The sequence below is a fragment of the Apus apus genome, chromosome 5 (assembly GCF_020740795.1).
Source record: "Apus apus isolate bApuApu2 chromosome 5, bApuApu2.pri.cur, whole genome shotgun sequence".
Lineage (NCBI taxonomy): Eukaryota > Metazoa > Chordata > Aves > Apodiformes > Apodidae > Apus > Apus apus.
Genome location: NC_067286.1, coordinates 2,267,775 through 2,844,490, shown reverse-complemented (window position 1 = coordinate 2,844,490; position 576,716 = coordinate 2,267,775). Strand labels below are relative to the sequence as shown.

Below are 576,716 nucleotides of genomic sequence, written 5' to 3'. Positions count from 1 at the left end.
TTAAAATGCAGAAGGATAACATCCTTGCAATACTTCCCTCAGGCTGAGTGTTTCCTCTGGGGAATTTGCTACTCTGTGGTATGTACAAAAAGAGAATCTTAAGGGGGAGTTGGGTGTGGGGGGGGATGTTCTGTCTTCAAGACCCTAATGACTCAGATTGAGCGTTCTCAGCACTTTATGGGAAAGCAGCCATGGCCCACCTTGGCTTTTATGGAAGAAGAGGAATGTGGATCAAAAATTAAATTCACATAACTTTGTGGGTGGCCTTCTCCGCTATGCAGAATATCTTTGTGTATGCTCATGTCTGCCATGACTTTGAGAAAAGAGCCCTTTACTTGTATAGCAACAAACTCCCAAGTCAGAGTGTTTACGTTCCGAAGTACTATATCATATTTCGTGACTAAGTTAATGAAACAAATTAAGCAAAACTCCACACAGATTCCAGTATTCACGGAAGCTTTGCAAAATTCTTGATCCTGGTTATAGTGGTTGGCTACGCACGCTGAGCTTTATTTTCCATTTGCTAAAAATCATAAGCTGACTTGCCTAATCTTGACTTTGATATTTCAAGGAATGGAGGGCTATTGTATAACACTCTTGACATCCCACTTCTTTTAACTGTTCCAAAGTTACAGTTTTCAAAGTGACCTAATGGATTGGCTAGCTTCACAGGAACCTGACATATGTTTAAAGTTAAGAAAATGATTGATGACAGGGTACTTTGAGCACACATTTTCCTGACTGGGGTCATTAAGCAAATGAATAATTAAATTCATTCAATGAGAATGCTGTAAAAGCATAAATATATAGACGTTTGCCATGCTGGATTCTTAATGTGGTGTTCTCCAAAGAGATTTCATCAGGTCTTAGAAGCATCCTGTTTAAAGTCAGTGAAACACATACAGGAGAGCTTGTTCATAGTAAATGGGGCTGCATTTCACAGAATCACAGCATCACAGAACACAGGGGTTGGAAGGGACTTTGAAAGATCATCAACTCCCCTGCCAGAGCAGATCCCCTTCTTCATTTATGTTTGATTTTTCTGATCAGTTTTGAAACACAAGAAGAACAATGAAGTACCCTTCTCTGCACCTAAAGAAAAGTGTTTTCACAAAATACAACTGGATTTTGAATTTCAATGTGGTTTTGCACACCCATTTAATGCAGCTTTAAACTAGTTCCATATTCACTTTCTGTGGCAAGGCATCACGGAAGAGATTTCACATTCATATCAACAAATATTATTCAGGAGATACTTATGCATTTACCTAATCATCCTTCTACAGCAAATGCTTTCTTCAGGAAGGGGCCTCAGGAAGTTCCTCACCCATGAAGCCCCATTGATGTAACACAAGGGGTCATATGAATAATGAACCCCACAGTGCAAAGGCAGTTCAGAAACCAGCCTTTTTCTCCCCTGCTCCTTTAATTGTTTATTTAACAGTTTCACATTCATGCAAATTTACTACAGAATAGCAGATTTCAAAATTAAATCTGTACATAAATGAAGCCTATGTGATACATTGTGTATTTACACTGGGAAGAAAATTAAATAAATCCTGAAATAAATCAGGTTTTGTATAAATTGAAATTTGAATATTTGGGTATTAAAACAAGGATTTCTTCCCCTCGATGGTGTCTTATACCAGCTTGCTGTTGATATTTTTTACATATATTCATGACATAATCTACTTAGCAAAAGTGGAACTTTGCTATATTGCTAGTCTTTCTCTAACCTCTCTAATCTTTTCTCTAACAAAAAATTACAATACTGCTGAAAAAGTATTCAAAACACTGACCAATATATAGTGACAGGAAACAGCACATCTCTTAAAAATCTTCCTCCAAATTTGCCCTTCATCTAATGCAAAAAGAAACAATTGGATTCTAAACTATGCATAGTTTTAAGGCCTTACTCTCAGCATCCATTTTTAGAAATACAGAACAATTCTTGCAGCTTTTTAAATAGCTGAGACTTAATGTGTCATAAAAACATACTGTAAATATTTCTGTTGCTGTAATGATGTCTCAGTTACCACAAAGAGTTGCTAGGTTATTATCTGTCTCAGGAAGTTTGTTGTGCCTTCATAAAGGAAAACCAACAGTCATTTTGATACATTATGCAAATAATATCCTGTTTTTTCAACAGATTCCTTTGGACCCAGCCTCTGAGCAGTGTTCATCTCAACTTCTGGATTCTGCTGGTGGGGTCCATGCAAGTAAACACTTTCATTTTTTTCTGCAGTGATTACAGCAGTAAACAAACCTCTGCTTAATTGAATTTAGTGCTAGGGAACATACTGCAAACATACCTCTAGAAAGCATCTTCCAATACAGAAGCAGGAAAAACATTTAAATTGTTCTAAATAAATCATATTTGTCTCTAAATAATATTTAGAGAAGACACTGTTAAGTTGACATCTCTGTTTAACTAACAGTTACCAGGTGTGACATACGTGGTAGAGATCAGCCTAGACACTGAAGTGCTGAAGTTAATAATTGCAAAAAAGGAGCATGGTTGTAAAACTTTTGCTGACCCCTATGTATATGGCATCTTAAAAGAACCTGTGATAGAGCTTAACATTATTAGAGTACTTATAATAAAAAGAGGAAGTGGTTTTCTCTTTAAGAGGCATCATTTCCTCTTGAGTTGTCTTTGAAGTTCCCAAGGTTTTTTTATTAGATCTGCAGCAAGTCACTTCAGTCCAGTTTAACTCCAGGCAGGCCACAGCTTTGCTGTGCTGCATCTGAGCACTGAAGGGTCCCAACCAGAAAGTGCATTTTCTATAAGCAAAAAACTAAGTTCTCACTACTTATTGCTTTAGAATCTAAGTAGGTCATTATAGAAAGTTAAAAAAAAAACCCAATATTAGTGGTGAAATATTCACCTGGAATACTAGTAATACTGAAAGTATTATAATGTCTGTTGGAATGTTCACATATGTGTATGATAAAAAAAAACTGTGGGGTTTGCTACTTATTTAGCTGTTATTCTAAACAATCTCTTTCATTCTTCATTCATTTCTCTTCATTAATTTGTTGTTTACATCTCTATGAATAAGGGCTGAATAGAAGTTAAGTAGAGGCCTCCAAATTATGGCTATTGTCCCTTGTTACTGAACTGATGTTAGTCTTTTTTAAAATTCACTGTGTTTGTCTTTGATTAAAAGTGTATGACATAAATCGTGGCCCAGACTTTAACCAAATCTACTTAATCTTTATGGAGTTCAGCAAGCCTTTAAGGTTGTTTGTGTTAATTGTTTGCGTGCCTGTGCATTTCTGGGTGCTGGCGAAGGCTCTAAGTAGCACAAGAACATTTAGTGCAGGGTTTCTGACCCAGCTGGGTGAGGAAACATCAATATGATGGAAAGTCTCATGAGATCTGCAGTGTGAATTCCAGGAAAAAGTTATTCAAACAAGAATGAAGTGAATGATGCTAAATCTGTTTAACTCGTTACTAGTGTGGTTTTTGATGACAATTTTTGTGTAGAATCAGAAACGTGGAAAGGATGAAAGGAAGTCTTTTCTGCTATAATAAAAATGGAACTTTTAGTAAATCCAGTTTTATCCAGCACTGGATTGAAGTTTGAGCAATGGCACAGTGGGCTTCTCACATTTGCTCCTTGTACAAAGGGAATTATGAAGAGGAATTAGGCATCTTCACAGGGTTTTGCTGGCAGACTTTTTTTTTTTTTAATTGTACAGCAGTAAGCTAGGAAATAATTAATTACTCTAAATCCCAAATATATGTCCTGGTTGCTTTTCAGTTTAATGTCAGGTGTAGAAAATCGTTCCCATGTGTTGGTATATTGGTTGGTGAAGCAGAATTACCTGGGGTTTAAAGCCACTGTCCAGGACAGGCTTCAGAAATGAAGGGAGAACGTTGCAAAAGAGTTGGATGTTCTGCCCACTCTTGAAAGATCACTTTCTTGGCTTTAATAAAATCAACAACAGGCCTTGAAGAAACGGCACCAGGTCTGACAGGATTTTGAAGCTTGATGAAGTAGGGAGGAAGTCTGTGCCAAGTTGGGCTGTGGACAGTGCACTGAGTTGGCACAAGAGCATCTTCTCCCCATAACACATGGTCCTTATCTCTTGAAACTTTCATCTGATCATCTGCTACCTGCTTCCTTCATTGCAATATCAACTCCCAGCTGCTGAAGGGAGTGATGCCACCAGCCTGCATGTCCTCCTGTGGGGCTGAGGCCAAGATGCACCCCAGAGTATCCAGATCATGGGGTGCTGCTCCATGGCACAACCACAGCACCCCCCTCACGCCGCCCCCCGTGCCATAAGAGAGCTTCCAATAGCTCCACTTGGCAAGAGTGACCTAGGAGGTGCTGTAAAATAGAGTTAGGGATGAAAAAGAGGTTAATTATTATTCCATCAAAGGAAAACCACTTTAAAAGGATCTTTAGGCTGGGAACTTGTGAGCACCTGGAAGTGCCAGGATCTGGGCTGCCGAAGGCAGGAGCGCTCAGACATGCATGTGTGTGGGTAGCTGTGGGCAGCACATTTAATGAGATGATCTGACTCAATAGACTAGCTCAGCCTATAGAAAGCTTTGAAAAGGCCCAATTTTCTGCATTTTCACATTTTAAAAGATAAGCGTTTCCCTTAAATTTGCATGATCCTATTACAGTCCATGCTACAGGAGCCATCCTGAAAGATATTTTAGAATCCTTACCAGTTGTCATGATTAAATACTGTTTGAGCTGTGAGAATGTCTAGAGGCAGCCCCAAATAAAAATAAATTGGGTTTACAGAAATGCTGGCAGCATATTAGGGCAAATATTTTTTTCTTAAAAGAATACTACCTAAAACATATAAGCTGGAAATATTCCTTATAAGAACAGAATTTGATTTACTTATTTCAAGAATGAGTGACATAATACATGCATGTGTTTAACATGTGTATCACTAGATCTATTTATAAAAAAAAGTTAGATATTAAGTATTTCTTTTAAAACATTCAGAGGAATGAAGATGGACCTGTGATGCACCCAAAGGTTTACAAACCTTTTTTTTTTTCTATTCTCATGGTCTAAAATAGTAGTGGGGTGGTAGCAGGGTGGGATAAAATACACGTGCTGTTGTCTTTAAACAAAATTCTTGTATCACAGATGGGGAAATCAAGTACAAAGAGAGATTTTGTATTATAATTCAGATGGAGAAGCAGTTCACATTTGTAAGGAGTTTGAACAACACACAGGACAGTGTACACTCTTCTTGCAGCATAGTTCACAGAGCACAGAACTTCCCTTAGCTAAGATTATATAAAGAAGTATTATTTTCTAATCCTAAAGGTTTTTAAGAAAATAATTTAATTAGAGGAGTTTGAGAATAGAATGCATTTTGAAAGACAAAAGTGAAGCAATAATAACATCACATTGAATAGTAGTTTCAGGGAGTCTAAATATTTAATCACTGTTAATTCCCACATAATATCTCCCATTTCTTTTAAATAAACAGTCTATTTTTCATTATGCAAGAAACAGAAAATAGAGAAATAACTTGAGGGTTTTTTTCAGCTCTCCTGATCCGTAATTCAGATAAAGTTGGGGTTTTTTCCCCCTTTTTCTGTCCATATAAATATATACAATGACAAAGAACTCCTACTCAGTGTTGTCTAATGCAATTTACTTGCCCAGCAAACAGTGGGGTGATCGTGATGCATATTATTACTGATGTATAGATAGAGAGGGCTGAGATATGGCATATACCTTGCTTTTTTAGTAACCGTGTCATGAAGTCAATCCAGATCCTTCTAGCTGGTCTTTCTCCTGTTGTCTGCTTTTCAACCCTCTACCTAGTTTTTGGTGCCACACCAGCTTTAACACTCACAGTTCAGAAAGTCTTTTCCAGGTCTGTTGGCTTAAAACACTTCCCAGCAAAACTCCTCATGCAACTCACCAAAGGGAAACCTTTGGAGTATTTAATAAGCTAGCTGAATCTTTTCCAGTAGATTTAGCTGTAGGTATGTTTCTTCCCCAGTTCAATCTCTTTAGTACACTCCTCTTCACTTTTTCTTCAGCTTATCATCAAATTGTCACATGGAGTTTAGAGGGGTTGATATGAAGTGATTTTTAAGGAGATTTCATACTTGGCAATGATTGAACCAAGGTCTGTGTATTTCACTTTGTGATAAGACATACACTCCTTTTCTAGATTAGCTACAATGCAGCTACTAAGTTGGTCCTACTCCCAGCTAGTCATGCTGTCTTTTGTTTTAAGGAAAAACTCCTCATCATCTTCTGTGAACTAAGATTAAACAAATATAGGTGCATTTCAGTTGTTTACCATTTATCTGCTCTCAACAATTACTATACAGCAGCTTCCAACCCTGTTTACCCAATATTCCCCTTCTACCAAGATGGCTCAACACCTTTATTCTTCTTTAAAATCTGTGAAATCTTGATCCTGATGAAGGAAAGAGTGAAATCCCCCATTTCTCTAATGGGCTAAATGCCCCAATTTCTGATTATATCAATTTCCATTCAAATAAAAAATGAAGCTGATACATCTGCTGAGGGGCTGAAAGACCTGACTGAACCTTTTTGTAGTGGAAGATGTGTTGATCCTTTCTGAACATGATCTGGTCATCTGAAAGGGGGCACATTCCCTTTACCACACTAGAAATGTTTTCTTTATTCTCCTAGAAGTTTTCTTCTGTTTTATTAGCAGGCCTTATTGAAACAAACAAACAAACACAAACAAAAACCAAACCAAGCAAACCAAAACACAAAACCCTCAACAAACAAACAAACAAAAATGAAACAAAACTCCTTAGCTTCCCATTGAAGGTGAGCTGGCTGTAGTTCACAGTAGCAAGGCAGAAGGTAAGAGTCTAGTGAGCAGAAAGAATGCTAGGCTAGGTTTAAGGACAGCTGTCTGAAAATACAGATTTCTTTTTTTACTGTCTGCATTCTGGAACAGTTATTTGCTGCAAAGATTGAAAATTATCATGTAGAGCTCTCTGTGTGTGTCCTCTTCTGCCAGCACATATGCTCCAAGTGTCATGTCTTCAGATGTCTTGTAGACTCTCAGATAAGAAGTTACTTGGTACCTCTAGTTAGTAACTGGAATCTCCCACAGAAAAGAAGGGAGTTGAATTTGCCCAGAACATTTATACCTGCTGTAACTCAGCTGAAATCCATCGACTCTCACCAAAGGTGTCTGTAGCCTCTGTTTATGTCTTCTACTTCAGTGCATTAGTCTTCTGAGGAGTGCAAATCCACTTGGAGAGCAAAGAGTGTTACCAAATGCCTTGTTTGTTTTGGTATGGTGTCTGCAGCATAGCGAGAAGGACTGCAGCTCAGCATCAGATTAAAAAATTTCCAAAACACAGTTACATTCAGCCTTTTTAAATTAAGTAGATACACATTCTCATTTCCTTTGGGAACCACACTTAAAAGGAGGTCTCTGCAGTGGGAAGAGAAGGGTTGTTTCTAAGGCACAGTAAATATAGAGAAGAGGGGACAGTAACTGACACCTAAGCTTCAAACTTAATTTTCCTGTGTAGCAGTTTGGTATTAGATTTGTTGAATCTCAGGTTCTGCTTGTGAGCAATAGGATGGACTGTGGGGTAAGTTAATGGGATGATTTTTCAAAAGCCACAATGCTAGCTTCTCCTTCTGCCTACACTGGTACATCCATGACAGTGCTAGAGGCAACATTAAAACCAAAGACTAAATACAGGAATCCATGGGTGGGCAACAGTTCTGACAACACTAATACGTTTTGACTTCAGTAAGGAATTCAGATTCGTAATTTTATCTGCAATTGATGTAAAGTGAAAATCTGTGCTGTTTGAAACTCTGATTCCAAAATACAAAAATAGATAAAGCTTATCTACTTTTACATTTTCTCACTATCTAAAGAGCAAGGCTTACAAAAAAGTTTAGAAGAGTTGGTGAACCTCACAAATAATCTGAATTAGGTTTTGAATTCTAAAGCTGATTTGTCTTCCAGGCTTGGGAAAAAAAGTATGAATGATTCAAGCACATACAGTAGCTTTGGAATACTGAGCAAAAGTTGATCTGAATCAGTAGATGTAACATGTAGATGTCTTATCCTAGAGACTTAGCCTGAGGTCCCTTTGTGCTAGGTGCTGTATGTAGATGTGTATGTTTTGGAAGATGTCCATGCACTACAGAATTATAATACAAGTAGGCAAGAGATGGAAAGGAAGTAAAACTACTTTATTTTACAGAAAGGGAATGGAAGCACAGGGAAAGACTTGCCTAAATTCACACTGGAACTCTGTGCTGAACCTGACAAGTGAACTCAATTCCACAGAGTCCTGGTCCAAAGCTCCCATTAGTCCCCCATTCCTTATTTTTAAAAAATTCATAATAATTCTGTTGAAATATGGTAATGATAATGCTCAAATATGATTAGTGTTTCTAAGAAGGTACAATCTAAGCAGACCATGAATAGAAAAAGTTCAAGGCACAGAGAGATACCAAAGGTCACACATTACGTGAATAACAGAAACTGGGTCCTCTGAGTACTACCCTGCTCTCCTTTTAGGATTCCTTTGAGAATCAAGACATGGAAACTCCCATGAACAAGCACTTTGAGACAAGCAGAAGTATCTCAAGTAGCCTATCTACAAAAAAGGCCAGGTTTCTTACAATTTCATTCTAAAAAGGGATCATATCTTAGAACTACTTCATATCAATTCAATTACTCAAATTCAGACCTAATTACACTGTAAGGCAAGTCCTTCATATGCACTGTTTCCTGCAATCCAGGTGTTTCCAAAACACAGCACATCTTATGTGGATAGAGCTCAGGAAAACAAATAAGTAATATTTTAATGCTCTTGGTTAAAGGTCTTACAATTGTTCAATCAAGACTATAGCTTGCACTGACTTTAAAAATGCTCCTGGCCTCTCAAGAGCAACTCCTACACATCAACTGCTGTGAATAACCTACAAGAACATCTTTGGGTAGAGTGATGCAGGAGGTTTTCCCCTGGTGTGGTGGAGCTCCCTACACTGAGGGTACAATTCACCTACACAGACAGAGGAGCTTCTTTGCATGTCACCCCAGCTCGTGATGATTTCCAAAGGAGCTGGTGACCATCCTAAATGTCACAATCTGCCATACAAAGTGCAGGCAACATATCTTGGATGTTGAATTTTCTCTAATTTGCATACATAGCTCTGTGTGCCTAAATATGCATGTTGGTGAGCCTGTGTGTTTATTGTAAAACATACTCCACTGTTCACTCTTCTCCCACTGGGACGATGTATTTCTAAACACTAGATCAGAGTCTATGATGTGCTGAGTCCCACTATTGTCACTGACTCACGCCCCCAGGCAGAAGCTCTCCAGAAGCAAAATGAGAAAGAGACCTCAGAAGGAAATGTCAGGGTAGTCATTTTCTCATAGGACTCTCTTTGGCAGCTGGAGATAGTGACTCTTCTGCAATAACATGATGAAGTTTTGAAGGGGGATTCCTCCAGAACGGAAATGTCCTTAGAAGGACCATTTCCCTAACTGTATTCAAGCCTGTGGGAAACTGTTACCCTATGACGAGTTCTTCCAAACTAGATAGCATTTATATTTATTCTTAAATGATGCTTTATTTACAGCAACTCCCCCGCTGTGACTTGACATCCCAGAAACAAGACCCTTCAGATTCTCAGAAGCCAGAAACGCTGCTGAAAAATCTTATTCAGAATTGTCTTTGTTGGCTCTACTCACTTGATAACAGTTTCCTTCCATTCAGCTATTCCCTTCTCTATGAATTCTGGAATTGTGTATATTAAAATTCAAGACCACTTTGCTAGACATAGATTATCCAAGTCAAAAGAAGCAAAGAAAAGAGCTATCTGCTTAATTTGATTATATTTCTATTTTATGAGATTTGTATTTTAGTTAATGAGACTTAAGAGGCAGGTGCTGGGTAAATACTACCCTGGAAAACAGCCCCAATTTGTGGACTTCTGAGTGTATATGTGAGCTTTGAGGTACTTGAGTTTTGTGTCTAGGTTTTATTCACTCCACTGAATTCCAGTGGCAGTCTCCCTCAGCTGCATGGCTGTAGCAGCTCATATTGCATTGGACTGATTTTTCCTTTCTCTGCAGACCTTGCAATCTCAGCCTGAGATCTAAGAACGAGGCTGGATTCATTTCTAATTGCACATCCTCATAAGAAACAACACAGTTGCCAGTTTGCCCAGTGCCTTCAGTGGTATTTCTTAATCCCATTAACACCTGGAACTCTATTAATGTGCAGTGTACTCATATATATAATAGACCATTCTGCTGATTATGTGCAATGTACAGACTCTAGCTCAATATTTTAGTTTTACTGGTTGCTCAGATTTGGCAGTAACAATGAATGGTAAAATCTGCTGCTAATAGACAAAGAGTGATTCCACACACCCAGCAAGAAGCTGACAGTTTTCCAGACATTCAAAGCAGAAGCACAGTTTAATATTTTTTTGGTGCTTGCCCTATAATTCTTCGAGTTTTCACACAAGGGTGAGAATTTGGTGACTTCTGGTGTTACATTTCCCCCTGGACTCTCTTGCTGCAATCACTGACAGCTATTGAAAAACTTGACAGGCAACAATTGAGGAGACTTTCAACTGGTGGAGTGAAATCCTCTCCCAAGTGAAGGACACACTGGATTAGGGACTGCTTTATGCCTTCTTGGAGGACTATGTAGGGACAAGAGAGAATTGCCTTACCAGCTCTGGGCTGAGTGAGAGGAACGGTGCCAGTGAGTGGCTCTGGAAATGATGTATTTAATCCACGCCCCGCTGAGCAAGCCACAGATTGCAAGGGCCTTGGAGATGCAATTTGGATTGACTCTTATAATGAAATGGGCACAAATCCTAGAGGAAAATACTCCCACGCTTCAGGTTTTGCATCTTAATTTCAATATTCCTACTGTATCTTGTGTCAGAATCAAGCAAGGATGGGATTCTCTCCTGTCCTACATAGCACTGCTCAAAATAATTACATTTCAGTAGCCATTGTTTCCAAAAACAAAACTGACAAATCTTTCCAAAAGCGAATCAAACCACTCTTTTAGTACTTGCATTTAGCTGAGAGTTCGGAGTTAAAATTTATATTCATAGGCAGGTAATCTGGAGGTTTAGGTTATAGACATGTTTTCTCCTGCCTGTAATCAGGCAAGAACAATTAAAGGAAGTTGAAATAATTCATCTCCCTTTGTCATTGTAACCAAACTTGGAAAAACAATGCTGAATTTAAAATTTTCAAAAATGTAAAAGGTATTTCTATTTCACTTTAATGCATGTTGCTAGTTTTCACAACACTCCGGAATTACTTGCTGGGTAGTAACACAGGCACTTCCAGAGCCAGGTAATGTCAAGTATTTACAAGCTCTTGGCAGACTTGATCCCATACCTGAAACAGCAAAATCTGTGCAAGTTTCGAGGGAAGAGACAGTTTCCACTTGGCCAGAGCTATTCTCCATACAGTCTTTGGTGTGATCCCAGAGCATCTGTGAGGGGAAGCAAACAGAATAAAGCTCAGATGCCAGTGCCTTAGTGCAGGGATCTGAAGATGCTGAACTTTCTTCTGTCACAGAGCATTTGTACGGGTAGATGTTCCTCCCCCCATTTTGTGCTATCAAACTCCAGTGACCAGCATGCTGGTGGATTTTTACAGCACCTCAAACATTCTGCTTTATATGAATCTTGGATTAGCAAAGTCTTAGTGGGTACAATGTCTTCCCTCAATCTTCCTCAATTGTTTCTTTTTTTCCGCTTTCACATCTAAAACATTTCTGATATGTTCCTATAAAGTTAACATACTTTTTGTAATTTAACACCTCTAGAAACCAGACTTGCCACCCAACACATAGGCAAGCATTGACATGTGCTTTGGGAGATCAGCTTCTTCCTCTTAAATAAATGCCATTAACATGTTGGGAAGTTCTGTGGTGATTCATGTCTGAACATTGTAGACCAGGACAGAACTTTTAAATGCTACATCTATGTTTAGGAACAGATTGTAACAGATAACTAACCTGGAAAATGAAATACAGAGCAATGTGAAAATTCTTACACAGACTAGACTTCCAGTCACTGAGGATTGTGTAATCTAAGATAAACAGAAACCTTGGTTCTGAAGCTTAAAAAAACCTCAGGATGGAATGCCTGTTGGACATGATACTGTCTAACTTCTCCTTTGTCAGCTGCAAAAGTCGTCTCCTCATTAAAAAGAAAAAAGAAAGAAACTAAAGTTTATGAAATGTATGTTTGCATTTAAAACTGTTTTGCTGTTCATTTTCAGCTGACTTTGGAGACATGGCCTGTGTTATAAAACCACTTCCATTAAACATTGGAAGCTCAAGTTTTTGCAAAAAAATTCACACAAACATTCTGTTCTTAATCCAAACAGAGGGGTTATGAACTGAACCTTCCAACAGAAACTTTCAATATTTGGCTTCTCAGCTCAGTAGCACCAATATTAGAATGCCAACTAGCAGGCACTGTAATTAATAATTGTTGTGAAAAAAAAAAAAGGGTCTTTAAGGCAGAATACCCACTGCATATAGCTTGTCTGCTTTTTTCACCAAATAAGGTAAGAGGGCATTTCACTGTTTATAATAGCAACATGAAATACGATGTTTCAAACTGTTAAATAAAACACTTTTAAACTTTTCCTGCCCATTTCCAAGTTTTTTCAACTTCTAAAAAAAAACCAAAACACAACCAACCACCACTGGCTACAATTCTCTGGCAGATTTATAGAAACCTCCGTTTTTCACTTTTCAAAACACTTGAGCAAAGCTTCAGAGATGAACCTCGTATCATCCAAGTGCTGGCATTTCTGCAGGGATTGTACTCACAGCTCAGAAAGGGTAAACATGCAAAAATCAATTCCAGAGGATGACAGAAAGCGGAACTAATTAAAGACACCCAAGTAAAAGAGATCATTTTCTAAGACAAATACGTCAATATTTATCACATAAATAAAGTTGGTGCTGCAGTGAATCTGGTGGTATTTCTAAATATACAACTGACACAATAACATTTTGCTAATTATAAAATGAATGCTAATAAAATATGTATAAATACTTAAGCCCTGCACTCAATGATTCTCAAACTACTGCTTTAGCCTCTTATCAACACTTACACATTATGTCGTCTGACATCATCCTCAAGTTCTTTAATGACCAAACATTTACTATTCCCACTTACTGCTGTAAATTTCTGGACTTAACCAGAATTGCTTTTGATTACATGAGGGAAAGGAGGCAGATTCAGACCATGTAATCCTCATTAAACATCTTTCCTACATTTTCTTAACCTGCAAGTCCAGTAGCTATTTCGCAGAGCTGGCCTGGGCTCTGCTGGTTGTGATGCCAGTCCTATCTGGTGCTGATCACCCTTTCATCTTGCTGGAGGTTTTCTTGGCATCAGACCCAGGCCAAAGCAGATGAAAGACATCCTCAGGATTTTAGTCCCTGCTACTAGTTTGTATTATGTCCTGAACAGAAAATTGAAGTCAATGGGGTTTCACTCCCAAACAAGGGCAATGAAGGGCAGTTAGGATGAAAGGGTGTCTTTCCTCAATCTTGACAAAAATCATGAGAGGAGGTAGAATCTTTAACGTTTTGCAACGCTGAAGGTGATGCTGGTACAGTTCTGCCAAGTCAGGTTTTGTTTTTTCTCATCAGCTGAGTGTTCGATGTTCAAGAACAGCAGAGCTACATGCTCTCAGAATGCTGAAACTACCACCAGCACCTCCCTTTTTCCACAGCCAGGTTCTTTGAAGCCAAGGAATCCATGTTTACCACTGCTTCCTTTTGTTTCTAGCACGGTGTGCCACTGAAGCTGGCACTGGAAATGGACTTGTGTGCACTGGTGCCAAATATAGAAGGTAGAAAGTGGGGAGGAGAAGTGAATATATGGATGAATATTTGTGTTCTGTGCATTTCTCTGTTCAGGTTATTTTCTTCTGATTCCCTCGTGGATTTTATTATCTAGTATATCTGAGATTTCTAACCACCTTTGAGTTTTACACATAACAAATGCATTGAGGAAACACTGGTTCCTTTCAAACTACAGCTCTAGAGCTTGTGAACAAAACAGCTTTACTGATCAAAGTTCCTTTTGTCATCAATATAAATTCAATATGAAAAACAAAGGAGAAATCTGCAGCAAACCTGCACAGCACAGATAAGAGCTCTGTGGCAGGAAAGCTTTTCTTTTGATTTTGAGGTTTGGGGCTTGGGAAGGTTAAGCTACTTGGCTTTGGCAGCATTATCTTTATCATGTCAAGAGCCTATTTCTATTTTTTTCAGTTGTCTTGGGTGGAATTTTAACTGTAACAGCAATAAAACCAGGTTGTATTCATCATTTGACTATTTCTACTTGATTAGTTAGTAAGAGAATTTCCTGTCTGCAGGAAAGTTGCATGCTTTGGAAAGAACACTTTATTTCAGGTTGATTGAAACATTATCTGCCATAGTTGACACAGTGAATGAAATAAAGTTCAGGAAGTTTGCATTGCTGCCTAAAGTTAAATTTTATCAGACTTGACATCCATAATGTTAGAAGCTTCAGTATTCACAATGGGGCATTTTCTAGCTTTTCTATGACTGATTCCAGCTCAGACTCTAGTGCCACATTCAGCAGCCTGGTTATTTTGGATGTTATAAGTAGCCCTTAGCTCTTTCCCCTTTTCAGAGCTGCCTCCTGCTCTGGACCACCAAGAGCATGTATGCTGTCATGTTGTGAAATGGTTTGAGGAAGTGATTCAACTGAAAACATAACAGAACTTTTATTTTCTTCCCTCACCCCCTTCCCTTCAGCTGAGTTACCTGAGTAGTTTCTCATCCACTTGCAGAGCTGTAGTGCAGGGGAAGGAGCGAGTGCAGCCACAAAAGATTCAGCATGTACAGGCAAAGGGATGAATCAAGCCAGTGTTGCCACCAAAATTTGTTCATGTGGAACTATAATCACTGTATAATTTTATTCTCCTGTATGGGCTACCTTGCTTCCCTAAACTAGTGGATCCAAATCCCCAAAGAGTTGATTTAGATGTCTGAGGAAGATCTATTAAGTACCATGCACAGATGAGAAACAGATGTTTTTTGTGACTGTTAAAAAATTGCAGGACAGTTTTTTGCAATGATAGAGATTGTTCTGGTGTCCTTGGCCAGCTTCCCTGGTGTTGTCACTTGTATTGTGTATTGTTTGGATACACTGCAGAGATGGACACTGCAGTCATGTTTAATGTAATGCATCTATCAAAGGCATCCCAGAAGTCTAGGGGACACACGTAAAATATCTGTAGATAAAAGAGGGAAAGAGCACAAATTAAAGGAAGGCAAGAAGAATAACATGTGTTTATCTAAGGGAAAAAGAGGAGGTAAACGTGAAAACAAGAGTCAGAATAATGAGTCGTGAAAATTAAGCAGAACAGGAGGATGTCAGGGAATATTGATTAGTGAAGGCCTGAACAAAAGCATCAGGTGATGATGCTCAGTTTGCAATTGTAGTGAAGGAGCTGAATGTCATATGTCCCAGCAGCATAAGACAGAAACTGTTCTGCTTGAAGTGACACTGTGCAGTTCAGCACAAGCAAAACTCAAGTTTTTGGAAGTGCAGGAATTAACACTGCTGCTAGCACACATACACACACCTGCCTGTGTCATAAACACAGTTGGAGACCTGTGGCATACTGCAAGCGAAACCACTAGTATTCTGGGCATTAAGTAAAAAGAAAGGGAGAAAATTTAGGATTAGGCAACAGTTGGACACTCCTAAAGTGACCTGCTCCTCTCCTCGACTCTATCCCATCAACTATTTAAGTGTTCGAAGAAAATGCCCCTCTCACACACCTAGAGACTTCATCAAGCCTGAGACTTCCCTGATTTCAAGGGCTGGTGACTGGAGTTGGTAGCCACTGGTACTAAGGCTGGAGAAGCCAGGTTCAAGTTTGCAGGAGTGATGGTCTTTTTTTTCTTAGTAACTGGGCCTGTTGTCAGTTATATCCAAGGTAAACATTTACACATGAGAACTAAAGCACAGACAAGTTAAATGACTCATATTAACAAGCAAGGTAGTTAATGGTGTGAAAAGGATTCACACCTCTTGACTCCCTCTTCTGTGTTTTATCCACAAAACCATTTCTAAGTCACGAGATACTTCTGAGCTTATGATGAATTTAAAGAACACGTTACATCTTCAACACATATGTATTTACAAAGGCAGAAGAGTTTTCTCAATCTAGAAAGCATTAACCAGCAGTTCAGCCCACACTAAATAGGTATAAAATAACAAACAATATATTCATGCCTAGAAGCAATTATATTTTCACGTCTACAAATCAGAGGGTATCTGAGCTAAGAAACTTCACAGCTGTGATTGCACAGCAGCCAAGGCTAGACTTGCATGCAATTAATGCAGAGGGACTTCCAATCCAGCAGTGCCCTGCTTCTGGTCTCCCCAACCTTCTCAGAGACCTTCTGCCTTTCTTTCAACACCATCACTTCTAGCTTTGCTCTGGGACAGATTTATCAGTAGTAAAGTTTTCCCCATCTGCAGGTTTCATGATTTAAAATCAACTAATAATCCTTCCTAAATGTGGTAGAGAGCTGAACACAACAGTGAACAGGCAGTTCATAACCTAGATGAACACAGAGATTGGGAAAAGCAATTCTGTGCAGGTCCAAACATGGTAAATTATCAGGAAATCTTAACAGTGAGGTCTGTGTCATTGTAGAACCATTTTCCCAAGCAGAATAATAGAACCTTGAAACTTCTGTGCTTGGATCATCATCATACGAAGGCTATAATGGTCCTGGGTATAGTATGACTACATTGCTGAGCTGTTTTAACTCTATACAGGGATGTGTATGGCCCAGCTGTGATTTTAAATGAGGAAAAAAAGTTTAGCACTTGCAAAAAACCATATTTCTTCCTTGTGATTGTTATCTGCTGACTCAAGGGTCTCATCTAAATGAGCTCTCAGTTAGGGCAGTCTCCCTTGAGACCTCAAGTTCACCTGGAAAGTGTTAATTCCTTTTAAAACTTGTTCTACCAATGTTTGGTTAGGCTGGGAAGAGGGAAGGGCTAGACAGATAATTACCTTGAGAATCAGAAGAACATAAAAAATCCAGGAAGAATGAGAGTGCACCTGAGAAAGCAGGAAACACCCAGGGAGGAAACCCACAGTGTCTGAAGGCAAAGAAGAAAAATTGGAAGAGTTAGAAAGAAAAGCACTCGGTCAGAACCATTCCTGAAGTTCCTACAGGGACTTGCTTTCATTCGTTGCACAAAACCACCAAGTTCCTTTGAATTTAGCCATCTTTTATGAACAACAGTGAGAAAAGGAATAGTGACTGGTCTTTCACAGGCGTAACTTCACAGCCTTACACAGGATCTTGCAACGGGATTAGAAACATTAGGACATGGAGCAGTTAGGAAGGTGAGCAGGCTGAGCTTAGCTTGCCCTTCCACCACACCACAGCTCTGCTTGCAGGAATGACATGCTGATGGGTCTCCTGCTCACCCTTTCTGGGGGAAATTCCACTTGTTTCTGCCTGCAGATGCCCAGATTTCAGTAGATGGGATCATGCTGCATTAAGAACTTTCGTGTCTCGATTTCTCTTGCAATACTTCTTTTTTTAATCAGGACAGCTTTCTTATGGAAATATAAAGAAATTGAAAAGGGACAGGAAACTGGAGTAACACGAACATCACTGATGTTTCTATTAAAAAAAAAAAAAAAAAAAAAAGTATAATAATGGTCCTTTGCCTCAACTTTGCATTTTGGGAGGTATTTGATATTTTTTTTTACTTAGAAACTGGATTCCCCCCTTCTAAAACCAAGGAAGCAGGATTCCACCTTCTGATAGAACCATCTGCAGTTAGAAACTATCCAAATTCCAACCAGCAAAAGAAATGAGGCAGCATAACATGCACGTGCCAGGGATTACTTTCCCAGTCATTTCAGATGAAGGAACGATAAAGCATCTCATTGCTTCCCTTTATTTCCAAAATTCGTCTCTCCTGAGAAGACTATCCAGAGTTGTAACATTTTTCTGTCATTTACTGCACGTCAAGAGTTTCCCTCTTGCTCCACTAGCTTGTTGGTGCCCCCTTGTGTTTAAAAGAAAATGATAAAGATCAATTCCATCTGGGAGTCGTCTAAGCAAAAAGATTAATTTAAATAATTTAAATAATTCTATCTGATAAAGGTATGAAAATTAGGGTAGAGAAAATAAAGATTACTAGAAGCTTTTTTTTTTTAATTGAAAACAGATTTTTATCTTTTCATTTTTCAGATCTTTTTTACATATTTCCAGTTGTTAACAAAACCATTCAAGATATTTAAAAGTTTATAGGACAGGTATTTTAAAAAGTTTTAAAACAAATATTCAAACAAACTACTGATATTTCTTCTCTTTTTTCTGCTCATGTTTCTTGCACCCATGCAGATATTCAGTAACTAATTAATATTCTTTATTATCTGATAGTGAAAGGCATCTGAGGACTTATTTTCAGGTACAATTATTTTAAGGTGTGTGGGTTGTTATACATGTGAAAAGGGAGTTGGAGCAGGATCTTGTTGTGTCTCTGATCCCCATCCAGACCTTGTGCTGGGTACATCGCTTCACAGCTGTTGACATCCTCATCCTCAGCACGTGTTGCATCTTCCCATAGGAATTCAACCTGCTGTCAAGATGAAACTACTGTGTATAAGTCTCTTGGGTTTAATTTGCTGTTGGAATAGCTGATAACACAGATCAATGAACAAAAAGTTACGTGTGTGGTAACTAATGACCAAATCTCCTTATTCTTCAACACAGCATAGGAAAAAAATATGGGTTTCAGTCCCAGAATGAATGGAGATGGCTTTGGGTCAGCAGGTGTGTTGCCAAGCACATATTTTGCTGTGGTCCTGGTTAATGACAGAAAATTGCATCCATCACATCTGTTGCAACTTAGGAGCACAGGATGAAGCATGCCAGCAGCCCAGCAGCTGAAAAAGAACAAGTTAATAGAAGAACAGTGACCAGACACAGGTTGGGTGGGTGGCAACCATCCCAACACAAGAACCCAGTGAATTTTAAGAGCTGTTCAAGGTCCTGTGTTTAGAGAGGGAATATTCAAGAGTGAATGTTGAGAAAAATATGAACCCCCAGAAATTTGTGTGAATGTTATCTCTTTCCTACTTTGATCTACATAGAACTTCCTAAAAACCCTCAAACCCAGTTTTGATCAGTGGTCAGAAAGAGGCTTCTGTGATTCAAGTTCTCCTGAAAGGCAGATCACCTCTGAAAGAAAACTCCTTAACCTCTTGGATCACAGTCCTGACAAAAAGTATCATAGAATCACAGAATATGCTGAGTTGGAAGGGACCCAACAGGATGACTGATTTCAGCTCCTGTCCCTGTGTACGGCACCCCAAGAATCACCCCATGTGCCTGAGAGCATCATCCAAATGCTTCCTGAAGCCAGGCAGGCTTGGTGCTGTGACCACTTCCCTGGGGAGCTTGTTCCAGTGCTCAACCACCCTCTGGGAGAAAAACCTTTTCCTGATATCCAACCTAAACCTCCCCTGATTTAGGTTCCTGCCATTTCCCTGAGTCCTGTCACTGATCACAGAAATGAAGAGATCAGTACCTGTCCCATCTCTTCCCCTCATGAGGAAGCCATAGACTGCAATGAGGTCACCCCTCAGCCTCCTCTTCTCCAAGCTTTTTTCCAAGTAGTAGTGAAAAACCCTTTCTTCCTTTCTTGCAGTTGGATGTGTCTTTGACAGGCTCGAGGGTGAGCTACAAAAAATTCTCAAATGACAGATTAACTCCCAAGTGGTGCAATTTAAGAGATTTATTAAGATTAGGTGGAGAAGGTGACATTAAAGCTGAAGAAATAGCCTGGATATCACACCTACCCTGACACATGGCAACAGAAAATTGGAGAAGTTCTCCCTTGGCTTTGTCACAGTGAACAAGATGCCACGAGTTTACAAACCTTTTTACCAAATGTTTTTGTTCCTTCTGGTCCAGCTCTCTCCTCTTGTCACCCAGCCTAGCCCAGTGATAGGCTTTTGTGTCACCTTCGTCATCCCTTCCTGCTTTGCCTGACTTCCCACCCAGTTTCCACCAGTGATGCTTTGAAGAAAGCAGGTATCTGAGATTGGGAACACACTGGATCCAGTGTCAAGCACTTGCTTTTAAGACATCAGTGTGTGCTACATGTTGTATGGAAGGCATTTTTCTGGTGTATTTGTGTATAATAACAACTGACATGGCTTTGTTACTCCTCATTACCCAGCTGGATATAGACAAGCTTGTTGCATTTACAGATACATTGCTGAAAAGTACGTGGTGTTCAACCTGATCAGGAAACAATCACAGCTGCATTATTTTATTTATATAGATCCAAAACACAACGTAAAAATGTCTATATTCTCTCTTGGATCCATTTGATATTCAACAATGTGTACATGAGGATACAGCCAGACCTAATCACCAAGACCAGCACTCCTCTGTTGCAGATGAAGCTCTGCCTTGCTAAGATCTGCATACCCTGTCCCAGATGAATGATTCCATATTAAAACACTCTTCCTCAATATGTTCTGTATTTATTCTGTATTCAATACCTGTCCCCCAGAAGCACAAAAACTTTAAGCGTGGGAAGGTGAACACAGCTGCTTTTTTAACCAGGTTCTCATCCTCAACATTGTCTCATGCAGGCCCTTGGATATTCATGTTTTGGAAAATATTGGTGAATCTCTCTGAACCTGCTGTTGACTCACAGCACTGAGTTGGATTCTCAGTTCATTGTTCCCCTGTTTCCAGGGAGTCTTCACAGAGGTTCCGACTGAATTAATGATTCACATGTTTGAACCACAAACACCTTGGAGATAAATTGTGGATGTTAAAGTAGATAATATAACCAGTTAAAAAATAAACCAAAACAAACCCAAACCAACCAAACTAAAAACCACATCAAAACCAAACACACCAAAAAAACCCCTAGCAAACACCTTTTACTGGCAGTTGTAACCAAATATGTGAAAGTATAGGACTGAACCTACAATTCAGTGATAGTCATGTGCAGTTTCACTGCTACTCTCTCATGTCCTTGGAAAGACTTTATAATATTTCTGTGTTACCTGGGAAATAATTGCTGCATGTAGACCACTGAGACTTGCCATCTAGTAATTAAATTCTGAAAAAGCAGATATGATCATATGTAATATTATCAAAATATCAGTGCAACAGGCTCTCTGCTGTTATACTACAACCTGGTACTGTTATGACTTTGGGTCTTCCTTCATTTACACAAGTCCTAACTTGCTACTTTTTTGCAAAGTGCTGCTGCAAATTAATGGTCTTAAATTGTCAGCTACCACTGCATAAAATGCACCCGAGACAGGACCACATACACCAGGGATGGCAGCAGCGTGGGTAGAGGCAACAGAGGCCTCAGCATCTTCCCAGCTGTGGCCACGCTGCCAGCTGGAAATACCTGAGCAGAGAGAGGCAGCCCCACTACATGCCCTGCTGGGAGCTGCGGGGAGGGAGGGAACCCTGAGCAGCCACCAGGGATAAAAAGGCTTTTGACATCTTCATTTGTGGCATTTGGGCTGGCTGCAGGAAAGGGAGGTCAGCTCCTGCCTGCCTAGGGGGTGGGATGGGTAGGGAGCAGAGTATCATGGTTTGAGGCTGTAGGTGTGATCTCTGTTATCCTGGGGGGCAGGTGGCCACATGGCGGGGCTAGAAGCATCAGCAGGTCCATCTGGAATTGCTATAGAATGTCTCAGCTTTTCAGAATCTAACCATCAGTGGATATCAAATCTTGAGCTGTTTTACTGGCATATCTGCTGATAACTAATGAGAATATTAGAGTTTTTAGGTCCTGGCATGTGAAAACCATTGCTGCTGATGGCAAAACTCCTGTTACAGTTAAGGGAGTGCTTAAAAACTTGTCTGGGCTGCCAGTGTGTGCAGGATGCTATTTCTTCTGTCTCTCTGCCCTGTAGATGTCTTGTAGATGACTGTAGTACGTGGGCTACAGTCTTCCAGTATCCAAGCCACTTGAAGGGTCTGAGTCATTGTTAATGCCTCTTTGTATCTTCTAAGAAGAAGCTTTGCTGCTTCCTTTATAAATGGTGCAACAATTGCAGGTTCAAAAAAGAAATTACAGTGAACATGTAGACTAAATGTGTGTTGAGGGAGATGCTGGATCCTATAAATGCAAAGAGTGACGAGTGGAGTTGCAGGTAAATACTTGAGCCTTTTATCCTCTGTATGATTAAAAGGGCAGTAAAGCTGTAAGAGTAATTTCTGGTAAGCTATTTTATTTTTTATTTTTTAACTTCATTGCTTAAGACCAAAGCTACAGAGGCAGGTCACAGCATGCAACTGCAGTTTGCACAAAGAAGAGCTGTGGGCTCATTTTTTACTTAAGACTGTACACCTCCAAAAAACACCAAAAAAGAAAGAAAGAAAAAAAGATACATGAAAACTGTTCTTATTTTCTTTGCTGTGAGGGTGGTGAGACCCTGGCCCAGGTTGCCCAGGGAAGCTGTGGCTGCCCTATCCCTGGCAGTGTTGAAGGGCAGGTTGGATGGGGCTTGGAGCAACCTGGGCTGGTGGGAGGTGTCCCTGCCCATGCAGGGGGGGCTGAAACTAGATGATCTTTAAGGTCCCTTCTAACCCAAACCATGCTGTGATCTGTCTGTGGTTTTCCTGTCCTGGTTACCTGACACTTCAGTCCAAGAAGGTAATCAATAGTTGCTGCTACCTGTTAGCCACACAGCTCAAAGCGAAGGGAACACACACTTTCAAGTCTAACACAAATGGCCATGGACTGACAGACTTGCCCTGTAGGAAGAAGGGACTGAGATTAGGAAAAACTCTCTGAACGCAAGGATCATTTTAAGCACAGCACCAGATTCCTACAGAAGCTTGAAAATTAGGAGGGCAACCTCACAAAAACGAGTCAGGAAAACTCAGACCAGCAGTAGCTTGGGTCCAGCTGAATCTGCTTTGGGATACAGGGAGAGTCTGGCTCCAAAGACAGAGGGTTAAAAAAAAGAAGTGGGCTCAGTTTCACACCCCCACCCCTCTGGGCAGCACAGCTGGGCTGTCATCATTTCCTTCCATCCCTAACGAGGGCAGAATTGGAGACCGACTCTGACTCACACGGGCTGAGTCAAACCTTCTCTCCTGCCGTTCCTGCGAACACAGTTTACAGCATCTTCTAATTTAATTTCAAAGTCCGGGCTGGGCTCTTGGGTGGTGTTATTTCCAACTGTAAATTGCAGAGGGAACAAGTGGGAGGTTCCTCTAACTTTTGTAAAATGACACTCGGAAACTTCAGCAGCATTAATGGGAAAACCCTGCATGTATCCATAGTGGCCAATGGTAACTAGTGACAGCACTTCATGGGGACGTGAGAAAGGGAGTAGCTTGCACATGTACAGAAAGAAGCAGGGGGGTTGCCTTCTAACTTTTTTCTGCTCTTACATAGAACTTCATTTTTTGCTTCTCTTACATTGTCTAACTTGTGAAAATCAGTCATCCTAAATATTTATTCTTAATTGAGGGAATGTGTGGTGACCCCCAACCTGCTTCTGCCATTGGCACAGGCAAAGACCTGCAAAGCAGTGGATGTTCTTCACTAAAGACATTGTTTGATATAGTCCCTAAACTGCCTTCAGCTTTGAGAATATATTTGGCATACTAGACATTTATATCAACAAACAGTAACATTTTTCTCACTAAACTCTGGCAAAAAAAAAGTTAAATCACACACACAAAAAAGAAGCAGTAATATTTAACACAAGCATGCAAAGGAGCACTTGTGAGATGGGGGCATTGGTGAAATGATGTTTTTAACAGTATCTGTTTAATAATTCCCACACAGAACCACACTTGACCTAAATGAGTTAATAACAAACAAAATACTCTGTGCTTTAGGTACATGAGTTCTATATAAATTATAAGTGCTATACAGACAAAAGCCTTGCCATGCTCTGAGGTCCAACTAGCCCAGGACCCAGTGTCTGTTAGTGGTAAGTAGCAAGGAAAGGAGATAAGAAACAGAACATCCTTCCCCACAAATGCCTTTCCAACAACCAAAGGCTTAAGAGCTTACTGAGCTGAAAATTATAGCCAGACTACTTTGCACAGTAGACACCACTGGACCTATTTTTCATAAGTGTTTCTCATCCCTTTTATAAAAAAGCTGTGCTTCTGACTTCACTTGTACCACATGAAAATGTAACACTGCTCTGTATCCATCATTTTGTTTTGTTATATTTACTATCATATAATCATTTACATCAGAATCTTATGGTTTCAGTACGTTATGTGGGAAAATATCTCTTCCTGACTATCTCATCTTGCCACCTGCTAATTTCTCTAGGTATGCCTTAGTTTTTATATTGTGACACCATTCCCTGTTTACCTTTCCTGCATTGCCTGTGGTTTTAGGGCTCTCTGGAACCTGACTCTCTACCTGACATACAAACATAACCTTAACTTTTAGTTTGTTTGTTTTGTTTTGTTTTGTTTTTTTGCCTGGGCATCAAGGACAGCCAGGGAGTGTGTTGTGTGTGGTGCTGAGGGTGAGGAGGCAGGGGACATGCTGCTGCCATAGCCACGGCCAGGGTTTGTTTCACCATCATGTGACTGTTCATGCCGCTCCGGGTGACTGCCAGGGATATGGGCTCTTATCTCCGGATGCCCCAGCCAAAAGGAGAGCTGGAGTGTATCCCTGCCTTCACTGTGTGCCCCTCAAAAGTGTAAAAGACTTCATAAAAATAGTTCAGAGGCAACTGCAAGGCAGAGAAGGGGTTGGTGGGCTTGTTGGTTTGTTTGGCCATTTGGGACAGTGGGACCAGCCTTACCCTCCAGAGTATGAGCACCCTGAACACCCAGAGCCTTTGATTGGCTCCAAATCACAGGAGCTGAGGACTGCATTATTATTGTTATAAAGGTACACAACACATTCTGCAGGGGCAGACTATAAATATTCCCAGCAAGTGCACTTACTAGAGGTGTGGATGCCAAGCAGCACTGTCTCCTTCCTAATTGTTAAGAAAGCATTTTTGTTTTATTGCGTAGACAGTAGATTCTCCATCCCTTTACCATTCTTCTCACAAGTATGTGTTGAGATGGCACACTGGGTTTATCACACGCTAAGGAAGAAAACTGTAGCTGAAGTCTCTGCTTCCTATCAGCTCAACAGCCTATTTTAGCTCCTGGGGCTCTTGAAAAGACAAATGATGTTTCCTCTGCTCTCATGCACAGTCGGAGCCTGAGCAGTCCCACTGCTCAGTTCTGCCACTTCAGGTGCAAGGGAGTTCCAGCCTTTGGTGCTGGTCTGATTATAAAGTCTGTACATCCACACGGGAAGGAGCCCAGGGAATACTGATAGGTAAATGGAATAGTGTGTGTAAGCAGTACAGAGGGAGGGAGGTCGGGAAGCCTCTGTGAAGGTGCCCGATATTCCCATTATCTTTATAGCTCTTTCCAACAATGTGCTTCTCCAAAGCATCTAAGGGATCTGCTGGAGCTCTCCCAGGTGAGTGGGAAGGAAACTTGTCCTGTCTCTCAGGACTACCAGGTGGAGCACAGCTTCCACAGCACACTCCATTTCCGTTCAAATCTAGGTCATGACAGCCCAGGACCTTCTAAAATAATACTAGGTAATGAATGCATTTTGATTTTCAGGATACTTTAAAAACAAGGGATTGCCTATTAATACTTAAACACCTGAAATGAAGTGGTAACGTTGAGGGGGGCTGTGTTATTTTTTAACATGTGCAGGGCTGGAATGCAAGCTTAATTTTTGAAATCCTGCTTGTTGGACTAAGACTCCCTAAAGCTTGCTATAAATTATGTCATCAATCAGCTGGCCTGCCTCTGGCTGGGCTTTATTAGAGAATTACCTGCAGAAAAGGTTGCCCTCTGATGCTGTGCCTGCCCTGTGCATGTGTAAATCCAGGCTGGGTTCCTGCCCTGGCTGTAGTCAGCAGCTGCTCATGGAGTTTGTGGTCATCAGGAGATAGGATACTGGAATCCTGCATTATATCCAGATTTTCTTGTGTTTCACATCCTTAAAACAAATATATATGTTGGTCTTGTGCCCACATTTGGTTCTGTTGCATATCTGCATCCAAAATAAATTCATTTTAGGCAAAGGAAAAAGAGCACACTCCCAAGTGCCTTTGATCTCTGGTGAAGCAAGCTGGTGGGCAAGGCTTCAGCTCAGCACAATCTACTTGCCTGCTCTTCTGCTAATAATAAACTAACTAATGAGCATTTTTTAAATAGTCAAAATCCGCACTGTCTCAAAAAAGAGCACGAAAGTTTCAAAGGAGTAAAAAGATACAAAATGGAGCTTAAAAGTATCCTGCCTCAGTTTCAAAGTCTTTAGGGATTATATCCCATGAGGGAAAAGTTCATATGCATAAATTCCCTTGTTTGTAGATTTATCTCAATGTGTTTTCTACCCCTCGTCCAACCAAATGAGGAAGGATGCTTTTCCAATTTAAAAAATACAGCCCCACAGAGATATCTGAGCCGTAACCCACTATCTTTTTGGTAACAAAGGAGAGTTGAGAGTGGAATTAGGACAGCAACCTACGCTCAGTGTCTGCTCACTGCCATGGGGTGAGGAGCCATGTACCCCCTCCTATTCCCCAGCAGTGCCGGGCACCCTGTCTTCTGAGCAAGAGCAAGATGCCAGAAGCCAGGAAGCCTGCTGAGCCTGGTTCCTTCTGGCAGAACCCTTGCACACTTCTGGCTTTGCATTTTTGAGGTTTAAGTGCTCGTCTGAGATTTAAAAAAAAAAAAAGAAAAAGAAAAAAAGAAAGAAAAAGCAGTCAGAGAATGATGCAAATAAATCTGCTTCAGTTATGCCAAAGTGGGTTTCTGCAGCACAGCATGGGATCAGGCAGCAGGTTTGGAGAAGACCAAGGAATCCCTGAGAGGCACTGAGGAGGGGTTAAAGTCCCTGGAGATTAATAAGCCTGGAATCCTGCTCAAAATCCTGTTCAAAATCCTGTCAATTACTGTAGCCACCCAGCTGGAGGTGTAAAAATTTAGTGGCAGCTATTTTCCACCTCGTATTTCTAAAGAAAAATAAGAAACTGTAACCTGGTGGTGTTCCGTGAGGGCCCAAATCTGTTGGTGTGTAGTGTGGTGTTCAGAGTATCCTTCCTGGACCAGACCTGGGGTGGGTAGACAGCCAGTTGCCCAGAGCAGACACAGCATCCCTGGGAAACGGGGTCCTGGCTGTGTGGGTATGGATGGAGGTAAATGTTTCCACAGGTGGGGCAGTGGGAAAGACGGGGCAGCTGAGCTGGGGAGAGGTCCAGTCTGGACCTCGGATAAGGGGAGAGTTATCACCAGCAGTCACAAATCACAGCATGGTTTGGGTTGGAAGAGACCTTAAAGATCACCTGGTTCCAACCCCCCTGCATGGGCACCTCCCACCAGACCAGGTTGCTCCAAGCCCCATCCAACCTGGCCTTGAACATTTCCAGGAAGGGGCATCCACACCTTCTCTGCGATACCTGTGCTAGTGTCTCACCACCCTCATGAGAAAATTTCCTCCTAATATCTAGTCTAAATCTACCTTCTTTAAGATTTACATGGTTTCCCCTCATCTTATCACACCCTGCCCTTGTCCCAAGCCCCTCCCCAGCTTTCCTGGAGCCCCTTCAGGCACTGGAAGGTGCTCTCAGGTCTCCCTGGAGCCTTCTCTTCCCCAGGCTGAACACCCCAACCCTCCCAGCCTGGCTCCAGAGCAGAGCTGCTCCAGCCCTCCCATCATCTTCATGGCCTCCTCTGGACTCGCTCCAACAGATCCATACCCAGCTTGTGTTGTGGACCCCAGAACTGGACACTCCAGGTGGAGTCTAGACAAGCTTTTTCCTTTCTTTCTTTCCTCTTGTATTGTTGCTAAACTGAAAGGCGCGGGCGCTTTTAACAGCCATCAGAAAAGAACAATAAATTAAGAGGGAACGGAGTGGGGAAAACGGTGACATCGCCTTAATTTCCCGGACTGCCTGGGGCTCAGCTCCCCCGAACCCCAGCAGCCTGTGCCGCCCCCCGAGGGGGGACACACTGCGCGGCCTCCCCCGCCGCCGGCCCGCGGGTGCGCAGGGCGCGCTGACCTTTCGCGGCCGCGCTGCCCCCCCCCGGCAGCAGCAGCAGCAGCTGCCGCCGTCGCTCCGGCGCCCGCGCCCAAGGTCAAGGCAGCCCCGCCGCGGCTGCCGCCGCAGGTAGGCGCGGAGCTCCGCGCAGGGCTGCGCGGGGGCGAGCGGGCGGGATGGGGGGGAGAGGCGAGGAGCGGAGGCGTGCCCGGGAGGGCCGGCTTTCCCCGCCGAGGGCCGCGCTCCCGGCGGGCCGGGCCGCCGCCCGCAGCCCCTATTTAAAGTCTGGCCGGGGGGCGGCGGGACGCTGCGCGGGGCTGCGCGCTGGATGAACGCGCCCTCCCCGCAACAAGAGAAGGGAGGGCGTGGGGGGGTGGAAAGGGAGGAGGAGAAGGAGGAGGAGGGATCCTGGGCAAGTTGAGTTTGGTACCAAGTGGCAGCTGGGCTGCGGGGCTCGGGTAGGAGATGGAGAAGGATGAGATCCACCTGCGCAGGCTGCCGGCCGCCGCGCCCTGGGGACCGCGTAAGTCTTTCCGCGGAGGGGAGGGTGCGGGGATGGGGTGCGCTCCTGCCCGGCTGGGACACGGGCTCGGAGGGGCGGCCGCTCGCCTCGGCCCCCCAGCCCGACTGCCCCGAGGAGGGATGGGTCGTTAGCGTTTCCTCGGCCGTTTTTTAACTATCCAGGAATAATCTCCGCGAAGTACCAGTGAAATAAAATAGCTGCTCCCGTCTATTCCCCCCGCCCGCTTTTCCCCGGAAACATCAAATAGTGTAAAGTCCTCTTTACCTACGTTAATGTAGTAATTAAAAGCTCGTCTAGCCCCGGGAAGCCAATCTAATTATGAAGAATTGCTGGAGTACGAAGCAGATGGGATAAATCCCCGAGCTGGTGATTGCTGTTAATTCACACTGTGCCGCGGAAGACGGGCAAAAAAAAAGAAAAGCTCTTACAAAACGAAATGTGTCTGTCTCAGATTGTCAGTTTTTACAGAACTGGCTAAATCGTATATCTTTGTATCATTAACTAAAGTGTGCCGCGAAATACATTATATCTATTGGAAAGGGAAAATACATTCCTTGGCTGAGAAGTTATAGAATGTTTAGAGCCAAAGAGCAGATAGTATAAATGGTAGGGGGTGGGAATTTCCTTGGCTTCCCTCTAGAAATAAATCACAGCTCAGTGTCTGTGTGCATGCATGTGCACCCACATATGCATTTATATAAAATCTTCACCCATGCACACTCTGGGTATAAAACCTTCATGCACACCCATTGGGACACAGATTTTTCGAGGACTATTTACTGAACGCATTTTTTTCTACCAGTTTAGAGACAATAAAACCAGCACTGAGATGCTAACCAGGAACATACTGGAACACGCTTGATTATCCAGCTGAATTGTATACAAATGAAGTAAATTTAGCATGGCACCATTTATAAATTCCATGCTTTACAATCAAAATTCCAAATCTAACTGTTTGCAGCTAAGAATAGCATGGGGAGCCCTTTTCTTTACTCCTTCTTTTTGGATTCCCATGAAAAGTGTTATCCTAGAGTCTACTCATTAAATGGCCAAATATTTCACCGGAGTTCAGCCCGTTTCTAGAAGAAATGCTATATGCTCATCAAACCATGGGCTAGTCAGAGCCCTCAGAATGAAAATAAAAGTATTTCTTTAACATCTGACACAAAACAACTGGGCTTTATGTCTAAATACTGGGGGACACGGCTTCTGGATGCCACTGGTTGTCCCACGTTAACTTATTTATTAGTATAAGGAGCTTGAACTTTTAAAAACTGAACTGAAAAGCAAGTAAAGCCCGGGAAGCTGAAGTGTTATCACAGTGCATTGAGATATCAGTAAGAGGAATAAATGATAAAATGGCCCTAGAAAGCTCTACCATTACTCATTGGGGCAGGTGGCAATTTATCATGAGGTAATCACAGTGATAAGGTTAAAGTCCTGAGAAATTGTTTGAGTGGCTCTTTATCTTTGAGAAACTTTACATTCTATTTTGCAGTGACATTATTTAATTTACTGAATCACCCCCTAGCAGCACAAACACTGTGTACCAGCTTCATTAGTGAGTTCAAGGAGCAGTTTTGTTCTCGGAAGTGAATGTTTGTGTTTCTATTGATAACCTATCCAAAAGAGCTCATTTGTAAAAGCTGTTTATACCATGAAGCTCTTGTCTGATTGCAGAGTGGATCCATGTATTGTGGTATAAATCCTAACCAGTTCTGTGGCTACTTTTGCATGACTGCTGGAGACACATGGGAAGACCCATCCTTGATGTTTTTACACTGTCTTTATATTCAAAAAAGCCTCCTGCAGGCAGCCAAGGAAACTTGCTTGTTGCAAGGATTTGGGGAAAAGTTGGGGTCAGTGAGAGGATGATGGGGAAAGGAAGGGGAGTCTGTACTCCCCTCGGCTCTGGGTAAATATCATCAGTTACCTACAGCCAAAGTACTGTTTTACTTTTTGCTAGCAATGAAAAAGGTGACCTCAGCACGTTATTTTTGGCTCTTTTGGTGGCAGGGAAGGACAGGTGTCCTCAGCTACCTCTGTGCCCTGAGGACCCAGACATGGCAGCTTATTTTGTGCCAGTTCCTTCCTTGTGATCTGGGCTATCAAGGGCATCTAATGAAGAGGGGGTGAGGGTTAGAATTGGGATGGGCTCTGGGGAAAGTTATTGGCATGATGGCATCTGAAAGGACTGCAGTGGTATCCTGCCACTTCAGAGAAAGGCTTAGAGGCACGGGGACAAGTGCTCAGGACTAAGCACAGGATTAGGAGCCAAATCTTCATCCCTAGGTTTCAGCAATCAGAAGTCTCTTAAAAACCATGAGAGCTTTTTGTCACTGACTTAAACAAAATGTTTTCCCCTTTTTCTCTAGAAGACATTATTCAGTCTGGAGCTGGGACTTCCAGCTCAGCTCTGTAAGTTTCTCTGTGTATCACTCTGTTTCCCCTGGTAGCACTGCAGCTATTTCCATTAACAGTGAAAATGATGAAGCATATTAAGCTAATAATTAATCAGAGATGACAAGGGACTAATAACTGTATTGATTTAATTAGGACTTCTTTTCCAGCTCTGTAACTTGCAGTCATGCACATCATGAGCTTAATATTTTAATTTGCAGTAATAACTTATTAATTTCTGTGGATGAGCACATACGGAGCTGAAGCTGCAGCTCTGACTTGATGCTGGACTAAGGCTTGTGCCTCAGTCTGCTGAATAGCTGTGGGAAGTGTGCCCTGTCCTGTACTAGCCTGACAGCAGTCAGGGCAATTTGTCAGTCACTGAGAGCTCCTCCAGGACGCTGAGGTGGTGGGAAATGGGGCATTGCAGAGTCAGATGTGGTGGGTGTGCTGGAAAGGTACGTGTAGCTCCCTGGCTACACACTGCGGTTGTACGGGTGTGACATGAAATATGGGGTAAAAGTTGCATGCCAAAACAGGAGGCAGGAGAGTAAGCCTGGGAAGTAGCAGTATTTATTGGCATCAGGAAGGGAAAAATGTCCCTTTTGGCTTTAATTACACCCTTTGGAGTCTGGCAATTTTGAGAAAAGGAAATGCTTGGGGACATGCTGTGGTTGGAAAATAGTGCTGGCTTTAAATTAGGATCACTTTGGGGAAAAGGAAGAAAGGAAGGAGCTGTAACAGGCATGACAAACTTCAGGACTTTACTGTGCAAAAGGCTGACAAATGCCAAGTTTGCTAATCTCAACCCCCCTTTTAGTGAGGATGTTTAGCACTTGCTGGGGCATGCCTGGCATCTTAAACAGCTGGGTCCTCTGCAAGTCACCCTCTGATACACTCCTGACCAGAGGCTTCTCCAGGAGAAGCTGCTCTCACTGACAGCACAACACTAAATATTATAGCCCTGTACTGCAAGGTCTGTGACTTCTTGGGAAGGAGATCCCCTTAGCCTCTGCACAGGGCTCAGTACCTGCCCTAATTAGCAGGGAACTTGTCAATCTTTGCACTGTGCTGTCGAAAGGCTGAATCCTCCTCTGGCTCTGAATTTGCTGCAGAGGGTGGTCAGCAGATTTCTGCAAGCCAAAAGGCTTCAGAGAAGACCTGCCCAAAGCCCTTGGCACTGTCCCTTGGCAGGATGATGGGGAGTTTGGAGTACTTCAGCTATCAGCCATTCATTTTGTGTAGAGTTGTTGGGTGATTGGACAGGTAAACCATTAGACTGATGAGCTCCATGAACCCAAGCCACCACTTCTTATTTCTTGCAAGTGTTTTCAGGGATTCTGAAAAAGTACCTCTGTGCACATCCTCCTATTTTACTTTACAAGCCAAGTTTGTGATAGTGGCACGAAATAGTGCTGCTTACTTCCAGAGACCACAGAAGCAGTTTAGCTTGGGAGAACGTGTGCCAGTGTGAGACTTCTCACCTTCCTGACCTCACCCGTGGTTGCTGCCAAACTTGAGATTATGGCCGGACTTGCACTTCTGTCGTAGGTACAAACCCCAAGGGGGGTTTTACAAATGGCAGATTTTCAGGAGCTGGCAACTTTCATGCCCTGCTGGGACCCGATCACAGTGTTATTTTCAGTGGTGCTAAGTCATCTTGTGCCATCTGTTAGACTGAGCAATGTAATGGAGGAATGTGAGTAACAGTGCACTACTGTTTCTTGGTACTTTGAAGAGCGGAAAAAAACCATACTTGTCTCTCCATTGTTGCTTCAAGGAAGTTGATGGTAAATCTGGGCCTTTCTAGCTGCAATGTCTGCCTTGCCTGGGAGGCTCTGAATGTGCAGGAAGCAAAGCTCCTCATGCTGGGTTGCATTAGTCACCACTGCTGCTTCGCAGGCTAGCTCACGTGCTCTCCAGGGAGCCAGATTTCTATTTATTTGGTTTAGCCTTTGATTTGTATCCTTCGTCCCTCTGTTTATGAAAGTAGTTCTGCACCCTGGTGGGAGGGCCAGCTCCTCTCCCTGTCCCCCGTCCTCCCTGTATCCTTCAGCCTTGCTCTGCAGAGACCTGCCCCGTGTCCCTGCCTGCACCCTGGCTTCTCACTTCTTCTGTGTCTTTGTGCTGCACCACCTCTTTGGCCATTTCTGCCTGCTTTTTTGCTTCCACTGGCTTGTCCCCAGAGCAACATTGCCTCTTCTCTGTGGCTGGCCCACGTGGCAGTGTTTTCTCTCTTCTTCAGAATCCCACAGTTCACATCTTTGAACCTTCTACTGGCAGTCTGTCCTTCCAGCCATTACGGAAACTATTTTCAGATTTGAACTGATAAAAAGATAGGAGTAACACTAGATCCAGTGCCATTCCTCTTCAGCATCTTTTCCTGCTTACCTTATCTGCATATCTGATTTATTCTTGGCAGCTCTGTATCTGTGCTAAGACCTGGACGTACATTCTTATTGCTATGAGTGATGCATTAATAATATATATAATCACTGAAATGTCCTTTCAGACTGAAAAACAGAACCTTATTTTTTTTTTAACTGTCACAAACACCTATTACTTTTTACACACAACTCTTAAGTGCTCTGAGGGAGTTTTAAAATCTGAAACTTGTTATGAAAAGTCTAAGTGGTTTGCAGGCATTAGCTGCTTTTTTCATATCTTATAAATTATTTAACTTACGTCATGAGATCAGTGATTACAAGTTGTGTATTCCAGGCTTCCAGTCCCACTCTCTTACCTCTCCCTCTATTTGTATCTTGTGTAGGGAGGAACTTGACAAGTATGTTCTAAAATGAGAAAAGCTTTGTTTTCTAAACTCATTGCAAGTATTTGTTGCCTCTTGTACATCTTCACTGATGTCAGCTGAGGTCCTGCTTGCAGAACAAACTTGGAATGTGTAATAGAGGTCTGTGTGTTGGTAAGGAAGGTTCACTAACAAAAAGTTTGCCCAGGAAGGAAAACTTTGTCTAGGAAGAAGCACATTTCTCAGCCCTCAGTAAAAAAGGGGAAAGGCTGGCAACTAAATGACCTTCCCAGTGCAGATTCAGGACACCTTTTAAAAAAGTCAGTCAGAAAAGTGAGCAGATACTCACTTCATCAGTGTCACAGAGGTAAAAGCAATGAATACAGAGTCCTCTGAATACATTTTTGAACTGTTGTTTTTAACATAATATTGTGGGAGTTTTATAATTGTTCTAGAGAAGAGGAAAAAGACCCAAGGTGGAAGTTTTAGGGCTAAGCATCACTCAAAGTTTTGGGTTTTTACTCCTTTGAGTAAGGAAAGTGGCAGAAACATGTCTACTGTAGCATTAATAGTAAAAAAACCAACAAACCCTATGCTATATTTATCTGATCATTTGCACTGTAGCATCTTGGCTGACAATGTACCACAAGATATGTCAATGAACGTGCTTTGCAATTCTTCCCAGATTTTGGCAGGCAAAAGATTCAAAATATGGCATGACTTTATGCTTGTGGTATGATTGCCCAGAAGAAATCTACTGCAAAAGATGGAAGCTTTTATGCAAATACCATCAAATTCATCACAGTGTATTGTGGTGCTATTGTCCTGAAGAGGTTTTCTACTGATGGATGCGTGTGATTTTTGGCAACCCAGAAAGGGGAGGAAAAAGAAGGGTTGTGTGTTCATGTTGCATTTGCTGCTGTGGTTTTGGGAGCTGAGCATCCAGCTCTGCATTAAGTCACCTAAAGTTTGGTTTTGGTTAGCATTGGCGTGGTCTGTTCCTATAGAGAAGCCCTTGAAGATTTAGACCTTGAGACCTTTTCTCTTGGGTTTAACCTGGTGTGGACACTGTTGATGGAGGGTGTGGGTCTAACAGTTTGGGATGTACCAGCTGGTGCCATAGTGTATCTGAAGGGAGGTATCATAGAGTCATAGAATCACAGAATGGTTAAGGTTGGAAGGGACCTTAAAGATCATCAGGTTCCAACCTCCCTGCCATGAGCAGGGACACCTCCCACTAGACCAGGCTGCACAAGCCTCATCCAACCTGGCCTTAAACACCTTCAGGGAGGGGGGCTTCCACAACCTCCCTGGGCAAATTATTCCAGCACCTTACTACCCTTGTGCTGAAAAGTTTCTCCCTGATGTCTAACCTAAACCTCCCCTCTTTCAGTTTAAAATAATTGTCCTTCATCCTATCACTGCCCTCTCTGGTCAACGCCCCCTCCCCAGCTTTCCTGGAGCCCCTTTAACTACTGGAAGGTGCTCTAAGGTCTCCCCGGAGCCTTCTCTTCTCCAGGCTGAACAGCCCCAACTCCCTCAGCCTGTCTTCATAGCAGAGCTGCTCCAGCCCTTTGATCATCTTGGTGGCCCGTCTGGACCGTCTCCAACAGCTCCATGTCTTTCCTGTGCTGAGGGCTCCAGAGCTGTATGCAGTGTTCCAGGTGAAGTCTCCCAAGAGCAGAGCATCACCTGTAGGACCACTGGAAGGATAAGACTAAGCAGAGCATGTCAAAGCAGCTGTAGCCTGTGTGGTGAAAACACCCTGTCCTGAGGCTCACTAGTGGAAAGTACTACAGTATTGCCTGTATCCTGTGTTCCTGGCACAGAGTCTTGAGACTGGTCTAAAGAAGGAAAATGGTTCTCTGTGTGTAGTCTGAATGTTGGTATGTGGTCAGCAAACCTCATCCAGATGCTTGTATCTTGCTGCATACTTTTGAATGTTCTTTTTCTGATGAATGGCAAGAACAGGTTTCTAAAAATAAATTAATGGTTTTCCCGTTTTACTTCCTGTGACTTAATATACTTTATTTGTCTAGATAGCTACTAGTCATCATCATTCTTCAGCTCACAAGAGTATAAACAGAAATGAGCCTGAATCACAAAGTAAGGATGAGGAGCCAGGCTTTTTCCAGGTTTTTAGCCAGGTGTAGGAATTGCAGCCTGGGGCTCATGGAGGGAGAGGGTTTGTGTCTCAGGCTGTCACATGTGAAATAGGCAGCACAGAGGGGAAAGGCTGCCTGCTGCCACTTTCTGCATCTTCCAAGTGCAAAGAGTTAAAAAAATAATTTAAAAAAAAATCAATTTTTAATGTTAGTTTATCCCTAAAATAATCAAACCCAAGTGAGATTCTAGTTAATTATTCCTCTCACACTATCTCTAAGGTTGATCTGACCAACATCCAAAGCAGCAGTTAGTTTCATTTAATCAGCTCAGGCAACACACTTTCACAAATTTAGTCTCCTAGAGCATGTAGTCAGTTCTTCTGCTGAGTGTGCCCCAAACCAGTCATAAACTTGAATCAAATAGATCTGAAAATAAATTAATGTTATTGGGATTTTTAGGAAGTTGTCCCTTCCTGTTTTTACTGCTTACTGTAATGTACAACATCAGCAGAACATGCTGTAATATTGTTTACTCATCAGAAATGTGAAGTAATCTGACCTAAAGCACACCAAGCATCATTTTTGTTCCCAGAACCTATCTTGGGAGTACCTCTCTTGGTTGCTAAACAGCACATCTGTATGTTATAATGTATATTAAATAGGAAAGCCACCTTATAAGGTATCCCTGGACACTAGGAATTTGTGCTGGCTGGAGCTCTGTGGACACACACACCCATGTATTCAGCTGTGGCTGACAGGACTGACTTGCTGTCCCACAGGAGAAGCAGACTTGCTAACAAACACAATAATGCAGAGTAAGCAGCAACATATTCCAGTTTTTTTTATCAGCGTGACTGTATAGATGGGGACAACTGAGTAATCTTTAACTTTCATGTGAAGGGATTAAATGCATTCAGTTCACCTCTACTAGAAGTCTGGGCAGTATCTTGGGATATATCATTTGATGTTGTATGTAGTGGAAGATAACAGAAGGTTTCCCCTCACACACTATCCCTATGTTTTTTCTGATCTAACCAACAGATACATCTTTCACACTTTCATGTGCACCATGTCTGTTTTGCTTCTTATGCATAGCTTTGCTTCCTTCCCTTCTTTCTCATCTCATAACTAACCACTCTTGTTTAGCTTCATCCTCAGCTATTCTTCCTGTTGGATTGCCAGATGAAAGCAGCTGCTTCTCTGAGAAGTGCTGGTAGATATTACAAACATTTTGCTGTGCTTCACTTCTAAATGTTAATTAAAAGCTTCAAAAAAACAATAACCTTCCCTCCTGGATCTGTTTGCAGTTCCTGTGAGTTAAATGAAAGTCTTCTCTAAGTAGACAGGGATAGTATTTAGTCCAGAGCAGGTTGTTGTGAGGTCTTAGGTTTTGGGGAGTGTGGGTATCAGCAGTGTAGCAGTGTACTAGTGGGCTTGTGTTTGCAGGCTCCATCAATTTGTCTGTGAACAATCTTATAGGGTTTAGTGTTGAGATCAGCATGGACATAGATTTGAAATGCTGCTTCATCTTTACAGTTGCTGTCAATAATCCATTTGGCAGATAACTTAGACTGGCTGAAAGGTACAAGAGAACAGCTTAAGGTATGTTGTGAGGACATACTTCAGCTAACAGAGACAACTATTTCTGTGCTACAGATTTGTATTTCAGATTCAGTCACTTTGCAGTAATATTTTTCCCTGTGTGTCCTGAGATGTAAGATGCTGTTTGGGCTCTCAGAATAGGAACAGACCATGTTTCTGAACAGTTGTACTTGAGGACATGCAGGAGATCCTCCTTGAGCTCATGTAGTAGGAAGCCAGGTGGAGAGGCAAGGGCTAAACACAGAAATAATGTCCTAGTCCTTTGTAGATGCTTTAGACATGCAAAGTATTTCTTCATGAACCTATCAACTCCTTTTCATCACATTCATTTGCTGTCGCACAACTTTTGTTATATGGCAGGAATGGATATGTGGAATTTGTGGGTTTGATAGGTAACAGAAAACAATAGTGATTTCAGTTCACTTGAAATTGATTCAGCTGAGAGGATGTAATACTTGTCCGGGATATGACCATGACCATGTGCATTGTGTAGGTGAGAGCAGAAGAAGCAGAGCAGCATGTATCTGCCTCACATCAAACAGGGCAGAATTGTTGTAGGTGCTCCATAGTTAAGAATTGGAGTTTAGACTATGAGGCTGTGCCTGTTAACTTTGCAGGGTACTGCTAAATGTCATCACACTGGAAAATCTGGCCTAAATCAAACAGCTTTTTTTTTAAAAAAAAATAAAAATAAAACATTGCAGCTGATTATTGTCATTTGAGAATGAATCTGGTCTCTCAAACAGCCTTAGAGTAATGACAGGTCATTGACTGTAGGAGAAATTGTGCTTGCTGGTACCATTCTTACACTGCTTTATTGACTTGCAGTGTGTTGCCATAAAGTAGTTTTAATTAATATTAACTATTTAAGTCCATCTGACAATGTAACTGAATAGTGGGATAATAAAAACCAAAACCCCTTATTAAAAGAAAAGCAGCAACCGGTTTTGGTTTAGGTTTTAAACATTCTGTTACATACCAGAAGCATATATATATAAAATCTAAGCCTTCTAAAGCTAATAGTTTCTAAATGGCAGATTAATTAATTTAATGTTTAAACTTCCTCCTTGTAGCATCTTGCTAACAAGCTTTCAGTTAAAAGACCCAGGTTCATGTTTCCAAAACTAAGATCTTTGTTGTCTGGATAGCTTAAATTAATGAAAGCTCTCTCTTTTTCTTCAATACATTTTCTCAAAATAGCTCATGGGGGCTGTATCCTGCAATTTGCTGTGCCCTCTGGCCCTCGTCCAGTGAAGCACTTAAGCATACAAACAGCCCTGGTTTTGGTGGGAAGTGGGCAGTGGAGGACAAGACCCTCCTGTGTGTCCCAGCAGCTTCCACCCCGCTGGGTTTTCAAGGGAAATGAGCAGCAGGTTTCCCACCCAGCGCCGTGTTTTCTCCACCAAACCTGAACAGTATTGCACAAGGCAGTCCTCATCCTTTATTCATGCATCTATTTAAGTGGTGTTAAGAATTATGTAGTTGAACTGGAGGATCTTTGCATTTCAGGTAGCTTCTTATGAACTCCGCTCTGGAATTTAGCGGAGATGTTGCCATCCATCTTAATTTTGGAAGCAAAGCACATGTCTGATGGTAGAGGAGGAGATCATCATCTCACCAGTCATGGCACTAAATCTTGAAAGCAAAATCCAGTCAAAGCAGTTCCTGGGAGCCTGAGATTGATTTCAGTCCAGCAATTACTCTGTATTGACTGACTGGAGCACATTCCCCATCAATAGCAGGAGTTCCCTGCAGAGACTCAGTTGCGGGAAGCTCTCACATTTTGCAGGTGGCAAACAGAGTGGGGGACCCCAGCAAACATTGATCAACCTCAGCATGAACAACCTCATGTTAAAAAAAAAAAAAAAGAGCCTTTCAATCTCATGCACTGCGTGAGGGTGTGTGAGTGCTGTCGCTTAACGACGGGAGTAGGAAAAGAAAGATTTCTTATAATGAGATTATTACAGGGGAATGTCCCTCATCTGGAGTTTGGTGTTGCTGTCAGACCAAAACAGGGAGTTAATTTCAGCCTTCACCCTTTCCCAGGTTGATACCATTGCTCTTTCTGTTTCTTTGCACCACATCCTTTCTGCAGCTGCTTTCTTTTTAAGTATATATACATTTATTTCTTTTTTCCTTCTAAATTTATTATTCAAAAGGGGATATGACAGGAACAGAGACTCAACTGGGCAGGGAAAGCGTTTCAGCTATCCACAGGGAGGAAATCTGAGCTCCTCTGGAACCTGAAGGAGTCCTGGAGCAGTCTTGTTCTTTTTATATATTTATTTCCCTCTTTGGCTGTTCTGCCTGCTTTTCCCACGTTATCATCAAAGTGGCCCCAGAAGGGACAGTTGTGAAACAGAAGCTCTCTGTGAGTAGAGGAACAAAAACAGAGCTTTCTTTAATCTACAGGTGCCTTGGTTTTAGCAAAACCAAACAACTTCAGTTGCCATCAGTATTTGCAAATGTTGCTACTCGCTTCTAAAGTGTGTTTTAATATTGAGGTGGGGGAAGGGGAAAGGCAAGAAGGGATGTCAGGGCAGCCCCACCTCGTTTAAGCTTGGGCTGAGCCAATACACCGATGGTGGTTTCACCCTCTTCCTACTCTCTGCCCTGGCCTGAATGCAGAAAGGTTTGCAGCAGAGAAGCTAAAGGAAAAAATAGTTTCTTCCCCTGGTTCACATGAACTGCTTTGAACTGGAACAGATGTGGATGTACAGAACTATCTGCTTACAGCAACTGTTCCATTTATAACCACGGGTTTTCTATTCAGGTCTCTTTGTCGCTCTATTTTATTTTCTCTTTCCACATCCTTTTCCACAATAAAATCTTCTTAACCAAATGGGTTCTCAACTCACATCTAAAACCTTTGCAAGTGCTATTCCTTGCTTGAACTTACGATTACAGCATTATTGTTCAGTGACTTTTTTTGCTAATAACGATGGCCAGCAGAGGCAGGGTCAGCTTTGGATTTGTGGTATTTGTAAGATGGGGTTCGGAATATCAGTTTATTACCAATTTAGGGCAGAATCCAAAATCTGATGTAATGGTGATAAAATCTCACAAAAGGTGCTTGTAATATCTAAATTCCCAATGGCATTTCTGTTAATTTTCTGCTTTGTTGAACTGTATTCCACTTTGGTGTACAAAATAAGTTTGTGTGCAACCCAGACCAAAATTGTTCCACTGAGCACAGATAAGAGATTCAAATTCAACCACAAAAATTCAGACGATGGTGTTGTGATTTTCATGAACTCCTACGTTGAACCGAGTTCATTCACTCTTTGACTTGATTAAGTGCTCCATGATTAATTCCACAAATGCTCTGCTAAGTAGGAAGGTGAGCCCTGCAGCTCCCATTGAACAAGAGACAGGGACATGTCCGGAGTTGAAGAAAAAATGCACGTGGTCCCAGATGAAACCTGAAGTGTGTTTGGTAAAACTAATCAGTTCTGCCTCTCCAGTTCTGCACTCGCTGGCACGGGCCACATGGCCTATACTACAAAATTAGAAATTCTTTTTTTTTCAGACTTACTTCAGTTTCTGTGTTCTCTAATTTTCTATGGAAACTGTCAGTTGTTTGTATATTGGAGACCATTCGTGTCAAGTTCTTTGTTTTAGTTCATCGCGTTCAGCCTTGACACAGAAAACAAAAATTTCATTAAAGTTGTGGGGACAGATAAGATTTTAATCTAAACCATATTAGAAGTTGAAACCCTCTGTGACTGTGGGGTCTCTTGGGATTTCAGCTGTGACCACCTCCTGCATTACCTTTAGGAAGGCCAGAGATTTTTCTTCATCATCTAGAGGCACCTTTCTCTTCTGGGTGACTCAGTATCAACTCTAAAACTGGATGACACAGTAAACTGGATATGTTGTTTGGTGTTGGGTTACTCTGAAGAACAGTCCAGGAAGGCAGGGTGTCCCAGTACCCCAGGCCTTGGATTCATCACAGCATTGGGTAAGAAATGCTTTGCTCTTGTCGGGTTACCTTCAGGTCACTTAAGTTTAATTAAGTTAAAGGAAAAGTAGATATTTGCAGTATGGAAGAGAGTTTCAAACGTTCCCCAACAACAAACAGATGAAGAAACAAAAGAAAAAATTGTGCTTAATCTGCTCTTACCAAGGTTAAAGAGATAAGATCTCTCTCTCCATCTATCAAGCAGATAGGGTGCAGGCAGGTTTCTAACATACAACTTGCACTCAGACTCACTTAAACTCTTGTGTAATTGCACCCCTGGGGTGCACCTTTCAGTGTGAAGCATTTCTCTTGCTCTTTTTGTCCTTCCTATTACCCCCATGCTTTCTATTTCACTAGCTGTAGCTTTCTTAATTTGCTTGGTTTCATCTTTATTTAAAGTTTTTTCTAAGAAAAAAATGCAGATGTTCAACTGCAAATATTTTTAATCTCTTTGAATGTTTTTGGTTATATTGTGTGTTGCCATCACATACCTTTCCTCCTTACCCCCCTGACAGAACTGTTCCCTTGAACTTTCCTACTGTCCTTGCACTACCCTTCTGCTGCTTTTTTTAAGAATGAAAGAATTCTTAGGAAGAATTAAAACTTCATGGGAATGTACCCAGTTCACGACCACATCAAAGCTGTGGTTGAAGTCCAGTTTTCAAACAACCCCCCAAAGCTGGCCAAGTCTGGTGCTTCAGTTTTGATTTGATATGATGTATTGAAGCCCTACTTGCAACATTCAGCAGAGGCTGGAGAGCAGACACTGAGTTCCCAAAAGCTAATTGCTGTCTGGACTGAGGCAACATCTCATTTATCCATTCCTGTAACTTGTCCACATGAGTTGTTTTATCCTCCCTTTCACCAAAGCACCACGTAATTTGTCTGGTTTTAATATTGACCAGTAGTAATTTCTTAATGTGAAGAATGTACAGTGAAGGAAAATCCATTTACAGTCTTTTGATAGATCAGTTCCATTTTGTTCACATTTGCCAGTTTTATTGACTTCATTTTTAAGGAAAAATAATTACGTGGAGTCTGGTTTTAGTCGAGGGCTTTCCTGTTTTATGTGGGGGACCAACAAAGACCTGTCACACCAGAAGAATAAAATTAGGTGGGGAAAAAAGTGTTCTTTCCCTTCAACAAATAAATCAAGTGCTTCCACTGAGCAAGAATATACAGCAACGTAACACATGTGGGCACTAAGGATAAGCAGACACATCAACAGAGGGAAATCTTTGACAAGTTTTAGGTATGTCACTTGGACATGGGATGTATCTTAGTAGACAGTCTGTCACTTGTATTCCCTAATAACTTTTGACAAGAGACAGGTAACACTGTAGAGTTTATTTTAAGGTAGATTGTTTAAATTTGTTCTTTCTGCCTCTCTTTCTGCCTCTCTTTCTGCCTCTCTTTCTGCCTCTCTTTCTGCCTCTCTTTCTGCCTCTCTTTCTGCCTCTCTTTCTGCCTCTCTTTCTGCCTCTCTTTCTGCCTCTCTTTCTGCCTCTCTTTCTGCCTGCCTGTCTCTGCCTGTCTTTTCTGTCTGTCTTTCGGGTACTATCCCTTAAAAAAAAATAAAAAATAAAATAGTGCCCCAGCTATTTGTTAAGTGAGTATTTGGGGTAAGTAGCTGGTTATATTAGGGAAGGAAGCAATGGATGCAGAGAGCAGCTGGATGCTTTTGGAGTGTCTTTTCCTTGGCTGTGGTGATGTGCCCCCAGCTACCATCCCTCTGCCACATGCTGTTCCCCTGGAGCTGAGAAGGAGCTCTGAGGCTACTGGGTCAGCATCAGCAAGAAAGAGATGATACTCCTGAGCTGTCCCTGCTGTTCATGTGGAAGAATACAGCTTTTTTTTCTTTCTTTTTTCCCCTTTTTCTTTCTGGAAGCATGTTGTTCTTTGGCCAGGTGTGCCCTTGAGAGTATTGGTGAGTACTCCTGTGCAGAGCAGTGCTGGGGCAGGTCAGCCACAGCCCTTGAATCCAGTGAGCTCTTTGTATTGGTTGGTCTTATAATGAGAGTTGGTCAAAGTTTGTGTGAACAAGTGTTTCACTTCATGTTTTCTGTATTTTAGTGATGTTTTACAGCAGCTGGATTGTGCAGGATAGGATCAAGGAACTCTGAAGAAAAAGAAAAAGAAAAAAAGAGGGAAAGATCCATCTTGCCTCACTGAATTTGTGCAGTAAAATTATGAACCTGGACTGTGAGGGTTATAACTGTAGCATTTCAGAGCCCTCACGTCAGTAAAGTGCTTTGCTTTGTGTCATCTGTGGTTTTAGAAGCAGGGATCTTACAGCAATACCAGCTTTAGCTCATCAGGAGGTTTTGCTCTGTTCTCCCCATTCTGTTAAACACTCGATCCATCATTTATGAGTCTGCTACATGCAGCCTTCACCTTTCCTTGGACTTGGGTAGCACTATTTCTTTCCACCCTAATTTACACAATAATCTTACATCTTAAAATTACCATCCAAAAGTCCAGATAAAAGCAAGCAGATGGGTGTGTACATGAATGTCTAAACCTGCTGCTATACTAGACCTTTCTGAGGGCACTAAAGAGAATCTTATCCTTCTAATCTGTCTTTATAAGGCTTTATAGAGTCCAACTTGCAGCTTTTGTTTTCCTGGGATGGGTGGCAGCCATCAAGTAAAAATCTGTCAAGTAAGTGAAATTGATACTCACCAAAGTATGTGTTACAGTTTGGAAATGTCTGTGAGAGGCAGTCTCTGAGAACAGGCCAAGAAGGGAGCCTGAAAGAAAAAGTAGAGAGGAGGTGAAATGTTATTAAGGCTATAATTCTAAACAGGGGAGGCATTCTGGTATTGTTTTTCTTTCAAACTCCTGTGAGAGCAGGACTTGTTGCCTGGGCTTTTGCAGTATGGGATCCAGGAACCCTTTTTTTAGGATAGAGGGGAAGATGCACATTGTCTCACCAGATTTATGTATTAAAATAATGAATTTGAGCCATAAGAGTTATGAACTGTAGGATTTCTAATATTAGTGTTTTCCATTGGCTGTAACTCAGCTTCAGTAGGCAGGTAAGTGATTGAAAGAAACACAGACTGCCCCTTCACTGGAAAATGTTTGATTCCTGGTTGGTTCTGACATGCAAAATCCTTCTCCTTGTCCCAGCATCAAGTAGTGTGTGGACGTGGCCCATCATCCAGCATGTAGATGAAAATATTTTGGAAAGGGCTTTAGAAAACTATTTCCACTTCTGTTTTCCTTGGTACCAGCTGCTATTGCACCCTGAAAATAAAATGAGAGCCAATTCCTTTGCCTCTTAAGGAAAGGGGACATTAAACCAGTGTTGGTAGTGGTGTGTGTTCAGATTTCACGTGCTGCTTGCTTGGGTGGCTGTGGAAACCTGTGGGAAGATAGGCCCAAAGCTTTGCTGAGGTCAAGAGATGGGCTCCAGCAGGAAGTTGTGTAGGTGCCAGGAAGGGCCCACCTTGCAGACAAGTGCTGGGGTCTGCATCCTGTCCCCTGGGATGAGAGGGTGCCCGTGCTGGTGGCTCAGCCTGCCAGCAGAAGCAGCAGTGGCCTTGCAACGCTTACTCCTTGTAATTAAACTCCGTGACGCTGCCAGTGGCAGCAGCTGCTTTGAAAATAACATGATGGAAATGTGTCAGGACATTTTGGTGGCAGTGAGCCCATGCATACTTGCAACTGAGAGCACCCTGTGTCCCTTTTGATGCCCCACTATGTGCCCTCGTTTCAAACATCCTGAAGGTTGGCTGCGTTAATGAGAGCTGCTGATTAATTTGCTGTAATTTGTGGAGCATCTCTATAACCCAGGGCACACAAGTAGTCCCATTCAAAAGACTGGGTCTGCTCATGTGTTTCTCTTGTCCCTGGAGCTGTTAAGTCTCTGTTCAGCAATATAATTAAAACCACTCTTGGTGATGGGCAAGCAAGGTGGGCTCTTCTCCGTGCTCTGAAGTGTTTAAAGGCAGATTTCGTAAGCAGTCTGATGGTGCTGGCACACATCAGTCATGAAGGGTAATCCTGACAGTGTGTGCCATTTTATAGTCTGTATATGGGGTGTCTTAAAAATTTATCTTAATTTTTTTGTGGAGCTCATGGAAGTGTTCCAGTTGTGCTCTCAGTGCCCCCAGCTGGGTCTTCCATAGGAATTTTAAATTTAAGAATACAGGAAATATAGATGGGAAATGGAGGGGGGGGGTAATTATTTTGTGTTGTTAATACAATTGAAGTACATTGGAAATTTATCATATGGATCTTTTGTTACACCCAAGGCCATCAAAGTCACATCATGATAGTGAGAAGTTCTGCTTTCTGAGGCTTGGCTGCAGAGAGTGAAATTGAAGTGTATCACATGGACATTATTCCTTGGGTAAATGGAGGGATTGATGGCTGTTGCTGCTGGAATATTTTTTTTCTCTGGTGGCTTTTGTGTTCAGTGATTTCATTCAGTTGCAGTCTTAGACAAACTGAAGATGTCTTTTTAGTTTTGTCTCAGGTGACTTTCTGATGAAGGCTGCTATAGAACAAAATTTTGCTGCTGTATGGGAGTGTAAGAAAGTGGTATGTTTAGAGAAGCTTAAATGGTTCCAAATTTCTGTCCTTTTGCTTTGTGTTGTTACTTCTCATCCTTGTCCCAACTGGAACACCGATGCTTTTGGAAAGACCTTTTCAACTTGGTCCTACAAGTTAGTTGGTAATGAACCAGACCTAACTAACCTGAGAGATCTTCTTATCAGCAAAACAAATAGCCTGCTTCAGTAGGCACAGGTTTGTGTTTTCCTCCATCAGGATTAACATGCTTTGCCCTTAGTGTCATATTTACTTATTTTCATTTTCTTTATGAAGATCTTGGAGTCCAGTGGTCAGAGCAGGAGCTGGCAGCCTTACCTGAGTTGTACCCATGACTCAAACTGCACTGAGTCAACACACAACTCGGCCAATCCAGGCTTTAAACTGAATTATTAAGAATTACTCCAGTAAGATTTTGCCTTTGGATTTAGCTTGTGTGAAGGAGAAGTGGTTTTAAAGCTGTTTGAACATGGGGGTTTTAACTGGAGACAGTTGTTTTGTTTTTAATCCATGTTTGTGTTCTGCTCTACCATGTATTTATTTTAAAATCTAGTTGTGCATCAACACATTCTCAATCTGAAATGTACATCTTGGACTGAGATGTTTTAAATGTTTGAACTGAATCCAGTTTTAAAGTACCACAGCTATCTATGAAGTACATCAAAGTTTCCTTCAGTGTTCATTTCTCATTATTATCTGTTCTGGAGCACTAATTGTTTTTCAGTATAATTAGTGTATGCATTACCATACGTTCTCTTTCTGATCTTGCATCAGATGTACTCTTGTGTTTACAGAGGAGAATCTCCTCCAGTATCTATGGAGTTTTACTATGTCAAAACTAAACTTTTTCCCCAATTCCACACTTTTAGTCATTGGATCTTTGTACTATCAAGTCACTTCAAAAGTACTGGTTTCATTTTCTCTGGGTATGGGCACAGATGGTTTGCATTTCTATCCAGGTCCTTAAAGCACCCACATGAGTTAATATCAGCTCTATTCCTCTATGCCAGCTTTAGGCTGGCCATGGCAGGACAGCTGATAATTGATCTAAAATAAAGCCTGCTGATGCCAAATTCCCCCACCAAAAATGTCTTGAAACTTGAACCAGTAATGTGAGTGTATTTGTCCTCCAACATTTTGTGTTATGTGTCTGTGGAGTTTTGGATCTGGTACTAGCTGGCAGCCTTAAATCTTACATTGCTAAACCAGACCCATTGCTTATCTTTCTGGAAAAGGATGTGCTCCTGTGACTTGGGATGAGAACCAGACAAGTGCAAAATGCTCCATCTGGGTAGGAATAATTAGCTGCTTAAATAGCAATTCCTGAGAAAAGAGTCTTGGAGTCATAAACTAAGCATAAATCCACAGTATCTTATGTTGTAGGGAACATGTAGTAATTCTGCTCAGGCCTGGAAAAGCCTGACCTGGAATGCTTTCTCCCATTTTAAGCATCTTTTTGCAAGAGAAAGTGTGTATCATACAGCCTAAAGCAGAGAGGAAAACAACAAAAATGAAAAGAAATCCAAGAAAATATGCCTTAGAAGAAAGTAGTGGAAGAGAGGCATTTGGCCAATGAGGTTTGCAAACTTCCACTTGGGTTGCTGTGTTTGTGGGGGAATATTCATCATACTTCTCCTACTCTGAGGTGCCCTATGTGAGTGCTGACATTTGTTTGTAACTCGGAGGGAAAAGCCCATCTTACAGGAGGGGGAAGGAAACGGTGGGAAACCCTCTGTGCACGTGTGCCCTCTGTGCCAGCTGCTTTCAGGAACTCCTGGGTCATCATGTCCAAATCTTGGCTATTTCGAGCAACCACATCACAGAATCCCATTCATAAATTTCTCAAGTACCATTATAAAAATAGTTTGAATGTATTTATTTATTTATTTTCTGTTTTGCCTCCATTGCTCTGATACAAACCTCATGCCTCTGCTCTGGAGCCTTGTCTCTCATGACCATCTTGGAGTGTTTTAAACATCAGTGTAGTCACACATGCACTTAACTAGTTCTCCATTGCCCTTTAGCTTCTTGACCACTCAATTTGGGGGGAGGAAAGAGGGTAACAGGGATAGTTTTCTAGTCCTTTCACTATCTTCTTGAAAGGCAGGCTTCTCCCTCCATCACTGTCACCACCCCCTCTGTCATTTTGTATCTGTTTACATTTGGGTTCATGTTTCTGAACTAGAGGATGAGGAGTACTGCAGGCAGCATCCCAGAGAAACTCTGCTGCTGTTCTTTCATCTTTACTGGAGGCACCTTCTTGGCCTACCCTAAATTGTCATTTGTCTTTTTCTGAGCCATGTCTCTCAGGGATAGCTGTACTGTGATCAAGTCACGTGTAAGGAAGGAGTCCCAAACTATCCTGCAAAGCTGGACAGAGCTGCCATGTGATACCTCTGGAGAAGATGAGGAAAAGCCTGTGTTTGAGCAGAAACCACATTTCACTGTGCTAAGAGTCCTGATGGGCTTGTTAGGGGAATTACAGTCATAGAAAAGATATTCTTGTGGGTGTTCCTTGAAATTGGGAAGTCCCGTCGCCTTTGGGCACAGGGTGGACAGGTGATGGGCATTTGCAGTTTGATCATAAGGTGTTAGCTGCAAGTAGGTTTGACACTGTTTTCTGCTATTCTGCTCTGAGAGCACCTCTGCTCTGAGTAGTGACTGGAAGTTCTCAAAGGAAAGGGTCTCCCAAGTAGAAGACACAGGTGTCTATGGGAGCAGAGGAGCATTGTGCTGGCCATTTCTTACACCATCACAGGGTGTCTTGGGCAATCCAGCAACTTGAAGCTGTTAGCTACAGTTAAAATAATTTATGCATGATTTACAAGGAGGAAGAGGCTTACAAGGTTTTCTCTTAGCTGACGTGAGAGAGGAGGAGAGGTGCCAGGGGAGGTTTTCTAGAGACTGAGCAAGAAAATTATCAGCTGTTTTTTTGGAGATGAGGGTACTGAGGCAGTAATATAAAGATTCCCAGCTAATCCCCCTCACCTCTTTTGGTAGAGGGAGTCACACATCCTCACTGTGGACAGAAAGTCCCATTTCTGAGAGGAGATATTGCTTACAGGAATTCTGGCAAGAGATCAGATGTAGTCAGGGATGGCTTACCACACTGTCTGGGGTTGTATTTTGCATACTCTGGAAAGTTTAAGAAATTGCTTGTCACTGAGACTTGAGCAGAAACAGCCTTGTCTTTGGTACCTGCAAAGTAAGGAGAAGGCAGAAATGCCAGTAGAAGGTAAATCCAGTAAGTGCCCTTCCCAAAACCAGAAGAAAGAGATTCCAACTCCAGGGCAGAATGGACCTCTTGCCAGTGGGGGGGATCTTGACGCCTTTTAGGATTGCAGAAGCTTGGCATCCCAGCTCCAATGGCCAGCCATGGCACCCGTGAAGATGCCACCAGAGTACACAAAGCTCTCTTCAGAAGGGCAGAGCTTTCAAATATCATTGCTGGGTGGGAAGTCTTTATCTGCTGAACTGAATCAATATTTTGCAGTTTGTAAATCTTATGGCCGTGTTGCTGGTGGATTAATGAAAGATAAAAGGCTGACTGCACAGGAAGAGCCCTTTTCCCCTCCTTTTTTTTTTTTTCCCCCCTCTAAAACACAGGTTTCCTGAGGCACAGCAGCAACAAAGCCAGTCACTTTGGTTGTGCTGTTACTCAGTGTTTCCATACTTAAACAGTACTCCAGATTGTTTATTAAAGTGGCTAAGTGATATGCCATCCAAACCTCTGGGAATCACACCATAAATTTCCCAAATAAATAGGCAGAAGGAGAGAAGCTAAACAGGATACAAGTACTTAAAAAGCCTCAAGATTAGCAAGATGTGTCCCTTTCTGTCAAACCAGCAAGTAATTGTTTTACTATGAAAAATAGCATTTCAGATACAGATTTTTTTTCTACAATTGGCTGATTTTGGTGCTTGGCCTCTTAAATCTTGTTTAAAAGGTCACAGGCTGAGTCCCTTCTAAGAACCTGAGGGCTGATTAGCAAGTGGAAAGATTAGCAGAGAAAGGACTTGATATTTTTTTTTTTTGACCAGGGAGATCCCAGTAGGGCACTGTGGGACTTGTTACAGAGGCTGGAGTAGGTGTGATGAGGCACTTTTTTTCCCCTGGAACATCATGTTCAGGGGTGACAGCATTGGTCTGTTATACTTGCTCCAATTTTCAGTGCATTAGAGCATCCAGCTTTCCACAGACTACAATTTTGTGAGGTACTATTGTGGGACTTTAATCAAGAAGAATTTCTGTGCTCTGGAGTTTCCTTGAAGCCTCTTGTTGGACTGCTTTGTCTGGAGCTGGACAGGCCTTCACTGTCCTTCCTGCTTTTAGTCATGAGGGTTTCACAGACAAAAACCTGTTGACAGATGGGGAAGAAATAAGGAATATAAACTGTTGATCTGAGTTATAAATACTTCCTGAAGGAACACATTTAGAGAGGAAAGTTATGAGGAAAGAAGTCTTAGTTTCATATAAATAAAAATCAAGCTGGTGTTAAAATTAGGTAAAGAAAAATAAACAGATTCAGAAACATAAAATATGTTGTAACATTGAAAATATTTCTTCATGTAAGTAGGTGTAGTTCCTGATGGAGGTGCAGTCACTGCCCACTGCTTGAGGGCACTTATGGCCTTAGGTGTGTACTGGTGGTGTGCAAAGCACCTCTACTCCACCCTCCTCCTTTCACTGCTGCTGGAGGAGCTGCTTGGATGGAAGGTGTTCCTCAGGGAGGATGTCTGAGGTAGCTTTCCCTAACCAATTAGCTTCCCACCAATTAGCACACTCACCCCCCAGGATATGGTCTCTTGCAGGCTGTTAAGCGAGGGAAGTGAATTGCATTCACATTTTATCCCAAGCTTATCTGCCACCGCTCCTCTTTGATTCCTATATGGGCAAGAAGCAAATCTACATCCCTTGGAAGGTTGTCTGTTTTTTTCTCAAGGTTTTTACCATGGGAAGAAGGAGGTGAAGAGGGCCACACGTGTGCCTTCACTTGGGGCTGGCTGCAGGTTAGGTGTCATGAGCCAGGTGAGCTGCCAGCCCCTGGGTATGTCTTTATCATGCTTGTAGTGGATGGGTGCCTTGATCTTGAGTTAGGCTGGAGAGTGACAGTGTGAAAACAAAAATTTACACCCCTAGGAGTTTTTTTTCAGCCACTGCAGCTGGTTCAAAGGTTGTTAATATCGTGTCTCTCAAATTAATGCATTATGCAACAGCTAATTCAGTGTCGTGACACCTGTTCCACCGTAACCACTGCTGCTCTATCACATCACTTCACAGAGTATCTCCAATCCGTAGCCAGTCATAACAAAAAATAACAGCAGTTTTGGGTTCCAGACATCCAAAAGGTTAGAAAGCAAATGCTTCAAGGACATTTCTTGCAAACTGTCCCCATTAGATTAGAAATCAGTCAGAATTGTACCACCGTGATTTATATTTACCTCGTTGCCCTCTATTCCTTTAAATACCAGTCCTGACATCATTACTGTGGTCAGGGAGAAGTAGTTTTCTTTCTCTAAATCAGCAATAAATTTACTGCAGGTTTAAAAGCAATCACTTCAGCATAAATTCTGAAGAGCCTGTATGTTTAAAAGAAGAATAAATTAAATATATAACAACAATTCATGAGAAACTGAGCTGGCAAAAACGCATCGTGTGTTTTGTAAACTGATTGAAGTCACCAACGAACGTAGAGTATGTGCTATTAAAAAGCAATAAAGTTTGCAAGTAGCAGTTTACAATCTATTTTTGAAAAAGTTTATGGGATAGCACATATGCCGAAGGACAGTATCCAAAGAAATTACTTTTCTAAATATTTTGGTAAAGAAAGACATTTTTTTTTCTTCACGCAGAGTATTGTTTTCCTGAGTGTTTCAATGCTTGAAGATAAGCAATATATTAAAGTTTAATTACATTTTATTCCATCGTTTAGGTTTGTGTTTTTTTTCACTGAACTGATAAACGTTTACCAGATAAATGAACAGAACATTTTCCTTTTTTTAAAAAATAAAAAGACAGCAAGTGAAATATTCTGCTAACCAAAACAGAAAAACACAATAAAACCTTTTCTTAAGCTTATAAACTTAATCACACTTTAGAGGAAAATAAATTTCTACCCTAAATTCTGGGATGAAACCTTGGGCCCTCTATAAATAACAAGGTTACAACATCTTCAGTGTCTTTCTCAGAAAATATGAAAACAAATAATGTTTTCTCTCCTTCTCTCCATCTGCATGGATGTCAAATGCCTGCTCTTGGAAGGAGTTGCCTTTTCCTTGCATACCCAGAGGATCTTCAGGCAGACCATCACCAGCCACGTGGGTGTGATGCGTTTTGGTCTGCTTCATGGTTGTGCTTTGCTGAAATCTCAGAACTGTAGAAATGATGATAATAAAGAAACCTTTTTGGTGGAGCAAAATGCCACTGTATGGCCCATCCGCTTGCTGGGCCATAATGGAACAGCTACTATTTGGGAATTAACAGGATTATTTGGCTATGAAAGAGATGTACTGTTTGAAATTATATAATTTCTAGGTTTTCTTCTGGTGGGACTTATGTTTATGGTGCTCAGAGTTGTTTCTTCAAGGGAGGAGGATTTATACCTAGTACTAAAGAGGGAGGATTGAGAGTATGGCATAGGAAGACTAATGCTCACTTGGTGGTGCTTGTAGTTGTCAGCCTCTGGAGACATTTTCTCAAATAATAATAAGACAGAAGGGGCTCTCCTATTTCCTATCTGTCTCACACCTTGTGAGATAAACCACTGGACTATAGTCCAGTTATTATCTTTGGTTTCATTTGTGTCATACGTGGTCATCTTAATGGTTAGAAAAATTGTCCTTTTCTTGGAGGTCATCTCTCTGATTTTGCTAAGATGTCCTTATTTATGTACAATTTGAACACAATGCCCTTTCAAATAATGTCTTTCTTTGGTTCTCATTATATGAACTCATTGGGTTTGGGGTTTTTTTGGTGGACTTAAGTGCCTCCATTCTGGCTGTGGGCACGACTGCCTTCATGCAGAAATCTGCTTCTTTAAGGGCCATGCCTTTGGTATGGATTCTGAGCTCCCTTTGGAAAAGTACTGCTGCAGATCAAACCAGAGTGAGTTAGGAATGAAAACTGGAAATCTGGATAAAGATTTTGGCCCATATGCCTTTGACCATCTGCAGCAACCACAGAGCCCTCCACGTTCTTCTTCTTTCCATTTTATAGCCAACAGCAATTTCTTGGTAATTTCCTCTCCTCTCATAAATGTGGATTGACCAGTGTGCCTGTGGATAATCCAGGCTTGTTAGTAAGTCTGTCCCCTGTCACAAAACATACAGGGCAGCAGTTTACCCTTAGATGGGTCTTGGCTGCTCCTTTGATTTGAAGATGTGCTAGATAGCTAAGACTGTCAAAAGCTCCTTAAGAAGGAGACTTATTGACCCTGGGCTGGGTGCTGCTGTTACTATCAGCTTCCCTGCTGAGGCCCAAACTACAAAGCATGTCTGTCTCTCCTCAAACATTCCAAGTGTGCCTTTCATCTGGGGGTCTCAAAATGCCTTACTAAGGCACTGGCCCACTTCTTCCTCTTGCTGGCACTGCAGGGAAGCTGGCTTTGCTGTTGGATTAGTTTTCTGCTACAAGAACTTTGCCACCCAAGATAGGACCACCAGGAATCCTAAGCAGGAGTATCTTTTTTTCCTCTTACATGTGTTTCTGCATCTGCTGGCACAGCACAAGCTACTTGGCTGGCATGTGGCACCTTCCCGGAGCATCCACCTCTTTGTGGCAGTCAGATCTCAGCTCTTTCTTCAAAACGAGAAGCAGACTGACGGGTTGCATAGTCATTTCTTAGATCTTCTGCCTCTGGGGAATGCAGGGAGTGGCATTCTCAAGGATAGACAAGAGTTAATGGAGCTTTTCCCCTTCATAGATTTGCTCAGGGGCAGAGGGGTATTGTTTCCATTGCCAGTGAAACGCAGCAGTTCACGATCGTGCAGCAATGTTGCTCTCCATCCAAGTTGAAACTGCAGTGGTACGAAGCAAACTTGCTAGAACCAAGCTCTAAAGCTCAGTGCAGGGTTTGGGTTTTATGTCCCTCAAATAGCACAGAGCTAGAGACTGCACAGGGACCTTGGGTGATTGTCACCTACCACCATCTTGCTATCAAATCAGCTCCGTCTACTTCGGCACACCCAGAGATCATATATTAGGTGGAGCTCTGCAGTGCAAAACCCAGCCCTACCCAGGGTGACTGGCTTGTGCAGTGCCAACCTAGAAGAGCTGAGGTAACTGAGCATGGTGACTGTAGTCACAAACATCTTTATCAGGTTAGCAAAGCCTTCCAAGACATCCATGCTGAAGTCTGTGCAGCCTGAGTGCCCTCGTGACTTTGATGCATCAGATTTTAAATGTGGGTGCAAATGTTTCAAGATTAGGATGTTAAATGGGAAACCTCTTGGATCAACAGCAGCTTTGCCAGTCAGTATGTGGTACCACCTCAGCCTCAGGTTGCAGTCTGTGACTGATATTTTAACAGTAAAACTGATTACATTTGCATCCTCATTTTTGCATATTTGGTATAAGGAGCTATTTGTAGTAGCCTGGTTAAGGAAAGTTTATGTAATATTTTAGACTTTTTTTTTTTTTCAGAGTATTTTAAACCTATTTGGATACATTTAAAAGTTGCTGTGAGAGTTTGGGTGTACACTGTCCCAATACCTACCAATTCTCTCCCAATAATCTCTTCTTTAGTATTTTTTTCCATCCATCTTACTGCTCCCCTTGGAAAAAACTGCCTTCCCTTGGGACAAACAAAAATAGTGAGCTTCATAACCCTTCAAAACATAACAAACAGGATTCACACAGCACAGGTTCAATGGGTCTTCCACATCTTGTCTGTCCTCTTGTTCTCACAAGGCACATAACTCAGGACATGACATTGAGGAGAGCATTCAAGGAAGTTATCAGGGTGTGTTTTTGAAGTCAGCAGTAACTCCTGTAGGAAAGAGGGTTACAGCCTGTGGTCCTGATGCATTTCAGTGCATCCAGTTACAGAGATACAGAAATAAGTTGTGAAACTGGAGTTTCAGTTTGCAAAGAAAAACCTCCAGTGGACTTGAGCATGGCTTTAATGCTGCTTTTTGTGGAATAGCAACAGAAGCAAATGTGAAATATTTTTCCAGTGTCTGGTAGGAGAAAAGTGTTTAAGTATTTTTAAAATATGTCTGAAAACAGACTTACTTAATAGACCATTAAATAATAGTTGGTACCTGGGGAGGTGGAAGTGCAGTTTGTATTGGGAGGGGTGGGGGGACACTCTGTTTTTATAAAATGTGGGATTTTCCAGGGTCTAAATAAACAGGCAAGATGAGTCTTTTTTACACACACGCACACACAAATTTATATTTGCCAGTCCTTTATATGCTATTGAAAATACCATTTCAATCAAGATGGTAATTTAACCATCATTATAGTTTTTAAGTAATTTTGCTCTTTGTTTTTGCATTCCACTTTTCTCAAGGCTTGTGTCAGATGAGATGTGTTCAAGCTGAGAGCTACATACTGTAAACAGGGTAAATTAATCTTTAAAAACAAAAATAGAAGGGCAGAAATAGAAATGATGTCATAGTTGTGTGTCCTTCTAAATTTCTTTTAACATGTTGCTGATAATAATAGATCAATAACTTTAAAGCTGTAGACAGGAAGGCTTCCAGGAAATCTGCAGCCCCCCTCTGGACACCCACCATCGATAAGTCAGTACTGAGAAGTCTGATGTTTCCAATAATCCTGCCAGGAGCTGAATTTGGTCCACCCAGGTGACAGGAGTTGCTTTTCAGACTCCCAAACACTGGACAAAAAAGTCTTTGAATGGGCTCAGATATTCAGCGCAATACAAAGGGCTAAGGAAGTTGTCAGCATCAGCTATATTAGGATTGTCCTGCTTTAAAAATATTTCTATTCTGTGAAGGAAACTGTCCTTGGAATCCAAGTTTTAATTCACTGTTCGATCTTTTTCTTTTTCTAACGGATTGGATCATAACCTCCCATTTGCTTCATTAAAGCAGTACCCTGTACAGACCTAAGCTACAGCCAGGTTTTAAAATAAATGCAGAATGGGCAAGTTCCAGGGTGTCCTACTTATAGATCAAAGTGGCAGGGAGTCACCTCTTTGGATAAAGGGTGGACAGAAGGTGACAACATCCCTGAAAGTGTTAATTTTGCCTGGGAGTAGATTGGTTGCCTTTTACAGCAGCTCTTTGCTTGCCAGGCCAGTCAGTGGTATTGGTGCAACCTCCTGCATCTACATAGTAGTGCTGTTGGAGGCAGCATCTGGCTCTTCAAAGCTGGCGAGGGAAAATTGAAATCAAATGCTCACAGATGTGGATCTAATCAGTGCTTAACTTCTGGACTTTTGAAGAGAACGAAAGTTCAGGACATGGACGAGTGCTCCTTGAGAGCACTGCAGTTCCTGACCAGGCTCTTGGTCTCAGGCCAGTGCCTCATAAACAGGTGTCCCTGTCCCAAAAAAGATCTGCCCTCTTTGCCAGCAGTGGGTATCCTCGCTGGCAGGCCTGCTGCAGAGCTTTGTGGGCCAGGAGGAATGACCCGTGAGTCAGAAATGAGTTGTCCTGGTGGGGTGGCATCATGGGACTTCCTTGACATTCGCCTTGCCTTGCCTTTCTTGAGGAAAAAGCAGGGGTTTGGTGCTCCAAATCTGGCAACCTTTTAATAGATCAGGGAAAAAAACAACCAACCAAACACACACACACACACAGGAAAAACCACAAACAAACAAAAAAAATCCCCACCACACTGAAGAGGAAGTGTTATGTGAGTTGCTTGTGAGAATTACTTTTCTTTCTTCTTAGCCCAGGGATTAACCTGTAGCTTTGAATTTGGAAGATACAGGAAACAAAGAAATGGGTGAGAAGGTGCTGAAGGAGGGTTCTGCTGCTAGGGGGCAATAGACAGTAAGCAAAACCACACCAAGGTGGGTTTTTTTTCAGTATCTATCAAAGGGGTTTTTTAAAAAAAGAAACCAAATCCAAAAAAATATCTGACATATTGCATAGACTCGTGCTTCTTCTGCAGAAGTAGCATGGTAGAAACAAAATATACCACCTGTATTAATATGTGTGTATTAGTTTTCTAACATATATGTGTATATACACAAACATTTGTATGTCCATGACTTCCTAAATATGCTCCCTTTTATCACAGTATGATCATTACCAGTTTTAGGAGCTGGGCACAGCACTTTTACTTGGTAATTCATATGAAACCACTAGTATTTCAGGTGCTTTTCTGAAGAACTAGAGTTATGGCTCCTTTAAAACAATTTGTCTGGGGAACTTACCCTGCATGGTTCTTCATTTTTCCTTCTGAATACGATGGCAATTTATCTAAGGCAAAAAGATAAGAATGTGGACATTTAAAGTCTTAGATTACATTGTCTGGTAATTCTGGAATATTGTGTACAGCTCTGGAGCCCTCAGCACAGGAAAGACACAGAGCTTTTGGAGAAGGTCGAGAGAAGGGCCACCAAGATGATCCAAGGGCTGGAGCAGCTCTTTTATGAGGACAGGCTGAGGAAGTTGGGGTGTTCAGCCTGGAGAAGAGAAGGCTCTGGGGAGACCTTAGAGCACCTTCCAGTGCCTGAAGGGGCTCCAGGAAAGCTGGGGGGGTGGAGAGGGGCTTTTCATCAGAGAGGGCAGTGATAGGACAAGGAGTAATAGTTTTAAACTGAAAGAGGGGAGATTTAGGTCAGACATCAGGAAGAAATCCTTCACCATGAGGGTAGTAAGGTGCTGGAATAGGTTGCCCAGGGAAGTTGGGGAAGCCCCATCCCTGGAGGTGTTGAAGGGCAGGTTGGATGAGGCTTGTGCAGCCTGGTCTGGTGGGAGGTGTCCCTGCTCATAGCAGGGAGGTTGGAACCTGATGATCTTTAAGGTTCCCTCTAACCTTAACCATTCTATGATTCTGTGATTCCCCTGCTTATTCCTGGCTGTGAACAACTGGGACAGCTGACTTTGATGTCTTTATGAGTTTTTTGTTCTAGCCATATTCTAAACATACTCCCTAAAAAAGAAAATAAGGGGAGTGAGAGAAGCCAGCTTCAGTGAAGTTACTGGTTTCAGGTTGAGCAGTGAAATGGTTCTTCATTTGTTTATATGTACTCAAGCTGACTTGATGATGCTTATTTTGGGACTAGCACAGATTGTTTCTGTAAAAACTGCATTGTGTGAATACAATTTTCCATTTATTTTAAGGAAAAATTACTTTTTGCCTGAGAATGTTATATGTGATTTTGACTATAATATTAATAAGCTAGTTGATCAAGTCTGAGGCTAGTAATGGAGCAAATACACTCATTTCTAGATTAGATTTTAATTTCTGGTTCACCTGCTCACCCAACTCCAATGAAGAAGCATGCTCTGAATGAGTAAAGGTTACAGCATAACCTGCCTAATTTCTGTGGTGGAAAATGTATCCTTAATTAATTAGTATTCATTTTTGCAAGAAGAGCTTGAGGGCTTTTACAGCTACAACTGAAGCTTGACTAATGAACCCAATGTGGGCAAGTTTGAGGGTTTTTCTATTAAACCTAAAAGCTGCCTAAAAGCCTGTTCTTTTATACAAGGATGAAAAATACAGGATTATTAAGAGCAAACACAAGAATTACCTGGCAGTGCCTGTGCTAAGGGAGGCAGAAGTTCTACACAGGTCTGATGTTCACCAAATACCCTCTCAATCCTGGTTCACAGATGGGATTGAAATTGGTATTAAAATGTTTTTCAGCCTTTTGCTCTCTTGCAGAATGTGGATGTTTTGAGACAGGCAAGGAATACTTTAAAGTATATAATAGTGTACTGTGTACTTGGCAGGATGTTCAGTGATTTGTAGCAGATACTGGGAACTGACAAAGCAATACATAATAAAGTCTACAAGAAGCATCAGGTGTGTCTGAGTCTGTGTTTCAGGAATATTAGGAACTTCTGCTCTCTTGAAACCCTTGGGTTTCTGAACAGTATCAGCTGTGGATATGGAGGAGAAAGGGCTGATTGAGTACTTGGCTGTGTTGAAATATGTTGAGCACTGCTTCAAGTCTTTGTTGCAGTGTCTTCTGGTGAGTAAACAGAAAAAAGTGGGCTAGTCAATGTTAGAAGGCAGCAAAGCCAGCCGGTTTCTCAATACTCTCCTCTTTCAGCTCCCATCCAACAGATGACTCTAGCTGAATTAGGATGTTAATGTGCTTTGTGCTTTTCATATTACAGCTGCTATCTTGCCATAAATAATTCTGAACGTGAATTTATTTTGAGATTAAATTGTTGTCCTCATTTAATATGATTAACACGAAACAGATATTCATGTTTATAAGTCTTTTAAATACTCTATTCCACACCAAAAGATGTTTTGTGTGTCAGCAACAGAACCCTTTGAGCTCTGCCAAACCAGCAGTAGTGAACTACCTGTAACCCCAGTGCATTACTGAAGTGGATTGGATGCCTTAGCATTAAATCCTGACATCATCTTTAAGTATAGAAATCAAACTTGTGGTAGTTGAGATCGTATCAATAATGTTCTAGCATTTCACATCTTTTTCAGTAGTCACAATAAACCAAAAGAGTATGATTCACTGCCTACCTTAAGCATTTGTTCTTTCTGATATCACCAGGCTAGTGATGTATAAAGAGAAATGTAAATATGTGCTTGTGGGTGGGTGATTATTTGGGCTTGCACAATAGTACTGAATCACTTGAGCAGGTCTCCTTGTTCTGTACAGTGGACTTCACAAATGCTGCTCAGAAGTGCATGAGAAGCTTGTTTGGACTCAATGAAGCTTGTGATTTTCTGCTCTTAACACATTCCATCCTAATTGTAATTTCTAAACTAACCTGTATTAGTTCACAGATCCATTGTGAGATATACAAAACATTCAAGCTCATAGTCAGTAAAAGGTCCTTCTCTTCTAACATCCTTTGCAATCTGCTGGAGTAACTAGATTTATTTAGTACATGTGTTAAAGGAGGAAAAAGGAGAGAGGACTTTTACAGCACTTCAGCTATTGGTTCTAGGAAGTTGTTTCAGGCATTCTTCCAAATCAAAACGCAGGTTGTTAATGCTTAGGAAGTTCCAAAAGCTGTGTTATTATGTGGGCATTTTACAGCTAAAGGAGAAAAAGCTGTAGGTAGGACTCAGCAGCTGATTGTGTTTGGATCAGTTCCCCCGTGTTTAGGGAATGTGTGTGTTTGTGTATGTTGGGAAAAAGAGGACATTGACATGTAGGGAATTGTCACAAACATGCTAGTTGCTCCCATGAGAGAGCTGATTTTTTTTTGCTGCATCTCTGTATCACCCCATAAAAAGCCTCTTGAGCTATTAATAATACCAAGTGTTACTCAAGTGATTACTGAGTTTGAGGATGCTGCCCCAAGATGGCAAATATGGCATCTTTTCTGAGATAACTATTGGAGAAATTTAAAGAAAAGCCAAGAGCAGCAGCCCAGATCTGCAGAGTTATGGGTGTTACATGCTGAAATATGTGGCTGCCCATATTTTATGCACAGCTGATGGTGTTAATGAGTGCTGCAGTTCCTGGGAGAGTGGGCAGCTTGTAGAGAGTCACTTGGGGCAGCACATTTCCCAGATGCAGGAGCTGAAATGAATATCCACAAGCTCATCATGTTTGTGAGTTCCAGAGAAGCATAACTACAAATTTCAGAGTGTGATTTTCATACTAATGAGGTTTATCTTTGGTAAGCTCAAGAAATGTGCCAAGGCTGTGGCCACGCCTTCCTGAGGTGGTGAAGGTTCTAAAGAACAAGTCATGCAAAGAGTGGCTGAGGGAACTGGGGATGCTTCGTTTGGAGAAGAGGCTGAGGGGAGACCTTATTGCCCTCTACAGTGACCTGAAAGGAGGTTTCAGGGAGGTGGGTGCTGGCCTCTTCTCCCAGGTAAACAACAGGACAGAGGAAATGGCCTTAAGTGGTGGCAATGAAAGTTCAGATCAGATATTAGGAAAAATTTCTGTACTGAAAGAGTGGTCAGGCACTGGAACATCTGCCCAGGGAGATGATGGAGTTACCAACCTTGGAGGTGTTCAAGAAACGTTTAGATGTGGCACTTCAGGGCATGCTCTAGTGGCTGAGGTGGGGGGGCTTTCTTGTGGGTGTTTTATGGTGGAGTGTGTGTGGTTGGTTGTGTTTGGTCTGGTTGTATTTTTTGTGTTGATGGTTGGACTCAGTGATCTCGGAGGTCCTTTCCAACCATAATGATTCTGTGATTCCTCCTCCTATGCTTTGGGATGTCATCAGTGGGAACTCCTACATGTCACCATGAAGAACCTGGATTGCAGGTTCATGGAGTGCCTTCCCACCATTAAAATTGGGTCTGGTTGCTTGGGGCCATGTGCAGCCAAGCTCTGACCATCTCCAGGAATGGATGGAGATTTGTAGCTTCACTGGACCCTTTCCCCATCATATAAACAACCTCATTGTTAAAGAAGCAATTTTTTTTTAATGTCTGGTCATAATTTCCTTTGTTGCAACTTGTGTCTGTAGCCTCCCAACCTCTTGCTGTGCACCTGTGAGAAGAACCTGGCTCTGCCATGTCTGTGCCTACTCAGTAGGTAGTCGAAGGCAGGAATGGGACCCAGTAGTTTCCTTTCCCTTCTTTGGGCTGTGTAAGTGCTGGTCTCTCAGCCTCTCTTTGTGTACACAAGCCCCCTGACCATCTTCATGGTCTTCCACTAGACTTGCTCAAGCTTGTCAACATCCTTCTTGTGCTGGGGAGCCATAACTCAGCACAGCACGCTGGCTGTGGTCTGGCAAGTGTCACATAAAAGAGAAAATTGCTTCTCTAGACCTGCTGTCTTTGCTTTCTTACTAATGGAGTCCAGAATGCAGCTATGCTTCACCACTCAAGATGATCTCTCCCTCTGAACCTGTCCACCAGGACCCTCAGGTCCTTTTCTGCAGAGTTCCTTTCTGTCTGGTCCATGCTTAGTTTGTGCTCATGCTCAAGACCAGTCTGTCCAAGTTCATAACATAATGTTTTACTGTGTTGTTTCACAAGGCTGATCTCAGCCTGTTTTTCCACCCCTTGAAGTGGCACCCTTTCCCTCCAGCTTATCAGCCATGCTCCTCATGTCATCTGCAGACTTACTGGGGAAGGAGGTTTTTCCTGTCTCTTCTTTCCACATCATCCCTGAAGTTCAACCAGATCCAGATGGGTAGTTTGGTGAAGTGACATGCTCTTAGGCTAAGATGTAGCTAATTAAAAAGTGCTATCTGTCCTCACCTCATCATGAGCTTAGGAAGCTCTAGGTAGGAGGGAAGTATTTTTCTTAATGGGCTAATTCTCTACAATTTCTGCTGCTATCTGCTCCAGAGACAAAGAGCTGAGCAAGTTGCAACAGCAGACTTGGAGTATAGCTGCTACTAGAGCATGCTCCTCTGCATGTTTGTGGTGTTTGTTTTTTTGGGAGAGTTAATTTAGTATCCATTCAAGGCTAAATTCTAAAATTCTTGCTTTATCTTCATCTCTAGACAAGCAAATCCTGCTCCCGTGTGGTTTAAAACAAGGGGGGAAAATACTGCAGTATTTTACTTCAATGTCAAAATGAATCAAATCTTGGAAAACTTTGCCTTCTGTTGATCACATAAATGCACATATGCACACACTAGTTGGCATTTTGTCAGTTATCCGGCTGCTCAGTTTGTAGGGAAATTTTGATAGGAAATCCTTTACCCCACCCATTTAGATAGTAAGTAGAAGCATGGATCTCTGGCAGGTTGAGAGGGAGAAAACCTCAGATTTTCAAGACTACTTAGATAAAGATGGTTCAGTAAATCAGATGCAGTATATAGGTACTTGGGGGGAAACCCACTGAGGAGATTTGCAGCATGAACAAGTGCTTGTTGAAGGAGAAAATGCCTACTGAAAAGGGGTAAAACACTCTGCTACTTCTTGTCACCAGCTAATTCTCAGCCTCTTTTTCTCTTTTTCCCCCCTTTTTCCTTCTCTTGCCAAGAAATGTAATAGTTCTAAGACACCATACAGTGAACACATCCTGAGACAGCAGTGCAGAAAAGAAGGGACCTGAGCACTGTGGAGGAAGATACCTATGTAGGGCTGAAGAAGGCTGTGGGAAAGCTGAGAAGGGAGCTGAGAGGAGGGTGGGAGGCCTGCACAAGGGCTCGTTGGCAGAAGAAGACAGGAACCAGGATACGTTTCAGCTTGGGTGCCTCTGGGAGGAGCAAGCGTTGGGCTTAAAAGTGTCTTGATGAAAATTGTTCCTTTTCTTTTCAGACGCAGACAGTGAGTTTCATGGGGTGGATTTTCTGGCAGAAGATCTCAACGTGGCTCCGGAGGAGACAGGAATGAGGGTGAACAAGAAATACTCCCGTCCACCCACTGAGGAGAAGGGGATCCACATTATCAACATCCGAGCTATTGAGGATATAGGATATGACCAGCATGAGAGTACAGTGAGTAGAAGACTTGCCAGCTGTGCCATGACTGGTGGACTGTGCTTTATCCCTTTGCTTATTTCTCATGTTTCCCATGCTTTGAAATCCTCTCGCAGAGGTGCTGAGGATTGCCACCAGCCACAGCACACGCTGTCGGTGGGGTTTGCTCTTTGATGTGAAGAAGGGAAGCAGGGGATCCTTGTTTAACCTGTAGCATGAGAAGGGGTTGGCTGCACTCAGAGGGATCCATCTGGCAGCTGGGCTGTGGCAACCTGCCCATCTCTTTGCCCACGTAGAAGAGAACAGAAAAAATGTCTAAAATTTCATGTGAAATCTGTTGTTAGCAGAGGTAACGTTCAACTAATCTCCTGTAGAAGGCAATGGAGGTTACATTTCCAGTCTTATTAATTGTGCCTTGGTTAAATTCTTCAACACTTGTTAGTAATACAAATACCCAAAGGGATTAGGAGTTGGTTATGTCACAAACACACAAGAAAGAGATTGTTCAGGTGAAGGAATCAAGGTGGAGTGGACTACACAACAGATCTTGCTGGGGGAAGGTGTAGCTGAAAAAAGCAACACTTGATTCACTGTGCTGGTGCTTAGTTAGGATGGAGCGTGGAGGGTTAATTCTATCAGAATGCAAACATCCCTCCTGCCCTGGGAGAACTGAAATGTCTTTTCTGCGTCTCGTGCAACCAAAGGGACATGAGCCCTACCTGGTCTAAGTCCAGGCAGCTCACTCTATTTTAGCATAGCAGCAATGCAAGAAAGGGTGCGACCTAAGAATACCTTGCAGCATTAATACCACATCCTTAAAGAATCTCACAGTTTCTTTCTTTAAAACAGGACCAACAGGCTTTTTTGAGTCTTTTGGCTATGTCCCTGTCACAGTGGGACACAGCTATTCTCACCTATTAATAAATGTATTGAGACTTTAGCAGCCACAGTGCAGCACCTCTCACTCAGTTTCTGCTGTGTGACCTGTCCCCTTTCTGGTGGCAGTGGCTCAAAAAAAACAGAGAAACAGAGAAACTAGGGATTTTCTGTGCCACTTTTCACCACCCAAGGCATGCTCCTGTGGCCAGGATGTGCTTGTCTCACCTGAGCTCCCAAAGCAGTTAGAAACCTCTGGCACACTCAGTGCTGTCATCTTCAAGCTCCAGCCTCAGTCCTGCCCCTTTCTTTTATTGACCTCCAGAACCAACCAACTAATTACTGTCCCTTGAAGTCAATCCAACAAGGATGGGAAGTGGTTGGGTTCTGAGTCTTTTGCCTGTTTAGCTCCCTGCACTTACCTGAACATCTATCACTTCAGCCCAGTTTTCCAGAAATAAATGTGTAATTAATTCAGGAGGTCACATCTTTAACAATCAAATACAATTAGCTATCTTAAAGAAAATCCTAGTGTTCCTGTATCTTGTTTACAACAACTCTTTACTTTGAAGAGGCATTGTATCTCAACAACCCAGCTAGTTACTGTTCTTAATATTTTGTTCCCACAGAAATGTGCATAACTGAGTTGCCTGTCACAAGCAGGGCTGTTAGCTTGCTTTTAAAAAATGTTCTGAGTTCACATGTGAATGCCATTAAACATGAAGCCATCAGAAAGCAGTAGTTATTAATGGTCTTCTGTGTTGTAATTATTCTTAGCAACTAAACAGGAATATGTAGGTAGGGCACATACATGAGCAACTTGTGCCCTGAAGAATGTGTTTAATTGTCATGGTGAAATAAGGCAGATGTGGAGCGGGGGAAAGAGAGACTAGGACAAACAATGAAGTCTGTGGTGGCAGCAGTTCTATATTCTAATTACCAAGAAGATGGAGACTCCCTAATTACAAGGAGTCACACGGAAAAGACAAAGGGTTCACGGGCACAAGTTGCTTTGGAGAGATTCCACTTGGACACGAGGTAAATTTTTCATCACAAGGACAGTCAAACATTGGAGTAGTCTCCCAAGGGAAACAGTAGTTTTCCCCACAATGAGCAGTTTTAAGTCTCAGCTTGACAGGGTGCTGAGCCATCTCATATCAACTACAGCAGTACCTAGAAAGGTTGGATCCTTGAGGTGCCTTCCAACCTGGCATTCTGTGATTAATATATTATATCCTCCCTCCAAACATGGGAAGATGGGGTTTGCTGCTTGTCTTTGTTGTCCAGGTAGGAATCTCCCTAGGGCAAAAAGGGAAGAACAGACTGTTCCTTAAAGGCACTGATTTACAGTTGTGGTAACTGGGACCTGCCCTCCCCGGGGTGATGTGTGGAGAAGTGTGCACATTTTTGTAACAGCAGGTGGGTTTCAGTGAAGTTTTGCCTCTATTGGCTGTGAAATGTTGTAGTGTAACCTCAGAGATTGCTCTTTTCATCTAGGGTTTAAAAAGAACTGTTTGCCAATAACTTAGATTCACAGCTTTATGTGTGCAACAAGCAGGAGATGGACACACGTCCAATGGGTTTTGACCAATATGATTTACAGCCAGTGTCCAGTTGCTGTCACTGGAGCACAAGTCCCTTTTCCTACATGGAGGCTTAACATTCTTCTGTACAATTAAAAGCCAGGAATTGTCCCTAGTCCCTGAAAAGCCACTCCTGTGATATTTTTTGTAAAAACAAATATAAGTTAGGAGGGAATTTTCATTTGTTTTAAAATGCTCCATGCACCTCCAAGGATAGAATTGTGAATTATGGATGAGAAGTGCTATTGAAAGCAGAAATGAATAATTGTAAGCGTTTCTGTCTGTTTTTATAACTGCCCTATGCAGTTTTTCAGACAAATGCTCAGAAATGGACTTGTGTTTTAAGACTTACGTTCCTTGCCTCTTGCAACACTTGCACGAGGTTAATCCAAGATGGGAATAAAGCCTTTGCCACCATCAGATTGCAAAGTGACACAGGTTTTTTGAGTGGGGAAAGAAGTGATGAACTCAGTAAGCAGTGAACCCATTGCCCTGGCTAGGGTCCAGCTGCATTTTTGGCCGTGCTTGGTGACCAGCTGGCTCCCTTCAGTCTGTATCTAAGATGATCTCTTTCTCAGATGATACAAACTTGCAAGCCTAGATAAGAGAAGTGAGAAATGTTTGCACTTGATATTAATCCATTTGTCAGAATTGAAACGCAGATGTCCTGGGTGGAAAAGGACAGATGATCTTAGTGGTGATTAACCCCCAGAGGACAAAACCAAACCCACCAAGTAGCTGACTTACGAGCTAGTGTGCTGGTAATTAGATTAAATCCCAGTCATTTTAGCTATTTATTTCTGGCCAGTAAAATCCCAGCTGGCCATTAATAAAATTGCAGGTGTTAACTTGCAAAATTGTTTTGAGTGAGTAGCATGGGTGGGCTCCTCCTGTAGGCATGCTGTTTGAATATGGGTCATCGTGTGCTCCAGACAAGGAGAAGTCCTTGATACAAGGTCTGTCTGGTGTTCATGTTGGCGTATGTACTCATTATTCTTCTCCTCTCTCCTTCTCTCCACACCCCTGTTCTCTGCTTCCAGTTGTTAAATTCCCTATCCAAAAATCCAGATGCTGACTGCAAATATGGACTTTACTTCAGAGATGGCAAGAGGAAAGTAGACTACATCTTAGTCTATCAATACAAGAAGTCCTCGACAGGGAGGACACTCACCAAGAGAGTTCATCATAATGATTCAAGTGTCCGAAGCACCAAGCAGGACCAGCCACTTCCCGGGAAAGGAGTCCAGCTGGAAATGGGGGAATGTGAGCCTCACGTGGATTACCACGAAGATGACAAGAGGTTTCGCAGGGAGGAATATGAAGGGAACCTGGTAGAGGCTGGTCTGGAACTGGAACGCGATGAGGATGTAAGGAGCCATTTCAGATGGGTAGAGATGAGGAGGATAAGGTGGCTGAAGGAGATGCTGAGCTGTTCCTGTGAGCCTGGCTCTGGGCAAGGTTACACAAGCTCAGCTCTTCCAAAACTTGTTTTCAGTTCTGGCAGCACTGTCCTCGCCCACTGATTTAATTCACTTCACAGGAATGGGCAGTGGGTTTTTAATGTCCCAATGAGGTGAAGTTTCTTACTTTTCTTGGCCGAGACTCGTGGCACATCCACTATTGCAACACAGCTCGTTGATGTGTTGCCATATCTAGAAGTGAGGCTTAATTTGCTCTGAAAACTAATCCCAGCTTGGTGGGTTTACACTGTGGTTTGGATCCACTGGTAATTCCAGTTCTGATGAAAAATACCTGCTACAGACAGTGATACGTTTATACCTCAGTGTATTTAAATTTGTTCAGGGGGTTCTAGTACACGCTGGAGCGCGTGGGTCTGTATTTCAGTTTGCTCTTTCCATTCTTAGATGTGAACAGTACAGCTTGTAACGCCTTTCACCTGCACCCTGAAAACAGTACATTCTATTAAAAGACCATTAGACTATATAAAAAATGATGTGTGTGAAGTACTGCCAGTGTGTGATTAGTAGAAATAGGCACAGCCGTATTCATTTCAAAGACAGCTATTACAATTAACTGATCCTGCCAATAGGCCTGAAACTCCTGTGAGAGAGGGTAAACATTTATGCTGGTTTTACTTACAGGATCTAAAAGTTGAGATTAAACAGCTAGATTTGTGATCAGAATGTTAAAAGAAAGAAATAAATCTGCCCTCTGTTATTCACAAATTACAGGCATGTACATAATGATATATATGGATATAAAAATAAATATTTTGCATGGTATGATGCAAAAAAACCCCCCCTTTCACTTCTCCGTCCTGCAAGTGAAATTAAGATTTGCTTTCCATCAAACTTGCTAATGATTGTAGTGAACTAGAAGCTTGCCTGTGCCAAGTTGTAGATATTTAAATCCTTTGCAGGATGGGAGGCCCCCACCTGTGACATGCAATACGGTTTCAAATTAAGCAGAAGAGCTCAGGGTTCAAGCCAGGACACTGTAAAAGAGAAAAAACCCTGTATTTTCAGTACAAGATACCAAAGCATGGGAGGACTGTGCAGAGAGAAAAGCAAGCCACAGAGATTTACATCAGCTTCCATATCCAGCACATCAGTGCAGGGGGAAAAACCTGGCAGCACTTGGGCTTGAGCAGCATGCCACCTGGTTGCACTGGGGGCTTGCTGATTGGAAAAGAGCAAAGGTTTCTTAAACAGATGATGCTTACTAAGTCACTTAAGCTCTCTTCAATGGAGTAAGTTTGGAGGCAATTTGGAAGCCATGCCTTATGGGCAGGCTGGCAGCTACTTATGTCCTCTAGAAAGCCAGTGCAAAGCATAGCTGTGTGAGAGCCGGTTATTCTCATAACTGAGCTGATACAGCAGCAAGACTAGAAAAGTTCATTAAAGTTCCTTTCTCTTCTTGCTGCTGAATACCAGCTAGTTGGATATCGTTTGTCCAATGGCTTTGAAATGGTTATTCCTGGGGGAGTGAATAGGGGTGTGTATGGAGTGCCAGGAGCAAACCCCCATGTCCAGCCATCTCAAGCAGAGCTCAGAGCACTAGTGGGATGCCAGCACACACCTTAGAGTCTCATCAACACTTACCTTCTTTTTTTTCTCTTTTGTTTGGTCAAATTCTTCCCAGCAGTTTTCCTGATTAAAACACGTGGTGTTTTAATGTAGAAACATCTGAGGCTGCTTCTCCCTTACTGCAGTTCTGGTCCCTCGAGATATTGAGCAGCTCTGAGGAGGCAGCAGAGATTCTCTCGGCTCCATTAATTACAATGCACTCGTTAAATCAGACCATTTGGCTGGGTGCCTGTGCTTCAGATTTAACTGGCTTAGGCTGTATTTGTGTTCGTAGTCATTAGCTTTTATTTCCCAAACAATTTCAATCTGTTTAACCTTGTGGTAATTGTTCTGAAAGACAATAGTGGTTTTGAGCCACATTTCCTAGCAGCTCAGCCCAGAGAGGTGTTCAGTGATTGTCCTGTTGTTAGAAACCTGCTGTCTCAAATGAGATTTAGCTCAGTGACAGTAATAAACTGTTCCTTAAGTATGTATGAAACACAAGGGGGAAAATACTTTATTTCCTCTCATCTGTGACCTTTTATCTTGGTTGTTGTTTTTTTTTTTTGAAGACTAAAATCCATGGGGTTGGATTTGTAAAAATACACGCACCGTGGAACGTGTTATGTCGAGAGGCAGAATTTCTTAAGCTCAAGATGCCCACAAAAAAGGTGAGTCTTGATTTTCCTTTATTTCCTCTCGAAGGTGTAGTTTAAACATATCCTCATCTCTGAGCACCTGACAGATGTAGGCTTTTCTTCCCCCAAGCATTTTTAAGGTAGTTCACTGATCTGTACAGAAAATGAGAGTCACAAACTTGCTCGCTTGGGAAGGAGGAATGGAAATCAGGAATTCCCAGCATCTCCCACCATCTCTACACGATGCGAGTGGTTCCATAAATTGCCTCATCCTGTCAGCATGTTCTAAAAGAAAAGGCTGCAAATTTCTGTGTGCCTTTTGGAGGGTTTGTCTCACCCGAAACGCTAGACTGCTAAAAGTGACTGTAAGAGTAACAATTTGTGTGCAGGAGTCTTGCTGGGTTTGGTGACTCTTCATATGCACCATTAGTCATAGTTGCAGGGGTTGAGAACACTCTACCACAAAATAAATTATCTTTCAGAATATTTGAAATATCATTAAAGAGATGACAGTATATTTTCATCAATTCTAAGTCATCTGTGATAGATAGTTACCTGCTCAGTGAGCACAGCTTAGAGATGGATTAATATTTAAACACATACTAAGTGCATGTCCCAGACTGCAGAGGGAAGTCTGTAATGGAGCGAGAGACAGTCTCACAGCCCAGCATCATTTATTACAACACTAAACCCCCAATTTTGGTTTAGATTTCATATTAATACCCATTATTGCCTCACTTACCACCGATTTTTATCAGAAGCACAATTAGGTTTAAAAAGTCTGTTGTTGATCCTGTAGTTAAAGCTGCTTTGCCACAAAAGAAAAGTTAGGGTGAGCATTTTGTCAAGGTTTTTTTTTGTGTGTGTATGAAAGAGGCCACCTAAGCCTGCAGGCATTGCTTGGGAGAGTGATATTCCTGAGATCACACTCAGACACCTAAAGCTTGATGTCCAGCCAAGCATCTTCCTCTGGTGGGAGCCCTGCCTTGTATGTGCATGTAGCTTTTCTGTCTCAGAGACACAAGCCTGTCATCCTCTTTTGTGACCTGCTAACACAATTCCTGCATTTAATGAACAGAACTGCAGTAGACAATTCCAGATATTTTGGTTCCTTTATGTAGAAGAGGGGAGACTCCTGAAACCTGCACAACATTCCCAGGAAAGGCCCCAGGGAGAGGAAACCTCTTCTGTTGTTTTGCACGGGGGCACCATAGTTTCTTCATGTCTTTGTCCCATTGCACCAAGAAATTAGTAAATGCCAAAGGACCAGGTGTCTGAGGAGCCAGTGCCAAGTATATCTCTGCTGAATACCCCAGCCTGGTTATTTGCAACCAAACAGGCCATGCTTTGGTTCAGAGGGAAAGCAACAGGCTTCCTCTGCTTGCCTTGGGGTGACTTTCCCATTCATCTCTGTGTTTCTGAATGGTTTCAAGAAGGTGAGCTGTGCTCCTTGATCGTTTATTCTCGTGTGTATTTAGCAGACGGTTCATTCCTCACGGTTCACTCTCTCCTATGGATAACAAGAAGGCAAGACAGTTCAGCTAATTTTCTCTTTCCCCACTCAGATGTATCAGATCAATCAGACCCATGGTCTTCTGAAAAAGATTAACTCTGTCATCCAAAAGATAACAGAGCCCATCCAGCCAAAAGTGGCAGAGCACAAACCTCAGACGGTGAAGCGCCTCTCCTACCCCTTCTCCAGAGAGAAACAACACCTGTAAGTAAAAGCTTTCTGTAAATGTCCATGGTAACAGGTCCCTGCTAAAGGACCAATAGTGATTAGTGCAAAGATTAGTTCCATTTTGCAGTAAATTTAATTTTTGTTTGCCTCACAGTTGAGGAGTCAGGCTTTGAGGAGCCCCTCTGTGAAATCTCAGTGCTGCTGTTGTGGCATCTCATAAATACCTGTGTAACTATACACACCAGCCTGCCAAACAAGATTTATCATGTGGTTTACAATAGTCTCTGTAAAATAAAATGCTCAGTAAAATTTGTAGCCAGAGTTGTGGGCTGATACATTTCAGAGTAATTTCATTCATCTGGTATGGGCAGCTCACACGTGTGCTGCCAACCAGGCCTTGACCTTGGAAGTGCTCTGAAGTCCGTGGTGGCTTTGCCATTGATTTCAGGTCAGTAAGAATAGCTGTAAATGTGGGTGTAAGAAAAAATCAGAAGGTCGGGCCTGGCCAAAGTTTCGACTGCCCTGGATTGCTTTGCTGCTGCTCTTCCTTGGCCAGCATCCCAGAGGAGAAGCTTTGAAGAGTGTGTTGATGTGTGTGCCAGCTGGAACAAACAACAGTCCCAGGGCAAGATTTCTTCACTGTACATACAGGGGTTTTAGTTTTTCATCAAGGGATGCAGAACACTGATGGGAGTTCTGTGTGTTAGTTGAGCCAGTCAGTGTGTGTGACATTTGACATGTTCTTGGACTTGTAGGAAAGGTTTTTACATAGTATATTGCTTGCAGGATGTTGCCACACAGCAAAGGAGACTGGTGCCTCAGAGGAAGCCCAGAAGATGCTCCTTAGCTTAGGTGTGGATGTGACTTATGCTGGTTGCAGTGGTGGCTTTTTTTTGGTGAGACCACCTGTGCCTTTGCTGCATAAGGGAGGCAAGAGTGGCCTCACAGAGATTAAGGTGCAGACAAGATGTACAGATTATTAGGAGAAATTCAAAGCCAGCAGTGGTCAGGAATTCAACTTAAATGATCATCAGAAGTCTCCTGTGCAGAAAAACCTATAAATACATAAAATCAAGGAAACGTATAAGTGCCCTCTTTAAAATATGAGAGTTGGGTTGGACTTTCTTTTTGAATGAGGTTTCTACAAGCTATTTAATGTTAGCTTTGAGAGATCCCCAGGAGGAATGAAAATATTAAAGGGGTCAACAAGAGCAGGAAATTACTGGCTTTTTTTTTTTTTTTTTTAACCTAATGGGCTTCCTTCTAATCTTTTAACAGATTTGATTTGTCTGACAGAGATTCCTTCTTTGACAGCAAAACAAGAAGCACTATAGTAAGTACTGTATATAAATAATGTATAGTGGGTAGTGCCTTAGTCATGGTGTTTACAGCCCCTTGGCCAGCTTCACTACAATGCCTGCTGCTACTTTGCCTTTCTTAACCAAATGCCAGGGATCACTCGTGGTATCAGTTATTGAATTTATTAATAAAACATTTCCAGCTTTAGCATAGGTAATGAATAGTCTTTGATGCTAACAGGTTGCTGCCTTTTGGGAAATAACTTGGATCTTGTTTCTAGTTCACAGTTAATCTGGAACATAGTTTTTTAGTAGACATATCTCCAGAAGGGACTAGATTTACATTCTAGCACTGGTTATGGCACCAGCTCCCTGCACCCTCTGTGATTCATTTCCCTTTTGTAAGGTAAATTGCTCTTTTTATAAAATGCTGGGAAATCTCCCAAGACAAATTTCAGTGAAACAACCAGGTATTTGTAGGGAATATTATTTCTAGTTTTGGAGGGCAATTCTCTAGGATGGTATTGAAAGCATTGAGGTTTATGATTTTTATTTAGCATTGTTATTCTTATTTAACATTAAAGTTTGCATGAAGCAGATGCAACAAGGGCAGAAAACTACATCTTGTTCTGATTGTGTATCTACTCAGCTCTGTTACACAGCAAGCATGATGGACATGTGTGCAGCTCTGGGACTGGGCTGAGCCATTCCTGCCTTTGTGTTGGAGGGTCCCTACTCCTTCAGTGCTCCTCTCTTGGTTAAACTTCTGCAGTTCCCTTACAGAAATGGAGCCTGATATAGGAATATGAGGTCACAAACTGTATTTTTGTGACTTACAGAACATAAAAGAGAGCGGGGGAGAAGTTGTAGCCTCCTTCAGAGCCCTTGAGAGGGGAATTGAAAGGACAGCTCATATGGCAGCCAGGGAGGTTGGAAGGGACCATGCCAAGCAGCACTTGCTGCAACACTTCTCGAAGTATAACATGGAGTCTTTGCTCTATTCCACTGCTGCTAATCAGTGGGTTGGAATGTGACTGTGAGCCTGCTTTTATCTTCTATTTAACATTAGCCTTTTGGGTGGTAAGTAGTTAAAAAAAGAGCTTATATCACAATTATAGCTGTCTTTTATTGCTAGGGTGATAAGAGCTGTAAGATATCTAACTTCCCTTTCCTGCTTTGACATTCCAGTGTGTGGACCCCATGATGTAGTTCCCCTGTAGCTTGAAGTGCACTGATTTGATGGGAGTGCAGGTCATCAGGGCTAGGTGAGTTTGACCAGGGAAGGCAGAGGCAGCAGCACAGGAAGGGAAAAGAAAAAAGACAACCATCAAATTGCTTTGTTTGTGATAAATCCTTTCATTTGAGATGGGGAAAAAAAAAAATAGTATAGCTTGTGTTTGTAGATTTTCTTTTGTATGTTTAGATATGTAGGAAAAGAACTTTGAATTACAAGAAACTTAAAGGGAGCAAAAAAAGAGTTAAAATTCATGACAACAAGCTGTCTGCGAAAGGTAGCAGGACAAAGTGACACCATAGGACAAGAAGGTGAGCAAAACTGACTGAAACAAAAGGAGCTCATAGCAGAGGCTGGGAGGAAGAGGAGGAATGGGATTTTTTAAACCCCTCAAGGGACACTGGGCATAGAACAATGGTGCTGGCAGCATGTTGCTTTGTCTGAAATCCTTGTAAATCACCAGGTAGTAAAAGACCTACTGGATGTTTAACGGCATCATTTTATCCCATGTGCATTTCTCTTTGTATTCTTGTTTCTTGAAGTTGTCTCCTGCCTCTCTCCTGTGTATTTTTAAACCACAGTGCAAATATTGACCCTTCCACCTGCTGCAAAATGAACAGGAATCTAGTCACTCCCTGTGAATCTTTGATGAATAGAAGCTAAGCCAAAGACCTTTTACTTATTTTAAACAAACCACGCACATTATATAACTGAAAATCTCTCCGTGGCAGCCCCTTGAACTCACTGGGGTTAGTAGAGAACACCAGGCAGATGGGGCCAAAGTTTGTCTGCTTGGACTGGGTGCTGAGATGTGAAAAGGTTATTTGACAATAAATGCAATCAATCATAAAATCAGTACATCACTTTTGCCACTGAGGTCAGGCAAGCTCAGAAATGTTAAGGTTAGCCTGTGCTAGTCCAGTTTCTGATAGAGAGCTGTGTGCTGCATGCACGTTGTGAGCCTGGGGCTCTGCTGAAGTCCTTGAGTTGAAGCCAGCTTAGAATCACAGAGTCTTTTGATTGGAAAAGGTCTTTAAGATCATCAAGTCCAACCATTAAGCCAGCACTGCCAAGTCCATCACTAAACCATGTCTCCAACTCCACATCTACATGGCTTTGAAATCCCTCCAGGGATGGTGGCTCCACCACGGCCCTGGGCAGCCTGTGCCAGGGCCTGACCACCCTTTCAGTAAAGAAATTTTTCCAGATATCCAACCTCAACCTCCTGTGGCACAGCTTGAGGCCAGACATGGGAGGTGAGGGAAGAGCAGGTTCAGCACAGTGCCTAGTCCTGGTAGAAGAGGGCTTCTGATTTTTGATGAATGTCAAATATGAGTGAAACCAGTTATGTCAGTAGTTAGCTGTAACTTCATTTTCCCCCATCAGTTATCTTGGTATCTGGCTATTCAGTTAAGCCTTTTTTGTACAGATAACTCAGCATGCAAAACTGAAAGCCCTGCTCTCCTGCATGCCTTGACTTTTATCAAAGAATGATGACTTCATCGACATCTTGGTTTTGCCAATATTTGAGCTGTACACACAAAAAGATTGTGCTTTTCACTGGCAGCATCTGGAGTAACCCTTTCCTTTCTTTTACTTCCATAGGTTTATGAAATATTGAAAAGAACAACATGTACCAAAGCAAAGTACAGCATGGGTAAGGAACTTTATTTAGCTTTCAGATCGATACTGTTTTCAGATATTGAAAATAATTGTACCTGGCTGTGGAGTTTAGGTTTTTCCCCTGCTCTCTAATTTGATGTGTGCAGTTATAATTATTTTATTTGGAAATTTAATTTCATGAACATAGCTGTTTGGAATTTTTTTCAAATGTGAATGTATAGATTTATGATCTCTAAGTCAAATGGTAAGTGAGCATACAGTCCCTGCAGGTGTTAGATCCTTCCAGCAGGACTGGATGGTGATATAAACCACTGGATAACACGTGTTCTGCACTGGTTTGGTTTTACACTCACTGAAGTGGATGAGGTTGTTACCCTGAATTTCAATACCTGCAGTGAAAGTCTATGGCTTGGCCCATTCCTTTTAGGTAGGAACCTCACCTTTGCATCAGGGGATGGTTTTTTAGGTTTAACTGGTGACTGCCCAAGACACTGTCCTAAGTGAAATTGGGATTAAGGCAGGGGAACAGCCAAGGACCAAGGCATGCCCTGAAAGCTGGCCCATCTCTCAATCCTCAAAACAGTTGCTGCAAGTCAGTGGGTGCAAAATTTATACTGCCACAGCCAGTAGCTGTAGGATTTCAGCCCTAGGGCTGGTGCTCTAAGAACTAAATTCATAATACAGGGAAACACGAACTGGAAATCAGATCACCTTAAAGATCTGTTGGCAGCTTTTCCTGTTCAGCTATTATATACTTTATTTTATAAATATCATGATACATACTTGACCACGGGACCTAAGTTAACAAATAGTTAATGGTAAACTAAATTATGGGAGAAATGGAACACGGGAGAAAATGTTTGTTAGCTGTTGGAATCTGGCGTTTATTTGCCTACAAGCAGTTAAATAAAACAATGGGAACTTGAATTACAGGTAGTTCTGTTCAATATTGACCCATCAGCTGCTTAGAAATACATCAAATAGAAGAACAATTATGCCAGAAATTATTTCCATGCTTTGGCTTTTCTGTTGAAGTAACAACATACAATGTACAATTGTTGAGTCCTTATACACACTAAATGTTGGTGTTCAGCCAGTATTAACAGAAGGACTGTTCCCTGTAGCATGGGAAATCCAAATGAATCTGTGACTTTCGGGACCCTTTTTGAGTCTGGTGCTGGATCATTTTCATTGGAAATTACGTATTTGCACTCTGGAAAGGGGAAGGTCATACAGCTCAGATTGAATTCTTGCCTTGGATTTGGTTACTCGTTTGATTTATTTTTTTTTCTTTCTTTTTTTTTTTTTTTGGTCCAGAAATGGGAAACACAGTAGAGATTAGTTGAATAGGGCAGAGCCTAGTAAAGTGTTAGGATTCCTGGATCGTTCTTCTACTTGAGACTGGCAAGGTCACACAGTGTAGCTAATAAAAATGTCCTTAGGCCAACCTGTCCATGGGCATACTAAGCATAACTCAATCAGGTCCTTTGTATTCCAGCCCTGGAATGCTGGGTTGCAACCCAGCAAAGGTTGCAAACAGATTTGAGCAAACACAGATAAGGCTACGACGTTTCTGCTCAGCAGGAAAAAGGGCTGCCCAGTGAACACTGCACTCTTTGTTATTTATTTTGCAAGTTTGTAAAAGTGGGAATCTGCCTTCGTTGTTGGATGCTAGTATGTAGAAGGGTGCTATGTAGCTCTTCAGTTGGTCCCACAGCCCTGGAAAAATAGTTTATCTGCTCAGTAGGTGTTTCTGCCAGAAGCTGCAGGTTTTTACGTGGAAACATTTGCAGGCAATTCATAGTACTGTATAATCATCACTGGGGCTTTGAAAATTAATGACACTGCAGGATACTGTGCACTCCTGGAGCAGTTCCTCCAGCAGGTGATTAGTATCTCAAAAATGTTAATGAGCTTGGAAAAAAAAAATATCTCATTTCAAGAAAAATATCCCGGTGAACCTCCAGTGATCTTTTTCCTGGTTCATAGTCACTGCTCCTTCAAATCTAGTCCCACACTCTCCTCTGAGCAATGAATTGATGGGCAACGTGGAGCACACTGTAGCATATAATTTTTCTTTTCTTAATCATTCTAAATTCTCCACAATGCCAGTGGCCAGATGGTTATTTTTATTGGCATTCATCAGCTTAGCCTTGCACAGAACAGGCACTTGACTTAGCTCTGATTCAGCACCCAAGGCAGGTTCGTTGAATCCCCAAATGTGTCTTCAGGGCTAACACGACGTGGGTACTGCTCCATAATTGGAAGTAGCTATATTGATGCCAGCAGCTGCAGCCACAACGTTAGAGAAGTGATGTGCTACAGCCCTCAGAGGTCCAGGTCCTGCCCAGTCACTTTTGGGAATGGTGCAACTAGTTGCAATGTCCAGCAGCCCCTCGTGGTTCTGCTCCTCCAACCTTACACCTTAACTCCTCCCAACCTACCCGTACTCTGGCCCCGAGTTAAGGAGTGATTCCAAAGCTGGGGAGGAGAAACTCCTCAAAGTCCCTTGTGCCACAAACATTTTATAGATGAAGCATTAATTGCTTTCAGCCTCATGCATGTCACTAATAAACGGATGTGTAAACAGGGAAAGGAGAGGGAAGAAAGAAGGAAACTACCCTTTTAAATAAAAGACGAAAATGTGGTAAATATGGTAAGTATTACGCCAAGGGCTTTGCAAAGGCTTTCCCTACAAATCCTCTAATCAATCTGAAATCTGAATTCAAACCTTTGTGTGGGTGATGTGTGCCTCTGCCTCTTCCCGTGTGCCATCCATTCCAGCCGTATTCTTCTCGTGATCCAGCCTTCTGCTACACACCTTCCAATCTGCAGGCTTGCCCTTAAATCAAACTGACTTTTCAGAAAATGTAATTTATTTTAATGACTAATTTCAAGTCATTGGCTTCTAATTCTTGATTCTCAAATATATATGACTTCCTCTTGCTCTCTGCAGTTTTCCATTTCATAAAGTGAGTCATGTTTAATAACCTATATGATTAAAAATGAAACTACATGGGAAGGAACGAGATGGCAGAAAAAGCACTGTCTGACCAAATGTCTGTTATTTTGAGGGAAGTTTCCAGGAAGGATGATAAAGTGAGACTGTCTAACCATGAAATGGTAAATAACTAGCATGTCTTTATTTTTCAAGGGATCACCAGTCTGCTTGCCAATGGAGTTTACAGTGCTGCATATCCTTTGCATGACGTAAGTGATCTTGGAATATTTTTCACATGTTTATTGTCTGACACTAAGAAATCCTTAATGTGTCACATATTAATGGCATCATCCCAAACATGGATGTTTGGATCTTGACCCTCTGCTCGCTCGTGTCACGACTGCAGTAAGTTCTGCAGGTTGTTCCCATAACTCAGATCACTTGCAATGAATTCCCCACCTCTGTTCTACCTTTGATGATTCAAACAAGTGATGTTTGAATGAAATGTTAGAGGAGTTGTTTCTGTGGCTTAGCAAACAAAATGCTTTTCTTATTTCCTGACCTTTGCTCATGAGATCCCTGGCACCAGTGCTAGGAAACATATTTACTCCTGGGGCACTAGGTGGCTGGTTCTCTCATTCACATCTCCCTGCATCCCCCTTGCAAGTACAGAGTTGTCAGTGGCTGAGTGTCCGTGCCATTGGTTGCCACTGGAGATAAAACCATTAGCAAGAATTTGAACTGACATAGTCCATGGAACTGGATGAGACTGCACACCTTCTTACTGATGAAATCTGCTTCTGAGCAGTTCAGTCAGGTGTCAGAGTGTGTTCAACTAGAGCGTTCATTGAGAGGTTTAGAGAGAGGTGGGGAATTCTGGTGGTGCTCAAACCCAAGCTGGGGCTTCCATCCTATCAGAGGTGCATGGCATTTGGATCCTGATGACATTTTTACTTAGAGCTTAAAGCGTGACTAGAACTGACACACACACACATGTTCTTAGCTAGACCCTTACAGGAGGGCTTGAAGTGTGGCCAGTGGGGCCAGGGAGGTGATTCTGCCCCTTTACTCTGCTCTGGTGAGACCCCACCTGGAGCACTGTGTACAATTCTGGGGCCCTCAGCACAAGAAAGACATGGAGCTGTTTGAGAGGGTCCAGGGAAGGGCCACCAAGATGATCAAAGGGCTGGAGCAGCTCTGCTATGAAGACAAGCTGAGAGAATTGGGGCTGTTCAGCCTGGAGAAGAGAAGGCTCCAGGGAGACTTTAGAGCACCTTCCAGTACTTGAAAGGGGCTCCAGGAAAGCTGGGGAGGGGCTTTTCATCAGAGAAGATAGTGGAGGTTTTTAAGGCCAGGTGGATGAGGTTTTGTGCAACCTGAGCTCGTGGGAGGTGTCCCTGCTCATGGCAGGGGGGTTGGAACTAGATTATCTTTAAGGTCCCTTCCAACCTTAATTATTCTATGATTCTATGACATGGCATGGGATGTGAAGATGAAGTGTGTCTTCCTAGTTTTCTGCTCCCCTCACTCGCACTGCTTTTACATGGCACCTTGGTGTAACTGAGACCAGAACAGCCTTTTTATCTGCCTGATGTTTATCATGCATGTCAGGCACTCTTAATACAGTGATATCACTCAGAAATCCAGAAGGGTTAAATAAACTTCTCTGCATGTGCTTGTCTCATGTCTTTAGACAGCTACTGATAGTGTTGTATATAAGTTATTTATTGTCTTCGTTTACTCCTTTATCATATTTTAAAATAGCTCCAAATTAATACCTCAAATCTAATCAGCCCTGAGTGTTTGGAGAGTCTGGATAGGGATCAGCTTTCTCAGCTGGTCTCTTCTCTTTCAAGTGGACTGAGCTGAACCCCAAATACCATGGCAATACCACATCCTTTCCCTTGACATTTTCAGGCCACCTTTATCACTTATTCATTCCTTTTACCCCAGTGACAGACACTATTACTCTTTCTTAATGCGCCTGACGACAGAAGACAAAGTGTGCTATGACAAATGAACTCCTAAAATACAGCATTATTTTACAGATTGCTTTTTCTGGTTTTGATGCATTAAGTGAGTGGGATCCATGGGTATGCAAGATGCATCGTGGCTCTGGGCAAGACGCGCTGACTGACGCAGATTTTCTTTTTTTAAAGGGTGACTATGAAGGGGAAAACGTTGAACCTAATGACAGAAAAGTAAGTTGATATGAAGGGGGTTTAACATATTCACAAGGGTCCCAGCCTGAAGGGGTCACCTCTGGGAATCTGGACATTTGGCAGCACTTCATAGAAAACACCACAAAAAGGCACTAAATACAAAGCAGTGGAAGGACAAAAGTACTTTCCAGTGCTTAAATTTGCCCAAGTGTGGAACATGGTATGGATATGTATAAATTACTGTGCTCAATAAGGACACATTTCATGTTGGTAAGGCTATTGACACCATTCACATGTAACTCCTCATAATAAAGTTCACATGATGTAATTTCAGGCCAGCTCTGATGAGCTGGTACCCATAAATCCTGCTTTGCTTGGTGGCAACCTCTGGTCTCAGTACTGCAACATGTGCTGAATTAATGTGCTGCTGATCTGGAGTGTGAGGATCAGAACTGGGGCTGGGGAGGGGGGAGGGGAGGCAGTTGAAAACCTAAGCATAAAAGTTACTGAACATTTATCAGAAATGAGATGCTCTCAGCAAAGCTTTAATGTGTGCTGTTCAGCCAGAAGCTGCCCTGTGGATGCAAACTGATGCATTGCATCACTTTTTGCATCAGTCTGGTTTAAACTGTGGTTTTATTGCTTGTATACTGAAAAGTATATGTTCATTGTAGTAAAACAAGCAGGAATTATACTAAGAAAATACTTCTCATAAGAAAAAACATTTTTTTTTTACCCTTTGCAGAAATGTCGATTTCTTAAATTCCAAGTGCAATTACTACATACTCCTGATCACACTTCTCTAGAGAAGACAGACTTTTATTTCAATGTATCAGACAAAAACTGAAGTAGAGAAGTTGCAACCAGTTCTCTCAGGAAGAGCTATTACATTTGGGTCCCACATCTCCTGGGCTTCCAGACTTGAACCTTTGCCTCCCCAGTTTGTTTCAGGGGAAGTTCTGCGGATCAGCGTGGGCTCAGGTTGTGGGAAAAGCAGATCCAAAGATAAAACTGTGTAACAATTGTATAAAAATAGGTACCCAGAATTAAAGGTCTGCTAGACCTTAATGCAAATGGCTCATCAAAAGACAGCAACTGGTATTTCCTCTCCTCTGCTGATTTGTCTTCAAAATACCACATACCTGCCATTTGGCTATTAAGCAACGCGTTGCTCAGCCAAAAATAGGATGAAAGTCCTGTTCTCTGAGTGTCTGGATTGTCATCTTTATTATGAACTTTTCAAGCCTCACAAATTCACTCATTTCACAAGTTCACTGCGTGTTTGGATATATTTACCTTGGCTTTTGATGTCCAGTTCCATCAGATAATATTTTGGTGTGTTTTGGCTCATCTCTTCTGGTATCTTGGAGCTTTCTTTAATCTAATCCAGTGCTAGGCCAGGCTTGTGCCTTTTTTAACTGCAAAATTAAAGATTTGAGGCAGAGAAATGAAGTAAATATTTAGGGTTATTGCACTGATCTCCTCTAATCATTGTCTTTGAAGCTGTGCTTTGAGTATGAGACTGATAAATGTCAGGATAAATGGGATAATTCACTTGTACTTTAGGCACAAATGTGGTTTGAAGTGCTGTACAAAACTGAAAACATGGCACTGATGCAAAATCTTCTTAGCTTAGTACTTTCCTGATACGCCTGACCAGCTTAGATCACTGGAAAGGAATCTAATTTCCAGCACAAGCTTAGCTTGTAAAAATGAAGTAACAAGAATAATAAAAGGAAGGGTCTTAGCTAATACACATAGATGTCGAGGTGTCCCGAGTCATTAATTGTTTCCCAGACATAGGCAGCTGGCCTTAAACTATTGGAAACATGATTGAAGGAAATCTAAAGCAGAATAAAAATAAAATTTGTGAGAATGTTGCTGTCTAATAAAGGCCTGCCTCTAGGTTTCAGTTTCTGCTCTTACTCTTGGAAAGAAACTAATAAAGATTAATGGGCTTGAGTTGCAGAGGGGAAAATCCACAGTCCGGTTATATTTTTGACATCGTATTTCTGTAAAAGTCAAGAACTTGTATTTCTTGAATGACTTGAACCGTTTGCCCGAAAAGTTCAGCTTGGAAAGTCTGTGTTAAGGATTTGGCAGGAGAATTGCAGAAGTGCTTTAGACCCGTTGTTGGCTGTGGGACTTCTCTGTGATAAACTGTGAGAAGCAGGACTGGGCACGGGCAGGAGCGGGACGGCCAGTCTGGCCGCCTGTGCTTGCTGTGTTCCACGGGAGGGATGTAGGAGGCTGACATCTGTCAAGTTTTTCATGATGAAATAGCCTGCAGATCTAAGCAGTAACATCCTGTTTGGTCTGTTCTTCCATGAATAAGATTAATAACGTTGCCCTCCTTGTAACAATAACTGGTTTAGGTCTTGGTTCCCTGTTGAGTTCCTTCCACAGCGGAGCTCGCTGTGCAGCCCTCACCCACCCATGATGGTTTGTGTAACTGAGCTCTGAAATTTTCTGCTTTTCTTTTGCTTTTTTTTTTACTCAGTGTTCGATGAAAAGAAATACCTGGGTAGCAGTCAATTTGTGTTTTTACTTTTGAGAGAGCAGTAGAGGAGGGAAAAGGAAAAATATTATGATATCACCAGATGAATTAATGAAAGCACAAGTGAACATCAAAGCATCTCCTTGAAATACCAGTACTTGGACCAGGAACATCCTGCTACCAAGTTCATGTCACTGGGTTGGAGCAGGGAGAGAAGTAATAAAGGGAGGCATAAACCAGATGCAAAGCTTCTCTTCCCCTTGTCCCACAGAGGAGGTGATGGCTGGGTGGCCAGCACACACGCTTTGTCTTCTCTGGTGTATTTTGTACACACACTGATTTCTTGTTTACTCTTTTAGCTGAGCTGAATTAAGAACGAAATCAGATCTGAGAGGAGCTATTTATATATTTTACAAAGTAAAGGATAAGTTGAAGGTCTCAGAGGAACCTATTTTTGTGAGGGATTCAATTTTCTAAATCTCTAATGGGAATAATTGTTTTCCTTGGCCCGTATCCTAACCAAAAGGATGAGTGGAAATCATCATGTTCTTTTAGTTTAAAGCTGAAAAGCTCTTCAATGCAGCCTCTGAGGAACCTCTGCACAGCTTCTCTAGATGGATTCTGAATATTCTAGTTTGCATGGTGAAAACAAACTGGTTTATTCTTAGGTTTTTTTCTCTCTTGTAACTCAAAGCATATTTATCTTTCACATCCGTTCTGCTAGATACTTGCTACAGATCATAAAATCAGGACTCCTCTCCCTGTCTCTGCTATGGTTATCCATCAGCTCAGTTGCTGAAGAGCCTTTTAATGTACTGGAATTAATCACTGTATTACAACATGTCAAATAATCAAATTTGGTTTTAATACTTAATGCAGCCTGCATGTATTGGCAGATGATGGGTTGAAACCACAAAGTAGTGAGACCGGATCCACACTGTGAGCTCTGCAGGTTGTTGGGACCAAAGGAGAAGAATACTGGTGTATGTGGTGCTTTAGCTTTTGTTTTTGTGTTTTCCAGCTCCTGTGTGAGGAGTGGGCAAGCTACGGAGTCTTCTACAAATACCAGCCCATCGACCTGGTGAGGTGAGAGCTCAGCCCTTAAGGTCCATGCATGGTGATGCTGGTGCAGGTGTCTCTGAGGGGATGCTGCCCTTGGGTGCCACGACAGGGGACTCCAGAGAATGGAAAATTTGTTGGGAGGGGCTTCCTGTGGGTTTAGAAATATCCTGATGTGTCCTACCTTGTGGTGATAGCTTTTGGAGGACATGTTTTTAATGATTTTTTTTTGCTCTTGAGACTCTCTGGAGAAAATGAAGTGCTTTTTCAAAACTATCAGTTCAAAGAAGATTCACAGATACCAATTTCTATAGCAGAAGCACAGAGGGCAAAATAATGACTGGTTGGATTGACTGGTTTTCATGGTGCCTGTATCTCTGGATTAACTCCAAGCACCATGAGAAAGAGAGTCCTCTGAGAAGAAAAAAATTCCCACAGGTCATCAGCTCTTACTTTCTCCATGCTTAATCCAGCTGCAGTTTGTAATTTTAGCCATGTTATATTAAGAAGTAGGAAACATTTCTCTCTCACACTTCTTTTTTTGAAAATGTATTTCAGAAAATACTTTGGAGAGAAGATTGGACTGTATTTTGCCTGGCTGGGAGTTTATACACAAATGCTTATTCCAGCTTCAATTGTCGGGATTATCGTTTTCCTATATGGCTGTGCAACTGTGGATGAGAACATACCAAGGTAAAACAGAGGAATAAATAGGTTCTGTTGGTGGAAGCCACCAGAAACTCAAAGTAAAACATTGCCTTTCTCTAGAAATGTTTTGTCCCTAATATCTAGGGTGAGCACATCTGAAACTCTGCCTCATAGTTTCTAGGGCTTGCCCTGTGTCACCCGTAGCCACACACCCTAATAATCCATGTTTGCTGGCTGTGGCTTCCCCAGCTCTGTCTGGCACTTGCCAGAATACAAGATGCTCCCACCTCTTGCTCTCTTCATCTTTTGGAAGCTGTGCATCAAATGAAGCCACCTCTGCATGGATGGAGGAGTTTGCAGCACCACCAACCAGCATGACCCAGGGCTGCGAGTGGGCAGCAGAACCACAGCACATTTCTAAATCCTTAGCATTTATTAATATTACTTGTGGAGTTTGCACTGATGTACTAAAAATAATTCTTGGCCAGTTGCTCAGGTGTCTTTTTTTTTTTTTTTTTTTCCTTTTTTTCCTAACTCAGATCATTATGTCCAAGCAAACCACAAAAATACTGCTAATGACAGGGTTTAGTGCTTCCCATCATCAAATGCTGAGGAGGGCATTGTGTGACATAAAGATGAATCAAGAATATCCATGCCTAAAATAGGCAATTGTTGTCAGATGAACAAGATCTTGAAGTCTTGCTAATTTTAATTTTTGAATACGTTTTGTAATAGAATATTTTTAAAGCCCTGTGATTTTGTATTATTTGCCCTACGTGCATCATCAGCTGTAGATGAAAATTGCATCGTTTGTCCCAGCATGAGCACTGGGTAACAAAGCAGATAATGGCTAGGAAGAAACAGATAAATTTTTCTTGTTCATTAAGATTGCTTTGTACTGCATCCAGCAGTTGAAGAAAATCAAAGGGAGTGTCACTGTTGTTATTTCACAGATGGAGAGCAAAGAAGTTAAATTGGTTGAACTCCAGTCTCTTGATACTCAGCACTTCCCTTGTATTTTATCTATTGTTGTAGTTATATTTCAAACCCAGAATGATTTTTACTTGCTTTTTGGTTGTTGTTTTTTACTGTAAGATGCTACAGTAAAAAGCAGAGAGCCTTATGCCTCTCCTAATGCTCTCATTCCCTGGCATAGAAGTGGGAGGATGGAGGGAATCAGCAGCCTTGCCTAGGATTTCAGTCCCTACAATGGTGCTGGTTATGGGCAGAACTGCCCACTGGGGCAAGAGCTGGGATGGGCAGTACCTGATGGTCCCACAGACCTGCTGTGCACAGGAAACAAAGATCATCATGGAAGATGGAGCCATACTGACCTTGCTTTTTCCATATCTTGTTGCTTTGTTGCAGTATGGAAATGTGTGACCAGAGAAACAACATCACCATGTGTCCCTTATGTGACAGAACGTGCAGTTACTGGAAGATGAGCTCTGCTTGTGCAACTGCTCGAGCCAGTCATCTCTTTGATAACCCTGCAACTGTCTTCTTCTCAGTCTTCATGGCTCTCTGGGGTAAGAAGATACACGCCTTCATCTTAAGCTTTTAATTATTTAAAATACAACAGGAAGAAACAGAAGAGATAAAGCAGTGTATTTATACTCAGGCAGTTAATTATATAAAGAACTTCTCTCTTTTTTTGTTCCTTCCCATGAAACTGTCACCTCCAAATTTATATTCTGGACCGAAGGCTAACATTCAAAAAGTTGCTCAAGATGAATATCAAATGAAATTGTTAAGCATCTGTCATAAAACTGCTGTGTGGTATGTCAAAATTTCATTAACAGGATTGCTCAGCTTGCCAAAAGGGGAAGAAAAAAGAAATCTATTTGCAGCGCCAGCTTCCACTTTAGAACATTAGAGAAGAAATGTTGTAATGTTCTCTGGGGTTGAGGGGAGGACTCCGCAGGGAAGCATAATGGCCTTTAGTGTCTCAGGACAAACCAACATTGATTCTTGAGTGTGCTCTGAGATGCAATTAAGTTTTATCAGCAGGCAGACATCGTGCATACAGACCGTGAGGTGGGAGCGGTGGCGTTAGAGATGCGTTTTCTGATGCTGAGTGCCCTTGGACTTGGAGCATGTCACTTCACCTTTCTTGGCACGTCTGTAGAACCTGGTTCAAAAAATATTAACCCCCTCATCTTTGTGAGACTGTCTTCAAGAATGGTTATTGAGGAGGTTTCTCCTCCCTGCTGGAGGGGAGGTATGGGGACCTACTTGCTCGGGCATCAGTTGCTAGAGGAAGGGACCTTCCAGTTGTCCTCACTGGGGTCTAAGAGGGCCTGCTAAGGTAGTGGGAGCTGGTGGGGTCCAAACCCCATGTTTGTAACTGGGAGCCCTACACAGAGAAGCTACAGAAAATAGGGAAATGTGTGTTATTCCCCCCAGCTTTGAAGTTTGATAGCCACATACTCCCAGCATCAGTGAGAGCAGTATAAGGTGATCTTTGCCCATGCTGTGTACACCTTCTTGTGAGTTAGCAAAGAACCTGTTTTGGATTATATTTAATCCTGAAAGCATAGGTAGGGTTTTCATTTGTTCTAGTACACAGGAAGCTGCTTTTACATCACCATTCATCTGAACTGATTTTAGTACAATTCAACATAATTTAATTTAAAGCAGTGTCTTTTTGAGCAAGGTCTCCCTGTACAAAATCTGACTTGATATCTGAGATAGTTTTGGAGCAGGATGTGAAATTTCTCAAGTTTGTCAAGGTCAACAGTGAATTTTATTGTGGTACAATACCATATAAAATAAATGTTTTTTGAAAAAGGACTTTTTGAATTGGGAAACTCAGAACTTTTTCCATGTTTATGTTATTGCAAGTTTCATTTCTGAAGAATGTATCAAACTGATTTTTTAAAAAAAATGAAACAAGCACTTTTATTTTTTAAGGAAATAGTATTAAGAAAAACTCTCTGTCTCTAAATGTAGGCACACATGTAGTCTTCAGTGCCATTTGTGAGCACCCCTGCACATGAGAAGTTTTATTAGGTTCATGTACTGTTGAAGAGTTGAAGCAGAGATGCAAATAACCAGGTGACCCAGGGCACCCTTAGCATAGCAAGAAAAGTTAGAGAGTGTTATTGTGAGCAAACATTTGGCCAAGCTTTTTTTTTTTCTTTGTATCATGGAGGTATTGTAGCCCCCTGGAGAAGTCCAGGGAGTTGAGGCTGCCCCATCCCTGGAAGTGTTCAAGGGCAGGCTGGATGGGGCTTGGAGCAACCTGGTCTAGTGGGAGGTGTCCCTGCCCATGCAGGAGGGTTGGAACTAGATGGTTTTAAGGTCCCTTCCAATCCAAACCATTCCATGATTCTGTGAACTCCACTCAGGAGCATTAAAAGAAGCTGTAGCACTGAGCAGGGCCCCAGTCAGAAGTTCAGCATTGAACATGGACTGTGGCCCAGTGTTGTGTGGTATTAAATGGCACTAAAAATGTCAAAGAATCCAGATAAGCTCACCCAGACAGTAGCCTTTGGGAATTTTTAACCTCCACTTATACTTAAGGGCCTGGATGAGATACAGAAATGCAGGTGGGCTTGGCAGAGCAGGGCTGCATTGCTACCTGGCACATTCACCCAGGGCTTTTGCAATGAGCTGGCTGAGTTTCAGATGCAGCTTCTTCATTTTGCACTGTTGTAAGTCAGTGCCATGGCAGGATTTCTAGTAGCACTTAAAAATGATGCCTCGTTGTTCTTCTGTGTTTCTCACTGTACGTGGAAGCTGCAGACCCTGGTGTGAGAACTGCACGTGGCAGGGAAGAGGGGAGGCTATGCCAGGGCCATGACATAGACCCTCTTAAGATACAGATGTGGCCATCCAGATTTATAGGAGTCCTATGGCTTGTAAAGGAGCTTAGTTTTATCCTCTGCATGTGAGAGTTTTGCTTGGAAGGCGAATGAATGTCATGGCCCTAGGCTGGTTCCAGTCAAGAGGGTGTCCTTTCCTCTCTATTCAACTCCTTTCCCCTCTCCCTCCCTCGGGTTTTTCTGGATACGGATGTTTCTGAGCACATCTGTTAATACTCACTGAGGAGAACTCCCCTGGGAACACCATTTCTTGGTAGACTTGCCTCTTTCATAACCACTTATTTATTAAACAACACTGGTGTATTCCCAGCATCTAAATATGTCCTCTGAGAACTCACCCGGTCTCAGGCAGACACACTGATATAGACCTGTCTTTGGGACTCAAGAATTGCTTCGACGAGGTTTCTTTTCTCTAAGTCTCCTCCATCAAAAAGCAAATGGCAGTGTTTGTACTGGTCAAAACCCTTAAAGGCTTCCTCTTTAACAGTCTGCCCACCTGCAGCTTTCACACTGGCATGAGCTTTTGGGTTTGGGTGTGATGGTTGGAGCTAAAGATACTATTACAATCACTAGAGAGATGGAATTATAACAAGATTTAAAAGCTTATCTTGATATCTTTGAGAAAATAACTATACCATCAGTACGAGGCTCATTAAATCATTCCTGTTTTGTATAGATAAAACACAGGTTTGTGTGGACTTAGGGATGGAATGATGTGCAGGTGAAGACCAACAATATTGTTAGTCACACATACAAGTAGAAGTTTGCATGTCTGACTTTCTCACACCCCTTAAAAATCATAAGCATCTTTCTACATGAAACTGTGGATGTAAGAAATGCCCTTCCTTTGAGCTTGACTGCATAAAAAGCTTGGCTCCTAGCACTCTTCCTTGGTATTCCCAGATTGGCGTGGCTGTTGGATAAAAGAGTAACAAAAGTGAAGTTAACTGGTGAATATCGACAATAACTGTCGTTTCAGCTGCCACCTTTATGGAGCACTGGAAGAGAAAACAGATGCGTCTCAACTACAGGTGGGACCTGACTGGGTTTGAAGAGGAGGAGGTTTGTCCCTTCAGTTCTGACTCTTTGATTTCCACCGAGGTGTTACAATAGCTCCTTGCCCCGAGACTAGAGACATGGACTCACGAGGAATTCCTCTCGGGGTGGATCTGTCATGTAGAAGAAAGGAAAATCCTATGCATGAACTAGTTGAGATTTTTATAGCAAGGGTATGACTAGTACCTCTTGTTGCCATGGCAACATAATTGTATAGCCTCAGCATGTCATTTTATTTGAAGTGTGTAGTCGGGTCACACCTAGCAGCGTAGGCATGGAACATACAGCTCAGATGTTTCTCCTGGGCTGATGTCAGGGTGCTAACAACCAAGGACCTCATTCATCTCCCACTGCTGTAAATCAGAAACAAATGTATTGAAGTTGATAAAGTTACAGCATTGTAAAAAAGAAAAAAAAAAAAAAAAACACCAAAAAATTCTTATTAACTTTAAACGATCCAGGATCAAGCCCTGACTTGGAAAATACCTAAGACAATAATACCAGACATGTGGGCTTGGGTCACTGGGAGGGACATAGTGTGGAAGTGTATTTTATTTTTTCATTTGCCAAAAAAGATATAAATATAATTTCCCTAGCCAGGGAAATTTAGCACTGAGTGTGCTAAATAACATGAAAGGGACAAGGGCCAAATCTGGATGAAAAAAGGTCTTAAGAATCAACAATGTTTTAGAAAGAAAGGAGGCAAAATCCTCAGCCAGCTGAGAAGCTGCATCCCACCTTTTTCTTTTTAATTTTGTGGCTTTCCAAAAAGGGAAAACACCTTCCTAGACAGTCCCAGCAGGTCCCTTCCATTTTCCCGTGGTAGGTGACGAGCTGTGCTGCCAGCACCTCCCTGCGGGATCCCAGCTGGGGCCCATGGGCTGTGCAGGGGTTCACCACCTTGTCTGCTGGCCTGCCAGCTTCTTTTGTTTTCATGTTGTTGTTATTAAAAGAAGTATGACTGCCCTTGTCATATCTCTAGATGTTCTAAATAGATACACAACAAATACTGCTCACGGGAAACAAAAACCTCCCCAGCCCTGGGTTTAACACTATGCAGCTGGATGAGCCTGGCACAGTTATTGTTTCCCTCACCCCCAAAATCTTGCTGCTTGAATGATCTCCTCTTAATATGTTTATCTCCTCCATAGCATAGTTAGGTGCACTATGTCAGCAGCCCCTATGCCATGTGCTTTGCTAGATCATACCTGTTTTACTGGGAGACAATAAAGGGATTTATTTCCTGGATACTATACTGCTCTTCTATTTTTGGTAGCTCGTTGTTAGCCTACATGAAAGTAGAAGGGATTAACTGTATCTTTCCAATGTCTGTTCCCTTCATGTCGGAGTTCAGAGCCCTACACAGCTAAACCAGCAGCTGCTAATACAGTATAGTTTATTCTTTGTTTTGTATTGTCAACTCTAGATAATGCAGTCATGAGTTTGGCAAAGAATTTAAGCTCCTCCTCTTTCTGATTTGGCTGAAACTAGTATCACAGTGAGGAGTCGGGGTTTCAAGTGATACACTGAAACCCAAAGTGTCTCATCTTCTGGTGTTTTTAGGGACCCCTAGTTCATCCAGTGCTTACAGGAATGTTCATGGGTGTTGTAGAACATGAGTAGACTGATTTTCTCTGGTAGTCTCTAGCCATCCACTGTACCTATGCCTGTTTTATGTAATATTTAAAATATAAATCCAATATGACCTGCAACATTTCAGTAATCAAATTTTTGTTTTTGTTTTTTTTTCTTGTTTTTCGTGGGTTTTTTTCTGGTTTCCTGAAGGAGGCAGTCAAGGTTTGGAAAACGTTTGTTGTTTTTTTTTTTTAATTGCTCCTACCTTTTTTATTACATGTCTACTGATGTCATCTTTTGATCTCTACCTCTTCTTTTTTTGAGCATCGGATTTTCTTTACATCTCCCTCTGATTACTTTGCCTTTACGCCATCTCCCTCTCCACTCCTTCAGACTTTTTCCAGCTCCCTTCTGTTTCCCATCCCATGCATAACTGAATTCCGAGTCTTTTGTGAATGTATGATGATCATGAATTCCAAATCCATGAATCTTGCTGAATCTTTTGGCTGTCTTTTCATTCCAAGCATCTCCTACACCCTCTCCTTCAACGCTCATGGGGAACGGGTGGATGCTGTCCAAGACAGGATTAAGGGAATACCCCAACTGAGGATTTTCTGGGATCCCAAAGTATTTTCCATACTGACAGCAGTTAACCGTTTCCCCCGTGAGCTGAGGATTGCTGAAATGACAGCTAATGACATGCAAAATCTTAATTTTTATCTAAGAGATAGGCAATTAAAATCCAAGCGTCATGACACATGGTATGAGCCACACTGTCTGCAGGTTGTGCTCTGTTCTCTGATGTATTAAATTTAATCCAGGTAGCATTGCAAGGGGCTGGCTGATTGGGAGTGCAGGTTGTTCTGCAGTTGCTGCTGTAGAACTGCAAATGATACAGGATTGAACATGTTTCTAATTACAGCCAACTATTGATTGACATGACCTACTGAGTGAATTAAAATGCAGTTAGAAAACTTGGAAGTGCCCAGTAAATCGACCTGCAAACAGTTTGTATGTAGCTGATATAGAAAACATATAATTTTGCTTTCTATTAACTATGACTTATTTCACAGGATCATCCAAGAGCTGAATATGAAGCTAAAGTTTTAAAAAAATCACTGAGAAAAGAACACAAACATAAAGAGGTATGGTAAAAATATCCATTTGTTCCACTTACAAAAAAAAGAAAAAGTTGAAAGAGAAGGTTGTTCTGGCAGGCACTGGCCCAAGCCTAAGAAGTAGGTAAAAAATAGAGTCACTACACATTGTGTTTAAATTCCAGATGTCTTCAGTCCTATCATACATGGGACATTTGGTGTATGACAGTGCAGAAGACTTGATTAAGACTAAAAATGTCTTTAACTTGATTAAGACTAAAAATGTCTTTAACCATTAGACACAGGAGTGTGGCTTAGGAAAGCTCACTGAGCCTGAGTGAAGGGCTGGTCCTGTTAGGCTAATGAATCAAGTTTGAGAAAATTGCAACAAAACAACTTTGTGCTAGTGTAAGTGCTTGCAGCCTCTCAGGAGAGGTTTTCTGCCTTGCTAGAATTTTTTGGTAAGTAAAAATAATACTAGAGAATTAATGAAGAGTACTAACACCAATTTCTGTGCCTAATTCCAGCTTTGATAATAACTTTCTGCCTTATTAAAAACATAACTTCCATTTTACTGCACTGGATAAGGCAGCATTCCATTCTGCTTTTAACTTGGTCTTGACATCACACTTACTGCTCTGATACTTAAGTACCATTGGGCCCCTCTTAAAAGATGATCCAAAGCTGATGGTGGGATGTTCCCATTAATCCATAAGATGTGGTGTGCAGGTGGTTCAGCATCGTGTGCAATAACTTAGTCACAGCAGTGTTTAAAATCCCTGGCAGAAGGAAAAGCATTTGTCTTGCTGCCCTCTTATCAGCTGGATAAACGATGTTGGGATCCAGACCTCATTATATTTTGCTGAAAACCTGCAACTCACTGTACTTTTGGGTATATTAGGAATTCAGATCCTAAATGTGGAAGACTGTAGGGTCTATTAATGAATGGTGGCCTCAAAATATCAGAGTATGAAAGCTGAGCAATTAAGAGAGGATCCTATTATTTATTTATTTTTAACCAGACTATTTATAACTTTTTGGGCTGTGTTCAATTTGGATGTTACTAATTTGGGAAACGTGAGAAAAGGAGGTTTTTCTGAAAGACTCAGTAATTATCTTTCCTTGGGATCTGGAGCATTAAAAGTTCAAATTCAACAGTTGTAAGACAAGTGGGAAATATTAATAAGGAAAAAAAACCTAAAGCTAAACCAGAAATTGCTCATATTTGTCAAGAGAAGCCCATTTGAAAAAATATTTTTTAAAGGAAAATCTTTTTTGGAACATTCTTTATACATCATAAAGGGGATTAAAAAAAAGACACTCTCCTAAACAAAAAAAAAAAGGGAAAAACCTCTGCAGAGTTGCTTGATCAACCCCAGGATTTGGGGCAAGAGTGTTGTCTTTTGTTATGTTTTATTTACCTAGAGCTGCAACACAAAGCCTTAAGCAAACTACTAGAGCATCCACTTGTGGCTAAACTGCTGGGTATGCTGAGTCAGTCGAGAGGGTAGAGATGAATTTAGCAGTGCTGTGTAATCCTGTGTTGCCTGCTCCTCTTTCTGTTCCCTTTGGCTGCCGTCAGAAGCGTCGGTATTTTCCAGAAGAGACAGCAAACCAATGGAGACAAAGAGTTAAGACAGTCGTGGCTGGGGTGAAATTGGTTCTTTTTATTCAAACTTATGAAGAAACTCAAATTATGAGTAATTATGGAAGACACAAATCAGTTTGGTTTTGGCTGTTGAACCTTTGTTTAATATTCACATCCAGTTCTGGGTTTCTTCCCCTTCCTCCCCTTGTTTCCTCAGCATTCTTTGGGACGCTGTTCCTATGCACTGGGAATGGCACTGCATGGCTAACCTTAGATGTAACCCCCTGGGCTGATGCAACATTTTGCAGTGGAGCATGGGCCATATGTTGAAAGAGTTGCTTGCACTGCCCCAAGCCAACGTGCATGTAATAAAAATGGCATTTGAGTAACAATTTTCCCTTCGCTTTAACGCGTGCGTCATCCGCCCTGATGTTCCTTTTGCTGTTTATTTTCTGGTGTTTAGAAACAATTCCCGGCTTCGAAGTTTATGAAGGACTCAAGGCAAGCAACACTGCTCTAAATGATATTTTCATACCCAAATTCAGGCCGTGGCTGGTTGACTGGATTTAGGGTAGCCTAGAAAGAGCTGTTATACGTGTGCATTTCACTCCTATTGGTGCGGTTTGTTGAACACCACGTGGAGAGTCAGGTAGCTAAAAAAATCACTCGTATTGAGGGAATTCCCAGTTTTATCTCACACCAAATCCAGACCTTGCCTAACTGTGTGTTCACCTTGGAGTTACCCAGTAGCATGTTTAATCCCTGCTTCAGTGGGACCAGCCACTACAAAGCTGCGAACATTAACTGGGGAGGGAGAAGGGAAGAAGGAGGATTTTTCTAGGGAAAGCAAAATAAAATATTTAACAGTAAGAGAGATCTTACTTCATGGTTTGTGACAGCCTATTTGCATGTTTCCTCCAAAAAGTATACAGAAAAATCTGGTTTATTTATACTCACAGAGGAGGTGCTTGACCAGTTCAAACCTAGATACAGAGTAAACAATTTGCCTGTGTGGAATTGTAACTGTAAACACCGTGTCCTTCCATCTTCTGACTGGTTGTGCATTTGCTAGCCTATTTTTTTTTCCTCCCCCCCCTCTTTGTTTTTGTCACATGTGCAAAATCACACTCTCTGTCTTTATTGAATGTGCCCTTTTTTTCTCTCTCCCTGAATTTTAGACAGACAAAGAGAAACTGACGTGGAAGGATCGTTTTCCAGCCTATTTAACCAATTTTGTTGGCATTATCTTCATGGTAAGCATCACCAGCAAAACCTGAAATATATGTCAATGAGTCATTGTATGGAAGAGAAGTGATGGAAGTGTTAGTGAAGCCATGACAGACTTTATCAGATTGATGTGGTTCACAGTGGCTTTTCCCTAATGAAAAAAACCAAGCATTGTATTGTTTTATAATCTAAAATCTTTTCAAGAGCTTGAATTTCTATTTTGTCATCTCTTCCCAGTAAAGAAATAAGAATACCTCAATAGGCTAGGGGAAAAATCAGGGCACAGAAATGGAAATTGGCACCACCATTGATGGGATGAAAGTTAAAAGAAGTATGAGAAAATCCTCTCAGAAAGTAGTCAGAAAGTAGAGAATGGCCTTGCTCTTAAACCAGACTATTTCAAAAGAAATTGTGTGGTCAATTGCAATCCTGATTGCAAGGGTTTTTAATAAATCAGTCAAAGTACAGGTTATACCATGTAACAGGAGAATTGCAAGCAGAGAGCTTAATTCAAGAAAAAGGTAAAATAATGATGAGAAGAGCCTTTTCCTGTTTGCTGATAAAGCATCAGCATTTAAAGCTGGTTTTGAAGGAAGTAATAATAATCCAAGACATGGAACAGGTGGGCAGATGGATAAAAAAAGCTTAAACCCTTTCCAAAGGTAGAATACACCAGACTAAGTTCATTTGCGGGGGGGGAGAGTCAGGGATTCTGTTTTAGGGTTGTTTTTTCTACATATTTTTGTATTCAGAGAATGGAAATCTGATCTTCTGAGCTGAAGAACTGGTACCTTAGAAGAATCACATTTTTAAATGATGCCACTATTGAAGCAGTACAAAATTTACACCTTGATGTTGTCAGGAAATGTGTTGATTTAATCAGATTTAATTCCAGTTTAGGATCATGACAGCATAACAAGCCTGAGTAGGATATTTGAAGGCTTGTGTGTGAACTTATGCTGAAGTACTCCTCTCTGCTTCAACCCTGCCTTTCTTTTATAGTAAAACAAATACCATACATAAATGCTGGTGCTGTTGGGGCTGAAAGGAAACCCATTAATACTTTTAATGTAAGCAAGTAGTTTACATTTAAGTGCCTTTTTAAAATCCTTTTGCATGTGATTGTAGCATGATCGTATCAATTTTCTCATGTGATGATCAATTTATGAGCAAAAGAGGATCTTTCCCCACGGTCCATCCAGGTGATTTGAAGCCTTAATGCAGAATGGGGTGGGCTGTGGATGTGGCCCAGAGATCCCGTTTTTAAGGTCATTGCTAAGTCCCAACAAAGTATTTAAAGTGAAATCTTCCCTCAGAGGCTGTGCTGTCCTTGCTTGCAGGTTGGGCTGACGTTTGCTATCGTGTTCGGAGTCATCATCTACAGGATCTCAACTGCAGCAGCACTGGCCATCAGCTCAACTCCCTCGGGCCGCTCAAGCGTCAGGGTCACTGTCACTGCCACTGCTGTCATTATCAATTTGGTTGTCATCATCATCCTGGATGAAGTCTATGGCTGCATTGCAAGGTGGCTGACTCAGATCGGTAGGTTTACATCCTCCACTGGCACGTGCTAGAGCCATTTAAAAGGAGAGAACCCCACTTACTGGTTCTCACGATGAACTTCTAAGTGGTGAGCAAGCCCAGGAAACTCAAATGTGCAGCTAAAGGTCTAAGCAGCTCCTTACAAATACAAGGGCACACATGGAATCAGCTTTATTTTAAAAGCTTTTCTTTAGCAGTGGCAGCACCAGTCACTAATCCGGTTACAGGGGATGAGGGTACAGCAGAAATTCCTCCACTTAATCTTGAACTTGATTCTTCTATATCACACAATTACTATTTTTGTTTTCTGCCATTTCTCATTTGGCAAGACATGCCAAGAAATACAAAACTGAGTGCAAAAAAATACTGCAGAAAAAAAATAAATTCATCATTTCCAAAAAGCATCAGTGATAAAAGGTCCAGAAATCTCTTCAGATATGTTTTTCTTGCCCATCTGCAAATGATTATTGTGGAGATCAGCCAGATGTGGAATGAAATTAGAATTACTGTTGTAACACATCTGAATGGTGGGATCCTCAAGATTGACCACTGCCCTCAGTGAGGCCCTATTGCTTTTATATATATCTATATTGCTATAAATGTAATAGAATCACAGAATACCTAGGGGGGGTTTGTTTAAAAGGTGGCTGATGTTTTCCACGGTCCATGTCAATAAGAGTTTGAAGTATTACAGTAATTTCTCAGTGTTTCTTACCCATGTCCTATTGGTTCCAGAGGTGCCAAAAACTGACAAGAACTTTGAAGAGAGGCTGATTTTTAAGGCTTTCCTGCTGAAGTTTGTCAATGCCTACACACCCATTTTCTACGTTGCCTTCTTCAAAGGCCGGTGAGTAAAGCAAAAGGCTGCTCAGGGTTTCAGCCTGTTGCTTACCTGACAGCTGTAGTTAAGCTTAGACCATAGTTAGATGATGAAGTAAATTTAATTTGAAAACTCCTCAATATTGACCCAAAAACTCTGCACGGACCGGGTACTCTGCTGGTTCAAATTTGTTAAAGCTGTTTTGTTAGGATAACTATGTTCAGATACAATCCCCCATCAGGCTATTAACCATGGTCTATCTACTACTCTTAACTTTAATCACAGCAAGTATCTTCTCTCTTCTTGCAACCAGCAAGAAAGCACTAGGCTGAAAGGAATACTCCATGTGGCACCTTCTGGCTAGTGCAACAGAGATGAGGAATATCTTGGAGGATTTCTGCCAAGATATGCCTATAACATTGTTGGACCCATGACTTGCAGTTTTACTGAGTTATTTACCTTACTCTAAAACTAAAGAAAAGATAATGATTCTCTTCTGCTTTTTCAAGGCTAAACAGTAGGTGGTCTCACTCCATGGCTTTGAGTTTTACATAAATAACTTCACGAATCAGATATAAGAAGTATAATGTGTATATATATATATGTTATGTGTATAATTTCATCCTTTGTGCCCTAGATTTGTTGGACGTCCAGGAGACTACGTCTACATTTTCCATTCTTTCCGAATGGAAGAGGTAATTGCCTTTCACCCTGCCAGTGATCACACTGGCTGGGAGCACCAGCTGCCCCTGCCAGATGTTGTCCCCAACATCCACTTGTTGTCTTGAGTCCACAACACAAGAAGGACATGGAGCTCTTGGAGCAAGCCCGGAGGAGGCCACAAAGATGATCCAAGGGCTGGAGCAGCTCTGCTCTGGAGACAGGCTGAGAGAGTTCGGGATTCTTAGCCAGAAGAGAAAGCTCTGAAGAGAGCACCTTCACCATAGAGCACCTTCCAATGCCAGAAGGGGCTGCAGAAATGCTGGAGAGGGACTTTTTACAAGGGCATGGAGTGACAGGATGAGGGAAAACACCAAAAGAGGGTAGATTTAGATGAGATATTATCAAGAAATTCTTTTCCTGTGAGGGTGATGAGACAAAGGAAGAAGTTGCCCAGAGAAGCTGTGGCTGCCCCTTCCCTGGAAATGTTCAAGGCCAGGTTGGATGGGACTTTGAGCAACATGGGTTGGTGGGAGGTGTCCCTGCTCATGCAGGGGGGTTGGAACTGGATGATTTTTAAGGTCCCTTCCAACCCAAACCATTCTTTGGTTCTACAATTCTCTGTTCTGACTGGTGTTTCCTCTGCCCATCCTAGTGTGCTCCAGGTGGTTGCCTGATGGAGTTGTGCATCCAGCTGAGTATTATCATGTTGGGCAAGCAGCTGATCCAGAACAATTTATTTGAGATTGGCATCCCGTAAGTAGCTGCTTTTGTTTGGTCTTTGTAACCACATGTTTTTTAGGTTGCAACACACAAGATTTTTGCAGTAAACCTGTGTCAGCTGTGTGTTGCAAATACCTGCATCCTTGCTGCAACTTCAGCCAGCAATGCAGATGGCTTTGAAAAGTGTTAGGCCATCTCTTGCTTTCCTGCTGGGTAGCAGGAGCTGTAATAATTAACATGCCATTTAATTATAACCATGTTTCAGTACCTGTATTTGCTTCTCCCTGGTACTTTTGACTATTGTGGCTCTTGCACAGTTTTTGTAAAAAATAGGTGTGGAGCTTGTTGTGACTGTTAATAAGGAATACTTGAAAAAGCCAGGCACTGTGACTGGAATGACACATGAACTGAATCATTTCCCTCTGTCCCAGGAAAATGAAGAAATTTATACGCTACTTGAAATTAAAGCGTCGACGATCTTTAGACCATGAAGAGCACCTGAAGAAAAAGCAGCGTTATGAAGTGGACTATAACCTGGAGCCTTTTGCTGGACTTACCCCTGAATATATGGAAATGAGTGAGTGAGGTGGAAAGAAGGCATTTGAAACCATAATTACTCTGGGTAATTGGGATGGCGGGCTGAGGTTTTGAACTGTCGATTCAATGGAGCTGAGGCATAACTTGATTATTGAAGTGTACAGTCTCATGTTTCAGCCAACCACTGGCTGCTTCAGGGATGAATTGTGCTCTCTGCTGTTCATCAGCCCTTATTTTACTACTATATTTTAGATATTTTCTTTCAAGGCAGGTGCCACATTGCTGTCAGGTTTCAAATGCGAATGATTAAGTGGCATAAACTTGAGATTGTGAGGCTGGGTTTTTCATCAGTTGCACCCAACACTGGAAATAAATAGCTTAAGTCAGATTTGATAATTTCCTCTGTATTCTCACACCAGATTATATCTATTTTCTGAAATCTGGACTAAACCTTCTGAGAGAGAGATGTGCCAGCTTCTAGATAGACCAGGTTGTAGTGGACAGATCACATACATTTATTTTTTCCAAACAATGTGTTATGTTGAGTGAGTTACATGGAATTCAAGCACTGGGTATCAGCTCTACCTGGCTGCAGCTGTACAGCTACATTTCTTTTCCTACTTTCAATCTTGGAAAGGCTGAGAACTGTTCAACATGATGGTTTGCTACAAGATCAGGCATTCCTGAAGTATTTGTCTTAGAAGGGCAACTTTATTTAGTATTGTAAGGAGTGACGAGGCAAAAATAGTGGTAAAGGATAATGAAGTGCACTAATGCCCAAAATGGGCTTGTTCAGCAAATGCAGAGGCCAATTAGAGTATCTGATGCCCTTGATGTTCAGAGCAGTCAAAACTGATTGAAATTTAATGGTACAAAATACAAGGTCATGCTGTCAGTTCCTAAAATTAAGAAAAGATGCAGTTACTGAGATCAGCGTTTGGTGACAACAGGGGATGAGAAAGATGGGACGAGAACAGGGCCAGGTGAGCATGACATCAGTGTAATGTCCTCATCAAACAGAAGCAAAGATGATCACAGAGAATCAGCCGTGTCCTTTTCAAAGCCCACAAGTTTCTATCCTTCAGAAGGGGAAGCTCATAGTGGGATTAGTGAGGGCTAAAAACCTGCTGGGTGGAGCATGGCAGGTTTATGTAGAGCTAACAGTCACTGCCTCAATCCCACTCCACAAGATCACTCCTGTGCCAGCCTCCCCAATGGCAAAATTGGTTTAGGAGCTTCCCCATCCCTCTGGCTTCTCTGCCTTCCTTTTGCCAGAGGAGCAACTGGCCCTTTCATATCCCAACGGAGCAGCAGCCAAGTGAACTGTGCCTGGTGTGGGAAATGTGATTTATGCTCCTAGCACTGTATTCTGGTTAGAATTTGGGGGGATGGCACTGCCTGCCCTCGAGCAACACTGCCCACAGCCACTGACATGGTTGCTTTTTCTTTTCAGTCATTCAGTTTGGGTTTGTAACTTTGTTCGTCGCGTCCTTCCCGCTGGCGCCTTTGTTTGCTTTGTTGAACAACATCATTGAAATCCGTCTGGATGCAAAGAAATTTGTTACTGAGCTGAGGAGACCAGTAGCAGTCAGAGCAAAGGATATAGGTAAGTGCACAGGGCTGTTGTTATTCTCCTGTGTTTATCCCTGGACTGATGGCAGGACATTGTTATGCTGAGTTCGTTTCATTAACAGGAAGATATTTATAGGAAAATTCAAAACATTAGGCTGTGGCTTAACTGTGAACTGTCATAACTTATGGAGCCTTTACTTTTAAAATAGGAAGGCCAGCATTTTAAACCCAGATAAATATTTTATTAAGTAAATAATATCACTTTTGACATCAAAATGATCAATACAACAGCGAAATATCTCGCATGGTTCTGCACACTAACAGCTCTTCCTGGCAATGCAGTTTTCTTGCAGAAGCAAAAATTTCTGCATTTAATAACTCTGGACTGGGCTGGAGAAATACACTTGGGAATAAGAGGAGACTCAAAAGTCTGTGGGTAAATGTATCCCCTTTGTACCGACTCAGCGGGAATGTCGGAGGCTTGAAAGCTGGAACTGGGCTCTGTGGTTGTCCAGTGACAGCAGAGCTGTCCTCTCCTTACCACAGGGGCTGACAGCTATGGGTGTACGTGCTGAGGAAGCTGTTTCTCCCAAATGTTGGTCACTTAACAAGTAAAAAGGTCATTAAAATAATTGTCCATATTACAGAGCCAGTCAGGAGGAACAGGGAAGTTTATGATCTGTTCCCAAACTCAGTGTCCATGGAAGCAGAGTTTTTCCTTGGGCTCAACCTTGTGCCTTAGGATCACCCCAGAGCTGAAGAACACCCCGTGTTTTGTCATGTTACTGCCTTGACCACAGTGTTGCTTTTAGGGTGTTTTGTGCCTGGCTCATTTGATGCTGCAGGCTTAAGGTTGCTGCTGTTAGGGTGGGGGGTTGTTGGCTTTTTTGGTTGTTTTTGGTTTTCTGGAGCTTCTTGGTTTTGTTTCTGAGATGGTGTTAATTGCAATTTATCACAGTTCAGTCCCGCTCTTGTTGGATGAAAGGACCCCACTTCTTTCAGAGCTACCCCAAATTCAGAGACTGCAAGGTGGCCCCAGACAAACCAGACAAGTTCTTAGGGCAGGCATGAGCAGAATCAGGAAAGGCAGAAGGTCCCACCTGCTAAAGGCAGCAAGCAGAGATCCATCCCTCCTTCCCCTGATCCTCTAGTATCTATTCCTGAAGTTCACTTCTGTGCTGTGTCTCAGCTGGCTTGTGTGTGCTGGGACAGAAAACCAAAGCTATATGAGATATGAGTTAGTTCCCAAACAAGGGCTTCAGCCAGGTTGGAGGAATCTTCCAGGGATGTCACACTGTGCAAAGCCTTCTACATCTGCCTTCCTCTCCAGACCCGGAATAGGAGAGTGGCTCATCAGGGCTGTAACCACATGGATTTGGAAGCAGCCTTGGATTTTTTCCATCAAGACTTGATCTTCCAGTTTGAGTACTTCAACTAAGGAGAAATTTCCAAGCTGTCACTAATGACCAGGAGACTGTTAGAGGGCCAGGCATGAGGATTCATAGCCATGTACGCTAACCCAGCAATTTATGTAGACTTCAGAGAAGCATTTCCATGAGGAATGAGATCTGGAGATGGGGAAGGGGCAGAACTGTTGGACTTCATGGATCATCCTCAGTCTAAATCCAGAGGGGTTGAACCTAAGTCAGTTTGGGGTTGGTTGTTAATACACAAAGTCCATGCTGAGGACACACGTATCTATAACGGTTCCCAGATGCAAATGGAAAAATCCCATCGAGTGGCTCCACTGAAGCTTTGCTTTCTGGAAGCTGAGGTAGGATAATTAGTGATGAGAAGGTGTTGAAACAGATTCAGGTACTTAAAACTGATAGAGTGCTAGGTTCTGCACAACATGTGTGGAACATCCAGCTCCATACCTGTAGCTTTCTTTTTTCTCCTCAAGCATTTGAGAAGTTTGAATGAAATTTCATGATGTTTTTCTTTTCTACCTATGCCAGCATTCCACTGTCTCACATTTGCCCTCCTCTTCCTCAAAGCAGCTTTTAGCTTAAATCCTAAAAAAAAAAAAAAAGTGCTTTGGAAGACAGAGTTGGGCTCCCTTTGCTTAGAGGTCATTAAATTAATCTCTTATGTTTTGTTCCTTTTTTATTTCAAATATGACTCTAGTTCAGTCCAGCCATAAGTGTACCTAGCACTGTTAACTAAAAATGTAATTGATCTAATTTTAATGAATGCAACAGTATTTACATATTTGACTCCTTCCTTAGGAATCTGGTATAATATCCTCAGAGGTATTGGAAAACTTGCTGTCATCATAAATGTAAGTAATTCAACATGAATACAATTTTGATTCAACAGGCTGGCTTTTCCATTCTGCTCTGTTAGTTTTATTGCAGCATAAATCCCTTAAAATCAAGTGAAAGTATGTGATTTAGAAATGTTCTGAGATTTTAGAGAATCAGATGGAGTGTTTCTTTTAAAGTTGTGAGAGTAGTAGCAACAATATAAAATAAGAAGTAGTCGTTGCAGCTTTTTTCCAGGATGGTTTCATAAAACAGTTTTGCCCTTCAAGCAAGACCACAGCTTCTTGCTTTGGTCTTTTTGAAATGCTACCACTAAGATGTTGTATTTTTTAATTGCAGGGCTAAAACCTGTTTAGGGTCAGAATTCACTGGATGTGAATTACTTCTCATCAGAGCACAGTGTTGAAAACCTGGCCTCAAACCGTGTTGCTCTCAAACAGACACCTCTGAAAAATCCATGAAAAGGTTTTTTTGTTCACCTCCACAGTGAACATCCCAGCCCTTAGACCATTTTTGCACACCTTAATATATCCATTTATGTACTAATCTAATATTCTATGAGTAGACATCCACACTGGTGATCTTCACTGCATCCCACCTGGATGAGATGGAGAATAAATCTGATTGACAAGCTGGAAACATGTTCATAATGCAGCAAAATAGGGGCCATGCAGAACTGATGTCCAAGTGCCTGTGGGCCCTCTTGGGTTTTTTCACCATTATCCAGACTGGAAATCCCTTCACTTTGCCCCAGCTGTCTCTTGTGCTATTGCCAAACCATTTTTTTGGTTATTTGGTGTGCTGCCCTAACTTGTTTTTACCATTTCTCCTCTTTTCCTTTGGAAACAATGTCTCTATTTCTTTCCTCTTTTCTTCGCTGTAGTCTCTTTCCATCATTATCAGTGTTTTTTTTCCCTCTCTGATCTATGCACTACCCCTCTTTATCATGAAATAAGTAAAACATTTTGTACTGTGTTTGTTCCCCATGTACATGAGATTTATACCCGTGAGAATGTTTCATAATAATGATAAATGAGAAAGGCTGAAGTTAGGAAGAACGCAGCTGAATTGGCTGTCTTGCATTTTCTCTGTGATGTTTTTAGAAAGCCTTTTTAAAATAAGCAAATAAAATGCAATTTCTGTGACCACAAAAATAAAACTGGGCTCAGTCTGCTCATCCTTTCATCGTGGAGTTGAGATTCTCTAATTCTCCACGCACAACGAACGGCCTTTTGCGGTGCAAAGGGAATTTGCAGAGTCAATTCACTGTCGGTTGTTTGCAGGACAGAAAGGTGCTTGGAAGTCCATCAGTTGGACCTTAGACAATGCCCCAGGGACAAGATGGGGATGGGGGAGCAGCACCATGTTTTGCTTTCCTCTGGTGCTGGGGGCGGGGGGGGTGTACAGCTGCTGCACTCTCTGGGGAGTTCAAGTTGTGACCCAGACAGACATCTCAGTTGGCATGGAACTACTCCATCTGATATTCTGCAGCTCGGGAGAGTTGCAATCATACTCCCTGTTCCAGCAGTGAATACTCCATTTCTAGGGCCCCGTGGGCTGCAGTCTCCCCCAGCCCCTTGTTTTCTGAAGCAGTCCGTGAGTGGGGCGAGTCGTTTGGGCAGGACTTAACTTGAGGATATGATGGACTGAACCTGAGGACTGTGCTCACTCTTTGCTCTTGTGGCTTAGGCATTTGTGATCTCATTCACATCCGACTTCATTCCACGCCTCGTGTACCTGTACATGTACAGTGAGAATGGCACCATGCATGGCTTCGTCAACCATACCCTGTCCTCTTTTAATGTCAGCGATTTTCAAGCAGGAACAGCTCCAAACGACCCCATGGATCTTGGCTACGAGGTTCAGATATGCAGGTACTCTCTTGAACAACACCTAATTTTAAGTATTTTCACAGCTGACTAAGAATGGGGCAATTTTTTACATTCCTGGGGCAGGTCCCTTGTATTTTCACTACCTTTATAGCTCCTGGGGAGCTTTTTATATTGGGTGGATCCATTGACTTGAATGTCTCAGCTTCCATATTAAGCAACCACATTGCTTGGATGTGGAGCTTCTTTTGGAAAATGGAGATTAGAATTGTTAAATGCAGTGTCTGTCTGTGCAAAGATTTTTATTGTTATCTCAGAATCATAGAATGGTTTGGGTTGGAAGGGACCTTAAAGACCATCTAGTTCCAAACCCCCTGCATGGGCAGGGACACCTCCCAGCAGCCCAGGCTGCTCCAAGCCCCATCCAACCTGCCCTTCAACACTGCCAGAGATGGGGCAGCCACAGCTTCTCCAGGCAACCTGTTCCAGTGTCTCTCCACCCTCACACTATAGAATTTTTTCCTAATTATTTAGTATTCCCTTTGTCAGGAAAGGAGATGATCAATAGCACAGTGATGCTTTAAAGGAACAAAATGTTCCTCTGATGTCCTGTCGTTGCATCTCATGCTATTGATACAATGCCCATCACTTCACAGTACACCTCTCTTTTTTGGCCAGTTTCTGTAGCAGTTCCTGATGAGACTCACAGCATCCTTATCTGCACTGGATCTTAAGACCCACTGAAAGTGCCATTGCACAGGAAGCCTGCATGCCTGTAACAATTTCTACATATCATTTGCATTTTTAAAGGAAAATGATTGTTGCATATTTGAGCTTATGAAGCAATCTAGGTCAGTGCTGAAGTCCATGCTGTGCCCAGGCTTCCTTAGATATGCATCAGCTTCAAGACAAATATTTTAACACTTAGAATTGGGGACCAAAGCCAAATATAATAGGAAAGGCTTTCAAAGCAGCAAAACTGAAAAGGGGGGCAGTGGAGGTAAGAAGGGGAAGAGGAGAATCAGGAGGGAAGAGACATTCCAGGGGAGAAAAAGAGATTGTTTTGATACACATACTAAAATATTACACCAACTGACCAGGAAAAAAACAACCCTTTTAAACTGTATTATTATTGTTTAATTGATGTTTAGAAATTTGAATAGTGCAAGTTAATCTGCTGAAATGACTGCTAAACAGAAAGTCACTCTGAGATTACAGAAAAAAAGCAGCCAAAATTACATCTCTTTTAGCTTTGCTTGCTCTTACTTTCTCCTGGTTTCTTTCTGGTGATCTCTGGGCATCAGATAAAGGAGGCTGGCAAACATGGTTTTAGCAAAGAACTTCCAGAATGGAAGTGTTGATCCAATGAAGAAATACCAGGTTTATTTGCTTTCTTCTTCCCATCCCATCATTTCTTCCATATTCCAGGGATTTTTAAATCGTTTGAAAACATGCAGCCCTAAGTTTGTCAAAACACTGAGAGGATGTTGTGCTTTTAAATGTAGTGTATTTTTCCTTCTCTAATTTCTAACAAGCTGTTGTTGATTAGCTCATAGATTTTCTGTAGGCCACAGCTAAGGGAAAATCTCACCTTCTCCCTCTGTAGGGCAAAATTTAGCTCTGACCTTCTGCTAATCATGAACAAGGAGAACATCACATTGCACAAAACACTATGGATCTGAGATCAGTATTTTTGTCTTTAAAACTAGTCGGAAAAACATATATATTTTTTTTATCCAATCTTCATTGGATAAAATTGGACTAAATGACCTGAGCTGTGTAGCTAGCTCCATCTTTATGCAAAATTGAAATTATTGGTACTAATCAGAGGGTGCTGAGGTGGAAGACCTTGAATTTTGAGTAAAACTCAAAGGCTCGTGGGAGGCTTTCAGCTGTGTCTTGTTTCTGAGAGGTCAGTAGCACCTTGTGCTGTAATAGTGAACTTGCTTTTAGATGGTTGGTTTGTCTGTTTGGTGTTAATTCCTCAGGGTGCTAAAATTCCCCAGGGACATCACTGATAATCATTGAGTCTTGTTTTGCAGATACAAAGATTATCGAGAACCCCCCTGGTCTGAAAACAAATATGACATTTCAAAGGATTTCTGGGCTGTCCTAGCAGCAAGATTAGCATTTGTGATAGTTTTCCAGGTAGGTGTTACTGCAGGCATTTTTTATATGAGAAAGAAAAAGAGTTCTTGTATTTCTTCAGCCACATGTGTTAAGCCACCTTTGGAAAAAAGGTATTAGGCCAAAGTAAATACCTTCTTTCTTAGCTGTTGCATGGAAGAGTGAAGAAATTTGCCCATTCTCATTCACCCTTTTCCTCCCACCCACCCAGGACCAGATGTATCCCCAGTGGAAAAATTTATCCCCAGGGATTCCCTGAATGAATTTGATTTGATGCAGAAGCAACTTACTGACCTTAGTGAGCAGCAAAGCACAAGGCTGATACCAATGAGGTCCCACCAGTTGCTCCAGTAGGACATCAACAAATCCACAGTACAAATTTCATCCAAACTCATTTCTAGACCTGGCAAAGAAATTAAATTCCCCAAATTTTCCAGTTAAGAGTTTATCCCATATCTGAACAAGAAGGCAAAATCTTGTGATTTTTCACTAATTGACATGATTTGGCCGCAAGAATGAGGCTGGTTATTACAACATAAATTATCTAAATCTGCCTCATCTTACCAGCTTGTTCCAATTTGTTTCAAAACTGTTCTTGCTCGCTCTCTCTCTCACTCTCTCTTGCGTGCGCTCTCTCTCTCTCTCTCTCCTCCTCCCTCTCTCCCTCCCTGTTTCTCTTTCCTTCTCCTTCTCCTTCTCCTTCTCCTTCTCCTTCTCCTTCTCCTTCTCCTTCTCCTTCTCCTTCTCCTTCTCCTTCTCCTTCTCCTTCTCCTTCTCCTTCTCCTTCTCCTTCTCTCTCTCTCTCTTTCTCTCTCTCTCTCTCTTTCTCTCTCTCTCTCTTTCTCTCTCTCTCTCTCTCTCTCTTTCTCTCTCTCTTTCTCTCTCTCTCTCTTTCTCTTTTTTTTTTTTTTTTTTTCTTGACAAAGTATGTGTCCTTCTGTGGAGGACCTCCCTTTTTAAATCACAAGCAATTCATTGGAGTGGGTTTGTACCAGCTTTCATCAGTTTCCCTCTGCCTTCCTCATGTAAGGCTCGGGATGAGCAACGGCAGCATTTCCTTTGGATTTCTAAGTGGCTGGGACAGTATTTGTACAGAAACCAGGGAGCTCTCTGCCTGGCATTTTTCTCTACTTCTAGCAGGAAAAAGAAATTGAGGTGAATTTGGCTCAGGATCAGGCCTGTGACATGAAGCCATTGAGCCCAACTCAAAACACTGTCCTTTCTTCATCCTTCTTTCTTAAGGGCACCAAAAACGGCTCCTTCCCCTCTAGTCCTCCTTCCATTCCACCTTGCTGACATTTTCTCACAATTTCATTTTCAGAACTTGGTCATGTTTATGAGTGACTTTGTTGACTGGATTATCCCAGACATTCCCAAGGACATTAGTCAGCAGATTCATAAAGAGAAAGTTCTCATGGTGGAGGTCTTCATGAGAGAAGAGCAAGGGAAGCTGCAAATGCTGGAAACCTGGAAAGACAAGGACAAGAAAAAAGGTGAAAACTGTAACAATCACAGCCCCAGACTCTCCAGGAGCCGCAGTGGGAGCTTGTCCTCCTGCCATTCCTATCCTCTTGATGTATAGATGAGGAAGGAGCTGAGGACATCAGGGCATTCCACTGACACACAAGCCACGGCGTCAAGGGCAGGACTCGATGAATGGACAACCTGGTGCATGTTGAAGGATGTGCTGCCATTTTGCTCCCATCTTTGTGAGAAATGCTCTTCTTGCAAACATGGAGGACCACGTTCTAGTTCTGATAATGTTGGGTTTTTTTCTTTTGCACAAGCAGCAATGCAGGGAATTTTTGTATTTCATCGATAGAGAACACGATTGACATGGGCGTCCATTCAGAAATGCAGGTACTTAGTAGGTCTTGATAGAGATATTCTCTGAGCATTTGACCTTTTAGCCTATTCATTAACTATGTAAAGGTAAATTCTAAGGAATAATAATACTACTAAGTTGAAGTGTTTTCGGAACCCCAGGCTTTGAAGGTCCTTGGGATAACTCCGTCGAGTCCATGCAAAATCAGCTTTAGCGTGTGCTCGAGTATTCCTGTAGGCAGGAGAGAAACCACCCGAGCCTACCTGACTGATGGGCTTCCCAAGGTGTCAACCTGCAGGTCTGGCACAAGCAGAGCTCCTGCTCAGCTGGAGAGTCCACCAGGTGTGTGGGACACTAGCGGCCATCTGCTGTGTACCCCAGACCTTCCCCAAGGCACTGCTCTCTTCAGAAACATCAGGCTAGTCCATCAGGAAAAGTTTGTGTGCTTTTATTTTTTAAATCAAATAACAACTGATGTGGATGAAGCTACCTCAGTGCCCCAGGCTGCATCAGCCATGTTTGAGCAGTCCTTCAGCCAGCAGCTCATGGCCAAGCAACAGCAGCACAATTTGGGAGCTCCTCTCAGCAAGTAGATGATCACAGAACATTTTGCTCAGTGCCCTGAATTAAGGAGCTCACCTAGAGCCACAGTGACTCACCCTGCCCAACCTCCTACTTGGGCCTCCTTGTGGCTGAGGAAATGCCCTTTTATCCCCCCAGGTGTGGCACATCCCCATCTCAGCTGGCTGTTTCTCTGTAGCCCTCTGTCCTCTGCAGGAGGAAGGAGCCTGCTCCCCATGGCTCCTGCAGACTTTGCTGCTCAGTGGTGTTTCCCAGAGGCTGTGCCAGAGGAGCAAATCCACAGCGTGTCCCACTTAATGGAAGTTTTGCCTGCACTGGGGCTACAGGACCAGACCTTCAGTTAGTTACAGGACTCTTCTTTTGTCTTAAAACACTCTGCCTTTTGTGCAAGGAGCTTCCTTAAAGTGTAAGTCTAAAATCCTCACTTAAGATGCCTGAATCCATCAGTACAGATCTTTTTTTTAAGCGTAGTCCATTTGAGTTTTTGCTTTGTCAAATGATAAACTGCACTTCCAAATAATATTGGTGCAATTAACCTCATTTCTTTTCTTGCTCTGTCTTGTCCATGGCACTTGCATTGCAAACATAAAACTGAAACAGAAAATAAAAAGGAAAAGATTTCTTTAAAGTCTAACTACTGTATGGTTTGTTACAAAACCAAACGTCAAAAGGCTGTTTTCAAAAGAAGTTGGTTTTTTCTTTTTTTCCTCTTCTTTTTTCTTTGCCAAACTAATTTAAAGATTAATGCTAGAACTTAAAAAAAAAAAAGAAAAAAAAAAGAAAAGAAAATACCATATTTAGCTTTTGATATATTTATTTGTTTTAAAGTATGTGATATTGATATTTTTCTGTAGTCTGTCCAGAGAAAGTACCAGAAAAGAAATTATGTGGAAGAAAATGGTATTAACCAAATATTCTTGAAGCTTATTTAAAATATTGATCCAACCAAAGATTTTTATTAATAAAGGGCTTATATTTTGTTAACTCTTGTTTCTGTTGTATTTTGACTTGCAGGAATGTCACTATTTTAAATTTTTTTAACTTAGGATAGCTTACTACTGTACGGCCAAATCCTGCTGGATTTATTCCCACAGAAAGCACTATGCCTGGTAGGAAATGTTTACCAGCTCAGGCCCACTGACTGCAAAAGGACTGTGAGTGGGAATAAATGCAGCAGAATTCCACACAGAGATCTTGCAGAAAAAGTGTTCTTCCTCTCATTCCTTGGTAGCCCAAAAGGTCCAGAAGGAAGCCAAACATGAACTACCTATTCTGAAGAGAAATCTTAGGGGAGCATCCTTGAAGGGGATTTCAACTGTAAATACTTACCTGACAGAATTCCCAACTTAATACTGACATTCCTGTAAAATGGTAGAACTATATCCTGAACAAATACTTACCAGACTTTTTCATTATTTGCTGAAATCATGGAATAGTAACAGTTGCTTCTACTTTCTTTTGTACAGTAAATTGTTTGAAATGGAATTTTGTATATATATATATAAAAAAAACAACCTGTATTACTACTTAGATAACTATAAAACTCTTTCATGGAATCATTTTTTAAGAAAAGCAAATATATACTAAATCTGGTTTAGTTCTTTGGTTTTGTTTTTGTGTTGTTGTTTTTTTTTCTTGGAACACTTCTTTGAAAAAAATATGCCAGAGTTTCTCCTGTGGGGCAGGTTCTGTTCCCAGTCCTCCTTGGACTCCCATAATGAGGAATAATTATATTGGGTTTGTTCATTTTGATGGGAAAAATGTAGCAATTCTTAAAAGAAAAAAATGAAGTGGTAAAACTGAAGGAATGAGACTTGGGGATTTCTTCAGCTGTGTCTGAATGCAGCTCTGAAGGGAAGTAGCTCAGGAAGCAGAGAGGCTACCCTGTGTGTATTAAATTTGTGCTGCCCTGTGGGACCCAGACAAGCAAAGCTGGGCTCAGAACCTGACTTGCTACTTCCAGTTTTTGCTTCTTCTCCTGTTTAGCTGTTCTATGAGAAGGCAAAGCATGACCCTTCTGACCAATTCTGCCTTTCGAGCCAGAAAATATTAATGCTCTAACGAAATTTAGTGAGAAGGTGGGAATTCTGTTCTGAGATCGTAGAATCTGAGAAAGGTTTGAGTTGGAAGGGACCTGAAAGATCATCCAGTTCCAACCCCCCTGCATGGGAAAAGACACCTCCCACCAGCCCAGGTTGCTCCCAGCCCCATCCAACCTGCCCTTCAACACTGCCAGGGATGGGGCAGCCACAGCTTCCCTGGGCAGCTTGTGCCAGTGTCTCACCACCCTCACAGCAAAGAACTTCCTCCTCATGTCCAACCTAAATCTCCCCTCTTCCAGTTTTGATCCATCCATTATCTCTTGTTCTCTCACTGTGAAAACCAGAAGCGGGTAAATCACTTCCTAGTTGGTAACTCATTTGCTTTTGTCAGTTCTTCAAGACAGACCAGTAGATAACGAGCTCATGAGATGCAGGATGATGCCTTCCAGAAAGAGATTTGCACTGTGCTTGTGGTACTTTTCATGAAAGTTGTTTTTAATATTTATGATGCGAGGAGAAACAAGGTTTGTTTTCACCAGCAGCAAATTTGAGGCAGGATTATGATAGTAAGAATTCATTGGAAGAAGTGGGGGGAGGAAAGAAAGTTAATACAGAGAAGCAGGGATCCAGAAGTGACCAAGAAATGACTGAAAATACCTCAGTATAACACAGAGCTACTGTAGGGGCCTGGTTTGATGAAGGACAACAATGTTTGTGTTTGTACCACTACAGCTGAATTCTGGATTGATTTGACAGGATCTCCATGATGTGCATTCAGGCTGTTCCTGGCATGCTTCAGCTGCACAATTGTAAGTACAAAAGCCCATTTCACAGCCCTGCTTTGAGCAAAGAGAAAATTATTTTTAAAAAGCCAAAATGTATCAAAGTATTGATCAGAAAAATCATTATCCTGGTGTACTTGGTCCAAGAGGAAATGCAGACAATAGTAGGGAAGATTACAGCTGGCAGTGGCTGCCTGCACCACTTTTGAACCATTAGTAAAATGCAATGTTTGCTTTTTGCTCCCCAAAGTTTGTGGCAAAGAGACAACTTGGGTTGGTGCATCTGAGGAGATCATACCCACCCTGGTGTGTGGGCAGGACGAGTCTGAATCGTCTGGGTTTCCATCTCGTTGTGTTCCTAAGATACTGTCTTACAAATATTTTGCAGTCTTAAATAGCTTAAGGGTGAGTAAGTCTCAAGTTAAGGCACAGATACATTTCTATTTTTAGACCCTCTGTCCTTTCTGGTCTTGAGCTGCTAATGATCTTTTTGGCTGTTGTGATTTCCAATAAGCAATAATGAATCAATTTGCTTTTCATCTTGTTATCTCAGGAGTGTGAACTCTCCTAAATTTCATAGATGTGTGCATTTCTATTTTTCATATAGAGTTTTCAGGGTAAACAACAATTTTTGCCACAGAAAAACTATGTCTTAAATGTTATATGGATTCCATTCAAACTTGGGTTCAGTTCTTTGCACGTTTGAGTACTATTTATTCCATGATCAAACACAATATGCCATTTTTACTACAGCAGAGAAAAAACAAAGTTCTTTTTTTAACCTCCTTTTTTTTAGCCCAGCAGGCCTTTCTAAAGAAGAAACTATTAATGTGGCTTCTTTTTAATTTTAAGCTCTTTCCTTAATTTTCCAATACTGTGCGAGATGCCTGATTTGAGGCCACCTGAAGCCAAAGAAAGAATTTCCTTTGATTCCCTTTGACTGCAGTGCACTTTGCATGAGACTAAGCATTGCTGATTGAGTTCTTGGTTCCACTTCTAATAAAAATTAGTGCCACTCTAATTTTACAACTCAGAGTATCAGCTAAAGCCAAAATATATTGATGCAGATGAGTTGTAAAGAGTCGTGGACACTGTTGTGGTAGTTTCCACTAGGTAAAGGGCTCAGAAAATCAAGGGCATGACAGAGTCATGTCAACTTAGCTACACAATGGTGAAGGTTTTGAGGTCATAGTTTTCATCTTGCTTAGTAACCCCTGTGTGAAAAAATTCCTGCCCAAATGGGAAGTGTTTCTATCCTGATGCTCATGAGGAAAAGAATCAAACCACAAAATAGCTAGCAGAGTGCTTGTGCTGAACAAACTTAGAAGCCAAAGGAAGTCTGGTTTTCAGAGCAAGAGTTAAATGCAGGTTAATCAACCTTCCATAGAGCAGAAGAAAAGGTTATTCCTTATTTTTACTTCCAAAGGAAAAAAGAGTGGCCATCTTCTCGAGTTGAAATGTCAGAGATGGAGGCTGGGGAAAAGGTACATATAGGGACGGGAGGAAGAAAAGGCCGATGTTCTGAGATCCAAGGCAGGTGGCAGATCCACTGCAGAAGTTGTTTTTCTGGAAAAAGAATCTCGTCCTGAGGTGAGGCCATAGTGTAGGTAGGGTTATCAGGCAGCCTTTGCCATTTGCAGTGATTCTGTGCTGGGCAATCTCATCCTGCAAACAGTGCAACACTGTTGGAATTGTCCTCAGAGGAAAGCTGGAAGGCTTTGGTCCTTTGGGAGGAAATGGATTAAAACAGAGGAAGAAAGAGAAGACCCCTCTGGCATCAGGGGGGCTTGGTGGCTTTGCCTTGCTGAATTGCAAATAATACCATGATCCTTGGCAATCAAAAATGAACATCTCCTCTGCTCTTTTGACAACTTGCCTAACTTACCAGACAACTCAACAGCAGATAACTCAGGGGCAGCTTAAAATTCTCATGCCCAACAGTTCTGAGATGCAGGTTGGACGAACTTCTTTGTTTGTCCACAAACACCCTTATTTTTAACATGGATCACAATGATTTATAAACTCTTACAGAACTTCCAACACTGAAGCTGGGCTCCAGTTGGTCCAAGGCCTTCAGTTCTGGAGCAGGTAAGTCTCTCAAGGCCCAAAGACCAAGTGCAGGTGAGTGGCTGATCTTCCTGGGCTGCTCTGGAGGGACACGGCACCTTTGCACCTCAGCACGGGGCTCACACGTGGAATTTCCATCTGTCCTGGGAGCAGCATGGAATGAGATGAGCAGCTCACATTTCTTAGTGTATCAATCTTCAAGATACATCTGTAGGTAAAGAAGATAGGGAATTACAAGTAATTAACCATCAAGTGGGAAAGTAATCAATCTTAGCAGGGTAAACTATGCCAGGTTTACTGCCCAACCTGTCAGGCCAGCAAGAGCCAGTGCAGAATGGAATGGCTCTGCAGGCTGGAGGATTCTGGGCCACACTCCTAGAGTCATGTAGGTATTTTACTCAGGCACTGCTGGGAGTTGGAGGGAGTTGGGAGCAGGGAAGGAACAGTGAAAGTCCTGAGGGTAAATTAATGTGAGTTGGAGCTACATCTTCTTCCTGGCTTCAAAGAGCGAAAGATGCAAAACCAAGAGTCAGTTCTGAAATTCTACTAAACCTCTTCACTTTGCTCTTTTTGAATTTCACTTCTGAAACCAAACTTCTCCACGTCTTTATGGTGGTTGTCTTTTAGTTCTGACCAAAGAGAGCTGTGGAGCTAAGCTGGCAATTATCTCTGGGTCCTCTTGTGGTTGAGAAATGCCAGTTCATCACTTGCAGGTTCAGGTACTTGGCAAGGATGTAATTCAGGCTACTTCTGCTTTAAAAAGCCTCTCTCCAAAACTGGTAAATGACAGCAAAGCCAAATGTTTATTTGTATGTTTGAGAGACAAGAGAGGGTGAGCTTGGGTCTGGTGTTGCAAGTCATTTAATTTTGGTTGCATCTCTGAACAAGAGCTTCTCAAAAAAGAAAATGCAGGACGTGAGGCCAGGCAGGCAAAGCTGTGGTGTGAGAAGCTTCCTTACTTCTTCTAAAGTACACAGACTGTGAGGAAAATAGAGAAATGATGTGTATTGTATTAATCCATCCCTCCCTCAGTAAGTCACGTTCCTTCGTGGCCATTTCATCCCTGGGAACAAATGCAACAAGTTCCCATTATGTTTGTGTATGAAAATGAACTCCAAATTGGGGCTGACTTGTGTCTGGTTCTGCCTACAACGCTGCAGACCAGCTCAAATTAAAGTGTTTCTTTATCATACTTTAAATAATACTTCCCCCCCCCCTAAAGACCTAGGGAGGGGGATGATGAAACCAGATTTACTTTCTTATTTATTATATCTCAATCCCTATGAGTAAGCAACCCAGTCATATCCTGTGCCCAGTGAATGGTTGCATAAAACTATTCACATTTGAAAAGGAAATGAGTGCTGGGGATAATCAGTGTTCTGTGCTTGAGCAGCCAGGGCACTCCCTGCCATCAGAGCTGAGAAACCTCACACCTTCCAACCCCGGGTGGCAGGGAGACAATGACTCAGATGGAAAACACTCTATTGGCACGTTATTGAAGGGAAAAGCAAAAATCCCCTGATCTTTGTTCTAATGGGTAACTTTGCTGCCCACCTCAGCTACCTCAGGTAATGCTTGTTTTTAGGAAATGTATCCCCCCCCCTCTTGGTTTGTCACTATCCCAGGCACTGGAGTGAGCTCACAACACCTGAGTTTAACTCAGAAAACAAGCAGGTGTGGCCAGGCTCCTTCCTTTCTATTTATTCAAGTGCAATTTCAGCAAGTCAGGGAGGTCGAGCTGTTCTCTGGCCTGTGCAGAGCTGTGCTGCAGGCTGGGTGCAGAGATGTGCCTGGGGAAAAGCTGACACTTTCCACACCACTTCCATGAAAAATGACCAGGTCCAAAGCAGAGTCTGTTAAAACACAGAAGAGATTAGAACTGGAACGTTCCCCCACACACACACCAAAAAAATGCCTGCTGTTACTTTTTCAGCTGCAATGCTGTGTGGACTCAGCAAGGAAAGGGGGAAAAACCCTTTCCTTAGGTGGGAGGATGAGGTCCTGTGGTGCAGGACTATTCCATGCTTGGAAGGAAATACTTCCAAGTGGTGGAATACTTCAAACTAGTGCAAAATGGATCAATTTCTTGTAAAATAACTGATTGTGAGTTATCCTTTTTGTATAGCTGATCAGAATATTGTATTTTCCAAAGCAAATACAGGAGAAGATATAACAGAAAATGAAAGGGCCCGAGAAGAGACCTAATGATCACTCACTGCTATTTGGGGAGGTTTTTTCCTTCTTCCCTGGCTTATTTCACAATGACACTGCTGAGCAGACAACCCTCATTTTCTCTTTTCTCTGTTCTTCTGTTTTTCCAAGTGCAAAATTGATGTTGCAGAGCTTCAGTAATAAGCAGGGGTTAGAGGAATGAAATGTGCTGGGCTAATATCTACACGTAGCTTTATTGACATGTGAAATGTTTGTCTGAATGATTTCATACTTATATGGCATGATGAAAATTCACTACAAAAATAGGTAAAAAGTCAACTCAGAGGTTTTTAGCTGGAGAAAACAAACAAAAGTCTACGATTTACCCTTCCCCTAAAGTTAAACTAACTTCTTCTGCCAACAATAACACAACAGAACTGTATCAACAGAATTATATCAACACTTCTTCTGTTTCAATATGAAGTTCAAGCATCTGTTAACAACTTATTGCTTGTTGTTGTTGCTCCTTGGCCAGATCTTTTATCTGTATACAACCTATTCATGCTGGAGTTCACTTTCTTTTCATTACTTATTTGCTTTTCCCACACTCTGCTTCTAATTTTCTCTCTTTCAACCCACAATAATTTGACATTTCTTCCAGGCCCTTTTGTCAGGGACAGTTTTTTCCTAGGATCCTAAGTCTCTTCACAAACAGTTTCTTTACACGAGCACTTCTTTCTACACTGGATGTTATAGCAACAGACAGGTAACACCTGACAAAGAAACAAGGATGGATTAATTCATTTACAAAATAAAATGCAGAAACTGTAATTTCTTTGCTGAAAATGGGCATGTTATGATTTTGCAAAAGATGGATGAGAGGCATTGAATAAGCACATTAAGAAGTCTCATGGAAATCAGTTTATTCAAGCAAGAAAACAAACAAAAAATCATTTTACTGCTCAATTCAACTTATAAGGAGGAGGTTGCATTGTTTTAATAGTGCTCTTATCCTGGAGACAAATTCAGATGCTTTTAATTGCCTTGAGAGAGAGTGGCAGTTGTAATAAAAGAAGTGTAAATTCATGTGACCTCAAAAGAGAAACGATTCCTCAGCACCTACAGGATTAAATAGCTCTAGTCTATGCCAAGAAGTTTGTCCAGCCTGTGCCTCAGAACTGTCAGGGATGAGAATTTTCAACTTGCCCTGGGTTATTTGCTACTGAATTGTCTGATGAGTTAGAGAAGTTATCAAAAGTGCCTCATAAAAGATGGGAAGGGACTTGTTTCAAGGCCTTGTAGTGAGAGGGCAAGAGGTAATGGATCAAAACTGGAAGAGGGGAGATTTAGGTTGGATGTTAGGAGGAAACTCTTTAGTGTGAGGGTGGTGAGACACTGGAACAGGTTGCCCAGGGAAGCTGTGGCTGCCCCATCCCTGGAAGTGTTGAAGGGCAGGTTGCATGGGTCTTGGAGCAGCCTGGGCTGGTGGGAGGTGTCCCTGCCCGTGCAGGGGGGGTTGGAACTAGATGGTCTTTCAGGTCCCTTCCAACCCAAAGCATTCTATGATATAAAAACACTGTTGTGCCTAAATACTCCAGTTTCTAGGGACTCAGGCAACTAGGAACTACATCCCATTGTGTTTCTCATGGTCAAAAAGGCAGGAGTGTTCCCCTCTCTAGCTGCAGGGCTTGTGACAGAGCCAGGCAGTCCACCCAGAGGGGGTGCCTCACCACATCCATTTTCACAACAGAATGCTCTGCATTTTGAGGCCCCCTTCCTGCACAGATATTCCGCATTTTTGCTTCCGCTTTGCTAAAAAAAGAAGCACCTCCTTTGCACCTTGCAAGCCAGCAGGACTAGACTAAGAGCAGCAATTTAAGCTTTAGAGATCTAAAAGGAAGCAGCACGATGTAGCTCAGGACAAAAGCAAAGCAAAACACCTGTATTAACACTGGAAATTCTACAGGTGTGTGCAGCCCTTCCTGTGGGGAAAGGAGAGGGATGTCTTTGAAGAGCTGTTTTGCTGTCTCTGATTTGAGCATGGCATGCACTGTGCTGGAGCAGCCATGGTGCAGCCAGCACCTGAAATGGCCCAGATCAGAAGTAGTTCTGGGGTGTGCAGAGCAGCTGCAAGAACTTGCCCTGTCAGGGAAGAGGCTGGAAAGTGGAGGCAAGACACTTGTATTCACAGAAAGCAAGTTGTCAGATGAAGTTGCTTCACGGCAATAAACGGTCATCAGAAGCGGGCTCAGCAGCTTGCACGCTTGTTAATGAGCGCTAATAGCAAAGCAGGTGACACCAGAGGCGCTGCAGCACCTGGAGAAGCTGCAGCTGTTCCCAGAGCCCCACGGCAGAGCAAGGAGAGGGGCCGGCCGGGAAGGCTCAGTTCCCTTGGCTGAAAAACACAAACCACCTTTTCAGTTTCCGTGAGAATTCATCTCAGTCTCCTGGGGTTCAGGACCAGATTTTACCAAAACGTTTACTCCTCAGGGCAGGAGGATGAACCTACTGCTTTTTAAAGCAGCTGCTTGGAAAGCCATGAGCCCTCCCGAGGAACCTTCCAGCCACCCCCCATTTGTCCCCACTAACTGATGGTGCAGAGAGCCCGCGAAGGGCAGCCACACACTTTGCCATCTCATGCCCACAGTCTCGAAGCGGGTGTTTGTCCTAAATGTCCTGGTGACCCACACCTCCCTGAAGGCTCAGCAGAAATTCATCTCTTTTTTTCTCTCTCTCTTTTTCCCTGTCCCTCCAGCAAACACCAAGTCAAAAGGCTCAGTCTGAACCACTCCCGGGCTTCGGGCTCCCTCTGCAGTATTTTGTAAGGAATGTTGCCTCAAGGAACCTCTCAAATCATTTGGTTAAGAACCGGGTCATTCAGAGCACTTCACATTTCTGGGAAACTTCCACTGAAATCTGAGCTGGTCTAATGAATCATCTCTATTAAGTTTCACCCGGAGGTGGAGCAGTTTACGGTCTATTGACTTTGGCAAATACTTCCTTTGCTAGAGCCTCGGTGAACTGCTTTCCAAGGAAATAACCAGAGGAAAGCAAGTTGCATTTTCATCTCTTGAGTGTGTCAAAGCCAAGTTAACAGGGCAGATTCAGACATCATAAAAGGGACTAATGAATCACTATCGCCAGACACCAGGAGTGAGTTTAAAAGCATTTAAGTAATGCTTCCTCCTGTCTTGTGGGGTCACTTTCCTAGCAAAGTTAACTGGATACTTCTGATTTTGTTTTTAGGCTTTACACCTGCTTTCTAAATTCATCCACACACTGCAAATATATTCCTCCTTTACATCACATTACCCTTTTTATGCGTGTTCTCTCCTTCAGTTTAAAGTGTATCCAGGGCTGCAGAAAGAAAATACATCTCCCCCAGCTCCAGTTCTTAGTGCCAGGTCCTCTAGCTATTCACTTTGCCATGAAATGCTGCAACAGATTAATTCTACCCAATTTGCAGCATTTAGGGACTATATAAAAAAAATCTTTTTTTAAACAAGTTTACTCATTTACCTGAGAGACTGGGAGCAATGTGCACATTGGCTGCTTTTTAAGGCTGGCAAGGATTAGATGCCCCATCATCTTTCCTGGATGAGGAACACAAGTGGGAGGGGAAGGAGGCTGCTGGAAATCCCGAATTTATTGTGAGTTTTGGGATTGCCTGGTTAAAAACCAAATAAAATATTGCCCTAAGAAAAGGAAATTATTTTAAAGGAATACTTACTTGGAAGCTGCCCAATGTTTTCATAACCCAGGAAGGTTATATGGGGGGAAAATATCTTGCGTTCAGTACAAAAAAAACCTATTTTCTTACATCCTTGTGCCCACTGCTGTGGATGTACAGGTGGGCTCCTCACACGTAGCCTGTTCCATATATTGGCTTTCCTGACCACGTGCCAGCCCAGCTCTGGCTAACTGAAACAGGATGCTGGAAATCTAGTGGTTTTATCTAAGGGGAGTTTTAGAAAGGCTTTGGGAGTAGGAGTTGTTCCTCACAGTGGGAATGTGAGACTGGAGAAAGAAATTAAGATGATGATGACCTGTAAGCTTGTATATCTGAGCCTGCAATCTTTTTTATGAGGAGGACCATAGGTCTGTGTGTGCAAGGGTAATAAATCAAAGGTTGTGCAGGAAACAATTTAGTAATGGGGTAGCTTGGGCAATCAACAGGCCAGTATTCACAGAAGGAACAAGGAAATCTCTCAGCTACCTATGTGAAGAAAAACCACTGTTAGGTTTTTAAATTTGGGGCAGCTACAAAGCAACGGGATGAAGTTGAACTTTCCCACTTAAGAAAAGCTGGCAACATTTCACCTTGTATAAAAACTGCCTGTGAAGTATAGGGACTGCACGTTTGCCCTGCTGCTTCCCTTTGAAAGGTCAACAGTTCTCTCATGTCACGTTTTATCTTGGTGAGGCACAAAGCCCAGGCTCCCTGTGGAAGGGAAAGGAGGAGTCTCCATCGCCGGCTGAGGCCACACAGGGAGGGCAGAGGCTGTTACCCGGGGCAGCTGCCAAGGAGAGACACTGCAGGGCCTCTCTTGCTGGGTGGAGCGAGTCCTTTCATCCTCCTCCTGCTCTCCTTTTCGGTAACGTTCAAAATAACCACGACAAAAGGTAACCCTCGCAGGTTTAGGTGCCTCACAAGGCCAACAATTCTGTACTCAAGGAGAAACCTACAGTCCCCTCAGCCAAGGCTGAGGCGGCAGGGCAGGGCAGCCCGGCCCTGCTCCTCCTCCTGTACAAAACAGGCGTTTTGTACTCGCCATCGCAAGCCCGCTCGCCTCCGGGGGCTTCCGAGCACTAGAGGGGGGGCTCCTGAAAAAGAAAAAAAAGAAAAAAAAGAAAAGAAAAACCCCACAAAACAGCAGAAAACAAACGAACCGGAGGCGAGGCCGGAGGGGGCTCTGAGGGGACGGACGACATCGCCGCCATCTTGTGGCGGGCGGCGGGAACGTCACGTCACTTCCGGCCGGGCGCGTCGCCATGGCAACCGGGCCGGGTCAGGCCGGGCTGGGCCTGGTTTCGTTTTCTCTGCCTTCCCGGAAAGCGTCTCTGTGAAAACACGACTTTATCCCGCCCCCGGAAAGCGGAGGTTCATCCACCCGCCTGGTAGCGGTTGCGGTGTGGGCCTCGGCAGCATGGACCCGTTCCTGGCGCTGCTGCATTCCTTCTCCTGCAGCTTCACGGACAAGGAGCTCTCCTCCCTGAAGTTCCTCTGCCGGGGGAAAATCGGGAAGAGGAAGCTGGAGTCTACCCAAAGTGGAAATGACCTCTTCGTCTGCCTGCTGGAGCAGAAGCTGATCGCCAGCGACAAGGTGGACTTCCTGGAGTTCTTGCTGAAGCAGCTTAAGAGAGAAGATTTGGTCTCACAGCTGCAGCAGTTCGTGGCGGATGGAGAAGTTAACGCTCCCGAGGAGCAGCCAGACGCGCATGAAAAACGTAGGTGGAGTAATTCTTTGGTTTCCCTCCCAGGCAGCCTCGGTGTGTCTGCCCATCCTCCAGCGGCGGGTGCTCAGCGCCAGCATCTCGGCCGCTCTGCTCCCTCCGAGACCCCTGCCCGGGGCGCTGCTGCTGGGAACTGCTGCACAGTTCGGGCTTGTGCCCGGGGAACTGCTGCACAGCTCGGGCTTGTGCCCTGGGAACTGCTGCACGGCTCGGGCTTGTGCCCGGGGAACGTACCTGGAGGGCCACAAACGCTGCCCACAGCTTTCCGGGGGTGGGAATGTCTTGTGTTTTTTTTTTCAAACGAAGGGTCACTTGCAAGCCGTGCTGTGTGCTTGGGATCCCGAGTGTATCCAGCAGCTTCTCAGAACGTGCTGTGGCTTTCCAGATGTGTCCTGCAGCAGGAGTAGTAGCATTTTGCTAAAAACCCGACCGAAACAAGAAAAAAACCACCCCGATATTCTCCTTTTTCTTGGTGAATCCGTCCCTGAGTCGCTCTGTTTTCTGCCGTTCCAGGTCGTCTGAAGGCAGCTATTGAAGTCGTATGTGACAACGTTGGGAAAGACTGGAAAAGGGTGGTCAGGAAACTTGGCGTTTCTGAAGTGAAAATGGAAAGAATAATAGCAGCCAACCCGTGTAACTTGCACGAACAGTTCACTCAGTCGCTCCTGGAGTGGCAGAGATGGAAGGGAGGAGATGCCAAGGCGAGTGACTTAATAAAAGCTCTTCGGGACTGTCACCTGAATTTGGTGGCAGACACAGTTGAGCAGAAGCTGAAGGAGCTGAACCTTGAAACCAGGTGAAATCGAGACCAAAAAAAACCTTCCAGGTCCCACAGACAGGGGTGAAAAAAAGTTGAAAGTGCCTTCTGAAGCAAAATCAATATAATTAGTTCTGTAATTATTCTGCCATTAGTCAATGTGCCTTAATAGGTTGATTTATGGTCAGATGAAGATTAACATAAATCCACGTTCCCTTCAGGTAATGCTTTGTAATCTGATGCTTCTTTTAAGAGATGTCAACTTTTAGAAGACCTAAACATCATTTTAGAGAAATTCTCACACTTTTTTTTCTACTTCCCCCCTGAAAACACAGTTTGTTTTACTGCAGGTGCTTTTCAGATATATCTTTGGAAATACAGAGAATCTCAGGTGCTTGTGAGGCAGTAAAATTTCAGGGGGAGGTTGGATTTTATTTTTTTCTTGTGGCCTATTGTAACTTTAGTGTGAAAGAGAGGAGGAACAGTCCTCTTAGCTGCATTCTTTTTGAGTAGTACAAGGTGATCTCTTCCATAGTTTGTCAAATACATTTGCTCTCTGTAAAAGGGTTCAAAGACAACTGGAACCTCAGGCCCCAAGACTGCAGTGCAGGAGGGCTAGGAACTCCTGTGGTGGCTTTTTCTTGGCAAAAAAATGTGCCTGGGTTGAAAATGAACTAGTTGAAATCAAATGTCTCTGTCAACTGCCTTCATCCTCCTAAAGGGAATGTTCTGAAACTATCAAGGAAATGGTGTGTTTCCCAGATGTTTACAGCAGCCTATTTTTACTGACTCGAGTGTTTAAGATTTTTAATTAGGAATCCTTGCTGTAATTTTCAGGTCTAAGTGACTGTGCTTTCTGAAGTGAACAGTCTGCTTCTAGGACTGAAAACACTGGATGTTTACAGTTCTTGCTGGGGAATGGTGTGTAGAACCCAGGTCACTGCTTGGTTCTGCTGAACTTCTTAAGTGCCAGAAGCAAAAGGGAGTGAAGAGGTCAGATCTGTGACCCTGCTGTGAGTTAGAGCAGACCAGACAGGTGACCCAGAATTGGCTAAATCAAGATTTCCATCCCATGTTGTCATGTTCAATATAAATCTGAGCTATCCCCAGGTTTCAATTCTCTGTGTTCATGGCCTGGATCTTGGGAGGACTCAGTCCTTTCTCCTGCCTTTCATCCTGATCCATGCCTTCCTGAATCTGCCACTGATCCAGGAACCCACTCCAGGATTTTCCCAGGGCCTGCCCCACAGTCTCCATGATGTTACTGGGGGGGGAGCACAATATTTGGTTTGTATATCTTTGTATTTATTTGTACTTTTTTTTTTTTATCATGATTTTCATTCAAGCTTTTTAGTTCAGTTTCCAACCCATTGTCTCTCTCCATTAATCCCTTCCCTTTCTGGGAAGGGAGAGGAGTTACTAGAGAGCATCTGTCATTCCTTTAATTGCTGGCCCAGTGTTAAACCTTGAGAACCAGATTCAGTTTTCAGCTTTAATTTGGAACAGTTCAAAAAATGCCCTTCACATCTAAGACTGGGAAAATTGCACAGACATGCCAGGGCTGTAGGTGCCTCTGGAGACTGTCCCCTATGCCATGTGGGGAAAGTTCTCTGAAATCATTATTGCTTGAACAAGTAGGATTGTTTGTTACAGCAAACATCTGAACTGCATAAATGAGTACTTGAAGAGGAAAGGCTTCCTTTTTGCTACTGTACCTGGATGACTTTGAGCTCCTTTGCAGTTATTTTTACACCTCAGGAACGCTGTGAGGGCTGGGGGGTGTCAGCACAGACCTCTCCTCTGCCTCAATGTTGACACTGGTGGGTTTTGTTGCAGTTGGTGTCTTTAGTTCAGATTATGACACTTGAATACTTGATTGTAGTTCATGGAAACTTACCTTTTCATTAAGGTTATTCCTTAAATTATTCTCACAAGTATTTTTCTAATTGTAGTATATTAAATACCAGTGATTGTATCCAAGCAAAGGAGCAGTAATTCTAATACAGGAGTTCCCACTTCTGGGCAGGTACATTTCTCTCTAGGTGCTTGCTCCAGTACTTGTCAGGTTTATTGTCAAGTCCAGACTTCTAGGAGGAGCTACAGTGCTGGACTTCAGCTAAATGACTAGCTCAAAAGGTTTTTCTTTCAAAGATAGAGTCTTTGTTCTGCATGATTTAAAGGAAATGATCCCCAGACTTTTCTCCTTTGTGCCTCTAGTCAGTCTCTGTGAGCAGAGCAGAGTAGGAGTGAAGTCAGCAAGATGTTTGTGGTGGAGCAGCTCTGCAGCAGTTCCAAGTTCTGTCTGTACAGCAACATGTTTTTCTTACCCACTTGTAATAAGTCTTCTGAAGATAGATTTATCTGGAACATGAAAAGAAATACACTGCCTACTGCATATATCCAGGGTATTATAGGAATCAGTAGGAATAACTTGGTTGTAGCCAAGTGCTCATCAGCTACAAGAAATATTGTGCCTCAGAAGATAAAAAACCTGGTTTCTCTAAGGGTTTGTACATAGTGGATATTTTACTGTGTATGAAAGCAATGATCTAGGCTGTATTGACCTGTGAGGTACCTCAGGGCCAATAAAAACCTTTTTATTAGAGATTAAAAAGTTGATTATGTTAGAACAAAATCTAATGGAACAAAGGGAATAAAAGCTTTTTATTGGGGGGGGTAAGGGAAAAGGGAGCAATTTGTAAGGAAATGTGTTTTCTTTTCCAGTAAGTATTTTGGATTATTGCATATTTTTACAAGTGTAATTAAAGTTTGATATTGTATAATATGGTGCACATTTCATTAAAAAATACTTCCTTAAAACCAAAATAAAGTGAACTGGTTTTTATTACAGGATTATTGTCTGTGATGAGAACTCCAGTTGGGAGAAGATAAATGTTAAGGACACCTATAAAGCAAGGAGAGGTGCTAAAGAGGCGTAAGGTTACCAGTGCCCTTTTGGGAACATTAAAAAGCCAAATCTTTGTCACTGAATTTCTCAGAAGTGCTGAAAAGGTCACAGTTTTCCTAGCAGGAATAGCATTGGAATGCTGTAACTCAGGGAAGTGTAAGACAATTCTCTGCCAGCCCTCAGGAACATGTCACTTTGCAGCCCCTTTTCACTTCTTGCTTGCCATTCCCTATGATGTTTGAAGATTTCACTTACACCTCAGATATTAAGGTGGGTTTTTTAAATTGCATTATTTTCTTTACTGAGTTAAGAGAAGTTTTGCAGACTTTTAATTAAAATTCCTCTTACACAAATTGATTGTGGTGAATATTTCAAATGTGATGCTCTGTTTTCCTTTTTCTCCATGCCCCAAACACAGGCAGCTGTATTTCCTCCAGCCTTTGTTTCAGGCCTAAAATAATTGCCTACTTTCTGAAATCTAATTGCTTCACTTAATTGTCTAACCCAAAAAGCTGAGTAGCACATGGTGTGTCCCTCAGCTCCCTCTGGCACTCAACGTGTGCTTCATTCAGGCTTTTTGGTTGAAGATTTTTCAATTAAAATTTATTTCTAATCCCTGTCCTTGTTGCTTTCACAATTATCAAAAGGTGGTTTGTGCTGTTCCTCCCATTCCCTTCATGGATCACCTATGTCCTTAAAATGTGTCCCAGCGTGGAAAATATTTTTCTAAATTGCTTTTTCCCCTCTTTGATTTATTACTACTTTTCTCTGCCAGTGTTTTTATTGCAAGGATGCACTGGCAGGATTCTAGAAACTAGTTCAGTTTCAACTTGTATAGCGTAAATTTTGAGGGGCGAGATGAGGGGGGGAGGGAGTTTCAAGGCTCAAGAGCTTTTTAAGAATCTGTCTTTGTAAAAAATTGTTGTAATTGAGGATTACTTAACGTTCAGGGGATGTGTTGCAATGGGTTTTGGGAATTGCAGAGAAGGAAGCACGGCTTCTTCACTCAGCTGCCAGGAAAGTGCAGATGAGTGCAGGCTTCTGTGTGGGAATCTGTGTGGAATAAACTTCCGTGCCCTTCTAATGATTAAACAGGCACAGGCTTCATCCACAGAGCTCCTGCTGCTGCTGCCTCATTCTTGAGAGCATTGCACATTCATTTGTTGAAACAGACTAAAAATAACACGTTGGTTCTTGTAAAATCGGACGTAATACACATGATTGAAGTTGGTGATACTGGTTGAGTTTAAATTCAGTAATTCCTGTGATTCAGCCAGTGTTGGAAAGTTGAACTTTTTCATTGTTTTCCAAATCTGCTGTGCGTACAGAGAAGACTGAGAGGGGACCTTGTTAATGTCTATAAATATCTGCAGGGTGGGTGTCAAGAATGGGCCAGACTCTGTTCAGTGGTGCCCTGTAACAGGACAAGGGGAAACAGCACCAAGTGGCAACACTGGAAGTTCCACCTCAACATGAGGAAGAACTTCTTTCCTGTGAGGGTGATGGAGCCCTGGGACAGGCTGCCCAGAGAGGTTCTGGAGTCTCCTTCTCTGGAGACTTTCAAGACCTGTCTGGATGTGTTTCTGAGTGACCTGCCCTGGGTGTTTCTGCTGCAGCAGGGGGGTTGGACTTGATCTTCAGAGGTCCCTTCCATCCCCTCTGATTCTATGACTCCATGGTACAGTTCTTGTGTTGGTGGTAACATAGTTTTCCTTTCTTACAGCTTGGGGTTTAGTTTGTCCCAGAAAAGGGCAATGCTGTGCTGCTGCTGGGACACAGTACTGAGGAGAGCTTCCACATCACCAGCTGTTGCAGCAAAGCTGGGGGTTTGCTCTGAGTTCTCTCAGACTCTGAAGAGATTGGCATAAAAAACATAACGTCTCTTAAGAGAGGTTTTGAGGATTCCATCTCCCGTACAATGTAAGTACCTTTGCTAAGGAAAGCAGCTTAATTTCAACTTTCTATGTCTGATGCTTCTCAAGCTGGCATTTTTATTTACCTCAGAGCATTCAAGCCTTCAGATCAGGCTCTTGGGCTGCATGAGAAAATTGGACCATTGTCATCAGAGATGTAAAAAACCACTCAAACTGGGGTTGTCTGTGGTAGGCATTCTATTTACATGTGAGCCTGGTTTTATAGAACTTTCCATAAAGCAATAACCTTGCAATTACACATGCTTACAATGTTTATAGTGTTTTCTTTTCCACTTCTTAAGTCCTTTATTCCTGTTCATCCCAGCAGGACTATTAACTTCAGAAAATAATTCCCAGAATTTAATCAGTCAGCACTTCTTATTGTGGTCTAACTTTTAAAAGGGATTTAACAGCTGTTTTGCAACTATCCACAGTACTCATGGCATATATGAAGGTTGTATTTCTCTACAAAAGTTATGACTTAATTTTTGTATGCAAATTTGGTGCCAGATTTTATATAAAATGAGCATATAAACCATAAGAAAGGCTTGGTATAAAAATTAAACTACAAACTTGTCATTGGTATCATGAGGATTATGAGTATTTACAGGCTTTTCACTTGGAGTTCTACTCAAAATTATCTCACTTTTTTCCCATTCTTTTTCAGAATTTGTAAATTAAAAAAAAAAAATTAAAAAACAACATAATTTTTTAAAGGAATGGATTCTCACATTGGTTAAAATGATGCTTCCATTTCTGTATCCAGCTTGCACAGTAAAATTCAAACTAAAATTCTAACTGCATGCTTGTCAATGAAGTAGGTAATATATATGCAGATGAATTAAAACTAATTAGAGCTAAAAACAACAAAGTGTGCATCTCCAATTAACAGCTGCTTGCAGCTCTGTCACATACCACTTACATCCACTGTGGACCTGCTCGTGCCATTTTCTGTCAAACATGCTCTACTTTTTCCAAAAAGATAGCACCTTTGATGCTAAAGAGCTTCATATCTCTGTACAGTAAGTGGGATTATTTAAATCAAGATGTCAAATTCCACATCTGGTCTGTGAATGTGAAGGGATATTAAATGTTAAGGTATATCACAGATGACTGTATTTATAAGGCCCTTCAGTCTGTGGAGTATTTTTTTTCTTTCATTTCCTGGAACTTCATAGTTACCAGCACTGACTCATTTCAAACCTTAATTCCTGAGACCGAATAAGAGTTTAAACCACTTAGTTTCCTGTTAGACTAACATCATAAAGCAGTAGCATGTGTAAGTACCTCAATGTGAGCAAAGAGGCATGCACAAAACATGGACATTAATTGCAAGTCCACAGCTCTGTGGGTGGGACCCTCATTTTCCACCCTGCATTCAGGTGTCCAAGCCACTTGGGTGCTTAGCCAGGATCCCAAACCATCCTTGAGCTCCTGGCCATACATAACTGATGCTTGCTCCCTACAGCCTCTGTGGGTAACTGAAAGCAGCTGGGGTATGGCACAGGAAACTCCAGCCATGAAGTTCTCCAGAGGAATATCTCTTCCTTTCTACTCAAGTTGCTTAAAGTGGGAATGGACATGGGAGTCCTCATCAGAGTGAGAAATACTGAGCCCTAAAAATTCCTGTTTCTCCAGTAATCATTTCTACCATCTCAGCTATTGAGTAGTGTGAAGGGAAGGGATCATTTTGCAGCCTGAAAGCCAAAGACATTTCACCTGTCTTTACTTCTGCAAATTAAGGTTTGCAGGAGTGTCTAAACCAACACCCTCGATGTAGATAACATCACAAAAACTTGGCCAATTTTCATATCAATCAACACCTTTGGAAAATCCTGAGTTTGCTTTCACACATAATATAGTGCCATTGTGCATTTCCTAGGCTAGTGTTCTTACTGTTTGGTAGGTGATTAGGGGCACTTGCATCTAGGTTAAACTGAATTTTTCAAGGTGACTTTTAATAATCAGTGATTCAAATGGGGTTGTGCCAAGTCTTCTGTCAGGGGAGGCCTGACCAGCAAAGTCTGATGTCTGCTGCTCAGGTCTGAGCTGTGGGGAGCTCAGTTTGTTTTGTGAGGTCTGAGAAGCTCCCACAGGCTAATTCAGAGGAATTAGGGAAAGAATTAGGAAGAAATTAGATCACAGTTTATTTTATTTAAATGGTACCTGAAGTACGCCATAGGCTTGTCCCATTTTCTCCTTGAAAAGGTTACCTTCATCCCTTATCTCCCTCCTGAAAACTCATCCCCACACACACCATTACATGTTAAATAATTATAACACATAAGCTTGAGGGAGGACAAACAGTCATTTTCTTGGTGGTTTGAAGAGGACTTTGACATTGAATCATCCCTTGCCGTTCAGACAGCCTGTTCTAGTGGTTTTTAATGGATTCAGGTAGAATACAACAACCTCAGCTAGGGAAAAATGGGCATGGATGGAATTGCTACAGTACCTGTAGGCAGGTCAGGGAATATCCTGTTTTTGAAATGTTATCATGTCCAATGTTACAGCAGCAGTGGCAGCTTCCTGTTTTTTTTCCATCCAAAGAGAGGTAACGGGGAGCTGCTGGCCAAAGAACACTGCCAGCTTCTTTCAGTCCTGTATTTTGGTAGTACAAAGGTGGCATTATTAAAGGCAGACAAAAAAGCCTCTAATCATGCAACCAGACTGAACCCTAGGAGCTAAAAAAGCCTTCCTTTGGCACTTGTAAACCTTGCTAAGAACAAAGTGGTGTCCATATAGACTCTCTTTTCTGTTTTGGCTGCAAACTGAGACAGAGAAGAGATGCTGTCTCTATGACCACTTAAATTTAAGACTCAAGAACATTCCCTATTGCAACTACTGGACCTCCTGACCCTTCTGCAAAATGTATAATAAGGCAACCCCATCCAGCAAAACATTGCTGCATTTGCTACCTAAACCTTTACATTGTCACTGTAGGTTTTGGCTGGCAAAGAAAAATTGATTATTCTGTTTACAGCAAAAATCTAGTACTGCAAAACTTGCTTTCATTGCAGCACTTACACTGAATATTCCCCTTAATATTCAAGGACATGTAGCAGGTAAATGCTGAACACATCTGCAAGGAACATGAGTGTTTTTACACACCTTAAAGATATATGGGAATCAAACTTGTGCCATGTTATTTTGGTCAGAGGAAATGGTACAGTTTATTATGGGAGACAAAAATGATGTGCCTCCCAAATCCTGATATGCTTGTGTATGTGTGTATAAACATATCTCTGTGTGTGTATAGCCTGTGCATACATATGCATACCTGCACATACCCTAAAGTAAAGTTATTTGATATAATCTGGAAAACAAGACTTTCCTGACAGGGCTATTTCTCAGGGCTGCTTCTCAGACTTAGGTCTATCACTTAGAAGCTGCCTGCTGTCTCTGTGAAGAAATATATCCCTATCTCCAGGAGCAGCACTAGTTTTTCTGGAAACAACTGTGTGGTATTTCTGGGCCAACACTAAATATGAAGTACAAATTCAGAGCCAGCTGCTGAATCTTCAAGGGGCAGAGCAAAAATGATTTTAAGCCGTCATTTTAACCTTGCAGATTTAATGGCCTTAATTCCTAATACATGTTAGAGCAGCCACCAGTTACTGTAATTTTCAGTGTTTTCCTTCCACCTAAGATGTTGGGTCAATACAGAGTCTGTGAAGCTGTTCTCTTCCCTGTTATTTCTGCTTTTGCAGGCAGCAGCTGTAGAATCTACAGAAATGATTTAACAGGCACAGTGCAGTTGAGAAATGATCTACCTGACCACAGTGAATGGAAGAATCCTTCCTTCTTGTTCTGCATGCACTTCCCTGGTGCCCCTAAATGATGGTGGCAGAAGACAGAGGAGTCCCTGCCATTCCAGTCTTTGGCTTCACAGGTAAAAAATACAAAGAACGAGTCGGTGCCAAGTTCCTCGATGGTTTTTATGGCAAGGGCAACAGTTCACAAGACTGAAACTGCCAAATTGATCTCACCCTGGCTAGGCTTAATATTTCACATTTGTACATGGAGAAATGTTAATGGTTCCTGGAAGTTGTAGGCATCAGCATTTAAAGTTGTTTAAGGGACAAAGGGAAGTTAGGAGTTTATCTGGATTATGGTGAGAGGATCTAACCTATATTTGGAGTCCTGAGTGATTGTTTGATTGTGTGTCACACGAAAAGGAAAAAGTGACCAATATTCCTCCAGCTCTTTGTGCAAGAGCTTAAGTGTATTATATGGCAACTAAACTGAAAAGCCTAACCTGGAACCTGTTCATGAGTCAATATTTCTGTTGACTCTTTTAAATGTGAATGACAATGCAAACAGATGGTGTGGTCAACGGGTCTTTAATAGGAACTGTGTTCAGGAGAACAAGGAATTTAGCTTTGAAACAAATCTTTTGCCCTGCTTGTTGTGGCACCGATGAACAATGTCAGGTCTGATGCTTTTTCTGTTCTGAGTTACTCCACTTTCTCTCTTACACGTGGCTTTGAGTCATTTCCTAAATGTTTTTTTGTTATTCTCACTTTGTTTAAAGATTAACCTAAGACAGTGACAAGGCTTTTTCAGCTTTTGTTCACCTTCCTAGAAAGAATGATTTCTTGACCAAGAGCAGGGAGGGGTCTACCTTTCATGTCTTTTTCTCTTTGTTTTTTCTCTTGCAAGCTACACACTATGTATTCCTACTCTCAGCAGTGAGATTGGAAATGGCTTTTTATTTAATAACTGCCAGCATTAATTAATTGTAATTTGATCAAAGCTATGTAAATACCTCCATACAAAGGAACAAAGGCATTCAGGCAAACAGAAAAGAGCAAGAAGAAAACTCTAGTGTATTTATCTGGCACAACACAGGCACAAATCTTTTGTTGGTTGCTGAATCAAAAGACTGCACATGAAGGCCTTGATGGCAGCTGAGGACACGCTGGGTCAAACCTCAGGTGAAGATAAACATGCTCCTGTAAGATGCTTCAACATCAGTCTAGCGTACACTTCATGGCACAGCTGCACAGCTGCTTCTTCTAAAGTACTGTCTGTTTTCCCTGAAGTTTCTCTTCTGCTTCTGATTGCTTTTAAATGTCACCCTGCTGCTTAAGGCTACTAGTAGGTGGGCCAAGCTGCATGTTTACTACTATATGCCTTATAACTATAGTTATTTTCCATGTCAGTTCCTGACCTAATAACCTTATTCTTCTCAAAATGTCAAAGGTGAAATTTAGTTTTAAATGACTTGGTTGCCCAGGCAGAATTGCTATTAATCAGAACAGGAAAATAATATTGGGAAATTAACTTTGTTTGGTAGCAGTTTAATACACCATATCTATTGGCAAACAATTTAATCTGAGCCTTTAGGATCACCTTGAAACTGGGGATGGCTTTTGGCAAAACATGTTGCTGCCACTGCAAGTTTCCATCATTTTTAGAATTTGTATCTGTTGCAGTTTTCTTTATGGTCTCATTCTTCCTTTTGAGGCTGTGTATTTTTTTAGTCACCATCCCAGCCAATTTATTTTAGCAAATGAGTATTTTTAGTAGATACTGTGAAGACAGTGGGGAGTTCAGAAATGGTGAAGACAAACAATTAACACGTGTACAGAAAGCAGTGATTCACTGAAAGCATTATTTAAATTTCCATTTGCCCATAAGCTGAAGCTGATTACATGGAAAAACCATTTTGCCTTGTTTATGCACATACAAATTGGGATTAATACCTCACCAACATTATTATCTTCACATACACAGGATAATATTTCAAGTCAACATACTGCTGAATAAGGAAGGTAGTGATTGCTGCACACAATTTCATGCAGGCAAGGGTGTGTTGTCACTGAAAATCTAGTCAGTTAAGGATTAAAAGAGGCTTAAGTGCTATATGAGTTCTCTTTATTTTTAAATGCTTTTATCTACTTTACTACATTATGAAGGGCTAATAATAGAGGATCCTGAGTACACAGAAATCATGGTCCAGTTTGCTTAGTGCCTACTCCAAAGCCACTTGACATAGTAGGAGCCTTTGTAGCAGACATAGTGAAAAGAAACTATGTTTTTCCTTCAAACACTGATTTAGAGGAACCAAAGTGTTACTTCACATGCAAATCCTTTTTACTCTAGACAGACTATTTATAAAGCTCATTGCAAGCCTTATTAAAACAATACAGTCATTTAATCTTATGCTTTCTCTTAACAGCTTTCAAAACGTTCTAAAAGCTGAAGCCTCAATTCTGAAACGATCTGTGTAGAAACCAACTCCTGTTCTCTCTTCTCCCCTGGGGTCTTGCAAAGTCAACAGGTGAAAGGCTCAGGGTCTGTAGAGCTCACTCTGGGATCAATGCATGCATTTTTTGGAATTAAAAAACCCATTAATTCTTTTTTTTCTTGGAAATTGATTTTTTACATCTCCTGGGAGGTTGCCATGGCTCTGAAGCTCTAGGCTCCAAATACAGTAATTTAATTCCAGACCAGTTAAAATTAACAAGACAGACAAACCTTGGGCTGCTAAATCCCAAGCAGTGGATCTGATAACAACACTGGTTCTTTCTGTGGATGTTCACATACATTTTCATTGCTTTCCTGCAAACAAGCTGTGCTGTTTCTCACACGTACCCAGCATCCCAACCCAGATTCATCTCAGGCTGGTTTAGACATCTAACTGCAGCTCCCATGTCAGGAGTTTGGCTGCCCTGGGCTCCCTCTGTAGTCAATGAGAAGAGACAAGCATCTTGAGCAGGTGATTCATGGACCACACCAAAGATCTAAATCACTCCCATGGAGCAGCTCTCTTGCTCCACTGATTACAGAGGCAATCCAGGGCAAATGGGTTCATGATGTAGGTGATCAGCCAGGTGGAATGTATCCAAACCTGTTCCAGTTAGTCAGGATCTACATTATCACCACTGGTTCAGAATTCTTGACTCCAGACAGTTTCTTCTTCCAATATCATTCACAATGATGCCACTTGAATCTGGCCTCTCCTCAAGCTATTATTTGAAAAAAAAGTGCAGCTAAATAATGCACAACCCTACTGCCTTGAAATTATAATTGAATGCACTTTTAGGAAGGTATCTTTCATTACAGTTCCAAGAAAACTAATTGAAAATGTGCTGAAATCAATATATTCACTTAGTGTAGACTACGTTTGCATTAGATATTAGGGGTAAATTTCACTCCAGATTGAATTAAATGATATTTTGCTTTTAGAAATTCTTTCTAGCTGAAGGGGATTTCTGCTGCTGTAAATCCATACAAAAAAAAAAAAAAAAGACAACAGCTGCAATAATTCTGAGCTGTAAATTGCACAACTGAAGCTGAAACTAAGCTGAAAATCTTTTCTGAGTTTAGTGGGTTTGTATTTGAGTGGGCTTATGTGGTTTTGGTTGCAGGAATAGCAGCTAAATTTGGAAAATATTTATGGTCTTGACATAGGTATGATTCCCGTTAAAATAAATAGTGTAACTTCATCTGGTCTCTTAGGAGTTTTCTGCATGTCTCTGGTTCCCTGTGTGTGTTTTGTGGAGACTTTTCTTCCTATCAGATCCTGTAAGTCCAACTTGAAACCCTCTGAAATTTCAGAGCAGCCAATTCTGATTTGATTGACACCTGCCCAAATCTGGCCTAGAACCACGTAGACCCATATTATAGAAATAAAATATTGATGGAAAAAAGAAGTGTGTCAAGGTTTCTAGAAGACATAGCTTCTGTTGCCAAAGGGCTGACACGTTTACTAGTGCACTTATCTTTATAGATGGGCATAACCATTAATTACCTCTGTCCTCTTCTCTACAGGCCACCTTCCAGCCTCTTCCTCTCTTGTTCCTTCTCCCTCAGGCAAAGAGTCTCTTCTGTCGAGCAACCTCTGGAGACATTTGTTATGGGAACAGAATGGTTCAGGTCATGTCTGTCTAACTGACAAAAGAATTATCAGTGCTCTTGGCAAAAATCCTCTTCTTTCATCTATTCATTTCAGTATGAAATGCCTGAAATGGGTCCAAAATGCATTTTGCTCAGAAGTCATTAAGTCATCTCTAAAGGACAAGGAGTAAATAAAGTATTGCCAGCTCGACCCAGAAAGTAAGAAAGAAGAATAAATGCGTAGGCAACCTTGGACTAATGTCAGCGGAGGTTTTGTGCTGGGGTAGGGTGGCTTTGAGGCTCACACAGGACATTTCCCTACAAATAAAGCACTCTGTGGAAAGGGAAAGCAGGGGCTGCAACCCCCCAGCTGCTGGGAAGCAAACGGAGGAGCACTTTGCTCCTTGGTGAGCAGCTCTTCCCCCCGGCAAGCGGCTGGCAGCAGGTGTCTGTCCTCAGATCCCAGGCTTTGCTGAGCGGGGGTTAAACATGCAGACCTAATTTATCATGTGAGAGGAAAGGAAAGTGCTTTTTTTTTTTTTTTTTTTATGTCTCCTCCCTCTTGTTTAACAGCTTTTGTTTGAATTTCATCACGTGGCTGTGAGGTGCAAGGAGATATGTAACCTGGGTCTCTGAACTGATTACTTTGCTGTCAGCTGATGTCGATGTCACCTCTCCCTAAATGACATCGACAGGGAGCCAGACCTCCTGCTGAACTTCTAAAAGAGACATTATATTCATTTAGTTAAGCAGATCTGAGCTGCTAGTGCTCTTGATGTTGTCTGGTGTACCTTGGGTTACATGCCCAGGAGGAAGGAAACAGGAAACTGTTTTCCTTCTACTACAAAGTAAACGGGAATGCTTAGAAATATGTTGGCATTTTGCAGTAAAAACCTGGGAGTTTTCCTGACTCTTTTATTCCATGTGTGTTGTGGCAACACCGAGTGTTGTGCAAAGATCTGATTTTTCAGTTGTATTTCATAGAATCATGGGATGGTTTGGGTTGGAAGGGACCTTAAAGATCATCTAGTTCCAACCCCCCTGCATGGGCAGGGACACCTCCCACCAGCCCAGGCTGCTCCCAGCCCCATCCAACCTGCCCTTCAACACTGCCAGGGATGGGGCAGCCACAACTTCCCTGGGCAACCTGTTCCAGTGTCTCACCACCCTCACAGGAAAGAATTTCTTCCTAACATCTGACCTAAATCTCCCCTCTTCCAGTTTAAAACCATTACCCCTCATCCTGTCACTACACACCCTGGTAAAAATCCCCTCCCCAGCTTTTCTGGGGCCCCTTCAGGTACTGGAAGGCCACTACAATGTCTCCCCACAGCCTTCTCTTCTCCAGGCTGAACAACCCCAACTCTCTCAGCCTGTCTTCATAGGAGAGGTGATCCAGCCCTTGGATCATCTTTGGGGCCTTCTCTGGACTTGCTCCAAGAGCTCTATGTGGCATTTGAAGCCCTAAGCCTACACTGATCCACTCTGGTCTGTGGTGGACTGCACGCTGGGACAGCAACATGGCTTCAAAATCAGGCCTTTCAGGTATTTTTGAAGCACCTCAGGGACTCTGCTGTATGAACAGTCTGGGCTTTGAATGTAACACAGAGCGAGGTGCCTAATGAAGGCATTTGCAGCGTATCATGTGGGAGTCATATTCCTGAACTAGGATATTCTGGCTCCAGGTTCTCTCCTGGACTAAGCCATCCTTTTGGGCATGAATAAATACCTAGGTCTTTATACCTGAGGAGACAATGCCTCCCTTTTCTATAGCAGACATTAATATGCCATGGGAACTTGGTTCCCACCTGAGGCTGAAACCCATTTCTCATGAAAGTGTCTACTCGATGACATTTCCACCTCTCCTCTGAAACTTGTGTATAAAGTGATACTTGATGTGAGGGTGACAAAGATAAAGGTGACAACTCCTTGAGGCTGAGGAGGGCCTACAGCTAGAGCCTCTTAGATGGGAAGTCCAACCACAGATGAGAGGAGCTGGGAAAGCTGAATGCAAGAGTGTGCCTTGTTAACAAACCGGTTGAAGTGAAGATTAATATGTGGAGTTAATTCATGTTTATTCTCCATTTCAGAATTGTGTGGAAGGTTCTTTGCTTTCATAATGAAGCATGATTAGAGTTGGTACTTGGTATGACTGTTTTTGGTTTTAACCATTTAAGGACAAGCCAAAACTTAGTTGCAAAAGAAGAAGCAACCACATTCCAAGTCATCCCCAACTGAGAGAAACGGTAATGACCATCTTTAAGGATCTAGGTGCATGCTGAGGTTCCCTTATGAATTCATTTGGCATAACCTGAGTCTGAGATCAGTTAATCTGACTGGAGGTATTGCAGTGTCCAGTTTGATAGAGATTATAAATTCTGAGCCTATTACAGTGTTTAACCTTTTGCCCTTACATTCACAAAGTCTCCATTTGATTCATATGTTAAATGAAAATCAAATCAGGCTGGATTCTTTCTATTAACATTATTAGTTTTCTTTTTTTAAGTGTGGTGAACTGAAAGAAATCGTGTTTGTTCATGCAGCTGTAAATGTCATCTTATTTTTCAGCTGTGTTTTGCTTTTGCTGGAACACATTATTTTGGAGATGCTACCTTGTCAGCTGCTTAGACTGAAATCCTCTTCATCCACAGAAGTGGTGCAGCAAAAGTAATCAAGATGAAAGGGGAGGATTTTGCCTTTCCTGGCATGCACTGTCCACCTGAATCCTGACCTGGAACCTTGCAACATTGGTTAGGCAGAGCCAGGTCAAACAGTTTCAGCACATTTGAACTCTCACTCCCAAAGCATGAGGACAAAATAATGAGCCCTGTCCTATCAGTAAAGGTATCTCATGACTCCACTGCCCTCACCACCACAGCTGACACACCCCAGAGACGTATGGACAGGGAAGAAAAAATATCCAGACCTCAGCTTAGGAAGGGGCAAGACACAGCCTGTAAGGTCAGCAGTGTGGACTTGGTGCTCAGCACTGACCCTGCCACGGGGAAAACCTCAGCACTGGGAACCCATGGCCTGCGCTGGCTCTTGTGTTTAGCTCTCTGAATGTGCTGGAACTGTTCACCCCTTGTCAGTTAGTGGCAATAAAAATTTTCCTTTTCTGGTAATAAGCCTAAGAAATACCTGATTGTAAGCAGTTAGGGGTAGCTCATTCAGCATACTTTAATTGTTATGCCTGCACATTTTACTTAAAATGTCATCAAGCACCGTCGTTCAGCTGCAGGGGCTGACATTTGTAGGATGACAATAAGCATTTCCTCATGTACCTTTAGCAGTTTGTCTGTAAAAGATGCTTTTCCTCCTCTTGGAGTTAACATGTAAAATCCTTCTTTGCTTCAAAAATATTTTTGGTAAGCATGAAATGCAGAATCTGTATAAACTGGACCTAGAGTAGACCAGGGGATGTAAAATGGCAGAAAGACTATTTTGCCTGCAAGGCATTATTTGAAGAGCTGGTGTCTAGATGTTATTTGTGTGTGTATATATATATATATACACACATATATATGTATATATTTCACACTGAAATCAGAAATTTTCAATTTTGAGGGCTTTCTGACTAAAAATTAAGCAGGCTGTCACTCTCATATTAGACACACAGTACAACTAACAACAAAATGAAGACAGCAGGAAAAAACTTTAATCTTCTGATAAGAAACTATCTTTATATTTTATTAACGAGCAAGAAGAATGTATTTTATTTTATTTATTTATTTTTAAAATTTTTTTTTAAGGCTCATTTTACTAGATTGGTATCAGCTTGACTTCTTTATGATAGTAAGTCAATAATGACAGACCTCATAGCTGCTTTCCAGTATCTGAAGGGGGCCTACAGGAAAGCTGGGCAGGAACTTTTTTCAGGGGCTTGCAGTGAGAGGACAAGGGGTAATGGATCAAAACTGGAAGAGGGGAGAGTTAAGTTAGACCTTAGGAATAAATTCTTTAGTGTGAGGGTGGTAAGACCCTGGCCCAGGTTGCCCAGGGAAGTTGTGGCTGCCCTATCCCTGGAACTGTTCAAGTACAGGTTGGATGGGGCTTGGAGCAACCTGGTCTGGTGGGAGGTGTCCAAGTGCTTTTCAGAGCTTTTCCCTGTAAAAGCAAGAACAGGGTCCAAAATCAAAATGCAAATGCTTTATTCACAGTGGTAACACAAACAGAAGAGAGAAAAAGAGGTTCTTTTCTGAGCTTTGTCTACAAGCGCCAACCTTACGCAGGTGCATGGAAAAGCTATAGAAACAGGATCATCCAGGAAGAGAGTAAAAGCAAGTGGAAAACTTTTAAATGCTGTTTTGGAAACAGCTTACACAGGGGAGGAAAAAAATAAGAGTTTTCAGTGTAGCCAAAGCCCATTTCCTGTGGGAAATCCCCCGTGCCAGTGAAGTCCCCCTTGGCTGGAGCTGTGCTGAGGACTCAGGGGCACAGCTTCTTCACAGGGCAAGGCAGGAGAAGCCTTCCTTGTCCACACCGAGCCTCCAGACAGCACAGGTGATGGGAGCAGGATGAGGTGGTGGGAGCGGGAGGAGGTGGTGGGAGCGGGAGGAGGTGGTGGGAGCGGGATGAGGTGGTGGGAGCGGGATGAGGTGGTGGGAGCGGGATGAGGTGGTGGGAGCGGGATGAGGTGATGGGAGCAGGATGAGGTGGTGGGAGCGGGATGAGGTTGTGGGAGCGGGATGAGGTGGTGGGAGCGGGATGAGGTGATGGGAGCGGGATGAGGTGGTGGGAGTGGGATGAGGTGGTGGGAGTGGGATGAGGTGATGGGAATGGGATAAGATGATGGGAGCGGGATGAAGTGATGGGAGCAGGATGAGGTTGTGGGAGAGGGGTGAGGTGATGGGAGCGATCTGAGGTGATGGGAGTGGGTCTGAGGCCATGAGAGCGGGCCGAAGTGATGGGAGCGGGATGAGGGAATGGGAGCAGGCGGAGGTGGTGGGAGTGGGCTGAGGTGGTGGGAGCGGGATGAGGTGGTGGGAGCGATCTGAGGTGATGGGAGCGGGGCTGAGGCCATGGGAGCAGGCCAAGGTGATGGGAACGGGCCGAGGTGATGAGAACGAGCTGAGGCAATGGGAGCGGGCTGAGGAATCGGGGCAGGGCCCAGCTCCTGCTCAGCAGGCGATACCCGCAGCGGGCAGGAGCGGGCAGACCCGCCTGGCAGGGCCGTGCCGGGACACGCAGGCCCCGGGAAGGCCCGTGATTGCGGGGATGACTCCGGTCCTGCCCTGTTGCGCAGCCCTCAGCCAGCACGCCTCCTGCCCTGGGGCTCCGCACCAGAGACGCGACAATCCCCTTTTCGGGCGGACACCCGTGGGCGGCGGGAGTATCGCTTGCCTGGGAAGGAAAGGAAGAGGCCGCTCCGCAGGGAGAGCTGCCGCCCGGCCGAGCCCCCGGGGGAGCGGGTCTCGAACCCGCGGCGCTGGGGCAGGCGGGCCGCAGCGCGGTGCATTGTGGGCCCCGCACTGATTGCTGCGGGAGCCGCGGAGGGCGCCGGGAGGAGCGGGAGGCGGCGGCCGCGGGGCCGGCGCGGCGGGTCGGGTCGGGTCGGGCTCCGGCGGCGGCGATCGGGGCTCTCCCAGCTCGCAGGCCCTTTGCCGCCCCCTGAGGCCGCGGTGGCACCGCCGGGCTCACGTCCCCCGCCGCCGCGGGACTCGGCGGCACCTCCCCGGCCTTAGCCGGCCCCCCTCGCACGGCCACCACGGACGTGGAGGAGGAGGCGGCGGCGGCGGCGGCGGGCGGAGCCGGGCCCGGCCCGCAGGGACGCGAGTTCTCCCGCCGCGGGGCAGCCTGTCCCGCCGCTCGGTAGGGGCCGGAGAAGGGGAGCTCGCTCGGCCCTCGCGGCGCCGGGGCCTCCGCCGCTGCTGGGGGCTGCGCTGAGCCCGGGCCGGGTGCGCGGGCTGCGGGGCCGCGCTCCCGGCGCCGCTGTGGCCTCCGGCGGGGAGGGAGGCCCGGCCCGGCGCAAGCCGTGAAGCGCGGAGGAGGGAGAAGAAAAGCCCCCGTCTCCTCGGCCAGCATCTTTGTTCGTCGGGCCCTGCTGCCGGGAAGAGAAGCGGCGGTAGACCGGGGCGGCGAGTTACCGGTGGCCCCCGTCTCTCTTCGGGGCCTTTCTAGCCTTCCTGTGCTTCCCCGGCGCTGCTTTCGTTCTCGGGGGGGTTTCTTTCACCCCTCTCGGCTGGATACCTCGGTTTCCCGAGCATCGTTGGTGGGACCGGCCGGGCTGAGGGCGGGTGGAGGACTAAGGCAGAGGAAACAACAGGTCTCTCTTCTCGCCTTCCAAAGCGGTACCAGCGCCTTGCTCTTGGGATTATAAATGTTTGAACTAAGACCCAGGGAACTGGAAGGAGAGCCTCCCGCTGGAATTAACCGAAGAGAAAAGAAGGGAGGCTTTTCCAAGCCCTTCACGAGAAACCTCGTGCTGTTTTCCCATGCTGTCCGTACTCTGTTTAATAATGCGATTGTGACCTGAGTGGAATTTATGAGCGATGAACTATTGAAGCTTGTTGCACCGCTGCATCAGACTACATTGTTGTTTTTTTTGTTTTTCTTTCAGCACATGATTCCCCCGTCCCAGCTGTTGCAGGACCTATGGGCCAGTCTTAGAGGGATGGGAAGCTGAGAGAGTTTATTTTTGCATTCTTCTCTTCTGGGGACTTGGCTAGTTAGCTGAAGCTGCTGCTTTTTACTGGATCTGCTCTTCTCTCGGCAGGTTTATTTGTTTTCACGTGCAGGGGGTGTTTCAATTAAATAGACGTTGGACTAGAGCTGAATGGATGCTTTGCAGTCCGAAAGGTTATTTGGGATAACAAAAATCTACTGAAAACAGAAGAACTGGTACGGCAGGAAACCTGGGGCCTGTTTTCCGAGCCTTTTTGTTTTATTGAGCAAGGTAAATAACGTAGGGGTGTTGAAACTAATGGGCTTATGGTAATCATGCATGAAAATGTTACAAAGCACTCCACGCTGTTCCAGGTCTTTCAAGGGACCGGGAGGTCCCACTGTACGGATCAGAATAAGTCTGATAGTTCTTTCAAGATGTGTGTGAATACGAGTGTGAAATTTAAAGCTGAGAACAAACTTGGTGGTACCTGGGAGGCAGAGAGAACTATTTTTTTTCTGTTTTGCCTTAGATTCTTGTATGTTTCTGATCTTGAGTAGGGCAGTCTGAGGAACTTGAGGAGTCTGAGTGGTTCAGTGAGAGTGTGCAGTAATTGTATTAGTGAGTTTTTTCCATGCTTTTTAGAATCTTTACAGCTTAGCCTCTTGTTAGGATCTGTTAGACTTTCTTAAGTCCTTCCAGTTTAACAGTAGTACAGTATTTACATTTGCATTGCTAATTGTATTTCTTACTCTGTCCTGAATTATTTTTGCTCACTTCTGATACCCACAGTTGACAGCTGCTGCCACTTCATAATAATTTTTAACTTTTTATCTTCCTTTACGTGTGTATGGCCTGAATTAGACTGTGTGGATTTACCACTAATTTACATGCATCACTTTTACCATAGACTTGCTACAGCCAGCATAAGCTCAAAGTACTGTTTTAGATAATATCTCTCTATGTTTCAAGCATTGGGAGAAGCAGATAACAATTCTCAAAATATGCTGTGTAATCAGTTACTGGTTTAAGTGTATAATTTTTGGTGGCAGGCTGCATGCTTATCTCTGTGTTTTTTTTAAGATCTCAGCAGCAGTTTACTCTGAACAAAAATATAAATCCATTTAAATGAGATCAGGGTTTGAAACGCAGCTGTAAAAATCTGGTTTTGCAAGAAGTCACAAGATCCTGATTATGAAGTGATGCCTTGATTAAATTGGTGGGATACCTTTTCTTCTGCAGTCTTAATGAAATAGTGGCAACCACTAAGGTGCTGGCAGCCTTTGCTGATGCTATCTTTGGGAAAGCTACGTTGGTATTATGGGTAGTATCCAAAGTTGCTTTTCTTCTCCTGTTTAGATTTGTTTGACTTAAATTTATGGCCTGTTTTGTCTTATTTTGTTTCAAGATGATGTGTGAGGTGATGCCAACCATCAGTGAGGCAGAGATTCCCTCTGGGGGAAACGGAGGCCATGGTTCAGGTTCCCCGTTACAGTCAGATGCTGATTCCCATTTTGAGCAGTTAATGGTGTCCATGTTGGAAGAAAGGGATCGCCTTCTGGAAACACTAAGAGAAACTCAGGAGACCCTAGCATTGACCCAAGGCAAGCTGCAAGAAGTTGGTCATGAGAGAGATTCCTTGCAGAGACAGCTCAATACTGCACTTCCACAGGTATGGACATTTTGAAAGGAAGGTATCTGTCAATAACATTTGTATTTCTCTCTGTTGTTGGCTTTTTGTATATTTTCATTTACTAAAGAGTGAGGTTATGTTAGGGCAAGATCAATACAGCTTAGCACTTTCCTGAAATATTTGTTGGTGCTTGCTCACTTTGAGAGATAAAAGTAAGGCAAGCAGGGAACGTCAGCCCTTCCAGGATGCTTCCCAGTTTCTGACATTTCTTTCGCTTAGGCTGAGTGTGAAGTCCTGTCTGCATCCTGGTGCTTCATGGAACTCAATGAACTTTCTTCTGTCACTGGTATTTTTCTAATTGTTATTTCGAGTGGCCTGGTTAATTCACGTGCTTCAGAATTAAATGCAAGCCATTCTGGGGAAGAAAGCAGGCCACTCTTGACACCCTTTTGGACTTTGATTTATAAACTTGATGAGTTTAAGACTGATAGCTTGTGAATACGTGCTGAGCTGTCAAAGCAGTGTAGAAACCCAAGTGTGTTGTTTAACAAATGTTACTGTTGGGGTGCGTGGATTTGGTGCCTGTAGTTGTAAATGTGTTCCAGGGGGCAGTGGTTTGGGGTTAGGGAAGGTGAGGGTGTCTACAGAGCTTCCTGGTTTTTACCCATTCTAGCTAAAAAGCACAGAACTGAACTTTGAACACTTTGGAAAGCATTTGGTTGTAGGCAAAGCAGAGGCCACTTCCAGGTGTCAGTTAACTCGTTGATGGCCTTACACTTTCTGGCATGGCTTCTTGTTGCCCCAAGAATGTCGTCATGACCTTGTCCTTGCTTACATTATTCCAAGAATGCTTATTACTTTTACAAATGTTTACGTAGCCTTAAATATTGCATTTACTGTTTATACACTTTAAAACAGTAGTTTTAAACCCTGCTGTTCCTACTGCCCTCATTATGATGTAATCACTGTATGACTCCTGCTATGGTAATTGGTACTGGCAGTTACTCAGAGGTAGAAACGAAAAACTAATACATATTAATCTAGTTGTGTTACAGTGGCATGATGGAAATCAGAAAAGAGAAGTTTCCAACCTTTGCTGTTCCCTGTGCTAAATCATGTGCTGCAGGCAAAAATAATTCTTTGTTTTTCCTTTGTTTTTTGTTGTTGCAGTAATTGTGGCTTCTTTTTAGCCTGCTAGGTTAATGGATGCCATTAACCAATTGTATGATCTGTAAACTGTTAAGCTTGAATTTGTGGCCGAGTAGAGTCACCTAAGCTCTAAACTGCACTGTTCCTCTTTTCCCTTTTCAGTTCTCAGCTTTCCTTCCTAAATCTAGTAAGCTACTTGGATGTAAGCATTTCTTTCTAAGCGTTTCTAAAATATTAATGCAGTTAAAAAAAAACCAGCACCACTCCCATTGTCATAATTGTATGGTTTTCTGTGAAATCTGCAGGAAAACAAGTCTCATTGTTCAGTTGAAAGTTATTTTACTGCAATTTTATATAAATATACAGCAGTGTATGGATTTTTGTAGGTTGCTGTTCAAAAATACTGTTGTCCTGGTGTGAAACTGAGACTTTTGTCCCCAGTGGTGTTTAAGCTCAAATGGTTGTGGAAGGTGATAATTGATGGTGCTTTCAAAAGCAAAAAATATTTTTCTTGCTGCAATCAGAAATAACTTCTATATTTGACAAGTTGTTGATTTTATGGTAAAGAGTCAGTTACTTCATAGGAGTGAATTTCTGATGAGGTGAGAAAACGTTTTGGTTTTTTTGGTTTAAAGTCTAGTAAGTGTTCACTAGGAAAACTTTGTGGTGACTGTAATATTTGAAATGATTAAAACTGTTTTCTTATTTTAAGCTGAGAATTCTTTTGATCTGCTGTCTGAGATGACTCGTTTAGCTGTGGATTTCAAGAAGGGGTAGAAGCACAGGATAACTTTAAAGCTACTAACTACTGTGTTGTATATTTTTTTCAGGAAAGAAGGGATTTAGTAGTGTACCTTGTTAAAAGTTTTGTCCTAAGAGTTGTTTGCAGTTTAGTAGAAAGAGGTGTGAAGATCAATTAAACTAGTTGTACAAATACTAGTATAATTGCAAAAATTACTAAATCACTATGTAACCAATATATTCCTTCTCCCTCAGACTTGGCAAGTAGCTTGTAACACATCTTTGTAGCTGATTTTGGAGTACTTTATCTTAGGGAGTGCTGCATTGTTTGTGTGTACACTTTTCCTGTTTTATACGTTCTGCTGAATCAGCCAGCCAGATTGTTGTGGTGACTGATGGAAACTCCTTGTATAGAAGAAGGAATGCCAGGTTGATTCCTGCTATACCAAAACAACTCTGTTTTTGGCATGAAGACAGTCAGTTTCTAATGACACCCCTGTACTCAATTCCTTACATTCTGAGTTTCTGTGTATAAGGGGCTCATGCTGGTGTGTATATAGGTACAAAATGGCAAACTGATACTTGTTTATTTGCACATCTCTTAGTCTATAAAAGTGAGATGCAGTTTATTCTGCAGCAGCGATGTGCATTCTCTGAAGTGTCAGAGAATTTTGATAGAGTGGTGGCCAGCTAGTCATTTAAAGACATCAATTCTAGCTCACATAAACCTGAAAGAGCTCATTAGAGTCTAAAAAGAACTAATTACTTTTGTTGTGGATGTCTAATTCATAGAGAGAAGAGTATTCTAATCTTACATAGTTCTACTTTATCTGTTACATTTACACAGAGTAAAGCTGGCATGTTTTTCTTGTATGGACAGCTGGAAATGAAATACATCAACATTGTCTTGATAAAATAACTGGATTCTTGGCAATGCCTTTTGTTTTCTGGGAGTTACCTCCTATTACAGATTACCCTAGTCAGACTGTACTCTGACCTTGGAAAATGAACTTGATGAAATAGAACTGCTGTGCAAGAATTTAAAATTAATTTTATTATGCATAGCATTTTTCACAGAAAAAAATGGACTTTTTACTCTGAGAACTTAGCTTTTCATGTAAACACATTCAGTTCTGATTTAATTATGGTTTTGATGTTTTTAATTATGCCCTTCATGTGCCTTCTAGAGTGTATTCTACAAAAATCAAGGTTCGTGTGCTTAAACTTGTAAATTAATCTGTGAAACTCCCAGGATGCTACTGCATTTAAAAGTTAAATTTTGAACTTAAGGTAGATGAAGTCCAGGTAACTGCCAGTTCTTTCTACTTTCTGGCTAGGGTTCCATTTGCTGGTGGAATTTCATGTAGAAGTTTCTGTAAATGACAATATGCTTGTTTTGGGTGGAGAAGACCAGAGTTTAATTTACAAAGATTGTGGTACAGAGCACAGAAAAAGCAAAGCTGCTGAATTCATAGCAACTCCTATCAGGATGACAATTTAATATCTATGTTAAGATTTTTATAAGCTGAAATACAAATGCTATGCTTCTGTAATACATCAGCACTCTCACTAAGATCCATCTTAATCTTGCCCTTCTAATCTTCAAGTCTTAAATTTATCATACTTAATTTCCATTTCTATTCAAGGCAAGTAAAGTAAAAGAAGGTTTTTTTCTGTATTTGTGATGGTCCTGTTCAGAATTTCTGTATTCAGCAACTTATGTATAGGGGCAGATGAGAACTTTCTGTCAGAGGCTGTGTGTGTCTGTGTCTAAATAAGAACACTTTAATGTGCAGTTATATGGGGGGAAAAAAAAAGCTGGCTATGATTTTGGTTTGGCTTTGGCTTTATGAAGTTACCCATCATATCTTAAAGTGAGTACACAGCAGGCCATCTTTAGTTGCTTTCTATCTATAGTATGTATTTTATAACTACTGCAGACTTGAGTTAAAAACAGTGTGTTTCTGTTTATATTTGTATTCAGTTAGATTCAGGAATGTCTCTGGAGAATGATCTTCCCTAGACAAGCTCAGAAGTACTCTTCAATTTCTTTTGTGTAAGAAATATCTAAACACTTGGTGCAAAGACTGCCCTGGTATTGTTTTATGATGATGAACTTGAGGATTTAGTTGCCATTTTTATAATGGTGTTGTTTGGATTTCCTCCAGACAAGTTTTAAATAGTACAGGATGTCATAGATGTAGAAATGAGGTTTTGAATTGTACATAATATGAAGAAGACAGTTGCACAAAGTACATTAAGTAAAGGGCTTGCCAAGCTTTGTGGCAGCTGAAGTTTCCTTAGCAGTTGAAGTGCAACTCCACTTGGAGTATTCCAACTGTTCAGCCTTGAGGTGACATAGCTTATACTTCCTATTGTAGCAGGATGTAGTATTGTATTGGCTTCTAAATAAGACATTAATCTCAGCAGACTGTTTTAGGTTCAGATACTATGGAGGTCCAAAAGGATTTCAGAGGTGCAGATGTATGTCGGAGCAGCTCTTTCTTCCATTTCTCTCACCCCCTTCTGACAGCAGAACATGACTCTGCATTGCATTTTCAGACAACTAGATTTTTTTATCTAGTCTGTGTTTCAGTTTCTAAATCTTACTTGGCTCTTAGCATTAGTAAATTACTGGGTAGAGTTGGCTTTTTCTATCCTAGTTTAAGTCAGATGGAGATAGGAGTTAATGTTCAGAATTTTTTCTCTGACTACATCAGAAAACCTTAACTTCCTTTGCAAGAAATAGGAACTTCTGCCCAAAACTTTAAGAACATGAAGTTACCTAAAAGTATCCTCTATGACTGGGCAAAAAGAGAAGCAGCTAGACTGAAATAATAGTCTCTTAACATTTTTTGACTTCTTAGTTTCTCATTTAAATATGTTTGTGTATGTTTGTTTGTTGAAATATCCCACCCCTACCCAGCAGACATCTGCTTGCCTATTGTTGGCAGCTTGCTGTTTATACTGTGCTTTTAATTTAGGTTATCTTGATTATAAATAGACCCTTTAGCTAGATTAAATTTAGAATTAGTTTTAAGTTTTCTTGTATTTGAGGACAAATGTCAGTGCTGTTACAGTGTTTATTAATACCTTTAATAGAAAGATTTTATGAAGTCTAAAACTGTTGTTTGTATTTTCTTTAGTTTGTTTGAGGGAAGAATGTTTTGGTGGCTACAGTGAAATGCTTTTTGTTAGTTTTTAATAGTGGATGTAGCCCTGAAAGATGAACTAGTGGTTATTTTTTCCTACTCTTCTGTTACTATTTGCAAATGTCTGATAATGGGTTTATCAATGTTTGGTGTACCTAGTGTAACTTGCAGTCTAGCAAATAGCCTGCATACAAGTTTGGGTGGAAAGAGCTATAATCAAAACAAGCTGTTTTAAAAATACATGGTATATTTAGAATCAGGTGAGCTTCACATACATACTCACCTATGCTAACTTGCCTGTAGCCTCCTGTTGTACAACAGGTTGTGTTTATTTTGGTATTTTGAGATTTCTTCACCTGCAAGCCCTTCTATTTTTTCTCTATTATTTTTAAGAGTATAAATAAAAACTCCTTTAAAGATGTGGTTTGCAAGACTTGAAGATGCAGTGTGGCTATATAGTAGCAATTTCCATCTAGATGTTTAAAAAAAAGAAAAAAGTCTAGGATTTTTTTTTTCAAGAGAAATATTAATTAAAACTTTGGTTATCTCCAGCACCCCTGGCAAGTTCTTAGTGTTTTAATATTCACTGATCTGTGACTTTGGTTTCTCCTTTCTGTTATTTATTTAGGAGAGGTAGATGTTGGTTTTACTCATGGTAGGATTTGATCTTAAAATAAGAGTACACATCTGTGTTTTGATATATGTAGATCCCTTATAGTTAATGTTGTCAGACAGCTTGAGTCTTTGGAGAGAAAATTTTAGCTGTCTATAAATCATTTTGGTTTTTACTCTTCCTAAGTTAGCACTGCATCCCAAAACTCCATTAATATACTTCACACTTTAGCTTAGTTTTGCTTTTTTAAAGTTTTCCTGCTTTAAAGGAATATGATAGAGGTCTTCATGTAAGCTGCTCTTAGCAATGCAGGCTGCTTGAGTCACTGTAAGTCTGCAAGGCTGACTGGTATCTGTTGACATATATTAGACAATACTTATAATAATCTCTTGTGCAAACACATCTCAAGCTACAGATACTGTGGAGGGATAATTTTGCATTGTGTGTGTCAGGTAATCCGGGTGTTCATAACTAAGTGTATTTTTTTGTTTGTAAGCCTGCCTGTGGATTCTCCCAAGTGTAAATGGGGGAATTTGTGGTGGTTCTTGCCAGGAAAAATGTTTTCACATTCTCCAGGCTGAAAGAAGAATTATTGTTTTGCTGTCGAGGGGAGCGAGGTTTTTTTTTTTTAATTCAAGTTGACTTTTTCACAGGAGTGCATGGAAATACTGCATTTTGTAAACTCCAGAGAATGGTGCAGTGAGCTGAATGTGTATCTGTAGGGCTTGCTTGAAGGAGATTACTATCCTAGTTCATACATTCAGGATTGGAGGAATACTGTGATTACACACACTACTTGTTAAAGTTAACGCTCAGTTTCATTGTGATGTGTTGTTTTCCTTTAGCTTCTCTGTAAATTCATGTAGATAGTTGGTGAACTTGGTTTTTGCTTATGACTTCTGTCTGCTTCAGACTTTACCTTGGGTCTCCTATAAGCTCTACTGAAAATCAGCTTTTTCTTCTGGTCAGGGTGGTGAGGCTCTGTGGCCTGTCCCTGCAGTGCCTTGAGCTGTAATGTTTTTAAGAAGAGAAGCTTTGTTGCTTAATCTTCTGTTCTGCCATTCCACAGTGGCTAACCTTGAACTTTGCTCATGTGTTTACGTTCATGTCTACTCGGGATATGGTTTTTGAGGATGGGAGTGAAAATCTGAAAAGCAATGTAATTTTGGTTGCATCTGGAATATGCCAGGACTTTTGATGAATAAGAGCAGTCAACGTATCTTTTCTTGTAGATAATCTGTTTTATGGTTGTATTTTCAGACGTATAAATGTTCCAAAATAGTATTTTGTTTTAGAATTTCTATGAAGTGCTCCAAGATTCCTTAATGAAATGATCTTTACAGTACCAGTATTAGGCATAAACAGATAGCTTCAGGACAGATCTTAAACAAGGACCATGACTTGTTTAAAGGGCCACATGAAAAAAAGCTTGAAAAATTAGTTCTGCACGTCCTTCTAGTTTTGTTGAGGAGAAAAAAGAACTTCCACTTGGAAAAAAACCAAGTGTTTTCTGTTTGTAGCAATAGGAAAATGGGCAGCCTTTTATTTTTCTTTTTTTTTTTTTTCTTTTTTTCTTACTGACTGTCAAAAGAAGGGAGCTTTTTTCCCACCTCAACTCTAACAGAACCGCTCACAGTATAAGGATGTAGTTATACCATCTTAGGTTGCTGGCTATTTTACATGGTTAAAAACAAAACAGTCACCTTAAGATCTGCTGTTTAAACAAAGAAGTTGTGTGTTGACCTGTATAAAGTTTAGATTGGCTCAATGTATAATTGAAAAGATCTAACCATGAATGTTCATGTAAAGAAACTACCTTGCAGTTGGTGAAGTTTATTAATAATAATTTTCTCAACATTTACAGTTTTCTGTAGTGAGAAATGGTGTGTATTTTTAATTACTTGAAAGGGTATTTTGGCTGCCCAATTCCCTAGTGTAAAAGTTAAAACTTTATTTACTGTGGAGTGGGCTCACTCCATAAAAATAAGAAATTCCTGTTATTTTAATGGTATTGGATCTATGGTTATCTCAGTAAATAGAACCAATTTTATTAAGCAGCTTTAGTACTATTTCTGAGTTTTTGAGCATGATCATGAAATAAGCCACTGAAAAGGGAGAGAGATATCTGGAAATGAAATTGTTTGGTTTAGTATGTACTTAATAGAATGCTTGATATGAAAGTTTTCTCACTGTGTAAATCAAGATTGTTTAAAAAAGAAAATCAGGGGAAAAGGGAATTCTGCTATATGCATCTGAAATGACTTCTGTCTTGATGAATGGCAGGGTTTAAATTGTGGATTAGTGGGTTTTAGTTGTGGATTCTCAAATGTCTTATGTGAGCCTGTCACAAAAATAATTTAGCAATATATACTTTTGCCTAGAGAATGTGGTAGTAAAGACTTCCTTGTCTTTGCAGTCTTGTCCATAAATGGGAAATCTGCCTGCTGAAATGGTGTTCTAAAAACGTGGTGGGCTTCATGGGTCTCTGTTAGCTTTGCTGCTTGAGTAATACTGGACCTAAATTATGTTACTAACTGAGCTTTTCACTGTGGTTTATGCTTGAGTAAGACTTGTGCATTTACTGTTCCCAAGGGGAACCTGAACCCTGTGTAATTTCATTCTCTCTGCGGTTCTGTTGTGTATTGTGCTTAAAGTCCTGACTGACATTTCACTCTTGGATCTCTTGCTTCTGCTGGGATTTAGGACATGGGCTACCTTTTGTGTTTTCATTTGGAAACGTGGAAATAAAAGAAACTTTTGACCCGAATCAAAGGTTATGTCAAAGTGGAAATGAGTGTGTTGTTCAGAGAGTTACCTGCAGTGCTAGAAGTTCTTCAGATAATCTAATTATGGGTGTAAAGGATGACTCTACACCTGAGAGAGCAAGGTTGAAACGGCAGAGCATGTACAGGGGCCGTCTGGTTGTATGGGTGGATCTGGTTGGGGTTTTTACATGTTTATGTGTGTCTTAGATAAACTTCTTTCTTGAGAATATCTCTTCAAAGCTCTCTCTGTTTGCTGTATTACATCAGGGTGAATGACTAAAAGTTTGGTTTAGATAATTTCCCAAGGCATGCCTTGGGATACACCACTGGGAATCTTTTTATTCCCCAGTAATGTACTTTTCATGCAGAATTATCACCTTTTTGTAGTTTGTGGGGCAAAGGCTTGAAAGGTTGTAACATTCTTTTTTACCTTTGTGTTGAAGAACACGAGGCAGGTGCATCTAGTAATTTATTTCTTTTAGAACATGCAGTGAGTTTTCAGAATGTCTTTTGAGGGTGTGGTTCAACAACATGATCTTCCAAAAGCTGAGCCTTTGTTTTAAAAAATCTGGAATTACTTTACTTCATGTAGGGTGAAATTGAAAAAGCTTTTTTAGGGTTTCATCCCTCACTGCTCATCCATGCAGGAAAGAAGTTCTCCTTTTCCCCTCCTGTAATCTTATTTGTTCTGATACTTACCTTGGTGTAAGTCTGATCCCCTGTTGGAACTGCAGTCTTAAGAGACTGCATAATGCTCTTCAGTATTTTGTGCAGTGGTTAGAAAAGATTAAGTCCTGGGAGGCAATAGAGGAGAAATGGGCCAAGAATGTCTTTTCTCTCAGCTGAGCAGGAGGCTGCAGGATTCCTGGTTGCATCATCTTTTCCTTGTTTTTAGCTCACTGCAGAGCAGGAGCTTCTTCCTCAGGCCAAGTTCCTCACCAATCCATCTTAGGCTTCAGCATTGTTGTTGGTTACAGCATATTAACAGATTGTCCTCATCTCTTTTTCTTACTTCCTTTTCCCTGCCTTTTAATATTATTCATATCCCTGGTTTTGTTCTATGATATAAGATGCTTTTTGGGTTTAGATAGTTAGGAAGTTTGAATCTGTTGATTGAGGATCTCCTCTGTGACAGACAAAAAATTACTTTGAACATTAAAAAAAACTTAAAAAAACCTCAGTAAAGCAACTTTTGGACACTTACTATATGTTGCTGAGTTAAGATTTTCTGTGTTTAAATATCAGACTTGTCTGTGATAAGACCTGGGTCTGCTCTTTTTGCATGGGCTTTAGAGTTGCCTTTATTTGTAAAAAAATAGCAACTTTTCCATGGAATGGTCTAGTCACGTTTGTTCCAAATATTGCAGGCTTGGATATATTCAGCTGTCCCAGTAAATACACTTAGCATGCAAACTAGTGTGATAGAGTACAAAGAAATAAAAAAATAACATGTAAAGAGCCTGCAAGTTGAATTTCCTGCTGAAGGCATGTATGTGTCCTCATTGAATATTACTTGCTTAAACAAGTTTGAAATTAGAAGACTGAAGTGTTCATCACTTGGCAAAAATATATATATATATAATGGGAGAGCACTGGGGGGGGAAGTACGTGTTGGTGCTTGTTTAATGAGGCTGGCTGGGCCAGCCTTATGCAGATATTCCCAAGCACTCCCTTTTAACAGAGTGTGAAAAATGTACTTTACAACTACTAGCCACAGAACTAAACCTGAGGACTGGAGGACAAGATGAATGATTAGAGTAGGGCAGGGCAGTGCCTCAGCTGCTGCTTACAGTTTTTGCAAGCAGGAGTATCTTGTCACTGAAGTAATCATGCATGACAGATCTTGTCCTGGGTCTATTTCTTAAAAATAGTGAAGTATTAGTCATGTGAGGATTAATTTTTTAAACGTGCTAGAACACAATATTTAGGATTAAATCTTTTTAAATTTAATAAAGTAGTAAGAATTTAATGTTAAATGTCAGCAAGCATTGTGCTGTTTCTTCTGAATGCAGGATGTTTAAAGTTGATATAAGGAAACTGACAGTTCAATGTTGTTTACAACTTAAAATGTCTTGTTATATCTTTAGTACTAGCTGCTTAGCCTTCATAAGGGGGGATGTCAGGAAAAAATACTGAGCTTGTTAGATCTCGGCAGATCTTGCAGTTGTTCCATGGTTTGGTGTTTTTGAGGAGTATTTTAAGATGTGAAATCCTTTGTGGGATCCCAGGAAATCTTGACCAACTTTATGTGGAGAGGAAAAACTTCCATGAAATCTCTACAGTGTCCTATTAAAGATGGAGACGGGTTTTGTCCCATACCTGGTCAAACTGGTATTACAAGATTCTTCCTCTTTAATTAAGTACAACTGTATTCTCCTTTTGCCACAGTGGGTATGGGTGTGGGTAGGTTTCTTCACCGACATGGACTCCAAAAATGGAGATGCCTAAAGCTACGACTAAGAAGTTGTGCTACTACTTACTGTATTAGTTACTAACCAAAATAGACAAGGCTAGGGGTGCAGGAGTGTGGTAATTCAGATTGTGAAACGCTTAGAATTCACTGATTCAGAGAGTGACTGAGAGGCATTTGTTTTTCTAACATCCCCCAAGTACTGTAAACTTATTTCTCTGTTTAAGGTAAAGTGTTCTTCTGGAATCTTGGTACTTGGACTGGCACAGTGGATTAGTGTTGTTATTGACCAGGCTCAACAGGGGCAGTTCTGCACCAGGAAGCCACACACATCCCAAGTTGAAAAGCCTGTTTTTCCATGATTACTGAAGTTTTCCTGATACATATTTTTGCTGATCTCGTGCAATTTTCCAAGTTGGACAATCTCAGTATGGCTTTGAATGCTTTTGTGCCTGCCAGATCTGCCCTTTCAGGGGATGTATCCATGTACTTCCAAGAGCAGCCAAGGTGGACTCTTTGCTTAACCATCAGTGAAAAGATTCCAGTCATACGATGGAAGAAGATTTTCTGCCACCATTGCATATGAATAGATGCTGAGCCTCATGCAAGTCTGAAGAGCTCCTCTCTGTTTCCTGTGCTTGCTGCTAGGCAGCTGTTACCTTACAGCTGTTGTAATGGTTCTACTTTTGGACTTTCTTATGTTGCCTGAATAGGGACAACATGTAAATAATATTTTACAAAGACAAGAGAAGAAAATAGTTTAAAAATAGAAACTTAGTGTTTCTAGTTAGTGTTGAATTTGTTAATTTCTTTTTAATCTTCTGTGCATGCTGTTAAGTTGTATGCAAAGGTTGCCCTCCCCAGCTGAGTATTTAGAGAAAGTCTTTTGGGGAAAAAAAATAAGTTTAAACATCACTAGTTTGATGTGTCATCTTTGATACACATCTGGAGCTTTAAAAGTAGTTTAAAGGCTGTGGTAGAAATGGGTTGTGTCCACTCTGGGTTATCTGAAAATACACCCCGTGTGATCTACCATACTTTGAACAAGCCTCAAATGCTGGCAATTGCTTGTTAAGGTTGATGAAAAGATTAACAAACTACCTGGAGAAATGATGGATTCCAAATCTTTAAATGATCACAAGGTTTGTTTGCTAGATGCTTAGCAAACTACAAGTTGTTTGTTAGACCTAAAAAGAAGTAACTGGATTAAATTTTCTGACTTGTTTAAACAACTTCATGTTCTCTTTCCTTACTTTCAGGCCTACAAAGAGGCTGGTTTAGCACTGAAGAAAATAGGATGCAGCTGTGGCTTAGTTTTGACTTCCAGCACATAACCAGCACACAGTCTTGTAGCTACCATTTGATGCATATGTGACTGTTGTATTCACTGTGTTGTGTGTAGGGCTCATTAATGGTGGAGCTTGGAAGATGCTCAGAGATTGGCTTGTGTACCTTGCAGTGCAAAGTACAGGATATAATCAGTGGCTGTTGGCTCTCCAATGATGCACAGATACATTTTTGCATGATGCTTTGCCACTAGTCTTGTATACATAACAGCAGTGTTTTGCTGGGCTTAGAGAAAAACGAAATACGAGAGTATTGCCAGTCTGGGTGGTTTATACAGGCTGTAGTTAATGATTTGAGTGGAGGTGGTTCCTGTTTGCCTCTCTTTGACCTGTGCTTTGCTCAGTGTACTAGGCTTTATGGGCTCACTTTCCAAACTGTTCTGCAGTGTGTATAAAGTTTGAACATTAGTTAGTGTGGTGAAAGGAAGACCTCTGATCCTTCAAGGAGTGAGGAGCTGGCTCCAGCCATGTTTGGGCTCCAGTTCTTTTACTCCCCACACCCCAAGTAGGAAATGTCTGTCAGAAATGTGTTAGATCAGGGAGGGGGAGTTACAGGAGGGAGGACATAGAACTGATGTTTTTCTACCTCCCTTTTCCTGTTACTTCTGCATTCCTCTTGCAAAGCTGCCAAATACCACCCTTCTCCATTTATGTTTTCTTGCACTTCAACATGCAGTGCTTCCTGAAAGCTCCTAGCAATGAAGTCCAGATTTAGTGCTTTGTAGTTCAGGCTCAGTGAACACTGCACATAAATTTAAGCAACTCGCTCAGTAACTGGAAACCTATTTATTACCATGGAGACTTGGTCTTGCTAGAAGCTTTTCCATTTTGCTTTTGGGCATATGTTTGGTACCTCCTGGCTGTGAGTTAAGAGTTCTTTTGCTCATTGCTTGTCAAACACTAGGCAGTTGATTCTACTTCCAGCTCCAAAGTGGGCTGGAAGCAGTGAGTTTCATTCCAGAGCAATAACATTATGCAACTGTAAACACTTTAAAACTTAATTGCCTGTTTAGGATTGAACAGTGTTAATGACAGGGCCTAGGTAGGTCAATCCCAAGAAGTAAGCTTGAAGAATACCATACTAAAAAAGAGGGCTGGAATGCTCAAAAGTTACTCAGGTTTAGTGTTAGTCGCTGTCTGGCAGCTGGCAGAAAAATTCACTGGAGTGGTTTCTCAGTTTTTGCTAGAGGAAAAGAAGGTATGTTTTTTGAGTCAAGGAAAAAACAGACTTCTGAGACTTGACCAAAGGTGGCATTAGGCATTTAAAAATATCTCAGTGCCATTAGTTGGAATGTGTGATTTTTTTTTTAGTAGTAAAGAAATCTGCACCTGTGTTTTATTTAGGAGTGGTCTTTTGGGTTACAGAGCATCTTATGCCTAAGGAGAACAAGGAAAAGAGGTTGATACATTAGTTATGTTATAAGCTACAATGTATCCTCACTCTGGTGGGCAGTTAGCTCTGGTTGGAAAAACAGCTGCTTTGGGCATGAAAATCCTTTTGATTATCTGAAACACTAGAGTTTGACTGTCTTTTAATATTACTTTAAGAGTTTTCTTACATTCCCTTTTAAATTGTGGGGGTTTTGAGAACGAAAGATAACTTATTTCACAGAGCTGAGTCTCTAAATGCTTGAAATAAGTTTTGTGTTGCCAGGTTAGAAGGTCCAGGGTCATTGATATGGGAAATTAGTTTCACTAGGTGAAAAGAAAAATATTTTTCTTTACACTCTAGGCTGATTTTTCTCTTTCCCATTAACACATTCCAGAGATAAGGAAAGGTTAAAAGCAGCCTGATTTATTACTCAGAACAGGCAAGGCACAATTGGTGTTGGTTGTTGTTTCTTCTGGATTTGTTGCTAAAGTGTGTGTAACAGTGTTCTCTTGGAAGGCTGGATTTAATGATTAAAACATGTAAATTCTTTTCAGTTTTAGCTCTAAATACCCTTGAAGTATTGCATAATTCTGATTGTTATCATAAATAAAGCCCCCAAAAGTAAATTTGTGTGACTTAATGGGTGCAAAAATTTGCTTGCTGTCAAATCCCAAATATATTGGTGGTATTGGTCACTGTGTGCTACCTAAACCCCTTAGAGATATCACAAGTAACCAAGTGACTGTCAGCTCAGACATCAGAAATGCACAGGATTGACAGGTGGTCACTAGTTAATCTAGCTTTTGAAGGATGCTTATGTTGTGGCCTCTAAAATACTAAAAGGTGGAAGGTCAGTTCTGAAGGTTGATGCAGAAAACCACTATTCCTTTAAAAAAAGAATGGAGTTTGTGCAAAAAAAGCCCCAACAACTCCCAGAAAATATATTAACAACAGATTTACTCAATTTAGGTTTTTGTAGAGAGTATTTATTTCTGGCAGCAAGAGTGTCATATTTGGAGTGATTCAGTTGGTTCAGAAAGTTACTTTCTTCAGTAAACAGTTTATTGAGTCTCTAGGTGTTTGTAAGGATGTTCCAATCAACAGGGGATATTTATCTAGTATATTAGCATTCTGACTGATTTTTGTAAGTGCTCTGAAATGCTTATTGAGTCCCACTCTTGTCAGTCCTCAGAGCAGGGTACTTAATATTTTTATGTCAACCAGAAGCAGAGCAGAACTTTGTTCTGATGTTCTCAGTCTTAATTACAGAAAAATAATACAGCCTTGTGGAAAAGCAGAAAAGTTTCTCAGGATTTTTCTTTTTCCTACAGTTCTTTCTGTACATTTCATCTAATGACAAGGAAGAAATAATGAGACAAATGTTTTTCAGATGATAAAAAGTTTCTCTCCTTTTGAACTGCTTGAGGAAAACAGACATTGTCTACTGTTGAAGGTTAAGTATTAAAACTAGAAAGGACATGTCTTTTGGCAGTGTCAACTGAAACTAAGGACATTCAATGGTAGTTCTTAGGCAGTTTGTGGGACTCAAAGCAACTACATTTTGTCAAAACAAACAGCAGTGGGGGCATTATGCAATGCCTGCAATACGTGTCAGACTGTTTATGCAGCAGCAATATAAATTCCTGTCTGCATTGTTCTTTTTGGGTCATCTGACAGTGTGATGGTTCGTGTTGTAATTATGATATATTTGTGCTACAATTTATATTTGCACAGAAGTATGCACTGAAATAGAACAGTATGTACTATAATCATTTGAAGAGTGAATAGGCTTCCTTTCAAATATGCAGCTGTTTTTCAGAAGATGAAGCTCCTGCAGATAAGAAAATGTATATTAGTGTTGTTCAGTGACTTAAAGTTAAGAAAGGATGATGAACCAGTGTCCATGCTTGGAAATTTTGATGTTGGCATTTTGAGGTTTTTTTTAAATTACTTTGAAAAGGACAAAAACACCACCAAGAAAATGGGTTTCTACCAAGGTCTGCTGCAAATACTTTGAGTCTGTTAGTACTTCTAGTAGTTCCAGTAGTACTTAATTTTCAAGACATAAAAATAAGCAGGGAAAGCCTGTGAAGAACTGCAGCTTTGGAGCCATGTTCTGGTTTAGCTACGCTTGTATTGGAGCAAATGGGATGTGTGCCTGGGAGGGACCAATTGCCTGGGAGACTTGGAAGCTTCCATAGGTGGGATGTGGAAAGTACAGGAAAAATTCAGACACCAGGGAGCGTTCTGCAGGGAATGCTTATAATAGAGTCAGTTTTTCTGGCAGCTCCTGTGAAGCTTGAAGTAGGTTTTTCCTTTCTTTGTTTACCTTGCTCTCAGGAACCTTTTGTAGTTTGTTTTATGTGTTTGTAAGTTCCAGTAGCTGTATTTACAGAACAGGTGGTTTTAATATTTCCAGAGCTTTTTACTTGAAAATAATTGGCCAGTTGTTGTTGTTTTTTTAAGGATGCAAATGAAATACTGCAGCTCAAGGTTTATGTGAACATTATTAAGTGTGTTAAAGAAATATATATATATATATTTAGCAATTGAAAAAGGAAAATAAAATGAAGGCTTCTTTGCAGTCATTTGGTGATAGATTAGCTGCTAGGGAGAACTATACTGAATGTTTTTCCAATGAGCAGATTTATTTTTTTTTTCTTTTTAGGAAGAGGAATTATGGAGATGGAATCTGTGATGGTTGTATTCCTGTCTTTCTCACAGCAACCTTTAAAAGCCTACAGCATTAATAATTCCAAAGGACTTTGCTGTAGTATTCACAGAGAATTCACTGTAGACTTCGCAGTATTTTTTGTCTTCTCAGTCACATTTATGTTTTAGAATAAAGTTTACCCAATTGATCTTGGAATTTGCAGTTAACTACATCTGCTTATTTTAGCTGCATGTTAAAATTTGCAGATGTGCTATTATAGTTAGTTGATGTGTCCTTTTGTTTTTAAGCATGTGTTTTCTGTCATGTTGAATTTTACTGCAAAATAGATCCATCTTAAGCTTTTACTTGATCTGCAGCTGCTGCCTGTTAAGTGATACATCTTGCAGAGTTTGGAAAATGTGGAGAAGCAGGGTTTGTGCACAGTGTGTTTCCACAGTATGCTCTTAGCTGACCATTTGTGTTGTTCACCTTGTCTTGATCATGGCTAGTTCAGCTATACTAATCTGCTTATTTGTGTTTTGTTTATTAGAGTGTTGTCCTTATTTTAGACAATAGAGAAGACTAATTTCTTTACTAGCATTTAAGTGTTTTCTTATACAACTGCTTCTGAAGTGCTCACTGGCCATTGGAGTGGCCAATGTGTATTTATTTTTTGCATCCTAAGTTGCAGTGATGAACAAGAGTTTTTTTCCCATGATTTCTTACAAAGCCCTTTTCTAAAGCATGTTCACATTCACACTTACTGTTAATAGTAATTTCTAATGTGGTTCAGATTACAACTTAATTTTGTCAGAGTAAGTAGGTAGATAAGGATAGGCTCAGTATTTGCTTATAGATATGATGTATAGTTGTATCTTTTATTCTATTCAGAGTATGCTCACTGAATTGATAGAAAGTTTAAATGCCTTTTATGTTGCCTGTTTTTAGTGAAGCTGTTGATAGAGTAGAAGTAGTTTAGGATGTAGTAGCTTTTACTGATATTCAGTGCAGGCGTGTCTTCCTTTCAGAAACCCAAAAATACAGAAATTTATTCGTTGTCATAGAATCAGGGAATGGTTGGGGTAGGAAGGGATCTTTAAAGGTCATTCTAGTCCAACCAACCCCTCTGCAGTGAGCAGGGACACCTTCAGGGACTAGATCAGGTTGCTCAGAGTCCTGTCCAGCCTGACCTTGAATGTTTCCAGGGACGGGGCATCTACAACTTCTCACCCTATTTGTGAAAAATTTCTGGCTTGCATGTAGTCTGAATCTACCCTCTGTTAGTTTGAACTTGACTAGCCTCAGTGTTCAGAAGTGTTCAGGTAGTTGTGCAATAACACTGATATGTTACCTTGATTCCTGTTCCCTGATGACTTCTCATGTCATGTGCTATTTCAGTTGGTTTCAGTTTTGTTTGGTGAAAGCCATATTAACTTTGAAGGGAAAGCCTTTTGAGGGGTTTAAGCTTCTAGAAAACTGTTGTTGTTTTTTTTTTTAATCCTCTGAGATTCCTAGCAGGAATATAGGGAAAGGGCTGTTGCAGTTTGATTCTGAGGGATTTGAAAGTAGGTATAAATTAAATTCTTGTATTTAAATTGGGTTGATAAATACCTGTAAAGGTATGAGTCCTCCAGTGATGAAACTTCAGGGATTTTCTTTTACTATGAGGAAGTAACGTGTGTATTCTGGTAGATGCCAGGGTAAGCATTGTCTCTCACAATTAAATACTGACTTGAGATTTGACATGTTTTGCTGGGTTCTGTTTTTGCTTAGGGCCCAGGTTTTTCCTATCTGCCTTAGCAATTATTTAAAAATAACAAATCACAACTTTTGGAAACAATAACAAAATGCATTACAAATAGATTTTCCCTTTGCTTACCAGGGGTACCCCAATTCAGATAATTGCATTCAGTTCTCAAAAGTACTGGTCAAACATCTTTTATCTTTGTACTTGGCAGTCTAACGGTTCTAAGTGTTTGAACTTAAGCCTTCTTAGCATGACTAATACAACTGTATTTGCTTTAGACATCTGAAATGAATTCTTCACGAAATCATGTCGTGTTCACATGAATCTGCTCTCATTATATCCCGATATTTGACGTGCTTACATTTCTGTCTGGTTTATTTCAGGAATTTGCAGCACTTACGAAAGAGCTAAATGTTTGCAGGGAGCAGCTGCTTGAAAGGGAAGAAGAAATCGCTGAGCTGAAAGCAGAAAGAAATAACACAAGGGTTAGTTCCTTGTCTTCTCCAAGATTACCATTGTTAAAGCATCTGGCTACGTGGAGAAAAACACTGAACGTTGAATTGGAAAAGCTAAAAGTAGTTTTTCCCTGATATTTGCACATGAATGCCTCTGGAAGTGTGATGGTGTGTTGATTAAGAAAGTTTGGAAGCTTAAGCACAGCTCCAAACACTGCTGTGCAGAATCAGGAAAAGCTTGTGAGACTGTAATGCTGTCTGACACTCAGCTTGCTTGTTGTTGGAGTTTTGTAATCATACAACACCCCACATCAGTGGAACAGAGCAGACAATCTGAAGGGATCTATTCCAGCAGGGTACACTGCTGCCAGCAGAACAGTTGCTCTCCAATTGAGAGTGTTTCCTACATGTATCCTTCTGACAAGCAGTTCCTCAGATTGGTGGCAGAGCTGACAGGTCCTGGCTAAGTAAAAACCTCATTTAAAAGCCAGTCTGAGAGGTGGGAAATAGCTCTGATCTCTCTTCTAATGTGGGTGAAATGTTAAAAACGGGTGCTTATCCTCGGTGCAAGTTGTTGGCTCTCAGATTTGAAACTTACAGCTCAAAGCTTGATGTTTTAGGAGACAAAGTTTTCTGCAGCCGTGTAGAAAAGGAATAAACATGGTTTCTTTGTTTTGTTTTGTCTTAGCTGTTACTGGAACATTTGGAGTGTCTTGTCTCCAGGCATGAGCGATCTCTCAGAATGACGGTTGTAAAGAGACAAGCTCAGTCTCCAGCAGGAGTTTCTAGCGAAGTAGAAGTTCTCAAAGCACTAAAATCTTTATTTGAACACCATAAAGCCCTTGATGAAAAGGTAATGAAATATGGTGACTGACATCATCTCATCCTGTGCCCTCTTTCGGGTGGACCAGGCAGTTGTTTGTACTAAAGTTGTTCAAGTCAGGCTCTCTGAACTTTTCTTTGTATTAAGATAGTGACTCTGCTATAACTTCATTAGTAACTGCCCTCCTACGTTAATATGTTGCACTAAAGCAAGGTGCTGTAGTTTATTCTAGTACTTTATTACATGTAAAGTAAGCATGGTTCGGGGGCAATATATTTCTTGTAGGAATGCATATATTTGCTTGCTAGTATAACATCAGGATTTAGCCGTTTGGTTATGTAATACAAGAAATGGGCTAGAGGGAACAGGAGGAGAGAAATCTGCTTACACTGTGATATAAAATAAAGCTGAATTAAAGGAACTCCACCCTTTAATTGTGCCTGATGCTGGCAGCAGGATATGCAAGTGGTAAAGTTTACTGTATGTTTTGCTGCCAACTTACAGTTTGCCCGACTTTATAGAAAACGGGTCACGAAAGCCTGTCTCCTCTTCCCTGTAAATAAGCAAAGGCATACATGCTCTGTGCCCTGCAGAAGGATGGGCAAATCCTGGATATGTTCACTTCTTGCCTAAATGTACAGGTCATGTTAAGATAGGATTTGTTTATGACAAAAAAAGAAAGCTAGATTTTAAGATACACATTGTTTCTCTAGAAGGTTTTTTTGTAGCATATATTGTAATCAGTATATAAGAATTAAGCAGATCTCTAAGTATAATGGAAGTAGTGTTATTTACTCCCTGAAAGGGTATGGTAGCATGGCAAGAGTGAAATTGATTTATTTTTCATTTAAATTATTTCAAATTATTTGAAATTACTCTTTCAGGTAAGGGAGAGGTTACGAGTAGCACTTGAAAGATGTAGCTTACTGGAAGAAGAACTAGGTACTACACATAAAGAGGTAGGTTTCTTTTTAAAAAATAAGTCTCCACATTTGCTTTGTGGGTGTTATAGTCAATATTTATACACAGTAATTTCAGTTTCACTTCTTGTGTTTGCTTTTTTTTTCTTTTTTACCAAATGGTATAACTATAAGGCTCACTTTGAAAGAGCAGGAAGGGAAAAAAATCCACAGCCCTCAGTGCCCCCTGCGTCCCCCAACCCAACAATTAAACCCCAACAAAAAAACCCAAAGAGTTCCTGTGGCTTCAAAATGAGAATTTTTTGGGTTGCAGTGGCATAAGTTTTTGAGTGTCTGTGCCATATTTTATTAACATATACCTTGTACTGAAATCAGTGGTTGTTGTTTTGCTCCTTTGCTGTTGCAGCTGTGAGAAAGGAGTTGACTCGAAACATATGTATGTAAACTTCTCTTCTCTTTTAGTTAATGATTCTGAAAGAGCAAAATAATCAGAAGAAAACACTTCCAGATGGGATGCTGGATATAAATCATGAACAAGAAAATACACCAACCACAAATGGCAAGGTAGAGCTCTTTACTTTTTTTAGCTGATACCTGATTTTTAATTGTTAGCTATAACATTTTAATTTTAAATTATGATAAAAGATTTTGAGTGATCATTTAATTAAAAAGTCTCAGTTGCCAACAGTTTGATTTTTGCAGTCTATCCAATAAACAAAATTTTCTTGAGGAGGGGGTGTTTACAGGTAAGTTTGCTTCTCAAGTTGGCGTAAGATACAAATAAATTATTTTTCCCTGCTTTACAGCGATCTTCTGATGGTTCTTTATGCCATGATGAAAACCTTGCTAAAGTAATTGAACTCCAAGACATCATAGATAAGCAAAACAAAGAGCAGACACAGATGAAAGAACGTCTCACTGCCTTGTCTAGCAGAGTAACAGAGCTGGAAGAAGATCTTGACACAGCTAGAAAAGACTTAATTAAATCTGAAGAAATGAATACAAAGTTACAGAGAGATGTACGAGAGGTGAGGAATAAACTTTCAGAATCTGTGCTGTCACAAATGCTTGTTGCTCAGTTAGACCTTTATGCTTTTGTGTGTCTGTGGTTTGATAGGTGAGAAAAAATTGTTCAGAGTATGATGGTGCTGTGTTGTGTTTAAAAGACCAGTGGCTTAAGAAGATTTGTCTTCAGAATTGTTCTATGAGTAACTATATCTTTCACAAATATTCAACCATAGGTTTAGCATTATGAACTTTGACATGTTCTTGAAAAGCCTCTTGATCTTGTTATAAATGCTAAGCTTAATTTTTTTCATATGTAAAGATGCAGGTGGCTGAAGAATGATTTCAGTTTCAGTGGTGTGGTTTGACAGTTACTGATCAATCACTGAACCCCAAAGTCCTATGTGTTGCTGTGTACGGTGTCCTTATTAAATAGAAATGGAGTTAAGTTGAATCCAAGAACACTAACTCTCCCCAGGAAGTAAAGATTTGTGGTGTAATATAATAAAGACCAGTCTTTTTAAGCATTCACTGTTAGTTTTTTTTTTTTTTAAAAAAAAGCCATTTAACTTGTAAGCCAAAGTGGGACTATTCTTTTTACTTTATCTTTTTACTTAGAGACATAATACAGTGTATCTGATTTTTAAAAATTAACTATTTCTGGCTTGTGGGTTTTTCCCCCCTCTTTGATCATGGATGAATCATCCTTTATATTCTAAATTCTGTCTTGTGTCATGCATAGACTATGGCCCAAAAGGAAGACATGGAAGAGAGAATTACAACTCTTGAGAAACGCTACCTCGCTGCACAACGTGAAGCTACATCTGTCCATGACCTCAATGATAAACTTGAAAATGAAATTGCCACTAAAGACTCCATGCACCGACAGGTTGTTATTTGAAATCAGAGACAGTACATTTTGCTCAGCATGAAGCTAATGGAAAGAATTAATGTTCAGACTGTACTAAAGCACTTGGCTTTTAGGAAGATAAGCATCATTTGTAATGTGCTATTAGTGATTATTTTTTCAGTAACTGGAGGAGTGTGTTTGTTTACAGAGTTTTATCCTGGAGATGAAGATGAGACAGTTTACTGGGGTGGGGAAATGGTTTTGAGCATTTCAGTGCATTTGATCATAGTGCAGTAGGGCTGCTGTCCCTGTTAACCAGATTTTTATTGTATATGGATCCAAGCATCTTGAGTTTTGTGTGTGAGAATTACTCATTCTAAGCTGAAACAGTTTTAAAACTTGTGTAGTGATTTTTATAGCCCGTAGTAGAAGTAAATGTTGCCATATTGTGGGAGGAAATTCCACATATGGTTGACATGAAGTAGCCCTACTTAAAACCAGAAGTGGTTGTTTAGACCATCACTTTCAGCCAGCAACTCTTACTCAACAAGAGAAGTTCCTTTTAGTGTAATTTTTAAAAGAAGTTGTTACACACTTTAAAAATAAATCTTGTGGTCATAAGCATAGTATTATTTAAAATATGAAGAATTTTTTTCCTTGATGTAACTCAAAGTCTTAGCACAGCCTTAACACTGAAAATTCAAAACTTGCTCTATGCTGCTTCCCATACCCATGTTTATTTGGTGATACAGGAGCTTTCAGAATACACAAAATTGTCTACAGAAAAAAATTTCTAGAGAAAAAAATTCTCCAATGGAATGGAGAGGTGGATGCTACATCTTTGGTTATGAAACATTTTATTCTCCATAGGTGTAATAAAGGTATTATCTTTGGAAGTTCACGATCATTCTAACACTAAACATTTGCTTCTCATAATCCTGTGTAGAGTGAAGATAAGAACAGGCAGTTGCAGGAACGACTGGAACTAGCTGAGCAAAAGCTGCAGCAGACTCTGAGAAAAGCTGAAACTTTGCCAGAGGTGGAAGCTGAGCTGGCACAGAGAGTTGCAGCACTTTCAAAGGTGGGTCAATTGAACAGTGTCCCCAAGACTGTCCTCTCTGTTGGCCTCCTGCTAGACAAAATCTGTTCCTAGTGTTGGTTTTGTAACATTGTGTTTCTGTTTCTCCCCCAGCCAGTTCAGAAATGTTTCTTGTTGCTTTCTGCATTTTGTGTTTATCTCTGAACACACTAAACACACTCCGATTTACTCTTTTTATTTTTAATTTCTGCTCTTTGACACTTGAGCAGGTTAATGTTACAAAAAATACTCTAAATTATTATTTTGTTGCTTTTTATTAAAATGCATTCAGTAATAGGCATAGAGTACTGTAAAACAAGAACTATTTCTGAAGGGGAACCCCAGATTTTTTCCACTGTTAACCAAGTGAGGAATGTGGGAAGAGAGAGAGAAGTAATGTTACTCATTAATACTCAGATTTTTAGAAGGCTGCAAATGAAATAATGAAGTCTGAAGAATTATATGTAGAAACTGAAAATGAGCCTTTTCAAGTGTGTGTTTCCTTTTCAAGTCTCAGTTTCATTTCTTTCCCTGTTATCTTTCCTGTCCCTAACTGGCTCTGTAGTCTGACCTTTTGTCTCCTGGGAGCTCTGCTGCTAAAGATGCTAAAGTATTGGAACTTACCACCAAGCTTAGGAAGGTAGAATTTGTATATTAGTCCTTGTTTCTGCTTGCTGCTTTCTGCTTTGTCATGATTACTAACAAAGGGCCATGTTGTCTAGGGTAGTGAGGAAAAGCTGAAAATGCATTTAGTTTGGGTTTTTTTTTTAATTATTATTTTTTTTTAATTCTTGGGGATTTGAATGAGCTGCTGCTGCAAACTCATTTGCAAGTAATAGCTGATTCATGGTACTTAGGGGTGAGAGACTTCATCGTTTTGTTATTTAATATTTGAAATCTTACTAGGTTATTTTAGTGACAGAAAAGCATCTGTTCTGCATTGTGTATTACCATAAATGGCAGTTGTGCAAAGCATGTCAGATACATTGTTGTGCTTCAATGTTTCTATGCTTTTGAAGCCTTTTTTAAAAAACAACAACATTTTGATTTTGCTTTCAAATTGACAGGCTGAGGAAAGACATGGCAATATAGAAGAAAGACTGAGACAGATGGAAGCTCAGCTAGAAGAAAAGAATCAAGAGCTGCAAAGGGTACCATACTTTTTTTTTTTTTTTTTTTTTTGGCAAAAATACCAAGCTGAAAGAAAGAATCTCATCTCCTTCATGGCTGCCTACCATTCAGCAAAGCTGGTTTTATTTCTCATCTCTAAAATAAAACCAGAGTTCAGGCTGGCTGATAGTTGGGAGCTTTGAGCCACGATCCTATGGCTGGCATTAAATTTCAAGACAAAGCTGGAAGCTTCCAATCAAAGTTTGGGATATGTTTGGAAACACCTAATTGCTAATCATACCTTCTGATGAGCAGACAGATCAAAAACTTGCTAATTGACTCTGAAAAAATTAGTTCCTTGGTTATAAATAATGGAGTTGGTTCTGAAATCTGCTTTTTCTTGAAGTGTAAGCTCAGCTTTTCAAGCTTCTGATCTATTCAACAGCTTTTGAAGTCTGTTATGTGTCCCTTAAATTCCCTTACAGAGTCTTGGGGGTACATGCAGGATTCCTTATTCCCTTGGAAAAACGTTTCTATTAAAGCATATGCATTGGATTAAAGAAAACTTACAGTTTTTGCAAACTGGAAGTTGTTATAGATCCTGTAAATTAAGTTATTTCAATAGCTTTTATGTATCTTAGGCTAGACAGAGAGAGAAGATGAATGAAGAACATAATAAACGTTTGTCAGAAACGGTTGATAAGCTCCTGTCTGAATCTAATGAAAGGCTTCAGCTTCATCTCAAGGAAAGAATGGCTGCCTTGGAAGATAAGGTAACATGTCACGTTCCAACATACACATTACTTAGATCTTGAGCATTCTGTAGTCATTTGTGTATTTTGCAGTGTGCCTGTAAAGTCAGTAAATAAATACTACACACTTGTTAAGTAGATTCTGCTAAGGCTGTTTTCTAGTGTGGATTTTGAAAATAAGTTCTTAAAATTGTGGGATTTTTTTTGAGATTGTCCCTGGGCATTTTACTATAGTTTTGAGTAGGCATCTTTTAAGAAGCTTTATCCTTTCTTAGTTGGCTGGTGTGAACTGCATAAATAGGCTCATCGGGTGTAATACAGGAAGCCTAAAGGATTAGGGCTAGAACTTTGACCTTTTCTATTCAGTTTCCTTCATTTCCCACTGTTATTGTCTCTACCAGTTACCCTGAGTCATGGTGGGATTCTTGCAGGTTGAAACAATCTTGCATTTTCTTCCCAGGTAGATAATTTTGAGCCGGGTTATATGAATGTAAATGGGCTGTTCCCTGAGTTTTCAGTGCACATCTCAGGGCTTTCTCCTGGATTTAGTTCATCTTCTAACTTGTTAAATACTTTACTCTGTTGCTTTCCCTTCTCCTTTTGGGTCTAGTTTCTTAGAGGTTTTTCTTCCTTGCCTGCCTTTAAGGATTCCCTTGGTCTCCATCTAACAAAGCAGTATCTTCTAGAGTTGCACTTTGCTTGTTGCTGACTTGGAATTGCTTTGTTTTGGATTAAAAAAAATACTTAGTTTCTGTTACTGGAGGGTGAAATGAGTGTCTAGGGAAATGTTTCAATGTAAGCTTGAGTGGCTTTTGTTTCAAAGTCGTGGTGATAAAATGGTTCTGTTGCAATATAGAATGATGTATTCAGACCTTAATAAATGTTTACTTTGTCTTGCATTCATGTCAACTCAGCTGTCATTGATAAACCATTAAGTCAGGTATCTGACATGACTTTCCAGAATTTCAGGACTGTGCTCCACTCAGATCATTACAAAGATTTAGTTCATTCTTCTCCCTGCTTTTGCACACTGGGAGTTGAGAGGGATCAGGCAGTACAGAACATGTGTAGGTCCTACTGATTCTCATCCTTTGAGTTAATGATAAAGGTGCTTATCTGGCTTCGAAGGCTGAAAACTTTGTCTTGTGGTTTTTAGTTAATATCACTATTTTCAAGATCAACTTCTCCTCATACTTCAGAAATTCTTATGGGTCTTATTATGACATTAACAAGGTTGCTCTAACAGTCAATTTCTGTAAAACAGCTGTTTATTTTTTTTAAATGCTTGAATACTGGGGGGTTGTCTTAGGGTTGACCCTAATTCCCCTTTAGCTTCCAAACCCTAACTTGCCCTCATGAATAATGAGGAAAATCTACTTGTCCTTCACCATGAGTGACTTTCTAGGAAAGTATTCTTGCTATGGCTTCCAGCTCATTTTTTTATGATAAGTTGGGAAGAAACATGCAGATAAAATTTGACGACTTCCTTCTGATCACTTGGGCTTTTTTCCCAGAATTATTTGTTTGTTCATGCATAAAACTTTATTACACTTTTAGAGATGCAAATAATAATCCTACTTCTCTGAAGGAAATGTGTTTAGCAGAGTTTTTTTGCAGTGGTGGAAAAGGAAAAAAAGGAGTGACACAGTTAAAAGTTTCCAATTAGAAGGGGCAATCTGATCTTTCTTTTTCTTGGTATCACATACAAATACAATAGTTCAAATTCTTTGTTGTAGCTCTCAAATGTTTCTTAATTCTCAGGGGATTCTTCATCTGCATTTAGAAACTGCTTTGAGGAAAGACTGTAGTAGTCATAAATATGTATATTTACTGGAATTGTTTTGAAGTCATGGTATAATTGCAGAGATGCCAGCTCTGATGTTAATGAGGGCCTGTAAGTCATTGAGCGTTGTGGTTGTGGAGGAACATTACATGCAAGAAATCACTGTAGAATAATTTTGTAGGTCAGGCAAGTGAAAATAATACAATGATAACAACCAGTAATGCCTTAGTAACCACTCAGTGAACTACTTTGAATTATTTTAGCTGCTGCTTTATTCTGTCTTTTTTTAACCAATTTTGTCAAACGGAACTTTTAAAGGCAAGTGTTGTTGTTAAATTTTTATGCATTATTACTAAACCCATTACTTAGAGGGCTGTACACCTGAAAGGATAAACCTTCAACTGTAATCATAGTGAAATGGTGTAAGCAAAAAACTATTGGTAACCCCAGATGCATCTGTATAATGTTGGCTGAAAGTTTTTGATACCTCTCATGGTTATGGTTTAAGAGTTGAAAGCTTTTGTAAGTAACTTAATTTGTGATACATTTTATTTTAGAATTCACTTATCCGAGAAATTGAAAATGCAAAAAAACAAATAGAGGAGCTGCAGCATGAAAAGGTACAGTGCACATTTCTGAAATACTGTGTTGGAAAGTAATGGTTGCGTTGCTACATAGCAGGGCCAGATTTTAATTCCCCCATAAAACTGAGCATTACCTGGCCTGTTTAAAAGTAGGGGGCTGTTATTGCTTGTTTTGTGGTATTGTGTGCCTCATTTTTATAATGATTTTGTAAGGAAAATGGCATCTTATTCAAAGACTTAACATGCTTCTGAGTATGTAAAGTGGCTCAATATGTTGGCAATTTGCCAGAGTCTGGAGATTGAATAGAATTTTCATACAGTTGTACATATGACCCTGAACAGTAAAAAGAAAAGAGAAATAATTTTAATATTGGGTTTTTTTTCATGAGTTTTTTTCTAAAAACTGAGTATCACGAAGCCCTTGTTTGAGTGATAATTTTTTTTAAGTTGTAAAAATTGGGAGGCAGGAAGAGATACTTATTAGACTTGGCTGCTCCTTTGCAATAGCAACTGTCTGGTGTTTGGCTCATCGTGGAGCTGACAAGTTCCTTTCTTGAATAAAAGTGGTGGGGCCTTTCATGTCTTTGTGTCCTTCAGCAGTGACAATTGATTTTTTTTAATTTATTTTTTTGGTCATGGTATCAGTTCTGAAATATACTTGTTATTGCTTATGAAATCCCAGGTGTACTGCTTCTCCCCAAATCAAACTAGAGGCTGTGCTGCTGTAATAAAACGAAGGAGGCACTCAGGATATTTTTCAGAATGTGCTTTGGATTTTTGTATGTGTAGGCCAGCAGTTTTCACACGAGGCACAGATGTTCAGCATCAGCTACTTTTTATTAGTCTTTCATTCTTCTCGTTCATTATATTTCTCTGTCTTAAATTCTGAGTTTCTAGAGCTTAAAAAAATGTCCAGGTTAGAAGTGAATTCATTTAGAACCTTTCGTGCACAGAGCTCAAAAAATCTTCTTGATCCTTATTAAATATTATAACTTAATTATAGTAAAGTTATTAATGTGTGAATATTATTTAGTACCTGTTTTAAAATATACATTGTCATTAACTAGTCACAGTGTAGAGAAGCAACAGAATTACTCTTTATGCCCCTTTGTGATGGTGCAGTGTTGTGTGTAGCAAAAACCATTGTTACTTTTTACATCGTTGAAGGGTATATTTTAAAATCTGCTACTTTGTAGAAATGAGATGAAAAGAAAGTTAATTTAGAAATCAGTATTTGACACTGACTTCTTTGTAAAGGGTATTGTTTTGTATTTTATCTATTTTTACAGGATCAACTTGTGTTAAATGTTGAAACATTAAGGGCTGAAACCGACCAAGTCAGACTAAGAGCCACAACACTTCATCATAGGTACCAGCACTTCATTGTCGTTATTTTTTTTCTAGTTTCTTTAATATTAATCACTTTTCTAAATGTAATTTTGTCTATTATAACAGAAAATACTTCAGTCATAGCTATAAAACTTACTCCTTATGGAGCATTTAAATCCATTTTTTTTTACTGCTTAAAAAAACCTGGCACTACACGGACAGTAGGAATCGTTTGGGTGGGTATTTTGGTTTGTTTTTGTGCTTCTCCCCTCCCGTGGTAAGGATAAAATGTTTTGTTGTGTTGTAGCAGAGCAGATTTCAGATACCCTGTGACATCTTCCTCTGTGACTGACACCCACACAGACTCCTATGGCACCTCATCAGTGTTAAGGCGTCCCCAGAAAGGACGTTTGGCAGCTCTCAGAGATGAACCTTCCAAGGTAATAGAACTCTGAAATGAAGATAAAAAGAAGACTTTGGCAACAAAAGTAGATGAGATGAGACCAACCTATTGCAAGGAGTTTTTATAATAGGAGTGGATAGCAATAAACTGCTGGGTTTTATATATCCTGGTTTGCTAACTAATGCACAGCTACTAGTCTTTTTAATTGTTAACAGATTATTGCAAATAGGGATTTTTAAGTCAAATTTGTTTTAAGTGTGATCAGCCTGTAGAATACCATTTGAAACAGTCCTGCTTCTCTTCCTATACACTATTCTATCATGTTGCTGTTCTGCAAGCAATTTCAGGTCCCTTTCAGGACACATAAGTTCTCATTACATAAAGTTGATTCCAAAATTATCATTGGATTTGATAGCAAAATTCTGCTGTAGTTTAAGAGAATACATAGCAAAGATATGTGTAGCATTTTAATTTATTCAGTGAGGCTGTCCATTGTGAAATTTCACTTAAGTGTAAGATGTCAAGTTTTCTACATGATAGCTTTATTTTTTTACATTTCTCTAAACCTTGCTGTCTGGATGGATGCAATCAGCATGTAAGTGGGCTTTCTAAAAATTACTTCAGTAGAAATGTCACGTTTTTCCCATTTGAGTTTGGATGGATTGATTTATTTATCTATTTGCTGTCTTAGGTTCAAACTCTGAACGAGCAGGACTGGGAGCGAGCCCAGCAAGCAAGTGTGTTGGCAAATGTGGCACAAGCATTTGAAAGTGATGTTGATGTGTCTGACATTGAGGATGACAGGGAGACTATATTCAGTTCAGTTGATCTACTGTCACCAAGTGGTCAGGCTGATGCTCAGACTTTGGCCATGATGCTTCAAGAACAGTTGGATGCAATCAACAAAGAGATTAGGTATGGTGTATCTGCTGTGAAAGTTTTGATAAAAAATGATTTCTGTGACACTAGAGATTCTTTTTGGGTGGTTACTTGGAAAGTGGTGGTTTCCCATTTGGTGTCCTGGGGAGAGGTTTGACTGGAGTAACTGGTTTGCTTGTGCCTCGCTACTGTTTTCGGGTTCTTTGTCTTCAGCCCCATTTATGTGACAGAAGCCCCTGCCATGGTGGTGAGAGCAGTAGTGTTTTTTCAGATTGGATAAGATGATTTTTCAGTGTAGCTGTTTTGCTTGCCAAGTGCTCCTTATGCCCAAGTCAGCCTTTCTGTTCATATGGCGCTTCTTTGAAAGTCACGTTCCTTTGAAACTTTTTTTTCTTCTAGACTTATACAAGAAGAAAAGGAAAACACAGAGCAGCGTGCCGAGGAGATTGAGAGCAGAGTGGGTAGTGGGAGCTTGGATGCCCACGGCCGGTTCCGCTCCATGAGCTCCATTCCTCCTCCCTATGCAACTGGTTCCCTTGCTGGTTCCTCCCCTCCTGGCAGCGGCCGCTCCACCCCAAGGCGGATTCCACATAGTCCAGCTCGGGAAGTGGACAGACTGGGTATCATGACACTGGTAAGTACCCAGCAGCTTCAATTTTTTTTGGAAAAGTGTTCCTTTTCTCTAGGAAATGGGTTGTTTGATTTTTTTCCCCTTCCTCTCCTCCTTACCCAGCTGTATTTTTCCTTTCTCTAGGTTTTTCTACTGCTTCCTTTCAACTTCTATAAAAAGTGTAAGATACAATCATAATGATTAGGACAAACGTTCAGAACTCAAGTCTATTATTTGGTCAACATCTCATGCCTAAGTATTCCTTCTGTTGTTATGGTCTTTCTTCTGCCTCCTCTTCATAAAAGAAATGTTTTCTTTTCAGCCCCTGGTACAGCAACAGTTTCTCCCTCTGCTTTAAACTTTGTTTTTAGCAGTCCACTATTCCACTATGTACTCAGCTAGAAACAGATTTGCATATATTGCATTAATCTTGAAGATTGTGGAGGTATCACAGCTATTACAAAGAGCACTAGTGTCTTGGTTTAGCCTCTTGAGACTGGCAGGTCAAAGGAAGTACCTGTTAGACTTAGTAGCTGATGAAGGAGTAGCTTGGGCTTGGCAGATCAGTGGGTAGAGAAAGATGGATCCATTCTTTTGACACGTGACTGCTTAGAAAAATTAATCCTTCTAGGAGCTGCTTTATGCACGTAAACCTATCTTTAAAAAGAAGATGCAAGTTTTCCACTCTGTCTTTTCATAAATGTTAAGCAAACCTAGCAGTTTAGCATATTTGGAATACATCTCACTAAGGAGCATCTTGGATACAGGTATTTATTTTCAGGCACTCCAGGAAAAGCTCCTTCTCTAACTTAGCTCTGTACACCTTACATTGTCTTCAGATTTACACATGCATTTGGAAACTGTACTTACTAGTTGTACATGCAACACTAGACTTACTAAACCTTATTGTCTTGGGTTACTGCACTTGTATCATACCTGTACAAGGAGTGCTGTGCATCACTGTCAGAGCATCTTGGCTATAAATGACTGACCTGCCTCATTGAGGTCTTTATTATAAAAGTGTTTAAAACCAAGTATTTCAGCTAACTATTTTTACTAGCTTTCTAAAATGAACGTGGACTTACACCAAAAGGCCTGGTTTTTGTCATAGAAAGGAAATAATTTCATTTTCCTTGAATTTTAAAAAACCGAATCTTTATACTAGCTCTGGGCAGATATCCAGAGTCAAGCACACTTCTACAGAAATTAATAGTGCTTTTCAGAATAATAAGTAATTAAGCTAAGTACTTCACTTACAGAAAACCATATAGAAATTTAAGTAGCTGTTTTAATGAAAATTAGATTAGAAAAATGTATCATGGCAAAATCAACTGTAATTAAAGGAAACTAATAGAATTCACTTTAGATTGTAAAAACTGTGATTCAAAGTCACTTGATCCATTGTTTGCAGCTGCATTTGTCTGATGTTTTAGTACCTGGCAACTGATTGGAGTGCTTCTGTGGAAGCATGAAAACAAGCTAGGCTTCTAGAATTACAGAACAACAGCTTTCTAGAAACTTTTGGAATGGCTGTTACGAATTACCAGACTGAATGAGTTTTTATGGAGTTGTTTTTTGATCTTTTAAGAGAAAGCTGCATTAGTTTATGAGCATGATGGCAAACTGGCTTAATGCTAACTGCAGTAGTGGTGTTAAGCAGTTCAATTAGCTGAAAACCCCACTGATTAAAATTAATTAAAAAGCATCAAGATGATAAATTGTACAACCTACAGCTCTCTTCAACAGTTCTTGTGGGCAGTTTTCATTCCATATGGTAAATGTTGACATTTTTATGGGTTATCAGATTTAATAAATGAAGGATCCAGCAAGGTTAAAATGAGCCTGCTGCAGTTTTTCTAAGCAACTGGGGAGGAACTAGATGATCTTCAAAGGTCCCTTCCAACCCAAGCCCTTCTGTGACTCTTTGAACTTACGAGTTATTAATGTACTACTCTACAGTCAGATTGAACAAAACTTTATATATTAATACTGCATAATTTTAATGTATTCTACTTAAAATATGATTAGAAGTTGTCATTTGTGGGAGGGAAACAATGCAGAATTCCACAGCTTCAAAGGGGACTGACTTTTTTTTGTTGTTACAGTCTTTTGAAATAATTTGTTGCCAAATACAATGATAATTCATTCTTTTGTAAGCATTCGTCTGAATAAATTGATAACTTCTTTATAAAAGTCTTGTTTGCTGCCTTGCTCTGTGCAGTGGCAGAAGTGAAGAAGTACCTGGGAGGTGAGATACAGTTCTGGAGTGCATGGAGGATAAAATAAAACCCATGGTAGACTCTTGCTCAAATATTCCAGCCCTTTATACTTAGAAGATCACTGTTGCTGTATAGAATCAGCTATTGTTGGCATTCTGCCTTTCACAGCTATCAAAGTTTGTCTGCTTTTTATGCAGTGTAGGAAACAACTGAGGCAATGGCTGAGTAGTGAGAAGAGACCAGTGCAGACAGTATATAAGCCTGCTATGGCTACCATGTAGGTTATCTAGTTTAAAGGCAAGTCCTTGACATAAGGCTGGAAATCTCACTTTTTAAAAGCAACACATTATTCCCCCGTGTGCTTTCCTGTTTTCCTTGCTGAAGATAATGTACATTTTGTGTGCTAATTTGTCTGTGGTACCAATAAGTTGAAATATCTACAGTCCTTTTGGAAATAACCAACTATAAGTCTTGAAATTTTTTCTTCCTTTCCCCTCTTCAAATTTGAAGAGTACCTTATACTCTTTCCCTGTACCATTGGTGTAATTGTTATTTATATTCTCCCTGAGATGTTTTGTCTGTAGTAGTTGTTTCAGTCTGTGCTACAGTTTACAATAAATATGGCTTTTCCAAATTTCTTTTCTTTGCATGCATCTGTCAGCCTAGTGATTTAAGGAAACACCGTAGAAAGGTAAAAATCTTTTAGTTTATTTACTGGTGTGCCCTTCGTCTCCTGTTTTGTCACCAAACTCATTAATGGATAGCAGGAACAGAAAAGAAAGCATTTGCAGGGTAACTGTAACAAAACAAGATGATATGCTCTTTGATATTAAATGTGAAATTGTTTGTCATCTTAACATAAGTGTGGGCTTGTTTTGTGTTGTTTTTCTTTTGTTTGGCTTTTTCTGCTGGTGTGGGTGACTGTGTTGTTTTCTGTTTGTAAGCACTGTGTTGCAATCTTCATGAAACAATATTTGATTTTAAAGATCTGTTAGTGCACACACAAATGTGTCTGGATTTCTGTTATTCAGACCTTGAGAGAAGCCACAGGTATGTAGAACCTGACTTCCTAGAATTGCTAACCTTGCTGATGATCACTTAAGCACGTAACAGTAAGAATGGAGATGCTTTCTCTTCACAGGACACTCTTGTTTTCTGTCTTTGCACTTACTTAAACTGAAGCCAGGTGTGTTAGTTTTAGAGTGCTGAAGACATTGCTTTATTTCCTAGCTCTATGAATGAGTGCAAGATGAGTGTTACTTGCTTATTTCCCTGGCTAAGACTCAAGTTTTGTAGCTTCTCACTGAAGGTAACAAAGTCCAGAAAAAAGTCAAGCAAAAAGGCAGCTGCAGGATGGTCATCCTTTAACACTGAAACAATTGATTTTTCCTTGCAGTATTTTGTGTGATGGTGAAATAATCCTTTGGCATTTCCAACTGATCCCTCAAGTCTTTGTTCATTTCCCATTAGTCTCCAGCATCTAGAGAAGAGGTACGAGATGATAAAACCACCATAAAATGTGAGACGTCACCACCTCCTTCACCTCGATCTTTGCGTTTGGACAGAGTCCAGAAAGGAGCTTTGCACACAGTGAGCCATGAAGATATCAGGGACATTAGAAAGTAAGTAGCTGTGGATAAGTCAGAGCTACCAGTAATGGTATTTCAGAACATGAGAAGAAAATGCTGAAACTGCAAAGCTCTTCAGCTTCTAGGATTTTAGTCTAGTTATTGAAAAGTTACTCAAATGTAAAGAGTGTCAACACATAAATGGGTGATTATGTTACACAGACAAGAAGAGTACAGATTTTAAGGTCTGCATTAAGTTTGCTTCATGTTTAGGAAATAAATGATGTACAATGCCAGTCATACTTCTAAATTTATAGCTAAATTCCAACCTATGAACGAAGTTGCAAAATTGCCATCATTTTGATTGACAGATGTTCTTTTCAAAGTGCCTAAATATCTGGGATGGATTCCACTCAAGTATTTCAAACTATTGTCTGCCTCAGTTTGTCAGGAACTTGTGTTGTCAACTTTGGCTTCTCTGAATTACACTTTAAACACTTTTATAAGTGTTACAAGAATTGATTTGGAGTTTCATGCTGTACTATATAAATCTTTTATCCCTTTCCTTCGTGCGTGATTTAGTTGTTTCCACTGTTTTTTGTATGGCAGATACATTTCTTTTCATGACTTATTAAAAGCTGAAGTTAAATGTCCTTAGGGAGGTACTGAGCTTATGTGAACTTGCACAGAAACCTGAGCTTCTCTCACTGTGTTATATTAGTGAATTTGTCATATCTGTGCTCTCTTATAACTCCTTTTTTTGGTAAAGTTCCACAGGCTCTCAGGATGGGCAAACAAGTAATCCTAGCAGCAGCAATAGTAGCCAAGATTCCCTTCATAAAGCCCCCAAAAAGAAGGGGATCAAATCCTCTATTGGTCGCTTGTTTGGCAAGAAAGAAAAAGGACGACCTGGACAAACAAGCAAGGAAAATTTAGGACAAGGTTGGTTTGCCTTTTTTTTCCTCCCTCACAGGAAGGGAGGGAGAAAGTGAAAGATTGAATTTTATGATGTAAATATCTGTGTGTGCATATTTGTTGTTATTTTGCTGCTGATGCACAGTGTGTTTTGGAGCTAGTGTCACTGAATCTTCTGTTGGGTCCTTTTGTGAGTGTAGGATGCAAGTTGAGCTAGTCAGGTGTTGATGTCTTTTAGTCTCATTTCATCAGGTTATTGAGCCTTATTGAACCGTTGTGGCTTGTTTTGCGAAGCAAAAATTTCAGCTTTATCTTGGCTTTTGTTAGTATTGACACCAACAGTCATGTCTGTAGTTTAGACCCAAAGGAAACTCCCTTGAAAAGGAACCCAGCTGGCTTATTCAAAGCTACAGTTAACTTTTTATCTTGCATCATTCTTTGATGTTCACACCAACCATAAGCGATACGGGAACACTGAGAATTCATCTTACAGGTAGTTAAAATGTCAGGTCCTCTGTGTGATTCTGGCTGGATTTAGGCAGCACCTATTTGAGTCCATACCAATCTGCTTTTCCAGTTTTATGTGCCGTTTTGATGGGTATGTATTAAACTAGAGAATGGAGTGATAGATGGGCCTGGAGGTTTGCCTTTGTACATTTCTGATCAGTAATATTACAAAGGATTAAAGGCTTCTGTTCAGAAAAGCAGTAGTGGTTTTTGAGTTATGACTGGCCAAAACAGAAGATAAAAAGACTGTTTTTTGTTTTTTTTCTTTTGGTAGTTGGCATGGGAGAAGCAGATAGTTCCTCTCAGGATGCATTAGGCCTCAGCAAGCTTGGAGGCCAGGCAGAAAAAAACAGGAAAATGCAGAAAAAGTAAGTTATTTAATATTTTTAATGCTGTGCTGTTAAGGCATTACTTTGTTTAAAAATGTTTTTTTTATTTTCTGTTTTGTTTCCAAGTATTTTTCCTTCACATGATGCTATGACTAATAAACCTCTGTAGATTTTTTTTTACCATTTTTTTTTCCAGAACAGATCAATGTTTCAGACCATCAAGAGCAGTGCAGGTCATGATAAGATTAAAATGAATTTTGGTGCTGAAAGCTTATTTTTGGGGTGCTGTAGTAAATAAACTAGAAAATATAAGTGGACTCTTATCAAGCCCTTCCCCAAATTTGTTGTATTTAATTCCTGCTTTGGGTTTAATTCATTGGGAAGATTTCCATGTGCCTTTGTCTGGTTCCTTCCTACCAGGTGACTGAAAGTCTGTCCCTTTCTGTTGCAGTTGCAAACTGCTGGTGTGTTCACTTTTTTTTTACTTCTATTTAAGCTAGTAGAAATCTTGGCTTGGTGCTTATATGGTAATACAAGAAACACTCAAATTTATGTAAGTAGGATCAGGCATTCTTCACATTTTTCTGCCCAAAGCTGAGCCATATATTTTGTGCTTCTGTTGCTTCTGTTCTGTTCAGCTCTCTTTACTCTGTGTCAAAAAACTTGATAAAGATCAGACATGTCTTGCTTTTTCACTTGCCTTCTGAAGACAGAACAGTGAATGTTGAAAAGAAAATGTACTGATTTTTCACTTTGTGAGAGAGAATTCTTGCAGTACCTAAGTTCTATTAACAAATAAGAATAATGTCTGGTGACTGCTAATGAAAACCAGCAGTGTGTTGGTTTGAAAAGTCGGAATGGAATGTGGTTCTGTTTGTATAACAGAAGGCTCAGCTGTTTTTCTTCAGACTGTTACACTGAAGGCAGTGGTACATTATTATGATCTGGTATTTTCCCTTTTCTACAGAGCTTTAAAGTCACACCACATCTTGGTTGGATAGTTTTAGTCCTGGTAATACCTAAGGAGTGATAGACCTGCTCTTTGAACAATACAGATTTTCCTCAATACCAGCAACACATTTCATTCTAAAGTATAACAAGCTATACTGCCTTGCTTAAATCAAAAAATGCAGATAAATAATGACTTTTCTTTGTAAACATTCTGCCTTTCAAAACTTTACTGGGATTACTAAAAGTATACCTCATGGCTACATGTTGTTGGTTGCTTAAAATGCAAGTGTCTGTCTAAAACAAATACAAACTTGTAGTTTGAAATGGCCTTGCCTAGCTGTTAAATCTGAGTACGTGCTTGTTCACTGGAAGGTATCAGTGACTCAGATATTTCAGTGGAAGTGGGTATGAAACAAGACTGTGTTGATAATCTTTATATATCATAGTGTTTAGTTTTATTACTCTTACTGCTCAGAGCTACAGCAGGGGCCTTTGACCTTCTGTAAGAAGCAAATCTTGCCATTTAACTCCTAGCAAGGTACTTTCATGCAGCTGTTTCAGAATCCTGACAGGTATTCTGAGCATAGAAAACAATGTCACAAAGAGTCAAAGATCTATTGCTGCCTTCTTGAGATGCCCCTTAGCAAAAAGTGCTAAAGCTTTTCACTCTGATATTGGAGGACGGTGGGGAGGGGGAGCTTCTCGAGGCTGAGTGTTCACTTAGAAAATTCTGTATTCAGCAAAAAGAATTCCAGTTACCTGAATGCTTGAAACAGTGACAGCTATTTCTAGTTATAGTTGTGGGCAGCTATTTCTAGTTATCTCTAATCCTTATTTGCTTACTTGTCTTTCTTATTTCTGCATGCATGCACACAAATGGGCTGAGGGTGGTATTCAATGTCTTTACAAACAAAAAACTATTTATGGTTACAGAATTAAATTGCAGTATACATTACTTGTCTGTTTTTGTATGCCTTTTAAGTTCCGTTTAATCCTAGTTTTGTTTTTCCTCCATTGTTTTGTTTTCCTTTTGTTTACCATTTGATGTGGTAGTGCAAAAACAGGGTAAGTTTATATTTATTTTATTAGGATTGTTGTGAAATTAAGGATTTTGATTTTTTTTAGCAATATATGAGAAGGTAGAACTTTTTCAAAAAAAGTTAATTATGAGAGGAGATACTAGCTTCAAAAGAATGTATTGTGAAAATGTGTTGCTGAAATAAATCCAGTGTTCTCTAGTTCAGTGTGAATGCTAGTTCAGTGCCTTGTTTTAATTTGCATGGTGTGAGTTTTTATAATGAAAATATTAAACCCTACTTAGATGGAATTAGTTTTGTAATTTGGGTTTTGAAAGTTGTTTATCAATAATAGATATTTGTGGCAATTACTTTAGGTGCATTTCTTTGTTTACTTGATTTGTTTTTAGTGCTTTGTTCATGTTCATCTTCTTTGTGAGCTCTACTGTTCAGTGTTTGCTTCTGCTCTCTTTGTGTTTTTCTGTGTCCAAGACACAGCCAACTTAATACTGTATTAATCAAAAAGGAAGCAATGCTAGATTTAAGATAACTCTCCTTAACAAAAATTACACAAAGGGTTTGTTACCTGAAATCAATTCATAATAAGGATATTCATAATAAGGATGCTGTGCCTGAAATGAGTCTGTTTTCAACTCATATTTTACTACTGTTTGCCTTTCAGTTGTTAGACTTTGCAACTCAGTCATTTCCATTGGAATCACTCTCTTCACCACCTTCCCTGCAGTGTTTTCTCTACTCTCAGGTTGTTTCAAATCAGTTCTTTTTGGTTCCATCCAAGAAATCTGGAATACAGCATTCCCCTTTGGCTACAAGTTCTGGATTGATCAGTTCCCATGCTGCCTTAATCCAGTGACAAAGTACTGCTGCTCTGGGCTGCTTTGTTTTCCTTGTGGGGTTAGCATATGCTTGCCTGCCAAGAGCTGTTCTAAATGCAAACACTTCACATGGTCTTTAAAGGGCCTTGTGTGTTCTCTACTGCATCAAGCACCTGCAGGTCTGACATCATTTCTCAGCCCACATGACCGTAATTTCTTTGTTCTCCACAGCTGGCATTAGATGTCTTTTGATTGCATCTAACAACAAGGGTTCCCCTCTTGCAGCAGCACATTTGGCCTCCCATTTCAAGTGATATTCAGCCAACTTTTTAAGTCTGCAACCGTCTATCCCTTGGTCTTGTCACCTAAGGGTTATTCCAGAAGCCAGCTACTCCTTTCACATTCTCTTGTCCTTCACAGTATCAGCCACACAGTATTTTTTGCATACAATACCAGCAGGAGTTTGAAGTCTCCACCATAACCTCTCCTGTTGCTTTTGATATGTTCCCTGTACTGATGAACCTCCAAATGATTTGGTGTTTCACAGTTAACCAGCAGTACACAGGGAGACATAAAACTAGCAGAGATTACACTGCAGTTCCCTCAATTACATGCAATACCCTGAGCAACTTTATAAGTTGGGGGAGAGGCAGTGGTTACCTGCCCTTGTAGGGTCATCCTAGTCAAACTAGAGGCTACTTGGGTGGGCATGTCTGTGCTGTTTCATCACTTGTGGGCCTCCCTCACTGCACAGCCACCAAAAAGGAAGACAAAACCACCAATTTTGAAGTTAAAGTATTTTAAAAAACATTGTATTCCTTTCTGGCAAATACAGTATTAAGCATTTTATTCTGTTCTCACCAAGCAGGTATTTCTTTAATACCTTATTGAATTATTTTTCTTGGTTTTTAATCTGTAAAGAGCAGAGTGAAGAAAAACTGAATGTGTTCAGGGCGGGTGATTTGTGGGGTTTGTGTGATGTGTGCCATGGTAGCAGGAAAATAGCTGATCCTTTGTTATTCCTAGTTCAGAAATAGGTTAATCTTTTGAAGTGGACATATATGTATTAACTTTTATGGTCTTCTCCACTTCATTCCTGAAATCTAGCTTTTCAGCTGCTGATGGACACTATTTCTGTCTTAGTTGTTTGGTCTTAAAATGGCTACAATGGTTATTGTAAACAGTTAATTGGCAGTTCCTTCTTTTCTTCTTCCCATTTTTTTCTTCCTGAGCAGCACATTTAATTAGGATAAAGAATTGGAAGGTTCTTCTAGAGTACTAGGAATTGATTGACATGCAGGTGGAGAAGTAATATCTATTGATAAAACAGTTGCTAGTATATTTATTACTTCATTGATTGTTTTTTGTAATTATCCCTGATTATAATATGAGGATCCCTAGGGATACTGGCATGTCTAAAAGAGCTGAATACTGCATATCTCTTCTGCCCTAGTAGCAAAGAGAGCTACTAGTCTCTCAGAAACCCCCTTTCAAGATGTGTGGTAGCTTTTTTATATCTATATCTTTTAAATATTTTCTCTTAGATGTATTCAACAATGCAGTTTTGAAAGCGAGGAGACTTTGTTTTAAATTGTGAGAAGATTATAAACACATAATGTGGCATCATGAATCTGTGGTATTGCTGCTTATCTGAATTCTACACTTGCTGGCATGAATAAAACTGTCAAAACTGTTCAATTAGGTTAAGTTGTTTTTTCTAAACTTCAGAGCTTTCAAAAGCAGCTTTTAAATATGCTTTTTTAGACTTCATCCAGTTTTTCAAACATGTATCCAAGCAACATTGCATGATTATACCCCCAACGCTAGCTTTTTGTCTCTTTTTTTGTTTATCAAACATTTTTTGCAGCTTTTTGTAGGGATCTTGTGACCACACATTCTTTCTGTCAGCTGAATTGTCAATATTAATCTTCAGTCTCTTCTATTTCAGAACAACAAAGGAAGTGCTATCACCATAGGAGATAGAGGCTGGGTTTCCGTACACAGCCCTTCAGAATGTAGTTGCCAAAGTGTGGCTTTCTGAATAGAATGGCTAGCTGAAGCTGTACCTGAAATTTTGACAGGCTTGCTGTTGCAAACTGAAATTCACTAATGTAATGGTTACTGCCCCAATTTCCAGCCTGGACAACTGCCATTTTGATGGCGTGGATAACTGATGAACTCACACCTCTTCTGGGCTTCAGATCTGCATGTCGAGGGAAAAGAACTACTTTGGTTCAGTCTAATTTGCTGAACAGAAAATGGCAGCAGTTGATAACCTGACAGACAAATAAGTCTGACATCTTCACTTCCTGCTGGCAGTGTCGGTTAGAGTGTCAGTAGGAGTTTCAGGAGCTAATTTCCAAAAGGAAAATCTCTACCATTCTAAAACTTCCTATCCCCTTCAGCTTATGTCGTGATGTAGTCCTTGCATGTGAGCTGTGATGCCTTGGTAGGTGTATCATCTAAGGATGAGAAAAGGAAAAAGCTAACTATTGGAAAGAAATAGTGACGTGAATGCAGTGTTTAAATTGTAACATCTAGTTATAACTAGTTTCTCTCTGCCATTAATAATTATTTTTGTAATTGCAGGCATGAGTTGCTAGAGGAAGCCAGAAGACAAGGTTTGCCTTTTGCGCAGTGGGATGGGCCTACTGTGGTTGTGTGGTTGGAGGTAAGTGGTGCCTCCAAAACAAATAAATAAACCCCATCAGTGTATAGGCTTCTAAAGAATTTAAGGTTTTAGAGGCAGGAATGGTTTTTAAGATCCTGCTCACCCCCTTCTTTTGTGTGTTTCAGCTGTGGGTTGGGATGCCAGCCTGGTATGTGGCTGCTTGCCGAGCGAATGTGAAAAGCGGTGCTATCATGTCAGCCTTGTCTGATACGGAAATCCAGCGTGAAATTGGGATTAGTAATCCCCTGCACAGGCTGAAGCTGAGGCTGGCCATTCAAGAAATCATGTCACTGACAAGTCCATCTGCACCTCCCACCTCAAGAACGGTAAGGAAAGCAATCCAGCATTAAACATCTTTTAGAACCGTTAGAAATTGCACTAAGTCAACCGTGAACATGTGACTGTTAAACATAGAATCAAAAATGTTTATAGGGTACATGTTATTTGCCTCATCTTTTGGCCTCAGAAGAATTCATAATACAGATGAAGTATCCATGTGTGTACAGCAATTTTTTAAATAGTTGGAACCTCTTCTAATCCATAAGATTTTGTAAGGCCATAAACTCCAAATAATGATTCAGCCTACATAAACTGGGAGTCCACCTGTCTGCCTATACTATAGTAAACGTAGACACTAAAATTTGATGTGAATTCCCTCTCATGGGTCTGCCTGCCCTGCAATTCAAAGTTATTTCTGAGATTCCTGGGATTATGTACTAGACTACAAATGCGTTTTTCGGATTAGAGCAGAGTCAAGTGTTTGGCCATTAATTACATCAGTGTAAGCTATTTATCACATTCAATATTGTTAATATCTTTGAAGAAAAGTGATCCACCTTAATAGGCTTTTATTCCATGCCATTACTTTCCATAGATATGCCTGTACTTAAGACTTTAGCGACCATTGCTTTTGCCCTTGCCTGCTCCTTACGTGTACCAATTGCTTATTTGTTCTGCAACCTCTCCTCTTTGTTACTGCTTTCCTTTCACTGGATGGGATTGCTTCCCTGTGGGGTCATATTAGACCACGGGAAATGTCTGGGTAACACATGAAGAAATGGAAAATCTTACAGCCACACAACAAACGGTTAGTTTATAGTGTTGCCACTTCTCTTCCTTAGAGTGCTTTTCCCACTTTTTGAACATTTGAATCAAGTGCCTTTTGGTCTTTTTTTTCTTTTTTTCCTTTTTTTTTTTTTCCAAATTAATGCTGGATCATTGCTTTTTCTAATTATTAACCTCTTAACCTGCATCTTGATGATAAACAAAACTCTAGCCTGTAAAATGGAGCTCGAATTTGAATTATTTGTGTGGAAGTTTCTTCTCTCCAGAAAATTTAATCAGTAGATGCGTTTTGCAACATCTTATATGAAAATGAGTGCCTTGTGTATTCTTTTGCCATGCATGATGCTTGCTTTATCTAGAGTTATTTTGGTATGCAGTAGACTTAGAGTCTTGCAGTGCATCTTTAACTTTGATCTCCTTACTAAACTTTAACACTAATACATGTGTTCTTTTGCTTTTCTAACCACCTAACAGGAAGATGAGGAGGGAAGCTGGGCTCAGGTTAGAAACTTTATGTAATATTATAGACTATATGTAAACTGTCACAAAATAATTAAGCATGAAAGAATCTGTTTTTCCTTTATAGCAGTTTCTTTTAGTGACTCTTAGTGCAGCTTGGGGATTGGGAGAGGGGGAGAGAAGTCTTAGCTCTGTATAATACATACTTGGAAGATACAATTTTATATTTAGGTGTTGTAAATATTTTAATGTGTTTTAGAACTTGAAAGATTCAGCAGTTCATCCTTGAAAATGTGTAAAATACTTTGTTACATACAGTACATCACAAAAAAAAACACCTCTGTGTAAGGATTTTTACTAATAGGGCTGTTAAGGGAAAGAATATTCTGAAGTCTTTATGGTCATTAGCTTTCTGAAATATTCATCCCCTAGTTTATGAATCACCAAAATGTAGTTACAATTTCTTAATAAATATTGTTGTATTCTGTGCATTGAACATATTAGATCAAATTCCAACAAGAATATCTGCTAAAGTGCCTGTCCAACCTGGCCACCATCACAGGTGTGCTGCAAGACATAGCCAGCCTAGATAAGTAGATTTCTCTCTGTGCTAATTCTCTAATCCTCCTTGATTAATTGTTTTCCCTTAAAGTGGTGACAAATCCTAATTGTATTTTCAGGCTTTGAGATAATTGAGTATTTTCTACAGGATATAAACAAAACTCAGGATTTGCCTGTGACTGTAGCTTTGGACAGTGTAGTCTCTTCTTGCTTGGCTGCCCTCCAGCTTAAACCTGTTTAAGTCCCATTAACTATGTCTCACATACTCATTTGGAGATGGTCAGTGAGAGCCATAACTTGCTTCCCTGGTACAAGAGTAACATGCTCTTCCAGTCTGCTACCTAGCGACGACTTGAAGAAATGCATTTCTAAGAAGCCTTGCTCATTTCTAGGAGGTGCTTCCTCTAGAGGAGAAATAAAGCTTTTTGACTTCTAATTGCACAACAAAAATGAATTAGTACCCTTTACTTTTGAAAAAAGGAGCTGCTGGCTTTTGTTGCTCAGGGAATGATTAGATGTATAATTATAAATTCTTATTTTTAGAAGCTTTATCCAGAAAAGGCCTGGTGATTTGCAGGTCAAAAATGCAGTGAGGATTTTTTTTTGTGTATGTGTGTGTGTATATTAGGATAAGGAATAGCATTTAGAATTGCTTGTTCTTCAGTTGTGGGTTTTGTAATTTTTTGCTTACTTGACTGATACCAGTTTTTGAAGATGATTAAGACCTCTAAAAGAACCCTGAAGCTACATATATATATATATCTTGTATTTATATAGTCATGTGGAAAATAAGATTATTCCCACACACACACTTTTCAAGAGAAGACAGTATTTTCAGCATCTTAACAAAATGGAATTCGATGGCTCTTGCTGTCAAAACCATATAGATTAGTATTTTAAAATTTTTGTTAGGTTTGGTGTATTTTTATGCACTTCAGCATTAAATAACAACAGTTTTAGTACTGATCTGAATACCTACACTTGCTTTTCTTCGTGAGGTTGACTTCTTCAGAAAACATGTTGTATTCATCATTTTTAGTTGCTTATCTTTGCAGGCTAACTAGTAAGCCTTGTTTTAAGTTTGTCTTTAAAATGGGTTGTCTAAGAAAAGCTTTTTTTTAATTTCTCATATGAGTGAGCTTCTTACTTCATGTTTTAAAACCAGACATTAGCATATGGTGATATGAACCACGAGTGGATTGGCAATGAATGGCTCCCTAGCCTGGGGCTCCCTCAGTATCGCAGCTACTTCATGGAATGTCTTGTTGATGCTCGGATGCTGGATCATTTAACTAAAAAAGATCTGCGTGGGCAGCTGAAAATGGTGGACAGCTTTCACAGGTAGAGTTGGAGATCTAACTTAACAGTAAATGTTCCTATTATCCCTAAATAAAAATTCTTTTTCCCTAATTTTTTGTTTTCTTTTCTGAACAGAAACAGTTTCCAGTGTGGGATTATGTGCCTACGAAGACTGAATTATGATCGAAAAGAACTTGAAAGAAAAAGAGAAGAAAGCCAGAAAGAAATTAAGGGTTAGTGCACCCTGTTGGCCTCAGTCACTATCTGCCTGAAAAATTTATTAAACAAAGAAAAAAGTCATTAGAGGGAGGATTATTTATTTAGTATTTATCAAGTGTTAAATACAGGAGATGTGTCTGGATGCAGACCCCAGTGAATAACAAAACACATAAATCATTCACTGCTGCAGAGATGTGCTATAAATACAAGGCATTTTTTAAACTCTTACAGCTCTGAAGTTGGAAACAAAACTGGATGTTTTAGGAGGATGAGGGTTTTGAACAAGTTTTTGTCTTGTATTTTTGCTTCTCTTCCCCCCCCCCCCCCTTCTGACACAGTGACTTTGCATCTCTGTGAATTTATTGTTGCATGTGGTGGGTAGTTTTTATTACCCAGCACTTTTATAAAGAAAATATCCAGGTGTCTTAGGTGTTTATATCTTCCAGATTCATGGTGATTATTGAGCAAGAAACAGCAGAGTTGGGAATTCAGTATCTTCCAAGACTTCACATTGAAATTTTGTCCCCTGCCTAGTTCCAGATGTCTTTTCTGACATTGTAGACAAGTTTTAGGGTTACCTTGCACACAATTTACTTAGAAGGCTCTCTGCCTGTTGTTCCCCTTTCCTCTTAGTGTGTTGATAGCTTTTGGTGATTATATTAATTATTAATACTTCATCTGTCTTGGGTGAGTTACAAGCCCCTAAGTGGCTGTGTAAAATAGAAGATCCTGTCTTGTCCATCTGCATCTACACTATGTCCAGCTGAACTTGTCTCATAGCTATGACTGTAGCCTCCATTGTAGGCAGAGAGAGAGGAGTTTGAACAAGGATTATTCCTTCTGGGTGCAAGGAAAACAACTGTATGGAAGAGATCCAACACCAAACACTGGAGTCTAAAATTAAGTTTTGTTGCCAGTTTGTGTGTTTCATGCACACCAAAAAGGCAGGGACAGATTAGATCACAACTTAAATATTTGTTCAATAACAAAATTCCTTGAGGGCTACTACTGGACAGAATTTATGGTGAATTGTTCCCATGTGAAAATCAACCACATCTGTGTACATTGTACTGTGGGATTTTTGTTCAGAAAAGTAATATTTTTATAAATCAGACAACTTTTTTTTTCTCCATAGATGTCCTTGTCTGGAGCAATGAAAGGATGATCCATTGGGTGATGTCCATTGGTCTTAAAGAATACGCAAGTAACCTTATAGAGAGTGGAGTTCATGGTGCACTCGTGGCCTTAGATGAATCATTTGATTACAATGCATTAGCTCTCTTACTACAAATACCCACTCAAAACACACAGGTAAGCAAGAAATAGTTACTTTATAACCAATAGGATTTTTCTCCCCTTTGGAAAGGTTAAAAATGGAACTGACTGGGCTTTTTTCTTAGAGAAGTGCATGTGTCCCTGTTCTGTATTCTATCCCTATTCCCCTCTAGAATAGAGAATAGGAATAGCTCTAGAAACTTCAGAAATGGAAAGAAGAGAAAAACAGAACTGTGCTTTTCTTACTGTTTTCTAATGGTTAATAATGGTTGATGAATTTGCTTGAACACAAAATATAGTTTGAATATTTTCTTCATACTCCACAACATGAGTGTAAAACTCATAATTTCTGTTGCTTGCTAGTTTTTATTCTGAAATATTGAAGTTTGAGCCAGAAATAGCAAACTTTCATATCAAAACAAAGGGAAGGGGGAGCTGTTAAGTCTTCCTTATATTTTTATTAAGTTACAACTTAAATTGTAACTTTTCCTAAGTAGGTTTATTAATCTGATAAGAAGGTATTAAACAATTTGGGTAATATTAAGTTTTAAAAATTACTATAGATTACCAATTATTAATATTATGGAATTAATTTCTGTTTCTTTCACACTATAAACCTCAGGCTCGTGCTGTTCTGGAGAGAGAATTTAATAACCTTCTTGCTGTGGGCACTGACAGAAGACTGGATGAAGTAAGTTCCTTGAACTGTCGACCTATTTTATGGTCTGGGAACTTTATCAGTACTGTTAAGTGAAAGAATTTAGCCTCTAAGGTCTTGGCAGAATAGAGACAGAAATCTTACCTTGAAATTATTTGTCTGTGAGAGTTTCTGAATATGGCAGGTTTTGTGTATTTAAGTAAGATGACTTTGAATGTGAAAGTACTGAGATCATTCGTAAATTTGTTGTTTTAAGCTGGTGTTAGCTTCCCCAAGGGACTCTGTGCTTCCAGGTACTGATGGGAGTTTGTGGTAGCACAGATAGGTGAAAGTGGTTCAGTTTAAGCAAAACCCTAACCAGGTCAGAGAACCAGTCCACAGTAGCTCAGAAATACTTGTACTAGTATGAGGAAGAGGGCAAGGGAAGCATGAAAGGGATGACTTAACTGTTTCTGGATCAGTGAGATCTCTTCAAATAACGCAGACACTTGTCCCCTGATTCTAAAAGGGGATGAATTTTAGGTAAAATGGCATTAAAAGGACCAAGCTGTTTCTGAAACTGAAGTCAGCACATGGAGATGCAGACTGGGTGTCTTTGCACTGACAGTACCTTGAGTGCAAGAGGCATTTTTGGAGCAAGACTTGAACTTACTAAATGCAACAGTTAAATATTTTATTTCTGAAGTGGAATATTACTTCAGAGATGCAGCTGTGCTAATGGAGGGAAATGCACCTGGGTAATTTCAAGTCAAGTTTACCCAAGTGCTTCAGCAAAACTGCACAGCAATGTTGTATTTACTGCACTTTTTTCCCCTTACTGTCCCTTCCTGTAACTTGTAGCTTGAGAAGAAAGCACAATAGCTGTATCATCATTCTCCTAAGACAGAATTGAAGGTTAAAAGGAATTGTTCAAATTAAACCTCTGCATGTCAGTGTTCCCAAAGCAGCTGTTATGATCGGCTCCACTCCTCATATCTTTTGAGAATGAGTGATGTGACACATAGGAATTACTGCAAATCAAAAAGTACAAGCATTCCAAGTACAAAATGTTTCCTTAAATGTGCTGAGTACATGAATTTTCACAGTTATTAAGCTGCAGAGCCTGCAGTCTAGCAAATGAGCACAGATGGTTGCAGATGAAGACCTCTGCTGCTGTTGCACCTGAATTGTTCTGGAAATGAACTCCTTTGGTGATGATACATTTACTGAAGATTGTCAGTAATCCTTTTAGTGCCAGTAACAATCCTACAGTTTTTTAATTGCTAATGGTGTTTATCAATGTAACAGGATGATGATAAGAGCTTTAGGAGAGCACCTTCATGGAGAAAGAAGTTTAGACCAAAGGACATAAGAGGTTTGGCTGCTGGATCAGCAGAGACTCTTCCTGCAAATTTCAGAGTTACAACCTCAATGTCTTCACCCTCTATGCAGCCAAAGAAGATGCAGATTGATGGTATTGATTTTGTATTATTTTAAGCATGATGTGCTTTTTTGCTTGAGGATTACAGGGGAATTAAGTTAAAATTATCTTTTTGCTGCATAAAAGCATCTGCATTGTGCATGGTTGTGTATATAACACTGTGTTTAACCATAGGGATGCTTTATAATTTCAGGAAGCTATAATAGATGTGGAGTTTTTTACTTCATTGGAATAACAACATGAGAATCAGAAATAGATTTGTTTTAAACTAGGAAAATGAAATTTCATTTTAGTAGAAGTCTTTTAATCACATGATGCATCATTTCTATTTAGCAACAATTAGACCAGTGTAAGTCCCACTTCTGAAATGCAGTAAAATGCACTCGAAAATGATGTGAGTAAACTTCATGGGATAATTTTAAGTTATTAAACCTTGAGTAAAAGGTGCAGTGGTCACCTAAGTATTGTTCATACTTGAAATTACTACTTCATTCATTCCTGTGTACTTAATGATCTGTATGTATGTTTGTGCATGTGCACACACATACAGATAATGCATTAAAAAACTAAATAAAGCTGTATGAAAAAGCCCAGCTGGAAGTGGAAGTTGACCACCTGTCACGTGAGGTATCTTATCTCATTAAAACTAGTCTCTTTAGTACCATGAACATAAACTTTTACTTGAATTTATTTTACAGGACATGAGTAAAAATATATGGAAAATGTATTTAATTGGAACAGACAGGATGAGAACTTCAGCATAATCTGTCAGAGTTGTCTCAGGTTCTGAGAATTGTTTTTATGAGTAAATCTTAAAGAAGCAACCTTTGCATCTCTTGCTCTCTTAATATGTGATTTGTTTTGAATTTTAAATACTGTCACTAGCACAAAATATTTTCCAGAATTTGTGTGGAAAATTCTGTAAACTGAAATAAGTGAAGTTTTTACCATGGTAAACCCCCTTTTTTGAGATAGAAAAAACCCAGGAAATACATGTAAACTCTGTAAAATAGAGAATCAATTACTTATAAACTACCTTCACCAATTTCTGTGTGCTAGTTAGCATGCAGATTTCTTTTAGAATTCTTTGAGACTAGAAGTGGCTGATAAGTAAACTGTAGAAAAAGTTCTGCTTTTCTAACTTGTAACCTTAGATTTGGGTGAGTACAGGAGCTGTAATCAAATTGCTGTGAGATGGTTTTTTCTTTTTTTTTTTTTTTTTGAAAACTAACATGCATGCTGTGTTCTGCATGTCTTCCCATGCTTCTTGAAATAGGCAGTGTATCAGGAACACAAAGATTGGATTCTGCTACAGTAAGGACCTACTCCTGTTAAAGCCTTCTGGTGAGTAAAGTTGATAGGTATACTAGTAAAGCAGCTATTTATGAAATAAAACATCAGGTATTTTGAAGCAGTAAATTTACACACTTAGAAAACTGTTTCAAGTTTTCAGGGTAGATTGTTTTATTGAAAATCTGGAGCTTATTTCCTACAAAGAAAGCATTGAGTGTTGAAATATTTACTTCTGTAAATACTGTATTCCTTTTTGAGGTTTGTGGGGGTTTTTTTAATAACAGATTGAGAAAGGACCTGTGCTACATAGCTGTGTAGAAAGTGTGGAAATCAAAGGTTGGATGAAACAAAGTGGGGAGGAGGGAAGGGAACTAAATTAGGCATATAAAGGAAAGAACATAACTTAGTGTGTGACGCTGCAGTTCAGATTGTTGATCGTTCAGAGTCTTTGCTTGGTTGAAGTTATCCCACTACAACATAGTTCCATACTGAATTGTTACAGGTGTGACAGCAATTTTCCAGTTCTTGGAAGTTTCCTCCGTGATTGCTTAGGCTGTCAGGTTGGATTTAGCTACCTGCAGCCTAACTTTGAGTTAGATCTGAGCAGTGCTGACAGTAAAAGGCAGCTTGATAACACAGGAGTGTTTTAACACAAAATATATGCATTCTGGTTTATGAAAGATATGCAGTTGTTTCCTATTCCAGCATTTGGAATGATTTTTCTTCAGCAGTCTCTGCTGTATTATTTTATGGAAGAGTATTTCATTTTGTTAACAAGTCTGGAAACTAATTTTTTTTTTACTAGATCGGATTTTTAAAAAGTAAAACCAGCTGGTGAGAGTTTCACTGGATTATGTTCCATGGGCTATAAATTGCCTGTCTCTTCTGCTTGCAGCTTCTTTCCTTTCTTTTCACCAGTAACATCCCTACCAACTCACAAATTGGCTGCCTTTTCTTCAAATTCTGAACCTTTTTGCTTATATAAGTTGAGTCCTAAAGAGTTTTTATGTGTGGACATGTTGAGAAGGGAAACTCTTGCACATAGCAACTCTGATCAGATGGATGTATTAGTTCCAAGACATTGAAGTTTTAAGTGTTTCCCTCCCCCATATTCTCCCCACTTTTTCAGGATTGTCTATGGTCAGATGACCTAGGATAACAATCTGGGAAGCAGAAATATTTGACCTCATGTGCTTTACTTTGCATTGCAACTGGAGGTTGCAGGAAGCAACAAAACTGTGTATATCCTGGCATGGCAATAGTTCAATGCATGACTGCTGCACCACTGAGCTGTTTGTGAGAAACTCAGAATGAAGTGGTTTGTTTGTTTGTTTGTTTAAAAAAGGCTAATTGCATATTTTCTGTGTTGTTTTGTTGTTGTTTTTGCAGTTTACCCACACTATTTCTACCGGTGATATGCAGCATTTTGAACATTTGGAACCCGTAACCTGTTAATACTTGTTAAAATGGACACTTTGAGATATTTTATTACAGAGTTTTTAATTAGCAAATAAATTCATGAGTACTATAGAGAAAATATTTTAGAATCTAAATGTTTCTTATATTTATGTGACTTCTCATTTATATAGTTACTTACTTTTTCTGTTTCTATTCACTCTACAAATCAAATCATTGCTGAGTTTTTTATTCTAATTTTAGTCTTTCCAACTGAATGTACTGTAATGCTTGTATGTATATGTCCCTATAAGTAATATAGGGTTTTTGTAAATTATGCAGTTACTGTAATTATCATTGTTTTTTAATAATGAAACTGAAGGTGAAAAGGATTTTAATACCTTTGTAAAAGTATCATGACACCAAGCAGTATATATTTTGTCTTTTGGAAACCTTAGCTTAGATCTGAAAACAAGTCCAGCTTTTTTTCAGGTAAGCATTTGCTGTCGTAGGAGGTGTGGTACACAGTTGTTCTTCTTTTCAGAACTGTACCTTCCCACAAAGACAGTTTGTCAAGTGGTGGGAATTTGTCTTTATTTAAAATAGAACTTGTTTTAAAAGCTGGGAGGAACTTTTAACACTACGGAACATGTTTTAGAAGTGATTGACTCGGTCATAACACCCTCTGCTGTATTTGTGTAGCGTTATCTTCACAGTGACTGAAAACAAGCCATAAACCAAGAACTGTTTGTAATTGTTTTTGGTTGTTTTTTTTTCCTTAAATGAGGAAGGTAGACTTCTTAATAATTCCTGGTCGTAATCCACAGGCCACAGAGAGGGTTTTTTTCTTTTGTCCTAGATCTTTTTGATCGAAAACACTTGTGAAAAGATGCTGGTGAAACTAGTTTTAATGGACCAATGGTGAAGCACTGCAGTCTCATGTCACGTAGTGAGAGATGAAGGTACAATGGGGCTGAAAACTAAAGCAGTGCAACTTCTAATAAAAGCCTTACTTTTCTTATGTAAGTCATCTTTTGTGTTTTGTAAACTTGTTCTAAAGAGTTGTCTGGACTTTAATTTTGGTGGTTGTAGCCATTTTGGACTGTCTGCCTAGAAGTTGTATCCGACACTTGTAAATGGCATATTAAAAAGCCAGCAAGAACCTGTTCAGATGGTGCATTATTTATTATGCAACAATATATATAGCATGTCTTTTTTTCTTATTTTGTTTTTCCACTTTTAACTTGCTTGTAAAACTGAATTTCATTGTTACTGTTCTGTTTTTCTATTAATCTTTCGTGTATTTTCAGATTATGTAACAATATGTACAGTCTACTTTTGAACTATTTTTATCACAGTATTATTTATTGCTTTCTTTCAATAAAGTACTGATGCATTTTCCACTGCCAATAAAACACTATTGAAAAGCTAAGATGTAATTGTATGCAGACAGATACTTTTGCAGTGAGTGGATATTGTCAATAAAGCATCTTAATGATTGTTTGCTGCCCTGTAGATCTTGTTTCAAATGATGACTTTTCTCCAGGAGAAAAATGTTCCATTAAATGTGACATTTTCTTTGGAATTGTTCAAGTTCACATGCGTTAATCAGTTTTTTTGAAAACCAGTTTTCAGAAGAAAACTGCTTAATTGCCTACTTGTAGTTAGAGTATGTTTTACTTTTTAAAAAAGTAACAAAAACTACCATATAACTTCAGTATATTCTGGTCCACGTAATGAAGATTGAAGTGCTGGGTTTTTTGTTTGTTTGGTTGGTTTTTTTTAATAGCAACAACAGTTGCTTTGTTAATAAAATGAGATTATGACCATAGTGATATTGGGGGAGAAACATGGGAGTCGAGGGAACCAATGCAAAATTGGGTCACAATAGGGCTGTTTATGTCAATTTTAATATATTTGTAAACCATTTCCTGTGTAGAAGAGAAGACAGAAGGATAAAGTTGCAGAATAATGGAAGCAGTACTGGAGCATATTTCATCATGTCCTCTAGATCAACAGCAGGATGTGGAATGCATGGAGGGGAGAAATATTGTGACTGATCCTTTAAACATTGTTCAAAAATGCATCTCTTGTTTGTCTAGCTTGTCTGTATGAGTTGCTATCTGATCATTTGCAGTCTCTTTTATATTTCCAGGGAATCTTACCTTTCTAGAAAAAGCTAAAGTGAAACTGCAGAAGGAGATCCTGACTCACTGTTCAGCTAAACTTCACTGTTTAGAAAAAAAGTGCATAGACATTTCTGGTCACTGCTGTGATAGTAGGTGTTCAAAGTCCTGTATTGTTGCTTCTCAAAAGTGAAAACAACGCGGAATAGACTTGTAAAATGTGAAAAGAAAAAAACCTTATTTTAAGGCTGTAAAACCTTAACTGTCATGGAACAATGGAATTGACATGAGAGCTGGAATAAATGAATGAAATAGAAAAAGCTTTCACAAACTGGCAAACCTGTGTGTTGACTTCCTTCTGAATTATACAGCAAAGCTATCTGGGGGACATGGAGAAAAATACTTCTCACTCAACTTTAATAAGGAAAGGAAAACATGCAAGTGCATGTGTAAGAGGCATATGGGTATGTTACAGTAATCTTTAAGTCTTGGTTAAATATAACTTTTTGTAAATTGCCAAATGTCTTTAAAGGCTTCAGTTGGAAAGAGTGCTATAAAAATTAAAGTATGCATTTTATCTGCAATGAGGAGATGTTTGAATTAACTGTGAGAACTTGAAACTTAAAATTTTTGCATGTTTAGCGAGCAGGGGATCTTGGAACTGATTTTTTTTTTTTTAACTTAAATTTCTCTTCTTAAACTGATGTAGAATTAAAAGATGAGAAGCTGCTTTTGTAGTGTCCTGAGGACAGTAGTGATTTGTGGTGCCAGAAGTCAGAGCAGAGCACAGGTGAGGTAGTTCAAGGCAGAATTGATGCTTGGAACAAGGTAGACTGAAGATGGGAGGTGCTCAGCAAAATTACTGGGCAGCAAAATTGACACAGTGTTGTATTGCAAGTGTTACTTGAGGGATGGTGTTTTTGAAACAATTTAAGGAGTGAGTTAGCCTTTAAAAGGCAGGTGTTACTTTTTTAAACTTTACTCTTAATTCCATTTTCAGGGTCCTAGTCCGGTGTGCTGCTTAAACTCAAGTTACTCTAAATTGTGTTAATCTAATTTTTTTGTTAATAGTAACTTTTGAAGAAAAAAACCCACCCTGTTTTTAGATAGCAGCATCTTGTGGTTTTATGTGGCCTGTGGGAATGGATGGATGAAGAGTGGTCTATAAATGTTTAATATTCCTACCTGTAAGCAGGGGGGACAGATGAAGACTCTCCAAAAGGGCACAGCAAGAGCCAGAAGTAAGGCCAAAAGGGCCATGGTTCTTTGAGCCTTCTTTCTTCTCTAGCAGACCTCTTTTTAAGAGCAAGTTTAGCCCAGTTTTGAAAATACTGTGTGTTTGGTTTGTAGGGGAAATGACCCTATGTTTAATACAGAAAAAAAAAGAATTGAGCCTGTTTGAACTGACTACCTTTGGCTTTAGGTGACTGGAGGTAGCCTGGGAACTAGTTGTCCCTCCAAAACTGAGTGAAACTGTTCGCCTATAATTTGTGTGTTACCTGCTGTTACAGTTTGAATTTGCGTGTTCATCTGCCAGGTCTTGTGCGGGAAAGGTCGTTCCTTTGAGTCCGCTTCCAAGCCAAGAGCGGGCAAACAACTTCCAAGCGTTCGGGCTGCGTTTGATGCGCTGGACTGCTTTCTTTTTCGGCACCTCTCGCTCGGCTTCCCGGGGAGCAGCCTTTTGCCCGCTGCTGATCAACGAGCTGGAAACCCCTCCGGACTCCAGTAGAGGAGCACGGTGGTGAGAAACGGAGCAGTAAGGCTGAAATAACGTGGCCGGCAGGTGTGGAAGGGGCAGCTTGGAGGGGGCTTGGAGCAGCCTGAGGGAGCGGGAGATGTCCCTGCCCGTGCAGGGGGGCGGGAAGGGGGGTGGTCTGTTGTTGTTCTGTGGTTCTGTGGCTTCTGAAGTGGGAGTGCTTGGTCCTCTCCTGCTTTGAAGAAATAGGGAGAGGAGCAGCTACAACACAGGTACATGATTTTACGACTTGTAAGCCCCCAGGGCTGTGCGGCTTCCCGCGGTATTCCCGGGCGGCCGGGGCAGCACCGCCCGGCGGGGCGGGTCCCTCTCCCACCTGGAGCCGCCCAAGCCGTGCGGGAAGAGGAAGTGGGAGAGCGGGAGAAGCGGAAATCGCGGCAGCGGGAGCAGCCGCCGCCAGCCCGGGAAGCAGCGGCGGCCGGAGCGGGAGGCGGCGGCGGCGGGTGCCAGGGTGAGCGCGGCGGGGAAGGGGTTGCCGGGGCTTCTCCCTCCTGCCTCGCGTGGTGGGGCGAGGCAGCCTCGATTCCCTCCTCTCCACACCCCCCTGGCCCGGCGGCTTTGTTGGGCCGGGGCGGCCCTTCCGTGGGGCCGGGGAGCTGCGGCCTGGCCGGGCCTGAGGGGCTTCATCCCGGGCCTGAGGGGCTTCATCCCGGGCCTGAGGGGCTTCATCCCGGCCCCGCTCCCTGAGGGGGCTGGCGGGCCCTGCTGCCCCGGGAAGGGCCGAGCCGGGGCTGCGTGACTCCCTAAAGCCGCCTCGCAGCTCGAAGGCCTCCGGAGATGGTCGCTTGGAGGAGGATCAAGTCTCCGCGGTAGGGCTTGGGTGGCGGGAGGTTGGCTCGGGAGGCGGTGAAGGGAAAGGGGCGAGCTCGCCGCGGCCTGCGGGGCACGGGCCCGAGGTGATGATGGTGCAGCCCCGAGGAGCCTCCCCGGCCCTGGTCCTGAGCGCTGCTGCCGCCGGGAGCCCCAGGCTGCCGGGTCCCCAGGCCGGGGTGAGCCCGGGGTGCCTTCCTCAAGCCTCGGGGGAGGCCTTGGAGCTACCGGCCGGGCTCCGAGCGTTGGCCTTTCCCTTCGTTCCTTCCAGGAGCTGGCCCTGGGGGAGAGGGGAGTTCCCCGGGGCGCAGCTGAAGGGGCTGGGCTGGGTGCTGGGGCTGCTGATTAGTCAGCTGTGAAGAGAGCAGGGCCGGCCAGCTGAGTCCCATCTATATATTTAGCCTCCGTTTTGCTTTTGAACCCCAGCGTTTTCTTTCTTTTTCCTTCAGAAACTTGACCGTGTGAGTCAGTGACTCATAAATAGATGGCATTTCTCCACCTTCTGCCTTGGAATTGGTGCTGCAGCTTGCTGCTCTAGCAGAGACCAGGCTTGCTACTCCTGTCAGCTCCCCCCCCAGCCATTGGAGGCCTTGCTTAAGATCCCTTGTTACTAGGCTGCTTTTGGGCCCTCCTCTAATTAATTCCCTTTAAAGAATGCAGGCTTGAGGTGTGGAAAAATGTTGCCATCTGTGTGCATCATTTAGGGAGAAACGTGGTGGGTTCTGGAATTTGTAAGGCTGTGCAGGTGAAATCCTTCCTTGCTTGTGAGAGTTTGAGGAGAAAGCAAAGAAATCTGGGCTTAAGGATGCAGGTTTTGTTCTTTTAAATGCCCAAGCACACCTGAATGCACAAAGTAAAACAGTCAAGTGAGTGCACGGACCAAGTACTTGGGGAAAAAAAGTTGGTTTTTTGCACAGAATATCTGGAGTAACAGTGCACATGAGTAGCTGCTCTTCAGCTCTTGTCACCTGAATTCTAGTCCTGTGTGACTTGCACGGTGTGCAGCAGGCTGGAGCAAGGGATACGGGTTGTCCCTCTTAGAAGTGACCCCAGGTTTGTGCTTGGTTACAGCCTTAGAACTTGGATTCCACCTTGAGTTTCATTATTGAGATGGTTCAGTTCTGCTTTCTGACAGTTTTGATGAAGAATATTTCGTTTGATAATTTTCCTGGGTATTAAGTAACTTAATAAATGCTATTTTCTTAATTGCCATAGGAATTAGGAGATGTGAAGAAGCAGAAGGGGAAACATACTACTGCTTTGTCAGGATGTCCTCTGCTCTGCTCTTACACCCTCCTTCCAGGCTGCTCTGTCGTTTGCTACCTTGGTATTTGATAGTTTTTCATTTGCTCTCATTCATGCTACCAGCCCTGAACATTCTGAAATTCTCCATAAACTGGCTGGTTGGTTTATTCTTTCAGGCTGTAGAGCAAATGGTATTTTTTTTTAATCTCTGTGCACTTTACCTAAGGATTATTAGTTCCTCATTTACAAGAAGGTTTTTTTTGTTCTGCCTACTGGATTATGCTTGTGGGAATGGAATAGTTTATGATAATCATGCTTATAATCTATTCTTAGAGAAAGGTGAATGGACAGAATGATGGTATGTTAATGAACTGAACTGAATAGTGATGAAGAAATCCTTCCTCTAACTTGTGTACCTGAAAAAGCTGAGAGAACAGAAAGCTTTATTTTGTTTGGTTTTATTTTGCTTTTTAGAATTTATTTGGTTGGATTTACCTAGAGTAAAGGATGTGAAATGTAGCCACTATCACCAAGCAAGTCAGGTGTTCTGCTCACTGCTCACATTCAAAAGCGTTAATTAAAAGTGTCCAACTTGGTATTCCACAGGGGGATAAGTTTTCCATGAAGTGAGATGCCCAGCCGCTTAAAAGTGTTAAATGTTGTTTCTAGATGTTACTGCTTGCCTTTTTATGAGTTTTGCTTCCTGCTGTCAGTACTGCAGCACTCGCCCTCTGTTGCTCCTGGGAGTCAGACAAGAGGCTGAGTTTGTGCATGTGTTTCAGCAGGGATTAGCTGAGAAATGCAGCAACTCGTGTGCTCTGTTGTTGCAGGCAAAGTGGACTGATGTCTAGATTGCATGCAAATTCTTACAGTTGTTTGGATTTCTTTCACAATGCTGAAATCATTACACAACAGAGGAACCTGTAGGTTGTACTGCTTAATGAGCAGTATCGTGCTCACCATTGCTAATGGCTGGGGGAAAAAAAACAGCTATTCCTGTGTCTTAAGTATATGCACAGAATCAGCAGCAGTCTTTGGAAGTGGATGTTGGTTTGGAGAGACCTGTTTGAAGGGAAGTCTTTCAGTAAGTGGAGAAAAGGCACATAATAATTTGGGCAAGGAAAGACTTCCTTGTTCTCTCTGGAATCAAGTCAGTGATTGCTCCTAACCTTTTTGCAGGGGCAAGAGGAAAAACTAAAAGGGGTTTTCAGACCAGCTGGCAAAGACAGCCTGAGAGCCAGTGGTCAAATCTGCTTGCAGTGCTATTATAGCTTCAGTTTAAGTGGTTAAGTAACATACTGTGTTGGGAATTGTGGGTTGCATCTCCTTCAGCTCGTACATAATATGCAGTGAGTTGATATGTAACTGAAGTGTGACGGTGCTTCTTCTGATGGTGTTGCAGATGTGGAAGGCTACTGCAGGCCACACCATTTCTGTCCATCAGGATGACGGAGCCGATGACTGGGAGACAGACCCTGATTTTGTGGTATGGCTTTGGAATTGTATTGACCCAGCAGAAGTGCACTCCATAACACCTTAGAGAGCAGTTCTTCAGGGCAGGGGCTCTGGCTCAGCAGAAGAAACCCTCAGGAGCATGTTCCTGGAGGGGGGGAGAAATTGGGGGGTTGTGCCTGTGAGTGATTAACTAAACTTCCTTGTCTCAGCTGGGTACTGCAGGGAAGTCTATGGCAGAGGTTTGTTTTAAGAAGCAGCAGCTTCTTGGGGCTGAATGTGTGCTCTGAGCTGCTCAGCAGTGGGCAAGGCACAGGGCTCACAGTAGAAGAGAAGTGAAGGTGGCCTTCACTGCTTCTCTAACTCTTCTCATCTCACTGAGAGCTGAAGGCTTTTGCTGTCAACCCTAAAGTGCAGGTAACTACTAACATCTTTGAGTTTTTAACTCCTTTTATGTGTATCCTTTGCAGAATGATGTGAGTGAGAAAGAACAACGCTGGGGAGCTAAAACTGTGAAAGGATCCGGGCACCAAGAGCACATCAAGTAAAGCAGCCCTCTTTTTAAGTTTATTAATAGTCACAATCCCAGGCGGCTTCTGTTCTCAGTTACTTGTATCTTCATAATTAAAACAAGAGTCTCCATAGAAGATTGGTTAGTTGCCAGCTTGCTGGTCCTTCATATATGTCAGTATCTCCAGATCTGAAATTAAGATCAGAACTATGGTGCAAGAACTCTTTAAATCTTTCATTGTAACTGGAAATGTTCTTTTTCCTGCCTGTGTCTGGAAAGCTTCTGTGTTCTGTTTTGGTGCAGTAGCCAATACTGCTATGCGAGAAGTTTGTGTTGGGTGATCTGAGCAGCTTCAGTTTGGTACCTTAATGATGCATTTGGTCCCTTAATTCCTGGGCTTTGTTTAGAAAACTGCTACCAAAATCATACAAATTCTGGCAAATTGAGCCCTCTGGCAGAAAAGCAAATGAATGCATCACAGAGGGCTATGTGAGACAGATATCTGTCTTCTGAATCTTGTGTTTCTTAGAAACTGTGTCTAAGGCTTAACTTGAAAGCAGTTTCAGGAGATCTGTGTGATGTTCCTTTTGGTTGTGTGTTTCTGAGGCATCAGCCCTTGTGTTACAAAGCTAAGAATATGTGTTCATCAGTGTTGCAAGTGGAGAGAGGATGAACTGTGCAGCTTTCTTCAGGGGTCAATTGTACTCAGCCCCACTTGGTGGGCAGTGGTGATGCCTACTGGCTGAATACATCTGAGAAAGCTTTAAACTCAGGTGGGAAGTGTTTTGAAGTACAGATTACCATCTTGGTTTGTCCTTCTGATATGTAGCCTGTGATACCAAAGTTCAATCCCTGCATGTTGCATGGGAATTCTTGGGGAAGAGAAGGTGCACATCTCCTTGCATCTTTATTTTGTGCTACAGTTGGGTCCAAAAGGCTCAGTTAGAACCAGAGTGCTGTTACCATAGGGACTGTATGGTAAGAGATGATCCCTATTCTGAAAAGTTGCCATCTAAATAAAAAATGTTGGAAAGGACTTAAATTAGGACGTGAGAAGAAAATATATTCCAGGGACATATAAATTCTGGGTAACTGGTTGTTCAAGTAGCAAAACGCCCTTCCATGTTAATTTTAAAACCACTGCTTTCATTGTGGTTTGTTTTGGGTTTTTTTTCAGAACATGTTTTCCCGTGGAACAGTTTCTCTTTCTCAGAATATGATGAAGTGCTCTGTGCACTGAAAAAATGGAAAGGGCTTGAAAGATACGAGTTACTCAACTTTAAGATTGTATTTTTATCATCTTCTCATTTTGCATCTTTTTGAAGTTCTCTTCTGAAACTTTCTTAATAAAACTTGCTGCTTAATTATCTGTCTTTTAAAGTATTCATCAGCTGAGAGAGAATGTATTCCAAGAACACCAGAACCTCAAAGAGAAGGAGCTTGAAACAGGACCAAAAGCTTCCCATGGCTATGGGGGGAAATTTGGTGTTGAACAAGATCGCATGGATAAAGTAAGTATGAATTCTTCCCAGAGATGATATTATAAGCCTTGCCAGTGGCAAAGTTCTTCCAGCTTAGCTAGGTTTGGAGACATGGAAGCTCATTTTGTCACAGCAGTGGCTCATTTTGAGGGCAGAAGCTTTAACAAGAGCACCTGTAACCACGATATATCCAAATCTGTCAGGTCACTGGGCTCTGTTCCCTAATTAAATCAAGATGCTCCTACAGAAATAACTAAAGCCCTTGAAGCATCAGGAACAAGTATTTCAGGTGGCAAATTAGGAATCTGTGAATAATAAGGAGGAATTCTGGGATATGCAATGGCCCCACATGTTTTTGTTTGGTGTTTTCCTCTGTCTTTAGAGCAAGTCTACTTGCTTGTATCCTGGATGGATTCTTCTGGAGTCAAGATTCAAATTTCTAAAAGTATATTTCTAAATTAAGGAGATAATGCATTAATAAATTCAGGTGTTTTTTTTTTTTTATTTCGATGCTGTGCCAGCTCTTCTATGTATATAGGTATTGTCAAAGTATGAAGAAAAGAGTTGCTGTTTCTTTTAAATTAGAGGGCAGCTCTCTTAAACAGTGGTTAACTGTGAACAGTAACAAGTAATCCAAGTCCTTACACAAGGACTTGATGGCTGTTTAAGTTACACTCTATTAACAAAAGTGGTGATAATTCTTAGGGTAATTCCTTTAGTCATGTGTTAATTAGACAGGCATATCAACTTCTGGCTGGTTTCTTTCTAAAGTAAGAGCCAAACTGAGTAAGAATGATTTTATTTTATTTATTTCCTTTCTGGATTTCTAGTAATTTGACAGCCTTGAATTTTTGCTGGATTCCTGTATTCCAGAGTAAATTCCAGTGTAATTCACAGTGAGCCTTTGAAATAGGCTAACCTATCCTAACCTTTCAATCTGGGAAAGGAATTGCTGATCAGATTCAAACATTAGGCCTGTCCTGCAGCTGTGTAGCTCTCTAGTGTCAGCATTTTATCCCTCACCTGTGTCAATGGCAAACAAAGAAAGAAACAAAAGCAAGTATTGTTTCCTGTAGGCCAGAATTAATCATCAGGAAAAATGTGATGATCATGTCCATCTGAACGATTTTGGTGGCAAGAGATATTCACAACATATGTTTTTATTTTAATAAAGCTTTCTTCCTTATACCTATGGTTCTAAAATCTAGTAATTGAGGTCTCTCCTTCACAGGTGGCTGTGGCTCTGTGCTAAGGTTTGACTCACCTGAAGTAAATGAGTGTTGTTGATGGTGAAGGTTTTTGCTGCATTTAGGGCAAAACCTTGATGCTTAAAATGAAGTTGCATCACCCCATATACCAGACATGCATAACTGATTTTAAATGTAGCAGAGTATTGTGCTGAGGAATCATGAGGGCAATTTATTCTGAAATACAGGTTTTTCCAGAAAAAAAAAAAAAAAAATTCTAAGTCTTTTCTAGAAAGGGGTATGTTGTGATGCTGGGTATTTGATGAAATGCAGAAAGTTCTGGTACCACATAAAACAAGGTGCTTAAACCTTATGTACCTTAACTGGCATAACAAAAGAGGAATGATGGAAAACTATATAAAACCTAGGATTTTCAGTGTCATGTCTTCCATAAATGTAATAGGTAATGGGAAGAAGAAAGGGAGGTGGGAGCCTTGTCTGTTACAGAGGTGGGAGCCACTCTGTAACAGTTACTCTGCTACAGATCACCTGCAAAATGAACAAGAGTGTGACTGCTTCAGTGAGGAAAAGAAAGGAGCTTTTATATTGCTTATAAGTTAATGTGGTGCCTTATTATTACCATCCTACTTCTGTTACCTGGCAATTACTTCACCCATTATGTGCAGTAATGTTTTGCTGGGACTGTGAAGTGCTGGGAATGTTCCCTCCAGCACGTTTGAAAAAAAAAAAACAAACCACCAAACAAAAATACAAGATAAGTGCTGTAAAGGCCATCCTGCAGGAGGTGCTTGTCACAGGGTGCAGCCTCTCCCTCTGCACATGGCTGCATGCAGCAGGTTATAGGGTCTTCTCTTTCTGCCTCTGAGAGGAACTGTGGGCATTTCAGAAACAGACTCAAATGTTAAAGTGGCAGATTGGAAGTTGCTCTAGCCAGCTCTCAGTTTTGGCAGTGGACAAGAGAAAAGGCATTTTTGCTCTGTTATGTAGCACCCCTCAAGGTGCTAGGCTCTAGCATCAGTTCCAGGGTCTAGACGGGCATCCTAGCACTGGCTTAGTGTAATGCCAGCAAACCCTCCCTGGGTGTACTCTGAGGTGTGTAATTACACGCCCTGTGTCTCACCCGGAGCCTGTCACAGGGCAGGGCAGCTGTGCCTCAGCTTGCTGTGTGCAGCTTGAGTTCCAGGGACAGGCTCAAATGGGAGATGGTGGGGCTGGGGTGCCTTTAGCACAGGGAGCTCTGTCCTGGTGTGGGTGCACTAATTCATTTTGCAAGTGAGGGGAAAGTATAGAGGGAAGATACCTAATTTTGTTTTATGCAGAGGATCAGGGTGCCTCCCTGAAAGAATGCCAGTGGAAACCCTAGCTGTAGTTGTATTTGGTTGCAATCTAATAACTAAAAACAGGTCTGTAGCTGTGGGCCTAAATACAAGGCTGTGTATTTTACCTGGAACTAATCCTTATTATATATCCTGTGTGAACACTGATCCTGTCTGTATCTTTCTTGTTTTCATTCCTGTTGCTTTGAAGTAAAAATAGAGAGTGTAAAACAGTGTTCATAAAACACAGCCATTGCTGTCACACTCTTTCTTGGCCCTTCCCTTGCCTAGGCTGTGTTGTTAGCATTATGGCTGTCCTGTAAAATTTCTCAAGGAAGTAGCAACTTCCAGGGAAGTTAGTTTCAACAGGAAGAGTGGCAGTGATGCATGTTTGTAATAAAGCTTCTCCTCATGTTACTTGGTGAGTGAACTGTGCAGAAATGCTGCCTGTTTCTGATCTTCCCATTTTCTTTTAGTCAGCTGTGGGACATGAATATCAATCCAAGCTTTCTAAGCACTGCTCCCAAGTGGATTCAGTGAAAGGGTTTGGTGGCAAGTTTGGAGTACAAACTGATAGAGTTGACCAGGTAAGCAATTTCATCTCCTACTGCAGCTACGCACTGCTAGTAGTTGAGTTTATCATTTTGTACATTCACAGTAAAATTTCCAATATCTTAAAATGCTGGTGTGGTCTGCTCTTCCTGCTGTATTTGAAGTTTAGCAGTGAGCTAACATTGACTGATATGGAGATGTCTGTTTAAAGGAAAACAGAAAAAAAGCCCTTATGGGAAATTGAGATGAGTTGAAAAGAGATGTTAAAATGTGCCTTTGAGCCAGGCTGTGTTCTTTGAGGGTAAAATCAACATGAGTGCTACAGAAAGAGGGATTTTGGGGATGGTTTTACCTGGATCACAACATAAGCTCCTACTGGGCAGGATAGTGGACATCCTGTTCCAAGACTGTAGCAATCCCTGCATGGAAGTGCTGAATTCCTGTTGTACTGAATTGCTGAACCTGGCAAGACTAAAGTATGTTGCTAGTACAATATACTTTGGCAAGGGATGACAAAACCCCTTGTCATCATTACATGTACTAAATTATCATTCAAATCAATCTGGCCTATAAGTTAAATAGGTATTGATGCTCCAGATTAAGAAGGTCAGAGCAGCATGGAAAGACACAGGAACTTCTTGTGCTGTTTGTCCAGTTGAAGTGCATGCAGGTTTTGTACTAATATCTAACTCTTTGTCACACATGCAATTTTATTTCTCTTCCAGTCAGCTGTTGGGTTTGAATATCAGGGGAAAACTGAGAAGCATGCCTCCCAAAAAGGTAAGTGGTGGCCTCTACAGAGAAACCTTTTTTATAAGTCATATAATAGGCTTCTGTTCTTTTACTGTTTGTGAAAGACCTTGTTTAGTGAGGCCTCCACATGACATTCTCAATGACTCACATGTTGAGGGTTTTGGGTGGAAGAGAAGGTGAAAAAAATTAATTTCCAAGCAATTTTGTGAGTTGATGAGGTTTTGAGACAAGGAAATAGCCTGTTATTGTGAGTCTTTTCTTTTAGAAGTGAGGTTCAAGGACACCTTAGAAAGATCGGGAGTTGTCCTTTGCTGTATTGCACCCAGTTGGAAATAGGGAGTAGATTTAAGAGGAACCATCAGAAGCTACAGATCCACTGCCTGTTTTGTTTCCTGTGTTTAAAATTAAACTTAATTTTATGTGCTAAAGAGTAATATCTCAGTTCTGAAAGAACTTTTTTCCCCTTCAATTGCTAGGATATTCTGTTTATATTAAAAACTTTTAATTTCATGCTTATTGTGCTTTCCTCTAAATGCAGACTACTCAAGTGGTTTTGGTGGGAAATATGGAGTACAGGCTGACAGGGTGGACAAGAGTGCAGTGGGTTTTGATTACCAGGGTAAAACTGAGAAGCACGAGTCACAGAAAGGTGAGTAGACAAATGTTGGTGAGTTCACACCAATATGACAGGCTTTTATGACAGGCAGTGTTGTAAAATGGCCATTTTTTTACATCTGTTGCACCCCTAACCTGCTGAAAGTTAACACTGAATAGAAATTATGTAGCTGAAAAGCTTTTACTTCTGAAAAAGAAACTTAAAACATAGGTCCTGCCTGGTTTTAAGTGCTGATCCAACTGCCAGCACTTTGGAGGCAGGACACATGGGCTTGTCTGGAGGTGTTTTGGAACTTCATTTGAAAAGCTGTAGGCTGGAGTACTGAGACTGTAAGCAGTTTAACCACAACAGAGGAGCATCTCTGAAAGGATCAGCTGTTTGTAGATTAAAACATTTATCAGTTAGCATTTAGAGTTAATATTGTGTTGCTAATCAGGTTTCCAGGCATATCTTACCAACAATCGACCATTTTATTGAGAAACTTTGACATTTTTGCCATCTGTTTTCTATTTGTCTCAAAGATATGTTTGCACTCTAGCAATGCTAAAGAGAAGAGAGTGTTTGTTTAAAAGCATCCAGGCTTGTTGCTGGCATGGTTTTTGCAATACACTTTGCTGTGAGTGCCTTCAGAATTTTATCAAGCAATCAGGTCTCAGAATTGCTGGTATCACCCAGCAGTTGTGCTTATATATCATGTTATTTTATTTTTCCATCCTGGGAGAATGTATTCTCAGCAATTGATTATTTCAGTGGAATCAAGACTAACCAGGGATGTCAGTGCTCCTTTTAATACATAATGTAATGTTAGCTGGTCTGATTATCACAATTATTCAAGGTAATATTTTGTTACTGAACACTCACAAACAAAATTCTTCACTCTTATCTCTAGATTATTCCAAGGGCTTTGGTGGTAAATATGGTGTTGACAAGGACAAAGTGGACAAAAGTGCTGTTGGCTTTGAATATCAAGGCAAAACGGAAAAACATGAATCACAGAAAGGTTTTTATTATTTTACTTAAAAATACTAGTTCAAGTCAATCAGCCTTTTAAACCTGGGGAAAAGACTTTATTTGTTTTGGGTTTTTTTTATTTTGGGTTTTTTTTTTTTTGGTAAATGTATGTTTTCCCTTTGTGTAGGCAGGCTTTTATTTCCCTTAAATGAAAAAGAAGGTGGTGTAAAACTGTCCCTGAGTTTCACAGTCTGATTTGCAAGGGACCTTATATCCATATGGAAGCTACTGAAATAAATGTGTAACACAGATCTGTGGTATTCAGAGGCAATATTTTGATACATCTACATTGCATACATATATATGTGTGTTATGTGGCTTTATGTGGAAGGTGCATCAGGTTCTTCAGATCTCAGAAGATTATTGAGTCTGGATGCTGTAATCCTCACTGAATTTGCATCCTAGGGTTACTGAGTGGGTGTCCTTCCCCTCTGTTGAGGTAGTGTAGCAGGGGGCAAAAGAGCAAAAGACATTATCATTAATGACAGGTCAGCTTATCCCATGTTACTTTTTGTTTATTAAATACTGTTTGCAGTCATAAATGCAATAATGTTTTTTGAAACTTCGTGCACACAGATTATGTAAAGGGCTTTGGAGGCAAGTTTGGAGTGCAGACAGACAGACAAGACAAATGTGCTCTGGGCTGGGATCACCAGGAGAAAGTGCAGCTGCATGAATCCCAGAAAGGTATATCCCTTCACAGTTCTTTGCTGTTCATTCTCCCTTCCCTCATTTTGACTCCTCCCTTCCCTGTGGGAACCCTCCTCCCCTGGACTCCTTGGCTGCAGCCTTACAGCAGCTGACACCAGTCTCCTTTTGCTGTGTTGGAGTGGTTGCTGCCTGCTGGTTGTACTGGTGTCTGCCAGGCAGGTTTCACACAGAGTACTGAGTCTCTGAAACTTCAGACTTAGTGATAAGTTCTCCCAGGAGAAGCTTTCCTGGATTATATATTTTTTTTTGCCTTTTCACTCCAGTAGTGCAAACCACAGATACTTTCCACAAGGAATCTCCCTTTTCTGGTTTCTGTTTTGTATGACCCTGTTTTCATGCAGGGGAAATCTACTATCTAATGCTGTCCTTTCCCATTGCCTGTGGGATACCTGTTCCTATGAAGGGCTGGTACGCAGAGGACAAGTTGCAAAGCAGCAGTTGCTCCCCAGCCCTCTGCCTCTCATCACTCTTAACTTTAAATCTTTATCCTCAGAATATTGTTCTGTTTGATGCTCCAGCAGATCTGTTGTGAGAGGATTACCTGAGCACCCCCCCTTTTCTTTTTTTGTGCTTCCATTTTGTACCATATATTAAAACAACTGTTGTAAGGCAGCAGTAGGGAATGATCATAGCTCCTAGCTGAGAGGGTTTTTTTTTCCACCAAGCTGTGCAGCAACAGGAATATTCCTTTTTCCTTTAAACAATGCTATGTAGGAATATCTGGAGAATAATCTGTGGATCCTATCTTAACACCTCTAAAAATCAGATGTCTAGTGCACAAAGGTTAACCCCACTGATGAAGGAAGCTTATTTTACTCTCTTGTGTCCTTTTGTGTGTTGCTTTGTTTGGATGAACATACTGTGTGTGTTCCTAATGTTGATGAAAAGTGAGTGCATTATGCAGTATATGTGAAAAATGTTGAGAAGTGCTTTTTTCTGTGACTTCAGAATGGTGTTCTTATGTCTGATAAATCATGTTGACCTCTTCTTAATCTCGAGTGGAAGCTTCTTTTGAATTTACTAATAACAAAAGTCTGAGATTTTTTTTTTTTCCCCAACATCCAAATGTATTAGTAATTGAGAAAGAATGCAAAAAATATTTTGAGTGTCTCTGACTAAACTTCTTTATTTTCCTCCCTTCATTTAAATTTATTACATGTGGCTTTTTCAGACTATAAGAGTGGTTTCGGAGGGAAATTTGGTGTACAGACAGAAAGGCAGGACCCATCTGCTGTGGGGTTTGATTACAAGGAGAAACTAGCCAAGCATGAATCTCAACAAGGCACCGTTTTCACTTGTTACATTCTTCACAGTGCAGCCACTTCTGACACAGTCTGAACTAGTTGTCTGGGTAGATGGATGCTGGTGATGTGGCACCTCTCTGCGCTTCTGTTCCTACATGATCTAGCAATCCTCTTCCATCTTGTTCTTAAAATGTTGCAGAAAGCAAGGCTGGATTCAGGAAACAGATACCCAGTGTTTAGTTAACAGCTCTCCATTATGTAATTAGTTAGTAACTATACATCTAGTGTGATAGTAACATTATTAGCAGTAGTATTAATGACACTGTGCTTACCAGTTTTAGAGTCTAAATAAGAAGTTTTGCCTGGATAAACTGGTAGAAAATGACTCAGCTAAGGACCATGCATGTAACCATTAACAAGCAATGGGTTATGGCAAAATAATTTTACAATTATTGTAGTCTTTAAAGCAAGAAGTAGGGAATGCTTGTGGTTCTTGGGTGAGCAAATACTGTTATAATGCTCTCTTTATTCATTGTGAAATAGTTGGGGTACAAACCATGAATTCCTGGTTTTCCGTTATCTTAAAGTGAGAAGGCTGGATCAGGAAAATGTAAGTGGTAGTATATTTATTCTGGCTGAAAATCCATACAAAGCTGAAGAAAACTAGGTTGTTCATTCTGATAGTCAATACTTTTTTGTGCTACATTGACACAAACTCTAAGAGCATCATATGTGCCTTAGCAGAGCCCAAGTCCAAGCACTCAACTAGCTGGCTAGGGGACCCAAGTGGTTTTGGGGCTGAGAGGAGAAGGGGTAGTTGTGATTGTATTCCAGGGATGTATAGGAGATCCTGTCCATCTGCAGAGTCTAAGGGCACTTTCCCACAGCTCACTGCCACCAGAAGGAAGTGTGTTTCCAGCCACACACTCTTGCTGCCTCTGTTGCACTGGCTCTGGTGCTCATCAGACGTTTATCTGTGTACAACAGAACAGCAGCAGAAGGCTACTCCTGTTAGGGTTGGTAGTTTGTTTTTCTTGTTAATGCCACTAGTGGGTTAACTCATTTTAGAGTATACCAAGAGCTAGGGTCAGCATCAGGTGAGAGTGTGCAGCTCAGGGGTGGCACACAACACCATGGCCACCCCGTTTTTGTGGTGGCCAGTTGTTGCAGGCTCATGCTGTCATGAGGAATTGCCCCTTTCTATGTGTAGAGCAGGAGTTATTACCAATTACTTCAGTGCTCATCAGCTGAGCATCACGACCAAATCCACTGAAATGGAAATTTGTTATATTTTTCTGCCATTCATAAAATTTACCAAGTTAAAGAGGAAAAAAAAACAACATCCAAAACCCAAACACCTCTGTGGTCACCAAAGACTGGATATCTCTACTTTGAGCCAAGCAGAATGGCTTAGATTACCTGGTTACTGCAGAGGACTAAGAATTGCTGCTGTGAAAGGCTGTGTTACAGAAGTGATGCATTAGAAAGGCTCATCCCTTTTACTCCTTGCTTGATACCTTATCAGTCCTCAGCTTAATGTTTACTCAGAGAATGCATGTGGCCCACAACCTGTCGTCTGCTGGTGTACCTGAAGGCTCTTGCAGCTGTGTATCCTTTCTGCATCAAAAAACCAGTTGCATTCTCTCTGGTGGCTGTCACTGTATCTCTGCATGCAGCTGAAATGGCTATTTGCATTTGAAATGGCTGTGGGCATTTGGCAGGAAGATGGGAGGGACAACAAACTCCCTGCTCTTAACCTTCTTATCCTGCTTTTTAGATTATTCAAAAGGATTTGGTGGGAAGTATGGTGTGCAGAAAGATCGGATGGATAAGGTGAGTGGCTTAAAAGAGCCATGACTTAAATAGTCTGTAGGGATGCAAAATAGCCTGGTTAGATCTGTAGTGTTTCAGTGCTCTATTTCTGGATCCCTCTGCATAGTTCTGAGTTTTTCTGTTTAAAGAGTAAGTTTGTACACACAGAGCTGATGGCCAATTTATTCACACATATATGTGTGCACACATTTAGTATATTTATGCTTAAGTAGGAAAAACTGAAGGATGGAGATAATAGAAAGCAAAATTTATATGAAAAATTGAGAAAATCCATTAGTTCAACAATTTCAGTCATATCTTCTAACAACTAGCTAATGCCTGGGATCTTGAGGATGACCTTTTAGTGGGCTGCTTAAAGCAGGATTTACCAACTGGATTTACCAACTTTGCCCACTTTGATTATCAGGGACTTTCTCGTTAGGAGAATTTGGTTTAGTATTCTATACAGTGAAAGACAGGGCAGCTGATACCCCCTCTGTACTTCTTCATATTTAAATTTGAAAAGCTAGAAGATGAAAAAGACTGCACTGAGATTTATCTACTGAATAAATTCACTCTCACCTTTATGTAGGACATTTAAAAGTGAGAAAGTAGCAGAGCTGGGAAGTCTGCAGGATATTTTCCATGTGGTTTCAGGACTCAAGGCTGTTTAAAAATAAAAGCCCATTCATTTTGAACACTGTTCTCAAAATATTCCTTCTGTTTTAACAGTATCTGCTTATTTAAGGGAACTGAATGCTTTTGCCTTGCTAGAAATCCTGCATAATGTGGATTAGAATATCTACCCAATAGATGTTTTGGACATTCCCTCATTTTCAGTTCTGATGAGTCATCTGTTAATAAACCATACTTTTTTTAATAAACAGGATATTAATGTGCTTAAACTTGTCCCTGGGGATCACTTCTTGCATAGCTTGACTTAAGAAAGAATTATTTCATTTGTCAAGTTCTGATTCCTCCTGGTTTTGTTTTGGTGTTCTGAAAAAAACACCACAGGGGCAATAATATCACAATAACATGTGACAGATTGAAGCTGTCTGTGTGTCTTCATAAGTTTGTGTTTACTTTTTTTTCTCCTTACTGATAGAATGCAGCAACTTTTGAAGATATTGAAAAACCTGCATCAACTTATCAGAAGACCAAGCCAATAGAAGCTGGTAAGGAATTGGCCCCAAACCCTTTTTTTGGAGATGATAATGCTCAAAAGCCCAGAATATTACGGTTGATGTAGTGTGCTGCTGAGTAAGAATAATCTAGAGGGAACTGCTGTATTCACAGGTCTCTAGCAACCTAAACCACTGCCTCTCATTCCTCTAGAGGTTATTTTGGTTTGTTGGGTTTTGTTTTGTTTTCCTTGACGGGCATCAGAGTTAAGGAAGGGAGATAAAAAGCCTGAGTGGAGAAGGTGGGGTGGTGTAGACTACCATGAAGGAGAGGAGGGAGGAGTGTTACAGAGGTTTTTATGCAAGAGAAATACGGTGCCCAAGAGAGGTTGGTCTTGGAGGGGGAGAGGGAGAAAGGGGGATAGGAGGACTTTTCTGAATGGACTGTGAGCTCAGAGAGCAGAAGAGCAGAAACATGTTCAATCCTAGCAGAAGTTTGTATCCAAAACTCGTTCCAGGCTATGTTTATACAGAACCCTAAACAACAACATTTGACTTTAATGTTTTAAAATGTTACAGTTGCTAATAAAACAAGCAACATCCGAGCTAACTTTGAAAACTTAGCCAAGGAAAAGGAGCAGGAAGACCGAAGGAAGGCAGAAGCTGAGAGAGCACAAAGAATGGCCAGGGAGAAACAAGAACAGGAGGAGGCCCGAAGAAAACTGGAGGTCAGTAAGATTCAAATCCCCTTTGAGCAGCATGTCTAGTCTGTTCCACTGCAATATTGGGAGAAAAGAGAGTCTTTTAAGAATTTACTTTCTTTCCAGCTAGGCTTTAAAGCTATTTGTACCTGTGCTTTCCTGTGTTTATACCTATGCTTCAGCTTTTTGCAACTTCAGCCATCTGTCAGCATGCACCACATGTATATCAGATAGGGTGACAGGGTAATACTTAATAGTATATAATTTTTTAATTTAGCCTATCCCAAAATAAATATATATATGCTAGTCTTGACCACAAATCCTTGCAGTCTGACCTTTTCCTGCCCTCATTTCTGCCTTTTGGTAGCACCAGATTCCCTTGGGCATGGAGGAGCTCATAAAGGCCCTACATGAATGCTCCCTCAAGAAGTTTAATACCGTGGTGATAGTTGGTGGTGCTGGTTTTTTGGAATCAGCACAGTAGAAGGAGGAGGTGGTATCACCCACTGGTGTAGCACACACCCATGAGATCAGGAAAAATAATCTTCCAAATGTTAACTGAATCTTAGTTTGGGAATGAAGTAGATTAGTGTAGCATTGCAATTGTTAAAAGTCTCTTAATTTTTGTGTTATTCGTAAGCAAAATAATTCCAGGAAATGTTTAGTCAGAAGCTGCATCTTATCTGCCTTATAGGATTTGTATATTTGGTGAAAAGCTGCTGCTGCTGAGATGGAAGGTCTAGTGTGAACAGTAACTTTTCCTTCTTGTCTTGGTAATTTATTTGCTTTGTTAGGCAGTGCCTGATCATCAGCAGTCCTGAGGACCTGCTGTCTGCAGCTCTGTAAGCTCTCCTGCAACCTGCTGCAGCAGTTTGTCCAGAGCCTCTGTGGCACTTTCCTCTCTGGTCCCGTGCTGGTATTTGGATTTCAGGGCCTCATACTTGTAAAGCCTGATATGATGGCAGGGAATAGTAAGCAATTTATGCAGGCATAAGAATAGTCCCTCTTTCCCGCTCCTCCTTCACTTCTTATACAGATTCTAGTTTAGCTTAGAGAAGACTTGGCTCAGGACACAAAAAGATAGTAGTTTTTTAAACTCTGAATAAAAGCTCCTTAGCCATACACGTGCACTGAGCCACAACAGCCAACCCGAATGCAACAGGGGTGCCACAACAGCATGCTCCAACTGGTGCTGACAGTGTCCCAGGCAGGAAAAACCAGTAAGGGAGATGGAGCGGATCCTGATCAAAAGTTCATTGTACTCCAGGAGGTGCACAGGAAAAATGGTCATCCCTCATCATCTTCATATTGCCACTGGCTGTGCTGCAGAGACCTCCCCAGAGGAGAATGCCTGTCTGGGACCCTCGTCACTGCTCTTCCTGTCTGGCCAGGGGGGAGTTTTCCTGTTTCCTTCTTTCTTCTCTTTGTTTTTCATTTCCACCCAAAGTGTCTTTCATTGTGAGAGCCAGTGTAGGCCCCCAGCTGCACACCCCACTCATACATTTTCTTGCCTTTGAACTTTCCTCAACATCCTCTGTAAGACATCTGGAATCATGGAAAGACTGGCAGATGGTTTCTGAGGTCTGGTTGGTGCTTTGCCTGACAACAAGTGGGGCAGACCCAGTGACTGGTTTCTGGCAGATACTTCCCCTTATTGGGATGCTACAGGATATCAGGGTGTGGTGTTCATCCCATTCCATGTTAATGGTCTAATTCATCACAGCTTTTAGACTTGGTGTAAGTAATTTGTTTTACAAATGTGAAAAACTGCATGGTAGGCTTAGGGTAACCTGGCTCCCATCTTGCTAAACTAAGAAAAATACACAGTTTTTTTGCATTTTCCCAGCTTATTACCTCTTTTCCTTCATGACATCAAGATGTACAGTGTGAGCATATGTTCACTATATACCCATGTCAAAAGATGAATGGGAGTTCATCTGTGTGTCAGTGATTTCTTCTAATGCTGCCTGTCATCCCTGTGGACTTTTAATACTTTCTCCCAATCACTATTTGGGTTTCTTAACTGTCCTGGAAAAGAGTAGGTCATCTGCCACTCTCTTAAAGCTGGGAGAGGAAGAGATAAAGAGCTGAAGTTGAGAATTCAGTCTCTTCTAATTGATAGGGGGGCAGGGTGCTGCTCTGTTACTCAGCTTGGACTGTGTCATCCTCAGTATGGGCACCAGCCTCCAGCCCTGAGCCACACAGACAGAAGTTGAACATTTGTCTGGAGAGTCCCTTGGTTTCCCCTCGGAGTGGGAAAGCTGAATTGCATCCAGTTGCTCAGGGAGGTCTCCAGATAAGAAGAGCTGAATGCCTCACCTCAGCACTTGCTCACTCAGAGCCACAGCAAAATGCTATCAGCATGTGCCACCACCTTCTGCTGCCTTTCACCTGGTAGCCCCATAGCTCCTCTAGCTATTGCCAGCCTGTCTCTGTACCTGAATCACTGTCCACTGTTGGCAGCATTTTCCAGTCTAAGCTCTTGCATCACCAGTATCTAGGTCTAGCATCTAGTTGTTCCCCCAACAAAGTGCTTTTTTGCTCCTTATCCTCCTCAATTTTTGTCCTTGCAGCACTGCAATTCAGTCAAAGAGCTGTAGTCCCTCAGCTCTGGGGTCTGTTCCATGGAGTGATGAAGCATGGGAACAAATACTCTGGGCTGAGTGGAGGAAGAAGTTCAGCTTCTCCATTAGTTCTCTTGCCATTCATTTTGGGTGGTCGTGTTCTGTGAGTGGAGGGTGGTGAATTTAGGCTTCTGTTACCCATTGCAGCTTTTCATTGAGGTTTCCTACTGCTGAGGAAACGGTTCTCCAGAAGGGTTTAAATGTAGTAACACAGGTTTCTCATGAGTCATTGAGCTGTTCTGTCGTTTTTTCCTCCATTTCTGTCTCAAAAATGACTTCTTTACTGTTATTTTTTTGCTGTAAGTGTGGGTTAAATTCAAGCCGTTATGCTGGATTTTTCTTGTGCTTCATCAAAGGTTCTGTTGCCTGGACACGTTAATTTTTTTGTTTGTTTTTTTGTTTTTCCTCAAACCTGGTATTTAAATTCCATGATAACTAGATGATTAATGTTTTTCCAGACTGAAGATCTCCATGTTTAATTGTGTGATTCTGCAGATGATGAGGGAGGTTCAGGGAGAACTGAAATGTCCCAGGCTGCACTGCCCCTCGCTCACAAGCTGAGCATGAAAAGGGGAGGGATGTAAACAAACCATCCACAGAGACTGGAAAGGGTGGGGATGGACTTTGACTGAAGTGAACTTTATTTCTTTAAGTGAACTTCCTTGCACAGACAAAAAGTTCTTTCACTTCAGGAAAGTATGTGGGCATCCATACTCCCACAAGGGGAGTGTACATATGGGCTGCCTTCCTTCAGGAAGGCTCTTTGCTAGTACTCCTTGTGCTGTTTTGCTTTTCACACATGTCACACAGTCAAATGGGGCTCAGGGGGCTCTGGAACTGCTGGGTTGAAGGAGGAGTGCCTCATGGCTGAGGCAGCCTCTGCTGCCTGAGAGAACAGGGCAGGATGCTCCTTCACATGGAGCAGTCCAGTGTGGCAGAAACTCAGCCTGAGGGGGAACGGTGCAGTTGACCTGTTTCATGGCAGTTATGCTGTGGCCATCCTAGAGGGATTGCAGAGACCCACTTCCTAGGAATAATTATTCACACTGTTGCTATGTTTTACATTGTTAATGGATTGATACCACTTAATTTGTCCCCAAACTTAGATTTGACTTCTAATAAATGCTTTGCTGGTGCTTTTTTATCTGAGTTAAAAGGAGGGGAGGACTATTCACATCAGGACAGATTTTTCCAGGAAGCACAGCACTGAGCTTTGAATTGTCTTCAAAGCTGGCTCTGCTCTCAAGACACACTTTGCTTTCTTTGTTAGATGTATTTTTTTTCTGAGCTGTGACAAACAAAGGAAAGAAAGAATTTTTTGCTACCAGTTCTATCACTTCATCTCTGGGCTGCAGTTTCTTCTGAGGAGAATTACAGCTTGATGGACCTAAACAACTGCAGTGCACAGCCTTCTGTAATGTATATGCTCTCTTTTTTGCAACAAGAATGTTTGGCCCTATATCCACAGTTTCCTTTTTCCCTATGGTAAAGAGAGGCAAAATGACATAGCTAACTTATGGTCCTTTATTTTATGTTTGGAAGTCATGCAAGCATCATAGCATTCCTTGCACCACAGTCTCCTGGCTTCTTAATGAATGGCTTTCTAGTGATGATTGTGGATTTGCCCACTGGTTCACAGGTGGGATGGCACAGCATGAAGTGTTTGAGTGCCAGGACACTTGATTCTTTGTGTCATAGAATAAAAAAGCAATACTGCTTTTCTTTCTGCCACAAACTCTTGTGAACGTTTGAATCCCCTCATTGTTAGTATATAGGATTTAATTTTGTCTGAGCTGTTCAGTCCTTTGCCTTGGGCAGGTATTTTGCAGACCTGCAACAGCTTGCAGGGTCGTTTCTCATCAAAGATAATGTATCAGTTGTATAATTAGAACAAACAGGCTTCAGGTTCTCTAAAGTTAGGCTAAAATGGGACATGAGGCTCAGCCAGCTAATGAACAGACTGAGTGTATTGAACACAGAAACCCTCCAGCTCCTATGGAAACGTACCAGAGAACACTGGGTACCCAGTTTTTCAACACGCATACATACTGTGAGGTATGTGCATATATATACACACACACACACACACTGGATGAGGTATGTACATACTGGGAGGTTTGTTTCTTCACTTTTTCTCTTCTGCTTTACTGTGCAGGCAGTCTAAACCTTCAGCCAGTCCAGTGTTCTTCTGCTCCCTTCTCCCATCAGTTTATTGCAGAATATACTGGTGGAAGCAGTATAACCCTCTCTCTGTCTCACTGGAGGGCTGTTTCTTCTCCAGTGCCACAATACCAGAGATTAAAGTGCACTGAAGTTTTCCTTTCCCTTCAACTTAGGAACAAGCTAAAGCCAAAAAACAGACGCCACCACCATCTCCTACCGTGCAGCCAGCTGAGCAGAAGGCACCCTCCAGCCCAGTCTACCAGGTTTGTTAGGATCACTTTCAGCACCTGGTTTTTGATCCTCAGCACTGGAGCCTTTTTCCAAAGCCCTGATGAGCCTCACCTGTGTTTTTGCAGGATGCAGTTCCCTACGAAGCAGGCTCTGCCTCCAAGAATTCCAGTGCCACGTACTCAGCGGCGCACGAGCCGGAGCCCGGCTACAAGGCTGCAGAGTCAGACTACCAGGAAGCAGTGAGTCAGCAGGAAGCAGGATATGAACCAGAGACTGTCTATGAGGTGGCAGGGGCAGGAGACCACTACCAAGCAGGTAGAGTGTTTCTTTCTGATACAAAACTCTGTAAGATAAAGATTATTTCCTTGGGCAATGACTCCAGGAATAGCTGTGCGGACAGGGCGCTGCCCTTGTCTTCCGAAGTCTTAGTCTGATGGGACTTTTTAGACTCTCCACCAAAGAACTTTAATTAGGAAATGAAGATACGGCCAGAGCAAAGCTGAAGTGACTGAACTTTTGTGAAATGGTGTTGGAATAATTACGGTGCTCTCTGGAGTTATCAGTTCACAAGGGAGTGCTGGGGTTACCTTTTTCACCCTGTGTAATGCAGCTCAACTTGAGAAGAAAGCTCAGAGGTGGGGATTAAATGCGTGTTGAACCAGTGCTGGCCTACCAAGCAGGACATTCTGTCAACCCTTCTTGGACTTGGAAATTGATGTGATGTGTTCTGTGCCTGTGAGGGAGTGAAGTAAGGGTGTCTGAAATGGATGAAACTGAAAAAACACTTTTTTTTTTTGTGTATTCCCATTTTTCTCACCTCCTCTGGTTACTGAATGAGAGGTGAGGAATGCTTGCTGCTTTTGTACCAGAGCTGCTTGCTCTGGTACAAAAAGCTGGGAACTAAACAGGCCCCTTCCTCCCTCCCCAACATGCACCCTGAACAAGGTGTTAAAGAGTCTCTTACTGGTCTTGGGCTCAGTTGTCCTGACACACTTTTAAAACTTGTTACAGGGCTAGTGGTTTTTATTTTCTACTGTATGAAATGCCTACTTGTGAGTGCTTCCTTTCAGGCTTTAGTTGTGTGTGAGTTAGGGGAAAAAACAAGTCAATTTCAGAAGGTAAGTCAGCACTGCTAAAAACTTCTTTTTAGTTTGTTCCCTGCTTCCTGTGTGGATTATCAGCAGGATTAAAGGAGCAGCATGACAAAGAGCTCAGGGTGAGAAGCAATCTGCTTCATGCTTTCATTTGTTTCTTCTTTCTCCCTCTCTCTTTAGAAGAAAATGCTTATGACGAATATGAAAATGAACTTGGAATTACAGCCATAGCCCTTTATGATTATCAAGCTGGTGAGCAAAGCTCTTGTTTTTAATTGTGTCTCTGAAGGCTCTTCTCTGCACAGATCAGTCTTTATTTTTGCTTGGCCTTTCATCATCTTGAAGTAATGTATGAAATTAACATATGAAGAGTTAGGAATTCTCTGATTTAGCAACAGGGTTGAGACACTTTTGAAAACTGCCAGCCACTGTTTCTGAAAATGGTGGGAGTTTTCAAAATCTTTTTTCAACCAAGTGTTGACACCCGTGTTAAACCCTGGGCATATGTAGTTGTTGAAAATCCTGCCTGGTTAATTCTGAGGGTAGAGATCAAGTGAAGTGGTTCTTGGTGTGCCAGGTAGCCAGGAGGTTGTAGAGAGGTGGGAGTTGGCCTCTTCTCTCAAGTAAATAATGACAGGGTGAGAGGAAATGGCCTGAAGCTGCACCGGGGGAGGGTTAGACTGGATATTAGAAAGAATTTCTTTACCAAAAGAGTAGTTGGACAGTGGAACAGGCTGCCCAGGGTGGTGGTGGAGTCACCATCCCTGGAAGTATTTAAAAGAAATGTAGATACGGTGCTTAGCGACATGATTGAAGCTCTGAACAGGTAACTAATCAGGTGATGGTGGAAGGGGTTTAGGTTATGGTTGATGATCTTCAAGGTCCCTTCCAACCAGGATGATTCTGTGATCCTATGAATTGTTGCTCCAGTGCACCCAAAAATGCAGTAAGAACAGCCTTCCTCATCACTGCAGAGGATGAGGGAGTGTCCCTCTTCCTGGGTTGTCATTGCCCGGTGCCCTGTTTGAAACACCCTGGTGGGAGAAGGGAAGGTGAGGGGGGTGTCTGGGCTGTCCTGAGCTGGGGTGGGTTGATGGTTGTGACTGGTGGGGGCTTCTCCTGTGTCACTACTGACCCTCTGCACCTCTCTCTGCAGCGGGTGACGACGAGATTTCCTTTGACCCAGATGATATCATCACAAACATAGAAATGATTGATGATGGCTGGTGGAGGGGGGTCTGCAGGGGCCGATATGGGCTCTTCCCTGCCAACTACGTGGAGCTGAGACATTAAAGACTGTTGTCTACTGGTTATGCCTTAATTCCCCAGTCAATAAATCTGACCTAATACACTACAAATCATGATGCTTTTTCTGAGGATGGGAGGGGTATATACATATTGCTTTTATATTTAATACTTTGCTGATGCTTTTTAAAATGTTTATGCCACAGAAATCGCTAATATATTGTAACTGTGTTCTTCACTGAGGCTCTTAGAATTATTTTCATGCATTTGGAGACATTTCTTCTCTGCCAAATTAGGAATTGTCAGAAAAAGCCTTTTCGAGGACAATTAGCTTGTCTGTCGTAATATTGCATGTTTTACTCATAAGTGAGCAGATTTACTTAGTGTTTAAGTCTAGTTAGTCTTCCACTAAATGTTTTCAGCTAAGAAAATCATGGCTATGCAGGATATTTGCATTCCCAGTAGGAGGGAGTGGGGAGGACTGGGGAGGTGCATAATTTTGGTTTTTTCCTTCTCTTTTTCCAGCTAGTGTGTGAAAAAGCAAAGAGAATGTTTAAAAGTTGCAGCTCATGGCAGTTAATCAAAGACTGTCCAATATTTATGGAATATTAATGCTATGAAGGAAACAGTCTGGTTACTTTTTCCTTCTCTTTTAAAAGTGAAGTTCCTTGGCTCTTGCATTGATATTTTTTTTCCCCCCTCTCTTTTTCCTGCTCCACCTGTCCATGGCATTCCAGAGGAGGGCTGCAAACACTCCAGCACTGATTGTCCCAAGTTTCTTTATGTTTTGCTTTTGTTTCACCCTCCTCTTTTCCCAGGAAAACTTGGCAAAGCTACTAAATGAGTGTTGAGTCACTCAGTGAGATTCCTACTTGTTCCAAGGGAAACTGGCATCCAGATTTGGGACACTACCTGCAGCAATAGTCTCATTGCTTTCACCAGGAGCAGAAAGGTCAGGATGGAGCTGCAGTTGCTCTCTGTGCAATACTGCCCATACAAAGAAGGGCCTGCTGTGCAGGGATGACATTTTAATGAGTCACATTTGAGTCAAGGAATGTTAATACAAGTAATTAGGTTTAAAACTTGTAGAAATTGTCTTCATTTATAAAACACACATGGGGCAACTATACTTTTTTTGGTATGTTCAACAGAAACTGCCAGTAACGTTTTACTAAATGACAGAATTAAACCTGTTCTTTGCCAAAACTGAAACTCCTGTCATTCTAGAAAGTTGACTTCCCTGCAGCTTTTAGGGTCCCTACCAAAGATTGCAACTTGCATCTACTAGTGCACATGTTCTGTGTATGTTCTGTCTGTTTCCACCTTCTGGTCCAAATGGCAGTGGCAGAACTGGTGTCGCAGCTAAGAAAGAGTGCAAAGAATTTATATGAACTGTACATTTGGACCAATGGAATATAGAAGGCCTGTCTAAAAAGGTAAATTGTTCACTGGATCTATGAAGGAGGCATCATGGTGAACCAATTTCTGGATGGTTGGGACAATCCTTAATGAATGTCATATTTGTTTCATGATGGTTTTTCTTTTTTCCTTTCCATGGTCTCATTTCTGTGTTGTACTTGCATAATAGGGTTGGGTTTTATATGCAGTTTATTTTATCCAATTTTGCATAGAACACCTCATAGGGATATGATTTTTTTGTAAATTAAATATTCAATAAACTTTTTGAACCATTTGCATGGAGTATTTTTTGCATTTTTAGATTGCTTTGGCAGTCTGTAATGGATCATACATCTTGTCTCAAGCTTATCTGGGACTAGCTGGAATACAACAGATCATCCTTCCTCCAGAGAGCTGTTCAGGGGGGCTGGGTGCTGTCATGAAGGGCACCTGCATCCTCCTGGGTTGTTCCTGCCTTCCATGTGTTTTTCCCTTCCTGCCACTCCCCCTTCCCAGTCACTCCTGCTTCTGGGTGCAGGATGTGGAGTGCTCTTGGAGACACAGCCATCAGTTACAGTCAAAGAAACTTCTACATCACTTTAAAGCTGTTCTGCTCGTGTTCATGGTGGATCATAGAATCATGGAATGGTTTGAGTTGGAAGGAACTTCAAAGATGCTCTAGTCTCACCCTCCCTGCATGGGCAGGGACACCTCCCAGCAGCCCAGGTTGCTCCAAGCCCCATCCAACCTGGCCTTCAACACTGCCAGGGATGGGGCAGCCACAGCTTCCCTGGGCAAGCTGGGCCAGGGTCTCATCACTCTCACACTAAAGAACTTCTTCCTAAAATTCCTTGGGATCTTCAGGTGAGGTGAGACCCAGGCTTTGCTCCTGTAAGCCTTGGCTGCAGGGTGGCACCCTTGCCCCGCCCCTCTCTAAGCAAGCCCGGGTTTGACAGTGTCTAATCCTGAACTGTTCTGAGAACCTGACACTTGACCATGAGCTGCTGGAAATGCTGAGAAAGAAAATCCTAACACCCTTTTCTAATGATTCTTTAATGCTTTTATATTAACAGGCAAAGCTTCGGAGCCCACGGCTGTGAGTCCTAAAACAAGACTGAGTGAGAGCTGCTACCTTAGCAGAGAACTTCACACCTGAGAAGAAAATGTGCATGTACAGGTAGGTTTCTGCACTGGAGGGAGGGGTTCTTAAAGCTTCATGCTGCTAAAGACAGAGTGGAGGGGGCTGGTGTGGGGGAGACAGCAGCCCCAGGGCCCTCCCTGAACTGGACCTGATGGCAGGACAGGGCTGGAGCGGGGGCGGGGGGGGGAGCAGGAGTGATGGTGCTGAGCAAAGAGTGGCTTGTGATGGGGAAAATACCACAGTCCTTGGTTCATCTCCTGTGCCAGAGAGTAAGACTGGAAGGAATTGAGTTACTGGAAGGACAAACTGGGTGACAACATCAGCACTGTTACAGGTATTGGCTTGGGAACTTACTCATGGGTTGCCTCAAGTAATGGAGAAAGTTCAGTCTGTAATTTAAACTGCTGATCTCACCATCACAGTGTGGCAAGAGCTGCTTTACTAGATTGATTTAATATCTTGTCAAATATGTTTAGGTAGCAGCTTATGACTGTGCTGTTGCTACAGTGAGCTTAGGAGCAGTTAAGTCTTGATGTTTTAAGATCAGTCTTGCTCATCAGAAGGGCTCTGTTACCTGAAATGCTGCTGGAAAAGCCCATCCCAAACTGTCTGCATTCCCCACCAGAAGGGTTGGCTCAGGCTTCCTGGGGGGGACCTATGGGAGCAGCCAGCAGGCCCCTTCATTCCTGTTGCTGCCTGACTGAGTCCCTGACTTTGTGTGAGCATTTACTTTCCTGGCACCTCAAATTCATCGTGTTGACCCTTAAAGCAGCTCCCACTGTTGCTCCTCAGTGTGTTGGGGCTTCAGCTGACAGAAGGCAGCAGTGGCACTGACTTTTCTCCCTGTGTAATTGATTATTTTACATTTCTGTGTCATTCTAAACTTAATTATAATTAAGTCCATAGTAAGAATGCTCAAGAGAGTATTTTAGGTCTAAAAATTTCCCAGCATTTTATAATATTTCATTTGCCTATTTCTGTAATAATCAGGACGTAGCTTGAAAAGTTATGTGGAGATGGAAGGGGCCACGTTGGTGCAGCAGAAACTTCAGCTGCCTTAAATCCCCCACTGCAGGGCATGAGTGGCTGTTGACAGAGCAAATGGAAAGGTTAATGTCATACAAACTGACAGTATTTCCCTACACTCGTCCCACTTTGTGCCTAAGGATCCTCTCGTGTTAATTGTAGGTAGCTAATTGCCTTCTTTTCACTCCCTGTGACTAAATTGTCTGAATTAAATCTGCCTTTCCTGCCAGTTTGGCAGCAATTTTGCTCTCATGGCTAAAGAGAAGGCTCTTGGCTAACACAGTGTCTCCAGCCAGTATCTCTCCTACCATGCTGGGGTTACCCTACCCAGCAGCAGGTCATGGAGAGGTTGCCTGAACACCCAGAGTGATGAAGAGCCCCCTCTTACAACCCAAAGTCATTTCAAGAGCCTGGCAGAGCTTTACCAATGCATTTCTCAGCTGCATTTTATCAACCCTCTCCTTAAGCTGCTGCTTTATTTTTAGGCTGCACAGATGGCAGGCTTAAGAGGCTGGTGAAGAATGTGCCTGCATCCCAGTTATTTTATATAAAGCCTTGAAGCTGTGGAGTGTTTTGCTGGGGTTTATGTGCAGTGGGCCATTACCCACTTGTTAATTTTGCCTGGATTTTCAGTAGCAAGAATCAGCCGAACCAGGTTTTTGTCTTTTAACCAGGAAAGGGGAGTGGGAGGCAGGGAAAGTTTCAAACTGAAGAGGGAAGGTCCTCTGAAGGGGGTGGTTTGGCCAACAGAATTTCATGTTGCACGTGGTCTCCATGTCCTCTGCAGTTTCCCTGAACCTGGAGTGTTGACTGTCACAATCACCTCAGTAGAGTCCCTTCTTCAAGTCCCTTTTCTGTGGAGTAGAGCAAATGCTGGTTACCAGGGATATTTGTCTGAAACACCTCATTTTAGATGAGAGCTTTTGCAAATGAAGCCTTAAAGTGACCTCTTGATTTTTCTGGGAGACTTCAGCCTTTAACAGGAGCTTTCAAAGTGCAACCCACGGATGGTTAATACCCAACCAGCAAGTCCATTCCTTGTGCTATGAAGTTCAAGAGCTGCTGCCATCTCTTGTAATTAGTGTTCACCTTGCTGCAGCCTTTCCACATTCTAGGAGTGCTACTGAAGTGGATAGGAGTGATGCTGAGGATGTGGTGCTTAATTTATACTAAATTTGAAGCAGCTTCCTCAAACTCACCTCACGCTGAGCAGGCTGCTTCTATGGTGATTTACAGAGGCTGCCATCAGGGGAGTTGGTGAAAGGGGAGCTGATAAGTTAGTCCATAGGAAGAGGAAAAGAAGGAAAAAAAAAAAAAAAGCCATCTTGTCTGTGCCAAGCTAAGTGTCCAGAGTGCTACCTTGAACAGCTTCCAAGAAGGGAATTTGACTTGATCAAAACAGCTTTACTTGACATATTTCTGCCAGAACCTGGGAAGCTTGGGCAGGAAAGGATGATGTATCTTCAGCTGCCTGGGAAGTGCCTCACACACAGGAAGGGGAACCTTGAGAAGAGGTGAATGGCTGCCCAGTACAGCTTGTCACCAAACCAGTGGTTCATGGGTCCTGTGAGCAGGGCAAAATGAACGTTACAATTCCTGTTATTTAAGTAGCCAGATGAATCCAGCTGCTTCAGCTGCTTCTGTTGTCTAAGCCCTCTGAGAAGGAGAAGAAGGGGCTCTGCCTGCAGGGAAGGGGAGCTGGCTGATCCCTCCTGCCCCCAACCTGCCTGTTGGCACAGCAGCATCTACACACCTGCCTACAAAGAGAGAGGCCACTGGCAGGTCAGGGTTAAAAAAATACCAGCTTGTTTGCTTCCAGGTGAGGCCTGGTGCCAAGCTGCTCCAGAAAGGCTCCAAAAAGCAAGAAAAAAAACCACAAACAAACCTAAAAAATACCTTCACCTCAACTTTCTTCAGGCCAAGGAGGATGGCTGAAGAGGAAGAGCTGAAGAGTGGGTTTTGGTGTCCTTGTGCTCCTCCAGGCTGTGCCTTCTGCTCAGCTCAAAGCCCAGAGGATGGCTACACCCGTTCTGGCTGACAATGAACTTCTAGCAGAGTTCCCAGCATAAAAAAAGAAAAAGAAAAAAAAAAAACAGGTGGTCCTCAGAGAGCTGGGCTCACATGGCTTCCCAGGTCAGGGTGTTTGGTGTAGCATTCCAGATTTTGGGTTCTAGATGGTTGAGGCAGTGCAGTGCACTGCAAACGTACAAGATGCCAGAGATACTGGAAATTAAAAGGTAAATATGATTAATGAAGTATCTTTCCAGCAAGCTCCACGGCAAGAGGGGGAGTCCCAAGTGAAGAATAAATGTCAGGCTAATGCCAAGTCAGGAGCTGGGGCATCTCTGAGAAGCTTATTTAATGGATTTTCCTGGAAAAGGTTTGTAAGGCCTGTGACTACAAAAGCTTTAGAGAAATTATGCCCTTTACTTTCTTGTCTGTTTTGGCAATGAAGCCAAAGAGGCTAAATAATAGTACCTTTGCTCAGGCTAGTTGTGAAAATGTCAGATAAAAAGCTTTATAGTTGTTACTAAGAGCAGTTTTCCTCACTGTTTTGTGCCTAGTAAAGCTGTCATGGAAGAGTTATTAGAACTTTTAAACTGGCTAAAGAAATATTTTGCTTCAATAGGATCCATGATGAGACATGAGGCAGGAAGTGGCCAAATGTAGGAGCTCATGCTGGAGGTGTTGCCAGCATCCATGATGTCACAAACCTAAAAGGAGGCCGTGGTAATTTTATAGCCCTATGGAGTAGCTGATTTGTGTTCCAGGTCAGCATGAATTACTGCATGAACAAATTACTCTGCAGCTGCTGGGTCTGGGTGGCATCGAAGCTGCTGTGCTGGGGGGAGCAGGGCAGTGCTGGGGGAGCAGGGCAGTGCTGGGGGGAGCAGGGCAGTGCTGGGGGAGCAGGGCAGTGCTGGGGGGAGCAGGGCAGTGCTGGGGGAGCAGGGCAGTGCTGGGGGGAGCAGGACTGTGCCACCCTCCACTCAGACTGAGTTCCCTCACTTGTGGCAAAGCTCCCTTCCCTAGGGAAAGCACAGGCAGTAGTGTCTGCTACAGTCACAGGAGGGTTTCTCCTGGTAACAGCATTCAGATGGTCAGACTTGGAGCATTTATCAACCTGTTTGACCTGTTTCCTTCTTCAGTGAGTTTGGCTTCTCCAGATGCTCATTTGTATCTGCTCATGTTGGGGGCATCTTTGCATGGAAAATGTGCCTGGGAAGTGCAGGTGCTGTTACAGCTGTTGTGGTGAGTGCTTTGAACTGCTTTTCTTCCCCCAGTTGTCCTCCCAGTTCTCACATTGTGCTCTGAAGAAAGCTCCAGGTGATCAGCACAGTCGTCTGTGCATCCCTCCATGTGCCTGTGTCCTCTTGCAGTATCAGAGCTCCAGATTTCACATCCAGCTTGGTAGAACAAAGGAGGGCCATGGTGAGAGTGCTTCAACACTGGAGCTTTGCCCAGCTCATGCTGTGCTGAAGCATTCCCAGCCTTTCTGTGAACACCTGGCTGTGCTGTAGGGTCCTTCTTTGGCAAGATAAGACCATGATAGGAGTATGATTTGGGTGCTGGCAGCTAGCAGGGGCTAACACAACCCCCTGGGTAGCACTTTAACAGCCAGAGGTGGCCCTGGTTTTGGGTGGGAAGATCATTGCTGGGTAATACCACTGTGAAGGAGAAGTCAGGTGAGACAATTGAACCTGCAACTGTTCAAATAGTTCTGATATTTTTTTTTCATAGGCATTTTTGGCCAACTTTGTAGTTGATATCTCTGTTAGAGAATACTTTGGATCGTATTTAGACCTACAGTTCTCTGACAAGTAGCTGCTGTAAGTGAAAGTGATGTTGTGTTAGTTTTTGTAAGGGAGGTCCACAGTCTGGCATGTCATGTAAAAGATCTTAAATTAAAGGTCTGGGTTTTTCTGGAATAGAGGCTACAGTTCATGTAGCACCAGTAACTAATGCCCTTTCCTTGAAAGCAAAGCAGATGACAAACTCAACTTCAGGTGTGTCAGCAGAGCTGCACAGACATTCTTAAAATCATGTTAGTTGTTTTGTTGTCTTGGCCAGGAATCACCATTTGCTGGAAGTCTGGCAGAAAGGGAGCTGCTAACTGCTGGATCCAGAGCCAAGGAGCACCTCTTTCTTTCATGGGTAGGTTCATCTTCTCAAAAACCATTACTGGAGCTCTCATATTCCATGGTGGAAAGATCAGCTCGTATTCCTTTGCCTGCCACACTGAGCAACAGCAGGAGAGGGCAGTAGTTCAGTCCCCAGGTGAGATGCCTCAGGTCTGTTGGCCATCTTCTCCTTCAGCATGCCTTTCCATGCCCTAGCTCACCCCCTCACTAATTGTCTTTGGCAATGGATGTTCATTTAACCCACATAGTACTAGATAATTACATACTCATTTACATTTATACTACTTCTGACATCATTATTACTATTGCTCTTAGTCCAGCACATGTGTCCATCTGGGTCCACCAACCCTGGACATTGGCCTACACAGATCCCAGCCTAATAAGCATTGGTAACTCATGCTCAAGACCAGCTGTTATTCCCAGGGGCACACACAGAGTGCCATTACCATTTCTGGTAAAATATAAACTGCCTGCATGTATCATCTTACCCTGGATTCATTTATTCATGCCAGCTAGAAAAAAAATCCTAATGAAGGCTGGCAGGGCTCTGGCTCCCTTGTGTTTGCACAACAGTGCAAGAAACCTTCATGTGGTCAGCAAAGCACTGATAAAAACCAGGGCAAGCAAAATCTTTCTTAATGTAGCAAGATGAGAACCCAAATCCAGTCTGGTAGCATTCCAAGTTTATAATAACATTTCTCTACTCAATATTGGGTGTTATTTCCATTGTAATCTAGGAAACACTTTCTCCAGTGAGCTCTTTCTACCCCAGTCTGCAGGAATTGCTTTCCTGCTCATTTGCACTTGAATAAGCTTTCCCTGCTGTAAACCTTTGGCTTTTCTAGCTGAAAAATACACATGCATCCAAATTCAAATGTTCTTACATTGAAGTTGTAACTATCCATCTTAGAAGGAGAATATTGAGGGACTCTAAACATAATAGAAACAGTTGATTACATCCTGCCCTTTATTAGCTCTGTAGCACAGACATTATTGTTCTAACATTTCTCTCTGGTTTTAATAGTTGGGTGGATGTGACAGTACAAATATCCACCCTTACAAAATGAAGCTCACCAGAAGCTAGGCTGGAGCAGTACCTACTGGTCTAGGTAATAATTAAAAAAGACCAATCATCATTGCAGTGAGATCTGAGCCCTGTAGGAGCACTCAGGACAGCAAGCAGCAGCAGCAGCAGGGTTTTCCAGCTAACAGAGCCTGGGGCAGCTCCAGCCCTCCCAATCTGGGCAACTCCTTTAGCCACCACCTGCACAACATTTACCATGTCTGAACCATCAGTCTCCACACATTCCACCTTTTTCTCCTGCTCCTTAGAGCAGTTCCCCTGTTTCCCCTGCACTGGGAGGAGCAGGGGCAGTACTTTTAGGCTGTAGCTCAGTTGCTGTGGTAGGGCTTTCTCAGAGTCCACAGCCAGGTGAGCTCAGCTCAGAAGAGTCCTCTAGTCACTTAGATGCATTATTAAAATTAGCTAAAATACCTGGAGCTGCATGGGGTTTGTGTGGATGGGTTTTCTTATTTAATAAACCAGATCATCTGCTAGTAATACAGTCTTACCACAGTACTGTGTCTAACCACCTAGAAGGAATAAACTTTTCCTGAATATGAACCAGTTTTGATTTGTGCCCATAAGAATTCACTTGGGCAGTGGATGGGATCATGGCCACAGAGCCATCTAACAAAAGCTGTCAGAATAACTTAAATTTCTTTCTAATTCATGAAATACAAAACCTGGTGTTTGGTTTCCTGGCTTTGATTTTTTTACAGAGCTCTAGTATGTGATGATGGCTGTGCTGGAAGACACAGAAACACTTCCAGCTACAGTGGACAGAGGGTGAGTGATGCCAGCATTAATCCTATGTTGTTGTTAGCTGGTTTATTTTTTTTTTTTTTTAAGAACAAAACAACCCAGAAAAACAAACAAAACCTGCAGGTGAGGAGCAACTAGTAGGGAGCTGACCATCAGCAACCTCAGGGCTGGAGGCCGAGTCCCCAGGATGCAAAATTTTGAATTTAGTCTCTAATGAGCTGCAAAATTTTGAATTTAGTCCCTAATGAGCTGCAGCTCGAGCACCTCCTTTTAACAGGAGGCTGTGCTGCTGTGCAGAGCTGGCAGGATTGGATCTTTGCTGAGCAGTGCACAGCCCCTCACACCTGGAATGTCTTAAAGCCTGATGCTGGGCTGCAGCATTACCCCTCATAGCTGACTATGCTGAGTCTTGTTTCTCTCCTCTGGTGCTTCATCTAATGCTTTGGTATTAATCTAATGATTTTTTAATGCAAAATATATGAGCACCTCCTGTAGCAGGTGTGTTGGTCTATGACAGCAGGGCTTCCCACTGGCCAGTCCCTGCTGTCCCACCCTGCTTGTCGATGAATGAGACTTGTCCCAGGAGCCTTTCTCACCTCTCCTGTGCTACAAGATTCATTGTGCAGAGCAAACACTTCATTACAGCAAGGAAACTCTGGCTTGGAGCCTCCATCCACCTCCCCAGCTCCAGGGGCTTGCTCCCAGGGTAGGCTGGGCTCCCACCACCCTCTTTTGCCCAGCCCAGCCCATGGCTTCAAGAGAGCAGCTTGCACAGAAGGTGCCCCAGGTAAACTGCATGCCCTGAGAAACAAACACAGGACTTCTCCTCAACTGGTGACCTTTCAAGGGCTGGGAACTCCCACACTACTCCTTGGAGGAGACAATACCACAGCCCCCCTCCTCACACAGTTAGGACTCTCTCCTGGGTTCTGCTGGGAATTTATTTCTCGCCAATTGGCAACATGTTCTTCTAGCACCAACATTCCTTTTAGTTAAAATCCCTCTCCTGGCTGTTCACCCACTCATGTGAGTGGGAAAAGCAGACAGCTCATTTCAGCCTTCTATTTGCTTGGTTAAGGCGACCGAGTCGTTTCAAAACCTGCTGCAACCCCCCACTCACAGCAGCTCTTTCCCACACCTCTCCCAACTGCACCCGGTGCAGATCAGCTCCTGTGAACGCCCTCCAGCCCACTCACATCAATAGGGCCTCACTTCTTGTTGAAAATACCTCTTTCATGGCTCCATAGTGTGTATTTAGCAAGACCAAGTTTTCTCTTCCTTTCTGTCACCTCCAACAGCTCTGTCCTACGGGCACAGAGCAAGAATTTCCACTTGGTGCATTGGGTACCAGCAGATTCTCCCTCTTCCCGTTGCACTGGTCTTTAACTTGCTGCACTGATCTTCCCTGCCTGGAAGAAACCAGCCTTGTCATCAGCACAGAGAACACACAGAATATTAGGTCTGGAATTAGTGATTTTTCTTTAAAGGGTCTGCAGGTGCTAAGAGGGAGGACATGTGCAGAAATGACAGACTAGAAGGTGTGGAAACGATCTGCTTTGGATGCACAGAGCATGGGAAGGGTTGTTTTTTTTCCCAGAAAGAAAATTTCTTTTCTAAAAAACGGCCAAATACCCCAAATACCTTCTGGAAGTCACCTACCCTTGTGTCAGGTCTTCTCTGCAATGCAGAAAATTAGCATTATTAGAGATTTTCAATCACCTCCAGAGAAAAGTACAGCACATAATCTGTTACTGGGCCACTGTGAAGTCTTACAGGTGAATTAAATAGACCCACAGAATGTTGCACATGTTAAAATTAACATCTACTGCCTTGTAAAGACCAGAGAAAGAGCCAGTTGGATAACAGGAGAATACATCATGGCTTGAAGTAAAAATAAAATCCTAATCACAATATTATACTATGCACAAAGAGCTCAAATTTGACAATGGTCAGCTATAAAAGGAATTATTTTTGTTCTTCTTCCAACAGTGCATGTGCACTAAGCAAAACACTAAGTAAAACTAAGTAAAACATTCTGCTTCAGCCACCACCTTTCTGTTCTCCTCTCATGAGAGGTTTGCAGCTCTCACTTCACCACCCCACATCTGAAAAGCTCTCATACCAGCTTCAAATGAGACCTCAAGAGGCACCAACAAGGTCAGGACAAAAATGAGAAGTGAATGACATGGTCACAGCAGTTTCTCACTAAATATTGTCGAGGTGGGGCAGGTTTGGTAGGGGGAGCCACACTGGGCAGGTCTCAAAAATGCCTTGTGGACAAATGAGCTTCTGTTCAGGGAGCTGTGAATTCTTCACAGCATCATCATGAGGCAGCACTTCCCTCAACAGTTGTTTTGAAGAAGAACACACTTAAGGAGACTGAACCAAGGGTTCCAGAGGGTTGTGCAGCAGAGAGGTTCTCTGTCTCCTCTCCCCCAAACATCAGTTTCAGCTATTCCAAGGCTTTCTTTTTTTTACAAGAAATTCCTTTCAACAGCTTTTAAGTATATAAGGAAGCTTGGAGCTTAGAGACAATTGGATGATTAAAAAATACCAGTGGAAAATAACCCATTAAAACATGTTCAGATTTCTGTATATTGTATTCTCTTCAGGTTTTTCAAAGCAAACATTTACTGCAACATTTATTCCAATACATTTTGAAGCACATGCAACACTGGTGTCCTATTTGTACATTAATTTCTAATGCTGTCCAAGAACCTTTACATTAAAGTCATACAAGAACTCACACACACGTGCATTTTTTCCTTCTAGTCCTGAGGAAAAAAAGCTTAAATTTTACTTGAGAAACCAAACTTCAGTTCTGCAAGTACATCTGGGAAATAACCCACCAGCTATTCTGAGTTCTTAAGCTAAATACCTTGCACTCTCTTGCAGTTTGGAGATGAGAGCTCTGCTGTCCATCAGATTGCCAAGTCTGAAGTTCAAAACACTCCCAAGATTGGCAGCACTGGAGACAAAAACTAAATTCTCATTGTAAAAAAACCATGCCTGATGCAGAGGAAGGATCACAGGGAGGTGCTGACATTCAAAACATAACATGGATAAAATATAACCACATCCAAACTAGAAAACACATTACAGTTCTCTCAAGAGTTCTCAGTCAGTGTAGAATTTGTGTCACTAAACAGCCAGCCTCTTTTTTTCTGACTTAAATATTCAGGCCAACTTACAATAATTAAAAAATATATATACTAAAATTACTTCTTGTAGAAAGGAGGACAATTGTTGAAAAGAAAAACAACTTACAAAAGATCTGCTATTGCTCTGAGACTGCCCAGCAAACGCCACTAGGTGTCAGCCTTACAGAACCGCTTCAGATTTCAAAGCATTAAGTCCACTTGGTTTATTTATTATTGTCGCCTTGTCTGTAAAATGCAGCTCATGTCAGCTACACTGAAAACCAAGCACGGGTGTATGGTTGTAAACTGAAGCCAAAAATAACAGTCTCGCTTTGTTTTTTTCCCCTCCATCATTTACTTGATTTGAATAGAGGACTTCAGATCTGTCTCATAGTGCCAAAAAGATGGTTTGAAAGAACATGGAAATCAATTTTTCTAACAATTCTGCAGTGACAGGGACTCCTCACTTAAAAAAAAAACAGCACTACGACCTCTTTTTTGTCTGATACTACAACACTTTGAAGATAAAGCTCTTTATGTTAAACACACTGTGTTTGATCCAGGCTGAAAATTATAAGGCACATATTTTTTTTTTTTTCTTAAAAATATAAAAAAACCCCCCAAGTTCCAAAGTATCCTTACAATCATGCTATTCTGGATGGCCCATCATAGCTACTGGTTTTGGACAAAAGGAATGAAAGACCACAAAAAAATCACACAGAAAAATACAGGAAAACCAAGAATGAAACAAACCACAACACATCAATACAACAAACACAACAGCAACAACCTTCTCATTTCTTTGTCCAACAAAGCACTGACCATTGCAAAGCATTCTTAGTTTTGCCCTGGACTTTACTTAGACACACAGGTGTTTAACACTGGATTGCCACAATTCCTGAAATAAAACCAAAGAAAGGCTATTTTTTTCTTCTTCTTCTTCTATCTTTGATAACAACACAAAGCTGCTGAGTAATTGTTGTTGGAAAAAAAAAAAGAGAGAGGAATAATAGGCAGCTACAAAAATGAGGAACCAGAACAACAGCTGAGAAGAGAATAATAGTTAAGGAACATGTGCAAACAAATGGCAACAGTTCTAGGCATTTATTCCATTATCTTAGAAAATTAAAAAATAGTCTTCATTGCATCACTATCTAAATTTTTAGATTAAGCCAAAAGGTGTTAATTATTTCCTTTTTTTTTTTTTTATTCTTTTCCCCCATTTTAAGCTTTGTTTATTCACAGTACTAATATCCACACACACAAACACACACCCTGGACCTCTTTTTTTAGTCCCAAGATGCACAAAGTCTGACAAGGAGCACTGGGTCCTTTCTCCTCTGGAAAGCTGCTCTGCCCTACTAGAAAAAAAATCCACCCCTCTCCCCTTATCCCACCCCCCCGAATTTTTCAGTGCCTGAATTAACTGCAGAACAGATCCCCAGTCAAATGCCTCAGCAGTGCTGAGCTGAGAGCACCAATTCCCACACACAAGCTCAGCCAAGGGAGAAAACACATCCCATGATTCTTTAATATCCACCTTCAGGCAAATAAATAGACACGTATTTTTTGTTTTACCTCTTGCCAAAAATCTTTCCAGATTTCAAACATGAAGCTGAAAAATAAAAAGAATCAATGAACTAATGTCTGGCATAAAGAATGCTTTAACCAAAGAAAAAATGAAAAGGAAATGCTTCTCCCAACAAGACATCAACGATTTTGCCACAATTCTTCTCTTATACACTTTCAATAACATCAGATTGCAAGGGTTTTTGGCAACTTTGTTTGTTTGTAACAAAAAAATTCAGACAGTGTTATCTGTTTGCAATCAGAACCACAACCTTAGTGCAATATGATATTTATTTCTTACAGTAATTTTGGTTGCCATACAAGAGTATTAAGGAGTGGGGAAAAGTGCAAGTTACAGGAGCTTGATTCTCTTTTTTTTTTTTTTTTTTTTTTCAATCAGTCGAAATAAGAGGAATTAAAGCACAAAAATTACAGCAACATAGAGAAGGTGAACACAAGTTGTTACACAAACTATAGCGAGAAACAGATTAATATCTAGAAAAGAAAAGAAAAAAATGTAATGGAAAAATTATCAATATTTGTGGCTCATACACATAATCATTGCCAGATCAACTGGGTAATGCTTATTTTTTTTTAAGAACCGAGGAAAAAATAAAATCACTATTTTTTTTTTTTTTAAATTAACTTAAGTACCACAAATAGTTAACTTTTGTGATATGTAAATTCTGTAAATCAACAGTCACATCTAGTCATTTTATAATATATGAATCAAACTGAAAATGTTCTCAGACACCTAGGGAAAGGAGTCTGTGCAGTTATACACAATTTACATCTTGTAAGGTTTCGGTATTGTATACACAAATATTACAGAAACTAGGCATGTAAATGCAATTTATTTAAATTACAGTATATAAACAAAAGTTGATCCTAAAACCCAGAATATCATAACGTATTTCATAGATCTCTAACAACTTGGTTTTCACTATCATAGTAGCAGGAAATAAATGGGCCTTCTCTCCTCCCCCCCCCCCAACACTTCCAGGCTGATGAAAAATACTCGGAGGCAACGTCGTATCTGTTACTATTGCTTTCTGTAGCAAAACCATCCCCCAGAGCTAGAGACCAATTCATCTTGGCAGAGGTGTATTTATTGGTGCAGGTAGGTCCTCTCAGGTCTCCTTACCTTTACTTTGTAAGACACAATGTAAAAGATAAACTATTTCGTTAGCTCTTTAATGGGTCAAACCTCTTTTCTACTCATTGTGTTGTACCTATTCTCCCAGTACCTGAAAAGATACACGAGCAAGAAACACACCTGTGTAAAAAAAAGGGATTTCCATCAACTGTAGTTTACTGTGTATGTCAGCACTTGGTCAACATAAATTCAACAAGAAGGTTGTGATTAAAAAGCAGCTTAAAAGTCAACTTCTACATTTGCTTTTACTACCGTATTTTCTAGCGAACGTATTTTCTGGCACGTATCATAGAGGTAATAGCAACTGTACCCAAAGAAATAAAAAAAAGAGCATGGCATTAGTGGTTTATTTACTGAATTCTGTCATATCACCAAATGGAAGACAATGATGGCTAAATTACCATTTTTACACTTCTTAAAAGTATTTGATGGCCTCAAGTTGCCTGGAGCAACTATCTGAATGAAACTGCCAGTTTCTACACCACCTCTGGAAAAATGCAGCACTCCTGAAAGTCAAATGCCTCAGTACTTGATTTTTATTACAAGGTTACTTGGAACTTTCAAATACAAATATAGCAACAGATGTTAAGTCAAAAGATTTGTTGTTCCATAAAGGGGGCAGGAGGCTAAACGAGTTGCTTTTTATGAGTATCCAATGCGTTGGTAACTACAACCACTTGTGAAGAAATATTCATCCTCCTCTGTAGAAGTTCTAGCAAAGATAGAAAATATAACACAGCTCTGCTGGTTCAGATGCATCCAAATGAGGTTGAGTTTAAAAAGGTCAAGACTTTATAATTATTCCACAGAAATAGTAGTAAACCACAAAAGTTGTGTATTTTTTTTTTTGTTTGTATTTTTTTTGTTTGTTTTGTTTTTAACTCTCTAGCACTGAAGTGGCACAAAGGCTGCCCAGTAGACCAGCCACTTATTTTCTTAAAATATTGTGCTTATAAACTATCTGTACAACTATTTAAACTTGCAGTAAAGAAAGATCTTTAAAATGCTAAACTTTATGTACTCATACTAGGGCTGTTGCAGACCTAATTAGACACTTGTTTGTGAGCAAAAAAATAATCACAATAAAAAAATTAGAGATAGGCTGGACCATATCAAGGACCATATCAAGGAAAGAAAGTTCAGGTGCCTTGCAAAATGTAAGAGAACCTGAAAGTATGGTAGGTAGGCAGTCTAGCCATCCACACACAACTTACCTACCTTGAACGTCTTGAATATTATGTTAATAAAGACCTACAAAACTCACAGATATTAAGAGGTGTTAATTACAAGGGGAGTTCAAACATGCAGAGAGAGATTTGTTAACTTTAAAAAAAAAAATTTAAAAAAAGGGTGACAAAAAAAAAGGTCAGATGAACCAAATCTGTGTGTTCCCCCCTGCAGACTGAAGTTTCCTGGAAAGCTCTGGAGCTCCTTCCCTTCACCACCCAGTCCATGCTGGTTCCCAGGAGGGCTCACTAACAGCCAGGCAAAGAAATGGCTGGAGGCCCAGGGGCAGGATCCAGCTCCCCCCCGAAGGGCTCAGCCTGCTGTCCTTGTCCAGAAGCCAATACCTGTTAACGCTGCTAAACAGGAGACACTGGATACCTACCCACGTCTCCTGACCCTTGGAACACACACCTTCTGAGACACTAGGAGCCTCTTTCCACCTCAGCATTACCTTTTTAACCCTTTTTTCAACAAGCTGAAACTTTTCCATTCCTGCCAACACGCTGAAATCCCCTCTCACTTAAAATCCTGGCAACCTTCCCACTGACTTCAATGGAAACATTCCCCTCTCTTTCCCTTCTCTCTTGGCCTGCTATTTAAAATAACTAAGCACTTACCACTCACTGAATTAAACAGCATCTCTCAGGGTTCAGCACACTCGAGTATCTGACTGTGAAGTCCAAAAAGGTGAGTCTGGACACAGCCTCAAGCTTTTACTGGCTTGTGGAGTTCATATTGCGACTGAGCAGTAGTTTAGCTGGTTGAAAACTGGGGGTTTCAGGTTCAAACTAGCTTCATTTTGTTGTACCTCTAAGTGTGCACATTCCTCCTCGGGTTTTATGCAACGTCTGCATCGTCTTACAGGTCAAGCCAATGGAGCATGTATTGAACTTGTTCTGCCACCTTGGAAGAGTGCTAAGTATAACTGCAGAAATAAAGAAATACCAGGTAAAACAGAGCAAGGTTACCTTTGAAATAATTCCAGCAGAACAACCAGCTTCACTGCCAACAAATCAAAGAGCTAGACTAGTAAAAAAAAACAGTCATATGAACTCCTGTACCCATCTTAACATCCTGCCCCTGCTACTAGTAAAAGTGGCTTGGAAGGGTAAGGAAGCAATCACCTGTCTTCTTAAAATGAACTAAGGGCTGGGGGAGGAAGCCTGCTTGGAGACTTCATGCCAAGAAGAGAAAAATAGAGCTTTTCAAGAAAGAAATTAAATGCTTGCCATTTTAAATTGAAAGAAAAGTGGTTTGTAATGGTTCTGGCAGAAGGGCATTATCAAGAGGTAATATTTTTGAAGTTAACAATTTTCTCTCTCTCTCTCAGATCTCCCCACAATTTTGAAATAAAATGGCCCCACTCGTGTAACATGTTTGGATTTACGTCTGGGCATGTAGCATCCAGTCTGCATTACCTGAGTACCAGGAATTCAACTGTTTTCCCCCTCCCCCCCCAAATTTGCTGGCACTCGCAGACAGACAAGGCATTTGGGGTATTTCAGTACCAGCCCATCTCTAGTTATCAACAGAAGTTTGTGAGGCAAAATAGCTATTCTTATCTGTCCAGCAGCTGTTTCAAAGCTCTTTCTATGTTCATTCTGTGCCCAACTCTAGTCACTCCAAGGTCTATCAGATCTTCCTTTTGTAGATTTGGTAAATGAGTGCCATCTATTTCATTGTCCATAAATGTTTCTTTGTGTTCACCTAAGTTTAGACTTTCCAACCAATCTGCCACATCTGGTTTAGTCCACAGGTGGACAGGCTTAGTTGTAAAAGGCTTATTTGAGATTGGCTGTTGCAATATGGAGGGAGAGGGAGACCTGCTGCGCCCTGTGGTCAAGCCAAATAAGTCCCCAGAAGGGGGCTGGCTGGGTAGGCTAAATACATCGGACAAAGTTGGTGAAGGAGATGAAGCTGAAGCAGAAGCACTCAGAGGAGCAGGCATGATGTCTTTATTAATCTCTGTTGGTGAAACCACAGGGCTTGGAGCATGTCTTGCTCCTGAGGTCCTACTGTCATAGTCTGGGGACCTGCTCTGCAGTGTGATCGGCTGGCTGGTTCCAGGTCGGACAGTAAAAGTGATTGTTGTACTTCGTGTACCTGAGACAGTGCTCATGACTTCCGTGCTCCTGCAATGGCAAACAGACATGGGAAGTTAGAGACAGCAGCCACCAGCTGAAAGCTCCTCCACATCAACATGGGTTTGGAATGCTTGAACATCTTCATTTTTTTTTTTTTTTAATGAGCAATAGTCAGGTTAAAAGTACTAAGGTGGTATCATTAAATCTTTCCCATAAGACAATCTTCACTGGTAAGCCATAGTTAAAAACTAAACCTTTGCTTATGAGCAGGTCAGAAAAGCACCTTCCAGAGCACGTTGTTCCTTTTCAAGGCCACAGCAAATTAGCTCATGGTTAAATGTGAAACACCGAGTGGAATAAGCACCCAGGCACTTTGTGTCCCCCATGGAATGCAACCAGGAGTTGATCTTCCCTTTGTTGTAGGAAGGGATGAGATCCTTAATTTCGGTTTTAACTACCGGTTTCACACAGTGTTAGATAACATAGCTGATAATAATAGTTATGGAAAATACTGGAAGCATATTATTAACTTGGATTTTGGATCTTGGTGCATCAGCTCCATGAATTCTAGGGTATATTTGTTTTCCCACTCATTCACACAACATGCTCCACAAGTTCCTTTTATTTCCCTTGCCATTCAGCAGGTCTTTTTGCACCTCAAAAGTGAAACAGTCCTTCTAAGGTTCATAAAAGGACTTCTGTGGCCATCTCCTTCTACACAGAAATCCAGCTTCACTACAAAACTCCAGGAGACAAAACCCTTGTTACTGTGCATGCCCAGAGGTGAGGTAGTTGTGGTTAAGTCACCAGCACCTCTCTCTTTCCTAAAGGAAATTTTGGATTCCAAACTAAGCAGGCATGAAACTTGCCCAGAGGGTAGGTCAGGTGCTGACAGGGTGGCTGAAGGGGCAGATGAGTCTGCATTTACCTGTTGGCTATAGAACAAATTTAGAAACAGAAGATGCAGGTTCGGCTCTGCTCATGTCATAAGATGCTTAACTCTACAGCCCCTCCTCCTCATGAGAAAACTGTGCCAGTCAGCGTGCATGCTCCAGGACCTTCCACTGAACCCTTGGGTGCCTGAAGCTGCAGAGTTTTTCACTTTTACAATACCCTGCCAGCTAGGAAAACCTTCAGACAACTAATTTCAGGCATTTCCAGAGCACAGGAAGGATTTGTTTATCCTTGAAGGGATGCTACAGATTCCAAAGGATGATCTGGAGGAGGCTGTAGTTAGATTTCTAACCCAGACCCTGACTGCAGCCCTCTGGGTGCCCCCAGGACGGACCCATCAGGCCTGGGCAGAACTGAAGATGACTTGGGTGCATGATGTCAGATACAAATGCTTTCCATAACATTGCAGATTCACCACTGTGCAAAAAAGATCTTACAGAGCCAGAGAAAGAGGGTGGTTCTGGGGCCCCCGTATTTCAAGTGCTTCCCAAGACACTGCTTAAAGATTTTATGTTAATTGCCATCAAATGAAGTACCAAAAATGATGCACACAGCAGGGCTTCAACCCCCAGATCTGTTATCTTTGAGGTATGGCCCTCCCCACTAGATCTGCTTTACAAATGAGAGGCCCTCTCCTGCTCTGCTGCCCCAGGTAATCCTGATGGCTTTGCTCCTTCCTGCAGAACACTGTGGCTGCTGGGAAGGAGAGGGAAGGTGGGATTATCCTGGCTCACGGGATCTGCTCCCCTTTGGAATGCAATCGTGAACGGTCACGGAATGGTTCCATTTTTAAATAAAAAGTTGGTGGCTGCAGCATTTCCTCATCATCTACCCTAAGCTGCTCCCCATGTGCAGTGCTCACCCAGTACCAAAAGGAAAAGCTGCAGGCAGCTAACCTGAGGCAATGACAAGGGCTACCAACCCCTTTCTCTCCTATGAACCTTCCTGCAGTCCTGGCAGTATCAAACTGGAGGCCTTCTGCAGGGTTTGCTCCTGGGAGCCCCCTACCTTCATTCTCCCTACACCATGACCAGGGCTCCAGCACAGAATTCCCAAAGCTGGCCATCAGGAACCTACAACACTGCTGCACTGAGACCCAGAGCACACACCTGTGCCACAGCAAGTCTCATTCAAGTACAGCTCCAGAACCTGCTATTAGAAAAGCACTAAGAATAACATTCTGGAACAGGTACATGTTATTCACATGAGCAACCCCACTGATTTCCCACAAGTTGTTCCTTGGATTTCAATGGGAACAGGGGGATCTTATTGAGAGTCAAAAGATTGGTCCTTCACCTCAGACGCAGTAGGACCAATACTTTTAGCTCTTACCTCTGTAATTTAACAAAGAATGAAACAGGGGTGAGGTTTTGAGTGTTTCCTGTGATTTGTTTGAAGCTTAACAGCTCTCATTGTCTTACAGGACTGGAACTAAGCATTCTTACAAGTAAAAAGTCTATGGTAAGAAACTATTGAATTCAACTAACCAAGGGGAGAAAGTTATTTCTACCTACTTCAACAACTTAGCATTGGGAGTCTTACACACTTTAATTTTAAATCAACAAAAGACCTGCTTGCAAAAAGGTTGGGATAATGCTGTCCCAGTGACTGTGAGAAGAGCAGGATGAGTTTTGTATCAATGTGGAAATGTCTCCCTGTCTCTTTGCCTACAAGTACCATTTACTTAACTTTCCTGTCCTGCAAGTGCTAGAAATCGTGGTTTTGTACTCCCACCCATTGTGGCAATATCAAATGGGTGCCAATAATCTATCTTCTATTATCCTAAATGCTGAAAGATCTCTTCTGCTACCTGACTGACAACTCCAGGCTCAGCGTTCTCCTGCTTTGTAACTCACTTGCTGCATCTTCTCTGTGTTGTTCCTTTCACAGGCTCCAGTTCAAAGACGTGTTCAGGAAACCCTTGTCACTGTTCCTTTAAAGAAGGCATGTTAAGCCACTGAAACAAAACCTCCACACGTAAACTGTGTGCTCCTAGCTTCTGTATTCCTTAGAGCAGCACAACCTGACCTCCCCAGAGCCACAGGCAGTGATACTGGATGAGCAAAGCAACACAGGCAACCTTGGGCTTTGCTTTCTGTCAGCCTGGATCAAAGTCAGGGCTTCACCTGGCTGCAAGCAATATTAGGAGATCTTGCTTTTTTCAAGCCCTAGGTTCAGGACTACTGACTATTAAAATATGCCTCTGGAACAATTATATATATATATATATATATATATGTAATTTTAGCTGATTTATGAGGTTTCGATATCAGTTCAGTTTAAAGCTGCATTAGTAGTGAAGCTTTTATAAATCTTAACCCTTTTATGGGAAAGCTCAGAGCACTTGGTTAACATTAACAGACTTAATCCTACAGCAACTCACCTTCTTCAAGAAAGTTATTAGTTCTACTGCACACTTGGGAACATAGAGAAGTGTGTTATGGAGACAAAACACCCACGCATATTTGTGTAACTCCCGTGCATCCTAAATTATAACTGATGACATCTCCAATACAATCTGGGATGCAGATACAGTCTTGAAGCCATCAGCTGCCTTGCATTTGATGGTATCCTGGTCAAGAAGGAGCAAGCACAATCCAGCTGGAGAGCAGGCCTGTTTCTGGTGTGTTGGGGGATTTCCAGATTTTAATAAGAGCAATTTCTTGTGCCTTATTTGATCATCTGTTCTACTAAACATATTAAATCCATATTAAACCTGCCTAAACCCAAATTTCATTTTAAAAAGGTGAAAAGTCTGATAATTATTTTAAATAAAATTTGCTCTCTTAGAATCAGCATATGGTAGTAATTTATAACCGTTTGCTGCTGTAAGACACCACTGATTGCCATGCCCATTATGTTGCCTCACATTAAAATCACAATATATAATTCCTATGCCACTAGAATGTGGCCTCCAAGTAAAAAAAGCCACCAACACAGCTTGCAGGCAAGAAATTATTTTAAATTTTAGATTAGATGTGCAGGATTCAAATTTTCTGTTAGCATCAGAAGCAAATCAGAGGAGGATGTCACCCTGCAACAGCTCCTAGGAGCTTCTCATGTAAAACACGAAAAACCCATATTCCACAGCAGCTGTTTTATCCTGCAAGTTGACAAAAAAACTTGCTTCTCCTGACAAAGCTCTTCCATTGTGACAGGGAAGAAAATCTTAATAACCAAGAGAACCAATGAGTGAAACGAGTCCCTGCAAGGAGCTACTGTGAGAAATTAACTGTTTACAGATTTTTTGAGAACACACAAAGCCAAAACTTTGCCTTCATCTCTTATAATGTTTTTACTTGCTCTTTGGATTGTCAAAGGCAAATTGTATGGTAGTAAAGTAAGACAATAACTGTCTGTTTTGGGGGAAGATTAAGAACAAGGACTGATGTGATGACTGGCAGGATAGAGCATGTCTTATAATAGTGTTATTTTAGTGAGAAGAATTGAGAAATGCTGAGTGGCTGTTGCAAGTAACACTGTTGAGCTGGAGTGAAGAATAATCATTGAGGTCTGGGGGAGTCTGTTCAAGAGCAACAGTTGCCATGCAAATGGCACAAGCATCTGGAAATGGGCTGTAAGGGAATGGTGCTGGTGAGGGGCAGAGGATCAGAAGTTGGCCTCAGCCCTCTCTCCTCAGGGAGCTGCAGGGGAAAAGGTCAGGGGAAGCTGGGAAGAGAAAGGGAAATCCCAAAGATTCCAAGAACAAAAGATCCAACAGTGATGACTGTAACAGATCTGGATTATTTTGAGGGTTATTTCCTCTGTACTTTGGACTTCACATTGGTGTGTAAAAATGCACTAGTCATCCCTGCCCACCCCAAAACACCCTCAAAAAATCCAGCAGAATCTGGGCATATCTGAAAAATCATTCCCCTTATTCAGGTTCTCAGATGTAAGTTCAGGAATCTGCTCTCACATGCTCATGTTATGAAAACATTTGCAGAATATTTTTCTGATGAAAGTGGCTTCTATTTCAGCTTGAGATGACATCCTATTTCTGGTTTTAGAACGGCTACCATTTCTGGATTAGGGTGACCTAATCCACATTGCACTTTGTGACAAAGTCAACACCAAAATCACTACAATGCAATAACAGTGAGCGAGCATTAAAAAGAAGCAGAATGTACAACTTAGAATACTCTATGCTTTGTGGTTGTCACTTACTTCATGGCACTTCAGCATGACCCTCTTCAGACAACAGCAGGCATGAGAGCAAATAAAAAATGACAAAATGGAATGACTGAAACACTGCAGGTATTACTGACGAAGCAAGCAATCCTGTGAAATTGGCTGACAAACAGTTAACAAAATGAAATGAACCTAATGGGACAGCAGAAAACTGCAAAATCAAGCCTTGATAATTATCCCACAAGATATGACTTTCATCATCTGTGAAATCCAGGCACATTTTGTCATAAACCAAATGTAGGATCAGGACTTGCTACTAAATTCAGTTCCATGCAGGACTCACTATTAAATTCAGCTCTGCCTTACCTGTTTGTGAAAAAAAAACGAACTTGTCCAGCCAGTCACAAAAAAAAAATCAGAGATGGGCAAAGCCCCACAGCCACAGGGAGTTTTTACTTAAAAAATTGCTATGCCAACACAGTACAGGTTGTTTTTTCTAGAGAACTCAATCCTGCATGCTAAAGCATCCTCTGTAACTCCCACACTTAAAATGAGCATTTCCCAGCACCAGGAGTGACGTCCAACCTGCCCCAGAGCCCTCGAGGACATTGTCCAAACCCAGCAGGAGAAACAAAAGCACCATCTGAAATAGAAATGTTCTCCTGATGGCAAAGCTACTGATCATTTTGATATGGTGATGGCAGAGAGCAGCAGCAGTTGCTCTTCATTATTCCTTATTAGTACACAGCGTGGTGGTGGAAGGATGCTGTTTGCTCTGGGGGCTGTGTTTTTTCTCCCCTTTCTCTGGGTCTATTCTGTGTTAATCATGCTGACATTATTCAGTTGATCTCTCAGGCTTGCACTTGATCATTACGTTGCTAAGCGACCGCTGGGTTCGCAGACCGAGCGCGCACGCCTCCCTGAACCTGCTCAAAACCCCTGCATCAGTCTTCTCCCCATTTCTTTTAGCAGCTCCCTATAAAAGTAGCCTCTCCAGTGAATTTATAGCACTGCTGTACTTATAGCACCCTGGGTGATCCTGCTGTTCCACCTCCTGTCCTCCCCGCTCTCCTTGCTGACAGCACCGCATCACCTGCTCAAGCCTCGGGGCTGCCCCGGGCTGGGCATTCCCATCCCTGTAGTTCTGCATATCCAAATCTGGAAATGGGAATTGTGACCAGAGCTCAGTTCTTTAGTTCTGGGTCTTTGGGTCAAACGGGGCCCTCGTAGTCAAACACCTTCAATCTTTCCTGTAGGGAAGGAGGGGTAAAATTGGAGGAAGCGATGGTCCGGTGTTGAGGCCTGACCACGTGGGTAGACCAGATAAAAACCTCTATCTTAAATTCCTAAAATTTCTTTGATAGCCAAAATCAGGAGTGGGATTAGCCCTGGTCCAGAACCTCCTGATGAAACCCTTTATGCTTTTATTAGTACAAAGAAATCAAGAGTCTCCTTTTGCTTCTTCCTCTTTTTCCTCCTCTTCCCAGTGTCCCTTTTCCTACCCCATGCTCGGTCACCCCTGGGGAGCAGCAGGTGGTTTCCAGCCAAACACTTCCATGCTCTATTTAAAAATCTTCAAAGTTGGTCCCTCCTTAAGAATCATGGAAAACTATCAATACACCATGTAAAATTATTGCTAAACCAACGTGCAAAGGAAACAAAAGCAAGTCTAAGGCCATTTTTAAGGTAAAAATTGAAAGAAATGCTGCTTCACTCTGTAGAACAATCTCTTCCTAATCCTCATTTATCAAAAACACAGAAAGGAGATATTTTTATGGGTTTCTGTAGCAAGTCATTACCCAGCCATCTATATTGTACTTCACCTCCATGCTACAATAACAGGGCAATTGCCACTGGCTGTGCAGAAGTTACCCCTAGTGATATTTAGGATTGCTACCTGGGCTATAACTTCATATATATCTTGAGGAGCAAATATGTATTTTTAATTTCATCAGGCTGCCAGTGTTGTGAACATAACCAAAGTGAGCCTGTGAACAATGTTGCTATTTATAACACTTCCCAATACTTCTCTTTGGCTGAAAGATATGAACAGGCATACTCATTTTTTATCACTTTTGCTTTAGCAGAGCTAACGAGTTGTTCTTTAATTTAGCAGAAACCCTGCTTTCCATGAGCTAAGCTTCCTTGCTCTCTGTCTCACAGAACAGGGTGACAAGCTCTACAACTGGCTGTCCTCAGCTTTACAGTATTAAGAAAAAAAAAATATATAATCAAGAAACTAAGAATTTTAGCTCTCAAATGTAAATATTAGCTTTAAGACATGGAATTTTGGCAACATGGTATTCCTTGATCATAATATTTGATGGCTTTGTAAAAAATTGTGTCAGTAGAAAGGCTGTAGTTTATATAACTTTTTTTTTAAAATAAAGCAGGAGTAAAAGCATTAAAAAAATTGCCTTTGTCTGGGAAGGATTTACTGTGTATCCATGGAGGCACCTTTGAGAACAGAATTGAAATGCAGTGCAGACAGTTCAGGGCATAAACATCCATAGCACAACAAAAATACATCACAGCATTTTCTCCACTGTGGTAAATCCTGCTCTTAGCCTTTTGCTCCCTCTTTCACACTCTTTGTCAAGCTCTGAAATCAATCCCGTCTCATCCACCCCCGGAATGTGAAGCTGGTCAAGCTCAGAGAGAGGGGAAGGTGCCAGCCCTGCCCAGGGGCAGTGGGGAACTGGGCACAGGCACAGCCAGGCAGACACCACCCAACAAACCACCATGGGTTTACAAGCTGAATTTGGAATCAACCAGGGAAATTCTCTATTTACATCTCTCTATCTGACTCTGGTTGAGATTAAAAGGAATTGCCTGTGGGACCTTTTAAAAGATACTTCCAGTATCAGTAGATAGCTGGATCTCTTCTGCTGTCTCTGATTTGTTCCTGAGCTTAAAAAAAGAAATCCTGAGTCACCTTTTCTGATCATTTTTAGCATCTTCAATTCACCTAATATTCTGGGGCTCAATTAAAAAACAATGTGATCACATGAGTTTTGAAAAACAGAAGGAAACAAAACACAGCCCTCTTACCTTCCATTCCCTCTGGGAATTCTGTGGAAGTGTCATTTTCTTCCACAGCTGAATGGCAGCCAAGAGTTTTGCTGCTCTATGCTAAAGTCACCTTTTCTGATTTACTACCTCATAAGTCTTCCTCATATTGTTACATCCCAAGATCCTCTCTAGTTTGCAAAGATGTCCATTTGGGTTTACTTTTCAGGAAAGAAGCAGGATTTCAGCCACACTGAAATGCTGCTTTGTGTGGTTTTGTTTCCAAACCACAGAGGTTGAGCCTCTGTATTCCATAATGAAGACTGTGTAATTTGCCAAAGCTGAGTTTTAAGAATTAAAAAAACCTAAAAGACAGAAAAGCAACAGAACTTTCTAACACTGTTCAAGACAAATCTCCACCATGTAACATATAAGGGACTACTCTTGCTTTTCTTTTCTCCTAAGAAGTGCTATAGTGGCTTTTCAGGTTTTTTTCCCAGCCTTTATACCTGTTTAAATGCTTTTTCACAAAAAATAAAAAAAGAAGATGTATCTCTCTTTGCTTCTACTTTTCATTTTCCTTTCTGAAGTGCATTTGTACTGTACATTGTAGGTGCCAGGCTCACCTATTTTCTAATAAAATAGGGATGCTAAAGATCTTTACTGTCACCTGGAAATCACTATCATTTTAGATATAAAAGATGCTAATACTATACATATGAATTTAGAGGCAACACGTTCATACGGCTTAACAAGAAAGACAGTCAAGATCTAGCAAAAATAGTGTTCTTGAAGACTTAAGAAAAATAATATGAAATTAAACTGTCAGAGTCATCTGCAAGACAAGACTTATGTAAATTCAAGCTCAGTGCTCAAGCACTGATTTAATGCTTGCCTGAGGTATTCTCAAATCACAGTGCTCAGCTGCTGTGCTAACTTTGTTTAAAGACTGTCTTCATCAGGCAGCCAGTGTATATTGCTTTTCTTCTACGGTTTTCACTGGGGTTTTTGGGGTGTATTTTTGGTGTAGGAAGGCTTTTGCTATACAGACAACTCAGTTACTGCTCCGTTTAGTTAAATACCACAGGCAGAAATTTCAGAATTTCAGTGTTTTTCTTCCATCTCTTCATTCTAAAAAATTGTATAACTTCCACACCTCCCTGCCACCAGCTTGCAGGACTTAATGTAACTACCTGACTCTCAGCCTTTTGATCACACTGCTCTCTGAATGATCATTTGCAATAAACATAGTCCTCCTTCCCTGAAACTGAATGATCTTTATGCATGTAAAGAACAGTAGCTTTTGGAAGGCTGTTCTAGTTTACAATAATTCCAATAACATTCACTTAAATGGTATCTTTTTAAAAAACTAACAAACAAACAAACAAAACACAAACCAAAACCAAACTCAGCACTGCATTCCTGCAAAAAATGCATTTCCATGAAGTAGTCTGGGCCAAACAATAGGCAAGACTTCAGTAAAAGGTACATTTAACTGCTATTTTGAAGGCCAAGCCATTCCACACCACAAAAAGAAATACCTCAGGCTTTCAATAAAACTAACAAAATCACCTTTTTTTTAATACACGTAGATTTCATGATATTATATCCATATTCCACACAAATGTGACTGCACAGTTACTTGTACATTTACCCCATGGTGACTGACTGACCTCTGTAAGGTACTTATCACTTGAGTACCTTCTGCAAAGCACTTGTATTCAAATGTCTTGTGCTGCACTACCAGGGATGGTGCTGTTGGGAGAAATGAGCCACATCCTTGAATGTATAAACATCAGAGACTATGTATATAATGTATAATAGAAAGGAAGAACTCAAACCCCACAATACCAAGTGGTAGAGATGCTAAAGCAACTTCTTAGTAATAGCATGAAAAATAGTGACTTCAATGAGTGATAGAAAATATAGCTTTATACTTCATGATAAAGTGGGTTATCAGAAGTATCAGCATGAATCAAAGGGCACCACATAGTGAATGTGAATTCAGCCCAGGCAAAAACACTTTCTTACCTGTGTGAAGCCAATAAGTTATGGGACTGAAGAAAAACTAATCACCAAATTTTTGAAGAAAACTTCTTAAAGAGAAAAGTGCTACTTAAAAATAGATCCAAGTAATTCACATCAAAACAACTGAAAGGTTTGTGGAAACTGTCTTTGAAGTCGGAGAAGACTGAGAAAGCTCCTATCCTATGGTGCAGGCTACAGAAATGTTGTCAATGTTGGAAATTCTTCCCCACTGTAAAACTGTTTGTCATGAACTATTCATTCATGACTATTCATTCACTATGGTTCTATAATTAAGCAAACATGTGCAATAGACAGTACATTATTTTTTTATGTGACCAACAGGGGATGTTAGTAAAGAGATGGGAAAAAAAATCAAGTCTTCATCAGAAAATCATTTGGTTAATTACGTTTACCTTGTACTGAGACTTGCAGTTTTTGTTCCAGTAGGTGACTCCAATCCTTCCCCTGGCTTTGAGGATTTCTCTCTGTTCATTTGCTGGAGTATTGAGTTCAATTCACTAATAACATTAGCCTTTGGGCCTGAGAGAATTGGGCTTTTCACCTCCGTCACATCACCCCATAGCTTAGATGTCCTTTGGGGAACAACCTTAGCCATGTTGGGCTGAGCACTGATGGGAGGGGGGGGCGGAGCAGGGGGAGGAATAACAAAGCTGTCTACAGCTTCTTCAATCAGCGCGTCCTTGTAAAGTGCATTGCTTTTGTTGATTATGGGCTTCATTTTTGGCTTAGGAGGTACTGGGGGTTTGTCCACCAGAAATGTTTGCCCATCTGCATAGACTGTACAAGTATCCACGTTCTCACCCCCTTCCGAGGATAAGGTAGAGATGCTGGACACCGTTGAGATAGTGCTGGTTGTCTCTAAGTGATGGTCACTACTACTTCGGCTGTCTACCTCCTCAATCCCAGAGTCAGTGACGTTGTCAAAGCTGTCAGGGGGTGGCAGAAAGGAGGCAGGCAAACAGTTTGAAAGACCCACTTGCTTTTTACTGTCCAAGGAATTAGTTGGCTGGCCGGGGGCAAAGGGCGCGGGTGAAGGGGCGCCATTTTTTCGTTGCTTAATCAAGTCCGTTAGAGCTGAACCGGGAGCTGCGCGGTCGTCGGGGATATCAAAGCTGTTGGCAAACTCTAAGGGGGGTGGAAGTGGCTCAGTAAACATGAACTCTTCATCGATATCCACAGATGCTAAGGGCGGCGGAGGGATGCGGAACGGCAGGATGACGGGGTCGTCAACCGAGCCGGCTGCTACGATGGTTTTGCAGGGAGATGTGGGCGGCTCGGGCACAGCCGGCACGCTCAGCTCACTCTCTGCTTCCTCGCCCCCCTCGGGCCTCTCTGGCTGGGAGCTTTCAGGGTTGGGTTCCATTTCAGCTCCCTTTTCCTCTTCATCTTCGGGCGTGTCATCTGGCTTTGCTGTGTCCATGGTATGGACCATCAACAAGCCAGCTGACTTTTGCTGCGAAGTATCCACTATGTTTATCAACATGTTTTTCTTCTCCTCGGCTTTCTTTTCTTTCCCTCCATCTGCTTCATACTTGTTCTCGGTCTCCTGCCGTCTCAAAGGGCCACGAGTATTTTGCCTAGAGACAGTAGCAGTAACAGGAAAAGTCATTTCAATGTTGGGTCTCAGCTTTGTATCGATGTAAAGTGGTTTATTAAGGTCAGCTTTAACAGCGTCTCCTTTGCCTGGAATCTGCTGTGTTTGTTCTTTCATGGCTCTGTCCCTGGCAGAGAGAGCGAGGGCTAGCGGTGAGTTTGGATCCAAAAGCTTTCCTGTGACAGGGTGAACATAATTATCTGAGCTGGGTGCATTCGTGGGCTTAGCTGCCACTGTACTGTTTTCAGTACCTTTCGTTTTGGATGAAGCATTTGATGTCCTGGAGTCGCTCTGATTGCTGGGCTCGCCGCTGTTAAACAGATTTTCAGGCTCTCTAGGTGCAGGAATTGGAGAGGGAGACATAAGCTGCCTAAAACCATCTTCACTAATAAACACTGCTTCATCGGTGAATTTCGATTGCCTCGCCCGTGGTGTTGGCGGCGTAAGTCCAACATCCTCGTCTCCCAGGTCTGTGGAAAGGAAGGCTGGAGAATTCCGCCTTGCTTCCAGCCTCTTTTCCCTGTCCCTCACTGCCCCAGCAATGGCTGCTGCAAACGGGCTGCTGACACCCAAGCTGTCATCAGGTCGGAGTTGCCCAGGTTGCTCCGAGGACTGCGGATCGATTTCCATGCTGCTCCCTTGGCTGCTTTTCCCACTGCTGCTGGTGGACGGCTCCTTCACAATAATCGTTGGGATTGGGATAGAGCAGGTCTTTTCCGGGCTGTCTTCAACATTGGACTGTTTCACCAGCATCCCCTTCCGCCTCGCTGGTTTGGCTGGCACGTAAACTGCTTTGCTTGCAATCTTCCCAACCTCAGAATATGGGTTTTCTGGCATCTGACCCCTCTTATTCCTGAAATTTGCCTGAGATGCGGCACTCCGACTGTACAGGTCTTCAGAGTCCAGGGAGTATCGGTCCAGTTCTCGTCTGTAATAGATCCCCTTGTCCCTTATCATCGTTCCCACACTCTCAGGCCTGACCAAAGAAATTTTTGCACCTGAATTCTGATTAAACGGAGGCTTAATTGTTCCGTAGCTCCTCGATGTTGGGGATTTGGGAGAGTTGTACAGAGAGGGAGACGGCGGCGGCGGCGAAGGAGGTAAGGACTGTGGTGGTGGTGGGATGTCTTCAGAGGTGTCAGGCATTGAAAGACTTCTGGTGAACTTCAGCATAGGAGGAGCCAAAAACTGCCGTTCTTCCTCTGTTATTCCTAAAAATCAGAAAGAATACTTCAAACACTGCCTTCCACTGGGATCCCTCACACTGCACTATTTCTGTATCCAACCTAAAATGCCAGGGTGCGTTTCACCTGACATGAGGCATATGCAAAATTATGAAAGAGGTGGTTTTGGTGGATTCCTACCATAAGCTTGCTTTCTTGTTGAACTTCCAGAGACCCGGATGGCAGAATTTAAAAAGGATGCTGCAGAATTTTAATTAAACTGCTCACCGATGTGTAGGCAAATGTTTTGGTTTTATGTATCATCAAGGTAGCTGTAGAGAAGCACATTTTCTTTGGAAATTATCAAACAGGGAAGACATTCTTTGCAGAAGAGTAGCTTCTGCCTTGCCCTAGCACTCTATAAATGTATATAATAATGCAACTTAGAAACCTAATGATTTTTTAAGATGCATTTGAAACTTAGCAAAGGGACTGCAAAGGTTCCATTGGGGAAAAGAAATCATGATGTTTCATTTCAAATGATGACATTATATTATTACAAATACGTCTTTTAACATAAATAAACTGGATAATATTGGGATAATTTAGATGCTAATTTTTGCATCAGCACAATGCGTTTCTAAATGGATAAATATCACTACTAAGATTACTACCAAGAACAAAGAAAGCCCAAATTTGGTCTGCTCTTTTTCCCCTCTGCTGTAATATCATCTATTGTCATAATTTGGAATGAAAAAGGGGTGGATTTTATTCCATCCCAAAGGGATTCCTTTGTAAACTACACAGCATTACGATGCTTTTGTCTCAATAACAAAGGAAAAAAGGAATAACATTTTGCCCCAGATCACGCACGGCAAAGGGCTTGTCAGTCATTCAGCAAGGTAGAGATGTTGGAGAAATACGCTTTAAGAAAGATGCAAAGTTACTAAAAGTATGTGAGAAATGCACAAGTAAACTATACATGAGAAGCATTTTACCTATAGATTTTTGTCTTCTCATTGTACCCCGAGGTATACCCAGAAAAGGACCTTGAGAACTCCCCGGTACAGTGGGCGTCATCACAGCAATACCCTGTCTCTCATACATGGACTACAAAAAAGCAAACAAAAAACCCCACAAGCATTAACACATGCAAGTCTTTCACTCACATGTAATTAACTCTTCTGTCATATCTCCTCATCCACTACCTCTTTTACTTAGAATTCTTATGGAAAACAACAAGTTTGGAGTTATTTTGGGGAGGCAGAGAAGAGAAAGGGAAGGCTGTCCCTCCTCGTAAGCAATCACAGGACTATTTGTTTTCTGCCTCTTCAAACAGCCTGTATTTCCTTCCATCCCAAGCTGCTGAGAACAGCAAAGTGCTTGTTGTATCAGGACTGATGCTCTGTTGGAGGGGTGGGTAATAGAAAAATACACTTAACATGCAATAAAAACAAATTCTTCAATTGAGTAACCCAATGTCAGACTTCCTCAGTTTAAATTTTTAATATGTGCTATAGCATTAATGCTAATGTTTCCCTTACAAATTATCATGCATTATTTAATCAAGATATTATATATGTCATTAGAACTAATAAAAACCCAGCAGTAGGAGAAATCTTCACATTAGTGGAAACTGCTGCACTAACTCTGGTGCTGAAACTGGAATATCACACCTTGACTTTCTGCGAAGGTTTTTAGTTTGGACTCAGTGTTGTACTGACATCTTCAAGTTCAGAACTTACTGGTGTCTCACCAGCTCAGGTTACAGGCAGAACAAGTTCACATCTGTTTGGGTAACACTGAGACAGCAATGCTGTTGATGTGACACTCTCAGAATAAATATAAAGATGCAGTGAGAAAAGTTTTCTAGGGGTATGTAGACTGTTAATAAACTAGTACTAGAAATACAGAGTAGACCATGCCTTAAGGTTACAAGATAATAAAAGCAAAATGAGGATATAAAGCAATGTTTGTAAAGCAAAAGACCTGCCAGAAGACCCCCTCCAATCATTTTCAGAAGTGAAAGCAGTACTTCATAGCTACCACTCACATTCATATCTGTAGCGGAGGGAAAACATCTACTAGAAGGCCGCTGTTTAATAGTTGCCACTCTTGAGTCCACAGTTGCATTGTCTGCAATTCTTGATGGCTTGGAAACTGGTACTATTTCATCCACCTTATCTGTAATATAAAAGTATTCAGTAAAATAAATATCGTTTGTCCAAAAGATGGCAAATTTAAGTATTGCAAGGTCAAAGGAAGAGATTTACTTTTCAAAAAAATGCAAAGAAAAAGTTTTTCTGGCATTTTAACAAGGCAACGCTTGAGCATCATAAGTCGTGCAAGCCGAGCACTTTTTATTGCTGCTACAGAACATGCATGCTTTATTTTTAAGCCTGCATGCATTTAATGTTTACTTAGTGTGACTCGAAAAACAATCCTCTTCTTCAAACCTTCAAAATGTGAAGGGAGAATATCTATATAGAAATGGAAAGAAGACCTTTAGAAATAATGAATCTGTACAGCACTGTTTCAAATAGAGATTAGCAGACTGTACTTAGTCATCAGAATTTCAGTGATATTTTGGACAACAACAAGTACTCCAGAAGTGCTCTTTTATGTCTATTCTCCTTAAGTAATCACATCCTAATTTATTCACACTCTTGGATTATTAGATTAGCATTTGTAACTGCACCATTTGCTTAAATAAAACTTTTATGTGTATTTTGTATTGTAATAACTGCACAGTCTGGGAATGTATTTAGAGACCAAATAGGCAAAGTCCAAATCTGAATAAGAACTTCAATATTTGGATTTGGGATCCTGATCTACCATATGATGTGAACATAAGATATAGGGAAAACTTTAATCAGAATCTTCTGAAGGTTAGTGTGTTAGTTTTAGCCCCATCTCCAACTTTGGTCACAAACAAGGATCATCAGTATTTAATATATAACATTACTCTCTCAGACTGAAGACCTGTGAGTACCACATCATCAAGTAATGATAGCCTGACAGCTCCTTTACTGCCACTTCTACTACTATCAAACTAAGGCATGAAGAAATTAAACGACTAGCCTAAGCCAGCAGAATAATTCAGGTTTTGAACCTGTACTAGAATCCAAACTTGAATCACACCAAAGGGTTTTACTACACCTTCCATTGCATTTGCTCTCCTAAGAAAGCACATGCTGCCCTGCATCCTGGTAATTTAGTGTCTTTTCCCTTGAAGTCTAACCAAGGAAAGGATTACTTCTATAGCCTGTGGTATTTATGTGAGTGAGCCTGAGATACATATCTCTGAGTTATACCTGAGCCTGGCTCTTAGGCTTCCACAATGTGAGTCAGAACAATGTTATTTTTCAGCAATTAGATCCATCTTCCAAACGACTGATTCTTTGCTTCAGCAAACAAGGATAGCTACTTCATTAGGACAGTAGAGGCTTAAACCCCCCCAGGGTTTTGGTGGTCTAGGGATGGTGCTACTACGCCAAGTATCAGATTTAGGGATTTAAGTTTTACCTCTCACTGGAGAGCAGCTCACTCAGGGCCCTGGATATGGATATGGATGGGAATAAGGCAGGAGGAAAAGAGCTTTTGATCCCTCTAAACAGTAGATCTGGCTGGTGCAAGGATGATATTTTTAAATGGGAGAAGAAGAGAAGGAAGAACTTTTCCTTCTGGTTAGGAAGAAGGTTGTCCTAGAAGTGGATATTTCAGTGTCACAGAGGGTCAGGGAGCAGGCAGGAAAGGAAAGGTTGAGCAGGATCAGTAAGCTGAACACTGTTGAAAACTGTCTCACAAGAGTAGTGTTGCTGTTTCTTTTCAATTGAAGTTAGCATTCAATTCTTTTCATTGGTCTGCTTTATTTTTTTTGTGTTTAAAATCATCCAGTGGAAGGAGAGAAGGAAAAAAATTCATCACATGTATTCAAAACCAAAACAAACTTCAAGTCACATTTCATAAGACTTTATAATACAAACTGTGAACTTCTGAAAGAAAAATATCTGCACTTCTGCTCAGCAAAAGGCATCAGAAAGCAATGGTGTAACCATGAACATTTGACCTATACAGCAAAAAAATATGGCTAGACTGTAGAATCATACTCAGGGGATCTATCACCAAGAGCTTCATCTGGGCAGAGATTTCCTGTTAAGTCTCTCCCACCCTTTTTATCATCCCAGAAGCCAAACAACTGGTCTTGGGATACAGAAAGAAGGAAGTTTGGAAAATGAAGCACTAGGTACTCAAAATCTGTAAATAAGAAATATAAATATACCATGTAAGAGGTGATCCCCTTTATTTTTAACAGACACATGTAACCATATACCCATTCAGACAACAAAAAGCTACAGGGAAAGAGTGATGAGGCTATGACAGACACTTGAAAAGCATGAAAATATTTGTTTGGGGATGAAACATACATACCCTCCAACTGCACTGATTTTGTTAGACAATACTAGAAGTCAGATCCTAATTTCGGATCTGACCAAAATATCAGTTGGTACCAGTTCTTAATCCCATCTGCTATTTCCAGTTGGGAAAAATCTTTGTTTTGTGTAAGTTTATTGCAGGTTTCTTGTCTGTAGACAGGTTCTCAGTCCTTCTCACCCTAGAGCTGCTCCCCCTCAAGTGGTGCTTTGTGCCTTGCCAAGTCTAGCTGAAGCACTTGAAAATGGGAGAGGAGAGCAGGTTCAAGCTTAAGCTAATCTGCAAGGAACTATTTAGGGGCTCCTCACGTGGTATTTCCAGCTTCTTCTTTTGCTCTGTTGCCTTTGATCAGAAAGCAAAGTAGAGTGCAGGTTGTCACTTTAAAACTACAACCAAAAAAAAGTCCTGAAGCTACAGAAGCAGCCAGCGTGTGGACAAGATTTATTCTAAATGGCAGCAGCTACATGGCGGGTCCTGCAGAGTATGTCAAAATCTTAGCATCTGGCCACAACTGCACCACACTTTCAAAGTGAAAGCACTGTGTAAAACAAAAACATTCTCACTGTATTATCCAATGTGTTAATGAGGCCAAGAAAATGAACTGGCTGAATCGTATTTAGCTTCATTCAAACTCATCCCAAAGAAATAAGACATAAGCATTTCGGGACAAACTCTCACTTGCCTTTTTGCCTTCAGGTAGGTTGCTTGTACCCATGGTACCAGTGTGCAAACCATCTCTGCCCCAGACATACATGTTCAAAAGGCTGCACATACTGGAATGATTTGTCAGGCTTACTAATCAGCTTCTCTCCCAAGCTCCTTGCCATCCTAAATACTCTGCAGCATGCATTTCTCGTACCAATGACAGGGGGATCTTACAAGCTCGTGTTGGAAATTCTCTGAGGATACCTTTACAAGCAGTCTTGACAAAAGAGAGGGGAAAAAGCCACAGAATGGGTGCAAAAGCTTGCACCTGGTGTGAGGTGTGTGGACAGTGTGGCCAAAGAAGACCGCCTACAACGGCATTCTTAAAAGGAACGCAGCTGGATGTAGGTGGAAGGGAAGAAATATTCTGTGGCGGAAAAAGCCTGCATTGGAGGGGCCAGGCCAGCTGCATTTCCTGGTGAAACTGGTCATTTAGCAAAGTACAGCCACTAGCACACACACACACACACACACTGATAAGGGAGCAATTTGTGGCTGACTGGTAGAATAACAAAATGCTATCTGCTTTATTTTGAGTAACTTTGGTCTTGCAGAAAGACAGGGAAGAAGAGTCTATGGCTCATTGGACAGAGAGCTCAGCTCAGCTGCAATCATAGAAGAGGATTTTTAGGCCTACAGTTACTCTAATATTTGCCAGAGGAGGAATTCATCACTGCTTTGCCATATCAACTCTTCTGAACCTCTACAAGAAGTTACAACAGCATGTTGAGAGTCAAACACAGGAGCCATGCTACACCTGTGAGAAGTAGCTATCACCGCTCCAGGGGCTCCTGGGAACAGCATCCTCTCAGAGAACTGTCAGGGATATCACATGTATAAGCCAGTCTGATGCCTCTGCATGCATACAGCAATTTGAGTGCCACTATATTAAATTCCCCCGAGAGAGGCAGCACCAAGAGATATAAAAGAATTTATTGCAAAGTGCATTTCCATCTGCCCTGTGGGTTCCCAATTGCACCCCTGCTCTGCTCAGGGTGCCAGCCCTCAGGAAATTAGATGGCCTAAAGGCACAGAAAGTAGTTGCATTTTATCAACGTGTAGGTTGTCTCTGATGAAAAGCTCTTTATCACAGACAGAGTAGCACAGTACCCAACAGCATGTCAGGACTTTTACATTCTCAAGAGGTCTGGCTGCTAGGCAAGTTGCTTTTTTTGTTGTTTTTTTTTCTTTTCTTTTTTTCTTAAATAATTAATATCTGTGATAATTACAGGGGACAGTCTCCTCCTAATTGGTTTGTTGCAAGGAGATGGCTCTTATCCCCATAGAACACATCGCTTAGTGACTCCTGTTTCAAATCCTCAGACTCTCTCAGAGGAAAAATTATAATGCTGCCCATCAAACCACCAGATCCATCACAAAAGGAACTTTGAAAATGAGAGCCAGGTGCCTAGATAGATCTGGTGGCACATCACTATACAGGCCCCAAAAGATAAATATGAGGTATGATCCTGGCAACATTACTTACTGTACAACATAGCCAAGACACGTGGATTAGCTCCACCGAGGGTCTTAGAAAGTGAGCTGGTCAGACCCACAGAGGATAAGAATGATCATGATCCGGTACAGGCTAACCCCAACACCTCAGGCTGGCATGCCAGAAACACCAGGCAAAGACTGATCGAACACAGTTTGGGAGGCGAGTATTGCCAAGACCTGTATACTTACCACCAAGTCCAGAATGCTTGCTCAGAGGGGATAGGATAATGGAGAAAGAAAACTCAAAAAACAGCTGCCTCAAGAAATGACTTGTATTTGTAAGAAAAGCAATGAATGCCTGGCACAGAGTAAAAAAATGCTCGTATGAAGTTAAAGTGAAAGAACAGAGGCAAATGTTCTTCAAATACCAGCAGCACACATCGTTAACAGTGCAAATATAAACTACAAAATGTTAAGACTAATCTAGTCAGCCAGAATACAATGTCAGCCAATGTAGGAAATGGTTGGATTCTGCCACCGATGGCCTTATGGCTAAGAATTAAAAGGACAGGCACATTAAAAAAAACCCTAAAAATCCTATGGTGTGGTTATTTTTTCTTCCCTCCCCCTTTTGCCTGGCGTGGAGGCATGGGCAGCGAGGCCCTCTCGGTTATGGCTCTCTGCAGCCGGCCACTGCGACAAGGCAGCGTGGCCTGCGGCGGTTCTCGAGAGTCGCTCGTCCCTTCGGCCCCTGGTAAGCACACAGTGGAGGATGCCACTGCGTCCTCACCGGTCCATGTCGAGGCACAGGTTAACTCGACATGAGGGGTGGCTCTTTGGGAGATGCGCGTTTCAAGGACCTGCGTCCTTGGCTGCTTGAGGAAAGCTAAAATCTCTGACAGGTAGTTATGGATGGCTCTTGTGGAGGTAGCCACAATGCCCAGCTGCAGCTCCATACGGCCCATGGACTGCGACATGAGACCCATGGACTGTGCATGCTCCCTCTTGATATTTTCCAGCAGCTGCACAATCCTACTGTTGGTTTCCATCAACAGCTTCTCTCCCTCTGTTAGCTGGGGCTGCCCTCTCCAACCCCGATCCCTAGGGACAGGCTCAACACCGCGGTGCTCTTCATTCATTTCATCATTTCCCTCCTCCTCAGGAGAGTCACTTTCAAACTGAGGAGTCCTACTGAGTGACTGATCCCCAGGAGACTGTATGTCCATGGCACACTCCGGAGTCCGGGCTGGCGTTTGAAATCCCTCAAAATCCTCCCCAACGTTGCTGTGAGTTTCAGACGAGGACAACGGCCACTGCCAGCTCTCTGTGGTCCTGGCTGGTGAGTCTTCATCAGAGGCAGGCACTGAAGATTCCTGTTCTTCGGCCGGCGTGGACGGCGAGCTCCCTCGGTGACGACCGGCTTGCCCCGAGGATCCAGGAACCTCCCCATCTTGTTCCCCAGTGACATCTGGCAATCAAATAGAGGAGCAACAACCACTGTATCTGAGGCCAGGCAGATGGAGGTATCTACATGCATTGGACAACACATAGAAAGAAGCCAGTTGGGAAGCCAGAGTGTATGTGTTTGGGCAAACGGAAGGGCGGACTAAAGTTTAGTGACTGCATTGGGCATGTGGCAGTTGACATTATTAACAGCTTTTTGGTTTAAATGCACACTGTCCTGTACCCAGAACACACACAGCCATGCTGCATCCCAAGGCAGGAACTACCCATTCACCTCATCGTGACTGTGACAGGAAATGTCAGTGAACCTATCAAGAAGCTCACCTATGCACTGCAGTGGTGTCAGTCAGAAATCCCTGGGATGAGCTCAGGGCCAAGTGTCCAATTGAGCTTCCTGGGGTGCCAGATGTGCTCCACCACTGGCTGAGGGCAGCCCTTTGTTGTTCTGAGGCACTGCTGGCTATCTTCGCTTTTGTCCGACGTCTCACGTCACCCCCACCCCCAGGTCGCTCCCTCCCAGGTCGCTGCTGCAGCACCAGGGTGGCCATCCACGCCTCGCATCCCGCGAGCAATGCCCTCCCTCCCCAACAGCTGCCAGCTTCTCCTGTTCTTTTCCCCAAAACAGTAGGTCACGTTATCTGAGGGCATTGCTCGCCAGGATCTCATCGTCTTCCGAAAAATAAACTGAGTTTTGCCCTCCCCTGGCTACCTCTTCCCTTGCCTGAGGGCACATGGTGGACGTCAGGGTGCAAGTGCTTCCTTGTGGCAGCTCAGTGTGCAAAGAGGCGTCGTTGGAGGTGCTAACGGGGAGGATTCCACGTGTGTGCTTACTCTGAATCCTCCCCTACGCAAAATGCACTCCCAGAGGCTAGAAATGGCCAAGCTTTCTGCACCCACAGAGATCACTGGCTCAGAGTAGAGCGGGATCTGCCCAGCACCATGGTTGATGACATGAGTCAGTGGCTGTAACTCTTGCCCTTTCCATGTTTCAGATTATTTAAAAAAAAAAAAAAAAAAAAAAAAAAGTGTCTGCTTTGGTTTTGGGGAGGAGACAATTTGGTCATCAGAAATTAATCTGGGGTGGTCTGGCTAATGCGTTGCAGCAGGGTGGCCCAAAGAGCCTGCAACCCTGAGACTCTGCCAAGGGACACTTGAGAGAAGCACTGCTGTGGGGAAGGCTGGGACCTGACTGGCAGTGGCTGACTGCTGCTGGCTGGCCATGCTGCTCACAGGGCTCAGACTGCCAGCTCAGTGTCATGCCTACCCTCTGGCATCCCAATCTTGAAAAATTATAGTCTTTAAGGATTAATTTCTGCTCTTTGAAATGCTTTGTATGCTGCTCTTCAGCCCTAAATTGAGGTGTAAGCTCAATAGAAGCTGTAAACTTACAAATGGAAGGTGTTGCTGAGGACATGTTAAATGATATTTCTGGGGCTGTTTATGAATCAGGGGTTTCTGTTTGAATTATATATATATATGTTTGTTTATTTTATAAGGTTTTAACTGAAAGCTCCCTCTGACAGACCCAAGGATCCCTCTTCCTTTGTATCAGCCCCTGTCTACCCTAACGTGGCACTCATCATTTCTACACCTAAGTGCCTCCAACATTATACTGCTGTAAAAGGGATTCAGAGTGGCTTAATATAATTATGATTTTTTAAATGCTAGAATAATGGATATTATTTGTGCATTTAGCATATTCGCTACTTTCAAGTATTCACATTCAAAGTATTCACATTCTCTCTGTGTTTGGCTGGACTGTCCAGTTGCATGTTTTATGGAAAGTGAGGATGAGACTGTATTTGTAAAAAGGCATGAGCTCCTTATGAAAATGAATTTTAGGGACAAACTGTCATGCAATCATTGTTTCTTCCACTCCATGAAGGTTTGAAAGGGACTGCATATCAACCTAACTGTAATAACTGCCTCTTCCTTTGCAATTCTTCTCCTCCTTCTCCCCCTTTGCCTAATACAGCTGTAGCTGCAATCCTTCATTAACAAATCTCACTTAACAACTACCAGGTAGGACCATGAACTTATTTCTCAGCATTTTCCTATTTGAGTACACACAAAAAAAACCCAACAAAAACCAAAAAACCAGGGGACCTATTTTTACCACGCATAGCAAACACACACTTCAATTAACTTCTGTGGAATCAGAGAAAGATAAGGCATCATGTATATTCACTCTGGTAGAGCCACTGGTCATACAAAATGTCTCTGCATTTCTTTTGACATGTCATCAGAAAATTCCCCATATTCGAAAACTCCCTTCTCCTGACAAGTTTTCTAAAACAGCCCACCTAGCAACTGGCAAGCAATGGAACCAAGCTAAATTAAAAGTCAAAACCAGAAGCAAAACAAAATTAAAAAAAAACACCCTCCAAACCCCACATTAATTTATAAATATTTCCGTAAATAGCACCACTGAGTTTAGCTTGTTCAGCTTCAGGGGGATCATAACACTTTTGTTATTTGTGCATGTTCACACTTTTGCCAGAGGCTTGCACAGAAAAGTTTCTCTGAAAAAGCATAAGTTTTTGCAAAGTTCCTAATTCTCCTTGAAAATTTACCACCTAATCAGCATTTTCAGCCTTTCAGAGCTGAGAGAACAGCATCTGGCATAGGTGACCAATTCCACAAATGACAAAGAGTACCAGCAAACAGTGTGATAACCCATGGGCAGAAAGTCAGTTGTGGAAACTGTTGGCGAATACTTATGAATAATGAATACATTCACAGGTTTTAGGATAGGTTTCTTGACTAGCAATGAAAGGGAGGAATATTCATAACTGTTACTATTATTCATAACAAAGTGTTCAACAACTCTAGTAACTCCAGTGTCTGGAAGCTTTGTGGAGCACTGACGTGGGCCATGGAGAAGCCAAGGGTGTGTTACAGGCATGGCCATACACAAGTTTCTGTTCACTATAGAGCAATCATGGGAAAACTGCCTGGAGGTCAGTGGCTGACACCACCTCAAGGAATGTGCCAGTCTCTGCCCTAGAAATCCATTCCTTGATGACCAAAGGTCGCCCTGAATTCAGACTGGATCTTGGTAAGATGATCATACCAGTGGCTAGGTTGGTGCTGTGGAAAAAGATGTGCCAGTTATAGTAGGGGCACTGGAAATCTTGGCTTGGCCAGAAACTGACCTTACTTGCCAGAGAAGAGGCTGGCTGTATGAACAGCTGTCAACAGTAAGATTAAAGCTGGCTGAAAGAGTTACCTCAACCAAGTGCTTTGACTTAATTTCCTTGGCAAAGGGCTGACTTAAGAAAAAAGAAAAAAAAGGAGAGCACTAAGACTGTCAAGTCAGAATTGGCTATGGACCAAACTATGTATCAACATGGTTCAGCTTACTTGGTTGTGAATTGCATTTAAAAAAACATCTCTTTTTTACAACCAAGTTTTAAATACAGTGGGTATAAAGAAGCCCAGGTCGCTTCCTTAGGTGTAAAGCAAAGGAAAGAAGTCAGATCCTCTGAGCTTTCTAGTTGTTTCCACCTTACACACCATTCCTGCATGCAGCATTTTGCTCAGTGGTATATAAGACTTACAGGCAAAATAGGTCACTTTAGCATTTTATAGATATTTTTATATTTAGACTTAGTGATACCAGCCAACAAACTGGCAGTCTCCAAACTTGTGACTTGCTTCATGTTCCTGACCTCATGTCCCTTGCTCTGTCACGGCATAACTCCCATTTTGATCTTTAAATGCCCACATGGTCTAAAGGAAATGCAAACATTTGGAAGTCAGTGACCCACTGCACTTCAAGTGTTTGATCACTGTGAGTACCTGTGCAGTCAGTTTCAAAAGTCACATGGGACTCACAGGTTTCTGAAGCTCCTGGTGGCCCCAGGAGAACTGCTCCCATCTTTTGTGCCTGCAGGGATGATCTGTAGTTTGCCCGATCCTGTTCCGCCAGAATTATTCCAGCCTTTAGGCTGATGAATATGTCCATCATTTTGGGGTACATGCTATACCACAACATTCATTACCAGCTAGAGTCCTTTAAGTTTGCTAATAGACACATTCAGGATGGTAGCAATCACTGGGTTGAGATACACAGAGAACTGAACAGCTGGTTCAGCAGCTGTAGGGATAGAGGACTGAGACAGAGGCCAAGAACAGAGCAGGGCTTTGGATATAGACAAACTTGAGAGACATCAGAGGTATTTCTTTAACTTTTGTTCACTGAAGAACATTTGAGACTTATGCCTGTGTCGTGCCTTACCTGCCACTTGGACTGGCAGCTGATCCCTCCCCTGAGATGTGCTGCTCTTTAAGAATCCCTCCTTTTGAAATCCCACCATTTCTGTTTCACCTCTGCTACTGGATCGTTGCCTTTTCCATTATCTTTCCTTTCCAGATTCCCCAGCAGTGGAGCTGGACGTGAGGGGTGGGTTACCGTCTTCCTGCTGACAGGTGGGTGGAGATGTTCCTTGGCCACAAGTGGGCCAGGAGCTCAACAACAGCGGTAACACAGCTGGGGAGCTTGCTGGGACCTGCCTCTGCTGCTCTGGACCTGGGCCTCTGCCTGTATCTGCATCATGCCTCCTGGGGTGGGTGCATTTTTCAAACTGCTTAGGTACCAAGGTGATAGATGCCTTGTAAATACCTAAGATAGATACAGACAGAAACTGTACCAGGCGCCACCAGTTATGCAATACTTCATACAATGCCAACTGCACCTAGATGCTGTAGTATCACCCACCTTTTCTAGCATCTGCAGGCAACCACAGTCAAATACTTGGCACATGCATTTTTCCTTTTGGAAGGTGATGGGAACACGGGACATTCATTCTTCCTTGGTGTCAACAGGGCTAGGCACATAGCCCTTAATGTCAGGTACTGCACATGCGCATCTTTTGTTCCATTGCCTTCCCTCAATATGAGTTGGCAAGTTTAGTTTAATTTCTTTCATTAGCCAATAATATGTTTCCTTGTCAATAATCTGCAAAAACTAAAACTAACGGGGTAGTCTTTATGTGTGCTTGTTAAAAATTCATAGAGACTCCTTTGAACTCCACAAAAATATGGCTGTGGTGTTGCTTTTATCTTACCGATTAATTTTTAACATTTCCTTTCTTTTTAACTATGAGAAGCTTGTTTTTAGGATAAAGACCAGGAGTGATTATGTGTAGAACAGTAAGTCTGCATGTCTGAAAAATACCAAGCATCTAAAACAAGTAGGTGCACTGATTTACACAGTATTCTTTTTACATTTTGTCACTTCCCATATATATCCAAAGGACCTTCCCTTGCTTTGTTTGTAAAAGAATAGCTCCAAGGTGAATGTCTTGGGTGGGGGGGAACTATGTAAAGGACAATTTGGGCAATCAGAAAACATCTGGGAATCTAGAGCAGGTTTTCAAAGAAGCAGATGAACAAAATTCTAGAACAGCTTTCCAGTACTAATGGGGTGGTAGCAGAAAGATGAGAACCTACTGATTTCCAAAGAAAGCTTGATCGGCCTCTGGAAGTTCATATGATAATGTTGCATGGCACAGAAGAAATAGTGCTTGATGAATAGATCTCCAGGGCTTCTGGGGAAAATGGGTGACTTCTATTTGCAGATGGTTAACAATGGATTTGTGTTACATTAGCTACGCTCACTGAAAACTAATGTCTTCCTTTTTAGCTTCTTAAGTAGGAATAGAAATATAAAAAATTGGCAAAAGTAGGCAAAGCATAAATGGGCCTTCAACCTACTATTAAGAATTTAAAGTATAAGCTCAGTGAAAGCATTGTTTCAGAGTAAGAATATTAAAGATTAAGATTTAAATCCAAATTTGTTACTTATTATCATATTTAGAAGAAAGAAACAAGAAGTTCAGCCTACAGTTATGTCAATGTATAGTTTAAAAATATACAGAAATTGAATTATTTGAGTTTTCATTTAGATAATTAGGCTAATCCTCATAAATCTGCCACCACAAGCACATTGTAATCTGGAATTTACCTCTTCCAGCCCCACCCCAAGTCAGCAATTTGCAGGATTGTGCTTAAATCATGATGCCAAAAATCACATCTGTACCACACTGCAAACAACAGGCAGAAAATATTACTTTAGCAGTTAGCATAAAGGGGAAATAACAGAAGTGCTTTGCAATACAGTCAAAACCACAAGCCATTTAAAACACTTCCCTCCTATGAAAATTGAGTTAAAACTCTTGTACGTTCTCTGGGATACTGTAAACTCTACAAAGTACACTAACATCTAAAAAAGGAAAAATGATGTAAAACAGATCAGTAAAACACAAAACCTGTTTAGTGACTAAAATGGATTATTTAACATTGAGTATCTATAAATATCATTGCATGACTTATGAAAATGATTTGTAGGTATTCACAATAAAGAACTATCAAAACTTTCTTGAAAGAAAGTCTTGTGTTCCTAGGGCTAAAAATATCTTTGTATTAGTACATACAAGTCACATTTACATATTACAAACACATGGTCAAAAGCAATTTTAAAGAAGGCAGAAAACTGATATGTCCAAATTCTTTCTAGAGACACAATTTTCAAGTACCAGCTCTTTAACAGTATGCTCAATTAATGAAATAATCATACAGGCATTTAAAATGCACCTGCAATCCTGAAGCCTTATAATTCAGCCTACCTTGAAAGAGGAATGGTCATTGTCTAACAGTGGTTTCTGTTTAAGAACAAAAACAAAGCAGAGAATATAGTCAATACCCACTCCTACCCTGCAAGCCAGGTAGAATTTTAATGGCAATTGGATGTTCTGTTTAAGAGACAGCATTTGAAAATTTGGCCTAGTCACAAAAGAAAGACAATCAACAAAAAGAAACCAAAAGGAAAGGTGGAGGACCTAAGACACTTGCAGCCTTCTCTGCTCTTACACTTACTCTCATGCTTCCACACCGAGGGGAAAAACCAAACAAACTATGATGAATTCTCTAGAAGCATTTATTTGCAATTATATTATGAAATTAGTTAACAAGGGTATGTGAACATTTGAAGGAAAAAAAAAAAGAAGAGAGAGAAATAGCAGCAAAGGGAGTTTTGAGATGAGGGAGATAAGTCCATCATCTCCCTGGCTCCTGAAAAAGAGAGAGAACACATTAAAAGTGTTGAAAAAGCTTTCCACTGCCCTAACTGTGCCACGATGGGCAACACATGCAATTTTTACAGTTCCTCAAGCACTCATGATTTTGAGTATGGGGTTAGATATTCAATTAATGATATCTGAGTTTAGGAAGAGACACTCACATGTGTCAATGTATTTAATTCCACTGTTTCTGAATGCTACAAACCCCACGTTTCCTTTAACACTTACAATTCCTTTTCCAACTTCTTTTATACCATTGTCCTGTTTGGCTGATGCAGAAAGGTTTTGAAAACCTTTTCAATTACTGTCCTGCAGTAAAGAAAAACAGGTATCATAAAAGGCCTCTACATACTCAATGGTAAGAAGATAAATCCAAAATAATTCTAGTGTAAATAAGAACATCCATACAGAGATTCAACTGACCTCTGCTCAGGACTTCCAGTGTTTTCAAAATGTTCCTTAAAGCTGCCCACCTTGAGCAACATAAACCCTGGTTTGAAGAAGTGTTCAGTATTGAGAGTTACTTGTTAATTTAAGATTCTGTGCCAAAAATTGCTAATCAGCACATTGCCAGCAAGATGTCAGGCTTTTGTCAGTGGAAAGCATAGGGTTAGCATTGTTCTCCTTGGAACATGCCAACTTCCAATGCTGATCTCTTACAAAGTGCTTTAAAAACACATATGCCACAGCTAAGATGCTAATCCTACATCTTCTTACGCTGCTGTGGCCTCCCCACGAGTTGCACTGCAAGTGCTAACACCTGTAACCTTGCTGCATCAACAAAAAGATGGGGCCCCCTTTTTTTTTCACGCATTTACTTCATAAATTCCACCCCGAGTCACCGCTTTACACTTGTGAAAAATGACAACCCGATGACAACCTTGATCTTATTCTAATATTGTCATTGCATTAAAATTGCAAATATGTAAAGCAAATCAATTACTTACAAGGATACCCTTCCAGAATTCTTCATCAAGCCTGATGCTTTTGGCTCTCCTCTTCTAACATACGGTGTCAGGTGAAGATCAGAAAACCTTCTTCCTATATAGAAGCACTGCAGATGCTGGAAACTATCAAAGGAGTTGATGTTGTGAGTGCTGGAAAGGTTGTTCTGATGGTATTTCCATTGTTTCCTGCAGACAAATCTCCATCATCAACTCCACCACAGTGAAATAAAAAAATTATTTTGGAACCCAGAGGCCTTTGTGAGTGGTTTCTTCAAACATAACACAACACTGGCAGCTATTCTGCTGGTTGGCATTCACTGATATGTATTTGCTCTGCAATTTCATTGTTTCAGATGCCATTAGAATGTGCCACCTTTGAAACAATGGACAACAGGAATGGGATGAAGTGTGAACGCTTATTGCAGACAGAGCTAGTAATATTGCTTTTGAATGCCATCAACTGATATTTTTTCCATTCAAATGCTGCTAAGACTTGATGCCAGGTAACAACAGTCTGTATCAATGATACCACAGTTATTCTGAGTCTGAAAGGTGGTTCTAGCTTCTAAACTGCTCAAAGGAGGAAAATCCTGCAGTTGTATTCAGTGCTCCAGCCCACATCAAAACCCAAAGATCAGTATCAACTTATATTGAGGGATTATTTTATATTGATCACCATTATCAAGTCTAAGAACAAACAAACCTCTCCCCCAGCTCACAACTGAAACTTGTGTGACACTGTCAAAGTTGTATTTATTAATGCAGAGGAATTATTTACCTTGTCATTTGCATTTCACTATGAAAATCTAGCCTGCTCTATTCTTAATTTTTCTCTTAGAGGACTTTAATATAAGCTTTTAAAAATTAAACACTGTCCACTTCAGCTTTCACTGAAAATCCCAAATTACTCACTAAATCAAACCCATTTCCTGGCAGTAAAAAACGCTCAGGGGCATGAAACTTTTACATCATATATCTAGACATTTACAGATCTTAGTATATGGATGTGTTCCTTAAGTATCATAATATCACTTTAAAATTCTCTACCTACAAGACGTTACCAATCAACAAGTTGAAACAAAAACTGAAGGAAAAACCCTTTAAAAACAAGTTTTCATGAGCAATATAAACTTTCAATTAATAGGGTTAAATTTGTTATTTTAAAATACTAATTTTTAAACTCTAATGATACCTGTTTTCTGTAGTGATGGTTAAAATTATGACCCCAAAATGCATTGGAAGTTTCATATATATATATATATATATATATATTTTATGCTTTATTTTTAGAGTAACTTAACATCTTCATTTTAATTTGCTCCATGAATATTTTGGCTGCTCTTCAATACAAATGGGCTAAATATCTATTACCCAGAATTGTATTTTAAGTACTGCCTCCCCAAAACTGCTGTTAGAACTGTTAGTTGTACATGCCATAACTTACTCATTCAACCATTCCTGAAAACCTACAAGTCACAAAAGAAAAAAGGTGTCTTCCCCCTCCCCAACATCTCACAAAATCCAGAAAGTAGTTTTACTATTGAAAACCCACCCTCTCCAAACATACAATTTGAAGTTGGACGCTCTCTCAGAGCCAAGCAATTACTGTAAGCAGAAAGTCAGTGGCACAGATGAAGTAGTTTGTGTTTTAGTAATTCATGCTATGTAACTGCAGTAAAATGATAATACTGCCCATGCCATACAGCTGGGAACCTAAAGATTTTACTGCCTCTCTCTTTAGAAACAAATTCATATCTTCTATCCTGAATACAAACAGCACAGCCCTTGTCCTTCCCTTCTCCTGTCCTCCCAGCGAACCAGACCCCAGCTCAAAAGACAACCAACTGAACCAGTCAAAAAGAACCACAAAAGCCATTATTTCACCTTAAAGCCTCCCTCACCTATCCCAGAAAACTGCATTTTCGGTTGACCAAAAAAAAATCTACAATAACAATATAAAGATTTTTAAAAAAAAATGCTGCCAAAATGTATTTTTCCAGAAAAAATACCAGTAGCAATGGGGTTTATGTTGTCATAGTCTCTGAATGGAAAATGGAAAATATCACCAGCTGGAACTTCTGGTAGCGACCTGAAAGGAGGTCAGGAAAGAGCATAAAATTGAAGAGTGGAAAATAACCTGGTTTTGTCCCGTTTAACGTTAATAATTAAAAGCTTCCCTGTTGTGAGAAGACAGTGCCTAGCTTTCCTCTCTGTGACACTGCCCTTTGTTGAAGAGCAGGATGTGGCCTGATCTACCAGCTATCACCCAGGGGCTCAGGGAGGTTTAAGGCTCTTCCTTGGGCTAGACACCATGAGAAGGTGTAAATGACAGTCCCTGCTCAGGAGAGCTTACAATCTAAGAGAGCAAAATGACACACAGGAGGATGGAAAAATACAGCTAAACACAAACAAACTTTGCATACATGTATATGCAATTACATTTGTAAAAACTACTAGAATAGCACCATTGTTTCTACCTACCCCTCTGCCTGCCCATCATTACTTAGATCTTTGCTTAGTAGAGATCGCAGGGGAAATGGGTCTTTCAGAGAGATTTCAAGGAGAAGGATGGGGCCTTATGCATCAGTTCAGGGAGGGCACTCCATGCATATGGGACAGCGTGGAAGATGTTATATTGAAAACTTAAAATTGTGCAGAGCAGCATTTCTCCAGGTTAAAAGTTCAAGTGTTGTGTGCAAGATCCCTACCTCCTGAGACAGAGACAGTGCGGTCATGGGAGGAACATTTGGCCACTAAAAAGACAAGGAAACCACTAACGGAGGACTACACTGAGGGTATGTTCTTGGCCACATGTTTCTCTGTGGCTGCCAGTTAGCACAGTAACTGTGAGGAGATGATATGGAAGGGTTTGGAAAAGAGTTGGATACAAAGAAGGAAAAAAAGGCAAGATGAAGGAAAGGAGACAAAAGGAAGAAATGTGGGGAATATTTTCAAATGTAGCCTTCTGTCTGAGTTCTTAGTGTGTTTGCAATTTATTAACTAAATAACTAACATATACAATAATTAATGTACATTTGACACCATAAAATAAACTGGACCATATGCCAACATTTACATTATGTTATTATCCTTCACTATGGAAAGGTGAGAAACAGGTTAAACAAGAGACAAAATGCTTCCCCTTACCCTTCTTCTTCCGTACTGAAGCTTGGAAATAAAAAGGGAATGAACTGTGAATCAATTCTGAAGGTAGTTTTTATATGCTAAATCCTTGTCTGTCATTTTGAGCATAAACATTTTCCTTCTATCTAAGAAGAAAGTCTCTCCCTTCTACTAGGCATGGATCTATCAAACCACAGCAGATAAACAGCTTGGCAAAAGCACAGTTTATCAGGGCTTATACCTTAACTATAAGAAATTGCTCCCCTGCAGATATTAGGGATACAGGTACATGTTTTTTGTCCCTATTTTAAAAAATAAAAAGCAGTAATTGGGGAAGCTTACTGATATGAGGGCTTTCAAACTATGATAACAGGGCATTTTCCCATCTTTGCAGAATGAAGTGGGAAGGAATCAATAGCACACGTTATCTGCTGTTACTCATTTGAAGGAGAACAACTGAGATGGTCTGCTCAGGGTCATAGAGAACAGAGTTGCTAAAAATATGTCAATAAAAACCGTAAGGAGGGTTCAGAGCCAGGCCAAGGAAGTGACTGTAAAGACTGCAAGATGTATGATTTTCTTTAAAAAAATGATGTTGTTTATCCTAGCTAGGAGAAATTAGTAAAAAAAATTAAAAAATATATATATACTGTAAGGGGAAAAAAGGGGAAATTTCTATTTATCTTTTTCTTCCATTATGTAACAAGGGACATTCAATAAAATTAAAGGCATCACATTTAAAACCAATAAAAAGGAAATAACATTTGTACACAGCACATAATTAGCCTGTGGAACTCTTTGCCACGAGACATTATTGAGACCATGAGCTTCTTCAGTTCAGAGAAAAATTACACATAGATATTGATGAGAACATCCACAGTGTTCATCTGCAGCTACTTCCTCTTTAGTCTGCACGTATATGTTATGAAACAAATGCTTATTCATTAGAGTTTAATGGATATAAAAATGTGGGTGTTCTCATAGTTCATACAGATGTCCAATATATACACATACACAGATATATAAATTAGATATAAATACAAACATACAATCTGTGTTTTATGCCAGAAGACAACTTCTAACTGATGATAGTGAGAACATTTTCTTTCGGAAGCTTGCTCGGTCGTTGTGCAATTTAAGAATTCTTGTTCCTTGTGGTAACAGCCCTTTTACAGGACAAATTTTCAACTAGGTAGACCACAGATGTTATTTATAACAGTAGTCAGATTGTTTGCTAGGGTGGCAAATGCTCAGAGCATCAGGGAATTGGTATTTACAGTCTTGTTTAGGAAGAAGACAAGTTTCTGCCGTGCTCTAGTACTACTACTACAGCTTTACTAGGGGACATATACTTCTGGAATGTGCTTAAGGACTATTCTTCAGGATAGTAAAGCCACTGTAACATGTACCCCATCTGGATAAAGATATGGAAGGGAAATGTGCTTAAAGATTCAAGTATGTCCCATGACTGCTAGTCATAATATCTGCAATAGCTTCTGCCACCCGATGAGAGCAGATCAAGTACTACAGCCCAAATAGGGGGCTGACAAAGCTAAAATATGATGGTCTTCATTGCAGAGGTGAATTTACTATTAATAACCTATTTCTCCCTAGAAGAGAGTGCTGCTGCTTTCTGCTTTAAGAACAATATCTGCTATGTAAGACTGAAAAGTAAGAGAAATAGAAGACTACCCTCAGTTTGAAAGTGATTTGCAGAAGGGGATAATGAAGGGGAAAAATGGTGCCCAAGTATTTCTCTTCCCTTGGGAAGGTTGGTTAGTAAGACAGTCAAGTTTTACAGTCTCTTAGTGCTCCACAAAAGGAAAAGAAATAAAAACACCCCAAACCAAAAAGTGGCTCCAGAAATAATATTTTACATTTTGATACTGGAAGAAAAATCATGGAGCATCCACAAACTGTTGAATCCTCTAGTCAGGCTCCTAACCTTCCTGGCAAGCAACAATCAGATTTTCTGAGATCAGTTAGAGCTAAATACTCAAAGTGTTTCATTTTGGTCTTCATTTGGTCTTTATACCATTGAGAAGACAGTGATCCCTTCAGCACCCCTTTGCTGGGCAGAACTCCCACTGAAGCTATGAGACTTCACTCACTAAAGGATGGATAGGGTCCATCTGCCCCAGAAAACATTGACTTTCAGGGAAAAAAAAAACAAACAGTGGCCACAAGGCTTTGATCCCTTCCAGCTGGCCTTTGTATGAGTTCATGCCAGGAAAAAAAATAATTTGATTATAAAATGTAAGTCTTTAAACCAATGTAGGATTACATTGAATAATGGTTTTATTCTATGATAGACTCTATTAGTCTGCAACGAGGGATGTGGTTTGGTTTTATACACAATAACCACTTGCTAAACACACTGTTCTACTGCAATAATCTTATATAAATATGCACTGGGCTTCTCTCATTGTATATATTTACTGGTCTAGCTGCAGAAATTCTACTTTCTAATGACCTAACAAATTAAAACCAGGAAGAAAAGAACTGTTACCTTCCTCACTTCTGTAAAATAAATCAAAATCCCTGAAGAATTATGCATATCTAGAAGGTGGATGATCAAGCAAAAGAATCTACAATCTCATTTCTTAAAACTAGCAAATAAAAGACTGAATGCTCAATACTTTTTATTACCAATAGTGAGAGGAATTAAGTTTATATCATGCACAGAAGTCAAGGTGATATCACAATATGCACTTTTTCAGATCAGAGTCTAATGAAAACAAGTTGAAGTTGAAGCTGCTTTAACACTGTCAGCTTTTTAACAACAGCTTCTGGCAGCTTACCTTTATCCACTAATGAGAGGCCACAGAAATTTAAAATAAAACAATATTAGATGAACCGAAAATTTCAAAAGCAAAGCTAACAATTTATGATATGGCATTACTTTTCAGTAGATGTGCCAGACTTTGATGATGCATAAAATGTATCAACATTCTCTTGCGTAGCAATAAGGCACAAGTTTAAATAAAAAATCATTCATGCAAATCATGCATAGTTGAACTCCCCAAAGATGCAGCATTCTTAAAACCTTTTCTGTTCTCTATACTGTACCCAGTGCAGTTCCTTTTAGTCAAATCAACATCTATACATATATACACACATAGTTTTACACTACTATTATGCCAGCATGCTTGCCAAAAAACACTTTCTTACCAAGCTCTTCAAGCTCTGAGGTCATTGACTTAGACCGCAAGGTCAGTGCAGTGGTTGGAGCTCGCTTAGGAGGTGGTGGGGCTTTGCATTAAACAGAAGGAGACACAGTGTAAGCAAAGACACATCTCCCAAACACTGTATTCACACTCACAACTTAACATTTATTTAAAAGAATATGCTACATTAAATGAGGTAATATTAATACATACATGCGGAGGAAAAAACCCTGGGATGCTTTTCACGCACTGAATTTCTGTACCCTTTCTACTTCTAGCGTAGGTTGCTTGACACATCAGCAAGCTTTTATGTAACAGGATACATAGAAACATTTAAAGCTAAATAACTGTGTGCTTCTGGTTTTCAGTAGGAAAAAAGCTTTCTAGAGAAAGTGCCTCACAGCAGTTGTGTCCCTCCTTCTAAGAAATGTACAGAGCTAAAAAACCTCCTAGAGACATGGCAATCTCTGCCAGAATAATTTCATCTTTGAAGAAACTGTTACATGTGAGAAATACAAGAAAGAGGATTTAAAATTTTCTCAAGAGCTACAGTGAGACTAGGGAAAGCAGGTGATTCTCAGAATAAATAAAGCTGAAAGTATCAAAGCAATCATCCAGCACAGAAGCTAAAATCCATCATGTGTTTTAATACCCTGATAACCGATGTTTCTGTGAGTCAGAAAGGAGTGTAACATCAGAGAAGATTATGCCAATGTTGGTAGGAAAGTTGGAGATTTCCAGTAAGCAGAAATGGCTCTGGGACACCAGGAAAATTTAAGGATTCTTCAGTGTTTTGGTCAATTCTACAGACCAGGCTACACCATTTTGACAAAAGGTGGCAAAGCAGTTTGAGGGTGAGAATGAGTGATGGAGGAAAGAAGCAGACAACCTTCTTCCCCTGTCATATATATCCACTATGTCAGTGTCATCCATTCCCTGCCAAGCTCCATCACCTTCTTACTGAGGCTTGAATGACAGTGTGTCACAAGAAAGACAAAATAAAGCTCAGGGTCAGTGACAGAAATGAGGCTGCATCGGTACTGCACATAGAAACTTCAGCCTGAGGTCTGCCCTTGCCCAACAAGAGAAGGGACAACAAATCTGTGAGGGAAATGGCACAAAACCCGGCTCATTGAACAGGGCTGGGTATCTGACACTGGCCTCACCACAGAGGAGACTGATGACAAGAAAATCCTTCCACACAATTCCCAAAGTACAACAGCAATTGCCAGGTTGCACAAATGGCTACCAACTTGCATCAAAAAGGGACAAGATTTAGAAGGGACTAGTTTTGGCAAATGATACATCATTAGTAGAAGGCTCTGCAAAGATGACAAACAACTGGGTTTGTTTTTCTGGAAGCAGCTTCCCTTTGGGTTGGGTACAACAGCACTTTTATTGAAGGCCAATAGGACACATCCCAAAAGGCAGAGGTGAAAAGTTTGTTTAAAAAAGTGTGAATAGTAATTCTACCAAGCTAAAAACAATGCAGGATCATGTTTGGACGTTATTTACTTCAACATTGGCTTGTCTTCCCCCAAACATTCTTTTTTTTCCTTTGTCTTTTTTCTTTTTTTTTTTTTTGTATGAAGGTGGATATTTTTGGGTAGGTGGGTGGGAAACACGTTGACATTCTTAAGGGAGTAGCCTCATCTTACAACATAGCTTAATCCATAATGTCAATATAAATTAACATTTGGAAAACCCAACACCTAAGCTGGAAAAAAATTGTCCTCTTTGTTCCCAGACAATGCTTTTCCCAAGTCTTTGTGGCACAAGATGCTGTACTAACCTCTCAAGGAGTAGCTGTGTGGCAGAAAAAAAAAGCTGTATTTGTTTTCTACTCACAGGAGGAGGAGGGATTTTCCTTGGCTGGAAACCTCTCTACTTTGAATTAATCTAGAGAAATTTTCCCATTAAAATGTTTGGTGGTTTTCTTGTTGTTTTGGTTTGGTTTTTTTGTTGTGTTGTTTTTTTTTTTTCTAACAGAACTTCAGTCTAAACATATTGCTTACTCTTCTTATTCTTGCAGAGGTCCTTTATAAAATATGTTTTGCAAAACTGTAAGTTTTCATTGATTTTAAAAGGAGTCAAACTAACCTCAAGTGCACTTGGAATTAATTAATAAAAGACAATCTGCTCTTTGTGCTTTTTCTCTCTGCTGCAAGAAATTTTACTACAAGATCTTCAAGCATATAAACGTATAAAGTTCCATAAAGCTGAAATTTCATGGCAAGCATGATGAGAGAATATTACCCTCTTTATCACATATGAATGCGTAAGTCAACAAAATTAAATTATTCTATATTAAATAAGAGAAGAGTATTTCAAATTTGAAATGTGAAAACTATAAATCAGAATTTTTAAAACAGTAATTTTGGGTCCATACTCTGTCCTCTGGGGAGCAAATCCAGTAGGACTCCATTAGAAAAAGAGAAAAATGTACCTTTCTTTCTAGCTGTGTCGTCTGGATCAAGATTCCTGGTTACTGTGACAACTTTAAGAACTAGGTGATTGCCCCCTTGTCGAATCATGTTCACCACCTGCCTGTGGCCAACTTTCACTACATTCTCATTATTAACCTGCAAAGAAAGAACAACAGTCTTTTAGCTCAAAATGCAGAGAACATGTTATTTCAGTTTTAAAAACAGAAGGTGGAAAGAACAGGAAGATATAGAATTTTTAATTACTGGCTTTTAATAAAAATACATATTTAGCAAACAGCCTATAGCTGACACAGCTGACACAGTCCCAGGAAAACAAAGCTAGGTCTTCATGAAATATGCAACTAATTTCCTCATAATTACCACTTTAACAAAAAAAAAAAAGTTAATTTTTTCAACTAACTCTTCCCTTTGGATGTTTTGTTTCCAACAATTAGTGTGCTACAACTCCACAATTCAGAGACTAAAAATATTTTCCTAAGGGATACTAGTTTCTCACGGCTGCATTATCCACAAACCTGGATATGCATTTTATGCTCTCTAACATAACCAGTGAGATTTGAAGAAGCTTTTCAGATCATCCAGGAACAAAGATTTTATCTCCTGAATTAAATTCTGATGTTCAAGAGATATTATTTTATTATATGCAGCCTCCTCATTTCCCAGAGCCCTGTCTGATGTCCTGGAATCAAAAGCAATGACGCCTCAGCATTCCAAAGGAGTTCATCATGGGAAAGGAGGAGTTAACTATATGAAGCCCTGATCACCTATTATGGCCTGGCCAATTAGACTTTCAACTGCACTGCAACATTAAAATGTATTCTCTGGGCAATTCCTAGTGCTACATAATCATTTTTATTGTACACACCTTTCCATAATATTAATTAATAGACATAGAAGAAAGTGTAGGAATAAAAACTGTAAACAAGCAGGGATAACTCTATCATTCAATCTGTAAGAAGTCATTTAAAGTTCTTTGAAATCTGAATGATAGCAGCATAGAAGACTGAAGTGCTGCATGTGCTACTTGAACAGAAAAGATACTGAGGAATGGAATCAGTGGAGAAGAGATGCTGCCAGGATACATGCTGGGAACTTGATCTCTATCCAAAATTCAGCAGACTCAGTTATATTTCACTGAGATCACTCAGTGACTTCCAAAATGAACAGTCATTTACAAAGTAAGTGGTTTTAGCCTCCTCTATTTATTCTGACAGGCTGGGCATCTCACACTCTAGCAAATTTACAGTTTAGGGCAAAATCTCTCATTAAATATTATTGCCACTTAGCAGAACAAGCAGCACAACCAGATCCACTCCAACTTGAAATAATTTCTCCATCCACAGTACCAAATGACAAAATGCATTATGATGAAATAACATCTTGGTAAAGCATGTTTATAATACAATGCTGCAGTCAGAAGCCTCAAAGTGTGGTCTGTGTGCTATATCTATAAGCTTGAGATGCTTTTTGAGACACTTTTTTAATTTCATATACAGCGACGTAGGTTTAACACATGCTGAACATCCAGACCTGTTGAGCAGGCAGATATGAAGTTCTCTCATTCTGTAGGCGGAGGATATAAAAGAATATCAATTTGAATAGGACTGCTGCTGGCTTGTTTTATTTTACATTACCTTGTTTTATTTTAAATACCAGATGCTTCTTAGCATCTGGTATTTAATTCCAAGCTATGGTATTTATGTAGCTGGACCAATGACATTTAAATTTAATCTGCCTAAAGAATCTTAGAAAAGTTATCCATTTACTTCTGAATTCCTCTCAGTATTAAAACCTCCACCAGGTAATTCTTTTCCACAGTGAAAATGTTCCTGCAATGAAAAAATACAGAATGCATCTACTCTGTCTTTACTGGAATTGAATTTAAAGGTTGGAAGCCACTATGGTTTACAACATAGTCTCTAATGTCAAAAAAGAGAGACCTCCAAATAAATCAGAAGTTAATATTAATCAAACACATGTAACACTTCACTAGTGTAAAGTGATAAATGTGTACAATGATAAACAGCTTTTGCAGCATGCCATCTGTTCACATCACTCTGTGCAATGATATTTCACATTTAGAGCAAGAGGAAATACATATGCCACATTTTTAAAAGCTGTCTCAGAAACAGAACCTGTACATGACTGTTTACAGAAGCTGTGCTTGAAAGGCACAGTTACAAAAGATGGTACCAAAAAGATTTCTATTGCAAAAATTAAAATATTGATAGGAAATCTGAATACTATTTAAGTCAGACAGTTTATAGAAAGACTTGGTAACAAAAGAAGCTTGTTCCACAAACTATCAAACTAGCAAAGTTGGTCTGCAGGCACAAATTTGTGTCTTTTTCTCTTCTTCAACCCCATCTTTCAGCATATTTTCTACAACCTTTCACTGCAAAACTTGAAGTTCCTTTTTATCCTTTGACTCTTCCCCAAAACTTTCCTGCACAGAACTTTCTTTCCCATGTCCTTCATCAATAGGTGAAAACAGATTATAGAAACAGGTATGTGCTGTGACTGGTTTCATGCTACATCAATGGCAGCTGACCACCCAGCAAGTTAAATGCAAGGAATACTGTCCTTTGGGATAGCCAAAAATTTCAATAAATCCCCTCTATCCATTTCCAGCTCTCAGGAAAAGCCTCAAAGCTTTATATTATTGAAATTTAGACTTTATTGGTTAAAACCTGGCAGTGGGATGGAAGTTACTTTGAGCTCTTGTTGAGGAAAAAATTATGAAATAATATGACTTCCTAGACCAAGTGCCTTAAAAAAAATAGCCTAAACTGGAAGCCTGAGCTATCTCAGGCTGAACTTATTTTTCAGGTATGCATGAAACATTCTTAAAGTGTTTAAAAGGATGAACACTTCTGTGAACATCAAGACTTTTCAACTGTATGTCTCAGGGCTTTTTCCATCTTGCATAATCAACAAACACAGGTTTTTTAGAGCAGGATAATATTACAAGACAGAAAAATTATTATTTAAGAGCAAGCTGGAGGCAGAAATGAGAAAAAAAATCACAGTAGACCATTTTTTTTTTTCAGATAAAATAATTTGCTAGTAGTGTGCCATGCATTATATTTCAATGTCTTAAAGAATTCTCAGCCACATGGTGTATACTACCATTTTTTATGTACCTCATGTGACATAACCCTGTGTGAACCACGCATGAAAAGGACCAAATGACACTGAACAGAGTCAAGGACAGCAGGTAAGAGACAGTGCTACCCAGCCTTTGCTCCAGCAACTGCACCATGACTAGTTAGCTCACAGCTGAAGGGAGCTACCATGAAAGAAATCAAGCAAAGCAACACTCATGCCTTGGTCAGAACTTAGAGGAGATACAGGTGGATTGCAGCTATAATTAGAGGTACACACCTGGTTAATCCAGGATACATCTAAGACAATGTTCACAGAGTTGTCATTTCACAGCTTCCTACAGCAACGCAACATCCTTGAGCATGAAATGTTCAGTTCTCCAAGACTAAAAGCAGTGCATTGTGTCTCCTCTCCACCCCCCACCACGGTGACCACAGCAGACACGTTGCTGCTCGCTCCAACACCCTCTCAGAGAACTGAGAACACTTTGGGGCTTGCATTCAGCGTGCCCCACAGCTGGGATTTGCACCTGCTTCAAGCTCCACACCAGGGACTGTGACCAAAACCAATGTTCCTCTTGCACAAAGAGCTTTGAACAATAGTGATAAAGCCTTCCAACATGGCCATTGTCTCAAAAGAAGATTAAAAAAATAATAATGGAGCAAACCAGTGACAAAGACAACTGACAGTCATAAATCTCACTGTTGTTAATATCCAGGTCCAGAACTCTTGACTTCATCTCACTGAGTATTTATATATAGCAACATCTGAACCCTATAAGACCCAATAAAAATAATGAAACTTTATTCAAGAATAAATAATAACGTGGTCTCCAAGAGCAGAATATCAATCAAGTAATCATTTTTTTTTGTCTGTGTGAAATATTCCCCACAGGAAAGAGTCCTCCTACAAAAGATGAGAGATGAACACCCATGACATCAATACATTTCACTTGACCTTTACAAAGAAGATGTTCCTGGTTCAGGCAGCCTTATCATCCTGATAACACCAGAGACAAGCACACAGGACTGAGAATGCTGGAAGCTTCTGAAATGGGAGGAGTTTAGAAAAGGATGGGAACTGGTAGGCAATGGGTTAGAGTGAGGATGAATTGAAGGCAGTAAAATTGTTTGACAGGTCAAGGGATGTGCTCTAGCTGGAAGGAGCAAAGCAGGAAGGCAGAAGCAGTATTTCATGTGAGATGATTGCTAAGAGGACAGAGGAGAGGAAGCAGGTACCATTTCTCCTGGTCTATTTTTACAAAGGCATTTTAGGTAATTTCAAAGGCAGCAAAGAGCTTAAATATGATGCAGCAAGAGAGGGGACTACAGCAAGAAGCAAGGCAGTGTAGCCATACAGGTGTTGCTGAGAGGTATAGAAAATTATAAATGAATTGTTTCAGGTATTATTACATTCACACACCACTAAATGATCACTACACTGCCTACAGGGCAGTTGGTATTTACTTTAGAAGATAAAGCAAGATTAGAGATAGAATTACCTTGAAATTTGCCTCCTGAAGATTAAATGTACTCCTCCACCCCCCAAATAATTGTGTACTTCCATATCTTATAGAAAATGAAGGAGTGTATTATACTTTATAGCACTTATCCCCACAGTAGCTACAGTTGGGTGGGTCTCCATTCTTTGGCCACACCCCATCACCAGGCAGTACCTGAGTGCAAACAGAATCTTCACTGTGTAAATACAGGCACTTAGTTTGCTTACTTGGGCAGACTTAGAGCCAGAAAGAACAAATGCTTTTAGTTAAAAATGTGATTTTTTTTTAATTTTTTTTTTTTAAATGAGCATGTTAATGAGTGTCCTAGAGATGCTGGGGTAAATTTTATGGGTACTGGGACAGGCTGCATAAAAGCATTTTTTTCTGACATGTATAACTGTGTAATATGATGAAAAATTAAAATAAAATAATACAATAAAATAAAAAATAAAATACTCTGCACATTGTAGGATAGCAGATGCATGAGCTGGAACATATTCACCAGAGCAGCCTTCCCGTAGGAAGGTGCAAAAGAAAAAACACTACCACAGAAAGAGACCTTTGCAGCGTTTGTTCTATTAATAAAAAACCCCCTTAATTTCTTCAGTGCATCATCCTAGCCCTTCCAGTACTTAAACATTCTCTCAGAGGAAAATGTAGGCAATAATTTTCAACTGCAATTACGTACCCAAAACTCAATAACTCTGGCTCAGAATGACCACTGCATTGGTGCAACGGTGAATAAATTCCCCTTGCAGCTGTGAACACACATTCTGTCAAAATCAGCTGCTCAGAAGCCCTTCCCATCTATTGAAGTACTTGAAAAAGCAACAGAAAAACCCTGTTACCCACATTTACAAACCCCTGCCTACACACGTCTTAAAAATCCACCATTTTTTGGAAATACTCACCACCCCCCAAGCCAATTACAAGTTGTACCAGCACAATAAATAGCACACAAGTGATTCTCAAATGACACTTTTGCATTTCCAGTAACCACACAGTGGTGCACACAACATGAAGCACGTCACAAACCAGTGGGCTGTGAAGTATTATTCTGTGGACTAGAATGTGAGGCAGAGACAGTGACCTAGACAATCTTTGGGAAGTGGTTTGTTCACTCTTTCTATCAGCACTGCTAACCCAGGGGTCAGCTGCAAGGCTGTTTTATTCACTGAAATCAACAGCTGATCATGGTGTCTGTGGTTGTGCTGGCTTTAAACTCTTGGGGATGGGCTGAAGCAGCATTTAGCACAAACAGACCATGTCCAAAATCTGCACTCCACAAGTAAATTTAGTGTCAAAAAAATCCAATCATTTACTTTATAATAACCACCTACATTCATTCTAAATGCTGAATGTTTTTACCAGTGCTTGCCTTCTGCTGTCAGTTCTGTAATCCAGCACCATGAACAGCATGAAGGAACAGTCCACCTGGGAAGGTTTCTGTGCAATGCAAATTTTAACAAATTCTCTTGGCTACATCCTTTTCACCTCAGTATTACAGGAAAGGACTGAACAAAGCCATTTGTTGATAGAGTTTGGAGATTTAAATGAGGAGGCAACTCAAAAAGCTCAAAATCCGAGGCATATATAAATGAGTCCCATAATGGAAATTAATTTATGAATTTGTATCTGTAAACCCAATTATTTGCATCATAATACACAAACAAAAGCAGATAGCTTCAGTCCACTGGGCCTCAACTATTCATTGATTTGAACTGTTCCTGAAACAGGCCTTGAACAGACTCTGGAAAATTCCTGAAAACTTACTAATACAAACAGAAAGTTAGTTTACATTCTGATAGCCAACACAAACATCTCTGAATGTTATTAGGATTTGACCATAAGCCATATAATCTAATTTAGTGTAAAACATGCTTCACAGACTTCATGCACTCTGTTGACCTAAAAGGCACTGTTAAAAAAAACAAAACACAATAAAAGCATCATGGAACCAGGGATACCAGCACATGGAAACTCCAGCTGAAGTCTTGCATTAGTTAATTTTTAATAGTAATCCACTTGTTCATAGATTTGCCTGGATTGGTGGCCTTAATGCATGGGAGGCTGTAGAGAAGATGAAACCAGTGAGCAGAGAACTGGGCTAGTTGACATCCAGAGGTGACTTCCCACCTCAACAATTCTGTGACTCTGTGGAGCTTCTTCAAAAGAAAAAGTATCATAAGAAAGTACCTTCAGCCTTCCACGAATAAAAGAGATATGTATGAATTACAGGAAAAGTATCTAAATTATTAGCAGCATTGCATTGCCACACTACAAATTTCTCGGCATAAAACACTCAAATATTATGGTAAACAAACAAGATATATTTAAAGGAAAGCATCCTGTGGAGATACAATGTCTTGAGGGTTTTGCTTTCATTCTGTCACCAGCCTCTCCCCTGTTTATATAAGGGCAATATTATGCCTTTTCTCCTGGAGCTCCCATGGAAGGGAGGTGTACTGCCTGCTGCTTGCTCCTGGCAAGGGTAGTAGGACAGGCTGAAGGACAGTGTCCCTGGTGAAACCTGGGATGTGCAGGGCTGCCCCAGCCAGGCAGATCTTCCCTTTAATAGATTTAGCAGATGCAAAACTGCTGTATTCTGAGCTGCAGCACCAATCTGGTCTCTGCCTGGAGACAGCTGAGCCACACTGTCGAGGAAGGCTTTAGCCTGCACCTCTCCATCTCCTTGAGCAGCACCAGTGCTGCAAATCTTCAGCTGCACTATGGAACATCTATTTCTGATAGAAGCATTGGAATGAAGAGGCATCTCCAGACTCCTTTGTTGTCATGGCAACTGCATCACATAATTTGTTTCTTAACATTTAGCCAAGCTCTGTCTTGGAGCTTCTTAGAGTTCTTGTCCTTGTTATTCCTGTTAGGCCTAGAACCTCCGAAAGGACATTTATTTTTTTTTTTTTTTCTATTTTTCATCCTAGGTGTGACTAGTTGATATCAATCCTGTTCTCCTGTGCAAACTGACAATAGCAAAATAGCTATTTCCCCCGACTCTCCATGTATTCTACTACCAGAGCAGGTGGGAGCAGCATCCTGAGACAGCTAAGCCAGCTTTTTTTTTTTTTAAATGTGCCTAACTTCAGTCAAATTAGCTGATAAAGACAGTCATTATGTTCACCTGTGTTTCACCTAACCTACACTGCACCCATGTCAGTGTCTGACCTCTCTCAGGAGAAATGCACAACTAATTTTCTTCCAATAACCTGCTAGACTCCAGTAGGGAGTGCCTGGACCACCCTCTTCCTCACGCTCAGCCTGGAGCAGAAGTATTTTTGAGTATCAGAGAGTTACTTACAAATGGCCAGTGGAAAATGTCTGGGACTTTCAATTCAGCAACAAAACATTTGATTCTAATGTTGGTTAGAAATGTTTTTTTTTTTTTAAAAAAAAAAAGCCCTGAGCATTTTACACAAGGCTTAAGTTGTGAATTTTGCTCAAGTAACCATGTGCAGATGTATGCACAGATGTCTGCAAACCAACACAGCACAACAAGAAAACACAACTGGGTATTTTAATGGAACTTCCCTTATCCCCAAGTTACTTTAATTAAATGCATTAAATAACCATCCAGCCTTATTAGAAAACATATGCAATGGAGTAATATATCATGATGGCTTCTCAATAATTTATTTTGTCCCTTTATAAACATTGCCAAGTGACACAACCAACAGTATTGTTGCTTGTAACTCAGTGGTTAAGCTTGGGGTCACAGCTGAAAGCACACACTACCAGAAAAACAGCAGAATTGAAGACTGCTGATTCTCTCTTAGATATGCCATGGTTTAAAAGGTGGAATCCTGTTAAACTAGCATTTTTACATAAAATCTTCATTTTTCAAACTTATATCTAATCTGAAAGCTGCTGAAAGTAACTAACTGCTGTCCTCATGAGACTACCTTATACAGAACATTTAAACATCCCTCAATTACTTGGACCCATTCCTATTAAAAATAATTGTCTCCATCAATCAGAACCTGTTACTATTTTGAATCACTTGGTGTAAGTCACATTTCTTAGGAGAGGTTCAATTAACTTTATTGCAGTTGATTGAACTGCAGTGTACTGCAATCAATTAAATTACACTTGGGATGAATTTGGCCAATGGCTTTCAGGTGCAAGAGGTGGCAGGTTTTCATGTCTAACTTCTCCTAGGAAAAAATGTAGTGAATTGTGCACATCTGTTTTGCTCTCTCATCCCCACACCTGAAAATGTTTCCATTTCTGAGGAAGCTTCAGGGTAGTGTTACACCTGGCTGGTATAATCTGGGTACAAGACAGTGTGAAGTTGTGATCTACACTTGGTATTTTAACCTGTGATTTATATTGAGTGAATATTTAATGGTCTGGGAACGTCAACAATGAGCAAAAGATGTGCAGCAGTTGTCTGGGCAGGTCTCTGATCAGTTCTCCACTTCTGCATGCTCAGGGAAGTTATCAGACATGTCTGCACCTGGGAACAAGCTCTAGAGGTCCACAACTAGAGCATCTGGGCACATTTTGGTCCCTAACTAAGAACTTTTAAGATTTCATTTCCTTTCTTTACCAAATCTTTCTCCTCCTCCCTCCCCCTGTCCGGATAACTCAGGGGCATGCCAGAGCCAAACAGGTCACCTGGCTGGCTCACAACGACCCTGAGGAGGGGTGAGGCCTAATTTAATCACAGATGTTGGATTTAGCATTCACCTCACCCCTAGTTTTGTTGACACTGGATTTATTTTTTACTGCTTTTGTCTTCCCAGCATGTACTTATTTTGTATATCTGGGTTCCATTAAGTGCCTGATAGTTCATCCACTTGCTGGTATGTTTGCTTCTTTTAGCCTTAAACTCCATGAAGATAAGCTGATAATTAACTTTTTAATTGTTTTGCTGTTGCTTTTTTTTGTTGGTTTTTTTTTGTTTGTTTGTTTGTATTTTTTCCAAATTACAATGCTTTTAAAAAATAAGTCCTAATTTAAAAGTCAGCAAAATAAAAATGAAGTTTGAAGTGCAACAGAGAGCATCTTAACATTCCTTCAATGAACAAGCCTCTTAAATGTAACTTGTTCTCAGATGCTATTATAACCTACAAGTTATGACACACAGCCAGCCCCAGGAAGAGCAAACTAGAGGTCACTCATATCCCAGTGAAACATCTCTGGGATATCTGCCCTTCACAGATGAAAAGCATGCATGAAAATCTACAACTGCTTCACCATTGCAAGTGGAGCTGCTTTCACCTCACTTCTCTGACATACCCACAGTCATCCACCTCTGCTGGGGTCTGTTCTGAGCAAACTGGTTTTTCACATACAGAAAACAAATGCTCATTCAAGCAGTGGTCCTGCAGGGGAAAAGCAAGTTTAACAGACTCTTACACCTCTACTCTCTGCTGCTGACCACCCACACCTATACTAGTTTGCCACACTCTCACTTTGGGAGGCCCTTCTGATAAGCTGACTCCAGAGGGAGAAAAAAATGAAGAGTAGGGAGGAAAAAAATGAAGAGTAGGGGGAAAAAAATAAAGAGCAGGGGAAGCTGAATCCAGCACCACTGCTACAACTGCTGGTGCAATTACACCCTGAGAGCAGCACTCATCTGCCACACAATGATCTTCCAAGTGACTGAATGCTTCAGACCCCGCTTAAAACAATTCCCAATTTAACACTTTTTAAAAACCTGAGGCTGTGTTCAACCCTAAAAATATACCCTTTTAAAAAATCAGGAGTACAGCTGCATTATGCAAGCACTGAGAAGACAATAGATCTTTATTTGAATTCTGAATGAACCACTTGATAAGTATTTACAATGAGTAGAGGAGAGCAGGCTGAGCCCTTCTATTTTTAAACCTGTGCATATCTCAATTAAAGGCCATTAGGCAGAGAACTCTAAAATATGTATCAAAATATAGATATTTTAATAAGCATTACTAATGCAGCCAAATATTCTTTTTCACTAGGCAAGCACACTTTAGTCAAGCAACACAATTTAAAATTAATCATTATACATGTAATATAACCTGACCTGTTCTGTAGGCTTGAATGATTTTTCAGTCGAAACCTTTCCAGAGATCACACAGATATATTGGCAGAATGTGCTGCCATCAAGCACAGGTAACCTGTATTTCCCCCTCCCACATAAAGGCACTTTCCAGAAAAAATGCAGCTGCACTAGGGACAATAAAAAAATGTGTTGCTCATGTATTTCTCTTTCTGGGGGAATGTATGATGTTGTTAAAACTCACAGAGTGGTTAGGTTAGGATGCATATGATGACATTTGCTATAAAAACCTAGAAGAGAATGTAGCAAAACATTCATGTTTTCAGAGTGAGACTTGTAGGCAATTATTTCGTTCTTCAGAGATACACACTGCAAGAAGCAGGAACTACATCAGGGAGCTTTAAATAGGTAAACAAATCTCAGCCAATCTTCCTTATTCCAGCATGTGATGCGCTCAGTGTCTTTATGGAAGAGCACACACAGGATTGCTTCCAGAAACAGAAACCTCAACAGGAACAGCTCCAGCTTGGTTTTCAACCACTGTGCCTTGCTGTAAAGTGCATTTGATTTGGTGTCTGCCTTCAGTGATTCAGCTGGGAACAGTGTGGTTTTTTGCTTGAACACCTATTAATATATTACTATTTAAGTGGACAGACGTTTTAATTTGTCACCCACCAGACCCTTCAAGGCTGCAGGCAGGCCCAAGCTTTGCACCATTTGCTGTTCTAAGATATTGGCTCATTTGGCTGCTGTTTGCCCAGCAGAGCTACTGCAGCTGCCCTGTGCAACAGAAAAGCATCCTTTGATTCAACAAAGTCCTGATTTGATTCACTTTATGCTCACTAACTTCCATAGCTCTACTGACTCCTGGGAACCAGTTTATACCCTTGAGCCATTTTGTCACGGTTGTGCCTGAGAACAAGAGGGAATGAAAACTGAAGTCTGGCTCTAAGAAATGCTCCAGCTCAGACAGAACAATCCAACTCACATAAATATATTTTCTGTATTAGACTAGAGGTAAGAAATAGGCACCAGTCACCTGAGTCATGAACTTGGTGATGCTAGGAGTGTCCCACCCTAATTCAGAAAATTCCCAGTGGCACCCACCATACTGCAGTTTTCTATTAATTACAAAAATAATGTGCTTGTTTTATGCACAGCTTCTGAAACTGAAAATAAAAAAGAGCTATCAATAATAGAGTGATTGCACACCACAGTTACAAACGTGGAAGTGTTTAGTTTAAAATAACCAATTAAACTAAATTGCACATATCTCTAAGCAAAGAACTAGAATTACTAAGGCAAGAAAAAATAAATAATAAACATTTAGTCCAGTTGTAGCAGCTTGCTGGCAGAAAGAGGTGGTTCTCCATCTCAGATTAATGGCTCCTGGAACTCTAGCCAGGTGGTGTAAAGTTCAACTCCCCAGATTTACTTGCTGAGAATATATTACTTGCATGGCAGATACAATTGTTCTAACTGCTTCCAAACTATATTCAATCTAATCTTGATAATTTTGCTTCTTTGTTTAAGACGACCAGATAGGATCCTATTACCCTGTTTGAAAGTTATTCTTCCTTTAATAACTGCAGCAGAAGTGACTACAGTCCCAATTCAGCCTGAGACTTCCCTTGTGACCCTTAAGCCTGTTTTTCTGTTCATTTCCTTTGAAAAGGGGAAAATAATCCACTGTAACATACCTAACTAACCATCAACCACTAATGACCAACCAATGGAGGTGAGAAGCTCGAACAGTTTTGATTAGGAAGCACCACACATCATAAAACCCAATAATGGACAATCCTCTAGCATCAGCTTTTGCCAAGGAATGTCAGAATCCACCAGATCCATCCAGAAGGACAACAAAAATTCAACTCATCTTACTTTGTAAAAGAATATCAAAAAGTATAACTATAATGGCAAACACAATAGCCACAAATATATAGTATTACACATCAACTCAACAATATCTCAAAAGCCACAAAAGACAACTTTTGCAGTTCTCTTTAGAGAAAACAAACTTGTTTATAAGAGCAACTTCATTAATTTGTGATGAGTCTTTTTGTCACCGCTTCAAAGAAGCGATGTTCTAATTTACTTACTATCTACACAGAATGACTTTTTATCATCTCAAGCAAGAGTAAAAGTGCAAAAATCTTCTCTTTTAAGAGCGATGATTTATTTTGGTTAGTGAACAAGCATCATAGGAGTATAACAGCAGACTCCTCAGAGCATTTTGTCAGAGTGAATAAGAATCACCAACAAACCTTTCATTAAGTTTGATTTTATTTGTAAATAGAAGTAAAGATCTATTTTTGTGTGATCTGATGACTCACAGAGCACGAGGAAATTTTCTGGCCTTTAAAGCAGCTCCACCTAGCCTACTCAGAATACCAGTCCTGAGGCAATATCCTTGCAAGCAAAAGGCAAAAGCAGTTGAGCAAGGTTTTGCCTTCTGCATTGCTCCAAGTCTGTGGGTGCCTGCAGCAGCAATGAGATGATGCAGCCTGTCCTTTGGAACCATTTGTGCCACAGTCAAATTCTCTACCAAAACAAGCTGCAAACACGTCTTCGGAAACACTCCTTTTCTTCTAGTGGCCAAAAGAAACCCAAACCTGCCATCCTCCTTCTTTCAACATCCTAAGTTAGCAACAAAATCGCCTGCTTCACAATCAGAAGTCAGATGTAATGCACTGGATGAATCAGTGCTGTTTCACGCTGACGTTTTAGGAACACACTGAATACAACCATGTAAAACTGTAGCAACTCATCCGGATCATATTATTGAAATCAACATGCCACAAAATTGAACACAGACACTGAGGAGAGGGAGACAAATGAAACACAAGTGAAGACAACAGGTTTTTCAAATAGAAAACAGCAGCCTCACTTATAACAACAGTAATTTTGCAGACTTGTTATCCTGCTGTTTTTATTTTGTGTGTATTAAATAATAATAATAAAAAACTCCCAAACAAATAAAAATCATTCACAGCAAAAACCCAGTAAGGTTGATTCTGTGTATCTTTTTGGAATGAGAATTCAGTCTAAGGCAAGCAAGGAAAGACCAGAAAACTAACTCTGGAAGAATGTACAACAAAGGAAGTAGAAAGGGATGATGCTGCCAGAGGCTGAAAGGCTGAAATGCTCAGCACTTCCTAAAGGAAGGAAGTGACACTTGAATGTAAACACCAAATATTATGCAAATCCCTTATAATTTAAACTGCTTTGTAACTAAGTGTTGTAGAATGGAACTTAAATGCCACCCAAGTTCTTATGCAAAGGTTTAAAACTCCAAGGCACTGTGGAAAGACATGGTATTTCCCACAAAGTTATCATTGCCAAAAAGCTGTGCCTGAGGGATTTGCACACTGCCCTAGAAAGTGAGATGGATGGCTTCAGGTTGCTCCAATTCCTGAAGGACTTAGCAACCTGCATGCCACTGCAGAGAAAAGATGTTGGGATGACTCCTGTGAACACTTGATGTGCCAAAGCTTAATCCTAAATCAACCTTATCAGTGAGTGACCAGCCAAACACCTGCTCCTGACAGGAATGCAGATGGCAGGTTACACACCCAACCCAGATGCCTTCCTGAGCACTGACCTCCTTGCTGGGCTCCCCAGCACCTGCAAGGGCACTCCTGCCAGACCCTCTGAAGGTTTTGGGAATCAGCACAGGCTGAAGACCATTTCCAGGAGACATGATGGCTGCAGCTGCCTTGCTTTGGAGGCTGACTCTAATTGTATGATAGCACATTGTTCTGTGCCAGCAGCCCCCCATGCCAAAAAACTTCCAACACACTCATTTACTAGGGTGTGCATTTTACATGAGAGGTATATCTGGGAAAAAGCACTTAGCATTTTGCCAAACATGCATCAGATAATCCCACCAGTAGTTACTGGTTTCACTGCATAGCTAGCAATAACTATGTCTTTAAGGACATGTTGCTCATGTGGCTTTGCAGTGTGACACACTCACATGGAGACAGAACTGTGAGAAAGAGGTACACTCATCAGCCTGTTGAATGCATTTTAGATGACTTTAAGGCAGTAATTGCTTCTCTTTGAATGCCACATTATTTTATCCCAGCTTCATGGCTTCTGCTTAATTGCCCAAACTGCAATAGCATCTCAAATGATCCTCTCCAAATACCTTGACCTAAATCAATTTTGTCCCAGCCACTGACATTGACAAGTCAGTCCAGTGGTAGAGGGAAAATTTCAGTTTATCCTAATACTCTTTTTATCAATTTCCAGATGATTATTTTTAGACTAAAGGGAAGACAGTCATGAAAGATGTGATTTAGATCCTGAAGTCTGACTAGGGTAACATGAAAGCTTTGGTTCTGGGAAATTTACTTTAAAAAGTAACCTTAATAGGTGCTACTCACTCCTACTCCTGCCCAGGCAGCACTGATGGCATTGTCCCAGTATGAGGCAGAATGTCTTCTGCCATAGGGTTTCACTATCATATATTTGTTTTCATAGCATCTCTTCTTGCAGAATGCCAGGAATTTCTGATCCATAATCAAAGCTCCTGAGAGCTTCTGAAATTAAAAATATTTTAGATCTTCTAAAGAAATTATATCTGAAACAGTGAAGTGATCAATTGTCAATAAGATATAGTTTCTTTCACACACACATTTAATATATGGTTAGCAGTTAGAATACACTTCTTACTGAAGAAGCATAATTTTGTCCAGAGGAATGGAGAAAAATGTAGATGTGCATTTGACAATAGAAATAACTCCATTAATCCACATTGGAAGAGTAAAAATTGTGATATTCTCAGGCCACAGTTAAAAATAAGTAAGTAAACCAGACAAAAATACGCCTTTAATTAATCCTTAATGTTTTCTAAGAGGGGAAGAGCAGCTGTAATCTGATGCAGCCTTTACCGACTCCATCAAATGGCTAATCTTGGTACAACAGGCAAGGGCTACATACAAATAATACAAAAGGACAGTGGACTGGGAAAATAATTCAATCCTCTGCAACAACATATTGACTCCAATTTAAGCATTGTCTCAACAGAGAAAGCTTTGAAGTAATTTTACTCATGTTTGCATGGCAGTTCTTTCTCAGTGTTCTTACCCAGAAGGAAAAAGCTGGATATTTTATGCTCCTGGAGAGACTGATTATTATTATTTAATTCAGACTTCATCCAAATCTGGAAAAACTAAGTTGTAAAATTAATTGGTTTTGTTTTTTAAGGTCAGGGCAAATACTGAGGGTTTCCTGAATTCCTGTGCTACCCCTAAGGGCTCGATGGCTGACTCTTTGGGAACCCCAGCAATCCCTGATTGATGTGGAAAGGTTCCTGTGCATCATTCCCATGTACCATTCTATCCACAGTGAATGTCCCCGTTCCTCTCCTTTTTGATCTTAAGACACTGAAGGGCACTTCAACCTTTACCTCACCACAATTTATTCTGAGGACACATCTAGGACAGAGAGAGAGCACGATCCCCAAGGTGTGTGAGAGAAGAGTGCACTAGAAGCACCTGAGCTAGGATGGAGCAATCTGGCACAGCACAAGGATGCAGTGACACCACACAGAGACATGAGCTTGGATCCTGGAAGGAGTACAGCCATACCAGCATGGTGCTGCCCTCAGGCTAATTAGCACCACATCAACATGTTTTTGTCACTTCTGTTTTCCGAGCTAGTACACCCAATGCCAGCTCAAAGCTCTTTCTACCACAGGCCACTCACAGTGTTAATGTGTTGCACCCACACTGGTAATATGAAATATCCACAGACAAGGGTCAGGTGATGACATATGGAGATTGCTGTTGAAGGTGCTAAGTATAGTTTTCAAAATTTAATCAAAATCAATATGATTTTGTATGCTAATGACTACAGTATTCTCAGAACATAAGGGATTAATGAGCTAAAGCATTCAGCAGTTACCCCTTGGCAGCTGAAAGATACAGATAAATGTGATTAAGTGACTCTAAGGATTTCACCTCTTGCTCAGAATCGAGATTTTGCAGTGAAAGGAAGAAGGGTTGACCCTGTCATCTTGTGAACAAATTTCTGTTAGGGAGAGTCTTGGGGCTAGCTGCTTGGTGACTGAAATGTCTCTCTTTCAGAGGTTGTGCTGACCCAGGTGCAGGACCTTGCACTTGGCCTTGTTGAACTTCATGAGCTTGGCACTGTCCCACCTCTCCAGCCTGTCAAGGTCCCTCTGGATGGCATCCCTTCCCTTTTGGGTGTCAACCACACCACACAGCTTGGTATCATCAGCAAACTTGCTGAAGATACACTCAATCTCACTGTCCTTGTCTCCAACAAAGATGTTAAACAGCACTGGTCTCAATACTGACAATATAATTGTAATGTTATTATTTACAAATCAATCAACTAAAAGTTTAACTTGTTTTGATAATATGATTCCTGCTATGCATGGGAAATACATCCTTGTTTGACAACAAACCTGAATTAGTCAACCTGAATTCTGCCCTCTAAAGAGTATTTTATTAACGCCTTATTCTGGTGCCATTAAAGTCTATTACCATTGAGGATGGCTCAGTTCTCTGCACTGCACTGAGGGCCTTAACAAATTCTCGATCCTTCTTACCAGACAGGAATTGCAAATACAAAACATTTTCCACCATCTTTGTCCCACTCACTTCAGTAACATCAACTAAATAATCATCAACTAAATAAATAAAAAGAAGGGAAGTAAGAATTACGATCAAACTTCATCCTCTAATCATGGACAAGGCTTCTCATAACACTGAGGAGTTACATCCTTAGCTAACAAAGCATAACTGATAAGTAGGACAGAGTCTGTTGTCTTCAGCCAGAAAACATATCCTCAAACAAGAGGGTGCAATGGAAGGTTCTTAAAAGCCATAAATAGAAAAAAAAGGATGGATTGCAGGTTGTGATAAAATGATGAAGGTTAGTTTCCTCCATCTGGAAAAGACAAGTCAATCTTTCACTTTTCAAACAAACTAGTATGGGGAAAGTAAGATGTTACTTGTTCTACTTCTCTTGCCTTCTATAGCAGGAAAGGGAGCTGGGCAACTTTTAATATTTTAAAAAGTCTTTTATCCTGCATTCAACACAGCTCCAACTGAACCATTAACAAAGTCCTATTAAATCTTTCCATTGGGAAACCATAATTACCAACTGGCACTTGAGGGCTTACCAATTATCTGCTTTGCTCCTGTTTTTGTTTTTTGTTTTCACTGGGAGAGTTACAATCATTTTGGCTTGAAGCAATTGTGCTACTTTTACTTTTTTCTTCCTCATGCTTTTTAAAATGAGCTCTGCTTGTTTACAAAGCTACATGGGCAACCTCTAACTTGTTACTGAAGCATCTCTGAGCTGCCTTCCTATCCAGCATTCCCACCGTTGGCCCTCGGGTTAATAAAGAACACTCTCACTTAACTATGTATAACTGCATTTATTTCTTTTTGTGTGTGTGTATCTCACTGCAGGCTTATCCTATAATTTATCAAGAAGAGATGAAGAATTTTGTTTGACATAACTGTGGCCCATCTGGAAGGCTGTAGGAGAGCTAACGTGGCCGAAAGCTATGATTTAATACAGTACAGAGAAAGCCAGTGAAAAGCAGCAAATGACAAAAACCTCACTGAACATTTCAGAACTGTTTTCACTGTATTAGTTAAAAGCTTTGTGGATAATACTTAGCCACAGAAACAATAAACAGTGGTCACTTATTTTCTTTCCTGTTGTTCTGCAGCAAGACACAGATTAAAAAGACAGGCCAAGAAAAAGGAGGCACCTTGAGGTTTTGCCAGTATTTTGATTAGTGGCCAAAGTCAGTGAACTGTACTTTGTCTTTTATGTAAGAGTAAGGATGAGTCATGCAAGACTAAAATAAACACCTTTATAGAGGCAGTTTTGCTAATAATAGCTGCTACATCTTTATAGCATCTTCACCACTTGGAGTTATTCTATTACTACAACAGTAGTATGGACCACAGCACATTCCTGGCTGAATTTTACCTCAGCTGGCTTTACCTCAGTGATTTGTTTTCCTGTTGATATAAAACCTGATAATTCAGACCAGACAGTGGGGCACAGCAATTTTAGAAATGTGCTATCACAGAAACATTTTTACATCCATTAATCCTGCCTGACAGTGATACCAAAAGGAAGCTAGACTTCTGACTGCAATACTAACCTAGAAAACAGGAATAGTACCTGTCACACCCAAGCATAAATCATGTCTGTGAAATGTTTTAGACAAAGAGAGGACATTTTCAACATGTGCATCCCATAACAAACACATTGATTATATTTTGATGCTCTGAGAAAACAGCTAAACCATTAAATGTCTTTTATGTGTCATTGAGTAAAAATGAGTATAATCACCATCTCCAGTGTGTTTTTTAAAGTAAATACAAATATTTGCAGGGTGCAGAATAATACACAGGTAATGTTAACTAAGGAGAAAACTTTTCAAGGTACAGCAAAGCTCAATAACCAAATGAAAGGAAAACTTCCCTGAGTCATAACTGGACCATGAAAACCTATTCATGCTTATCCCAACAGATGAGCTCTTCCTGCCTGAATGTGCATCAGACAACTGCATTGGATTTATGTTTCCCTGGAGTTAAACAGATTTCTGATGCTGTCAAGCTCTCCAGCCTCTCCATAACAACAACCACCTCCTGTTCCTTCACCTTAGCACTTAACACAACAGCTAAACAATTGACTTGATATACAGGTGCTTATTCTCAAGACAGGCTTTCTGTTATCCAATCAAGAAGCCATCTCTTCTCCTGGGTTGATCAGTGTTCTGTACAATGAAGACTTCTCCTAGTTAGACCCTACCTTTGCATCAGAGTTGTTTTCTTTAAACATAGTCACAATTATAATATTTTAAAACCACAATTTATAATTGTTTGGGGGGGGTAGGAACAGTTCTGTACCAAGAAAAGGTACCACCCAACTGATCTTTCATTACAAGCCTCAAACAGGATTGCTGTCAGGTCACTGAATTTTGTCCTTTAAAACTGACAAGCAGGACTGGCTGTTATTAGAAAAACATTGTCAATGGCTTTCTTTAAGATATTTTAAAAAACATTCAGCTTTTAATTTCCTCCATGGAGAGCTTTCAATTATGTAGCTAAACTTGGAAAAGTGAAGCAACGATTCTTTCATAGCTCTCATAGTCCCTGTCCTATCATAAGCACACGCCATTTGTGTTCTATCAGGGACACCAAAACAATTTAATCTTGTTTCTTGTGCACTTCTGAATTCTTTCTGTAAATGAGAGGTACTGAGATGAGAAAATGAAGTGTCCTGGAAGCAAGAGCAGTTTCTTCCTGGCCTTTGAAAGAAATTTAAAAATGCATATATATAATGTGTTTCATATATGTATATGAAAACTTGGAACAGTTTCCACCCACAATCATTGTGTAACACCCACAGGTATTACACAAGCAATACTTGCAATCTAGCCTTGTCTGGACACAAATAGTAAATCTCAGATTTCTGATCACGTATTGAAAGCAGGGAGACAGAACACACCTCTTAGTAGTGGAAGAATTGTGCACCCCACATATCTGCAAAGCTTGTTTTATAACATTACACTTACCTTCCTTCTGTTCCACAGAAACTTTAAGATAAAGCATGGCTGTCAAATTGTTTTCCCTTGGCTTTAATATACTGTGCTACAGGAGTTTCTTCTGTCATAGTCATCCACTCAGTGAACTAGAGAAGATGACTGGGCATATTTTTCCTTTCTCATAGCAACAGTGTGTAATAGCAAATTCCAAAATCTCTGCCTCATCAGCATCCAAGAAGGAAGACAACTGCCCTAAGTATTGATATTAGATACTAATTTGAAATATTCTCCTAAAATAATGAACAAAGTCAATGAACAAAGTTAACAGGCTGTTAGAAACTTTCTCACAATTCAGACGTGAAGCAGAGTGGAAGATGAAGACCAGAATGGCTACATTCCATTAGACCACTAATGGGTCTGCTGTTAGGGAGCTCTACAGGTCCACTTGCAGGAAGGCACCTGCAAGGCAGAAAGAAGCAGAGACTGATTTTCTGTCTCTGTCTTCCCAAATGTCTCTGCCAGCACATCATGTTTCGTTAAAAATATCCCAGAAGGACACCTAAAGGATTCATTAATTTCCTAAATCCAAGTCCCAATTTCTGAGGATCAGTGAAACTCAGACCTTTGTAAAACAGGAAGGGAGAAGTAAGAGACAGAAAAAGCATGGGGAATGGGAGTGAATTTAAGATGTGTGTTTAGGGATGCTAATAGGCATTAGGATTCAGCAACAGCTCTGAATTCCTTCAAATCAAATGCTCAAGAATTGTCTAATGCAACTGAAATAATGATCCCTACACAAAGTACATTTTAAATACATTGTCTCTTTTCTGACACCAGGCACAACTTTGTAATTGCAATTTTGCTAAGAACTGCAAATTGTATTAGTCATAACATTAGTTACAACGATCCTTAGCCTTTAAAGGTGCAAATATCTGGCCCCCTAACATTTTTTGAGGCAATTCTTCGTAACACTCTAACAGCCAGAAGAATCCATCAGTGCCTCTCATCTCTATTTTCTTTGCTCTGTGCTTTTGCTCTACCACTGTCCTAAGCAACTTTGCCAAGACACGAGTAATCACACGAGCATCAGCCACAGGATAGTCATGATACATTTTAGAATGTTAGTTTCTGTGGTTTTCTTTTAGATGAACAAAAAAACCCAACCAAATCACAAAGCTTTAGAAGAAAGTGCAATAATAAATGTGTCCCTTCAGAACTGCAGTAACAAGAAAACAAAAGCTAATAAGAACAAAATTCTGAGCTATTTAGTATGTACACAATCCATCCCCCCATCTTTGACAGGCAGAGCACAGTTCAACTATCAAAATATAATGAACACTTGGGAAGGTTCCTAATTTTTTCATCTCTACCACTGAAAACAGTCTGTAAAACAACAAATTTTCTCCTTCCAGAAAGTTAGGTAAGTTTTACTCAACACCAGTCCAAACTCTGCCTCTACCACAGTTTACAACAGAAACTGCCAGACTGAACTAGTCCTTCTCCCACAAACAGGCTATAAACAGATAAACTAGGTGGTGCAATCCACGTCCTAGGTAGTAGAAACACACACACACAGAAATGGTTTGACCGGTGCAGGAACTTACCCCTGAACTTTTGATCAGCAGCATGCACAAATATCCATGATATTGCCCAAGCACCAAGATGGGCAGAAATGGAAGCATAACTTATGCTGTGTTTATGCTAGACTAGCAAATGGAAATACACAGGTTCTATATTTCAGGTTCCTATAACGAGTAATATTCATTCACTCACTCCTATGTACTGGGTTGGATTAAGGCTGCATATCCAATCTTATGAATTTCAGCTGTTGGAGAACAATATTCACTTTATTCACAGCAAAATGGGGAAAAGGAGAAGCACACAAATCTCAGATGTCACAATATAGTGAAAAAAAGAAATCAGATAATCTTTTTTCAGGTTAAAAATTAGAACACTGTGAAATGAGAGACTAATTGGATCCTGAAAAAACCTGCTTCAGAACTAGAACTGATACAGTGAAGAAGGCAACTTCCATCATTAAAATGTTTCAAAATTCCTCTAAGTTTTGTTTTTTTTACTTATCACTGATCCAATAACAAAAGGCTCTGACATTTTACAGTGGCCTTCGAGGTAGGCGCAGATCATTGACAATCAATTTTGAGCGTCCAGTTCTGCAACATCTAGACAATTACTATCCATACTAGAAGCCTTTGTAGCTGGAAAACTAACAGAATAAATTCCATCCGTGAAAAAACAGCACAAAAAACTACTCACTAAAGTATCTATTTGGAGTTTTGTTAGTCTGTGGCTCTGAAAGATGAAAAATATGAGAACACACTCATTCCAGAAGCGGTATCTCTCATCTTTCAATGTAATGTCACATGTGTATTATTTTCTGGGTGCCAACACTGGAACCATCTTCAGAGAATCTGGGATAATGAAGGCTGCAGCCTGGACCAGGTGCAGTCCTGGTACATTCTTGGGCGACTTCTTAGGTGTTAACCTGAGCTGCTGTAGCCTCACTGCTCTGGTGCTTTGACTGCCTGTAACAGAACCTTAACGGTACCTCACCTGCCTGTTTGCATATGTATCCATCCAGACACACACAAATGCATTTATATGTGTATGTAGACACACAGCTGCCAGCAGCATGGGCAGCTGCAGCAGGTCTATATCAGTGGTCAATTCAAGAGACATGACAAGGAGCTATGAATTTATCCCCTTGGCTTACTTGATCCATGACAAAGCAGAGCATGATACTCTTTGCAGTGCCAATGAGTCCTGATCACCCACACTTTGGAAAGCCATGCACACTTTAGATACTATCAGAAAGGATGCAGAAAGCACTGCAGGGAGTAGATAACTACTATGTTCCTACAGATTTGCTTTCTGTGAGTCTGAAGATAATTCATGGATAAATGTAGAATTGATTTTAGTGTTCCACTGACAGCAGGACAGATCGCACAGTCCAAAGGAAAGAGGATGGCAACAGCTTCTCATGCAGCTGCATCTGGCCAAGGACACTGGTCACTGCTGGTGTGTAGGACTGCTGAGAGGGTCCAGAGGGACTTATTAGCATTTAATATCTACAGACTTTGCTTGTACTTCTCATTCTGCCTCCCATGTAATCGTGTTATCGCAACCTTTAGCTGATTCTGACCTAATTTTCATTTGTGATCCTCTCTGCTCTAGTCATGTAAATGATGATCCTCCTTTCATCTGAAGCATCGAGATAACTTTCTGAATAACTAGGCGACAATGTCATCCCTATATTCTCTCTCCCTATGAAATTTTACCTATGGCTTTAGGCCCTTGTGATCTGGCTTTTCTTCTAAACGTGGGCCTCACTTTTGTTCAGAAAAAAAAATAGTAATTTTTTAAAAGTGGTGAGAATTGCCCAGCAATTCTGGTGAAAAGCTTGCCCAGCGTGTTCGCATCGTTATGCCTTAATCAAAACTAAACTCTGCTAATCCAAATGGAGTAATGAATGAAAGTAGAGAGTTTCTGTGCATTCACATCAGCGATTGTATTGAAACACAGATTCTTTTAAAGTGCAAGAGACTCCTCTGGTTTTGACTGCTATCATGTTATGAGGAAATACAAATAGGAAAATATTTGCTCTGTGATCAAATGCTATTGTAAGGAAGAGTGTGTGGGTGGAGATGCTGGAATCCCTTTGGGGTCGAGTGCTGCTCTATCACATACAGAGCTAACACTGTTGAAGCAAGTCCATACATTATAAAATAACATTTAGCGACTTTTTATCCTATTTCTTAAATAATACTACAGGTCAGTATTTATTTCCCACTAGACAGCAAGTGTGTTTCCATTAAACCACTCTTTAAAAAGAAAAATAACAACAGCTACAGCAAAGCATGTCACATCCATTTGGCTACCTAAACTTTCACCATAAGATAGTGAAGGTGCTATTTACAATAGATTAAAAGGCTGACTGAAGTCCCTGGGGTATTAATTAGGAAGCAACTGAAACAATTTCCAGCTTTGTTTCATCTTCTTTCAGAAGATTACTTAATCTGCTTCCCAGATAATTCTGTATTTACCAAGCACAAAAATGCTGAGATGGATACTGAAGACCAACACTGTACAAAAAAGAAATGCCTTGGCCAACAATTTTTGAAAATGCATTAACAAGTCCAGACTTTAATGGAAATCCATAAAATGGGCAGGTGAGAACTTTTTTGATGGGTGGAAAGTTAATCCATCTAAATGGCTAATTATTGGAACGTGCACTTGCAAATATAATCTCCAAAATCTGCTACCTGATTCAGTTTAGCAGTAAGTTCCATATTCAAGAGAGTCAGTTGATTACTATTTGTATTATTTAAATAAAGGAAGCATCTGTTTCAAAGATAGATGTTGCTATTGTTAAGTACTGGAAATGCCAACATACATGTACATCCATGCATGTGTGTGTGTATGTCTCTTCCCTAAAGAACTACCTCAAATGAACCAAACTCTGAAACTTGCTTTCTCCAAAACATATATATACATAAGTATATATAGGTATAAGAGGGAAGGAGAAAAACCCCAAAGCTATTTTTGTAGATTCAGGAGGATTATTTTATATAACGTATTTTAAGATAGATAATAAACATCTCTTCTCTTCCCAGATGACAGTTTCTAGGAAATAATTTTTTCAGTAAGTTTAAACAGCAGACCTTGTTTTTGTATTACAGGTTTAAAAAGCCCAAATCCGTGTGTCAAGACAACTAATAAGAAATGCAACTTTTGCACAGAGTGGCACAGAGAGCAGTGTCACCATCATCAGGATGACAGAAAAGAAACCACAGGTACAAATCCAGACACTGCCTTCCTCCTTGAGGCAGCACTGCATGGCAAAACCTCATCTTTCTCAGTTACTCATCTGTAAAGAGAGAAAGTACCTTTCCCCTTTTGAAGTGTTTTGGAATCTGCTGTTGGAAAGGAAGATGATCAAGAACAGCTGAAAAAAATATGCTTCTACCAGGCCAAACTTAAAACCAGATCATCAGTACTAGTTTAATTTGCTTGGGAAAAATCTTTGCTTAATATTAAGCTTTGGAACCCAGAGGTTTCTACCCTGAACTGACACTTGGGGCAGCACAAGGCTGCCTCAGAATCAGAATGCAAACCATTTAAAAATGAGAGGAGCACAGCTGGGACATATATAAGGGCAGAAGCAGGGGAAAAAAGCTACAATTGAAAAGAAAATTAATTTATTCCACAGTTTCTTGCAGTACACTAAGCAAACAATTTCTAATTTGAAATGATTAGTACCCTAAAAATTATAATGACACTGTAGTCAAAAGATTATTTTTTTTTGCAGATAATAAATTGTCAACAATAAAAGCATCTAGCTATTCTAGCTAGATTTACTTGGCCTAAAGTAACCCAGTAATGCTGAAGTTCTTAAATGCCTGTGGGGAGGCAATAAAAAATTGGAAGTTTCCCATGATAGTAGAGATATTCTGCTGAATAAATTGACAGAAATGCAAGTGACAGCAGAATTTGCACCAGAGGAGTCCTCTGTACCTAAATGTGAACTTTAAGCTTACTGACTACACAATAACTTCAGCATCCACACCTGAACTATGATTCCTTTTTGAAAAAGAATACTCACATAGATATTGATTTTATTTCAAAGAATGGAAATAATTTGCCAAGCCCAACTGAGAGGGCTGGAATCCTGCTTTCTTTTATGGCCCTTATTTTGACCCTCTTGAAATGAAAACTGTGCAGAATAGTAGGAAGCAAAAAGGCAAAAATGTGGAGAAGGAAAGTAAAATTAACATAATGGTGTTTAATTCTTTATTATTTCTAGTGTGTTTTAATGGTTAGCCACCTACAGACTTTAAAATCAGAGTAAGACATTTAATACCCTAGGCCTCTATTACTGTGGCAAAAAATGGCATTTGGCAACTTAGTCAAGGTTAGTTTGTCATGAGAAGCTGATGAGTCTCTTGTGAGTCAAAATTTGTTAATGCCTTTTCTTTAACTAATCTAAAACTAATGAATGGAGGGGAGAAACAGTCAATAATAGCTAAAAATAATATAGCAGTAAAAACCTAGTCAAGCAATGACTTATTTATCTGCACATCAGTGTAGGTATATGGAAAATGGATAAAGCAAGAATTTTTGTGGGACATGAACTCAGTGTGACCATAATGATTCCAGTGTAAACAGCACTGCATTCACTTTCAGCAGGGCATCTTGTGACTGATTTTACTTCAGCAGAGGAAATAATCCAGCTAGAGTACTTCAATTATGCATTTTAATTCTACACCTTAACTTCCTTAGGCAGAAAACATACGCTTTGCTTGCTCAGTTTTTCTTCCATATCTATACAGCTGTGTCACCATTAAAAAAACCCCAAAACGTGGCCAGTTCCAATATGATGCAAATTTATGGAATTAATTTGTATATATAATACATATTAGCATTCAAAGATGATGGCAGCAATACTAATTATTCCTCTGTCAATCCTGTTAGCAGTCAGGAAAAGGCAAAACTAACACTGCAGGCTAAGAACTGGATGAACAGAGCCTTAAACATTAGTCACTGCTATCAGCAAAATAATCCTCTACAAAATCCTTTTTGATTTTAAGTTAAACCAAACACACCAAAGCAGCAGAACAGACAGGAATATAGAAGAGCTCATTTTTTCTACAACAGGCTAAGGTTTCCTTTAGTAATATCCAAATCTGGGTCAGAAGGGAATGACACAAACTCCACACCATTTCTCATTTTCCAGGAAGACCTGTAATGCTGAACAAGCCAAAGTTGATTCCCTAAAGCACAGCAATTCCCACCACCTCTAGTGAAGCATGATCTGTTTCCTCAATGATACAGACATCTAAGCTTCCTTTCAAATGCATAAGTAAAGGCATAAGCCTCTGTACACCTATTTATAAGTTTTGAAATAATTCCTCATGTATGCTAGTAAGTTTGGTTTATAATATACTTTAAATAATGGCCATTATCCAAGAATTATTAGAAAAAGACTTCTGAGATAATAAAACCAGAGCCAGGAGGAGTCCCATTTGACATTGCTGCAGTTATGCTGTCACCACACTTTTTAAAAAAGAAATGCTGAAAGTAGCAGATTTGTGAGAGAAAACAGAGGTTGTTCAGAAGACGGGAAAGGTCAGCCTGAGAGACAGCATGCAAAAATACAGATGATCATGAGGGGAAAATACAAAAGGGACTGATAAAAAATTGAAGGTTGCTTAAGAGAATAAAGCTGAGAGTGCATAGATGGATCTGGAAAACCTTTGAAGTGACACAGCATTTCAGCTGTATGCAGACCCTGAGAGCAGAGCACAGCTGTACTGCTACAGCAGTGTCAAAAAAGATTTTGGCCACAGAAATTTTTTATGGAGATGGAAGACAAAGATAACTGCAGAAAATAATGTAAAGCAGGAACTATTAATTCTGGGAATCAGCTAAGGGGTAAAAAAAGAAGGAAGTGAAATAAGTTTTCAAGCTTGTAAAAGTCAAGATAAAGGAAAAATTATTTCAGAACATTTGGAGGTGAAAAGTAAGGGGTTTGGTGGGAGATGAAGCACACATGAAAGAAGAGAATCGAGAGGATAAAAATACTGAAGACAAAAAATTACTTCAAGGGAAAAAGACATGTCCATTTGCACTAGGAAGTTTATTTCATCTTCCCAAGTGAAGATTCGATCCAAATGACAAAGACAAAACTAAATACCCTTCTGTAATTGCAGAATGTGAATTATTTTAGGGATGGTAATAAACGAAAGAATAGACCAGCTGAGAACACTGGCATAATAAAGAGACACTGAAGTAGAGAGGAATCAAGCAGTAAGAATCTCTTTCTTTGCTTATATTGATTTCTTTCCTGAATATGATTAAATTAATATTGTTTATCACAAGAAATCGATCTTTACAATCCAAGCAAAAAAAGTTTAAAAGTCCATGTGAAATAGAGAGGTACAGTATTAGTCCCTCAGCCTCTGGGGTATGGAGCACATTTCAAACTGCATTCACTTATTGAACTGAATAAGTTACATTTTTGCCAAGATATAGGTTGAGTTAAAAATACCACTGAGCTGCAAAGTAATGATTTAGTAATATTTTTGCATGAACTCAGCACTAGCCTATAGAATCCACTCCAGAAGGCACTAAGTCACTGCCAGCAGCTGCAGAATTTAGGTTATATCCAATTCAGGTACATGGAAGGATGAGGAATTCATAACCTTCATGCTTATTCTAGATACTATTGTGGTTAGGAACTATTTGAAGGCAACAACACTTAAGATTATGACCTTGAACAGAACAAAAAGATGGTGTGACCATAAAAAGTTAACAAGGAGTTTTGTCTTCAGAATTCACCTGCTCTCTGTTGTACCTGATGGAACTTGCAATTCACCATGTGTCTATCCTTACAAAAAAACCCAAACACCTTAGATATAAACCAGTATGCAATAAATTTCTACTGGTAACCTTTTCCCTTCTTTCTCTCCAAAAAAGGCAAAACCAGGTAGAAGGATGAAAATAATTTTAAGAACTGTAATTTTGTCTTATAAATGTAATGATTCTGTTGTTCATATTCTCATCTCTCTAGTTTTAGGAGAATATGTATTTTAAATTTGCTTATATGTAAATACACAGGATCTGAAGGTGAGTTTCTCCCTTCAGATCAGCCCTTTCAATCATCTAAATTCAATATTCCATGCTAAGTGCTACAGATCACTGTATTTTTTATTTCCCACAGCTACTGCATTTCACATTATTGCATCTGATCAGTAGAGCCTGGAAGCTGAGATTCACTTCCACAGAGATCAGTTTCTTAACAAAAAGCCTGCTGCACAACACCAGTTTTTATTAGCCATGTTTCCACCTAGCTGTATATAGTTTTAATAATTCCTATTACTATCTACATCTATGAAGACTTAAATATATTTAAATATATTTATACTTAAATATATTTAATACTTAATATATTTAATACTTAAATATATTTATACTTAAATATATTTAAATCTTGCTTAATTTGTATTTGAAGAAAGCACAAAAGAATGTAAGTGCATTGTTATGGAATCCTCCTGCCCACTTGAGCTGTGTAGCACTATGTGAAAGACACTGTGATAATATACATGGCATTCTATTTTCCCTTCCACATTACCTCTATAGAAAAAGCCATTAATATTAGAGTTGCTGGTATGATCTATGTAAAGCAGGAACTGAAGCCTTTTCTTTCATGTTGACATTTCTATGTCTGATAACTGAAGATTCTGTAATCTGCCAGGCTCTGTCAAATGCTTAAAAAAATAATGTTTGAAACACATAAAAAATATACTGGTCTCATTCCTGCAAAGGAATGAACTTAAAAGATGGCAACAGATCCTCACACCACAATGTGCTGCTCTCTAGCAACAGGTTAAACATTTCCTCCTCCTTCTCAAAGCTGCTTATCTCCATAGCTTGCTCTCATTCAGAACAGGAGCTAATCATGGTGATTTCTTTAAAAGCTGTGATGAAAATGCCAGGGGCAGTACGTTGGAACACGAGTAAGCATTTAAAATCATATGCTGTAATTACAAAACAGTTCCAAGAAATGTCATTATCTTTATGACTCCCGAAATCACTACAATGTCTCAAGACCATTTAAAATATCATTTAAGAAACTAAGTGATAGGCATCATTTCTCAAAAGTTGGCAGCTGCATGGGGTCTTTCTTAGAGTTCATTTTTACCTCAGAGAAGGCAAATTCTTAAGCACAATGTGAATTTCAGAATAAGTTAACCTTATTATTTGTAGTAAAATAATTTTTATATTGCCTAAAAATATTCAGAGAGATATAAGCCATTAAAAAACCCTGCAAAAATGAAGCTGTGAACTAGTCTGCTATAGAAATGGGAAAAGCCCCATGATTTGTCCCAGCCAGAGAGATTCTCTTTACAACTGAGAACATTTAGCCTTATGATTCCTCTCATTACCAGAAAATAAACTTTCATTTCTAGAGGTATTCAATAAAAATATTCCTCCACCTCCATTATTTATTGATTAAAATGAATGTGTTCTCTGTGTTTCTCCACCAAGATTTTTGCAAACACTTTTTAAATTAAAATGTAGAATCCACCTAAAAGAAGCCTTAAGGTCACTTGTTTATGAGTAGATCTTGGGTGTTAAATGAGCCTTTGCTTAAGAATCTGAGGAAAGCAGCAGGCCAATCTGGGAGCAGTGGTTTTCCCCACATGGTTTGTGTCTGACAGAAGGGACAAGTGCTCTAGAGTTCCTGAAACAGTTCCCTAAACCATGCACCTAGGAGGACACTCATCACTGCTTCTGTTGCATGATGCTCTCCATGGCTGTAGTTTCTAAACCTTGCTGCTGTCACACATATTTGATATCATTTTATGACTTCCAAACAAGCTTGATTGCTAGTATCTTAATAAGGATGTCTAGGAGCAGCAGTGACAGCAACACCAGCAACAGCTCAGATCTCCAGGACATGACATTTTCCTAGGATGCCATGGTGAGGAGCATCCAGTACGTAGCCAGGCTAATTTTTCTCCAGCACAAGAATTGCTCCATGATACCCTAAGCCCTGCTCTGCCTGGAGAACAGGCACATCAAGGGATTACTCATCTGTTACAGGACTTTTGTAAGAACTAAGTCAAAGAAGCCAATCAAGCATCTGCCATTACCAATGGCTCAATTAGAAATCAGTTTGGAGAGGCAGTTAATGATTGTGATTAAACTCATTAGACTGCACCTCCTGTTTACAGGCTCAAAATATATTTCAGGTACATGAAATATAACCAGCTACCACCCATACTAAGACACTGGCATCAGATTTTTATCAATATATTAAGACTCAAAGAAAAAACAGTACCAAACAGATTTCTATTTTTGTGTGCCAATGTTTTAATACCTACAAAGTGCAGTTAAGACGTAGTACCTTAAACACCATGGGGATGATTTCATTGATATATATTTGAATTGTTTTATGAAGTATATGAATTCAGCACAGCAAACCAAGGTTCGAATTTCAAGTTAAAGTCAATCTTTTTACATCCAAATCTATAAAGAGCATGGAGTATGTAAACAGAGAGCTTTCTGAAATGCCCTAGACCAATGTGGGCAAATAATTAGTCCCTTGTAAAAGCTACTGAATAATAGTTATTCAAAGTAAGAGCTAAATGCTCACTACAGACAACTGGTTTGAATACTGTTTTCTTTTTCTTCTCCCTATTGTACATCTCAACTAGCCTTCTCCAAATATGAACTGTCAGTCCTCAAACCTAAGTACTCACCACTTGGGAAAAAATCCCTAAGTGTGTGACAGTTTGATGATTCTAACAGCTTTGGATGGCACTGAAATTTCACTGAAGACCTCCCAATTTTGTTTGCCAAAAAATTGATGCAAAACCAGATTACAATAATAAACCTGTTCATTTACAGCTGTAGCAAAGGTGAACGACTGAATGTTAATCAAAAGCAAGAAAATATTTTGTGTTCTGTTTCATCTCTTTTGCAGCTTTCTGCTTCTCCACCTCAGCCTCTCTGACAATCATTATACACACTACATCATTCTGCAGCCCACACAGGCAGTTAACAATTTATCCCTGTTGTCTCAATCACATCCACTTATGAAAATGGCAGTTCTTGCTTTGAGATTCTGATAAGTGAACATGAATAATTAATTTTCTCCCTTGAGTCTCAACACTGGTTTCCACTGTCCCTTTAATTACTTGGATAAACAGGTTGCGATCTTCATTTCTGCACCTATTGAGCCTTAATACCCTTGATCTCCCCCATAAAATGTAAGTTAGCAGTGAATCATGTCAGTCTTCCACACGGTACACTGCATTTATGAAATCTGAGATATGTGTCAGCTCCTTGCATCTGTTCAATCTCCAACCAAGCTGACTACACACCTGATGATTAGCTGTACAGTAATCTCTATTAAAAAACTCTGCTGTTCTTCTTGATCAGTCTGTATTGCTCTTACAGTAGTGAAATCTCTCTCCCCTTTAGAAAAATACAATGCAGTAGATGGAAAACTTCAACCATAAGAGAAATCAATCTAAATTTCACTCAAATTCAGCTTATTTTTCTATTTTCCCTTTCAAGGAAGAGATTTAAGTGGTTATTCCGATTCCTTTCAAACACAAACTTGTCATTTGTCACTAAATGTGTTACCTGGCTTTTGTATCAAATGGTTCACGCTCTCAAAAAGATCAAATACATTGTGGTTAGCTTAGCTCAGATCTCCAAACAGAACCACAAATGAAAACCAGCACTTGTATCATCATTGTTCATTTAAGAAATAATGTGAGGTTAAACTGAATTTCAGTATAAACAAACCACCTTTGACTGTCTCATTATTTGACCATGCCCACATGAAAAACACACAGTGCTATAAATAGCACAGTCTGATTAATTCAAACTCCTCTCATGAAATTAACATTTAACCTGAAAATCCACTGGGATCCACTAAAATTCACAATTTCCAAAGGGTTCCTTTTGTCTCAGAAAGAAAGAATCAAGGTATGAGCTGCTTTCATTATTGACAGAAAAAGCCAAAGCATTCTATTAGTTCATTTATCAGCTCTAACTGATTTGAACCATGATGCAGCTTTAAAGATGGTTAAAGCATCCAAAAGAAGAGAACTGCAGTTTTCTATTCTAACATGCCTTCCAAGCTCACAGAAACTGCAAATACAATGCTTTCTCACATCTTCTTGCCAAAGCTTAACCCCAGGTTAAGTAGATACAGCTATGCAAGATCAACACTGAAAATGGTATCACTCCAGTCCCAGAGCATAGATTTTATACAATTTATGAACTTTGTCCATGTTCTAGAAGAAATTATTGCCTTCCAGGAGGAAATTTACATTTAAAACCCCCCCTTGTTTTCACTTATTGTTGTGCTAAATACAGGACATTTGTCTGATGTTGTTCAACAATATACATCAACGGCTAATTAAATCAGTCACATTTCTTTCAGTGTTTAACACATGCTCGTGGTCTAAACAAATTTTTTCAACCTCATATTCCAGAAGGATTTTTGTAACAGAACAACCTCCAGAGAAGGAGGTCGTTTTAATGGTCTGGGCAAAGGCTGCAGTCACAACCCACATGCAGCAGAGCTGGCAGCAGCAGGATTCACCCAGCAATTGAAGGATGTGGCAGGATCTGTGCTGTGCCCCAAGCAAGGTGCACCAGAGAGCACCCCAGGGCTTGGTGGACAAAGTGCTGCTTCAACAGAATTTGGTCCTTAATTTGTCCATGTGTAGTTCCCTTTTTGATGGAGATAGTTCTTCCCCCTCGACAGCTGTATTTGTAACAGGTTAAATCCATTGTAAGACAGTCAGAGAATCATTGAATGGCTTGGGTTGGCAGGGACCCCACAGATCATCTAGTTCTACCCCCCTGCTATTAGCAGGGACACCTCCCCCCAGCCCAGGCTGCTCCAAGCCCCATCCAACCTGCCCTTTAACACTTCCAGGGATGGGGCAGCCACAGCTTCACTGGGCAGCCTGGACCAGGGTCTCACCAGCCTCACACTAAAGAACTTCTTCCTAATGTCTCACCTAAATCTCCCCTCTTCCAGCTTAAAACCATTACCACTCATCCTATAACTACACATCCTTGTCAAAAGTCCCTCCCAAGCTTTCCTGTAGCCCTCTCAGGCACTGGAAAGTGCTCTAAGGTCTCCTCAGAGCCTTCTCTTCTCCAGACTGAACACCCCAACTCTCTCAGCCAGTCTTTCAGTCAGTCCAATAATACCATTTTGAGGGCAGCAAGGTCCTTTCTTTCATGTATAGGATAATCAGACCAGAAAAAATATAAGAATTATTAGCAAAAGAAAAATAAATTCTCTCTTATTTTAAGTGTACATCTTGATTAGCGTTCATTTCCCTCCTTTCAGTAGAAATAACTGCAGCCTATTTAGATTTTTCACATGTGAAATTTTCATCACAGTTTGTTTTAGGAATTGGGAAGAGCACATCATCATTCATTACAGTAAACAAATAACAAATCAGGCTCACTGAAGTCTCTGAGAGACATCGCCAAACCCTGCATAGAGCAATTTCAGGTCCTTCAATGTAACCCAATGTTTTGATACTCTGCTAATAACACTATGGATTTGTGACAAACTAAGAGCATAAAGGGGTCGCTGCATTATAAACAAGCTGTTAATTTATTTCATTTGATTATCAAAATATTACTATGTCAATACCTGAGAATAAGCAAAAAATAAACTATATTCAATGGAAATGCTAACAAACATGTGAATTCACTCTGTCTAGCACATACTGACTCCAGTGAAGCTAGGATCCTACCTTTACAGTTTCAGTCATAGGTATTAACTATGGATACACAGATTTAATTAGGTAAAGAACCATTAAAAGTGATTAACTGAGCTCAGCAGGTAAAGAGAAAGACAGTTTTTCTTGTCACTTATTAACATATACTCCCTGACAGGACTGCAAAATTTTAAATTAGGAACTTTAAAATAAGATTTTTAGCAAAAAAAATTCCTCTATGCTTGCAATCAACACTATGCAAATAGGATACACTCCCTGAAAGAATGAAGGAAGAAGGAAAAAGGAATTTGGATGACAACTTCCTTAAAGGCATCACTGGTTGTATGATCTGTCCTTCTGGGACAAAACCAGTGGCCTGAAAAAAAGGTGCAGAACAAAAAAAGGGCTGGTAGTTCTGTACATGAGCACATGGCTGTGAAGCAGTGAAAATCAGCCCACATGATTATCCACTGTGCCATAACCATCAGGAAAGGGACAAAGAAAGTCAGGAAAAAAATAATTTGGACAGAAGGGAGACTACAAAGAAGCCACATCTGACTTATTCAGAAGTAGCCACTAGGCATTTCTTGAAGTAAAGTAACATATATGCTGAAAGGAGTTACCTGGACTTAAGGATTTGACCTTAGAAAAATAGATTGGGGTTTTTTTCCTCAACTTTCTTCAAAGAGTTTCTAAATAATCTATACAAATACTTCTAACAAAGGTAAATGAGCATGTTAAACATGTAATGATCCAAAATGCTTTTGCTTGTTTGCCAACACACAACTAAATAGTTCAAACCATCAGAAACACCTTTTGGTAGGTTGGAACTTTGGATCTCTATCATCAAATCAACCACCAGTTTTTGTGAAATTTGTAGAAATCATTATGACTAATGACTTAAATCTAATGACTAGATCTTATGACTAATTATTAGATCTAATGACTTTGGGCTCTGTCAAGTTTGCATGAAATGAACCAATGTGTTGAAAATTAGGGAGGAGGTTGGGTAGTGATAAATGGCTGAACAGGCAGACATGGAGCCTGCAAACTTTGTCCCTTAGGAAGCCAGTCTAAAAATACATTTTAAAGGATCTCTAATTGATCAATTTATTTTAAATTTCTTTGACACCCGTTTCTCTTCAGAAGAGGAGTCAACTCCACAATCAAAGTGTGCCAGCAAATGAGGGTCAATTTACAGCAGTTTCATATCAGCAGGAATGAATTTATGAATCTTTCCACCCTTCCACGTTGTTGGAGCATATTATACTGTCTATTCTAAATCCTTTCTCCATTGAAGTAGGACATAGATGGAAATAAAAAAACATGTATCTTGTTCAAGAAAAGGGTATGGTTAGATTGGACTTTGGGGAGAGCACGTGAAGAATATCTGAGCTTTGATATTAGGTGTGGAAAATAAAGTCTTCTACAATAAGAAAAGGTTATTAAAATCCCCATCAACATCCCCATCCCATCAACACAAAAATGTTCAATGCATTTAGCTAGTAACATCACTCCAATGTTTACAAACAGTTAAAACAGATTAGCTGTGATTTTAAATCTATGTGAAAACAAAAAACAGAACATTAACTGCATGGTAAGATTATGATATCTTTTCCTTACCATAAAACTTTTGTTACTATCTTCTTAAACAAGTTCAAGTAGAATAATTACGTATTTTACCCCTCACATTGCATCTTATTCATTCAGATTCTCCTCATCTCTACAACATAAAACTCAACTAAAATTTGGTCTAAGGCAATTCCAATTTTGATGCTTAAATAAAAGCAAACCACAGTAGTAAAAGTATATAGATTAAAAAAACACAACTCAATAAGCATCTTTAGTTAGATACAATAAAAAGCAAGTTGGCTTTTTGCATGAAGATTCTAAGACAGTAGAGTCCAACCAAAATTTAGATGAGAGGCACAGCAATAAACCTTCTGCAGAGACCTGGAAGTGGGAATCTAACTCTTGCTCCTAGCTGACACCTGATTTAACCAAATGCATTCCTGCAATGTCAGGTTGTTTTCCTAAACCTCTAAAGACAGACACATGACCAAGGCAATAAAACATTGACAAAGCAAACCTGTTTCAATGCACATTCTTCTGAATCTGCAAGACATGCTACATAGTCTTGCCTGGCATTTATCAACACAACAGGAAAGACTTGGTGGACAGACAAACTGGGGAAGTGAGTGGAGAAAAACTGGGCAAAAGAATGCAGATGTGGGGGAGGACCCACATGAAACATGTGGAGGAGCTAATCGTTAACATCGTTAACACCAAATTAAATGGAGTTTTAATGAGCATTTCCCCATAGGAGATAAGGCATTAAAACATTACTTGCTGAAGCAGTAACTAGATAAAGATTAGGTTAGACTTTTCTGAACCTCTAAGACACAATTTGTCTAAATGGAATTATTTTTTTTATTTTTTTTTTAAAAACAGAATGAGATTATATAAATACACATTATTCTGTAATCTGCCAGGTTTTGCCATCACTCAGAAACACAACTTTTTACCTGAATCTCTCCCATAGGATGTGATGTGGCTGGTAAAACAAGCAACTAGGATGCATGGTTATATATTTGAATTCAGTTTGAATATTCTTTTTTGGAATACATTACTGAAGCATCAATTTTTAATTATTATTACTTTTACAACCCACCCTTTTATTTTCAAAAAGTAAACATTTCTGAACTGGGAATTCTGAACATCAGAGAATGCTTAGTCAGCTACTTGACCCACCAAATTAAAGAAACAACTTCCCCAAACTGGGTGATGAAACCCACGTTTATTCAGGTTGGTGGGATGAGGGAAGGAAGGGCCACTGAATGTTTCTGTTCAACACAACTATCTGCAAATTACCTACTATTTTGGCCAGCAACAGCTGTGTGTGAAGTGTGCCCCCAACTGAAAGGCACCCACTCTGGAGAAGGTAGATCCATGCTGGAAATTGGATGTTATCTAGGAATAAGGGAGAGACAGAAAGTACTGGAAGGAACTCTTGCTCCTGGCCCTCTGAAGAATTCAGGATATAATTCCAATAAATGGAAAATCTGGCTCAGTGCCTCTAAAAGAAAATATACATTGTGAGACTTTCTGATTACTATGACTGAGAAAGAAAATGGTAAGATGGTCTATTCTTAGCAAGGAAAAAGGATTTAAGGAGTATTTTGAAGCCAGGAATTCAAAAAGTACCTGCAGAACCGTGACCAAAAATAGCACATTTGCAGATGGTATTGAGCACTTGGCCTTATCTATGTAGACCTTCCATTAACTGCTGTCTTCAAAATTGAATTTACCCTTCAAAGGATTACATTTTCAGGTTGCAATTTTAGCACAGTTAAATTTTCTAATATTAATCGTCATAAATTAAATCTAGTCCAGTTCAAAATCTAGTTATATATTTAATTGCATTAACTTTCTGGCACAGAAAATTTACCCAGGCAATTATGCACTCTATACACTTGTAACTAACAGTATTATTTATGAAAAAATGTTGTTTTCTAGAAAGGCCAAGTCTGTTTCACAAAAATGAAGCAAGTTTTGCATCTTTTCCCAGTGGCCTCTACCACTTAACTCTTTCCTATTCATTAAGAACCATGAAGTATCAAGAGCAAAGACTGCTGCAGTCAATGTGTGTAGTTCTTCAGTTTGTCTCTTTCTTTCATTTCTATTTTGCCTGTGCTGATTTGTTAAACTTTCTGGGTAAAGATGGATGTTATACAACACAAAAGTGCTGAAATATGCAGCTGAGTAGAAGCCAAATCATGTTTTATCTATATTCTATTGTAAATTATTAATTCTTATGACTTATTAATGCATATTCAATGCAGAAATCTTTAGATGCTTAATAAACATTCTACATCCGAACAAGATTTTAAATGCTGCTTTTCTTTAAATGCAAAGCAAAAGTAAACAGGTTATCTGCACTATAGCAGCCATGGCCTCTTTTTTGTGTTTATCTAATTCTCATCTATCTAGTCAACTTGGAAAAAAAAAATAAATCACTACTGAATTCCTATTATGTATTAAAGATACATAATTAATCTACAAATCTATTAAAAGTACTGTGATTTAAAATCAACAAGCTCAAGGCACTACATAAGTCAAAGTAAATATTGTCAGCAAACTTTGCCCCATGGATTACCAGGTAGCAGACACTGCTTTGAGAGCAAACATGCAGAATCTGAGCCTTTAACTTCCATTCCACCTTGGCAGTATCATGACTCTCAAAAGGAGACCTGTCGTAGTCTCAGCTCTTTTTTTTTTTTTCAGAATGATTAGACTTGCATGGAGAAAACATATTTATAATTGACAGAGAAAAATATCACAGTGGTCTCTAGAAGGTCACCTTTTGGAGTCAGATATGGTTTTATCCCATATTTAATAAATACATCCACCTGTCTCTGCAATTAACACTACTGTTACTTAACTCACACAGCTTTTCAACCTCTGAAATATTAGCTTAAAGCATTTCTAAATCTTGACAACAGACAGCAAACACAGAATGTGACTAGAGAAATTTCCAAGCTCTGAAAAATTATTTTAAAGCATTTCTAAATCGTGACAGTAGGGAGTAAACACAGAATGTGACTAGAAATAATAGGTGGGATCAACATGGCAGAGAAAGGTCACATTTCTTCAGCTAGGAATGAAGAATTAGCAGATAACTCTCTAAATGTTCATTAGTTTTTGCTATTATAAGTGAATAAATGAATCAACATACAAAGCAGTCCTCGGACAGGGCAGCTGCAATGAAACAGCACAAAGAGGCTGCAGCTGCTGCTGATTCAAGAAACAGCATGCAGTTGTGTTTTAGCTGAAATTCTGAAATTTTCTTTTAATTTGGAAAGGATCTTGGCTCAAAGCACTCAGGAACTGCATCTGTATGCAGACAATATCCATGCTAACCTCATCCTGTGAACACAACCACTTGGCTGTGCTGTTGACAACAACTGTCTGCAAAACGGATCCCCAAAATGCTCTGGTTCAAAAAAAACTAAAAAATTGTCTGTTTTGAGGCAGAGTATCAAAACCTGCAGCAATAAAATTTGCTACAATGGCTAGGCTTCCACCCAAAGCAACAACAAGTAGAAGGCTCTATTCTCAGCCTTCCCTCTGCAACCTTATCTCCTGCATGGCAGCTTCACACCTTCCTTTATCAGATTTGAGGACTAGACAGAAATGTTCTGTTTGCAGCCTGATAACCTGAGCTGGGAGAAGCACAATGAAGTGCAGGAGAGGATACCTTTAAGGCATATTTAAAGTGCTGAGGATAACAGTGCTCACCAATCCCCCTTCTGAATCTTCCCCTGGCTCAGACTTGAGAAAAAACCAAAAATTAGTGCAAACTTCCATAAACTTGAAACGATTTTAAAAAGGGGAGTCTGAAATCAATATTTTGCCTGTAGCAAACAGCATCCACTTTTCCTTCTACTCACATAATATGTGAATTACATGCACACTCCTAACAGGAAGAGAAAGGATAGGTTAGTTACTGAGGAAAAAATTGGCAGTAGAAGAGATTATTTGTCATGTAACAGCATGCAATGAACAGTGCTTTTGCTGTTTCAGAGCCTTTTTAACTCTCAGGTAAGGAAAATTACTAGTGTATTACACCTTTCCTCGGAAATGCTACCTTGAAGTTGTGCTGTATTATTTCTAGTAAGTTAACACACCAATGTACCTAAAGAGCCTGACCTTCAAATACTTCTTCAAGGCTTTCAGTTCAATTTCATGCCTAGTGCTTCACTTATCATTAGGTATAGTTTCATCCTTCCTTGGGGCAAGAGTGTATGTCTGGATACCTCTTTGACAGACACTCCTGCAGAGAAGTGTGAAATTATTCTGTAATACTTTCTTACCTTTTGGGTTAGAAACGGTCATCATGGAATTAGTAGTATTTGTTCTATTCTTCAACTAGGGTGATTGTATTAGTTACTAGCAGAAAAAGGTTTAATTCTGTATCTATTAGCTACAGATTAAAACAACTGATGAGTTACAGTGTGCCCTGTTAGGGGTGTTACATCCTTTAAGGTAGTTTTCCTGTATTCAGAAGGAAATTTCTTAACATGTATCAGGATTCTGTGCAAGGAAGGATTATTAACTCAAAATACAACTCAGGAGCAATACCTTGGTTGAAAGGTAGACCCGATGAATTATTTAAAACTATTCTCAGAATAATGCAATCCATAAGTAGTGAAGCAGATAGATACAAGGTATGACATTTTTGTACCTTTACCAACTCGTTTAAGTGACTGAGCAGTATCAGCAGCTCCTGGCCTTTAAATACCAACCTCATTAAATAACACTTGTTTATCCATTTATTCAAGCTGGCTTAATGCTGGGCTGAGACCCACTCAGTACACAGTGAAAAATTCTAAGGCAATTTACATGATTTTTAATTTCATGGTATGTGAAGTACCCAGTTGCACTTCTACAACTTATAACTGAGAGAAAGCAATGACACTGACTGGATAAAATTACTGCAACTTCATTGCACAAGCCAGAACATGTGCCTTGACATTCAAATGTGCATCCCCTCTCAAAACCAGGAAGCAATTACTTCTATTTCTTCTCTTTCAATAACACACTTGCATCTGCAGAATACAGTTAGATGACAGATCATTTATATTCTCTGACACAGTGTTAGTAAGTATACAGGCTACTTTGGGCTCAATGTCTCCTCTTGATCCTACACACTTACTAATTGCAGAGGAAGTGAAAATGTTGTAATTAATCTGCTGGGAAATATCAGAAATTTTTAAAATTCCCACTCCACATGCAAATATCTGCCATCTTTCTGGCTTACTACAGGCTATTCAGACTGCTGCCATTCTTAACAGACCATGTAAGTCCTAGAAAAGTCAACTGCCACAAAATTCAGCCAATCATTTGAAGCAGAAAGTGAACAGTAAAAACAACTACCAAAAAACCCAAACACACCCCAAAATTTTCCATCTTTTATAAGGATATCCTGATTCATTGATCAGCAACAACATTGAGAACAACAACAAGTCTTGATAGGCAGCTTTATAATCTCATTAATAAGAAATCTTATGACATTTATTTATTATTACTTTAGAAATGCAAGGAAGAATTTCTTTAAGGCTAAAGCAGCCACATCTAGCAACCCAATAAAAACTTACGATAGGAGCTACAATATTAAATTTACAGACAAAACCCACAAAACAATAGCATTCTGGTCAGAAAGCTTATTGGCAACTAGTATTTAATTTGAGATATTTAACGAGCTTTTTATAAGCCTATATTTCATTTTGTCACTGGCTTTTTGAAATTGAAAATGGAGTGAGGAGAACATTTAACCTAACACAACTGAAATAATTCTTAAGAATGCTGTTGTTGACTTAAGAGTGTATTGGACTACTGCCAAGACTGGGAGCTATATTCAATTAGTTTATGAACATATGTCCTAATGTGTTTAGAGGAACCAGGGTGCAATTAAATTCACAAAAATCATTTAGCAGATGGAATCAAATTAATGTGTTCCTGTGTCTCATGTTCACATAGTTGTGTTTGGTTTATTTTTGCTTACAAAAACCTAAGCCAGCTATACATCTAAAACCAGATTTATTTATTTCTGTTGAGATGCAACGACGATTATCAAAAGTTGTCTTGAACACAAGGAAAAATTTTGTTTGATCTGTATTTCCTCAGTTATAATATATACAGTGTAGAACATTTGTAGCTAGGAGAGCAACAAGTGCACTGTACTAGTATTTACATATTTTTTGAAATGTGCAAGAATGACTAATAACAATATGCACCTATTAAAATCTAACACCACTCCAGAAGGAGGAAGCCAATGTTGTTTCTAACTGGAAGTCTTTGTGGCAACCCTAAGCATACAGTCCACTTCAGTTCACCTATGACAGGAGAATGGATTTAAATAAGTAAGGATAAACCTATAAAACCAGTACATACTAGGAAAGGGAAGTGGCAAAGAAAAACCCCAGCATGTGTCTACTCTCATTCTGGAGCATGAGAGGAGAATGAAATGCAGATAGCTAAAACTCCCTGACAGTTTACTCAGATCTCCAAAGCCCTTTTGATGAGCTCTGTGCCAAAGACTATTAAAGCATAAGGTAGAGCTATGAAGTAGAACTGCTGTTAAGAAACAAAGGAGAAAGAATGAGTCACACCTTTTAACACCTTGAAAGAAAGTGTAATGTCCCACACTTCCACAACTGAAATGAAAAAAAGGCTCAGTAGCAAAAAGGTAAACCACCACAGTAGACAACCATTCTTAGTCAGAGATTGAGCTTACTGGAATTTCAAAATAAAATTAGCAGGAGAGAGTAAATGGGAACTCTAATACCGGAGAAAATATAATCTATGATTACAGAGGACATTCAGCACTGCCAACAAGAGACCTGTGCTTTGTTGCACAGGTACTTCCGTTCACATTTTACAGTACATGACAACTGAATTTCCTGATAAATGAGAAGGAAAGATACTCAGAAGTTCCCATGTTTATTGCTGATAGGTTAATAGATTATAAGTAAAGTGATATATGTCTGTTACTGAGTTGCAGATTGTGTGGACAACCCTGCTGTAATCAGGATGCACCCAAAAGCTCTCTCAGGAGTTCAGCAGTGCCCTGAGAACTTCTGGTATCGGTGCTTCTTAAACTGGAAGTATGTACTACAGAAAAAGAATTTAAAACAGTTCTTCTATGGGGCAGACCAAGGCAACTCATATGCCTCTTCAGAGAATCCAGATTGAGAAAAACAGGGCATTAGATAGGGCAGATGCTGAGCTGTTATAGGAAATTGCAGGTTCCCAGTTTCAACTCAATGTCTCTCACGCAGTGCTGCTCAGAACTGCACTTACCTTTCTGTGCTACACAGTTTCTGCAGCTGCAGTCTCCCTTCACCAAGCAATGTCTCCAGCTCTGGTGTCTCCACATCACCCCCAGTTTACAGTTCTCAGCACAGTGCACACCCTTGACCATTGCACTATTATTTTTCTGATCCTCCAATTCAGTTGATGACTTTGATTCTGCCCTGCATGATGAGTTTTCCTCTCTCTGAGCAAGCTCTCTCAATTTCACGTTAGCCCAAATTTAATAAGCAAACATCTAAGAATAACTTCTCATCACTTCACAAGATTATTAAAAATCTGTATCCATCCTAAAAAACATATTTTCTTCCTAGCTTCTTGTAGTCAACCCCTTAGCTACTTTCCTATCCAACTATTCCAACTATTTCCACCTTCAATAATAATTTCCAAGGGAATGCTAAATTAAATGTTTTGTTTAAATCCAAGTAGATTGTCTCTCCTGTATTAATCTTGGTTAAGAAACCAGCTAATCTCTCTCTCATTAGTCTTGACAAACTAGCTTGAAAAAAACACACTGTCATTTATACCACTTCTCATTTACTTTCAGTTACCCACCTATTCTTAAATTCTGGTTTAAAACTTCATCCAGAATTGATCATCAGAAAATCTGTTGGCCTACAGCTGTCTTGCATGTTTCATTTTGAATACAGATGTTTTATTCACTATTCATGTTACATGCTGGGCTATACTTGGACTCCTGAGAAATCCGAGCAATGTAAATACTGTTCAGCAGCTCTGCAGTTGTTTGTCAGGCTCATTTTCAGTAGGTACCTTATCACCCACATGTACAACATGAACCCTTACTGAAAGCTGATGCAAAGCACTCTTTTTTTACTTCCAGACCTAAAGAAGAGGTAACACTACACATTGAGCGAGGCGTGAACATGCTGCATGTGCCCCAAATATTAATAAAAATGAACAAATTTTCTGTTGTTGCTGTTTGTTTAAATACGCCTTACAAAATGCAAACGATAGCAGTTTCTCACTGGTTTACATTCTTTCTATTTTTAAATTTCCTTACTTTTAAATCCCTTTTCAAATCTTTGCAGATTCTCTGCTTCCTCTTGTATCCTCCTTAAAGAGCTTATTCATGCAAGTAAAGCTGCAGTCTCTTCTACAAGCTTTTGACACAAGCCTGTCTCCTCTGTATTCAAAGCCCTCCAGACCAGTTAACTGTACTGCTTCACTTTCTTAATTCTTCAAAGCTTGTCTTTCAAAAAAAATCCCAGTGTTATATCATATTTGCTTTGGTTTTTTTAAAACTTGCTTGTACGTGCTTTGCAGCCTGACGCGAACCGGCGCAGCTCGCGCGCTCGCTCGAGGTCAGAACTGCTCTGCTGGACCAGCCTTTCCCCGAGAATCCCCCTCAGCACATACAGTCCCTAAATTTGGGATTTAGAAGTCTCCTATAATCCCTCATTTCCCACGGATTTTGATTTTCTCCCTAAGCTTACAGAAACCCACATATACTTGCCATATTTTACACGCAGGGAGGTCAGTAACAGCCACATCAACACTGTTTTACTTCAGTTCTTTGAAAGCAGTTTAAACCATCCCAACCTCATCCCCATTCCTTTTTTTTTTTTACAGGAACAGTCTGGCTAATTTAACCTGTAGCGTCATTCAGGGCTAATTTCCCTCTTTCTTAAAGAGATTCTACCTTTCTGTTCTCAGTTTTCCACTTAGGGCTGTTGTCTCCGGCCAGGGGGTCCTCTGTGAGGAGGATGAAGCTGCCCTGCACCAGACGTGGCTGGTTCTGGCTGGTTGCAGCTGGTTCTGGCTGGTTGCAGCTGGTTCTGGCTGGTTGCAGCTGGTTCTGGCTGGTTGCAGCTGGTTCCAGCTGGTTCCCAACCGGACCCACCACAGGACACAGTCGAGCCCCATCTGTGAAGCTGACGGTGCTTCTGTGAAAACGTGTATAAGAAAGGGCAAAATGCTGCCCAGGCATGTGAGGAGTGAGGAAAAAAAAAACATGAGAGAAAGAGCCCTGCGAACAGCAAGGTCAGAGGAGGAGATGGGGAGGAAGTGCTCCAGGCACAGCAGGGACCTGTGGAAAGGATCGCTCTGGGGCAGGTTTCCACACTACAGAGCACAGAGGACCCTTTGCCAGAGCAGGTGCCTGTTTCCTGAAGGAATTGCAGCCCGTTGACAGCCTATGCTGGAGAGGGTTGATCCTGAAGGAACCAAGGGAGGACCCACACTGGAGTAGGTGTGAGGAGGAAGGATCGGCAGAGATGAACTGTCATGGACTTACCCCATGTCTACCTTCCCAGTCCCCCTGTGCCATTTGGGAGGGGGAGTGTTTCAATCTTTGTCTGTTTCTTACCACCCAAGTCTATTTTAATGGGCGATAAATTAAATTCATTTCTCCCAAGTTGAGTCTGTTTTGCCTGTGATGATATCTGGTAAGTGATCTCCTGGTCTTTAGCTCTACCCACACAACTTTTCATCTTATTTCCCTCCCTTCTCCTGTTGATGAAGGGCAGTGGGAGAATGGCTGGGTAAGTACACGGCAGCCAAGGTCAACCTTCCACAACTGTTTTCCTGCCCAATGAGACCACTCAGCTTTATTTCTACAATGCTGAGTTAGGTGTCCTAATTCCTCCACTACAATACAGAATGTGTAAGAACATTGCGCTTTCCTCCATCTAAATGCATTGGCTGTCTATCAAAACAGGTACTTTCTGCACCCCCTTTTCATGACACCCCAAAAGTTTGTTTGTTGCCTTCTCATGCACCTGTTTTCAGTGTTTCTGTACACTTGCCAGCTTCTTCCAGCCTTCTTTGCTGATGTTCTAACTGTGCTTTGCATATTTAGTCTTGATGCCTAACAGTCCTACCTAGGTGATATTTAGTCCCCCCAAAAAAAAGCTGCCATCTATATCTCAAGAAAATCAAACATCCCAAGTCTCTCCAGGGTAATATCATTCCCTTAAGAATATATACGTATTTTTAACTTTAAAAATCTATTATTCTGAATTACTTCTATAGAGGAATCCCACTAAAGTTCACCTAAGCTGCAATGACTTGGAGCATTTTTCACACCCTGGTATTCCTGTTTCAGCAAGTATCTGTCTGTACTGTTTGTTCCAGCAGTAATAACAATAAATTGCCTCTTTTCTGCTCTTCAAACACAAGTTGGTATTGCTTCCTTTTGCTGTCAACATTGTTATCTAGATTTTCTCCTAACAGATCTATCTACTCTTGTCATGAGCTCCCACTGACAAAGCCCTCTTATAGGTGGTGTATTTCAGATGGCTCTAACAGTCTGTAAAGTCATCCTCACATTTAATCTCTTAAAACATTTCTAACTTACTCCAACTCTGATACTGGACACATTTAATGTTCGGTTGTTTTTTTTTTTCTGATTCTCTGGATTGGTCTTTCTTTCCTTTTACACAGCAGGAGGCATTTCCCTTTCATTTTCTGTAAAAGCAGAACTATTTCACAGCTCTGCTTCTCTGCCTTATTTTCACTGTTCATGCAGGACAGGAAGAGAAAATAAGATGGAAAATCTCGTGGGTCAAGAGAAGGACAGGGAGATCACATGTCAATCACTGTCCCAGGAAAAACAGATTTGACTTGGGGAAGTTAATTTCATTAATTGCCAATCAAAGCCAGTAGGATGGTGAGAAATGAAGGCAAAACCAAACACACCTTCTTTCCACCCCTCCTTTCTCCCCAGGCTCAGCTTCACTCCTCTACTCCTGACTCCTCTGCTTCCCAGCCTGAGTGGCACATGGGGGATAGGAAATGGGAGTCTGGCCATTTTGTAACAGTTCACCTCTGCTGCTCTTTCCTCCTCACACTTTTCCCCTGATCCAGTGTGGACCCCTCCCACAGGATACAGTCCTTGAAGAACTGCTCCAGCATGGGTCCTCTCCATGACAGTCCATCAGAAGAAACTGCTCCAGCCTGGGTCCTCCACAGCCTGCAGTTACTGCCAGAAAACCTGCTCCTGCAGGGGCTCCTCTGCACTGGCAGCAGCTCCTGCCAGGAGCCTGCTCTGGTTTGGGGTATCCATGGGCTTCAGCTTCCTTCAAGGCATATCCACCTGCTCCAGCATAGGGTCCTCCATGCCCTGCAGTGTGGCAACCTGCTTCTCCACAGGCTTCTCCACAGGCTGCAGGAGAATCCCTGCTGTGGCACCTGAACCACCTCCTCCCCTTCCTTCTTCTCTGACTGCATGTCTGCAGCACTTTTTCTCTCACATTTCTTCTTACTCCTTACTCTCACCACTGCTGTGCAGGACTTTTCACCCTTTTGACAGAGGCACAATCAGCGTTGCTGATGGCTCAGCTTTGGTCAGCAGTGGAGATGACTGGAACTGGCTCTGACACAGGAACAGCCCCTCATCTCTTTTCACAGATGCCCCCACTCCTCCCACCCCAAACCTTGTCACATAAACCCAGTACAGCCATTATCTTCAGTGACACTTCTGCTCCATGGATCCAATAACTACTTTAGTTGCCATGTCACACGTAAATAATTTACACTAGAAATTACTCAAGAATGACGAAGGTTCCACAGCTCACACCATGTTCCTCTATTGCTTGCATATTTTGGCACTTCCTGCATTACTTTTCACATTTTCCTTCTAAGGGAAATGGATAACAAAACCCTGCCAGTTCCTTTACAAAATTCATGTAAACTTCCCTGTTTGCTACCCTACTCACTGACTATTTATTACTCGCTGCTTAGTTTCTTGAAACCTGCTACATTGGTCATCTCTGTTTCTTAATTAGGTGCAGGGACCAGACTAGAATCTTCAGTTATGAGAAGTCTGTGAGGCCTTCCTCATTGAGTACTCCACAAGACACAAACAAACAACTTCTATCAACCAGTGTAATCTCTTTGGAAACAATATCCTCCATGTACCACTACCCAACACATGCAGCTGCAGCTACTTTAATTCCTACGCAGAGGAATTTCTCTGTGCTGCACAGACTTCACACAAGTGTTTATCCCTGACCAGGAGGAAAGAGAAAATGGAGGAACACTTTCTTTGCACATCACATGGTCTGTCAAAACTGTTGCTCTGCCTGCTAGCACCTTCCTGACTGGCATATTCAGCTGGTGTCAGCAATGCCCAGTGCCATCAACTGCTTAAAAAACTAATTCAAGTAGGAGCGAAAACAAGGTTCACAAAGACAAAACCAAGTCTTGCATTTTTCCATCATGTTGAGACCCTTGCAGGTAATCCATGGCACTGGTCTCCCTTCCAGGTGCAGACACCTGCCCACGGGGCTGAGTGAACAGCCAAGCTGGGTCTCCAGCTCTCGCTTGCTCCAGCACCCAGGGAAAAGGGAGCAATAGGGTAAGAGGCTTCCCAAATGCAGACTAGATACTTGTCTGGCACTTCTCTTAGCTGCTGCTTCAGGCTTTGAGGAGGCCTTGTACCTACCTTTAGACCAGGACAGTTTCTTATCCTAGCATCATATTCCTTGCCAGCTCTCCATTTCTCAAGCTTCTAAGTACAGCCTTAGCCCCCATCTGCTGCCAGTCCCAGTCTTCCCAGTCTATCCTCAGTCCCACTTGCATTGTTCTTCATTTTTAGGCATTTCACCCCCTTTACCCCTTATGATTAATTCAATTTTCTCTTCCTTAATTATCTTTTGTTTCTTTCCCTAGTTCGTCCTCTCTGCTTCCCCTAACTTCTTCCCTCCATACACATATAGGTCCTGAGTTACCTGCCTAGCTCCTGTCTCTCTTCTGTAGCTGTTTACAAACTCATCCTTCCACCAAGACTGCCTCCTCACTCATAGCCTTCTAACCAAGTGTACTCACCATTCAGATTTATTAGCACTGGAGAAAAAAAAGTCTAAAATTTCCAACAGGTTTTCAAAGGTCAACTGAGGAAACAACTGTCATTAAAGAACTGAAAAAGAACCAAATGCAGCGTATAATTTGGGTATGTTTTCAGAAGAAAACTTCTCTCTCAAAAGTCTAAGAGCATCATCATTTTTATAATCAAAGCTCCCCACAATTAAAAAAAAATGAAACCAACAAAAAGAAGAGAAGCAACTAAAGTAGAAAACATCAGCTCAAACAATTACAGTTTCAGCAAATGCTTAATCACTTTAATAAACTTTCTAATAATGTCAAGTATCTGACAATATTTTATTATTATGGTATAAGCAATGTTGTCTTTTAATAAGGCATAAATAAATGTCAGTAGTAATTATAAAACATCCAGGAGCTGTGTTAGTGCATGTGAATTTCACCACAACTTTTATTAGAAGATGAGGAGTAAGGAAAGTGCAACTTGCTTCTTTTCTGTATCCAAAGCACAAAACCGGCTAAACTGCCTGAGATTTTGCTACATTCCTAATTAAAGTAGATAATATAATTACCTGAATAATATAACAGCATTATTGAATATACACTCAGTGTGTGTTGGTAGAGCCATAAGAAAGCACCTAGTCACTTTAACATCTTTCAGAATAAAAGGTGGGGGTTTTTTGGGGTGTACCTAGGAAAGGATATATAATATTTGACGTTTTCATCTTGCCCCCAATTTACTTAGCATGTGTTACTCCATCATGATTTAATTTGGACAAGAAAACTGCATGGCTGCTCAAGCAGTAAATTTAAAGTGTAGATGGATTCTTGGCTGCCGATGGCCCAGTTTCTGCTTCTGTTGCCATAGAAACCCATGTAGGAGTGGCAAGAAGACAGAACTTAAAATATGAACTTAAGAGTTTACTTCCCCCCTCTTCCTCCCTCTCATTCTGACTCCATCTCCAAGCAAACAGGATGTAGTTTAAATTTTTAGTCCTTTCTTTCTCATCCTTTGATTTTACTCCTAAGTATATGAAGCAAAAATCAGACTGGACAGCAATTTCTTGCCTGCAAAAGTGTGTACTTGAACAGGAGAAGGAATGAATGCCCCCCTCACACGTACCCCACACACGTGTTTGGCACCACAGCACAAACTGTTTCTATCCCAAGAAATTCTTACCTCCTCTCTCTTACTGATGAGTGGATGTAAAGATAGATGTTAGAAAAATAATCTTTAAAATGACATGTGCAACACTCAGACCTGCACTGGAGGAAAATCTGTGAAGCCTCTGGTCAGATACTACATACAGTTACATTAACGAGCTAGATTAATAGCAATTCTCTCATTTATTTATAACTCCCAAAAAACCTTCAACCTTAAGATTCAACTTATGAATATCAATGATGAGATCCAAGCACAGTGTATTTCGTATTATAATATGTCTCGTAATAAAAAATCCCTTCATGAAAAAGAAAGTTTAATGAGTTTGATGATAAGAAATGGTTACGCCTTCAGATGTGACTAAGCAATTCTTTAAATGATAGGGACAAATGGGACCTTAACCAAGATTTCATATTGAGTAACAGACAAGGATCGTAAAGGATTCCTAGACAGGCACAGTGTCTCCATCTCACTACTGGGTATATTTAATTGCAAGCAAGATGCAGTGCACACAGTCTTAGACGACTTTGGACAGTTTTTCATCACCAGATCTTTTCAGGTTCTTGCAGAAATGAGCCCCACATTAAAAAACCAGCCAACCAATCAAATCCTCCACCCTAAAACAAAACGAAAGAGGTCAGGCAGGGAAAGAGAGGAGAAAGCAGTAAGAATGCAGAGGCAACCATGCAGCCACCTTCCTCTGCAGGGTCCTTTCCTACTCATCAAACACGGTGTTCCCTCCCACAAAATTCTAACACAGTAACCTACTAAAACATAAAATTCATGAGGGTTTGCAAAACTTCCTTCCAAAAATGGTGGAACTAGTCCCAGCACATGAACCACCCTTCACTTTTTCTCTCTACCAGATGTCAGGAGTCTGAGTGAATTCTTTCCCAGAGGAAGCACTTGCTTATAAAAATCTTGTATTTTCCTGCTTCAGTTTACTTATCAGGCTGTTAAAGCAATGCCCTGTGCACTGCGGGTGTTTGGTGGGCAACAAGGACAGGCTCTTTCTTCACCCAGCATCAGAAATAAAGAGAGCAGCTACGAAGGGGATATAATTTGGGGAACTAATTAAACTTGCCTTCCAGAGCACATATGCTCTCTAACCACCAGGCTTGCTACTGCATGGTAAAAACAAACTGAAAAATAAACTCATTTCTAGCAATCTTCTGAGCAAAGGAAAGTGTATGATGTGATGAACTGCAGGGAATTTTTGATAAGAGAAGCAGAAAATAAGCCTGGAAGAAATCTGAAGAGCCCTTGCAATCTGCCTCCTGTTGCAATAGGGTCGATTCTACCTAAATCATACATGGTGGAGGTTTATCTCACCAGTCTCTAGTGATGAAGATTCTACTATTTATGCTAGCAAAATGCTCTAAGACCTGAAGTATCTTTCAATCAACAAATACTTTTCTTCATAAAAAAGGTGAAAAAAATTCAAAAAGTTGGCACTGCTCGGTATTTCTCAACAGATAGAACTATATTGAAAAAAGGTTCTGTGTTAAAACAGACTAGTCTGAGGGCTGGAGCATAGATAAAAACTATTTCTCAAGTCTATTTCACTTCCTCTCCAGCCATACTCCAAGAAGTCAGTCCCTAAAAGACTGGATGATGTAGTCTGACTGGAAATGTATGTGTTTCAGGCTCGTAGCCAGAGTGGCACGTGGCTTGGAGAGGGGGAAACTCTAGATAATGCCATCAGCAGCCTGTGACTTCCACCTTACAATAAAATAAAATAAATAGCATAAGGTTAATTTTGTTCTGGGTCTCCTCTGGGTTTTCTTTACGTGATCCACATTTTTCTTGAAGTCCAGTGTCCCTACTAGACCTGTGTCTGCCAAGGAGAAATTATGCTTTGTTTTTTGTTGCAACAACACAGTATTTTATTTTATTTTATTTTATTTTATTTTATTTTATTTGTTCACAGAAATTGTGCCATGACACAGACTGATTTGTTGAGACCAGGATTTCTAGTTACGTTTTGCCTGAGAATTCTAAGACACCTAGGTCTTGTGCAGACATGTAAGGGTAGAGATGTATTTATAGGTTGCCTTTGGATATTTATTTTATACAGTGCCTGTGGTACTTCACAATTAAAGTAAGTGAGACATTAAAACCTACTGGGGTATGAGGGAATAATTATCCATCAGAATATAAGGAAAGCAATTAGGCAGAAGCATCCTTCAGAAGAAAAAAAACCACAACAACCCTGATGTTTCCAGACAATCAAGCTTTTTCCATATTTGTAAAACACAAATTAGACCAACAATTCTTTGTAAAAATCTTTGAGATGCCATGGCATAGAATGCAGCTCAAGCTAACAAACACTGATTGTTCAAAATGGAAGTCACTTTCTAAAACATTTGCTAACCTCTAGGTGCTACTGCTTTGATTTGCTGGTGTTCAGTTGCAAGATAAAGACCATGACAAATTACTTTTTCTTACACCACTAGACCTAGATGAAAGAGAATTGTAAAACAAGCTAGTCATAGTGAAGGCTTCTCTGTACCTATCTGCTAGCACAGCATTTTTTCTGGTGGCACCTTTAAGGCTCAGAAGACTGAAAAAATGAGTGCTGGGTTTGGAAAAAAAAAAAATTCTTTAACTCCGGTGTGTGATAGAGGGAGAAATGTTTTCTGAATAAAAAGCCACTCTCAGTCTAGGGTGTACATCCAAAGTATTGTAAATCTCACCAATCAGCAATTTGCAAGTCCATCCCAAGTTCAAATGATAGGTAGAACATTAAATATATTTGAAGAAAATACAGTAGTAAGGTGTGATACATCTGGCCTACACCAAATTCCACGAGTTTACAAACTGGCCATTATATCAAACTATGTTGAATACCTAAAATCAATAACTGAGAGCTGTAAAATCTTTGATGAAAAGGTAATATAAAAATCTATACTGTTCATCTCTAAATTCCATCAAATTGTTTGACATTATACCGAGTGTTTAATACAACTAAGAGCCTAGATGATTATATATTTTTTTGTTGTTGTTTTGTACATAAATGTGCAAACAGTTTCTACCCGCCCTAAACTCATGTTTTTTTAACTAAAAATACATCAGTGGATATAATAAAATGACAATTACAATTTTGGTGCTATAATACAAAGGTTATGACTCATTCATCAAAATATCTAAATCAGCAAGCCTACTGCTAGCTAAAATGGAAGATGTTAATATAGCCAAAGACTCAACACTTTACACTATATATTACTTCCAAATCTTTGTGTAGAATGATGCATAAATATTTCATACAAAGCTTTGTGAAAAGTAGCATGATCTGAAACAGACTCCAGTAAGTCAGATCACATCTGAAGGGTTTTCCAAATGCCCTTGCTTATGTCACTTAAGAGAAAAAGAAACAGCAAACATGCTGAGTTCAGTTCAACATAAATCATGGGTTTTGCCACCCACTGGGACTGGCAATTTAGCTTTTATAGTCCAATCCCTGTTTTCCTTTCATCTTAAATCTTAAAGTAAGTAATCTCTGCTGACATTTTTCCTTCTGAAAATACACCAAGGACCAGGTGACCAGTAAATCACCAGAGCACTTTACATGTTCTTAGAGACCAGTAATTCACATATGAGCCTTTTCCGTATTTTAAACAGGTCTACAAACACTCTCCAGACATGAGCAGAGTCTGAGCTAATCCTTGTATTCATTTATTTATAACCTCAATGGTATGAAATTACAGACTGCCTCATGTGACATCTTCAGATTTCCCATTTGATTCTTACACTTTTAAGCTTTTCCCTCCCTCCTTGTTTCAACACAAAAGCATGACAGGTTCAGAGAAGCCTTTCCTGCCTGTGTGCTCTAGTTCACGCCCCATTACTTCTTTCCCAGAGACAGGAAACATGAGCCTCTGTTAAAACCTCCTAGAACAGCAGCACAGAGCAGACTTTACGACTTATTTCTTGTTGAGCTTGTACTTTCCCAAAAACTTCTTTAATTATTCTCTAAATTTCAGTTTACTTTTGAGTATACACATTATAGTATATAATGTATGGTATATAATTATAAATATATAATAAAGTATATACAGAAAAGCTGGGGAGGGACTTTTTACTAGGGCTTATAGCGAGGGGATGAGGGGTAATGGATGAAAACTGGAAGAGGGGGGATGTAGGTCAGACATTAGGAGGAAATTCTATTCTATGAGGGTGGTGAGACACTGGAACAGGTTGCCCAGGGAAGCTGTGGCTGCCCCGTCCCTGGAAATGTTGAAGGGCAGGTTGGATGGGGCTGGGAGCAGCCTGGGCTGGTGGGAGGTGTCCCTGCCCATGGCAAGAGGGTTGGAACGGGATGATCTTTAAGGTCCCTTCCAACTCAATCTATTGTGTGGTTCTGTGATATGCACTATATTCTATCACAGCACCACTGACGTGTCAGCAGCCATTGCAGCAGACAGGTAGTAAATGCTGACGAGAGGAGCTTTTCTGCTGGCACCAGAGCACCATCTTTTTGAGCAAACAGCACAAACCAGCTAAGCAAACAAAGCTATTTCACAGCAGCAAAGCTGGGGCAACACCACCAATTTCACCACTGTATCAAAGTCAACCAAGGGACAGAGTTATTCACATCAAGCTGATGTGACCACATCACCAGAATTCTGTCGCCCTGACCAGAAAATAACTGCATTTATTTTGTGACAAACACTATTTACACCCAACATCCCCACTAGCATCAGGAGTTTCCCATTCAAATCTCACGCTCACCCAAGTGTCAGTGTTAACATTTCTATGCTCCCCAGCAAACAAGGTTTTGATCTTGAACTAAGGAAACAGCAAAGATTTTACAAATGTCTCAGATCCATCCTAGGCCTGCATAGAGTATATTACAAGAAATACAAATCTAGACAGTCTGTTGAGATACCTTGAAGTTAGAATGTAAAACAGGTTTCAAGATGATCACCTTGCAGTGCAGGTGAGGTAAGAGTAGATGCTGCCTGAGTAATTTTTTTTTATGTTCAAGATAGAAGTTTTTGTATTAACTCAAGTAAATTAAGGACTTCCCACATTTCATTTGGAAAACAAGTTTTTTATAAGGAGCAGCAAAATAAGCATCCTTCTACCTCCACATCCAAAATACTCTGTGCATCAACAGAATGTAAAACCTTCCCTGCAAGTAACACATCACAAATACCATTCCAGTGCAATCTTTTTTTTTTTTTTTTAAATTCTGTTTTCAATTACATATAACTATGGAAAGGTTTAGCTTATTTTAAAAGTGGTTTTTGCTGCAGTAGCTCTTATTAGGAAGCACAATATTTATAAAATCAGCGTTAAAATGTAATGGGGTATTTCAGCTTTCTGCCAAGAGAACTGCTATTCCTCTACCACTAACCTGCACCAGCTAGGACTGGGAATGTGACCACAGCAAGAGGAGGACAACTTCAGGGAAGCTACCTGGAGGTTTGAAGAAGTGGATGAGAAAGAATAAAGACCAGTGACCCATCCATTCTGCAAACACAAGAGAGCAGGACTGTTAGGAAGCAAGTCCCATCATCCAGTCTATGGAATTCTAGCCAGCTTCAGGTCAGATACAGCAGTAATAAAGCCTACTAGCTTTAAAGACAACTTTCCCTTTCAGCACATTTGATAAAGATGAGGCAAACAGACGTTGCTCCCTGGATGTCTCCACACCCACTATCTTTACTACAAACCAGTAGAGATTATCTGCAGTTTTGAACACAACTGCAAAGGTTTCACGTCTCAGCTAGAGAAATGTACCCACTTCATAGCATAGATAGGATATGAGTGTAATACACAAATATATTATCATATTTATGATTACAGAATTATTTTTATTGACTTTATAGAAACTACTTGGGATTTTTTTTTATTTCTTTACTGTTAACTTCAGCTTTAGGTTAGGTATTTGCATACTAAGTTACTATTAGTTTCTTCATTTACATTCAGTTATTTAATACAACTTCATTGTTTCTACATGGACATTTATTTAGAGAGTATTTAGAAAATACTAAAAGTGGCAACTAAGGAAGTAAAAAATCTCTGTAGGTATAGCTAAAATATATGCAGTCTCTAACCATCTTCACTAGGTATCTTCTACTCCTCCAAACTGGTAATATCCTAAGTGTTTTCCCAGTTTGTTGAGCTGCACATTCAAATCTCTCACAAAATTTAATAGGCAGGTTTGTAGGGTCAGTTCTTTTCATCCCTAGCTAGATACTATCAATTTTAGTCCATATGGGTATCTCCTCACATTTAATACATTTAAAACTCTACTATAAATTGCTCTTAAGACTTAAGAATCAAGACAACTAAACCAGTTAAACATATACAACTCTTCAATGGACATATGGTTACTTTAGAAATACAACCATGATGTCTGTAAAGCACTGGGAAAATACAGCGTTCAACAACATTTCTGTTTAGAATAGTTCCAGTTACAGGTAAATCTAGAGAACAGAAAAACATAATAATCACCTTTTTAACTGCAAAACAGAAACAGGAGCACAAATTATCATCAGAATCAGAATGTTTAAAAGCCATTTGCATCCTGTAAATGGTAATGAAAATAAACTGAGAAGACAGTTAAATAACTGATTTTCAGTCCTCAAACATTACTAGATTCTACCAGCTGTCTCACAAAATGTGCATTATCTCCTGATAATCTGACATCCTGAGGATAGGGATGTTGATATACCATAATCAGAAACCAAAAGCACCTTCCTACAATGTTAGAAAAATATAAAATCTGCAGCTTCCACTGTCTTTGAAATTTGTTGCTTTGTCTGATATATAAGTATGCATATTTCTATATATGAGTGTACCTGCTTATCTATATAAATATCTGTATATACTCCAATCAGTCAGTCTGTCTACCTATCCACGTATCTATAAACCCTTCCACATTTTATAAAATATCTCTGGGCAGGAAAGCACAGAAGAAATGCATTTAAAAGCTTGGTATACTACAATGACAAGGGAAAATTCAGTGTTCTTCCCACCTGGTAGTGAATTAAATACAAGAATTACAATACCATTCTAATGTTAAAAATAGAATTCAGAAGACTTTCCCTTCTCCTGCCAAACAAGCCAGTGAAAACAAATGAGCTACCCCCAAATCACAGCATGTGACATACAAGATGTAATATTATATGATTGGGTTTTGGTGTAGAGAAACATAAAAAACACCCTTTTTTTTTTTTTTCCTGGAAATAGAAACACTTTTGTCACTTGGTTTTAAATGTGACATATTTGAAGAGTTGTTATTCCTTAAATAAAGACAATCTGAAATAATCTCAAAATCAGGGGCTTGCAACTATGAAAATCACAAGTTAAAACTTTTACATTTGTCATTTTCTAAGAGTGACCCCTTTCATTTTTATTTTTTTCAATTTCTCAATAGATTAACATAAGGTCAGTGTCAATACGCAGTAAAAAAACTTGCTTCACACTAAATGTGGGAAGTTACTTATGTATTGGATGTGGACAGAGAAAATCCCATAGGCCAGTATCAGTCACTTGAGAGAAGTCACAGGATCACAGAATCTTAGTAGTTGGAAGGGACCTCAAAAGATCCTCTAGTCCAACCCCCCTGCCAGAGCAGGATAAGTCAAGATCTTTACAAATAAATCTCATTCAAGGCATAGATGGCAACTCACAGCAGTATTTATAGAAACTGGTCACAATTGAGATTTCCTACTTAACTATGGTTTAATATTTGTACGGAGTATTAATATTTGTATGGAGTACAAATGTGTATTTGTATTTTAGTATTCTTTTAGCAACTTTATTTTTATGTTCTTACGCGCTGTAGACTCACCATCAAAAAGATGTTACAGTCAGGGTTGATAAATAAGGAGAATAAGAAGTGTAGGAAAGGATGAAGTGTTGGTTTTGTACATTTTTTGAATGGAACAGCAATTGTGGCCACATAAAATACTGAAATCTTTTTAGGTTTGAGTCATGTGATGGGCTTGGTACTCTGGAAAGCTATTGCCATCTCCCTGAAATGGACCTGAAAAGCTTAATTTAACAGTAACATATATAATCAGCTGCTGTGTTACATAAGTTAATAGAATAAGTTAAAACATCTGCAAAAATAGCAAGGTATTTCAACTTGGGTTTAGAAAAATGAGTGAAAACCTGAAGGTCAGTCAGTGTCTCTCTGTAGACTGTGGTCTACCCATTTGAGCTGAAAATGATTTAGTGGAGTTTTACAACAATCACCATAAGAAACCAAACCACCAGTCCACCTCACCTAGCCTTCTCTTTTGAATAGTATCCAGTAACTCACAGAGTATCTTATCTAAAAGAACCCAAGAACCAGCACACATAGGCAGGTCTTCCCCTGGCTCACTGGAGTGGCTTTGTAACCAGAAGCTGCATTTAAACCACGTCTTAAATCTCACCAGCGGATCTGTCCCGTTCCACTTCTTCCAAGTTTGTCTCTACTTCTGACCTCTGTAGTGATCTGAGACCTCGTGGGATGTGAATAAATGCTTTTAAAAGAACAACAACAAAACTGCAGCCTGCAGAGTCCTAGCCTTGACAACCCTACTGTTTCTAGGTTCCAGAGCCAGATCATCTCACTAACGTTCTGCCACCTTTTCACTTAAACCTGGGCTACTTCTAATAAGATCCCAGCCTGTGCTACCTGTACAGTGATGACCCCAGTGACTTTGATATTTTGCATCTTTGGACAAAGAACATACAGAATAAAGAAAGTCTCTTGATTTCAAATCTTTTACTTAAGTCATCTACAAACGCACACGATTAGTGTTCACCAAGGATTAAACCCTTTGCAATGTTAAAACCAGAAAGAAAATTCAGGACCAGTCTGAGAACGTGAACTGAACCTGAAGACTTGACTTTGTTGGTTGCTTCTACTGAGTTCAACATCAGGTGGATGCTGGAGACTTCTTGTTAAGTACAAATGTCAGCACGAGCCGACATTTCAGCTACTTACTGTTTAAGAGCTCTCAAGCCACATACAGTCAGAAAGACTAAAAATTATTTTGCCAAGCAAGAGCAAAGAGAGTAGCAAAAAGGTAACTGAGCAATGGTTATGCTTTTTCTCCCTTCTTTCTGCTTTTGGAGGATACTGATACAGTGTTGATGACCTTCCAAAGGCACAGATGATTTAAAACATTACATATTCAGTAGTCTTGCTGAATTTTGCAACATAAGCACTTTGGAATGCCATCTTGCACCTGTGTTAAAGTATTACCTTCTGAGAAGAGAGGAGAAGAAAAACAAAACAAAAAGAAACAAAACAACAAAAAATAAGATCAATTTTTTTTTTTTAATTTCCCTAACTTCCATAAAAATGGGAAGGTCTGAAAACGATTGTGGATTCTAATATGCTATTCAACCTCTGTGATTTAAAAAAATCTTAATTAAAAAAGACAAAATAATGAATTTAGAGAGAATCCTTCCAATTAGTAAGCAGCACTTTGTACTTCAATCCTAGGGAAACGGAAGGATTTGTGGTTTGGGGGTTTGTAGGTATGGAAATACATAGTCCTAGTGTTAAATTCCTGGGCCAGGTGTGAACACCTTCTCTTCAGGACTACAGAAAAACTTGTGCTTACTGAGGCCATCAACACTGTCTGGAAGTCTCATGACATCTTCCCACTAGTGCCACAGTCTGCCTCAGCACCATCCTTCAGCTAAAGTAGTTAGCCACCATTTAGGGCCTTTGAAGGTATTTATGTTAAGACACCAGTGATTTGTCAGCTATGCTATTTGGAATAATTATTTGCTAAGATCTTGCTTGTTTACAAAACTAATGAGTTAAGCTGTACATCCTGGGAACACAGGGGAAACAAACAGCAGGTAGTTTCCTTTCTCAGAAATCCCTGACAGTGCCACAATTCTGCAAAATGATATTTTAAGCTACATAACCAGAGAAAAACTTGAAGAGGACCCAACAGTAGCTGTTGCAAGATACTCTGGCCCCACTGACCTTCTGCCTCTCCCTCTTGCCCCCTTCATTCCCTGCTGCAGTGTGCTGGCCTGACACTGCTTTGGCTTCAGAACTCAGCTCTGAGTCTTCTTGGGGAAAAAATTCTCCAAAACCCTCATCTGTTTTTATTACTCCATATTTAGCAAATACTGGATCAGTGCCCTGCTGAGCTGTGGAGTGGGACCACCTCACATTTCTGTCAAGCAAGAGCTATTCTCCCTCATGACACCTTTGTTGTTGCACAGTCTATAACCACGACTGCCTGGAGACACCTTTCCTGAGTCAATACATGGAATTGCTTCTTCCGCTGAGCCTGAAAGAAATCAGCACATCCCTAAGCTTTCTTTGGGAGTTCTCCTAAAGATCTTTTTCTATACTGGGAAGAATTACTGTATTTCAGAAATTATTCCAGGAAGAAAACTGACTTGATTTGGTGGGGGAATTGCATTCCAGGGTTAATTACTTTGACAACAGATTTAAATACACAGCCATCAATTCAGCAGATGTAATGACTAAAAAGGACTGTCTTGTTCAATGATAACAGAGAGAACTAGAGGCAATTTTTGCATTATTGCATTTCAAGCATTATCAGTAAGCTAATCTGGAAAACAGCCAGAGCATCTGGGTTCTCACTACAGTTAGGCAAAAATTACAAAAAAACCATGCACAAGAGCCACCAAAACCTGATAACATATGTGAAGGACAGCAAACACAGGACAACCTATGGGCAAACATCACTAAGAAAAGCAAAGAGCTCAGGCATGGAGGCTGGGAAGGGATGGGGTGGAGAACAGCCATGAGGGAAACACTCCAACATCACTATACGCCTCCAAGGGCAGGAATAGGGACCCCAGATCTCTCCTGTCACTTGGACCTCTCATGTAAGAAGGGCCTGACAGACACATCACTGCACTCTTTGCCTTTCTTTCCCTCCTTGCTTTAGCAGAGCAGAGGAGCAGCTCCATGTCTGAACAAGAAACAACATCCTGTCATGCTTCCCCATTTCCAGCCACTATCCCTGAACTGCACTGTTAAACCTCACTGAACGTTTGTAGGTTTTTCCTCTTAGCACTCCCAGGAAAACCTACCACCATGGTTATTTTAAGCACACACACCCAGGAAAAATTAGACACCTCAAAATGCCAGCCGTGCTCCAGCACACTGAACGAGGAGGTACCCTGGATGACAGGGAAGGCTCAAGAGGAGACTGTGTCTAACACCCCACACTCCACCAGTGCTTGAGCACTGTGGATGTGGGAGCTTTACTTCTTGGCAAGAAAACAAGGCAGAGTATTCAAGAAAAGCAAGGTTTTCACTGTAATCCAATTTAGAATAAGACTTAAGTCACATTTTGCTCCCTGCTTCCATCTCAGTGAATCTGAACACAAAATGCATTGAAAAGGAGCAGGCACAGGATCACAGGCATCTTTACAGCCAAACAAAAACCCTCCTGGGTAAGATGGTGGTCTGTTTGGGAAAGAAGATACCACGGCATAGTTCTGCACTTTAGATTCTCACAGAAAATCAAATTCCTGAGGCAACCCCAGCAGAATACTGGTTTGTTAACCTAGATGAGGGTCAGGAATAGGTTATGTCCTTGACTTCTCAGGCTGGAAGGTTTGGTGATCCCTCCCAGAAGCATAAGACTGTTTGGAGGTGGAACGCGATACCTGGGAAATTCCAAATACACCCAGATTAGGAGGCAGTTGCATAGGGTTTGAAGTACATAATAGTGAACAAGCAGCTACTGTGAGCATCAGGTATGAGACATGCACCCAAGCTGTTTACAGCCATGGCCCTTGACACCAAAGGCTGTGGTTCAAAGGTCCCTACCACTGGTCGTCACAGAGCAGGACCATGGTCACGGTCACTGAGGAGACATGGCTGCATTCATGCCTGCTCACCCAGCTCAGGGGATCTGAGGTTCTGTCAGGTTTGTGCCTCTGTCTGAACTTGAAGCCAGCTGGTCCAGCACATGCTGCCAGTACCCATTAGATCATCAGAAAGTGTTCTAAAATATTTGAGCCACAGAGTCAACCTTGTGCTGGATCTACACTTTGTGTCACCTGGATGTGCCAGTTTCACTTTGGTACTGGGAACCCTGAAAGAAGGTTATTTGCCCATTTTACTGGCATTAAGAAAGTAAACAGTTAATTCAAAATCTGAGATCCAAAACTCTGAGTTTTGAAGTGCCTTTTAAAAATATCTTGATACAGGAGTTACAGGCTAAATCAAACAGAGGGAAGCTGTACAAGGTGGTTTTTTGCTCTTTCACAAAATGGTTCAGTATCATTTGCACTGCCTCTTTAAACAGAGAAGTTTAACACCCAGCACAACCAGAAACTGAAGAATAAAGGTGTGTAAAGCTCAGCAAGATACCTATTTGGTAAAAAAAAATAATTAAGTTGCCCAGAATTGGAAATAATTGCAGTCCATGGCAGGTATGCATTGACCCCAGATTAAAAATAATATCTTAAACTATTCCCAGCAATGACCTTTTACATAAGACACAGAGGTCCATTGTTTGAGACTTCTAGCTGCTTCACCTAATCTTCACAAAATCTCTCTTTGAGGTTTTTTTCTCTCATGCTTTTTCAACTCTAACAAAAATTACTTGATACCTAAGAGGAAAAGAAACCAGTTGAACCAGACTTTTGTTTAAATCAGTTGTTATTCTTCATCTCACTAATAACTATACATAATGTGATAATCATATGGAATCCTTTTGACTAAAATAGTCAGTAATATGATATAACTAAAATTATTATTAACATTACTGATCAGGAGAATGAAATTAACCTTCTGGATATTTAAAAATACAGTCATTTGATCGGATTAGCAGAACCAGAAGAAAATCAAAGCTCATCCAAATAATATTTATCTGAGTTTACTTCATCCTACTGTGATGGATGTTGACCAAATAAGAGAAGAGAAGGCAAAGGGGTATGGACAAGGCTTAGGGATAAAGCCTGGATCAATCAGCTCCAGGACTGCATTCAGTTTGAGGGAAGAAAATAAAAATACTTATCAACATGGGGAAAGCAAATCTTATATATCAGGCATAGCTAAAATAAACACAAACTTTGCAGAACATCTGACACACAGCAGTACCTAGCAACTGCTTTGTACTGAGGAATTCAAATGATGGAATAAGTGTCTTACAAAATATAGCTTCTTCAGTATCTTAACAAGCCACGTGACCAAGCATGGTGTTGATGAGGGACTTCTAGAAAAGATCTAGGGCGAGATCTTGGGCACCCTCACTGAGTCAGTTGACAGTATTTTGGAGGGTTGATGCTGGGGAGGTGGAAGGGAGAAGACAACATTGCTCCTGTCATATGTTTGTAATGCCAAGGTGAAACACAAAGCAAAAGGCCAACATCCACAGGTGTGACAAGAGTAGGAGGCACATTTTCTTAAAACTAAGATATTAGATACTAAATAACACACTGCACATGTACAACAATAAATCCCAGTGGCTCATTAGGTACAATCTTATTTTAGAGCTTATGAGGGACTTATACATAAGTCATATATATAGTTGAACTTATAAAGGACTTCAGTTTCTTTAGCTGTGTTTGGTTATCACCCCTTTTCATATAGCTTCAAGTAGTTTGTCTTTCACTTCAGGCTACAATTACATTTTGGTCAAAGATACTACAGTCAGTAACCTGTAATCTTCTAGATTCTTTGATGGCTAAAGGCCTCCTCTGACCTTATTTTTAGCAGCTACCACTTCAATTTCTGTTTGCTGAGAGACTGAAAATATCTAGATGTCTTTTGATAAAAAATATATATAAACAACATTCAACTTCTGTGAACTTCTCCTCCTCAGATGTACAGATACAAAAGTGCAACTTCTGATATATCACATGAGAAAAGAAGTTGTACACAAGGTAAAACATGTGCTAAATACAGAAAGTCATCACTTCAGTGCCTGCCATTAGCACTACCTGTTTGTATGGTTGATAAAAAAAGAAAGGTTATTCAACTACAAGTCCTTGATGACCACATACACAAACAGAGAGATGTCTCCTTTTATGCCAAGCACTATTACTGACACAGACCAAAACCAAATCAAACAAATCTCAGAGCTCTGTAATAATAATACTGACAAATTTACCAAGCTAAATATGCAGTGGATGGCATAACCTTTTTTCCTTGCCCAATTTCTTCTGCATGGAAAACCATACAAGAAAAGCTGCATAAGAGAACCAAGATGTATCTAATTTTAATCTTCCTTTTTTTCTTTCTGAAAAGGCATGAGCAGAATAAGCAGGAACACGCAAGTCAACTTCAAAATGTGTTACTTCAATATCATTCAGTTTTGTACAGTGAGGAGGCTTAATGGAATTAACAGGACGAGATTGTTGTTTGAATTTCTGATATTGAAACAGAATCTGTGACTTCAAACCTTAGTGGAGACAACTGGGAAAAAGATGGTAGTAGGAGCAGCCAAACCAACTGCCACAAGACAAACATTTACAGATTATTTCTAGTCTGATATCTATGGTAAACAAAAGTGAGGCAAACACTATGCACACAGCACCACCAGTGAGATGTGCTACTGCTAGAAAACAAATGCTCTCTGACCAAAAAAAAAAAATCTCTTGACAAACAGAACACATAAAGTCTTAAGTCCAACTGGAGTAACAGGTAAACACAAGGCTTGGAAATATTTGTGAACATTTACATATTTTGAGGACTATTTAGTAGGTTGTCCTGACTTACTGAAAGATGGAATGTAGTAACAAAACCAGCTCTTGGAGTTTGGTTGTGGTCCATACTGATCCCATGCACAGAGCAGAAAGCTGTGGGAGGATTTTTCTGATCTATTTCTGTAACAACTGCACTTCCAGTGTGGACTTGAAACTACAGATGGAATGCCACAGAGGTTTATGATTTATTTAACCCATTTATTTAACACATTTTAACCAGTCTTAATCCCCCAAAAAAAACCCCTAGAGATGCCTCCTGAAAACTACATTCCTTACTGGGGTCAGACTATTAGCCTGGGACCAGAGTATCAAGTAAGGCTGCTTCTCATCAAGGCCTTTCTATGCAATACAGTCCTAAGGAGTGGCATGAAATTCAACATGGAAAGAGTTACCACTTAGTGGGCTTTTATCAGTGGAAGAAAATAAGCTATTGAGCTTGTAAAATCTGGATAAAATGTGATTTTAGCACATACTTATACTTCTGATAAAGTATCCTTGTCATCCACAGAAGTCAAGAGGTGTCTTGCAGTGATCATTAATGACTTGGGATATTACTTGTATAATAAGTTTACTCATTTTTATACACACTCTTTTTATCCAGGCAAAGCAGTATTTCTCAAAAACATCATTTTAAATGCCTCCAATGACACATAAAATCTTCATAGTTACCATGACCTCAGCAATAACAGTTCTCTCTGCATTTCATATTTTTAACCAATAGTAAAACCAGTGCTTTTCCAATTAAAAATGTCTACTTATTCTGGTTTTTATAAGATGCAATAGGAAAACTTGGATTACAGCAGGAAGCTGGACTTGGCATTAAATTAGATCTGTTTTGTGAAAAGAAAACAACATGGAAATAATTCTAGGTCTCTGATGCTATCAGATAGACCTGCTTTTCAAGACACTCGTCCTAGGGTTTTGTGTTTGAAGGGCAAAATTTAATTTCATAAATGATCAAAGGAGGAGACATTCAAGAAATACCTTGAAAGTGCAAGTCCTATCTCTGAAGAGCAGAGAAATGTATGTTAATAGAGGATCAGGTAATAGACCAGTAAAATAATCAGAATTTGACTACATCAAACACCACTAAAATAAGTCGTCTGTATAGAAAAATTAGTATTTTCCATGAAATTGGCAGTGAATGCTGAGAACCTACACTTGCAAATTATTTGAGGGAATATAATAAATACTTTTAATATAGGAAATAGTTTAAACTATGCAAAACACATACAGGAAGAATGAAGGACAAACTCAGAATCACTGGAAACGTTTAAGAGTTGCAATGCAGCTGGGTTGTTTTTTTTTGCTATTCCCTATGGATCTATCAGAAAGGAGAACACAACAGTCAGCTCCAGTGCTTCTTCCATCCTCCTTCAGTCTGAGTGACACAGAGGTGGTGTTTCCATTTGCTCCCCCTCAGTTCCAGAGGTCTAGTCCAAAATGCTAAGCCATTTTCACTCCTAGGACATTCATTTATTTGTTGACAGCTTTATTAAAAAACCCAACGTGGGGGTGGAACGGGAGGCAGAGAAGAAGGAGTGGGCCAGGGAGTCACAGATTGCCAGCTTATTTTACATTTCTCTCTGCAGGAAGCAGAAGGGCAGGAGTGGAGCTGTCTTGCTGCTGCCTGCAGCACTGGCCCTGAGCCTGCTGAGTCCCACAGAGCTCTGCCCAGCCCTTAGCAACCTCACAGAAAGGTCTGGGGCACCTCAGGGCCTCAGACTTTCTGAGGAACCAGCAGTTTTCTCTCTCCTGCTGCTACCTTGATCTAAGGAAAATGAACTGCCTCTCTTGCCCTGAAAACTCAGAAAAATACTCTAGATTAAGGAGGAAACCAGCAGCTTAATCCACATTCACAGAAAGATAATATATATATATATATATATATCTCCCATATTTTCAGGATGGAGATCTTGTAATGGAATGGGTGGGATGCAGCTCTAATCCCTTTGTCAAGCAGAAAGGAACACATATATGCATCATATATATATATGTATCAATCTACAAATGCAATCTTCAAATTTTAGTAGAGGGCAACAACATTCTGAAGTCCTACTGGCAGAAACATGTTACCCATATCATCAAGTTCATGTGAACATTTCCAATTCCAAGCCTTTCCAAGGACTGCAACCAGCGTGCAGCCTGCCAAAGAGATCTGACTTGTGGTTGGCTCTAGTCACCTGCTTTATCACTGTTGTAAAGGGGGAAAAAGAAATGTGGTGGTACCATCTTGAGAACATGGATAGTTGTAACATGCTGAGTGTGCACCAGATGCTGACTGTGTGCCATTTCTGCTAACAATAAAAATGAACCATATGCAAATAATAAATAAAAATGGTTAGCAATGAAGCCTATAGATGTTGCAAACCAGAAATAGTTTGGGAGAAAGCCTAGTCCTAGCATGTTGAGATGATCCCATCCTGCGTGCAGTCATTTGCTATCCCTGCACTCAAGTTTCTGCTCCAGTTGAAGCAGAACAGCATGAACATAATGTGCACCCTCCCAGCTCATTTACTTGCCAACCAGCCTATTCTGTAGCACCCACACCTAAAAACCCCAACCCCTTTACATTCCTGAGGACCTCACCTCAGTGTCAGGCCACTGCTCTCCAGTCCATTCCTGTTAAAGAAGTGCAAATCCATTGCCTAAGCCTCAAATTCAGATACCACTTAATTTTTACTGAACAACATTACTAATTTTGGTCTGAAAGAGACTAATCACCGAAGCTAGTACTCATGAAGGACTGTCAGCACATTGATATGTTTCTGCAGCTTAATATGCCATGTTCTTTTACCTAGAAGCTTTTACTTTTAAATAATTACAGCTGGAGAAGGCATTTAATTTGTGATATTAAAATGTTTCAGCCTTTTTCTTTATTCAGCTGTTAAGATGGGTAAAATAGTAGCTCTGGATTGAACAGCATTAATCAGTGTCAAAACAATACAGAAAGTAGCTGTAAAATGAGGGTATAGTTACCTGCTATGAATGTATGGTCATTGACATTAACTCATTCACTGTGAATGTTTCAGAATTTCAGAAGCAGAGAGAACAGGGAATAAACTGGAGAAAGGGAGGCAAACCTCACAGTGTATTTCCCAGCATCACCCACAAGCCTGTCAAAGGAAAGGAAAGAAGCAGCAAACAAAAAGCAGATCTAGCCTGACATTTTGTTAACCTACTGCACGAGAGAATCAAGAAGAAACTGAAGGGTTGCTGCCCGGGGTTCAGTAACAGGTAGACGGGCAGGGAGCACGAGGCAGCCGGGTTTCTGATCCCATTTTGGGGATCAGGACTAGCCCACACAAACAGGGATACCTTGCTGCAGCTTGAACTGCAAGTGCTGCTGCCAGAACAGTTTTGGCAAAACACAAAACTGTACTGTTGAAACAACCTTGTGTTTGCTCCCATTCTGGGAATAGTTCTTTCGTGCCCTTAGTTCTTTCACGTCCTTTTCCCTCTTTTCATCTCCTCATTTCCCTAAGCACAGGATAAAGCTTTTAATCTTCTGAACCACCACCAGTGTTTTGTCTCAAAACAGTTTTGCAAAATTATAAGCTCCCAAATCAACACTCACATGAATGACGATATAAATTATACCAGAAAAAAAGGAAAAATCATCTTTAGTTACTGGCTTTTGTAGCAAATTATTTCAGAGATTATAATTCTTTTCCATAAAGGAGTCAAAATGTGGACTGCTGCATTCCTGCAGGTTATACAACGCTTGGAGTGGGTCCTAAATGAAACATAACAAAACAAATAACAAAATGATGAGTTTATCAGGACAAGGACAATGAATGTGCATTATTACCTTTTAAAAAAGTTTCATGCTTACATTGCCAGTTTTGCATTTGGATAAAGCAGCTGGGGAGAAATTATATTAAACATATCGATTTTCTTTCCACGATGTATACTGATTGTAGTTAATTAGATTAAATCTACACAAATAGCTATTTTGAGCCAGGCCTGCAAAGGCATTGTTTTGGTTAGGGGAGTTTGTTTAGATTCAGCTAGCTGCAAAAATACTCTCCTGGTAGAGACGAGAGAGCTGAACCGATTAATACGTTAGAGTTATTTTGGCAAAAGAGACTGACGTGGGGCAGCTGATGACCCAATCCCATTTTCCACCTGCAGGAATAGCTGCATCTTGCTGAAAAGGGCCATCTCAAACACAGTGGGAGCCTGGCTGTTTCCAGTGTGAGGCATGACCTGAAGGCTCAGGGTGTGCCCAGCAAGGGGTGCACGCCAGCACAGCTGCCTCTGCGTGGGGTTTGCACCCCCTGGTTGTTCCTCCCGGTCGGTCGCACAGTTGCTTGGAGACAGTTGCTGAGTTACAAGTCAACTAACATTGTAAAATATCAGTACAGGCATAGATTTCTTTTGCTCTCTCAAGATCAGATCTTGGACTTACTGATTGCTCAGGGATTTCTTGCCTCACTCTTGTTGAATTTTGTCCACAGTATTTTTCCCGTGGATATACAAATAAAAGGTGGTAGTTGACATTATCCATGACAAGGGAAATATTTAATACCCTTGCTCAATCAATAAAAGGCATATTTTACAAATTAGTAGTTGTATTTTGTTCTTGCTCACTATTAGAATAGAACAATCATTTTTTCTCTCTCTTATGAACATGAACCTATAGCATGTGTCAGAACTACCTGATGTAAAACATGAATAATTTTGTTTGCTGCCACTCTTCCTATTCCCTTATAACTGGTGTCCCTGGTTATATTTCTGACATTTTTTGCAGCTTGCATGCATGTATTTTAAGTCAACAACAAAACAGTCACAAGTATATTTAAGGAACAGAAAACAGAAATCAAGTTAAAATTCATCAGCCTTCATTTTTGCCCCAAATGTTTGAAAATAGATGGATCTTAGATGACATTCAAATTTCACACCCAGGGTTCAAACTTCTGTTGCCTTAGAATGACAAAAAGCTGAGGCTGGAAGGGACCTATGGAGGTACCTGGTCCAACCCCCTGCTCAAGCAGGGCCATCTAAAGCCAACTTTTTAACATCCCCAAGGATGGAGACTCCCAGGACCTGCTGGCAATACTCTGCGTAACGCAGCCAAGGACACCATTCACCTTCTCTGCTGCAAGGGCACATGTTCAACTTGGTGTCCACCAGGACCTCCATGTCCATTTCTGCAAAGCTGCTTTCCAGCTGCTCAGCCCTCAGCAGGTACCAGTGCCTAGGGTTAATCCTCCTCAGGTACACTTCCCTTTGGCATAGGGCAATCCAAGGCTATTTTAATTAGCCATGGTTATCACACATACCAGACTATGACTGGCAGATAAGACACAGGACCTCCAAGACACCTAAAGCCTTTTCAAGGGAAAAACAGAAGCTAACCAGGATATCCCAGGGTGTCTAAAATGGTGCCAGACACCTACACTCAGACAAATGAATAGCACCAGCTGAAGCCCACCTCTAAACCCCACTAAAATGACTGTCTTCACACCCAGTATGAAGAGAAACTGGAGCTTCCACCTACATGTGAGGACTGGACTCTACATTGCCTGTTTGGAAAAGATAAAGCAGGAAATCAGACTGTAGGTGTTGACATGCAGCCGAGCACTGACACAAGTGAGAAGGTATTCTTTCCTGACTGAGACTGATACATTTTCACTCAATCAGACACAGATTAAGGTACCTTCTGAGTGCTTACTGATTGGTACCTGACCTACTCTAAGGTAGCCACACCACTTCCTAGGAGATTTTGTTGAAACACAGAAAGGTTTTTTCAGAAGGCATCCTTGCACATTTTTTCTGCAAATACAAGATGGATTTGGTGAGATAATTAAGATGAGCTGCTTCCTTTCCCTCATCTTAGAAAAAGGCTTGAAAAAGAATACAGAGAAATAATGAGACCAAACCATACAGAGTTCATAAATCTCTTCCAGTAAGAGTTACAGATCAAGATGGTAATCTCAGATGAATTAGGGAGATTTGCATTTGGGGCCAGGAGTTTCTCTGTACTCTAAGGCTGAAGCCACAACTGCTCAGAATGCTGGTTTTGTTGATGATCAGTAAAAACAGGAGGTGGAGATGAAATCACCAGTTCATCTAGATGTTTTTATGTGGTCTAAAAAGGCAGAGGGGAAGGAGAATAAGCCAGGCTCCTTGGGAACTGTTGCACTGGATAAAGACTAATTCACCCTGTCTCTTGTGTTTCTGGCAGGCATGCAAACCTCTGGGTCCCAAGGACCAAAAGAAGGTGCTGGACAGCAGTGGGTCAGGCAAAGCAGTCACAAGTCATTGTGCATCCTTGAACTCTTTTGGGAGTGGCTTCTGTGAAGAGCTAGACTAGGCATTGTATGTTTGGTTAGATGTCTCAAAAGGAAATTTTTCTATGATTTCATATTCTCCAAAGTATTTTTAATTATTGAAACTCCTGTTAGATCCTTGGGTAAGCTCTGAATGCTTTACTTTCTTTGAATTATGCCTAAGATCAAACCTGATAATTTCTGTACAGATTTCACAGAACAGTTCATATCACAGAGCCCTCTAAATCTTTAGTCCTTTTCCCTTTATTTTGAAAACTGTCAGTTTATCTTTACCCTTCCTTTCTTATCCTTTATGTTAGAGGTCATTTTCTCTTAGTACACAATAGCCTGTTTTTTAAGCATGTCTTTCTGAATATCCAAATGGAAGCTGAGAGAGTCAAGGTAATTACCCATACAACCACCAACTCCTTCAAAACACATTATTTCCCTTTATAAATGCCTTTTTGTCTCTTGGAGGTTCATCTCTTTTTAAACCAAATTTCCAGTGATTCTAATCTTTATGACACTAGTACCAGCCCTCCAGCAGTGGAAACAAGCTTCCTAGTTTAGTTCTCCAGGTCATTTCTACAACTCTAAGACCAGTGATGAATTCGTTATGTCCCATTCCTGCTATCAAGGCAGAGCAACAGATACTGCTCTGTTGAGAAATCTCATATCTGAGTTACCTTCAGAACATCACCTTGTCCTGATGATTTGTTACTCTTCATTTTGTCAGTCGGTTATGAAACCTTTCCACGGTGTCTATGAAACCAGACATTGCTCCTCAGGGTAGGCTTATAAATTGATCTAAAAGGAAACTTTCTGTTCCTGTGGTAGTGCCTGTGGTCAAGACGCTTTCTAGGTGGTTCTTGATGGTTAAGCTGGTTGCTGACCCTGCAGTTTTTATTTCTTTCACTTTACAGCTTGACCCACAAATTATCATTTGTGGATGGCAGCACTAACCCGAGGGGGAAGGGGACAGCCTGCACCTCAGTACGGTGAAGGACCTACAGGCCAGACCACAACTAACCTCAGCAACACACAAATTTGGTCTTTCTTTTCAGTGTCCTGAGAAAGCAGCCATATCCCAAGATCCTCCATAGAATTCACTGAGGTTTTCATCTGTGGCATTGTCTTTCAAAAGTGCTCCCTTTTATAGGTCATCTTTCAGGTCTGCTAACCTCTGGCAGACCTTTCTACTCCTGGCACATGTGAAAGAAAAAAGTCTGTCATGAGATGTTATGCCTTTAGTTAGTTTTCCTTGAGATCTTTTTTGATGAGCCACATTACAGTTTTAACTCTGCAGGAATTAAATCCTTTTATCCCTTCTTTTTTCACCTTTCCAGTTTGGAAAGAAGACTTCCTAATTGTAAATGACACTGTTTAGAGCCATTTCACTATGGTGGCTTTTTTTGGTGGCTGGATTCCTACTAGATAAAAAAACAAGGAATAAAGGAAAAAGAGGACAGATCACTTTTGTTTTGAAAGGTGTCCAGCCTGTAAGGAGAGATGCTAAATTTCCAGTTCTGAAACAAATGAAAATGCTTAAACAGTTGAAGTAATGTTCAGCTGAATTTACAAGGAAGTTTTATTGCTTGTAGTTTAAGCTAATTCTAATTTTGTGAACAAGATATTAATCATTTGCTTAGCAGGAATGGAATGGTTTAATTTTCCACCTTCAAGCTTGCAGCAAGGGTTAGTCTGCAACATGCTTTACACTAAGCCTTCTGCAGAGTGCTGGGTATACATAAATATATCCAGGCAACTCCTGGAGCAGAAACCCAGGACAATTTTGAGAGCTCTCAGGAGCTGACCTATGTCTCTCACTAAACAGATGAGGTTCCTTGTGAATCCAGTTCTTTACAGAAATATTTCATTATTTTCTAGCTTCTTTGTTTCTCCTCTGTAGACCAGAGACCACCAACAAAGTCCTGTTAGAACTGATGGCATGAAGCAGCCATGCTTCTTTTGAGACTAAGCAAACCAGGACCCATTCAGAGAAATTTAGCCAGAAGACCATTGATGGAATTAGAATATTTAAGTGACAGACTGTGAGTCACAAATACATGATTTCCAACCGTTAATTTATTAGGTCATATAACAGTGGAAGAATTTGATCATAACATTATAACACAGCTGTTTTATTTCAAATGTGGAATGAGTCCAAGTATCTGGTAATTATGCTGCTTCAATTAGTGGTGGCTCGAGTGCTAGTTAAGTGGCATTGTTTGCTCCTAGGCAGGAAGCCCAGGGAAGCTCACAAACAAGCCAGAGGACATGTGGGTCTACTGGGCTGATACACAACATGCTGTGTGAGGTTGCAGCACGTCAACAACATGTCCCTTCCTTTCCCACACTGCATAGTTAATAGCAGTTAATTATAAAATGTACATCTTTCAGTTAAAGGGTGAGGAAGGCAGGCAGAAGAGAAGGCAAGCTGCTGGAGATAGGAGAGTGGCACTAACCTAAGCAGAGAAAAGCAGCAAATGACCTGATCCAGTTGTCTGGGCTTATGTAGAGATCTCAAATAATCTTTGCTTAGGACTTTCATAAGGTGGCAGAGCTGATTAGTGTATCACCAGTGTTAGTAAAAGAAATGTGTTTACAGTCTTCTGGGTAATTTTTTTTTCTTGGAAATCCAAGCCCATAAGCACTTTTTCCTGTGTTCATTTTTCTGTATTAGAAAACAAAATTATTCATGCTTTCTCTGTCCTCCCTTTATCAAAATACAGTTGTCTTATCCTTAAGGCAGTCAATATTCTAGTGCTGTCACTATTTTAATAACATCACCATAACTCAACCATCCCTAGCCACCAGCTCTCAATATAGGATTAGTATGCTCTGATGATCTGGAAATCACTCCACGGAGAAGTGAGGAAGCACTATCTTTTGGTTCACCCCAAAAAAAACCCTGCAGTGATGTATTACATTGCTACTGCAAGCCTTTCACTTCCAGAAGAGAGACAAGGGTGGAGAAAGGCTGTCAGCATTAACCACTGTGGTTGCCATTCCTATTTGACCTTAGCAGTGCAGCAGAACAGGGGAAACCAATGAATCACACCCCATCTTTTCAAATTGCTGGGAAAAAAAGTAGAAGCGGAATCATATAATCTTCCTTTTTCACACTGTCACCCGCTTGGAAATTTTATCCGTATCTACTCCTCTAAATAGTTGGATAGCTTAAATAGCTTGAAGAGGCTACCAATGGCACACTTCCTCCTGGAGGGAGTGGTTGGTCAGCAACACTCTTAGTCAAATGGTTCAGTTTTAGGCAGTCCTCTGAGGAGCAGTTATGGCTCCCTTCTGACTTGAGATTTTCTATGATTCTATGATCTGTACAATTTGGGGGTGGAGAGGAGGGAAAAGGATGAGCAGGGAAGGTTACAAAGCACACTCTGCTCCACAAAGTCCTACTGATGGTTGGCCGAGATACAAAGGGGTTAATATAATTATTCCCCACCACTTGCATTACTCAGAAGCTCCCGGCAGACTGCCAGAGCTGCCATATAGCATGAGCAGCCTGAAGAGATGCATACATATGGTAGCTGAAGCAGCTACATCCAGCTCATGCTACCACTGGTACTAGTAATGCTGAGAGAAAAGGGATCTATCCAGCCTGGACATCTCTGGGAACCCCGAACACCTGAGAAATGTGACAGCACTTCTTACAGGCAGCTGGAGATTTTTCATTACCAGCTCTCTGAATAGTGTTGGGTTCTGAAGCCTAATTCTACTGATGAGTTGAAGTGCACCAATCTGGGTATCTCTGCTGGAACTACAGGGTTATCTATAGTAACTGAGAAAAGAATCAGATGGTACAGTTGGCATTAAGATGACAAGACACGGGAGGATGAAAGGAGAGTATGGATTCTACAAATGCAATCAACAGTTTTACCTTTTTAAGAAATGCTTCAAAAATTAGAAATTTAAATAATATTTGTTTTTAGGATTGGTCAGAATTCCCAGATACTAGGAAGTGCTGGACTTATGCTGCTTTGCATGTATAAACAATATGCTGCAAGCCTTCCTTACATCTTTTATTGTTGATAGATCCTTGAATGATTCAGTGTCTTGACATACAGCCACAAATCTGACAATTTTGCAAATGTTTCATTTTTCAAAACGTGTACTGCCATTGGCTTCCTGCTAGTGATTATTCAGAAACACATGGACTGCATTTATCCAGCTCGAAGTCTGTGCTTGCCTGAAGTGCCTTCTCAGTATTTTTGTCCCTAACCTGGGACAACCAGGCCCTTGCTTAAAGCTCAGCTGCAGTTTGGAGTCCTTAAGAAATCTTGTCTACCATGTCATAGTTTTCTCTTTTGAAGAAAAATGTACTATTTTATTTTGACTTGGATAGTTCTTAGCAATGCAAGCTGGTTCAAAAAAATTCACCTTCTGAAAACTTCTTACAGTGAAGTCCCAAGAAGCCTTTCTTTGGTGTTATTTTTTTCTTGAAATAAATTGGTAAGTAGGTTTAGTAAATGCTACATTTCAAATTAGTTTCTGTAATTCTAGTTCTCAGTATACCCTTCTTTCTTCACCCACCTCTAATGTCCTAAAAACCCAGCAGAGCCATTCAGTCAAGCTGATAATTTGCAAATGCAAAGTTGATCCTCAGATTGATTACCCTGAGCCTCTGCTCTGCATCACAAAAATTAGCACAGGCTGTTAAACCATGGGATCAAAATGTCTTCATACACTGATGGAGAAAAAAAAAAGTCATCACTTTTTGCCAACTTTCCTGTTTGCTCTGCGGTTCTTTCAGCTTCTGGGATTACATTTATAAAGGGGTTTTCTCCTGATTTTTCCTGACAACTGAAAAGAAGTAAGCTGGGATTATATTTTATCTATTTTTGGTCTCTCTGCCTTTCTGACAGCAGCTCATCCACTCCTTGGTGGATCTTACTCAAAATCAAAATATAACACACAAAGTTTAACTTATCAAAGACGAGTAGAGTGCAGTAGGAAAGACATCACTGGATCTTACAAAACCTCATAAATACAGATTGCATATATTGAAAGCATCAAATAAAATCAAACCCTCTCTTGCTAAAAGCAGAAGGGGCTTGTGGAGACCAGCAAGATCCTTTGGAAATAGGTTTCTTGACCCCAGCTGAAGTCTTAGTCACCCCTGCTGATGTGTGCAAATTCCTCCCAAAGCAAATACTCAACTCTCCAGGTCATGCAGGCTAAATACTCCAGTTCATGTTTAGGATATGAAAGAGCAGACAGGCAGGAACCTCCCCATAACTACAGAGAAATCTGGGATTTGAACTCAGCTCCACCCAGCTCCAGCATGTACTGCAGGAGAGCCCGGAGGGATGACACTGTCACCACATGTCTGAGACAAGATAAACCTTCAAAGCATCTCACTCTGTTTGCAATAGAAACATCAGGAAGACTCAATACGTATTTTTTTAATGTCTCTAATTGTAACGGGACAGTTTTCAGAGTAAACTTTGTTGCTAGACAGTTCTCTGTAGGCACAGGAGAGAACAAAAGCCAAAGTGATCCAAAACTAATTAAAATAATAACTCAAAAGAGACACTTCATCCAAAGATATTATTACAGAACAATAAAAGAAGTTGCTGTGCAAACACAACATATTTTATTGAAGGCAATGCTTCACTATTCAGAACCCTATGGACTGAAAATCAAAATCAGAAGGGGGCAAAAAAACTTCCCAAGCTATAGAAAACTATTAAATTTGAATTTTTGAAGGAAAAAAACCCACCAAAATCCCAAAGCAAAAAGCCAACACATCACTGGTAGCTTTCCATGAACACCTTTTGAGGACAGAAATGCCAGAAAACTGTTGACCCAGCCAATATGAGAAATGAGGCAATAATACTAACTGACTCCACAAGTCTGCAAAACAGGACTGAGCCATTGCTCAGTGCCAACTCAAAACAAGAACACAGTTTAGCATTAGGTTAAGTGCCATATATATTGCTCCCTATTGCCAGAGCCCAACTAAAACAAGATTTAACAAAGGGCAATAACGAGATTTCAATAAAAAGTTGAGAAGCAGGTACCTATATATTTTCCCCTACCTTTACAGATTTATGACAAAAAAGATTTAAAGATTAACATCAAAAAAATTATTTTGGAGTAGTATTTTTATTAGATAAGAGAAAAAAACTGGGGATTTAAAAATAATGAAAAAAACCCCAAAAACCTGGAAGTAAAAAAAAAAAAGCAAGAATTACAAGTTTAAAAGCTCACAGCACTGCAAATGACCAGGAATTGATTCATGGCAACTGAACATGTCTGTTTAAAAACCCAATGCTTGTGGAAAGTTTGAAAAATAGTCCCATCAAGGGTATCAGAGAAGTGTGTAAGGTCCAAACTGTGTTCATCGGTTTGGAAAGAATATTCTAGCTGTACTCCTTTCCCTCAATCTATAGGCCAGACATTTTAAGCAAAGCTGCTCCTGCATGTTAATTTATGTACCTTAAACAGTAATCAAAGCAATAAAACAGTGGAGCAAACTAACTGAGATGCCTTTGCTCTGGATTTTAGTGAAAAAGTAATAACCCCAAAACAACTCCCAAACCCTACCCTGTATTAGCCAATGTTTAAATAAGCTAGATCTCAGTTACCCTGGGTAGTTTAACTGCAGTTACACACCATTCCCAGCCTGGTCTAGTGGGAGGTGTCCCTGCCCATGCAGGGAGGTTGGAACCTGATGATCTTTAAGGTCCCTTCTGACCTTTACAATTCTATGATTCTATAAGACTATATTAAATTAAGAAGTAACTGCAGTTACACACCATTCCTAAGTTAGACTATATTAAATTAAGAAATAACTTCCAAGCATAAACATCTAGTACCTCTCTTTTCCAACCACATTTCTCCAAAGCAGAGCCATGTGTGAAAATATGCATCGTGCTGGATCCATGAGAGCACACATTTCCCTCACCTGCTTATACATCAGCTGTTTAAACTCAGGCTGGCTTCTACAACACTCTACATTCAAGCATATAACCTTCTACTGTGAGCAAAACCCACCCTCCAGTTCTGTTCTGCTGACTAAGCCACCAAAGTGATAACCCTGCAAGTGGAGTCACCTTAATTCTTTTATATCTTCCTTTTTCTAGTTTTATATACTTCTCTCCTGTAAAGAAACAGAACTTTCTAAAACGTGGATTTGCACGATCATGCCAATTGGAAAGTCAAGACTTAGAATGGGATCAGTCATCTAGCAAAAAAACTTTTGTCATGTCACTGCTCTGGTGTTTGTTATGAGTAATTGTGTTGAAAATTCTCTGGGTGGATAATTGCCTAGCAGCAACATTTTTTGCATAGAAAATCATCACTAAAAAAAGTAAGAATTAAACAACTTCTACACCTCACTACATCAAAAGGTCTTTAGAAAAATTATAAAAAATGTAAATTGGTTTATTAACATTCCTTTGTACAATAAAAGCAGCAAAACAGAGTATATAAACCTACTTGTAATAGCAAATATTTTTAATAAAGTGGAAACCTGATGTTTAAATAGTAATCTAGCAATTAGATGTGGGTTAGCATGCAAATGGAGGACTTTCACCTATTAAAAATCCCTCTGTAATGTTAGAAAGCCAATAATGTTCCTGTTTGCAAAAGTTATTCCTGAGTTTTGCAGCAGTGTAACATATTGTGTCTGTTCACATTCTTAATGTTCCAAACCCTCCTGTTTTCTACTACTAAATCCAGGAACTAATCAACTATCTAAGCAGCCTTTCTATTCCAGTGACAGTTCTCATTAATACATCCCAATCTATATGAAATGAATTTGTCTTTCATCTCAATCTCCCTTGAGGAAAAAAAAAGAATTCCAAGATTTAACATAGCTAGGTTAGATGCATCTGAACAGGTCATGGAAGATCCAGTCACCACATGGAGCCAGCAGAGCACGTACTCATCATGGGAAAGGTTTGAATCCCATTTTTCCACTTCCAGTAAACCAGCTGAAATGTGAACCCTTGGATAAAGCAATTACAAATAACACAGGAAGCTGGAACTCTACCTCACAGAACTCTAAAATACTGCAAGTTATCCCAGCTACTTGGTAAGAATATCATGTTACAGGTCTTGAAATGGCAGCAGTAGCCCATTTTGCATCACTGGCTACCAGGCAAGACACAGAGTGGCCAAAGAGATGCATCTTGTCTCAACACTGAGGTTCTAACACCGTTACAGGTGGAACAAGACTTATCTAGAGAAAACTACCTTGATCAATATGCTCTGTAAACAGAGTACAGCAGTGGACCTTTGGGAGTCCCAATGGGACAAGTTCAAGCACCCAGAGCTGGGCTCACAGCTTAAGAAGCAAAAGGACTAAAGAACTCAACAGCACTTCTGAAGAGGTTTGCATGGGATAATGAAAAGAAATGGAAGAAAAGTTGCAGATAAATGAGCCTTGGGGATGAGTAAGGCCTGTCTTTGATTCTTGGACAACACATGCCTTCATCATGTCCAACTCTGAAGAGCAACCAATTTGTTGGGTGTACACTTATTTTCATTAAAACACCTCAAATAGGTTCTAAAAATGCTCAGGGAATTACGGAAACCAAATACCTACTCATGAACAAAACACATCTCAAATTCAATTCCCGATCTGTACATAAAAGGCAGCTCCGTAACAGGCACAGTCAATAAAGCATATTTAGGTATGAAAAACTAGCAAGAAACTTTAAGAAAGTGCTTACAATAAATGTTTTGCTGGTCATTTAAAAACAGTTCTGTCTGTAGTTTAGCAGCTAAAGTGAGTCATAATAACCCTCAGTGTAAATAAACAAACAAATGCACTGTTAGCAATTTACAAGTCTGTCAGCAGAGATTGCTGCCTCACACAAATCCATCCAGTGCTGAAAAGCCAAACCACAGGTTGATCCCATTAAAAGCAACAGCAGTTGTTCGAGGCCTGTCAGAAGAACTATTCTACAAGAATGAATGGCAATAGAAGTGCTAGAGAGAGTTCTCTTTTGAATTTCTTTAAAAGAAAACGCAACACTGTTCAGGCAGGACTTTGGTGTCTGCCTCATGGACCTGCTTTTGGGACTACAAAGCATGAGCTTCACACATTCCTCACTGATTTCATCCTGTAGGCTGGCATCAAATATATGCAAGGTTACAACGTTTTGTATCATGACATGAGTGCAAGTCCAAGCTGAGTCTTTAAAAAGACTTTTCTGCCACCTCTTTAGCAACTATTAAGCTAGGAAAGCAGGGGTATTACACAGTGAAGTTTGTCTCTCCAATGACTTATTCTGCCAAGGATTTTCATGATTCACTCTTAATTGCCTTTCAATAAGTATCCAAACAACCGTGATATTTGTCCAGAATCAACCCTTTTTTTTCCTTCCAGGTTGTAAATAAACTCTTCCCTTCATCCGCAAATAAAGATGCATTTAACCACCTGCTCTTGTCCTATCACCCTATTCACATATTCTTGAAAAACTCCATTAAAATTTTGATGTATTTGCCAGGACAACTTTCAGTGCTCAGATTATAAAATCCTTCAGAGACCTTCAGGTCCAACCACATCCTCATCCCATAACAGAAAATTTGCCACTTGCCATGAAGACTATCCAGTAGTTACTGTTTGGAAAACTGACAAGGAATAGTTCTGGTAACATGTGAAAACTTTGCACCACAAGGTGAAGAGAACTAGAAATCCAGCTCCCCAAATTATTGCCAGAATATATAAAGCAAAAATGAGGTAGCAGAGTTAAAGGATTCTTCTTCTGTGTTGTTATATGCAAGTGTGTCTGAAAAGATTCATATCAGTGTAATGATAGGATAGAAAATGCTACTTCTAATCTGATTGATTTAAAGCGTATTTCAATTTCCTTGTTAAATCAATTTGCTGAGTCCCAAAGTTAGACAGAAGCCTTAGGAAATGCCTGAAATGTAGCAGAACACAACAAGGCAGGGATTCCTCTACAAACCATCTTTTGACATGACCTTCTCTCTCTCTGGTCTCCTGCACAGTTGTAGAATAAGTTCAGAGCAGCTCTCTGAGGGAGATGACCACACGTTTATTTTGATCAAGCCTGTGTGTCCAATTTTAGATCACTTCTATTCTCTTTTATAGATGAGAGATCCCTGTGCTGTTCATACGTACCCTAATATTGTGTAATGTAGAGAGGGTGATTAGAAGTTTGTGATTTTTCTTATACCTACAGTCGTAGCAGGATGAGTAAAGGAATAGGGAAGGAAGCCTTCTCCTGCTTTTTAAAATAACCAATTAAATCTGAACCCGTGGGCACTCTTCTACAGAGGACACAGAGCAGAAAGTGAATGCAGAAGAAATGATAATTAAAAGAACGCAGAGCTACTGCTAGATCAGATCCAAAAGTTCAGAATTTCCCTCCACCAGCAGTGTTTCTGCAGTTGCCAGCACCCACACAAAAGCAGTGGGGAGCCTGCTCTGTGCACCAACACAGTGTCATTTATCTGACCCCTCTGAAGCATCTGAAGCAGTGTGGGAACCTCACTCCACAGTATAGGTTAAAAGATTATGGTTTTCAGGAAAACCTACCAAGAAAACTAAATGAATACAATACATGCCAAGCTCTGGAGTTTTCTTTTTCAAATTTGGAGATCACAGCAATGATGTATTTGTGTGGTTTAAGACTGCAAATGAAGCAGTTTCTTCAGAAAACTAGACATTTTGGGGGAGGAGGAAGGGGTAAGAAATGAGGGTAAGGCTACTGCTCCTGAAGTATGGGATTATCAGATGTCAAGCAGCTTCCTTGTAACCTCTGGCTAGACTTGTGGTTCATGAAACACAACTAGCAGGTGATCTTAGCATTTCAGCATCAAGCAAATTGATTGCCTGCCTCAGAATAAGAGAACCTGGCAATAAATTAAAAACACATGTACGGACATGCAACTCCACATCACAGTATTTCTCCTACTTCTAAGAGGCTTAAACCTCCCAAAAAAAAGGAAAAGAAAAAAAAGACAAATTCTAGTTTAACTGCAGCACTCAACACTAGGAATTTGTCAGTTAATTTTTCAGTATTTAAAAAAAAAAATTCAGCTGTTTTCCTTCACCTGTAATTTTGCAGGTTTGTAACAACATCCTGCAATTACAATAAACTGTAATTTCTCCCTCAAAATACAGGCACAAGTACCGTTTATCATATAGCTCCATTCCAGTAACCAGGTTTCCATAGTATCAAGAGACTAAAATAAGCCAACAGGCTTCAAAGAAATTAATTTTAATATAATGTCTTCTGAAAATCCCCAAACTACACCTTAAAAAATGGGATTTGTACATATGATGTTATTAGTCATAGTACCTAACCTCAACACCTAAGAGCTAGAAATGGATGAGTTGTCTTATTCTTGTACTATTTGAACGGAGGACACACAGACATCTGCAAGTGTGAAGACTGTCCATAGCTGTGCTTCGTGGGAAACACTGGCTGGCCAAGATGGCTGGATGTCACTGGATGGCTTCTAGGCAGCCAAGAAGTGGCTATTTATAATAAGCAGCATATCTTTAAACAAATGGGCTATTTTTAGAGGCTATCATAGTAGGAAGTCAGGGAAATACTGGTGTTCATATTCAGGAGGAGTCAAAAAGCTCCCTATGGATAGCTCCACACTCCACACACAGTCCCATGAGCTTCAGCAGAATCCCTCAGGATAGAAACGTTAGCAAACTTCTCCTTCTAGGGCAAAATGCCTTAAAACTGAGAATGGTCACAGAGCTGCTGCTGGCATCATCCCCAAAATTCCTTCCAAATCTTCCTCTCAAACAAGCATAAAAATTGTTCTCAATATCAAATAGGTACTTGCTACATTTCTGGGAGACAGGATAAATATCATCATTTTCTCTTGCACCTTGGGATTACAGACCCAGAATACACCTCATGTAGAACCAAGACTAAAGGAAAACAGTTCCCAGGTTTGCTCACAGCCTGGTTTTCTATGTCTGACTACAGCAAAGTGATTTCATTTTTATCTGCTTTTCAGTCTCCCTTTAAAGCTTACTATTTGCTTAGGTGTGAATAACCGAGCTCTTATAAGAGTCCTTTTTTTGTCTGCTCATTTCCATCTATGCTGAAAAGGTAACATTTTTATCAATCTATTTTTAGAATTAAAGAAGACTGGTCCATGTTTTCTATGATCACACTGAGCACACTTGGAATACCATCACTTCCTGAAGGGTAGAGGCTGCAGTTAAACAGATAAAAAGAACAAGCTAAAATAACTGCAATTTCTCTACAGTGCTTTCGTGCAGATCCAAAGCACTTTGAAGGCACAATAATTTCATTCAGCTTCCATTACCTACTAAAAACATATATTAAGAAAAAAAAACCAACAACAAACCCAAACCCTCGCTCACTGGATTTAAGTGGAAAGCAAGCAGAATACTTTTTTATCAAGTGAAAAATCAATCTACTTGGTCAGAGACTATGCAGATACACCAGACTGTCCAAAACTTGTACCAGAGCTGGAATTTTTCCAAGACCCCATTGTCCCACTTCTCCAATACACTTGGAGTTAAGCTTAAGCAGAAGAAGTTCAAAACAAAAACAGGAATAAAGTTTCCTTTGGACTCAAACAACTTTCATTTTAAGATGTTTCTGGGGTAAACTTGTGCTTAATAGACAACATTTACAGATGTCAGCAAGAGGCTGGTGACTAACTGGTAAACAGAAATTACCTTTTTAATGACTGGTTAAATCAAACAATGTATCAGTTAAATGCAGATTTTAAAATATTGCTGCCCAGTGGAGATCTGCAGGTCTGAGGTACAGCAGATCTTGCACGTCAGTGAGAGCCCTGCTACCCCTACAGTCATAGAATCATAAACTGGTTTGGGTTGGAAGGAATCTAGATGATCATCCAGTTCCAACCCCCCTGCATGGGCAGGGACACCTCCCACCAGCCCAAGTTGCTCCAAGCCCCATCCAACCTGCCCTTCAACACTGCCAGGGATGGGGCAGCCACAGCTTCTCTGGACAACCTGGGCCAGGGTCTCACCACCCTCATAGAAAATAATTTCTTCCTAACATCTAACCTAAATCTCCCCTCTTCCAGTTTAAAACCAATACCCCTCATCCTATCACTACACCCTGGTAAAAACTCCTTCCCCAGCTTTCCTGGGGCCCCTTCAGATACAGTAACCATATATATACAGACACATAAGCTTCCAGTATATATCATGTTTACATTACATGTATCTACAGCGATGTACTGAAACCTTGCAGTACTGTTGTTGTGCAGTTTTGGTAAATCACTTATCATTAAAAAGATGCAAGAATATTGTTTGTATGGTTGAACCAGAAGCCCAGTGAGATGCTGTCTAGGAAAAGAGCAGCTCCAAGCCTGGCTGCTCTCCTGCTGACCATGCAAGAGGAGAAGCTCACTGCAGGGGCAGGAGGAGCAGCCAAATTGGCAGTGAACAACCCCTCATGCAAGCGAGTGAACTGGAGTAGACTCTTTTGGTCCACAAAAAGGCCAAAGTGTAATAAAATTGCTTTTTCTTTCTTCCTCCTACACACAATATTAGCAAAGCTCTCACGAGGTACAGCATCATCATCTGATGTCCACCTTTTGGAAGTGAACAAACTTTCAGAAAAAAATCTGCAGAAAATTACAATGTGATAATCCATGTTATTATAAAGCCTCTGTTGTATTTTTTGAGAGAGAAAAAATATGGTCCTCTCGTAGCTATCTGAAAACAAGTAAGTTTATATTTATATTTCATGGCAGAAATCAGTGACATTCACACTAGAAATAAGAGAAAACTCAGTCACAGGGTAATTAACGAAGATTACCTAAGGATGGGAAGGTTCCTCTATTGCTAAAAGGATGAAAAATCAGTCACAGATGGATCTGTAAAACCAATAATTCAACCAGCCATTGAATAGAAACATAGGACAATACATTGCTATGCTTGCCAAAAATATTCATCATGACTGTAGTCTAAGTTACAACAATAAAGTGAAAAGCTTGTTTTCCAGATCAGTTTTGAAGTTTGTATAAAGTGATCATTGGAATAAAACAAAATCCTAACCTTTTACCTAACCTAAATACAAATAAAAAATTACTCATCTGTGGTTTTTTTTTTTTTTTAAATCCAGATATTTTTAATATGTCCCCAGATGCTTGTTGCTACTTCTTCCATACAGTCAGAGGACAGATATCTTTATCTGATAGAATGAGAAAACAATGCTATTTGTAAAAAAAGTATCTATTTTGCATTTATCAGTATTTCAAATTTGTACCAGTAAATTCTATGACCTCTGGAGGGTAAAGAAATGCAGGCAGTTACACTACAGACCATTTTGCATGTTTTAGTACAAGTAGCAGCTGAACTGTTCTGCACCAAAATGAGGAGATTTCTTCTATAACCATCTCTGAGCCTCAAATTGAACCTTTCATTTCCACCCCCACCTCCCCTTTTTTTTTTTTTAATAGATAATACACTAGGTTTATCTAGTTTACATTTTAACTGGAATGTAAATAAGCAGCCATGCTATTCTGAAGACAATAACATTACAATTTTTCTGGAAAAAGAAGTGATTTTATGGCACAATAATGTAAACTGTAATGCCTCATTTAGAGAGCAAATGCATTATTCTGGTAAAGTATTGCAGAATTATCTTCATTTCCCAAGTCTTGATATCATAACATTATTGTTTGATAAGAAATATGCTCTGTGGCAGAAGAAAAATCCCCACACATCCCATCATGCAAAACACCTGCAAAACAGCTGCACACTCGTGGGTTCAACAATAACTAGTAGTTAATAATCCACTGGGGTTTAATTTAGCAATATTATCTATACTAAAAAAAACCAAACAGAAGACTACTCTAAGTTAAAGAACCTCTTCCACTTGATGGACTTCTTTATTTAAAGATGGTTATACTTGTATACATCATCAAAGCAACTCTCAAAAGAGACACAACCCCAGAACCCAAGACTTGATTAAGTCCTGTTGTCAGGCAGCACTCTCTGAGCAGCAGTAGTGTTCAGTGGTTCCTCTGTTTGTGCTTAGTTTGACTACTACACTAAACAAAGGTACTAAAGGGTTAAGCAAGTAAAGATTATTCATAAATAAGAGATTTAGAATCAGAGCTAATACATTTCTTTCTTGCAAACACTTCAAGTAACAAATCAAATCAATGATCTCTTCTGATCAAGCATTTACAAACTTGAGCAGATGTTCTACAAAAATCCAGACATTCTGATGAATTCACAATGAACTACAATGGCTTCAGCATAGATGGATGCATTAATTATGGTTCCAGTCCTTTTAATTCCCTTCTAATGGAAACTAATTTTTAGGCTGGATAGCACTTGGACTAATATGTTGCTTTGTGTTTGTCTTTTAAATTGGGCAGACACCAAGATTCAAGAAAACATCAACCAAAAAAGCCAGGCTGAGATGTACAGTCTTCCTCAGCAACCAAATAATAACCATACTCCATTTCTGATTGCTTATCAAAGCTAAGAAAAATCACGTTAATGAGGTGCTGGGGAATTGTTATGAAAACCCACATCCAATGACAGCAGTCTCTAGCTACCTGCTTCAGCTCTAAAACTACTTGTGTGCTTTTCCAATCTATTTTATTTATGGTCCCTCCAGAAAAGCCACTACACACATTACAATTTTTATCACAAAAAGTCTGACTGGGTTTGAAGCTAGGAGGAAAAAAAAAAATTGTTAGAAATTTCAAGGGAGAGTCTGGGAACACTATTTCCACAGGCAAGTTTAATGTTAGTCTCTGAAGTGTCATATTGCAATTGATTGTACTGGTTGGACAAATTAGTATCACGTGGGTTTTCAGAAAAACTGCAAACTTGATAAAAACCTCAGTCAAATGAAACCATGACAGCCCTGTTCCAGACAACACCTCTTCTGGTTGCCTGCTGAAGCAAGACAACACCTTTTCTTCCTTCAGTGCATAGATCTTTTATTTCTTGTGCTCAACATGCAACATCTTCAATGTTGAATGACTGTAGTATGCTCCGTAGCTTTTGTTCAAGTTTTACCCCTTCAGACAAATCAGAGCCCATAACTCCACATGAAGAAATGATGCCTTCTCTTCACCCACCCTCATCATCACTCCTGCTTCCAAGAGAAGAATCTATCAACCTGTCAAACCTCTTTCCGTGGTGAGGAGTAAGGGAAAAGGTTCCCCGTATCTCCACGACCCTGAGGCGTGGAACTCCCTCGAGCAAGAGGGAAACATCTGCTCTCCCTTGCATTTTGCCCTCTGCCAAACTGGACTCTCACTTCCTTAAAGCCTGATGATTGCCACAAATGTTATTAATGGGACTAATTAGGATCCTAGTTACCCATTAACTCTTTTATTAGTCATATGACATTTATGATAAATGCATTATATTACATGGAATTGGTTGAGGTGGCACATACACACAGCAGCAGAAACCTCAGTCATGGGAGAAATCATTTAGCAGTAAGGCAGACTATCTACACCACTTATAGGCACTTGCTGCAACGTAGATGTGCAAGATAGGCAGTTAAAACTATAGTACATTTAACTCTTCCAGGTTCAACATGAGAAATAAAGTAGCCTGGCATTCCTGGAAGTGCAGGTGACCCAGGAAATACCTTCCAAGATGGCTTTCTACAGCTAGACAGCATTGTGCACTGCACATGTAGTTCATAAAACAGGAAAAACAAAACCCAATCCTGCAGTTCTCCAACATGTCTTCAACAACAGCAAAGTTGTGATTTCTCAGGGTTACCATATCCTCTTAATTAAGTTGCAAAATTCAGAACAGAATAACCCAATGAACGTTAATTACACAGAAATGGGTTTCGTTTGCATGTACGAACTGCTTCTTTCAGAGTTAATTACAAATATGCTGAACTACGTAGAGTATGGATTAACATCCTGATTCAGCAATGCATGTTCATGTTTAACTGCTCTTCTGAGCTAATGCTAGCAGTAAGTTGTCTGGACTATTAATTATAATTCTTCTTTCATTTGCCAGAAAACCTGCAAAGGTCTGTGCAGAATCAGTTATCCCAGACTTCTTGTACCCCTTCAGAGATCGTAAAAACATCCATATTCATAGTCATCACTCTGTAATCCTCTCCATTAAAGTACACATTATTCACCATTGAATCTGTGAAATCAGCCAGTGCAGACTATTCCTACTTCCTATAGATTCACAGCCTAACAAGAAATCAACTTCTAAAAATAAAACATTGTTTAAAGAAACCCACCTAACACCAATAATCATCGTTTTGAAAGTATCCTTGAACAGAGTATGTAGCATTACAATTTGTAACATGCTGTTTAATAGTTTGCTAAATGCTTGTTCTAAAAGAAACCAGCAGTAAGAAAAATGTCCTTTGAAGGCACAGCTAAAAATGCACATCTAATTCCTTCCCAAGTCTGCAAAGCCTGTTCTTTCACTGCTACAATGTGAAGAAACGGTGCAACTATTTAAATCCAATCACCATGGAAGCTCAAGGCTCACAACAAATAAAAGCTGCATATTATATCCTCTCCTGAAAGGAAAGGTCAGCTCTGCAGAAATAAATGTTGTAGCATCAGTAAGTACTTTAACAAAACACTTATCTGCCTGAAGAAGAGAAAATAAAATAAAATCAATAGATCTTGCTGACAAGACTTGGTCAATCCATCCTGAAAGACCTATTTTCAAATGCCTAGTTTCACAGAATCACTGGATTGCTTTGTTGGTCACAAAAAGGTTGGGGGGGGAGGGGGGGGGGTGTGAGGAAGAAAAGAAAATCCCAAATAATGATTTTGTTGCAAACTGCCCAGTAACACAAAGAGGAACACCAACTATTTCAGCAAAACCTCCAAAATATAAAATGTGGAGACAGTTTTGGTATGAATGAACAGCATATTTAAATATACCCTTTTTATAAAGTAATTCATATTGCAAACACATCCATTGCTAATTTTTTTTATGATTACATTTACAATGCACTGTCAGATACATTTAATTTCAAGCCAGAGTAATTTGCTTTATTCTCCATGGTTTCTAAACAGCACTAGACCACTGGTATTTCTGATTGCAGAAACAGTTGCATGAAAAGTCATTAATTTTGCTGACTCTATTAAAATATTTGGAAGACCACAGAATTGACAGCCTCCAATAAATACTAAAGTTAATCTAAATTTCCATTCAATAACGTAAAGAAGAATAGAAATCCCTCAATTTCTCAAAGAGTGAATTACCAACCAAGAAAAAGAACAAACAGAAACTCCCCAGCCAACCTCAACATTGTTCTTTTGAACTGCTTTCCTAGATGCTCCAGGAGATTTTAAAAGAGACCAAGTGAAGTACATTCTGGGTGTTCAGTCCACCAAACTGGCTTGTTCAGAAGCACCACATACTTCTTCCAATGTAAATTCTACAAAGGGAACTTGACTTTTTCCCCAGCAGAGCACTGAGAATCAAATTTCAGGATCTCCTACCTCGATCAAAAAGTCTCCAGTTCTCAGGCCAGCTTGCCATGCTACTCCCCCTTCGTCCACCGATTCCAAGTACTGCAAAGCAGGAAAGGCTGGAGTTGGGGTGAATTCTTCAATTGGTGTGTCAGCTTTAAAAATAAATACCACATTAAAAAAATAAAGTTATGGAGTGCTTGCAAATACCACTTGACTAAAGGCCTATTATTGGCCATTCCAGTTGATGGTTAAAAAATGGTGGGTGCTACAAGTAAGAGGACTCTGCCTCAGAGGGCATCAAGATGCTGGGAACAGAGTGCAATCTCTCTGCAGTAGCAATCCACAGGTCTTCAATTCAGAGAGAAAAATACATGCTTCTTTACTGGCAAACCAAATCAAGCTGTATGAGGCAATAGCTGGATCCTGAGTGTTCCAGGATATGCAGCATTAGTTCAAGTAACCCTTTTGTATGTCCAGCAAAATGCTTGAAAGTCTGGCAACATCCAAGTAAAAATGGATAGTGTACTGTAGCCAGCAGAGAGTACCTGGCCAAACTGGGGGGATGGGGCAGGTGGGAAAGGGTGAAAAAGATTAAACTGGATTTTTCTTCTAGTTTTAGATGTATATTACAGAGAAGATAACAGAATAAATCACTTTTTCAGGCACAGCAGGCTTTGGGACAGCCCTCTGTCTCTCTGTCACATACACATACATGCAGAAAAAGTCCTTGGCTCTTTCACCTGAGGTGTCCTCACTGTTACTGAGAAAATCTGGGAGCAATTGTTGGGCTTATACAGAGGGAGTAAGTAACCTGTGCTTGATGCACAGACACCTCATGCCAATGGGTGAGCTAAAAGATACTGGCTTTCCTAGTACAACTCCAAGCATTTTTATTTAGCTAAAATCAGAAAAGCTTTTACAACACTGAAAATCTATCATGGCACTGGACTGCAAGTGGGGGAACAGGGAGAGCAAAAATGATGTCCCAGGAATGAAGATATGGAATAATTTTCATGCTCAGGCAAGGCAAGGGAGAACCCATGTAAAATGAGGGGGAGCAAGAGATGGGACATACCATCATATATATATATATTTTAAATACAAAAGGAGCAAACTGGACTGAAAGTTAAAAAGCAAAGCATTAAATAGAATGCTTTTTTTAACTCTTAAGAATGCCAGTATTACAGATTTTAGTCTACAGAAAAGTATCATGCAGTTTAACATACGAACAGCTTCTAAAATGAGCACACTACAGGCCATGCAACATACGTGCAGCTTCTGAAGATATAAAAAAAGATCATATTTTCATACTAAAACTGCACCAATGTCACCTTGCAGAAGATCCACACCTATTTTAAACAAAACATCACTCTCTTGTCTATTTCTATTCATAGAACTGTTTAAACAGACTGACATTTGAAATAAAGCAGCAGGTTTTATAAGGAAAGCAGGTTTCCCACAGTTAGGTAAACTGCATAACAAAACAGATTAATGACAAAATACTACATATACCAACACAATAAAAATACAGACAAAACTTTCTACCCCCAAAAACGATTATACAGTGCTTCTTCTTTGTAAAAATGCAAACTGCTTCAGACAGAAGCCACTAAAATCTGTCTGAGTAGTACAGCATACAGAGAATCCTGTTGTCTAGCAACCAAGTGCACCAAGAATAATTTCTGCTTATATTCCGAGATGTATAAATTTCTTCATGCCAGTGCACATCACACACACACACACACACAGAAGCACATACCTTTTGCCCCTCTGAGCACAAATCCAAATCCTTCATTGTCTTTTTTCTGCAGGACCACTGCCTTTTCTTCTATTATGCAGTCACTGTAGAGAGAATTCCGAGGATAGCGACCATTATTACATCCCTTCATCACCACTGTAGTAGCTGCTCCTCCAGTGTGCAGGTTCATCATCATCACAGCCCGTTAATCAAATAATATTGCAGTAACCAAGCATGGGAAAATATTGAACAAACAGCAGCAAGGGGAAGACAGAGACTAAGGTTAATGATAAAAGAGAACATGACAAAGCAACTTAAAGGGAAGAAAAAAGGCAGAGAGGAAAAAGAAAGAAGAAGAAATCATGCATGGTGGTTTGTGTTCTATATGAATGACTGAATGAACATGTGATCATGTAATCTGTGGACTAGCTAGGACTCTAAAAGGAAAAAAAGTAAGTGAACTGAACGACAGTATCATTAATAAACTCCTCAATCGTGGATGTACCAGATGCATCTTCTAGTGAAGCCAAAATGAAACCAACCAGAAGAAAAATGAGGCAGCATTTTAAATTTAAAGAGAATAAATTATGATTTTATATTAGCTAACTAAAAGGCACAAATATATTCGGAAAGCTATGCCTTGCATCAAAAGCCCTTTTTCAATCCTATTGAATGTTGCATGCTGCAAGAATCCCACATGATCATCTGACAGCCTACAATGCTAACAACGTGCAGCTGCCTTGGCGTCATCAAGCACAGATTTCCACAGCATCAGGAATCTGCATAATTGAAATAGTAACAAGGCATGCACAGGCAGGAAAACGCATTTCTAAGGAATATTTCTCAGCTTCTGATAAACAATTAATATTATAGCACAGAGAGACAGCGTAAAGGGCTATTTATGTAAGCAGTGTGTCCTTAAAGAGAAAGTAGCCTCAGGAATCTTTCTGTCATTGGTTTGGGAAAAAATAGATGGTAGGTGAAGAAAATGCATAAAATCCACATTAAAATGGGACCCTTCATATACAGGGAATGATCTGAAGAAGCTTTAAGTTTTTTAGTGCCTTTCACTAAACAAAAAAAAAAAATAGTATTTTGAATGCTCTTTTAGGTATAAAACTGCCACATAACACAAATTGCAAGACATTCTTCTGAATAAAGACAGTGTCAGGGGTCAAGCACTGCCAACCCTGCTGCTGGGTGGCTTTTAAAATACCTACAAAACTATTTAGGTTAGAAAGAAGTGGGAGCAAGGTTTCTTAACATTTTACTAGCCAGCTACTCTTCCCACTGGTCTTGTGCAGAATCCAGTCACTGAAGCATTCAAGGCAAAAAGAAACCAGACCTGCTTCAGTGCCATTCTGAATCCAGCAGGGGAGGAAGAAGCTAGTTAAAGAAAAAAATTGGTGTGACCTTTTCATTTAAAGCTCTGAACAAAGACAAGGATGATGATATCAGGACATCGACAGCCTCCAAAATCCAGATCTTTCATGTGTCACTGACTACCCATTTGGTGACTTTCCAACTCTAACTGATGGATGCAACTTCATGTTCCTGCTCAAGTGATGGTGTAATTATGTCTTCCAAACTACAGAGCATTTAAACCCCACACATGAATTAAAGCTACTAACTACAATGGTGACTTTCTGAGCAACAGATGATGTCCATAAGTATCAACAGCTTTTGAATACTGTCTCCCAACATTACTGTATAACTCAGACATTAGATATCATAAGAAAATGTCTATTTCTAGATAAAGCCAAACACACTCCTGTTCAGGGATATCAGGTTGGGATGGAGCACACAACCCTCAGAGCCCATACTGTAGCACTGAAGCCCTCCATCAGTGTCCTAATGTTCAGAAACTGGCTTCTTTTCTTCCCCCTCCCATTTTCAAGTTGGGACTCCATACTTATCCATGGAAGAGCTAACAGTGAAGCCCTCTCCAGCATTTTTCTTAATACATGGCCAAATTAATACAACCCATTTCCTTCAAGTTTCCGTGTAAGCAATTGATAGCTTAAGAGAAGTTAGAAGGCTACTGTTGAGAATCTGATCACAGAAAGTGTTCAGTTCACAAGAACTCTCCTCTCCCCTACACAAATCTCACTTTCATTTCAATTCATTAATATAAAGAATTCAGAAACCTATTAGCTAGGTACCTCATTAAACCTTGCTCTCATTCTTTCACTTTTGTTGACAAACCCCTGAAAAATTCATAATTCCTTAAAAAGCAGATGGCTGAAGTTCCAAAAGTGGGAAAACTCAGGATCAATTCACCTGATCAACATTAGGCATCTACACCTGAAAAGAAGCATCTAGGGCCCTTTCACAACCAGCTTAGGAAACAAAAAGGCATGTCCAAGTTATGCTGTCTTCATCCTAAAGACCTCCATGACTGTTCAGATTAAAAGCCTGAGACCCACCCAGGATTTTGTTTTCATGTACAGCACATTTCGTGCGCCCAGTTTTGTACTTCAGTTTAGACACTGAAAGTGGGAATAGCAAATTGCTAAAATTTTATGAAGTTTTGTGTTTTACATGTAAGGGGGAGGGGAATGAGAAGGACAACATGAATTTTTGGGAACACAGTTTACAAACTGATTATTACTTGACAAATAGAGCTTACTAACACACTGTTTCAGCCACGTGCTACATAAGGAAAACTCCATCACAGCCCATAAAGCAAAAATTTAGGTTTGAAAAAGTAATTTCTTCTCATTTATGTGTTAGGAGAAAGGGACCTGCAATAACGTTATGGCCTCAGCAATTTAAAGTTGTTTAAAGCAATCACAGAAAGCAAATTGATTCTCTACACACACCCCAGTGCTGCAGAGCTAAGAACTAGCAGCAGGAAGAGGATGGAAAACAAACATGCACACACAAATGAACCTAACTTGCAACCTCCACACCCTTCTTCCTTCCAGCAAACTCACTTTGCACCCCTGAGAGAACATAGGAGAAGTTTCACCTCTGACTCTTTGCAATATTGCTTTTTGTTTGCTCTGCCATGAGAGGCTTCTCTCAGCTCAACATTAACTGGACCTCTTCCCTGAAGACATGCTGAAGGTCTGTTCACAGTCTACCTGGTCTTGGCAGCCAAAGTGGTGCCAAATGTAAAAGTAGGTCAAAATTTCTCACAATGAGCCTTCTTGGCAGCATTTCTTTGATCCTGAAGGTGCTGTAAATACTTAGCAGCAGAATGCACATAGGGTATAGCTACCAGTGACAAATGAAGGCAAAATCACACTACAAGACTGTTCAGAAGTCTGAGCTCCAGCAAGAGGAAGAGGCATTTCTTCACACATGCTTTCAACACAGTGCACAGCTTTCCAGGAGACTGAGCAATCCCGGGTGAGATGCCAAATTTCCATGGGTGAAATCCTTAAAGTCCATTTCTGTCCCATCTCTAAGTGAAATTAAAGTGTCCATTTCAAAGACAAGTTTTCAGAATATTACTAGTTCCATATTATGGTAATAAACAGTAATTTTAAAATCAATATCTCCTTACTTAACTGGGGTACACATTACTTTGACATTGTGTAAGTCCAAGATTCATTGCATACAAAATTAAATGCAAAATACATCCTACCAAGTGCAGGCTATTTCTGCATGAAGTACAATCTATAAAAACTTCAGGCCTTAAAAAAGTTAATCTAAAATCACTTTTGTTTTATCCAAACACTAAATATTAGAAGATACACATTTTTACCCATTCAAGTAGCTTCTCTAAAACTTTAAGGCTCAAGAATTGTGCAGAGCTGTTAGAATTCCTGTAAGTTTACAGACTTCCCAAAGGAGAATGGAAATAAAGAGCTTTGCCCCTGGTGAGACACACCCCTGAGATCTGAACTGGTAGGTTGATCAGTTCAATGTATCATCAATTGTGTAGACTTTTCAAGACAGCAAGAATTTGTACTTCGCTAATAGCACATTAAGACAATACCTGAGCAAGTAACATCTTTCATAAAGACATTTAAGAAGAAAATAAGGCTGAAGCACAGATTCCTGATGGAGGCAGAACCACGCAACCTAGCTTCAACTTCATAACTAGAATAACTACACACTTTCATAAAGCATGAATTCCTCCAAAAGTTAAAAATACTAAATTACAGAGATGGAAACTAACAGGACCACAGAATATGTTGAGTTTCCATTGCATCTGTCATTGCTGATTTCAATCAGAAAAACAGCACCTGGAGTACCTTCCATTGGAAGTTATGATTACTATCTGGAAACAGAAATGGCTGTTTGGTCATTTGTCAATCTCTACAGGGGAAAAAAATTAAAAAGTAAATTTAAACAAGGATAATTTTCCTGATTCTCTCCAATCATGCATTCCCTAGAAACATAATCTAAGTCTAAACTTTGCAGATTTAACAAACTGGACTACAACCTGCCAAGGCAGAAGAGTTATCTAACAGACCACACATGAGATTCAAACAGAGTTACAACCAAATGAGCAGCCTTCTCAACCTACAAAGCCTTCAGTCAGATGGCTTCCTCTGTCCTTGAGTGAGAAGTTACTCACTCCAAGTTCACTTCTTCCACTTGGCCAAGTAAATCCAAACCTCTCCATTAGATCTTATGTCCTCTCCTCAGTACTCTTGCAATTTAAATCTTACTGAAAGATTTACTGAACTCACAGCTAGCTACATGTTAGAAAGATCAAATCACAGCCCAACAATTAAAAAAATACCTTTTTTATACTTTGCCAGATGTAATAAAACAATATCTAAACCACTCCAGAAATTTATATGCAAGGTCTAAAAGCAGTCACAATCCTTTTCAGGCCATGACAGCCAATTTATGGTGGCTACTTTCAAGCCCATAGAAGGACATTTGGGAAATCTATTCAAGAGGAGCTCTTTACTGCACAATCTGACATTCAATCACATTTAAAAGTACATAAAGAACGTTCTCCCCAAATATTTCCCTTTTTTGGGAAGTTACCTGTTCTGACACCACCTAAAATGGAAATTATGTCTACAGCAATTTTTATTGTAAGATATAACAGACATCCAGAGGGAAAAATGTTCCTGTCATTGGCGGAAGGGGTCAACCTTACTATTTATAATCATCTACTGTAATGACTCCAGGAACATTGCCTAATCCTAGTAATTAAGGCCTTCAAGATTAATGAAGACTCTGTATGTGATTGCTCTAGTTTCCCAGGCATTGATCATCCAGCTGGAAGTCTTCTAGAAGAACCTTCACAGCCCTTGTGTAACATGCAGAAAAGCAATAATTTGTTCAAGAGGTACTAGCTACACCAGGGAGTGTGGTTCACTGCACATACACAGATGTTCCCTTACAGCCCAAACAGAAACAGCAAAATGTAGTCAACCATATATTCCAACTCCTGGTAACCTCTCTGCAGTATGTTGTTGTAACATGCAGAGGTTCCCTCATGTGATGATGACTTTCACTGCGTTGCAATACAATTTGTCTTAAGAATGGGCTTGTTTGGTAAATATATGACATAGCTTTGAACAATAACAGGTTATTATGCTGGCACATAATTCCCAACCCAGCGCTATTGCCTTTGATAGAATCTTTTCATAATTGCTCATCATAATGCCTTAAATAACCATTAACAATTTTCAGCTATTTTGGTGAAGCATGTTTTACCATTCTTCAGAACAGTTATTTTCTATGTTGTGCTTCCTTCAGCTTCTTCCCACCTTCTAGAAATGCTTTCTGTAAGCACAATGTACTCTGATAGGAGATATTCAGTAAAAACACAATTACATACTTCGTCCTGCCTTGTCTCAAAAACATGTGCAGAGCTTACTCCATACAGTCCTGTCAATGTCATTTTAGTCATAGATGAGTTTAAATAATTTTCCTTTAGAATATATATTTGACTGGAAGTTTATAGCAAGATGTGTTTAAGAGGAGGGCAGTATAAAATTATTTTTTAATAGATGGTTGGTGAGTACCTCAACATTATTCTCAAGGAAGACACAACCTGTCGTTACAACAGAAATCGAAGAGAACAGTTAACTTTAAGCTGATAAACTCCTGAATTTGTGGCTGAAGATAGAAGTTCAAGGAGTATAATGATGGTACAATAAATAAAATATGACAGAGAAGGGATGAATAGAATCACAGTGAAGAATGAAAAATGCAGGGTCATCCTTTCAGCTCTTCAATATCTGAGGCCAAGGGATTGTCACAACAGGGTAAAGTAAAAACACTGTTTCCTTTCATTGCACTGTTTGGCTTTCCCCTTTCTTCTCCTTATCCCCAAAATCATCAGAACTGCCTGTAGCAACTCACAGATGGAATTGTTTCTTGTTTCTTCAGATGGGGTACTATGGCACAGGACTACATTTTCTTCCACGGAGCTACTGTATATAGAGTGGAGTCAGGCTGCTTCCCCAAGCAATGCTTCCTTCACCATGGTTCAGAATTCTCACACCAGTTCAACATTTACTGTTAAAACTCAGGTTAATTAGCAGTTCTGTTTAGAGGTAACAATGCTGTCCAGCCATAAAAGCTAATAGAGTTCTCAAAAGACTTGTTAATGTCTTGGCAATAGTTACACCAGAGAATAAGTGTAATTTCACCAGGCAGTCACAATGACAGGGACTCCAAGTCATTTTGCTATTTCACAACAAACGCCCATTCCAAAATCAGGGCTGCATATGGGCATGCAGCATGGAAGGAAATGCTTAGTACTGCCTACAGGTTCCAGCTTCACAAGTGCTCTCAAGGAAATTGCAGCATCCAGTGGAAGTGTCTTTACCATCACTTCCAAAGGGTGGGTGTCAATGCCTTACTGACACAACTGGCACTCAAACAAAAACCAGAGAAGGTAAGAAAGACCAGCACCACCACCCTTGCACTATTGTTCTCTCTGGCTTTATAATTTGTGGCAAACCACTTCAAATTGCAATAAAAGGATATGCTCTGATTTCAGCTCAGCCAACTTTACATTTCCTCCATGGCTGGAGTGCTAACTTGGCATAGCCAGGTCTGCCTCAGCTGGTGATATTCAGGCCAAGTAAAGGAATGGGAAAAGGAGAGGGGATGCTTCAGGAATCCTTCTATATACTTCCTATACTCACAGGTTTGTCTTTTCATATCTCCTGTATCACTGCTGTTTCTACAGAGTTCAGTAAACATCACATAGAGGTTTTTGATTATCAGAAAAGCAAGGCTGTGTATTTGCCAGTTAAGTTAATTTGTTGATGAAAGAAGCATAAGCCAAAATGTAACATGCTCTAGAAGACCTTTAGATATTCTCTGATTCCTGTATTGCACTGGCCTATACTGCCTGGTGAGGAAACTGCAGACTACAATAAAACCTTGACAGTGTGTATCACTTCTTCCACTTAAAAAGGTGCTTCATTCACACCTTTAAACAAGTGACCAAGCTGCCTTTATTGAATTTTGAATACTTGATGCCCTTGGTAAAAACTGAACAGCTCTTCACTGAGTTACAAAAAAAAAAAAAAAAAAAAAATCAAAAACATCATGAAGTGATTCAATAAGAATCAGGAAGTCAGAAAGACTGTGTTAACTTTTTCTAGCCCTGAAACTGACAGAGTTGCCCAAAGGATTAACCATAATAATAATTACAAAGAAGCAACCTATGTTAAAGAAATAAACAGTGCTAGGTACTCCAACAAATGTATGCTAAGCAACATTACAAAGAAACACAGGTTTTTTAAAAGAAGCATTACATTTTATGACATGACTGCAAAGAAGTGACACCATTTCTTTGTCTAGAACCAAGGAGAAACTTCCTCTCCTTATGGATGTCCACATTCTTTCATCCGACATTTAATGACACTTAATATCACATTCCTTGGTCTGTAGGAGATGGGAGTAGGCAATCTAAAGTAATAAGTCAATTGATTTGGCTAGTACTACTTCTGGGTTTCAACCTCTTTTCACCTTAAGTTGCTGAAACTGTAACCACTAAAGTAACATATTGAGATAGGAAGACAGGCAGTCAAACAACTTCCTGGAAATAAAAATCATCCAGTAAAAGCCTGGCTTCATATTCTACAGGAATCTCAGGATAGGATCTAAAGGAAAAAAAAAGTCAATGGTAAGGTCACGATCCTATATGTACACCCACCCACTCACCATATATATATATATGGGATGTCTGTGTGTATGTGTGTATATATATACATGGGATACATATGCATGAATATGTATGAATATATTGATATCCATATATTAATAGGTATATATACACACAACAAAATGACTATATTTAATATTTTTAAAAAGAAATGTTACTATTCTCTTGCATCTGCACTGGAAGGGAGAAAACAGAAAAGTGGGGTGGGGTGAGGAGAGTAGCAAAACGAGAAGAAAAAGAAAAGCTTCCTTCCATTATCTTATTTCATTTCATTTCTATTTTAAAAATAAATAGTCAATCCAAGTACCACACGGGACAAAGTAAAAACTAAACATGAAGCATTCAGGTAAGTATCCTTCTCATACAGGACATGAGAGACATGCAGAGTCCTTCAAACCATTTCATACAAGCATTCCAGCAACCCCATTAGTATTTTGGGCTGCAGCACAATCCATTTGTACCTGATACTTAGTAGCAATTTTCAGTATAATTATCAAGCATTTGAGCAGTCTAAACCTGCACTATGAAAATATTAACATTCACTGCTCATACTATGAGCCTGGAACAAATAGACTGTACAAACACATGCACTTGTTTAGGTAACTAGAATATTTATCCACCGTATTTTTCTACCCCAAAGCAGCTGCAGTCTCAGCCCCTGCTATGGCCACCAAACCACACAGAAACAGGAATTTTCTCCCTAAGCAACTTAACATATAAGGTATTTACTCTAAAGCAATAATAATAATAGCTGTTAATAAAGACACAGCTTTTTAAATAGGTTTTTTTGGGCAATAATTTTCCAAATGTTTTTGCTAAAGGTGTATCAGTATTATCACAGACAACCACAGTAGCAAGGACAGGATCATGTTCAAGGTTAGCAGACAGGTCAAGTAACAAAGGTAGAACCAGGGAAGTAAACCCAGATCTAAGATAATGTTATGAGTGTACAAAAACATAACCACATCTAAAGATTTTTATTCAGCTGATGCAGCATCTGAACTAGCTCATAAAGCTTGCTAATGAATCTCTCTGCTTGCCTCAGAGTTGGCATACATCAGAAAAGGCTTTCAATTTTTTCCTTCCCTTTATAGACAGAGCCATTGGAACATATGCACAACCATGCTGGGTTGGACACGTGTCAGTTCCTGGAGCCCAACACTCTGTCTATGCCAAAGGCCAAAAGCAGGGAAGGGTCGAAGAGATGGACAAGCACATTTGGTGCTTCCCCAGAGTGCTCCATCAGCCCCCAAACAAGCTGCAGTACTTGCTCCTTGTCTAACTGAAAAACATGGCACACCGTATTTCCCTCTTGTACAGTTTTGTCATTGTGCTTTGGCACGTGCACATTCCATGGTAATAGAGGGGACCATGTTCACCTTCCTCAGGAGCTCGATTTGTGTTTCTGCAATACACTTCAGTCACATTTTCAGTAAAAAAACCCCAAGAAAACACAAAAAACCATTTTAATAACACTTCTAAAATGTGTTACAAGTCCTTTAAGGCAACAGTTTAACATTGCAGGTCTTCATAACAATTACCAAATTCATTAGATGTTTCAGCATCGTCACTTGATTTGCTCACTCAGCCATCCAGGAAGTTTAAAGATACTAAAGGCTAAATATAAATAAATTATTAAATAGGGGAAAGAGATTGGTGATTTCATAACTGGTGATAACCATGAATCTCAAATTAGTTTTAAGGGATCCCTCAGGGTTTCCATCACGCCCTGTTTGCTGTGATGGGCAGGAGGAATTCTCCTCTTGTCCTGCATTTCTTGGAAACTAAATACATCTCTAAGCACAAGAAGAAAAGAAGTCTGAGTAAACCAGACTGTTCATTTCAGCTTTAAAGATGTATTTAACTCAAAATTCTACCTTGTACAGAAGTGTACAGTGTATAGTGCTTTAACCATCAGTGTTACATTTCTGTAAAATTTTATGACACTTTATTAGAAGGTATGATACAAGTGAGATTCAAGTCCTGTCTCAGAACAAGCGAGGTGCTCACAAAGGCATAGAGGAAAGTTTTTCTGAAAGCATTTCCCCACTTTTTTCTTCTCCAAGAGCTTTAAAAATACAGTATAGAGTGAGAAACTGAAATTCTATAGAATTCTACTGAAAAGAAATTAAGAGGTGGCTTCAAGTAGAGTTTAATTTGCACACATCCCTTGAAAAATCCTGACTAATCACCGTATTATTCTACAATCTCAGTAACATCAAAAAGGAGGTGGCATCTCTACCTTTTTTTCCTGAAATATATTTTCCCCTGTCTCCATGCCTCTAATTATATTAAGCCCTTGATGGCTTTAAGCCTGCTCCAAATGGTGTTTACTTATCTGCAAAACAGCTTGAGAAAAGTCCATCTTATCACCCTTCCTGTCTAACAGTATCACCATTTTCAGCAGATTTGTCAAAGCATGGCCAGTGCAGCCCACAACTTTGGTAGCAGTGAAAAATCACTGACTTCAGAGATACCAGCTGATGAAGACAGAGAACTCTGCTTCATTTAATGAACTGGTGGTTACTCTTCTTATTTAAGTGAATGTTGAACTGGAATCTCTCATTCTTGCCCCCTTCCCCTTGACGTTCAACTCACTGGTTGCGTTGACACGTGCTTTCTGGAAATATGAAGCTTTTATTTTCTAAGTTCTGGAGACAGGATACAAAATTTTATTATATCAACTCAATTGAGTGACTAACTGAAGAAGCCTAGAGTTTAATTAAAGACTACTTCAGAATTTATGACATTTGAAGTGTTTGCAATAGAGGTATAAACCACCTCTGCTATAGCTACAACTGTTCTACAAACCTGAGAGTGCTTTGCCATCAGCCTTTGCACACACTAGCTTAAAGGGTCACACCATTTACTCAGTATCAGCCCTAGTTTTAAGCATTAATTCTGAGACCTGTTATCTGTGCCCAAGAGGCTTTTTAAATTTAATATTAGAGAAATTGGAAGACACAAGGGTTACAGCCTTTTTGTTAAATATGCAGGTATCACTATTTCTTAGTGCACAAACTGAACTCAACATTCCCTATTCTTCTGTTCAGAATTTTGCCATGAAATCAGCTTTAGTGACATGCTTATCCATTAGAGCAAATATTGTGTTATTTTAGTCTAAATTAAGCCTTTGTTAGATAACATTTCTCCAGGATATGGGATGAAATTTTATGTCAGAGAGAGCAGGCACCCCCAGCACTCTCACCAGCTCTTCAATTGGAATATCTGCCAATCATTCAACCCCAGCATCCCACCTGCATGCCACAGCCTCTGAGGACAGAGCTAGCACCTGTCTCTTGGCTCAGCAAAAGCAAAATAGTTTCAAAAGACTTGGAGAAAGAATTCCTCCGTCCACCAGGTTCTTGGCATTATCAGCAATTCAAGGCATGGATTTAAGTCAAAGTAGTCTGAAAAACATGAGACTCAGGCTCAGAGCTTCTTTATTCCTTGTGAGCACCCTGACACCAGCCATTGCTTGCTTTTTAGTAGGTCCCTCTCTGAACAGTTTGACCTCACCAACTGATAAAGAAATACAACCCCAGCACAGCTAATTTTTCCCAATAGAAGAGCTTTCTGGTGACCAGTTTTACTTAGAGTATGGAGATCAATTATTTTCTAACTTCTCAGTAGTTCCTTCTTTTAAGAGGAAGACATACATTGCCTGCCAGTCACCTTTAGAAGTTGCCCTGTAGATCAAATTCTGCAAATGCAACAAATATTTGTGAAAATCTGGCTGGAAAGACTAAAAAAATATAATGTTTTAAATCACTGCTCCCACTGGAGGGAAGCCCACAGTGTGAGCTCAACAGATATTTGTTCCTTTTGGCCTGCCAAAACTTACAAATGCATCACTTACAATCAGAGGCACCATTTGTCAGCTTGTGCTCATCTAGGGCTCAGGTGAGAGGAAGGCAGCCAAAGGTGTGATGGGGCAGGGAATTTAAGGTGACACAGAGGAAGCCAAGCCGTTGCAGTGGAAATGAGGAGACAGGAATGTAAAACACTGATTTTTACAGACTTAATGGTTCTTCTTTCCCCTGGAATCTCAAACATTTTAGCCTCCTGTTTTCCTGTGCTCCATCTTTGCATCTAATTGTGTGGCTCCTGTTTCTAACTAACCTGGGATCTGTGCTGGTTTGAGCCAGGACAGAATCAATTTTCTTTCTAGCAATTTCACTTTTCATTCAAGTCCCTTCTAAGTAAGATGTAAGAAGTAAGACAAATGCTCTCTATTAACCCCTCTCCTTTATTCTCTTTCCTTTCCCTTTCTGTGAAGGCAGAGGGGTTAATAGAGAGCATCTGTCATTCATTTAATTGCCAGCCCAGCTTTAAACCATGACAGGCTCACACTTCACAATCTTTTCACTTTTCTGCATTCTAATATAGAAAACTTTATTCCTCCCCGTGCACAGGACACAGGCTGCTGCTTTCAGTTCTGACATTTAAATCCATCCTGTGCTCCAACAACCAGTCGGAGGAGTTGCAGAGAAAATACTGGTGATCTTGAGAGTATCAGCTGCTGTACAGGAAATGGCACATCCTCCAGATCATGGCCCTTCTGTACCCGTAGTTACATGGTTAGGTTTTCACCAGCACTAGAGATGGATCCTTAAAGTTTTTCAGCAAGATAATTTCAATTTTAAATTTGGGAAAGACAATATATATATATATCTTTTTAATATATATTTTTTTTTACTTTGGTGTTGGAAACTGTTGGTTTTTCTTTGCTAACTCTTTACCTCTAAATGTTTAGGCAAACATCTAGCCCAGAAAGCATCTGACAAATCGTAATCCTTAGGTGCAAAATCATTAGTTGCTGGAAGCAGGATCTTACTGAAGTGCTTTAAACCAACTTCAGGACGTTGAAAATAACTTTAAAATGTTCTTACAAGTTCATAAGACCTTACCACTCACTGTACAGTTTTGCAGGTTACTGTCATGGCACTAGACTTCAATATTGCATCCTCATACAATTATACTACAGGTTGGAATGAAGAGATACTACCTTTCAGTTATACACACACACACCCCCTTTTTACCTCCAATTTTAGCAATTGCTTTCAATATTTTCTGCAGTCACCAACGTAAAAACCTCAGTCATGGCAGCACACAACAGCAGGGGAGGCAAAGTGCAAAGCTGTTTATCAGTAAAATAATTTTCATTAGAAATTGAATAACTGTAAATGAAAAACTTCACTTTTCACATCTCCACTTGTTCCACAAAATCTACAATGCCTTAATTATTGCTTAATTATATATGTACTTTTCCAAATTGTGCCAGTTAATGGGGCACAAGATCTTAAAAATGAGCTACCATCATCTTTCTGCCTCACACACTATCAGACTATTATACTCCCAGTAAATTAATTAATTCAGAACAGGCAGCAAGCAAGCCCAACAAAGTATCTTTAGAAACAACATAACAATACACACACAAAACATCTCCTACATTTTATTTTCCATAATTTCATTGGTGCTGATTGTTCTCTATGCCCAAAAGCATAAATTGTTATATATCTATTTTGTATACATTGCATTATACATACACCACAACTACGAGCGTACTCAGACATTTTTGCTACCACCTCCCAGACAAAATTCGAGCTATTTACATGGAAAAAAGTTAAAATACTACTAGTTTTACTTCTTTCCACCAGAGGAAACCAAGAATTATGTTTAAAACCTATGCCTGCAGCTAAGAACTCTAAAATCACTTTCAACTTGTTATCAATGTATCGATCCCAGAATGAAGCAACAGAAATAATGAAATTCTTGTTCAGAATGAACAGCATCCCTTTTAACACCCTTACTCCAGTTCCTGCAAAAGGGCAGCTGAAAAGTACAAGCTTCACAGAAAATATTAATACATGGGAACTGGTGCCATCCAACAGAAAACCAGAAGAAAAGTCAGTGATGTCAATGCAGAAAGACCCATTCTCTCTGTAAAGATACTTCTCTCAGTGTCTCCCTCACTAGCCTAGGGAGAACCAACATGAAAACGTGGCAAACAGGATATAAAAAATAACAGTGACTCCCACACAACCCTTCAGTCTTTGTAAGAGTCATTTGCCAGGGTTTAACAGATTGCTGCTGATGGCTGCACACAAGCAAGCTGCACTCAACAAGTACAAACACTTGATCCACCACAACATAGAAGCAGGACCACTGCTAAGCCAATAGCCAGGACAAGGTCCCTCAGCTCCCTGTCCAGCATTACATACCTCCTGACTTGCAACAACCAGAATTCTTCAAGAGGCTTCCATCCATTTCAAATACATATTTAAAGTTATTTTATTCTTATCATTGAAGTTACTTCTCCAGAAGTAACACAAGCTACTTAAATAAAATAATCACATAATACCAGATATCAAATGAGATGAAAGTATTTCTGCAACAAATTGAGAGCTCCCAGTAAAAATGAAGTGTAATTACTGTGTAACACACCTCATGCTCAAACTATTAAGACAGCACCATTTACATCACAACTCTGGGACAAAGACTGGGGAATTCAGGAGGTAGATTCTGTGGGTTAAAAAGTAAAAAAAAAAAAAAAAAAAAGCACTACAGAGCTTGCTGGCTTACAGAAGCAGACAGCTGTGCCCAAGAGGCTCTCTGAGCTGTGGAGGATTAAAGCTTGTTCTGCTCCACCCGGCAGCGCAGCCGACACCAGCAGAGAACTGCTGGGATCAACAGCTGAAGAGAATCTCATCTTTGTTACGTGTTTGTATGTAAATTGGCTTTTGAGGAGTTGCTTCTGTCAGCTTCTACACTCAGGAGACATGGAATCTGCCACCTGACTGCAAGTAGGGGCATTGGGGTTAATTAATTAAGCCTTTAATTAAGCTTTCCTACACATGCCTCCTAGATGACACAATCCAATTTTCCTCTTTTTCTTCATCCAGCAAAATAGAACTAAAACCAGAAGGCAAATCAATTTGGTCCCATCATTAACTTTGTGACAAGAAGCCTTTGAAAAAGGTTATTTATTATTACATCCTCTCCTGTGAGCTCCTTAATACTGCTGTAGCCATAGGATGTCAAGAAAACTTCTCCCATGTAGTGATTAGTACCAGCTACAGTGGTTACGAAGAAAAGGAAAGATGTGAAAGTCGATTGTACTGTGAAGAAAGGGAGGACAGAGAAGACACAGGAAACCTTACATTTAAATTGCATCCTTGATAATTGCACTGAAGTTGGCTTTCAGTTATGCTACTGACTTTATCTGTTTCCCTGTTACGATGGGAAGGGGAGAGAGATGATGCAGGAGTAAAAGTTTCAGCTCTTTGTTCAAAAGTTTCCAAATCCATGAAGGCAACTGGATCATGTTTTCCACCAAATCAAGTCTATAATCTAAACAATACCCAAATTGCTCATATTATTCGTATCACCAGAGTAAGAAAACTAAGTTACTGCTTTATCACCATTTTAAAAGGTGTTACCATTTTAATTTGAAATTAAACGACGACTTCATTTAATGTATTTCAATTTGATTATTTAATTTTATCTTCTCTCTGATTTTCTTGACTGAACAATTTCACTGTCCTGTCTTGAGAGAATTAATCAATTCCCTCACTTTAGTTAAAAAGCAGATAAAAGTTTCCAAATGTTCACTTTATTTTTTATTTTTTAAAAAATAATTTTATTTGATTTGGTTGTTGTTGTTTTTTTTAATTCCAACATCTGTTCTATGCCTTGGGAATAATTTCTGTTACTAATCTGGAATTCAACCTTGATGAAAGAGGACTCCATAAAATAACTGATTTAAGACCTATAAATAATTTTGTTTGACATAAAGGAATTCTTGAATTTTAATTAGACTTCTGTAGAATATATGTAATACCTTGGAAGTTTTTACTTTGCTGGTCACAATATTGTCCATCCAGCCTCAACGAGGGAGATCCAAACAAACATTTTTCCTGATAAACTCAATGCACTCTGCCCCACCCCAGGGGCAGACTCTCAAAACATCTCCTTGCAACTTTGTTGGTGAATCTCCTCTTTAGGACAAGGTTTAATGGATTTAAACGAAAAGTGGTAGGTTCAGACTAGGTATAGGAAGAAATGCTTTACCACGAGGATAGTAAAATACTGACCCAGGTTGCCCAGAGAGGTGGTAGATGTCTCATCCTTAGAAACATTCAGGGTCAGGTGGGATAGGGCCCTGGAGCAACCTGATCTAGTTGAAGATGTCCCTGCTCATTGCAGTAGGGTGGAACTAGATGACCATTACAGGTCCATTTCAACCCAACCTATTCTATGATTCTGAGATTTTTCCACACCTGTTTCTACTCCTCTCTGTGGCTGTGAGGCACATCAAGAGTAGAGGCTCAGGCCAGGGCATTTCCTGGGGTCTGACACCATGGGAACTGCCTTGGGGACGCAGAAGGAAACCCTGCCCATCCCACTTGTCACCTCAGCCTCCAGAGCTGCAATCCAAGACAAACGTCCAGGGACATGTATTTACTCCTATGCATCCAGAAAGAGCTCCTGCTAGCTTAAGAACCTTCACCCTCTCTCACACGTCTGCCACTGCAACAAAGCCCACCTGCCCTTTCAACCTTTGTCCGTCTGCATCAGAATACAGGGAAATGATTGAAAGTAGTGAGTTCTTACAAGGTTCTCATAAAATAGAAAATGAATCCATGTAAAGGTATGTCAGCAGTTGCAGCACATGACAGCTGCAAGAAGCATAATTTTTGTGTAACAGAATGAATGGATCCCATCAACATCTAAAGCAAATACTACATTAGACCTGGTAGTTTCAAATCTTATATTTGTATGATATTTAATGACTATTTGTATTGGCAAGCAAATTTCACTGTCTTTCTACATATTGGTACATATACTGCCCATCTTCCTGAAGTATTAATGTATGAAAAATTGATCTCTTATGCAAAGCTGAAATAGGATTTAATGAACCTCCATTACTCAAGCTGCATATTTTCCTAAAGATGAAAAATTCCATGTGCGATGTATTTTCCTGCATATAAATAAGCCCATTAACATAGATTTCTGAACAGAGTGTTTCTACTCAGCATTTTTTGCCCTTTGGGAGGAGAAGGAAAAGGAGAAGGCAGCAGACACTTCCCCTCACTCCCCCACATCATCTCCAGAAAGGAACTGGATCAGCTTTGTGAATATTTTGGTTTCATAGCTCTAATACATTGGCACAACTGCCTTCTAACAAATGTTTATTAAAACTTAGCTGCAAGCAGTTAAATCTGTTTTACTATATTCTTCCCCTGCTTTGATAAGAAATGATAACAGAGAAGGCAATCAAAGCAGTACAAATTTGGAAATATTGAGAACTGCTGTTAGTTTGACACCTTGATTATCTCTTTCAACAGTTCCCCTCCCTGAAGAAACCCAGGCTAGGAACTAAACCTGTACATACCAACAAGACATACTGATCTCCAGTTAGACTTTTAAATGCAATTTCTTTTTCTTTACCAGCAGTACAGTACCCGTAAAATTTACCATTTACATGTACAAAAAGCTGATTTGCAGCCTCAGTCAAGTATCTCAAACAAAACTTCAGGTGCAACCGCAGTTTTAGGACAGAATCGTAGAATCTTAGAGGTTGGAAGGGACCTGGAAAGATCACCCAGTCCAACCCTCCTGCCAGAGCAGGATCACCCAGAGCACATCACACAGGAACGTGTCCAGGTGGGTTTGAATGTCTCCAGAGAAGGAGACTCCACAACCTTCCTGGGCAGCCTCTCCCAGGGCTCTGTCACTCTCACAGGAAAGAAGTTTTTTCTGATGTTTACGTGGAACCTCCTATGTTCCACTTTGCACCCATTGCCCCTTGTCCTGTCACTGTACATCACTGAACAAAGCCTGGCTCCATCCTCCTGACACTCGCCCTTAACATATTTGTAACCATTGATGAGGTTGCCCCTCAGTCTCCTCCAAGCTAAAGAGACCCAGCTCCCTCAGCCTTTCCTCATCAGAGAGATGTTCCGCTCCCTTCATCCTCTTTGTGGCTCTGCACTGGACTATTTCCAGCAGTTCTCTGTCCTTCTTGGACAGCAACTCCTCAAACATTATGTTGTTTCAGAAAGAAGTATCAGAACCAGTGTTTCACTGTATGTCATGTTTGTAAAGGATGAAAAAGGAGGTTCACTTTTCATCATGGTATATGCTCTCTGTAAATACATTGTTACAGGAAGTCATTAGATGTGTCTCAGAGAAACAACTTTTTCTTTGCCAACAACTAACTAGGTTTGAAAACTTGGGACACCAAAACTTTTTTTAGTTTTTCTAGTATTTTACAAAAATTCTTAGAGCACCATATGTTCCTCTACATAAAAATGTGTTAAGTCTTTCCACCATATTTCTTGGGGTTTCTCATTCACTCTGCTCTGTCCTACCTTTCTTTCTCAACTTCCACTCGTACTGCTGAACTGTCACTATTGCTTTTCAAAATGGGCCCACTGGCTTTCAAATTCTCTGTGGAAATTATCCTTGAGTTTTCTTCAAAACTTTGCTTTGCTCAGAAACTGCCAGGAAAACTGTTCCTTTCCACTCTTGCTGCTCAGGCAAGTAATAGATACTGATGCCAGAATAAGCAACAATTGCAGACGTACTTCATGCCTAATTTCTCATTAATAAGGCTGTAAAAAACTGTCATTTTATCTGATAAACTCTCCTGCTCAGCTGTAGTTTTGAATCAGGTAAAGAGCTTTGCTCTTGCACTGCACAAGGCCAACACCTTAAGAAGAAAAAAAAACCACACCCCAATCAAAAAATAAATCAACAACCTCCTCCTCTTGCCCCCAAAAGCCCAAATCACCTCACACACTTTCTGTGACTTCCCAAAAGCAGAGTGTGATTCATTCATCCCCAGCAGCTCAGTGGTTTAAAGACATCCTTGAGCACCACTGAGATGAGGTTCAGGGCCTTGCTCTGAGTATGGCTCTTGGACCCCTGCTTCCAAAATAACCTCTCCAAACAACAGAGATCTGCCTATCTCTGAAAGGCAGGTCTTACAAATGGACCTCAGTTTTCTGGGGAAAAGGACAAATGCTTTAGAATCAATAGCTCTCTCCCTCCAAAAAGAAAAAGGGTTTTGATGGAACTGACATTTTATACTGAAAACATCTTTTGTTAGGAAGCAGCAGTAGGTTTCCAAGTGGGACTATTTGGTATCTCTGAGGCAGCCTGCTGTGGCCACAGTTTCTAACTTTACAAAAACAATCCTATCCATTAACACTGAAACACAGTGGCTATGAATTTTATAGAATAATGATCACTCAAAGAATGTTGCAAAAAGCCAACCCTGCTGGCTGGAAATGCCGCTAGCAGCCATTTAGCTTTCTCTGCAGAAAAGTTATGTGGTTTATACTACAGACTAATAACTTCTCTTGACAACTTTATCATTACTAGACTATCCAGTCAATCACATCATTGCCCAAGAGTGCAAAGCTCTGGTAGCTTGGTTGATTACAGCAGGGGAATACAAAAGGTGCTGAAATGGGGCTTCTCTGTTCCTAAGTCCTCTTCTCTGTTCCTAACTCACAGCAGCCAGAGCTGATGCTCTGTTCACACCCTGTACAGGAATATCAGAACCTTCAAGACAGGATGACTGTAGCCAGCTCACAAGCCTGTTCTTTCACCCACTGTGTCACCAAAACTTCCCTCTTGATCCAACATTGCAACACTCTTTCAAACCAAAATTCAAAGGTCTGAAGATTTACAGATTTTCAAATATTTATGGGCTGTTTGCAGCAGACAATCAGCAGGCTCCTTGTCCTTCAGAGCTTCACACCCATCACAAACACACAAGGACATCCTGGTTATCAAGCCAGTTCAGCTGACTTGAACTCCACCTTCCCTCTCCAAATACTTTAACTGGGATAGAAACTATGCATGACCCTCAGAACATAATAAAACAAACAGTTACCATATTTTATTTCCTTTTTATCAAAAAAGTGGGCTACATGAAACTCTGCCATGCTTCAGAATTGTTCTACCAAAAAAAAAAAGAGGAATTTCTTGAAAACTAAAAAAAAAAAAACCCACCCCAAGCTGTAATTAGACAATTGGGAGAAATGCCTAATGATTCCAGTTTGCCACCACAATCTTCTCAAGAACACACCAACAGCTAACTGAGGCTGTGCATTTTAAAAACCATTTTTTCTACCAGAAGTTGTCTGTATGTCCAATGTGTATGCATGTGGGAGAAGGATCTGCTTAAAAATAATGGGTACTCAGCAGCAAATAATTGATTTCTAAATTCCTAACTTCTAACAGTCTGGTTTCTACCTAGGATTGAAGATACCGTTCAGAAGAACAAATCACAAAATGTTTGATTTCTAGTCAGCAAAGCATGAATCTTTGTACAGAGATAGAAGGCCTGGTCTTGTGAAGTATCTAACAATTTGAGTGGTTCTTCAGCATGGAAAGCAGCTGGAACATACTGGTTCTCTGAAATGCTGATCTCTTTCACCACTCATGAAAACAAAACAGTGATATTTTGTTACTCACTATTTTTGTAGACCCACCCAATATGAAAAAAAAGTAGGCTGTGATAAATTGAGAGACAGAACGACATCTTGAGAAGCTGTTTAGGAATCTCAGTTCCTCTCCTCCTCAAAAGTCTAAACCAAAGCAATAATTAAATAAAATGCAGAAAAGTTTTGTAAACAGATTGCAACCAAAAAGAAAAAATTCTTACCTTGAAGCATCAAAGCTGTCATAGGATCCAACTGTGTAGTGTCTGAACAGTTTCTTTGTTCTATCTGATCGTGTTTCTGCACAAAGAAAAGAGAACTTTTAATAACATCCTGGTTATTATTATCAAGTGCTGTGTTCGTTTGCAATTTCAAAGTGGATTTTCTGCTACAGATCAATACAAGAAAACTTGCAGTACTTCATCAAATCACAGGATGGTTGAGGGAAAAGACTTCTGGAGCTCATCTTGTCCAACCTCCCTGATCAAGCTGGGTGTCCTACAGCCAGTTGCCCAGGACCATGAGTCCTACTTGAGAGTTTTGTATAGGCTTATTTTGTCTCTTTGTTACTCACATACAAAATATATTTTCTGCCAAAGAGGTCTTCCCTCTACCCCAGGTTCCAGCTCCTACTACCCTTACCCTCCTGCCTTTCTGGAACACGCAAAAAGGACCCAGCTGGCTCCAGAACTCAGCTAGCACCTACCTAGACACAACCAAAGCTCAGCCAGCCAGCACATGGGCTGCAGGACACCACACTGCCTTTCATGGAGGAAGAGCTGTAAGTGCAGTGAGCAGCAATGGTACCCAAGGCTACACGACCGCTGCTCAAAGAGACTTGGCTTGGAAGTAGCCCTCTATGACTGCACCTTTTAAAATGCTCTGAGGGCCTCAGTAAATTTTATGGGTCATGCCTAAATTTACAGCTTTAGCTTCAAAATCCAGTGCCCTGCTGTGATGTGGAATAGAGTGACCTGCATGAATTGTATGCAGCCTATTCCCCACCAAGCAACATTCTTTTTTCACGCCACGCTAAAAATCAGATTAATATCAAGATATATAATCAGAAGAAACACACACAGAAAAACATGAACCTGAATTCTGCTTACAGTTTACCACTGGCCTGTTCTTAAAATTCAGTTATAAGTTATTAAAAGAACAAAGAACGATGAAGAATATTTTGGAAATCTTTAAGCCATTGCTTGAACCTTAAGGAGCCAGATGTTTCTTCTGCAGAAACTGTTTCCTATAGCATGATATTTCAGTGCTATTAACAAATACAAAGTGGGTGGGAGGAACAGAAAGGCACAGTAAGACAGGCAGCTTTGTTCAGCTACTCAGTATTGCAAAGCCAGCATTCTTCAGCTGCAGCTTCTATCTACTCCCCATCTCTCCCACCCCTCTCCTTTCCCCCACTTCTCTGGGTGCAATTGTACTCACAAGGATTATTTGGGAACCCATTAGCCTTACAAATCCCTGGGCTAAGTGGTATGTTTCCCAGGTTGCTGTGAAAGTTCTTCAATTACCCTCTTTTCCTAACCTCTGACTCAGATTCCAGTCTGTCCTATTATGCAGCATGAGTACAGACATCTGGGGAAGGATGAGGAATCTGCCATCATATTGACTGGATAGTGGGAAGAAGAAAAGAATTCCAACTTCAAGGTTCCATTCTCTAATTTGACAAAAGAATACAAAGAACATACAGGCTTTCATCTAACAAATGCTTTTCTCAAGTCAAGCTATATATATCATAATAACACTATTCTAGACATAATATCACCAAGGGGTTAGTACCAGGTTTCACTGGATTTTCACCCAGTCTTATGTCCCAAGGTTTCCTGAAGACCAGCACCTTTGGAGCAAGTTAGGACCATTGAAGACTAATAACCCTACCATTTATGGAAAGACTAGTGAGAAGAGATAAACAGAAAGGTCTAGAAAGGTATTCTTTAGCAGTCTATACACTACTGCATTATTTCTGAGAACATGTCACCACAGATGAAAAGTTATTGCATCCAGTTGGTTCAGTTCAACAGTTACTTTAGAAGGTAGAACAAAGTAGCAGTGTTTGCAAAAATGGTATAGTTTCCTTTGCATTGACAGAAAAAAAAGGAACACTGGTATATCATTTGAAATTCCTAGGGTTTTTTTGAGAAGCCCATATTTTACTGGAGTTACTTCATTGTATTTTTGCCTAACATTGATAATCTGTTGGAAGATTTTCTCTCTACAGGCTTTCATCCATCACTAGGCTACAGCAAAGGACACCCCTGGGCACAAAGCATCAGGATAAAAGTCACAGCTAAGAACTCAGCTCTCACAGTACTGCACTGCTCTTCACAGAGTAAGAACCCTTTGCACAAAAAAGAAGGCTCCCTCTACAGCTACCAAAAGTATTTTCCAGAAGAACACAACCTCACCATAAAGCTCCTCACTTTTTTGCTGGAACATAAAACAGCAAAAAAAGGAAAACTCAACCCCAAACCACTTAAGATGTTTTATTCACATCAATTAACACGACACCAAGGAGCAATATGAGTCCTGGCGTGGTAACAGTCATAGAAGAGTCTGCAAGGAGGCAAAAACACCACAAGTTTTTTCCTGGCCTGTTCTCCACTGAAGCCAATGGAGCTGCAGGATAAATGAGCCATGTGCACTGTGCAGTCGTGGCAATACAAACAATAAAGCCATCACTTTTTCTTTATAAGACCAATTTATTGTTGCAGATGTTTCAGTAAGCAACAAACTCAAACCCTGCCATTCCAGAAATGTAATTTATAGGGTTCAAAGAAAGGTGAACATTGTGAAGATGCAGGCGAAAAACACTTTCTCTTTTTCTTCTTCCACCTTAGGAGGAACAACAGCTTTCCTCAGCCAAGGAATATGTAGATGACGTCCCTGTGGGTTTGCTGTGTTAGCCTCAAAACTGACCACAGGACTCCAGCAGTGCCTGCAGACATTATCAAAAGCTGAAAAATCATTGACATGAAAACCAAGAAATGAAATCTGGACTCTTCTCCACAAGGACAGATAACTCCATTCCTGCTGTTTCAGTGATCAGCACGTAGCTATTGCAGGCATGTTACAGCAGACAACCTGATCACCACACTGACACTGTTATTTATAGTAGATCACTTACATATTTGATATTGTTTGGTAAAGATCTAGGGGAGGAAAAAATCCCAAAGCAACTGTCTTCATTCCTTTTATTCATCCTGCTGCTCTTTGCAGGGCATTTTGGGGGCCTTGTTTCCTAGGAAACGGCGAGGGGCTGCTCTGCCAGTGGGAATGTTGTCAGGCTGGTTGCCAGCCCTCTGGGAAGGGTTTAGAGCAATCAACCTGTCCATAGGATGAACAAAGGAAAAAACAGTCTAACAGCCTGATTTGTGTGTGATTTTGGAGAGGCAACACAGGGCAGCAGATACCCTCCAAATATCTCTGCTTCTTGGAGGTGAAGTCAGGTTAACCTGCTACTCCAACCCAGTCACCACAGTTATTACACTAGCAGAATTTAAGAAATTATTTCAGTCTGTTCTAAGCCCATTTCCAGGGTGAAGAAATAAGTGTGCACACTAAGAAATGCTTTTTCAACCCAAACATTAAAAAAATATCCAAAAGTCAGAGTCCTTCCCTTTGCTGGGCACAGTATATTCAACAATTTTGCACTCCTCCAAAACATGAACCTTTTTTACCCTCTCCCCCCCTGACATCTCTGAGAGATGTTGCATTAATGTAATATAGAGTTACAAATGTTCTTTGCTAAAAGAAGTTCAGGCACAGCACTCTGCATGTGACTGATGGAAAGCAACACCCAGCAGTTGTCAGTGGCTCACTGTGCACCTTCTTCCTCTGGACAAAATGCTTCCACAACTATTTATGTTGAGGGTTAGACCAAAAGCTATTCAAAGCTGAGGAAAGCAGTTTAAAATTCTTTTCTCCTACCAGGTGCACAGATAATACATAGAGTTAACAGAAGTTCTCATTTCAAGTGCACTTGTGCAAGCCCTAATCCATACACTTATTTTACAGAAAAAGTAGATGGGATTGAAAACATCACCAAGAGGAGTATTTATTTTTCTATCCCAAGTGTGTATACATTCAAAATATTTGCTGTACTAACTGATGCCAAATTACCACTGTTGTTGAGGAAGCTACAAGCAAAAAGAGGTAGCAGGTTTGTTAGCTAAACCATGTCTCAAAAAAACCGTAACTTAAAGTCTCTGTTCGTATCCTAAACCTTGTTTAGCATTAGTTTCTCCCATTTATTAAATGAACTAAGCTGCTGCTCTGGGGTAACCAGTGCTAAATGATGTCCTTGTCAAAAAGTGCTACTTCATGTGACCAGCTTAATGAAAGACAGACACAACATCAGTACCTGCTTACTTCACACAAAGGCCACAGACTGCAAATTGCACCCACAGTGTTACTATAAAATCACAGCTTGTAAACCTTTGGGTTAGATGCTAATGCAATATACAGTGGATGTGAAACAATGTATCAAGGAGATAACTGTCACATTTAGCAAGCCAGAGGCACTGCAGAGTCACCCTGCTCCTTCCTTTCTGTGTGCTGGAAGCATAACCATCATATTTTTACTGACTTAACTCATTACCAGTTCAGTATGTAGTTTGCTTGGGAGTAACAAAGGATTTTCTTGATAACAATCACACCATGAACATTCCCTCCCTCTGGAGCATTAGGATGTATCACTTTGAGGCTGGAATAAATAAGGAACTCAAGCTTTGTAGGCAATACATGAAAGTAGAGCCTGTGTTGAAAGGGTATTAAAGCTGATAAAACTGAAATCTGCAGGTATGTACCAGCCAAGAATTCAGAAGAAACTGCAACTGCCTTTTTCATATCTTAGCAAATCGGAAGTAATAACATTGTCACTTCATTAGAAGGGATGAAGGATGAGGATCAAGAAAAAAGATAAATATAATGAAGGCATTTTAAATTTTAAACTAATAAACCCCTTCAATTCATGACTAACTTTTCTTCTTTTTAGGCTCATAAATGATTTTTTGAAATGCCAATGCTTGGTTGATGTAGTGCTCTCAGGTGATTTTGCTTTCAGTTGAAGCTGAGAAATAGGAAATCTTATGTGGTTTTTGAAGTAATTCAGATCTGAGAATAGACATTAAAATGTCTCAGGGATGACTCCTTGACTGGAATAGCAAATCCTTGGATGTCCCCCTGCCTTTCTTTTTTTCCTGCTAACTTCTATTTTTTAAAAAGAAAGGAAGACTAATGATGATTTCCTCCTGGATCCTTAGAGAAAGATTAGCTGGAATACAGTGAATTAGTTTACTCACAAAGGATGCTGAAGTGGCTGATCAATGTGGTGAATCAGCAAGTTTGTTTGCAGGAGAAACCTTAATAACTGAAATACACAGGTTAGATCTACTGGGGAGGCAGTTATGAACGAACATTGGTTTCCCATGTCATTACTGTTCCCTTTATCAAAAAGCTCACTAACACCTGAAAAAACCCAGCAGGCAGTTGTTGAAACATTTGCTTCTTAGTCTCTAACACTGAAGAAGGGTTACAGAGCTGAGCAGGGGGAAATCAGTATTCTTTTAACAAGTTTACCACCTGTGTATACAATTCTGTTGCTAAAGTCTAAATCTGACTGGAAACATTACTTCATCTGCTTGTTTTTGTGTCTTATGAAGAAGTTCCATGTGCATTAAAACTGAGGCAAGACTCTGAAGTAGATTTTATTTCAGAACTTGGTCTTCTCTGTGTTAGGCAAACTGTTGCTAACCTGTTTGCAGAGCAAGCAGAGCAGATGGAGTTTATTCTCACATGGTTCTTCCCTCATTTGCAGAATATTTCCAAAACTCAGTAGCAACCACTTGATCTTTCCCAACAAAGCTTCTCTGTTGGGCTTCCACAGGCTCCCTCTGCCCCCCAGTTACAACCCATCTGCAGCAGAAGAGGGAATCAGCCTATCTCGAGCAGCTTTGTGTCCATGATCTCAGTTGAAACAGAGGATTAAATTATGCAGTTACTGTCTGGAATAGACACAGACATGGGTCTGGGTGATATCATCAGAGGAAACCAGGTGGGAGAGGAAGCATTTTTGTTCCCTCTTAGCCCCAAGATTTATTAAGCTTTACAGACTTCGTTGCTTGTAAAGAGATAGATGTTTGATCTGGGCTGGAAACAGACCTCAGACATTCCAGCAACCAAGCATGGAGTTGGTCCATGTGCACGTGTTTCAATTATGGCTGAAACATGTCTTCTGAACAAAAACAAGTCAAATACAAAGCAACTTCAATGCACTTTTCTTAATCCGTTATGGCAGACTAGCAATACGTAGCATATAATTCATAAAAAAACACTTCTGACTGTCTATTCCAAATTAATCCCGAACACGTAAATGAAGGCATCTTGTTTTCCCAAGGTAGGTAGAACAAAGAAATCTTGATTTGCTGCCTGCTGGCAATATCATCTGTTGCAAACACTGCTTATCCTGAAGGTCAGGACGGTTTGTTCAACTACAAAGCTCAGGTGGTGTGACGTTCCATTTCTTTGGAACTGATTTGTGGTACAAATATTTGTACTCAGAACACCTTGTTTCATATTTTCCTTCTTTTCTGCAAATGCTCTAGTGAATGGCTGCAATGTTCTCACTGATGACACCAGCATAAAGCAAAACGATGCCTCTAATAAAGGGCAGAAATCAGGTAAAACTTGGCCTAACAGTTTGCTTAATAGAGGGATTTTATTTTCCACACTCAGACACAAGTCCCCAACTTGCAATGCTCCTGCACATGCTTATCTTCATGCAAACTCTAACTTCCATATTTCAAAAAGTGTCATTCATTTTAAGTCATTAATTCTCATCTGTGAGAAGCAAGGACCATTTAAAGTCCCAAACCACCACACTGCAGACTGAGACAATAGGAGAGGATACTTACAGGTGGGAGCAACATTTGGATTTTGCAGGATTCACTTTTGGTATGCTAACAAAGTGTTCAGTTTATCTATATTTCTACTTACAACCCTAAAAAAAAAAGCAAATTAAAATCACCCCCCCTACCCCCACAAGGAAGAAGGCTGCTTTAGCTCCACACCTAACCTAAAAACCTAAGGAAAAAAAACATGCTTAAAAAGAGAAAAACTAAAAGGAAACCCAAGTAATATTTTAAAAGCTGACATCTGTCTCATTCATTAATTACTATTTTTCTTACAGTTACCACAGCTCTGTAAACTGCTAGCACAATTTGTTTACTTCTGCTAAAGAGATGAAGCTCTGCAGCTGTAAGCCAACCCAAAGCCACATGAAATGGGATCAGTACAGTCAACCACTGGGAAGGTGCCAGATCCATCTCCATGGAAGGTTTCCCGTACACATTCGAGAAGCAACAATAAGTGTCACTTTGCCTATTGCAAGTATCCTCAGATGTCACAGAACAACAAGAATAACAACAAAGCATCAGAAAAGCCTTCTAATTTTGGTCAGATAGAGTTATTAGAGTGCCAGCTTTGGTATGTATTTTCTGATGATGAATGACACAACAGAAGCCATTTTAATAACTCATTTTCAAGCAGTTATAAATCTGCCACAAGAAGCTGAACTGAAGTTTAATAGAAATACTAATATCAGTACTATTACAGAGTAGCAGATAACAATTTTCAGTGACTTTGCCTTAAATTTAAGGAAACTCCATCAGTAGTCTGTAAAGGAGCTCTGCATTTGCTTGTGTGGCAGGAGCTGTGGTCTAGACTGCATAACACTGATTATTCCTACCCGAGTCATATTTAAAACCACACAAAGTTAACCAACTGCTCTGAAGAAGGTCATTCTGCACCCTAAGGTGGAAAGAACAGATGGAGAACTATTTTGGGATGGGTTAGGAAAAACAGGCCCTAAAAAGCCATTCTTCTATTCAATTTCAAAAACCATTAATTTTCATGTACAGCAAGTTTCAACAAGAGTTATTACGGACTTTCATCATCAATGGTGATACAAATGCTTCCCCTCAATTTCCTCCCTTACAGAAGCCTCAGTCAAGTCTAAATCTTTGCCAGCTATATTCAGGATTGATGATCTGTCAAATCCTCTCACTTCAATAATAGATAAAATTTTGAATGCATACAAAGCTGTCATCTGCTGCACAAGGGAGACACGTGAGAAGCTCAAGAAAACTTCCCTTCTTCTTCACAGTAACATCCCCTGACACGCACAGTGGTTTCAGACATCTTTCTGCCAGGTTCATAGCTAGCTATCAAGTCAAACTACATGAAGTTCTCCTCTTCCTGCCATCAAACAGGCCTCCAACTGCCCTGGGAGGCCCACGGGGCTGCCTGGAGAGCATTTATAATACTTTCTGCTAGATCAGCAGTATGGAGAACTCATTTGCCCTGTGCAGAACATCCTGATTTCCCTTTCCTTTACCAAGGGGCACTGAAGTAAATGAGCTGGAGTGCTCAGCTCTCTTGGGATATTTCAGACATAAGGAAAAATGTCTCAAAGAATAACTTGCTTGCTCTGTCCTGCACATATCAATAGCATTTTTCTTAACCTTCTTCCCAAATCTTGCCATTTAGTCACCCTAATGTCATGTAGGTACAGTTTGACAGTTATGGAAAAGATTATAAAATGAAGATTATTTCTAACAAGACAACACTAAATACAAATCAAGCAAGAGGCCAAAGTTTGTCTTCACTCAATATTTTTTCCTCCTCTGCTTTGATTGCACACATGGGTATTATAGTCTGAATTTCACTGTGGGTAAAATAATACCATTACCAAAACCCAACAGCCATGCAGAGGAATACTCTGTGACTTCTACTGTAAGGGCCTCAGAATAACTTACAATTTAAAATTATTGTTGCAGTCAGAGTGAACAAATAGCTGAGATTAGCAGGGCAGAAGGTTGTTAAGCAATGTTGTCCTGGAGTTTCCACAGGACTGGGGAGGGGAAGATATGGGTGGAACAAGGAGAGGCAGATGTGCTCAGTTCCCTGCTCAACAGGAGGAACTCCTGCCCTGCCACACTGCTGAAGGTGTCTAAAACCCAAAGCTATTACAACAGAAAAATCCCTTAGGAACACCACACCACTTTTAAGGAAAGTGGAGTAGAAAACTTTCATCTGAACTTGTGATTCTTTATCAAAATATATGGATACAGCGATACTGAGAGATTATAGCAATACCAAGTAATATACATAAAAATAATACATAGATATTATTAGAGAGACTTCCTATTGACAGATGTTAAGCAACACAAGTTTTTGAGTTAGGCCACAGGCTAATGAATTTTCGAAAAGCAAACAACTATCACTACTAAAATTGTCATTTCACCAGTGGTTTGAAAGCCTATGTCTAGAGAAACTGCACCAGTATTCAAAATGGTTAGGATGTCTGCACTTTGCAAGCAGAAACATCTGAAAATATTTCTACTTTTTAAAAAGCATAGAAGGTACTTTTCCTTTCAGCAGTGTGCAGACAGATAAGAGCAATTACTTTAAATGGACACGTTTGAAAATCTATCATCTGTTGCAACCTTAAACACCTCTGGAAATCAGAAAGAAATGCCTTGAATGGTGAGAATAAAAGTTTTCCTAAGAAAATGATATTTTGGGCAGTGCATATTAAGAATCTACCTGATATTGAGAAAAGCACTATAGTGCTGTGCAGTTTTAAAAAGTACTCAAATTTTCCCTGCATTTCACTGACTGAGGTCACTACTCTTTATATAGAAAACCTTTCTGTCTCCACCACCACCAAATAAAAAACTACTCATTCTTCATTAAAGCTACACACAATATCTCCAAAGCAAACACTCTTCCTGGGTCTTCCTGGTTCTAACCAGCTTTGTGTGCTTCTGCACCCTTATTGCAAAAACATCCCAGACATTTAATTTCAAAATGTCCTATTTTAACTACCTAAAAAAACCTGTGAAGCTCCTCAGAAAATGTAGGATATAACAAGTGTTCTAAATTTTTATACAAACGATGACCACAAACAAGAAGTCTGCTTTACACAAGTTACAGGCTGAGTCTCAAAGCCCAAATCCTTTCAGTTCCATGCTGTACTAAGAGATTTTTGGTTTTTTTTTCCCCCTGCTGCACGTTTCCATGGAAATGTATCAGTCACTAATCTAAATAAGTGGGGGTGAAGGATGCCTGGAAACCTAGAGCAATTACGCATGCCATTAGAGGAAAAGAATATGATTCAACCCAGCTATTAGAAATGTGGCACAGCTATCACTTCTATATATTGTCATAGTGTTCTGAAACCAAAACTGCTTCTCTGTTGTTTTTTGTGGGTTTTTTTCAAACCCACTCTTTTATTGCCTATAGGAGGGGATAAAAAGGCAAAAGGATTAAAAACACCTCTCGCTTAACAAGCACATGATTAAGCCCGACAATATCAGTTGCAAAACCCAAATGGAGTTAATAACACACCTGCTATCCCATGAAAATCCACTGTACCTCAAAAGTTTCCATTAATTCACTTTAGTCATTTCGATGAGCAATAGAAAAGTGAATATTTGGATCTGTATTAAAGGGCTGATGATCCTTTAAAAAATATCTTGTCACACAGGAAAATATTGAATGATCTGAAGCAGGGGCTGTGCTGTTGTGTATGAAGAATGAAGAAATGTTGATCCATAAAGGCAGGTTTTTTTTCCCCTTCCCTCACTCTAGAATTCTAGTACAACTACTAAGTGGAAAAACTGGGCAGTCTCAAAAAGCTCCAGTTTTAGGATTCTAATGACAATTTCGTCAAGTTCTGATTGTCGATATCAGGTTTTACAGAAAATATTCCCCATTGCAATTATATTTAAGAGTGAGCTTACTGAATGCATAGTGCTGTTCCAAAGTCTGGAGCACAGACTTGAGATTTAGCATCTCTGTAACACACGTGTATGCCAGGAAGGTCCTGGCTGTAGTCCCCCTGACAAGTCTACTTGAAATTGCTACAATTTCAGCCAATAAACATTGCAATTAGTTCATAAGCAGTAGGATCTGAGAAGGAGGAAACACACTTCTGGAGGAAAAGACCTCTTAAATTTTTAATTGCACAGTCTATTCTCAGTGAGTGCTATTTCCAGACCCCAGCTAGGCACTCTCTGTCTCCCTAAAGTACTGGGTAGATCTAGTAAAGCAGATCTGGAGGCAGAGAACTGGATTTCCTTACACACTTGGGGTTCTCCTTGCTAACACCAAGGCACCACTGGGAATAAAGTCTAATTAGTTATATTTGAATTCATAGGATGTAAAAGGCAGAATGAGAGAGATGAAATCTGGCTTAGACTAAGGCTAGCAGAGCCAGCACTGTGAAACCAGCCAGGGGCCTCAGCAGAAACTGCACAGGAGAACAGGTCTATAGAGAGGAGCAAAAGGGAACGAAGGACACAGGATGTGCAAGAGTCTGTCAAAGTGGATCCTACCCAGGGCCAGGACAGTCACCTGAGACTGCTTGTTCCAAACCTTCCATGTGTTCTCTTGTACAAGCCTGTTCATCCAGAGGGTGACATCATACTGTGTCTAATCTGCTGCTATTCAAACCTCAGAAACAACACAGTTTCTGCTTGAAACTCACTCAGCAGTTCAGGCTCTAGCTCTCCAACGGGCTATAACTTAAGCATGTAGATTTCAACTACCATTCCTTTTTATTTCAGCCCCTACAGTTTCAGTATCTCATTTCAGCAGTTATGGGAAGCCTGGACATCTGAAAACATGAGATCCATAGACTTTGCATCAATAGCAAGATTTATGACTGCAGAATAGTCAAGTCTAATTAATCAAAGCAACAAGTTCATGTCATTTTATATACCTATCCTGCATATCCCTGCCATTTTGTTACCAGTGCTGTGCAAAAGCTGTAGGTGCAAACCTGAAAGTAGAGACAGTAAGAGTTCAAGCTGTGTATCCAAAAGATGTGCTCCTTGAATGCATGATTACTAGACATTGATATTACTGAATATTGGACTAATGAAGAGTAGGTTTGTAGTCCACCACAGAGTTAATGAAAGACACTTGCATGAGTGTAACTACAGATGTGCCAACCAGAAAATGTATAAATACAGCAATAAAAAAATAAACTGAACTGCCAGTGATAAGAGCTTGAGCTTGCAGGTAATGTACAGATAAAGCAACTCACCAGTTTAAAAAGTTAAAAAAAAAAAAAAATGCACTACAAGAGGCACTGCAGCACTTTCCTACAGGCTAAGAAATTAGCAAACACAATGGGAGAGGTCAAATTTGTCTTGTTGTTGCTTCTTTACCAGTATTTCCAGAATTAGTTATTCTTCATTCAGGACTGACCTTTAAAAGGCTGCAGATTAGTTATTAAAACTATTAGAAAAATGGCAGATAGTTTTCCTTTCTATGCCAACCCACCTAAAATTACTTGATGAGAATACCTGAAAGTGGTATGTCTGGCCCAAAGAAAACAGAACAGGATTCACCAACTTGGTGTATCAGCCCAGTAGATTGTCTGAGAAAGAAAGAAACTTTTCATTGTCCAACTACAAATTCTGAAAAAAACAAATAAATTTAAAAAAAAACCCCAAGGGATATGTCTATACATTAAGAATACTAAAAGAGCACACTACAAATCAGCTTGAACAGATGTTATCCTTTGTGATAGCTTTCAGTTTCTTAGTTCTAACACTTGCACTTTAATGCCTTCTCTTCATCTGCTGAAGTCAGCAAAAGAGCAGCAGATATTAGGTCTCCCTTCTCAAACCTGACAATCTTTTACCTACACCTGCAGCGAGACCCTTTCCAGTTTCATTTTCTAACATTTAGTCCAATCTAGATTCAGAATTTACTTTAAAAGTGTCAGGAAAATGCCTTTTAAGGTTAAGATTTTAGACCTCTACTGTGACAGAAACTTAGAAGTTTTATTTACGACACACTTAGAAACCTTAAGGAAATAATTTGCCACAAACAGATCACTAGAAAATTACTTGGCTTTTAAATGTATACTGATTAAATTGAATGGTGACTTATCCAGATATTGATGAAAATCCACTCTCACCTCAGTGAAGACTAAAGCAAAGAATGTGTGATGATACATGAATTTGGAACAATATTTTAATAGCATTTAATAGTAGGGATATATAAATACTATAAAAATAAAAACCTTCTACTTCAAATAATACCATTCAGATGATATTGGCTAGATTGAAGTGAACATCATCACTGAAATGATCACTGTAAACAGCAGAAGACAAGCTTATTACTGTAGATCAACATTCATAAAGTCAATATGACTATCTAAATTTCAGGGTATTTCTCCTTGGAATTGCATTGCAGTTTAGAGAATTAGGTAGCTGAGACAAAAGTGTAAGCAGCAGGCCAGAGACTCCAGCAAAAGACAAAGGGAAAGCAATAAACCTGTTCTAAAGTAGTTCAGCTGAAAAAGCATTTGAGTTTTAAGTTTATAAAATAAAAATGTACATTTGCTAATTGTTACAGAAATGTCAAAACATATTTTCTAAAATATCAAAACCAAAAAAAAAGCTATAATTTCCAGATGTTTCTGTAAGTCTAAATGACTAATTCTTGGAAGCAAGTAGCAATATGGAAATGAATTCCCTTAAGACTGATATATTCCTGAAACTCCATTATGTATCACGCTTAATGCCTATAAACTAATAAGAAAAAACTAATTATGTTGCATCTTGGTGCTTTCGAGATTGTTAGTTATGAGATTTGTAAAATGTTATAACCGAGGAAATCAAATACTCCGGGTATCTCATGTGAAAATAAAACACAGGAGGCAGCTTGACAGGAAGGGTAGAGATGGAGAAAAGCTGGAATTCAGATGCATCACACAGGCCCAGTTACTAATGGCCTTTTTATGCATCAATCATACTTAGCAAACAGTACCATTAACTTTGTCCAGCAACAGCACATCTCTTTGCACAGACCTTGCTTTATAAAATTGGTTACAACAATCCCTGCTAAACTTCATCAGTAACCAAAAGAGGCCTGACAATCCCAGTGAGGTTTCAGCTGTTACACATACACCCTTCTCATTTCAGATATAAAGAAAAAGAAGGAAAAAAAAAAGTCTGACCACCTGTAGGTCTCAGAACACTATCTGCTCACAAGTCTTAGTTTGGTGGTCTGGTTCTGAGCCCCAGTGAAAGAGAAGTGCTATTCTGCTTCATCCCAGAAAGGCAAAAAATGTAACTGGAATTGGCCCTTGATCATAGGGAAAGAATTGCCCTCACCTCTCCTTTGCTGGGGCCCAAAACCAAAGGGACAGTCCTGGAGGTGCCAGATTCATGACTCTGTTCTGCAAAGGTGCCAGATTCACGACTCTGTTCTGCAAAGCATCTAAGACTTGAAGAGTTTTTCCCCAATAATATGAGGAAGAAAACAACACAGAGGTACTTCTGCGGTCAGTTAACTACCAGGATTGATGGGGTTCTCTAGACTTGGAATGCATTTTTCTTCCACCAATTTATAGAAGAATAATGCAAAATGTTTGACTTAGTGAACCTCCCAATTGACTTAGTGAACCTCCCAAAAAACACTTCAAAACTTGCAACACTTCTTGGAAGTGTAGTCTTGACTTAACAGAAATTTTCATATTGTGGACTTTGGGACATCGAAATTTGACTGGGGTGGGGGTAGGAAAGAAAGAGAGAAGTGGAAGAGATTCTAAATTAGCCTGTTTCAGTTTTGTAATGATGTCTCAAACTCAGGATGCCCTTAACTGAAGAATGTACTTAGGTTTATTGCTTTCTAAAAATTTAATGGAGCATATTAAACCAATCTGTAGCCATCTCTCTGTACCTGATCATCGTAGTCCGGCCTTCTCACCGTGCTCCCTTTCTCCTTATCTCTTTCTCACATATCAATTGCATCTCAGAACACTCAAATTTAATCCTCAAAAAGACCATGTAAATCTAATCCTCCAAATAACCATAAAAATAGCCTGTTTCATTCTATTTTCCATAATCCTGCACACAGACAGTATAAGAAATAATCACCTAACAGTGATAATGATTCGCACAGCTTGAAGAGTTCTTTTGACACTCAAAATGATCTAACTGGTTAAAAAAAATATGCTTTAATACATCACTGCCCAATTATTCTTTGGACTGCTAGAGCCCTGCAAGTTACTGGCACACATATAACACCACAACCATTTTAGAAGACAAAGGACTTAAAACTGCTTTTAAATAATCTTCCTCCTCATCACATAAACTGAAGTTGACAACTTGCCACCTCAAGAACATTATGATGGCAAAATTTTAGGATAATATTGTTTGAAAGAAAAAGTGTCATCTAGAGATGTCTAACAGGAATAAGGTGGCTAAAGGTAGACTTGCTGTTCACAGTATATTTTTAGCTCACTGTAGTTGTTTCAGCTGATAGCACTAGCCCAACTCCACTGAGGTTTTTTCAGGACTGATCAGCAGGGTGTTTCTTCCAGAACTGAAGGAGTAAAACCAGTTATTTTTCAAAGCTTTTTATCAACTGTATGTCCTAAACTGAAATTCTAGTAACATATAACTACTTCTAAATCCTATCTGTAGACATAAACAGCTCAAAACAGGTAGCAACAAGAACAACCTGCTTTCAAACCAGGGATAATCTTAGTGAGGCCAGTAATCTATCATTTTATGGTAGCATTGTTTACTAAATAAGCTTCAGAGATCTGATTCCTCCCCCCCCCCAAGTTGTTGTCTTGAAGGCCATCTGTTTTATTGCTGAAGTAATAGAAGCCATGATGCATTTTGCTCTGAGACAAAGTGAAGTGAATGGTCATTACTTAGCCAAAAAAAGGAGTAGCTCCCTGAACACATAATGAAATGGAGGTCTAATGAAGTGGATTTCTTTAACCAAAAAGCCAAAGGAGTAGAAATGAGCAGGAGGAGAGAATAGATCTCATCAGGTTTGTGGAAAGTACAAATTACAGAGAGGAGAAAGGCCCTCTAGATTTTATAAATCAAGTACAATTTAAAAGCGCATTCACTATGGATATTTGGAATATCCTGGAATCTGGAGATGCCTTAGTGGGATAAAGGTATTCCTATTTTACTTACACAATTGACAGTGTGAGGAACCACCTTCACAGGTGCAGAATATTGTACTGCAGCCACAATGCAGATTACATGCAGGAATTCAGTGCAGACAGTATTAACACAGACATTTTTCTTAGAAATAGCATGTTTCAAAGCTCATGGTGTGCTCACTGCCAGCACTACTCAGATGCAGCTGTACAATTCCAGGAGCAGTATCCAACACATACCTTTGGACTAGATGACCTTTGGAGGTCCCTTCCAACTCCACACATTCTATGATTCTATGAGCTGGCAGAAGTCCAAGACAGTAACTGCTGCACAGAGTGGCCATACTTCTCAGGGAAGCCTAACACTGCAGGGGCTTCCTCCAAGTCACAGCACCCAATAGTGCTAAAAATATGGTAGTAGTCAACAAACAAAATTGAGGGGCTTGATTTTCAGAGAAGCATTTTTGTTCAAGACTCTGTGGTTTATGAAGAAATACTTCAAATATTCACATAATGTTGCTGAAAGGAATTGGATGTGTTCACCCAAGAGTGACATTAGGAACAAAATATTAACAGTCTCAGGATAGCAAAAACCAAACCAAAACAAAAATCCCCAAACAAATCAACCCTCTCAAACCCTGAAGAGCTACTAAAAATGAAAAGATCAATAAACCAAGCAGGTAGAACTATGCCCATGCCATTGCAGAGGGATTAGCCACAGCCCATATGACCTTAAGCTTAATAAAACCAACTCCACAAATTGGTTCTTTTCTAAAGAAAACAAGACTAAGGTTGAATTTCATCTCTAAATGCCCACTTCTTGAGTGCTGTGGGCAGCTCTGGTACCACAGCAAAACCAGACTGTATTTCATTTACCAGTTGAATAGGAATTTATGTTAAAAAGATAAATAATTTTAAGAAAAATTAAGATATTCTTTCAATCAATTCACACATTAGCAGTTAAAAAACATGGATATCAGGACAGATTCTAATTACTTGCAACAATTCATGGATGCATATTATTAGATCTGAATATCTGGTGGAAAACCAGACTCTTCCCCTTTCCCACAACCACAGTTTAGGTGGTGTGAGAGGATTTTCTTTACATCCAGGCTGCATTTTCACAGTGAGGAAGGGCAGGATTCAGGATTTTCCCAGGCCAAGAGTCTCCCATTTTTTTCAAGGCTTGCTGAAGCTAAGAAGAACCACCAGGCAGCATTTTCTCTTCCCCACAAAATGGATGAAAAGCGAAGAGCTGCCAGGTAAGAGCAAGTCTTTTGACACCAAACCCTGCAGAGTGCTCTGGAGCCATTACCCCTGCTTGGGATTCAGAGGTTTCTTGCAAGTGCTAGCCCTGGATTTATTAATAAGACATAAAACACCCTTTGAAACCCACTCACTACATACTTGTCTCAGTGCTTCAAGTATTGTATAGAAGGAACAAGGACAGCTAGATCAGATCTTTTCATTGCTCCGTGCGTAGTAGTTTTCAGGCTTTGGGGTTAATTTTGTTGTTTTGCTGTAGATGCATAGCAGTAAAACAATTCAGAAATGAGAACAATTTCTCCCCAGGATTCCAAGAGACAATTCAAATTCCTCCTTACATTGCTAATACCTACACTTCAATGTCACAGATGGAAAAGATTGCCTTTATTTCCCTCTGAGGATTTTACCCTTCTGTGAAAGAATAGAAGTTTCCTATTTATACTCTTTATACCTTTGAGGTGTGACTATTACTAAGCTAATGGGCACAGTTTTCTTGCATGGTCTGCATAAATGCTCAAATCTTCCCTTACTGTTGTATGCATGTGATTATTTAAAAACACAATTTGTCTGAAGATTTATTCAGCTATGCAACTGGTAGCTGTGGCTAGGGATAAAAACCCCCAGAATCTGATTTCTTCACTTATCAGGAGAAAGGCTGTGGACACTGGGAAGCCCAAAATTATATCTTTGATCATCAAAGATTTCCCAGACACTCATCAAGATAATAGTAGGCGACTTTGTGTTATTTCTGCTCAGTTGAGCACAGTGGTGATAAGATTATTACTCCAATCTATTTTATGCTTTCACACAGTAAAAACTTATGTCACTCTCTTCCATATTTTTTTACAGTTTTCTGTATCAGTTATTCATTTGCAGAGTTATTTTCCCACTGCATAATACCTTCCATGATCATTAAGTAGCATATTAAGTAGTATATTGCACATTTTACTTTGGCATTTACGTTGCATATAAAAAGATTAAAGAACCATCAACCACGCTCTTTTCATTCAATTATTTCTAATTTGCTAACCGTATTTCCAGTAAATTATGCAAAGTGATGAAATGTTATTCTTTATAAAAAGCATATTTATTACTAGTGGACAAAACCATCAAAAGTAGCCTGTAATTATATGTTAGACAACCACAACACAGTGTCTGCCAAAGAAAAACCACCTCTGATTCTGTATGATGGATTAAAAGACACAAGAAACCCACCCTGAAAAGGGCTTCTTGCATGATATTCTTATTTTTTTAAGGTAACTTTCTTGGATAAAATGAATTTACAGTTATCTATCACAAGTTGCAGGAACACAATCAAATATTCCCCTTATATATAACTTTTCCCTTCCTTATTTCCTGTACACCTTAATAATCTTTAGGTTGTAGTACCACAACAGTTGCAGTATTTTTCAAATGAAAAACCATGTGTTCCTTTCCTGGATGCCTGGTTGTAGCTGAAGAAAACAGGAAACTGTAGACTCCACTCACAGAGTCAGAAAACTCAGAACTTAAATTAATGACATGAGTTATTTCATTCCAAAAGATGATGCAGAACCAACAACACAAGAGCTGTTGTCTGATGACCCAACAATAGTCACCCCAAGGTCTATCCAAATCTTGGCAAGGAAACATTGCTGGTTTATAGTTCAGTTTTTCCCTGCTTCCCAAGGAGGGGCTGGTAATTATGCAATATTGTCCATGTTAAATACAAAACCCAAAAAACCCCACAAACATGCACACAAAAAAGCAGTATAGTAATCTATGGAGTATTAGGAAGGATCCAACTTCTAGAATCACAGAACGGTTTGGGTTGGAAGGCACCTCAGACATCATCTAGTTCCAATCCCCCTGACACGGGCAGGGACACCTCCCACCAGACCAGGCTGCTCCAAGCCCCATCCAACCTGCCCTTGAACACTTCCAGGGATGGGGCAGCCACAGCTTCTCTGGGCAACCTGGGCCAGTGTCTCACCATGTTCACAGCAAAGAATTTCTTCCTAACATCTAATCTAAATCTCCCCTCTTCTAGAACTCATTACTCATTTACTCCCATCAACTGCCTCACATGACACAAGGTTTCTCTGATTATCTCTTCTATCATTTATTACATATACTCACAGATTTTACCTGTATTATACATGTACCATCTGTACCTGGGTAAAAACAAACAAGCCCCCTCACACACACCCCCACATAAGCTGTTGAAAACAACTGCAGCATCATGCAGGCAGTGGATCAAGAGCCCGAAGTTTATGCTAATTTTCACTTTCACACCATACACATGGTCTTCTTTTCAAGTTTCTTTCTCTCCCTCAGACATCATCCAGTGACACTTCGGTCTCACTTTCAGTGACCTCCAAGCAATATCTTTTACTTGTTGTCATACTTCTTGCCCACATTCTATATTTGGCCAAACAGGCAGAAGGACAAGACAGGCTCAGTGCCAGACTTTCCCAAATGTTATCAAAACCTCCCTTCAACCTGCTCATACCTGATCTTCCCATGTCTCCACCAATACTGTTTAAGTAGCTTAAGCAAGTTATGAGACCTTTTTGCCTCTAACACCCACATCTTTTGTATTACATGAAAATAAGCAGCTCCTTTGGCTTTATTTTAAGGTATCTGCTTTACAAGTGCATTCTTTTCATGTAGAGGAGTGACTACTTGAAAGGGACTGGGAGTGAAGCAAGTACACAGGGGGATGAAGGCAATAGGAATTATATTTTACATGTTTAGAACACATGCTGTTTTATACCAATAAAGCTTCTGCTTATTTATTTTAAATCAGTGTATTTTTGTGTTATTAGTTTTCAAACAGCTTGCATGCTGCTGGGGACACAAATCTATCACGCAGGTAAGGTACAAAAAAACCAAAGTATCTAGTCTCTCCCTTAGCAACTAAATCAAATGACTGAATCAAAGAGAGGTCCTTGACACTGTTGATGACGAGGACTAGCCTAAAGGAAACAATTTATTTGACAGATACTACGGTGTCATCAACACAAACCCATGGCAGACCACCTCTGCCACAGGCTGAAAGCCTAACAGGCAGAAACATTCATTTCTGCTACTGAGCTGAGACCTTATACAAAGGATTGAGGGGCTGGGAACTGGGCAAGAGGAGATGTTGTTTAGCAGCACATGCCATCTACTTAGGAGAGAAGAACACTAATTCCTCTTCTAAGGATTATCTCATAATGAAAACACTGAGTAAAGTGTGAATGACAGAGCTTCCTTTTTGCTTTGGTAGAATGCTTTGGGTTGGAAGAGACCTTAAAGTTCATTTAGTTCTAAACCCCCTGCCATGGGCAGGAACACCTCCCACTAGACCAGGTTGCTCAGAGCCCCATCCAACCTGTCCTTCAACACTTCCAGGCATGAGGCAGCCACAACTTCCCTGGGCAACCTGTGCCAGTGCCTCACACATAAAGACACAAAAAAGTGCCTAAATTCTTAAATTTTTGACTGCTGGATATACTTTTTCTTTACTGCAGAAGGTTGTTTGGTATTGAACCGGAAATTCTTGCCAGTAATTGATTCAAAACTATAAGGTTCTTCTTTGTGATGAGGCCATAGAATCATCATAGAATCACAGAATCACTCAGGTTGGAAAAGACCTTTGAGATTATTGAGTCCAACCATTAACCCTACTCTCTAACTAACTCTACAAGTCCAGAACTGAGCCATAACCCCAAGCACCACATCTAGACAACTTTTAAACACATCCAGGGATTGTGACTCAACCACCTCTTTGGGCAGCCTGTTCCAATGTCTGACAACCCTTTCAGTGAAAAAGTTCTTCCTAATGTCTGGTCTAAACCCCCCTGGTACAGCTTGAGGCCATTTCCTCTTGTTCCATCACCAGTTACCTGTGAGAAGAGACCAGCACCCATCTCTTTACAACATCCTTTCAGGTAGTTGTAGAGGGTCATGAGGTCTCCCGTCAGCCTCCTTTTCTTCAGACTAAACAGCCCCAGTTCCCTCAGCTGCTCCTCATAAGACTTGTTCTCAAGGCCCTTCACCAGCTCTGTTGCCCTTCTTTGGATATTCTCCAGCACCTCAATGTCCTCTCTATATTGAGGTGCCCAAAACTGGAGACAGTGTTCAAGGTGTGGCCTCACCAATGCTGAGTACAGAGGGACCACAACCTCTGACATGTGAGAGAGCAGCACAGAAGAAGTCTCCAAATTAATCACCTTACATCGGAAACGAGCTGGGTACCCAAAACCTCACCAGTTATACTGAAAAAATTCAGACACCATGAAAATCAGAGGGCTCTACCTGACTGAGCCCTTTCCCCTGTGCTGCTGAGGCAATAAAAACAATGGGCAAAAATGCCCAGAGAAGGCTGGCTGCAATATACTGCTGCTCCTCAACAGCACTCACAGAACAGTGTTTATAGCCACTTGAGATACTTAATCTCTCATTTTGAATTAGAACAAAATACATGAGTCAGATCTGAAACAGCTAAGAAAGTGACGATGACTGCTTTTATTCATCCTAAAAGATGGCACTGACTGAGGTGAGGCAGTTGCTGTGTAGTCATTACTCACAGCTTTTACTAGAACAATGTGCTTTTAATTACTCTGTATGTGGTGCAGTACTGTGACAGTTTTGCCCCAGGTTTTATCAAGAAATGGTCCTCAAGTCTAAATAGCATTTCTGATTAGTGTCTGAAAGGCAGGTTATCACAGTAGTATAGGCACACCTTGTCCCAACCCTAAAGGAGACCATATGAGTAATTACCTGCCCTCATCCTCTGATTACAAGTTCCTGTAGTTCTACTCCACAAAAAGACTTTGTGCTGCTGATTAGTTTCTTTCAGCTTGGAAGATGTGATCTCACCTAGAACATTTCACAGCAATTGATTCTCATCTCTAAGGAGTGTGAGCGAAACACAGAATAGATCTGCATTAATCTAAAAGCTTGTTTTTATTTATACTAACTAGAAAAGTATTTTAAAATGTTTACACAACATTGTCAGAGTTCCAGACAAATGACACTGCATGGAAAGGGCAGCCTCTGAAATGACAAAAGATAGTAAAATGCTTCCTGCCTCACTCTCTCTTACTGCTCTCACACAGCCTTTAAGATTTTAGATTCATGCGGAAATAAGAGTGGACTGAAATTCAGCTGAATGTAAATTAAACATTACAGATTTTCCCCTTAAATTCTGTACCCAGAGAATGCCATCTAGTGACCATCTCCTGAACACAAGGATTGGTAGTAACACGTCTCACGCCAAATAATATGTTAAGATAACACATTACACGTTAACTATGATCTGCATGTTCATTTTGCCACTATGTTGGGGTTTTTTTGTGTGTATGAAAAACAGAAAGGGCAAGTTCTTAACCAGAGTAATTTTACTCAAGGTCATTTAACAACCCTCGGCAAATTTGTCACTTCTTTCATGCTTCTACTACTCCATCCAGAAGGTGGCTTCTGTCTCACAGAACATTTTTAGGATAACTGTCTCTGTGTGCATCTACAGACAGCTAAACACTGAGGCACGTATTGTTTCCCAGCATTTTCTGGAGAGGAAAGATCCCATTTTCTTCTGCTACCCAGCTTCTTTTCTTCTCCTTAAGAAGAAATATCAAGATAACTTCCCTATCAGCTAAAAAAATAAATTAAAAGAATACAGCACTTTCTTTATCTAAGAACTTTGTGTTGTGACTGTATCTCTTACACTGCACGTTTTATTATAAAAGATGGATGATATGATGTTTTGCCTGCACTGGAACTTGCAAAACAGTTGAACACAAACCATATTCTACAAAAACCCTAAAGACAAAACTCCGAACAAGCCTCACACCATGTCATAAATATTATAATCGTTTTGCTTCTCCAAAACCAGCCTTAGTCTCACATGCTAAGCTGAAAGGAACATATTAGCATCCCAGTCACTTGCTGTCTGATAAAGGCATTGTTTGTGATGTGTTACTGAAGATACTAAGATCCTAGTGGTTTGACACTTCCCTTGCTAATCTTTGCTTCCCTCTTTTAGAAGACTGGGAGTATGTCCTGCTGCATGGCTAGTGCTCAGAATACATCATAAAGTGTAATATACAAAATGATGCAATATGCTGATAACTAAAATAAGAAGTACAGAAAAGTAGAGTAGCTCCATCTGAGTCCTGCTACAAGGTGTTTTCTGTTGCAGAAATATTCCTAATTTTTGCCGTGGCTTTTCTACTGATACTGCACAACAGATTTGGCTTCTGGTTAACAGGCTTATTCACATAATACTTTTTTTCAGATTAATTTTCCTTTACTTGAAAGAAAGTAATCTTTGGATGACAGGAAACAGGAGCAGAGCCGAGCAACTGCTGCCATTACCTTCAGCAGCTCTCAGGACACGGGCTGGTCTGATGCCAATCACAAAGTTTGTAAAGCAATAATGTAGAATCAAGTCACATTCAGTTAATCACAGGAAAACCAAACCTCACTAAGGATGTCTCATTAGAAAAGATGAATAAGGTTTGTGCTCTATATGTACTTCAATAGCAAAGACAAACTCTTCAAAAGCCCTGGCACTCTGGATGAATTTGCCAAGTAGGAAATGCACAAAAATGCTTTAGCACAGTATCAGGTGGAGGACTGCAGGTTATGCCAACTTATAAGTAATACTTACCATTAAAAGCACCACACTGCAGTTAATAGAACTAGCAGAAGATGTACAGGCTACAACTACAACTACCAGGTGGATTTATGAAATGTTACCATCCTTTTTCGCTGCAAGGTAATGGGTTAAGGTAAACCCCTCACATAAAATAAGGTGACGTACAGAAGGATTTCTCTTCCTTTGCATAGATACATTATAAACCACCAGGAAAAAAAAAAAGTGCCAAACACTTCTGCACTCATTCATTTTGCCAGTATCTCTCAATTCATAGAAGTTCACAATACTGTAGTTTTACTGCTTTACAAGCTCATCAATAGAGCAAACAACACAAGCAGCTGCAGTACCCACTGGATAGCAGTTGTCAGGGTTGATTCAAGATGTCTCAGAGAAAGAAGCACCTCTTTCTGCCCACCTTTTTGGAATAAGGCAGCACACTGGTGACCTTAACTGAAGCCCAAAGGGAATTTAAATAAGGAACACAGAAGAGATATACACTCAGCATCCATAAGTTGAATTGGAGAATTAAACTCAAGCTTTGATTCTGTTTAAAATTCTGCTACTGTAGGTAAGAGTAATTGATTTTCTATAAGGAAAAGATACAATCAGCAAGTAGAGAATGGAAGAAGGCTTCTGAATATTGATATTCCAGGTAAAGATAGCAGAACAGATAGATTTATTGAGAAATACATTCCTAAGCAGATGCTTGAGATTTTAATACACTAATTAAGTGAGCTGGTTTGTGTAACACAAGTTCTGAACTTCAAGAAGCCTTGACTTGAATGCTCATCTAATGCATATAATAACAATTCAAAATATGTTCTTGTTTCTGAGATGTTAAAAAAACCCATGAAGGAGGTACATTGATGAGCACTGGGTCATGTATTATATACATTTGTAAGACAGTGTTTATGCATTTCCTTTTTGTAATATGTAATTGTTTGCCAAGAAAATTAGGGGGAAATCCTTCAAAAGTTTCTCCACATTCAGACTCAATTAATAACAAGGCAAGTCAATACAAATCCATGGTGCATTCTATGTAAGCAAAATAAGTATTGCAAAGGCACAGGTAAAATCTCCATAAGGGCATCAAAACTAGTCTCTTAAGAGAGATATGGCATGCACAGTACTCATAGGAAGGAAATCAGAATGTTACATTGTGCAGGTTTTAGAAAAGAAGCATTTAAAATATATCTTTGTAAGTTAAAGTTTTCCTTAAAACAAACAAATAAACAAACAAAAAAAAACCCCAACAGGCCCAAACTTTAGCAATAGTGTACTTTTAAAATTAAATCTTTAAAAATATTTTTATTAGAAATTACATAGTTTTTAAGTCCTAATGCTCAGTACCAGCCATAGTACAAGCAAAATGCTGTTTAGCTCTGGAAAATACAGTTCCCAGGGAATCAGTAGTCTCTTCCACTTATGAACAGCATTACTGCTAATTCATAATTTTTTATATATATATACACATATAATTGTGAAAACATGAAAGTTACTCTTTTGTACTTCTAGGGGTGGGGTGAAGTGAGTTTCATATTGTCATGCTCCATTAAGCCACCTATTTACAACCTTTACCTGAAAGCTTGGCAATAAGAGACTATGCAGGTAAAATCAGTTTAATCTGAAGTCATAAAGTTAGAATGGATTAAAACAATTTGAAATCAGAATTGGTAGCTGAAAGTCAAACCATAAGTCTGCCATTTAATGACAGGTTGCATCATCCAGAACCTGCACCATAAAAGGTTTTCCAGGATGAATCTGAAAGTTCTGATTTAAAAACAAACAAACAAACAAACAAACAAAAACAAAAAAACCAAAAAAACACCACTGTCCTCTCAAAGGGTTCCCAGAATAAGATTCCAGTAATCAGAGATAAATCTTACTTTAAGCCTACCCATTTCAGTATCCAAGTCATCCATTTGAGCCATCTGAAACATGAGGATTAAGGAAAATCCTTGTCAGGGGTGAATCTTATTAGAAATCTCAGATCCTCTTCCCTGTGTAAAAAAGACTACCTGTGATACTGCTAACAGCTGTTTTCTTTCTATCCTGACATCATCTTGGCCAAAGAATGGATGGTAGTAACCTAATGCAGATACAAGTCTCAGGCACCAACTCATCAGTGAGTTTTAAATGAGCTCAAATAGTCTGCCTTATATAAGGGAAACACATTTCACTGAATTAAATCAAAGCAAAGAGTGGTAGCACCAAAAAGGTTAAAAAAAAAATAATAAATCTGTATGCAGTTTTCCATAAAAATTACTTATTGGCACAGTTACTGTGACTGTATGAAGAACATGGCTTGCTGAGCTGCTGGTTCATCTTGCACCACTTTTAACATATCTTGTGCATTGTTTGAGGCTGGGGCTGTAACTGAAACTCCAATTACTCTACCAGAAATCACATTTTTGCATGTGGTCCCCCTGCTTCCTCCTGTGTATTCTTACCTCAAATACACAGAACTGGCTGGAATTTCAGTGACTGCAAGTTTCTTCCATTGCCTGCTCCAAAGCCAGGTGAGGGTGGAACAGAAAGGAGGAGACCTGGACCCAGAATCATTCCATGAGAATACACAGCCTGGCTTAGCCTAAAACAGTATCAGTCCCATGCACTTGCTGTGTGCATTGGTCAACAATGGCATTGGATTCAGCAGTAACAGAAGCTGACCTGACCTCTGAAGCAGGAATACACCTTCCACAGAGATACTGCTAGTGCAAAAACCTCTATTTCCACACATCTTGTTTTCGAGCTAGAATGCTTCCATCACAAGATGACAAACTGTTCTCCAGTGCACTTATTTACCTTGGCTTCAGGAACATCTATGAGGACCATGACTCAACAGTCATGTTAGTTCATCGTTCACATGAGCTTACAGCAGGCCCACTCTCAAGCTGATATCTCTTCCCTCTTTGTGTGCTTTATAGGTTAATTATTTATTTAAGATGTTCTGTTTCTTTGTTTGCTCAGAAGAATACTCTGCCTTTGCTTGTCCATGTTATTGATTCACCTCTACAGACATTATCTTTGGATAAGTCTTGGTGTGAAGCTGCAGATGCAGCATTTGGCCTGTCGATAAATACCCTCCTCCCCGGAATTAACAACAAAACACCCAGTTACCTCAAGCCTCAGGGCCTAGAGACCCTTCCTCCTCACCTCCCCATCCAAGCCTCGCTCTCACTTTTAGCTCCACACAAACATCCTCAGCCGCCACCAAACCCAAGAGGAAGGCACGTTTCTTCCCTTACTCCCCCACTCCCTCCCCACGCAGCCTTGTCGAGCTTTGGAAACTTCCCTCCTTCCAGACAGCGGCTGTGGAGAGCTGCCTCGCCGCCGGGCCAGCCCCACGGCCGCCAGCCCCTCACCCATCCTGCCCACGCTGAGCTGCTGCTCCTCATCGCCCTCACCCCACCCTCTTCCCAGAGCAGAAGCAATCCTCAGCTCACACGTTCCGCGGGACATTTTCATCCAGACATTCCTCCAGACACCCTGCCTGGGAAGAGGAAGGCTGGAGCAGCAGCCAGGCATCCCGCCAAGTGGCCGCTGGACAGTCCAGCCTCCCACGCCCCCCAGGTCCCTCACACCACGCCGAGGGATCCCTCACCCCTTCAGCTTTCCAGTTGATTCATCAAGTACTAGAGTCCATTGCCAAATAAATAAAAATATGCTACCTTGCTTCCTCAGGAAAAACACTTGGGCCTTCCCACGTTGGTATAACCTGGAACACCTGCCTTATGAGGAAAGGCTAAGAGACCTGGGGCTTTTCAGTCTGGAGAGAAGACTGAGGGGGGACCTAATTAATGTCTATCAATACATGAGGGCTGGGCATCATGAAGGGACAACCTCTTTTCACTTGTGCTCTGTGACAAGGAGCAATGGACTCAAACTCAAGCATAGGAGGTTCCACCTCAACATGGGGAAGATCTTCTTTACTGTGAGGGTTACAGAGCACTGGAACAGGCTCCCTAGAGAAGTTGTGAAGTTTCCTTCTCTGGAGACTTTCGAGACCTGTCTGGATGCCTTTCTGAGTGATCTGCCCTGTTTTTTTTGGTCCTGCTTTGGCAGGGAGATTGGACTCGATGATCTTCAGAGATCCCTTCCAACTCTAATATTCTGTGATTCTGTATGAGGATTCCCACTAGAGGAAGCACAAAGGCCTACAATCTCAAATGTCATTTGAAATTTTTTTCTCTTTTGACACATCAATTTTGAGCCCAAACAGATTGTCTTTAAAAAAATAAACAATAAAAAAAATAAAAAATCCACACATCACACACTCCAGAGACATAACTCTTAAAAAAAAAAAAAAAAGTAAAAAGTGGCCAGAGATGAAGAGAAACTATACCTTTCTGCTTCAGCTTTTGTGTGCTCACAAAGCTCCAAGAAAACAACTAGAAAAGCCAGAACACAAACCTCACTTTTTAAAATAAACAGGGTACCACAAGTAGTCTAGTGGGAGGTGTCCATGCCCTTTTAGGGGGGTTAGAACTAGATGATCTTTTAGGTCCCTTCCAACCCCAACCATTCTATGATTCTATGACTCAAAGAGCAAGAATATAGGGAAACATGTCTACAAGTACCTTTAAAATTACATAGTAATTGTAAGAATAGTTACCAGATGCTTTCTCAGGTTTGTCTCTCATAAATAATATGACAACTTGAAAAGTATTATGTTTATAGTTGTCCTCAAAAGCCACTGGGAGAATCCCAAAAGTATTTGTGCTTAATGACACTGTGACTAGTACTTCAGTAGTGTTTTCACAAAGAGCAACCTAAGCAACTGGATACTGTTTTTAAAGGAAAATTCTAAGTATCTTTTGATTCTAAGTGGATCTGGTGATAGCTTTCACACTTTGCCTTAACTAGTTGTTGATTCTTTAATTTTAAAAGATTCTGTAATAAATCAGACCAAAGCCACAGGAAGATTCACACGTGGAGTCACTGGCTAATAAGTAACCTTAAAAATATTTTTAATTATTTTTATAAGTCTATTAATTTTAAAGCAATACCCCAAAAGCATCTACTTAGATGTTATAAAACACATATGGCAGCCACGAGCCTGTGTGCTGTTATGATTTAAGAACATAGCTATGCATGTCTTAAGACTATTGCCAGTATCCCTTTCCCAACCAACTGGGACCAGAAACTAAATTAACTTCATAATGGAAAACAGAAGTTTGAGCTATGCTAGAAATATGCATGAGACATATCTACAGTGGGCCTCCATGGTACAGAAAACAGCCAAGTTCATTGTGGTTTAAAAAAATCCCATAACAACTTTCTTAAATGTTTGGTTGGTGCTTTAAAACCCATTAACTTAAACGCTTCCCATTAACTTGCAAATATGACTCCCCAGCTGCAACATCCTACAAAGTAAGTTTAGGATTTCAAGAAAATCTGCAGACTTACTTCTGGAGAATATTTATAATCCATTTCTATCTTCCAACACTATCCACGTGGTGAAATCTCACTGAAACTCAACGTGCAGAAACTGGTGTGCAGATCATGGAAATCCTTGAATTTATTTCATTTCATCATAATGTTTAAGTATTTTATATTTTCAGAACTGAACCCTGAAACATCTATCGAAAGCAAATGCTTACAAACATATTGTTAGAGGTGAAGCTTCTAATTAAATAATCAGTATTACCTGCACTTATTAGATAGCCAATAAGATATATGCTAATAAACTCAGCTCCTGCTTAATGAGGAAAATAAGGTCAGTAACACTAAATAGCTCTTTTGCCACGCAAATGAAAGCATGACTAAGGAAAAAACTCTGTTTCAGGATTAAACTTCAGATGAATCAGTCATTATTTTAAGAACAATTTACAGAGAGGTTTACACACCACCTCACATAAAAGCTGTATCTATGTCTACTTGACAGGTCAGTGCCACCACTACGTGTATGGTTAAACACACACACAAAACAGAAGGGAAGCTGGAGGCAGTGGTGCACAGAAATACATAGAACTAACAGCACTTGCAACCATGTCAGCTCTTTTGCTTCCCAGGTGTATGTTTTTCTCTACTTATCAGTCTTACAAACACTTCCCACCCCAAGCCACTTGGAGTCATTAAGCCCTTGTGTCAAGGTCTGGGACTGTGTCTACATGTACTACTCAGCATCTACACTTCTGAGCAATATTGCAAGATGTTTTGGAGGAGTGGGGACCTGAAGACATCCACTCCTAAGAATAGCATCTTCTGTACTGCAGCAAAGAAAGCATCCTCAGGAGATGAGGTATGATGCAGAGAGAAAATAAGCACCAGGCTGCTCAGCAGGAATAACATTTTCCAACTCAGTTAGACTACCTCATAGGCTTAAAAAGAAAAAAAAACAACTGGGGGTTACCTAATTTTAATTGCAGAGCATGATCCTTCTGACAATCATTTCCACCCTCCTGCTTCTCTATGGACTCTACCATTGTCCCCACTAAACAAGACATTTACAAGAAAATAGAATCATAGAAGGTTTGGGTTGGAAGATCATCTTGAAGATCATCTAGTTCCAACCCCCCTGCATGGGCAGGGACACCTCCCACCAGACCAGGTTCCTCCAAGCCCCATCCAACTTGGCCTTGAACACCTACAGGGTCTGGGACATCCACAGCTTCTCTGGGCAACCTGGGCCAGTGTCTCACTACCCTCACAGGAAAGAATTTCTTCATGATGTCTCATTTAAATCTACCCTCTCTCAGCTTAAAAACATTACCCCTCATCCTATCACTATACACCCTTGTAAAAAATGCAAATAAAACTCTTCCTCTTCCATCTGTCCACCTGCTGCCCAGAAAACAGGTAACACACTTCCGTGTCAGCAGCATACATCACAAAAATTGCATTTATTTATGATGAAAGACTTAAACCAAACAAGAAAGAATAATATTCAGATTTTCAATGTTCATAGGAAAAAAAACTACATCCTTAAAACTTGTTTTCTAAAAATTAAGCAAGAATGAGAATAGAACAAAAGAAGATTCAGTTGATTTACCTGTTTTCCTAAGTAATTAACAATTAGGAGTTTCAATTTCCTTGAAATTGCCTTGCAGTGCACCCTTCAAATACAACATGCTCTGTCACAACTCAGTAACTCAGCTTTGGGCACTGCTGCATTTTTAGATTGTTGACCTTATTTTCTTATTTGAGTAAGCAAATAAAAACAGAAGGAAAAAAAACAACAACAAGAACCACACTTGAAAGAGTATGTGAATTTCTGTCCTCTTACCTGTAAGGATGGCTGGATATTTGTAACTCGTTAAAAATGGGTGTATAATTATAAAGCTTAGGTGTGTCATGTAAGGGGTTAAGTGCTCCTCATGAGCTAGTTAAGAGGATGGAAGCACAGAAAGAGTCTCAATTCTCTGCTGTTTCCCTGAGAAAAGCTCAGGAAATGAAACTGAGGAATGCTGAGCTGTGTGGTGATCACAGGGAGGGAGGCTCAGAGCTGCCCCAGAGCTACACAAGCCTTGATAATTAAAAAATTAATAAATTAATCTTTATTTCCCAGCCCTATGCTGCTGAACAGAAATGTCTGAAGAGAGAGTTTTAACTGCTTAATATTAGACTAGATATTAAACCATCACCACCAAAGAACTCCAGCAGCACTGCAAGTCCCTTTTCCAGCCAAAGGAGCTCCTTATCTCAAGGCTCACTGTTCCACTTTTTAGCCAGGCTTCCTGTGAGCATTATTTGATCAGCAGCAAACAGCCTTCACCTAGAATCATAGCAGTAGTCACCAGTAAACAGAAAAATGTGAAGGATTAAACTTCTATTCAAATTTTCCCTTGTACCTCTCCTCTGATTTTATCTGAGCCCTCCCTCCTGCAGCACTGATCATTGCATTTAGCTACAATTTGCCCTTCTGTTTTCTGGGGCAAGCACTTAGCAAAAATCACTCTTCTTTCTATTACTTTTTCATCTTCTTCTGGTCCTTAAAAATAAATAAATCAATCCTGGCATTGTTTTTTTTCCCATAGTCTTTTGTTCCCTGCAAGTAACTCTACTTGGGTGATAAAATCTTAGCAAGATAGATTTGTGACTTCTGTGAAAGTGCCTTGGACAATTCATATATATATATATGTATGTATATATACATATATATATGCATTTCCTCTCCACTCAGAGTCTTCAAAGTCTTATATGAGACCAAACCAAAGCTTAGGTTTTATCCTGGCAAATGAAAAGTATAATCTCTAGGGATTTACAGTCAGGAATATAACTGTTTCTTTTCTTTTTTAAAGTGTTGACTAAAAAATGTTAATATAAAAACAAATTAGTTTTCTAACTGAACTGAGAAACAAAACATTTAGAATGCAAATAGTAAATGCAAGTCAACAAGTTTCTTTTATTGACTTTTTCTTTAGAAATATTTTATCACAGAGTTTAATTCTGATTGCAAGTAAATACTGCCACGATAATTCCCATCCTTCCTCCTGATTTCAATGTGTTACATTTGAAAACCAAAGGATTGTCTTACATCTCTAAATGGATGGGCTGAGTTAAATGTTGGAAGCCCACAAACACAATAAAAAAGTAGAAAGGTACCTGAAGAGGACAAGCTGAGGAGGAAATGTTAATACCATGGTCATTTATGTAGTTAGGTGATATTAACCTTTCCCCACTGCAGCTTTGCTGTCTACATTCAGTCAGGTACATTGCACTCATGTTACAATAGCAGCATGGACAGGATTAATTGGTTTTAAGTGCCTTATAATTGCCACCAGCTTATTTTCACAAAGTAGAGAGTGTTTGCTGGGTCCTGCTCTTCAATAATTGCTGTTATCAGCCAGCTGATTCAGGCTGCAGTTCTCTCCAGTACCAACTGATGGGACTCCACTCCTTTCCTTTAATCATTGATCATTTTTGCAAGTGAGTCTGCTTACAGGACAGCCTTAAAAACTAACAAATAACCTTTTTTTTTTTTTTTTAATAAAAAAGCACTTTTAGTCCAAAGCACAGCTACACAAAGCTTTGTGCCAGTACAACTGTGAGGCAGAAACAGGGAGCAGAAAAAAAACCAACCTGGAAGTGACAAAGAAAACACAATTGTACAAAGTTTACACCCAAAAAGGATGGGATTATGCAGACAACACTGTACAAGTCAGAGATACTACTATAAACTTCCTAGTTCACTTAGCCACTGACAAAGTGATGTCTGTCTTTCACAGACCCACGTAAAAGCATCTGGAAGCACATCTGCACTCATTTTTCCTTAATTCCAAACTTTACAGCAATGTTGGGTTATTCTTGTGCTTAGGTACTTTCCAACTGACAACTTCCAAAGGGCAGATGTGCTAAAAGAGCAAAACCCCTTCCTACCCCTCCCCTCCTGCAGACACTTTGGCCCTGACAAACTCACAGCACAGATAATTTCTCGGTGTCTCTTCCTCCTTTCCACTGCCACCATTTCTTCAAGTCCAGTCTGTTACCAATGTTGTTGGTACCTGACTGGGTTGGTTTTGCCAATCCACTTTTGTTTTGACCATGTGTAGCTTTCAAAGCCTGCATGAATGTTTCCAGCACACGCTGAACCACCAATACCCTCCATCTTTCATTATAATGTTGGTTGCAATGACTTCTTCTCGACACTTCACTTCAGTTTGCCATCTCCTGCAGTGCATTGTTGCACACAACCAAGTCCAACTGAGTAGCAGTGCTTTTCTTAACTCATATGAGCTAACATTTTAACTATTTAGCCAAAAGGTAATGTTAGAGCTTCTGAAGGTTTCTTGTTAACCTTTACTCCACAAACTGTAATTTTTCAAATGTAAGGGATTTTTAGATAAATGAGACAAGGATACATTGTATTTAATTTCCTTAAACTACTACTATGTTGTATGCTGAATTAATTCATTATTTCCAGGAGAGCAGCCAAAATACATAACTATTCTAAATGCCTCTTTGGGTAACATTATACCAGTGCTTGATACGTGTATATCATATCTATAAGCATGAAGCAAAGACTCCATAGCTTCCTGCAATTTTTGTATAACTATATTTGAATTTCTGACTACAAATAAGCCCCAAAACAATGCACTGAAATCCTTTATGCTTGTAAGTCATCCACAGAATTATCTTGACTTCTGTAGCCACTTTTTATGCTTGTGAATTGTAGCCTGAATTCAAATAAAGTTGCTGGGCAACCTTCACTCAGTTCCAAATACAAACATGTTTTATAAAGAAAATAGCCAAGCTCCATCATCAGTTGGATTTCCATACATTTTGTGAGGAGCAGAAATGGGGGGAAGGAAAGGGTGTGAGGCCCCTGATGGAATAACTTCTCTCTACAAGCTCTGTGACTACATCAAAAGCCACTTGAAATACTGGTCAGGTCTGGGGCTTCCTACTTCGGGATGATAGAGCCCAAGATGAAACATTGGAGAGAAAATTATCCTCATGTGAACAAATGACACTTTAAAACTCTTACCCCACTAGTCTGGGTTAACAGTTCACAAAGTAAGGTGAGATCCCAGAGTTTCCCTTTGGTACCAATCTGATAATAAAATTAGCAGAGCTTTCTAGCAAGGAACAAGTTCCACTTACATGGTTCTCACAACAGAATGAAATCAGCATATGGTATGGAACATAATAACTGATGGCTTTTTTAATAAATACAAAATAACACATTGTTTTTTTATGCTGCTTATCCTATGATCAGTCACTGCCATCAAATAGCATTTTATCAAATCATTTTCTCACCATTAGGCACTGGTGGATCTCTTAGCAGGGTAGAAAAAGCTTGGAAAAAGGCTTGGGGTTTTTTTTCCCAAAAAAAAAAATGGAAGCCAAAAGCAGGGGCATAATTTAAGAACAGAGTATGGATTATCTAACAGCTACAGCTATTTAGGTACCATTTTCCTGATCACCTCCAGCATTGTCATTACTGTAAGTAGATGCTCTACCATCTTCCTTAAATTAATATGAATTTGATCTCAAATAACTAGGGAGCATTTCAAAGAGTTTTCAGCCTCTGTTGTCAAGCCTTTTATCTGAATCACTAAAAATAAGAGAAAAAACCCCAAATGTGTCATTTAGTACAGGAGAATACAGAAGAAAAAGATGGCTTACCAGCACTTGCAGAATATGCATAGATCTAGGACTTGCCTTGCTTTATGTCAGCCATTCAAAGTAAATGGTTTTAAAAAGTGTTAGGTTCTGCTAAACAAAGTGACATAGATGAGATATGGCACTTTATTTAATTCTGAGAGATGCCCAGAATGATTTTAAGAGAAATTGGATTCTGATATAAATAACATTTACACAGGTGGATCAGAGAATCCTGACTGAGCAGAATTTCAGGAAAAAATGGATGGACAATAAAAATAAGTTAAAAGCTATGCTACTATAATTTAAGATATTTATAAGAAGAGAAAAATATCAAGTATATTTGATGATAGGATTGTAAGGTATTAAGATGTATCACAGAATCACAGAATGTTAAGGTTTGGAAGGGACCTCTGGAGATCATAGGGTCCAATCCTTCTATCAGAGCAGGACCACCACAGAATCTAGGGCAGGTCGTTCAGAAACACGTCCAGATGGGTCTTGAAAGTCTCCAGAGAAGGAGACTCCACAGCCTCTCTGGGCAGCCTGTCCCAGGGCTCTGTCACCTGCACAGTATAGAAGTTCTTCCTCATGTTGAGGTGGAACTTCCTGTGCTCGAGTTTGCATCCATTGCCCCTTGTTCTATCACAACTTTCTGACACCCACCCTTCAGATACTTGTATACAGTAATAAGATCCCCTCATTGTCTTCTCTAGACTAAACAGCCCCAGGACTCCCAGCCTTTCCTCATCAGACAGGGGTTCCAGTCCCTTAATCATTCTCGTAGCCTCTGTCAGACTCTCTCCAGTAGTTCCCTGTCCTTCTTGAACTGGGGAGCCCAGAACTGGACACAATACTCCAGGTGGGCTCTCACTAGAACAGAGTAGAGGGAGAAGAGAACCTCTCTCGACCTGCTGGACACACTCTTCTTACTGCAGCCAGGATACCATTGGCCTTCTTGGCCACAAGGGCACGTTGCAGCTCCAGGAATAACTTGTTGTCCATCAGGACTCATAGGTCCTTCTCCACAGAGCTCCTCTCTAGCAGGTCAGCTCCTAACCTGTGCTGGTGCATATTACTGCACCTTCCCAGGTGCAGGACTCTACACTTATTAGTACAGGGAAGAAATGTTACTATAAAAATACTCATTCTCTGTGAAACTTGAAATGCTCCAAATTTCCAGAAGGTGAAAGCTTACGATTTTTGCCCACTAGTGATCCCTGGGATATAGCAAATTGGTTAAAACTCAAATAACTTGACCCCAACCTTTCATGGGTTGAAAAAAAAGTTAGATGTGTAGTTTCCACAAGATCAACTAGGAATCCAAAATTTCTAGATACACACTGAGTAACAGCTCTGCTCAAATTCTACCACAGGCTGAAGTCTTCTGTCTTAAGCCAATAAGTGGGCTTCTGTTCCTCAGGAGACTGTGCCACTTTATAAATAACCCCGTTTATACCTTCATCTTCTTCATACTTATAATTTGCAATAATAGACATTTTTGGCATCTATACATGCTCTCAGGCTTTAAAAGTTCCTTCTTAATGTTAGATGGACTGTGATTTGGAAAAGAAAATGTGAACGCATCACCCTGCATTACTGGAAGTAAAAGGAAGATGCAATAATGGTAGCTCCATTCTTTCTGAGACCCACCTTGGACTTTGCAATTTTTTTCATCCTCTATGGTTCCATAGACTTTTTTTTCTTTTTTTTGAGGAAAAAAAAAAGCAGACAGAATCAAAAGAAGGACAAAATCTACACTCACCTGTCAGATCTCTCACATCAGCAACCCCAGATACACTTGAAACGTTGAGTTTCCTAACATGTAAGTTTAGTTTTATATTGCTGAGCAATTTATTTTTAGCCTGTTTCAATGCTTTAGAGAATTTTGTTGCTCCTTTTTCAGCTGATTACAGTTATCCTGATTAGAGTTATCCCTAAGTGGCTCTCAGCAAGCATGAAAATCAGAGTGAAAGGGATGAAGTGCGTGTCGGCTGAGGAGCCGAGACAGTGAAATATTATGAATTAAAAATTACTTACTCAGAGATAAAGATGCAGACAGGCTTACATCCTTTACAAGCTCTAGACCTAGGCTTGTATTTTCTTTCTTTTGAATATTTTTTTTTATATTTCTGCTTTATGCTGTTCTCAAAAACTGGGTAAAATACAAAATTATTATCACAGAATATGTTATTTTGCTCTCCCTTGAAACAAAAGTCAAATCATTAGCAAATTCAAATCACTAATCTGAGAGAGAGAAGCTGACCAGTGAAACAAGTTGATAGACTCAGTCTTCCAAAGCATTTCTTACAAATACTGCTATTTTAGTAAGAACCTGCATTGCATCTTGGTCAGAAGACCAAGACTGAAAGAAGGCAAGATCTTTTCAAAGCACCCTTGGTCAGAGGCAACACACATTGCCAGGGTTCATGGGAAGCATGTGACTCCACCCTACAGGCATCTTGCAGACAGAAACAGCTTTCGAGTCACCTCTGCTTCCAAATTAGCATTGTTATGGAGTGATGATTCATTTAGGAGTCTTTTCCCAAACTGCTGTTTATCATCACTGAGAACACAAACGCTCTGCTCAGCAAAGCTGAAGTGCAGAAACTTGCTGAGGTTCATTCTTTAAATTTCCATTACTTGAGACAAAAAGAGGAGTTGATTTACATCTCCAGCTACAGAGAGTTGTCAAAATTAGTTGAAAGTTACTGCACTGAGCTCCTGTGTCAGTTGGGTTTTGTGGACTGGCTTGCCAGCACCTCAGATGTTATTCTTTGCATTGACTTTTTTGTTCTAGTATAAAGTATTTTTCCCACCATTTGATGGAAGTTTATGCAAAAATATGATATGTAGCATATTCCTCATATTTCTAAGCCATGAACACAGTATCTTTGCAGATGATCACTATGCTGAACTTTGTCATCTATTCGTATTTTTTTTCTTCATTACACATTTGTACATGGGAAAGATATTTTGTGGCAGAAAATCACTTGTGAGAAGATGAAACTTCTCAGAATCATGTCAGCCACGTGGCTTATTCTGCAAAATACAGAAGCAAGGCAGAAAAGAGCATTTCAGAGGTCAGAGCTTCAGACAGTATCCTTCAAGGCAGGGGGACTTATTGAATAGCCTTTGACCTGTCAGTTTGAGCAGTGGGTAGCAGGGTTTTAGAGCTGGACAATGTTCCTCCACAGGCACAGATAAACTTGTATAAACACATCTGTGTGATGGGATGTCCCACATTTAGGAAACTGTCTGGGATTACAGAGATATCACATTAATCTCTTGAGCTTTCTATCCATTTTCAGATGTCTGAATTTGTATCCAGGTCATGCCACTTTTTACAGTAATAAGCCCACTTACATGTGAGGCAATCTTTTAATTTATTTTTTTCAAATTTGGTTTATATTCTCTGTGCCATATTAAGTCCAGCCATGACCTGCTCTGTTGTGTCAGAATATTTTCTCAAAGCCACCAGCTCTTCTCTGAGCTAAGAAAAACAACTGACATGAGCCTGTTTGTGATTAACTTCCCTAACAAAAATGTGTCTTTTTCTTCTTACAGATACAAATAATTTTTATACTGCCTCCATTTAGTCCTTCCAGCTGCAGGAATTTTTTGTCCTTAACTGCTGCTGTTCATGCCAAACAGTTAAAATTGCATGATCATTTTGTCAGAGATACATGGTACAGATACACCTTATCTTCAAGGTGAAACCACGTGGAAGAAGCATTTATCAAAAATTTTATAAAAAACCTCGAGGTGCTCATCCTGTCAGATAGCATCTCTCATTTGCAGGCTCTTCTGTCTTGTTGAAACCCTCTTCCTTCCAGTGGTTTTCAAAGTTATTTAGTTTATAGATCTTTTCAGAGTTTTAATAATCTCTAAGATGTTTCCGTCTATTCCTAGAGTTCTCTTTCTAGTTAAAAAAACACCCAGAACTGATCCTACCAAAATAGGAAGAAGTTTGTTAATTTGGACCATTTATAAAAGGTAATTAAGGAAAGAGGCTGGATGGAAAGATTTATTGCTTCCTGTGTTTTTCTTCCAGTGCTGACCTTCACATGCATAATGGCAGGTGCTTAGGGAGTGCTTTTACTGCTGATTGTGCTCCAACCATATATTATGTCCAAACAGCAAATTTGGTAAACTGAGATTCCTGTTTCTCTTCTAGGAAGAAGGAATCACAGAACAGTTTGGGTTTGAAGGAACTTTATAGACAGGGACACCTTCAGCTAGATCAGGTTGCTACAAGAGGACCAGAAACACAACACCCAAAGTCCAGTCTCACATGAGCTCAAGAACGAAGACGAAGATGCAAACTGAGCAAAGTCTCATCAGAGACTTTAATCACATCTTAAACTGTCAATGTAAATGCAATCCCTAAATGTCACCTTCAGGTGACCAATAACTTACAGGAAGGAGAAGAGTGACAGCTTTATCCAAGTGCTCCAAGGCCAGGGTAGCTAGCTGAGGGACAGGTCTGTTCCACAAAGAGTCTGCCAAGGGAGACCTTGGATGCACATGCAAGCTGTGATCTGCTTGGATGTCTGGCTGAGATGGGTGCACATTTTTTTTTCCTTTTCTAATCAGAAAAGAAATCCCTATATGTGAACATGTGCTCCATCATGTCTTGTGGGCTTGAGGATTTGGAGATGGGGACTTCCAGGTTCAGCACCTTACATTTCTGCTCCCCACTGGGACGCAACGGGGTGTGCTCACACACAGACCCAGTTTCTGTGGGATGCTTAAGTGTTCATCTGCCTCATGGAGTACACCCAGTAATGACCTGCTTTGTGATACACCTGCCACATCACTACCCTGAGAAGAACAGAATGCCCAAATTTAATTTTCTAGGACACAGTCCAGGCTGCACCTTGTGCTCTGGCTCCTGTTTCACTGCTAGTGGATCCCTGGACCAACTCCTACTTATGCCACCTCTTATTCTTCCAAAAAGCACCCAGATATATTTCAGTGGACAAAAAATGTTGGTGACTGTTACAAAAGGCAGCATGGGAAAAGCAATTTTGATGTGGCAGGCAAGGGGAAGAAAACTTTCAGATAAAGCATGTGCCAAGCCACTTGCCCACCGAGGCCAGAAGAGCTGCTGGCTCCTAGTGCAGATGTGGCTCCTCAATTCACAGCAAGGCAAATTCCTTTTATGCAAGAAGGCAAACCAGTTTTCTAGCAGCCTGGCTGACTAGATTGCCTGGGAAGGTGTTGTGCTAATTATAAAAAAGGATGGTGGAAATGAAAAACAAAGCAGTTTTTTATTCAATGCACAAGGTATTAAAAACTAAGAATGCAGAATAAAGAAAATTCTGTACTTCAGAAATAGTCTGTGTAGCAAAGTATTCATTTTATAAACACAACTTTGACTTGTTTGGTAACTTCTGAACTACAGAGGTGAAGTTGGGTAAGGAATGCTACAATTTCTGCTTATAACAGCAGTAGATGATTACCTAGGTAAAAAGAAACAGGCAAGGGAACTATACTATACTGGATAATCTGTCACTATATTTTCAAATTGCTGGAAATTCAGGAGTAAGCTACACTGAAGGTCTAAGTACCTCCCAGTTTGGATGTCAGGCAATGTCTGCTCAGAGCTCCAGTGACACTAGAGGTCAGCATGGGTGCATCTACATTAGCATTTTAGTCTGGGCCAGAAATGTGCTTTTTTAAGTGCTGAGCAGACCTTCGAGTTTGCAAATTGGATTATTTAAGGGAAAAACCATAGAAGAGAATCGAAGAATGGTTCAGGTTGGAAGGGACCTTAAAGATCATCAGGTTCCAACCTCCATGCTATGAGCAGGGACACTTCCCATGAGACCAGGCTGCACAAGCCTCATCCAACCTGCCCTTGAACACCTCCAGGGACAGAGCCACAAACCACCCTGGACAACCTATTCCAGCACCTTACTACCCTCATGGTGAAGAATTTCTTCCTGGTGTCCAACCTAAATCTCCCCTCTTTCAGTTTAAAACCATTACCCCTTGTCCTACCACTACCCTCTCTAGTGAAAAGCCCTTCCCCAGCTTTCCTGGAGCCCCTTCAGGAATTGGAAAGTGCTCCAAGGTCTCCCTGGAGCCTTCTCTTCTCCAGGCTGAACAGCCCCAACTCCCTCAGCCTGTCTTCACAGCAGAGCTGCTCCAGGACTTTGATCATCTTTGTGGCCCTTCTCTGGACCCTCTCCAACAGCTCCATGCTTTTCCTGTGCTGAGGGCTCCAGAGCTCTATGCAGTACTCCAGGTGTGGAGCTCTTGAACAACTGCTAAAGGTCATTCAAGCCACATGCCCACAGTAGACCTAATATGAAATTAACTTCCAGGACTCATCTGGCAACTACAACTACTACTAAGGTGTACTCCAAGGCCACAGGAAAGAAAAATGCATGAAGGATGTCACTGAATGAAATATCACCCCAAAGAGGCTATTAAAAATGAGCATGGAACTCAAGGAAAGGTGCACTGAGGAAGCCAAGATCTGAAAGACAGGGAGAATTCCTGAGAAACATGCAGAGTTTGCCTTCATTTCAGTATCATTTGTAAAATCTGAGAGTTCTCCAGACACAGCAGCAGGGAGGAAGGAATAATAAACTGTAAAGACAAAACACAATTAAAGATAACTCCTAGCTTGAAAACAAAATGAATACTTCACCTCAGTGATGAGCAATCAGATAATCTCTATCTCTGCATTCTGAAGGACATGGAGTATCAAATCACAAGCCAAGCAGAACACATTTTGTAGTAAATTATCTTTCAAGTTGGACTAATATTCTATGATGGAAGAAAAGCAAATGGAAATATCTAAACTTCAGTAGGAGAAAGAAAACTCCATCTTCCATTGGTGGGGCAGCTGATTTCATGGACAACAGATTCCTCTGTACTTCATTTCCAATTGGAAGGTAGTAGATGGGAATTCTTACTATTTTAAGAAAGATAATGGACAAAAAAAACCCATGGCATATTTTCACACATTTAGGAACATAAAGAAATTACAGATTGGAATTGGCCCGTTAGTGAATAGCACAGGGAAACTGTCAAAGTAGAAAGAAGAAATCTGTACCAATTCTGTTTTTCTGTGTTTGTATAGGGAAAAAGCAAGATGCTGTATCAACCTCCTCTGAAAGAATCTGCTCACTCCAAGAACAATTCTGGACAATGTTAGGAGCTGGCAACTAGGGTGACACCTTTTAAAACATGATGGTATGAAGGTTCTGTGTCTGAGAATGCTTCAAAAGAAAGCAAAATAACTTGGCAGACTCGTGCTCATTCTTTGTTAGATCTTGAAATGTCAAGGAAACTTCTTGAGACTGAAAGGCAGCAGGTCTTGTGCCAGTGCTATTAAAAGGGCAAACGAGACAAGCTGGATAATTAAAAGCCTGTAAACCTGGCATCAATCCTAGCAAAGTAATGGAATAATTCCTACAGGTCTCAATTAATGAAGGATTAGAGAAGAGATATAGAATTAATGTCAGTCAACATGGATTTTTTTTTGGAAAACAGAACTTGCCAAGCTAGCATGGTATCTTTGAGGAGAGCACAGGAACCAGGTGCTGTTCTGTGCTGCCTGCTTCCACTGAAGAGCCTGGAGGGTAATGAAGTTCCCTGAAAATGGAACTTGTCTCAGAAGTGAGATTATAAATCAGCATGGCATAAAACACCTGCCTGCCAGTTTTACTGGGCATGGAGTGTTTAATTGGTGTTTTTTTTTTTCCAAGAACTACTTCTAATTCTTTCATTCATGACATGCAAATGACAAGCTACTATTAAACACAATTATTCCAACTTAATAGCAAAGAGAAACTGTTTGAAGAAACATCCCCAGGTCTCATTTATAGGAAAGAATTTTTACTGTGGTGCTGGTCTGAAAAAGGCTGAGTTTGAGATTCATTTCCTACGCATTTAGATGATCTACTTTCTAAATCATTATCATAAGAAGTTCTGCTGCTTTGCAAAGTCCACGATGCAAATTCTTGCAACTCGCACAAGTCTGTGATGTTTCTCAGCTGATGTTCTTTCAGCAATCCCAGCAGACCTAATTTAATTCCTAATCATTCCACCATGCTTAACATATTTTTCTAAATTACTTTTGCTTTTGTACTCCGAGGAAGTGCTGGCAGACTTTTTGCTTATAAAGCTCTCCTCTTGCATTTCCATTGTTTGCTGTGCAAAGGGGATGAAGCTCAGTGCACAGAGAGGCTCAGTGATCAGCTGCTTTCAGTCCAGACCATATTTCAATAATAATATGGCCCATACTGTGGATTTCACATATTTCATACCCATAGCTCCAACCTCTCATATTGCACAGAGATGCACCATAGCCCATTTGTGCCTTCTGGGTGGCAGGACATTTTCCAAGACAGACCAGCAAAATATTTGAGCACACAAGTTCAAAGGTATAGAAAAATACGCCCGTTTTGCACTTGCTTAATTACACCTTCATCTTTTTTTGAAGTAGAAGAGTGGCATATTTGAAGTTTTTAACTATGCTGATAATTCACACCATACTACAAGCAAACAGGAAAACAATCAGAGAGAAAATAGTCTGTAATAGATATAAATTAGAGTAAAAGCCTTGGTGTTTTGGCAGACACATGGCATATAACTTTTCATCATTTCACATCAGAAAATATGTCAGATGTTTCTTTTATACTCTTTTTTTTACACTTCCATCTTTGGCAATACTTTTGCTGTTCTTGTGACAATTTTCTTCTTAATTTTAATTTTCCTTTGAACGATCAAAGGAGTTTTTGCTTGAAAAAAGCTTGTCATATATTGAAGCAACCATGTCACATACTGAATTTACTTCCTACAGTATTTCTTGAAAAGCTCTGTAAGGATTTGTGACAAACAGGTTTGGTTACCTTCTCTTCAAAGCCCCTGTATATATCTAAAAAAGTTGCAAAACTCCTTTCATATTTTAGAACTTCCCTTAATGCCCCTCTCCAGAATTTTCACCAGATTTGGAGGCAAATGTACAGTTCAGGTTCAATGCAGAGTTGCCATGAGAGACTCAAGAAAGGCGTTAGTGACGACTTGTTACCCTCTTTCTACATCTAGTGTTTGAGAACTACTGTGCTGCTAGATTTGCCAATTCCAACCTCAGTCACCCTCACGTTTCATATTCTTCCATCTTCAATTTTGGATTTATTCTTAAGCCCTTTGAAGAGCTACACAAATATTTTCTCTTTATTCTCAGAGCCTAAATCCATCCTCTCCAAATATTAGATCTGGTTTTGCTCCTCTTTTTCTCTCTCTCTCTCAGAAGGGAAACAGAGAAGGAAGTGCAACCTTCTCCCTCAGTGTTTACTTCTTTAGAGCAGTGTCCCTGATGCCTCATTCTTTTGAAGTTTCCAAAGCACCTAAACTAACTTTTGGCTTTCTCTGCTGGTCGTCCCTTAGACTCTGTTTCATTTTAACACAGCTTCCATTGTAACTGATGAAACTAAAATAATTAACAAATCTTATAAATATTTCCAAATCATTATTATGCTGGAACTCTCATCTAGTCCAGTGGATTCTATTCCACACTATCATGTTTATACAGTGGACATATATATATATATATATATCTTAAAAGTATACCTGTGCAGTTTGTCATGACCTACATAAAAGAAAAATGTTCAGGAATATATGATATGATGTATAAATGTTGTCTGTGCAATGCCAAAAGCTCTTCATCAATAGAACAGAGATCCAAAATGCATCCATGGTTAATTTAAAACTGCATACACTCCTGAAGAACATTAATTATATTCTCAGAGCTCATTTATAATGAGCTTTTAATTAGAGAGGATGTCCTCCTATCTTAATTCTTTAAAAGCAGAGAAATAATGGGATGGTAGGTAATTCTTAAAATAACATCCTTCAACATACATTTCTTTTTCATTTATCATACCAGAGCTGTAAAGACTCCTTGCTCGGAGTCCCTTGTGTTTTACTTACTTAGGGCAGCATAACCACTTGACAGAGGAGGATTATATTTCCTCTGTCATCAGTAAGGATGTATATGGGACATCCCAACACTGGAGGCCTGCTCTAAAGTTTAGTGAGAGGTCAACAGAGAGAACTTTATTGCCATGAACAAGAGCTAAATACATTGTATGATGACCTCAGATTGGGCGATAACTGACCAGTTTTTCTTCTATTATGAAGTGATGTAATTAGCCATTCTCCTGCACCTTAAGAAACTAAAACTCAAAGAATCACAGAATGGTTCAGGTTGGAAGGGACCTTAGAGATCACCAGGATCCAACCTCCCTGCCATGAGCAGGGACACCTCCCACCAGACCAGGCTGCACAAAGTCTCATCCAACCTGGCCTTTAACACCTCCAGGGAGGAGGCTTCCACAACCTCCTTGGACAACGTATTCCGGTGCATTCCTACCATCATGGTTAAGGATTTCTTTCTAATATCTAACCTAAATCTACTGTCTTTCAGTTAAAAACCATTACCTCTTGTCCTATCACTGCCCTCTCTGGCGAAAAGTCAACCCCCCAGCTTTCCTGTAGGGTCTCTTTAGGTATTGGAAGGCCACTATAAGGTCTCCCTGAAACTTTCTCTTCTCCAGCCCCAGCTCTCTCAGCCTGTCTTAGTATCAAAGGTTCTCCAGCCCTTTGATCATCTTGATGGCTCTTCTCTGGACCTTACAACATCTCTGCATACAGCTCCATGTAAATGGTTTCACAGTACTTCAGCACAGTCCACCATGAGAAAGACCAAGTGCTTGGACACCATCCAGTAAAATCTGATCAATAAACCCATCTTTCCTTTTTAATTCAGCCGCTCAGCTTCATTTAGCTCTCCAGTCTCTAGCACTGCACAAAGGCCCTGCTGTTTCACACACTGCCATCAAGGCTGCCTCACTCCTTGGACAGACACGTGGCATTTGTCATCATTAGGATTCAACAAGGAACATGATCTGATTACCTGGTTTGCTTTCATTTGGTTTCAACTGAACTTCTTCAACACATTCTGCAGGAAACCAGCCAATATGTCCCCGGGTGCTGCCTTCCCAGAATCCACCTTCACCGATGCTTAACACTAAATACAGAGAGACACAGGAAGCATTAGACTTTTTTCTCATCTCATGAAAGAAAAAAAAAAAGATTAGTTACACAACAGGCTCAGTAATAACTGAATATCATATTAGTAAAAGCAAATGTTGTACAGTAACTTAAATGCCCCCCAAATGGGCACAGAATAACTTTCAAATGTGACCCTCCCTGATCAGTCTTCGGAACCTCTTCCCAAATCTAATTTTGTCACAAGATTCCTTGGTCCTCATAATTGTATTGTTTTTCCTTTTCAGTTTTCATTCCTGTTTTTATCAAGCACAGATGCAGCGTCATACTAAGACCAAAAGAAAATGTGTCTTTCCTGTTCAAATTAAGCTGAAGTGCTGAACCCATAGTAAAACTGAACCCACACTGAACTTGAGTTTTAATAACACATTTTTGGTATCTCATGTTTTCTACTTCCTAAGGAAACACTATCTTTCATTTAGTGGGTACCTCCAGAAATTAGTAATGTAGGTTGAGTTACATGATTTAACAATTTGAGTACACAGCAAACACTTGACTATCCCACAGGGGCAATGCACAATGTAGATGCCTTTTGAAACATTTCCATTATTTTTCTTGGTAGAAGATAGTGATAATTGAGAGGAGAATGATTTACTAATAGGAGAAAAAAAGCTTTATCCTGTACTTCTAATTATCTTAATATTAATCTTAGGACTCAACAAGGATTGTGACAAAAGACTGCAGAACAACAATGTATTTTTCTACTGGTCAGCAATGGGAGATGAATAACAATAATGAAAGGATCCTAAATACTTGCTAAGTATTATGTTTACATTAATTTTATACAAGTTCCTACAAATCACTGTACATTCAGTATAAATTAAAAGAAAAAAGATGTGCTGATAAAAACATACTGTACATTAATATTGGAACAAAGGTGATAATACAGATTAACAAAAGCACCGTTAGCTCTTCTAAATAGGTTGGCTGGGAATTTGTGCTCAGTCATACAACACAGGTCCTCAGAGTACATCTGTACAAAACACAATGTTCAGCAGAGAGGTCCCTGAGCTACCAAAAATAAGCCCATGGAAGTGGAAGCAGCAGAGCTCCATTAGCTGTGTGCCAGCTAAGCCAGCCCAGCCAGCGGGCCCTGCTGAAAATCAGGGCTAATTAGCCCAAGCACATCTCTTTGCTAACGTATGCACATGGTTTTCAAGGCCTGGAATAATGTCTCTGCAGGGTATTTCAGGATGGTGGGGATATTAACTTGCTCAGAGCTACTTTGATGATCTCCAGCACAAGCACTCTGTGCTGTTAAACACACCTTGTCAGGCTTTCAAATTGCAGTGTCTGAGCCTGACAGCAATTGAATTCTGTATCAGTGGAACTGCTGTGACTCAATGGCATTGAATCTGAGCTTGATTTGCACTACTAGAGAGTCAGATGAAAATCAAATCACTGATAGGCCAAAAAAAACCCCAACACAATAAAAAAATACTGGTAGCACTAAAGAGGTCATAAGAAGACTGGTTTGACACACCAGGACCTGTAAAACTGCATTTCAAATTAAATGTTTACCTAGCTTCTCATTAATGAAATCCTAAGCTATTTGTGGTATTATTTAGGGAGCATAGATATTGATTAACATAGATTTGACAGCAACATGGTGTTAAATGCCAATTTTAGGTCCTTTAATGCAGTAAATTCAGAGATACAGATTTCATTAAGGGCATATTTACACCTCACTGTCAATAATTAGTATGCATTAAGCCCCAGGAAACAGATCCATCAAGGTAAAATCCTGCACCAGATAGGTTCCAAATGCAAAATTCCTCAAGCACCTGACTTCTACAAATAAACCCATCCCTGCCCAGGTAGTTTATGGGATGACAGAGGAGTACACTGGCCTTGGAAGACACCAACAACTCCACAGCAACACTTTAAATGAATAAAAAAAATGTAGGATCCTACTGTACATTGATTTAGCTTCAAATCATAAAAGTGAGTGTAGGATTCCAGCCAAAAGCAGTTTCAAAATGTGAGACAGTGAAAGTTTCCTGTTGGAAGTAATTAGGGGTTTTTTGAGGAGAGCTTTCAGCACTGAAACTCAGTCCTGATTTCACTGCACAAACTGGCAAGACAAGGAGAACAAAAACTACTTAGAGATTGAGTTCCCTAATTCAGTATTTCATTATTCTGCCAAATCTGCTATTTTGACACTCCAAATTACATGGATATTTCCATCTCCAAAAGGCACTTGCTCTGTAAGAAGGAAGCTGGGTATTTCATACCCATCAAGTAAATTCATGTCTTTATGGTAGTAGCAGCTGGTAAGACATTCAAACCAAGGTGGGAAAATAAATTTGCTTTGTAAGTTCATCTGTTAGTGCAAGGGAAAAAGTGGTTACTGCAGAGCAAAACCAGTCCCACTTTAGATCATTATTACATGAACGATAAAATAGTAGTTATTACTGATACCAAGAGCAAAGCAAAAATCCATGTAGTCCTGCCTGAAGACATAACATTTATGGAAAAGAGGTAGAAGGGGAAATCAGGTGTTGTCAGAAGACAAGCCAGCCTTTGTAATTCTGATTCAAGGCTATCTGGAGAGTACATCTACAAACAGCTTATGATCAAGGACTCAACTTGGACTTACTATGCAGGAAAAACATCATTATGGGTACCAAGAAAGGAAGGGAAAGCCTGGTGGAACTGCAAGAGGCACAAAGATGACCCAAGAAGCAAACATGGGGTAGCCAGGGGTACAGCTGATGTGCAGAGACAGAAACAAATTGCCAGTGAGATGGAGAAGCACATATGGCCTGATAGTCAAAATGCAGAAGTTGAGATCTGGATGGTTTTGCACTACCAAAACCACTTGAAATAATCTTAATACATCTCAGCGGGTACCACTAATAAGAAATTCTGCAGCAGGAGTTAAAGCCATAATAATCTACATATCTATAACTGGCAACACTTCATGTATTCCAATGTGGTAACTGGGAACTGAAAGGGTAAATAAAAAAAATACAATTTATCTTTTGTAGTCATGAATGCCTTTATAGAATGAGGCATTAATTTCTGTCTTTTCCCTCTCACAATAGTTCTTAAGAGACACGTTGTAGTAGATAATTTGGTACCAGCAAGAGATTTTCTAATCAACATTTCCCTTCCGAAGGACATAACAATAGCAAATCAAAGGATAACTTTGCCAAAATTAATAATTAAGCTTTATCATTTCGAGTATTTTTGCCTCTTGCATTTAGTAAAAACAAAGGAGGTGGTTGCTATAGCAAGAGCAGGCCAGAGTTTCTTTACACACAACACAAATTACCAAAAAAATCTGATGTTATAAAAGTAAAATTAAGGCTCTAGTAACATCAGGAACCCTGGTTTGACTTTTGACAACAAAAGTATAGTCTAGAACAAGAATTATGCTCAATTATATATGAACAAAACTACAAATACAAAACAATTTGATACCAGGAAAACATGCAAAGCAGGTGTCTATCAGGGTTTTATATTTAATGTCTTTAAAATATTATATTTATTATCAGACAGATTGTGCTTTGTCTGAGCCCATAAAAAATAAAAAGAAGATTATAGATAGGGCCGACCAAGCACAGGATGTTTTGTCTCTTGCAACTTCTCTAAGTTTATTGACTATCTATATATTTTAATTAACAGTAGTATAATGTACTCATCTCAAACAGCTTGATTTCTCAATATACTATCAAAAAATCACTTTGTTCAGAGCAACAAAAATGTTGTATTCTTCCATATTACAGCTCCTTGCATTATGTCACAATCAGGAAAGAGAGTATAAGACTTTTTAAATCAAATGATGGTGCATATTATTTCCAAATTCCTTGTGATATTGAAATGTCAATGAGTGAATAAGTTTAGGTATCCTTATTTGAAAATATGTCAATTAAATTTACATTGTCTTTATAGCTACTACAGGATATATTTGAAATATCTTTGTCATATGTACAATAAATTTTTGGTGCTGTAGGAAATGCATTCTTCTTTCCTAGGAAGAGAAATCTTTCTATGGGTTCGGAATGACAGATCATCTTCTGGGAAAAGAGGAACATTTCTACAACCAGGAGAAAGAAAAGTAAACAGAATTATAACAGATTCTAAAGTCAAGTGGAAAATCCATTGAAAAATCTAGCAACTGAACTCGCCTATGCTGATGTACAAGCTAACAGAGCTAAAAATAAGAGCTGTATCTGCTAATTGAGAGCAGCTGAAGATCTCAGTTCTTTAAGTGAGATGTGGAATGATGGAAGCTGAAAGCCCTCTAGAACACCAGTAGAAAGCAGCAAATGTCACCACTTCATCTGACAGGAATGGTGACAGTGTCCCTCCCATGCAAAATGCAGCATGAATATGATAGTTCCTTTGATTCTCTTGTTCTCTAAGTGACAACAAATGCCATTTACCTCATGAAATACAAGGAGTTTCATCTGAATTTTTGTTTTGATTTTTTTTTTTTATCCTGATGTCTGGGTTTACTTTTTTAAAATCAATTTTTAATTTCCAGGGGGTAGGGACCTGACTTCTTTCTCTCAGAAATATTTAATATTATAAATCAGGGTTTTCTCATGCAGAAGTAGCTGTTGCATAATGTAAAATTCCAGAATCCTTTGCCTTTTGGGAAGAGTGCATCCAAATGACAGATAATCCATGCAAGAATACCTATTTCAATGATGAAAACAATTTGGCTTAAAAAGCCCCTAAAATGGTTGCAACTTAGAAATGCATGTTCCCAACCTTCAGTTGTAATAGCAACTTATGTCCTATAAACAAAAACTCAATATTTAATCTCTATTTTGACATAGAGCCAGGTAAATAGGAAACAGTGTAAAGACACAAGCAGAGTGACAGTTCTCTGCATCTGAAGTGCAACCTGACTCAGACTTCACACACAACATTAATAAGGGTCAGCACAAGTTCCTGCTACATCTTTCTCTCTCTTAGTGAGATATTTTTGTCAAAATCTGGTTTTAGTTTAGATTTTACTCTATTCTTTCATCAACCCTCCCTTGTTCCTGCTAGACATCCCCCTAGCTTCCTGTGTGTGCTTCATGAGGAGCAAGATCTGTCTGCTCTGCCTTATGGACAAACCATTTCTGGCATTCAAGTACTTAATCAAGAGAGATTTGACATAACTTGAGCTCATTGCTACAAGACTGGAAAGGAAGTCATTGTCTACAACCCTGATGACAACCACATTAAGGCCTCCAGCAGGCAAACAAGTGACTGTGCCCCAGCTGCCATGGAGGAAATGTTCTTGTGCAGCCCATGTACAATCTGGAAGGAAAGCCTTGTGTCTCTGCACTTAATCTTTTTGTATCATTGACCTGAGCAGGCACATTCAACTGGGGCTCCACAGACATTTTTTCAGTGGAGAAGCAAACTCAGCAGCTCTTTCCCATCTCAGGCTGCAGGACCTCACAGAGATACAAAATTAAGGACACGGACACAAAATATTCCTCACTTTTAAAACGTGCATTTAAACTTCCAGTTTTGCCTCCAAAACAAAAGTGTGAAAATTGTGACCACAAGGAGTTTAACTTTCTGTAATCCAAGTGACTCTGCTGGTTTATCTGACAGGTAACCTTACCTACCTGCAATTCAGTACTTAATTGTCTGACTGTGTTCAGGTCTGGGGCCGCCAACACAGGAAGGACACAGAGCTGTTGGAGTGAGTCCAGAAGAGGCCATGAAGATGATGGGAGGGCTGGAGCAGCTCTGCTCTGGAGCCAGGCTGGGAGAGCTGGGGTGTTCAGCCTGGAGAAGAGAAGGCTCCAGGGAGACCTCAGAGCACCTTCCAGTGCCTGAAGGGGCTCCAGGAAAGTTGGGGAGAGACTTTGGACAAGCAAGAGGATGAGGGGGAATGGTTTCAAATTGAAAGAGGGTGGATTTAGATTGAGTATTAGGAAGAAATTATTTCCTGCAAGGGTGGTGAGACACTGGCACAAGTTGCCCAGAGAAGCTGTGGCTGCCCTATGCCTCTAAGTGTTGAAGGGGGCTTAGAGCAATCTGGTCTAGTGGAAGGTGTCCCTGTCCATGGCAGGGGAGGTTGGTCTTGATGATCTTTATGGTCCCTTCCAACCCCAACCATTCTGTGATTCAATGACTTATCTCAACAGCCTCACTGTCACCCCCTGAGCTGCCTGCACACCCCCCTCCTGCTTGTGTCTGTCCCATCAGGCTCTATGGCCACACACACTGCAAGCAGATGGAAAGGTTAAGGAGCCTCAGCTTCAGATTTTGGGTGCATGTCACACCCCAAGCACCGTGGCCACAACCCATGTCAGGCCAGATCCTGATTTAAAAGTTTTTTATCTTTTCTCACCTCTACTTTTTCTAGAAAGAAACAGTGCAAACAAGCAGTGTCCAGGAAAGGACCTTGGGATGAGAAGATGACAGAAACTATTAACAGAGCAACCACTCACTACATCAAAATCTACAAATACAATAATCTCCACATAATCCTCTAAACCTGAGGAAATGGGGCTCAACTGAAATAGAACTGAATGAGCTGTGCTGTTCAAGATTTGGCTCTGTGTAATTTTCTTCTTCTTCTTTTTTGACTTTGCCAAAAACTTTCTACAAAGATAATCTTTTTTCCTGTCATTTGGCTGTCTCTCAAATAGCCTGGGGAGAGTAAAGGAGAGAAAAAAGCAGGAGAACAAACAAATCTTCCGCACTGATTTGGATTTTGGACAGAAAAATCCATCCATTTGTAATGTTTATCACCATCTCTGTCGAGGAAGGTGCAGACAGAGTCAAATTTGCTTTTCTTCATGGTGATGCCCAAACTACAGGGCAGGGGAATGCAGAGTAGTGAGCATTAATCTGATAAGAGGTCCCAAACCAGCTTAAATCTAGAGCCTGAGGGACTGTGTGGGACTCTGCTAGTGTCCTCATATCCCATTCACAGCCCTAGGTCTTTTAGTCCTCCCTCTCTACTGAATATTTGGGAGCAGTTACTGACCACAGAAGCAAGGTTGAATTTCATTAGTCAAGAGCTAAGATGATTTGGAATTGTGCATGCTCTAATGTCCTAATCACTTCCCCACAGCCTTCACAGCAAGAGTTCTGCTGGAGCAGGAGCAAGGCTGTGTGTTTGTTACAACACTTGGATATATACAAAGCTCTCCTGCTCTTCAGATACAAGCAACTTGAAGAAATGAGTTGGGTTATTATCTGTAATGAGTCATAATTATTTATGCTAGGCATTCAAATCAAACCGATCAGTCAGGAGACAGTAAGGAAGCAAAACAGACCATTGAATCTGAGCAAGATTAATATTCCATTTCACATTAATTTCATCCTTCATATAAAAGAGAAGCAAAACAATGCTTAGACAAACCTCTCAGGTTAAATTTTGCTGCCACACTTACCCACACAAGGTACAAAATGCTCTTGAAAAAACAAAACAGCATTTCTGAGGCCCTTCCCTTTCCAGTATTTTATTTACTAATCTAACAAGTGCAAAAGCCCAGGAGACCAACTTTCCTTCTGCCCACATGCACTGTCTGTTGGCAGTATCTTCCAGCACAGCAGGGGTTTAATAATCTTTCTTTTTCAAAATGACTTACAAGTAGATTTCACAAGAAATGAAAATGTTGGTGATATATTTGGATTGCTCTACTGGCTGAGATCCAACTGAAAGAAAAGTCCTGCTGCAAGGGTCAGTATTTCTAATGTTGGGAACTGCTGACTTTCTGCCTAGAACAGATACTTGAATCACTACTACTGATTTACTACTGTCTCTCTGCCCCTGGAGAACGTAGCTGAGAACAGACTTTGGTTGGGTTCAAGTCTTTCCAGATGTGCAGACTGTGCCTGCATAGGAGGCACCTCAGAAGGTTCATGAAAAAGTCTGTTGGAGCACATTTGAGATACTGAAATAACCCTGTTTTTCTAGATGCTAAGGAGTAGGAAATTTGTTTAATCACAGTATGAGTTCTAGAAACTCAGAATTTTCCAAAACTAGACCTGTATTCTGTTTGCCTTCCAGGTGAAGGAGAGGACGTAGCAATACTAAGGCAGACAACAAAAATAAGAGAAGAAAGTAAAAATGTACAGCTGGAAGCCACCCATGGACAAACTATGACATAGGACCCCAAAACTGGTAGAAATAACTAGAAATCCCATGGCAAATGGAAAGTTTGTAATAAAAACTCATAGAAAGACAAGAAAAACAGAACTGTGAGCAAGGTGAGACTTCCAAAAGTTCTCAAAGTATTTGAATCAGGCAACCATGTGGTGTTGTTTTTTCTTTCTAGGAGAGACAATTCATATGCATTTCAGGTATGCTTTAATGTCACATGGACTCTGAAAACTATTTTGATTGGTTTGTTTCTAAGAGACCAGAGATTGTCTGCACCATGTCTATTGGTACCCAGAACTCATGTCTGTTACCTGTCCAACAAGGGGCACTAGGACAGGCTTGAATCACAGGTAAACTTCTCCAGGGAGCAGACACTTGTGTATTGCTGTATCTTCATGACAGAAAACTGCTAATTCTTCACTCATTAAGAACTCTGGAGCAGTGTTCTCTTCATACATCTGAGTTTGGCTATAAAAGGGGCCACTTCATTTCCAGTGTAAGAAATTTAGCAACCCAAAAGCTGATGAAAACACATTCTACAGATAGTTTATATATACCTGTGTGTTTGGATTGCGGCAGATTTGTTGCTATGGACTTTTAGATATAAAATGAAGAAAGAAACAAAATATGTTACAAGTGTTTCAGTGAGGAATGAAGCTCCCTCTTTTGTTGTTTTGTTGTAGTTTTTTGGTGAAAGCATTAAGATAAGGCTTTTCTTGTACAAATAAAGATCTCAGATTTATTTTTACAACAGCCATGGCCCTTCTCTCATTAGTGGCAGACACACAAATGATGTCAGTATGTATGACTAACAACTAAAAATAAATCAGATATTTTTGTAAAGGCTACGTAATATGCTATTAATACAAGACCATTTTGTTTAGTTCACATCTTCTTTGGACTTTGCCCATTCACAGATTTCTCTGAGCCGTTTCCTAGTATCACATCCTGTCAACTATTGTCACTCATGCCTTTAGAGAGGTTTTAGCAATAAAATAAATAATAAAATCTGCCTCATCTTATGAAAGCACTTTTCATCAAGAGTTTAGGAATTCATCCCTTCCTGTGACCCTTCTAATTCTACCAAGTTAAAAAAGAAAATCTATAAAAACATTTCCTAACTAATCCCTTTCTCTAACATGTTGTTCTGGATTTTTATTCCTGTACTGAATGCCTTGCTACATCTTTACTGTGATTAGTCTCCTGGGATGGACACGTGACAAGCTTCTCTCCAGGGGCAGACTGAAGATGGGGGAGAATCCCACAGCAAATGCCAATACACTTTTGAATCCCCCCCAGACCAGCCAAGATGCCAGTAATTCAGCATCAGGCTTTTCTACAGAACAGTGCAGCTACCAAGCTGGCAGAGGGGCTAAGACAAAGCTATTTTATCTCTTAAATACAAGGCTAAGGTGTTTCTAAAGTGAGGAAAAATTGAATTCCACAGGGTATAATGTGGCTTCATTTCCTAAACCCCAGACAGGCACATGGACCCCCAGAAAATCCAAACCTCAGTCCTGACTGGATCATGGCCTTGCAAGAAGACCACTTCTTTTACCAAGTGGAATTTCTGCTCAGAAAAAATGCAGGGCCTCCTTGTAGCCACTGATTCTGGCACTCACACAGCATGCAAGGAGCACTGAGGGTTATAAGAGCTCTGCTGCCTGTGCTTTTGGATGATGGAGAGGGAGCCCAGCTCACCCTGAAGTAATTTTTTTGTTCTCTATAAATAATTTACATTTTCACTGGAACAGGGACGTGAATCCAGGTTTAATTGAACCTGGATTTTTGTCACATCTGCTAAGTTTGAGCAGCTTTCTCACCACTGTTACACAACTGCTACCTTTTTAAAGCATCACTGTCTTTTTACCTGGACTCTTTGTTCTCTACATGACCTTGTGTTCACTCTGACATATTTTTGGTGACAACTGAAGAACCACTGACATGTTAAGAAATAGGATTTGATCTTGTTCCAGAAGTTTCTCCTTTGGTTAGCAATGGAAGTCTGTCACATGGTGTTCCAGCCTTGCCATGAAAATGGCCTTAAATTCACATGATTTCATCCCAAACAGGAACACTGACAATCCCTGTGTACACTTTTTCCAAAAAAAAACTTCTAAAAACAGACTGAAATGTATAGAAATCTCACTGGACTTTACTGCATCAAAGTTCTATAAAATGCTCTAAAACAAGTGTGCCTGCAAACTCTAGACCTCTACCAGATCTTAATTCAATCTGCAATTCACACACTTGAAGCTGGAAAAATAATCCCTGAAGGGATGATTTGATGCTGGATGGGCATGTCTCCCTTCTTCTAACAGTAGTTATTAATTTACAGTCAGTTTCAACAAAGATACATTTTCTCCACAGTAAAGATTCAAAATTCACAGACCAGACATGACCTTATTTTCTATCTAGATGATGGTGCTCAACCAGACTCATTCTTTTGTATGTTGGCACCTCCTGTGCCTCTGTAAACACATTCAGTGTCATGAGTTACTTATTCTCACTCATGATGCCCAAAATTTCATCCTTTGTAGATACCAGCAATTCTTCCTGGTGTTGTTAAATTTTCTGAAATTAAAAATAAGCAAAGAGTTTTGGGGTGTGTTTATACCTCCCCCTTTTTTTTTTTTCATTTTTGTGTGACTGACCAACAAGCATCTTCCTCAACTGTTCAGTTCCTCCACCGATCCAGTGAGGACTCCATGTTTCATAGAGAAGACCCCAGACCTCCACATTTTAACCTAAAAACCTATATGTTTCTGTAAAAGTATGAAAAGATCACATTTGCTCTTAAGTTGCTTTATGTATTTGCATGACAATTATTCATAATATAGCTTTACCTCTCTCCCCATTTACTCTCTCAGTACCCATTTTTTGGACACCTGAAGGCTTTTATGAAGTGCTATCATGCATTTCTGCTCTTGCACTTAATCTCATCTACTGGATGCTTCCCAAACCATGCAAAGTTCCGTCAGTTTGTTTGAATTTGAAGGTGATTTCTGGTTTTCATTACTTGAATTTGATTTCATATTTGGCATTCCCAAGAAATTTTATAACCTCAGAGCTTTTCTTGCCATCTATTAGTTTTACTCTAGCCTGGATAACTTCCATAAATTGGGAACTCTTATAATGTTTTATGAAGTGTTCATATGGGCTCTTCCAAAAGTTCTTGTGCACTGTTTTCTTTACATCATAATCTTTGCTTCCTAACTGATCAGGGCACAATCTCCCAGAACTGCAAAATTATCTTCTCAGCCCTAGAGACATCACCAGCTCTCCTAAGTTTAACCTTCCTCCTTCATCCTTGCATTTAAAATGAAACCTGCATATGTTTTAAGTGCAGCATTCTTCAGATTTCTGTTTTACACCTTCTGAAGACTTGAATTAATAATTAGTAAACCCACAAATACTTCAGAGTCAGCCACATCCAAAAATAAAAATACAAAAATACCTTCTAATGGCTTCCTATTTTTTTCTAACTACTGTTTACATACTCAAGGGAGGAGATATTTGAAGTTTTCCTTTGTACAATAAGTAGTTTCAATTGCCAGGAAGTTTTCAGCTGCTTAACACGTTTATTTAGGACATTGAATTTATTCCCTTTTATTTGATTTCCGTGACTGATATTTGATTTGCATGGATTGAGCAGAAAGTATTTTTATTCCACGACCAGTTTTACCTGGAAGCTGCCTGACAATGCTCCCTTCGGAAGGTCAGTCCCATAGACCACATTTGCCCACTTTCTCAGAACTACCTGCATGTACTTTCTGTCTTTAAAATAACACAAAGCTGGGCCTTGATTTTAACATATTCTTAGTTGGGAAGTGCACTAGTGGACAGAAATTCTACATGCACCCTTACACTTCCTCCCCAAAACATTTACAGTAGTTACATACCTACTTATTCTAAGTCTCTGAAAGGGAATCTCTCTACTTAATCTCTTTACTTAACCAGTAAGTTGTTCCTTGAGGACCTTATCCCTGTTTCCTTCTCGTGCTGCTTAGATAGCTGATGTGTTTTAAAGTCCTGGAATTGTCTTTCTTTAATCACTACAGAAGCAAATTGTAGAAGACAGTGCTGCAATTACTCCTGAATTTTAGTAGTACTTTGCAGTCACTTGCAGTTAAAACGGTAGCTGAGAATATATAGGTTACAAAAAAGTCCTAGGAGCAAAATACCCTGTAAAGAAACAAAGGCATAAAAGCACTTCCACTGAACAGGTATTTTTTTTCCACCGCTAAAACAGAAATGAGTTTTAAAATCAAATTCCCATCTAACAGGAAAAACTGTTGTCACAAACCGACGGGTTGTTCTCCACAGCTTTTTAATCAAAATGAATCACACACTCACGTTTGACTCTGTCTCCTTTGTGCAGATGAATCTCCCCTTCCCCTTGAGGTTGATATGGCTTCACAACAATAAAAAGTCTTCCAGGTACAGCACTGTAAAGCTTGCGTTTGGGACCCTGATAATCCAAGGCAGCCAGAGCATCCTTGTTGGCACTAGGACTGTAAACGGCACTGGAAGTGGGAAGAGACAAACCATTAGCTGGTTATTTAAAATGGGCAAAGTTAATAATCTGCCATCACATTAGCAGGATGAAATTAAGCAGTGAATGACATGGTTGTCTGCCAGTAAAACATCTCACCCTGCTGAAAAAGTACATCTTCTTAATCCTAAACACATACTTCCCATGGCTGCAAGCTTTCATTATGAAATATGATCAATACTCATCTGACCACAATGGTCTAGGAAACAAAAGTCATAACACTCAATTTTTTAGGTTTTCTGCAAACTAAACTTGCACGTTCACAGGCTCTGATGAAGTTTGACATTTATAAGCAAATCAGAGATTACAAGCATCACAATTTTTCAGGAAGCTTTTAAAATGTCAGTATTAACAATTATTGTTGTGAATGGTTTTCTTTGTAATATTGTAATGTTAAGTGACCAATCAAGACAACTGAATTATTAACTGAATGGACTGAATAATCAAGTTATTTCATCATTCCAGGGCCTGGAGCTAAAATTTAGGGCTTCAAAAAGCATGGCTCTTGTGGCTAATATATTCTTCTGAAGATCATTTCTTATTGATGGCAATCAAGAACTGTCCCAATGACTTCAGAGTGGCACGTCTAGATAAGTCATACATCCTCAAACAAAACACTTATGGTGTGTAAAGATGAAATTATGGGAAGACAGTGAGCAATGCATAAGATCATTATTAAAGCTCTGGAAAAAGGAGTGGATTGTCAAAATGAACAAAACGAGGCAAATATTATGGTGGCTGGAAAACCTATGAGAGATACCATAACTTGTAATACACTACTATTCAACTTTAAAAAGAAATAAAATCCATAAAAACTGGAGCTTACATATAAAGCCTAGAAAAATAAAATATTCCTGACAAATAAGAATATTCATAAGGATTTATAGGAAAAAGAGTACAAAAGGAAGAAGAATGATTTAATGGTAGTCTAGCATTGCAACACTCCACTTACTTGTAAGGAGAAAGAAAAGATCTCAAGCTGCTCTGAGCAAAATGAAGCACAAGGGCTGGAGTTCACTCTTTCATTACCCTCTCCTTTTTTAACCAATCTCCTCCTAAAACAGAAGTTAACAAGGCTCCCTGTATTTGTAAAGAAGTCGTCTGGTAAAAGAACCCCACCAAACAGTGGATATTTTGTATCAGAAATGCTTCCATTTCCCTGAGTAACTTCTTTCCCCTTTGGAATAGCATCCCAGCCTTGCACCTCGTTGTTGTCTTCTGCTATGACTGTGAACAGTGCTCGTAGAGATAAGCCAGACTCCAGGGTTTAAAAGTGAGCTCTGGTTGCATGTCTGTGGTGGAGTTTGCATCAGAAACCCCAGCCAACTTTCGCAGTTGTAGGAAGGAGGACAGGAAAAGATGACATTCAGGTTTCAGTTCTTTTGCTCCATTCCCTTTCCTTATAAGCAAACAAACAGTCATCACCATGAAAAAAAACCCACCCAGATTTACAAACTGGATGCTACTCATCCAATTTCTGCTTGCAACAAGCTGCCTTCTGCCTAGTCTGGTAGTGACTATTCACAACGTTATGTCCCAGTATCTTATTTCACTCCTGTCACAAAAGATTCATTCATTTTCTTTTGTATTGGAAGAGGAGGGGGAAATGGGACTTTTCTCCTTCACCCTGAATGTAACATTTCCCATGAGGTTTAATACCAGAAATCAGGGCTGCAACATAGAATCATAAAGGTTGGAAGGGACCTTAAAGATCATCACGTTCCAACCCCCAAGTACCACTAGACCAGGCTGCACAAAACATCCTCCAACTTGGTCTCAAAAACCTCCAGGGACGGGGCATCAACAGCCTCCCTGGGCAACTCGTTCCAGTTCCTCACCACCCTTAGAGTGAAGAGGTTCTTCCTAACATCTAACCTAAATCTCCCCTCTCTCAGTTTAAAACCATTACCCCTTGTCCTATCACTATCTTTTCTGATGAAAAGCCCCTCCCCAGCTTTCCTGTAGCCCCCCTTTGAGTACTAGAAGGTGCTATAAGGCATCTTCGGAACCTTCTCTTCTCTAAGCTGAGCAGATCCAACACGGGATAGTTGACTTCTTGAATAATCATAGAATGGTTCAGGTTGGAAGGGATCTTAAAGATCACCTAGTTCCAACCTCCCTGCTATGAGCAGGAACACCTCACACTGGACCAGGCTGCACAAGCCTCAACCAACCTGGCCTTGAACACCTCCAGGGACAGAGCTTCCAAAATCTCCCCGGGCAGCCTATTGAAATAAAGGTCTTTCTTCTCACTTCTCCCAAGCTTGGGCTCCTAGCCACAGCAAGTCCCAAGCAGATTTCAGAAAATATGTGGACACGTCTCCTTCTTACCCAGCAGAAGGTGGCCACTCTTGATGGCTCAGCCCTGACTGAGGCTGTGCTGGCACCTCCTTTTGCTAATCATCATGGGACAAATTCCACAGGAAGGGTGCTCATTCCCCTGCCTGCCCTAGTTTCCCTCCCTCCCAACCAGTTTGGTAGGAAAAGCTGCAGACTCAGAAAACAAACACCTGAGCCACACAGGCTGTAAAGACCACATAAAGCCCTGCCAGCATCACTTTCCAGCCCCCTCCTTTCCACAGTGCAACCCCTACAAACCTCATTAACCCTCTGTCATATTCTAACCTTCTCTATTAATTAACCTGCCCCTTCTAGCTGCTTCTGCTTCAGAAAACAATCTGCTGCTATGTCAAAAAGGGCTTTTTCATCTAAGGGGAACAACAGTTTGGTGGTGAATATATTATTTGCAAATAATAAGCAGAGACAGCAACTATTCCCACATTTAGCTGACAGTAAGTAGGTGGCCACACATTTAAACCAAATTTGTGATGAAAAGGTCAGGTAAGGTCCCATCTATTACTGCAAAATGGGCCTGTGGCAAGAAAAGGCATTGCTGGCAGGAAAAATTATAACTACAATCTTTTGAGTTGTCTTAAAATTTAGAGGGCCTCCAGCTCTCTTCTCAGTACTTGCACACACTCTGGACATCTCTGAAACAAGTCTTGATGGCACATCAGAAACTGTGCAGCTTTGGTACCTCTGATACTGATGCACTGAGAGAAAGACCAAAATTGTATTTCCACAAAATTCCAGGCCTCAAATTGGTTTCCACTCTCATTTGTGCTAGTCTTGAAAATCATGGGCTTTGAGAAAGGGAAGAAGAAAGAGGCTGCATGAAGGTAAAGGAAATAAACATTTGTTTATTAAAAAAAGTGTAATTGTGTGTCCCCCCCCAAAAAAAGGATTACTTATACTTCAAGAAATCAGAAATGCAGGAATATTGGTGGAAAGGCACTTTTCATCCCTTCCAACTAGAATAATTATGGACTTGAAGGTAAAACCACATACTCTGGTGGCATCAGCAGTACCCAGTGGTATATGAGGGCACCCATTCTCTGAAAAGCACCTCGTGGCCACCTCCTTAATTGAAGCCTCATTACAGCTGCCACATTTCTAAGCTGATACAGGTCTCTGTGGGGAAATGTCACCCAAATTATAACCAAAGGTTTTTTAAAACAAGGTGTGGCCATTATTGTAACATGCAACAAGGTAAGATGAGTTTGCTCTACCTCATGAAGCCACCAGCGTAAGAAATTCACATCCTTTCCCTCTCAGTGATTCTGACATTTCAGATTTCTGTTTGGTTTTTGTTTGTTTGTTTGTTTGTTTTACAGTGCATCTTATTTCAGTCTGGAGAAGAGAAAGCTCCAAGGAGACCTTATAGCACCTTCCAGTACCTGAAGGAGCTCCAGGAAAGATGGGGAGAGGCTTTTTACCAGAGTGTGTAGTGATAGGACAAGGGGTAATAGTTTTAAGCTGGAAAAGGAGAAATTTAGGTTAGAAATCAGGAGAAGATTTTTTTAGTGTGAGGGTGGTGAGACACTGGAAAAAGGTTGCCAAGAGAAGAAAGGTTCTCTTGCTGTTCAAGGCTAGGTTGGATGGGGCTTGGAGAAACCTGGTTTAGTGGGAGGTGTCCCTGCCCATGCAGGGGGGTTGGAACTAGATGATCTTTAAGGTCCCTTCCAACCCAAACCATTCCATGATAATGATTCTGTCATTTTATGATTTCCACTCTCCAGCCACATTGTTCCTGTCACAAACAGTTCATGTCAGGTTGGGTGCCTACTGACAAGAAGAAGAATGCACTAGGTAACAGGTAACAGCTTCAACTACCTCACCTGTTGTTTTACTGACTTGGAAACTCAGGATCATTGCACCTACAAACGACAAAAAGAAACCAACAGCTGCATTTCTTAACAACACTCGTCCTTTTCTACTCTGAACAGTGGATGTGTTTTGATAACAGGTAACAGGACAGACAAAGCCTTGTGTTTAAATGGCCATTGAATTAAATGTGTTTGGTCAAAACATTTAAGCTCTAATTCTCTCCATCAGTACTCAGCTCTGCCTCCTTTCATCTTTGCAGCCCCTCATCCTCATGCAGCTCCATCCCTTGCACACTTGACAGATGCAGTTCCTGAGTCCTCCTAAAATTGATGCTGCAACTGTCTATTCACAGGACAATTGCTTCCCAAATCGGAAGCCCCCACCCTTTGTGATCAAAACTTAGACACAAGCCTCTGTTTTATGATATTACTTACAACCCCTACATCACTCTAATTAGTCAGGATTCACTCTCCAGTGGGACATAGCTGCAGGATATTTGCAAAGAGTGCCTGCTAAACCACGTTTGTAGATCAAGAGGAAAGAAAGAGCAGCAAAGTCACAGGGAATACAAAATCCTTGAACATGGAGAAACATGAAAGGAGCCATCTATCATCACCATCTCAAGAAGCCCCCTTTGCTCTTGGCCAGCCTCCTGCACAGCCCCACTTACACCCCCCCAGTTACTCCTTCTCTTTTACCCTTTAGTTCAACATGCATCTACAGAAAAGAGAACTTAAACAGCCTCTGCTTCAACACCCATGAGCAGCTCCAACACAGGTTTCAGGCACGACCAACAGTTTCACAAAGGGACCGAGTTATCTCAGAAACATTACCCTTTGCTGTTAAACACAATCATCATTTCAACTATTAAAAGATCCTGAGAACTAGCACCTTGATCTGGAGGTGCAAAATCAGTGATAAGTCAGTGCTGAGCATTGCTGAACTTTCAAGCCTGCCTGGTTGCTGGGGCTCTGGGAGGAAACAGCTGCTTTTGACTGGAGCTGCCAATTAAAATATTCACACTTGGATGTGTTCCACTGCGCTGGGAGACTGTATTACCTATCTATTATATAAAGTGCAAAACAGGCACATAAATAAGCAAAAAGAAGATGGCAGCCCAGCATGATGACATTAGGGATGTCTCATGCTGTGCAAAGAAGTCAACAAGTCACCTGATGTGCCTGTGCTGCTGCCGTTTGACATCCTCTCCCAGCCTGTTCAGGGATGGCGACCGGCTCCGGGAGGAAGAAGTGTAACTCCCCACAGTTTTTACAGTTCCATTAGGATTATTCTGCATCTGTTGAAGCAGATGAGGTGAAAGGCTGCGGTGTGAAGAAGCAGAGGAGGAGGCTGACCACTCAGGGAGGTTGTTGATGTTGAGGTTGTTGTCGCTGTTGGAACGCAGCAAGATCCGAGGGGCTGCCAAGGTGCTCGGGGGTCTCCGCCTTTTGTTGGAATAGGTGGGAGCCTCTCTAAAGGGCACTGTGGAAAGAAAGACATCCAGGGTAACCTCAGATGATTTCACCACTCACGTGTGTTTACCACCCTCTAAAAAGAGATAGCAACATATGGTATTGTTTCTCCTGCAGAGGCAGAAACTCTACCTTGCCTGCATAGCTAATTGAATTCATTATCTTTAAAAAACATCATTAAAGCCAAAACCAACTGGGCAACATTAACCTGTTTACCATTTTCAATGAGCAGTTAGGCAACTCCGGTGACATGAGTCTGCTAAACAGCTTGACCTACAGTCCAGGAAGTGGGAAACACCTCACTATTGCCACGTTTGAATCTCAAAAAGCTCATGTTTGTGTTATGTTGTCACATTCAACCAGAAAGCCACAGAGCAGGGCTGATCAGCAGAGTTTTTAACGTGTGATCTTCTAACTGACATCCATACTGGGAGACTTTTGTTCCATGACAAGTTCAGGCCTAACCTGAAGCCCGTAGTGTTAACAGTCACCTTATCCCCATCTTCCAGGTTAAAAATTGAGGACACCACTTTTTTTCCTGGCAGACTCTATTACATTGCTGTAATCCCTAGGTATCTCGCTCCTTCTAATCTAGGCACTTCTACCACATCTATTACTATTAGATATAGAACATATTACCCGAGGGTAATACACTGACTGCATCACGTGCTGTGTCCCAAAGAGAACACACCTGCTTCTGAAGGCTGCAATATATTCCTTAATGGAATAGTCGTAACAGAAACAAAAGCAAAGGCAATAAATAACACAAACCAGAGGGCTCATCCCCTCATCAGTGTGATTGGTACAGGGCTGGATTCATACATTCATTTGTACAAGCAGATGGTACGTTTTCCAGCTCTCCTTTTCCTCTCTGTAGTGGGTCAGTTAGTTCCAAGTGTAGCTTAAAAGGCAAATTTCCTCATAAAAGGCTCCCAGCTATCCCTACACACAATGGCATTTCCTCTCCAAATTATAAGGTAATAAAGGATCTGACCCTGAAAACTGATGCTTGTCTCTGTCCCCATTCATGCAACTCCTCTCATTAATTTATTTCAAGGGAACTCATGGGGTCACAGGACTTAATCCAATTCAGTATTTACATCTGAAAAGTCACAGTAGTACAGCTAACAAAAGGCAGGCAGGCATTATTCTGAGGACTTCATTGAGCTGTTGTAATTTTCAAAAAAAAAAATCATCTTTCATTTGGGAAAGAAGCCCCACAAAATACCATCCTACATGTCTAAAGTGCCAGTAAGTGCCATTTATAAAGTGCCAGAAATGTCTACGCATTCAATACCCTTCAAACACACAAAAACCCAGAAGAAGAGTGTCTGTCATACTGTGCAAGTAAATAAATTCACATCAATATGAATATACATAGAAATCAATCTGTCCTGCCTTGAAATACAGCCTTTAATTGAGAGAACACAGCAAAATTTAAGGTTTCAAAGCAAAACTGAAAGCATATTTATGACATAAAATAAAGATGGAACTGCAACTAAGAGAATGGTTTATATAATTTTCATCAGAATCAGTCTATGATTAAGTGCCATTCTGAATATTTTAAAATAACATCCTTTGTATTTCTAATAAACTGAGACTTTCTCTGGTAAACAGCTCAATAGTATCAGAACAACCAAACAAGAGAAGAGTGCACAGAGAGAGAAAGAGCTTCATATTCATTTCCATACCATGTTATTTGAAACAAGGCTGAAAGAGGGAATACAGTCTTTAAAAGCTTTTAGAGGGGATGAAGCACAGTAGTCCAATATTTATACAAGAACCTGGCAGAAACACTGTCCACTTTTCAGAATACCCCAAGTTTTTCATCTTTAGCATTTCTTCAAGGTTTCAAAGCAGCAGAGTATGTCACTGAGAGCACCCTGGGGCTCCAAATGTCACGGTGAAAGCCTGGTTAGTACTAACTTAAAGAAAACTCCCAGCACTTCTTTCTATAATTGACATATATAGATCCTCTAGATGCAGATGACAGAGATGTATGACATGATGAATTTTTGACATTCAGCACAGAGCTCTAGGAGTTATTTCACTGAAGACAGGGATCTTTTCCATGTACAGTAAAGCAGAATAGCTGCTGCAATCATTTCAGTACAGCAGAAAGCACAGAAAAATGATCATAGGGAATGTTTTGCACATAGAGGTTTGCTACCTGAAGGTCTAATGCTGTTCCCTGAGGGTCACAACAGTTTGTCTTGCACTTTAGTAAAAATGGGATCTGGCTCTTAGGTTTTCTTTTCAATGAACTTGAGCAGGTAAGGCTCCAAGCAGGCTGCTGAGCTTCGAGCCACAGACTGATAACACAAAATACTGCCAACATCACGGGGGGATGTTTGCTGCAACTTTTGAGAGGTCGGTGGGATATCTCCTGGTGGGAGTGGGAGGGAACAGGAGGGGCAGGGTGCTCAGGACAGATGGGGAATTGCTGAGCACATTTAGAGAGACAGATTTTAGAAAACACCAAACTAGAGCATTCATTCCTACTGAACAAAAGGATGTTTTGTATGTCTACACACTCTCCAGGTACCACATTAATTTACTTCTTTTTCCATTATACACCTCAGAAAGACTTTACATGACCCTTTAGGAGTTAGGTTTTGCTTTGCTATTAAAGCTCTGTTCTTAGGGAGAAAACTACAAGGAAAATTAGCCTTTACTACAGAAAATAAACAGGAAAGGGGACAAATAATTACACCAACTGATGAGTGTCTAACACAAATCTTTTATAGAAAGAGTTAAAAATAAGCATTTCCGTGCCTAAAGTGATTAATATTCCACCCAACTGTTTCTTTTCCCCAGCAATCTGCAAACTGTAAGTGGGTGGATATTTTTTTAGCTGCTTCTTATAGACATTATTTATATTATTTTCACAATAAATAGAAAATAACTACAACACAAAATGATGACATGCAGAGGTCCACAATTTCACCCCTGTTGGACACTGGTTTCCCCTAATATTTCACCCTGTTCAGAACTGTAAGAATAACTGTTGCAAAACTTGTTTGGGAAAAACACTTAATATAAAATGACATGAAAATGTCTGAACTAATTTCATGCCCCTGAAGTTTAAAATTATCATTCCTAAAAGCATACCTGAAAGTACCCTTTAAACCTTCCTCCAGCTCTCGGAATTCTATTCCTGGCATTTCCTACATCTGAAGGGACAATCCAGCACCATTCACTGACAAAATTCACCTAGGAAATTCCTCCTATGTCTGCAATTGCATTTCTTAGGGAACAAAAACATTTTTACAACTACTTGACTCTTCGGAGAAAAACCTCTAATGAATAAAGTCACATCCAGCCTTAATAATCCGTTGCCTAAATGGACCATCTAACACAAAATAATTTTGAGAAAGAAATTGCAGGAATTGATTAATTATAGAGTCACTAAGCCCATCATATTCAATGTACACAAGCAAACACTGGTCTGAAACATCAAAGTGCTCTGCTTTCATTGCTTACCTTCTTTCTTTGTGAAGGCATTTAACAAAGACTTCATTTTCCCTTTTTACTTTAGCAGCAATCCCCTCATTACATAACCTTTGCTGGGAAGAAAGAGGCAAAAAATAATAATAATAATTTAAAAAAAAATAAAAAGAACAGAAAATACAAAAAAAAAGAAAAAAGAAAACTACCCAATTTCTATGTGTTCAGGCTGCCTGCACCCTGACATGAGCAGCAGGTTTCTGGGCACTGTGTAATTGTGAGCATAGCTGGGCATGCAGTACCCAGCGTTCTGGTGACAAAGCCCACCCCACATTCTGTCTGTCAGCTGGGAGCCAACTGTGCATAGACTGGAGCTGCTCAAAAAAAAAAAAAAAAAAAAAAGGGAAAAAAAAAAAATCTTGCTCTCTTTCCCAGCATTAGTCATGTGAACAGCACCAGCACAGCCTGGCAGGCGAGACCTGGGCTTCCTGCAGTTGTGCCGGGGCTGAGGGAGGTGCAGGTGGCCCGAGCAGAGCAAAAATTCCTCTTGGTAAAGGGGCAGGGGGAAGCCAGGCGTGGAAAGGGGCTTCCCAGCAGCTCCCCGGGCTGCAGCTGGGGAGAGGTAAGCCTTGACAGAGAGGAGAGCTGCATGAGCTTTTAAACTTGCACAGCTGACTCTGGGTTCTCACGGGCTTTTTGCTTTTTATTTCCTTTTCCCCATTTATTTCCTTGCTCCCATTTATTTCCTTTCTCTTACTTCTTTCCTCTCTGCTACCTAATTGCTTTCTGCTACCTCCTTGCTTTTTGCCACTTCTCTCCTTTTTGCTGCTCCCTTACTTTTTCCTACACCTTTCCTTTTTTTTCTCCTAACCCTTTTCTTTTTCTCCCCCTACTCCTTTCCTTTTTCCTCCTCTTTTTCTTTTTTTGCTACTCCTTTCTTTTTTGCTGCTTACTTGCTATTTGCTACTTATTTGCTTGCTTACTGCAACGCTCTGAGGAGCCAATCTGAGGAAAAGCAGGAATTCACACCAACCTTCACACAATGACTACGTGAAGAACAGAGACAAAACTGCCACTAAACAGAACAGCTGAACATGGCCTGTATTCCAGTCTGAAACAGATCAGATTGAAGACAAATTCTTTTCCACTCCCCCTTCCATTGCACCAGAATAACACAGAATTTCTTTTGTGCATAGAGTAAAAATATGAAAATTTGACCAAGCCATTTTGCTGAAGGCCAGAGAATAAATGCAATTTTCAAAGTGCTACTTCTGAAAAATATCTCTATAGATAGATAGCTGTGCCAGCCAGTGCAAACATGCTCCCAGAGGAAGAGCAAATAACTAAAACGGGCAGACAGGAAGCAGGGGGAAGGTGCTAAAAATCCCAAAAATGTGAAGCATAACTAGTTAAATGTAAGACACAAAGATGCCAAAGAAATTCACTGTTTAAAAAATAACAACAAACAACAGTTACATCAAAAAATTGCCTTCAAACAGTTAATAAATACTTATTCCATTTCAGACATCTCAGTTGATCACTAATGCATCTATTTTGAAACTAGGTCTTTTTCTCACAGAGGAAACTGCTTCAAGAAAGACAGAACATAAGTGACTTAAATAGATTTAACCTCTGCATACATAATGATCTCCTGTTTAACACAACACCGAAAAGAATTAGCAAGCATAAATTAATTTAATAGTTCAAACTTGATTTAACATTCTAATGTTGGCATAGTTATTGACTTATAAATAAAGGAATGATTCTCTAAATTAATACAATTTTGTGCTTTGTTTCAATTTATTTTTAAAAGCACCTCCCCTTAGCAGGTGAAAATCTCACCGGTGCAAATGTTGAACACAGCATCTGTACATCATTAAATGGCTTTGTTTGACAGGAAGGATTTTCTTCCTAACTTTGAAAAGATGCAAAGTTTTCTAAGGAATAACTTTGAACTGTTATTCACTACCTTATAAATTTTGTATGTGCATTAATTAGCTCCCCAGAAGAATCAATATCACTTCTACAACAAGAGCTGCTACGCCAGAACAACCGTGCCCCTAATTTCAATTACAAGCATCTGTGCATTGCTTTTTCTAATATCTTCATTTAAACTCCCTGATTATATTTGGAGCTACAGATTTCACTTTTCCATGGTGCTTTCTATCTAAACTTAGCCAACAGGATGCGAGGGCTGGTGAATTCTGGCAGTGCTTCTGTTTCAGTGGCCAAACGAAGAGCCCCAGAAGCCACTTTTATGGTGGTAGGTCCTGAAATGTTGGGAAAGAAGATTGAAATCCTAATTTTTGCTTACTGATGAGGCTGAGATAGCCCTTTGTAGGAGCTAAGCAAGAGTGTTTGCTGGTGATCCTTGCTTTTAGCAACCACCTGCTAAGGCCTGTGTGCTCCTTAGCTCCAGGCACTGCTGTAGTGCCCGTGGGCACAGACCTCCCAGGCAGCACAGCTGAATTTTCCCCCTTGTACAGTGATATCCTTTATTGAGAATACAGAGCACAGGTTGTTGATCCCTCTATACTTCAAGAAGAGAATCACCTCTCATGCCCACAGGAAAAGAAGAAAGTCACTGCCTCCCTATGCTCAGTTCTGCACTTTCCTCACCAGAACACCAGTCACAGAAAATTACACGCAGGCTAAGCAGTAATTATCTCCAAAGGAATGGGTTCTCCTGTTTCTCTGAGCTGAACATCCCAGGAATTTTACCCAGAAGGCGACACTGCTGAGGAAACCCAAGAGCTGAATCCTCAAATGGCTTTTATTTTTTTTCTTTCATGTGGGTGTTAGTGTTCCAAAGTAAGGGTAGCTGACGTACCTACTCACAGCAGCGTGGGGAGGAAAGGGTTAAGCCAATTGTGCTCATTAATGTCTGTTCACATACAGAAAAACAAAAACAGACAGGCAACTGTAGTCAATCAAAATCAGTCCCAGGGGGTATTTTTATTAGATTCTTGCCAGAGCTGGAGCATTTCATCATCTAGAGGTTTCTAATCAGTGTTATAAAAACATGAAAAAAAATATTAAAGTCACTTGATATTATTGAGTTCTCTGGAAATTGGGGGAACTCTTTCTGATCTACACCATCAGATATATCACCTGATGAGAGATAGTTTTATTCCATTTAACTGTCTGTCTTTTCCCCAACGCAGGAAATATAATTGCTTCCTACATGGCAGAGCCTGCTGCAATAAACACTATTGTACGTTTGGCAAATATGACAATCAAGGAAGTCAGTGAACTATTTGCAGCTGCAGGTTTTGATTTTCTCTAATTTTCACTAATAGCTTATTATAATTTGCTTCTTTTAACTGAAGTCCTAAAATCCCTGGTGTTGAGAAGTTAAAAAAGAAAACACTCCAGCAGCTTCCACTTTTATCTGAAAGATTTTCTGCCTCACAATGGAAGTCTTGGTATTACTAGCTAAGGACAAAAATCTAAACGTTTGACTATGCCAGCACACAACTGCAATATAACCCACAAGCAATTGGCATCCATAATCTAAAAATCATTAAGAACCTTCCAAAGACAGGTGGGGAAAGACCTCATTTCCCTGCTTCTTCTGTAGGTGCTCAGGAAAACATCTGTGAGCTCTGCGTGGAGAGGTCTCTGAGAAAAAAAGGCCACCTTAAACAGAAACAAAACCACGGGCTCTTAATTTTTATCAGCATTTTTCTTTGGTACATTTCTAACATCCCAAACGTGCAGTGGTAATTCAGCCCATAGCTCCCAATAGAAATCTATGGAAATTGGTGACTTACCTACTCCTGAGGATCTATTTTTAACTGTTTAAATGCCTTTAGAAAAAGCAAAAAATTACCTGTCTGACCAAATCTACACTCTTGCCTAATCATCCCACCAACACACCTCTAAGAGCAAGGGCTTCTCAGATGAGTAAAACACAGTTATGATTGCTGTGCTTTTTTCTTTTTCAATGTTGTCCATTTTTGGAGTTTCTGCCAGAAAAATCCCTTTAACTTGTATATGCATCCAAGCTTTTGTTAAAAATACAGCTCTTAGTATGTATAAATGCATTTCTCTCCACTATGAAATGGGCTTCCTGTATGCTAAGCCACAAAATGGAGAGTTAGACAAGTGAAGACAGATTCAAATACAGGCTGTAAAGTACAAAAAGACTACTGAAAAATAAACAAATAACCCAAAACCCAACCACCCTAGGTTGGTACAGTGCTTCTAGACCACTTACTCCATAAAGCCACAAGGTGGTCAGGGACACACGCAGTGGTGTTCAGAAGGAATCCAACTCAGTTGAATAACTAAACTTATTTTATAAAGGAAAGGTTGTTGGTTTTCTTTTTATTGTTTTTCTGAAAAAATCTGGGGAGTTTGCTCAGGAAACTGAAGCTAAACCAGTACTGAGAGAGAAGCAGCCGAGCCCACTCAAATGATGCCCAAAGAGCCCAGCCTTAGCTGACCTAGCATTAGTCTCTCTCTTGCCACCATTAGCACCTTCTCACCACCCAGCTACTGGTGGTGTTGATCAGCCCCCGTCAGGAGCCTGCAGGCAGTCTGAGTGTGAAGGGCAGAATGGGGGCAGGAGACAGTGTGTAGGAAAGGACAGGAGAGGGATGGCTCAGGAACAGATGGCAAGAGTTACCAATTAGAAGGAAAAAAAAAAACAGCAGTGCAAACTCCACAGCCATGTGCCAGACACCCCTTCCACCACCTGGTGTTTCTATTCCATTGCTGTCCCCAAACTTTGCTCTACGTGACAAGGACCAGGCTTGCTCTGCTCTCATGAAGAACCCAGCACATTCACAGAACTTCCTTAAGAAACAACAACCAGGGGGTGGAAAGGTTCTCAGATATCCAGCAAAGGCCAGAGCTGAGTGGAAGACTTGATTAGACGCAGTTCTTGGTGTGGTGGAGTGAACTGGCCACTGCTGAGCTCTCCAGTTCTGCAGAAAACACTTTACTCAATTCCTGCTATTAGAAGTATTTTAATAACTAAGCCTGAGAGGTGTTTGTGGGTGCATTTCAAATAATTTAACAGTTGATGCATATACCAGTTGCCACATAAATGAGCTCAAAATCATAGGAAATGAAAAATCAATCCCTCTTTCTTACCATACTCTCACTACTACAAAAAAGCCTTCACAGCAGTAATGCAAGAATAACACCCAAAGAGCTGCATGGTTCTGCAGAAGGGAGACATGTCCACCTTCAGGCTTTACCTTCAAATGCTTACTCCATGTCAAGAGGATACAGACAATCTTCTCTTTAGGTTACATTTTAAATTTGCCAAGTATTGCTAAGCTTGTTACACATCAGAGCAAATGTCTGAAATCTCTGATAGGTTAGAAGAGAACGGGTTTTGAACTTATCATCCAAAAGAAGTTGAATACCATGGGGTTTTCCCTTTTAAAAAATAAATAAATTCCCAGGCTCAACGTGGCAATAGCCACAAACATCTGAACCTCTGACTTCAGTGATCCAGATCCACAGATCAGAATTGACCTGAGAGCTGAAACAAAACCTCCAGCCCCCAGGATGAGAGGCTGCTTGGGAGCCTGCATTGATTGAGGTATCTGGGCCAGGGGTGCAGATAGAAGAGGAACAATGGAAGGTTAAAGGTGGGGAAATGAAACCCTTTGGTTCTGTGTGAGAGGCTGGAAGTGGAGAGAAAACAAAGGGCAATAACGAGGGAGATGTCTTGCAAGCAGCAGCTTGAAGAGGCAGAAAAGCAAATGCAAGGAGAGAAGGCTACAACAGCTGAAGGAGAATTTTAAAACATGATTGAAATCTATCAGCAAAGTCAAAGAAAGCAGCACATTTGAATAAAATATACATGGCTCTCTTTCATTCTAACAGGTATGCTGGCTATCAAGAGAAAGGGAAGCACCCAAATAAAACCCTGCGTTTTGTAGAGTTGTGTTTCTGCAGAGTATTGTCCCTCAGCCAGCCCTGGGCAATGGGCAGGCCAGCTGTGACAAGGGTTCCTCAAGGTTTTACACTCCCAGAACCCCCAAGGCCCCTCATTTCTATCGTGCGTGTCTGGGTTGAAAGCAACATCAAGCCTTCCTCCAAATGGTACAGATAACCACATACATATTTGTATCAATCTTCCATACATTTGTGTGCCCAGACAACAAATAGTCTTCTCTGCTGGTTGTGAAGACAAGGGGATAGATCTTTTACAACATAGTTACCGTGAACCCTTGCAAAAAAGAGAATGGATGATTTGCAGTAGATAAAAGACAAAACTACTTGTTTTAATCGATTTCTTTAAATATGGTCTGGACTGATTTCAAGGTCTGTTTTCATCAGCAAGTAGAACTCTTTCAAAGTTGTTCATCTTTATAGCAGCAGATGATTAGTAACCAGCTACTCAGAAGTGTCATTGATGTAAGAGATTAACAACTCATACGGTATCTGGACAAAAAGATCTATTTAGCTCAGACTATCAGCTTGGACTGAAAGCATTGAAGTGTGAACCCCTGAAGCTGCATTCTTTTACCTCCAACAATGAGACAGAAAATACAAATCAAATATAATTACATCCCACTACCAATTTTTATGCTCCTTAAACAAGCAGGGGGAAAGGAGGGTGCACTTTTCCCCACTAATAATACACTGGGAAGTCTAGTCCTGATGCAACACCAGTCAGAAGCACTGACTTACACAACAAATTATTCTCATTCTCTGCATTATGTGTACACTGAGTTGGGAGAAGTACCATTTAACATCAGGGGGCTGTGCAAACCCAACCCACACGGTTTAGGCTGAAAAAAATAAATTAATAAAAAAGCAGTGTCATTCAGAGAGAGGAGAATTTCATGGCTGGTAACTCCTGCAAACAAAGATGCCTGATTCTTCTTTTAGTGCCTGGTACTGATGGGCCTTGGATGCACCACAGATTGGTGGGTTGCAGTCTGATGCTGCAGAGGAGAACAAAGACAAATAAAACTATACAAGAAGCTTAGAAAAACAAATGTACTGATATTGGATTGCATGCTGCCTCTGTGTTCTGGTGTTGTACAGAAAACAGTCTATTTTTGCCTTTGTGTAACTTTTCTCTTACCAAAAGCTCTCCACAAATTCCTTAAAATCATTGTGTTGTTCCAAGCTTTATTCAGTGCTTTGATTTCACTGCTTTAATCTAAGTGTGAACCTCTTTAGTAAATAGTGGGACAAAGCATCTGTGCTTCCAAAAGTGTTGGAGGATCATGTCAGCTTTATTTAGAACAACATCATTTTCATAACTGAAAAGTGTATATTGCTCTCAATGGGGGGGAAAAAAAAAAGCTTGGTGTCTCTTAGGAGTTACAAAATATAGAACTAGACCAAGTGGTCAAATGATGGGCCAGAGTCCCGTGCATTATGCAAGTGCAATTTAAACAGACAACTCTAAGTACTAGAAGGGTGTGGGGTGTTGGATAAATTTTTTTGTGCTATTTTAGGTGTCAGCCAGTTGGACCAAATTCTCCAGGCTTCTTATCTTTTGGCACTATTCACCCAGCACATCTGAAATGAAACTCATCCACTGTGCTCTGACAACACGTTGCAATACCTGTGCAGAAGCCTAAATGATAATGCAAGCAGTGTGAGGACACACAAGTACAGCTTTTCAGCCCATCCTCAGCTCAAGTGCCTCTCAAACATGCAGTTACTCCTGATTTACTGCAGGGCAAGCAACAGAAGAAACCAAGCTGGGACATAAAAAGTCACGCATAGCTGAGAGTTAACCCAAGGCAGGAATTATAAGACAAGAGCAAAGAAACAAATCCACAGTATCTTCTTTAAGCTCCAGCTCCTCCCTCTTTTTCAACTCTAAAATCTTGGTGTCCTTCACTGCCATTTTTCAACTTCATTTTCCCTTCTTCTCGTGGCTTTAGTTGCCTTTCACTGCTTCCATCACCAGTTCTCCAAGGATAATCCACCTCCTACCCAGAGCCAACAGGAAATAAACCCACTTAAGAATGTATCAGGAGGGAGAATTTCTAGAAGACATCCCATCGTGGCAAAGTTCCATAAAATTAGCAACAAGGGCAAATGATGGAATGGTTGTGGGGGGACAAGGAAACAGCAGATGAGGTAATTCATTTAGAAGAGAAAGATTTATAGGAGGTTGTATCACACAAATGTCTAACAACAGTGCAAAAATATCAGCCAGACTTCACATGCTGAAGTTCAGGTGTACAAAGCCACAAACCAAATGCCAGGAGAACTAAAATGTTGACCCTTCAGCCCTCCTGAAGCTCATGAACCTGCAATTACTGAGAGGACAATTTAAGGAGAGAACAGAAGAGGAGAATAAGGAGGTGGTGTTGAGTGTAGAGGAAGCCAGTAAGATCTCCCTATCCCATAGACTTAACTGGCAATCTGGAAAGCAAAAAACATGTACATAATTGTAGATGTAGCTTCTCACAAGTGGAGTTAGCACCACCCTCATTGCACTCTATCCTCTCCATACTTTTTTCCCCTCTATGTAGTATCAGCCATCTTAAAGAGCTCCTCATTTGTTCTTAGCACCACAGTTCCAAAGAGAACCTTGCACTGTGAGCACCAATTAAGTCATACTTACCATTTTTCAGACAATGCACACTTGATTTACCTGAATAGAGAGTCTCTCACTGCAAATTTCCAATTGTCTATGATGCTAGATGTAGTGGATATGCAATTCAACCCATTCAAGCCTCAAAATACCTTCCCTTCTACACAGAGGAGAGCAAACTCCCTCTGAAGTCATGTTATCAAGCAGGATCCTTAAGAGATAAAACCCAATAATTTAAGCTGATAATTGTCTCACTATCCTTAGCTCCATTTAGACATTTGGTGTGAAAAGAAACTAAACCATTTCTGACTTATTCATTAAAATAACAGCATTTTAAATTATATTGGTAGCCTACATTTCTTCATCTCAAAAATAACTCTTAATGAATCATGCGGGTATAAATAAGAAAGGATAAAAAAAGAATGTGTTTGCTGTACCAGGGGGTTATCTTTGTACAAAAACGTAGGTGTCTGCAGCGTTTGTAATGTTCTCAGTGGTTAATCCCATTGAGAAAGGAAGGCTGGCTCACTGAAGAGCTCTTGAGGTGGATTAATAATTAAAGTAATATTAGCAATACCATGCCTACTTTTGTTTCCACACTCTGTCACTTCCATTTTACCATGTTTGAAAATGTTGAGGGAAGACTTTTTTTCCCCCACTTCAGTATAGCCTGTTCCTTGATGTCACCTGCAGATGAAGTTTTGAGATGGTGGCAGCTGAGTTAGGACTTTTGTGTAACAAGACGATGAAAAAGGGACATGGGTTTACATAGGTTTGTGAATCAGAGCAGGTGAATAAGATCAATTGAAGGAATAACAGAAGGTGTAAGATCAAAGCCCATTCTCAAAAAGCCAGGGGCAGCATCTAAACTCCTTTAATGATGATTGCACTCAGATATGCAAGGGTGAAATTTCAGGTATGAGAAGTTTAAGTGAAAAAAAAAACACGTCTGTATAAGCAAAAAGAGTGCATGAACACATGAATCCAAAGAAAAAAATATTTAAGACAGGACAGATAAAACAAGGTAGCATGAAATATGTATTTCAGATATTACATTAGGAAACTTCAGTTGAAAAGTGAATTGAAATCACTTGCAATATTTGTTTATTCACTAACTTTTGTAATAGAGACCTAAAACGAAGGAAAGATCCAGCCCTCAGCTCCACCAGTGGACACTAGACACAGTTTCATCAGGAACTTGTGGTGCAGCAACGCTGCAAGCAGCTCCCAGCAGCTTTGGCTTCTGAGGAACCACTGCTCCTAGACAGCCTAGAGGTGGCCACAGTCCCCAGGACACCTCTGGTGTAACATAGGACAGAAACACAGTCAAAAAGTATTCACACCCCCTATGCTGTGTTCCCAGTGGAGGTCAGGAAAGCCTAAGACCACTCTCTCAGCTGCCCAATGCCTGGTGGAACAGAACAAGAATAAACAGAAATTGATGAAGTTTGGGAAAGCACTGCAAGAACAGATTTTCCACAAAGTCTTAATGTCTTTTTCCTGGTCTAGAATTTGGTAAGAAATTTAGAAAGAACTCACCCTAAATTCCCCTGGCTAGGGCCATGCTTTCCTTTATGCTGGGAAGCTGCAAGGAATATCAAAGGAATCATCAGCAGAAAAGAAGGAGGAGAAATAAATGAGAGTCACAGAATACACCTGAGATCAAGAAACAAAGTACAAATGGAAGTGGAAAGCCTTGAAGTTAGGAAAAAAATACAGTGAAATTCCAGTGATTCCCAGCGAGTCTGGAAAACAATCTGAAACAGATTTTCAATGGAGAAAATGAAACTGGACTACTGCTTGAAGGTGCTTAGGAATCACAGGACTCAATAACTCAGGAAAAGTACATGTTGTGTCCTCTAGCAACAAGAAAGCAGCGGGATTTTGCACAGTGCACCAAAGAGTAAGGTGCAATTCCTACAGTTCCTCTTTCCAAATCTTAATTCAGTTTCTCAATACCAGACACCAGTTTAACAAAGTTTCAACAAACCACAGAGCAACCAAAAGCAATACAGTAAGTAATTAAAATGCAGTAAGTAATTGAGAATCATTTATGTAGGAAGGTAAATTCTCCGAGCAAGCTCCTATACCATCCACAGGGTGATGGAGTTTTGACATGGAAGAGGGACACCTCTTACTTGACAGGTTGGCAAGTAATGAATAAATGGAAAGCATGAAAAGTTGTTCAAATCCCAGTCAAGGTGGCTTATCTTTCACTATGGACTCCAGTGGGGTCAGAATTTCAGCCAAGAAATACAGGAACATTTGTGCCTGCCAGACAGAGCAGTAGAATGGACACATGTAGGGTAAACACAGGATAAAACAGAGTGAAGGCACAGAAGACACTCAAAAGTATTTCTCCTGTCTTTCTACCATTTTCTGAATATAGTTCATGGATTTTTCTAAGCACAGAACTGGGAAAAGCAAACGGGGTGCAGCCCTGGCTCACACCAGTCAGGGAAACTGGAAAGCAGCTCTCCACAGCCTCTCCTGATGCCAAGGCACACTTCAGTCTGAGGGCTGTACTGAGCACTGCAGTTTATCCCCACCTCTGCTGTCACCCTGCATCCTAGTGCAGCCTAGACTCAGCAACATAAACACAGAAAATCAAGTTGCTTCTTAATCCCGCTAAGGGAGAGGAATAATCTGTGTAGCAAAGGTGAAAAATTTCACAACTGAACACAGAAATCACCGTGCATTGTGCTCTGCAGGGTCCAGCTCCTCCAGAAGAACAACCCAGTGAGCCTTCCATGCCTTTATTCAATCCTCATCAACATTTCAATAGCTAAGATTCAAAATATTAACCAGGAACCTCATTTTAAACGAGTGCTCCACTGGTCCAGTAGCTAAAAGAATGAGCAGGGTTTTCTTTTAATTAGTACTTTCCTCAGCTTACATGATCAAGATGCTTAACATTTAAAGTTTGTTAGGGTTTTTTTTTTAGAAGAGATTATATGCAAATTTATGATCACTAATGACTAGATAGCCTTTTCTGAAAATGCATGTTGGTGGTGGCAAACATTACAAACAAAATACAGATGCTCTTTCCTTATCATCACCTTCTCTGTCTCAATGTGGGTTTTATTTTAAAATCTCACTAATTAAGCCTCACCAATTGATTTTAACCTTCATCTGTGCTCCTAGAAGGGTTGGCCTGTCAGGGGTATTGTTGCTATGCACCATTATGACTGGCAAAAGCTTTTCCTGTAAATTCAATTGATTTTTCTTATCTGTTCTGTCACTTTCCTTTACAGGAAAAGAAAAAAAAAAAAAGGAAGAGGGGAAAAAAGCACCTACCTGCTAACTAAAGTTCTGTGGGTGATAATCACTCGCTTGGCTTTTACAACATTGATACTTTATATCTATCAATATTCTGCATTTTCAATACCTACCTAGTGCAGGTGTTGCCTAGAGTCAGTGACAGAGCCCCCACCCCCCAAGACACAACTGTTAATGCCAGGTAAGAAACACATCTTCACCAAGAGGGAGCACTGGGAAGAAAAGACCTGCAACACAGGAAGAAAAAAGAGGAGAGAAAAAAACCCCAGGGTCTAGAGACTTGATTAGTAGTGATAAATAGATCCCATAAGCATATAAGGGTAAGAAGTAAGTTCAGGAAACTGGCTGGCAGAAAACAACATTGCAGCTCCAGAAGTGCCTGCAAGGAATGAACAGGAGAAAGGAGACTGTGACAGATGAAATCATGAAACAGGAACCTAAGGATTATTATGGGACAAAATGTTGGGAATAATTTTGAACACTATGGAAAATTTAGGAAAATGAGCTAGGAAAGCAAAACAAAGGAGAAATTAATATAAATGGCAATAAGCACAGGTATTTGTGAATAAATAGAGGTACAAACACACACTAAGGAAAGAAATCACAACCTCTCTCAGTGGCAAAATGTCTCCCTCCATGGTCTGCTGATTTCAATAACTTGTAAAAACAAGGCACATTCAGAAAGAGCTTTTAATTAGCAGAAACCTTCCCTAACTTGCTACTGCATGCAGGGAACCTGAGAAGACACAAGAATGCTAGTCACATTGCACCATCATATTCTTAGCTATCCATGTCAAAAGCAGGATCATCTAAAGCAGCAGTTCTTGCAGGCATTCAGGCAGCCACATGTAGCTAGTGGGAATTTCAGGCATGACTGCAGCTGAAATTTCCTTGGAGAACCAAGAGCTCTAAAGTCCTCAAGCTTGTCAAGGGGGTAAAGTTATGAAAGGTATGAAAATAAATATTATAAAACAACATTAATTTTTGTTTCATTGAAGAAAGGACCAATTTATTAAGTCTTAGGAAGGAACTTACTCATTGCTATCTAAAGACACTAAAAATTAGTGTTCATTAATAGGCTGGGAAGAACATTAAATTATTTATTTTTAAGAGTACAAATAAGTAACACAGGTACTTGAGTGCAGGAAGCACAACATTCAGCAGACGCTGTTGGACTCAGGCATTTCTGCTGCATATTCCCAGGACAAAGAACAAAAGGGAACGTGGTTCAGGCTGTCATTTTTGAAGAGTCAGGAAGGTCTGGCAGGGCAAACGTGACCTAGAGCTAACCAGCCATCCTTTGCTCCAAGTATTCCATGTAGATCCACCTGAGAAGTCTCTCCACTCTTTCTGGGTATGCCAGGTTGTCACTGCTCCAGACAGTGAAAGACTAGAGCAAATGCTGCTGAGGGATGGTGGTTTTACCATTAACCATCTTTTCTAGGTCCATTTAATTGAGTTCTGAAATATATGCTTCAATGGGGCACACGCAAACCAGCAGCTCAAGAAACATCTCAAAAAATCTACCTTTCCACATCATTAGGCATCAAGAACCTGTAAAGATCTAGTGATTTATGCCTGTAGTCACACAGTGTTTAATTATACTTAAATTGGTTTTACCAATCTCCACATAGGTTCACTTGGAGAAGCCTCTGTAAGAGGGAGGAGCAGGGGCTGTTGAATCCTGCTGTCTCATGGGAAATCCCATGGGACAAGAGAAAGGGAAGAGACAGGACTGTAGCTTCTACACATGCAGGATGGGGTGAGGTAGGTAATGAGAAGGTTTGTGATGGATCCCACTGCATTTCACACAGCCAGACAAGCCCCCTGACAGCCCCACTGCACTGGAGTCAACAATTCTGGTTAGTTGGTTGAAGGTGCTGAGGCACTTTCAGAACTGGGGCAGCACCATTTCAAACATCAGTATTGAAATGCTTCCCTCATTTAAAAATACCACTTAAGAGGATTATGATTAAGTTCACAGTATAACTTTCACTTTTTGCTTCGATTTTTAATTACATTGCCACTCACACAAAAGAAAACCCCATTATTTGTACTAGGCAACACCTTAAGAGATCATCACTCCACACTGAAAAGGACTGCATTGCTCTTCTGAGGTATTTAAAAGTTAGCTTGAATAAACAATTGTTTCCTTTGCACAGCATTCCAGGAGGACTGGAAATAAAAAAACAACTACATTGTACCCTACAGAAAATTACCTGCTGCTTTATTTTTCTTGAAAGCATCGTGAGCTACACTAAGAAAAATCTTTTGAAAATATCTCCTGGAAAAAAACAAAACCAAAACAACCAACAACACAACATTCTTGCCCACTGTGGTTTGTTTGAATATTCTAATTCTGTCCAGTAGCACAGATCTGTGAAAAGCCATCATTAGATCAGTTGCTGTCCCATAGCAACCACTTTGTTTTCTCAGGGAAAATCAAGTAATTTTTACATCCTTAGGCAATACCTCTCTCTGTATGGTTTCCTGAATGAAGCTGTTTGCAATCTAAAACTAACATCACCATTTACTCTGGGCTTCACTGGGATTTATAGCTATTTATGTGGAAAATAAAACACCAGCCATAGGCTTTTCTAACTGTATAAATATGTGCATGTGCAAGTACAGAGAGAGAGCATTTCACATGTTATAGAAAAAGCCTGCATTTGTCAATAAGATATTGCTTATTTAAAGCAATAGATTCAAGTTATTAAGTTCATTTACATTATTAAACAATTATCTAAAAGAGAGCAATGGAAAGAAGAGAGAGAGGCTGTTTTCATGATCTGAATGTGCAATGATAATTTCAGTTTGAATTTGCTGAGCAAAAGGAAAGTAAATAAGACACCAGGGACTATAAGCAGCTTGAGAGGATGTTCCTGTAACTGGCAGCTGACAATTCCATGGAAATCCAGAAACTTTAGAGGTGTTGGCCAAAGCCACCAGTTCTCAAACAAGGGCTCTCAGTACTTCACCAAAGGTCTCTGTGGAGCTGGCTTTTTCTTAAAAAGGTTTTTTAATTATTAAACCACACTGAAGCAACTATAACTATTATAAATAACTTACTGATGCCATTTGACTGTGCAATTCACTGCTGGAGTTCCCTATGGGGATTACACAGCAGCAAAAGTGAGGAGAGAAGTAAGCAATGTAGTAGGATGCCACCAAAATGATGGCAAAAAAACCACAAAAGCAACAATAGAAGCAGAGCTGGTACCACCCTATGACTTACTATAATCATCTGAGAGCTTGGGTGCTGGTCTGAATATTGTCTCCATTCAAGTATAAAAGAACTATGATGAAAGAAGAGATCCAATTTTTTTTTTTTTTTTTTTACTTTAGTTTGGCAATCATATACCTTCATGACACCAAAATGTACTCATTTCAATGTTGACAATGAAGGGGACTGGAATGTGAAAAATTCTTCCAGGGGAAACTGGAAAAGCCTGGGATATGGAAGGCTAAACAGGATGCAAACACCCACATGAAAAGCTGCAGGAAGAGAGGAAGCTGGAAAGATAGATTCGACTACACCAGATCTTCAGCAAATCCAATCTCTCCAGCTACGTTTTGAAAAATAAAACTTTGAGGAGATGACAAAGGGTGAAGCTTTGAATTTTCATAACTGTTCATTAAGGTTGCTGATTTCAGCCCAGATGAAATGCTTCTATCTCTATTTACCTTCCCTTTAGAAAACACACCAAGAAACCTGGTAGGAACCCATTTGCTCTCATTGTACAATTTCAATTTTTTGTCATTAAGCTTTAATGTGAGGAAAAGACATGATCTGAGCAGCATTTATTGCAATGATGATGCAATGTGATGGGTGCACTGCACAATGTCATAGGATATCAAAAGATGTGTCCTGATGTAACCTCCCTCTCACAGAAGTGAGAAGCCTCTACAAATACAGACAGCAGCCAACAGCTTTGGAGCTGGTGCTGGAAAGTGGTCACTTGCTTTCAAGAACTGAGTAGGATCTGTGAGGATCTAGCCTCAGTGGTTCGAGCTGCTCAAACCCTTCGTTATGAAACTGCACCATCATCAGCTTCTGAAAGGCTCCCCTTTCTTCTTTAATTTATTAAGATTGTTTTGTCATCTGAGCACTGAAAAGAACTGCACAGAACTGAGTTGGGGCAAGTTTTGTGCTCCTTCATTTGAGGGCTGACTCAAAGCTGCACTAATTAAAGAAGAGCTCCCCAACAGGAATCTCATTCCATCAGCTGGGGGTGTTTGGGTGATGGGGACACTTCAGTCACACTTTCTCTGTGCCTCCTGAATCAGGGAGGACCAATGTAAGAGCTTGTTGGGCTTAGAGAACAGATACACCATCCCTTAAGTCCAGATCAGCTCAAAGCTGCTAAAGAGATATAAACTAATGGAAGCAAGATTAGTGTTGCTTAATGGTTTTGCAACCCATGTGGGCATCTCTGTTTTCAATAGTTAGTGTAAATTCCAAAAATACTTTCTATAAATTTCCCTTCAGTTGCACATTCATAGCTTTAAGAATTAGAACAGAACTCAGTGCCTTTGCTATAGATATTAAGATGATTTCCCATACTCTGGGTTTACGAACATTTTATCAGGTAAAGATGGAGCAGAATTAGGAACCAATGACACTTCAGCTCCTTGTTAAGCAATTGTCACAGCAGATTCTGACAAGAACAGAAAACGCCATAAAACTAAGCAGTCCTCAAGATAATTTCCAACTTCTACTAACAACAGAACAGAGTACAACCATACATTTCATTACAAAGGCAGTAACCATGGTAGAAGATGCAGGCACAATTTGATTCTGACAACCTGTAATCCTAGATGTAACCACAGTTTGAAGAAAAACATTTAAAAATCTCCAAAGCCCCTACATTAAAACTTCCAGCCAAGAAAAACAAAATCTAATGAAAAATTCCCATATTTTAGCTAAGGCTCAAGGAAAAAAGCCTTAAATCATTCCCATTACAGCACATCAAACCACCACTTTGGCTGAACTAACATCAGGTACACTTGAAAATGTACCTGGCTGGAGAAGACAGGACTAAGGGGAACTATGAGCAAGTGATGGTGGGAGATGGGAGGGTCACTGCCAAGTCTCCAGGCACAGATAAACATCTTCCTACCCTGGCCACAGCAGAACAGCCACTGCACAACATTTCAGAGGCTCACCAAACCGAAATGTTTTCTTAAAAATTTTGATTTCACCGATCATGAACTCACCTCCAGAATTAAAAAAGAAAAAAAAGTGTTATTGGAAATTTCTGACCAGCACTAAGTGGGTCAATGTTGCAAAGGCAAACTCAAAAGCTGTCAGCCCTATCAGTACTGCAGCTACATCTTCATCAATCCAACCGAATCTACATCCTGACAATTCTCTTGTAGCAACGTGTAACTACATACTAAAGTCTTTTTTTTCCTTTGAGACATAACAGTGATAACTGATAGTAATCACATTTGTTCTAACTGAACAAAGTCTGAGTGACTTCTCTTCAAATTATCTCCACAAGAAAGGCAAATTCTGCTGTAATACAAAGGCTATCCCATGTAATTTATTCCTCCAAAACACCCCGTGCAACAGCACCATTTCTTTTTAAAGAAAACTATCTGACACTCATGAAGGTAAAAGTATTGGTTGACTTTGAATGTGGCTTTTGTTGATCCAAAATTTAAATTCTGAAAAGTCTTCCTTTGATTCAGCACCAACTTATTAGTCTCACTAATTTCTGAAACTCAGATCCACGAAGAGATATAGTGCAGTTAAAGTGACAGAAGAGGCAAAGATATCTGAAGGAACAATGAAGTATGTTTCACATTTGCTTTATTTTTATAATGTTAAGAACAGTAAGAAACCTAAGATTTGTGTTTCTTTTATTAAGGTATTTGAAACATTTTCTTTCAAGTTTTGAGACTTCATGGCTTCAGAATGGCTTCTATCATTCACCACATCTCAAAAAATGGATTTGCAGATACTCAGATGTATGTACACTTGTCCACAGACAAGTGGACTTGCTGTAGGGACACTACAGGAACTCTTCAGCTAAACTTCTCTTGTCTAAACTGATCTTGATAAATATTTAACATCAATAAAGATGGTAAATCTCAGCTTATTCTCCTACTTTCTCCTACAACCTTTCTCCTACTTGGCAGGGTCCCTGGAATTCTGCATGGCTTCCACAGACACCTCAGGGTAGCCTCAAGGCCATTGTCTCAATTCAAAGTTAGGATGTTCAAAAGGACCTCTGTGCCCAAATTCCACTGGCTTTTAATAAAAAAAAATAATAATAAAAAAAGCAGCTATTTGAGTACTTATAATACTTCAATCAAATTCCAGCCTACATTGTTTGATGAAATTTGGGGTCTTCCCATTAATGACTGAATTGCAAACCACATTAAAATGCCAACACACTAATGTAAAGTAAAATATAAGTATGCATTAAGCAATAACCATTCTCTCAGAAGAACCTTTAAAAATAAATATCTGTATTCATAGAAATATGTATATATCACTTGTAACCTATTTATTATATCTGAGAAAAAACTAAAATCTCTGTGTTTTAAGACAGAAAACAGTGCATCAAAATTAAGTGGATGACACTTTAAAGTTGATGGAAGTCCACTGAGAACTATTTGTGGGGAAACCACCCCATTTATTGCAATGAATACATTAATCTGTAGTTGAAAAATAAACTTGATGCATATTAGTCTCTCTTTCAATCCATTGTTCTGACAGCTTACATTCTTCAATTACTAATTTGGTCCATATTGTAAAACCTTTTTCAATGCATAAGGTTTCTAACCAAAGCTGCCATTTTTCTGCTGCACCTTTCCTGGCTTTCCCAGGAAATACAAGTAGGTAGGACCAGGTAGAGCAGGCTACCTGTAAGCAGAATCCTTGCTGAAATGTCACTTGTGAGATGAGGTGTAGAACTGCATTATTGGTCCTTGACAATAGAAATACCCAGTGCTCATTTATTTTTTTTAAAAAGAAGGTGTTAGTCTTAAACAGCTCAAGAAAGTACAGCCCCTGGCATTGTGTTAGACAAACTGACTGGGGTCATATAGCATTTAGATGCTTTAGATGTATTATTTCATATATATGGATGTAGGATAAGCAGGTTATTCTATTAGTCACAATGAATAGCATCTTGCACTAAAACAGCTTCCTCTATTCTATCCTTCTTTGCAATGTTCTGTGGAGTTGAGAGTCATTTGGAGTCCAAAATCTCTAACAGAGACCCTCTTTCATTGCCAGTAACTTAAGCTCCAGACAACAGAATACAGGTCTGTGAACCCTTTCCTTATGGGAAAGCTAAGTTCCTAAAATACCTGTGTCTTGGTGATTTTCCCTCGCTGGGAATAAGAGCACCAAAATCAGGACTTTCTACTATTGCCCCAAACAGAAAAATTACCATGTTTTAACCCTTACCTGCCAGCAACAGATTCCGGGGACTTCTAGTTGGATATGGGATGCAGGTTCCTTTGGGAAGGGGAAGGAATGAAGGCAACATCAAAAAGAAATCAGGTGTCAGAATTTGATTTTATGGGGAGTATTTAAAAGCAGAAGTGTATGAAAGTGAAGCTCTTCTGATGGCATGATTTGAAAATGGAAAATGAGCAAAATCAAGGTTTAGAGGAGATGAAGAAGCAAATTTGAGTTTCTGTCAGTTTCTCCTACTCTGCTGCCCCTGCCACTTCGCAAGTGAAACGAAGAAATGATAACGGGGTAATGGAAAGTAATGATTAATGTTAAACTTGATTAAGGATGGCAAAGGAAGGTGTCACAGGGTTTGGAAGACTGGAACATCTTAGCAATACACCTGGAACAATGAGGTAGACTGCTTTAGCTGCAGTGTGTGGAACTGCACATCTGAAAGTCAGGGACCACTTTCTGTAGGGGTGGCCAAGACACAATCAACACTCCCCTCCCTGCCCCAGTAGCACTGGAACCACAGAATCACCATCACAAGATCACTTCTCTTCCTGGGAAGTGGCTTTCAGGGCACATTTTGTAATTATTTCAAATTTAAATCACATCTTCTGTGATGCAATCTGTTCTAGTTGGAGATGTTCCTGACTAAATGACCTTTAGAGGTCCCTTCCAACCCAAGATGGTCTATGATTCTATGATTCTCAACAGACTTTTTTCTCTTTTCTTCCTCTCTATTATTCTTTGGCTGTATTTTGAGATATTGTACAACCTGATACTAGTAAAAACTGAGCCCTTTTCAGAATTTGCATTTCTGTCATGTATTTTCTCTGTCATTTTCAGCATCTCTACCTCAAATAGATAACGTTAAAAGCTCCCAAAATACTCACAGGATCGAGGTTTTGAATTCTCACGGGATTCTACTATCTTAGCTCTTAAACTGTATCTGCTTTTTAAACACTTGCACAACTTGTTTAAACTCATGCCTTTTTTACTACACAACCTCTACAATTTCACAGGCTTTCAATCTTTTATCTTACGAAATGTCAGACTAAGTTTAGTTGAAAAACATTATTTAAAAATACAATTACCTACAGTTTACATCTAGACGCCTGTAAATTCAAGGGATATTGTTACATTTGGGTAGTCTGGAAGAGTTGCATTTTATGACTGTTCTGTTCACGTAGCATGATTATGTATTTTAAGAAGTCCTTTCTAGTCACACTCCCCCAGGACTCATATCAAACACCATTTTTCCACACTATTTGATATCTCAAATATGTCCCTGGAAGCTTCCACATTTCACATTTGATCATTCCAGTTAAATATCTTGTTCAGAGTGGCCCATGACAGAAGTTTCAGGGTTTTCATGGCTTAGGGATCATATTATGATCATGAAGAGATAATTATAAGCCTAACCACAGGCAAACAAGAACCATGGCTGTGCTTTAATTTTCTAGCATTCTGGAATGTAAAAGGATATTTTCAAATATCCTTTGATATCCTTTGAGAAAGGAGAAAAGATCTACCTGCCCCAGGCACTGAGTGTGCATTAAGAGACTCAACAGCCCCTTAGTAAATTAATAAGAGAAAAATTTGAAGAGGTTTTTTTCCTAAGTCAATCATAGATGGGTTTAAATGTTGCTTCAATTATTGCAGTATTCAATGCATTTAAATCCACCCACATGAAACACTGCAAAAATTATACATAAGAATTGGATGTATCTGTGCCTCAAGGCTGCTTGTGGAGGAAAGGATGCTCTGATTATCCCTTTGGGACATGTTAAAGAGTAAGAAGGAGGTGCAAAAGGAATCAGTTGGTAAAACAAATTAATTTTAGTGGAAGAAAAAACAGAATAAAAATATCCATATTGTTGATAGTTCTCAGGAGGATAAAGCAGGAGGTACAACAATGTAACATTGAGAACTTGAAGGGGAGTCCCAAGGAAAATAAGCTTGTCGTGGAAAATTGGCAACTGACTTTTTCATTGTAATAACAGGTAGTCAAATGGAAAAGGAGAAGAAAATGTTGCCAATATTTTGGCATTTGTAGGAGTTATCCCAAAAAAAGCTTATCTAGGTTCTCTACAGCTTTAACCTGAGGGGAAAAAAAATGCACATTAATGCTGCAGGGGAGATGACACTTTTCATCTGCAGCCCACTCAGCCAAGGAACATCTACTTATACACCCTCATGCATTATTCACCCGGAAAATGGAAATAATCTACCAGTGGTTAAGCAGCTCAGAATCAAATGCAAATTAAGGGAAAGCAGCTAAGAATGAGAATCATTCATAACCTGCTCCGAGCTCCCGACACTCCTCCACACTGCAAGCCTGGGAACTCCTGCAGGAGCCACACAAATCCTGGCAGGTGGTTGGTGCAGCCCAACCTGCAAATGGGCCTAATTCTCCAGGGCTGGCAAAAGCACCAACCCCTGCCCATGCTTTGAAATGCTTTACTTGACTTAAACAGATTCCCACGCTGTCAATAAAGGTGGTTCTTTGGCACACAGTTGAGGAAATCTGATCTTCTTCAAAAAATTATCAAAAGCCTGTTTTTACTACAGTTTCATTCATTCTTTATCTAACAATCTTCAGACACACAATAGTGAAGCACAGAAACAAATTAGAAGTTATGTAAAACTTTTTCCAATGAGGAAAGAAGTTATTGTTGTCACCATCTTCCTCTTCAAGAGTGAGATTCAACAGGAATTACTTTACACCATTTATAACAGTTTGTTTTTAACAATTAATTTATGATCTGTAGGAATATATAACAATAAACCCTAAGATCAGAAACAACAAATTAATGTTTAAGTCTCAGTGAGAAACTTAAAGCCCAGTTAACCATTAAGTTGTTAAACACTACTACTTAGAAGCTAATGTGAACAGCAGAGGCATGCATGATTTTTGCAAGTTTACACAACTTACCCTGGACAAATTTTCCCTGAAATCTACATAAACCTTAAATCACAAAGTATTTCCACGTGCCTGAATTAATTATAATGGATGCACACTCACACAGGTGCAAAATACATACATTAATGTTATCACAATTTCATAGCTTTAACCCTTCTGGTTTTAAGAACAGTGTTTGTTTTGAGGCAGTACAGGTTTTCCCCACATATTGTACCCAGCAAAATACTTCTCAACACAATGGGAATTGATGTTCAGCTTTCAGACAAGACAGGAAAAAAAAAAAATTTAAAAAATGGATTTAATCAACTACTGATTTCTTTCAACAATTGGTTGAACCTAAAAATTCTGTTGGTCATGTCAGACCTGTTCTCATGAAATTACAGAATGAAAAATGACAACAGAAAACCTTGACCATAAAATTAGAAAGTGTAAAAATAATGAATATAAAAATCAAATTTGCTTCACTCTGGGTGGCAAAAAAATTCCATTAAGGTCACATATTTTTGCAGTCATATATAGTTGACTGTCAGAAAGCATAAGACCAACATAAATTTAAAAAACCTCCTAAATGTCTGATATTCCAGGTACAACAATATGCTGTTGACAAAGAAGAAAATCAGAACAATAAACATTTCCACCTAAAATTCCAGATGAAAATTGTCTCAGTAAGAATTTCTTTCATGTCTTAGGGATATTCACATACATAATTTCTACATGGTTGAAAGAACTACTGACACCAAACACTACAGCAACAGCTCATTTTCCTCTAGTTGTGTTTCTCTTCATGGATTTTCTGTTAAATTGGCTCTTTTAGATCTGGAGTAACCTCTGGAATGTGACAACTACTCTGCATTGATGTGATACTGTCATGAAAAACATACCACTTGGCCAAGGAAACAGGACCTCAAGTCAGTGAGAAGAGGGTTAGATTCTCACTGTAGGGAAATTACCAAGACATTTTTGGTGTTCACATAATCCAGACCAAAACTCTACTTCTTGAAGATTTCCATGGAGGGAGAGATCTGGACTTCCCCCCAGGGAGGCCAAGCACAAACACATCCTCAAAGAATGTCAGCCTCTGGTTCTCAGGGTCCTACACACCTCAAACAGGACGTGGTCACTATAAAGCTGTATTGAACTTTCCTCACCCTGTTTAGAGATATTTCTTTGCCAAAAATAAACCCTAAATTCAAGATCCGTTGAGATTTTAAAGTATTCCTTTAAAATACATTACCTTCTGTCACTAGCATATCATACACATATACTCAAGATGCCTAATTAAACTGATTATTCATTTAGGTTGACTAATTAAGATCTCCTGTGCTCCTATTGCTGACCTCAGGTACAAAGCAGCAGCATTCTAGAAAAAAAGAGATGAAATATGCACCCAAATATTTTACCAAATACTTCAGAACTGGAATCTCTCTTCTCATATAAACTATATAGGCCTTATCCCAAATCCTTATGTGTTAAAAGAGAAAATATGAAGTAGCAGGAAACAGAAATAGTGTTTTGATTTCAAGCTTCTTTGGCATCACTGCTAAATTGCACTGTTTTTTCTACATATTTGCAGGAAAACAAACAAACAAACAAAGATAGGCCCTAATGGCTTTATTTTATACATGTGTAAATCTTAACAGTACATGCTCATATTCTTCATCTACTGATCCAAGAAGTTGAGCAACTGATCTGGATTTTATAATTTTCAACATTCTGTTTGCATCTTGCCACCTCGGATGTAACTTATAAAATGTTATTTACCACAGAAATATGAAAGCCATTTGAAAAGGACACCCTGTAGCTTTTAGGAGATTACTATAAATGTAAGGGCTCTATCATGAACCAAAAATGGTCAGAGTATATAGGTAGAGTGTCCTGAATAGAAACATTTCTTGTGATTCTGCACCTACAGATCTGTATAAGGAAGTTAAGTCATAGACTCGTGTTTATTTAATAAAGATCCCTAAGGAGTTTATCTGTGTCCTACCCTGATAGCCCACAAAATAAATTCTGGACTTGAATATTCCACCTCTTTAAACAGCTCTGCTCACTGTAACCCCTTGGTACAAGGCTGGTCTTGGGTGACAAGGGCTCACATACGAGTCAAGGAACTCACCCTGATTTTACCACTGATGGTCAAACAACTCAATCCTACACCAGTGCCACCCAGTATCACCATGCCCTGCTTATCCAGTCCCTTCCAGACACACCTCATGTAGCAGAGATGACTTTGGCATTCCCAAAGGCAAATTTTGGGAGAGTTTACCCAGGAAAAAAGTAGCAAAAACTTGCCAAAATTCTGAGACTTCTTTAACATGACATGATACTTGGCTGACTTTTCCATATTGCCTGGAAGCAATTCAACCAGAAGAGAGAATTTAATCCTTCACAATGTGTATTTTAATGACTCATTGTTTTCCTATTTCATTCTACTTTCCACAAAGCTTAATGGACTTGAGCATGACTATTAAAACACTGCAAACAAAAAAAAACAAACAACCCCCCACCCTTTACTTTTCTCAAAAAAAAAAGAAAAAGAAAAAGGAAGGATATGACAAAAACAATTCAGCTGTAACCAGGAAAGGACATTCTAAAATTAGAGCCTGTTGAGTGAGGGATGGTAACAAAGTGTCTAAGCCATATGCTGGTGTAATCTATAAAAGCCAGATACAAAATTTATGCTATTTTACTTACTAGTTCAGAAAGCAGCATCACAGCTATTGCACATGAACCCAGCAGTAATCAATTAATTTTAGATTTTAATTTGCACTGGATCAGTAGAAGCACTGGGTTATCAGAAGTACATTCCAGTTTTATCATTGTATGGCAGGAACATGCTGTTACCAAATACTAAATACAACCAAATAGGGAATCTTGAGTTTTAAACAGCTCTTTACTCCCAACTTACTATGTAAGTTGCTTAGAAGACAAATCAGAGGAAAAGGAGATTTTTTTAATCTGCATAGATACTTCTTGATTCTACAGGACACAGTCCACCAGCTGCCAGAAAACAGACTTTAAGAGATGTTGTCATTTTTTCTTCTCCAAGAGGGAACTCAAACACACCCTAAGATAAGGCACTAGCCTAAATCTGTAATGATTTATGTGGATTTTATCCAGATTTACACTTCTTTAATGCAGAACATGATTTGTCACTTGCATAACAGAGTTTAGACACCAGAAAAACTTCCCCCATCAGCTGGCACAGAACAAACTGCTTTTTTCATAGAAATAAGAAAATAAAATTAATGAATACATCCCAACATCTATTTGGCATGTCCTAGAATTAATGCCACCACATAATAAAAAAGTTCTTAGTAAGTACTACTCACTCCAAATCTCTGGACAGGCCAAAAATGACCCTTAATTGCATAAAAATTATGTACTTTCTAAGGCAATAACCTCTACTCCACAGAAGCATGACAAGCACTGTTAGTCCACAGGGATTTTGACTCAATGCTACCTTCCCTTATCTAAAAAAACTAAGTAAAAATTAAAATAAAATTCTTCAGCACAGGCATGTGGAGAGAAACCTCCTCCAGTGCTTTAGATTTTGTAAACAGAGATGAGGAAAGGGAAACTCTTCTCCATTCAAGCATCCTAAGAAACTGTTCTTCCACTATGTACAACCAAGACAGCAATGAAAAAAACAAGTGTAAAACCATTACTACATCAGTTACCCTAGGGAGGAAAATATAATCCTGTGTTAAAAATCCAAAATATTTGCTATATTAGGCATCTAGCTAAGTTTGCTCTCATTTTGTTGAAATATACAGTGTCTTAGAAGTTCTTTACATTTTTTTGTCTCTCTTGGTTAACTTCATATGTAAGAACATGCATCTGTTGCTTATGAAGATGTCTGAATAAATATTGTTACACTAGTGGGTCAAAAGAAAATAAATACCCTGTCCAAAGTAGAGATTAGAAAGGAAGAGTGGCAGCAGGCTCTTGGGATCACTTTTAGCTATTTTTAATTCCTAAACTCCAAACCAAATGTCGCAGAACTTGTAAGACATGGAAATTCATGGATCTAATCTAAAACAAATAATATCTTTTACAAGTGCTTGTCATTTCTTGTTTGTCCTAATGAAGGCTTTTCTTGGAGGGGGGTTAAACTATTAATCCACTGCTGTCACAAAGCAAGGCCAGATCTGCCAGTAGTGACAGTGCAGGATGTCAGACACCACAGTACTCACCAAACTGGAAGCTCAACTATCTCCTGTATCACCTTGAGACACCTTGTGAGCTTTCTGCCATTCCACGGCCATTCCAGGCTGAACATACAGTAGGCACAATAAACCAGGAGAGCTTTAGCTTTGCATCAGTCAGGCTCTGAAAAAGGTCAGCAAATTGTCTGAAGTTCATCCTTGCTCATGTTTAGGACAAGGGGCAAGGGAAGTATTTTCCTTATCCAAATAATTGTAGAGTTTCAGACAGAATTGCTGGGGAAAAGGAAAAGTCAAAGTGTAGAAATTGCTACAATTTCCTCAGAAATATCTTATAAGGGAATAGCAGTTGAATGACCATGGAAAAGAACTGATTGAGCACAGAGGAGCAGTACAGAACTGAAAAGCTGGTGCTGACAAAAGCAAAAGAAAATGAGGAAAGGTGACAACGAAGGAAAGAAACAGGAAAGCAATCACCATTAAATGGAGAAGTGATCTAAAACAGACAAGATGTAATCAGCTAAAAAATTATAAAATCCTTATTTTAGGTGGAATTAGCAGTTAGACAAATCCAATACAGAAAATGAGTACTTGGGAGTGGTGCAGAAGAAAAGGCTCTGGATGCTGCAGCAGATCACAAAGTGAAGGTGCATTGCTGGGGCAGACAAAGGAGCTTGTTCCAAACTGGAAGAGGGGAGACTTAGCTTAGACATGAGGAAGAAATTCTTCACCATGAGGGTGGTGAGACACTGGAACAGGTTGCCCAGAGAAGCTGTGGCTGCCCCATCCCTGGAAGTGTTGAAGGGCAGGTTGGATGGGGCTTGGAGCAGCCTGGTCTAGTGGGACATGTCCCTGCCCATGCAAGGGGGTTTGGAGCTAGATGATCATTAAGGTCCCTTCAAACCCCAGCCATTCCATGATGATAATGATTCCTCAAGCCAGACTGATGCTGTATGAAGTCATTAGTACAGCATAAAGCTACAAGAGCAACCTGCTCCCTTGGAGGCTTTCTGATGTGAAACATGGTTCACCACAAAACTTAGATCTATGTCTTCCAGTGTAAGTGATTTCCCAGTTGCTGACTCTGAGCACAAGTAGAAAACCTCTGGTACTGCCTTCGATAGGCATGGATACACCTGCAGTCACAGTGCTGTAGAAAAGGCAAACACAACACTAAGACGTGTAGAGAGCACTGACCTGGGCACTCAGTTCCTTATACTCAACCACAACCACACCTTGTACTCAATCCATTTGTGGATCAACCACAGAGAGTTTAGGCGACAAGAAGAGTGACCAAAAGTCCAAAGGATCCATGGGGAGGACTGAAGCAGTCTGGTTAGCTTAGTCTTAGGGACTTTTTCTTGCCTTCCTGCTACACTGCAAGTTATCATAAGTGATTTGATTTCTTGGTTTCATCCCATGATTATCATCTGTACATCAACTATGGCAGAGCAAGATCCCAGTCCTTGCGCTTTGCAGCCAGGGCAGTGTCCCAGTCCCTGTTGGCTGGTGGCTTCTGCATAAGGGATAGACATCTCCTTTCCTCCCTCCAAGCTCCCTACAGCCCAGCCAGTTGTCTTTAAAAGACAGGGGACCCCTGGGTTTGGATACATAGCCCTAGTAGATCATATGTCTCCTCCTCTGGGGAGAAAGAGCCAACAGGTTCCTAAGCACCTCCTCACTTTCTGTGGATAATTGCTTAATACTGAATGCTAAATAGGAATCCCTGGAATATCCGTGGATAAGGGAGACAATTTCTGGGCCACTGGTACTGGAGAATCCTTTATTCAAAAGCCTGAAAGCATTTTTCACAGAATTATCTGGAAATAGTCAATTGACTGATGAAATATAGCTAACTAAATGTACCATTCCACTGTTTATTTTATTTGTGTTTATATGCATCACTTCCTGCCTTTAATTTTCTTTCCATGCCCTCTCAGAAATGGAATCTCACAGATATATCCTCCCCTTTATTTTCCTGTAATAAAATCATAGCAGTTTTCTCTGGCTATTTGCAATCTCTTTGTTCCCTTCACAGCTTTTCCTAGGCATGGAATGAAGAAATATGTAAAAATAGGCCACAAGAAACTAGACACACTTGATCTGCACAGCAAAAATAGAGCTCTTTTAGCACCTGGCATTCTCAAGAGTGTTAATGAAGGTGGCAAGATAAGCCATGTTTTGACCCAAAATAAAAAGCTTAGCCCTCAAAAGAAGGGTAAAGAAAAATTTGACCTAAAACAAAAATTTCTGCCGTCTCAGGGTATCCTTTGATTTCTTGCAAGGTGTGACACCAGACATCTGGACAAAGTGCTACACGGACAAGCAGGGGGGATTGTGTTTCCTTCTGAAGGCAAAGAGTGAGCTGAAATACAGCATGTCCCTGTGGGATAAGGACTACAGGTACCTTCATTCTCTGCAGGACCCACATAGGTTCTGGGGTCCCAGAAGTTCAAGAGGGACAGGGATTTATTTGAGAGAGTCCAACAGAGGCTACGAGGATGATTAAGGGACTGGAACTGATGAGAAAAGGCTGAGAGTCCTAGGGCTGTTTAGTCTAGAGAAGACAAGACTGAGAGGGGATCTTATTGATGTCTATAAATATCTGAAGGTCAAGTAGGAAGGGACAATTTCTTTTCAGTTGTGCCCCGTGATAGGACAAGGGGCAATGGACTCAAACTTGAGCACAGGAAGTCCCACCTCAACATGAGGAAGAACTTCTTTACTGTGAGGGTGACAGAGCCCCAGGACAGGCTGCCCAGAGAGGCTGTGGAGTCTCCTTCTCTGGACACTTTCAAGACCCATCTGGATGCTCTTCTGAGTGATCTGCCCTGGATTCTGTGGTGGTCCTGCCCTGGCAGAGGGGTTTGCCTGGGTGATCTTTCAAGGTCCCTTGCAACCCCTAAGATTCTGTGATCCTGTGATAGCTGAAACATGCAGGAAGAGGACAAGTAACACACATGAAAACCTTAATTTTAGTCTGCTAAAATCCCTGAAGCAAAACATACCAGTACCTTGGTGCTTGCAACCCCAGAAATGCCAGGACTGTAGAGGCTGGGTGCCAGTTTAAAAAAAAAAAACACACAAAAAAAAACCCCAAACAACAACAACAAAAAAGAAAAACAGAACAAAACAAAAAGGAAGGAGAGACTCAAAGGACAAAGCAGCAGGCTGACAGTCTGCACTTGGAAGGCTTTTTACAGGACAACAAATAATTTCTTCAGGATAAATAAATTATTTGTGCTAAATTATGGATATGATAAGGCACGTTTACAACTGAAAACACATTGTGGAATTAAAGTTGAATTTTGCTATCTCAGATGTTCCAAGGAGATAGAAGAGCCAGTTTCCCAAGTTGAAAATGCTATAATACATAAGATTAAACAGAGAGAATTAAAATTTATCAACTAATGGTTGTTTTTGTTTGGGTTTTTTTTGTAAGAGCACTTTAGGAGGAGGAATAAAATCTGAGCATTTTATTTTCATGGTTTCCATATTTCTGAAAGCCAAATAACTACGTTCATAGTTTGAAGATGGTTTCTTTACTGGGATACTGAAGTCCTAGTCTAATGGAGTTCACAGAAATATTTAATTAACAGAAAACCAGAGACAGTCCTACACACATAAAAATAAATACAATCTTAACTCTGTAAATCTTCCTGCCTCTTCAATTCAATAAAGCTTTTGTTCTTTTCATTCAGCATGGATTTCACCCAATTATAGACACTCTGCTGGGTAATATTTACTCTGCAACCTCATCTGAATCAAGATGGTATCATAATTCTGTCTTTTATGAAAAACCAAACAATCTTTTCAGCAACGTTACATAGAAAATAAAGCATAAAATAGCCTTTTGACTTCAAAACCTGCATATGAAATTATCAAGACAAAAACAGAAAGGATAAAGAGAACTAAAATCAAAACAGAACAGAGATTCACTGAGAAAACTGTCTTATGGCACACCAGAAACTACACTGCCCTGGGCAGAGGAACCTACACAGCCTGGTCTGGTACTTGCAGCTGTCCAGATGGAAGATGTCCATCCATGTACCAGGGAATGAACAGAGAGAGATGCTCCAAAGAGGTGCAAAACAATAAGCTTGTTCCATAACCAGTTTCTTAATATTGATATTTATGCCCAAATGCAAAAATAATTTTAGACAGGCTCGTAAATAAAACTTTATCTAATTGGTAACTTGATATTGAAATTGTCATCCCTTAACAACATCTGCCATCCATAAATTCTGTCTTATAATGTTTAGAAATAATTTACAGTTTCCACTATTCCTGAAAACACACAAGGCCAGGTAACTCCAAAGCAATTCCTTCTTTGATATCCTTAAAAAAAGCAGTTACTGTAACAAACAACATACACATCCTTTAAGATGGCCACTTGTGACTGGAGAGAACCATGGAAACCAGTAAACAAGACATCCTTCTGATTCACCTGCCCTTAGAACTGCAAACTACAGAAAAACCATCTAAAACATTTTTTTGGTCAAAGAAGTGGACATCTGGCAATGAAACAAAAGAAGCCATCATCATCTTCATAGCTCCAAGTACCAGTTCATTAAAATAGAAAGGGAATGACAAAAGGTTCAAGACCTTTCAACGGCCGTTGACTTCCTGGGAATTTCACCCAATATCCTAAGATCTGATTCAAATATTTGGAAAGTGTTTGCTCTGAAGACACCTTCCACACTGTGAGCAAACCTTGACTGTAAAAATAGAGAGCTTATCCTGAACTCTGAGGGAGAGACTGTCAGATCAGACACAGCCCAGGAGATTGAGATATAAATGGAGCAGCAGCAACAGCGTGAAATGCTGTGAACAGTGTGAAATACAGTGTGAAATATTACACTCATCACAAAGCACTATGCTTCAAAGCCCAGCCCTTTATCAAGCCTCATCTCTAATCTGACAACAAATGGTCTTCAACCAAGACACTATTTCCTTTGCAAGAGGCTGCATATTACCAGATCCATTTCCACAACAATTCTGACATTAATGCCTTGTTACGAAAATCAGATTATTCATAAGATATTAAAACTATTTATTTCAGTGATGCCTCAGTTCTGAAGGTAAATTGGCAAAGCATTGTGTCTTGAATGGAAGACATAACGTCAACTTAATTTTCATAAATAATCTGGTTTGGAGGAAAAGTAGCATGTTTAGCTGTTAAAAATGACAAATATAAACTCAGCATAATAGAAAGAGGAGTTTCAAGTAAGGGAGTCACTGAGGTGTAATAAATCTGTTCCAAATGGAGGATATTTGCTATTACTGAAAAGCACAACTTCAAAAGGTAATTTGAACCAATGTAAATAAAAACATTATCCTTGCAATCGTGAAGCTCATCCAAGTACTTCGTTTTATATTCATAAGAAAAGATTTTTTTATTCATACAAGTATTCGTTTCATATGACTGGCAAGGCAACCAACTTGCTTCTGAATTTGGAAGGCCACCCTCATCCAAATCCAATTAGTCCATGGGAGATGTTCCTTCCCCCAAATGGGAGTTAAATTGAACCAATTATTTTCAATAACGCAACGATTAAGATATGCACTAGCACATAAAAATCCACTTATTCTGAAGTTACAAATCCACCCTTGTGCCATTAGTCTTAACTTTGTAGGTTACTGGTAGCCTAATTACATGAAGGAAATTATTGGGTGCAGAAAAAGACTTGTGCTGAAGGGCTCAGCACAAGGACCTACATTATATTGAGAGGTTTGGGTTGTTTTTTTTCTTTCCCTCCCTTTGTCTTTTGTTTTGGGTTTTTTGGTCCATCTCTGCATTTATTTTGGGGAACATAGGATTTTTCTTCAGGAAGCATTCCTGTCTATTTTTATCAATCTCTATTTTGCCTTATTTTTTAACTCTAGCATTTCTTTTGTGCTCTTTCATCTCTCTTTCCTGTGTTCTCACCATTGTAAATGGGAGAAACAGAAAGCCACAGGATTCTGCACACATTTATTTCTCCATTTGTCCTGCCTCTATTTTTAACCTGCCTTCACTGTTTCGCTGTTTGAAATCCCCCACAGGGTTTGACACAATCTTCGAGAGCTCTTGAGGCTCATGTTGAAAAACGTTTTCAAGAAAATCCATCAACTTTTCAGGAATACTAGAGCTCTCTGTGAGACACTTCAAACAATTTTTCTTCTCTACTATCCCCTGTTGGGCTGCAGATCTTGTATCTGCCTTATCAAACCAGGTGTGTGCCCTCTACTATCCTAATATTGGTATTGCCATCCAAACCCTCCTGTTTTGTTATACCTATATAGAGAGAGCACAACTGAAATGTACTTATTAAGCACTTCCAACAGGCTTGAAAATATGGATAGAGTTTAGATGACCCTTGGGAAAAGTTAGCAGGAAGGTGCTTAAGATAAAACTGATCAAACAGCAATAGAAATAAAACCCACGAAGTCTGTGGTTTAGTTTAGTTTCTTATGCTCAATTCACACCTCCACTGGTGAAGTTTTCTACCTCCTCCTCAGAGTTTTTCCTCTCTAATAGCTCGGATCAGCTCCTTGCTGCTAAGAAAGGAGCAGCTTTAGAAGACAATGTGGGGACAGACACAGCAGAGTCGAGAAGACTGAGCTATACTCAGGGTCCAGTTGCTGCAGCCAGACAAGCTGATATCAGAAACAAGATGCATCTGTTGAATGAAGGGCTAATCAACTCTACAACAATTAACAAAGGGACCCAAAGCCATCACATTGCAAGACAGAATTTTCAAATCCTATTTGCATCTTTGCAGGTCTTTAGCAAGAAGAAATGTTTTTCCTAGTTATAATCCAGTTCAAGCAGGAATTACTTGATTTACTTTCAGCCATTAGAGTCCAAACACATGAAGACTGAAGCAAGACCCAAACACCTACCAATTCTCTCCCTTCCTTCTCCTCCATCTGCCACCCTCCCAGGTATCTCAAACATCTCTCTGAAGAAGATGCAGATAAGCCAGTGAGCCCTGTGTGACCTGCACCCACTGCTCAGACCACAGACTTCTTACCCAAGACCAAAATTAGCTCAAGAGCACTGGAGATGGCCTGGGTTTCCTCCAGTAGTTTATTTTCAGCTCAATTACAAGGTTCTTCATGTTCAGTCTGTAAAATAAACTCTAGCAGGAGTAGCTGAAGCAATCCTTGTCTACCTGGCAGTTGGCAAGGACACACGACAGACTGATTTACAAACCCAGGCCAAATTATTCCAAAATTGACTGTACTCACATCAGCAGTTGCATGTGTCACCACTTCTCATTTTCCTGCTCAAAATTTAGAGTAAGCCTAAGAAATCACAAGCAATAACCATGCACTACAGAACCCGCACCCCTCCACGTGCAGCTCCACGCCTCGTGCACAGAACAGACCCAACTTCAAAGGCCAATGAGAATAATCAACTTCTGAAAACAAAGTGAGAACTTTGAAATAAAATCAGTTGTTGCCCAATTTTGTGCTAAGACACACACAGAAAAAAAATTACTTGTGATCAAAGGGAAAACAAAAACTACTCTAAGTTTTTCCAGCTCTGTCCTACATTCTTGTATGCAATTATATTAACAGATCACAATTCCCAGTTTTCCAATTTGTTTGCTCACACATAGCAAGACTGAGCATATGACATCCTATTCTTTGCAACCCTTGGGAGAAAAACAGATGAATAAGAGCAACACTTTTATTTCACACCAATCAATATTCTTTTGGTTGTAACTCAGCTTAAAAGTCATTAAAGGGGTTTGTTTTTTTTCCTGTGGATGTGAGACATAATTATTAATTTGGCAGAGGTGTTTGAAAGAAACTGCAAAAGGGAACAGAGGATTACAACAATCTACCAAACAATATTCATTTAAATGTGGGCAATGAAGATCTCAGTGTCTCTGCCATCCTGATTACATTAATATCACCCTTTTTTCAGGTTAAAATGCCCACTGGCATATGAAACAGGTTCCTGTTCTTCACACACCAATGACAAATACTCAGGGCTATAATACATATTTGTGTCCCTTTTGCTTCTATTAAGTAACATGCAATAAAAATAGAACAAGTCATTGCAGGCTGTTGGCAGTTTTGCAGATTTTTTTAAAGTCTTTTGATTTGCTGCCTCTCCTTGCTGCTTTTATCTTTTTAAATATTTCCCCTAACTTTTTGATTTATGAAAAATCAAAATTACTGAGTGGTTCTCCCAAACCAAAATAACCAAGGAAACAAACAGAATATTCATTGGGCTGGCTAGCATTTAGTAGAAACACTTGTAGCAGAAAAAACAAGATTGCTGACCTCAATCACTCTGATCTAATTAAAGAAAATGGGTTAGAAAAGCAATATTACCACAAACCAACTAATATCCTTGTGTTTTGAAAGACCTATTCTGCTTATCCTACAATAAAATTCATGATTCTTAAGATGTTTATTCTCACAACTGCAATAAAAATAAATAGCATTAATAATACGTGAAAAATGTTTTATTTAAAAACAGTTGTCCAGAGTGGAATATGTATATTTTAAAGGATAAGTCTAAAGTATTAGCAGATTTTCAATAATAAAAAAAAAGAAATCATAAAAGAATCCCTGTGAAAGCACAGACAAACCATCACACACACATCTCTGCATAATTATAGAGGAATACAGGAACTCTGACTTGAAGCCTAGCAACAGTATCCAAGTATTAGTTACTCTGCTAATCAACTACCAAAACCTCACACACCAGCTCAATGGGTTTCATTCTGCTAAAGCAAACAAAAACTAAAACAAAAGAATCCTACTGCTTCTAGCTTCAGAGCTGCTGAAGGACAAGATGTACAACATAAAACAAACCTTGTTCACTTGAAGAAGAACAACCCATGTCATTTAATCCATCTGAAAATTCATCTCATCACAAAGAACCAAGGCAAAAGAGAGATGTAAAAAGAGGTTATCCCAGTCAAAGGATTATCAGCTTGTAACATACTTAATAGCTGCATATCTGTATCTAATGAAAGCTTCGATATCCTTAAATATATGATTTGGTTTTGTACCTCCATCCTATAGAAGCCATACTAAATTCTGTACAGCAAATGCTGCCTACATCTGCTGTGCTCGTTTACTCACAGACAGCTGCAGGCTGGATGAAAACAAGCAGGGATTAACTTTTCTATTCATCACATCTTTTAATCCATTACTTTCTCTTACTTTGTTATAAATAAATGCATTAAGTTAGATAAATTATAAATGTGCTATAGCTAGTTGGGTTTGTTGGGTTTTTTTTTTAAAAAAAAACAAGTTTAAAGAGGGACACAGTGACTTTTTTTTCAATGTGTAACTGCTGTGCTGTACATCAGAGGTATGTGTAATGCCTTCCTCAAAGCAGGAAAGGAGATGGAGCAATAATCACTGAACTGCCAAATACTTCTGGGTTCGAAGGGCTTTAAAAAATCAGTAATAATTAAAATAAGCTGCTTTAATGTTGTTGTTATTCCTCAAAAAGCTAATTTGAGGGCATGGTGAACAGAAATAATTTGAGAAGCTATACTAAGTATTTCCTAGTGCTTGTAAAACAAGTTTCTAAGTACCTTACAGTAATAGGTTTTCTTGCTTTGAGAAATATTATTTTAATTTGTCTCAAATAGGATTACTTTTGAAATGATCCAGCAATTTTCATTCACCTTTCAGACATCTGTCAAGAAAACAAAAAGGATTCTCTGACGTTTAGGACATCATAAAAATAAATAAATACAATGAAACCTGGATCTTGTTTTTAATCCTTTACTGATCTCCTTTTTTCCTCTCCTCTGAATCCCTTCTCTTTTATCTATGATTTATTCCTGCAAAACTGCATCACCCCTGTCTGAAATAATGTGAAATTCCTCTGTTAATAACAGCAAGGTATCTTCTACCAAGTCACAAGAAACATCTGCAAGGCTTTTCTTCTCAACAAATGCTTGCTTCTGGAAGTCAAAAAAAATAGTTACCTGTGCTAAATACTTTTCATGCTACTGATTTGGGGAAGGGGAAGGGGACTGTTGTGGTACAAGCTCCTCAAGCACAGTGCTGCTGCTCAGAGCACTTTTACCAGCTCTGCCCCCTCCTGATGGCTTTGAACCCCTAATATCTCTCTTCAAACACACTCAGCTTAGCCAGCTGAAGCCTCTAGTCTCTGTACCACAATTTTATGTAGCTGAGAACCTTACTGGCAAAATCTCCTCTTTCTTTTTTTCAGATTACTAGGTAGAGACTCCTCAGATTAATCAGGTTGCCAATGGCACCTACAGCTCCTGTCCTGGATACAAACTTTAACTCATTTTGCTTCTATAAAAGGGAATCAGACAGATTTTGTCTCTCTGGCTAAACATGCACACTCACACTGGCCCTGACTAGATGCCTTTATCTGGCAAGGTCTGAGTGAGATCCCAGACATCACAGCTTAGACGAGCATCCCTTCTTACAGTCAGTTGTCATTATTTTGGGGGGTTTTAACATTAAAATAGATATTTTCATGTTTTCTTAGAACAGTGTGAAGTCATGATTATTGCCAAGAAGCTTATTTTATATATGCCTAGTCTTTCATAATTTCAACACATCTGTCTAAATATATGTGATTTCTAATTAAATATAAAGGTAGAACAATCTCCATGGGTTTTGATCTGTAGACCAACAATTTAGTTGTTTGGCTGTAAACTGGAATTTTCTACTGCTAAAGGATCCCCTGGTCATGTTCCACCTGAGATGTTTCTTCACCACCGAGGGAATAAAAAAGAAAAGGGGTGAGGGGGAGGGAACAGAAAAAAACCTCCCTGTAAGACATGCAATTCAGCCCCTTCTAAACTGAATAATCCAGACTTCATGTAGGGCTTAAAATGGTATTCTGCTCTGCATGCCAATGAAACATAATTGGCAGCAAAGGTGGAGTAGAGATAACCAGAACTTAAGCATATATATTTATTTATGAGGAGTTGTCCTGGACCCATGCATGGAGATGTAGTGCTTCAGCTACCAGCACACTACAACCTCATCCCTTTACCCACAGGCAGTGACACTCTCCTCCCTTGGAAAGGCTGAGCTGGGATCTCTGCCACTGAGCCCAGCAGCTCATTCACCGCCCGGCGCAGGAGGGTGAATCAGACGTTTCGGTTCTGCTGGTAGAGCCTTGGCATTGCAGGGCTGGCAACATTCCTTGAAACAGCTTTGTGACTGCTGACAAACTGGGAGACACCCACAGAACACCTTCTGCATTGAAAGTACAAGCCACTTCCTACTGCAAAAGTTTGGGACAACAAAATTATCTAAGAATGATGTTAATTAGCACATGTCAAAACAGATGGACACGGATACTCATGTAGTTCCTCACTAGGTAACTTTGAAGATTTCAAGCAAGTATTATTCTCATATTGCGGATACTTCAGTTTAAGAAATGTAAAAACTTGTTTCTGTCACCTGATAAAAAACTGGCCTTGAAACTACTGAGTTAGGTCCAGCCTCCAATCACTATCACTGATTAAGACTTTCCCATCCTTAAGTTGACACACCCAGGCAGGTTCTTTTGGAAAAAAATACTATTGCCACTTCTATTACCCAGCTCTTCATTAGGCTGGCAGTTAAAAAGTATCTCTAGCAACAGATAACTGCAAATGAAGATCACCAAAAGTCAAAAGATTAGGTCAAAAATCTTCCCAGAACTAGGGCGGTTTTTTCCAATTGTTCTAAGAGTACTGTGAAGTTTTTCCCAATGCATTCACCAACCCCTCCTTCCTATCAACACTACTGTGAATAAGCATGATTATAATTTCTATTAAATGATTGAACAGCTCATCATCTACCACCTCAAGCCTCCATAAAAAAGAGACTCACCCAAAGCTGCACATATTGCAAAGAATTTCCCATAGTTGTAACTTATTAAAAGAGCCTAAAATAATTACAAAATATGAAGTAATTACAATTACTAAATGAACCTGAAACAATAACAAGGCTGAATGAACTGGTTCAATATAAAATCTCAACATCTAACCAAAAGTACACTCTCTGAAGGATGAAAGATTAAATGTTTCTCAAGAGACTTCACAGCATGATTTGTCCAGGTTATCTTCTTGAGGATTCTTTAACAAGCTCTTTGCTATTCCTTTCCACTCCATTGCCTCAAGGCTCCAAGAAGGTACATCACTCAAATGATATATGTTGGAATACATCCAGAACCACATGAATATAGTGGATAAGCAGACAAGTAAGATAAATAAAAGCCAACTTGTTGAAGTTGAAATGCTGACATTATTCTGCATGTTCATCATCATACTAGCTCTCAGGTTTTCTGCTCAGGACATTGTTCTTTGATGTATTTATTTTGTAAAAAAAAAAAAGGAAACATTCCAGAAATAGATATTTTGATGAATTAACTTTTTTTTAAGTAATAAATCTTAAGGCACAAAGGTCCAGCTAAATTAAATTAGCTGGGGGAAAAAAGACACCGCATAGTGCTTCTTCTTTAAGACAAATGCACTCATTTAAATACTTATGCATAATCCACCACCATCTTCCAACAATGCAAGTGAATCATGGAAGCATCAATATTTCTGGTTTTCAGTGGAAAAATTTTCAGGAAAATGTGGAGAATCTTCCCACAGAAAATATTTTCTAAGGATTTTTCTAGAAATCACCAAATCCTACAGAAAGTTTTTACAATCAGCAAGAAAAAGTTCTGCCTAAAGCCTCAGCCATGTGGCTACCACTGAGTCTCATCCATCTATTCCATAATTACATCCCAATTTCTCCCACACACTGACATAATTTAGTACCTGCCCTGCTCAGGGGAAAGCATAAGCAGTGCAGTCTAAAAAATGGTGACAGTAAGACCAAGGTGGTTTCGTGTAGACCAGTTTAGAGGCTACTGCTTTTAAGTGTACTATGTTACTTCTACTTTATATGTACTCATAGCGTAAGTTTATGCAGAATTAACACTAGCAAGTCATTCCTTTACTAGGATTTTCTTTCTCTTATTAAATACAGCTACTTATAAGACAACAAATTCCATTTAGAGAAACAGAAACATAATACTGTGTATGGTCTGTGTGCAGCACTCATTCTGCACTGACTCTACACACAAGCCAAAATATCAAGCACTAACATGGCAGAAACGAAGGAAACATTTGCATCTAAACAGCCACTTGAATCTAAACAACCATTTCTTTTCATTTCAACATTTCAATTTCAATCATTAGCAAATACAAACCACAACAAGGTGCTCAGCCTATTAGGAATAACTGGTTCGTTCACAGCTCACTTTTTCATATGCGATTCTTTATAAATAGAGAAGGATGAAGACTTCTTACGTGGAAAGGAACTATCCCCCTCTCAGGTAAAAAACACCCAAATTTACTATGAACTCTTATGCAGATGTGTGACTTTCATGCCAAACTTCTATGCAACATGACCTCATTTTTCCTGATGCCTACTGCAAAGTGCTCCAACCATTGCAGTGCTACAAGAATTTGCTTTACCTCGTAGAATTTTTAACTATATCCCTGCAGATCCTAGGGAACCAGGAAGGGAAATGGAAAGGACTTAATCCAGAGCATTTCCTTCAGAGCCTTAATTTTCATGTGAGCTGTCCTAGTTTTCCACATAAATTTAAGACTATTATAGATTTGCATCACCAAGTTAAATCGGTGCAGGCTCCTGCTTCAAAAGGAATGCCTTTTTCCACTCAACTTCAGGACATTCCTGTGGAACTTTAATCAACTTGAATTAAAGCATTTTGGTTCGTTTTAATTCAGCTGTATTAGAAATCATTTTTTATCAACCTGTTTATTTTAAGGGAAAAACTCTCTATGCAAAAAGATCTTTGAAGAGCCTTGAGGCTTTTCGTCAAGGGCCCTGAACGCCTCTCACTGCCCTTCATCCAGTGCCACACACCAAGCTCAGTGAGAGGAGATGGTTTTATGGATATGGATTGACAGTTTCTGTCATATATTCATTTAAATGCAGAGCAACATTTTTCTTTGTCTTCTTCTGACCAATTATTCCCACCAGAGAACTGCTTTAAGCTGATGCCAAAGCAGCCTTCCAGAGCCAGTTTGGCTCTTCCAGGTGTGTGGATGTACATTTCATCTGTTACAAACTAATTTATACTTACAAAGCATCTTCCACTCTTCTGCATTACTTAGCAAATTTTCATTCTCAGAGCATATCTTGAAAACATTTCAGCTTTCCCCTCCCTCTATCTTCATTTTTTAAAGAAAAGTTACTTTTAATCTCTCCCTGAAGTGATACTATCATCAGCCCTGAAGTCACATCTTACACAGAAACAGATCTTTGCCAAATCTTGGTTTTAAACACGTGTAACTTATTTTCAGTGTCTGTAAATATTTTGCTTACCAATATCAGCTTCCCTGTGATTCTTGATATATTCAGCGAGCTCAAAATTTCCAGCTATTATAGCCACCTAAAGGATTGTAAAATAGGTACAATTAATACATTGCCAGCAATTAAGTAGGAAAAAAAAGCACATTATGTTACTGAAAAACATCGTACAAATCTATTTTCATTTCACAAAGCAGATTAACTGTTTATTACATCTATTCTGCAACAACCACACACAATAAATGAAATAATGTTGAGAAATGATGTCTCAATCTGTTTGCAGGCAGCACTGCCAGTCCCCCAGTTCCCCATTTCCTGAGAATGATGTGATCGTGGATGTCTCAGGAGGCCACCAGCAGAGCTGAGGCTTTTCATGTTGGGGCAGTCAAAACCAGCAGTGAACATTAAACACACCATCCCCAAAGCCCTGGGACTCATACAGATGTGTGGAGAATGCTACAGGAGCAGGCTTGGAGAGACACACTGAAGATATTCTTTCCATTTAATTGTTCCTGGCTCAATACTTACCTGAACAATGAAAACAGGAGCTACAATGCAATGCACATGGGCTAACCCGGGAAGAAGTACCAAGAGCTACAAATATTCAGGTACCAGTAAGACACCAAAAAAGAATAAAAAGATAGGAACTGGAAAAGTTTAGGCATTTTTATAGAATTTAAAGTGTTTTAATAAATAGAATTCTGAAATAATAATTTTATTTTTCATTTCCTGGTTGTCAAACACAGATGTGTAACTATATATTCCAAATGTTCATCTAAGTGCACTTAAAATGAGGAACATCTCCACTGAGGGCATGAGGAAAGTGATTTGATTCTGCCATTGCTGTCTCCTCCTTCTGTTGCCCTGAATACTCAGCAATTGCAGAAGACAATAGTGACAGTTTCTGTTTCCCTCATGGCACGGTGGGTTTCCTGAAGCAGGTTGAAGGGATAAGCTGGGTTCACCATTCTCATAGAAGCTTCTGGATATGCAGGGTGTGGGCCAAAACCATTTTTTAAAAATATAAACTAATATTATTTAAGGACTCCCCTGTGTATTGAGCTACTGTCAGTCAAGAGAACTGTTTGAAAGCTCAGGGAGATTTCTGAGATGAGGACCAGGACAGACTGTCTGCTGGTTTGTCCCACTCCACAAATCCCAGGGGTGAAGTACAATGCCAAGAAAGACTGAAGAACTGGTCTCAGAGAGGTGTATGAAGAGCAGTTAATGGGAATAATTTGTCTCCATGTAACAAACACAAGACCATATTTCTGCAGTCACCACAGGGAAGTGAATGGAAAATTTTATTTACTAGCCAAAAAAAACAGACTAATATGGAAATCCTCAAAAATTAAGACTTCACACAGAAGAAACAACTTACAGACAGGAAATCTTGAATATTATATTAAGGTTGCAAACCTGCTCTAAACGGCAGACACAAAGCTGACTTAAATCACAAGTCATGAATATAACATCCATTTCACTTACAAATAAAATAATTACACATCTTTTCTGCACTTTCCATTCAGCATCGATTATTTACACAGGCCTCCTTTTGCCATAATCATAGAATGGTTTGGGTTGGAAGGGACCTTAAAGATCATTCAGTCCCAACCCCCCTGCATGGGCAGGGACACCTCCCACCAGCCCAGGCTGCTCCAAGCCCCATCCAACCTGCCCTTCAACACTGCCAGGGATGGGGCAGCCACAGCTTCTCTGGGCAACCTGGGCCAGGGTCTCATTAGCACATCTCATGAAGGGCTCCAAGTGGACTCCCCAAGTATCTTCCTGGAAGAAGTCACCTTGAAACATAGCACTAGGAAGACTATTTGCTACAGGCATGGGTGTACTGCCTTAGGAAAAAAGAACCCTCTGCCATACCCCTAAATAAAACTAGATGGAACTGTTGAAAGCCAGATTATCACACTCTCCTCCCCTCCACAGTCCTCCTGGTGACTCCATTTTAAGGCCTTGCTGTAGACCCAAGACTTCCATTGTGTTGGTCCTTACACTTCACACCATTACTCATTAATCCTTCCTGTCTGCAGCCTTGGAAATCCTTGCTGAAGAACCCAGATTTAAAGAAACGGTTTCAAACACAGCCAAGTAATCTCCCATTTATCTTTTGGTCCTAAGCAAGTAGTAATTGGTTGAAAGAGACTGATTTTGTTTAGGTTGGAAACTCTTCTTACTAGTAAAATATGAGCAAGACTTTGAGGAATTTACTATATTTTAAGTATAATACCATATCAGAATAACTTTTTTAGATTACTAAGAAAAGTTTAAAGCAAACAGCTGAAGCAAACATTTATCATGTTTGTGCCCTGAATGCAGGTCTTTCCCCAGTTTATTTTTTTTATTATTTTTCAGGTTCTGTCTTTTCTTATTCACAAATCATTTCTTGTGTTGCTAAAAATTTCTATCCAGCACAGAGGCTAAATACAGTAATGATATTTTCTTTTTATTTCAAGTGGCAGAAATCCTGTTCCAAATCTGTGTAGCATCTAACAGTTCTACTCAACCTGTGCATACTTGTGTTTTAAAATAACCCTCAATAGGCAGCCATCAGAATGGCATGTGCATCATTTTTGTCCTTCAAATAATTAACATAATTACTTAATATAATTATCATACAATATCACCATACTTACTCGTGATAATCATGTAATTATTTTCTCATTGCACTATTAGCAGTAAGGAAATGCTTTGCTTTGGGCACTTCTCAGTTGTGTTGTATCAAAGGTTGATGGATTCTTGGGAGCAAAATGCATTAGTATGAATCAATACCCCTGGTTCAGCTCAATCCCACTGCTGCTTTTAGGCTGCAGCTGGAAAAATAGAGAGTGTTTCTTCTCAGACATGTGATAAGACTTCTGCATGTCATAATAACTGCAAAGATCAGGGAGGTCAGAGACAGAGGTAGATTGGTGCACTGCCACCTCACAGCCACCTGAGGCAATTATCCATCTGAAAATTGCTATTTTAACCATTCCTAAGACCACCCAAGGAACTACTCCTGAAATAAAGTGCTTCTCAGCACAGATGATGTATCAGAATCTGGCCCCAGCCTCCTCTGTACAACTTCTGAAGTGGAACTCATGATTCTCCCTGGCAAACAGCACCATGAAAGGAACAGCAGAGCTGTACAAATGCTGTCCCTTTAACTTCACATTCCACAGCCTGGCTTGGTTCTGGTTTATAAAAGCAACATTTGTGTAGATCAGGGGTTTTCTCTGCATTCTAAGCAAGCAACAATATCTGTCTTCAATATTACCCCTAATTAGCATGTAGAATTCAAGCAGGGAATTCACCAGTGACAGGCAGCTTGCTAGACAGCCACCATGTCGCTCAAATGAAAGGATTTTTAATACAGAGGAGATTTTAAAACTCAAGTATAAACATGCTGTTCAAGTGATAAGCACATTTCATTACTTGGAAAAAAAAAAGATATTGACAGATAGCTAAGAGACAGCTTGACAGAGAATTGTTCCTGTGCTACTGAAACAAGCACTAGATTCCTCAAGCTCAAAATATCATTTCTCTCAATTTAATTTACTTCAATTTGCTAAAGACATTATGTAAAATTCTAGCTGCAAAAATGAAGGGAAAATATGTCAAGATCTAAAGAAAGCAAGAAAAAGTTAAAAAGTACAAATATTTCTTGGCATAACATCAACTTACTTCACTTGAATTTGATGGGTAAAGAGTGTGGGAGAAAATGAAGTCAGAGCAAAATCTGAAAATGAAACTCATTCAATTTTTACAGTTGCAAACCAAAAAGCACAGCAACCACTGCCTCTTTGCCATCAAAACGTAGCTTGAAGCAAAGTTCTGGTGGGCCCAAATGTAACTCTAACTGTGAATGCAGGAGGGCAAGTGAATGGTCTTCACAAGATTCAGGGCTTGAACCAAATGAAGGTGGTGTAAAGTCTCTCACAGATTAAGATTAAAACTGTATTTTTCCTAAATTTCCTTTTCCTTTAGAAAAAAAGAATACAAATGTAGTATCTTCACAGAAAATAAGCTTCATAAATCACACGGTTTTAAATAGCCAGATTTTGCCTTTCAGGATCTTCTGTAGATTTCTAATTGAGAGGTTATGGCAGGAAAGAAGGTTTTGTTTAGGGTTATTTGTTTGTTGGGATTTTTTTCAAATTTTTTTTAATCTCTTCTGAGCAGTGAAAATGTAGCACAACCACCAAAGCTACAGTGAAAGCCTTTTTTCCCCAATTCCAGTAGGAATTGGATTCCAGTCATCAAAAGGCATCACATGTGTGTTTACAGACATGAAATATTACCAGGAAAGGCTGGAGGTAGCACTCTACAACTAGAGGCTATTTACACACCCTGTTATGCTGAAGCTTCAAGAATTGTAGCTTTTTAAAGCTGCATTTACAGCAGTCTTAGCAGAATTCAGCTTCTTTCATCCTTGCAACAAAAGTCCTCCCATTTCATCCTTTTGCCACAGACAAGACACTTGCATCAAAAAGGCCCGTCCTTAAGTCGCATTATTCTGCAAACCTGATAAAACCTGTTTATGCATCTTCTAAAAAAAAAAAAAATAAAAAAGACATTGCTCACCTAGAATTTCCACTAAAATCTGCCCTTTTATTTACCCTACTTTTAAAGGCTGTATTTACTTTGCATCAGCTCCAGAAGCAGAGACTGCACCTGCAGCGTTCGCAGCACGGTGTCAATCCAAGTCCAGCTGAAAACCATGATTAAGTGGTTCAAGTGCAGGGCTTTCAGACCCAAGCCTGGATCTTTATCTGCTGCACTGACATTTGGTTGGGATCTCTGCCATATGTATGTATATTTTAATCATCATTAGAGGCAGTTTGATATCAATAATAGTAACCAAAGTGAATCATTGATCAGCTCCATGTTTCACTGACCCCACTAAGGATGCTAACAAGGGCATGTAACTGTTGTCAAATTATATTTGACAACACACATGACTGGAGTGAATAAATACATATACAGCAGGAAAGCAAGCAGAAAGTAAAGCTAAGCAGGAAGATGTGTCTTAGAAGGAAGTAGTTCATACAAAATCAAAAGAAAGGAGGGGGCACCCATGCAGCTAGGCTGGCAGTATCACCTCCTGTTTCCACAATACTCTGTGTTCATAATGTCATTGTCACAAAAAGTTGATGGAGTCACTGGAAGAGGTCACAGCTGAGACACACTCAGGCTGGAAGCACCAAGCCATGGGGTTAAGGACTCCCTGGGCAAGGTGGCAGAGATGAAAGCGGGTTGTGACTGTCAGGGGGCATCACACAGAGGGTGACCATCAGCTCTGTGTTTGTACAGATACTGGCTCAGCCACGGCAGAAGCAAAGCTTGTGACAGTCACCCCGTGGTCTCACTGACTCTCTCACAGACAGATGTGCTTTTCAAACGGTGCAACTGGTGAGAGTGCCTTCCTGTGTGCCATGCCAGGCACTGCCAGATGCTCCGCCACAATTTAGTGAGGAAGGGAAGTTTAAGTGACACTTGGCTTGTTGCTAGGGATGGTAACTATGTGACAGCACAGGGAAATAGAAACTTGAATGGATGAAGTGGCTGTAACTGGGTGGGGGGGGAAAGCAGGGGGGAGACAAGGCACCCCATGATTGCCAGTCCAGCATAGAACACTAAATGAGGAATGACCCTCAAAAGAGGTGAGTCACCTTCAGAAGGGTATTTCTTTCTCCTGGCACAGCTTTATTCTCATCTGATTTTCTGATATTTACAGTCAGAAACATTCCCTCTGGATACAGACAGGTTTTAAGTTGGCTTTCAGAAGTCAATTCAGAAATTAAACATTTGACACATCTGGTTAGTTCTGCTCTCCTGAATCTAGTTCCCCAAAGAAATTTAGTTTAAATAATGGCAAATAAAACAACTGTGTAAACAGCAAAACCTGACAGATGTCCAGGTACAGGTTTCAGAGCAACAGAGTTTCATAATATTTTCAGACTCTGGATCAGACATAAGTGGCAGCACTGACTCACCAAAGACTTTCTGTTCAGCCTCATAAATGCAGTTCTTAATATATCAGTTACTTGCAGTCAAGTATTTAGATTTTTTTGCTTGTGATTAATGCAGAGTTTTCTTCCTTTCGGGAAACTGGAAACTGTGGATGCACTTTGCCTGTCACTAACCTTTCATAATTGATTTTTTTCCACTCTTTAAATGCATCACAGGTAGAGTTTATATTAAATTAGAGCAAGATCTTTGCAGCCTGTTAGTAAATACGATTTTAGAGCACTATAGGTTAGTCCCTGAAAGGCAAGAACCAAAACTAAATTACATTCTCTCTCATTGGAACAAACTGTTTTACCCAATAAGAAGCAACACAAAAAAAGACAGAAACTGAAGTTGTCCCCTCTTGAACCCAGCCAATGAACTTTGACAAACTCTCTAAATGGGAGTGAGGAGAGCATCTCTCAGTTCATGTTTCACCCCCAGTCAAGGCTGCTGCATTTTCTTCTGCCCACGCTTTGATTTTAGACCAGGCAAGACAAAAAAGCTTCCAAATGCCCTGCCCAAAAGGAGGGCAGGGGAAGCTGCTTGGGCTGCAGAGTTGTAGCTGCAATTCACAAGAAGCAGTTCATGATAAAACAGTCACCATCACCCCTGCCCTCCTGGCTTGCTTTTTTCTTCCCCTTCTCTTCCAGACAATTTCACTTCCCTGATGAAAGTACATTTCATGACTCTTCCCTTCAGGGCTGATGTTTCACCCGTGCACTGTCTCTGCCACCCAGCAGTGCTCACTGTAGGACGGTCTTTCAAGAACACCTGAATTTGCAATGACTTCAGGTATGACACCAAGCATTTTAAAAGATAGCTGTGTCCTAGGACAAAACATGACTTCACTCTTGACTTTTTTCAGTCTCAGCTAAGCAGCAGACACACAGGTGGACACGCAGGGTATTCTGAGGTACATCTACGCTATGTGTTCCCAACTTCAGGTGGAACTAGAGAGAAGAGGTGGTACAATCCTGCAAACGCCACTGCAACCAAACTCTCCAGAAACTGCCTTCTGCTTAAATCACAGACTTAGGAAGTCATACACTTGTTACTGTACCACTGAGGGCTACACTGCTCTAACAAGAAACACCATTTAAGCAATCGCAGCTGATATGCAATAGGATTCACAACCAACAGCAACTAGTGAGAAATTAACACAAGTGAACTCAGAAGGAATGGTTGGAATCATTTCCTTAACGAAAAGGCCACCAGAAAAGCTCTTCCATGTGTCCTAATTAGGATGTGTTTTCTTGATATTAAAAATCTAAGAACGTTAGCACTTCTAACAAACATAAGTTTCCAGACAAAAATTCACCCAATAGCTGCAATAACAAGACATGATAATCCCATCTCTAAATCATTCCATTATAATCACAACCTTTGGAGCCAGGCACCTCTATAACTTGACATTGAAATCTAATGGTGTTTACTGTGGGGCAGCCAAAAGGCAACACAGCTCAACTTCAACGTATTTCTATCATGTCCTCTTGAAAGAAAAGCTCTCCCTGATAAAACAAAGAGGTAAAGGCTTTTTGGAGTCTAAAGCCACTTTGAAGTTTGTCACAGTGTGAAGTCAAATGGATGATATGAGGTGCAAAGACCCTGCTCCCCTGTATGCCTGTGCACGCCCATGCAGCACACAGCACCAGGAGGTTCCATCCCTGATAAATAGTGACACAAAACCATGCAGCATGCTCTGCAGGCTCCCTCAAAAAAACCCTCCACTTGATATGCATTCCTTGCTCTCATATCTGAGCAGCGTGTCGATTTTAAAACTCTCTTCAGTGGTACAGATGGAGCTCGGTTTGGAAAAGCAAGAAGCAATCTGTGTTCCACATTTCTTTTCCATAGGTGTGGGAGAAAAATGTACTGATCAAACGCTGCTGGTTCCTTATGCAATTCCACAGAGTTTGTGCAGGAAGGGATATTTATTCAATAAATATAATCACATATCTAGAACTCCTTTTCCTTTGGAAATGCATTATTTTCTAATACCTCAGCAAAACGTGCAGCTTGGCAAGCATTGTTCTGAGCTCCTATCACAGCATACACTTCAGGTATTTTCGATCAGATAAGACAAGAAGAATTCAAGAAATACAACAAAATGGTTTTGTTTTTTTCCCTGAACCAAATCCTATGCAGTCACAACACCTACATCATCTAAAGCAGACATGCTGAATAATCATGAATTCTGTATTTTACGGTCCATAATCAAAGGGCAAAGTATCATCCCACATTTTGTAGTTGCATTAATTACAGTTGATTTCTGGACCTTGAGGCTACAGTATTGTAAAATAAAACTGGCAGAAGCTTCTTGGATCACTTAATTATAAAATAAAACCAAATGCTTGATTAATAAACTATTAATATCAGAATTCATTTTGTCTAACAGCGCTCCTGGGTACATACAGTAGGGATGACATGAAACACAACCTCAAGAAAATAAATGTTTCCATTCTGGAGACACACATTTACATTTACACTCCAAAACTGTGTTAAAAAGTAGGAGGTTTTGAAGTTGAGAAATGAAAGGTTTTATTTGCTAAAATAAAAATAATTTCTAAAAAATTAATTTTATGAATTTCAGGCTGTATTTTAGGTATAACATTTAAAAAGTTTCAGAAAAAGTCACTGAAATACGATTAACAAGATATAAATGGAATAGATAAAAGCAGTAAAACTTAATTTTCTCTTTAGTAATGTTAGGAAAGAATATAAGCAAAAAATCACACTCAGCCTTTTTATACAGGTTTCCTTCCTGTACAGAAAATAATTTTAACAATATTAATTATATCTTGTAATACAAGCTTAATATTATGCATTTTGAAAGGAACTAACTTTGTATATTAATATATCTGATGTCCAGTAGATGGCAAAATATCAGCAGCTATCACCTTTAATCTTCTTGACAGTTCCTGAATTCAACGCCCAAAGTATCGATTTCCATTTTATGTCTTTCTAGTCTCCACTTTCTCTTTCATTGGCTAGAGTTGAGCTTTACCTTTTGGCTGTTTTCTGTATGTTATCTGCTTGAAAGACAATTTCATCTTCACCAGTCCTTGATACAACAAAGCACAATCATGTTACTATCCTTTAAATAGTCCTTTGAAGACAGTTTCTTCACCACTGAATTTTTTTTCTCCCCAAGCACGCTGCTGCTACTGTTCCCAAATTTGCCAGCACATGTTAGCATACTGTGTACAAAAATCTCTTAGCAACAATATCTTAGTGTCTAACATTTTTCCTTCTTCCAACTATGATTCACGGAGCCATCTGTAGTCAGATATTGACATGCAGCAGCTTAAAATAGATCCCTTGCATTTGCTCAACAACTAGTTTTAGCATCTGAAAATATAAATTATGGGAAAGGGCCAATATTTCTTTGAGGCTCTTCATCACTCCCTGGATCATTTTAGCACCGTTTAAACAAAGGCTTGTCCCCTTCACTTCACCTTAGTATTAAGGTCAAAGTATTCTTGCTTTCCAGAGCACAGCAAGAAGGCAGCTCCACAGGGCTGGGTGCAGCCCCTTATGGAAGCTCTCCAAGCAATCTCGACAGCTTCCCTGGTGAGGACCACCCCACGCTGGCACCCTGGCTATTTTTTTAATTGTAATCAAAGAGTAGGTTTTTAAATGTCAAGTATTGCTACGTGCAGCACTAAGATCTAAGCATTTTTCACACCCTTGGAGCCTAAACCTCATGGGAAGTGCCCTAAAATAGGTGGGACAAGGTCAACATCCCAGCTGGGCAACAACAAAGAGACTTCTCCAGCAGCAGCTACTGTAGGGAATGCAACTATACCCCACACACTCTTCAGGGAATGGAAACAGAAAATACAACCATAGCCTCCCAAGCACGGGTTTTGCCTCTCAAAACTCCTAAGAAATTTCCACTCAGAAGAGAAAGCAATTTGTTTTCAGCTACAAGTTCATACCCAAAGACTTTGCATAAAGCAAGTCATTTGTTGCAATACATTGTGCAATTTTGGATATGTTAAAATAATAACACAGCAGTAAAGTCAGGAAATATTAATTAAAATAAAACATATGCACTAGAATATATTATATTAAAAAAGATTCAGTAGCATGGCTTTGAAACCATCTTAAGTGTGAAGAACAAATTTCCACCTCAGTGAAATCAAACAGAATTTTATCTGCTTCAAAGGAACAAGAATTTTACCCTAAATATTTTTGAGCAATTAAAATTTTAAAAACAAGAAAACAACGTGCAACCAAATACATTACTTTTATTTAGCTGACTATTATCAAAAAAAAGTGCACTGCAAGCATAACAGGGCTGGCCCATTTTCATTACTAAAATGCTGGTTTTGCTCGCAAGAGCTTTTACAGACCCTGTGGGTCCTTCTGAACTACCCTCCGTAGTCATGAGGCAGTTCCAGAGCTGAGTAGCTTAGTGAATTCAAGTCAAAATGGAATGACTTCCTTTTAGTCTCTTGATGTCCTGCAGTGCTGTCTTAGCAGGACTCTACACTGGGGTGACGCCTCCAATGCCTGTAGGCAGCTCTCTTCATTCTCCAGTAACCTTGCTATGATTTAAAAAGCAGAACCTGTATTTTATTTTACATTGTCCTTCCATCAACACACACAACTGCCTTCTCAAAACTTCACTCCTCTTACTCATGCATAAGCCATGACTGAATACCTTCAGATTCAATTGAGCCTGCTTGGACACCAAGATAAAAAAATACAAGTCATTTCCTCACAACATGTGAGCAAATCACTTGTAAATCACCTCACCCTCTCGGCTTTGAAATGCAAACCTAACTCCTGTGACAAAAGGATCCCGTTGCTATGCAAGGACCAGAAAGTGCTGAACTGAATAAACTGGCAAGTTGATTAAAGTTACCACAGAACAAGTCAGAAAGCTAAAAAGGAACACGCAGGCAAATTCATCCCGGGCACAATTTCACTGCTTCTTTTATTTCCTCTTGGGTTTTTTTCAGATGAGAAATAACTACGGAATTTAGGTGATCTTACTTTGCACGGGTTGTATTAAACCTCCTCCACAGTCACTGCAGGAATTGGGAAATGTAATGTTTATATCTATTTTAAAAGTAGAAAAAAAGTACATGACATCTTCTTTCTGCTGCTCTGCTTGAAGTGCCACCTCGCAAGCCATGCTCAACTAATACACTTTTTTCTATACTTGCATTTTAATAATTAATAGAGAAAAGCAAAAAAAGCTGTGTGATACTCACACCCTTACAATGACAGACCCATTCCATGGAAAAATCTAGCTCAAGTTGGAAAGAGCCATCAAAAGCCAGTTATTACATAATCCTTATTACTGCTACATGGGCAAGCAGCAATTCCAAAGGAGTATTTACTAAAAGCAGATCAAGCCAGGTTGCAGCATCAGATTAACCAGATAAGACACAGCCTCTAAGAAAACTGACTTAATTTTCTCACACACACCTCCCCCACCCAATAGTATGCTAAATCAAAAAGCCATGAAATGCAGTCTTCTTCAGCTGAACTCTTTTAGGAAAAGACTGTCAAAGGGTGCTATTTGTATATTTTGCTTTCCTTTCAATCACAGTAAATGACAATATTCAGCTTCTGAAGGAAGTCCTACCTCATGGAAAAGCCAAAATGGGCTATATTAGCTGCTTCTTCCCCAGACACTTCCAGAAAAATGTCTTCCTACTCACAGCAGACAGTAGATACTGCCCACTATTTCACAGTAAAGACTGTTTATGGGATTCCATTCTGCAGACACTTAATAATACAGTGTTGCTTAAACAGCTCAAGCTGCTTTTGGATGTCCACGGGATGAAACGCAGATGGTTAATGAAATACTATGATTATTTTACCTAATACATTAGGTGGATTCGTTCCACACAATGAGGGTTAACTATACTAAAACCTTTGGAAAGAGCAGTCTAGTGAAAGTCAATGCCAGTAACAAACTCTGAGGAAGACAAACACTGGTCAGCAGCATTTGCCAACTGCTTGTCACAAATGTTCTCTCCAAATGCCAATGCAAGAAGATGCTAAGTCTGTCCTACAGGCAGAGATCCTCCATCTTAACAAGCAACGAGAAATCACTTGGATATTGCCAGCAATTAACACTCAATAGCCTGTAGAATCATTCAAAAACAAGAAAAAATGTCACCACATTGCCCATCCATCATAATTATGATCATTAATCTGTACTTGCAGGTCTGAAGGGCTCACAAATCCTACCTTCAGGCTGTGCTCAGCACTGCATGGACACCAAATAAAAATACCATTGTTGCCCAGACACTCAAGTGCAAGTTCATAGAAACTTTGAATGGTTTGAGTTGGAAGGGACCTTTAAAGGTCATCCATTCCAACCCCTCTGCAGTGAGCAGGGACATCTTCAATGAGATCAGGTTGCTCAAGAGCCCTGTCCAACCTGACCTTGAATGTTTCCAGGGTTGAGGCATCTACCACCTCTCTGGGCAACCTGGGCCAGTGTTTCACCACCCTTATTGTAAACCATTTCTTCCTTACATCTTATCTGAAGTTGTGACAATCCGTTCGATTACAGGCAGACAGAGAAACACAGGAAAACAGCAGGAAAAGATCATTGGGCATCCTGGTCATCGTGGCAGAAGCAGCCCCAGCAAAAAAGGTGGATTTCAGTTTCTTTGGTATTTGTGGTTCATCAGTGTTGACTAATTCAGTCAGTGTCACTAAAGCTATCACACACATAATAACAGCATACAAAAGGTAACAAGATATTACATTTTATAGAGCTACTGAATGGTACTGATATCTCAAAATAACATGCTTTAACAATGAGAAAAATGTAAATGTAGCAGATTACTGCAAACCTGCTTCTCTATGGTTTGTGAAACAAATTTCCCATAAGGTTTAACCTTCTTATACCACACATACAGGTAAAAGAATCAAGAATTCATAGAACAACATGTCTCATCTCTCCCACAGAGCAGAGCCTGATACAATAGACTTTTCTGCAAGAATAGTGAGAATAAAAACAACTAGGTATCTGTCACTCTCTTAGATGTTTATACAGTGTCTACCATTTCCATTTCAATACATCTGAAACCCTGGCAATTATGCAACACCAATAAATGGACATTTTCTATTAATCTTGTTCATATCATTCCTGTCTTGGGGCTAATGGGGTTTTCTGATGGCTTAGAGACAAAATATTTATTCACCCTAAATTCACTATTAGGAAATAAAACCACAAAAAAATTCTTCCAAGAGGTTCAACAATGAAATAAAATATTTCCAATTTCAAGATTCACCATTCTCTTTATAGCTACAGAAAAAAAAAAAAAAAAACACAAAGCTGACCTTTTAACAAGGCTAAGACCTGCTATCTACCACTGCCCAGTTAGGATCAGGCTATTTAAGAACTTACCCTCTCCACCTTCTCTTCTAGGATATAGTATAAACAAAATCACAGGAGTAATGTTTAATCTTGTTCTCAAAATCCTATAATTAAATTAAGATTATACAAATCCCCACTGCCTCTTGCAACTTCACCCACGACAACTAATTGCCTCTGAGTCGCAGACAAGCCTCTCTTACTTTGAGGCAAGAACTGGTAGTGGCCCTCAGAATTTAGTTTCTTTAATTTGTTCCCTTTTATAACTGAGTTTCAGTTGCTTCTGAGTTTTTGGAAGTTTATCCATTTAGTGGAAAAATGGACAGATTGTCTCCTGGCTACCTCAGAGACATTTTTTCCCAAGGAATTCTGCTGCGTGTGAGAACACCTGAGGCATTTTGGCTGAACATCCCTGTCTCAGTGGGGAGAGGGAGAATAAAAGTGTAAATAAAAGGGTCTGGGATCCTCTACATGGAGCACAACACCAAAAAAAATGGTCTCCTGGACAGTCCTGCATAAGTTTACACTCATACAACAATTGTGCAGCAACAACTGCTTTTTAAAAACATTTTTTTTAAAGAAGACACCTTCTGCAGTCAGTGTTTTTCACATCTCCAAGTGTGGCAATATTTTGCCCTTCTCAATAAAAGGTAAACCTATCATTTAATTTCTATATGTTTTACTATATTACTTCCATTTGTCTGCTTTTCAGAAAGCATGATAGGTTAAGACAAGGGTCAGGAGTGATCAGCCAGCACTGTCCAAACCATCACTGGGTCAAGAGGAATGAATTTTCACCCCCCTCTATCAATACAGATTTTTCTGCTCCTTTATCTCTTGCTACATCCAGCCCTCATTGAGCCAAGTGAGAGTATCAGTGAAAGCTCCTTAGGTCAAGGTCTAAATTTTCAGAAGTAGCTGCAATATCTTCAAAGGTAGAAGCATCTTTGACATCTCATGTTTTCAGCATGAGTATTATATTCTGCTTTCTTATTTTCTTGCCACCATTTCATTAAGGAACCAAATCTTGACCTTGGGTAATTGTACTTCATGTGCCAGTAAGGAGAAGCATCTGCTCAACAATTTGTCAATACTTCACAGTTGATGAGAGCAGGAAATCTCCTGGCATGTGAGGTCACCTCTAACTTGCCATTGAGTACTCTCCTGTTGCAAGTATTACTTGGAACAGTACAGCTTTTCTCTCTTCTATTCTCTGGATTAATTTCCTTTGGCAACTTTTTCTCCTAATACCTGAACAGATACTATATCACCACTACAAAGGCATAAATATGTCCAAGGAGATACGTAAAATTAAAAAAAAAGACACCTCTTTTCTCAAGTGAGAACATGATTTCTGCTACATAAATAGCACTTCAAGGTAAGTGACAAGAAAACATGTCATAACTAAACACCGTTTGCATCTGGGTATATCAACATGTGAACTCCTTTTTTCATATTTTTTTTTTTTCTTTTAAGTACATCTTTTTAAAAACTATGCTGAGTATGTGACATACACACATGCTAACCCACTTTTTTGTTTTTAAAGGAAAAAACCATCATTTGTTCTGGTCTAGACACTTGTCTAGATTTAAAAATACTAAATGTACCTCCTACTAACACCTCTATGTCTCAGTCTTAAAAAGCCACTCTGTAGAAATTTTGTTATAATTATTCCAGTACTTCTGGACTCAAAACCTTAAACATTTTCCTATCAATATCTCAATATCATCAACTATGACTCAGTGCAAATGAGACTGTACACCCTTCCATGACACATTTCCCTTTACCTATTCTTTCTGTACTGCAACACACAACATAATTGATCTACACAAGCAGTGACCTAACATAAAAAAACAAACAAGCAAACAACAAGCAAAGCAAGTATGAAACAATTCCAGAATCTGGCTCAAATCAGGACAAAAGCTGGAAAAATCTGACACTTTGACTAAAGGTAGAATGCACCATGAGAAAAGATTGCTATTTTTTGCCAAAAATGCACACTATTCAGTGATGCATTCTTCACACAGGTGCTTTGGGAAAGGAATTAGGTTGAACTGACATTCTTGGCAAAACCAAAATCCTTGTGTGATTGATATGCTCCATTTACAGAACCATTACACATTTTAACATCAAGAGAGATAACACCACTTTGTAAAGATTCCTTTTTGAGGCATCAGAAAGAGATTACTGTTTTTAAATTAGCTTTCTCAGAGTCTCCCCCTTTCAAAAATAAGTCAGAGACAAAAAAAATCCGAAAAAACCCCCACATCTTCTTGTCCCTCAAAATTAACCAAAAAGAATTTCAAAATTATAATAAACCAAATCAAAACTGGGGTTTGGGAAGCCATTATAGTGATATGCTGGGTAATAAACAAGATTATTTTTCTACAGATGGGTGGCAGGGCTGGGAACATTGGAGGCATCTCCACCTTGTGACAGCCCCAGCCCAAGGCTCACTCCCCACCCAGCACCACTACCCAAACATTCCTTTTTGATATAGTCAGTCCCAATTTCCCTCTGAGTTTCTTCTGCCCTTGATGATTAAGAATATCCCCAAGACCCTTTCCAATCTTGGCCTTGTGCTTTCCCACCCATCTCCAAGCTCAGCCCATTCCCAAATACTCCTGTCTACACTCCCCCCCAGCCAGCCTGGTTTCCAAACACACAGCCTGGTTTTGGAGCCCCTGTATTTGAGTCAGACTGCAAAAAGGTTTACACTGCCACGTTATTCACATGGAGATCACTGACAGCACGCAGGGCTGTTAAAGAAAACAAAACCAAACCAAACAACACAACAGGGGAGATGGGAGCAGGAGAGGTGGGTCAGCAGAGTTTTGCAGTATGAGCAAAACAACACATGTTTTCCCTCTCCCACCCTCCAAAAGAAGTGAATCATTTTGTTTTTTTTCTCAACGATGCTGCCTGAGATTCCAGGCATGGGAAATTTCGTTTCCCATTATTCGATTCAGGCAAAAAAATATGAGCAGTTGAAAATAGATGTACAGCCAAAACATCAAAAGGAACAACTCTACCTGCAGTGGACCTGGAGCATTCCTGCTCCTTCTGCCATCTATAGAACATAAGGACATTGATAACCCTTTTGGATTTGGGACAGCAACAGTCAATAATAAGGTACATCCGAGAGAGAAAAATCATTCTCAGATACAACTCTGCCATCAAAAGGTGTCACTAAATGCCACCTCAGAATAGTTACTCTGTATATCTGAACAGGTATGCTTCAAAAACACTGAGCAATTATTAGCTTTATTAGCTCTAAGCTTGCAAGTGCTTTATAGCCCATATGAAAAGTCATGAATTATTCATATAGAGCTTCTGCTCACTAAATGAAAAAGGAAAAACTTTATAAAAAAGGTGTAGACAGGCTCTTCTCACTAGTTCTCAGTGTCAGAACTAGGGGCAACGGGAACAAATTGGAACATAAGAAGTTCCATTTAAGTATGAGGAAAACTTCTTTACAGTGAGGGTGATGGAGCATGGGAACAGGCTGCCCAGGGAGGTTGTGGAGTCTCCATCTCTGGAGATATTCAAAACCCACCTGGATACAGTTCTGTGTCAAGTGCTCTAGGTGATCCTACTTCAGTGGGAGAGTTGGACTAGATGACCTCTAGAAGTCCCTTCCAACTCCAGCAATTCTGTCATTCTGTATATTCATTTTAACTTACATTTTAATTTACACAGCAGAATTTCGACAGATTGTAAACACTGAAAAACTCTGATATTTCAAAATGAGTTCCTGGAATATTATTTGTCAGACAGGTAAGAAATTATTCTACCTTAATCTAGGTACACAAAAAATGTGTGGAAAACCAAGTAGCTACGGACATTGGTAGGATATAATGGCTTTTCTGAAAGGATATTTTGGGAGGTTTTACTAATCAAATAGAGGTTGTAACATAAAAAAACCCATCCTGAAGCCTTATTCTCTTTCCTTTCCCTTTCTGAGAAGGGTGAGGGGTCAAAAGAGACCATCTGTCATTTAATTTCTGGCCCAGCATCAAATCCTGACCGAAGTGAAAAGGCCAAAAGCTCAGCCAGCTCCCAGGCAGAGACACGGGCACAGGGTGGGATACCTGGATTAAGTGGCACAGAGTTCAGCCCAGATTAGTTTCCCTTCCATATGACCCAGTCAAGCCACACTTGCTTCGATAAGCACTGTGACTTAGGAAGCAGTGCCCATCTGAGGTGTTTTTGGGGGGTAAAACTACAGCACATTCATTGGACACTACTGCTGGGCACTAACTCTGCTGCTCATTTTCATCAGAATCAACAAGGCTTTGACAGACCCTGAAAGCAACACACAAATTTCTCCGTGTCTGAACACTTGTGTTTTGCAGAGCAGCACAGTCCTCAGACCATCAGTTTTCTAAAGCAGCAATTCAAAAGCATCATCCCCTTAGATTTCTGAGAAAAGAACCTAATGGGGGTTACTCAAAGGAATAGATGCTGCAGCTACAACCATTCTTATTATGTACATATGAGATGCTCTGATGTTCCTTGCTGCTGATTACATGAGCAAACATTTTCAGTATGCAAATCCTATTAACTCAAGGGGATTCTGCATAATTTTATAACAGCTCCACTTGTGGTGTCTGATGGACTGGGTCAGCAACAGACAGATGGCAAAGAATTAATTCTAATGCTGCTTTATTGCAGTGCTGGCAGCAGGGTTTTCTCTACTCACTGCATTTGGACAAATTGGAACTTTTCTTACATTCCCTACACCTAAAAGCAACACGGGGTAGAGTAAAAAGATGGAAAGTTCTTTCCTTTTTCTGGGTATGTGCCTCTTGCAAGGATAAAGCAAAGCTCAGGCTTAGCATATATTTAGAGAGTAAACTATTAGCAGTCCAAAAATTGTGCCTAAAATTGAATTATTGATGCACTGTTTCCCCAATGTTGGGAAAATGGTCCCAAAAGTGAACAATTACCTGGCTGGGATTTGCTGCCAGAACACTGAAGCTCCTGAGATACACAACTTATGACCAGAAAACCTTCAAAATACAGAGATAATTAAACTGATAAAGAAATTTTTGCTGTTTCTTATTAAAGCCTGACACTCAGAGGCATTATGTACACACACAGATTTTGAGGAACCAGCTCAGAGACCCACACAGACACAGTTAATATTCCAGCTATTTCAAAGCATGAGAGAAAAGGTAATTTTCCTTGAATTCTATGCCACCATTATCCAAAGTGGGTCAAGGATGTAGCGGGAAAGACACCACAAGTAAAGGTAAATCAGGATTTATTTTGATTGAAAGTCTACTAGGCTTTGGGAAATTTCCCCCTCCCATTTCAGAACAGGACAGCTCCTTTTAATGGCACTGTGCCCTGGCTCTTCCAGAAGCACTATTTTCTGTTCCTTTTTCATGAATATTAAAGCTTTCATCCCTGTTTCTCACTTGTCAGTTTGCATTCTGACTGTTTCTCTGAAATCCAGGCTAATTAAGACTGCCTCAGAAATAAGGGCTGAAGGTTCTCAGGCAGACTTGACAACCCTTTGGACAAACAATTGCCTTCCATTTGGATTTTTAATTAGGTATTCTGAAAATACTTTAATATAAGGACACGGTGAAAAAACACCTGTTAAATTTTGACTAATACAAGGGAAGACTTCATTTTATCTTGAAGATACACATGACAGCTTCAGCTTTTACTACTGATGGTGCATTAAATCAGTCCTATCCCTGAAACACAGCCCCATTCTCTGACCTCATATCCAAGGAAGAAAGAGCTTCTTTCTGGCTAAGGCAGCAGGGGCCAAGCAAAGCTGAGCTGCCCAGTCACTCCCTGGATCTCCCTTACGTGGGCTCTTGGATCTCTCTCACATGGGACTGGAGATAACCACAAAACAAGGCAGTTCTGACTGCAGGACACCAATGATTTCATGCTTTGTCATCAAGAGCTCATGTAATTCCCAAACTCAGTGATGGTGCCACCAGATAGCTAAGAGGGAGTGTGTTTTCCTCTCATTTCTAATTATTCTAGGACATCTTCACTTCCTGTGTCACACAAAAGCCAAGGTTTTCAAAATTATCTTTTTTATTTACTTCAGAGTCAATTTATCTAAGAGTTAGCTTACTCCACAGCTCTTTTCAGCCTTGAGCAATCTAACTTCTTCACAAAACCAAGTTCACATGAGATTTTCTTGTCAGTATTTCTGGGGAGGAGGGAAAAGGGGTATTGGTTTTCCTTTACCTGGAATGGAGACTGGCTGTTGTAATTCTTAATCTCCTTGTTGGCTCCCCGGAACAGCAGCACTCTTGCACAGCTCTCCTGAAAATGGGAGAAAAGGAAACTTGTTAATAAGGGGTTTTTGTTATTAAAGAGATGTTGGGGCTAAGAGATGTGTTGCTGTTCAGTACCTATTTCCTTAGATGAAAGGTAAACCAAATAAATAATTTATGTGATAAATGAAGTTATTAAAAGAGTAATTTACAGCTGACAAAGCTCTAGGTGCTTTGCAGTGTGATGGAGTAGAAAAGCAAGTAGTAAAAAAAAGTAGAGGTAAACTGCTTATTAAATTTTTAAGAAACTGTACTGTGAAATTTCCGTACTTGACAAATCAGATTTTGTAGAAAATCTGTTAGTTCAAAGTGAAATTTGACTCTCATCTGGTTTTTTTGTTCTTTTTATAGGGAAAATAGTACTGTTCACACAGTACCTGGGATGAATTATACTCTCCCCCACTGTAAATAATTAAAAAAGCAGTTGTACCACTTAATTTGTTTTTTCTAACCTATCTTCAATTTAAAACATTTAATGTAGGATTATTTTTTTTAATATACCTGAAATTCTTTGGCCTGGCTATACACACTGCACTGACCAGTCTGACCTCTCTTTTCCCCTAAAAAACCACTAACAGTTTCAGCAGAAGCCCAATTTCTAACAAGAGGACAGTGTGGCTTCAGACCTTCTGAACTGAGGAAATCTGCAACCAAAATCCCTTAAAAAACGATTTTTTGGGACCAATACAGTGTATTGCTTAAATTGTTACCCTACTCAGCTGTAAAATACAAGTGACCATAACTATTCCATGACAATCTGCTAGAAATCCTCCAAGGTTCTGGCCTTGTTCTCAAACCAGACTTTTTTGATCATCCATATATAGACTGTATTTCCTACCTGTCATTTTAATGTTCATCTTAGGAACTTATACAAATTTCACCTTTCAAAATGTTTTTTTTATGTTTCCTCATCATAAATATTTCTATGATTTTTGTTGTGCTTTGCAGATTTCTTGTCATGTTGTGTTATGGAGTTCTGCCTAACAAGGTGTTTCTATGTGCTGCCTCTCACTTTAACACTAAATGCAGGCAGGGGAAAAAACCAAACAAACAAACATGTAATTCAGCTATTTTAGTGACAGAAATTAAACTTATTTAGTAGATTCTCAGTCATAAGTGAATGAGCAGAAATTCTGAGGGAGAATAAGTTCCATCATTGTGTTTTCTAATTTATCACGATGGATTCTTGATCTCATTAAGTCTCCTCCATTCCAGGGTTCTCCTCAGTGTATCCCAGGGAGGAGACAAGACAACCCTTTCCCCAAGATTCATACTCCAAACAAGATATCCTTTTGTTCCCATGCTTCCTATTCTGCAGCACAGATTGAAACCACAGAATGAATCATACCTCAAGATGATATACTAGCAATCATCTCATGGATGGTAATTTTTTAATGATATATAATTGAGGCCGTCTCATTTGTGTGCACTGAAACGTGCCCATCAGGTGTGTTCTCTGCATCTCTAAATGCAGGAAGATCGAGAGCAACGTGTAAAATGTCAACATGTTTTTCTCATTTTTCTGTGTTCTGTATTAGAAATCATCCAAAAGAAAGAAGATTAAGATCTTCAGGTTCAAAAAATAAAAGATCTTTTCTGGGTTACTCTCCAAGAATTCATTTTTGACTGGTAAATGATTCTAGGTCTGCACACTGTATTATATTCCCATAACAACAACTATTCCCCTGTTCCACCAGGTACTGCTTAATAAACATACTAGAAATGTTAGTAGAACCTTTCAGCATTAAAATGCTCAGTTTTGATCAAGAACTTGTAACCTCAAGTCATGATATTAAGGAACATACTGTATTTCACAGAAACATGAAAGTTGGAAGGGACCTTAAAGATCACCAAGTTCCAACCCCCCTGCCATGAGCAGGGAACTCTCCCACTAGACCAGGTTGCACAAAACCTCATCCAATCTGGCCTTAAAAACCTCCGGTTGTTGGCTGATTATTCATTTGCCTATCAGAATAAACCCTTCAATGCTACAAAATCAAAAGTACTACACACTTTAAACCTACACGATTTTACAAATGTAACTAAGTTGTCTGCAGTGGGACAAAACCATGCAAAGTGATTTGTTTATTGAGTGGTTTTGATAGGATAACTTTTTACAGAAGTGATCAGGGTTATTCAACCAAGGAAACTTGTTTTGAATTAAGTACTGCATTTGTTTGCTTATTTATTTATTCATTTTCAACAAACAGGAGCATTCTTAGCTTCTTCTTCCCCCTCTTTTGTCCCCTCCTTGCCCTTTCAGTGTTAAGGAGAACAAATATATTTTGATTACTATTCCTTTTTTATTATTATTCAATTGAAATGTCTCATTTTAGAGCTCTCTGTCATTAAGGTGCTGCCCAAAATGCCATAACTCCTGGTTGCACCTATTTTAGCTCTGACAACCTAATAATTTCTGATATTGAGCTTAGTATTGTTCATTGATTGTATCATAAACTGAATATGCAGTAGCTTTTTAGACTGCATAAGATTAAGAGATTAAAAGAGAAGTGTGTGCTTGTCAGTAGATTCAATTCAATTTGTTGCCTAAGAGCTAATTACCTGATTTACTCATACAACAGTTTTCATACAGAATCCAACCCACTGACTAAAAGACAAAATTCATTCCAGTGCTGTTATTTGCAAACCACAGAGGACTTAAGATCTGTCTGGATTTCATTGAGTTATTGGTTGGCCATGAAATAACTTTGAAAAACAGTCATCTCTCTAAATCAGCACTTAGCAGACACCAGGGAAAAGAGAGCTATCAACTTCAGAAAGTATCCCAAGAAAATTCCCCAGCCTGGAAGGGAAAATCAAGTGGGTGATGACTCCATCTAGAGGAATCAAGAGGTAAAAAGGATGCTGCTGTCCTTTCCACCCTCTCCATCCAGAAAAAGCCAACACAGTTCCTTCCATAACAACTTTCAATAAAAGGGACACTGAAAACAAACAAACAAAAAAATCAACATAGGTTACAGTTCACAACACCCTGAGAAAACCTTTTTCTTTTCACACATGCCTGATGAAGGAAAATAGAAGCATGACAGTGTAGTAGCAAAATGTTGAACTTCCACTCACAAAGCCAAACCTAATGACTATGGAAACATTTGCCAATTTGTAGGTTCAATTTCAATTAGAGTCTCTAAGTCTTCTACAGAACTTTTTATTTTTTCCCCACTGAGGTCAGGAGAAAAAAGATATGTCTACATGAAAAATACTGTCACTCCACAGGATTATTCTAATTTCAGCATCATCCTGGATGACCTTTCCTAAAAGTGTATGATCTTGTCTATAGTCATGAAAACACTGCAATAAAATGGTTACCAAAAAAAACAAAAATAGAGTTAATGTTTTGAGGTTTCTATGCTCATTATGCTCTGGGCTTCAAAGCTCTTACTCAAGAGAAATGAAGCAAATAAAGTTAAAGTTAATATTTTTACATTTTGTTTTTTAACAGAAGTGTTATAGTTATGTTAAGCTCTCAATATTAAGCCTAAATGCAACATTTTTTGAGATGAAGGTGAATTTCCTCTCTCTCTGCAAAACTTAGTATGAATTTTATCAAGTGCTGAACTTCAACTAGTTGATGTAAGTACCTGACAGCCTGGTGAAGATGTCTTTTAGAGAGTGAGCAAGAAGCAGACCACAGAGGCACTGACATGCTGCCTCCTTCAAATAATCACAATTAATGGGGAGGATTCACACAGCCAGACTCTTTAGGAGATGGTATCAATTATGATACGCACATCAAGTCTTTAACAACATCAAATTATTCCCAAAATTCTATTTTTTAAGAATCTGTGGGTATTTTAGACCTAATTGAGGAATCTGCCTAGACAAGAGTTTTGAAAAAAAGGAAGATGGTAATTAATTAAGAAGCAGATGCTTTAACAGATGTTTCACTAGTTACTGTCACATCTCATGACTCGTGTTTTCCTAATTCCATGTAACCTTAGACATGCTGTGTTTTACCATTGTTGGAAAACTCATTCCCTCCCCATCCCATCCATGCAGAGAGAGTATAAAACGCTGTCAAATAAAATGGTTCTACACAAGGTGTAATCAGCAGAGAATCCTGCTTCTGTGTAATCTACAGATACATTTCCGCTGCATGTTTCTCATAATTATCCTGAATAGGAAACAAATATTTAGAGATGATCTTTTAAAAATAACCTGGTAGAAGATAGTGTTGTTTTCTATGTATACTTAGTATACATAAGTATACTCTTTATGTATAATTAACATGTGTACTCTTCCCACCTACAATGAGAAACCCCATTTGTAATCAGGGAATACAATATTAATAATATAGTTTTAAATTATGTTCTTTCTGGTTTCTAAGACCACTGTTTAAAATCTGAAACACTTCATAGCATATTAAATAAAACAAATGAAAAATAATGAGCTATGCTGTTGCCTCCATAGATCAATAATAATTTGTTTGGGATACATTTGGGAAATGTATCCCAAAATCATAATAGAATCATAGAATGGTTTGGGTTGAAAGGGACCTTAAAGATCATCCAGCCCCACCCCTGCATGGGCAGGGAGACCTCCCACCAGCCCAGGCTGCTCCCAGCCCCATCCAACCTGCCCTTCAACACTTCCAGGGATGGGGCAGCCACAGCTGCTCTGGGCAACCTGGGCCAGTGTCTCTCCGCCTTCACAGGAAAAAAATTCTTCCTTAAAGTCTAGTCTAAACCCGCCCTCTTCCAGCTTAAAAGCATTATTCCTTGTTCTCTCACTCCCTGCCCTTGTCCAAAGTCCCTCCCCAGCTTTCCTGGAGTACCTTCAGGCACTGGAAGGTGCTTTAAGGTCTGCTCAGAGCCTTCTCTTCTCCGGGCTGAACAATCCCAACTCTCTCAGCCTGTTTCCAGAGCAGAGCTGCTCCAGCCCTTGGATCATTTTCATGAACCACCTCTGAACTGGCTCCAAGAGCTTCATGCCCTTCCTTTGTGCTGGGGCTCAAGGAAGGACGTTAATGCATGTATTAAAAAGCACGAAAACTGCATCTCAGGAAAACCTAACACCAAACCAGTAAAATTCTTCAAGAGAAAACTTGACAAGCCTCTATTTTTGTGGACAGGCATGAAAGATTTAGTATTTATACCTCCATTATGCCTTTTATTTTTCTGGTTACATGTCATTCTCTTACAGCACTCCTTTTCAGTCTCCACAGGACAGGACTCCCCAGACCCATCTTCTCCTGAGGTGAGACAAGCCATCTTTGCCAAGAGGAAGGGACCTGAGGGACTCCTCACCTCCTCCTGGGGACCTGTATGTCCCTTCAGAAGGGTGGTGTGACTCTGCAGAGCCAGCTCACCTGGTTGTACAGGGCGCAGATGTGCAGCGCTGTGTTTCCTGAGGCGTTCTGCGCACACATGTCGGCGCCGTAGAAGAGGAGGTGCTCTAGATGTTGGACGTGTCCATATCGGCAAGCCTGTCCAGAGAAGCATTCATATTTTTGTTATTATACAACCTAGGCAACCTCTCCAGAGAAAGGCTTTTAGCAGAGAAGATACTACTTTACTTAGGGTTCAATTTTTAGAACCATCTCCGGACTGAACGGGAGGACCAACACCCAGAAGCTCCTACCTATGCATAAACCATAAATGTGGGCACTTCAGGTACAGCAAACCTGTGCATAAATGGAAACGTCTGATTATTTGAGAAGTGGCAGCTTAAGGGATCAAGAAAACACAAAGTCTGGTGTTTTTTATCCACTAATATTCATAGCTGCCAAATGTGACAAAAAGACTGACAAAATAGAAGGGGTTTTTGTCCCGCTAATCTTCGGGATGCTGCCCACTAGATGGCACCGAAGATGATCAGATTCCTAAGGCTTGTTTTTTAAGGTGGAAAAACGGGGGAAATCTGGCCAAAATTCAAGGGATAATCTTCTTGATTCTGTGATGTCAAACAGATGCACAGTATTCACAGGGCACTGATCCAGAGAGGGAAAAATCTTCAAGAGTTACTTTACCTGTCACCCAAATAAAGCATCAGACCCTGAATACTTGGAAATACGAGTCTATGGATGAGACTCTGTGAAGTTAGAAACCTGTCTGATTAGCAAGTTTGATACAAAAAAATCAGAGGATTCCCATTCATCAGTCTCATGTCCTTGGCCACCTCCTTCTCCATAGCACACTGACTGGGCATCTCCCAATCTGTCATGTTTTTAACTTCCTACCACCTCAGATTGGTATCATTCCTTTACAATAACATGGAATGTAAGCTGAGAGATACAGGTGTGCCAAGCCATGCACTCTGTCTTAGGTACCTTATTACTAGTGACTTCAGTGGAAGTTACTAACCTACACATCTTGCAACTTGGATCAGAAAAATGCTCCTGCTCAATGCATACATTTAATCTGAGACACATCCCCTATCCCAGTCTAGTATCCAAATCTTTTCTCCCTCCACTTTCAGCACACAGAAAGAGAAAAAAAAAAACAGTGTTTATTAACTTCTAAAATACAGGAGGGAGACAGGTATCTCCAGAGTATATTTTTTTTATTACTGTCCTAACACAGCATGAACCACCACCAGAATGCCACATTTTTTTCCCTTTCCTAGAAGGGTAACCTAGAGACTTAACTCCTACAGTTAAAGTTTGTGCTAGCAAAAGGAAAAACACACTTGTTACCAATTATTTCCTGGCTATGCAAGGTAACTCCATCACCTTCACACAGATGACAACATATGGGATTGTATCAAATCACCATCTTTCTTTATTCTCTGAGGAATGCTTGTGTTACTGATTTCTGAAAACAGATTGCCCATAATCCAGAAGTAAACACTGATTTATTTAGGATTACAACCAATACAGTGGGTTTAGAAAGCTCTGTTTCATTACAGGAAATAATAACTGTATAGATATAACCATGTAAAAGGCTGATTTTCAAAGCAGGGAATTTTTCCATGTATTTTCAGGGAGTCCAGATGGGGTAATTCTTGGATCCAGACAAACCATTTTCTCCACATCCACAAAAACAATGGTAGTAAATGAACATTTTTTTTTTTCCCTACAAGAAATTGATCCAAATGACCATAACCTGAGCGCACACAAGGAAAAAGCTCAGATCCCTGCCCAAACCTGGGTACCAAAGCTATTTCCTATTTTTTCAAAGAAAAGGAGAAAAGGAGTTGTGTGCTAAAAAGGTGAGTGTGCAGAAAAGACAGTGTCAGATAACCTAAGCAGGCCTCTAATGTTAATTACTCACATCTTTATTTATCTGATCATCCTACATCAGCTCCATTTTAATTTTTTTTGTGATTACTCAAACTCATCCATACAGAGAAAAGGCATAAAACAGCTGCAACCAAACCAGCACTACTTGAATCTTCAAACTTTGCAAATTACTGAGTTTCTCACTATGCAAAGACAAATTAAGAATCTCTATGCATTCCTACAGAACTGTTGCCTAAGATTCAGACATTCCTGGAGAAGACGACATAAAAGAGTTCAAATAAAACATACTGGTATGGTCTTTTTTTCAGAAAATCCCTTCCTAAATCTTAAAAGTATTTTAAGCCATAAAATCTAGGTGTTTGGTAGGAAGGAGGTCTTGCCTTCCCAATAGCTACGGTGAAGCTGACCAAGATTTGCCAGCATGAGACGAATTCTGGCACCACAGCTGACTCAGGGTGTCATGAGCACCATGAACCTCAAAAGAGGTTTCTTTATAGAGTGTGCTACAAGTTTTAGCCACACACTTCATGTGTAAGACAGGAAAGGAAGACTCATGTACAAACAGCACAAGAAAAAAAATCACTGGAATTCCAGACTCCACACATGGAGAGAATGAAAACTGACTCAAATGGTGAGTTTGTGAGAGTTTAACATCCTGCATTGCAACACAGTGAAGGATCCTAGCAGCAGGACCCTGGACCCAAATCTTCCTGTAAAGTTCACCAGTGAGAAAGGAGAAAAAAGTATAACTCTGTGTTTTTGTTAGAGTGTTTTTCAGAGAAAAACCTGCAAGAAGCCTTACCCAGGACACTAAAACTGACATCTAACAAAAACATTTCAGTTACACTTTTTTTACTGAAGTGCCCCTACCAGGATGCTAAATTTCCAATAGTCCATTATATAAATGTGCCTAGTGCAAATTCTGCAGCAAAATCCACAGTAACATGGGATTTCAAAGTTAGACAATTTCACTTGAACAGTTTCCAATGATCCACGACAGCAGGATGCAAACTTATAAGCAAATAGAAAAAGAAAGCCATCCCATACTTGTAACTAAACATCCCCAAACAGTTTCCAAATCAGGGTTTAACCACAGAACACGTGGCACATTTCCTCATGCAGCTTCAACTCCAACCAAAAAGGAACCCTTCCTACCTGATGGATTTCTTGCCATCCATTTTCATCTTTGCAACTGACTGTGGCGTGTTCATGAAGTAACAGTTCACAGCAGTAGGGATCCCCTCCCACAATGGCTGTGTGGTACAGTGGTGTCAGGCCACAGCTGTCCTTGTAGTTAGGAGATGCTCCAAGCTCTAAAAGGGTCTGAAAACAATCACAAACTGTGAAAAATATACTTTGGAGGGACTTCTAACTATTAAGGGACTGTCCTACATGAAAAGGTATTTAAAAGGTTGATATTTGCATTAAAACATTTTTTTCCTCACTTCTTTATAAGATGATAGAATGGACACCAGCACAGAGTAAGTCAAGAAACGAATGATCTGGGAAAAATTAGGATCTAAAGGAATCTCTATAATAGAGACAGTGATGAAAGGATGTGTGGAAATGTCCAATCTCCACCCTCTCATTAAGTTCAGAAATCTCAGGTGTGAAAATGGCTTATGCAACACATTCACCTCCTTCAGCTGCAAGACTCTTTATCAAAACTGGCATGCAATTTGAATATCTGTCAGAAGGAAATCAGGAAAAGCCATAAACACAAGATTTAAACTAGAATATCAAGGTGATTTAAGAATACCTGTTAAAATACAAAACAAAAACCAGAAGTAACTGTGCTAAGATATAACGTGTAACCCACGCCGCTGGCATTTCCCTTCACAGCGATAAGCAACAATAGCTCTGTTCTTGTTGCCTCAGACAGATCTTTCCTCACCTATCCATGATTAAGACTACATTTCACCACTTTTTTTTCCTACCAAAAAAAAAAATTAGAAATGAAAAGGCCCTTTACCAAAAGCAAATCCTAAGATGTAAAAGCCACAAAAAAAGCACTAGAACAAGCACATATTAAAAAGTCCATTGAGGACAATATCATAATTAACTGAAAGCATTCTCCTTTTTATATTTTTTTTTCTATAAAATAATGTATCATTTGCTACTGAAAGCATTTACCTTGAGGGTTACTTGGTTCTTGGCCCTGGCTGCTTTGTGCAGAGCTGTCATTCCATCTTTGGCTCTGAAATCTAAATGTGCTCCTCCATTTTTCAGAGCTTTTATCACTTCTACCGTATTGTCAAGCTGAACTGCCAAAGTCAGGGGTGTTTCTGAAGGAAAGAATAGCATGTACTTGAAAAAAGATGAACAAATTCATAAAATAAAGAACATGTGCTGTAAAAATGTTAAGTTTAAAAAAAAAAAAAAAAAGGTACTACTTTGTGCTGCTTGTTTTATTGTTCTGACCTCCACTTTCCAGGTCATGATAGTTGGGGTCCAGTCCTCGGTCCAACATTTTTGTGATTTTTTCCACTGAGAGGTGGTGGACATAATCCATAAATTTTCTCAAATTAGCCTGAAGACAAAGAGTGACAAATTAATTATTCTCTAATCTTGAAAAGAAAATTTTCACTAAAAGTGAAATACTGTCAATTGATGTCAATAACCATTGACATCATTGAACAGTAACTAATTCACATTCCTGGAGGACCCGATTTTATACTGAGACCATAAACCTTGCAGTTTATAAAGTTCAAAAAACATAGGAAGAAGATTCTGGGGTTTATAGTTTTAAGGAAGAAAAAAAAAAAGTAAGAAGAGATTAGGGTGGTGCATGGTGATCACGATTCTTACTGTTTTGACCTGCAAATGAGTCTAAAGACATAGATCAGCATTTTTGCAGCAAGCTGAAAGCATGCTGTGCTTACAAATCAAGGTTAATTCAAAATTACTTGTCTACATGTGGAAGAGTCAATCATGGGAATTGTGCTCTGAGGGAAATTCCCAGATCACCACTCACATATCCCTGCTGGCACTGGAAGCCCATACTCTTTGTTGTTCAACCATTGGCCCAGGCATTAATGAATTCCCACTTAATCCCAGTTTCTCGGCCACATTACTTTGCTAAGTAGGCAATTCCTAACTTGTCCAGTAAATTGGGAATACCTTGGTATGAAGCTTGGCCAGCTGTTTTTCATCCAGATTGAACTGTTTGTACACTCTTCTCTTGTATCGAAACTGAGGGAGGGAAAAAATAAAAAGCTATCAATTTAAAATGTCTTAATTTGGTTTAAAAACTCATCATACCATGTTCTGGCCTTACCAGAATGTACTATCCACAATGATGCAGATTTATGCAAAATTCAAAAAGGCTTAGTATTTTCTTTTGAATATTCACCAATAATCAGCACCCTGCTTAACATAGTGGCATTACAGCTTTACAGTTCATGTAAGGAAAGTTCATATTTTGCCTAAATATACTGAAATCAGTGGAGGTGTGGGGGAAATGAGATGGGCCCCTAGAATCTACATAAATAAGCAAGCATTAGAGTGTAAAGAGCTTTTCCCTAAGGGTATCTGTGCACTTGCATTTACAGTCTCAGACAGAGAGAACAACTCAGGAGACACGTTAAATAAAAAACATACATATTTCAATGTATCAGCTAAGCATTACTGAAAGTAAAAACAACAAAAAAAGGATTCCTGAAAAATCTCTTAATCAACACAGGCAGAATTTGCACGAGAATAGTTCTGATGTTTAACAGGACTGGTCCTGTGAAGGAGGTTCAGAGGACTGCCTTTTTTTTTTTTTGGCTGAAATTCACATTTAACCCTGAACAGTTCACTACCCTGTGGCCAGAGTAGCAAGATCTGTGGCAAAAATCATGGGGTTTACACAGTTGCAATTTCCTAATTTTACTGTGCAGAATTCAAGGAAAGCAGCACCTCTGTTGGACAAGGAGGCTGCACTGAATGAGGCTTTAATTCTGGCTTTTCACAAGACCACTTTTAACCCCTGAACTCCAATCATTTAGCTGCAGTGAGCAGAGTTCTCCAGCCAGTGAACACTCATGAAACAGAACATGACAAAGAAAGTGGTAATTTAACCTGTGTGTGGCTATGATGTGGACATCAGTGACTGAATCTCTGAAATAAGCTGCTAGAAAATCTAGGACTTGAAACCTTCTCTGAACCCTTGTTCTTTTTCCTTCGATTTGTGTTGCAGTGGAGTAGGTCTATTAACTGCAGATTATTAGTGGTTGATGTACCACCATACAAGCAATACCAAAATTAATTAAATACTAGTTTCATGCCCCAGTTTCCAGCTATACTGTGTGATCTGGCTCTGTTCCATGCTTGCCCAGTGTCATAATAGTTCTGCTCAGTTTATCCCCCAGCTGCTCAGCCTCTGCATGAGTGATGGAGAGGGGGCAGATTCCCGTGTCTGTATAACTGCTTCACACAAACACATCCTCTTTTCCCCTGCTGCTTTCCCAGAAGACAGCCAGATGAAATCTGTGCACTCTGAAGGAGGACACAGAAGGAACTAGATGGTGGGGGCGGGTCGGGATGGATGGAAAAAAAGGCTTTACTGAAACAGAAAGACCTCCTCTTTGGGACAAAGCAAAGGCTGGTTGTTCAGCAGCTGCTACTACTACTACCACCCTACTACTGCAAACCTAATCAGAGATCCAAAGACTGCTCTAGAACCTTACACTCCTTTATTAAATCACAGAATAAGATACAACCCCTGTGCCCTCAGCAGAGGAACACTCCAAAATCAGATGTCCCAGACAGGCTGATTCTTTGCAGCTTTTTGGGGATTAAGCATGAAACAGCTTAAGTGAGCAAGTGAATGCCCAGCACTTCTGTGAGCAAGGGCTCAGCTTCAGACTTGCTTACCACTATCTCCCAAATGCAGTTCAAGGGCAGGTAGAAACCTCCAATACATCTTACTGTATAGTTTGTACCAGATTACAAATGTTTTGGATATTAGCTCCAAAAATACCTCCAGTGAAGGAACTCCTTTATTCACTGGCTGTGGGTATTCCCTGAGAAGTCTTTCTTCATCCAAAAATTTCCCATCTCTGCCATTGCTTGCAGGCTGGAACAGTCCATAATTCAGGACATCTTTCAAACTCTGATTCAAACTGCACAAAATTCGTTGCTTTGCAACCCACACTGAAGCTTCTGGGTTAAATCTAATGCATTTCTGCAAGGAGAAATTAATTTTTAAAATCTAATTAATGAAAAAAAAAAACAAACAACATTTAAGTAGCATCTTAAAAACTGAAATTTTCAAATACCATAAATACACACAAATATAAACCCACAAGGTCCATGACAAAATATACATCAACAGAATTACATTTCAGGCACAAACTCCTCTATAATAACTAATGCACAAGTACTGTGAAAGCACAGGATGCTTCAAGTCCTTTCAGAGACTTCAGAGACCACATCCCTCTTCAGAGAAAGGACACCTGCAGTACAAACCTGTCTGAAAAGCCAACTGAGAGGGATGTTACAAGATGTTTAACCATCCACTTGATTCTAGGCTGTTCTGACAATCAGATCCACAAAACTTCACCCAAAAAATAGTATTCAGACATGAATTTTAATCCATTTTAAGCTACATTTATCTTAAGGTGTTTCCTTTAACTTTATCCACTGCTGTTTCTGCAGTGCTCATCTCTGCAGCATCTGCTGGCATCTCTTTAAGGTCCTGAGGTCAACCATAAGAAAATGGTTGTAGTTTGTCTTTTAGAACCAAGCCTCTTTGTCCTGGCAAGCTCTGCATGCATCTTAAAGTCACCTCAGATCCCTCGTACACAAATCAAATAAATTAATTTGAATATTTCAATTCTGAATTTTGAAAAGCAAACTAAAAGGCAGAAGCTGGACATGAGCCACCAGTGAGCACTGGAGCCCAGAGGGGCAATTGTGTCCTGGGCTGCATCAAAAGAAATGTGGCCAGAAGGGCCAGGGAGGGAATTCTGTCCCTCCACTCCACTTTGGTGAGACCCCACCTGGAGCACTGAGTACAGCTCTGGAGCCCTCAGCACAGGAAAAGCATGGAGCTGTTGGAGAGGGTCCAGAGAAGGGCCACAAAGGATGATCCAAGTGCTGGAGCAGTTGTGCTATAAAGACAGGCTGAGAGAGTCAGGGCTGTTCAGCCTGGAGAAGAGAAGGCTCCAGGGAGACCTTAGAGCACCTTCCAGTGCCTGAAGGGGCTCCAGGAAAGTTGGGAAAGGACTTTTCACCAGGGTGGGCAGTGACAGGACAAGGCTTAATGTTCTTAAACTGAAAGAGGGGAGATTTAGGTCAGACATCAGGAAGAAATTCTTCACCATGAGGGTAGTAAGGTGCTGGAATAGGTTTCCCAGGGAGGCTGTGGAAGCCCCATCCCTGGAAGTGTTCAAGGGCAGGTTGGATGAGGCTTGTGCAGCTGAATTCAGTTAAATGATGTAAAAAGCAAGTCAATAACCAAACAATTGTTTCCTACCAGAAATTTTCAGACTTAGACAAGTGAAACTAGTGATTTTAAACATAACCTAGAGGGAGCGTGTAAGTACAGGAGAAAAGAGCAGAACCACAGTGCCAAAACCACAGCAGGCACTCAAAATCCAAGTCTACCAGCAAGACACCACATCAGCATTGGCTTCCGAAATGTGAGACCTGTGTTTTGGATATTAAAGCTCTTTGGATCATGGCAGACATGGTCAATTATAATCTTGCATTCCTTCACACTGATGAGAGTAGGTCACTACGTGCAGCAGAAGGACTGGAAGAAGGGAAGACCATAGCTCACCTGCTCCAGGTAAAGAGAAGATATTAATTCAATGGGAATCATGTTCATGATCCAGAATTTCTGAGGAATAATATTTATCCATTTAAAAAAAAAAAATAAAAATCTATCAGCCAACACATCTTTTTCACCAGCTTCACAAAGTTGTCACTCACACAGAACTGCACTACAAGAGAGGAGCCATGATGGATGGTTTGTACAGCTGCATCCATGATGTGATTGTTAGAACATCAAAATACAAGTTCCTCTTCTCAATAGAAGAGGCTGATATTAAAGAAGTGACAAGCAACAGGTGGAAAGTGCAAATGAGAGCTGAATATCATGAAAAAAAAAAAAACAAAAGGAGCAAGTGGCTCATTTTGATTTGTGCTTGGTGTTCAACTAAATTATTGGAAGCCCTGCTTTTCTTCACCAAAATGCAGCCAGGAAACACAGAATTCATGAGATGAAAGGTCAAAAAAACCCCAGTCTGGCCACATCATCATCAGGTGGTGAATCAGGTCACCTGTCCAGATCAAGGGCATAAGAATAGATGTCAGCAGCATCCACAATGGTTCCAGTGTGAAGCCAAAGATAAAAAGAAGGAAGATCAACTGTAAGCAGAAATCTGGAAAAGGAGAGGTTTAGGTCAGACATTAGGAAGAAATTCTTCCCTGTGAGAGTGGTGAGACACTGGAACAGGCTGCCCTGAGAAGCTGTGGATGCCCGCTCCCTGGAAGTGTTTAAGGCCAGGCTGGATGGAGTTTGGAGCAGTCTGCTCTAGTGGGAGGTTCTATACATTGCTGGGGTTTCAGAACCAAGGTCCCTTCCAACCCAAACCATTCTGTCATTCTTTGATATCATGATACAGAAAAAGACTTATGAAAATTGGCAAAGAAAAACCTGGACTAGGTCTGAGGCAGTGGATGACAGTACAGACTAGAAACCAGGAAAAATGAAGGCATCTTAAGCAGAAATGTGACTCAAGCTGCAGTTGTGACAACTGGGTTCCTACCACCATAAGATACAAATTCCACAAACTAAGCAAGTGTTTTATCCAAGAAAGAAAAGCACTGCAGGCAAAGTTTCCTCATCACAAAGGCAAACGAATCCTGGGAAAACTGAAGAAAGGATACAAAAGCATATAAAAAAAGTAAAAGAACCAAAAAGTAGCTGTAATTTAAGCTATTATTTTACCAAACTGCCACTTACCAAATAACACTTTGCATGAAAAGCCCAATACAAAAAAGCCCCAAAACTCAAAAAACAGGGGAGGAAGGAGTCAGTAAATGCTCCTTAATGAAATGGACCCAGTACAAGAGATGGACAGAAAACATTTCAGAGAAGTCTTGGGCAGACCCAAACCTATCTCAGCATCAGAATTTAATGAAACATGAATCTGAGTTTTTTTGGTTTTAAACATAACCTAGAGGGAGCAGGTGAGTGCAGGAGAAAAGAAAAGCACAGAACAACCACCATGTGGTGGTAACTAAATGATTAAAATATTCCTTAAAACAAGTGGCTGACAGATCTGCTCTTGAAGTTTGGGAAAAAGAGCAGTTCTAAGCACAAAACATTGGGCATCACTGCCATAATATCAGGCAAAGGAGATTTTATTGGCAGCATCTACATGAGAACTGGACTCCTTCCAGCTACAGGCAGAATCACCTGTGATATGTTCCTATATTGGCTGATAAAGAAAAAGGATGTAAGATGACTTACCCTGGATTAGGCCAAAAAGTTCCAGGGAGAGATCAGGTATGCCAGGCATCACAGAGGACAGCCCAGACACCTTATTTCCCCCAGTTTTCCATGTCCAAAAGACATCCAATGCCATGCACAGACAGGGCTGCCCCAAGGCACAAGGTGCTGGGCAGCAGACTGCTGGGGGCTGCCAGCTTTGCTTCCCAGGCAGGAAAGAAGGAAAGATGCAGATCTGTCACCAGTCGGTGACACTGACAGCATGACACTGAATTTCACTGCCCTCACTTTAAGGGCAAACACAACTGAGCATTGCCTAAAACCCTGCACCACTACTGCAAGGAGAGGAGGAACCTATCAGTGACTGCCATCTCCATCTGACCAGCAAGCAGTGGGGATCATCCTCCAGCCACAGCCCTCTGGGCTGGATGAACTGCAAATAAGCTTCAGGTCAGAAGAGATTACACCTGTGTTCTGCCCTCCACAAAGCATCTAGTAAAGCTGAGCCTCCCAGCTTACTCAATCAGGAAATTAAATGCTGGATAATATGACTTTTTTACTCACTCTCCCATGCACTTGTATTTGTGAATCTGGAGGGCTTTCTATGCTCCCCATTCCCTCAGTAATTTTACTGAGGTCAGGAAATCATTCAGTCACTCACTGAAATATTCTCCACCCTCCTTCCTGGGCTAAGGATGACACATGAATACAGATCACGCACAAAAACAATTAATAATTACTCTTTGTAGAAAGTATCATTTCAATACATTGGATTATCATCTGAACTGAAAAGGAGACAAAAATGAATTGATGTAAGAACAGAAAAGTAAGTCTTTCTAAGAGCTTTGTATGAACTTGTTAAGGTTTACATTATCCTTAAAGTTTCAAAAGAGAATAAAAGGGCAATGGGTGATAATTACAAAGTTTTCTATAGCAGCACATCCTACTTAATGATGCCTGGTGCTTATCTCATACATGTAATGAAATAAAGGCAATTTACACCACAGTCACTGCAAATGAGCAACCTGTTATTCCTAGTCACTTTAGGAAAGGGTTTAAAGCTCTCAGCCTTCCTGTTTGCAAACCTGAACCCAGATTTCACTTTTCTGTACAAGACTTTCTGGACTGATAAATTAAATCAGAAAGAGATCATCTGCTATAGCACCATTTAAAACAATTTCATTACTTTTCATTAGAGAGTTTATTGAAAAGGAAAAAAAAATATGCAGAAAGTAAAGCAATAAAATGAACAAATGAAATGAAACTGAAAATACTTTTTAATTTCTTTCAGTTCCCAAACAAAAGGATTTTTTTTAATTTTTTTTAACAACGTCAATAAAGAACTTATTATTGGTCTAAAAAAGAGAGGAATGAAATAGGAGGCTTTCAGGAGGCTGTCAGCTCTGTTTTTAACAGCAGAGTAACCTGGCAAGTAAAGCTAATCTTTCTATTTCGCTGGGTCTCCTCATGGAGCACTGAATGAAGTCAAAGACATAGCAAGCTGGTAGAATCATCAATCATCCCCCAACCATGTCCAGTTAGAGTTTGTCTTGACAGAATTTCAGAGGCAATGCTGCCAACTCCAAAGCAGAAACCTCTGTCTGCAGCACAGTGCAGATGAGGCTTTAAAGAGAGAGTTCTCCAACCACACCTGAGGCCGCACTGTCAAAACAGCTCTTCCCTGCCAGCCTGCAGACAGGTCATCTCTATCCTAAAAATGAACTTCATTAAAAAGAAAGGAATAATTTCATCTGAGAGAGATCTTCAATGGCAGCACAGTGTGATGCAGATCTTAAATGTCAGCACAGAGTGATGTATGCAGCACACATCCATAAAAAGATTGTGTTTTTATAATCATCTTTGAGATGAAACAAGTCTGATGCCTACCATCAATTGAAAACCCCGACAACAGCGTTCAAGGAGGCCCAGGGTAATTTAGATACTTAATCACAAAATTGGACAAGATAGAAACAGTAACTCCCAAGACCTTCTTCAGGATGAGATTGTTATTCCTGTCGTAGCACTTGTGGAGGAATAGAATTGCTTTACATACAAAGTTACAACAGCAAACTTTTCCAACTTTATACCCCTAACATTCCATGCATTGAATTTTTCACATTCAACCAGAAAAGAAACATAACTTGGTAGCCCCTTGTGAGAGAGAGTAATTTGTAAGGAGCAGCCAAGATTTTTCTTTTTATTAAAAAAATATCTCACTTTTATTCTCATTTTCTCAAGTAATCAGACATTTTTTAACTAGTAGAAAGTCTGTTCAACTCTTCCTGTAAGATGTGAGAGACTAAACTTTTTGTTGAAGACTTTAAAAAAATAGAAAAATAGACTTGAACTTCTTCAGATAAAGAATTGAAGAACAGACTTAGGGATATGAGATACAGCCATAGGTGCACAAGTTAGCTTGCAAATTACTCCTCTAAGAATATCAGGAAAGGTTTGTTTTATCCTCTCTGAGATGCTTCCAGTCTAAGTGGGGAGGAAGGGGGAGAGAATAAAGAGAGACCTCATGTCACTGTAAAAAATTGTGGACCATTACAATGCCATGCTTCACTCTTCCTCCAAAGCCAGTGTGTTGATTTCTCTGGAGGGAAGTCTGAGAACAACATAAGGGCATAACAGCAACGGAGCAAGGAAAGATTTATTTGTGCCTCTCCTCCCTCACTTTTATGCTCTAAAATCCACCAGCTCTCTAACAAGGATGTCTTTTCTTGGGAGGACGACAGAGGAAGACAACAAATACAGTAGAAAGAATCTGATGACCTCCTGCTAGACCCCAGTCTAGTGTGAATCACAAACTACCTCATGACAGAGAAACCAGAGAAGACAAAGAGGTTATTTATTTATGAGGCTTTTCCAGAGACAACATGAGATTTTGGAGTTCATCCCTCATATTCTGATGCAATTTTAGATGCCTAATTCTCTTTCTTCTATCCAAACATCTCTGAATGCAGACCAGACAGGCATTTTGCTTTATGCCCACGGCTTTCATTAACCTGATACACTAAATACACCCTAAAGGATGGGATGGTGCCCTTAGTTTAGGCAATCAGACACACCTCTGGTGTAAAAAACATAGTCATTATAAAAAAAACCCACACAAAACAGGACATAGCTTTTGCCTGTAACTTGTTAAAAAATTGTAAGAAAACAGATCTACTTCAGACTGAAGCCAGGAAAGCCAATCATTTAACTTCAATATATATTTTTTTTAATTGCAATGCAGTATCTCTTACCGTTTGCTGCAGGTCAGGGATGATAATTCGAATGACTAATGTGTTGCTCTGACCCTCTTGCATTCTGCTGCTTGGCTTTTCTGCAGTTGCTCTAATTGTGTCATAAATAGTTTCCTCTTTGGAGCTGTCTGATTCAGATTCAACAGAATAGTCAGAAAAGCTTTGTGCCATTTCATCTTCACTGGAAGTCGGGCTACGAGGCATGTTCACGTTTTTTACCCTGCCAATACAAAGGAGAAATAGAAAAAGGTAGAGTTGAAGTCTTAAAAATGAAGCAGCTACAAGGTCTGTTTTCTTGGAAGTAGCACACATTTCACAATGAAGTTATATGTTTTATCCTCCTTTTATTCCCTCCTGTAATTCACTTAAGTAGGTAGAGTGTAATGGAAATAAATCTGGCCAACAAATTGCTACAGAAGAGGAAGAATGACTGGAGAAGGAAGAAGAGCAGTAGAAGAGAGGTGACCTTTCTTCCCAGGAACACCCAACCTCCCAAAGGATGCAGAAAAACCCAGCAAACCACCAGATTCTCTGCTACATAGAAGGTTGCAAACTGTACTTAGAACTAGATCTGGCTCTGAAACCTACTTTTCCCAGTGGAAAAAGACATTTCAGGAAACTAATGTAGGTACTAAACTAACATCACCCTGTACATTGAGAAACTGTACAGGTAAAGCACCAATTAGAGACAGTCTTTTCAAATAGCAGAATCAACCAAAAAAATGAAATACTACAGGGAGCCAGACAGATACAGATGCTGCTCTGTGGTTTCAGGCTCATACAACCCCCTTTCATATCAACACCATCAAAATTTCTCTATTGTGCACCCTCAAATGCAGACTTTAGAAAAAAATTGGATCTGTGGCATAGACTGGGCTGAAATGAAACCAACATTTATTCCAAAGTAAGGTCACTTGTCTTCAGAGGTCTCACAGTCAGAAAGCACAACATTTTCCTTCAAGGTTTTTCCAACTCCAGCATCAAAAGACTTTTCCCCCTCCCCCCCCTCCCACCCCATCAACTTAAAGTTTCTCCAAGAAATGAAAATTATTATTCTATGGGAAAATGGAGGAAAGAATTATTCTGGAAAAAAACTGAAAATACTATAATAAACTTTGCAGTGCTTGGTAACCATACACTTTTTCAGTTTCCAGAGGCCAGAAAAAATATGAACATTGTTTTTATGATTTCTGTGAGAAGCCTTTCAACACAACTTCTGTATTTTTTAATTTAAAAATAAATTTTAAAATCCTCAGTTAAAATAATAAAAACTAAACCCAAACAAACAAGCAATTCCACTATCAGCCCACGTGAAAAAAAGACATTCTAAGCACTGAAGGGTGAACTGACTTTACCAAGGTGACTTATATGCCAAGTGACTGTACTGAGATACTCAAATATATGTTCTCCATGATGGTCTTACAGTGGGATCCCCCAAAATAAATAGTCAAACAACAGCATGGATGAAGAGAACATTTGATACCACTGTGTTTTACAATTTAGTTTGAGGTTACTCCTTCCTTTTTGCCACCAGGTCATTCTTACAGCCTTGGTTACAAAGCAGACAGAAAAGGCTTCTGCTCTGATTTGGCTTTTTAAGGTGACCAGATGTTTCCACCAGAGGCCAAGCAGTGGCAAGGAGAGCCCAAAGCTTGAGGTCAAGGGCAACCATCCTCAAAGCACATCACATACCTACATCATCAGGTCTGATTGTTATTTCTGATGAAGGACAATTCCAGTGTTATTATCCTCAGCTACAATTACTAACGAAGACAAAACCAGTGCATTCAAAAACCTGAAAGCTTGCCAGTTCACAGCAGCTTAATGCAAGGCTTTATTTACAAAAGAAAACTCTTGAGGGAGTATTTCATTATTTTTTTTTTTAATGCTTCACTGAACTGTAGATTAATGCTGCTCTCCAAAGCACCTTAAGTCAATAAAAAGCATAAACATTTCAATGGCTTCCTTATTTATTTACCAATGCTGAATCACACGAAGGCAAAATGTCATAGGTTGGATACAGAGTATTTAAGAGCATAACAAGTACAGGTCAGCGAGTGAGAGGACATTAAGACCATCACATGGTTTGTCTCTCCCCAAAGCCCTTTGAGAGCACAGTATATCCCAGGGGAATGGATTCAGCTCCTCTGACAGAAAGCAGTAAACTGTAATTATACAACATCCAAACAAAGAGTTGAATTAGGAAAAAAAACCCGAAACTTCCGAGGGTTTTGGCAAGTGGATTTACATGCAAAAAACTACACAGAAATATCTCATTATGGAATAGCAAAGGGAAATGACTCCCTGAAGAACCAACTCCCAGGTGTCAGGCACTTCAGTTCAATATAGAGTGGGACAAAGAACTCTTCGGAGAAAATCAGCACCTAATTTTCTGGCATACAGACTAAAAAAAATAATGCACAAGAGCCATGGAAAAAGTAACAAAAGACTGTATCTACAGTGGCAAAAAGAATAGTACCAACCCCACCAGCATGATGGACAAGCTGATCATTTAAATGTCTCTTTTAAATGAGACACTCTAACCACAGGAGAAATGAAATCAGGTCCCAATGTTGAGCAGATCCTGCCAGGCAGCAGAGGTCAAGCATGTCTCCCTATATCTACAGACAACTTCAAGGCACTTTGTTTGGTTCTTAAGTTGTGTGGAGATGTAAGATACCACCATTGGTTAACAGAGATATTAGCTATCACAGCTCCCACAGGGAAGCTGTTATCTTTTAGGAACTGTTTTGGTTTTGTCCCAGTGACATTGCAAACATTTTCACAGAATCACAGAATGTTATGGGTTGGAAGGAACCTCTGGAGATCATAGATTCTAACCCCTGTGCCAGAGCAGAGAATACAACTAAAGCTATCACCTCAGGAAAGCAAAGCAGGTTTCCTGGCTTACCTAGGCTTGTACAGCAGAAGAAAACAGAGCATCTCAGGTTCTTATCTCCCAGCTGGCAATTCAATGGTTCAAAAGGATATGATAGTCAGCTAAAATATAGATTAAGTTTTGCTGATATGATTGTCTAGGATATCTTCTTTCATTTTCTTAAAAACATAACAGACCTTTGCTTCCTATACCTAAGTTGATTTTATTTTATAGCAGTATGATATATCAGTGGCTGCTTTTGGTATAGAGAGGCACTGAGTAAAGGCAAGTTTCCCTTTAAATTAATGAAAACAGATTTCTGAGGACCTTGGAAGTAAATTCCCAATGGAAACTACCACCACAACACCCTTTTCTCCACCACACATCCTCTGTATTTCCAGTTCCTGCACCTCAAGCTCCCTGTGTCCCAGCCCTGGGCACATACCTGAACTGCTGCCTGAACAAAGCCAGCACCAGCTCCAGCTGGTTAAACACCGTTTCTGACAAAGGGAGGCTGTAAAACAGCTGGAAAATGCAAGAATAAGAGGCTGACTATATGCTTACCCTTATTATTCTATTTTTCCCTCAGCACCTTGCCCTTGAGCTCTGCAGGAGCACCAGGATGTTTACTCTGCCTCTGCTGCCATTGCCAGGTTGTTTCTCAGGCCAATGGGCCAGTTGAAATAAGTTGAGCTCAGATTCCTGCCTTCCCTTCACAGCAGCTTTTTGTAGATTTTTTTTTTTTTTTTCCTAACGAGCCAGCAACTTTCACAAAATCTGCAGGAATTTCTTATCCTGCTCTTTTGTTAATGCCCCAGCATTAAGAAGAATTTAAAACAGCCTATGAATAAATTTAAAATAAACATGGGCAAGTAGCGTGACCATCTAACTGCCTTTCTCTTTGGAAAACAGAAAAAAAAGACTAAGAGTGCATTATAAAAGACTGGAATTAAAACATTGCACGGGTTATCAAAAGGCAAGAAATTCAACTCCCAGGGCTCACTTGCTCCCTCTTTGAATGGTGTGCTCCAGTGAGTGCAAACTGACACAGCAGGGGAAAAGAGCCAAGAGCAGAGACTAACTGATCCATTTTTCTAGAGCTTTATGGCTGTTAAACACCATAATAACTTCTGAAACATATATGTTCAATTTTATTTTTAACTATCTTAAATATTATAAACTTGACATTTACTAAAGGATGTAAGACACCACTGATACAGACACACACTGGACAGGGTATCTTCATTAAATACGGATGTATATAAGATACACAATGTATCTGCCCACTCCAAAACCTTCAACTTAATCATGGCTATGTGCAGTTTCACTGATTCTGCAAATTAACAAACCCTCCCATCTAGTTTCAGGTTGCTAAGTATGGAATATAGTGACCCATACACACGTAGAAACCTATTTTATAAGATCTGTCCCATATAAGGCCCCCTCCAGCCGCAGCAACTGCAGCGAGTGCAGGTGTTTTTGTCCAGTTTGCCTGGAGCTAACCCAGGGGTCAATATATATCTGATAACCAGCCAGGTGAACAGCCAGGTGCACAGAGATCCTGCTCCTCTGTGGCACTTCTCCAGCTACCACCTCTGCAGGAGTTTCCCTGGGAGCAGAACAACGCTGCAGCAACAGCTCCCCTTGGGTTTCTGCAGTGCATTAACACATGGCAAGGCAGGAGGAAATGCACCCCTGCCACCAGGATTAATCCCAATGCAAGGGAAATCCCTATAAAGGACATTAAAGGATACTATCCTTCCTTGCCCAAATCCTTCCTTGCCCAACGTGTGAGACTTTGGGTTTGTTGCCATGTGACTGTAGGTTGGGGTCTCACACAAGTGGCCATTGCAGACTAATCACAAAACTTGCATCCTCCTCTCTCTAAAACACACCTGAGGCACTTGCATCAAAAGTCTTGTCCAAGGCCAACAAGGCTTGATCTCAGAGCCAGGTTTCAAATGTAAGGGTCACTGACTCCTAGTCATGATAAGAACAATCTATTTTTATATAAACATTCATTTGCACAATAACAGCCCTGTTGCCTACAGGGAGAAGTCCTCTGACTGCTGTTGTCAGAGGAGTTAAAAATATACCTGTGGGAATATCTCAGGTACAGAGTCAGCACTGTGACAGCTTGAGGAATGCCATTAACCAGGCTGTGAGAGAAGTTTGCTGTTAGAGTAACAGCAACTACTACCAAGTGGTATTTAATAATTAGCTCTGAAGAAAAACTATTCAGGAAAGGGATTTCCATCTGAGGAAAACATGCCAGAGCTCCCAACACTTGGATTCTGCAGATTTATTTGGGATTATATACATCAGCTCAAGAACCAACTTGCCAAGTTACTAAATCAATGTGCTGGAGACGATTGAGCATTGCCTTTTCTAGCTATATTAATATTAAACCAAAAATGCCTTTCAGACAGAACTGCAGATGGGGGGTACAATCCCAGCGTGCAGTGCATTTCACACCTCTCCTCCCTTCTGCAGAAAAGGTCTCCTAGAAGAAAATTTGAATTGAAGACAGACTCCAATTTGCAATTTGATGGGTTCATTCTCCACTTTGCACTCTTTTAAGCTGGCAATAACCAGTAGTGCCTCCCCTAGGAGCAACCCCATCCACCCTCAAACCCCAGACCACTCCACTCTTGCCCCCAGACTGCTTCTATCTCTGTACTAACGTGAACAGTGACCAGAACTAAGCACTGACTTAAACACCAGTTTTTTATTTTGTTTGGGAAGGTTAGTTTCAGCATCCATCATGTCTCTGAACTGGGTCACTATGCAAACATTTGCATAAGCAGCAGCAGAAAGATGGCAGAGGGCCAGAAGCAAACAGCCAGGGCATGAAAAGGGCAGAACCACTTTTTGCAAAGGCAGTATTGCTGCTTGCCAGAGGAAAGTGAATCTGAGACACCACTACCACTGCCTAAGGAACAGGAAAGAAATCTACATAAATCTGGCCATCTGATTAATTCTGATGAAAATCTCTTGCTTATTATACCATAACTCTGAATAGGAAGGCTTACTGGTCCCATTTTATTTAGAAGTATAGATGTAGTTTCAGAGACTGAAAATATAAAGAATGATTAAATATATGAAGGCTCTTAGAAATTCATCTGTTACCCCGCAGTTCCCTTGATCCACCTCTGTAAAATGGGCCACTGATTCTTGAGTCTTCCCTCAAGCACCTGGCACTCTGTGGAAGAAAACACTAGAAAACCAAATCACTTGCACATCACGCCAAAAAATCCCCTCCATGGTAATTGCCTAAACACATTCAATCATACAGCATTTTGCTGTTCACATCTCCCATAATTAGGGTTTTATTCCCTCTACACCAGTCCTTCACTTACATTCATTTTGGTTACACTGCCTAGTAATGCATTTTTGATCTCTCTGTTAAATAACTGAAACACCCAACTAAATATTTTAGAAAACGTGTGCTGAGGCATAAGTATTAACAGACCAAAACACCAAGCAAAAATTCCTCCTTTACTTTTTTCTGAGGCTGCTGTTTCTCAGCCTTGTATCTCTGACTTCAAATTTTAAATACTGATTTGAAATCAGGATTGAAAAATCTATTTGCTCTCACCAGCATCTTCTCCTCATTGCCCTATTTAAGGGAAGGTTTGTGCATTTCTTGATTTCATTGCTAGGTGATCTGCACAGCTGGCAAATCATTTTGCAAAAGGGATCAAGAGTGACACTTTTGTAGTTGTTGGTGGGGTCTTTTTAAGGAAAAAAAAATAAATAGAAAATTGAGTGAAGTAACTGAAGTAACTGTTGAACCTGCTCCTTATTTCTGAAGCAGCTTGTTATTCCTTGTTCATGTGTATTTGCACAGCACAGACTTGCCAAGAAGAGGTTAAGCCCCATTAACTTCTGGTATTTAGAGTCTTAAATACCAATATCACATGATTACAGTGGGTCTTAAGATCAGACTGTAAGAATGTAATTTTTAATTTATTATATATATAATTTTTTTTAAACAGAAGTACTTCACCATTGCCTCCTGTGCACATACAAATTTATACATGCACCCTATTTCTGCAAATACAGAGTAGTTTTCTAAAAGTTCCTTCGGTTTCCAAGCAGCTTTGGATGTTAAAATTCTCCTTTGTCTTGTGCCTTTTCTACTTGGTATTTGTTTTCCTAGTGACCTATTCAGCAGGTCACAGTATCTTCACTGAAAGGCTGAAGTTCAATCAGGCAGATGCAAAGAGAGACTTTGGGGAAGGATGGACACAAAGAATACAGGAGACAAGCAACTTCTTGTACTGAATGAGCACAGCTGGAAAACAGGCAGAGAAGCAGATAAAGAAAAACTTAGAAACATTTGAGGTCTAAGTTCAACATCAGAAAGTGGAAAAGACACTTGAAGCAGGAGTTTGACCTGAGAAAACAGAACATGGGAGAAGAGGAACCAGGTGTAAAGATTTAGCACCAATGCTGGTTTAAAAAAAAACAAAACACCATTCAAACATTATTACTAAGGGAAACACAGCAAGTACTTATAAACGTGAACCACAGGGAAGTTTACACTAAAGGCCAATTCCCACTGGCAATATAGTATCTTAAGTGTCTTCTTTTAAGCCCCTACAAGGTTGCCAGTACAATTCTGTCTGACCTTTATTTAAAGGTCATTCTTCCAGACAAGGAATCACAGCCAGCCCCATGAGCCCCAGGCAGGGAGCTTCCAGGCTCTGTTCATTTCTACACTTGTTTTTCATATGGTCTCTAGCTTTGTACATTTATTGGAACTTCCATTTTCCAACAGATTGTCTAACAAACAACAGTTTGACTGAGAAGTCATTCTTTAACTGCTGCTTGCAGTAGACACTAGTTACAAAAAAACAACAACAACAACACTTAGAATTATTAAATAAGAGACTGGACCCCAAAGCAATTGCTTATATTTGCTTGTAAAAACAACTTTCAATTAGAAAACTAATTTGTTCAAGATGTATTAATCCAGAGTTCTAAAACACTTTAAAGAGATGTTAAGCCAAAGAGGCTAAGTAAGTAGCAACTAAATAATTAATTCAAATATGAAAACCAAGAAAACTTTTGTAGGAAAACCTGCCAAGCATATTATCCCAGATACCAAAGTTCCCCAACATCCCACATCTAAGATGTCTTCTTGGACTCATAAATTCCAATAAATACACCTTCCTAAGCAGTTGGGTTGGATCTGTCATACAATCTTTATATTGCTGAAGTTGCTAGGAGCAAAAATATACAGAGTAAATTTCTGAGATCCTTTTTAAGCAATTTAATATCTTGGATGGGGAATCAACCCTGTATGTAAGCCCATGGCAATCAGCAGAATTACTTCAGGAGCAGCTCCAACAAAGATTTGACCCCCTGCATATTGTATTCATGAGCAAAACAGCAGCCAGGGTAAGTTATGGAAAGCCAACACAAAACATTGACAAGGTTATCCAGTTCTGGATCCAATAAGGGAATTCCTCACAGTATGACAGCTTTTCAGTCAGCAAACCAAGAAAATATGCTGCAGATGCAGCTGTCACACAGACTGTCTCCAGTCCAAAGTACCATTTCTGGATATTTCTCTGGAACCATTCAAGGTCAGGTTGGATGGAGCTCTGATCATCTAGTTGAAGATGTCCCTGCTCATTGGAGATGGTTGGACTAGGTGACCTCTAAAGGTCTCTTCCAAACCAAACTGTGATTCTACAATTACAAATATTTTCTGTCATGACACACACTTGCATATAGCAACTGGAGATCTCAAAGTTACAAACTTCAGCAATAAAATAAAAAAATAGATCTCCTTCAGTTCTTTAAAATGAGAATGCTACAATGTAAGTAGCTGTGAATTGTTCTCCTTAAGAAGAAATTTGATTTTGAAAAGTCATTCTCTGCTTATAAAAGATGGATATAATGCTCCTTCTGGTTTCCCCAGACATTTTCCTCTACAAAACAGAAGCATGTAGGAAAAGCAATTTTATCTTCTAGCCTTTCTGGTTCCAGCCTCTGTTTACACTCGACTATGTAAATATCAAAAAGATTACAACAGGTTGGAAGAGAAAGGACTTATGAGAATTTAAAAATACTTACAACACAAATTTGAAAAAAAAAAAAAAAGTTGAACATATTTACCCCAGGTTCATCTCCCTTGTGGACAAAGCAGCTTAGCTGCTTGTTAATTTGCATTTTATGCCTATCAGCCTTTTTCCTCTTTTGCCATAAGGGAAATATTTGAATGATAATTCAAGTACAAACATAACTGTATGTTAACAGACAAGCACTGTTGCTATCTTGTTATGTAGATTAGATCAGGTCCTGAGAGCAGATAAAGCAGATTCCCTCTTCTCCTTGCACATGGGTTAGCATTTAGAGTTTGATACAAAGTTTAACCTGAATTTCCTTCAGATGTGATCTTGACTGGGGCTACTGTTATTTTAATTTATTTGCTGTGTTGCCAAAAATAGTCTCATTGTTTTCATGTTTTACTCAAAGTAGTAACATGTCAGTTAAAAAGCAAAGCTTCAAATAGATACTCTATTTTTCATAGAAAACTGTGAGTTATCTTTGTCCAAGAGCTGGCTCAAACAAATTCTATTACCCTTTCTTCTTGTCTTGCTGTTTGCTTTTTCTTGTTTTGTTTCAACAAATTCATTTTTATTTCAACTCAGCAGGAAACACCCCTTGAAGTCTGTAGAGGACACCAGGTACCCACTGTCTCCAGCAGCTGCTAGGTGGGATTTGCGGGCACAGATCTCAGACTCTTTGCAAATCTGGGGCAGTTCCCTGCCAAAGTGCCCTCTAGTTGGAGATTTCCAAGTTATGCCCATCCAGTGCAGTTCTCTAGGGAGGTCAGCAAACACACAGGAATTTCATTCCAAAGAAACCACATTTTAAAATATAGAAATCCTTCACAAAATAGAATTATTTCCTCTGTTTGGACCTGCTTAGAGAAACTGTCAAACGCAGGGACTAGTCTCATTCATCAGCTTCACCTGTAGTTAAGTTTCACTTATGTGAGGTCCAGAAATCTCAGGCACCGTTGTACAAACACGGCTCAAGTTGTGACAGTTTGGTTTTTTCCACCAGTTTCAGTAAGTGTATTGGCAAAACATGAGGCAATACTGGAGGGGAATAAACATCCAGTTCAGTTGCTGCCTTCATTTCTGAACAGCCCTGGCCTCACAGGACCAGAAAACCAACTTGTGCAGAGAGAAAGGAAGAAAGGCCAAAGGAACTACCTGGCCTTTATATACTTAAGTTTATTTTCATAATCAAGAGGGAAGCACCAAACAAATGGTGACCCAGAAAGGATGTACACACTGTAGAAGAACTAGAGCAGGTGACCAGCCCCTGGTTTAGCCAAACTCCAGTGTGAGCACAGCTTTGTGCCATGTCCTTTTACTTTTTTACTGTGAGAGTGACAGAGCCCTGGAACAGGCTGCCCAGAGAGGTTGTGGAGTCTTCTTCACTGGAGACATTCAAGACCCGTCTGGACGCCTTTCTGTGTGATGTACTCTAGGTGACCCTGCTCTGGCAGGGTGGTTGGACTAGATGATCTTTCGAGGTCCCTTCCAATCCCTATGATTCTATGATTCCTCACTATCTCTGCATCCATCTGTGCATGTCTGCAGCAAACATCCCTGCTTCCCAGTGACAGATGGTCCCAGGCTTCTCTTGTCCTAATTGCAGAAAAACTTACCTGATTTGTTAAGAGGAAATTTTTTAAACGGAACTCTGCTGATCTTATCTGCATCTTGCCTGCTTATTTTTCAACCCAAAGTAAGCATATCTTGGGCTTTAATTTATACTCCAGCCTGTGGAAGCAAGTCTGAGCTGATGGTGCAATTAAGGACGTTCTTTAGGATCAGGTAGATGAACAATGATGATGATGGCAGACTGGGGAAAAATGTCTGAAGGTTCAGAAAGGTTAAGTGATATGCCAAGATGACCCAGGCAGCACAGCAGAAGAACTGACAAGTAAATTATTCTCTTGACCTTTGAGTTTTGATTCAAATAATTGTAAAGATAAGCAATACATTTTTACCAAATTCTATCCAGCAATCAAGGCACAATAAAAGTGATGAAAAGAACCAGTTTTCCTCACTGACTACCAACACTTCAATGTTGCCCTCAGTAAGTAGTTTGAGAAATAAAAGATCACTTCTTAGACAAGAAGAAAACACAATGAGATACACGTTTATGACTATTACACAGAAGCAAGGAAACAAAAAAGTACAAATACTAATGCTTACAAATACAGAAAGATTCATAACAAACTCTTTGAGCTTTTGTTACTTACATGTCAGGTGTAGTTTGGAATTTAATATTAAAAATAAACAGCATGCTAAATCACCCTGGGATAACTGCTTACAGGCCTTTTAGAGCTCAAATAATATTGTTTTTCTGAGGTATCCCTCTCTCAATGCAGAATCAAGATCAATACCAGCTTCCATGAACACAATGACATGGATTCTTTGTTGAGTCACAGAATCATCAAGTCACTTGTGTTGGAAGGGTCTCCAGATGTCTTTAGCCCATCCTCCTACTCTGCCTTTGTGGGTGCAAGACTTGGCATTTGTCCTGGTTGGACTTCACAGGGCTGTTGCCAGCCCATTTCTCCAGCTTGCCTTGGTCCCTAGGGATGGCAGCCCTGTTCCCTCAACTTGGATGCCACCTACAAACTTGATGAAAGCACCCTCCATCACCTCCCTCAGGTCACAGAGAGAGATAAGGTGACTTTGCCTTCGTTGTGATACACACAACAAAGCCATGACCAAGCCATTTACAAAACCTTGACCCTACAAAGCAAGGCAAGGACTCAGCCTAGAAATGACACTGGCAGCCACCCTGTATGTATGGACAGCTTGGTGTTTCTGAGGCCAAAAGCAAAATGTGGCACCTTCATCTGTATTTTGTCTTTAAATAGAGCTGTGAGGGTTAAGACTAAACCAAAAGATTAACCTACAGCTACAGCTCAGTCCTGCAACTCCAAAGCTTCTTGTAAGAGCAGAAGCAAACATCCATTTTGTCATCAATATGGTCTCGTGTATTTACACACTGCAAAATATTCTCATAGCTAGAAAGATTTTCCAGCCACACAAATGCCTGCTGGCTGTTAAACCCACCAGCAATGACATATTCCTTTCTCCTGCTGTTCAAGGGGACATCACATTTACAATATCAGTGACTGAACCTATGATTTTATCTATGAAGACTTCAGTCTATAGTTTACAACAGAGATGCAGGTAAATTTCAGCATCACCAAACGTTCTGCATTTCTTTGTATCAATTAGAGTGATGTCTTTACAAATGTAATTTCTACCTGTTTATGTAGGTCTCTAATTGAGTCACAGGCAACACGAGTCCTAAAATGAGGCTGCTGGAGGACCAGAAATACTTTAAATGGATTTATTTCTAATTGACTAGACTTCATGTTGATCGTACTCCTTTAAGACCTGATTAGGTGAATTCATTACCATTTATAATTTTATGATGGCATACTTTGGAGGTTTCAGCCACGGAAATTATCACAGTCTAATCAAGATATGCAAACTGAATAGAAAAGCACTTAAAAAAAACCTGGATTTAATCATATACCTCATGAAAACCTCTTGAACTCCAGACATCCTACTATCATTTTTGCCATTAGGAAAGTGTTTAGCTCTTACTAAATGCTCCATAGGCATCAAGCAGCTGATGATACAGGATTTTACAGTCAGAAACTTCTGTGATGGCCACCCACATGGGACTGGTGCTCTAGGAATGAGGAGCAAGGAATTCAATACTTGAAAGGAGTCCTGTTTTCTTATAAAGCTGGGGGTTGGGGTGACCCTGTGGGACGCACCCTTCGCTTTGCTGAACTTCTTTCTCTTTTGCTGCTCAAATACTTCCAGGTGTATTGCTTAGCCTGAACAATTCCTGTGCAAGGCTCATTTCCTAACACTGCTGTTGCTGCTGTCAGAGCCACCTATCCCTGCACCTCATTAGAAGAGAAGAGCAACATTTAGGCAGCTCTGCTTACCCTGGAATGCAGCTGTGCAGGGAAGGAAATAATTAAGCCCATCATGTGAACCAAATCCTTCAGGACATACCCATTAATGAGATTTAATGAACCCTCTCTCTGCTTTGCTTCTTGCAGGAACAAAGGAAGCAGAGTGAGAAAAGCCCTCCTTGTCAGCAGGCACATACAACTAGAAACACATTTTGTTCAATTCACACTTTTAAAGGAAAGCAACATTGAAAAGAGATTCACCATTAGGTTTTATTCCTGCTTCATGTTCTCCCACAGATTTTGATCAGTCTTCCTCATAGTTGTTTTTTTACACTTGCTTCATCTCAAAAGTTTTCCCCAGGCCTTCATAAAACTAAACTCCTCTCCTCCTTGTGGTTTTCCAGCCACACAAGGAGAGTGACCATTTCTGCCCCTCTCATGGTGCTGGAAGAATACCAGAATTTACTTTTCTTACATGCTTTCACTTTCCTTTCTTAAGTTTGACACTTGTCCTGTCTCTCCCTTAGATCACAGGGAGCCACCAGCAACTCCCCAGGTCTTTGTATGAGACTTCGGGTTGTCTCTTAACTTTCCACCCAACTGAACAGGTCTCCAGGGTCTGTTCTTCCTGCCATGAACCTGGAGCTATCAGACCTGAAAGCTGTTTCCTACCATTACATCTTGCCTCTCCTTGCATCTCCACAAGGCATGCTAAGCTCCTGAGCTGCACCACCACTGCCTTGGCAGGAGGACCAGTCAAGGTAGGATGGCACTCAGACCATCTCTTTCTTGCAGCATCATCCAAGCTGCTGACTTGGCTGCCTGGATCCATGCAGGCACCCAGGGTGCTGGGCTGGATCCCCTAAGCATGAGGAAGACTCATTAGATCCTACCCAGTCAGAAAAACTACACACAAAATAATATTTTTCTATATTAAAAGGAACAATATATAATTACAATGTTTTGTATATTCCTGTTCTTAGAATTATTTCACATATTTCCTTTCACAAACCACATTTTCTCATTTCTCTACCAAATCCAAAGCTATATAACCCTCATCAAGGAGCAAGTATGGAGTCCAGTGGGTTCTTTGATCATACTATAGACTAAAGACCAGCCTGACTCTTGAAAAGCTCCTGACCACAGCTCTGAACTCACATATAAAATATGATTATTCACTTAACACACTGCTTACAATACTGAAAATACAAATTTGCTCATCTGTTTCTATACCATTACCTTTCTCTTCTGATTAGCGTGTGTTTTTATCTTTGATAGTGGCACTATCCTAGAAGCAAACAATCAATTATTAAATGCCTGAGAGGGTAGAAATTTTAGTTGTACTGTCTTTGAGGTAGACATTTCTTTAATCCTTCTCTCCTTTTTCCACTTCCACCAGCTACTGATCCAAATTATAGCCCTCCGTGTCTCCACACACTTTATGGCAATCCCTTTCATGCCTTTCACATAATTTTTACATTTCCATTCTCCTTCCAGTGTTCATCCAAAGATCTTGTTAGGACTCACTATCTTATCTCTGTGCTCCTAATGTGCATTAACACAGACACCCACAGCAGCCATGCAAGAAAAGGCACCTTCGGTTTCTCTTATCACAAAGAAAATTAGTGGTTTAGTTTTCAGATCAGACACAAGTATCAAGCTTTATCAAAGGAAACCTAATTTTAAATCAATGTCCCTTTTTTTTGTTTGTTTTTCTGATTTCTGAGTTTAAAATTTCTATTTCTTTTGTAATGAATAGACTGGAAGCCAATAAATTAATTCCAGTTGCAGAAACTGGTTTGCACAAGAAGTTTTAAGTCATCTCTAGATTGCTAGCAAAAATTTTTCAATTATTTTACAAGAATCGGAGAAAAAGTAGGATTTAAGAATTTTATTCTTTAAAAAAAATAAATACATAGATACTAGAAGCCTTTTTGAATAGAAAACATTGAAAATGCAGTATACAAGTTAAAAAAAATAATTCAAGGAATATGTTTGTGCTGTATCACAAGAGGGTCTACACCAACTCACTAGTCCATCAGTTCCCACCTAATTGTAAGGTAACAGGATTACAGGACAAAACCCCAGAAATTCTTTATCCAAATCTAACAGTTGCAAATTTGCAGTGAGCTCATTAATAAATTGTTCCCAGAAAATAATAATTAAAAAAAAAAACAACACAGAGTTTTTAACATATCTGAAACAAGAAATATTGTAACATGAGTCTATCTGCTAGTTCATAGCTACACTCAGGAGGAGGAGGAAGAGATCTGCTACAGGTGAAGATAAAAGTCATCAAGATCTGCCAACTATCTTCACAACAGGCTACAGCTGAGATGCAAATTCTTCTGCTCTGAGATCATTCTTCTAATACACCCAACACTGTAAAGCAGGATGAAGAGCACTCTCCTTGCTAGGGGTGAGGCAGGTTGGTCAAGAATTTGACCACTGTTTTTTTTTAAATGCACTTTAGCAGAATCCAGCAAGATACACAACTGAAACCCTGGGTGTAACTGCAGGGTAGCCCACCTGCCACAAGTAACTTAAATCATTTTTCTACAAAATTAGTTTGGCAAACTTACCTGTCAACATGCAGAGGGGAGCAACTGGGTCAAGATGATCATCAGAATCAAGCAGTCTCTTCCCTCAGATTCCTGTAAAAAAATACAGAAAGACATAAAGCAGATTGACATGTGGAGAAAAAATGTCAGTGACCAAATGGCCACCCCAATTAAAATTTATAAAACAAAAAACTTCACAGAACAAAAGAGGATTTTGATATGTTAGTCTGCAAGAGAGAGAGGAAGTTTATCACATGACAAATTTCCAACATACTCATCATGCTGTAACATAAATATTGTGCATAGATTTGCAAGGGCTGAGCCTGGTTTAGCTTCACTCACTTCGGAGTGCTTTTGGCAGCATGAAGTCAGCACCGAGGCAAAAATAGACTCTTCTGCTTATCAAGAAAGACATAGTTTCAGGCCACATCTGACAGAAGGTGCAAGATGCTGCTCTGCTGTTTCCCATGCACATCTTCCTTGATTTGAGTCTTGCCCTAGCACTGCGTGTCCTGGACATGTGCATTTGCTGAACTACTCAACTGTGAGGAGCAAGATGCTTGTTCTTTCCCCAAGTCCACTTGAGATCCAGAAATTATGGTCTGCTGTTTCCAGCACCCCAAAAAGGTTGCCCAAGTCCGCAGATGTGCTGATTTTACTGTCTTCTTTTATTGATGGGCAGAAGTTAATGCTGAAGAAAGTCTTGCCTGTCACGTATGTGACAAGGTATAAATAGAAGGGAAATACCTAAATACCAAGACCTGAAAGGACCTATAAGAAGGCTGGGAAAGACCTGTTCACAAGAGCATGCAACAATAGAACAAGGGGTAATGGTTTTGGGCTATAAAAGGGTAGATTTAGGTTGGACATTAGGAATAAGTTCTTTAATAGGAAGGTGGTGGATCACTGGAACAGGCAGCCTAGAGAGGTGGTGGAGGCCACATCCCTGGAGACAATCAAGGTTAGGCTTGATGGGGCAATCTGTTCAAGTTGGAGATGTCCCTACTTATTGCAGGGGGGTTAGACTAGATGACCTTCAAAGGTCCCTTCCAACCCAAGACATTCTATGTTTTCACAAGGGAAAGCAAGTTTGAGAAACTTGTTTACTTTTTGGTGTGCTCTGGTGTACAGACCTCCATTAAAAAAGTAACACTAGATGATGTGACATCGGTTACTCCTACCCACGTTCAGAGGTCTAAACACACACTCTCTCTGAGACACAAGAGAGGTGTAAACCAGTCATGCAGCTCTCAAAAAAATGGCAGAACATGACGACAAGTGAAACTGAAATTACTCAGGGATAATCCAGTGTACACCATCAGCACTGCATCATTTACTGCAATATAAATAAACACAGAATTAACTTCAAATTCATCCCTCCTCATCCTATGCTTTGTTAGACCCTTCCAACTGTGCAAATTCAAGTAATATTTAAATATACACACGTGTACTCAAACTTTTAAAAATACTTTTATTGTATTTAAGCCCATTCTTTATTGTAAGCACAGACAAACTTGGACATATTTTAGCAAAAATAAGCCTATTCAAAAAGTTCCAAGTAGGAAGAAAATACTTACAAGTCTGCCTCCAGCACTTGCAAATTTGCACAACTCTCTTACAGCAAACAGAATGGAAAAAAAAAAGCCACTTAAGGACATTTCCCACAGTGAACTGTTGTGTTTTTACAGTTTTTAAATGGATCCAGAGACAGAGGAGGAAGTATTACACAGTAATGGAAAAACCCATCACACATTAAACTTTCCCAAACTGCTCTTGAATGCTGACACATCTGCTCAATACGTATCAAAAACCAAGCTTTGTTGGTCTTAGATTTAGAACTTGGTCAGCTTTGGGTACATATTGCTAAGATTTACTCAAGGTACCTCTGCAGCAATAGCCTGAACCTTAAGCAAATGTTTTGGGGCTCAATGGTTAAACAACACAAATAACAAAAGCAACAGAAACATTAAGCATCCAGCTAATAAATACCCCACAAAAATGAAGGCTACAGAAAATAATTGCAGGGAATTTTTGCACTTCATTGTGGAAGAGAGGAGAATGCCAGCAGTTTGTCCTGTTTGGTGGCAAAATTCTATTGCCAACAGTGGTTTGCCAAGAGCTAGGAAAAGCTCTTTAAATGAGAGTATTTTCATATTGCAAATTCATGGGAACCAAACTAAATGGTGCCTATACTGGCTTCTTCATGAGGATGGGTGAGGTTACACAGAGAAGAAAGATGCCATCATTGGACAGGTGAACAACTGCCACATCTTCTGTTTCTGCAAGAGAATCCTCTTAACACCCACGTGCAGACAAAGATCAGAGTCCTCCCTACATCCTGCTCTTTCCTCTCCTCAAGTACAGGGTCAGTAGAGCAGAAACTCCTGTTCACCTCAGAGCCTCCAACACATCCTGAAATAAATCTCTGTGCCAAGAAATCCCAAGTACCTCGCAAATCCCTTAGCACTTCCTACTGCAACAAGTTTCTCTTCTAGATGTTGCTTCCATGTGTGGCTGGCCAAAAGAGCACAGCTGTGCACCAGCTCATCCTTCAGATGATGCCAAACACGACAGACAACATGCCTTTCCCTCCATGGGAGATCCACTGTGGGTCTCTAGTGTCTCTAAACACCTGTTTTTAACAAGTTTGTAAGAACACAAAACCTCCAGAGCTTTCTGATCCTTTAAAACAATTCATTGAATTAGAGTACTACATTCAAAAGCTACCAGAAAGTATAAGGAGAGGGATAAGGAGGGGAGTAAAGACTGACAAGCATGGTCACATCTGCCAGTTTCCTTATCAAATCAATCTAAAAAACACCAAACTGGAACTCCAAGCCAAACTGCACATTATTTTCATGTGATTCAGTGCTGTACAGTGAGGAGACCTGGCGCTTTTGCAGCATGCCATGGAGCAATAGTAACTTGGCTGAGGGAGCAGTGTAGCTGCAGCCATGCAGTATTTATAGTCCTTTCTCCTCAGCTTCTTAGTGCTGCTCCTTTCCCCCCAGCAAACCAGCCTGGACGCTGCCTCCCAAACACGGCGCCGCAGCTGCTTCCACCGCTGGAGGGAAACCTTCACTGCTGCAGAACCAACATCCCCCAAAGGGACACAGGTCACACCTTCCCCCAGATCTGGCAAGGTTCAAAATTAGGACTGTTCCAATATTTGTACAAATTGTTATATGTGGAATGAAAATGTCAAAATCCCTGCTTTTCCATGGTAATATGGGACTTAAATGAATCTTCTGTACAGGCAGGTAACCTGATTTGTGGGCATTTCTCCACGCTTAGGTGCACACAGTTCTTAATAAAATGAGCAAAGCTCAAGTAAATTCAACTACTGAGTAGATAAATTATGTCTATTAGCTGCTTGGCAGACAAGCACCCACTTATTCTGCCCCTATTCTGACTGACACAAACACAAGGCAACAAAAATCATACAACCATACTAGTGAACTCCAGTGAATATTCCTGCCTAACTTCATAGCTTATTTCAATGCCAGAGCAGCCCTAGTTTCTAGTTCTGAATGGGCTCCCAGCTGACCAGCCAGCTTATCTGCACAGATGTCTGCACAGCCATACAGAAATATCTCCAGAAATTTCTGAGGATGGCACAGAAAATGGATATACTGAAACACTCAAAAATCAAGCATTTGGGAGCATTCAACTGCAGGATTAGCACATTTTAATTAATACAATTGAAAACTACGCATTTCACTAATTTATACTTCACTTTTCTGAACACAAACATGTTATCATTGTATCCTGTTTTCTCTATTTTCATGTCTACAAAAATTTCACCCACCTTGAAGACCTCTTATTTGCACATAAGCTTAGAACACAAGCAACTTCCAAAACCAAAGATAATTTGTAAGTGATGTCTACAGAACATGAAGACCAGAAGAGTTAACATGACTGTAGAATATTTTCCACAACCCATTTTAGTAAAAAAAAATGCTAAAGCAGCCCAGTTACACTACATGAAAGTACTAACTGCTGCTTTAATAGTACACTCATATAATTTATAGAGAGCTAAAGGCACTTTGCACTGTAAGGCTCCAGGCAGTCCATTAGTTTAGTAATACTCAGAGACTGCCAGATGTCTTTAATACTAATAGACCCCAAACGTGCACACAGAATTCTGCACTTTTTTTCCCCTCATGTTAAATTGAGAGCTCAAATATTGAAGTAAGTACTAGAGCAAGGCTTGTGTCTCTGAAATATATGCACACAATGGACACAAATGCTGCTTGAGAGAGACTTAATAAACAAACCTGATTTGATTCCGGCTCAGCAAAGAAAAAAGCGACAAGCTGAAAAATTTATTTAGGAAGGGAAGAGCTATGTGAGATTTTGAGAGTCCACTATCATCAAATTCTGCCATTATACAAAGCCAGAGCAAACAAAGAAAGTCTGTTTACAAGGTTGAAACGTGAACAGAATCAGGAAAACGGTTCGAGAAGCGGAAAAGAAGTTATTTTGTTCATCAGGAGAGACCATATTTTGGCATATATTTGAATTCAAAACAGAGAGAACTGCACATGGACCTTTTCAGAACTAAATATGAAGTCTACAGCTGCTCAAACACTTAGAGAAATTAATTTACATAGTTGTGACTCTCTTGGTTTTTTTGCTATGCTCGACTACTCTAATCGCTTTTTCCTCAGTAGTCTAAACAGAACAGCTTAAATGCTTCTGCATTCTGTGGCCACAGAGAACAGTCTACAAATATGCCAGATGCTTTTGCAGCTTCAGATTATTCACTACTCACTACTCATGGCAGCAAGCTCATGCTAACAGGAAAAAAAAGAAACAAAATCTAACTCCTGTCCAAATACAGGCAGTACAAATGCATACTGTTAACTTCATAGACACGAAGACACGGAGAACCTCACATTTTCTCTTCCAAGACACTTCACAGGCACAGGAAAAGGCAGCACCAAGAACTGGGGCAACAGAATACGCTAAAATGAGACAGGTTCGTACAAAAACTGGGATGTTCCATGCAAGTGCAAAACAGTAATACAGAAAAGGTCCCTCAGCCACCCCTTCCTACTCAGGCACTAGACAGTTCCTTCCAATTCCCTGGCCTTGAGGAGGAGGGAAGCCAAGGTGCAAAGTCATGAGCAAGACATTATCCCACCTGAGCTGTGCTCAGGGTCCCCTCACTGGGCAGTTCAGCACACCCAGATCATTTCCATGACAAACTGCCTGGAGTGGGCAAGAGCAGAGGCCCAAACAAGGGCTATTTTCACTTTTTTTTAATAGCCTTGTGCAATATTAATGACCACACTTGGACCTGTGTTACAGCTGACTTGACTTTATTGTCCCTCATTAAACCTGTGGCCAAAATACTTAGCAAATCAAATAGTTGTTAGACCTCACCTAGTAGTTCTGACCTGCATGCAAACTGCAGTTCCCTTAACACCTTGGCCATGCATAATGCAGCAGGAATAGTGCATGGGTGACACCAGGAGTACATGCAAATCCCTTCCTGAAGCTCAGTGCCATACTTTGTCTTTTCTCCATGGCCACACAAACCGAGCACCACTGACCAGAGGATGACCAATTGCATCTGGAAAGCAAAAGTGGGGTGCGGTGCTATAGCATAAGGACAAGAAGCAAAACCTTGTGACAGCAAGAGCTAGGAATCTACATATTTGATGTACAAAGTCTGATCTGCCTGAGTAAATGTGGAGTATAGAAACCTACTGATAAACTCGTAAGTAAATGAGTTGATGTATATACATCACTATCAGGACCTAACAAGTTTCAAACTTTACTATCTCAAAAGAAGCTGAATGTAACTAGCTGACCCCATTTAGGCAGAATTCAGGTCTGTCATACAAACTTTCTCCACTTTTTAAGTAGAAAACAGACAGAGGCTTTAAATAGAACAAACATAGTAACAGGCAAAAATCCCTCCCAAACTCAAAATGCTACTAGGCAGTACTGGTGCCCAGCTGGTCTCACAGAACTTCAATCCAACATGTCACTGTGCTGCTTTACACTAGAGGTTTCCCAGGTACAGGAGCTACAGTAGGAACCCTTAGGGCAACAGCTTTCTACATTTCCCTTCTCCTCTCCTAAAGTGGGACAGCCACAAATTCAGAGCATATCACTCCTGGCTGCTGGCTTCTCTAACAGATTACTGAGTGCAGTGTAACCTTCATTAAAAAGATGCCTTTAGGGAAAACACTGAAGGGTCAAGACCAGGAGAGCTTGTAAGATATTAAAAGAGTAGTTGTATTCCAAGCAGTTGGACTGACAATCACCTGAAGCAGAGCAAAGTTTAACTTATTTTATGAGGATTTCTGAGATTTCTGAGCATGTCAACAACTGAGAGTTCAAATAGGAAGAGACCACATGAAGCAATTTTTTCACCTGGCACTTCCAAAGGGACCATAGGCACTAGAACAACTGCAGTATATGCAATAGTCAGACTGACCACTAAAGTCAAGCTCAAGAATAAAATGTTCACTGCCAACAATGTTTTGAACTCCCAGAAAATATCTGGATGTCTTGCTAATAGTCTTTGTAAGACTTTGTAAGTCAGCTTAAGGAGACTCATATTACCAGAAAATTCTCAGCATATAAAGAATAATATCATCCCAAACAGCTTGAATTCTGAGTTTATGATAATGAAACAAAGACTAGAATCAGATCCTGCATTTTTGTTGCCTGTTCGTAGCAGGTTAAAAAAAAACACAACACTCAGTTATGGAAAGAAGAACACCTCCTTCCTATGCTTTTCTAAACATAAAATGGCAATATAATTAAAGGAGTAAGTATTACTGCAAATTATAAGCAATCAGTGATGAAAGAAAAATGTGTCATCCTCAGTTCATGGCTCGTAATTATTTCACTTATCGAATACTGCTAAATCCATGATACCTAATAAATAATAAAAGCTCTTTGAAAAGCCAGAAGGTGCTCACCTTGGATGCAATTTTTCATGTAACTCATCAGATCTGTCCAACTCAATGAAGTCAATCCCAACTGTTCCATGAAAAGATAGACAACTTTGAAACTTAGACTCACAGAAAGACTCGTAGCCATTTTTCTAGCTGAACCTGTAACTGGATTTTGAGTCTAAACTCAAAGGAAAGCCCGTAAGTAGTGTTTATGAAACAGAAGCAGGCTACTGGGTTTTTAGACTTCACCACATTCAGAGGGTTGAAAACCTTACCAGCTCTTGACCAGAAAGAAAATAAGATTTTTCAAGAAGAATCTGGAATCTACAGATCATGATTACCTACAAGGAAGAAACAACTTTACTGAAGCCAGAGTACTGTACTTGCCATGTTTTTAGCAGTCCAGATGGCTCAATTTTATTTACATGTACCATCTAAACAATCATCCCTGTGTTGTGGAAACACTTGTTACTGTTTTGACAACAGGAGGGAGATTATTCCCCCCAGTTATAAGTCACAAGTCACTGAAGGCAGCTCCAGTCTCTCTTACTTTATCATTTCCTTAAGGTAGAAATTTTAGTGAAAGACAGGACTTTATTAACTTTCCTGGCTGAGCTATGGTAAGTGAAGAGAGATGAAAGATGGAGTAATAAAAGGGAGAGAAACCAGAGTTGTGCCTGACCTGGGCAAGCAGAACCAACCTGCTCAGAACTAAATTATTCAACTGCCAAGTCTTGTTTGCAACTCCAGTGGTGAACACACAGGTCAACCCATTCCCATTCAATTCAGTTTATCAGCAACATATTTAGGTTGGTCTAAGACAAGACAGAATTGGTAGAATTTGGGGTGGGTGGGGTGAAAAATTTGGTTAAGTAAAACATTTGCCATTATCCAAAAAATAAACTAGCAATATCATACTAGTTGTATTTAAAGGAAACAGAAATGCAGGATAAAAAGAAGATAAAATGATACTTCAAATCATTTGATCAGCCTGTCAGTGAAGATTAAACTGTTCTTACTAAAAATACTGTGACAGCCATATCAATAACAAAATCCAACATTTGGGCTAATTTAAAATGTTGTTAAGGTTTAGCAAGCAAATCATCATGCGTATAACAGGCTAAAAAGGTTAAGAACTGTTGCCATGTGACAGCAAGAAATTCATCAGGCCTAATTAATCTCTCAGCACAGTCTCTTCGTGAAGAAAACTACAAGCAAACCAAACAGGAAAACCTCAAAAACACACAAATTTAAATACAAGTTGTTCAGCTTATCCCAGATCAACGGGGATACATTTTTTTTCATTCCATTAACACAATACAGAGAAAATACCCTTTAACTGAGCATCCTGTGAGCTTTGCCTTGTAGCAGACTCCAGGCAGACTCCTGGAGAGATTGTCCCCCCTGAAATGCAATCACTCAGGATCTGGGGTGTAGATTCCTAATCCACCCTTGGATTTATGTGTGAAAGGTGGTGAGCTAAAAAGGGATTCAGATGAGGAAATAAAAACACCAGAAAGCACAAGCCTCATAACATGTTATGAGTGAGGTTTCCAGTGAGACTTCACAATATTAAGTAGGTATAGCAAGTAACAAAACATTCCTCTGAATTTTTAAGCAGCCTAAGTGGGATTCTCTCCACATATGTTGGAGAGTATTCAGCAAGGTTAGACTCATCTACATTATAACACATTTATGTGCTTTAACGTGCTTTAACACAGCAGATATGGAGAGAGGAAGCAGATCTTGGGCATCTGTATTGACAATACATTGTCTTTTAAATGAATAGTTTTGCTTTAGGATAGGACTCTCTTCTTTCCCTTATGAATACAGATAGGAAACAAACAAGATTCAATGAAACTGGAAGGACAACAAATGGAAGAATACAAAAGCTTCCCACAGCTCATGAATTCCTAAGCCTTTGCACATTTTGGACAGCCACATGCAAGCAATGTATCAAGATCACAATCTCAGTTCAAAAGAACCAGGTATCCATTTCGAGTCTCATTAACAACCCATCACCCCCAGGGAAGTCCCTGTTCCCAGGCAAACACATCTTCCCTGATAAAGGGATGGGAGAAGGGAGAATAAAACTGACAGATGGACACAAATCTCAGTGGAGACCTCAAGTTAGACAAATAAAACCCACTTCAATCAACCCAATTACGCAACACTTATTTACTTTTGCCCAGAATACACTAACATTTTCATGACAAAAGAATTACAGCAGGAAGAGAAGCCCCTAAGAAGGGATCCTTAGGGTTTTACTCTCCATAGTAAGGCTGCTGCACTGGTGCTGGCAGCTCTGCACCATTCATCTCCCCATTGCATGGTTGCACCTCCTTCACCTGGAAGGTGTGATCCTTATCAGCCTGGTTTGGCTTTTTGCTCAGTTAGGTGCCCAGACATGGCTGTGGATACCCTATATGACAACTTGGCCCATTTATTATCCAAGCTTCAAATCTGAGGTCTGCTAACATGCATTTTGTGTAGAAGCAAAAATATTGACCCTTCCCTGAATCACCACAAAGATATTTAGCACATAAGTGGGACTTCGTTTATTAATACCAACAAAGCATCTGAGCCACAGACAGAAAAACTTTGCTCATGTCACATATTGGAGTAAATGGAGTTACACCTGATTGCAACTTATTTATTAGCTTGGATTTTCCAGTAAGGATCTACTGCACAAACATCAGCTGTTATTTCCCCAGGGGATTTAGTCAGTGCTGTATCTGTTCTCACAGTGGGAATGTAATTCAGGGTCTCCAGTTTTTACAAAAGTCGATCTGTCTAGAACATAGAAAGTGTAAATACAGTTAAAGAAAGCACTTCTATTTTCCCCTAACTTTCAAATATGGGCTAAGCTGCCTTTTGACAGGTGTTTCTTCTATTCACAGCTTGTTCCCTTCCCTAGCTTTATCTGCCTATATACAGCTTAATTGGTCTTGTCCACATGACCTAGTTTTGTTATCCACAAATTTGTTTGTTTAACCACATAAATACTGAGAAATAATGTAATACTAAGAAAATTTATCCCCCCCAAAAAATAAGGTCTTGAAAAAGTCATATAGATACTTCTAAAAAGACACTCAGCTAGGACAGATCACTAAACCAGCTAGGTTTAGTAGGTAAGGGGAACTGACCCTCCATGCAGGAAAAAAGACATGTTAATATGCCCCAAAGCAGTATATGGCCATGGAGCCTGTTAAGTGAATTCAAATATTTGTATACACAGGGCTGTTATAACCTCTGTTTGAGTGATTTTTACCCTAAAAAACAGAGTATTTTGATTCAGACAATCTCAGAGAGAAACAACCCCTCCTTTCCTCCCCCTGAAAATACAAGGTGTGTGTCTGTCAGGAATGAAGCAAAGCTAACACTGCACAGTGTCACCCTGACCCAAGCTACAATTCCAAGGTGCACCACAGCCTTAAAAAGAAAGACAAAAGGTATTTGGAACTGAGAAGAGCACATCTGTGCCAGTGAAATAAAGAAATACTTATTTGCTCATGCATATGGCTTCCATTGAGCAATTCTTTAATGTCCAGGTGACTGAGTGTATTTCTCTGGCTATGTAGAAGAAATAAATAAAAGCACAGAGCACAAAACAGCTGTACAAGTCACTACTGGAAATAATCCACAGTAAGATTGAGCAGCCTTACCTCTCTGAGCTATCCTGGGGGATTCCCAAGAGAGCTCTTCCTTCAAAGAACAGCTCTGGGTCCCATCTTCTACAGGGAAGGAATCACTAGCTGCCTACAGAGCGACACTAAATAGCAACACCTGCATCACTCAGTGTTTTCCAGCTCAACGTGCAACAAGATCTAGGAGAAATTTGAAGGGAGGAAAGAAGCTGGCTGCAGGGATCAGCAGGAGAAGGCAATGACTGGGTAAGAAAACAGCACATCAGGTATGAAGTGGATAAGTGACATGGGTAAAAAAAAACAACAGCTCTACACATCTAACCATGGAGCTCATTACTGCCATTCAAGACAGACTGTATTTTGCAGATGTCAGTTTTTTGTGCTGCATTCACAACAACTGGAGTATTAGGAAAGAAATAAAGAACAAAATAAAAGATATTAAGTCATGTTATAAATATGTGAAATGCAGGTCCTGGGCCTATTCTTTCTCTCTCTGCCTCTGCTTTCTCCCAGTCTTGAAAGGACCAAGGTGGAACTTGAAAAGATTCAGAAAGCTGGCCAAGAAAATAAATATATAGAAGAGCTAGCATGCACATAATAGTGAATAAACAATATTGAGGGGGAAACAATAAAGACTATGTTTGTAGCAGTATTTTTCAGATAAATCTTCAGAGGACAGATCACATGAGGATCTTGTGTGGCTCATTAGTACCAATAAATGCAAACACAATAGTAAGGAACTCGAATTAAGTATCATCACCAAGTGCTAACAAAATCAGTTGATAATGGCCTATTAGCATAATTAGCAAATTGGATATTTATGCTCATTATGTATCATTCCATTGGCAAACAATATTTGAAAAGCTTAAAACACAATGCTACCAGCAAAAGTCTCACTTGAAATGCAATGTTTTCAATTAAGAGGTTACTGAGTTTCCCCATAATGTACTGAAGCTTACTTTTGGAGCTCCTAGATGCTTTGAAGACCTGCTATCCATTGTTTCGTAGAGGGAGAAGAAAATAATAATCAGATCATCTTGTCCCCAAATAAAGCACAATTCCTAAGTGGTTTCCAACAGCTGTCATGCTGGCAATGCTTTGTTGCCAGCATTGACCAGGTGTCCTTGTCACACCAAGCAGAGAACTGCAAGGCTGGAGTTGATACACTCCCCAGTTCACCAGTATTCAGAAGCAGTTTTCTGGGTTTGACCCAGTCCTACTCAGAGAGCATTAGTGGAAATCTTTTTGCGTTGTTCCAAGAAGACTCTTGCACTTATCCAAAGTTTCATCTTGGTATTCACATGCTACAATATGCACTGTGCAAAAATGTACTTTATCTGTTTTAAACCCATTTTAGCTCTCATAGCAGAACTCAACCAACAACAGGCCTATGTACACCACATAACCCACCACCTTCGTGATTTTGAAAACTTCAGTTCTGTCACACTCAGCTGTCTCTTTTCTAAACTGAAGTCACAGCTTCTTTTTCTCCCTTTGAATCTTGCCCAACTGCACTGCATCCCCCCCAAGACTCAGAGATACATAGTATTAACTAATTATTTTACACAGTTTACATCACAGAGAAGTTATGCCTTCAGTTCTGTTCTCAGAAAGAAAGAATAGGCAGGTTTTTTGACGTACCACATTCTCAAGATCTTCTTGTTCATGCCTAACACAGTGTGGATCTCTGAGAATTAAAACCAGCATTCTTTAAAATTAGAACTTGTATCTATCATACAGCAGGTATGGGTATGCAATCCATCCCTCCATGGCATCCCTGTGAGGTCTTTTGCTGTTGAAGGGCCACACAGTTTTACATGAACGATGTAACTCAATGATTCAGATGAGACTTTTTACATTTTGTCTATACTCCTGTCACACCTCAAGTATATTTTCCTTATCATCTCCAACCTATGTAATATAATCCCCTATGACAACAATTATCAGCTCTATTCAACCTTAAAATAAAGGATACAGTGACAACATTTAAATTGTTGCTTATTAAAGGACAGCCAGCATGTATACAGGTCTAATGCAAGTGCCCTGTAGCTACAAACCACCCTTTCTCCTTGCACAACTTGACTCAAAATATGTCCAGCAAGTTGAAAGGATGATAATGTTTGACTTTCAGCTTCATTGTTCTTCGGCCCCTCTAGGACTGTTCTTCAAGAGAACTACCAAACTCTATTCCTTCCACACATGCCCAGCCCTGAGTGATAGATGTCCATACTTCTCTTTCCCATACTTCTCTGGCCTGAAGGTTTTTACAGCCTCTACTTTTAACTGCCTGTTAAATTTCTGTTGAGAGAGGGTGAAGGGTTTTATAAAAAATTTTGGAAGGTAACACTTCCCTTATCACACAGCCACCAATGACATTTACAACAGCAATCTCCACAGCAACTCTGGGATGCAACCATAAGTAAGAAATAAAACACAGAGCAGTTAGATTTTCATCCTGGGAAGGCATGAAGTGGATGTGAATGCTCTGGGAAAGACACAGTGAAATCCCACTTCTGTATTACTTCTTCCAGAATAAAATTTCTACAATCCTATTGCACCCACCTCACTTTGTCTGCAGCTCCTTTTCAGGAGCATGCCAGTAGAACTAGAAGGCAGCAGAAGCTCTTCTTCTGCATGCTTCTCTGACCTGGAGTTTAAATGTACTACACAAAAACCTTGTACCTTTCTAATTTGCCCTGATTTGGGCATTGTCACTCCTGTGGCTTGGGTTGCAATAGGTTAAAAGGAAAAAAAAAAAAAACATGTTCCCAATGCACATAACTCTCAACTGCTTACACACAGTTTTATTTTCACTTGCCTTGAAATCCGTTTCTTTTCAACCTTTTCAAGAAATTGAAAACAACTGTTCTGAGGCCACCACACACTTCCCTCTTTACAGAAATCCAAGCATTGTCCAAAGGACAGACCACCTTTATGACATTATTGAGGAGACCTCCCTTAACAGACCTTGGGGCAACACATTCCATCACAACCCGAGACATCACAACGAGCTTTTCAATGGAAGAGAAGCACATGGAAATGTAAATTTCAGCCATTCCAGTGAGTTTTATATACTACCAGAAGTGACAATACCAACAGACTCTCCATCTAACTCTGAGCAGCTCCAGGCAGGGAATGGAGACACCTTGTTGGCATTTATCCACCTAAATCACTGATCAGTGCACCTAGAATATTTCTGAAAGCATTATAATTCAGCAAGGCTGCTGGGAATTTGCCACTCTGTCCTTTATAAGAAAGCCTGAATTAAAAGCACATCCCCATTACCAGCCAGTCCATTAATTAAATTATCTACACCCAGAAACTAGAACAGGAATTTACATCTCCACCCTGTTCCAGACCACTAGTTCTCCCTGGCTTTGCAGCCAGTCTGTACTGGGTACAACCTGACTCTGGAAAGGACGCCAGGATTACACCTTCTTTTACCAAATGCTATGCACTAATGAACAAGTGAGTTTGGTCACACAAGTGAGTGAGTTAATGAAGACATTTTGGAGAAACAATGCACTGATTGCCACCAGTAGAAAAACCTGTGTAACATTCAGTGAGTACATTTCTTCAGGAAAAATAAATTCAATTACGCTTTCTCAGCTTCATAAACTATTTTCCAGGAAGTTTTTAGCTGATCACTTTCACCAGGCAAATTAGGGCCAAACAGATATTCAGTGCATTCTCTGCCCTTAAGTAAGGTGAACCAGACCTAGCTATATGCCAACAGGAATCTCTTACTTGATCTTACAAGTGCTCAGTGGCAGACACTTCGTACAAGCTCCCTAAGAAATCTGAAAGGAAATCAAGCATTAACCAAAGAACCCTTATACACAGAGCACGAGGTGTGGCATCCACTGTACCAGCCTCCCAGACTTTTAAATAGCAGAAGTATCAAGTATAGGAAATAGACATGAAGCAAAAACGTGCTATTTTTTTTCCTGTAGCCAATTGCAGCCAATATTAATTACCTAAGAAACTCGTTTACATGATTACATGACTGTTTTTTTAAATGCATTATAATGTTCAAGTGTTTCATATTAATTTATTATTTCATTATGAAAGGACATTAGGTTGATTTGAACTGACAAAATTATGCCCATATCCCTTAGAGCAGGATTGCATATACTGGTTACTTTCTCCAGCTTTATTTCTAGGGTTGTTTTTTTTTTTTCACATCATATTTTTAAATTACATTTAAACCAGACAGCTTTCAAGGCAAAACCAACCCTCTCTGTGCAGCAGGACAAAATGTCACATGTTTGACATACTTAGATGCCACTGGAGCACATTCTTCTATATATTTGCAACTATCGACGCAACATCTCTAAACTGATAGAATTAATCTGTGGGTGAAGCACAGGGACTGAGCACACCAAAATGTAAGATGTTTAGGAAATCATTTATGCATCAGCCAGAAGTGCCCAAGGGGACCCAAGGTCTCCCACTGATGTGATTCCACGGGCTCAGTGAGAAGAGAGTCTAAAGCAGGAATTAAATTAATTTATGTTCATTGTCGTATTGGGCTTTATTGTTGTTTTGCATCTGTGAATCTGACTCTACAATCACAGAATTTCTATATTACTCAAGGAAAGAAGTAATATTTACATGGAAATCTGAAGTCCTTAACTCTTAACCAACTGGCATATAAAGAAAGGTCTACAAAAGAGGTAACCTTATTCACTCTTCTGGTCACTGGTTGAAGAGTTGCCTCCTCTTTCTCTTCTCTGCCTTTGAAACATAGGGAAGGTTTTTAATTCAGGATCTCACTAAAAATGAAGATCATGTCCCTCAGTAGAAGGGAAAGTGGAAAAGCCACCAGACAAAAGAATGCTGTTGTATATTGACATTTGGGATTAGAAATATAATCCACTGGAACCCAATGAAACAGTGACAGACTACAATCCAGCTGCCTGGGGTATAAACCACTACCCTGGCACAGCTGTATGGGAGGTCATCACTCTCCTCAGGAGAAAAAACAGAGAATAAGGTGTTATTGGGATATCACAGGGGAGGAGGAGAAAAGAGAAACATGAACAAGAAAATACACCTTGGACTATTTTTTGTAGTATGGATCTGTTAGGGACCTTGACATATTTTCTTCCATGTGGCATTTAAAGGCTGTTTCACAGTGCCTGCTTTTTGCGTTAACTCCTGTGACTTCAAAGTTAGCTCTGAGGTGGCATCAATAACTGACTTCAGCAAATCTGCTGACACCAGCTGAGGATCCCAAAGTACATAAACCAAACTATTTTGTTCCTCAAATGTCTCTCACAGGTTTTGAAGTCTAAAAATCTCACATTGCTTTATCCTGCACATTTATTTAGCAGATGCCTGACATGCTCAGTGTGGCACAAGAATACAAACACCTCTTCCAACCTGACTGTGGAACTGCAAAGGCCAGAGTAAAAAGCAGAATTTGTCAAAAGCTGATTTCTTTCATGATAACATTTTCAATTAGTTGTTTAGAGGCAATCTTTGCTATCAGGCAAACACTACACTGATGGCAAGGTGAAGCACATTTTTCTGGTTCACACAGCAGGAGCATTTCAAGAAATAAAAAGTATGTTTTCCTTCTCTAATGCTTTTTCATCAGCAGTTCATTTTGCAGGTGGTGCTTGTGGTATTTGCAAAGCACTGATACCTCAGCTACAGGCTGGTAAGCTGGCAGACACCAGAGGACAAACCACGCAGAGGGTACATGGTGGCTCTCAGCAGCAATGGTAGTTGTGGTCACCAGCTCTCATCCCTCACACACTTACACAGAGGACAGCACTGAGTGGATTTCAGACTTACAACAGAGGGAAAGAAAGAGCATCCACAGGTGGGAGACAATTTCTGTGGGGTGAAAGGCCAGGAGTGACTTAGTGCTGACCTTAAGACCACTCTTCCCTCACTGCACAAGCTTCTCCCTGTCTGCATGACCTTACCTCACAGGTGAGTGTGGAGTTGTCAGTTGCTGCCCACAAAGACAAGCCCACAGACTGCTCCTCCCTCCTGCTGGGCTCGTGCCTTCCAATGGGGAGCAGCTGGATCCAAGCAGATGTAACAGGGCTGGAAGTGAGAAATGGGAAAAGTGTGAAATTTCTGTAAGACTTCCCAAGCAGGTTTCAGGTCCATTGTAGAGAGAAGACAATGGTGAGCAGCACAGCCAGCCTTCTACCTGGTAACTTCTCAGATCCTTCCCTCTCCAGCCAGAGAGTCACCAGAGCACAAATGCAGACTTTTGTGGGATGCAGCAGCCAGGTCTGCCATCCCTGCCAAGCAGCCACCCCTGCAAGCTCAGGTGGGAGAGAGAAACTACCCTGGCAGAGACGGCTGAGCCATATGGAAAAAAAGGGCTATCCCAAAGAACCATTCTCTATTCACCACTGAAGGCACTTAAACCACCAAAGTTAGCCACAATGAAACCAACCCTTAATTAAATGTATTTTAAAGCAGTAAAGCCCTGTAAGCCATTCAGTGCAGGCTACAATTTTGCCTTGATTCCTGGCCCTGCTTCATTGTGGTAGCAGACAGAAAAAATAAACAACAAAAAAAAGCCATCACACAAAAGCTGCCTCTCTGCTTGAGTCCTCATTTAGATCCCTCCTCTCTGGAGCCCACAGCTGACACATCCTGATGATCCTAATATGAATAAGATGTTTATAAACTGCAATTGTCTGCAGTGGATGGGCAGACAAGCCTTATCTGCCAAAAAACATTGCCATTTCATTTTCAACTTTTCAATTAAGTCTAATCTGAACAGTGTATCAGTGATAGAAGAAGGGCACTGACTAAGCCTTTGGGTACACATCAACTTGTGTTGCTCCCACAGCAATTCCAGCTTCTAGGAGTTAATACAAGACATTCTTACTGAAAAATATATATAACTACTAAGGATAAAGTTAAAAACAAAACAAAACAATTGACCAGCAGTCATATTACTTTTTATTATTCCTGGGAAGAGAATGGATAACAAAGGATAGGTGACTATCAGTAGAAGGAAGGGGTATCATGTTCTTGCTTACATTTTGCAGGCTATAATATGCTTCAGAAAATCCTATCTTAATATTTCCTGGAGAAGACAGAAATTGTACAGTTCACTGCACTGGTGTTAGGAGCATTCTCCAGTCTTATTAAAGTAACATGTAATAACAAAACTAATATCAATATACTACATCAAAGTCATGTCCTATGAGGATACTGAGCAACTGGAGAGATATCTGAGAGACCTAATGTTTCATACAGCTACAATCATTTCTAGCATACTTAAAAATTGATTTTCAGAAATAATGGCTACAGATATGTATACATAAAATATATGACACATAAATAAAAGGGTCAAATTACTGATCTTGCTACAGCAGAATCAGTTGTATGGTGGCACATTGTAAGGGGAACCTCACTGGAAAGCAGCTGGTCTAAAAGAGCCAGAGGAAGATTTCCACAGGTCAGTTACCTGCCAGTTTAAAATTTACTGCTAATATCAGAGCTGTAAGGACACATCCTGGGAGTAACCCATCGGCTGGCAAGTGGCACAAGTTTTATTACATTCCATTTTTCAGCAGATCAGGTCTTTTGAAGCCCCTCTCCAGCGAGGAGGTAGCAGCAGGTGTCTGATTCCTCCTCCCCACCCATGGGGTGGCCATGGGGCACAACTCCAGGGGGAATCCCTCTGGGTTCAGAACTTCCTAAGGGGTGTTACTCAGTGGAGGAACTCGGTGCACTCTTTTTGATTCATTGAAACAAAACGTATGTGACCTCCAGCAAAACATTTTAAAATACTGGGGCCAGGCAAAAATGTTAACACACAACAGTTTTAACCAAAATGCAACGTGGTTTCCAGTGAAACACCCTATCACATCAGTGTCTTTCAGTGGAAAAGCTGCTTTCAAAATACACATATGAGCAACTTCAACATACTTCAGAAACAGCCTCCTGCACATCACAGCTTCTGCATCAGCCCTCCTTTCAAAATAGGTTGATGGGATCTGAGTGTGTGTCAGATCTCTTCTCATTACAAAAGCATCTTTTTGTACCCAGAAAATTCATGTCTCATTTAATTATATGCCTAGTTGAATTATAGCCTACATTTTGGTTAAAAATTAGATTGGAGCCAGAACATAACACACTGCCAGTGACACCTTAAACTACCAAGATGGCTGGTCCTCATTTCTTGCTAAAAAAATTCTGAGAAGAGACTTGAAATGTTTTCCAAGAAGGGGCAAGTAACTTTGAGTCTTTTACACCCAAGTCAATATCACAGACTTGCAGCTACAGAATTAACAATGATTTTTACAGTTCATTGAAGAAACTGGACACCCATTCAATCAGAACTGCAGAAGCCAAAGTGTATATAAGAAGTAAAGTTAAATTTGGGAAAGAATTTTACATTTCTTACCAGGTGGGAAGCAGAAACATTAGTTTTCACCAGCAACAGAGATTCTTTTACCAGCAGAATGAAATACCTGACATTTTAAAGGACTTCTTATAACACTTTTCTTTTTGCCTTTTCCACTTTCTTTTTACACATCCCACATTAGGGTCAGCAAACACTTTCTCCCTGGTTATGATTAACTTAATGCAACACCTTAACTATAACAGGCTTCACTCTTTGTTTTTTCTCCATCTCTACTTCCCCTCTTCTTTAACATCTGTCATTTTTGCTCCTTTTTCTCACCTACCTTTTTATTTCCCTCTAGTTGGGCTTCATTCCATCTGGTACAACCCATCAGCAACCATCAGCCATTATAAATGACCCAAAACCAGATCTCCCAGGATGATGTGCAGAAGTCACAAACTATTCAAGATACACAGCCTCTTCTCATGTCCCCAGGTAGAAGTCATAATGGTGAAATGGCTGGATGATTTTAAATATTCATATTGCAGCATTAACAAGATGTGTCTTGATAATCAGATTAAAGACTGTTGAACATATTCTTTGTTACACTCTGCTGACTAAACTTTTAAAATTTAAAGCTTAAATTGGTTTCACAGCTTCATAGTCTCATTACTGAACATAAAAATACCATTTAACTAACTTTTTCTGAGGTTCACTTTTAAAATTTACTCAGAGTAAACATCCTCTCTTTGTAATTGAAAGGATGGTAGTCCCAGAACTCTATTTCCACCAGGACTGCATCCTCATTACAATGCTCAACTTTTGTCAAGCACTGGCCCTGCTGATATTTTGTTAGTAAAGTTTAACTAAACAAAACACACGCATGCACTATAGATCTGAAATGGCAATGATGAACTGGGGTACATGGCTCAGCATACTGGTGTCCCCAGAACCTAAATCAGAGGCATTCAGATTCCAACCACAGGAATTAAATGGTTTGAGTTAATTATTTACATACATATTGTTTATTTTACCCCTTCTACATCAAAGTGCAGTGACAATTTCAGAGGAACGATGCCATAGGGCCTGAACATTATGGCTACAAAATAGGTCAGAGATTGTTTGTGCTGCTTAATTGCCTGCACCCTCACTAGCATTTTGTCTGCTCACCCTGGGATCCCAGGGAGCAAGCGCACAGGCACAGCCCAGGCACTCAGAGATCCCAGGCTCCATTGCCAATGAACACTCTGGTCACTGCCATACTATTTGGGAAAGGAAGCTCAGGTGTGCAGGAGGCACATTTGGCCTTGGGGACACAGAACAGCCACTGGCCTATTTTATTTAATTGTAAAGACATGGTCTCTGGTGCCTCTACAGAGGAATTGGGACAACACTTCCTGCATCCAGCCTTCAGCATCCTCTGATTAAGCATCTTATTGCTCAACCATGCAAAGCTATCAAGATCCTGGCACCATGCTCACCCTGCTGAGCACCATGCAAATTTCCCATACACATTTCCCATGCACTACAACAGACCCCCACACACACAGAGGAGAAACTGCTCAGGAGTGAACATGGGTGCACTGCTCTCCCATGCTTCCTTCCATCAAAAAGATCCAGCAGCCTGGTCAGTATCTAAAAACTTCACTAGTTTCCAAAAAAAAAAATTAAAAAAAAAAAAGGGGGGGGGGAGGGCTTGTTTTATTAATTCTTTAAAGTGTGAAATCATACACTTTTAATGCAGAAATGTATTAGAAACAGTGCCGAGCATGAAACACAGCTACCATATCTCAGACAGAACCATATGCTAAATGTGTCATAGCAAAGAAAAACAAAATGCTTTTGCAAATACAATTTGACCTTAAATTTGATCTACAGTTTGGCTTCTGTTTTATCTCTCCATTTACAAGTAGGTCTCTCTTTGTATTAACAGAAAGGTTGCACACTGTTTTCCCTTCCTTCCTGAAAGACATGGTAAAGCTGTTAGATTGACTTCTCACTAACAGGGGCACTGTCTGCTCTTAAGGGGCTGGGGATGTGTGTTTCTGACCAACACCCTCATGCACTCCAGCAGCACCCACTATTTGCAGTACTGCCAATAATGCTGTTGTCAGAGACCGGGAGGGCTTTTGGATGAGGATAACCCTTACACACTACAGCCTCTGATCCAAAGTGCTGGCTTACAGACTCCTGGACTTGAAAGCAGCCTATTAAAACAAGACCTGAATTCTGGGCAAATCATGCATATGAAAGGCTCACAAAAAACCCTAGGTTTTTACCATGAATTAAATCTCATCTGCTTATTCTTAAAGACAGAATTACTGGGTCTAATACACACACTGAACATCTCTGAGCTGTCAGTGAGAATCATCTCCCAAGCCAAGTGAGAACCCAAGAATTCTTATTCTCAGCATCTCTGACATAAAGTAAAACCCCTGTGGAAGCTGCTGGCAAAGGGCCTGTGTTGTATCCTTGTCTACTGATTGCTCCACACAGACTCACAGCCTGATCTTTCAGTTCATACACAAAGCTCTCTGTCGGAGAAAGTGAAATTCAGAATCAGCTACATTGCTATCCTAGCTCCAAAGACATTATTTTCCCCTGGGTTCCCTGTATTCCTCAAAATCTGCAAGTTCCTGCCCACAGATATAGGTATTTTCCCTAACTTTTCTGCAGTGTGTTCATGCATGATCACAATTAAATCAGTTCTGGCAACTTAGGTCTAAGTATAATACCATGCATTTTTACGTGTGTTCATTTTTAAATTTAAAAAAAAAAATAAATAAAATGTTAAAAGTTATAAAGCTTTATTAGAGAAGTATGAAGAATGAAAAGACAGAAACTAGATAGAAAAATCACCATCTGTTTAAACTATTGCTCTTCCCTGGCTGAACTGAAAAATGCAGAAAGTAAACAGGAGTGCTGGAAGTAGTTTGTATTTTCAGAACTCTTGGTTTGTGAATTCCAGGTGTTACTTCTCAGGACAGACAGGAAAATTAGATTCCAAAAAACATTGATTTTAGCATGCTGGTGTTTTTGTTGAGTTAATGACATGCAAATTATTATGTGAGTATTTACATTTTTGATTAGGACAAGATTGAGAAGTTAGAAAATAGAGCAATGATGCTCCTGCAGGTTTCAGCAAAGGTGTTTCAGATATGCAAGAGACATGAATAACTAACACAGGAGAAATAAGCAAAGGTCAAAACAAAAAGAATGAAAAGGCTAAAGATAAATAACTTGTCTCTGCTATCCTTATCAAAGAGTTCACACTATCTAGGGTGCATATTTTTTTAATTAATGGAAAACTAGTTTGATAGGAAGACCTACGTCACACTGGGGCTCTGAGGAGCTTCTCTAGAAACTCACAGTTCTGTTACACAGCAAAAGCTGATCAGGCTCCCCAAGCATAATAGCCTGACCTCAGAAGCAGTGAAATTAAAGTCTGCCAATGAAACCTAAGAAAGAAATTTGATCCAGCCAATGGAGTCTCCTGCATAATTCACTTTCTCTTATTTGGATCACACTTTGCTGGTCGGTCTGTAGAAGGAGCACCACATCTCCCAGCCCTCCACCTTCCCCACATCCCTTAGAGACACCTTACCTGAGACACATCCTCAAGGGCTAAAGCCACAGGATCACCCACTCCAAGGAACACAGTGCAAGGAGGAGAAGTACTGTTTCTGAGGCACAAACTACTCAGAAAGTGCTGTGGCTGCCAGCTGCCCACAATGAGAAAGAGCCCGAGCTGCTTCTGAGGGGGGAGGGTCTCAGAAATAACGCGGTGCTCACAGCACCTGAGAGATTTGTAAGCTAAAGGGAAACAAAAAGCTTGAACAACCTCAGCTGAGAGAGAGAAGCACAGGTGTGGGAAGAAAAAGCTGGGAAGGAGACAGGATAATCAACCTGAAAAAAAATTAAAACAAACAAAAAAATAAATTCTGGACCTAACAGCAGGAGAAAGCATAAACGTCCAGGGATAAAACAAGGGCAATCAAAAGACTTCATCAGGCTCAATGCAAAAAAAATGTGTTGGATGGCCCTGGCTCTCAGCTGTACTTCATGGGCTTTTAATTCTAGTCTAAATCAAAACACCTGTGAAAGGTGGACACAAATTATGCTGCATTTGGCCAGTCATCAAGCCTGGCTAACTAATTTCAGCTGCTACTTTTTACACCTGAAGTCTTCTAAATCGTCAGACCAGCTGTGTTTAAAGAAGAAATACCAAAGCTGCATGGTAGTTTGGAGGTGCTGCAGAAAATCATTGCAAATGCCTGGGTGGTGCATATACCTAATATACATAAAATCATATGGGCCACTAAAGTTGGGACTGGGAAAATGTTGCCCCTATTCAGCAACAGCCTTTTGAGACCATTTTGCCTCCTTCTGCAAGACCAGGAATGCTTCTCCTAA

General features: G+C 40.2%; 6 protein-coding genes across 25 annotated transcripts; 4 read left to right on the top strand and 2 right to left on the bottom strand.

The window, feature by feature from the left end:
• The first annotated feature begins 28,532 nt into the window (after positions 1-28,532).
• ANO1 (anoctamin 1) lies at positions 28,533-111,202 on the top strand. Of its 3 annotated transcripts, XM_051621665.1 has the most exons (27): positions 28,533-28,651; positions 63,328-63,506; positions 66,988-67,314; positions 69,546-69,644; positions 71,177-71,328; positions 72,571-72,625; positions 75,430-75,481; positions 78,038-78,103; positions 78,602-78,657; positions 80,548-80,589; positions 84,069-84,133; positions 84,665-84,799; positions 86,123-86,283; positions 89,561-89,643; positions 92,286-92,357; positions 93,892-93,960; positions 95,076-95,150; positions 96,465-96,666; positions 97,402-97,513; positions 98,124-98,181; positions 98,802-98,902; positions 99,301-99,446; positions 100,860-101,012; positions 103,207-103,259; positions 104,932-105,116; positions 107,114-107,219; positions 108,520-111,202. In XM_051621665.1, exons 1-27 carry the CDS (start codon positions 28,594-28,596, stop codon positions 108,778-108,780), a joined length of 3,123 nt encoding a protein of 1,040 aa, XP_051477625.1. In that variant the 5' UTR covers positions 28,533-28,593; the 3' UTR covers positions 108,781-111,202. The 3 variants fall into 3 exon arrangements, with proteins under 3 accessions (XP_051477625.1, XP_051477626.1, XP_051477627.1); XM_051621666.1 differs by lacking the exon at positions 93,892-93,960; XM_051621667.1 differs by lacking the exons at positions 78,038-78,103; positions 93,892-93,960.
• A 9,863-nt stretch (positions 111,203-121,065) lies between these two features.
• FADD (Fas associated via death domain) lies at positions 121,066-125,643 on the top strand. The gene is made up of 2 exons (XM_051622098.1): positions 121,066-122,095; positions 122,615-125,643. Exons 1-2 carry the CDS (start codon positions 121,795-121,797, stop codon positions 122,899-122,901), a joined length of 588 nt encoding a protein of 195 aa, XP_051478058.1. The 5' UTR covers positions 121,066-121,794; the 3' UTR covers positions 122,902-125,643.
• A 15,385-nt stretch (positions 125,644-141,028) lies between these two features.
• On the top strand, positions 141,029-197,403 carry PPFIA1 (PTPRF interacting protein alpha 1). Of its 14 annotated transcripts, none has more exons than XM_051620730.1 (32): positions 141,031-142,419; positions 143,537-143,800; positions 162,093-162,194; positions 162,853-163,017; positions 163,872-163,946; positions 164,370-164,471; positions 164,714-164,935; positions 165,655-165,801; positions 166,709-166,843; positions 167,406-167,480; positions 167,908-167,991; positions 168,592-168,723; positions 171,043-171,105; positions 172,359-172,438; positions 172,709-172,838; positions 173,493-173,716; positions 174,080-174,314; positions 177,171-177,200; positions 177,980-178,131; positions 178,847-179,019; positions 179,774-179,867; positions 185,221-185,302; positions 185,428-185,628; positions 186,327-186,389; positions 186,842-186,868; positions 188,553-188,728; positions 188,822-188,919; positions 190,041-190,216; positions 190,803-190,871; positions 192,126-192,291; positions 193,535-193,602; positions 194,941-197,403. In XM_051620730.1, exons 2-31 carry the CDS (start codon positions 143,537-143,539, stop codon positions 193,591-193,593), a joined length of 3,801 nt encoding a protein of 1,266 aa, XP_051476690.1. In that variant the 5' UTR covers positions 141,031-142,419; the 3' UTR covers positions 193,594-193,602; positions 194,941-197,403. The 14 variants fall into 14 exon arrangements, with proteins under 14 accessions (XP_051476699.1, XP_051476690.1, XP_051476689.1 ...); XM_051620729.1 differs by having other exon boundaries at positions 172,706-172,838; XM_051620731.1 differs by lacking the exon at positions 186,842-186,868 and having other exon boundaries at positions 172,706-172,838.
• A 1,790-nt stretch (positions 197,404-199,193) lies between these two features.
• Positions 199,194-224,425, top strand: CTTN (cortactin). 2 transcript variants are annotated; one of them, XM_051621414.1, is made up of 17 exons: positions 199,194-199,279; positions 202,286-202,369; positions 202,806-202,879; positions 204,228-204,357; positions 207,328-207,438; positions 208,129-208,183; positions 208,695-208,805; positions 209,662-209,772; positions 210,360-210,470; positions 211,666-211,776; positions 213,516-213,571; positions 214,659-214,728; positions 215,254-215,402; positions 220,336-220,425; positions 220,519-220,708; positions 221,668-221,739; positions 222,644-224,425. In XM_051621414.1, the coding sequence occupies exons 2-17, from the start codon at positions 202,286-202,288 to the stop codon at positions 222,778-222,780; spliced, it is 1,662 nt and encodes a 553-aa protein (XP_051477374.1). In that variant the 5' UTR covers positions 199,194-199,279; the 3' UTR covers positions 222,781-224,425. The 2 variants fall into 2 exon arrangements, with proteins under 2 accessions (XP_051477374.1, XP_051477375.1); XM_051621415.1 differs by lacking the exon at positions 211,666-211,776.
• Positions 224,426-237,250: 12,825 nt separating this feature from the next.
• Positions 237,251-538,211, bottom strand: SHANK2 (SH3 and multiple ankyrin repeat domains 2). Of its 4 annotated transcripts, XM_051622537.1 has the most exons (25): positions 537,984-538,211; positions 531,256-531,459; positions 529,413-529,484; positions 528,714-528,822; positions 528,426-528,577; positions 527,448-527,615; positions 524,421-524,537; positions 519,006-519,083; positions 499,445-499,511; positions 478,016-478,066; positions 455,040-455,349; positions 449,502-449,671; positions 436,917-437,030; positions 391,271-391,346; positions 370,509-370,591; positions 368,777-368,901; positions 279,146-279,281; positions 276,704-276,784; positions 276,334-276,342; positions 273,557-273,577; positions 256,761-256,820; positions 256,394-256,524; positions 255,339-255,450; positions 251,976-254,388; positions 237,251-241,488 (listed from the first exon to the last, which is right to left on the bottom strand). In XM_051622537.1, exons 1-25 carry the CDS (start codon positions 538,185-538,187, stop codon positions 240,915-240,917), a joined length of 5,637 nt encoding a protein of 1,878 aa, XP_051478497.1. In that variant the 5' UTR covers positions 538,188-538,211; the 3' UTR covers positions 237,251-240,914. The 4 variants fall into 4 exon arrangements, with proteins under 4 accessions (XP_051478497.1, XP_051478498.1, XP_051478496.1 ...); XM_051622538.1 differs by lacking the exon at positions 256,761-256,820 and having other exon boundaries at positions 537,984-538,191; XM_051622536.1 differs by lacking the exon at positions 478,016-478,066 and having other exon boundaries at positions 537,984-538,191.
• LOC127386060 (uncharacterized) lies at positions 261,232-266,741 on the bottom strand. The gene is made up of 2 exons (XM_051622539.1): positions 266,621-266,741; positions 261,232-262,384 (listed from the first exon to the last, which is right to left on the bottom strand). Exons 1-2 carry the CDS (start codon positions 266,697-266,699, stop codon positions 261,525-261,527), a joined length of 939 nt encoding a protein of 312 aa, XP_051478499.1. The 5' UTR covers positions 266,700-266,741; the 3' UTR covers positions 261,232-261,524.
• Positions 538,212-576,716: the final 38,505 nt, after the last annotated feature.

What these genes read in the sequence shown, in the direction of transcription:
- ANO1 (XM_051621665.1), top strand. Translation starts at nt 28,594, where the DNA reads ATGGAGAAGGATGAGATCCACCTGCGCAGGCTGCCGGCCGCCGCGCCC. An exon ending in TCCAGAGAGAAACAACACCT is followed by an intron (nt 71,329 to 72,570) that starts GTAAGTAAAAGC and finishes ATCTTTTAACAG; the next exon opens with ATTTGATTTGTCTGACAGAG. An exon ending in TTATTTGAGATTGGCATCCC is followed by an intron (nt 98,903 to 99,300) that starts GTAAGTAGCTGC and finishes CCTCTGTCCCAG; the next exon opens with GAAAATGAAGAAATTTATAC.
- FADD (XM_051622098.1), top strand. Translation starts at nt 121,795, where the DNA reads ATGGACCCGTTCCTGGCGCTGCTGCATTCCTTCTCCTGCAGCTTCACG. An exon ending in GCCAGACGCGCATGAAAAAC is followed by an intron (nt 122,096 to 122,614) that starts GTAGGTGGAGTA and finishes CTGCCGTTCCAG; the next exon opens with GTCGTCTGAAGGCAGCTATT.
- PPFIA1 (XM_051620729.1), top strand. Translation starts at nt 143,537, where the DNA reads ATGATGTGTGAGGTGATGCCAACCATCAGTGAGGCAGAGATTCCCTCT. An exon ending in GCCACAACACTTCATCATAG is followed by an intron (nt 172,439 to 172,705) that starts GTACCAGCACTT and finishes GTTGTGTTGTAG; the next exon opens with CAGAGCAGATTTCAGATACC. An exon ending in TCAGAGATGAACCTTCCAAG is followed by an intron (nt 172,839 to 173,492) that starts GTAATAGAACTC and finishes TTGCTGTCTTAG; the next exon opens with GTTCAAACTCTGAACGAGCA.
- CTTN (XM_051621414.1), top strand. Translation starts at nt 202,286, where the DNA reads ATGTGGAAGGCTACTGCAGGCCACACCATTTCTGTCCATCAGGATGAC. An exon ending in GGGCACCAAGAGCACATCAA is followed by an intron (nt 202,880 to 204,227) that starts GTAAAGCAGCCC and finishes TGTCTTTTAAAG; the next exon opens with TATTCATCAGCTGAGAGAGA. An exon ending in GACCAAGCCAATAGAAGCTG is followed by an intron (nt 214,729 to 215,253) that starts GTAAGGAATTGG and finishes AAAATGTTACAG; the next exon opens with TTGCTAATAAAACAAGCAAC.
- LOC127386060 (XM_051622539.1), bottom strand. Translation starts at nt 266,699, where the DNA reads ATGGTGGGATTTCAAAAGGAGGGATTCTTAAAGAGCAGCACATCTCAG. An exon ending in GCTGCCAGTCCAAGTGGCAG is followed by an intron (nt 262,385 to 266,620) that starts GTAAGGCACGAC and finishes TTTGATTGCCAG; the next exon opens with ATGTCACTGGGGAACAAGAT.
- SHANK2 (XM_051622537.1), bottom strand. Translation starts at nt 538,187, where the DNA reads ATGCCTCGTAGCCCGACTTCCAGTGAAGATGAAATGGCACAAAGCTTT. An exon ending in TCATGACCTGGAAAGTGGAG is followed by an intron (nt 528,578 to 528,713) that starts GTCAGAACAATA and finishes TCTTTCCTTCAG; the next exon opens with AAACACCCCTGACTTTGGCA. An exon ending in GAGAAGACAAAAATCTATAG is followed by an intron (nt 254,389 to 255,338) that starts GTAAAATGCTTC and finishes TCTGATTTTTAG; the next exon opens with GAATAACAGAGGAAGAACGG.